This window comes from Cnephaeus nilssonii (genome assembly GCF_951640355.1).
Source record: "Cnephaeus nilssonii genome assembly, chromosome: 7".
NCBI lineage: Eukaryota > Metazoa > Chordata > Mammalia > Chiroptera > Vespertilionidae > Cnephaeus > Cnephaeus nilssonii.
In genome coordinates this window covers 91,987,165-92,436,937 of record NC_137078.1, presented here as the reverse complement: position 1 = coordinate 92,436,937, position 449,773 = coordinate 91,987,165, and the positions used below count along the sequence as shown (strand labels likewise).

Below are 449,773 nucleotides of genomic sequence, written 5' to 3'. Positions count from 1 at the left end.
TAATTCTTCAATTACAGTTTACTTTCAATATTATTTTGTATTGGTTTCAGGTGTACAGCATAGTGATTAGATAATCATATACTTTACATAGTGTTTCCCCTTCAATATGTCCAGTACCCAACTGCCACTATACGTAGTTAGTGCAATATTACAGACCATATCCCGTATGCTGTACTTTACATCCCTGTGACTATTTTGTAGCTACCAATCTGTACTTATTGCTTCACTTCTTTCTCTCAGATCCCCCACCTTCATTTCCCTCCCCTCTGGCAACCACCAGTCCGCTCTCAGTGTCTTTGTGTCTGTTTCAACCAAGTGCTTTTTGTAAGGAGGTGAGATACTGGCCAAGGAGATCTACATTAAACTTCCTGGTGCGTATCTTCTGTTTGTGCTCAAGAAGCATGGAGCTATACCATTTCACACTCTTTAAAGCAGAGGAGAGGAGTAACATCATCTCATTAAAATGAAAGAGCCTGACAAAGATTGATGGCTAATCACAGGGCCAAAGGAATGATTAAAGTTTCACATCTGCTCCAGTGCACACAAAAGAGTAGTCAAGGCCCAGACTTCTCCATAGAGAAAGGCAGAATGAGTCGACTCCCAATTTAGAATTGTAGACTCGAAGCAAAATAAATCCTGGAGGGATGCTAACAAAAATTATTTGGGTTTCAGAAAAGTTTAACTCTATAACTGGTTTTGATACTTATCAAATTGAAGGTCAGTGATAAAACTATTATCTGCATATGAGCCTGCTCACCCTTCATTGTTGGGGGCAGTGGAAGGGGAGCAGATAACAGCCTCTTGCAAAAGTGGCATTAAATCAATAAGCTACAGTTTTAAGAGGGTGGGTGGGGCAAAATACATTACTATTTAACCCCTCTCCTCCTCCCCCAAAATTTAAAACTATAATTCTGTGTTTAATTCATGCACGTTCGCCAATAACTAATTACTGTTCAGAGTCAAAGGCTAAGGAAACATTAACGAAAGCCATAAGCCATTTTACATTATTCCCAACAGGGACTGAAAATCACTGGATTTAGCTGTCAAATTTACACCAAGGTATCATGTATGTTGACCAAACTAATAAAAATAATGACATCCAAAATACTAAGGAATCTCCTTTTAAGTGAAACATTCATTGCGGGTGGCCCCAAAGTTAACCTAGTTAATGAAGAGAAGGGGGCAGATGCACGGAAAAAGAGGAAGAGGAGAAAACCCCATCAGAGAGAGTCAAAAGCCACAGATAGAGGCTGAGCATAGCTGGTCAGAACTGAGTGCTGCTTCAAGGTGCAGAAATACTGAGAAGCCCGGCCGGTTTGGCTCATTGGTGGAGCCTCAGCATGTGAACCAGGAGATCAAGGTTCGATTCCCGATCAGGGCACATGCCCGGTTGCAGGCTCAATCCCCAGTAGGGGTCGTTTAGGATGCAGCCGATCAATGATTCTCTTTCATCGATGTTTCTATCCTCCCTTCCTCTCTGAAATCAATAAAAATGTATTTTTTAAAGTTTTCTAAAAACCATTTCTGCATGGCTTTTTGTCCCCTCTAATACAAAAGTAGCCTCAAAGTGTTCCTAAACCACACAAAAAAGAACTTAAACAGTGCCATTCATCACTCACTTTATTCAGACACTTGAATGTACCTTGCCCCCGACAGGGCTAGAGGTCTACTCTGTACATTTCATTCTTCACAGTAAAGAATAGCCCCATTATTCCCCAAATCCAGGAACAAGGGAAAATTTTTAGGACATCTTTCTTTTGCAGCAGAGACAACAGCCCAGCCAATCGGCAATGCCTCACCCACAACATGCCAATTTCCTACCTCTGCCTTTTTCCCTCCCCTCCATTTCTTAAAGATCCTTAAGATTTGAAATCTCATTTTAAGAGCAATCTAGTGTCAATTTATATAAAACTAAAAAATAAATAATGAGGTTCTTAAACAGGACGGCTTTCTCTTACAAGGTTATCAGATGGCTAGACCAGGCTGTGGGTGAAATGAGAGATCATGAGGTACTGCAAACAGGCGGGTTCTCTCTCCTCCCTCCCCTGAAATCTCTTCAAGGTTCAGACAATTCAGTAGTATTAAAAGGCCTCAGCTTGCACATGCCTTAGGTCAGTGGTCGGCAAACTCGTTAGTCAACAGAGCCAAATATCAGCAGTACAATGATTGAAATTTCTTTTGAGAGCCACATTTTTTAAACTTAAACATCTAACGCCACTTCTTCAAAATAGACTCGCCCAGGATGTGGTATTTTGTGGAAGAGCCACACTCAAGGGGCCAAAGAGTCGCATGTGGCTCACGAGCCGCAGTTTGCCGACCACGGCCTTAGGTGAAAGACCTGGGCAGTGATTCACAAACCAAGATGCTATTTACACACTTGGCTTTTAATAAACTGAAACGAAGACTAGGTGGCCCAACCTGAATGAGAACATGAAACTAGAGGCTCATTAAAATAAGTTTGACACCACATATAGATTCCTCAACCAGGAGTGATTGTGCAGGGAAGCCACGAGAGGCTGATCAGTGCTCAAACTGTAGCGAAGGACGGACCTTCTTCCTCCCCAATGTAAACAGCAAATGCATGTAAAGGTGGAGTGGTCAGTAAGAGTTCCCTTCCCACTCAAGCAAGAAGCAGGGAAACAGAAAGATTTCTAATTTAACCTGGGAAACAGGAGGCAAACCAAAATCAATTTAAACAGGCCTCATAAAAGAGAAAACTGTGGGAGGTCTTATAAAAAACACACAAAACATTCATAGATGGACAAAGAGAGGAAATAGGGCAATGGCCTTTGGATTTCAGGGGAAAGCCCATCAAGATGCTTTGAGATTCTCAGCTGAGAGAGAGTTCAACCTCCATCCACCGACGGCACCAGACATATCCCAAAAGGAGTCTCCATGAGAGTCCAGCTTCTCCCTCACAACTCTTAGCTAAGATGAGCGCCCACACATCCTCCATCACCCTGTCAAACTGCAGCTGGAGCTTTGCTGACCCTCGCTCCCTCGGCTCTCCGCTCTCGGGCAGCAGATCCTGGGCCTTTACCGCCAGGCACGATTCAAGAGTTTCACCTGTGCCAGTCTCTTAGTGATCATGGTGGCAAACACCAGGCCAAAGAGGACACTGCTGATTAACACGTAGTCATAGTCATCCTTCAGGACATCAAACTGTTTGGACGGGTAGACTCGAGTTTGGTAAATGTCCAGGCCATAGGCCACAACCTGGAAGGCAGAGGGAACGAAAAACGGGTAAGAAAGGCAGCCAGTGATCCGCACGACCTCCAACTCGGGTAGGAAAGGAAATGGAACCCTCGGCTGTGTCCCCAAGGATTGTCACAGCTGGGTGGCTGTGGGCTTTACTCACCAAACAAGTGGACTCCAGGCCTGAGGGAGCAGTGTAGATACCTCGCATTCGAGAAACTGTCTGGTTATAGTTGATGAACCGCTCCGCGTGTATCTGTACATCTGGAGAATACGGGATTAGGTTCTCCTCTCTGCAAAACACAGTCGGGACGGCATTCAGACTGCTGTAAGGCGATCCCCTGGCTGCCCTTTCAGAGCCCTGGGAGCTTTCCAGGCACATATCTAGCCTCACATCTTCCTTCAAAGTCTACTAGGCAGTTAAAAATTTAGCAGCTAACTGTTAGGAAGGCTGTAAGAAAGCAAGCTGCGTGGAGACTAAGACTGAGATCTGGATTCCTACCTTGTTCTAAATCTAAAAACAAGTAACGTACGGACAACAGTATTCACACCAGGGGAGGAAAGTCAAGGCTATTTTAAAACCAAAACACTGAGCCACTGAGCCAATTCCTGCCCTTCAACCCAGAGTGCCCGTCTACACTCCTCTAGAAAACCCTGTTATCGCCCCATGTCTTTTCCCCAGCTTTATCCTCCCCTCCATCACCCCCCATAGTCTCTCTTATTCTCTCTTCACTCCAAACCATAGCCTTCCTTCCTTTCCTCTTTGTGCAAAAACAGATCTACTGTGCCTTCTGCTGCCCAGTTTCTCAGACCCCTAAGGGAAAAGAATTCAGGATGGGTGCGAGAATATGCAGAAACCATGGCTGGAATTATTCAAAACATACTAACAGTGGCAAGCTATTGTCTTCCCTACAGGACCTAGCCCCCATTTCCTCCCTGACCTCATTTCTGTCTCCCCACCACCAGCTGCTCTAGCCCCACTGGCCTCCCACCCTCCCTCTAACTCACTGACATCATCTTAGGGCAGTGGTTCTCAACCTTTCTAATGGCGCGACCCTTTAATACAGTTCCTCATGTTGTGGTGACCCCCAACCATAAAATTATTTTTGTCGCTACTTCATAACTGTAAGTTTGCTACTGTTATGAATCGTAATGTAAATATCTGTGTTTTCTGATGGTCTTAGGCTCTACAGCAGCGGTTCTCAACCTGTGGGTCTTGACCGCTAGCAGAGTCGCCTAAGACCATCGGAAAACACAGATTTTTACATTACGATTCATAACAGTAGCACAGCCCCTGTCCCCTTTCTGCTTTTTTCCTCCTCAGCATTCACGAGTAGCTAACATTTCAACTTATTTACTGTCCATCTCCCCAACCAGAATGTAAACTCCATGAGGGCAGACGTATTTGTCAGACTTGTCCACTGCTACATCCCCAGGTCCCAGCACAGCAGGACAGCGTGTACCAGGCTGACGACCAAAGGTGACCAACAGGTTAAGTTCCTACGGTCAGAGCCTTCACACTGCCCACAGGGGCCTCACCTGCTTTGTTCTGTTGGGATCTCAGGACGGCGGGGATCCAGCAAGGCCTTAGGGAGGGAAAGAATGGCTCCAGAAGGTAGTCCAACTGCACAGAAAGAAGTCAAAGTGTATGTTCACACCAATCAACCCCAGATTAGGGCTAGCTGCAAAAATGTCACTATCACAGAAATTTAATATTGAGTTAAAAAAAGGGGGGGGGGGGCAGTTAGGGGGTGTCAATGAGGCTCCTAAATGGCCAAAAAGGATAATCTAATAATACACATGTGTCTGAATGAAGGTTCCCACTTTTGAAAATATTGGTTTCCTCACATATCCTAAGACATCAGGAAATAAAGTCCTAGAATCAAGAAATGGGTAATGATGAGAGAGATGAGCACGGAGGGCCACTCAGACCTCTTCATTCCCTCCTTTCCCTCCAATACTACCTGCCCCGACCAATGAGTCTCCTTCCCATGAGCCAAACAAGCCACATGCGCCAGTGCAGCAGCAAGGCCAGGGAGGACACAGGACATGAGAGCTGTTCGATTCAGAAACAGTGGGGCTTAACGGAAACTGCCAAAAGGGCTGTCCTCCTCATATTTGAGAATAAAGTAGTAGTACCAAGTGCCTGATAAGCTCTGAGTCCCCAATGTCTTTGGTAAAATCAACTAGACAGAGCAGCTTACTAACCATCACTAAGTCCTGAGCGAGAACTACATAAGGATGAGACCAAACCGTGCCAGTGTCTGCAGTCAGCACAGGCCATCTGTTAGGAATGACACAGGGCTCACCTTTCTGAGCAAAGTAAAAATGCAGAACTATGTGGTTCATCAGAAATGAGAATTAAAACGTATCATCTTTTATGGATGGCAAACCCAGACGAGGAACTTTTCCTGCTGAAATAAAGCCGTCCTCACTAACCATCCCTTATGGTGGTCAAACGTGGCTCTGCCAGCAAGGCATACTGGCTTTGTCCTTCAGTGCGGCTGCCTAAGAGACCCAGTCACCCCCAGAGACCGCCCCCAGCCCCGCCCCGGTCACTCACTAAGCAGGTGTCGGCTGGTGATGCCCCGCTCCGTGATGGTGGCTTCCATGGCACTGATGGAGGAGGGGAAGATGTAGGACTGCTGGAGGACCTGGGGCAGCTGAGGACGGTCCAGGGAGCTGAAGGCGGTGGCATTGTATTGCTCAGTGCCCTCGTAGAGCTCCAGCACGGTCAACTCGTTGCGCCGGGCCTTGGTATTCCAGTACTGGTACTGCAGAGAGAAGAGGGGCAGCGAGGGGCTCAGCTGCTAGTCCAACTGGGCAGGGGAAATTACATGGGAAGACACCTTTCTGACTGGCTACATGCCCACGAAGGAAAGAAACCACCCAGCACCCCCGTTTTCTTCCTTGCTAACAAGTTTACTAGCTTTCAGAGTAGTTATCTCTAGGCTACCCAGAGTTCACAAGAAACAAAGAATTCTCCAGATTCTTGGAAACGGGAATTATAGTAGGTAACATCTGAGTGCTTACTATGTGCCAGATGCTGCTGTAAGCTAGACGAGAGGTGACAGTTATTATCCCTATTTCACAAATGATGCAACACAGAGCGTCCCTGATGGCACACAAGCTCCTCTGCGAGTCCTTACCACCACCCAGTTCTCTGAGTGCACGATGTGGACGGGGCCCTTGGCCTTCCTCTGCACGGAGGAGTGGACGATGCGCCCAGTGACACCGTCCACGAGGAAGATGCCGATGAAGGTGCGCTCGTGGTGTATGTCTGTGCTCTCGGTCACCACGGCCAGCAGGTTGGGGTTCAGGCTCTGGGGAGGGGAGAAAAGCTCCTCAGAACCACAGTGGCACATCATGGGCTCCACGCCACAGTGAGCCCTGGAGGGAGGCAAACCTGGAGTTCACTGGCCTGGCAGAGGAATCAGGTTTCCTGGTTAGAAGAGCTTCCTGTTTAGAGTCCGTCATCGCTGCACTCGTTTAGTGTCTGCTGAGTGCTGTGCCATGTGCTTTGCCTACCTCATTTCACTGAATCCATAAACAACCTTGCAAAGTAGCTACTATTATTACCCACATTTCAAGATGTAATGTCTTACAGGAGTTAAGCAACCTGCTCAAGTCACAGACATGGTAACTCAAGATACAACCCAGGTCTGCTCACTCGCTGGCCTAAGGACACTGCTCCAGCAACGCTATTTCTCTCCACCGTGTCCTCCCTATCACTAAGTCAACAGATAAGTCTCAGTTCTCTTCTTACATGACCTACTAGTACCATGTGACACGGGATCACTCCTGTCTTGAAGCACTTTCTCCACCTGGCGTCCAGGACACATGCTCCCCGGTTTTCTTTTTGCCTTACTGGCCATGCCTTCTAGTCTCTTTGGCAGGTTCCTCCTCATCTCCTGATCTCTTGTATGTTTCCATCTATACTTGCTCTCACGGTAACCACCGTCTCATGGCTTTCACACCATCTATGGGTGCTGGCAATGCCCAACTTTACGTATCTGGGCCAGACCTCTCCCTGAACTCCAGACTTGACTAACAGACTGCCAGCTCAGTATATCTTCTTAGATGTCTTATCTCAAACTTGACTTGCCCCAAACTGAACTCCTGTTCCACCCCTGCTAAAACCTGCTCCCTCTCAGAGCTCCCCATGCGTCAGTGTCTTAGACCTAGGACCTCCAAGTCATCCTCAACTCCTTCTCTCTAACACACACACATCCTATGCATCAACATAACCTATTGCTCCACCTTCAAAAGTATCCAGAATCAGATCCTTTGTCACCAACCCATCATCTCACCTGGATTATTACAACAGTCTAACTGTCTGCCTGCTCTACCCCTTGGCCCACGACAGGCTCATCTCAACACAGCAGGCCACATGAACCTGTTAACACCTCAGTCACTTCTGTCACTTCTCTGCTCAAAACTTCCCCATGGCTCTGTCTCACCCAAAAGCCCAGAGTGATGGCCTGTGATCTGGCCCTGTCACCTCCTGACCTGAGCAACCCAGACTCTCTTCCTCAAAGACCCCGTTCTAGTTCCGCTAGCCTCCTTGCTGTTTCTAGAACACTCCAGGCATGCTCTGATTTTTCTGTCCAAAAGGCTTTTCCCCACTCCTCACTCCTTCAAGTTTCACTTAAGTGTCATTTTCTCAATGAGACCCCCTCACAACCACCCTATTTTATTTTTTAAAAATATTTTTAATTGATTTTTTTACAGACAGGAAGGGAAAAGAATAGTTAGAAACATCGATTGGAGAGAAACATCGATTAGCTGCCTCCTGCACGCCCCCCACTGGGGATGTGCCCACAACCAAGGTACATGCCCTTGACTGGAATCGAACCGGGGGAGGAGGGGACCCTTCAGTCCGCAGGCCGACGCTCTATCCACTGAGCCAAACTGGTCAGGGCTGTTTACTTTCTTTATTAGCCTCTTCCAAATACAAGGAGAGCCTCACGAGGAGAGGAAATATCTATTTTGTTCACTGATGTATCCTAGTGTCTAGAGTACCTGGCACCCAACTGGCACTCAAAAAATAATAAGTCCACTTCTCCTCCGTGGTATTCCTTCCAAAAACCTATAACTAGCCATGAGAAAGACATCAGACAAACCAAAATTGAGAGACATTCTACAAAACACCTGATTAATACTCTTCAGAACTATCAGGGTCATGAAAAAATGTCAATTAAATGCAATGTGGAGCCCTGGCTTGGACCTGGGGCAGAAAAGGACATTTATAGAAAAGCTGATGAAACCCAAATAAAGACTGGAGTTTAGTTAACAGTCTTACCCCAATGTCGATGTCTTAGTTTAGACAGATGTACTATGGTCCCCAAGGGAAACTAGAGAAGGGGCTTATGGGATTCTATGTAGTATTGCATCCTTTCTGTAAGTCTAAAATTAAGCCAAAAAAAAGCTTATTTAAAAAAGAGACTAACCTAAAAATTTGCATAATGAATATGAATCCAAGAGCCCTATTCTTATCATGCTTTCAACATATGAAAACACCAGTATTCTAGTATATTTTACCTCATACGAATGAAATTACACAGTAAATTTTTTCTAGTACAAGTCAAAATGTACTTCAGAATATGTATTATTTTGGTTATTCTGAACAAGTAAAACACTGCGGTCACATGGAAGACATCCATCAGTAAAGATTTCAAGCTGGCAGCACTGATAAGAATCCTAACTGTGTGGAGGACACCATTCTAATCATGTTATATGTTATCATTAACCTTCAAAGTAATCCTATGACACAGGCTACAATCTCCATTACATCAGTGAAAACACAAGTCAGGAAGCCTAAATGAATTACCCACAATGAACAGTAAGCCTGCGGCAGAGCCTAGTCTGAACCTGGACAGCCCAACCAGAGGCTTGCGCTCTGCCTCACGCTTGGCAAATGAGCTTCCCGTCAAGTCCTTGGTCGTGGTACCCTGCTCTATTACATTTCCTCCTAGCTCAGTCTCTGCTGTGCTAGAGGGTGGAATTAACGACCATTACTACAATGACTACATGCTCTCATAGGACAGTTCTGCAGCCCACTAGTCATTTCTCCATCTCCCACCCTTTACTACTAACTAGAGTGCTGGATCATAGAGACAGGCTTTCTGATGAATCAACTAAGGTTTAACCCCAGACAGTTCTATCAGTACTATCTGTATATATAAAAGCCTAAGTGACTGTTATGACTGAATGACTGGAACGACCAATTGACCAGTCGCTATGATGTACACTGACCACCAGGGGGCACACACTCAACGCAGGAGCTGCCTCCTGGTGGTCAGTGCGCTCCCACAGCCAACCTCCTGCGGCCGGCAGTGCTCCCGTGGCCCCTTCCCCTGCCGACCGCCCCCCCCCCCCCATAGGCTGTGATGCGGGGGGGGGCGGGGGGGGGCGGCCAGCCAACCTCCCAGGGTCCCTCCTCCTGGCTGGCTGGCCCCCCAATAGGCCTCGATCGCCGGCCAGCCTGAGGGACCCCACCCATGCACCGAGCCTCTAGTCACTAATAATAACAGCTAACATCGATTGGGCAATGGCCATAAGCTAGGCCCTAGGCTAAGCAAGAGTCTCATCATGATCACTCTAGAAGGGCACAGTGTACCCATTTCACAGACAATACTTTAGGCTCAAAGGGATTAAATGACTCAGGGAGATAATGCACCTACAAATTCTAGAGCCAGAATTCAAACCCTCGCTCTCCTACTCTATACCAGGCTGCTTTGCCGTACCTTGTAGAGCACGCTGCGGTCCCCCATCACACGGCCCTGGGAATGAACGTGCTCGCTGCTGCGCTTCCCCTTCACTGTGACGATACGCTGTACTTCCGGGGGAATGGTCAGCTCCCAACTCAGCTCAGTGGTGAGATCCTGGAGCAAAGGCAAGGAAGCCGGCACTTGTAGTCAGGAGGCTATGCCTAGACTGGAGTCTGCAGTAGCTGGGCACGCCCTACAGTTCATTCATTACCTGCAGCCTTTGTGCTGGAAGAAGGTTCTGGTTTATGAAACAAGTTTTATAACTCACAGTTTGATTTAAAAATATACTGAAGCCATTAAGAAAGCTGAAGATTTATTCAATAGCTTCCCATTGTTTATCTGAGTAGGAAATATCCAAAGAAAATTTACCACTTATTACTAAAATCAAAGAATCCGTATCCTGGGCCAGCAGAAAATTACTGAGCTGGCAGGGGCCTTGAAGTATTATAGGAAAGGTTCTTTAGAGTCACAGGAAACCATAAGCAAATCTGTATGGTTAAATGTTTCTATAGGGGGAGGGGAAAGGGCACAAGGGCCACCGGGGTACTGGTGCCTTTCTGCTTCCTGATCTGACTGCCATGTATACAAATATTCCCTTTTGAAAGGTCACCGAGATATAACCTCAGGATTCTGGATTTTTCTTAATATTATACTTTCATTTAAACATGGGTTTAACAAAATAATAAGATAGAAAGAATAAAAAATCCTATTAATAAATAAAGGCCAATTCCATTTCACTAAGAAGAAATATCTATGAATCACCTATCTATATGGTCCATACAGCTGCTTACACAGTATTGTGAATACACACAAGGACCGTGGAAGATGCACAGCCAACTCCTGACAGGCCTTCCATCTGGGAAAGCAGCTGGGAGCGGGGTGGAAAGGGTCTGCTCACATTTTGCTTATGCGCTTCTGCGTCAATTTAATCTTTTACAATGAAAAACATCCCCAGAGAGTAAGGTCACCAGTAAACTCACTCAGAGGTCAAAGACTAATACACCCTTGGCCTATTCCCCATGGAACTTTGCCTCCTTTGTCTTCCCTTGGCCACCACTTACTCCGATGACATCCTCAGGATTCCACTGATTCATGACAGACACACTCCGATTTGCTCCCCTGTATCCACAAAGAACTGTCTCTTTCAGGGTCTCCTTTTTATCAAGTTGGAAGGGCAATTTATTTTCACTCACAAGGGTAAAGAACATGTTTTCTGGGTAGACCATTTCCTATGCTATTTATGTGAAAGGTTGGCTGTTACAAGATGTCAGAAAAGGGCATTACATTTCAAAACAACAAATAATAAATTTAGATGGCATTTACCGTGTGCCAGGCATTGCTTTATGTGATTTATATGTATTAAGTCCCTGCTCCTCACAATAACCCTATGAGGTAGTGCCATTATCACCTTATTTCATAGACAAGAAAGCAGAGGTAGAGAAATCCTAAGCCCAAGGTCACAAAGTTAGTGAGGTTTCACACATAGGCAGTTCATCCTAGCTCTTCATCTCTATATTATAGTGCCTCTCCAAAGGCCCTAAGGGACAGGACTGAAGGGCCGTCTGGTGAGGCCACAAATTACTCCTCTATGCAGCCCTGCTAGCGAGACCAAGACCAGGCCCTTGTGAACCTCCGAGCTGGACCTCAGAGCCACTGTGTATCACTGTTTGTAATAACTAGACTCAAGTATGTCAGGGTCAGAGCAAATCTATTCCATTTCTAGAATAAAACTCAAAGCACACATTCTATCAAGAGTGAGTTAATAACACCATATTCATATAGAAAGTACTATTACTCAACCCCCATTCCCACCTCCTACCTGCCCCCAAATGGAGAACAATGTCCCTTCTCACTGCCATAGAAAAGGAATGCAGAATGAGAACTCCATGGGAGCAGACTTTGTCTGTTGTTCACTGCTTTTTCCACAGCACCTAGAACCATGCCTGCCATGTGGTAGCCACTCAATAAATATGAAAATTACTTTGAATCAGATATCAGGACTATGCTGATCAAAATTTTCAATAGAATGAATAGCATAATTGACTTCTTAGGCAAATAACCAGAAAACACCCACATCTCTCCCTGAAGGGTCCTGCCAGGATGCCCCTTCCCTACCTTCCGAAGTCGATATCCACACAGCCGTCCCTGTTCTGCATCCACCAAGTAGAAGAAGATGGAAGGGGCTAGCTCATGAAGCTGCCGCAAGACATTCCGAGTGGCTGGGAAAGCCGTGACCTTGAAAATCCAGAGAGCCCAAGAAAAGTGTTAAAGGAAAAGGTCAGGAGTCTCTAAGCACTTGCTCAATTACTGTTACTATTTCCCATCAAAGAGCCTTAATAAAAATGCAAATCTTAAAGAATTCGTCTACTGAGCTCAATTAGGGCTCAATTTTCGTTCTGTAAGACCCTGAGTTTTCCTAAGTGCACAAAGAGTAATCAAGTCGCTTAGAGATGCCCTGCAAGCCCAAATGTGTGCTGACGGCAGAGAGCCCCCAGCTCTGGTACACTGGCTGCTGTCGGGCCACCCCTCCCCAACACCCAACTCTACATGGATGTTCTCCAGCCACTAAAGACGTCGTACCTTGTACTCATCGTCTATCAACAGCAGCACCTTGGCGTAGTCTTGATCCATGATGGGCAGAAGCAAAGACTGCAAGATGGGGCGCTTCAGCACTGGGGGAGCCACCTGACTCCACTTCCCAAAAATGGGATTGAAGACGTAGAGAGAACTCATTCCTGTCTCCTGAAACGGGCAGACTGTCAGATCTCACCATGGAAAGAATGCACATCCTAGGCGTAAATCTGTGCTGGATGCCTTAGTCTTTGTCTTCTTCGTGGGAAACAGTCTTGGCAGAAGGTGAATGGTGCCCAAGGCTTAATGTGTCAAAAGGAAAATAAACTTCCTCTTGACTCCAAAGCTAACCAAGAACCGGGCAGACTGAGGGGCAAACAAAATGGTCAATGACCAAACCAGCAACCCCAGGGCAGCCATTCCAGCAGAACGCTTCCCAGCTCCCTTCTGACAGTACCAGAATGAACCCACAAAAACACATCCAATTCTCGGAGGCAGGGATACAAAGAGCTTTGGGTCCTGCTGTCTCTCATCTACAGGCGAGAAAACAGCCACTCAGCCACCACCAGCCGCCTATGCTGGGGAAGAAGACGAGCTGGCTTACTACACATCTGGTAAAGTCACCCCCCTTTCCAGTCACTCCCACCTCAGTCCTGGATGGTTCCTCCACGCAGGAAAAAACTGGAAGAAACAGCTCTAACCCCTGAATACTGATCCTTAACTCCCATACAATTCCAAAGGCCTAGGAGGAATTTAAGTTACAAAACACCAAAAGCCACACCACTTTGGTTCACATCAGAGGTGGCCTCACCTTGTCCTTTACCAGGAGGGTGCACTGTGGGGGGTGGGGGAAGTGAGCAGTGGTTCTCTGCACCATCAGTTTAAAGGAGGAGTCTGGCTTGACATTGGGGAGATACTGTTTCCACAGGATGGTGCCAGAGCTGCTCTCAATGCCAAAAAGCTGCAAGATAAACAAATAACTGGCTCACGACTAGAAAGACAAACCAAAGAACTGATTCTATCCATGAAAATTAGAGCCCATGCTCTCGCCCACCACCCCGGCGCCTCTGGAGGTTTGGGACCTGGGCTCACCCCCTCACCTTGCCTGAGGCCGTGACCGTCACCACCATCTTCTGGAGGTTGAACTCATCTCTGGCCAGGGTGTCGATGCTGATCTCGTTCTTAATCTGACTTCGGGGCTTCCGAGCATCATAAAACATTTTCCAGAGGTGGGAAGTCCACGCCTGCAGCAGGATGAGCTGGGACGAGAGGCGTTTCAGGAACATCCCCAGCAAGCCGTCTGGTGTCAAGGAAAAGGTAATAAATACAGCTGAGGCTCCCTCCCCACCAGACTAGGTGTGTCCAGCAAGGGGGTACTTGCTTTTGCTAACGAGGGGTCGCTCTCTCTCCTGTGGCTTGACACCTCAGGCTGCACATCCAAGGAGCGGTCCTGTGTCTGATGTCAACAGTCTCACACTCAGGTACAGCCAGGCAGGAACTTCCAAACCCACTCACCTGGCTCATAGTACTGCACCTGCCTGGATCTTGGAATAGGAGACTAAGAGGTCAGGGATCAGCCATGCAGGATGCAGCCATGCTGTGAATGTCTCCACCACAGCCCCACATCCAGAATGGCCAGAGGAAGGCTCTGGGTGCCATGAAACCAAAGGAGGGAGGGATGTGGGCTGCAGGGGTACACATGTATGTGTATCATGAATGGGTACTTCCATTTCCCACTGCTTCACCCCTATTCTGTCAACGGTTTGACTTGTACCCAACAGACCTACTTGCAACCAATTCCCAGGGCTATCACTCACTCTCCCCCGACTCCATCAATGACACCACGACCCCCAAATCTCCTCCACAGGGCAGATTTGGTCACTGAAAGCAATGTTGCACCCGGGGTGGTGGGTAAAGAGCATGGCCTCTGGAGTCTGGCAGACCTGGGTTAAAATCCCAACTCCACTGCTTCTAACGCAGTGATCTTGGGAAATGTACTTGATCTTCTGGCCTCTGGTTCCTCATCATGAAATGGCATGTAATCCGCTGACTGGGCTATAGCAAGATGACACATGATGTACACACAGGGTTTCGCACAGTGTGGGGTACACGTTAAGTGCTCACTGAAAAGGAGGGGTGCCCTTTCTTATGTAATTTTTATTCAGGTCAAGGAAGAGCAGTGAGAGGCAAACAGGACAAGTCACAGCCATAGCAGTCCACGCACACACAGTATATACCTTATTGATGCAAGTCAGGAAAACAAAGAATTAATCAAGAGCTAGTCATGTGGACAGGCAACGAGCAACAAGGTGGCAGAAAGCAGATTTTACCTTGAATCGCTGGATCCAGGCAGCAAAAATAAATAGTAAAGTCAAATTAATCCTCAGCTTAAGAAAACTGCAATGCCTACCAGGGTACCTGGCCCAGAGTAGGCCCTCAGTAAACATCTGTTGGATAGCGAGATGAATGGAAGGAACAGAGATGGGGGGTAGGAGTGGTTCAGAGTAGAGGGAACCGAGTCCATCCTGGGGGTTGGGATGTGGCCGGGCTCAGAGGGCACTGGCCACAACAACTGGGTCAGTCAACCCAGTCATGTCTCTCTACAAAGGTCTGGCTGTTGCTTTGGGGACAATGGGTGTATAGTGCCTGACAAATTTCAGGTGCTCAGATAATGGTAGCTCTTACTACACTAAACTAAGTTTCTTTTCCTCGAGGCCCTTCCCTAGAGGGAGTCGCAGGTGACACCTTTCATAGAAAAGAACGGGTACATAAACCATATGGCCACAAAGCACTACAAACTGGTCTCAGAGCCGGTTCAGAACAGACTGGCACCCGGCTGCACCCTGGAAGCCAGAGATGCTGTGAGACAGCATTGCCAGTGGTCCAACTAACAGACACATTCCCAAGCATCCCCTGCAGCAACTCTGCTGGCCCAACCTGTTGGGTTCATACCTGCCTTCTTGCCAAATTCTCCTTCCAGCTCAGCCTGCGCCCCAGTCAGGGGGAGGTCCACCATCTCCAGGCACACCACCTCTGCCAGAGACTCCTCCCGGCTCCACAGCACCGCCTTCCCTGCTGGAAAGAGCATGGGCACAACGCTAGGCCCCTCACCTCCTGAAGAGACTCTCCTCGGTGGCTCAGGGATGCCCTGCCGCTCTTGTGTGACAAAGAGAAGCCAAAGAGCAAGGGGCTGGATTCAATAAGTCAAGGGAAGAAAGTTCCATGTCCCAGCCAAGAATGTTAAGGAATTCCTCAAAAGCAGGTGACATGCTCTGGAAAAATATCAGGGTACGCTCTACGTGACTCTTCCACAAGCCTGTCCACAGCCCCAGAGTCTGACTGGAACTCACAGGCAGGCCTAAAATAAATGGGCTGAATGAGGTCGCTCACCCAGCTGCTGCAGGAAAAGGAGCAGATGGTCCTCTGTCTGCACCAAGGCCCGGTAGCCCACGGAGTCGTCCTTCTTCAAGAACACCTGGATGTACAGCTATAAGCCAAAGAGTCAAGACCACTGCAGTCAGCGAGAATTCAGCCTCACAGAGCACCAGATTCAAGATCCAAAGCCTCAGGAGTGGTCAGAGGTCTAGGTCATGGCATTATCAGATGTCTAAGTCAGGGGTCCTCAAACTTTTTAAACAGGGGGCCAGTTCACTGACCCTCAGACCGCTGGAGGGCCGGACTATAGTTTATTTTTTATTTTATTTTTTTCCTCTTTTTTTTTTTTTTTTTAATTGAGGTATTATATGTGTACATATCTTACCGTTAACCCCCCCCCCCCCCCCCCGGACTATAGTTTAAAAAAAACTATGAACAAATTCCTATGCACACTGCACATATCTTATTTTGAAGTAAAAAAAACAAAACGGCAAAAACACCCGCATGTGGCCCACAGGCCATAGTTTGAGGACGCCTGGTCTAAGTAATACAGCTACTACCTGGACTCCAATAAGATAAAACCTGTTCTTAGGAGCCAACACAATGGTGCTAGGCTCGCCCTCAGACCTTGTCATGGAGGAAACCCAACAAGTCCCATATCATTCACCATGTGCCAATCACACCCCACTAAGTGAACAGGAGGCCAGGAGTACACTTCCCATTTTATTTTATTTTTTAATCCTCACCCGAGGATAGAGAATTTTTTTCCCCATTGATTTTTAGAGAGTGGAAGGGCGGGAGAGAAGTAAAGAAAAACATCAATGTGTCTTATTGGTTGCCTCCCACACACACCTGACCAGGGCCAGGGAGCTAACCTGCAACCCAGGTACAAGCCCTTGGCCAGAAATTGAACCTGAGATCTTTGGTGCTAGGGCCAGTGCGCTAATGCTGAGTCCACCAGCTAGGGCGCACACCTCCCATTTCAGAGACAAAAGCCCAGCCCAGAGAGGCTGAGGAACACAACCGAACATGCACAAAGGCAACACAGGCAGCAACGAAGAACGCCAGCTGCAGGGCTAGCGACCTCTGGCTAGCTCTGTGACTCGGGATAGGGCTCTGAATTTCTGGACAGGTTCCTCGTTTGTAATAACCACCTCCCAGACTGATGGGAGGGTTAGATCAGTTAGTGCATCGTGAAAAGCTTAGCACAGTGCCTGGCACAGTGATAACTTGGAATGAACGGTACCACTTTTACTGTTATTCACAGGGATTTATGGCTGGTCAGTGGCTCAGGATGGATCACGTGCAGAGAGCTCTAATCCAGGACCCATGGCTGTGACCCAGCCCTGAGGAAAGAGAACCCCACATTGAGGTGCCCACAGGATGGAGCCTGATGACAAAGGCTCCCACTCACCCGCTCCGGCCGAGTGCCGTTCTGTTCCAGGCTAAAAGTGATTGTGGTGTCGAGCAGCCGCCGACCTGTCTCCACTAAGTAGAGGTTGATGGTGTAGGTCTGGTTGAAGCAAGCCAGCGTGTCCTAAGGGAACAGACAGCACAGGTCAACTTGAGGGATTCCCCCAGAGGAAGTCTAATAACTGGGGGGACAATACCCTAGAGAAGGACCCAGGCCCAGACAGAAAATATATGCAAGGAAAATAAGAGAAAAGAAAGCTAAATCCTAAGGCAGAACTAAGACACCTGAGTAAATAAATAAAATTACAACCACTGTACTTGTCCAGGAGGAAGCCAGTGCAGTGTAGCAGAGACTTCCCAAAGAGGTAAAACCGTCAGCGGGGAAATGCAAGAACCCTCGGAAAAGCTGATGAGAAAGAGCCACAGCAGGAACCTGTGCCCCAGCCAGCGTCCCATGCTCTGCTCCAGTGCAAATGCACAGGTTAAAACAATTCTCCCTGCTGGGAGCCCAGAAGAAATGGGGAAACTAAGGCCCAGAGGAGCAAGTGCGTAAAAACAGATTCTAGAGTTTCTACTTCCTAATCTCCCAACTGAAAAGGATCAAGAGAACTATCATTTACACAATTCAGGAAACACCATTTGAGACTGAAACTCTATAGGAGACCAGCTCATGGCCTAAGCTGCACCCCCAACTTCTTGGGGTTATCTCCTGGGTCTAGGTCTGGCACACTGCCCAATGCCACACCCTACCTGTGGACTAGACTTCTCCGAAAAGCTCCCCAGTGACCCATCTTCAGAACTGCTAGATTTCTGCTAGAGAAAAGAGAAGGACAGAAGGAGGAAAATGAGCTGAAGGGTCACTTCCCAGTTACCAAAATGAAGCTTTCACCTGTCTTCTCAACACTTGGGAGAAGGCACATCGCAATTTCTCATTCCTAACCTCAAAGCCTATGCAACCCTTAATAGACCCAGATGAAAGTGAAGCACATGTTAGGGTCCCACTCCTGGGGACCAAAGGGGTATACAGAAAGCTGTACAGATAGCGTGAGAACTTAGTTCTCAACAGCCTGCTGCCCCCTGGGCTCTAAGTGACCAGGAGACTATGCCCAGACTTTTGGCTCCCTGGGCTCCTGGCAGACACACGAAGGAAACCCCCAGTGCTGACTTTACTCTCAATACTCACCGCTTCATTCCGACAGGTCATGACTGCAGCCACTGTCTTCTCCCCGGTGGTGGCAAAGCTCACTAGGGCAGTCTGGGGGAAAAGCAGGATGTCAGTTCCTAAATGGGCCTTTACTAGCCAGCAGCCTTCCAGAGAGCCACCTCTACAGAGAGGCCCCTTGGCCATGGATTTGAAAGCTCTCCCAACTTGAGAGCATAATGGCCAGGGCATGGGAGAGCAGAGGAAGGGCCAGCTGCATCCACAGCTGAAAACGGGCACAGGCACAGTCAATCCTCAATCCTACGCTGCTTTCAGTATCTGTGGGAAGCTGTAATTATTGTCCCCACTTTCCCGAGGACCCAGAGGAAGGGGCCAGTTTTACTCTAAAGATGCTGTATAACTTAGAAGAAAAATTATCCCATTTCTGCTCTAAGGCTAAACCCTCTCAAGCCACTTTTGGAAAAATGTCTTCTATCCTAAGCAAATGCCTGCAGCTTCCAAGGCGGGGATTTCTAGCATCCGTGTCTTGGCTGGATGCTCCTGAAGCCTAGCAAACATGCGGCCTGCAGTTACCTGTGGGAGGTTTCTGAGCAGATTCAGGACCCCGTGATGGTAGTGCAGGAGAGCATAGTGGCTTGGGGACAACTGCAGGAAGAACTGGGCCCGAGAAGGATCCACTGGGTTGGGCTGTGTGGGCAGGACCCGGGGTTGGAATCCACTTGCATATTCTAAGTCGAGAGACTAGAAGACAAGAGGGAGGAGGGTTAGGGTTAGAAGCCAAGAAGTCAGATTTCCATCCCGGGCCTGCATCCTCTGCCCCCCTTTGCCAATGAAAGTAACGAGGCCACGGCACGTGGCTCCTGAAGTCCCCATTCAGGTTCTCCAAAGAGGAGAGTGGCCACTTCCCCTTTCACCAGTTCAGCCAGAGGCCTGGCCTTCTCTCAACAGCTGCCAAGGCCAGGAAGGAAGCAGTGAGACTGGGAGAAATTCTTTTCTAAGCAGCGAAGGCTGTGCCTCCAGCCAGTGGAAGCAGCGTTGGCCTCTCACCTGCAGTGGGATCTGCCTCAACTCCCACTCCATCTCCAGGGCCAAAGTTTGGAGGGACCGTGAGCTTGGGTCAGGGCACACCAGGACAGCCTCATCCACCACACCGCAGGCTCCGGTGAGACTTTGCAGCCAGGGAGTTGAAACCCTGACCTATGGGAAAGACACGTAACAGGAGGCCAGTGAGGATGTTTACACTTCCCACTCAGCTCATCAGCAATGTCACTGCCAGTTCCCACCAGGGGCCCAAGCACAAGGTTCTTCATGGTTGGTTCCAAAGTTCTTCCTGTCCCCCCGGCCTCCCGAAAGCTCCAAAGCCAGAGAAAAATCCCAATTTTCTATCTGGATGCTAGAAATATACCAGATTATTTTTTAATACCTGACACTTGAGATAAGCATTTATTTACTGTATTTGTCATTGGTGGTTTCTCTACCATTATTTTACAATATTATTTTGCAAGATACTCGTAGGCAACAAACGGATCTATGCAACTCTTTTAGCCACCACAGGAGAGCACTATGGGCGAATGCAAGGGCTTTAAATAAATACCTGATGAGGAGTGACCAGAACAGGGAACTTAAATGGCTTTTGCCAGATGAGTTCTCTGGTCCTAGTGCAAGGAAGGGCTCTATCTAGTCCCTCCTCAATTCACAAGGCTCCTCGAGGAAGATGCCTGAGCGTACCTGCTGCACAATCTCTCCATCTTCCACATTAAACTTGACAATGTTCACGTGGCTGAAGGGAACAATGCCGAGGGCCCACACCACCCCAGAGCCGTAGGAATACACCATCTGGTAGTGGATGCTGTCACTAAGAGAGGGAAGAAAAACAGGGAGCAACAGCTTCAGCCACAGGGCAGGGGCCTCCAAAACTAGGCTGCCAGGTCTTCAGCCAGAGGCCATCTACTATCAGTCCCCAAATAGGTTTTGTCTGTCTCACACAGTCCTTTTTTATTATTTCAATTAATAAGTAATTCAGTTGTCCACATTCAGAACTGAGATTTTACACTTAAAACCAGATTTCTAGCTTTTCTTAAAAAGACGTGGTAACACTACCCAACACTGCATCCTATAGGGCACTTATCAGCTGAGTAAGGCTGCCCCCTTGAGGTAGGCCAGGCTCACGGCAGCTCCCAAGAATCCCCACAGAGCCTGCTATCTATGCACTTGGTCCTATAGGAATCTGACATTTTGGTCCCTGCCTGAGGTGGTCTAAGTAGATCTTTCCTCCTTCCCTCCTATTCCTTCTCAGTTTCAATGCTTCCCACAACCAGGACCTCTAGAAACTATCTCAAATCTCACTACGCTTCCACCCTGGGCCTTCTTGAGTTGTTATAAGTCTGACTTGAACTAGAAGTCAAAAAGCCAAAAGCAGTAGGACCATGAGCGAGACAGCCAGTCCCCTTGCTTGACTGGCTCTCATGCCTAGTTTGAGTTTCTGCTCACTGCAATGGCAACTGCAGAGGTAGCACAGCCTTTGAGTTCAGGCCTAGATCTAGTGAGCCCAACACGCTACACATGATCCCAACATAAGGTAAGCCTGGGCCAAAGCCAATGCTTCAACCCTAAAGGAGAAAGAGGGGCTTGTAGAGAGCAGGACCAGGTAGCCATCATCTGGTGGGAGGGCAGCCTTACCTTTCTGGGAGATGTTCCACCCACTTTAGGTGCCCACTGGAGAGGTGATGGAGGGCAAGAGTGGTCTTCTTCAGGACCGCCACGTACCGCACTGACTCCTGCAGGCCTACCAGCCCAAGTGCCTGGAAACTGAGCACAGGCACAGGGTGAGCACTGCCCAGCGCCTCCAGAGCCTCAGGCTCCAGGAGACAATCGGGCACACTGCCACTGTAGCTGGGTAGGCAAGAAAATAGATTTTGGGCTCAAACACATCTGTGTCCTAGCCTGGCTCTGCCTCTTTGAACCACTAGGCCACACTGCTTCCCTCAAGCCCCCAGAATCTGCTAAGGGTTGTTCCCACCTTCCCGTGGGACTTCACAGCAACCAGGCCAACCCCCCACCATGGCACCCCTCAGACAGTAATGTCATTACTGGGCTACATGCCTGCCTCCCACAACTGATAGTGAGTTCCTTGATGACAGAAACTAACTCACATTCACATGTGTGTTCCCACTGCCCGGGGGCTCCCCAAGTGTTTACCAAACAAATGACCATCGGATGCATAAGCTAATGCACATGATCTTATTAAACAACTTTAGTAGAGATGTAACAGTACTTCAAGCTCTTCTCTAAACACAAAATTAAAACACTGAAAGTTTTATATTATGTTCTTGTATCTACAACACTGCAAAGTTCTCAAGTCATGGTAAGATTAGAAAAAGCAGTTCAGTACAATAAACACTGCACCTAGCTCAGAGCTCTGCATCTAAGAGGTGCTTAATAAATGCTGGCTGAGTAAACACATGTGTTCCATAACCTCAAAAACATCAAGCCCTGGCCAGTGTGGCTCAGCTGGTTGGAGCACCGAAAGGTGGTGGGTTCGACGCAGGATCAGGGCACATATCTAGGTTGTGGGTTCAATTCCGGTCGGGCACACATGGGAGGCGACCAGTTGATGTTTCTCTCTCATATCAATGTTTTTCTCTCTCTGTCTCTTTCTCTCTCTCTCTCCCTTCTTCTCTCTAAAATCAATAAAAACATATTCTTGGGTGAGGATTAAAAAAACAAAAACAAATAAAAAACTGGGCATTTAATGCTCTTTGGCTCTGTAGTGGTCCCTGGGAAAAAAGCCAAAAGACCCAGAGCTGCTGCCCACACAGATCTGTGCTCCAGCAAAGCCCTAAACCAGATGAAATACAGCTTCTTTCCCTCTACCTGCCACTGTCCAAGGTAATCTCCCAGTTCAGGCCCCCGATGTTAGTCTCCCAGGAACGCATGATCCGGCCACCATTGGACACAGTGACTGCATCTGGAAGAGAAAAAACCATGGTGACATCATCTCCCAGACTGGAGCTCTGTAGCCTCCTAGGGCCTGTTAGCAGTAACCTCGCCTCTGATATGAGTGCAAGTAAGAGCTATTTGCATACCTGTTCTTTCCTGTTGGGAAAACCCCTTCTCCTTTCCCTACCAGACCCAGTGCAAGGAAGAAACCAAGGAATGAGGAGAGGGAGCCAACACCATGAGAGAAGCAAAGCAGGACTCTGCTTACCCTGTCCGTACAGCAGCATGGCGTCCACCGCCCCTTCCGCCGTGCCCTTGTCAACATGGCGCCACACTGAGAGACAGGAGAGTCAGACATGACTACGAAATAAAGACAGGCATCCAAGAAGACAGGTGGGAGAAAACACAAGAGGTCTTTGTTTGCACAGCGGTACCCAATTTTATTTGAAGGGAGAGAAGGACTACAGAGAACTGGCGATGACCCACTCGCACTCCCTGGGTAACAAGGGGAGGTCTCTGCACTCCCATCTCCACTACCACCTCATCAAGCATGTAAATGAACAATGACAAAGTTAGCAAAACCTGTATGATTCACACACAACAAAAAAGTGATTATAAATTACATATCCATGATTTTAGTGCCTAAAAACATCCCTGAAAGCAGTACAAGTAATTGGGAAGGTGGCAATCCAAATCTTTAATGCAAAATAGAGTAATGTGTTTTTTGCAGTAATATCTATTTTAAGAATAGTTAGGACTTGATCTGAGGGAATAAACTACAAAGGCCAGTAATAGGAATATATTAAATGATGAGACTAAAAAAAAATATATATATATGTTGTCAGAATCCAGTAAGAGATGCATCTTTTGGCCAACTTGTCCCTAACTTGGAACTAGCCAGGCAGACTTGGCAAGCCACAGACCATTCTGGATTCACTATGGTCAGCCATTCCATCCTGAGCTAACCGTCTACAAAATTTACTCACAGATCTCCCCAGTCCGAGAATTTAAGGCTGCAATCACGTTCTTCTCTGTGGCCACAACCAACTTCTTGGATCCAGGGGAAAATTCCAAGGAGGCGAATTTGAGCTTCCCAATATACTGCTGTCTCCTAAAGAAAAGGGAAATGTGAGGGGCCAAAACCATCACTGCACAAAGTGCTTTGGAAAAATCAACTGCACAAGCACAGGCTATCAGCATCAGACCTAGCTTAGGACATAGGAGAAATGTTTGTTAATGAGGAGACCTGACCCAAAGCAAGATTTCTATACAATGTAGTCTGAAGCAAAGGGAACAAGAATAGCCCTAATAGATGAAAAATACAAGCCTTCCTTCTAAACGTAAGCACATGTTTATCTCAAGATCAGTGACACCCAAAGGAACACCTGGCCTACATCCCTCTAGAACAAACATCACAGTTCTCTCTGTAGTCATTAATATGGGACTAGGCACTCAGAGTGCACATGAGGGAAGAGGCACAAACCCTGCTGTCCATGAACATACAATCCAACTTTTCCTTCTATTTTCACTGACCTCTGGAGGAAAAATTATGCAAATTTCACAACAAAACTCCATAGACTGGGTCAGGCTTTGTTCTCTACAACCTTTTCTAGCCCACACCACGTTCAGGATCCATTTGACCCATTCTCATACTTTCTTGGGACTATACATACCTCACCACTTCCAACACTCTTACCTAACTAAGCATAAAGAGAATGTAATTAGCTTTGTATGGCAGACTACCAAGTACATCGGAGGTGTTTTTATTAATGGAAAAGTGCTACATTCTCCAACAGAGTGGTGAAGGCCAGGGGAGGGGAGGGGGCGCTGGGTGGATGTGGGCAAAGAGGGGGGAAGTGGGGGGACATCTGTAATAGTGTCAACAATAAAAAAAAAAGTACAGCATTCTCTAGCAAATTAATCACACATGATGCTTACACTGAATTCCTCGTCATGATGTTGTTTGGTCTAATTTCTTTTTTTTTTTTTTTAAGAAGAAACTAAGCTGGTAGTGGAGAGACAGGCTTATATTACATTTGACAGTTTCTGCCAGAATTTCCACATATTTGACTCTCACTGTATCCAATGAACACGCCATGAAGTACACAGGACGATTGTTACTCATTTTACAGGTAAGTCAATCAAAGTCCACTGAAGTCATCTAAGTACTGTCAGAACTAGAATGTAAAACTAAGATCTTCTGACTCTAAATCCATGCTCTCTTTTTTTTTAAAATATATATTTTATTGATTTTTTACAGAGAGGAAGGGAGAGGGATAGAGAGTTAGAAACATCAATGAGAGAGAAACATCGATCAGCTGCCTCCTGCACATCTCCTATGGGGGATGTGCCCGCAACCAAGATACATGCCCTTGACCGGAATCGAACCTGGGACCCTTCAGTCCGCAGGCCGACGCTCTATCCACTGACCCAAACCAGTTAGGGCCCATGCTCTCTTTTAAAATGTTGTTATCTGGACTATAAAGTAATGCCTGCTCATTGTAAAGATGTGAAAGACATATAAAAGTATAACAAAGAAAATAAAAAAATGTCCCAAATACCACCGCCATAAACGTATTAACATGTTGGTATATTTCCTTCCGTTTATTTTTCAGCTTGTAAATTGCATGTGCCTAGTATTTGCTAAATTGGAATCATATTATATTGTGAGCATTTGCCCCATCATTAAAAACGTGACGTGTTGCATTTGTCACACACAGCAGGTCCTGGAATAATGTTGCATTGTAATGATTTGCCGTAGGGACTTAACTCTTGGTTATATCAATTAGCCTATGGGAAAATTGGTTTGGATGTATGTGGTTTTGTTTAAAATTGCAGAACCTACTGAATGACATTAAGTGAGGATTACTGTATACCTGCCCCACAAGCTCCTTCACCTCTCTGTGTCCACAGCACCTAGAATAACCACTGACCCACTACAGGCACTCAACAAATATGTGAATTAACTTGCCTGGTTCAGAAAAGACCTCACAGAGGAAATATCTCAGTGGGTATCTGAAGGTTGAAATGACCCCTGAATAGCAACAACAATAGGTAACATTTACTGATTGCACTCAATGAGCCAGGCATTGTGCCCATTTATGGGAATTATCTCGATCATCCTTACAACTACTGTAAGAGGTAATGTACTAGTATTAGTAAACCACTTTACAGATAATGAAAACACGGCACAGAATGGTTAAGTCACTTTCCCAAGATCACACAACCCTTAAACGGCAAAACTGAGATTCAAACAAAAGCAAGCCAGCTCCAGGGCCTCAAGGAAGAAGCGGGGGGTTGGGGGGAGAAGGATTAAGTGAGTGAACGGCACCTCTGGCCGATGTAAAACTTGGGCGGACCTGTTCTGAGGCCAGAGCTGGGTTGGGCTGGAAGGGAGGCGAAACGAGCGGACTCAGTTTAGGACGTATAACACCCAAGGTCCTGTCCACAAGCCCGAGAGATGCCAATTCGAGGAGGAATGGGAGTTCACTGAGGGCTGTCAGCCTCTGGCACGCAGACCAGAAACCTGACGGGGGCGGCGGGAGCGGTGCTCGCGGACCAGAACCCCAAGCCCGCGGAACGCCAGGCCGGCTTCCCGGGCTGCGACCTGCACAGTCTCGAGGGGCGGCTGAGAAGCGCCCCCCAACGTTTGGTTTAATGCTCTGCTGTCGCCACCTTAAATTAAAACTTCACTTTGGAACAAGGGTCCCACATTTTTTATTGCACTGGGCCCCGCAAGTTATGAAACCTCGCCGGTCCTGATGCCCGATAACCCCCCTCCCTTCAGCAGGCAGAAGACAGGTACTGGCAAAATAGCCGCATATTTCCCGAAGGGGCCGCCGCACGCACGCACCAATCAAACTTGCCCACTTGGTCTTCGTAGACGGCAGCCGCAGGGATAAGCAGGGCAGCCCAGAGCCAGAACCGAGGAGCCGCCGCCGCCGCCATGATGGGAGCCCGGCCCCGCCTGCCGCCGGCCCGGCATGCACCGCGCCGCAGGCTCCCTCTCCGCGAACCATCGAGTTGGGGACACACGCAAAACCCTCGGTGGGGCGCCCAGGACTCGGAGGTCCCCGGACGCGCGGAAAGTAGCTCTGGAGACGTGGGGAAAGGCGCAGGTGGCGGCCGGCGGAGAGGCTGAGTGCAGCGCAGATTGGGTCAGGCACTTGCGAGGACAGCTTCCCAGGGCCGTCCCAGAGGCCCCCGCGCCGCCGGGGTCCTAACAGGCAGCACCGCCTTCCGCTGCACGTGTCTGCGGAGAGATGCCCAAATCCAAGCGCGACAAGAAAGGTGGGCGAAAGGGACGTTGGGACTCAGGGGGAGCTCCGCTGGCTGGGTGCCGGCTGCGGTGGGGGCTGTAGGACCTTTGGGGGCACGGAATGGGACACCCAGACCTTCTCAGGGAGCTCCGCTTCTAGCTGGCGGCGGGAGCCCTTGGGGCACGGGGAGCATCCCAGGGGACTGGAGCCGGTTGGGGCAAGGGAGCGGAGACTGCTTTGCCCGGCCTCGAGTGTTTTCCCAAGCCTTGCTGGACCAGGAAACAGCTCCTGAGCACCCAGACTGCGCTCGATCCCTCCTTGATCCATCTTTTCCACCTCAACCCAACTCCCTTAGTTTTCTGTGCTGTCGCCACCATGGCCGCCTCTCCCTTCCTTCAGCACAGACTTGCCCTCGCATCTGGTTCTGTACTTGTAGCTCCTGTTGCCCGGCATGCTTATGATCCAGTCTTCATATGGCTGACTTTCTCACTTGTCAGTTCATATGGCACCTCCTAAGAGAGCATCCCGACTATGGTGGCCTCTCTCACACGGCTGGTTAGCACATTCACTCAACAAATATTTAGGGACCTGACACTCTCTAGGCATAGGAGGATACAGCAGTTACAAGGAAGGCCTAGAGCCCTCACTGAACTTAACATTGTAGTCATGGGAAGTATGTCCCCCCATCATACCAAGAACCGAACAACTAATGTCAGATAGTGATGAGTCCCATGGAGAGAAACAGGTGATGTAATTTTGTATACTGTGACCAGAGAAGGTCTCTCTGATGAGATGGCAAATGAGCAGAAACCTGAAGAAAGGAAGTGAACAACCCATGGAGTTACCTGGATAATGGCTTTCCAAGGAGAGGAAACAAAAGTGCAAACACTGGCTGACATGAGGGCACGTTTGACATGTCCTGGGACAAGAGGCCAGTGTGACTGGAGCAGAGTGGGCAGGGCTTTTAGACCTTTGCAAGGAATTGCCTTCCAGATCCCGATGAAATGTGCAACCATTTGAGAGAGAGCCTGAACAGAGGAATGACATAGTTTAACTTTACTTTTAAAAGATTACCCTAGTTGCCTTGTTGAGAATGGACTGGGTAGAGTGGAGGCAAGGATGGAAGCAGCAAGACCAGCAGTAATCCAAGACAGGGTGAGGTTGGCTTGGTCCACACGTGTAGCAGCGGAAGTGATAGAAAATGGATCGTTGTGCTGTGCTTGCCCTCCGTGCTTCACTTGCCCCTGACCAGTGGGATTGCCTTTCTGTATGTATGCCTTGTGACGAGGGACTAAGTCCCAGGCAGGGTAAATAAGAGGCAGCCTCTTCTTGGGGGCACCCTGGGCTTTGCATTTGATGCTCTAAGTGTCTGTGGGTTCTTTTGAGGGGAACCATGATGAGATCCTGCAAATGCCAAACCCTTCCTGGTAAGGGACCATTTGGGGCCCATGGATGTAGCAATGCCACTTTGGGGAGAGGTAGGCACCACAGTAGGGGTGCCTACCTCTCCCCAAAGTGGCATTGCTACATCCATGGGTCCAAACTGCAAAAGATGTAGCAGAGGAGGTCAGTGATGAGCCCCCAGACTTAATTCATTCCACAGCAGAGGCCAACGATAGGTGGTCGCTGTGCACCATGGCCAAGAGCCGAAAGGGACCTGCCTCAGCCAGCAGGCCAGGTCTGCCAGTGAAAGCACTCGGGAGCAGGAAGAAGCCCCACCCCACGCCTCAGTTCGGAATTCTAGGTTAAACTAAGGAGTGAAGGAATATCTAGTTTGTCTGCATAACACGAAATATATCAAAGGATCTCCAGGGTCAGGAACGACAGAAAGCAGCACTCTGAGGACCCTGGGAATAGCCTTGCTGCCTCCCCCCGTACTGGTTTGGTCCAGCCAATACTGGAGGTGAGAAAAAATGAGTCTCCAGGACACCCAGCTTGTCTCTCACCATGTCTCCTTTTTCTTTTTTGTATTAGTTTCCTTAACCAAAACTGCTAAGAAAGGCTTGGAACTGAAACAGAACCTGATAGAAGAGGTAAGAGCTTGTTCTTTTTATTTCCCGGACCTTGTATTTGGTTAGGAATGTGGGTGTAGGACCGTATGTTGGGGAAACATTCTGTTTAAAAGGAGAAAAGGGAAGGCTGGTCCAGCCCTTTTCCTCCCGTGGCAGCACCAATAAAAACTCTCAGAGTAATGATTTCCAGCTTTGACTGAGCTCTTACATGTATCATTCCACTTCATCCTTACATATGAGTTGACGTTGTCACTGTTTTGCGGTTGTGTAACTGAAGCTTAGAGATTTGTTAGCCTGCCTGATGTCAAAAACCTGGGAGTTGTCAGACGTGGGTAAATGCACCAACTCACTGTTTGCACTGCTCTGGGGCTGCAGGCTGGATAAGAAGGGTGTCTCCTCCTACACAAAGAGTCTGTTTCCTTGAGGCCACCTCATCATAGCTGCGGCCAGCAATGTGGACAGAGCAGGGTGGTGAGGGAAGTGGCCACAGATAAGTCAGAAACCTGGGAAGACCGTGGGATCTTGACCCATGGCTCAGCTTCCCCGACACTTTGCGGTCACGCCTGCTCTGCTCAGGGATCCCGGCTTAGAGGCCTCCAGTTCTGAACTTCCCATCGTAAGGGACCTGGAGCATATTCTTTCCCATCGGAGGCCGGAGTGTTGCCCAACCCCTGGTGCCCCTTGAACTTCAGAGCCCCATGAATTATTCCACAGCTTCGGAAATGTGTGGACACGTACAAGTACCTTTTCATCTTCTCCGTGGCCAACATGAGGAACAGCAAGCTGAAGGACATCCGGAACGCCTGGAAGCACAGCCGGTGAGCAGGCAGCGGGCAGGGCCCTTGTGAGTGTGGAAAGGGCCATGCTGCCCAGTCAAAGCACAGAGGCAGTTACTGTCTCTCGGTTACCTGAGTGACACAGATGGCATCTTAAGGACAAAGTGCCATGCCCCCACTGGAGGGCACTTTGTAACTGTGATAGCTGGTTTTGCACTGAACTTCTTGGGGGGCCAGACTTGGTCATTGCTCAGGGAATGTTTGAGCATTGACCCTTCCAGAAAAAGGGACTCCCTTACCTCTGGGGTCTAGTCTTTTTAGGAACACCCTGTCAGATTCAGGTCAGGATGTGCTCTGGGATGCCACGGGACTCAACAGCAGGCTGTACAAGCCACGTGGCGAGTACCTGTCCTTGGGCTGGAATGATGACAGTGCGGGTGATGATTCTGGTCTTCTGTTGCTGCACCAGCACTGGTTCAGACCATTAACCGGGCCTCTCCCATACATTCAGACGGGAGGGCAGATCCCACATTAACAAATACCATTCAGAGTAGGCTGGTAGGCATGTTGTGAATGTGGGGTCTGTAGGCAGGAAGTAGTGGACTGGAGAGTGGCAGGGCTCCATGGAAGAAGTGGGGTCTGACCATACCTCCAGCTACAAAGCCGGAGTAGAGCCGGTTTGCACTTAATGAGGCAGGCCACCTCCTTCACGGACCCTTCTTCTCCCCGTAGGATGTTCTTTGGCAAAAACAAAGTGATGATGGTGGCCTTAGGTCGAAGCCCAGCTGATGAGTACAAAGACAACCTACATCAGGTGAGTCTGGCCCTCACCAGGAGGGGCCAAAGCTGCCTTCTCTCCTGCTGCTCTGACATGACATGCATCCCAGCGGCTCGGGAAAGCAAGGTCTGGCTTAAAGCTCCGGCTCTCCTTTAACTGCGGTCCAGCTGTGACCACCTGAAATGCCTCGATATTGCCAAATGTGGGGGGCGGGGGTGAAAATTGTCCCCAGTCTAAAACCACTGCTCTAATGTGACCCGACCTACCCACTTTTGTTCTTTAGGTCAGCAAGAAGTTGAGGGGTGAAGTTGGTCTCCTTTTCACCAATCGCACTAAGGAGGAAGTGAATGAGTGAGTGTGTTGGAGGTGTGGTGGGGAAGAGAAAGGTGGTGAGGACTCTGGGGAAGGATTAATCCAGGGACTTTGTACAGTGGAGACATCAGCTGGTTCCTGGAACCCATTACCAAGTCTTTGTTCCTAGCACTGACTTCAGGTGGGTTGGTGGGCCAGTCGGGAACCTCCCCTCCAACGGTTTTCATTCCCCGAAGGTGGTTCACGAAATATGCAGAAATGGACTATGCCCGAGCTGGAAACAAAGCAACGTTCACCGTGAACCTGGACCCGGGGCCGCTGGAGCAGTTCCCCCACTCCATGGAGCCACAGCTGAGGCAGCTCGGCCTGCCCACCGCCCTCAAGAAGGGTACGGGGAGGTCCCTGGAGCTGGAAGATCACCGCTGAGTGGCCAAGAGCACAGGCTCCCAAACCTGACAGGCCCCCACTCATCCCCTTTCTGGCTGAGCAGGTTATTTCTACCAGCTTCCATTTTCTCATGAGAAAGTGGGGCTGAGTGTCTGCCTCATGGTTGACAGTAACTTACGGCCAGTACATAGCACTCGGGAGACAATGGGGGAGGCAGTCACTTCTCCCCAAATACGCCACAGGCTGCTGGACACAGATTAATCCGTGCCCCTGTGTGTGGTGCATTGGTGGGGGGACAGGTGGCCAAGCAGATTCCTCCCAACTCGGGGCAGCAGACAGCAAGCTCTGTCAGAAGTAACTGCTTACCCCCCTCCCCCCCCGCCCCTGCAGGTGTGGTGACCCTGCTGTCCGACTATGAGGTGTGCAAGGAGGGCGACGTGCTGACCCCAGAGCAGGCCCGCGTCCTGGTGAGTCCGGCCTGGGCCCTCCCAGCAGTCTGCAGACTCCTGATCACACCCGCTCCTCCTGACTCGGTTCCTTTGTCTCTTGCAGAAGCTTTTCGGATATGAGATGGCTGAATTCAAGGTGACCATCAAATACATGTGGGATGCACAGTCCGGAAGGTTCCAACAGATGGGAGATGACTTGCCCGAGAGCGCGTCCGAGTCGGCAGAAGAGTCAGAGGAAGATGACGACTGCTGATGGGCACGTGGACTGAGGGCCTCCCGGCCGTGCCAGGTGTCATCTTGACCACACTGGACTGGCGCCGCCCCTCTTGGGGGAGCAGCTGTTTCTGTTGCTGTGATGAAGACAAGAGGGCGATGGGGACAGACTGTTTCCGTACAGAGAATAAAACTGTCTGTAGGGTGTCTCCCTGCAGATGGCAAAGGAACTTTTCTCAGAAAAAAGGCCTTTGGGCTTGGACTTTCGTTCGGATTCTTAGGGTTCCTTTTGTTCACCACCTGAGTCAGCTTCCAGCACTAGTTCCTGCGAGACTTCTGGGCACAGGAGAGCAGCCTCGGGGCTTCTCTTCCCCGGCCCTCAGTGCCCTTGCTTGAAACAGAGGTTCGCTGAGAAAATCGGGCACCCTGGCCCTGACTGGCATGGCTCAATTAGTTGAGCATAGTGCCATGCACTGAGAGGTTGCTGGTTCATTCCCAGTCAGGGCACATGCCCAGGTTGTGGGCTTAATCCCCAGTAAGGGGTGGGCAAGAGGCAGCTGATCTATGTTTCTCATTGATGTTTCTCTCCATGCCCCTTCCTCTCTCTAAAATCAATAAAATAAAAACATTTTCTAAAAAAACCAGGCACCTTGGCTGCTATTCCTACCCCTACACACACTCTCCCAAACCAGAGCTGACAAGCTTCTGGAGGACCAGGTGACAGAGCCTTTAGCTAGGACCAGAGTAAAGCCCCTGGGGAAATTGAGTGTTATGTTCCAGAGCATCATGGGAGGCCTTCTTGGTGGTGACTAATGATAGGGTTTTGCCCAAATTGTTCTGTTTGTAAATGACTCCGTGAGACCATTTCTGAACGAGAGAAAACCTACTTCAGGCTCAATGGCCGTTTACCCTGTGTGGAAGGGCCACCTCCAGTCCCTCCTGAGAGAGAGGTCAGGCTACAGTCAGCGCAGAAGGCGGGGAGCCCTCCCCACTGCCTCTGTCCTTCAATGGAGAGTCCGGACTCCTGCGTCCTTCTCCCCAGCCCTTGGGAAGACAGGAAACAGGCTGCTGGCAGCAGAAGAAACAAGCTCACCAGGTGTGCTCAGGGCCTGGGCTACCCCAGTGCCTGCTTTATTCAGATAGGAAATGCTGGAGCAACGCACAGCCCCAGCCTTTACACTGTGAAGGCAACTGGGAGTATTCCAAGAATATAGGACACATTTGTGAACAGGTGATGAGAAGAACAGGCTAAATAAAGCAGCTTAAGGCCAGGGTGAGAGAACAGAAGGACCCTCTGCCACCTCGTCAGGACGAGGCCTAACGGAAGTAGTTGGGACATTCATGGGCAACCAGGTGCCAGGCTTGATCAAAGGCCTGCACAACAGCTGGCTCCAGGGGCCCTTCCTCGGTCGCTGCCAGGTTCTGTTCCAGCTGCTCCAGGCTGGACATGCCCAGGATGACCGCATCCCTGTGGGCACCCTGGAAGGGGAGATGGACAGACATCAACACACCAGTACGCAGTGCTGCCGTCATGCACACCCCGCCAGCCCTGCCCCTGCTGGATTTGGGTCTGATGTCTGTTTATACCCTTTGTTACTCCAGAAAAAACTTACCTTGCCTTCTAACAGCTCTAAAGCCCTGCCTCCAGCCTCATCAGCAGACAGACCCAAGTTCAGAGCCTCTGCACTCAGCAGCTGGGTAAACCTGGGTTACTTGACCTCTCTGTGAACTTTGCAGGCTGATTGTGGGAATTAAACATTTGTGAAGTACTTTGCTTCAGGCCTGGCACTTAACAGGTGCTCAGTAAAGGAAGCCAGACATTGCCCCAGCTGGGGGAGGGGAAACCGGACAGCAGGGAGAGGACAACCCCACCAGGGACAGAGCTGGACGCTGCAGAGCCGGCAGCCAAGGATGGAATAAATGCTAATGGTTAAAAAATGTAGGTCTCAGATGTTCATGCCCAGTCACGTGTAGCAGTGGGACCCTGGTCAAGTGAAATAGCCTCTGAGCCAGTTTCCTCAATAAAATTGGGATTATGTTGCCCTAGCCGAGTGGCTCAATTGGTTGGAGCATCATCCAGTAGACCAAAAGGCTGCAGGTTTGATTCCTGGTCAGGGCACATACCTAGGTTGCAGGTTTGATCCCCAGTTGCAGCACATACTGGAGGCAACCAATCAATGTTTCTCTCTCTCCACCCCACCCATCTCCCTCTCTTAAAAGAAAAAAATCAGTCTTCGAGTGAGGATGAAAAAATAAAAATAAAATTAGGATTATACCTAATAAGGCCAACAGCATTTGTGACAGGGCACTAAAGGAACTTAAGAACAAGATTACCACCCAAAAGAACTGGGCCATGGAGAGATTTCAGAGAAAGCAAAGGAGTAATCTCAAGTCACCAAATAATTGTGTAACCCTCTCCCTTCTTCCATTCCTCCTCCCTCCCCCACCTCCAAAAAAGGGAAAACAGAAGCAGAGCCTCCTGGGATGGCTGGGTTACCTGGAGCTGTGAGTGGTGGTACATCCATTGCAAGGCGGCTGAAGTCATGCTGGGGGCACTGGTGCCATATGCAGCCTGCAGGGCCTTCTCCACCAGGGCAATGGCCTTGAAGTGGTGCTCCTTCCAGAAGCTGGGCAGGTGAGGGGGGTGGCATAGAGGTCAGTAGCATGGGGTCAGTCACACTGGGGGCCACAGGCAAAGAGCCAACCAAGGCAGCTATGCCCACCCCAACCCCACAGCATGGGGTCTGGGGTGGTGGGGGGCAGTGTCCTCTCTAGCAGTGGGTCTCTTGCCTAATTAGACAGCAGAACCACTCAGGATGTGGCCCCCTCACCAGAGACCTTCACATCTTTATTCCTAAGAACACAGAGCCCGCCCTCACTTTCCCAGTGGAACAAAGGTAGCTGGTGCAGGGGGCAGGCCCCAGACCTCCTAAGCCTCAATCCAGGGCTCTTCCCTTCCCTCTTGGCAAGTGATGAGCATTTCCCAGGAACAGCTGTGACCTGGAACACCTGGCATTAGGTCCAGGGGTCCTCATTTCCTCCCAGAGGTCCCAAGAAAACAAGAAAAAGCCCCACAAACAGAGGGTTTGGGAATTCCTGCAGGAATCCAGACACATAGGTCCAGGCTGCAAGGGAAGGCCTGGACCCCACAGGAAAGCAGCCTAGAACTTCTCCACCCAGATAACAGGACAACAGCCCCCACCCCCAAGCCCCCGAACGCAGACTTCTCCAGCTCACCGGTTCCTGTAGATCTCAGACCAGCTGTTTCCAAAGAAGCGGCCCACAGGCTGTTTCCCGTCCTTGTCTTCATACTTGTACTTGCCGGTCAGCAGGCCCCCTGGGGGAAGGCTGCAATCAGATCCCCTGACCTGCCTTGTTCCCAGAGGCTCTTCTGGACTGGACAGGGGTTGGGGGGACCAGGAAGGATGGAAGACACAGCCCAGCCTCTTGTCAAACACCTCCCTGCCCCCCAGGGCCAGGAATGCCCACCCACCCCAGCCCGTACCTGCCAAAGGGTTGTAGGCGTAGAACCTCAGTCCAAAGCGCCTGAGGCAGGGGAAGAGCTCCGTTTCCACCTGCCGGGTGGTGGCGTTGTACATGCCCTGCAGGCGGAAGGGCCGGCTGGACGGGGTGCACATGTCAAGGGAAGGGGCCCCAGCAACCTTCTTTTCAAACCTCAGCCAAAGCCTGTCCAGGACTCCAGCAATGCTTTCCCACATCACGAGTGGTGGTAGGGGATGGGGAGACAGTGTTGGGCCCCAGGAAGGGAAGCTAGACTAGAGCTATCATCCCACAAGTATCTGTGGGTGCCACTGTGGGAGGGACACTGGGCTTCCAAACACGAGTCAGTCCAGCAAGTCTCTGTCCCCAAGAGATGTTAGAGGTGAGTTAAAGACACGGAGAGGAGACAGATGATCACAACAAAGGCGGGTTCTATGATTATAGCAGGTGCTCACGGGACATATGACGATTAGATCTGGAGATGAGAGGCCCCGCTGGGGCATCAGGAAAGAGCACTTCTACCAGGGCGGAGGGGGAGGAGTTGTTCCAGGCTGACGTGCAGAGCAAGGAAGCAGGAAGGATGGGACCAAGGTATTCACGGAGGCAAAAAGGGGAGCCAGGGCCAGAGCCAGCAGGTACCGGCTGGCCAGGCTGAGGAGCTTGCATGTCATCCTGAGGGCACCCGGGGCTCATACGCAGGCTGTGAGGAGGGGAATGGATGCTGTGGAGAGGGCATGGGGTCGGTCAGAGGGGTCAAGAGAAGTCGGGATCAGCAGGAGCTCCGGAGACCGAGGCCTCTGCAGACCTGCCCCGCACCTGGTACACAGTGGGAAGGATCCAGCCGTTGCTCTTGCAGAGGGTACAGATCTCAGCCACCTCCCAGGCTGCGTAGTTGGAGAGGCCAAGCTCCACAAACTTGCCCTGCAGGGGAGAGGTGGTGGTCAGAACCCAACACATTCCGGGAGACCAGGAAGACAGGACCACAGTGCGGACCCTGGGAGTGACCCTTTAGGACAGCCCTGGAGCCTCCACTCGCCTGGGTAATGACAGGCCAAAGAGGGAGCACAGACCTCCTCCCGGAGCTCGGGGCGCCACCCTCACCTCCTGGTGAAGCTGGTGGCAGGCACGCAGCGTTTCTTCCACGGGAGTGCCATGGTCAGGCGCGTGCAGGTAGAAGAGGTCCACCTGGGAGCACTGCAGTCGCTTCAGTGATGTCTCCAGCTGGGACCGGAGACTGTCAGGCTTCAGGGACTTCCCATCCCAGGGATTGGCCTTAGTGGCAATTTTCACTTTGGGGGAGAATGTAATACTTGAGAGACTTATTATAACCACTTAGTAGCCAAGTGACCCCTGCTAAATTATTCAAGTTCCCTGAGCCTCGCTTCTATACTCTGTAAAATAGGCATGATAATGGTGCTGTCTTCATTGGGAGATTATGAGGATGAACTACATGATCTTATATGTATGTTTTCAATGTTCACTGCTGTTATAATAACTACTAGAGGCCCGGTGCATGAATTCGTGCCTGAGTGGGGTCCCTCGGCCTGGTCGGCAATGAGGGCCGATCGGGGCCGTCTTGCCCAGTCTCGATCGGGGCCCATCGGGGCCAGCTGGCCGGGGGGAGGGACCATGGGAGGTTGGCCAGCAGGAGGTTGGCTGTGGGAGCTCACTGACCACCAGGGGGCAGCTCCTGCATTGAGCGTCTGCCCCCGGTTGGTCAGTGTGGTCCTTCAGTTGCTTAGGCTTTTATATATGTAGATTATTAGTCATCAAACTGCTGGCTGTGCCGAAGCTTGCACTGGAGGCTGAGTACACAGAGATGAACTAAACACACTCGATCTCTACCCTCAAGGAGCTCAGGGTCTAGAAGGTGAGGTCACAATACAGTAAATGCACAGAAAAGCACCAGTGCCAAAGGAGCCCAGAGAAGAGGTGTGTGGTCAGCCTGGGACTGCCAGGGAAGGCTTCCCTGTGGGCTAACCCCCAAGCTGAGTCTCCGGGGATGAGTCACAATCCACAAGGAAGGACGGGAAGCACATTCCAGAGGATGGGAACACAGGCAAAATCAAACACAAGGCAATACAGTATGTGAAGGGCCATACTTGGCAATTCTGAGTGACAAGAGCATAAACTCCAGGCATGGAGCAATGGGACAAGAGAGAAGGGAAAGGGCACGGGCCTAATCCCAAAGGGTTTTCTCAGATACCAGCATCCAAAGTCGCTGTGTGTTCTGCACTCTGGCTGCAGTACCGAGGAAAAACTCAAGGGGGCGGGCCTGGAAATATCAAGACAGGTAAAGAGGCTGCTGGGAGGATTTAGGGGAGAGGTGTGTCTGCCTTTGAGAGACAGGTAGAAGGCAAAACGAGCAGAAGGCAATTATAGTTTCCCTTCCCCTTCCAGACTCATGGAAGCGTGCACACCCACACACCCACCGCAGAGACACAGTCGCCATGAGAATGCAATAGTGCTCTGCCACGCAGGCGGCGTGGAGATGCTATGAAGAATGCTGGCTGTCCGGACGGGTGGGTGGATGGAGTCTGCACTTTCCATACTTGCCAAAGGCAACTCAGCAGTTCAGAGGGAAGTCATCAGACCACTTCCTATGAGGGAACAAGTCCCAGTTCTCCATCCCCCTGCAAGCTCAGTGTGAACTTTGCCTCGGATCCGACCTGAGGACTGAGGCAAAGTTCACTAAGAGGACTGGGGTCCAGTGAGCCTGGCCTCAAAGAAGGAGCAGAGAAGGACTGGAAGAGAAACACCAATTCAGAAACAAAACCTTCATTATCAATGAGAGGCAGCCCTGTGAACTAGAAAGGGCGGGCCTGAGATACATGTTCTCATCCGGTTCCTCCAGGTCCACCAAGCCATGAACCCACGGGCCCAGAGGGGAAGCCCCACAAGGGCTGGGAAAGAAGACTCAGAGGGGAAAGAGGAGGCAAAGTGTGGCAGTGTTAGGGGCAAAAATAGAATATTGGGGACTAGATAGTTATGTGGACAAAAGGGGCCACATGCTAACCTGACAAGCTCAGGGAAGGCTTTCATGACAGTCTTGCAAATTCTAAGACCTAAAGTAACCACAAGGATGGTCTGAAATTAAAACTTTAACTAAAAGCAGTGATGGTGGGTGGTTCCGTCCTAGGCTGGTATCTTCCCTGACTAGGTCAATCTTTACCTTAACTGAGCCTATCTGTCTTTTACTTGTAATTTCCCTTTTTTCCAGACCCCTCAGGGCACAACCAAATGCCCTGGGTGCCAGGACAGATGCCACAAATTCCTTCATTGTTATTATCATATTAATTGTTGCCTGTTAACTATCCTGTACCCCCCTAAGTAAAAGAAATACTGTCTTATCATTTTACTTTTTATCCAATCCCAGAGTTGTCCCCACTACCCCCGCCCCCTTTGCTGGCTCCAGACTCTAAGCCAGTGATGGGCAACCTTTTGAGCTTGGTGTGTCAAACTTCGCCAAAAAACTGAGCATAACTCGGGTAGTGTGTCACTTTGAGGAAAAAACATTATTTCACAAATGTTTCATCCTCAGGAGCAGCAAATGTTTCATCCTCGGCATGCGGCTACCTCAGCGGCCGCCTGTCATCAGAAATGGCTACGCGTGTCAGTGCTGACACGCGTGTCATAGGTTCGCCATCACTGTTCTAATCTATCACCAATGGAGTTCATGGAACCCACTTAGTCTCCTCCTCTGAATGTAATGTATAAAACAAGGTGAAAAACCACCATTCTCCGGAGCATTATCCCAGTCCTCTGAGATTCTGCTTCCCGGCAACTGTCGACAGTTTGGCTCAAATAAACTCACAAAAATTCTTTACAGGTCTGAATGTTTTTACGTTGTTATAAGAAATATTGATCATGCTCTGTTAACCGTGAATGTTTTGTTCTGACTAAAGAAAGCACATTCTAACCTGGCTGGGAGTAGTATGCCCCTGGGACCCAGGAGTCACAGTCACCCTTGGACCTGGGAGTCACCTTTGGAATGTTCTCATTCAAGAACTGCCTATTATCACAGAAAGATTAACAACCTTGTTGCCCTAACAAGAGAGTCCCACCCCAGCCCTCACTGCCTACTTCCAGGCCTGTAATTTCTACCTCCCCATGTAATCTTTGTCCTCCCCAATATAAGCAGCTGGCTTATGGGGGGCTGCAGAGCCGATGTTTGTGGACGACCTGCTGCTCACCCATACTGCGTGCATTATTGGAATAAACGGTCATATGATTCCACGCTGTCTCTGCTTAATTGGCTCAAGTAGTGACAGGCAGCCTGGACCCCTTAGTTGTCCGGTTACAGCAATATTAGCTAGCGTTTACTGGGCCCCACTATATGCCAGGCATCCTACTAGTCACTTTTAATGGCATCGGGCTAATGAGGGACAGTCAGTCCCTACACACACACACACACACACACACACACACACACACACACACACACAGTTCCCCCTTTCAAGCTACACCTGCCTACTGGCCATCCCTCTGTTATAGGCACCTCTTACCAACACTAGAGAGGTGTTCCTGGACAGGACAGCCCCCTGAGCTAGTGGGAGAGGGCTGTCCCCAACCTTGATTCTTGTCTTTTCATATATAAATGAATTTATACGAGAAACCCTTGACTGTGTTGTGAAGAGCCAATTTATTAAAGTAATTAAAGCATGTATCCTTATTGAAAAAAGCAAAAGGAAAGTAAGCAAACCTATATACATTTGGCTTATGAAGCAAGTTGGGTGGGGGTCTGAGGTGTTATATACCCTCCTGTTTATAGGCTTCAAAATTTCTCTGCTGACTGTTTTGATACAGATTAATTCTCAAGGTCCCTTTTTAAATTTTGTTGTGGCCTTCCCAGAATTCATGGAAAGCACCTGGCAACATTATCTTGCCAAGCATTGAGACTGCTGGCTTCTCTGCTTAGGGAGTAAAACTGCCCTTTTTTCCTCTCCCCTTTCCCCCTCCCTTTCTGCATTTCTCATTAGGGAGGTTTTTTAAAATTATTTGCTCAGTGTCCTTGGCTGGGGAAGATAATGGTTTGTTAGTTACAAGCTGGCTGCAAACTGCCCACAGCTTGGCCTTGTTTTAACTTTCCTGTCTCAGTTTCCCTACCCCTCTGCCCTGGAACCCTGGAACACCTCCTCACCCCAGGCACTCTGCATTTCCAATCCTAGTCTTGGCACAGCTGTGCCCTCAGCTCTAATGCCCCTTTCTGCCATTCTCTGCCCAGCAAACCACTACTGATCCCTTAAGGCCCAGCTCCATGTTCTCTTCCCTTTCCCTAGTGCCGCTCCCGCTCCCTGTCCTGGTGGTCCCCTCCCCTCCTGTCCCCACTGTGCTGCCCCTTCTGGGTTCGCCAGTAATCACTGGCTTCAATCTTCACTACACTGAGCTCCCTGGAGGTGCTCGAGTCACTTTCCTTCCTATTACCCCATAACAAAGCCTGGCATGGGCTATCTTACCCCCTCACACCTCCATCTCTGCCCCCCGCCCGCCCAGCCTGCTACTGCATCGCTACAGCTCTCCCTGAGAGCGCCGACGGGACTGCCAACCGAACTGAGCAAAGTCCAGGATGAGAAAAGGGTGCTCCGGGAGCGCAAGGGCGGTGAGGGCAACGGGGAGAGGAGCACAGGCAAGGCACCTGGGGCCTGGTTATGGGCCTGGCATGACTGGAGGCCAGTGCCTCGGAGAGGTACCCCAAGAAAGCAAAAGGGTAGAAAGCTAAGGGCTAGACCAGACTTGGGGGTTCCCGAGTGGGAAGGGGAAGGTGATCAGGACAAAGCACTGCCCAGCTGTCGGGGCTTTACGTGCACCGGGCCTGAGGAGCTGGGATTCAATCCACAGAGTTGCCAGGCGGCCAGGGGAGGGGACCAAGCTGTCGGTCCGGACCGCGGTCGGTGCATGGCGGCCCGGGTCTGGTCAGCGTCCTGCACAGGGCCGGGGAGAGTCAGAGGGGGGTAGGGCGGGCGCGGGCACTAGCGTTACCTTTGCAGTCGCCGCCGCCCAGCCCGAGCCCCAGGCCGCCCAGGATGCTCTCGGACTGGCCGTCGCTGTACATGAAGGCCGTGTCCAGCTCCGTGTGGCCGCGCTCCAGGAAGGCGCGCACAGCCGCGGCGCTGGCGGGCGCGTCCATGCGGCGCCCCATCTCCATGGTGCCCAGCACGGTGGCCGGCCGGGCCGGGGAGCCCGAGGCGGGCCGCGGCGGCCGGGACATGGCGGCGGCGGCGCTGACGCTGCGGGCCTGCGGGGACCCGCGGCTACGAGCGCAGCGAACCGCGGCGCGAGCCACGGCGCGAGACACCGCACGGAGCATGAGGTGCGCGCCTGCGCGCTGGGGCGCCTGGGACCCCGCCCACCGCAGCGGGGAGGAGCCCGGAGGAGGCGGCGGCGCGGGAGCGGGGACCTGGGACCGGGAGCGTCGCGTCCCTCCGCGCACGGGGTGCCCGCCAGCGCCGCCCCAGGGACTGTCCGACCGGCGCGCGGCGCGAGAGGCGGAGCCTTGGCGCGGGGGCGGGGCGGCGCCTGGGGTCAGCTGACCCAGCAGTGGAGGCAGAACCCAGAAACCCAGAAACCCGGCCGGGCGGCGGATCTGGACGAGGTGAGCCGGTTTGGGGCTGGGGGCAGGTACCTGCGGGTCGAGGCTCTGGTGCCTCCCTGCCACATCTTCACAGCGCCCCCTCCCGCCGCTGGACCGGCCTGGAGCTCCCGTCCTCTCCTTTGGAGCGCAGGATCCTAGGTGAGGATCGGAGCCGGGATTGGGTGGCCCTCGGGGGCCGTGTCCCCTTCCTTTGGGGCGACCAGCGTGGCCTCTCGGACGGTCCTGGCCAGGGTTTGGGCTCTGGGTCCCGGATTCTGATGGCTTTGTTTTCCCCTGGGCGGGCCTGGGGAGGGGGCCTCGCGGCGATGGAGCGCTGACCCCAGCAGCTGCCCTGTCATTATCCCCGCCAAACAGGCGGCCAGCGCTGGGCTGAGTCACGAGTTGGCCCAGAACCGGGAGGCCCGGAGTGGGTGGTATCCACAGCCGGGACGCTCCTCCCCTCTACGTATTCCCCAGGTCTGCAGGGAGCACAGATTGCGCCCTCCCCCTCCTCCCCCCCATGCCCAGGACCGGTTTCCAAGTGTGTACGTGGGAGGCTGGATTTGAAAGTGTGAGGGTTGGCGCCAGTCTTGTCCATTCAGCCCTTGCTGAAGGCTGCTGTGTGCCAGGGGCCCTGTAGGGGGCTGGGGGGAGCACTACAGCCAGAACGGAATAATAGTCATCCGTGGAATAATAGTCATCACGCTGAGTGTCTACCCGGTGTCAGGCGCCGTTCTCCTCGCGTGGCCTGGGTTATCCCCTGTAGCTGTGCAGTCCGCCAGGGAGGTGGGCACTTGCATGTTCCCCGTTCTCAGGTTGGAACTCGAAGGCTGCATCACCTGCCCAAGAGTTCTGTACTTGTAGGCATTGGGCGGGCCAGTTCTAGAGTGGAGTGCTTCTCCTCATCCTTAGGCCATCTGAGCTCATAACAAGATCTTTCCTTGTTTCTCTTCCTCCCATCCTCTCTCCGTATTTTTACTGTGCAGCTGGCGTGTGCGGACTCCTAAGTTTACAATTAGGTTGGAGGGGAGGATTGGGCTTAAAGAGTAATGATCGCCGAGGAGCCTCAGAAGCATTCCTCAGGCTTGTGGATGAGGGGAGAGGAGGAGGTGGCGGGTGGTGTCCAGCCAGCCCTTGTAAAGCTTCTTGGAAAGGACAAGTGATAGCCTGATCTTAGTATCTCTACCGGGCCCTCCATGGGCAGGATAGCCCTAGGGCAGTGATGGCGAACCTATGACACGCGTGTCAGCACTGACACACGTAGCCATTTCTGATGACACGCAGCCGCTGAGGCGGCCGCATGCCGAGGAGGAAACATTTGCTGCTCCTGAGGATGAAACATTTGCGAAATAATGTTTTTTCCTCAAAGTGACACACTACCCGAGTTATGCTCAGTTTTTTGGCGAAGTTTGACACACCAAGCTCAAAAGGTTGCCCATCACTGCCCTAGGGGGTGAGACAGCATGTGCAGAAATAAGCCTGGAGAATGACTATGGAAGACCTGGGCATGCGACAGGAGGTAAGGGGAGGGCAGTCCCCAAAGTACCTTGGGCTGTGGACTTGATCTGGTAGGTGAGGGTCCCTTGAGCAGCCTCAGTGGAAAGCATTTCCTTGACTCAGCTGCGGGCTGGGAGAGGAGCTGGGTGTGGCAGGAGGTGCCTTCTCCAGCGCAGCCTTCCTCCGTGGCCACGTGCCTCAGACTCAGCCGGGGGAGCCTCTTAAACCCAAGGTCCCTGATCCCCAACCCAGACGTACTGATCCTGAATTTTGCACATGTGCCCTCCTTGACCCTGAGGCACCCCAGCTGTGGTCCTTGTCAAACCTACGAATGCCGTCAAGCTTTGTTGCAACTCTGAACATCCGTTCCCTCGGTGCTGTGTGACCAGGTGGACCCATTTCCACAAGCCCGGCCTGGGGCCACACTGGTTCCCTACTTGAGTCAGAACCTCGGGGTGACAGGCCCCATGCACAGCGGCCCTCAGAGGAAGGCCCTTTCTGTTCAGGGCTCAGGTGTGGCCTTGCCCATGGCCTGGGGACCACCCACCTGGGCCCTGGGCCCTGTGAGCCAGAGTACATTCCTCAGGACACCTTCCTGCCTCACTGGGCATGTGTCCACCTCCTTTCTTCCCAGCCTGGTGAAAAGAGGGAGTGAGAGAGCGGCCTGAGGGTCGCTGAGATACACAAAACAGCCACCACCAGGCACTGTCAGGCCCTGGCTTAGCGCTGTATGTGCATTTCATCTGCACGACGGCCCAAGGAGTGAGGCTCTTCTCCTCATTTTATGAACAGGCTCGGACAGGTTGTGTGCTTGTCCAAAGCCACTCGCCCTTATCTGTAAAATGGGGACGGCATTCCCCACCTCTCAGGAAAGTGCCGAGGATGGCAGCGTCCTAACATGTGACGAACTGCAGCGGCACGTTTGGGATCTAGAAGAGGAGGGTGGGGGCAGTCCAATTCGGGGGTGGCTGGGGAGCAAAGGGACTTGATTTGAAACGCCTTCGGTGCTGGGGGCAGGACATCAGGTAAACGCCAGCAACATCAGCTGTGCCAAAGGTCATCAAGGCGCGTCACCCCGACACAGGAAGAGGCTTTCAGCCATGCCCGCTGGGCCCTGGAGATGCTGCAGGGAGCCAGGCAGACAGTGACCTCGGGTGCCCCTGTCCCGGCTCCGGGGCCTCTGCCCACTGCTGGTCGCATTAGGGCTGAGAGCCTAGAGCTTCCTGAGAAGAGAAGCTGACTCGCTTCCTTTGCCTTCCTGACGCTCAGCTGTGACCTCAGCAGTTCCAGGGTCCAGTCCCGGTGACAGTCCATTGGGGCTGCCTGGCAGACACCATAGATGGGGCGGCTTATACCAACACAGTCCATTTGGTGCCAGCAGACTCACTGTCTGGGGAGGGTCCGCTTCCCATTCGTGGATGGCTGTCTTCTCACTGTGTCCTTCAGGGCAGAGAGGAAGAGAGAAAGAGAAAGTTCTCTCCTATCTCTCATAAGGCAGGAATCCCATTCAGAAGGGCTCCGCCCTGCTGACCTGAGCACTTCCCAAAGGCCCCACCTCTTAAAGCCGTCACGCTGGGGGTTCGGTTGAATGTTCGGTCTGTGGCACCGGGCGTTGCTGTAGGAGGATCCCAGGCCCCCTGGCAGGACTAGGAACTGGAGGGAGCTGGAGGAGCCTTGAGCCCACTCCTGAGGAAAACCCCTCGGAGCAGCGAGAAAAGGGGAAGCCTGCCTTGTGGCTGCGAGAGAAGCTGGGCAGGGAGGCCAGACCACAGGACGGCTCAGCCCCGCCCAGGGACGCAGCGCCTGAGGCTGTGTGGCATGGTGGCCTTGAGCAGGGGTTTGGGTCCTGCTGCTCCTGGCTTTGACTCATGGCTCTGCCACTTCCTGGCTGGGAGGCCCTGGCCAGCCACTTCCCTGGCTCCTCTACTGGATCGAGCGGATAGGAGGACAGGGTGCATACATGCAGGCGGGTAATGAGCACAGAGCTGGCACAGAGCTCAGCAGTGGGGCTCTGATGACTCTCCCTGGGAGGGGTGGCGCCACCTGGCCCCGCTTTCTCCTTTCTCTGGGGCTGTCACACAAGCAGTGGCTGCTCTCGTCACTGTGCAGGGTGCCCAGCACCGGGAGGGGCCTGCCCCGGAGCCAGCCATCTTCTGGCTTTGGCAGTGGTGAGAATGGGGAGGTGGCATGGGCTCCTTGCCAGCAGGCATTCCACACAGGTGAGCTCCTGGGAGAATATGGCTTGAATCCCAGCCACCTGTGCAACCTCGGGGTTCACCTGGTCCTTATTGTTCACCTGCCTCATCTGACTTGTGATGGAAGATGTCCCAGCCTGCAGAGACTGTGTCTAAAGCGTTGACTTGAACCAAACTGACAACATATGCCTGAGAGCAAGACCGCAAATGCTCTGGCGAAGGACAGCTTTGCGGTTTATTTTATGCCTGGGAGATTGAGGAGGGGACATAGGGAAGGTTACCTGAGGAGGGGAGAAAGCGGATTATAGGGTCATGTGCTTTCTTGAGCGTGGTTATGTCTGGAGGGGTGTTACTTCCAGCATTTCAGTGGTGTTTTAACCCAAGAATAATGGACAGGGCTTAAAACCTCTCACTGAAGAAGTGATGTGCCTGGGCTGACTACCTACCCACCATGACCTGCCCGGTTAGGAATTTATGACCAGATCACCCGTGAGGTTACTTTCCACAGAACCCCCTTTCATTTCGCCCGCAGACCAGTGTCGGTGACAAGCCTACTCCATGGGCCTGGTCTCAGCGGTTACAACCAAAGTGACATGTTGGGGGCCGAGCTCTCCACACTGTGTTTATGAGCTCACTGGGCCTCACAGATGTCTGAGGGGGGCTCTGTTATCACCCCGGTTTACAGCTGAGGGAACTGAGGCGCAGCTGCCCATAACGAGGGTGAAGGTGGGATGTGAAGGCACTTGCCCCTGACTGTAGGCCCAGCGCTCCCCGCACGCGCGGTTGACTCGGGCTTGCTCCGCTCTCTGTGCTTGAGGCTGATGGTGGCCTGTGGTCCAGGGCTCAGTCGGTGCCAGGTGATAAGCTGGGGTGGGCTTAGGTTGGGGGCACCATGACAGCACCCCCACCTTCCACGGCTGAAGCCCCCTCTCTCTCTCCCTGTAGAGCCCTCGCCTGCCTCAGCGCCCAGCACCCTCCTGTCCCCCTCGCAGGATGGTCTGGAAGAAACTGGGCTCCGGCAACTTCTCCAGCTGCCCCAATGGCTCTCGGTGGATATGGGACGTGTTTGGTGAATGTGCCCAGGACGGCTGGGACGAGGCCAGTGTGGGCCTGGGCTTGATCTCCATTCTCTGCTTCGCCTCGTCCACTTTCCCGTGAGTAGCGCCAGGGTGGCGGGACCCTGTTCAATGGCTTGAGAACTACCAGGCTACTTCCCAAAGCCGTTACGCCACGTCACAGTCCCACGGAAGCCCAGAAGGGCTGCACTAGGTGTGACACAGGAAGTCAAATGGAGACTGCCCTGGTCTCTGCCGGGCTTCCCCTTAGAGACACCCTGGAGTCGCAGGGGAGGACGGGGGCGGGGAGAGGCCACCCAGCAGGCGGTGATGTCAGGGCCCGTTGGAGCGGCCCTCAGGAGGCAGAGGGGACAGGTCCGGGTGGCTGATGGAGGCCGAGGGAGAGAGACTCCCTGAACTATCAGAGGAGCTGGCTGAGGCTTCCCCTTCCGGCCCCGGCATCGCGCTGGCCCTGCCTGGGTCTGGCTGATTATCCCGTGAGGGGGGTCGAAGGCCTGGGGGGGCCCCAAGTGACTGCGGAAAGGGCAGCCACCTTCTGCTCCTCCTCAGGCCCTGGCCTATCGTGAGTGTGACAAAAGTATTTTACCTGCAATTTCTGGAGCTAGGTCAGGTCACAGCATCCTGAAGGAGTAAATGGGACGTGGCATAAACCTTAATTCAGGGCCATCTCAGCCAGGCCTGTGCTGGGCCCTGTCCTTGCCCCCCGGAAGCTGGAGTCCAGGAGGGACCAAGGTGCTGGTGTCACAGAGGGTGCTGGTGCGCTCAGGCCAAGGAAGGCCCTGAGAGGAACTATGTCCTGAGCGGTGACAGATAAGGAGGTGGGCGAGCCATCTGCAAATGAGGAGCTCAAAGGAGAAAGCAGTCCCGGGGGAGCGAGACCGGAGCCCCGGGGTCTGGGTGTGAATCCTACTCCCAGACTCCTGGCTGCGCACCTCCCCAGCCCGCAGTGAGGAGGGTCCTCAAAATACACCTGACCACATGGGGGACTCTGAGGACTGAGTGAGTCTGTATACATGAAGGGCTCAGAACCGTGCCTGGTACCTGGACAGAGTCCAAAGAAAGGGTCGCAGTACCAGGGACCCCTGGGAAATAGCCAAGGTGCTGACTGCCCGGCGTTTGTACTGGAGAGCCAGGAGCCACAGCCCTGCCCCTGGGAGATAGCGGGCTGTGGTTGCCCATCATCTTATCGCCGCCCGTCCTGGAGATAGGGCAGCGGCCGTGCCTGGGCCTTGGGTTTGCTGCCACCACCGCCATCCTTTTTCCAAACTCCCTACCCGCTTCGTAGAAGAAAGAGTCTAGGCCCCCAGGGTGCTTGGAGGAGTGTGAGTAATGCCATATCTGTCTGAGAAGGTGCGCAATCCCATCGAGTTCCTGGGTTGGCAGGGAGGAGTCTCCCCAGTAAAAACCCCCAATGGGCAAAGAGGCTCGAGAGGACCCTGCCTGCAGGGCTCCCAGTGACCTTGGCCTCTGCTGCCCCTGCCCCACCACCCTGTGGTGGTCTCATCTGGGGGCCGTTCCCTTGTTGACCCTCCGAGGCGATGTCACAGCCCTCGGCCCCTGAGCACGCGTCTCCCTCTCTGCCACAGGCAGTACATCAAGGCCTGCAAGACGGGCAACATGGACCAGGCCCTGTCCCTGTGGTTTCTCCTGGGCTGGATTGGTGGAGACTCCTGCAACCTCATCGGCTCTTTCCTCGCTGACCAGCTGCCCCTGCAGGTGGGCCGGCCCCGGGCAGGGTGGGCTGCCTAGGATGGCCATGGCAGAGGCGGTGGGGGCACCCACAGGAGAGGCCCGGGCTCCGCAATCCTGACCTGTTGTTCCATCTTATGAGGGCCCCATGCTGTAGAGACAGCCCTGGGACCTGGCACACAGTATGGCAATGGGCTGGTCGCTGTCCTTCTCTGGGCCTCAGTTGCCCCATCTGTAAAATGACCACATCAAACCAGAGGATCACCAGAGCCTTTAAGCTCTGGGGCGCTCTGATCCTGATGGAGCTCGGGGCGGGGCTGGGGCCGGAGGAGGAAAGTTTTCCCCGGAGAGGCCCAGGAGCCATCCCTTTGTCCTGACAAGGGGAGCTAGCCACCCGTCCCTCCATCTGCCCGGGTCCAACACTGCGCCCACGTGCTCTCTAGTTCTGCAGGGTAGGAACTGCGATCCTCCTTTCCAGGTGAGCAGCCAGAAGCTCAGGGAGGGGACGCGACTTGCTCAGGGGTCACCCGGCTGGGATGTGAGAGTGCTGCCCAGTGTCGGGGTGCGGTCCCCAGAGCCTGGGACTGAGCCGGCGCCCCTGCTTCTCTTGCAGACCTACACGGCGGTGTATTACGTCCTGGCAGACCTGGTGATGCTGTCCCTTTACTTTCACTACAAGTTTAAGAACCGCCCCTCTCCGTGTGAGTATGGCGGGCCCTCCGTGTTAGGCACGCTACGGGCAGCCGGGAGTGTGAGAGGAAGCAGCTGTCCTATTGCCGGGGGATAAACCTCCGAAAGGCTTCCTCAGCCTTATCTGAAAGCCTGAGCCCTGATCGGCCAAGATAGGGGCCAAGGGCAATGAGCACATCCGGGCAGGACCACAGGGGTTGCCTTCACTCAAATTCCTATTCAACAAACATGTCTTCAGCTACTGCTCTGTGCCTGGCCCTGGGCTTGGAGCCGGGGAAACAGGCACAGGGCTCACAGGCCATCGCTGCCTGAGGACTCGGAGGAGGCCATAGCCGAGGTCAGAGTGAGGGCTGTGAGATGTGGCCCGAGGCACTGCTTTTGATAACCCCTCCCCCCTTGGACCCTACTGCTGTCATCGTATCAATTTTACAACTGCAGGAGAAGGATAGTGTTATTGCACCCATTCTACAGATGAGGGATTAAAGCTCAGAGAGGTTAGGTCACTTGCCCAAGGTCACACAGCCACCGAGGGGCAAGGCCATGACTCTGATCCATTTGCTGCCACTCAGATATCTAACTTCGGCTTCCCTCCTGCCTCATGTCCAGTGTCTGCCCCCATCAACTCCTTGCTCTTGTTCAGCCTGGGACTGGTGTGTACCACCCCGCTGCTGAGCAGCACTGCCTCCGTGGCTGCCCCGAGGGAGGTCTTCCCGGGCCGGAAGCTCCTGTCTGTGGAGCCAGGCAATAAGGTGAGGTGTGGGTACGTGATGGTCGGGTGGAGGTGGGAGGCTAGCATCAAGGGCCCTCCCTGCAGGGCCACCTGGGCGGGGGGTTGCCCTCTAGGAGGGAGCTTGGGGATCTCCCTGCTAGGCACTGAGCACTCCCTTCTGCTTTCTCAGCCCTTCACTCAGCAGGAGATCATTGGTTTTGTCATCGGCTCCATCTCCAGCGTACTGTACCTGTTCTCCCGGCTGCCTCAGATCCACACCAATGTGAGCCTTGAGCGGGGTGGGGCCGAGTGGAAGAGAAGAGCCGGCCTGGCAGCTCGGGCCTCTAGGTTCACGAGTAGCACAGAGCAGAAGGTCTGGGTCTACACTCACCGTTGGCTTGGGCAACTTAATCCAATTCTCCAAGCCTTGGTTTGTGCCTCTGGAAAATGGGCATGATGATGCCTGCCATCCAGGCATCTGTGTGACTCTCAGTAGGAAGTCAGGTGAGAGCGAGGGGCTGAGCTTAGAGGCCTGAGAGGAGAGAAGGTGGAGAATCAGGGATGGGCGGGCAGAGGCAACGAGAGTCAGCGTGGGGCTGGAGGGCAGGGCATCATGGCAGCAGGCATAGCGCAGCCACAGTCTCCTGTGGACCTGGGCAGGGGGCTTGGAGAGGTGGCAGGAGTGAGGATGAGGAGTCGGGCCCTGGAGCGGGTTGTTCGTATGCCGTGCCCGTGTCGGACACTGGGCACACAGCGAAAAGTCAGATTTTTGACTCCACGCACAGTGTGACGGGGCAGATGGATACAGTCACCACCCAGGGTGACAAGAGCCGTTTGAGGTCTCTGACCCCAACCCCCTCACCTCCAGTTCCTGCGGAAGTCGACCCAGGGCATCTCCTACTCGCTGTTCGCCTTGGTGATGCTGGGGAACACGCTGTACGGGATGAGTGTGCTGCTCAAGAACCCCGAGGAGGGCCAGAGCGAGGGCAGCTACGTGCTGCACCACCTGCCGTGGCTCGTGGGCAGCCTGGGCGTGCTGCTGCTCGACACCATCGTATCCTTCGGGGCGTGCAGGGCAGGCGGGGCAGGGCGGGCACGGCAGCCCCTGCCTGTTCGGGGCTTCCCCATCCACCCAGAGTCAGCCCTGTCTGCCATGCGTCCCGCCAGGCACTGGGCCCAGGAGTGAGCAAGAACTGGGTGGCCTTGCCCCAGGGAGCTTCCCGCTCTGGGAGGCAGACAGGATGCACTAATAGAATTCATTGCTTCGTTGCAATGACACTGAGGGCCACAGAGAAAAACTGAGTGTGTGACCAGCTCAGCTTGTGCGAAGGCCCCAGGATTGGGGAGATTGGGCCAGGCAGGCCTGAGGAGCGAAAGCTGGAGCGTGGAGACACACGTGAGTTAGTCACAATAACGGGGTCACATTCTGGCTCTGTTCCCTCAGAGCTGTGGGACACGGGGAAACCGTGAGCCTCCCTGTGCTTCCGTATCTTCATCGCATGGGGGAGGTAACCGTCACTGTCTCACCAAGATAACGGGGCGATTTCGTAAGGTGAGGCGTCCGGAAGGCTGCACGAGGCCCAGCACAGCGCGTGCTCAGTAAATGTTTGTGGAGCGGCGGAGCGGGCCTTGTTTGGATCGCATTTGGGAGGAAGGAAGCATGGCCCTTGTTTGCACATCTGCCAAGTCCCTGCTGGCTGCCGTGCGGGACGTCTGACTCACCTGGAGCTAATCTAATACTGAATGTCAGCAAAAGCAAAGCGTGAGCTCTTAGTGCCTTCAAATGGCCCAGCCACTGGGTGAAACTCCCAGGGTGGTGCAGGGGGGAGGAAGGCCAGCTCATGGGGCTGGCATCAGGGAGGACTGCCCGAGGGAGGAAGACCCTAGCGCTGGACTTGGAGGAGGACGTTGGGCTAGGGATTGAGGAGTGAGAGCAGAAGCTGGGTCATCGCTGGCCCTTCCACCAGCCAGAGTGGGGCTGAGAGAGAGGGAAGAGGGTGCTCTGGATGGAGCCACGGGTCCTCAGGGGCAGGTCCAGCCCAGTCTGTGCTTGGTCAGGCCTTGACGTCGACCCCTCCAGATCTCCATCCAGTTCCTGGTGTACAGGAATGCCGCCACGTCCTCAGAGCACCAGCCCCTCCTCCCCGGCTGACCAGGACCCAGGCCAAGCCCAGGTGACCGGGACCTCCAGATACCACTCAGGAAGAGGGAGGTGTGGGCAGTCACAGTGCCGAGGACCCTGGACTAGGCTGTGGAGGAAGCCAGGGTCGGGGGCCTAGTGCTCCTGACCCAGCTGCCTACCCCCACACCTGCTGGGCTGACTCCTCCCACTGGGAACTCAACCCCCGGGGTCTGAGGCAGCTGCCCTGGGAGCTTTGATGGAGGGGCTGCAGCGGGGACCTCACCCCTGAAAAAACAGTGCAGCTGCCCCTCGCTCACCTACCTCATTCTGCTGCTCACCCCGGAGTGACGCAGCCGCGGCCTGGGGTACCCAGACTGTCCTGTGGACTGCAGCCAGCCCAGTAAACCGTACTTCCCAGCGAGGCCTGTTCTGTCGCTCCTTCCCAAGATGCTGGGGTCTGAGCTGCTCTGAGCAGCAGTGGAGGGAGATCTGGGCCCCACCTTCCAGGGCCAGAGGATCAGCTGTCGGGGAGCCAGGCAAGAGGGGACCGAGTCTGCGGCTCGCCTCCCGGTGGCCTCTCATTTCTTCAACCTGCTTCTCGGTGACAGGCTCCACCCCTGGTGGTGGGACCAGCAAGAGAGTCCCTGCACCTCAGGGCTCAGGAGGAAGCACAGCAGTTAAGGTTCAGATCTTGGTTCTGCATCTTAGCTCTTCTGGGCCTCAGTGACTTTGAACTGTGAAATGGGATGACAGTATTACCACTTCGTATGACCTTATGAGATGGTATAATTATGGAGGTTAGACCAAAGTCTGGCACGTAGTAAGAGTTCCATACAGGTTAGCTTTGATCATTTTTAGTTGGAGGAGAGGGACAACCAGATCTCCCTGGACATCCGGGAGACCTTCCTGGAGGAGGCAGCATGGCAGAAGGATGAGCAGGGGATAAACGGGGAAAGGTGGGAGTGTTGCTGGCCAGAGGAAAAGAAGGCGCAAGAGCAGGTGGGAAGGGAGGAGAGGAAAAGAAGGCGCAAGAGCAGGTGGAAAGGTGGGAGTGTTGCTGGCCAGAGGAAAAGAAGGCGCAAGAGCAGGTGGGAAGGCAGGGCTCAGTTTGTCTCCCGGATTCTGTTCTGAGTTCACTTCCTTGTTGGCAACGACCCTGTGGGTACCTGAGAACAGGCCAGCTTCCCTCTGCTCTTGCCCTCACACCCAGCTCCAGGTTCCCAGCTTGTGGGAGCCATCCGGGCAGGCTGGGATGGAGGCCATCCCTCAGCCTTTCTTTTGGAATCTTCCTCTTCCAGCCCCAGAGAAAGCACGGAGCTGAGCAAGGGGACACAGTCTCCTGGGGGAGGTGGTGGTGGTGGTGCGGGGGGGGGGGGGGGGGGGGGTGCCACGGCCAATTTGGTGCAATTTGTGCAGCACAGTTCTCCACCCTCGGCCCTTGCTGTGGTCGAAGTCTGGGATGGGGGTGAACCAGCTCTGGTCCCTGCCAGTAAGAAGGGCAGAACTTGCCAGGCCCTCCCTGGCGAGAAGGGGTGTTACCAGAAGGTACCAAGTGCCATAGGAATGAGGAGGCTCCATGGCGGAGTGGCCTGGAGCTGCATGGTGAAGGCAGAGGGAAGGAATTGCGCAACAGCCTGGAGTGGGAGTCTGGGCTGCTCCCAGGTGGGGTTTGGGGGCAGGCAGTGGAGTGGCTCACAGCAGGAGGCTGGGTTTGGTTGGGGGAAGAGCAGGAGGGAGCTGGGGCTGGGGAGACGAGACAGGGCACCTCTGAGGTTCAGGTGGGCAGTGAGGGCCAGTCTCCCCCAGCCCTGTCCGGAGGCAGGCCTGCGAAGCCCTGTGTGTAACCTGGCATGCGACTGAGGTTTACTGAGCACTTGCTGTTGGGGGGCCTCTCGCATATGATGGCCTTTTAACAGAGAACCAGGCTTTGAGGAGTTAAGCAACTTGCCCGAGGTCGCCCAGCTGGGCCTGGCAGCTGTTTGAACCGCATTAGGTCCCTCAGCTACAGGGGTCATCCCACACCTGGTGCCTTCCCTCTCCCTGGCTAGGGCCTGGGGGTCCAGCCTCAGCCTTGCCCTGGCGGGGCGGCGGTGGGGGGGGGGAGGGCGAGGGGGAGGGGGAGTGGGGCAGCCAACCCTGCTGGGCTCAGGCCCCTTTCCCACCATTCTGAGCAGCGACTTCCACAGCCTCTGGTCTGTGCAGTGGAAGGTGCCCTAGGCCCAGCTGGCTCTGCCCTCCCCGCCCTCCTCCCCCCTCCCCCCAGGGCTGTGACCTGGCTGGATGATGCTCGTCACCTGGGGCAGGAGGCGCCTCCCAGCCTGAAGACTGGGGCTCAGTATGGCAGCACGAACCCCTGAACTAGAGCTGGGTGGGGAAGAAAGATGAAATATCACAGCCCCACCCTGGGAACCCTTCTCTGAGGGGTGATAGCACCCCTTCCACCTCAGGAAGCCCCAGTCTGATGGGGAGACGTGGGCCCTGCCCTGGGAGTGCCCTGTCAGATGGAGAACATGGTTGTGGCTGAATAAGATGGGCTTGCAGGCTCGCGCCCCAGCACCTGGCGCGTGGGAGGTGCCTGGTAAATAAACGGTGGCTGCTTGAGCGTGTCCACTACCCAGCACAAGCCCTGGTCTGTGCAGGGGCAGGTGCCTCTGGGAAGGTTAATTCCTCCCTAGAGCGGAAGGGCCAGTCTGACGGGTTCCATTGCATGGCGGCCATGCTTGCTGGAGTGGGGCCTCTGGGTGGAAGGTACCCGGTGGATTTCCTTTCTCCCCTGGGCTCACCCCTCTTGCTTCCTGCTGCAGGCAAGAGTGCTTGGGGTGCTCATCTCTAGCTGTGGCCTAACTATCGAATGAGATGCTGAATGTGAAAACGCCTTGCGCAGTATCTGGCCCCGTGGACCCACACCTGGGGACAGGGACGGGGGGAGGGACAGGAACAGCTGGCTGGCAGGCAGGTGGCACTCTGCAAAAAGCAGAAGGAACTACCCAACCCAGGGCCCGTCCCCAGGCCCTCCCAGCCCGGGGTTCCCCCTGGGTATTCCTCGAACCTGGGATTTCCGAAGCCACAGCTTGGGCAACATCTCAGTCCCCAAAGCTGAGAAAGGGGAGAAATCCACAACTCGGCCCTCTCCTCACGCCTTCTCCTGTTGGACTTGGCTCTTACCGGAGCTGGATGGTGGGACCCCAGAGGTCCCTGGTAAACAGCCAGGTGCTGAGTCCCAGATGTCCCGGCAGTGTCAGCTCTATGGCCGGGAGGGGGGATGGCCTTTTGCTTCAGATGAATTCAATTCAACTAATAACGACGGATCAGTTCCTCGGCCCTGTGACAGCCCTGAGGACACAGCCACCCCCAGCACATGTAGTTAAGGACTTCCCCGCCCACACTAGATGGTATGGGCAGAGACTTCTCTCCTGGTCACCACTGTATCCCCAGTACACAGAAGGTGCTCAATAAATGGTGAATGAATTGAGTGAGTGGAGTGAATGCCTAAAACACTGTCCCTCAAGGGACCCTTAGTCAGTGAAGAAGGCATGGAACCCCCTAAGCACAAAACTATTGAATTTGTACACTTTAAATGGGCAAATTGGCAGGCATGTGAATCATCACTCAATAAAGCTCTTGGAAAAAATAGAGAATTGGCTATTATTAAAACTTGAATGGGAAGTTGTAGGCAATGAGAACGTATTACTGTCTTGCAACATTCCTACTCAATGTAGTCATTACACAGTCATCTGAAGGCCTACTATGCATGAGGAACTGGTGGTCAGGTGAGAGGAGTAAAGGATTTCATTCACTAGAGCAGCGATTTTCAACCTTTTCCCCCTCATGGCACACAAACTAATTACTAAAATTCTGCAGCACACTGAAAAATATATTTTTTGCCGGTCTGACAAAAAGAATGGGTAAATTTTGATTCCTTCACACCAGATGGCTATTGTGTTGGCTGTTGCCATGTTTTTATTCGACAGTCTAAGGGAAAAGAGGTCAGTGCCCCTGACTAAACAGGTATTGCATGTTTTAAAAATTATTGCAGCACACTGGCTGAATATCTCTGCACTAGACCAAAGAGATAGAGACATCAGTATATATATATATACCATGTGTCTGTTCATTCCTCAGAACATTTACTGAGCACTTACTCCAAGTTGAAAAGTTTCACAAAGTAGCAACAGGGATGAGTATGTCTATGTAGTAATAGTTTTAAAGATATAGGAAATATCTAAGAATAGAACATAAAACCTTAAAATAATACCACATTTAAATATATTTCAGAGACTTGATTTCTTTAAATTACGAGGTTATATATATAAAATGTTTATAGTCTCGCCCAACCGGCATGGCTCAGTGGTTGAACATCAACATACGAACCAGGAGGTCACAGCTCAATTCCTGGTCAGGCATATATGCCTGGGTTGCGGGCTCGATCCCCTTTGCGGGGGAGGGGTAGTGAAAGAGGCAGCCAATCAATGAGTCTCATCATTGATGTTTCTATCTCCCTCTTCCTCTCTGAAACCAATAAAAATATATTTTTAAAAATGTCTATAGTCTCCATGTTGTTGTTTAAAAGGCTACTTGAACAATCTGAGAAATGATACAAATTATAATGAAACAAGAAAAAAATAGCACCAACTAGTTATTAAAAAAAAGTACCTGTTGAATGACTCACCAGTTTCCTCTAGGGCCGCAAAGTGAATTGCAAAATCAGTAACAAAGTCCTCCAAGTATTTGTAGGAAGCAGATGTTCTGGGTGAAGTAACAACATGACAAGGTGTTAAGTAACCTTGGTTTTCCTACTGAAGGTTTTACAAATTTTAGTTATCCTGAGAAAATATTTATAAAATGAGATTTTTAACATTTAAATTCTAGAGTATATAATTTATAACATTTACTACAGTGTTTGGAATGAGACATACTTACTAAGAATTGGCTATACAGGCTTACAAACAAACGCTTGCAAGCAAAAGATCCTCTCTTGGTCCCCTGCTTACTGTTAAGAGGGGGAGACAGGCCTGCCTCTGGCTTGAGATGAGGGTTCCCAGGCCCAGCGACGCCCCAAGTAGGTGCTCACCACAGGTCCCCTCTCTCCTCCAGCCCTTTGAGTGTCCACTGGTTCCCAGAGCAGCGGTGCACTCAGTAAGCGACAGGCCGGCTGCGGCGGGCTCCCAGGAGGGAAGGGAAAGGTGAACCATCGTCACAGAGGACAGCGCCCAGGCTGCTCCAGGGGTCTCGGGAACAGGAAACCTTCGAAGCGGGAATGAAACTGTTCCAACTTAAGCATCAGTCTCTCAAGAGAGAACATCTTAATTGGCTTAGCGTGGGTCATGCCAGGGAGAGGAGAGAAGGCCATGACTGCAGGGCACCAGGCTCCATGGAGGGGGTGGCACCAAAGAGAAGGGCCTGGAGGCCAAGTCCGCCATGCCTGCCCACCCCGCCAGCGGAGGAGGGTCTCACAGGCCTGCCACACAGCAGCTGCGTGGTCAGTGATGTGAATGGAGACAGGCAATCTTGGAATCTGCAGCCCCAGAAGCTGACCTGTCAAGATGACAGCAAGGGGGCAGGTTCTGGGAGGGCCTTGGGGAGACGGGGAATGCCGGGGTTACCCACCTGAGCCCTCACACTTGGAGAGATGGAGACCACCGTCCCAGGGTGCCAGGGGTTCATGCAGCCCAGACCAGAAGGCTGCCTCCTGTTATCGGGCACAAAGGGCAGCTGCGGGAAGCATCTAGTGAGCCCGTGGGGGTGGAGGGGCTGCCCTAATGCTGCCAAGCCCCGAGTCTGCCACCTGCAGCTTGTGGGCCCCGAGGGCTAGTCAACCCCAGGGCGCCTTTGCCTGCGTGAGGGGCCCTGCAGCCCCCGTGCTCGCCTCTGCGCGGAGAAAGGAGTGGCTGGGAGGTGGCCCTGAGCCAGGCTACAAACCCTCCTTTTGCTTTTCCTTCACCTAAGAAACCTGCTGTCACAGCCCACTGTTCCCTCTCACCAGCCTGACTTAGCATCAAAACAAGAGCAGTGACGCCTCCCATGGAAGATTCTGGAAGGCAGAGTAAGATCAGGCCTGGCATACATGACAGTCACAATTTCTGGGTTTCAAGTGTTATTTTTGGTCACATGATTGAACACCTATCAAAAGGAAAATCATTTATTCACCACTCTGTGTGACAGGCACTCTGCTGCCATCACCCCACGAGGCTGTCACCCCAGACCCACACAGGCAGTGCCTCTGGGCCACGCACCGAGGGTCCCCAGCTGCCACGTGCGGAGCTGTATGGCCAGGGCCTGCTTCTCTCCAGCTTGTCCTCGGCACCTGGCACTTGGAAGGAACCGAGTGCGGGGGCTCCTCCTGTTCCTATTTCCATCTCAATGAAGATGTCCCACCTGAACCGTCTTGTCAGAACAAGCAGCGCGGGTCAGAGGTGTCACGGTTCCAGGTACCTCAAACCAGAGGGGACAGTCGGGGTGTGGGCCCCACTGCGGCCCCGTGGCCTCCGCAGCTGTGAGGCCTTGGGTGCCTTCCCTCAGCTTCCTCCACAGGCTGTGAGTGAGGATAGTGCCGGGTGTGTGCGGACCCTCAGAGTAGGCGTGCGCTAAGATCAAAGGAAAGTGGGGAACAGAGAGGAAAGCCCCGACCTCCCACTTCCTGACTGGTGTGACTTCAAGTAGCCCCACGGCTGCGGGGCAGGTGGGCTGGGGACTCCGGGAGGGAGGGGTCGAGAAGCAGCTGGGGGCTCTGCAAAGACCCCTTTTCTTCTCGCTCCAGAAAAGCCCACACTTCCTCCACGCTGCTGAGCCCGCCACGCGCCCCCACCTGGGGTCAGCCCTCGTGACCAAGGCCACACGTGCTTGCAGAGTGAGGCAGGTGAGAAACAACACGAGGCCAGCGCTGCGTCCCAGTTTCTTTTTATTTATTTTTTTGTTCTTTTTTACCTTTTTTTTTTTTTTAAGTATGGAAGCTCAAGTATAAGATGTAGATTTTTTTTTAAGCTTTACAAAAAAAACAAAATAAAACAAAAAACTCCTTTTGCATTCCATAAAAATTGACAGAAAAGCACCTGGCCAGAAGAGCAGACGGTCGCAGGCCCCCCGCGCCCCATAATGTGGTCTCTGAGGCCGGGGGCCAGGCGTGCAGGACAGTGCTGAGGGCCACCTCTCCTTCCTCCCAGAGCTGTCCCCTGCTCCCCATCCCAACCCCAAGCAACTCCCAAACACACGTGGAATCAGATTTCCAGTTTTTCTTCTTTCACACACCACAGTTATTTCATAAAATTTTTTTGTTTTACATTTTTTACACCAATGTAACAAAAAGGTGGGAAGGAAGGGGAGGCAGACAGACAGTGTATTTTATGCCTATAAACGGGGGGGTGGAGCCTGGGCAAACAAAACACACATGGTCTCTATGGAAACATCGAGTTCTGATAGCAAAACGTGGTGGGAAGCAGGCCTTGGAGACGGAGAGGGTATTAGCGGCTTTATTCTCAGGGTGTGATGGCGCTGTGCAGGTCGGTGACGCAGGTGTTGTGTGACCTGTCGGGGAGGAAAGGGACAGGGAAGGGAGCAGAAAACGAGTTTTCTAAGAAAGGGATCTAACGAGTGCATGGCATGTCCGGTTAGCGTGAAGCAGAGGTTTAACATTGCTGCTTTCTCTTCAAAGCCTCCACCAGGTCGTTCTTAAGAGCTTCTTGTTTTGATTTGTCTGCAAAAGTCTGCACAGACCTGCCAGGGAGGAAAAGAATTATTAGCAGGCTTCACAGGAAGAGGTGTGGCGAGGGTCTGGGTCACTGGGCAGCACCGGGCCCCTCTAGAGGTGAGAGCAGGGCCAGAGGCCACACCCTCAGCACTGCGCCGGCCCCTCAGGGAGGCCAGGGCCCACTCCACCTGGACAAATGCTCAGCTCTGCAGCAGGCTGGGTGACTCGGCCACAGCTCCAGGACCCTGGTCCACTCCTCTGGACCATGAGGACCGCGTTACAAAGCTCCCTCTCACTGCACCGGCCCAGCAGGAGGCTCGATGCTGCCCCCCGAGTGCAGGGGGCACGGCACCCCCCTTAGCGAGGGTTTAAGAACCAGCACCCGGACATCTGAGCACACTGTGTTCACAGCCAGGACGAGTGCTTTCAGGCTTTTGCTATGAGGCTCCATCAGCTGTTAACTTGGCCAAGAAAAGCCCTCACCCTGGATTTTGAGAGGCAGCAGGGAACTGAGGTCCCTGCTGTCAATGCCTGGTTTGTGGGAAATGAGTGCATCCACGCTCAGCAGTAACACTGCTCGACAGAGCTAGCAAGTAGGCTCCTGGAGGCTGCACAACTCACAAAGCGCTTTCACACACGTTCTCATAACGCTCACAGCGTCCAGGAGGCAGTGTGATTTCCAATTTACAGGTAAGGAAACGGAGGCTCCGAAAATGCCGCTGGCAACGCCTCAAAATGATCACTTTGTCAGCTTTACCCAACGTTTTGGTTAACCAAGAGCCTGTTAATAGTTTTACTGATGCACTTCCAATAGTGCTCAAGCAGCAGAGAAAGTGAGGCTGCCCCTCAGGACGCTGTGGACCGTGCTCCACGGGAAGAGTGGGAGAAAGGATCGAAAAACCCCAAATGCCGAAAATGGGTGAAGTGCGATGAAGTGGGGCCAGGAGAAACAGCACCCGAGGTGAATGCTGGCTACCCAATCCTGGAAGATCCCGGCAGTACCCTCAGAATGTGAGAGTGCAACGCAATAGGCAAGTTTTGAAAGAATCGGCATACAACTGAAAAAACGCCCATGAGAAATGCCGAGTTTGGGGTGATGCTGCTGAAATACACATTTCTGATCGTCTGGAACGCCCTGGCTCTGCGCTGGCAAAGGAAGGGTCAGACACCAGCCATGTGGCCCTCGGGCTCCAATCTAGCCAGTCACCAGGGCTTCCAGAAAGGCTCCCACGGAGGTTAACGTGACCAGCGGGAGGATGGGGTGGGCGAAGCAGCCGCTCACAGGTCCTTGGCCTGGAAGGACGGCCCTGGCTCTGCGGATGGTCCCAGCATGCGGCTGCCGGCTCTTCGGGGAAGAGCCGCCAAGCACACCAGCACCCACCCCCACAAAGGAGGAAGTTTCCGTTAGAACCAGAGTTAGAGTCAGTAAGCGACAGGTTAGGCTTGGGCAGCTGGAGGGATAAAGAACAGGCCATTCATTCAGGGAATAGAGCTGGGAAGGTTATTGCCAAGCAACTCGAACCAACGCCCGGAGAGAGCACTAGCTCAGTGTGGGAAGGAGGACCTGTCCTGACAGACGGTGGGTGCCAGGCTGCCCAGCTGCAGAGGGCTTCAATGCTGGAGAGGCTTCAGTGGGCAGCCGCTGGATGCCAAGGCCAGGGGCCCAGAAAACCCTAAAAGCGGAGGGGGGGGGGAGTACGCTATCATGGGACACCTTAAAAAGGGGTTTCTCATCGCTGTGGTGGGAACATGATGGTCCCAGCATGAGGCTGGAGGCTGACAGATGCCTTGGGCCTGGAGCTGGTGCACACACAGCCCAGACCAATGCGCTCCAGTCCCACCGATGAGAACGGCTCCGCCTGGTTACATAAGTGCCCCGCTCCACCCACCCCGGACACCCCACTGAGCCACTTCTGGGCTGGGCTTTAGTGTCCAGTCCCAGCCTGGGGCTGAGCCCCTAGGCCAGGCACTTCGCCCTGCCTGGCTGGGTTTTCAAACATCTGATGTGAAAACCAGTGTCCCTCATCCTCTCGGGGGATGCTGCTTTCCTATTTGTCACCAGCTCAAGTCATGGTTCTCGGCCATTATCAACAAGGCTGTTTTCCTCCCCGTCAGTGCGGGGCGTGTAAGAGGGCAGCTGCAGCTCGTTAGGGGTGGGAGGTGATGCTGGTCCAGGCAGTTCCAGCAGCAACCAGTCTGGGTGCATCGGGCCAGTCAGGCGGACTACAGCCCCCACTCTGCACTCTGTCCTCACACTCACAGCAATACACCCCTTTCACATCAGCTAGCCCCAAGGATCCTTGGTGGGAATTTGGGGGTGACTGGGCTGCACACAGAGCAGATTCGGGGAGGCTATCCTGAAGCACGTGGGTGAACAGAAGGCAGGACATGGACCCTGGCTCTGCGGCCACCAAAGCCGTGCAGACCCGAGACTTCTGCTGGAGGCAAGTGGGTCCCCTGGACTGGACTTCCACAGGAGCCAAAGCCAAACCCCGCCCCGAGTGCAACACACACACCGCACACACGATACGGGTCCACGTTACGTGGGGCTGAATCTACATGTTAATGTGGCTGCTCACGGCTGTGAGCAGACACAGGGGTTAGTGGTGGTTTGAGTGATGAGCGGCAACAGCCGAACCGCGGGGTCGGCGGGTTGGTGAGTCCTGTTTAGTGGGAGGGTGCTCGCCCTCTCAGGCAGGGTACCTGGATCGGCCTAGTTATCAGGCTGGATGTGGATCTGCCGCTGGGTCAGCACTTGGGAAAGCTCCCTCTGCAACTGCTGAAACTTGGGGTTGTCAGGGATAACGTCAACAGATCTACAGAGAGTATTCAGAGATGAATGCAGGAGCGGAGGACAGCACGGACCCAGGAGCACGTGGGCGGGGCAGCGGAGAGGAGGGAGGTACGGGGGACACACAGGCGGAAGAAAGGGGCCGTCACCAAGGCCACGCTGCTCTGGCCTGTGGTGTGGAGGTCACAGAGCAGAGCGCTGGGCTGGCGGTGGCCACAGTGTCTGGGACAGTGACCATGGGGCTCAACAGCTAGAGGAAAGCAATGTTGCCTGAAGGGGAGAAGGGGGATGAAACCCAACAGGGGCCAGACCATGTTCCCCACAGGCGGGATGGAAATGGGGGACGGTGAGGGTCCAAAGGGGAATCCTCGCTATTGCGAAACTGTACGAGTAGAAAACTAAAAAACCTGTCTGCTCGGCGAATTCACAAGCCAGGGCAGCCCCCTGAGCTGCTTCCCGCCTCTCCTGGCCCGAAGGCGAGAGCTGCACCCAGAACGGGGGGTTAGCAGGCTGGCAGCCAAGGAGGAGCGAGAGCCCTTGGCCTCAGTACCGTGCTGGGCTGCAGAGCAGACCTGTCTCCCTGACTGGGAGGGTCCCCGAGAGGAGTGGCTCGTCCTCGGTCGCACAGCTCTGCAGAGCATGCTAAGATACCGGCCTCCTGACACCATGGCCGCCACTGCCCCCACCGGCTCTGGCCTCCTGCTCTGCCACCACGGACCTCGGGGACCCAGAGAGCCTGCCAGCCTTCACTTGGCCGACACTGGACACTGCAGAACTGCGGGCCTGGGATGGGTGGAGGGTCGCTCAGGACCCTGGCCACAGCCAAAGAGCCCTGCAGAGAACATCAGAGTGGCCGGGGTCCTCCCCAGAAAGCAGCAGGTGAAAGGGCTCTTTCTGCTGCCCGGAAACCCGGCCAACCAGAGGCCTGGCAGCCTGGCGGGCACCCTGCCGTGTGTCTTAGGGTCTGGTTTGGAGGTCCCCTCAGACCCCAGAGCCAAAGGGCTGGGCAGTTTCTTTAGATGAGACTGACCCCAGGGGGCCAAGAGGAGGCCGACTTCAGGGATGAGGTATCGGTGGCTGTTAAGGGGAACGTCCCCCACATGACAAGTGTGGCGGTAGGAACCAGCATGTATTGAGAATGCAAACATGAACACGGTGCTTTCCCGTTCAAAATCTGCACATCAGCCCTATAAGGTGGGTACTTTACTCCAGCTTACAAACGAGGAAGCTGAGGCTCAAGGGCATATAGCTGTTAAGCAGCAGACCTAGGATTCAAATCCGTATCCTTTTGGTTTCCAAAGCTTGTACTTTTGGGTACATTACCTCAGCCCATTGACGATGTCCTTTGTTTTTCCAAAGTAGATCTCATTCAGCGTACTTCTGATTTTATTTTCCATGTCCTGGGGAGGGAGGTCAGTCAGACATGACAGCAAACAGCTGGGAGTCCTGAGGTCCACACCCTCCCACCAGCTCACCACTGCAGTCCCCGCTGTGACCACAGGGGGGAGGCGCACGACTGCGCAGATGCCTGGTGAGCGAGCCCTAGCAGCCAAGACCCCCACCTATCACTTGTGCTCTGTGCCCTCTCCCGTCCACAGGCACGCAGGAAGCCAATATCCAGGTACTGGTGGCCAACACTGGCCATCACTGGGAGTAAACCACACCGCCACCTCTCCTTCCAAACAGTGTGGTGAAGGGAAGCCAGTGGCAACTGAAGTCCCTCTGGTACCCACTGGGGCCCAGAGATCTGCTCCCTTGTCAGGTCTCCGCTCACCGGGGGGCAGGCTTAGGGCTTCCTGGGCAGACCCTTCTGGGAGAATGTTTTGAGGGAGGGGGGAGGGGATGCCCTAGGAGCTGTGCCCTGCTTGCACCTAGATCACAGGCTCAGAAAACACAAGGCCTGGGCAAAACATGAGAAACGCAGTACTGGCTGCTGTGGAATGGGAAGAAAGAAGCAAGGCAGAAGGCCAGCAAGCCGGCAAACAGGCTCCAGGGGCAAAACGTCAGATGCTGTGGAAGCCAACCAGAGCCCCGCAGGCCCACTCACCTCTACCAGGCGCCCAATATTGGCTATGTGTGGCGAGGAGTCGCTCACAGTTTCATCTTTCTCCATCTGCAAAAGACAAGACATTCCTCCGAGTTAGAGAGAGCCAGGTGCTCTCTGAGAATGGCTACCTCAGCCCCTCCACAGTTTGCAAAGAACTTGTTATTCCTGCTGGCAGCTCCGGAGCCAGCTGCAGGTGGTGCGAGGCCACCTCCCCGGTGGGGGACCCAAGCACAAGATGAGCTAAGTTTCATGTCACAAACAGCCCAGCCAGCAAAAGCCCAGCGTCCACATTCCCAGGGAGAGTTGTGATGCCACCCTTGAAGGAACAGTCACCCCATCAAGCCCCCAGCAGGGAGGGCAAGGGTGACACCCCACCAGGCACTGGCTCATCCGGGGCCCGGAGAAGATGCGCTCAGGCACAGGCACGGCACAGGCTTCCCGTCCCAGGCCGGGGCGCCCAACCACCACGCTGCTGCTGCGCCCCGACGCTCCTGTGATGGCAGTCACAGAGGGAGGGCCTGACAGTCCTGGGCAAGAGGAGACACTTAGGCTCTGAGAGACGAAGTGACCTGCCCAACGTCACAGAGGTCGCAAGGGCAGAGCCTGGTCCAACCCTTTCTTTCTGCTCTGTGAAGCTGAGTGATATGGGGAATGTGAGCAAGAGACTCTGGACCCAGATTCCTAGGGTATATCCTAGGGACACCGTGGATGGGGTTTTGGAGGTAGGACCCAGCGATTCAAGGCTCAGCCAGAGAAGGAAAGGAGGCAGGGATGGGAGAAGGAATGGAGGATTCCTGATGCGAGCACACTCATGAATTGTGCATTTCTTTCCATGTTTAAAGGCTTATTTCCCTCGCAAGATTATAAATTCCTTACGCAGCGCTTTACCGGTTTTATACCTCACAGGGTGCCTAGCAGACTGCAAGCACATCAACGCTCACTGTTACTACAATGAAAATAAGAACACACAGCTACCACTACCACTGTTGATATGAAACATGGAAGCTGAGACAGGTAACCAAGAAACAGGGAAAACATGAGAACAGTATCAGGAAGGCGAGAGCTCAAAATGAACTCAGATCAGCAAAACAAGCAAAGAAAAGGCAAAGAGGCTCACTATTTCAGAACCAGAAGAGCAGGGCAGATCTCGGGGTGGTGGGCGTGCTCAGAGGTTGGCGGCCTCTGCGGCTTCTCACCTCGTCTCCTTTGCTTCCAGGCAGACCAGTCTGATCTGTGACGCAGCCATCCTTGGAAGGTCACAGTGCACTTAAAGGTGCCAGGACACTGGAGGGGGCAGAGGCCGACCCCTCTCATGAAAGAAGGAAGATTAGAGCTGGGAATGAAACACGGTTTGACACTGACCCAGACAATTTCTGATGGGACTGTTAAAAATCATGTGATGGCACACCTAAAATCAGCTATCTCTAGGACCCAGCAGGGGAGCGCTACGAACCCTGGGGACCTCTGATTGCCTGCCCTGCTGGGACGCTGGGCTGGAAGAACAGAGAACTCCTCTAATAAGACCGCAGCACTGAGGCAGGTTCCCGTCGAATATCTGCGGCCGAGGTTGAGGTGGGGCTAGACGATGGCCGCTCAGATGGAGCTTCTGCCGACGGGTCAGACACCATGTTCCCAGGGATGCTGCCACCTGGCCCTGGGCCAACCTGTCTGTCCAGGACTTAAAGGAAGGCATAGCCTATCAATGGCATCAGGGGTCAAGATGATCAGAAGGGCCACTACAGGACCCAGAAACATGGGTCAGCTCCTGAACACAGCAGCTCCCAAGCACAGCGTGCTTCCCTGGTGGCAGCCACCTTATTCCATTGAGTCTTCACAAAAACCCATTTGAAACCCAAGGATATTGAGGCTTAAAGATGTCGAGATCTGCCCAGACTCCAAGGACTTTGCTCTTCCTGCCTCAGTAGGCTGATCACATGGACCTGGGCGAAGGCCAACCAGATACTTCAGCTCAAACAATAATCTCACTGATGTGCTCGCTTCGGCAGCACATATACTAAAATTGGAACGATACAGAGAAGATTAGCATGGCCCCTGCGCAAGGATGACACGCAAATTCGTGAAGCGTTCCATTATTTAAAAAAAAAAATAATAATAATAATAATAATCTCACTGACTACAAAGTGGGGGTAGTCCTGTGAAGGGACTCGTGGGTTTCTAGGTTATTTCAAGCTTGATAAGACTGTGATGTGGCCGCTGCGACAGTGGTCATGCAGCTTTAGGCTCGTAAGTGAAACCATCACTGGTGCGCAGGTCAGAAGCGGCTGCTGTGACTTGCTCAGGAAGGCAAAGGTCCCCTCAGCTCTGGCCTGGCCCAGCCGCATCTGCTGGGCTGCGTTCAGCTTGGGACACTGGGCTTTAACCCTCTGTACACCACAAGCGTCTAGAGACGCAAGCGGCGGACCTTTGAATTAAATTCAAAATATCGTGGTGTGTGGGGATGGTTTCCATTTTGGACGCGTGGCAGTTAACTGGTTAAGAGGGCCATGTAGCCCTGGCCAGTTTGGCTCAGTGGATAGAGCATCGGCCTTGCAGACTGAGGGGTCCTGGGTTCAATTCCAGTCAGGGGCACAAGCCCATGTTGCGGGCTCGATCCCCAGTAGAGGGTGTTTTCCGGAAGGCAGTAAATCAATGGTTCTCTCTCTTCGTTGATGTTTCTCTTTCTCCCTCTTCCTTCTTCTCTGAAATCAATGAGAAGGATATTAGAGAGAGAGAGAGAGCCATGTACAAGTTGGAGTTCACCTGCTTAAAAGGTTTAAATACCTTGAACCCAAGAAATGAGAAAGAACTGGGGATATTTCAAGCTAGGAAGGACTTGGAGGATCCTAGCAGTGGACAGGGGGAGCAGATCCAATCCAAGTCACTGCCAAGTGCAGCAAGGGAACATCATGGATGACAGAGCTGTCTGTCACAGATGGCAGCACCTGCTCCCAAAGCAACAAGCCCCAGGTCACTGGAGTGCTGGGGAGAAATGGGGTGCCTTGTCAAAGATGCTGTAAGAAGGGTAGTGCCAGTCTAGAACCCATGGCCTTGCAAGGCTCTTCTGAAGATATGGGACAATCTTTGCAGAGCAAAGATGTCTGCTCTGGCAAGACTGTTTTGGTGAGAATTGGTCAAATGGAAAAGAGGAAGGGAGTGCTAGAACAACCGGCCTCTGTCCCCAGCACGGGGCCTGGAACTGTCCCAGGCTCTCTGGCCAATGATCTTGGGGCATCTCGATCCTCAAAAAACAGAAGTGAGAGAGCCCATGAACTTAAAAGTGTTAGCTACTCCCCACCATTTCTGGTTTAATAAATTCCCCATCTGGCAGAGCCTCGGTGTTTGCAGGAACATCTGCCCTCAGCCAAACCCTGTGACTCCCTGAATGGGAGTCAGGAGCACACTCCGCAGGAGGGACAGAGCTCTGACTACCTTTTTTTCGGTGTACCCACTTTTAAAATGGATTTTTGGATGCCAACACCCTGGGACTGTGTGTCCTCTCCCCGACTTGGAAATGGTTCCAAGGGCTGCTCAGAGAGGGTGTGGTCCAAATGGATTCCCTCCTTTCACACATTAGCATCTCTCTCCCTCCCCAGCTCCACGCAGAGGGCAGATTCCTCGTGGAGAGTCCCTTTAAGAAGCACCAAGATGCTGAAACCGGTTTGGCTCAGTGGACAGAGCGTCAGCCTGCGGACTGAAAGGTCCCGGGTTCGATTCCGGTCGGGGGCGTGTGCCTTGGTTGCGGGCACATCCCCAGTAGGGGATGTGCAGGAGGCAGCTGATCGATGTTTCTCTCTCATCGATGTTTCTGACTATCTCTCTCCCTTTCTCTCTGTGAAAAATCAATAAAATATATTAAAAAAAAAAAAAAAAAAAGAAGCACCAAGAGTACAAAGTGAGGCAAGGACTGTTGGCCAAGGGCTATGGGCCATCAGGGTCAGTAAAGCCACGTGACCAATCAAACCTCTTGGAGAGGAAAGGCTGAAGCCACTGGACACCCAAAGGTACAACAGGTGGGAGGGGTGGAAGGGAAAGGAAGATGAGCAGGCCCGGTCTCCCCAGGAGTAGACTGACTCCTAAGTTGTGGCCAGGAATTGAGCCCAAGGAAAAGGCCCGCAGGGACCAGACAGAAGAAGGTGGGTGGGGGGTGGGCAGAGGCCTTGGCACACAGACATGTTCCCACAACCCCCTTGCTCACAGCAGCCCTGCCGAATCCCTCAACACCTGGTCAGGATCGGCTTTCTGGCAATGCTGACCCACCGAAAATAGAACTATTTGTGCGATGCATATATTATTACATCCTCAGGAAAGTGGCTGCCAGAAGAAAACATTTTTATGTGCTGTGGTCGCACAGATGTTCCGAGAGGCGATTCCAACTGAGTCTGAAGTCAGAGGCCAGCCTCTCGCCCTAGGAAGGCCCTCTCCTCTCCGTGGCTTGGACACGGGAAGGACACAGGCCAGGCCTGGAAAGCAGGCTGTGCGCCTCTGCTGCCCTGTGGCAATTTTCAGTGAGTACAACCTGGAGGGTGAGGCCCTGAAGAAAGCCAGCCCCACCCAGGTCCATAGCTCATCTGGAGGCCCAAGGCGTGAGGGCCTTGGCCTGTCTAGGGCGCACACTAAATGAGCTGATATATGCACCATGCCCAGAAAGGTGCCTGGCAGAATGGCAGCTTCATTCCCAGGACTGCCTGGTCCTGGCTCCTAGGCAGAAGCCAGCGGAGTCGCTCTGGTTCCTGAGCTGTGCAGGGTAAGAGTGGGGCTGCAGGCCAGCACTGAACATGTTGTCAAGCCAGAAGACAGTGGCCAGCCTTTCAAGGAAGGATCAGTCTGCCTGGTTTCGGACAATTTTAATTGAGCCTAACACTGTATATTGTGGAAGATGGCAATGTCTCTGCTTGCAAGCTGTGTGGTAGTAGCAATAGTAGCTATTATTCCCTGACCATAAACCATGTGTCAAATGGTTTTGTATTTCTAATCTAAAACAATCTTCCCAAACAGGCATTATTAGCTCTATGGTGAAAATGCTGACTTTCAGAGAAGGGAAGTGGTCTGTCCCGGCCACATGGCTGGATCTGAACCAAGATCTGGATGATTCTGAAACCTGTTTCTTCCATGAGAACACACTGCTTGCTTAACTCATCCACGTTCTTTACAAGAAAAATCAAAGACAAATCACATTCCAGAGCTCGGAAACTCCAGTGTCCATCCTTGTCTCCTCTGCCCCTTCCCCCCAAGCCCCTGGGTTCTCTGGTCCCTTCCTCTCCTGTCAGCCTTCACAGTCTCATGCCAGCTTTCCTTCTCAACCAGGCGCTAGGTCACCCCACCCAAGGTCATCCAACCAGCACCAAACCAGTCCTGGAGGCCACGCTGCTGATGCAGCTCCATCTGAGCCCGGTGCCCCTCCTAGACCGAGAGTGCATGGGGCTGCAGCTAGCTGTGCCTCCCGCAGGCAGCAAACGCCCCCTGAAGCTCCCTTGCCTGGCCTAGCCCCCCTTTGTCCCCTACACCTGGAAGGAAGGCCACGAACCTCTCCCCCTGCTGAAGCAGCGCCTTGCCTAACTGCCAAGCACGAGTCAAAGAGGATGTCCCTGCGTGACACTCGGGCAGGTGCCTCTGCTGGAGTTTTACTGCTTCAAGATACATCACGGGGTGCCTACCGCTGAGTAGGAAGAGCTCAGCTTGCAAACGACTGGCCTAACCTCCCCACTCAGCAAAACATTCCACCTTCGTTCCTAAATATTTAGAATCTGAAAAAAATATCAAACGAACATCTGCAGGGACTGTCCGAGATCGGAAACCTTGCATCTTTCCAGAGATTTATGGTCTTGCCTCTTTCCCACGTCTCCAGCTGTCACACCAAGTGACCTCTTAGTACAACTTCCTTTTCAACAGGTTGGTCCCTGGCGTGCAAGCCTTCCCAGTGGGGCCTAGGTGGCAGTCTGCCAGAGGGCACCTTCCGCCCTCCTCGCCTGGCAGGATGGCACCATCTGGCTGTGATGAGCTTCCCCAAGGACTGCTGCTCACTTTCCTCCCACAGCTGCAGGGATTTGCCAAAACACTTTATCTATCTGCCTCGCTTTCCAGCTGACATCCCTAAAAGACATCTTTTGTTGGGGGCAGCAGAAAAAAAGGCCAAAGTCGGGGAGAGGGAGTACAGAGGGAGCTTGGCCTGGGGTGCACTTGGTCTGAGCCTGCTGGGGTATGGCATGACCAGGTGTGAAATGCAGCTCAAGTACATGTTATTTTTTTTAAAAAATGTTTTATTTTTTACAGAGAGGAAGAGAGAGGGATAGAGAGTTAGAAACATTGATGAGAGAGAAACATCGATCAGCTGCCTCCTGCACACTACCTATTGGGGATGTGCCCGCAACTAAGGTACATGCCCTTGCCTGGAATCGAACCTGGGACCGTTCAGTCCGCAGGCCGATGCTCTATCCACTGAGCCAAACCGGTTAGGCCTCAAGTACATGTTATTGTTAAATTGACCAACAATTTAAAGAAAGCAAGTCGGTGAGAGCAGCTTTCCATCTCATTCACTGCACTCCCATAAGGCATCTAACCTGAGAAAGCAGGGACTGGGCAAGGCCTGCAATGCCCGGGGAAGCAGGGGATGCTGAAGAGAGCTGCACTGAGCCTATGCCACAGCCCTTCTCAAGATGGGGCATGGGAAGCAGGAAAGCGAGGGGGTGCCTGGGCGCCATGCCCAGAGGAGGGTGACCCAGGCTGTGTTGCTACCGAGGCTCAGGTGCCCTGTGCTGCTGCTCAGTGGCCCCTCCGTCTCAGGGGTTGGTGTCTTTCCTGATTCACACGGGGTGAGAGTGAGTGTGTGGCTGCAATGAGGCCTAGTTTCCGGAGGAAAAGCCGAGGCCTGGGAAACTGCACAGAGGGCTTCATGGAGGGACTGATGTGAGGAAGACTCCCCATCTGATCCCCATGGCCCACATCCTGGGAGCACCGAGCCTCAAACACTCTACTCCAAAACTCTCCCGACCTGCCCTCCTTCTCTACTCCCCCTGCCTTTGCCCTTTATTTCCTACCTTGAGGCTGACACCACTTCCTTCACTGACTCCTGGCCACAGGCTTTTCCCCTCCAGCCCCCCTGAGGCTGCCCCCATCCAGGCCCTGGTCACCTCTCCTGGACCTGAAGAGCCTCCTCCTCCTGCTAACCACCCGTGTCAGCCAGCAGAGCCGTCTCTGGAAAACATAGATCACTCCTCACCTAAAAATTGTAAAACCCTTCTCACTACCCCTGGTGATGACTGTGTCTCATCTGGTCAACTTACTTCCTACAGGAGACTCCAATGGAGGAGGCACCCACAGGGCGATGGTGCTGAGCACACTCCCAGGGAGCTCGGAGCCCTGCATGGGATCCCTCAGCTCTGGCCCCACTCTCGGTGTCCGTTTCTGGGGCTGCCAACAGAATGCCACGGGGCACCCACAAAGTAGTGTCCTGTCTACATTGAGCGGACTGCTCAACGCATTCCTGTGCAAACCTTCATTTAGCAATCAACCGAAGGCCAAGCACAGTGGACACATTAGGAGCAAAAAAGGTAGTGTGGTAGAAAGTAGCCTATTTTTTTTCCTAGGAGGACAAATCTGGGTTCAAATCCTGACTGCCTCCTACTAGATAAACCCTTATGGGAAAATCACTTAACAGCTTGAACCTCAGTCTCCTCACCTGTTAAATGAGAATGATAACTACCTTGCTTACAGTCTTATCCAAGGAGGCAGCCTGCATAACCGTGCATGTTCCCTCCTCATCACTGAAACCCCTTCATCTCCCATCCAAGGCAACCACGCCATTTCTCCAAGGCTCATCTGGGACACATGGCTAACCCACAGCCCGCATTTCCCGTTTGCTCAGAAGCTGCGCATCATTAACTTAGACTCGTCTCTCTCCCTGCTTCCCTGCCCCTCCTTTTCGAGTTAGTTACATTGGAAACCAGCCCCAGCTTTAATGCACCTCAGATGAGTTATGTGACCGGCCGTTAGGATGATGACAGAAGCATGAATTTCCTCATTAAAGCCCAAGAGCACAGGCAATCCAAACAAGGCCGTGGCCCGGACCGGTGTGCTGAGGACAGCCACTCATCAGGCTTGTGTTTGGCTTGGCAGGAGGCACTGCTCACGGCAAGCCGGAACCAGGGCCTGGCCATGGCTGACAGCTCTGATTTAAGCTATTAGGAAGACTGAGGATTAAATATTTGTCCAGGTCACTGTAAACCGGGTGGAATTATAAACAGTTCGGAGCGGTAAGTGATGCAGGAAACAGTCTCCGGATACAAATTTAGGATTTTCCACCATTGCCCAGGTGGCAGGGTGTGGGGCAGGCAGGCTGTGGTAGAGCTGGCTGCCTAGGGTTCGGCCACCCCTCCCCAGTCAACGGTTCCTGGAAGACAGGGGCCCATTTCCCTGCAAAGGATGGGCTCTGCCCCAGGGAGCACTAGCCTTGGTTCTGAGATGGCAGCCGACAACCCTGCCCAGAGGCCAGAGCAGGGGACCCCCAAGACCCCTTGTGGCTTCAGGCCCTGTGACACAACAGAGGCAGTGGAGGGTTTGCATGGAGGCTCCAATAAGCATCCCAGGCAGGCTGGCTGACAACACATTTGCCTTGCACTATGATTTTTCAAACACATGAAGATGCTTTAGAGACTAAAATACAAATTCACTTAAACAATTACTAAATGTATCCTTTCTGGCATACATGTTTTATATTGATGGCTATTAAAAGTATAATTATTATCTTATTGAAAGAAATTTATATATATACTAGAGGCCTGGTACACGAAATTCGTACACGGGGGTGTGTGTCTCTCAGCCCAGCCTGCACCCTCTCCAATCTGGGATCCCTCTCACAATCCAGGACTGCTGGCTCCCAACTGCTCACCTGCCTGCCTTCCTGATTACCCCTAACCACTTCTGCCTGCCAGCCTGATCACCCCCTAACCACTCCCCTGCAGACCTGGTCACTCCTAACTGCCCTCCCCTGCAGGCCTGGTCACCCCTAACTGCCCTCCCCTGCAGGCCTGGTCCCCCCCACAACTGCCCTTCCCTGCAGGCCTGGTCACCCCCAACTTCCCTCCTCTGCCGGCCTGGTCACCCCTAACTGCCCTCCCCTGCAGGCTTGATCGCCCCCAACTGCCCTCCCTTGCAGGCCTGGTCCCTCCCAACTGCCCTCCCCTGCTGGCCTGATCGCTCACAACTGTCCTCCCCTACTGGCCTGATCCCTCCCAACTGCCCTCCCCTGCTGGCCATCTTGTGGTGGCCATCTTGTGTCCACATGGGGGCAGCCATCTTTGACCACATGGGGCGGCCATCTTGTGTTGGAGTGATGGTCAATTTGCATATTACTATTTTATTAGATAGGGTAGAGGCCTGGTGCATGGGTGGGGGGCAGCTGGTTTGCCCTGAAGGGTGTCCCGGATCAGGTTGGGTTTCCCTTAAGGTGTGGGGTGGCCTGGGTGAGGGGCCTGTGGTGGTTTGCAGGCCGGCCACACCCCCCGGAGACCCAAGTGGAGGCCCTGGTATCTGGGATTTATTTATCTTCTATAATTGAAACTTTGTAGCCTTCAGCAGAGGCCAGGGCAGGCCAGGAACTTGGCTTCCTCCATCGCCAGGGAAACTCAAGCCTCCTGTTTGCTCCGTGGCTGCAGCCATTTTTGTTGGGATTTATTTATCTTCTATAATTGAAACTTTGTAGCCTTCAGTGGAGGCCTGGGCTGGCCAGGGTGTGCAGAAAGCTTCGCTTCCTCCATTGCCGGGGAAACCCAAGCCTCCTGCTCGCTCCAGGGCCACAGCCATCTTGGTTGGGTTAATTTGCATACTCACTCCTGATTGGCTTGTGGGCGTGGCTTGTGGGTGTAGCAGAGGTAATGTCAATTTGCATATTACTCTTTTATTAGATAGGATATATATATATATATATATATGTATATATATATATATATATTTACTTATTTAAATTGATTTCAGAGAGGAAGGGAGAAGAGAAAATCATTGATCAGCTGCCTCCTACATGCCCCCTACTGGGGATTGAGCCCGCAACCTAGGCATGTGCCCTTGACTAGAATCGAACCCGGGACCCTTCAGTCCACAGGCCAACACACTATCTATCCACTGAGTCAAACCGGCTTGGGCTAAAATAAATTTTTGAAGTTAAAAGGAATCCTTATTAAGCTGGAAACTACTAGATGGGGAATGGGAAAGTTGATCTTGGCAGAAGGGGCTCCCCCTGAGGGCATTCTCAAGGAGGCTAGCTTTCAGCCAATACTGACCTCTCTGAGGCCAAGTGTCACTTGTCTGTGCTCTCTCTTCCCTTTACACAAAGCACCTACCACACGGCACAAGGCCTCCCCCTGGGACGGGGCCATCCTGGGTCCTCAAACAAGGGTCTTAAACCTGCATGTCTGAAGTAGCATCTGAAGTCGTAAAGGCATGTCTGCTCCAGAGAGGCAGCAGCTTCCTGTCCAAGCCCCCACTTGACTCAGACACACCTACAACGGAACCAACCACGAAAGAGGGGTGGAACTTTCAATGTCCCCCAATTTCCAGGGGGTGGAAAAGGGTTGGAGGTTGAATCAATCACCAATGGACAATGAGCTAATCAATTATGTCTGTGTAACAAAGCCTCCATAAAAACCCACAGAGGATGGGGTCCGGAGAGCTTCCAGAATAGGAACGAGATGGCTCCCAGTGTCGCATGCTGGGCCCCGAACCCCATGAGGCTAGAAGCGCTTTTGTTCAGGACCTTCCTCTCTGTATCTCTTCTCTGGCAGATGATTCGTTATCCTTTAATATCCTTTGTAATAAACCAGTAATCTAGTGAATAAATGGGTTTCTTGAGTTCTGTGAGCCACTCTAGCAAATTAACTGAACCCAAGGAAGGTGTCGTGGGAACCTTCGATTTATAGCTAGTCAAGCAGAAGCACAGGTGACAAGCTGCACTTGCAACTAGTGTCCGAAGGTGCTGGGGCGGGGTGGGGGGTGAGGGACAGTCTTGAAGAACTAAGCCCTTAACCTGTGGGATCTGAGGCTGTCTCCATGGAGTGTCACAATTAAGTTGAATTGTAGGACACCCTGCTGATATCTGAACAGCTTGCTGGGGGCATGGGGACCACACCCTTCCCCACAATGGAACTGGGTACAGAACCCAAAAGGGTAGCACTAGTCAAAATTTTAATGTGCACATAAATTACCGGGAGAATCCTGTTACATTCAGATCCCAATGTGGTAGGACTGGGTAGAGCCCAGATCTCTGCATTTCTGACAAGCTCTTGAACGATGTAGTGCTGGTCCTAGACCAGGCTGTGAGTGGAGACAAGAGAGCCAACCTGCCCGACAGGGCTGCTTGTGAGCACAGAGATAGGAAACGAGCGAAGCACTGCTTCTCACAGCACAGGAGGCCAGGAGGCTGTGGTACCCACGTGGGGTGAACCTGACAAGAGCGAGAAGAGAGAAACCATGGCCAAGCCCACAATCACCTGTCCTACCCAAACAGGAAGCCAGCTGGGAGTCAGCAGGCAGTGTTCAACTACAGACACTCAGAGGGCATTTATTTGACAATTAATGACAGTGGATTTACAGCTGGCTAAATAAGCTCAACTTGAAAAAGTACCCTAACAAAAATGATTATCAGACCAATGCCTCCTCTAAGGAAGTCTCTGGTAGCCATGCCTGAGGGCTCTGACCTTGGCCTTGAGCTAATTAATATAAGATAGAGAGTCAGTTAATGTGCAAGTAACAAAGCCAGAAGGAACAGCTAACACCTGGATCACTGAAACCAAGCTTCAACACAATGGACACAGCAAAGTGGATAAAAAACAAAATGTGAGGATAAATGTAAATCTCATTTAAAAAAAAGATTTGCTGCACAAGAACAGAATGGGAAATCCCTGGACCCTCAGTGGTTCACGGAACAGGGAGATGGGATGGAGGTGCCAGCCAAAGCAATCCTGGGCACATTTTGGAGGACAGGTTCTTCCATTCTGGCTGCCTTTTTTAATGGAGGCTGATGTAAGAGGAACAGCTGTCCCCCAAAGCAGTGGGCTCCCTGGTCCCACCCAGGGCAGAAGAAGGTGTCCTGTCAGGTTGGGAGTGACCTCTGAACTCTCCCAATGTCTAGATCCTGTGACTCAGGTAGCCTTTTGATTGCTTTCATCTTTTCTTTATGAGGTGAACAAGAGTGCCCTGGTGGGTCTACACTGGAGGATTGCAGTGTGTGTCCTTCAGCTCCACCTTGGAGCGCTGCTGGGGGTGGGACACTAAGCAGAGAGCAGGCTTGTCACCGGGCTTGTCAGTTACTGATCACTACCAGTGGGGAGGCCAGGAAACCCATTCAGATGCTTACAGCAGGCACTTGCTCTTCTGGATCCTTTTAGGCTTTTATTTCAGCCTTTCCTCTCCTTTTGGGGACCCTGGTTACTGTCCCTCTCCAGAGACCCAGCCGTGCTGAATGAAACCTGAATTGCTCAGTTATGCAAGCTGACTCGTTTCCATTTTTTGCTTAAGTCAGAGTTTTCCTTCTGTCACTTGCCACCAAGAGTCTAATACATGACCTAAATCACAACTAAGAAATGAACCCATTCTAAAATGTTATCGGCAGGTAGGTGTGTCCTAAACATCACAGGAGCACTTGAATGGAAACACCCTGACCCGAAGAGGACACCTCCTGTGACTGACTCTAGGAATCACTGAAGGCCTACAGGGAGATCGTGTCAGGCAGGGGCTGGCCTAGGACCTCTGTGGGGACAACTGCTCACCCATCCCCATGTACAGTCAGCTCTGAGCTGGCACTTGTGGGCAGGGCAACTCTACCTGTCTGGTAAGGCTGCCTCCAAGGTTCATGGTGCCAGAGCCAGATTTGTTGGTTTGCAGCCACAGCATCACCGTAGAGGTCAGCTTGTAATGGGCGGTGCGGCCACTGGACTTCTCCTGGGGGACAAGACAGAGATCAGAACCTTGCGCACAACCCTGGCCGAGGAGTCTGTGGTGGCTCCTGAACTCAGGGTCACCCTAACATGCCCCTTCCTAAGACATTACCACCACACTACCTTTCCCAATCCCAAGTGGCTTTTAAAGGGACCGAATCTGCACTCGTGTATATTCAGTTCTTCTGGGATCTTTAGCATCAATGACTACTGCAATCTTGACTTATCTTTATCCAAATGGCTTCGGGCACTTTTAGGAATTAACAGGTTTAGGTATCACAGTACCCCTCTTCAAGAAGCATCTGCTAGAGAACAGGGCTGCGCTGCTGGGCGTGGCATCTGTCTGCAAGGCCCTGCGCCGCCAGCTGCCGGGGAGCTGTACCTGCACTTCCACCACGTGGATGGAATCCCAGCAGCCTTTGATCTTCTTTGATCCGTCTCCAGCCTTCTTTATGAGGATCACTCCAGCAAAGCCATGATCCAGATCCCAGAGGTAGACAGATGAGACGCCGCCTTCAAAATACCTGCAGGAAACAGGCCCATGTGCCCATTAGATGCTAGCTTGTCAAATTACAGCCATCAGCCCAGGTCCCAGGGGTGCCATTCGGAAAGGTTCACTGTGTCTGTCTGGAATTAAGGACCCTCCCTGCAATGGTTCTAGGGTTGATTCGTGTATGTGTCCTGAACATCCACTGGTCAGGGGTGGGATTAAAACATCCTTTGGGAGTCACAGAAAGAACATGGCTCAGGAGTCCTCAAGATGAATCTGAGCCTGAACTCTCCCATATACTCCAGCTTTGTGGTCTTTGTCAAGTTTACCAAACTTCTCCGAGCTTCGGATTCCTCCCAGATAAAGGGTCCAGCAAAGTGTGTGACGTGACCCTCAGTTGGGTCATTACTACTGAGTCACCATCACCGTCCGATATTCCTATCTTTTGTGATGGCTACTTTACAGGGGAGATTCGGAGGGAAAAAAATAGAGCAACAAATGCTTCCTCACCAAGAACCTTCCAGAGCCTAGGCCCAACAAGGCCTCTATGGTCTTTCAGAACAACTTGCTGCAACTCGCTAACCAGGAATGAAGGGCTAAGCATGGGACGGAGCTCCCTCCTCAGGCCTGAGCCAATACGGAAAACTTCCTAATTAAGATCAAATGCACGAGGGAAAGAAAGGGCCAGAGGAGAAAAGGAAACCACGCTAGACCGCAGTCAGCGCCGGGACGGAGTCAGGCTGCTGTGAGTACCGACCGAGGAGTTCAGAAAGCACGGGTGGATGGATCACTGCTGATGTGCAGCGCCCCAGATTCTGCTGAATCTCGTCTGGTGGCTAGCACGTTCTTTACCAGAAAGCCTGTGGCCTCTCTGACGCGTTAACCCCCATTCAATGGTGTGGCAGGCACATCCTGGGACTGCAACCTCAGACGTGAGCAGACCTCAGATGTGCACAGCGAGCAGCAGTGTGGCTGCAGTGAGCATGGGCCCAGGCCAGACAGGCGTGGGTCCCAGCCCCAGCCCCTCGTAACCAGCTCTGTTCATGCCCACATCCCAAAAACTACTTATTAGGGCTACCAGGCACCAACTGTATGAACTGGGCCTTAGGACGGTTGAGAGACAAAAACAATATAGGAAAGTAGATACCTGACCAAAGATTACTATTAATTTTAATAACAAAAACAAGTACTAAGAGTAAACACGTCTGTGAATGTTAATACTTAGAGGATGTGGGTGAAGAAATAGGCGAATTCTTCGTACTTTTGTGCAGAGGTCAGTATGTGACATACAGCAGCGTGTGACCGGGGGACACTGAGACCAAGGAAGTAGCCCCACCTCTCTGAAGACAGCCTCCAGCCTGAGCTGTAGGGGCGGTGGCTCAGTGTAACCTCTTGCTCTAACTGCGCCCAAGGGTCCTCCCCGCCAGGATTCCTCAGGCAGACTGGGGCCCGCCCGCTGCTGCCGCCACCACCACATCCTGTCCCCACTGCTCCATCCCCGCACCATCCACTGTGATTAAGCTGTCAAATGAAATTCACAACTCTGCCACTCCCAGCACATCAGGGGAGGCAGGTGAGGGCAGGCCTGCCAGGGCTCCGGAGATGCCAGCCCCAGGCTACATGTCAGTCAAACAATGGAGGGCAGGAAGGGGTTTGGCTCCAGAAAAGGGGAAGTGTAGTACTATGAGGGGAACAGACAGACACACCTGTGGGGGCCCAGAGCTCAGTACCATCCCAGGTAACCTCAGGGACTTCACTCAGGAAGGTTGATTCTCTTGTTCCAATTCTCTTTTCAAACACCACACACACACACACACACCCCTCCCTCCCTAGGATGGGAAAGAGGGGAAGCAGACAAGTGCTCCGGTCTAGGACTAGCCTGCAGGGAGCTGTGCGCACAGGGACTGGAGATGTCTGTCACGTCTTAGCTGGAGTCCACGTGCTCAGGTGAGCTTGGAGCAGGGCCTCCGGGAGCCTTTCTGGCTTGTTCTCCTGGATTTTGGTGGCTCCCTTGGCTCATACATAGTTCACTAGGAGGCACCCCAACTCTACTGAAGGAGAGGAGCAGCCCACCACAGACCTGTGAACACCGTCCTATTGGTGACAGATGGATGGGTTCTCCCACCCCGTTTTCCCTTTTAGTCTGCTTGTAGGGAGAGCAGCCCCACATCAAAAGGAAAAACCAACAACTTGAAAAAACTGTGGCTTTTCCTGTGCTGGCAAAAATGACAGGCCGATAATTCCTTCTTTCCGTTGGCCATCCTGGAACGAAGGCTTGAAGCCCAGTGGGCATTTCCATCCTTCCGCCCCCTCACAGCTCACGGCCCTATCCTCTGCACGCCCCCAACCAGAGACTGGTGTTGTTCTTGTCAAAGGCTCATGCCCTGAGTGCTGGGAGACAGGGGAGAGCGGGTCAGGCCGTCCTGGAGGGAACCAGGGGAGATCGTGGTGGCTTGATAGCCCTGGCCGACACCAACTGGTGACCAGTTCAAATGCGCCAGGTGGCCTACAGTTGACCCCACTCGCTCTCATCCCTTAGATTTGTTTTCTTCTAGAAAAATAAAACAGCAGCGTGAATGTTTTATAAGGTGGAACTGGCTGTTTCCAGTCCAACGTCCCTCCCATGGCTCAGCTCCCACGCTGGGCAGCTTCTTCTTGGCTTGCTCAGCTCCACGCTGACCAGGCCCAACATTTCAAAGTGCTGGACACAAAGGAGGTAAAAATGCAACCTCAACTCTGACCTCCATGTGGGTTACTGTTTCCTCAAAGTAAAAAAAATTTATTGCAACATTATAAAAAAAGGAAATTTAAAAATTAGCCCACAGTACCATATATCAACTTATCCCATAAATCTGATTTTTCCAAATTCCCTTCCAGTCTTTGTCCAGATGCGTAATTTTTATGTAACTATAAAAGCCCGGCAGTGGTACTGCACGGAGCTGGGTTTTCCTCACTTGGCACGGAACCCTCAGTGCTTCTCCATGGAGCCACATGATCTCCGTAATTGTTTTTAAGAGCCGGGATCGTATTCCATTGGGTAGTATCCTAATTTACAGTCCATTTGACTTTTAATACAGAAATCACGCTTGGATCTCACTGTGCCTGCCCCTCTTCCCATCGGGCGTTCCCCGTCGAGGCGGACGTGCTGAAATCCGCAGGTATGGCCCCGACACCACAACCATCAAGAACGGACTTGCATTCCACCCACCAAAAGGGATCTCCAGGGATGTTAGCGGCTGCGAGCGGCAAGTCTCAACCCGAGGTTCCAGGACAGAGAGAGCAGGGGCTGGGTGAGGGAAGGGCCGGTTCAGAGTCGCCCAGAAAGACCTGCCTCTCCGACAAGTGCTGTCAGGACCGCTGTGCAGTCAGTGGTGAGGCGACTGTGGGGCACACAGACAGCCCCCCATTACATGGTTATGGCTTTGCTCTGCACGTGACGCATTAATTAAAGAGGGACCTCAACAAGTTTTTGAAAATTTATTCTTACCTGCCGTACTTTGATCATCATGACATGAAACAGGAAAAAAAATAATTTTTATGTGGGTCACATTTACGAGTTTTTACATAAAGGCTTTTGTGGGTATTTTAAGAATGTGCTAAAATGTTGTCTGAAACCACATAAAGCCATCTGAGGAGTCGCCCGCCAGAACTAACAGCACACACATGGAAGCACTTTAACTGGCCTTTGTATATTTAATGAGTCAAATAGTATTAATATTGTTTAAATGCTAACATGCTATTTCAATAAGGTGGCTCTACCATCGCCAGCACTTGCTCTTGGGCCTTGCACGTCAACGTGAATGAATGATCACATGTGCCCCAGCGATGAGAGCAGCTCCAGAGGAATTAACCAGGCCCTGCCCTGGCTCCACCCAGCTCTCCAGGAGGGCGGGAGGCAATAGGCTGGCTGATTCGGGCTCAGGAGGGAAGGCCCTCCTCCTGCAGTGAGGTCTCTGGTCAAAGGGGCAGCTCAGAGAACATCTTTAAAAAGTGGAGGCCCAAATAGGAAAACACAGGCTTTTCTCAGGCCTGAATCCCCCCGACATGCGGTGAAGAGGGTGAGTGACCAATAGCTGGACACCACAGAGACAGTCTTCGGGGACACTGTGGAGAAGCCACCTTGTAAAGTCTTAAACCATGAAAGCTCCAGGAACATCAGGAGTGGGGAGATGACTGGTCACTCCAGGAGCAAACGGAGTAAAACTGGGCTGGGGTCTGGCAGAAAGAGAATTTCAACCGAGTGACACTGGTTCTACACACAGTCTTGGTTGCTTTCCCAGTAAACATGAACATTTCCCAAGGCAAAGGGAACTGCAGGGAATTCAATAGTTGGGACTAAGGAGATGGGGCCACTCTGGGTTGGTTCTATGAGTCCTGCCATTTGAAAAATAGTATGTCAATGACAACAGGCAGATAATAGGTTTCATAAAGATCAGTCGCAAGGGGACACCTGTGTGCTGGATCAGCCAGGAGCAAAAGGCAGACCCTCAGGTGGGGCTGACGATTTATCAGCATAATCACAATTAAGCATCTGGTCGAGTTTATTTTCTTTCAGTCATCAGCCAGATCCCTGAACTTGGACCAACTAAAAGCCTAATGTGTCAGTAATTCTCAGAGTTCTATGTCGTTTCTCCCTGAAAATCACTCTTCCACTTGAATAATGGCACAGTCACATGTACAGATTCTACGTCCATAACTCTTCAACCACAGGACTTCTGGGGCGAAGGGAAAAAAGGGGAAAACATAGTACTTCACACTCAAAATGACCTACTTCACAAAAGAAAAAATAAAATATTTCGGGTCCCAAAGCTTTATGGAGTGTTTGAAGCTGAGGAATGCGAGGAGACCTAGGATGGAAACTTGTTTCGGGAATCTGAGCTGTGGCTCTGAATTAGCCAATTCTCAGTCTTGGCCAACATTGGGCTGTAAATGGAACAGGAAAGATGGGCTGGAACGGACTTTGAAGTTGGCCGTTAGTCCCGCTTTTCAAATCGTCTCCTGGGAGAAGAGCCGGATTTGTGCTTCTAATACAGAGGTTCCCCTACAGCTAATGAGTCACAGGCTATGACCTTCCACAAAAGAGCCAAAGCCAGGACAGACCTGCTGGGATGGAGCAGGCCTTCCTGGGTTCCCTCAGACGTGGTCTTCCAGCCTCAAATGGGCTGGGCCGCCGTCACAGGACAGGGCCCGGAGGCCTGGACCTCCTGCAACACAGTGACATCTGCAGTGCGCAGGCACAGGTAGTCACCCCAAACTTAGCCAAGGCACAGAGCTTTGTAAGGTGAGCCCCTAGATGCTGGAGTGTGAGGGGCTTTCTTGTGCAGTCGCTTCATTAAAGAAAGCCAAGAGGAAGGCAAGGGATATTTATTTGGCACTGATGTGGTCTCCCCCAGCTCTGACTGTTCAGGATCTGGGGGCTGCATCGGGGCCTGTATGAGGCAGACACACCACAGCGCAGATTCCTAACAGCCTAACCAAGTTGGATCAAAACTCTGCTTACCTGCCTCCAGTGACAAGGAACTCACTGCATTCCCAAGCAACCATTTCCCTTTTGAACATTTCAAACAGTTCTTGCTGGACCTGAGTAAAAACTTCTACCTACTGCCTTCAGGAAACACAAAACCAGAACTTCATGCCCTTTCCTCACGAAGTCCTTCTAAATATCTACAGATGGCGTACATAAACCCCGAGGTTTCTGTTTTTCTGACCTTGTTCTGATATTATTCCTCGTAAGAAAGACATGGTTTTAAGCCCCCCTACCTTGGTTATCCTCCTCCTCAAGGGTATGAGAACAGAAATAAATGCCCCAACTAAGAGCGAACCAGCACAACTCTCAAAGTGAGCTGCCTGTCCATGCAGGAACGCAAGACCGGCCACTTTCTCGGCAATCACGCTCAGTCATACGGACACACACGGAGCTTGCACTCATCTCTAATGAAATATTTTTTCTTCTGTGTTGTCATGAAATTGTCTCCCACACTCTATACTTTTAAGAACTGGGTATACTGGGCCGGGCATATCACTTTGCATTCGAATCTGTTTTACACAGTCCTCACAGACACGGTCTTCACCATTTCAATCTATCGTCTGTGTGGACCAGCTCTCTGAATCTCAGAATTCCAAAATTTTCTAGAAAGATACTGTGGCTGGAGAGAGGCTTCTGGGGCACCTGGTGGTCAACTGGGAAGCTCTGGTCTGAACACTTCTTTCACGTTGGGGGACAGTACAAAGATGGGAAGTGCCCACAGTCTCAATTCTGGCTGGAGATGAAGGGACCTGCCAGGATGGCTGAGGGAGAGGGGGGGGGGGGAATATATGTATGAGGTGGGATTGGCCAAAATGCCAGAGTTCAGGCTAAAAATTTAAATGTCGGTGCAACGAAAACAATGAATCCCTCTATTCTCCAGTGCCACACTAGGAACATGGCCCTTACAAGGTGCAAAGCCATAAGATCCCATGAGATTCTCACTTCCTATCTCTGTCCTCTGTCACATACATGGTCAGTTTGCTTCTAAGATCTCATAAATAGTAATAGCGAGATCTGTGATAAATTGTCATGACAATAACCAGGAGGTCATATGGGCACTGGTTCAAACATCCCATGCCTGATGTCTGATTGTATGGCAAAGACAGGGAGGTTAAAGCCCAGGGCAGAGCCATTCCGCCAGCAGCTGGGATTCTGCCCCAAGACAATACCTTTTTGTTTCCTTCCAGCTAAAAAAGAAAACAAAATCGCCAGCAGCTACTAGCAGTAGTTTGTTTTTCTGATCATCCTTAACATCCTATAACATACTAAGGCACCTGGTATCCACAGGTGGGAACAATTCAATTCTGCTCCAGGAAAAAAGAAAAATCTCCAATTTGCTTGGAGAGGCATCTAAAACCTGGCCTGCTTCCTTGCAGTGTAGACCAACATTCCTTTCCGTTGGCTCCAAATTGGCCACTGTCGAGAAGCTAAGCATATCCCCTGCCCAACATGAGGATGTGGGTGCTGCCGATGAGTACCGCTTCTGAAAAGCCCACAGACAGCGCCAGAAGGCAGGCTGACGGCCACAACTGCGAGGGGCTGGGACGAGGGGGCTCTCCCCCCACCTCAGGGATGCACTAGAAAGAGCACAGGAAAGCCTGGCACAGAGCAGGCACACACACTGGTGGCCGTTCGTTTTCATGAGGGTCGTCCTCTCTGGGCTGAGAAAGGCAGATCTTCTTCCTTCTCCTAAACTCGGCACATTCTGAACTGTCCGGGAAGCAAGGTTCTGCTTGCTCTGTGAACACAGTTCCATACCCCCAGCCCCGCCCTGGGGGCTGAAGCTGGCTTCGCACAAAATGGAAAAAGATCAACACTTGGCTTTGGGCTGGCCACGTCCAGATCTGCAGCTGAAAGCCAACCACCCTTGTTTGTGTATTGAGACCAGCTGTTTTCACCACAATCTGTGGAACGTGTCCTGGAGTCTGCCCATGGACACAGGACAGGTATTCTGCAGAAATTCCTTCCAAGACACACAGGTGCAACAATCCCTGAGCACACATACCAACGGGCTCAGGCATGTGCGACTTTAATGCCAGTTGCACTTACAAGTGCACATCTGGACCGCGGCTGCAGCTCTTTACAGCCTCTCTTTACAAGGTTTTTAGTTTTCTACTTGAAGAGAAATAATGAAGGCCTCTCTGGAAAACAAAGGTGCCGCTGCAGGGGCCACCAGTCTGGCTGTGGGCGCTGACCAAACCGGCTGTGGCTCAGCACCACCAGTCCTGCTGAGCCCCGCTCACGAGGATGTGGACGGTCAAGGCCTTCTGGAATTTCAAAGCCATCACTGTTGTCCAGGAGCTGCCATTTCAGAGAACCCATTCTGGGTCAGGGGCTTTGCATTCACTACTTTACAGTCAAGGAGGCTGAAACCCAGAGAGAAGAAGGAATGCACCCAAGTCACACAGCTGAGAAGTGGGAAGTTGGGTTGGACTTGGGGTATGGCTGGCCCCAAGAAGCCCTGGTTCAGCCTGTGAGGTTGAATTTAGGTGCGTTAAACACATACATGCAACCAGGCCACTGTACACAGTGCCCGGCTGGAGGAGAAGAAAAGGAGGAGAGGCCAGGAATCTGGGGCATGACACTGGGTACCTTGCACTGGGAACTCTGAAAAGGAGGGTCAGTGAGGCACCTGGGGCCTGCTGGCTGAACCTCTGGAAGACCACCCATCTGGATCCTGCCACAAAGCAGCTCCCCCCAAAAGAGGGACCTGCCAGCAGCAGCCTGGCAAACAGCCAGGGAGCAGAGGGTCTCTGGCGGGAGCCTGACCACCGGAGGGAGATGTTCCTGGCTTCCAAATGGTGTCTTCACCCCAACACGTGGAACTGCATAACCTAAAGCGTGACCGCTCCATATGGTTATAGGAACCCAAGATTCTGGAGAAATCAGAATCCCTGATGCTGACTCAGGGACCGTGTTTGTAAACAAACTTGTTTTCTGCACACTCCTGTTCTCCATTTAACTTTCTTTAGCCGATAAAACCAGACAGCGCATGCCAAGGCAACCAGCAGTGGACACTCCCGCACCAGCCTCCAGGCAGGGGGGCCATATGCAGGCTTGTCTACATCTACTCTTTATGGGCTCCTGAAACTGCAGCAGACACCTCTGCTTAAGAACAGTGGTCACAAGAGCTGAAACTCACACTGGGAGAGCAGGAAGCAGCCCCCCCCCCGCCCAAAGCTAACAGGGGTCCCCTCCACCCGTCTCTCTGTTCAATTAAAACAACAAAGTGAGGAGGACTTGAGTTTCCCCATTAAGTGCTCCCAGCACTTTCACATGAGCCCAAGGCTGTGGCAAGCCGGGGTCCCCAGCAGGCAGGGCGGGGTTATCAGAGGCCCTCTGTGCGTGTGGCTGAAGATACAGAGTATATGTGAAAACCCAAATACTGATTACACTGACGACAATCTGAAAGCCAGACAACACTCTGTCTTTACCCCACCGCCCCTGGAGCCAAGCTGTGCATCAAGCAGTGCCTGTCACAGGATCCCCTGGACCTCTAAGTCTGGGAGGAGGCCCTACACCTCTGGGCGAGGGGAGAGGGTTTGTGCATTGTGGGCCACTGAGATCTCAGGAAGTGAGGGGGAATGTGCCAATCCAAATGGTCCAGGTTTCATGCAGCTCCAGCGCGTTCCCGATAACTCCTCCCATTACCTCATGCTCACTCTGCTCAGTGCTCTCGCCCACTTCCCAGCGGGGCTCTGAGGCTGGAGGCCGAAGGGACTGGCCTGGTTGTTTCTGGCAGTGCCTCAGGAAGCACTAGGTAATCTTAAACTGCGATCTCACTCAGCCAGAGTAGGAGCGTGGTTAAGACTAAGTAGCCAGAGTAAGGGAAGTCTGAGGCAGGGTCCTTCCCCTCCCAGCCGCTCCAATCCAGCCTCCAGACTGCCTGTGGAGGGATTTCTTAGGATGCACATCAGAGCTGTCCTAGGTGCCCCCGCGGCCCTGCAGACCCTTCCTGATGCATTAAGAATGGCACCCAAAGCCCAGGCCTGACAAGGGCCTGTGTACCTCTCCCCACTACTCATGTCCTAATCACACAATGCTGACCGCACAACCGGGAACCACCTCAAGAAGGCAGTGCAAGGTCTTCTAAAGACCGCCGTCCAAGTGAATGCCACTGCTCGGAGCACGACCTGGATGCCCTGACCCCGACCCCCAGGTTACATGGCTGAGCCCGGGTTCCCGGAGACCACCCGAGGCGCAGTGATTCACCAGGAGGACTCTGGACTCAGCAGTGCTGAGCTTCTGGTGGAGAGTCACTGCACTGAAAGGAGACAGGGCAGAAGCAGCCAAAGAAAAGGGCACGTGGGGGGCAGAGGGGAGGGGGGTAAGTCCCAAGGAAACCACATACAAGTACTCAGAGTATGGCAGGTTCTCCACAATATTTGTGCAATGATGATGTCCCCTCTCTCCCATCACCGCAGATAGGAACCACTTCACGCTGTTTTCCAGATCGAGATTTACGTGAGGTCTCGCTGTGGGCTGGCAGCAGAGCCCTAACCTTCAGCACCCACAGCTGTCTAAAGTTGCAGGCAACATGTACAGCCTGCTATCTCACCCCGTCCACACCCAACAACCAACCCCACAGACACACACACACAAAATGCACGGAATAAGATGTCCATATGATAACCGCCGCAATGCTGTACACCTGAAACTGATACAAAATAACACTGAAAAGAAACTGTAACTGAAAAGTAAACCTAATGAGAGTACGCCAAAAAACAAAGATAACTGCTGCAAAAGAGAGTCAACTACTATACTGACAGTTTGAAGGTCACCGGGTAGACAGGGCGAGTCAGGGCAAGGGGAGCCTCGGGGACAGCACCGCACCGAATGCCCCCCAACCCCGAGGGTGGACAGTGGTACCTTTGAAACAGATAAGGAAACCAAAGCTCAGAAAGTTTACGTACTTGCCCCAAGTCAGTCAGTGAGTAAAAGCAGAACAGAGAATCAAGTCCACGTTTCTTTCAAAGCCCAAATCCTCCCCATGGGCACTCAGGCCTGGGCAGTGTGGCATCGGAGACTTCTGAGGGAGGCGTCTGCGCCTCCTGCCTGGGCACCCTCCGTCCATCAGTTACTTGCTTCCCAGACCTCTGCAACTTCCATTTCTTCCGAAGATCTTGTGCTGCCTTCTACAATTCCCATCTGGACGGAAACACTAAGCTTCCCCAGGCCCAACGTTCCCAGCCAAGGAAGGCACAGCCCTCGGAGCCCAGAGCCCAAGGTCTGGGAACAAGGATTTCCAAGGACCCAGGAAACCCAGGCGATGAACTGTTTTCACACACGAATATGGATGCCCTGCCCGTCCTGGGCCAGTGCTGCTCAAATGTCAAATGACATAGGGACGGAGAATGGAAAGCAGCAGCAGAAACAACCACAATTCTAACATGGCCCCAGGAAGGGGGAGCAGGCAGGGGGCAGGGAAGGCCCATCTACTAAGCACCCTGGCCGCTTCCAGGAAGGCTTGTGGGCTTCTGGGACTGCCGCAGGGGCCCAACCTTGTCTCATTCTGTAAACTTCTTCCAGACAAGAAGGGTTGATTAGAAAAGCTAATTAAAGCTTTTGAAGATTATCTCAGACCTAAAGCAAGAACATAATATGCCTTCCCTCCCTGTTCCTCTACCCCCCCACTGGGACTCTGGCCTTCATTAAGCTTTGATTTCAATCAATTGCACACCCACTAAAATTAACTTATAAGGCCAATAAATTGCAACCGCATGTTTGAAGGTATTATCTGCTGCAAGCCAAGAGCCAAGGATCGCAGAGCACGGGGCAAGATGTCTGGCACAGATGGGAGCAATCATCTTTGGAAGAAAGCAGTGCCAGCCCCTTCGGTTAGAACATCTGGCCTCAGCAGAACCCGGCTGACAGAGGCAACGGTGAGACACAATATGAAAGCCGGAGCAGAGAAGGTTCCTGTCTTCTCTGGCCTGAAAAATCAAAGCACTGACCTTGGGGTTTGTGGCAGCCGGCTGGTGCCTCACATCACAGGTGAGATGTTCCTTCGGCAGCTTCAAGTGCCTACCACATGCCGAGGGCCCCATGCCTAAGTCTCTCTCAAGCAAGATGGATCACTCAGGCCGAGTGATGAGGTTTTATAACTGATGAGCTATCCTAGGCTTGGGCCTAAAAAGGCAGTCACCTCTGCCAAGAAAGAAGTGATCCCATGACCCAGCCACCCAAAAGTGTGCCCTTACTCCACCGACCCCAGGCCTGCGTTCTAATGACATTCCCTAGACCAGTGGTCGGCAAACTGCGGCTCTGTTGACTAATGAGTTTGCCGACCACTGGACTAGACTGAGCCAGGCCCGAGAATGAGAGGTGGAAAGCCACCTGGGGGCTTGATAAGGAAGAACGAGAATAGCCTAGATGTTGGGGAACAGGATGGGAGAGATTGGGGGAGGGAAGTGATGAAATTCAAGACGACTTCAGAGTAGATAATGACCTCACCCACCCCAGCAAAACATGCCTGTCCTCAGCAAATTGACTATTTCAATCTAAAAACAGACTGGGTAGTGCTAACAGTTGCTTGACAGTTATCTTCCTGGGAGGGGGCGGGGGTTACTACCATGGACCCTTTCTGCCACTAATGATGGCAAACAAAACCCCCGATGAATGTGGGAGGGGGTAGAAGTTGGGGTTGAGGGTGCAGTAGAGAGCTCTGAGCAGTAGGATGACAAGGAATGGATGGCTTCGAGGGATCATGCAGGACACACAGCTCGTGTCTCTGGGCCCCCACTCACCTCTGTCCACCTTGGGGAAAGCGTCCTGCCCCCGACTGCTGGCACGTTTATTCCATAATGGAGAAATGCTGTGCGCAGGCAAGGAAGAGGGGGTGCCACATCCCCAAAGGAGTTAAGAGCCGGAGGGCCTGCTAGTCCATCCATCCCTGGCCCCGCTCCCTCACCCAGACCATACCAACTCCATGTGCTGACAATTAATTCTAATTCCCTGCAAAGTCAGAGCCTTAACAGGCCCGGGAGCAGGGCCCAGAGCCCAGGACAGATCCAAGGCCTTCCCCAGGATGCTCATGGCAGAGAGAAGCCTGTGGGGGGGCAGGGAGCACCCGTCCCTGGGAAGAGCTGGCATAGCTCCAGCAGGACGCTGCCCTGCGTTTCAGCTCCAAATCTCTGCACGCTCACTGGGTCCGCTTCCCTCATCCTCTTAAGGAGAACATCCGGGGTAAGCAAGGCTAACGGACCCACAAGCAGCAGGGAGGAGAGGAAACCGTGTCACCACTGTGCGCATGCGCACATACACTGCAGTGCTGGCTGAAGCTATGTCTGCCTATTTACTGAGGACAACAAAAATCCCCCCAAGGTCAGTTCTAAGGCACAGGAGAGACGGAGAGGGCAGGAGAGAGCAGGCCTCCTGTGTGAGCTGAGTCCAGCTGCGCCTCCCAGGACAGGGAGAGGCCCTTCCCCAGAATGGACCACAGGACAAGGAGTCTCCCAAAGGCACATTACAGCACAGCACTCACCACAAAGGACTCTGAGCCCCAACGTGGCTGAAGTCTGGCAGCGTTCAGCTATTTGGGGGGTGAGAGGTCAAGGGGCCAGAGAATAAATCCAGTCCTAACTGCCATTCATCAGGATTCAAGAATTCAGAAACACCTGGGTTGTCAAGACCCAGAGAGCATGGGGGACAGGTCTGCTCTTCACATTCCTCAATCCCTGTGGGCGCAGGCCAAGCTCCAGTTTGGAGTGGGGCAGCCCCACTCATCCGCCCTCCTGGGCACTATGCTGTGCCAGTCCTGCTCTCGGGGCAACAGCTTTTCAATTGCTCCCTTTTCTTTCTGGCAGAGGTGGGGCTGCCCGAGGCCCTGGGCCAGGACACACACCATCTCCCAGCCCCGCCTGCAGCAGCTCAGAGTGACCAAAACCAACAGATTTGAGGCAGCATCATGGCGTGGGGCTGGGGAGAGGGCATGCCTCCCCTCAAAGTGACCTTTGCCTAGCCCACTGCCCACGTGGAAGGGAGACAGACGGACAAATCCACGTCAGAGCTCTGCGGCTTCATTCACTGGGGCAAACAAATGAGTCTCTCCTGGGCCGGGCGGGATGAGGCTAAAGAGAAGGCACAACCCACTGTCCCTTCAGCCATGGAACAGTGTGGTCCCTAGAAAGCCCAGAGTAAAAAACCCTTGAGCTTGTGTTGCTCAAGGCAGAGACAGGCATCCTAGCCCCTGGCTGACTTCGTCTGCTCCAAAACCACGGGGAAAAGAGCTCATGCTCCGGGCCCCACCACGGCCACCAACGTGACCACCACCAACTCCAACCCAGAAATGGTTTGGCTCATGTGTGGCCCAGCTGGGAAATGCTCCTGACATTCGGTCTCAGGACAGCGCTCACCAGTGCACGCTGATAACACTGGGGGGGAGAGGAGGGTTAAACTGATGACTCTGGGTCCCTAGTGACAGCTCTAACCACCGTCCCTCCAGTGGCTGCTGTCACATGGGGGAACCAGGCCTCCCTGCCCCCTCTGTGGGTGCCATTCAGAGGCCTTGGACTCTCCTCCTCCCCGCCCTGGAAGCAGCACACCAACGCTGCTGGGGACAGAGCAACACCCTACGGGCCGGATTCCACCATCGCACACTGCCACAGAACCTCAGGGTCTGGCTTGTCCAATTTAACCCCACGTGGGTACAGGAAGCTGTCCTGTCACCCCCTTTAGTCCCCCCAGCAGGTCAGCTCACTCTCAGAGGAGAGTGTAGGCACACAGAAATGCAGCCATTAAAGCTTTAGTCACTGGAAAAGTGGACATTTGTCCAGGAAGGTGCTGTACAGTCGGACCCAGCTGTGGACAAGCTCTGGCCATGTTCAGGCTGTACCCCCTACATAGCAAGTACCTGGCTCACAGCAAGCACTCAATGCCAGGCGAGTAAATGGACTCTGGAGTTGGATAAGGATGGCTTCCTAGTCCAGTCCCCCCACTCACTGGCTGTGTGAACCTGGGCAAGTTATTCAACTCTCTGAATCCGTCAACTCGTTTGTAAAACAGGGAGAATCCTCTCTCACAGGCTGTTGGGAGGTTAAATGAGATAAAGAAGATCGTGAGGCAGTTAACACAGTGCTTGCAGAGTCACCGGCTGGTAACTGCTGTTATCATCACTGCTGTTTTATTATCAAATCATCACTATAACATAAAACTGATTCCCCTTGGAAACTCTTAGTAACTGGATTGGCTTCTTGCCAACTAGTCGGATAAAAGAAGATAGTAATCGATAACTACAAATAAATGAGACAATAATTGGTCAACTTCTCTGCCCCACTGGAGAAGTAACTCTTCTACCACGGGGCAAAGCTCTAGATGTAAAAACTCTTCAAACACTGAAGAGCAACTGTGAAGAGCAATAATCTGTGGAAACTTCAGACAAATATGAATTTAAATCCTAGCTTTTCACCTCTACTTCCTGCAGCCTAGTGCGAGTCATTTAGCCTCTTGGAGCCTCAGTCTCTTCATCTGTAAAAAAGGGGCAAGAGTATGTTCCCCAGAGGTTCTCAAAAGGATCAAGGTAATGTAGATAAAATGCACAGCAGTGCACTCAGGGCAAATAAAATAGTAAGGGCATTTGTCCATGCTGTGCCCTTCAATGCCATTCATCTGCTGAAAGGTGGTAGGGTTGTTTGTGTATCGCAGTGGTCGGCAAACTGCGGCTCGCAAGCTGCGGTTTGCCGCTCTGTTGACTAATGAGTTTGCCGACCACTGGTGTATCGGACTGAGATGCCACTTTTCCTCCTGAACCAGCTTCTGAAAGAGATTCTTTACTAAATGTGTTACATCACATCTGCTATGAGCTGGAAGAGCATTCCAACGTCTGGGAGTGGAGACCTGAAATTCCCATGCCAAGTGAGACACCAGCAGCTCCGCTCCAGGGCAGCACGGGGCTCAGCGCTCGGGGGCTCTGTTTCACTCTTTTCCTGTCCATATCCTGGATCAGGGTGCAATGCCACCCACCTTAAGCTCAGGAGGTCGTGTTTACACCTTTAAAGGGAATGTAAAATGAAAAAAGAAAGTAGCAGGGACTTATGTAGCCTGCAGAGCTTAACGTTTTTACTATCTGGCCTTTTATAGAAAAGCTTGCCAATCCCTCTCTAGGTGACTGAATTTGTACAGTTTTGCTATGTAATATAGAACTTAAGGGAAAATGCGATCGTGTTGATTAAAAAAGAATACTGCAGAGAATAACCTTTCTGGAGCTTTTCCTTGCAAAGCTGGTAGACTAAGTGGCCACTCTTTTTGGCGGTGGATGGGAGGCAGGATTGGATGGGAGAAGAAAGAAGAGGTAGGGATCTAACCAGAACCAGCAAAATCACTTCCCGAGGAGCAACTCAGGAGCCAGCAAAATGTCAGCTCCCACTGTGTTAAGGACCTCGACTGGTCCTGCCCTGGTGATTGGTCTGGAAGCAGGGACCCCTGAACAACAGGTAAGAACTGGGTCAGACATGCAGTATGTTCAAGAACAGAGGGGTCTTTGAAGATACCCTTGGGTTTTATTCCTGGTTCTGCCTCTTGCCTGGGTCAAACACCTTTATCTGAGCCTTAATTTCTTCATCTGAAAAATGGGAACTAAAACAGCCATCATGTTTGTGGGGATTTGAGATGACGTGTTGGAAATTCCTGGCACTGTGTCTTACACACACTAGGTGCTGTCCAACAGCACCTGCTGTTATCAGGAACCATGGCACGAAGCAATGCACAGATAAGTCTACTTATGACAGCATTCTACCACTGAGTCATCTCCTCACTGACCCAGCTGGAAAACTAGTGCCCAGCATCTGCTCTGAGTGCAGAGAATTTTAAATAGCTCGGCAGGCCAAGTAGCAGGTTCCAGGGAAACTATTGGCCTGGCCCTACTCTTATTTATGATGAACTTATCAAACCGTGAGAGCTCAAGTGCACCGGGAGCAAGTAACTCACAGGTCTCGATACTGGTCAAAGGCATTGTTGGCTTCCACCTCCAGCTTCCTCAGCCGAGCAGAAGGCATGGCCCCATCTTCCAAGGGAGGGTCATACTTGTTACTCCATGGTGACCTGGAGGAAGGAGAAAGAGGTGACATGTATCATTTTGGGGAGACACCACCTGTGACCCGTGAGTCCAAGCCCCAGCTGTCCAAAATTTCAGAGAAAAAGCCACTACCCACAGCAAAGATTTTCCAGGCCCTGACAACAAACCCAGCATTTTTGAGGACTGCAGAGAGAGGGCTCAGCAGCAGCCCTCTTGGGTATGAGCCCCATGGTCCACCTCTCAACAGTTGTGTACTTCTGGCAAGTGGCAGGATATCTTTGTAAAATGAAGCTACCATGTGCTCCCTATAGGGCTGTTGTAAGGAGCAAAAGAGAAAATACAATCTGAAATGCCTGGGCCAGAGCCTGGTATAGAGTGTGTTCAACACAGTGATGGGCAACCTTTTGAGCTTGGTGTGTCAAACTTCGCCAAAAAACTGAGCATAACTCGGGTAGTCTGTCACTTTGAGGAAAAAACATTATTTCGCAAATGTTTCATCCTCAGGAGCAGCAAATGTTTCATCCTCGGCATGCAGCCGCCTAAGCGGCCACGTGTCATCAGAAATGGCTACGCGTGTCAGTGCTGACACGCGTGTCATAGGTTTGCCATCACTGGTTCAACAACTGTGCTTTCTTTCTTACCCCCCTTCTAATGTCCCCGTTTTCACCATTGTATTGACCAAGAGAGATGCCCCTCTCTCCTCCCTGACCTGCTGCAGCTCGGGGGAAACTTTCACTCCGAAGACCTTCTTACACAGTTACGGATGAAGAAGAGCTGCGTTAGGGAAGTGGGCAAGAGACTAGGCCCCATGGAGACGCGGATTACACATAAGAAAACCCAAGCCATCAGGTTCTCCACGGGGACAGAGAGCAGCTTTCCCAACACCGAGGGCCATACACGTATAAGGACTGCTAAATGAGAACCAGTCTCTGCTTTGCCAGCCCAAAGACTTGCCGCACTTTAAAAAACGTTATTTGCCACATCAGGAAAGCATTTAATCACACAGAGTACTGGAAAGGGGGTTATAAGGGAGGTGTCTACTCATTAAATCCTGCAGGTGGAGTTCAGAGAGCTGGGGGTTCGCAGAAGGAAAGAGAGTAAGAAGGTGAGCGGAATGGGAAGGAGAAGACAATGGGAAACGTGGACAAAGCCCTTTACACCCTGATATGTCCACTGTGAGAAACCCACACTGCCTTTCCCGTCTCTCCTGCTGACAACACACTTCACATCACTGAGGACGCAAAGGATCCTTTCAATTTGGGATGCATGTTAAGGAAAAAAGGTATCACCGTCTCCTGAACCCGTTTTAACAAATCCTGGGCACAAATCTCTCTCTTCTTGATAACAGGCACCCCACCAGGCATCCTACGTCAGCAAGTAGGGAAGACCTCTCCCTTCCAAGGGTGCCAGACCTATCTGGTTCATCCCTCAAAACAGTGCTGCTCAACAGGACTTCCCATCGCAACAGAAATGTTCTCCATCTATGCTGTCCAAGATGGCAGCCATGAGTGTGTGTGGCTACTGAGTACATGTGGCCAATGCAACTTGAGGGACTGAAATTTTCATTTAATTTAATTTGAATTAATTTGAATTTAGCTAGCTAACTCCAGAACCTGAGCTCCAACAGGGCAAATCTTTTGTCTTGTTCTCCATTATTTGATCAGCACCCAGAACAGTGCCTGGCACTCAATCACATGCTAATTTTAAAAAAGTGCTGTTCAAAGAATAAATCAATTCTTATATACCACCCCCCAAAGCAGAGGTAACCATTCCCCCTCCCTGTCCCCTCACTGCCACACAGATTCTTACCATATTCTACCCTTCCCTCGCCCTAGACTGCAAGAGAATGTTGAGTAGCGAGCCTGTGCGGTTTGCCTTCACACCGTACCTAGCACCGAGTCCGTGTGCAGTAAGGGCTAGTGACGTACAGCACGGGGTGGGGAAGAAAGGACCCCCAGGTTCGCTGACTGCTGTGCTCCTGCAAACCAACAGAGATGGAGCGACTTTCTGCATTTCCTGCCGAGGCCTCTCCGCAGACCCAGAGACAAGGTGCAGTTGAAGGGTGCAGTCACCTCCCGATTTGAAAACTAGGCTTGGTAGTTCCACTCGCCAGTGGGTGTGGAAAACCATCTGAGAGCGAGAATCCGAGCCCCCTCCCCCTACAGGTGCTCTCTTCGAGTCTCCTCAGCACACTCAGGCTCTGGCCTTCAGCCCTTCGTTTCCCCATCTTCTTGTGGGCCTGAAAGACGCGCCCCAACTGGCTTTCATTTAAAGGCGACCTGATTAGACACAAGAGCCCATCTTTCTTGCAGACTGGGGGCCTGGAATTTTCAAGAAGCCTGTAACTCACATTTCTCCTGGCTCACAGACGACAGCATTTCAAGCTGTTAGTCCTGGAGCCGGGGTAATTGTAGCTGGGGGAAAATCATAACATTACCCAGAATATTCTTAGTGGAAGGGGCACTCAGAACACATTTAAGAGCTTAAACGGAGGCCATTTGAAAAAAGACAGATGGACAGGAACACTTAGATTTCAAAAGTCAGGCCTTTCATTTCCCTCAGAGAATGCTTTTTGTTTCAGCTAACAGGTTTCAAACAGTGCTGCTGGCAACGGCCACACCATAAGGAACGTATTTAAGCAAACGATCAAACAGGATGGAAATGTGTGGAGAAAATCAGAAGACCTTGAAGTTTTATATCAAAAAGAGGGAAAAGGGAAGAAAAGTCCTGGGCTCTGACACCCCGGGCTCCTCTTCGGCTGACTGAGGTCCCTGGGCTCCCCGGCAGTGCCTGAGGAACGAAGTTGGGAGCTGGCAGGATGACCTGGAGGGGAGGCAGGTACCAAGTCCCCCGAGTCTCCCGGCCTTGGCATGGATGTGGCAATGACCCCAGCCTTCCACAGGCTGCTGGGGAATAGCCGCCTCACACAGCACGCTGGAGTTTTCAGGTGGAAAAAAGAAACGTAACGACCTTGATTAAGCATGACTCAGTTCAAGGTTCACCTCTTCCGGGAAGCCTCCTTTGAACCCTGCCTGGTGAGGCTGCTTGTCCTTAGACCCTCAAGGGTCTTTCTCTCAAAGGGCTGGTCCCCCCTTTCCTAGGAGGTTCCCAGCGAGGACTGGACCTGGGCTTATGCTCACAACTGATGCTTCACCACTCTATGCTGGGGACTCCCACCTGCATCTCCCTCTCCACGCAGGCGGCTAGGGCCAGGCGTCCTCAAACTACGGCCCGCGGGCCACATGCGGGTGTTTTTGCCGTTTTGTTTTTTTACTTCAAAATAAGATATGTGCAGTGTGCATAGGAATTTGTTCATAGTTTTTTTTAAACTATAGTCCGGCCCTCCAACGGTCTGAGGGACAGTGAACTGGCCCCCTGTTTAAAAAGTTTGAGGACCTCTGGGCTAGGCTATCGACAGTCTACTGGACATCTCCACATTCATCTAATGGGCATCTGGAGCTTAAAATGCCTCCAAACCAGCAACTCCCAGAGTCTTCTCCACCTCAATAAACAGTGACCCCACCTTCCAACTGCTCAGGCCCAAAGCCCTGCAACTGCCCTTCATACCCCATCCACGTGCACACTCTGCTGGCTCAACTTTTACAAGTAGACTACTATTCACCCTCTCAACTCTATCTCTGGTCTGGCTTGGATTAGGCCAAAATACATTCTCTACCTAACTTCCATTTGAAGCTAAAAAAGGGACCTGAGACACCCTTAAAAACCTAGCTCAAGCTGGTTTGGCTCAGTGGATAGAGCGTTGGCCTGCAGATTGAAGGGTCCCGGGTTCAATTCCGGCCAAGGGCACATGCCTGGGTTGCGGGCTCGATCCCCAGTGTGGGGTGTGCAGGAGGCAGCCAATCAATGATTCTCTCTCATCATTGATATTTCTATCTATCTCTCCCTCTCCCTTCCTCTCTGAAATCAACAGAAATAAGATAAATAAACTGTGAGAAACCTAGCTCAAACATCACCTCCTTCAGGAAGCCCTCCTGGACTCAACCATGGTCTCTTTTATGCTACCCTCAAACCCTGAATAAGCTTGACAGTGACTGCATACAATAATCAGCTGCTGGATACATCTTTGGTTCTAGACCTGTGATCACCCAGAGTAGGGGCTTATGTCACTTTAGTTATTTATTGCCCTCAGCCTGGTGATGGAAAAGAGAAAGGAGAGTTGCGTATTTGTTTGACAAAGCTACATTCAAATGTCCCTTAAGCACACAGGCCCTCCCTGTGCTCAGGAGCCCCATCACGTCCACATCCTGTATCCTGCCTTTTGCAGGACTGAATTATAATGAAACTGCTCACATCCTTCCCCATTGGACTGTAAGCTCCACCAGGGCAGAGGCCTTTTGTTCATGCTGCATCCCGATACTGACTGAAGGCACTCCACAACATCTGGCTGACTGCATGGAAGAAAGGAGGGAGAGAGGGAGGAAGGACGAACAGAAGGACAATGTAAAGAAGGTCGGTGGGCTGCTGCCTGTCCAAGTTTAGTAGTCCAGGTGCTGCCATGTGGCACTGACTGCCCAGGGTGCGGCCTGGCATGACTCTCAGGGCAGGAGCTCACCTATAGGAGTCCCCGTCTCTGTTGTAGTCACACAAAAGGTAATCCTTTCCCACCACTTTGTCTCTGGCGATTTTCAGTGGCTGGTCAACAGAAGACAGGAGATCTTCACATAGACTGGGAACCTGGCAGAGAGAAAGGAAAAGGCAGAAACAGGGGTTAAAATAACACATCAGATCCAGGCTGGCTAACGGCAACTACAGCCAGATCACGGTCAGCATATTTAACATCTGGCCCTTGGTATCCTGCCAGAATTATGGGCCTGTTCTTTTCTTTTCCACATGTGTCTGACACCAACTGTGTCCCTCTATAAAGAAACCTGTTCTTGAATTACAGTGGAGCGTGATTTCCAATACAGCCTTCCTTCCAAATCTGCGTGCTTTAATTACCTGGTCGCCAGGGTGGTCTAGTACAGTTAAGTATGTATATGCTCATATTGGTCTCCGGTGGGCAAAGTACAAGCTGAAGTCCGAGAAGAAGGTAAACATTTTAAATACACAGGAATCCACAGAACTCTGAGAAGAGTAACCCGTCCATGGCGGCGAACTCCCACAGGCTCCCATGCTGGGTGCAGTTTCCAATACTTTCCAGGCCCCTGGCCAAGCATTACCAGGTTGATTTGTAGAGTCAACCTTACCTGCTGCAAAGACAGGGTCACACCAGCTCCCACAGCCCGGAGCTCTAGAGGGCTCAATATACCAGGCTGACCTGCCTGGGACCACCTCAATAGGAAGGAGGGCCCGAGGTCTGGGGCGGGCAGGGATGAACCTTGGGGCAAATGCTGCTGACTGTGACGCATGGTCCTACTAGTCACCAGGCCACTGGCCTCTTCTTCCCAACCCAAACATCAATTTCCACCAAAATATTCCAGGAAGGGATGGCAGCACTTTCAGAAGTGGATTCCTTCAGGCTTGAGTCACTTCCACGCTGTATTTTCAATGTGCTGACTTATTCGTTTCATGGGTCTGGGTTTATGGAGGCCCCACCATATCGTTTACCAGGCAAGTGGCTGCCAACTGCACCAATAACCCTTCCAAATGGAAAAGTTAAATCATGTGGCCAGGACACCCAGAACAGCGGCTCGGTAGAGGGGCCGACAGCTACAGTGGTTCCTGTGTTCTCCTGGAGACCCTTTCCACCACCAGAACGATGGGGCAGAGACCGCCGCCACCTCAGACGCCCAGCCTCATGGGCCTCGCAGGGCGCCTCTGCTGAGCCCGGGTGCTGAGAACTCAGCCTGGAAGGCCTGCCTGGCACAACGAGAGGACAGTTACCCTGCCTTCTAGCTCACATCAAGTCTGGCCTCAGTGAAATGGCGGGTTTCTTCTCCACAGAGCAGCATGTCACCTAGCAACCAAGAGGCACGCACACAACCCCTGGACACAGCCTGCTTACTTTCAGAATCCCCTCTCCATGAACACCCGCCTGTGTACCCCTCTCCACCAAACAAACAAAGAGACTAACAATAACGGATCCCCTCCCTCAAATGGGGCTATTTTCAAAGTTAGTTTTGGTGTTGATTCATATCAACCCCACTACCATTTCCAAGTGTCACACACAGGCTAGGCTCTCTACAGATGGCATGTTGTCTGTTTAAGCTCACCCTCATCCTGTGAGGTTGTTAAGTGTTACCCCCATTTTAGAGGTTTGAGAACTGGGGGCCCGGAGTCATTAAGGTGCCCAATGCTCACACAAGAAGCAAGGGGTAGAGACAGAAATCCCTCTTCTGACCGGAACTCTGGTTTACTGACAGCTAAGAGGAAAGACCGTGCACATCAAGGCACACTCTGGTGGCAAACACCCCCTCCCACCTCACCCCCACTCAGCTCTGGGTGGCCTCAGAGCCTGGAAGAAAGTCCTGGCCAAGGCAAGGGAGATTTTAACAGCTTCCACCCAAAGCAGCTGGGATCTGGAACTGGTCTGGTTTCCTGCTGTTGGCCCAGTGAAACAACCCTGGGCACCCATGGGCCTGCCTCTCCGAAGAGTCACTATTTATTCTGTTGGCTGCTGTCTTGGCTTATCTATTGGGCCCTGACTTTTGTCTAGAACCCATTTTAACTGGTTGGGGCCCTCACACTATTGGCCCAATGTATCCTGGATTATGCTGAAGACTAAGCAAACAGGCTCTGTAGTCAGACTTCCTCACTCCACTGCTTACTGGCCTTCTGGCCTTGGGTAAGTCGTTTTATTCTCTACTAAGACTGGATTTCCTCACCTGTAAAGTGGGGACAATAGAAACCAACCTACTGTGATTTGGGGGGACCTGAGCTAATGCATCGGCAATCAGTGCAGTGTAAGGGAAAGCATGCACACTAGTAGTGGACATATTTATACCCCTACCCCCTCTGTTGTACTCAGTCCTGTCTGTTGTCCATTAGTCTTAGGCCACACCAGCCTAGATCACACCTGAATTCTCCACACTGTTTCAGGTGCTGGATAAAAATGGGCCCCTGAGAACCCCGTTTTTCTTAACCCCAGTTCTGCCTGGAGCCACCTGCTTCACCTTTCCAACCAGTCATGCAGCTTGCAGCTAAGTCTCCCAAGACAGGAAAGCTTATAAGATAATGGGGTTTGGTATGAAATGGGTGTGACTTCATTCCTATCCAAGAAGTTAATCCACAGATCAAAATTATTTGAAAAATTCCTTCCTGGCACTTACACGAATTGAATTACATTTTTTCTCGATTTGCTGTCTGTCTCCCTTACTAGAATGTAGACTTTACTGGGCAGGGACTTCAGTCTTATTTGTGGTTCCATCCCCAGTGCCTATGGCAGTGCTTGACACACAGCAAGTGCTCAATATATTTGGGAGGGAGGGGGAAGTTTTACAACATGGAGCCTCCCAAACACCAATCATCTTTAAGAAAAAAGTTTACTGTAAAGAACTAAACTTCAATGACACCAATGACCAATTTCACTTGTGGTTCACAAATAGGAACCAAGATGTCATACAAACGCTCTAGATAAAAAGAACTGGAGTTTTCATCAAAATCCTGGCATTTTATTAATATACGACCTGGAGGGCCAACCTGTGAACAGGAGACCTGGGTTCCAGCCTGTGCTCTGCTGCTGACGGGCCACACAATAAGCACAGCAGGTGAGCCCCACCAGACCTGCATCCGTGAAAACACTCAGGAAAAGACTAATCTAGATGACAGTAATTTCTTCATATGGTTAAATGCAGTCATCCTTTTTCAGAAGAACCCCCTCGCCCTTTGTTTTAAGATGTCCTTACTTTTATGAAACCATAGGTTTATTTTGTTTTTGTTTTAAAGATTGACAACCCAATGAATTACCTACTCCCCCTCCCCTTTTTTATGTTTCTTGCCCGTGTGTGTGTGTGTGTGTGTGTGTGTGTGTGTGTGTGTGTGTGTGGCGGGAGAGGGGAGAGGGAGGAGTAGCAGCCCTTGATCTGGAAAATGGGATCCAGTGTGCCCGCGTGTCCAAGTAGATCAGATTGGTGTAAAGGATGGAAGGGATCCTCCCACTTTGTAACTCATGCCCTTCAAAGCACACGCAAAGCAGATTAAGGTAGCAGTGCAAAGAGTTGATTTGCGATACCAGCTGTCATCAATAGCCACTCTTGTCACCTGCTCAGCCTGCCTTTCCTTTTCTCCTCACAGAGCTCCTCATTCCATGTAGTTTGAGCAAGGCTGATCTCCCCACCACCAGCCATGGGCCATCAGCGGGCCGCAGCCTAAACAGCCTGGGCTTATTCAGGGAAGGAGCTCTCCTAGGAATCTTCTCCAGGGGCTACGGGAAGATGCATGCTTTCCTTCTCTCTGCCAGGGAAGCTGGGATGGGGTGAGGGTCCTAGGCTGTAGCGGGCATCAGAGGAGCACCTGCCCAAGCTTCTGAGCACTGGGGAGCCCCTGAGATATTATCTGAGGTCCTAGGTCCAGCCACCCTTGAAGATCTGTCAAAGTTCATGGCCAGGTACTAATCAGCTTAAAAAAACATACATCTGAACTGTCGCTAAAAAAAAATGGCAGTGCACAGAAAAACACGTAGAACTCAAGAATGGCGTATGATTTGCCCTACCATGCAAAGCACCTGGGATATAAGGCTGACTGATTCTTTATACAATCCTCACCTTTTGGATAAACTCTGAAGGTGGACCATATTTTTGTATTCTCTTTCCCTCCATCAGTCCTGTTTCTTTGCTCCAAGATAAAGTGCTCTGGAGGAATAATCTTACTGTCATCATGTGGAATACAAAGTATGGACTACACAGTGTGCTTACAGATTTGTGCACAGAGCAGCTGCCCAAGGGTGCATTAGCCATGACCTGGCACCTAATGACCTTAATCCCACCCCACCTCACCCACCCTCCCACCTCACCTCTCCTCCTCCCATCTCTCCCATCCTTCCACCTCACTCCTCCACTTCTGCCTGAACCCTCTCAAACCACCACACTGCCTACTCTCTGCTCCCTGAACACTCACTTGCACATAAACGTTGTTTCACTACAAATCCTTTCCATTTAGGGCTGCTGGATAAAATAATGGATTGGCCAATTAAATTTTAGTTTCAAATAAATGATGAATAACATTTAGTGTGAGTATGTCTCAAATGTTACATGGAACATATATTTTCACTTGCTAAATCTGGCACCCTACCCCCCCACCCCCCAAATCCTACCATCCATTAGGGCCCAGCCCAAACTCTAATTTCTTTATCAAGATGTTACATTCTTTGGAATTCCTGCAATAACACTGATGTCAACTGAATCCCAAATGCTTTGGGGATGGAAGTTCTAATATTGTCATCAGCTATCATTCTACTCTGTCCTCACGATTTAACATTCACTACAGAGCAGAGACCGGTCCCCCAGCACCAGCCCATGACACGCACACGAGTGCTCCAGTATGTGTGCAGACTTCTGAGGAAGCATTAGTCTTGTGATCCGAGGTCTCATTATAAACCCAGACCAAAGGCCGTTTACCTCCGTAATCTAGTCTGTCACTGAATGACCCCCTCCTACACTCATCCCCAACCCTACCCCCGCCTCCTGGTCATGTCAAACGCTTAGAAGAAATCACATTAAGTCTCATGGATCATGAGTTTGCACAGCAATTTAAAAGAAAGGACAAGTCCAAACAAAGCCGAGAGTTCACTCTGGGGTGCGTGTATCATGGGCTCAGCTGCCTCTGAAGCCAAGGAGAGCCTCTATCGAGGACCTGTGGTTGGTGCCGACACCCCAGGGCGAATGGTTTCCGTCCAAACTGCTCATGGAACTGCTTAACAACCTTTGTAAGGAGTGTTCAGGTAACACCAAAGGTGTCAGACCAATCCAGATTGTTGGGGGGATTTAAACTTAATTCCAAATGACATGGAATAACAAACAACAGTGCACTGGCCAGGACCCCGTTTTTGCTGTCGGGTGTGGTGGTGGGGTTCAGGGCTCCATCTATTTCTCCACAGCCACAACATCCCAGGGAGCAGGAGCCACCACGCCCGTCCTCACTGATACTCTCGCTGGCTCACTGGTGCCCAGAGGGCCACGGAAAAGACAGAGGGAAAGGGAAATAAAGTGAGCTTGGGCAGAAAGAGAAAAATCTCAGAAGCAAGGAAGAGGTTAGGATGCAATTAGCAACGGCCTCAGTGACACCTTAGTAACAATGAGGAAAAGATGAGGAGAATGTCACAGCCAACAACTGGCAGTGCATGCCAGGCACTGTGGCACTGTAACCTGTACCTCCATCCCTCCCGCAATCCTCAAAACAGTCCTATATGTAGACCCGGTTTCCATTCCTATTTTAAAGGAGGGGGAAACAGGACCTTAGAGAAAGAACTGGCCCCCAGTCACAGAGCCACTAGCTATGTCTAAGAAAGGACATGTGAGACACAGTAAAGCTAGGTTTAAAAAAATCACATCTTGCTATTGCTCCAAAACGGAATACTTTTCTACTATCTAACCCAACAGCTGATCACATGAAAAGAGATACAAATCAGACGTTTCCGGCCACAAGTGAGGTTTGTGTTTGTGCCGCCATATGGTTCTACTTTGCCTCTTCCCTTCTCCATTAGTTATTAATGTTGAAAAAAATTGTTCAACCAGAAAAAGAAACTTGAGACGAACCCTTAAAAAAGCACACAAGCCAGACCAGTCCAACTCCACGGATAATCTAATCCACGGCGCCCTGTCTTTAAGAAGGGCACCCTTGTACCTTGGTTTTTTAAAAAATGGCCAAATGAACACATTCCATCTTTTGATCTGCCTGCTGGCTGAGAGCCCGCCACCAGAGAGATAAGAATCAAAACCAGACCCTGTTCACTGGGTCGCACACTCAGATGAGTAATGTTAGTGAAATCATGGCTGGGCAGTCCTGGCTGGTCCCACTCCCAAGAGGCAGCAAAGCATCAGGGTACTGGAGCTCCCTCCCTGTGGCCAGCAGAGGTCTCTGCTGACAATCTGTTCCTTTTATTTTTTCCAAGGCCCCAAACGTCTGCCTTATTTCATTTTCAAATTTAAAAAAAAATAGTGTTTTCAGCAACACACACACTAGTGTCAGAAACAATCTACAGTGTGGCATTCTGGAAAACACCAGCCTTGAAATCAAACATGTGTTCAAATCCTTGGCCTGCCACTTCCTGAGTGTAAACTTCCCCAAGCTCAGAACTGGGGGCTACAACACCCGCCTCAAAGAGAAATGAATTCCACTCAGTAAATGCCGAGTGCCCACGTCGGGCATGTGTTCAGCGGATTCGGCAGCAGACAAGGTAGACACATGCGACCCTGCTCTCACAAAGTGCGTTCCAGCCATCAAAGACAGGAAACAAGGAGTGCCCCCAAGAGGCATCAAGACTTGTCACCACAGGATAAAGCCACACCAGCTGATGTCACTGAGCACCTCATTCTGAGGGAAGGCCGGTGCACGACCCCAGCACCTGGTTGGCCAACAGAGCTACCGAGGGTGGAGTGGGACTAGAATCTAAATTCAAAACCGGCCCAGCACTTCCAAAGCCGGGAGTCACCAGGTCAACCAAGCTCCCACCGTTCAGTCAGGCTCAGAGGAAAGGGGTGAGAAGCCAATGGGGGAGAGCTCCGGGTCTGACTGGACCAAAGCCGCTCCTCCGGGTGCCAGGCCAGAGCAGACACCTGGAAGGGCTGCAGGCAGGGACCCTGCGCCCACCACCCAGCACAGAGCCTGGCGAGAAACAGGCACTTGGACCTGCTGGACCGAAGGCCTCTCAGGCTTCCACCCTCAACAACTCACATCAGGCGGCCCTATTTCAGATCCAGTCCCGCCCCATTTTTAACAGGAGAAAATGTACAATCTTTATTACGGATGTACATGTCAGGGTGTCATAATATATGAGGCCCAGCCCGTATTCTAATTAAGCCACCAGCCGACTCAGAATGACATTCTTGAAGCGCACACTGCAGTCTTCCTTTGAAGACTGTAAACTGCAAGATGTGCCACTAATGAGAACACCACTAATGTGCACGTGAAGTGTAAGGAGCAGTTTCCCAATTTCAGAAACTTTAAAACACAGGAGCCACGCACCTCCGATTCGAGACCCTGGCAGCTGACGTACACCAGCAGGCTGTGCACTGGTCCTTAATCGGCGCTGGGGCTCCAGTCACTGCAGGTCTAACATCAAGGAGGCTGGCCAACAGGGCCAACATCAGGGCATCGTGTTTTGACCAACAAATGTTTTCTTCTACTTAGAAATCCATTTTCACATGCCATTAACAACAAAGAGCTTTCTCAAGAAACAATAAGCGCCCCCCCCCCCTCTTTCTTAGGCAGGTGCCCCAAACCACCCCAGAGATAAATAATAAACAAAGGCAAACTTCCTAGGTTTCAGGCATTCAGACTCAAGACTCAAAAGCTCTGTCCTTTGGAAGCTCGTAGGCTGGAGTGAGAGGCCTGAGGTTTTCAAAGGAAGGGGCAGAACCAAAAGGACAAATTGAAAGGAGAAATTAAAATCACTGTGTGTGAGTCAACCACGGGCACACACAAGGCTCCTGTTGTCCACATGTAACCTTATGCTTCCTTGGAGGGATGAACCGGGGCTGGGAGCCTAATTAAATTAACCGTTCTCTGGCCAGGAGCACAGCTCATCACCTGTGTCTGCGGAGAGAAGTCAGGGTCTTTCTAAGCCACCTGCTACTCTTAATGAAGGACTGTCCCTGAGGGATAGAGCACAATACACAAGGACTTCAGAGGCAGAGGCACACACTCACCTCCACCATCCTGGACTCAGTGCTGAGAACCGCAGAGCCACCACTCATATCCAGGGCAGGCAATCCCCCCGTCCTGAGGGCAGCAGGCAGGGAGGCTCACCGACTGGGCTCCCGGTCCTCACTGCAGTCTAAAGGTCTCATCCCTGCCCTTCACCCAACAGCCTGGACTCTCCGCTCCATGGCCACTTTCTCCACCAGGGACACGGTCCTTCCCCCAATGCCCCTCAATGACCCTCAGTGTCCTTCAAGGTCTGCCTCTCATGCTCGTTCCCAAAGCCACCGGAAGGAGGCAATTCCCTGTGTAAGCTCCTACAGCTCTGTACGATCCCAGATGGGTGTCTTTCCTCAGGGCGGGGGGAGCTCGTGCCTGCGTGGGTTGGGGCCTCCTAAGTGTTAGTGGAATCACGTTGAATTGTGGAAAAGCAGGGTCACTCAGGTTGAGTTCTGATCTTTTGAAGCCCATATCTGTCCAGTGGGAAGCCAGCTCCCCAAATGTTCTCCAGTGTCTCCCCAAGTTGGAGGGAGACTCAAGCTCTCGCACCCTAAGGTTGTGGACGGCCACGCTGCTGGGCCTATCGGGCTGGGCCTGTCCTCACGCTCCTGTGGTACCATCTGAAGCCCAGTGACAGCCTTTCCTTGAGAGCGGGGACAGAGCCGCGATCCTCGACTGGGACAGTCCCTGGCCTGGTTTCTCAGTCTAGGCTGTTGAAGTCTTGTTGCATTGGCTGCATTCTTATGTCACCTCAAATCTTTTAGGGAAGAAGGTAAGAATACATGAGAACAGCTCACTTATAACAGTCTTTTGGCTAAGACACTGTAATTCATGGGTAGGAGGGGATCTCCACCCTGTATCTTAGTGCCAGATTCAATGACACCCACACAAACGGCCAGAGCTGGAGCCTTCAACCACTCAGCAGGGGCCCACCTCGAGTATGTTGCCTGGCAAGTAACCCAGAGACAAAATATTTAAGCTGAAAGAACCATCAACTCAAGGGTAGCAGACAGAAGGACTTGGCAAAGGGGGGTTTTCATGATTAGGTCAGTGCGAACCTCTCTCCTAAAAACCACCGGTAATGGAAAAATCGGCCCATTTCATCCCTGGGAGCTCAGGTGTAGGCCCAGCTTCAGGCTTTATAAAACGTGTGTAAGCCACGGGTAAGCCTCCCATACAGCTGGGAGTGGGCTACCACCATGGAAATACAGAGGTAAGATTCTGATAGGAAAACTTGGACAAGAAGGGATGTAGGAACTGCTCTTTGCCACTGACCTGGAGAGCCCCTCATGGCTGAGGAGGACAGACCGCTGGATATTCTCCATGTGTCACAGCATAGGTGACACCCAGGGAAATCACGTGTGTTCAGTTGGCAGTAAAGGGACAGTATGGCAAAACTTAACCAGGAATCATAAAGCTGGGCCAAACATGGGTGATGGCAACTCAGGAAGCATTTCAGATTTTGAAAGCCCACAAAATACCCTGAAGTACAAGAGGTTTGCTCAGATCCCAAGACGAAGGAGGAGGTTTCTAGAGTCAGTGAGAGTCTGAGGTCACAAGCAACCTCACCACCACTTCTGAGGCTTCCTGGTGACCAGGCTGACTCCAGGCCAGTACACCGCACTCCAGGGGTCCTGACAGCCACCCCAGGAGGCTACGACCTTGTGATGCAGCAGCAGAGGCTCAGAGCCAGGCAGCCACCAAGTCACAAACCAGAGACGTGGCTCTTTCCACCACATGCTCTCCCCAAACTCTCAAGACCACAAACCTCTGAACAGCCCAACAGTCCTCCAAAATTCCAGTGATGCTGCTGTTCCTTTCAAGTGGTGCTGTGGGTGCCGTGTGTGTGTGTGTGTGTGTGTGTGTGTGTGTGTGTGTGTGAGTGGGAATGGGGCCAGCGCTATTCACCACGTTATGTGAGGTATACCCCGAACAAGCAGTGGCTTTTTCCTCCTCAGCATAGAAATCATCCTGGTTGGCAGGCCACAATGTTTCACATGGAATTCCTTCCACCAAATGGATGTCTCATTAGGTTGTTTTAATTTCACTGAGTCATCCAGCGAAAATGACCATGCATGGGCGAAGAAAAATCTGAGGTTCTTCCTATTGGGGAAGCAGTCAGCTCCACTCAGGAGCAGCCGATGTGTCTTTGGTTGTCTGGGTCATTCAGTACCGAAAGCACTTCTATTTCTCTACTTTGGCTCCTCGGGAAGCAAAGCTCCAAGTTGTGGCTCCAGATGAAATCCACCTAAATGTATGAGGGATTAAACAGAGTGCCTCATCCTCAAGGAGCTCAAAGTCTAAAAGGAAAGAGAGGGGCGCAAATGAAATACCAATGTGCTATGTGCTAAGGACAGGCCAGTACTAGACGCAATGGAAACAAACAGGAGGGTCGTTGGGAGCAGGGTGAAAAAAGGTGATGGAATTAAGAGGTACTAATTGATAGTTCCAAAACAGGCACGGGACGTAAGGTAAAGCACAGCAAATATAGTCAACAATTTTGTAATAACTATCTATAGTGCCAGGTGGGCAGCTGAATTATCAAAGGGAACACTTTGGCACCTATGTGAATGTCCATCTGTTATGCTGCACACTTAAAACTAATATAAAATTGTGTTGAATGCAAACTGTAAATTAAAAAAAAATTTACTTATCTATATATATAAAAGCTTAAGTGACCGGCGGGTAGCTATGATGCACAATGACCACCAGGGGCAGACGCTCAATGCACAGACATTGAAACATGGAACAGACTGATGAATCTCAGAGGGAAGGAGGAAGTGGGGAGAGGGAGAAGAGATGAACCAAAGATTTTATATGCATACTAGAGGCCCATGCACAGATTTGTGCACCGGTGGGGTCCCTCGGCCTGGCCCCCAGGGATTGGGCCGAAACCAGCTCTCCGACATCCCCCGAGGGGTCCTGGATTGTGAGAGGGCGCAGACCAGGCCGAGGGACCCCACCAGTGCACGGATCTGTGCACCGGGCCTCTAGCCTATGTATATAAAAGGCTAAGTGTCCGTTTGACCGGTAGCTATGACATGCACTGACCACCAGGGGGCAAACACTCAACGCAGGAGCTGCCATGACGTGGCCATTTGAAAATAAACGGCACCACAGACTTGGTGCTGACAAACCAACACTTGGCTTCCCCCAAGTGGGACACAGGCCCCACCATCAACCTGGAGCGACAGCCCACCAAATTGCAGCCAACGCTGCCAAGACCCCATGGCGCAAAAGGCAGCCACAGCCCAACCCAGCCCAGAAACAGTCGCTGTGGTGCCGGGTAATGACGTCACATAGCAACACCCAGCTTCCTCTCCCTAATGACTAGCCTCCTTGGAGTTTCTTCAGCCCAGGAACCCGACTTGCTTTATAGCCAGGTGCAAACCTTTAACAGTTTAACCAAATGTTTGTGATGTGTTTTCCCATGTCTCATCTCATTTGATCCTCACAGAAGTCCTGAAATAGGTAGATAGGAGACTCGGTAGAATCCTATTTTCTTTTCATTAGCAAGACGCGAGTAGCGATATTAAAATATTTCTTTTAATTAATTTCCTTTCAATGTGCATGAATCCGTGTACCGGAACACTATTTATCCTTATAACCTTTCAGGAAATGGCTTTCCAAGGTAATCAAAAGTTTGTGACGGTCTTCCTAAAACAAAGCAAAATGAAACGTACTGAGCAAGGCACTGTGTGAGATCCAAAACTGACCCAGACCTGGGCCCACCTGGAAGGCGCACAGCCAAGGACACAGCCACACCAGCGGCACGAGCGAATTAACCACAACATGGGGAAGAACGAAAAGGCTGTGACGGTGTGAGCTTCTCCCTGAATTCCATGTTCAAATTTAAAGTTCTTAGGAAATGTCTTTATTTGTATAAAGAACCCAAATGACCTCTTCTCTCTTCCAAGACTGATTTCCTGTCCCTCAGAGCCCCCACCCCAATTCTGTGCACTGAAGGGAAGCCCACTCCTTCCTAGTGCCATGGCATAGATCTCCATCAACTTCAGTGCCCCTCATTTATCTGAGACCTCCTCACTGGCGGTTAGCACGTCATCAGCTTTTACAGTGGTTGGTGATGGACGGGCATCAGAACCAGGTCCTGCCAGACAGCCTCAACCAGAAAACCCTGCAGGCCTCACAGGCTCCTCTAGGTCCTGGTTCACGTCCCTGGCCTAGTTCACATGTCAGGAAGAGCAGGCTGAGCATACCATGCTCTCCTCAAGTGTTGTTGTTTTTTAAATAGATTTTTTTAAATTGATTTTAGAGAGGGGGGGATAGAAACATCAATGACAAGAGAGAATCACTGATCGGCTACCTCCTGCACGCCTCCTACTGGGGATCGAGCCTGAAACCCGGGCATGTGCCCTGACCTGGAATCGAACCATGACCTCCTGGTTCATAGGTTGACGCTCAATCACTGAGCCACACTGGCCGGGCTCCTCAGTATTTTTAATCTGTTTCCCCAACCAGATGTGGTCTAAGGGGAGACCTGGGCACTCCTCATCAGGGCCAGTGCCCACCAACCTGCACCGGGTTTCCCGACGGCTCTGGGTAAGTGAACTCTCTCCAACTCACTCTGATGTCTCACATTTCTCATCAACCAGAAGGCAGGACCTAACTTAGAGAGATCCTCTCAGACCTCCAAGTTTTTGTGGGGTCCACCAGCAAGAGGATGCCATACAGTTCCTGAAATGCAGGAGCTAGATGGACCTCCTAGTAGAAAATTCTATTAGGACAAAGCCAAGGAAGGGGGTCTTTGTGCGTTTCAGATGGATTATGCCTCCCAGTTCCAGCTGACAGGAACCAAGTATCCTCCTTCATCTCCAGAGCTTAGCCTCCTGCTGAACTCTGATCCTTCAAGGTCAAATTCCTTCTACAGTACTTCCCTGACCGTGAAGTACTCCTTACCACTAAACAGAACCCTGGGAGGACTAAGCTCTTTTGCTCACTTTGCCCAGAGTGAAAGCCAAATGACCCTCCAGTCCCTCATCCACCTAGAAACTGCAGCAGCACCGATACCAGGAGCACCCACTGCCCTCTCCCAATATTGTGGAGAGATACACACACCAAGGGTAACAAAAAAATGACCAGAGAGCATTTCCACAAGCAAGTCCAAAGAGACTTAAGTTTGCTGGACACAGGCAGAAAAAAAACTGAAAAGGAAAAAAAAACCCTCCCCCAAACAAAAGCGGGGGCTTTCAAGGAGACTTGCCGAGTGGTAAACATTTTGGAAAGAAGGAATTTTAAACACAAACATAAAAGGGCAGAGAGTTGAGGCAGAGAGCTATGCAACCACTGGGAGGCCCTTTAACTGGGGAAAGATGTGCAGAGCCCGGGAGCATCAGCAAATCTCCCTGTGGTCTCAAGAATGGAAAGAATGTGGAAACCAATGGGTAATCAACAGGTCCAAATTCTGCTCTCACCAAGAATGAAGCACCTGGTCGTGTCCCTTGCCACCTTTTCAGTGATCCCGGAGATCCCTTAAATCAACAGAAGAGGACCACCTGGGAGAAGACTGGGTGGATTCTCTCCTCTCTAAGGTCTTCCTTCTCACAGACAGCATGCCGGAAGGCTCTTCTGTCAGGGTGTTTTGAGGCAGAAATGCAGGGGAAAACGCAGCCCGTCCTCAGACCTAGAGACTGTATCTGTCATTGGCGTGTATTATACGGCACTTCCACGATTATTTCCAAGAGAAGCGTCCTGCACCTGGGCAGGTGGCCTGCACTAAGAGAAAAGTGATATCCCCGGCGCCATCCGGGGGAATGCTTGCCTATTTGACTTCCAGTGGCAGAAGCGGAAGCGAGCAGTTATGAAAAGAGTTGCCAATTTTAAGTTATTCCTAAGGGTAACAAAGATCAGGCACAGACCCTGCCGCCCTCTCCTCCACCAAAAGCTAAGAGTTCAGGGCAAATGGAAAGTCAGGAGTTTATTTTGGATTCCCTTGGGAGCAGCGGCTATTAGCGACCAAAGCTGTGAAAGAGGCACCAGGACTTGACAGAGCGCCTGGATGATCTGATTCGGAAAGTCCTAGGCCCGATAAAGGCAGGTGGCACTGGCAGCTCCATAGAGCACTTGGTCTTCACAGAGCCAACAAGGTCATGGCTTCCAGGAAAGGACTGATGTGGGCTTTTCCTGAGGCAGGCGGGCACATGGGGTAATCTAGGAAAAAGGCACGTTTCCCAGCTCTAATCTTAAAATTGCAGATGATCAATTGATCTCTGTCCTTTCCCTTTTCCATCTAGAAAGTCTGACTGGCAACGAGCAGCTGATCCTCAGCGAACAGGAGTGTGTGCCCAGCACCTGTTTCTTGGCAAGGGACCCATGGGGCCTGAACCAATGCCCAAAGCTTACAAGGCATCAATTCACAGGTTGTAATCTGGACAGAAACACCGCTGCTACTCCATCTTTGCCCAGCTAACTCTCTTCCTCTCAACCTATGAGGAGGCGTCTCAGGCTTCACCTCCTCCTCCAGCCTTCCCTGAAACCCGCCCACCAGGGAGGCTTGGTGCTCCTGTGTGGTGCTTCCACAGCGCTGTGCTCCTCCGTGGATCCTGGTATTACATCTACTGGGTGTCTCTCTCCCTGTGACTATGAGCGCTCCGACCCCGTGCTGCAGCTCAGGCTCCAGCATTCAGGAGGGGCTGGAGCATGCCTTCGGGAGTGCCCATTACATGCCACGCACGGAGGATACAAAGGTGAACAAAGGAGACAAGATCCCTGCCCTCAGGGAGCTTAACAGGCAGGAAAGAGTCATATACTTAAGCAATTCTAACTGAGAGCAAAGGCGAGTGCCATGGCTGGTGACAAAGTGGTGCAGGGTGGGGAGTGAGGCCCAAGCAGGGGTCTGAAGATAAGCAGAGATGTGTTCCCAGCACAGGGGACAGCGTGCACAAAGAGCCAACAAGACAGGGCACAGGGCCTTTGGCAGACCCTACAGCAGGCCAGTATGGCTGGAGTAGAGGGGCCTTGGGGAGGCAGGAGGATGGACAGGGCCAGATCAAGAGTTCCCAGGGCTCAATCCGATGACAGAGTGAGTCATGAAGGGCCACGGAGGGTCATGATCAGGACTAGTTTTGGAAAGGTTACTCTGGCTTCAGAGAGGGGTGGTGGATGGGTGACTATAGACAGGGAGGTCCAGAGGCTGTTAGAATAATCCGATAACCTAGGGTGGGGTACTAGCAACAAATGTTCACTGATCTGCTGTAAAATGAGGATGCATGTACCTTCCCCTGGCAGGCTGGATGCAGGTGAGAGGCACTCTTTAAAGTGACCACACTGGGCATGTGCAACCTTGTCTCCAGTGGCCTCCAGCAGCCTGAGCTGTATCTGATGCCCCTGGGGCCAGCCTCTCCCCTGGGCTCCCAGATGCAGTTCTTCATGTCACGTGCCCAGCTGAACACCTTCACTGCCAAGACCTAAGAGGTAAGGCCCACTTGGTACTGTGAGAAGATCTCACTGCCCCACTCCTGGCTGGACAACATTCACCCATCGACCTGGCCCAAGAGGAAAATGCAGGGCACACGCCTCCGAAAAGGACGTCTGAACTGCAATGGAAAAGGCAAGGCATTCAAGCTGTTCCAATTCCTGCACTGCTCCTCCATTCACTGCATCTGTGGGGTACATGTTGTCACAAAGCCCACAGGCAAGTTCACCACCATCATCCTTTCCTTCCACACAGCCGTTAGCACTGATCTGAGCACTTGTTTGCACCCAACACTGCACTAAGCACTTCACCCACACGACTTCCTTTAATCCTCACAGAGAACCTAAGATGCTTACTCACGGCCACCTAGATACTCAGGGCCCATCCACCCCAGCTCAGATTATCTTAAAGATCAATGATTTCTAGCCTTTCCGTGTACTGCCACCTACTGGGCTACCAGGTCTGAGGACATGGGGTTGAGGTCTCCTGAGTTAATCTCTCAGCCCTTTCCTCTCTAAAATCACACAGCTTAGAAAGTGTTAACACAACTGTCCTCTCCTCTCAGAGTTTGGGGATGAGAGGGTTTATGGGATCATGAACTAGTATCTATTTAGCATCAATGATGGGACTATCTGGGGTCTGGGGATATGGATGAGCATTACTTCATTCCACAGGCGCTTCGAAGCCAGAGGGCTCTTTCAGAGCTAAGAAGACAAAATGATGGCAGACAATTAACAGGAAGTGCTTTAAGCCAACCCCTGCAGAGTGACACAACCTGGAGACGTGGCTTCGTACAGTGTTTAGAAGTAGGAAAGTCAATGACACAGGTATGGACACGTTGGAGAAGAAGTGGTAAGCCACTGTAAAGTGCCTGACACACCTCTTTCCCCCACCTTATATTCAGCACACAGACAGAAAGAGGAAAATCCTCTATGAAGGATGATCATTTCCAGCCTGGGGCAAATCTCCTCTAGGGGTTTGTTCTGAACCAGGAGTGTTGTTTCAGCTTCCAGTCAATAGTAATTAATGTGCCTATACACTCCAGAAAGAGCAGAGAGGGAGATTAGCGGTAATTAAATCTCCTCTGTTTGGCTCAAGTCTCTCCTCTGAGTGGACTGCTGTCAGATACTTATTCCAAAGCTGTCATCTGACAAAACTCCTACCACCACCATCTGTAACATCAATTCTGGACTTAGCTAGAAGGTTTCAATTATGTAAAAGGTAACGGGCCCACCAGGACCTAAATTCTGGAGTTTCACAGGTGCTGTTCACCTCTCCTGCACACCAAGCACCTAGAATTTGGTTTGTGATCATTTGCAGGGTGTGTGGGTGTGGGTGTGGGTGTGGGTGTGGGGCTGGACTGCCCCTGTATGAGGCCTAGCATGGGCAGATCCTGTGCATGCTGTGATTGACAGGCCTCTAATGAGTCTTAATTGTGAGTGTGACAGGCCCAGGAAGGCAGCAACACATGTGGCAAAGGGGTAACCACAAACTGTCTGACTAATGACTAAATAGCGCCCGGCCTGATGAGGACCAATGACCCAAAAACAGAGGAGGGCAAATCCCTCCTCAGCCCTGCGCCCTTCGAAAGCTCTGACTCCTTTATGTAACAGACGGAAGCCTCTGGGGGTACTGGAAGGCATCCCCACCTCCAACCTCCCAACAAAAAAAGAACAGGGACAGTGAGGTTGCTTGGTGGTGGCAGCCACGGACATGGGAGGTCACATGATCATTACCATGGCCATTTCCATCTCCATCAGTATTTCAGCTTTAACAATGGAAGGCCAGAACAGGACACCCTTTCAGCGTGGAAAGGGGAAAGCTACATTCTAGGAAAGTGAGCAACTTCTTGCTGGTGCTAATTATCGTGACAATATCTGCATTCGGAGTCAGCTGTCTGCTGGTGGCCTGCAGTGACAAGGAGAAAGCTGTTTCTGGGGAAGCTGTGAGCACAGACAGCATGGCGGGAGATTAGGCATCTGAGTCAGATGGGCCTGGGGATGATCCTGACTCAGCTACTTACTAATTAGCTGTGAGGCTGTGACCAACTGAGTAAATCTCTCTCAGTTGTCTCATCTGTAAAATGGGGACAGAAGACTTGATTTGTGGTGTCCGGTTTGAAGAAACTAAATGTGTAAAGGGTCTAGAACAGTATCTGGCATCTGACAGTTCTAAATGAAAAATCAGGAGGCCAGCAGGGTTTTACTCATTTGCACAATGGCTACATCAAGCTCGTGCAAATCTGATGTGACCTTAGAACCCCATGCAGACGGTTATTACAAGCCAGGTACTATGCTAGACATTTACAGTCTCTAGTACTCAAGGTTAGTCTCCTCACGCCCTTCTCCTAGATGAGGAAATCGAGGCTCAGGTCACCCAGCTAAGATGTGGTGATGATGAGAGGTGAGTTCGGTTGGGCCTGTCAATTTCGAGGTGCTCAACAAGATCACATCTAATGCTCCTACGCAGACATTGCAGGCTAGCAATCTCAGACTAAGAGCCTTAAAAACACCTACCCAAGAATTTTCTAGAACCTTGATCTCCAAGCATACTAAAATAGGCTTCTTCAACCTGGCAAATAAAGCGAGTGTAGGACAGGAAGGGGACCATTCAATAACCAATCTGTTTTCAAGGAACGTGCAAAATAATGGGCACTCTGCTTCTACCCATCCCGAACTTCCACTGGCTGGTGGCTCCTCAGATGCATTTCCTGCATCATGTCTATGAACGGGTAGCAGTAGGTGACGTGCTAAGTAGCCTCCCCTCCATGAGAAGGACTCAGGAGAGGCCCAGGAGGGGAAAATGCCCTGGGACAGAGGACCATCACTGGGTGACTGTGAAACACTGTCGCACGTGGATTTGGGTGTTCCCAAGCTGGAGAAAGGGATGCCTGGGGGCTGCGCTGGCCCTGTGGGGAGGGGAAGGGAGGTCTGAAATGTGGGTTTAAGGCATGAACAGGAGATTAGCAGTCTTGATAAAATGTTATTGAACATTGAATGGAAGTGAAGCACGAGAAAGCAGGAGCCTGGACAACAGAAAGGGATCCTGAGGGTTCAGAGTTCACAAGTGTCCTGTCTGGATGGCATACAGATACCGTGTGGCAACTCGTGGTGGCTACAATGAAGCGATGAGGTCAAACGACCAGTGAGGCTACCATGTCAGCTGGCTTGTCAGACAACTTAGATGGTGAGATCAACCTTAGGACCCCTCCTACCATGTCTGACCATCCAACCACTTTAGCTTTTCCCTCAGGGCTTCCAAAGAACTAGGAGGGATAACGGGGAGCAGTTATGCATTCGGGGAACTGAAGCACAGAAAAGATACGAGGAAGGGGCAGGGGAGGACCCGCACCATCCAGGGAGCCCACCCCCTGCCAGCTCAGAACACGGAGCACAATATTAGATATCTGCGGAACGACAAAAGTCCTTACTCGTCAGGAAACCAGGCAGCCACCGTCTGACTCTGACCTCCTCTACTCACTTTGGAGCAATAGGCACTGGCATTTCCCACAGCTTCCTGTTCAGGGAGCCCAACCTTGATAGTCAGAGAAGGCAGGGGGAGTTTTCATGACCATTTAAAGTGCCTCAATGGAGAGCCTTCTAATCTCCCCTTCCAGGTTAAATAAACCAAGTCCCTACAATCCTGCGCTGGGTTATAAACCCCATCCTGTGAAAGGCAAGGCCGGGGCTGTGTCCACCTGTGAAAACACAGTAAGGAAGGCTGCCTGGGGGCTCAGGGCACAGCCCCTAGGCAGGCAGAGCCCAGGGGTTAACAAACAGGCCTGCGAAGGCCTGCGAAGGTAATTAATGAAAGCATCAGCTAGCGTTTATTAAGCATCTGCCTTACAAGTACACGCTGGCACTTTATATACACTCCTAAATCCTGGCAACTGCCCCAGGAATACAGTTTTCTTATCCCAATCTTGTGTATCGGAGGGAACCCTGGGAGGTGCAGCGACCTGCCTGAGGTCTGAAAGCTGGAGGTGACAGAGATGGGATTCAAGACCCTGTCAGCCTTGCTCTGCCCAGGTACTGGAGACTGACCGGGGTAACCTGCCAGAGGCCCCAGCCTGCTCAACTCTGCCGCATATATACCCTACGGGGCAGTTATAGGGTCAAAGACCTGAGAGAACCAGATGCCACTTCTGCCAGCAAAAGGGGATCCTGAAGGTAGTGAAATCAATATAAGGGTATCCATGGTGATGCTGTTTTAGTCCAGGCAGCAGAACTCAGATACTGAGACCATCTGGCCCTCCCTTTACAGAGACCCAGAGAGACCTGCTGATCAGGCAGCAAGTGAGTGGCAGGCCCAGAGCTACAGCCTAGGTTTCCTGACTTCCTGTAAGATCTGCTTAATGCACGCAGTGCTTCTCCCCACCCACCTATTCCCTCCTACTGAAGGAGCTACACGTTTCCTGAAGCAGTTCTCCTTTTGGGGAAAAACACAATAAGGAAAGCTAGGTTTCTTTTTATGCCATTTTACCAGTTATGAAAATTTAAAACCTGGCTAACATCACACTTAAGGCCACTGCCAAAAAGGGTCTAAAATCCAGGTCATTTGACGTGTAGGTTATGAGCCTTTCCAGGAACCAATGGTTTCCAAAGTGGATTCCATGGAAGTAACTCAGAAAAATGCTGGGTTAAAGGAAAACAGGTTCTTTTCTTTCAACTGCAGGACTTCTCAGAACCTTTACTGTGACAATATGGATGGTGACACTCCTAGAGAGCAGTTAAGAGTGTCCCTCAATTGCTCAGTCTTTGTTCCTCAAGAGACTCCACATCACGGTGAGCTGACAAATTCCATGAAGTCAAGAAAAGGGTGGGTTGCTCCCAGAGAGGATGCAGTCCGTCCACTGAGCAGGCAGGGGCATCAGTGAAGGGCGCTCCCACCATCCTATCTTGTTTTACTATGCACTTTCCTGACAAGTAAAGAATAAAGGTTTGTGTGCATTGCCTCCTCTGTGAGTAGCGGTCTGCACACCTAGCTCTTTGTTAGCAGCGTATTCCTACCTTTCTTTATTGATGGAGGCAACAGCACGCAGTGGTTGGAAACCTGGCGTCAGAATGCTTAAGTTCAAAGCTTGGCTCCACCACTACTTGGTGACCTTGGACAAGTTGCCAAAGCCCCTGCTTCTCTTTTAGTTCAGAACTAAAGTGGGGACAATGACACTAACAACCTCAGAGGTGTTTTCTAAAGCTTTTAGAAGATACGCTCTTTGCCATAAGCTGCAAATGGTCCTCCAGAGTTTGCCCTTTGCTTTGAAGTTTATTTTGTTTAAACTTGTAAGTTAACTTTGCATATGCCAAAGCCATCCTTTTGACATTAGCTTCTATGGCATACAAAGGCCTCCCCCATCTCGTTAACAAATATTATTGATGTTTTCCCTCTGGTTCCTTCATGTTCGTTTACTATTAGTTCTTTAGTCCACTAGGAGTATGGGTACATGTTATGCCATAGATATTTAGCTTATTTTCCTTCAAAGTTATTAGTTGTTTTGGCAGTTTTATTCAATACTCAATTGTTTTCTCGTAGTGAAATTTGAACATCACTTGTACTATATCCTGAGTTATGACATTACTGGGCCTGTTTCTGAGCCGCCCGACACCATTCATTCTGGCCTCTGTTCTGTCCTCAGTCCAGAGCTCTGCGGTACGGCCCTCTTGCCCCAGGGAAAGCTTACTGTTCTAGAAATGTTCAGGACCAGGGGACATCTCATCAGTCTCCTGGAAACAGGCTTTGCTCACCAAGGAACACAACACACACAAAGCAAATGGCCCCTGTACTTTCCTCCTTCGTTCATTTGGGTTCATGCTTTAATTTTCTGAACTGCTTGCGCAGAAGGCGATTCACCTCATTCTTAATGGACTCAAATGAGGGTGTATTATTCTGCTGTACCAGAACTCATGAGAACTGCGAATAGCTTCTGGCTCTTTCCCTGCGGGAGCAGGTCAGGTGAGGGCCATTTCCCAGGAAGCCCCATTTCCTCTGTCTAAGCAAATCACAGCATTTAGACGGTCTGCCCAGCTGCCACCCTGACACAAATCAGAGACTGCACCATTAGGTGGCAGGGTCCTCGCCTCAGCGACAGGGGGGGCCATGAAAGGCCTGACCTGAGTGGGCGGCAGAGGGCCAGGTCAGCACGACGGTCCAGGGGTCTGCTTTCTGGCTCTCCCGGCTGCAGTCACAACAGCTGCAGTCCATTCCGAGAGCGAAGGCTCGCATGACAAGGCTCACCACAACTTTCCAAGGAATGGAGTTCATTAGAATCCTGCTGGAGGCCCTGGGCTGGAACGCTTTTCCCTTGTAGAGGGGACTGCGGCAAGTGGCGCCTGTAGGAAAGCTCAGGAACACCAGTCCAACAGAGACTGCAGGGGTTGTTGCATAATTACCAATTATTCAATCCGCCCCGCTGCTCCTGCTCCAGAGACAGGGTCCAGCCTAGGAGAGAACACTTCCCGGCAAACTCTCCGACAAATGGGAGAAGGGAAGCCAAGTTCCCCCACTTCCAACAGGACCCCACAGGGCACCTCCTAGCTACAGCAAATGGGGTGCAGCACAGACCCCTCCTGGCCTGGCAGGGCTACAGAGCAGGCCTTGGCTCCACAGGCACCAGCCATGTGCATCCGTGCTCTGCGTCATGAGCCTCGGCAAAGCCTTGTCCCAGGAGGACAGGGCCCAGCTTCCTGGAGCATCAACTTGACTTGGTGGAAAAGCATTCTTTTTATATTAAAATGTCTTGCATATGGGCATGTAATGAATTGGAACACAATTTTTTTTAAAGACTAAACAAAATTATCCACTTGAGGCAGCCACTTTGGATTTGCCCCCAAAACTCCAAACATATATTTGCTCCCCTCTGTTGTTAAGAATACTCTGGGGAAAGAATCTGAGAAGCAGTAAGAGGCCAAGTGGAAGGTGGCCAGAAACAAGTCAGAAGAGACAGCAAAGCTTGTGCTGCCTGGGCACAACCACTGCCGAGCCTAGAACACCTTCACTCCAAGACAGATATGCCTGTAGGTATCTGTTCAACAGATAGCAGAGGGCATGACCATGGCCAAGTCTTCCTTCTTCTAGAAAAATCTTCCCTGAATTCCTCACTAAATGCACGCACTTCGGAGCAAGGCCTTTCATCTTGCACCCCAGCACCTAGAATGGTGCCTCTGGCACACAGATGTCAAACACAGAAAGAATAACTCAGTTCTGTAGCTCGAAAATCATCGGGAAGACCCAGGGGCTGAGAGAATCCAACCAAAGTCATTCTATCAGGGATCAAGTTTTAGGATCCCCGATTTTTTTCCCTGTGGAAGGGGAGCCAAGGAATAAAGGCTGCATTCCTCCCGGGGTGAGCACAGTGCCTCACTCAGAGGTGATCAGTAAATGTCCCCTGAATCCATGAACTTTCCACCTACTTCGGCTAAGAACCCTTTGGAAAGGAGAAGACATTTTAGATGTTGCCTCTGAAATTGAGGGAAAAGAATGCTGGTAGAGACTGTTTTAAATGGTGATGACAATGGGGAAACTAGGCAAGAAAACGCAAGCCTGCTCACACCTACACACAGCTAAACCAGGTCACATCTGGCCTTCAGGACCCCCAAGGGCCAGCACGTCTTCATCACCTGGGAATAGAACTGAGTTTGCCATATTCCACACAGCAGTCATGGGAAAAATCATTTCCAGGTTTCATTGGTTCACCTCCTAGAGTCTGAAATCTGAATACCAATGTTTAGCAGGATTGTAATACTAATGAACTATTAAATATACTATTAGCCTTAATTTTACCAGTCATAATGAGTGGGAGTTCACAAAGAGCAGGTGCTTAGAAGCGAAAGCTGTGTCTCCACCCACTTGCTCACTGAGCCCCAATGCCTAAGTGCGCCCCGTGCACTCCAGCCTTCTGATCTGTCAGGGCCTCCTGCTCCTCTGCTACCTGGACAATTTCTGCGATCTGTTCAAAGTAAAGGTACTGCTGAGGCTGGCAGTGCAAGCCCTGTACCCAGTGGCCCTTTCTATTTCTGGAGGGCAACTCTGGCTGCTAAAAAGAGGAATATACAGAAATGAAAACTGATCAAGTTGTCAACTCCCTCCCTGGTCAGAGCGTCGGGATGTCTCTTTTCACCTTCAGCCTACAAGTCTGGCCGGATGGCTTGGGTGCTTTCCCAATGCTGGTGTCTTCCCCCTTGCTTGGTTAAAGTCTGGGGACACCCAAGAGCTGGACCTTTGGGTGACTATAGCAAAGAAAGGAATTAAAAAACGAAGTGACCAGTACAAGTAGAGACTTTCTGCCTAGTTAAACAGATTTAGGGCTATTTTTGGTTTGCTCTTAAAAAGGCAAAGGATGGAGGGCCTGCTGGGTGCCAATTTGCAGAAACAAACTCCTTCCTCAGCTCAGGGCTCAAAATATACCCCGGCTATAGCTGCCAACGTGTAGAGCAAAGCCTTAGAAGGTCAAAGTTTAGGAAGCCAAGGGAGCATCTTAACATCACAGGATTCTTGGCCCACATGGACGTGTGGGTATTTTTGAAACAGCTTAACAATGGGTTTCGGTGGGCTTTACTCTAGTACAACGGGATTAATGTGTAATGAAATGATGTTTTGGCCATCTGCTAAAGAAGGTCATTTCCCACCAATCAGAGTAAGCATTATAATCCCAAGGCAGCAAAAGTTCTGATGCTGGAAAGAGAAAAGAAGAAAAGCAAGCCGATCTGGCATGATAAATTGGGCTGCCTTGGCCTAGCTGCCAAGCACACGCCACATTTCTCTTTAATACTACTCTGTAATCGGACCACTGGCGGACTGGGTCCATTTGCCTACAGTTCTCTGGCTCCGACATCTGAGAGAGGCCATTCCCTTCATGGGGAACGCTGGCAAATCCTAACATTCTTGTCAGTCTTAAAATTGGAGACTTTTCTTGAAAACAACTACCTCTCCTTCATTATTTTAGGCAGGTGAGCATGGGAGGAATGATTGCAATTTGCACCAAGCGGTGCATTAGTGGCTTTAAAAACATCTGACTGATCCCAGATTACATGAAACAAAGGCCCGGATACACTGCTTCTAGACGGACCCATAACAGTGTGCGTTTTCTGAAATTACAGCTTTGGGAAGAAACTAAAACTGCAAGTGAACCTCAGAGCCACAGCAGTACACTCAGCATGGACCAACTCTTACAAGAATAAGAGAATTCTGCAAATCCAGTTAAAAAACACACACACACCTGTCATTCCCAGGAAAATGAAGAAAAACAACAATGATTAAAGGAAAACATTCAAAGAAGTAAGTTCTAGGACTGGTCATAGGACCCCGTACAAAACCAGCACAAATGCTCCTACATACCTCAGTGCAAAGCATGGACCTTGAAGCAGACCATTAATCAAAAGTGGCTCCTGAAGCATGTCAATACGGTTTTAATGAGGCGTGCTTTACCAGATCCTAATTCGCTGAAAAGTCAGGCTTCATTTCCATTTGAACATTCATCATACTTCATATTTAAAAAAATTAATGAGAATACCGATTCCCCAGGCCATTCTGGATGATGGGAATCTATTATGGCCTCTTGTTCAGCCTTAGTAGGTAGATGGGGCCCACGGCTGGCCTCCAGACAACAGGTGAGGGGAAGTCGGTGCCTCTCCAGTAAAAGTGAACTGATACTCCTAAGTGGTCTGGCTCTAAGAAAGAAATGTCTTTCAAGTTTCTAGGTGTTTTTATTTTAATTATGTGAAATTTTAAAATATATATATTTTTATTGATTTCAGAGAGGAAGGGAGAGGGAGAGATAAAAACATCAATGATGAGAGAGAATCACTGATCGGCTGCCTTCTGCACGCCCCACACTGGGGATGGAGCCAGCAACCTGGGCATATGCCCTGACCAGGAATCGAACCATGACCTCCTAGTTCATAGGTCGAGGCTTAAGCACTGAGCCACACAATGGCCAGGCATTTTAATTATGTAAATTTTAAATTATTCTCCATAATACATCTTTTTTAATACTTTAGATTACTAATGAATTAAATTATTTAACAGTTTTCCCCAAACAGATAAGACTGACACATCAGGAAAACGCACCATATTTAACCTATTGCTAAGTGTAAGTGATCAGACCCAAAGGTACCCAGCAGGGTTACCCCAGCAGGAGAAATCGGGATTCCTGGTGCTGCTTAGCCACACCACCACCCTGGCTTCTTCCTCGGAGTCTAAATCACCCAAAAAAGATGAAGTGGTCATATATACATTATGGAGAGTCAAGGAAATTATAATATAAATAAAAGTATCCAGCTCGTTCCCACAACCTACACCTGCCTCCATCCCCTTTGCAGCCCCATTCTACTGAAGACGAAGTTAAACGTGGAAAGGCAGTGCACTCTGACAGTAATCTATGAGATGCTGCATACAACATCATGAATCAGGGACAGACAGCGTGGCACTTCAACCTGGGTTCGAGCCTCCTCCTGCAAACTCAACCTCAGGGCTGATCTCTCCCACCCAGTATTTGGCAAAGGTGAAAGATGGCTCCTTCATTCACCATCAATGCTGCAATTTCCTTGGTGAGCCCAAGTACAAGTGGCACATGCAGCAAGGGAACCAGCCGACCAGGTTTCCATAAAGGCAGCAACGTGCACATCTCTGAAATGAAGGCTGACGAGGGAATCACAGAGAAAATACACAGCTGCAGTAATACACTTCGGTAGCCATAAGAATAAAAGAGCCTGTTAAACACCAAGACGAGTCTACTGAGAAAATTTTGCTCATCATTCATTCTATGTTTGGGTTATTTCTAAAACACAGTCATAACTAAATTGGCAAACTAAACTTAACCTCCTCTAAGCACACTTTCATGCTGAGTTTAAAAGAAAAAGAAGCCTCTGCAGCTGACCAAATTAGGAATCTGACCTTCAACCTTTGCCCACCTCCCCCACATATGATTCATCAAAACCCTCCAACCGAGAAAAAGGCAGACATACAGCACTTCTAGACTACATCTTGTAATACTGCCTTATAGGATTGTTGAGAATTAAACACAGACACGCAGGTAAACAGCTTAGCACAAGTGTTGCTACAAAGCTCGGTAAGGGGGCTGGTGGTGACAATTAGCACCACATCAAATTAAAAACCTCCTCCTGACTTTCAAGGACACCTCCTACCTATCCAACTTTTTATTTCATTATTTCCCAACAAAGACTGTTTTCTCTGACCCCTGGTCCCACAACTCATATTTCCTAGGCACATGCCCAAATTCTACACAAAATCAGATCTAACCAATCCAATGTTCAGACCAATGTTTAAAAACCAGGATATCTATAATAATAAAAGCATAATATGCTAATTAGACCGGACAGCCGAACAACCTTCCAGATGTCATTCTGGACATGCTTCTGGACAAAGCCACAGAGGTGGGGGCCGAGGTAGAGGCAGTTAGGGGCAATCAGGCAGGCAGGCAGAGTGATTAGGGGCGATCAGGCAGGCAGGCGAACAGTTAGGGGCAGTCAGGCAGGCAGGAGAGTAGTTAGGAGCAATCAGGCAGGCAGAAGAGTGTTAAGGGGCATCAGGAAGGCAGGCAGAATGGTTAGGGATGATCAGGCAGGCAGAGGTGGTTAGGGGCGATCAGGCAGGCAGGCAAGCAGTTAGGGGTGATCAGGCAGGCAGGAGAGTGGTTAGGGGTGATCCGGCAGGCAGGCAGAGGGGTTAGGGGTGATCAGGCAGGCAGGCAAGTGGTTAGGGGCGATCAGACAGGCAGGCGAACAGTTAGAGGCAGTCAGGCAGGCAAGTGGTTAGGGCAATCAGGCAGGCAGGCAGAATGGTTAGGGATGATCAGGCAGGCAGGCAGAGGTGGTTAGGGGCGATCTGACCGGCAGGCAAGCAGTTAGGGGCGATCAGGCAGGCAGGCGAACAGTTAGGGGCAGTCAGGCAGGCAGGAGAGTAGTTAGGAGCAATCAGGCAGGCAGAAGAGTGTTAAGGGGCATCAGGAAGGCAGGCAGAATGGTTAGGGATGATCAGGCAGGCAGAGGTGGTTAGGGGCGATCAGGCAGGCAGGCAAGCAGTTAGGGGTGATCAGGCAGGCAGGAGAGTGGTTAGGGGTGATCCGGCAGGCAGGCAGAGGGGTTAGGGGTGATCAGGCAGGCAGGCAAGTGGTTAGGGGCGATCAGACAGGCAGGCGAACAGTTAGAGGCAGTCAGGCAGGCAAGTGGTTAGGGCAATCAGGCAGGCAGGCAGAATGGTTAGGGATGATCAGGCAGGCAGGCAGAGGTGGTTAGGGGCGATCTGACCGGCAGGCAAGCAGTTAGGGGCAATCAGGCAGGCAGGCGAGTGGTTAGGGGCGATCAGGCAGGCAGGCGAGTGGTTAGGGGCAATCGGGCAGGCAGGCAGAGGGGTTAGGGGCGATCGGGCAGGCAGGCAGAGGTGGTTAGGGGCGATCAGGCAGGCAGGCGAGCGGTTAGGGGCGATCAGGCAGGCAGGCAGAGGGGTTGGGGAGATCAGGCAGGCAGGTAGAGGGGTTGGGATGATCAGGCAGGCAGGCAGAGTGGTTAGGGACAATCAGGCAGGCAGGCAGGCAGAGGCAGTTAGGGGCGATCAGTCAAGCAGGCAGAGGGGTTAGGAGCGATCAGGCAGGCAGGCAGAGTGGTTAGGGGCGATCAGGCAGGCAGGCGAGCAGTTAGGAGCCAGCGGTCCTGGATTGCGAGAGGGTGCAGGCCGAGCTGAAGGGCACCTCCCCTCCCCCGTGCACAAATTTCGTGCATTGGGCCTCTAGTATTACATATAACTCCAAATGAAGCAGAGGGGTCACTGCTCTCAGATAGAGCCTGCCAGTCAGACCCCTTGTCTACACAAAGTCCACTTCAGTGTTTTATGTCATCTCCCTGGCTCTTGGTTTGGGACCCCCGATTCTGAGCCTATAGAAGATTTATCTGCATCACATTCAACCTTCTTTCTTTAATACTCATCTAAGGAATGTACTTGTCCAGCCAGGACCCATCATATTTTCCATTCTCCTCTTCACTGCCATCACAAGCACCTGTATAGCTGGCTTTCTTGTCTGGATCATTTACCTCAAGAAACATTCCTTCTTCCCACTTCCTGAATTATTGCACACAAAAGATAGCAAGTTCACGTGCTATCTTCAATAGGCTCCATTCTGTCTCAGACAGCTGCCTCTAAACTGGGAGTCTGTGTCCCTATAAACATAAAATAGCTTCACTCTGGACCTTCCAGAACACTGTGAAGAGTGTGATTGGTGAATGACATGCATCTCCTGAACTCACATTTTTTTCCTAGTATAACTATTCTGGAATTCATGCAATGATATTAAATATATCATTATAGCATGTGAACAAGTTTTCAAACTTCACCAACGAGCCGGGATTGGCAACTGGTAATTATATCCAAGAAGACATGGGACACAGGAAAAGAACAGAGGACTGGGATTCAGGGTTCTGGTTCCAAGGCTAGAACTCACCGGCCAAATGAGGCAGTAACTCAGCTGGCCTCCATGGGCCTGATTTTATTTTATTTTACCTTTTTCAATATTTCCCATAGCTTCACAGATATTTTTTAATACTTTTGAGCATTTCAAAAAATATTATGGTGCCAGTTAATCTGAGGCATCATGTTAAGACCGATGATTTTGAATCTCAAAAATAAAATAATTAAATATTAAAAAAATAGATGTGATGAACTCTCTTCAAAAACTGACTTTTGTGGTTTATGCCGTTTCAAACTAGAAGTGAAGCCACCGAAGCATTCCCCAGGGTAGAGTTTCGTGCTGCTTGGGCGCGAGAACTTTCACTATGGCAGAGAGACTACTAAAGCCTGACACCACCCACTGCGGACTGCCCGCTGCATGTGTGGCCACCTCTGCTCCCTGCCTAAAGGTGAGCTTCTAGAAACTGAAAACAAGCCAGTGGGGGAGGAGACAGGTTGAAATCAACTTCAGAACGCCTGTCTTGGGCTTTATGAACACGGGGGAGGGTGCTGAAATGAAGACAACCATATGCAACCCATCTTCTCTGTCTGGAGGCATCTCATGGTGGTATCTGGCTGGAGAGACAGGTTTCCTGTGGGTTTTGAATTCTGTGTGGGAAAAGGTACTCAGAAGCGACCAATTATAAGCCCCAGCCCCAAATGAAGCCACATGAACAAGGCACGTACCAGGTCGATCAGGTCACTGAGGTTTTTCTCAATTTGCTGTGGAGGCAGGCGCCTCATTAAGTCCAAGGCACAGTCCAGCTGCTGATCACTCTGTGAAAAAAGAAATGAAAGTGTCTAAGTCGTTTTGCCAACAGAAACACCAAAAACCCTCTTTTAACAACATTTTTGCAGTTTCAGCTTGCTCAGGGTATGCTAAGACCAAGCAGGCCTGCAGTGGCCCTCGGCCCGTCTCCTGGAGGGACACTGCTAGTCCCTCTTTGATAGTAGTGTCCGTCTCAAGTTGAGGCGTCCAAAAGACAATCAAACATGTGGGAAGCAGGCCAGAGAGTTCAGAAAGTGACCCTGTTCTACCCACATCAAAGTGTCATTGGCTTTTCAGCAGACCACGGGAGATGCAGATGTATTGACTCCCGATGGGTTCTGCAGTCAGCATGCTCGAATAGCAGATTAAGCTTTGTCCTTTGCTGTAACCTGGATTGAAATAGGTAACATTAGGTAGCACCACCAGGCCAGGTTCCTTGATGAGCTCCAAGCCAGGAAGAAAGCCAGGCAAAGACCAAGCAGCAAAACGCACACAAAGGTCAAGTGCTTCAGCCATTCGCTAAAGCTTGGTGCATTTTCCATGGTGCCAGGCCCTTGCAAAATAGACGAAGACCTGAACCAAACCACTTACAGCCAAGAGCTCACACTAGCTGGCCAAGTGGACCACAAGGCAATACCCTGGCGTCACTGCTGCCGCAGGGGCCTGGGAGGATCAAGATTCCTCTCGTTTACCGAGCACCTTCTTTCAGCCCTGTGTGCTTCACAGAACTCTCTTCATTTAATTTCATGATGCAAATATTTACTGAGAGCCACCACCCTGTGCCAGTCACCACAAATATGTAGTGAATGGTGAAGGAAGAAGGAACAATTAAGTGGGGGCAAGTCTGGTAAAGTGCAAAGTAAATTCGGTGCAGAGTGGGCTGTGACACGGAAGGCCAGACCTCAGGAGGACCAAGAAGAAATAAGGTGAGAGAGGTGGGCCAGGTGAAATGGTAAAGACTCTGAGGAGCACACAAAAGGCAGATGGAGCCCCCAACACTACCGGTCAGAAGCACTACCTGCTCTGTATCCTGATTCTGCTCTGGTCAGACAAATCTCAGGATTTTTTAAAGCCTTAAATCAAGCTAAGGAATCTTCATAAAATATACAAAGTAATCCTGGAAATGCCACGTTTGGCTGTAATGAAATAGAACCTTTGACTATGACCATCTACACTCCTGATATATTAACTTTAAACAGGCTCAGGGACAAGGATCTGTTTTATATTCACCAAAGACATAACACATTAAGTTAACTGGATGCAATTTCATTTTCAGGTAACTAATATGGCATATACAGCAGGCTATTTAAAAGGGGGGAGGGGCGGTAAGATTTAGCCCCTACTCAAGATGGTTATCAGTGACAATTTATTCTGGGACCCACAACAAACTGGCTACCTGCAAAGAAACACACACACACACCAGAAATTTTGTAGCACTTGTTTTGCTTAATGAAACATTGTAGCAACCACGAATTTCCTACTTGTGCCATGCCTTCTATGCTAGCCAAGGCCACGGTGACATGCGTCTGGCTCGCTGGCATGGGAAGACATTTTAACACCATTTCTAAGGTCGAGAACACAGACCAGCTGATTTGACACTAGTGAGACATACTCCATTCCCAATTCTGCCATTCATTAACTTATAGCCTTGGGCAGAGTTGTTAGTCTCTACAAGCCTCTATTCATAAAATAGAAAGCATACTAGTACACTTCATAGGGTTCTTGTAATTATTTAGTTAATACCTGTGAACTGTTTAATTCATAGCAGTATGTTTCGGTATGTATGCAAATACATGTCTTAAATGTTTTAAAATAAAAATATTTTATAACATTCGCCTCACTCAACCCAACCCCGAAGCCTTTCTTGTTGCTCTGAATTGGAGGTAGGTATTCAAACCCATAGTCGTGTGCCCCATTGGCCGTGCAAGACTAGAAAACCTTAAATCATTCAAGTAGGCTAGATAAAAAGTATAAACTAATGAGCCAAAGACCTCCCAAAGAAGATATACAGGCAAATAAACATGAAATAATGCTCAACATCATGTGTCATCATAGAAATGTAAATTAACAATGAGATATCATTAAACATTTGTAAGAATAGCCAAAATCCAGAATGCTGACAAGAAATGCTGACATCAAATACTGACAAGATTGTGGAGCAACAGGAACTCTCATTCCCTGCTGGTGGGAATGCAAATGATACGGCCACTTTCAAAGACAGTTTGGTGGTTTCTTACAAAACTAACAGATTCTTACTATACAATTCAACAGCACTCCTTGGTCTGTACCCAAAAAAGAAATGAGCTACCATACTGTCAATAATATTGTAGTAACTATATACAGTGCCAGGTGGGTACTGGAAATATCAGGGGGAACACTCTATAAAGTATTTGATTGTGTAACTATTATGCTGTACACCTGAAATTAATACAAAATAATACTGAATGCAAACTGTAGTTGAAAGTAAAATTCAAAAATAAGAAAAAAGCAATGAGCTATCAAGCCATGAAAAAAACTTAAATGTAAATTACTAAGTGAAATATTAATATATCAATCTTAAAAGGCTACATAATGTGGAATTCCAACCATATAACATTCTGGAACAGACAGTAAAAAAGATCAGTGGTTGCCAAGGGTTGGCGGAGAAGCGGGGATAAATAGGCAGAGCACAGTCGGTTTTCAGGGCAGTGAAACCACTCTGTATGACACTATAAATGGTGGATATGTGTCATTATAAATTTGTCCAAACCCACAGGGGAGGATATGCATGTGTGAGGACAGGGTTTATATGGGCAGCCTCTGTACCTTCTGCTCAATTTTGCTGTGAACCTAAAACTTTTTAAAAAGGTGTAAACTAGTGTTCCTTTACTGGGGCTGATTTTGCCCTTGCCACAAGCCCCCACTGACATTGGCAATGTTTAAGGACTATTTTGGTTGTCATCACTGGGAGAGGGGAAGCTACTGGCATCTCATTGGTAGGGACCAGGGATGTGTTTCTAAATACCCTACAATGCACAGGAAAGATCCCAACAACCTGGCCCAATATGTCAGTAGAGTCAAGTTTGAGAAACCTTGGTTTAAAACAATCCCCTGACTCAAATCAAAGCTAAGGCCCCAGAAAATTAGACATACAATTCTAATTCGCAGACCATTTACAACCCCTAAAAATATCTGGTCTTTGGAAATATTCTGAACTTGGATATTAACAGTCTTCCTGAGAACTAAAATAGAAATGTAGACACACGTAAGCCGAGCTACACTGAAGCTTAAGTCCAGAACACACTGGGATTCAGAAGGGATCAACCAGAAGGTGAGCAGTGCATTACCTAGGAAAAGAAAAGCTGTAACTTGACCAGAGAAGGTCAGCAGGAAAAGACACTGCTTTAACCCGTCCACAGCGCCCGATCACACCGCCATCTCAACATGCTGACTGCAGCCTCGCCCCACGTGCCAGCGCTCAGAACGGCTTCCTTCCACACAGTCCTCTGTACCTAGCTGAAAGCACGAAAATACTGCTGCAAAACGGTTTAACTCCTATTTTGCATTAATCCCAATTAATCTTAACTGGCAATATTTCACTACACATTTCTAAGGTTAAGGATATCTAATTTTCATTAAATTAGTAAATGACTAAAAGCTTCCCATAAGGCAAGCAACATGGGAAAACTTAATGACAGCCTGTAAAAAGTTAAAATTAGCGTTAACTGGAACCCTTTATGTGGGAGTCATCCCAAATCCTGAGGGGTCCAAACAGGAAATGGCACAGAGAATGAGGAAAACACGGATGATCTAAGCTCCATGCATCAACACGAGTGACCCCAGAAATAGACTGGTGGTGGGAGTGAGGAAGCAGGTCCCAGAGGACCACCTAGGATGCTGCCACTTTTATGAAGTTCAACAACAAGACATACTGAACTAGAATTTAGATATAAACACACACGTGTGTGTACGTGTGTATTTTAAACGATTATAGCAAGGCTTTTTTTTTTCCTTATTAGCTAAGACAAGGAAATGGTAAATATAAAGTTCAGAAGAGTGAAAAGATTAGTTTTAAGAGGAAAAAGCACTAGGGGAAAACAAAATTTGATATTCATGTAGATCTTGCATAAAATGCTGGGTTCGAGGGTATTCATATCATGATGCTAAATCTTACATGTATGTTGATATGTTCCTTTATGGTTATCAGCTGAAAAAAGTTTAAGTTGATTTTTGTGTATGACATAAGACTGGGGTCCAGTTTCATTCTTCTGCATGTGGCTGTCCAATTTTCCGAACACCATTTGTTGATGAGACCACCCTTTCCCCACTGTGCATTCTTGGCACCTGTGTCATAAATTAACTGACCACATATGCATGGGTTTATTTCTAGGCTCTCTACTCTGTTTCATTTTCACTGTTTTACTTCACTAAATATTTTCCCAATATAACTAAAAAATAAAAACAAGAACAGGCAAAGACAGAAATGGGACTCATAAGCTGAGTCCAAGGTCTACCCTGTCACTTGATGTCTGTGAGACTTAACCCTCTGGCCTAAGATTTGGGCTAGACAGCTGCCAAGAGTCCTTCTGGATGGATCCCATATCCTAGAGCAGTGGTCGGCAAACCGTGGCTCGTGAGCCACATGCGGCTCTTTGGCCCCTTGAGTGTGGCTCTTCCACAAAATACCATGGCCTGGGCGAGTCTATTTAGAAGAAGTGGCGTTAGAAGAAGTTTAAAAAATTTGGCTCTCAAAAGAAATTTCAATCGTTGTACTGCTGATATCTGGCTCTGCTGACTAATGAGTTTGCCGACCACTGTAAGTGCAGATGCACCCACAGAGTCCCACCTGCCCTTCAATAGCCCCCGGAAGGCCTGCAACTAGGTTTCAATTAAACAACCATGCCTTGAGTGCCAGGCCCTGTGGGTCAGGCCCTGAACTAGGCCCAGTGAAGGAAACCTAGTTCCAACCCTCAAGGAACCACCCACAAAATAGCAAAGAATCAGAAGGCTGTGCGGCGTGTACAAGAATGGGACACAGAAGGTGCAGCGACGAGGCATAGTTCATAGTACGCTGATTTGGACTTCTTCACGAGTCCATTTTTTCCTGGGACTCCCCGCCCTGGTTACTTCTAACCAGTGGCTTCCTATTCATTTTGTATACTGTCATCCTGTGACTAAGGGCTCTCCACGGGATGGCTCCTTCAAGATGCTCACTGACCCTGGACACTTGCTTCAGAAAATGACCTTTACCAGTTCCACCTTCACTGGTGGTGTTTCCCAGGTTGAAAGGTAAATAGGAAAAGAATGACCATTTCACTTCACTCCAGAATCCTCTGCCTATTCAATTAGTCATTATTTGAGTGTTTCCTAGGTGACAAACACTGTTTTGGATGTTGAATGGTGAACATAACAAAGTTGCTGTCTTCAGGAACTGATGGTGTAGTCAAAATTCATATGGCAAAGAAAAATAAAAAATAAAATACAAAATGAGTCCTTGTTAGGATGTCAAAGAATAAGGAGGGACAGTTCCCCCACTGTAAATTGTGCTGCTACGAACAGAGGGGTGCATACATTCTTTTTGATTGGTGTTTTGGGTTTCTTAGGATATGTTCCTAGAAGTGGGATCACTGGGTCAAATGGCAGTTCCATTTTTAATTTTCTGAGGAAACTCCACGAGTGTGCTTTTTAAAAACAGTGCTTGTAATTTTCAGGACAAGCAGGAATTCCGACTGCTCGGATTTCAGAGCAGAAGCCCTACTCGGCCTGCTCTACTGACTGGTTGTGGCAGATCTGTACTTAATAGCATCTGTCTGCACATCAACAACCAACCAAAGCTCCAGGGCCTTTACAGTTTGTTCTCAAGTTCATTGGGACCTTTGCTGGTTTACATTCCCCAGAGGCTCAGCAAATACTTCACAGACAACACAAAGGTAAACTTCGCTGGAGCCCAGGCTGATTTATCACAAATTTATGGAGTCTAACTTAGCATGGTTTGCCTTGTATCATCTGTGACCCAACAAGCAACTTTCTTTAAAAGTTGAATCTGCTTTCTGCCATGTGGCTGAGGAACAATTTGTGCTGGGTCTATTTGGAGCAAGATTCACTGGCCAGTCCAGACGACCATTCATCTGTTGGTCACTCTGGAAAACTGCAGTTTGTACTAATAAAAAGGAAGTGTTCCTTCCACTGCATGCCCTCTGATTGCATCTTCTGGGAGGGGCACAGTGATGACAGCCGCACAGAGGGCGATGGCTCACCAAGCACAAACACAAGCTTTCGTTCCCATGGGAAAACCCAGTACCCTCAATCCAGTGAATCAAAGCCACAGTGAAAGACCATTTGTCAGGTCAAGTCTCCTTTAGCCCTCTGGAGTCTTCTGAGTATCACCAGAGCTGGGCAAATGTCATCTTTCAAAAATTGAGGTGAAACCCACTCAACATTAAATTAACCGTTTTACAGTACACAATGTGGTGGCTGAGTCAATGTCATTTTGGTCACCATGAAAATGTATTCACTTTACAAGTCACTGCTTTACAAAATATTCTGCCAGGACCAAGAAATTTTGATCTGGATGGACTTTTCAAATTCACCCAAACCTTGAACCCTCATTCCTCATTTTACAGATGAATAACAAGGTTCAGAGAAAGCTGTGCCAGGTCATGTAGTCAGTGGCAAAATCAACACCTGAACCTATATCTTCATGTTGAGAGGTTTCTACTATACCTCATGCTATCTTTCCACTTGATTCAGGCACTGAGCAACAGTGTGAGTGACGGGGTAGGCACTGGGACACAGAGTTGAACTGTTCAGACATGGTCCCAGCCTTCCAGGGGCTCGTGACCTCCGGAAGAAGACAGCAGAAGGTAACAGCAGGAAAGAAGGACGATGCCAACATACTCTACACTCAGAACGACCGACATGCCAGCTATTCCATTGTCACTGAGGAGCTGGGAACTCCTCCCAGTGACTTTCCAGATCATGCACCCTGGGACATGGCCCTGTATCTGCTTCCTAAACCTTTCTGCCTGTCAGGCTGTCAGCTACACTCCTCATCTAATATGTTGCTTCTAATCTACTATGATTCTGAAATTAGAAAACTATTAAAAAAAAAAGGGACTTTGTGAGAAGGAATAAATTGCAGGTTCCTACATAACTTGGGAACCAGCCTCACAGCCCCACATTTGTCAGCACCCTGATAGCGTGTAAAGGTGGTGGTGGGGGGAGGGGGGCAGTGTGCGCCTGCACACGCACGCGCTTTTATTCAAGGTTAAGGGTGCACAGCTTTCATCCCTTTCTCAAAGTCTAAGACTCCAAAGGCACAGATGTGATCTAATCATAAAAATTCTTCTTCTCCCACTCACCCTGCAGGGTGGGACTAAGCAAGTCACCACTTAATCCCTCGGAGCCTCTGTTTTTAAAACTTTAAAACACGGGCCTAACAACACTCCACCTTGCTGGGCCACTGAGAATGAGGTAATGTGTCTGGCACAGTGTCTGACCCGAAAGGGGTCCCTACAGTCCAACCGCCATAAATGGTAGGACTCTCCCTGAGTGAAAAGCATATGCTTATCTGCTAGGCTGTTCACATAAATGATGTTGGGTGCTCAAGGGCCCTTTCCTCCCTGATATTTTGCTCATTTGACGCAGGTTTTCCATTTAGGCTGCCAGGAGTCTCTAGAAAGGTAGGCGGGGTGTTATTTCAGTTTCCAAGTCATTAAGCACCAACAAAGAAGGGCAGACTTCCACAACTCGCACCCCACACAGCGCCCTGCCCTGTTCACGGGGGAGTGCATGGGACCAACGGAGCCCCTACAGCCGAAAGGAGAGGAAGGAGAGAACCTTCTGGGCAGAAAAGAGTGAGAGCTGACCAAGTTCCACATTCACACACACGCCATCTTGCCTTCGTGTTTCTGTTCTGTTGTTCTGTTCTGGACTGTCCTCTCCTTGTTCAGCGTTCTTTCGGAAGCCCTCTGACCCCTCTCTCTAGGCCAGGATGGCACCAAGAAATATTTCCACCCGTCCACCCTCTCCCTACTTACTGGTGTTCCCGGGCCCATCTGAGGCCATCGAAACCAGACAAATGGGACTGCCCTCGCAGAGTCCCCAAACTACCTCCACACCCCGCCCAGCAATGAGAATTTCCAACCGCCTCTTTTCCTGGTGTGTTTATCCGGGAGCAAAACTTAGCAACCTGCATGCAGGCTCTGTGTGGAGTACTACAACAGCCATCCGCTGATTTTTCCCTTACACATCCCTCCAGGGAGTGAGAGACCCAAAATGAATCACGCTCGGGAGGTGGAGCTCATTGCTGTAGCGTGGGTTAGAAAAAGGATAGCAAATTTAACGTTTACGGCCCACAAATCTCTGCAGAACACAGAGCAGTTTCTCCGTGTTCCGGGATCAAAGTTTACCTGGTAAACTGGGTGGAACAGCAAACATTCTTGCAAGGGGTTAGCAATCAGGTTATGAAGGAGACACAACTGTGCGAGCACACGCTAAACGGGCAGAGCAGCGTCACTGCTCAGCAAGGGAGGCCGCATGAAGCACAGGTGTTATCTGGTGCTCTTCTGCTCCCCCTACAAGCAGGTGCCCTTTTCCTCCTGCATCCTCCACCCTTGTCCACCTCACTGACACCTCAGAAAGCGTGCTGACCCCCGTCCCAAGCCTTGAAACCTGGTTCCCTATCAGCATTCAACCTACAAGCAACTTCTGCTGCTTTTCATGATTCTGCCATGCAGAGCAGAGGGGATGACTGTGCAAGGAAACACCCAGGTCAGATGACAACTGACAAATCCATTTCTCCGGATGCTGCCTGCCAGATTTCTCACGCACTGTTCTTGGCTCTGCTAAGGAGCCAGCTGGGTGAGTGAGCATTTTATCTTGGGTGTGCCTCCCTCTACCTCTCCAGAATCATGGAATCATAGAAATGTTAAGCTAAAGGGGACTTTAGAAACCATCTAAACAGCAATTTCTTTTTTTGTTGTTATTAACCCTCACCAGAGGAAATTTTTCCATTGATTTTTAGAGTGGAAGGGAGGAGAGAGAGGGAGAGAGAGAGAGAAACATCTAGTGAGAGAGACACATCGATTGGTTGCTTCCTGCCCGTGCCCCAACCAGGGCCAGGGATGGAGCCTGCAACCGAGGTACATGCCCTTGACTGGAATCAAACCCGGGACCCTTCAGTCTGCAGGCTAACGCTCTATCCACTGAGCCAAACTGACTAGGACAGCAGCAACTTCTTTTTAAAATAAAGAAAACCAAGACCTAGACTTAACCATAACTAAGACTTATCGTATCACTAAATAGCAAATGAACCAGGACCAGAAAACAAATTTCTTGAGTATGTAATCATAAGTCAAAAATTTAAGAATATAGCTACACTATGTTAAAGAATACTTATATCTCATCTATATAATTTTATTTTCCAAATTAATTGTTTTTATCAAGAATACTAAGTGTCCAAAATGCAAACAAATTTTGAAAGGGGAAGTAAAGAAACTAACAGTTGCTAAGGGCATACCATAAACCAGGCAGGCACGTGTGGGTTTTGGGAGAGCCTCACAAATAGCTCCATGAGATGGGCACTATTATCCCAGTTTACAGACAAGTAAACCACAGCTCAGAAAAGTTAAGTGACTTGTCCCAGATCCTGGGCACTGAAGGACAAATTCGCAGGTCTGCTTCCTGTGGCCAAACAGTCCCTACAGAGTGTTAAACAACCCAACCTAAAATAAAATTAATGTCAAATGACTTCTGGAGAACAACTTGCTAGTTCACAAAATCAGAAAGGGGCAGTGAGCATCTTCCCCCAGGCTGACAAATTATGAACAACTCTATCAACTCCCAAATGCTGACATCTCCTGGCACCTTGAATTACAGACTCTGTTCTCACAAACACTACCAGTGACGGGTGGATTTCTCAAAAACACTGAAGCCTTTTTTAGACATTTCTCTGGTTGACGGCTTCCCGGACCCCTTCAGATGACCCGCAAGGCGCCATTACCTATGGTCTGATCATTAATGTTTCACAGATGTCTACAGCTGCTGCCTCTGCATGATCCCAGCTGGTTTCATGTAACAAGTGACTAACCCCTCCACTTTGTTAACTGGTAGTCAGACACATTATTAAGGGCAATTTCGAGACGTCTTCAATGCATGCCATACATGCTGTCTATGTCTACCTCGATGGCACAACAAGAAATTCAAGAAGCCCTTCTCGAAAGTCAAAGAACATGAAAGCAAAGTGTCCCTGTATTCTGAATAAAAGGTTAAAAAAAAATAGTTTGGAAAAAACATCATCTATATGTTCACTGACAACAGCTAAGAAAAGTAAATTCCCTTTTTCCTAACAAAAGCCAATTCACATAAACCTCCCCCCAAACTGATTTATAAGAAGGTCTGGATGAAATCTGTAACATCTGGCCACAGGTTAACACCAATCACACCCCGCACATGGCTTCCAAAGGTGTGGGGGAGACCTTGGGTCCCACCTGCAAACAGTGCAAATGGACAAGTCTTGGTGGGAAAGCAGCAACATTTAAAGGATTTGAGGGGGAAATAAAGGCTCCATCCATCCAAGTATTTCATCTAGAAGGCGGGCAGTGCTGCCTTGTGACTTAGGTCCAAAGGGAGGCTTGAGGAAAAGAACACAATGTTTATGCATCAAGCAGAGCATTGGGCCATTTCTTTCCTTGGGTCCTGAGCTCCTATTTCAGATGCCTATGAAGGGGGAAGATTCCCCCAGTCTCTGCTTGCCCCATCCAGCTCAATGGCTGCTGCGTATTATGGTACCACACTCCACAGTTACCATGGGCACACATTAGATACAACAGACTCCTGCAACAAGCACTGGCCATCGGGCACCCCCAAATATAACACCAAAGCTCTAATATATGATGGTGGCAGAAAAGCACAATGCCACGTTTTACAATCTGTGATAAATTTGTAAATCAAACCAAAGACCTGTCACAAAGATCCCCCACTTCCAGGTGTCAGGACCCACTAGGTAAGGAGATGCCTTAAAATGAGGTCCTTCTATATCTACGACCTAACACATGCTACCTTGCCAGTCTAGGGGTGGTAAAAAACAAAACAAACAAACAAGCAAACAAAAACACTGGAAGTAGGGCAGACAAGGATTTATATCCTCATCTGTCACTTCCTAGCAGTGGAGAGCTCTATAACTCCTTCACCTGAGAAATGGGAATAATAATAATACCACCTATCTTGCAGTGTTGTTTTGAGGACAATAGTATAAAGTATATGTATGTTTAAAAAAAAAAAACACAAAAAACTAGCACAGCTCCTGAAATGTATTAAGTGTTCAAAAAAAATAGGCATGATCACCATGCTCTGACACAGAGTAGTAACAGAGGGCACAAGATTCGAACGTTCCTATAAGGGATGAAAACACCTACACTAACTCGGTTACATTACCTGAAGGCATGCAAGTGAGCAGCTATGGAATCAGAGGCTGAAAATGAAATCAGTCAAGGCCGCTGCTTAGTGGTTCTTTCGGGCTAGATGACAGTGTTTTTTACAAGCAATAGCACCACACCTCCATCAACAGACAAGTTTCTTTAGAGTTAGTGAATATCTCACCAACAAGACATTTTCTGAAGCTCAAAGCCTTCTTTCCTTCCATCCTCTAATGAATGCTGAATGCTGCGTCTCATGCAAGTTTGTGGCAAGTAGGGGGCTTAAAGTCCTTCAGTGAGCAAAAAGGATTAAAGAAAGGGAAGCAACAAGTTCCAATGCTAAAATATATTTTTGATAAGCAGGAACTACAGCAAACACTGAACCGTACTATTATTACCATCTCTCAAACTACCACCCAAAGCAGGCTGTGCCCAACAAGGCAACTTCCACTGAGCTGTTACTCCACAGCAGGCTCAGACTTAAGGGCTTAAATTCCATTAATATAAATAATAGCTAAAACTTATTAAGGCATTGATCTAAGAGCTTTATATGCCAATATCTCATTTAATCTTAAAAACAATGCTAAGAGGTAAGTACTAGTATTTTGTCAGACACGAAGACTATGACACTGTGTGGAGAGGTTACATGTGCTCTCTGACCCCGAAGCCTACATACCTAATCACTACCCTGTGCCGTCTGGCAGCCAGCCCACGGCTCCCTTTCTTGTCCTAAGAACCACGGCCACCTCTTTGTCTGTAAAAGATGGGGAGCTAGTTACTTAGCGTCCACTTTGCCCAGCTGGCTGGCAGATGAGGGAGTGGTGTGGCACTCTAGTTAAGGATACAGGTTTGAGAGAGGCTCTCTGCATTCAAATTCTGACTCTACCAGTTTCTAGCAGTATGGGCCTGGACAAGTTACTCAACTCTTCTGACCTCAGATTTCCCAATCTATAAAATGAGGATAACAAGAGCACATACTTCATACTGTTATTTTAAGAACCAAGTAGTGGTAATCCTTACACAGCCCTTAGCACATACCTGGGACATAGTCATTGCTCCATAAATTTTACGTTAAGTCAACAGAGGAAAGAGAGGGGGAAAAAAGGTAGATATAATCTAAATTTTAAAAATAAAGACCTCTGGCTTTCTGCCAACCTCTAGAAAACAGTGCTGGACTTTGTGCATCCACAGATGGCGGCGACTGTGAGCACCAGGAAGTCCTCGGGGCCTGCAGAGCCTGATGGCATGACTGCTTGATCAAAGGAGGGCTGGATGAGGCTCCGTGATCTGGGCTGGGCCTGTTTCAGCACATACCTCTACAAAGCAGAACGCCAAGGATGGTTTATAAGACAATTCTTTACAAATACGAATGCTCGATTTCTCAGAATAGTGTTTTCCTGTTCCAGGGTAGATAAAACTGTTTCTCATCCAGGCATATAAATTCTCATTAAAAGCAGAGTCCTGTAATGTGGGACCTTAAGTTAGTAAGGTCTTCCAGGCATATAAGAAATGCCACTCTGGCCCTCACAGCTTGCTTCTAGAGCAGGACAGGGAGAAATCTAAGGACACGGTGCTGACCAGCTCAAGGTGGGGGTGTCATTATCCATATCACCCAGGTTAGTAAGTTCCTCACCTACATTACAGTCAAAGCCATGCAGTAGGCAACTGAGCCCAAGGAGACACACTTCCCTAAAGATGTTTTTGAGTGGGATGCTGCAAATTTCCAATAAAGGAAATAAAGAGTAACATCAATTCTTTCCGGTCTCTTGGTCACGGGATTAAATACAGAATGCAAAATCGGCCAGCCTGAGAAGCTGTGCGCCTTCTGCACAGTCTGAAAGACCTGATATGAAACGAAGAATCTCTACCACTGGAAAAGTGATCAGGAACAAAACACAATGGGCAGTGGAACTTATTCCCGATACTGTCACAGCAAGACACCCTTCTAGTATTCCAAAACCAGCAGTGCATTCTCCCCATATTCCCACCAGCCCGGGGAGAGGGAGTAAGCTGTTTACCAGGGACCTCAGCAGAGCCAGCCTCAAAACTCACCAGCGGGAGAGCTTCATGACACAAAGAGAAAACATCTTTGCTTTACTTTGCCAATTTTCTTATACTGAGCTCATAAGTTCCGTGACCAAAACGAATGAGAGGCACCACAGGAGAGCTTAGAAAAGCAGAGGGGGCTGTTTTGCTACGCAAGTTCCTCTAACATGAAGGTAGAAATCAATTCACTTTCCCCTTCTAACCCTTGAATCCCAGGAGAACGCCAATGTTTGGATGGCCTACGAATGCTCAGCTTTCCGGCAGTGCCCCAGACAGGGAATCCATCCATCCAAGTATTGTTCTTACCTCCCACCTCCTCCTACGTCAGGGAGGGGACCGGGCACATGGTTCCGAGGTCACGCTCCTCACTTAAAGGATCGTGGGAATGCTTACGGAAACACTGTGACAGCCCTGCCAGCTGGAACTGCTGCTGACCGAGGCTGGAGAGCCGGGGAGCGCAGATGAGATGCAGGAGGAATGGAGTGCAGGGAGGCAGATGTTACACGTTATCATAAAACAAGCAAAAGCGATCAAGTTGTCCGCTTTAAATGTGTGCTGCTTAGTGTACTTCGATTATACCTCAATAAAGTTAGAGAGGAGAGAGAAAGAGAGCTGGCCAGTCGCCTGCGACCTCAGAAGCGTACTGCTGGCCTGCAGCTCTGGAAAGCAGGTTTTAATGAGAAAATTCAATTAGGAAGTAAACTTAAGGAAACCCGGAGCAAGCTGAGTAGAAAGAGGAGGCTTTCGCAAGTGTCTCCGTGCTGAGCAGCACACCAAGGTACTCTGAAAAGTGACCACTGAAGCCTCCCACGGCTCTCTGAGGCCACAGGACTCAACCGAGCCGACACGTGGGACTGGAATCAGAACCCAGATCTATTCTCCCTTTCCCAGCTTCCTTTGCTATTTCACTAATGACAGATATTCTGTATAAGAGAAACCTGCTGCCTAAGGACTAGGATTCCAGCTCTGAAACACATCGCGTTGTTCAAAGGAGATAACAGCACAGACATGTGCCTGACCACAGAGCGTAATGAATATGTGTTAGAAATAGATGCTGGGAGAGATGATGTAGGGACCAGAGGCTGACGGGCCCCAAAAAGCCTCCAAGGTCATCAGCAAGGGTTGGCCACTCTCGTTTGGTTTTCCTTGCAACCAACAGTGGGCAGCTGGACAAAGTTGGGACATCTTCTGACAGGGGAAAATGGCTTAGCTGATTCTTATAGGAAAATTAAATCCAGAGCAAGGACGCAGGGGTAGGAATCCATTTCCAATGGATGATGGAAAACAGATTTATTCATCAGCCAGGATTCATTCTTGCCGGATGTAAAACTCAGCGAGTTCCTCACAAGCCCACAAAAGTTCAAGGAGGTGCGGAGGGCGGTGGCACAGCCTGAAGGGACGCCTGTGGGAAAGAAGACTTCTGGCCTTTGGCTAGCCCGGCGGCGAGACAGGGAAGGGCACGCCTTTTGGCGGTGTTCCAAACACTCCCACGCAGCAAGGTGAGGTCAAGTCCAGAACTGCCCCGTTCACCTAAATGTTCGACACTGACGGGAACAGAAGTCATGAAACCACCCCAGACAACTGCAACTCTTTCCCGTACAGCACAACTGCACACATTTCCATCCACACGGGAAACGATGGTATCAGCTGGTGAAGTGAGTGACTGAAGAATCACAGAAATGTAGTGACCTCAGAGTCCACTTCCCCCTTACAAACTCCCTAAAGCCTTGTGCCTTTAAGCCTCTGCTTGGTCATTACCAGAGGAGGAAAATCCACCAGGGCCCAGGGCACACAGCACTGGCTGTGAGATGCTCGTCCCTATACCTTCAACTTCTACCCACTGACAAGCCTCCTGTCCCCTAGAGCCATCCCAAAGATGCGCAAGTTCTTGGCCACAAACATCCCTATAACATCCCTTCAAGTATCGGAAGCAAGCCATCATGTCCTCCCTCACAAGGCAGCTCGCCTCCTGCCTAAACACTCCAAGTTCTGCCCGTGTCCTACCTACGACTCAGTTCTGAGACCACTCACCAAACTGTTCCTGTGGTCAATGCCACTGACTCACTGGGTGCTTACTATGCACCACTCATCTTCGATCTTATTCCTGTTAGACTCAGTGCTTAGAGTCTGTTGTTGCTTTGTTTGTTTTTGAGAGAATCGAGGTCCTAACATCTAGTACTTCAGCAGCTTCTCCGGCTGCCATCACCTCCTTTGCCCAGGAAAAATAAAGCAGGGCAGGGCAGAGCACAACCAGGCAGGGGGTTGCTACCAATTTTGCCAACAGCTGAAGTAAAACATACATGTATTAGTGACAAGTCCAGTAAACTGCTTAGAAAGTACTTCCAGGCATAATCATTCAGGAAACACTTTAATAAAGTGTAATGAATATGTGTTAGAAATAGATGCTGGGAGAGATGATGTAAAAACAATTTGCTCTCTTATGTAGATTAAGCATGTCTCCTGAAATCTAATCCTGGCAGCTCAGCCAACTTTCCTCACAGCCCAGCCTAATGCCAACTATTCTGGATGGCAAGCACCGGCTCCAAAGCAAGGAGCCGCCGCTCTGCTAGAGTGTGCGGTATGCGCACCGATGAACAACGTGAGGAGGAGAAGTTGGTTGACAGCCAGGCTGAGGTCCCCTAAGTGCAGTGACTTAGTCCGCATTGGTATTACTGCATCCAACTCGACTAATTTACTCTCGTTCATCCTTAAGACAGACTATTACATGAAAAACCACACTTTCCAAGAATAAATAATGCAATTAGAAAATATACATAATATACTAATAAGCAGGAAAGAAAACTCTAAAGGAGTGAATCCCAGTTACTTCGCCCTGCTTGTCCTGGCTGTGCAGCTTGTGTCCCTATTACAGCCTGGGGTCTCTCCCCTCCCTGCATTCACAGGGGTGGGGACACATGGCCCAATGGCGACCTGAGCAATCAGGAGTTCATGGGGTTCAGAACTTTCCTTGGAAGTAACGTGAGTGTGGGAGGTGTACTTAGGAACACTGCATTTTCTCTGGGACTCGGCTCAGTTGCCCAGCCAGCCCAGGGAGAGAAGCGTTTCATGGCAGAAGGAGAAGGCCCAATGGCCCCGAGGGGGTAGGCAGAGCACATTCATTTCACTCACTGCGCACCCAGCATGTTTACAAAGAACAAGCCACTGATCAGAGGGTGGTGATGGGCTTGTTCACCCCTTTTCACAATACACACCCCCTGTGTCACCAGCACACTCGGAACCCTAGAACTAAAGAAAGAACCACTTCAGGCCCTCCCCAAGCTCCAAAGTGGCAGAGGCCTTGGTGATGCTGGGTGAGGGGTGGCTTGAGGAGGGAGGACCCAGAAGACAAGAAGGAGAAAACGGCAGCCTCCAGCTGCACAAGAGCACGAGAGGAATCCACAGGGGCCCCTCAAAGTCATCACAGCAGCCGTCTCCACATGCTGGAATTACGGGGGCTCCAGTCTTTGAACTTTGTTTGTGATTTCCAATGATAATGAACAGACATCATTTTTTTATCATTAAAAAAGGATAAAGAATTTTTAAACCAACAATTTTCAAAAACAAAAGGCAGCAATCAAACTTGTTTAGAGCTCAGTACAGAGTATAGGAGAATTCTAGTCTCAGAATAGAGAGACCCAGACTGCTCATTAAAATTAAACCAGAGGATCTGATTCAAACTCATTTAAGCTAGGGAAGCGTGTTGTTAGGTAGATGGGGGCTCATTATGTTACCTGTTTGAAATTTTCCATAAAGTTTCATAAAAATTCAAATCAACACTCTTTTGCATTAAGCCCCATCTAACCCGGGCTTCTGCAGGCCTCAAGCCCTATATGAATCTAATTTTTACTGGACATTAGGCAACCTTCACTTGCACTTGGTCCAGCGAAACCCGCTAAGGCAGTGGTTCTCAACCTTAGGCTCTACAGCACCGGTTCTCAACCTGTGTCGCCTAAGACCATCGGAAAACACAGATATTTACATTACGATTCATAACAGTAGCAAAATTATAGTTATGAAGTAGCAACGAAAATAATTTTATGGTTGGGGGTCACCACAACATGAGGAACCGTATTAAAGAGTCGCGGCATTAGGAAGGTTGAGAACCACTGCTCTAGGGGCAGTTCACAGTTCCTACCTTGTGAGGCCAGAGATAAAGCGATAAAAGCCACAGACCCTCTCCCCAGCAGACTCTCTCCCCAGAGAAATGCACATACATACTAAAGTTGGAATAAGGTATTTGGTGGGTTCACAGGCCCCTCTGTTGAAAACCTCTGTTCAGATATATAGATAGATAGATAGACAGATAGATATTGTATTTATCTTTTAAAATTGATTTCAGAGAGGAAGGGAGAGGGAGAGAGAGAGAAACATCAGTGATGAGAGAGAATCATTGATTGGCTGCCTCCTGCATGCCCCTATTGGGGATCGAGCCCACAACTCGGGCATGTGCCCTTGACTGGAATCGAACCTGGGACCCTTCAGTCCGCAGGCTGACGCTCTATCCACTGAGCCAAACCGGCTAGGGCTCTTCAGATTTTTGATCACTGATAAATTTTGGCAAGAGAGTGTCCACTTGGAAACGGACATATGTGTAAACGTCCGTGTGCCCTCTCTCTCCTGAACTCTGCATGTCCCTCCCCTAGAGCTGTCCTCACGGTGTTTCCAACAGCCCAGAACTGAGGTCCCACAGGTGCCTATGCTACCCCCACCATCAATCACATACACAAACTAAACTTCACTGAAAACTAAGGATGAATACAAAAGGATTATTTCCAGCCCGGCAGGTGTGGCTCAGTGTTTGAGTGTCAATCTATGAACCAGGAGGTCACAATTCAATTCCTGATCGAGGGCACATGAGGGGATTGAGGGCTCAATCCCCACTAGGGGGCGTAAAGGAGGCAGCTGATAATGATTCTCTCTGTTGTTTCTATCTCTCCCTCTCCCTTCCTCTCTGAAATCAAAATACTTTTTTTAAAAAAAAAAGGGGGGGGGGGTTATTTCCAGAAAACAGAACAAGGCTACACTTGTCTAGATTATAAACCTAAGATTTTGCTAAAATAAACTACATCCTAGCTCTTTAGGGCACAGGTCTTCACAGGTCCTGGGTGGGCTTTCCACTCACTCCCCTGCCACTTCCCGCCTCACACCTCAACCTGACACAAAGGAGCATCTCCTGGAAATCTAGACCTGATCCCGGGGCCAAAGTATGCACTTTCAAGAAGGAGGTGAAATTCGGAGAAGAAATCTAGAAAGCAATTTTGCAAAAACAGTTCCAAAGAGGGAGAAAAATGTTTTTCAGGTACAAACCCCTGGCCCAGAATTCTGCAACAGCCTTACACAAAGCTTTTACACAAACATTCCTTTCAGCATTATTTAAAGTAGCAACAAGTAGAAACAATCTTGACGCCCAGTGGCAGTAAACGACGGCACAACCACAAGATGAACACTGCACGATCATTAACAGGACGCTGGCAAAGGTGTTTTAAGTGAGAAAAAAACCTTATGTGATTTCAGTTAAGAAAAGCAGGATGCAAAATTTAAAGTTTGAAAGCTACATTTTAAAAATGGGCTAAAGACTAAAAGAAGAAAAGCACAAAAAGTCAAAGTGATTTTATCCACGAGAGGAGGATTTTGAGTTAGTTTTTCATCCTCTTGAAACCTTTTTTTGCATTTTCCACAAGTGAAACATACTTTTTCCCTTTTCCTTTTTCTTCTGATTATAAATGTAACACAGGCTTTCTATAACACATTCGAGCATTACAGAAACAGAAAGTCCCCCTGTGATCCCGCCACCCAGAGGTAATTACTCCCCAAAGGTAACTACTAATAATGATTTGGCTCCCATTCTTCCAGATGTTTTCCAACAAGCATTCTTTTAGAATCAAATAATTTCTTTAAAAACCAATCCGTATGATTCCATATATAGAAAATGTCCAGAAAGAAGAAAAAGTAGTGGTTGCAAGGGGTGGGGAAAAAAATGCTGTTAGATGGGACTATGGAGATAGCTCCGCAACTCTGTAAATTTACTCCAAAATTTACACAATGGAATCATCCACTTAAAACCAGGGAATGTTAGGACATGTAAATTATACCTCCACAAAGCAACTGAACACAACAGTGCCAGGACTGGAGACACTAACAGTGCTGGGCGGCTAAAGAGGATGGGGGAGGCAGCCCTGGGCTCTGGCCCTACTTCTCAAGAGCACATGACGAGACCATGTGGTGGGACCAGAGGAAGCTAGTGGCCCCACAGGAACCACTGGACAAGCCGCCTGCATGGAGACTCAGCAGGTAAGGGGGAGGAGGGGCAGTTCCAATGGACACAGGACACAGGAAGCACTGGCCAGGCTTGCCTCGAAGATAAATGGTAGAGACGGAGCACTGACCAGGTGCCCAAACACCTTACAAAGTTCAGGATGCCCTGTGGGCAGGAAAACCTAGAATGAGGTTCCCATTCAACAGAAACTTGAAAGCCACCAGTGGCAAGATGTTACTCCCTGGTGGTACTCAAAGGTGAAAAGAGATAGGCCAGAGCTAAAATGAACCATAGAACAATAAGCCACCGGGAAGAGAAGGGGAATGGATTAGGTATTACAGAAAAAGCACAATGACTATAGAACAGAAAAGCAGCCTAGATGCCTGTAACAGTGTAAATGGATACAATTCTCTTAGAAATTAGTTGGCAATTGTGTATCAGAAGCTTTTAAAGTGTTCATACCCTTCTAGGACTCTAAAGAAATCACTCAAGCCCTGGCCAGTGTGGCTCAGTTGGTTGGGCATCATCACCTGCACCCAAAGGTTGCCAGTCAGGGCACATGCCCAGGCTTGATCCCCGGGAGGGGATGCGCAGGAGGCAGCTGATCGATGTTTTGCTCTCACATCGATGTTTCTCTCCCCCCTCCCTTCCCCTCTCTCTAAAAATCAAAAAAGACAATATATCATCAGGTGAGGGATTTAAAAAAAGAAAAAGAAATATGCTGATGAATTTAAAACTTAGCCTAGACAGAGTCATTGAGCAGGAGCAGTCCTAATCCTTGAGGGAATCCAGTATCCTAGAAGGAAGCTGGAACCACAGACTGTTTATGCCTCCCTAAGAGTCGTTTCTGGATGCAGCCATCCAGCTCAATGATCTGTAGCTAGCAGAACAATTTAACAAACATGCCCCAGGATGGCACCCCAATTTCAGGGTCAGAGCAGTCCAGCCAGAGTTCAGCTGAGAACTGGTGGAGGAGGGCGCACAGCTATCTGGTTCACAAGCCCTCTGCTCCTGTTTAGTGGCCTCAACCAGAATGCTGTGCCACTAATAACTGATGCCACCTAAGCTATTTGCAACTAATTAGAGCTGAAGTAGGAAGTTTATGTTTAAGAATTAGAACAGAATCGATGCTCTCTAATTATGACGCTCACACCTGCATTCTAGTAAGCTTTCTTCAACGTGGGAAGGGTGAAGACAGAGATAACACAGAGGGAGATGTGCAAACTCCTTTGCCATGGAGTGGATGGGGCGCATGAGTGCCTCCTAGGCACTGACTTGGGGGAAAGGGGGACGGTGCTGGGCCCACAGAGCGAACTTTTTGGAGGGCTAGCAGACAGTCAACCTGTCAGCCAATCAAATAAGTGTTAAGGGGCAGGGCCATGGTCCACAGAGATGGGAAGACAAATAATCTCCAAGGAATCAAATCAAATGTAAGATGGGGAGGCAGAGCCTGCTTACACGGCGGGCAGGGCAGTGTGCAACTGGTATGGAATGGAACGCTGGGGCGGCTCCGAAGGCTACAAGTAAAGATCCAGAATGTCGATGTTCTCTCCTGGTACTTTCCATCTATGAGAGGGCTTTTCCTCTTCAAAGCAGAACTTTACTCTTGGTTGTAAATCAATCTGAATGGGCTACCTACTCCCTTCTATTGAGTATTTGATTCATATTTTTCTATTATTCCCTCCCACTCTATTGGGTATTTGATTCATATTTTTCTACTTTTATTGCCAAGTTGAAGAGTGTTTAGAGACGGAAAAGAATACATTACTTCACTTCAGCGACCTCCTTAATCTACAAAGCCCAGAGGTAAACACTCCCAAACTCTGCACTCTCTGAAGCCCAATCAAAACCTGGTGGCAGTTGGGACAATTTGGACCAAAGAAAGACAGTGTTTTGCCACTTCTTACCTACAATGATTTTACTCCCTAATTTGCAATAAGTTGTCACTTAGCTAAGGTATTTGGGGGGGTTGGGAGATGGGACTATTTTCAGTGTCTGTCAGTTTAATCACTGACCTTGCTCACATCCAAAATCCTCTCCTAACATGTGCCATGTGGATCCCGCTAACTTTGCTCCATACCTTCCCTACCATCTCCCTTCACCATCACAGTTAAAATTTCCACTCTGATGGCCACTTAGCCACCTGTTGCTCCTCTTCTTCCGTCAGATCTGACTTGCATGTCACCTCTCCAGGTTCTGGGGTCACCTCTTTTCGGATGGCCATGGCCTGAGTGGGAAACCTTGTATCCTGGAGCTATCCGGACACCGGAGGAGATGACAGGTAAAGGCTGGAGATGACATGCCTCTCGGACGCTGCTCCAGGCTGCCCAGTGCCCCCTCCTGACTTCTCCCATCTGGCTTCCATCTGACCTGAGCGCCGGCCAGGTGGTTTTCATTTGCAGATGAAACCCCACAGCTCCATGGTCAGCAACCCCCTGACCCCATAGTCGATGTCAGGCCGACAGGCACAAAGTGCACTTGTATCACTGAGCAGGACTGAAAGGCCACACTTTCCAAAGCCGGAACCAGGGGTAAAAGAACAAAGTGGGGTCTTGCTGCTTGAGAAGCTGACGACAGCCAAGAAAAAGAAATGCAACGGTCTGACAAGATGTGAATCAAAGCCTGGCACTGGAATGGGGGAAACAGGGAGAGGATTCCTGCATGTTCTGCAATGTCTCACACTGAAGATGCCAGCATACTGGACCTTATTTCCAAGCTGCTCGCTAGCACGTTCAAGATAATGAATGAATAGGCAGGTTGTCAATGTGAATTATGATATGTCTATGCAATGTAATGACACGAAACAGCTAAAATCAGTTTTATAAAGAAATAGTAATAATATACAAAAATGGTGATTATGATTAAAATAAATAGTTATGCCAACAAAGAGTTTTCTGTGTGCCACACACTGCTCTAAGTGCTCTACATATATGACCTCATTCAATCCTCATAACATGCCTGCAAGCTAGCTGAGAGGACTGAGATACACAGAGGGTTAAGGAACTTAGCAAAGATCACAAAGTTAGTGATAGAGCTGGAGTATGGACCCAGAGCCATGTTTTTAGGTACCATGCAATATTGCACCACAATATAATAATCAATGTAATATAACAATGTAACATGTACATAACAGTATCTATGTATTCATCTGCCATAAAATTAAATTATAATCATAAAAGGCCAGAGAGAAATACTCCAACATAACAGGTTTTGTCTTACGTAGTGGGATTAAGGTAATTATTTCTTTTTATACTTGGCTAATTTTCTACAATTTACAAAATAGAAAGAGACTATGACTATTATCACTTTCAAGCCCTTAGAGAAAGATAGTGAGTGTGTCGGAACTAGGGATTCCCAAAAATTAGTCCCTGACAGTTATAATGAAACTTTATCACAAGTTACTTAAATCCCACTACCACCACCACCACCACTACCACCACCACACATGTTTCTTACCCTGTGAAATGGGAATAACACTGCCTAACCTCAGAGATGTATTAGGATGAAATGAGAGCAGAGGTAGAGCTCCTGGCACAAAATCTGGCATCAAAACAATTACATCCTTTCCTGGGGCCCCAGACATTATTCATAACAACAACAGCTACTACTTTTTGATGCCCACCCTACCTGGCATGTAACGCACACTGAGCCACCTCTTTCTAACTCGCTGGTGGGCGAAAGGAAGAAATGAGGTTCAGGAGCTTGTCCAGAGCCATGGTGCCTGAAGAGGCTGACTGGAGATTCAAATCAAGTTTCCCAATTCCAGGGCCCGCACTGCCTCCTCATCAAGGCCTCCCTTACAGACCAAGTTCCAGGCGAAGACCGTACCACCACCACCTGGGGCTTCCTAGCACCATCTTCCTCTTTCTGACCACTCCCTTCCTTTTCGACTATTTCAGATTCCCCAGGGTTCAGGGAGAAGGGAGCACAGCATGGCTCACAGTGAAATGATTAGAGTGTAGGACTCAGTATCTTTGTTCACGCTACAAACCTGACCCACCTGGTTCAATTATCCCCCAACTGCCCTTAACTCAGCCTAAGTTCATAGACAAATGGATGCTGACAGTCTTGGGAGCAAGCTTCAGCCCTCCCCTCCTAAAGCCATACACTGGGACAGTCTATTTTCCAACACTAAATTCAAGAGAAAAGACGGTGGTCGCCATCTTGGTATATTTGATTCTAGGTGAGAGAGTGGTAAGGTAGTCTTTTTCAAGTTGTCCCAACAGGACAAAAAGCCCAACCTCAGGAGGCTCAGCTGGGAAAGCGATGGCATTGCTGTGAATTACGGGCTGGACCGGCGGAGAGTAAGTGTCCATTTGCGACATTGGACACTGGAGCGCTCCAAAAGCGGCTCTTCTCAGAGGCCGACAGTAAGCCACCTCGAAGCAGAACCAAACTTTGAGAATGCACCCTGACTCACAGGCAGAGGTGGGCCCTGCTTTAAGAGACCAAACATGAGCATTCTAGTCCTTCCCAACCTCCCAAACAGACTTCCTGCAAGGGTTAATCAGAAGAATTTTTTACTTTTTAAAATTTTTAATCAAGTTCATCATATGGTCCCTCAGGGTGTAGACCTGATGTACAAAGTGTCCACTTTACTTCTACACACTTCAGCAGTGTTTCTAGAGTCTAAAAGCAAAGGCTACCTCAACTGGGTCCATCTTAAAACAGGAGGAGTACTTGGAGATGATCAAGGTTCACCCCACCATTTCACAAACAAGAAAACTGAATCCAGAAAAAAAGCAGCTTGCACAAGAATCCTTGGAAGCTAAGGACCATAAAAATGATCCTTTTACACATTTGCAACGTCAGCTGACATTTAGCCTTGTGTTGGAAGATCTTTTGCTTCTGAAGGATAAAAGGGCAGGGGAGGAAAAGTATCTGAAATGCAGACACCACATTTGTTTGGGAAAAGACCAGTCCAGAGTGCACAAAGGGTCACGAAAAGCCCCAATGACACCACCACCAATGTTTGTCTCTGGAATAACAGAGAGGGATGTTTATTATTTGTAAGAATTAGCTCTGCCATTACATGACTCAGTCCTGCATGCTAGGACTGCTCTCATCTGGTGCCAAGAAACGAATGCTACGTTAGAAAGTTTGCAGAAGTTATCATTGCCCGATAAGTGCCACACTGCAGGGCAAACTGCTATGCACCACATCAGCCCTGCGGAGGGACTGTTACTGTCCCTCTCATTATCTCCAGCTGTTCCTATTTTACTGTAAGGCCTTGACGACATGTTAATGCCAGAACTCATCAACCTCAGCAGTAGAATTGCTCAGAAACACCCACAGAGTCAGTCAGCATGAGTTCCCAGGGGTCCTGGCACAAGGAAGGGGAGTGATGGGGGGCAGAGGACAGAAACAGGAGAGGAACAAAGATGAGAGAAAAGAACTTGCTGTCACAGGAGGCACACAAGAAGCCTTTAAGGGTGGAAGTGCACAACCCTGTAACTGGCAAAACAGGAAAGCTTTTTTCTTGATTCCAACTACGTGGTGGAAAGAAGGAGGGGAACATAGAATGACAGATAAAATAATACTAATACCCCTACATGTGTGTAGCGCCTCCTCAGACAGAGGGTAGGTGGATAATACCATCCCCACTTTACAGAAGAGGGAGCAGAGGCTCCGGAGGTCAGTGCCCCAGTGTGTAGACAAGGCTGGGACTACTCGGTGAGCACACTTCTGCCCGGGGCAGTTTGAATCCAAATCCTCTAGTTATTGCTTCCACTTCTCTGGATGACTCAGAATTACCTAGGCCTCAACATATCCAAAACCAACCTCAGGGTTTTCTCCCACCAAAACCTATCAAGTACATGTAGATAATAGCTAATATTTACTAAGCATTTACTATGTGCCAGTAATGATGCTATGAAGCATTTTAAAAAATATTTTATTGATTTCATACAGGAAGGGACAGGGAGAGAGAGAGAGAAATGTCAATGATGAGAATCATCCATCGGTTGCCTCCTGTACGCCCCCCACTGGAGACTGAGCCCACAATCCGGGCATGTGCTCTGACAGGGAATCAAACTGTGAGCTCCTGGCTCATAGGTCGACACTCAACCACTAAGCCATGCTGGCAGGGCAACTATGAAGCATTTTAATTCATGATTTTATTATTTCGCTCCACCCCCAGTAACAACCTTCCCCCTTGCCAAGCCACCATCATGTCCCACCTGGGCTACCAGAGTTGTCTTCTGATTGACCCACACCTGCCCCAGCCCTCCCTTCTCCACACCTGGGTCAGAGCAAGCTTTTCAAGACTCAAACCTGATCACCCCCTCAACTGCTTACACCCTCAAAGACTCCTAGGATAAAGACAAAACCCGCACTGGAGCCTAGCAGGAAGGTCCTGCCCATTTCTCCATTCTCATTCCCCACCCTGATCTTTGGTCCCACGGTCTTGTTTCGGCCTTTCTTCTCACTAACCTCCCTGCCACAGGGTTTTGCACATGCTGTTCCTCTGCCAGGGCTTCTATTCCCTTAGCTTAAGCCTAGCCCTTCCTGACAATCCCTATGTCAAACCCCCTATTCTGGCCTCTGTGGCAGCATACCTCCCCCTGGGAACCATGGCCATCTATGCAGTGTTTATCGCCTGTAGGCTCCAGGAGAGCAAGAGTGATGTTCTTCTTGGCCACCTCTGTATCGCCAGGGTCGGGCACAGTGTTTAAGTCATGGTCAGGGAATAACTATCCATGGAACAAATCGGTAAGAAGAAAAGGGGCTGCAAGCTGGCTCCTGGTCCTGGGCGGCCTTCATGAACAGCAAGGATGGTGAGAGGCCTAGCGGAGGTGTGGGAAGAGCACTGGAAGTGGAGTCAGCACGTCTAAATCGGAGGCCTGATGGTGACTATTCCTGTGGGTGAGCATCACTCAACCACAGACGATCCCCCGGCACCTTCTGGCTGGACCTGCAAGTCCTATGAGTGAACACACCTCACTTCTGTCCACTCCCACTACACCTCCCTCTCTCACTGGTGTCCTAACTACTCCCTGCTGCCTCTACCCTGGCCTCTCACAATCCTTGCTTGACCTGCATAGCAGTTGGAATAATCTTTTTTTAAAGTAAGATCACAGTATTCCCTCGATTAAAACCCTTATGGCTTCTTGTTGCCACAAGAACAAACCTGGTGCACAGGCGTAACCTGGCCCTGCCAACGCGGTGCCTCATCACTAGCAGACCTTTCTTCCTACTCCTCCACGTGAGGGCCTGGCACCAGCTGTCCCCTCCTCACATCTCCCTGTGCCGGCTCCCTCTCAGCACTCTCATCTCACCTGGAAGGCCCCGCCCCTGAGACCTTCCCCTCCTCTCAGGTCCTGGCACATCGCTGCTTTGTTTCTTCATAGCACTTACTATTGGAAATGCTCGGTTTTGTTTATGATCTGTCTCATCCCAAGAAAGCAGGGACTCGTCATTCACCATATGGGTGAATATTTGCTGAATCAATGCCTCTTACAGTGTTAATAGCAAACAATTACCGAGCCCCTCCTGGGAACCAGACAGCTAAAGCAGCACGTGAGATGCATTAACTCATTCCCTAAACCCGTGGTCGGCAAACTGCGGCTCGCAAGCCACATGCGGCTCTTTAGCCCCTTGAGTGTGGCTCTTCCACAAAATACCACGGCCTGGGCGAGTCTATTTTGAAGAAGTGGCGTTAGAAGAAGTTTAAGTTTAAAAAATTTGGCTCTCAAAAGAAATGTCAATCGTTGTACTGTTGATATTTGGCTCTGTTGACTAATGAGTTTGCCGACCACTGCCCTAAACAACAAGCTTATTCCCATCTTGAAGATGAGGAAAGTGAGAAACAAAGGACAAGAGGACATGAGGACTCAAAAGCAGGCAGCCAGCTCCAACATCCGCACTGCTGACCAAGAGGTGTGCTACCTCTCGCTGCTTTGCTGAATTACAGATTTGTCTCCCATGGTAGACAGGGACTCCTGGAGAGCAGGCACCGTATTTAATGGCACTGGTTTCCCCAGGGTCAGTCAAGCTCTCAAAGGAGGTGCTGGATAAAAGCTTAGAAATGAAGGAAGGAATCAGGGAAGCCCTGGCGAGAGAAACTGTATAAAATACAGGCAAAACTGGCGACCCCTCTTAGTGTTTACAATTCACATCCGCATCCCCAGGGTGGGATGAGGACTGGAGCACTGGCCACATAGGTACATACTCCCACAGAGCACGTCTGTCCGATAAGGTCACTCACCTGTTTCACCCTAGAATAGCTACACCCTCATTTTTTAAAAACTCTTTTCCACAAGAGATTAAACAAATGACATTTGGAGGGGGTCCCCTGCTGCTTTTATTTTAGAAAGTTATATCCGATCACTAGGAACTTAAATGTTTTCTGTGTTACACATTTATACACAATCTTCCTTCAATCCCGCCAACCTTGTGAGGTTCACCTGATCGTCCCAGCTGATAAGCAGGCCCAGTGATTTGCGGGAACTTGTCCAAGGCCTCGCAGCAGCTACGCGGGAACGCCAGGCCATCTGACTGCAAACTTGCACTTTTTACCACAACGGCAAAAGCTTCAATAATGCATTTCAGAAAGTCATCCCAATATTCTCCAAATGGCTTAAAAGTACTCCCTCAAGGAGTGGAGCTGAGAGGCTGGAGGCAAAGGCAGAACCATTCTGGGGGAAAGTACCGTTCTTCACAGTGACTTTTTTTTAAAGTGGCCACCACAGCTTAAAGCTCCTCTGACAAGAAACTGCAGACATCAGCAGAAGCCATAGAGAGAGAGATAAACGCTCAGTAAAGGGAAGGAGGAGGGGCTGAGTGGGTGGGTTCAAATGTGAATTCACGGAACCTTACTGAAAAGAGGAAGCCAAACTGCAGGCCAAGCAGCCAGGAAGCAGAGGGCCCAGAGGGCTGACAGCTCCCAGCCTGGCGGGCCATTACAGGGCCTGGTCCAGAGGAAGGAGCAGGTGGGCTCCCACGACTGAGGAATAAGGAGGCAATTTACGCCTCCTGTCCAGGGGCCCGGTGAAGGGGAAACAAAGGTGAGCATCTAAGAAATATGAAAAGCCATATTTGTGCTGAGTACATGCTAACGAGAATAGAGTGTGGTTACAAAAGCATTCAACACCAGCAACTGCTTGCGCATCAGGGTGCCTGGGATCCCCAAGGGCTCTGACCACCGAAGACCTGGGGATAGTCTATTTCCATTTCTATTTTTTAACTCAATAAATAAACTTTATTCACTAAAAGAGGCCAATCTGAGAGGACTTCTTTGTGCCACCCAATGGGTCTGCCCAACAGGTAAAGGAGTCCAGACAAGCAGGAAGCCCTCGCGGGTCCCCACATTATGGTTTGGGACAGTTAGTCTTCGACATCCCTGGTTTAACTGATGCTATAATACATGATGGTTCAGGACAAGTAGAACACCCACAGCCCTGCCATACCCTGGGTCTCTTTGGCCTGGCCAGTTCATCAGATCATGTATTTGCCACGGTGGGCCTCGGGATTTGCCATCCTGTTCTATAAAAGTCACTGAGGAGCTAAGGAGAGAAAAGAGCCCCAAAGCCCAAATGTGCTTGCTCATCTTAAATCCTTCGAAAAGGGCTGGCAGATCACAGGTTCTCGTTGATGGTCACGTCTAGCACCACAAAGGCTACCACATTCTTTCTTTCTTTCTTTTCAAGCCATGAAGACGGCACAATCTCTGAGGAAGTTATATATATGAGAAGACTAATTTCCTGTATCTTATAGGTTCTTATATGCAAGGCTCATCATTTTTTTAAGGCTCCTAATCTTAAGGCAACCAATAATCTGCTGCTATAGTAAATGAAATGAGTTAAAAAGAGAAGAAAAAGCTCTAAGACATAAAAAAAAAAAAAGAAATACAAAAATAATCTCTGAATACTCCTAAAACCTCTCAAAAGAAGGTCAGCTGCAAATCCAAGGCAGGATCAGGTATTCTATAGGGAAAACACACACACACACACACACACACACACACACACACACACACACACGATACATCTCCAGTTTCACACAGAGGCTGGCATACAGTAAGATTTTTCCAAGATCCCAGGCATGAGTTCCCTTAAACATTCATAAATAAATGGCCTTAGGTGGAACGCAGAACCACCCAGAAAGAGGGACTCTAGCTCACGGTCCAGCCTGTCTTTAACCTTGGGTATTTCACTAGGCTGCCCGCTGGTCTCCTTGGGAAGGAGGAACAGGGCAGCCTAGGACAAGAACTGCTCACACCACAGGAACAAAAACTGCAACCCAAGACCACTAACATTTTAAAGGGAGAAGGAATGGGAGTGCTTAGTCTGAAACTCGACTTCAGCGAGAGGTGCAATTGCACAGGTCATCTTTGTTCCTCTGGGTCACAAGATGGTTTAAGAGGCACTAACAAGGGCCATTATACTCACCTTAAAGCACTCTTGAGGATTTTCATCCAGGAAATGGAATAATGACCAGCATTCCAGGCTATTACTTAGAGATTAGCTCAATCAGTGGGGGGAGGAGAGAGGGGCAGCTTAAAGGGTACATTTAACCCCAGAAAGGCAGGAAGTTCCAGCAAAAAGGCCGTCACTGTATCCAAGTCTTGTTGGAACTAAAGCACAGCAGGAAAATCAAGCAAACCAAGGGGAATTAGAGCCATTCACAAAGGGAGGGGCCTTGGGATTAATGGACTCTTTAATTTTCGAATTTCCTGAGGTTTATGGCTAATTAGGCCCCTTAACCATACTGTAATGTGATCGAATTTCAGCCGAGTTCACGGAACAGCTGAAGGAAGAAGATGGCACAGAAATCACCACTGGGCCCGGGGGACTGTAAGACAAGGCCCATAGCACTTGCTTCCTGCCTTGATCCGCACTAATTAGGCACCCCTAATTCCCTAAACAATGGCTCAGAGGGCACTGTGTAATCCACCGTGTACACTTGGAGAGCTCTGTTCTTACCATACTACTTACTGATAATTCTCTAATTTGGTACAAGAACACATACACACATATGGCTCAAAGGTGGGGAAGAAATGACAGTAAGTGAAATTAACAAACACATGTGGACAAAAATATTCAACTTTGATAAGCTATGAATGAAAAATAAGGTACTATTTATAACCTATTATACTATTAGAAATTAAGGGAGAAAAACACTCAAGGTTGACAAAGAAGCAATAAAAGCACACTTGTATTGCTAGTGGCATTATGACATGGCATGACACTTTGGTGCTATTTGTCAAGAGGTGTGAAAGTGTTCATACTCTGACACAATAATACTCCTGGGAGTCCATCCTACAAAAGAATCCAAATACACAGAAAACTGCATAAAGGACCAGTCACTGTGACACTGTTTATGATGAAAAAACTGGAAGTAACCTAAAGATAGAATATCAGGGAAGCTAATGCTGTGTATATTATCTTCTCTAAGGAGTACTGCGCAGCCATCAAGAAGTGACAGAAGACTTCTAGTAATGGGAAGAAGTCTTAGGTCATATAAATTATTTTTAATAGACTTTACTTTTTAGAGCAGTTTTAGGTTCACAGCAAAATTGAGTGGACGGTACAGAGATTTCCCACTAACTCCCAACATCTCTTACTCATGCACAGCCTCTTCCATGATCAACATCTCCATCATAGTGGTACTTTGCTTACAACTGATGACCCGACACTGACATATCATCATCTAAAGTACACAGTTTACATTAGGGTTCACTCCTGGTTACATTCTATGCGTCTGGACAAATGTATACTAGTATATAGTGACATGTATCCACAGAGTATCTTACAGAATAATTTTACTGCCCTAAAAATTCCCTGTGCCCTGCCTATTAATCCCTCCCTCTCCCCTTACCTCTGACAACCACTGGTCTTTTTGCTGTCTCCATCGTTTTGTCTTTTCCAGATGTCACATAGTGGGAATCACACAGTATGCAGCCTTTTCAGACTGACTTACTTCACTGAGTAATATGCATTAAGTTTCCTCCATGTCTTTTTGTGGTTTGACAGAGAGGAAGAGAGGGAAGGAGGGAAGGAGGGAAGGAGGGAAGGAGGGAAGGAGGGAGGGAGGGAGGGGGGGAGGGAGGAGGGGAGGGACATCAATGATGCGAGAATTACTGATCGGCTGCCTCCTGAATGACCCATATTGGGGATAGAGCCTGCAACCCAGGCATATGCCCTGACCAGGAATCAAACCGTGACCTCCTGGTTCATAGGTCAAAGCTCAACCACCGAGCCATGCCGGCTGGGAGACAGCTTATTTCTTTTTAGTGCTGAACAACATCCCATTGTCTGAATGTACCACTGTTTATCCATTCACTTACTAAGGGACACCTTGGTTGATTTCAAGTTTTGGCAATTATGAATAAAGCTGCTATAAACATTTGTAGGCAGGTTTTTGTGTGGAAGTTTTCAGCTCCTTTGGGTCGATACCAAGGAGTGCAATTGCCAGATCACATGGTAAAATATGTTTAGTTTTCAAAGAAACTGCCAACTGTCTTCCAAAATGGCTACACCATTTTGCATTCCCACCAACAAAGAATGCAAGTTCTCTGGCTCCACATCCCGTTCAGCACTTGGTGGTGTCAGTGTTTGGGATTTTGGTCATTCTAATAGTTGTGTGTGGTATCTCGTTGTTTGGTCATATGAATCTTTAAAAACGAAGATAAATTACAGATAGCCTAGGACCATAACTAATAAAAAAGCTACAGGTATAAAAGAAATAAAAGGACTTATAAAAAATGAAACTGTGACTAGTGATTTTTTCCTTCTATGATCCAAACTTTGCACAATGAATTGTTAAGTTGAAACATATAAAATTGACAATGATCAATTATTTTGGCCTACAAAAATGGCAATTTCATATGGTTCAACTTTATAGTTTTATAATTAAATTGTAAGTATTTTAGGCATTCACAGCATTTGTCCTTAATCTACACTACCATGCACTCTTTGATATAAACATCACACACATGTGGGCAAGCAAGCCAGTCAGTCTAAATGTCAAGCTTTAGAATTCTGTAATCCAAAAAAGTAGAGATCCTTCTAAGAGGATGTGAAGCAGCTGATAGAACAAAACAGCCCATGAAGGTCAGTTCCACCATATTCAGAAGCCCAATTCTGAGAGCAGCAGGAGGCTCTCCTCCCACTGTGTGGAGATGGCACTTCTGGTATATATTCCAAGGGAAGAAAGCTGTCACTAGGTCAGAAAAGCCAGGATGTAAAGCAGACATTGGGGGGTTTTGTAAGAGCGTGTGGTGGGGAGAAGGTCTGCCCTCCTGGATCTCCCCTGTCCCTCTGCTGTGACACTCCCGAAGGTCTCCTCCAAGGTTCAACCAGGACCTACGTTTTCCAGGCCAGTGTCTCAGAGGATGTCTGCTTCCCTTTTCTGGCCTCAGGACAAGGCTAATTTTATTTAACCAAGTCCCCTGACTCCTTATGCGCAGAAAACGAATCTGAAGGAGAGAAAATGCAGACTGAGTATAGGTGGAACCATTTTAAAAATATAAGCATGTGCACCTGGCCGGTGTGGCTCAGCAGTTGAGCGTCGACCTATGAACCAGGAAATCAGGGCACATGCCCAGGTTGTGGGCCAGATGCCCAGTAGGGGACGTGCAGGAGGCAGCTGATCAATGATTCTCTCTCATCATTGATGTTTCTATCTCTCCCTCTCCCTTCCTCTATGAAACCAATAAAACATATTTAAATATATAGATGATAGATAGATAGATAGATAGATAGATAGATAGATAGATAGATAGATAGATAGAGATAGATGCATAAACAATGTATCAAACTCTGTAGTATTTCTGGGGGCGGAGTTAAGGAGTAGTTTCACTTTCCAAGTGACATATTTGTATGTTGTTTAAATAGAATAAGTAGTACTTCTGTAGTCAGAAAAACAAGAAGGAAATTATAGTATTTTTTTAAAAAGAGAATAAGAAATTTGCTTTTACTTCTTTTAAAAACTTCCTACCACTCCTCACGCAGCTTCCCAGCCCCTACTTCATAGCTTCCACGTGGCAGTATTGCTTTATACAAAAAAGGAGGGAGAAAGAAATACCATGTACTGGGAGACCAGCGCAGGCTGGGCACTGTGCTAGGTGCTTCACCCTATCATGTGTCCTACTACGCAGCTATAGAGGGTACTGCCCTCTCAGAACAGCTAAGAGGGCCAGCTGCAGGCTGAAGCCCAAGTCTCTAGGAAAAGGTCCACAAAAGGACAGAGTACTGGCCTTATGGAACCATCTCTGGGGAGGGGCACCAGGAGCTGTGTGTTAGTCAGGTGTCTCATTTATTCTTCTAATTAAACCCACGAGGTAGGTTAGAGACTGGCACCTCTATTTCAAGGATGGAAGAAAGTAAGCTCATCATCAATCAGAATGCAGGCTTTATGAAGGCAGAGCTTTCTCTTATTCATTGCTGGACCCCCAGGACCCAGAATAGAGTGAGCTATGGGAGAGTTTCCATAAGTATTATTGGGATGAACAACATAGACTGATGAACAAGAACAGACCCAGAAACAAGGAGGCATCGATCCGACTGTTGGGCCTCAGAGGGAGGATAGGGGAGGGTGGGGGTAGGGGGGAGTGATCAACCAAAGGACTTGTGTGCATGCATAGGAGCCTAACCAAAGGTTAAGGACAACAGGGGGGTGGGGGCATCCGTGGGGAGGGGTGTGGGATGGGAATGGGGGGATGAGGACAAATATGTGACACCTTAATCAATAAAGAAATTTTTTAAAAAAAGTATTATTGGTGGATATGGGAATGGATCCTCACAGGCTCTGAGAGGTAAAATGACTTGCACATGATTGCCCAGCCAGTGAACAAGTGGAGTCAACTTTTGGGCTCCAAACTGGTGGCCTCGCCATAGGTCTCTTACCTTGTGGCACATGGGAACAAGAGAATGTCTTAGAACCACACTCTGCCTCTGCCTCTCTTCCCCAGCACACCCCCTTCCCTGGAGCCCCCGGCAGAAGCTGAAGTTTGCCTAGCCTTAGCTGAGCATGGGCATCCAGACAGCATCCCAGTAGGAGCGTGTTCAAAGCAGGCCTTTCATGGATATGGTGGAGGAAGAGGACATGGGCTTGCCAGATGAGCTGGCCTCCACCCATGTCACCTGCTCTCTTCACTCCTAACCACTCACAGCCACTGACTCCTGACGTGAGCACTACAGCGAAGTCTATTTTTTTAAAAAATATGATAGAACTTTTACGTAAAACAAGCGTTGTAAATGCTTATGAAGAGGGATCTATTTTTAAAATAGCCTCTGCATAAACAAAGATTTAACTGAAGATGAGCTGGAATGAGGCATCCCTGAGTGGGCACCTGAACTCTACAGATAACTGGCAACGTAACTACAAGTAAATTACTTAATCTCACTGAGCCTCAATGTCCTCATCTACGAAATGAAGATAACACACAGTCTCACTGGAACAAATGAAGACTAAATTATTACATTTAAATGAGATAACACATTTACTTAATGTCTTGAATATTCTTCCCAGCACACAGGAGTATTCAATAAATAAGTGCTATTGCTATTAAAGACAAAAATCAAAATCATTAATATGGCGGCACAAGAAAGGACTTTAAAAATCCCACTTAACCCAATACCCTCATTACAGATGGGGAAACTGATGCCCAAGGAAGTATCTATAATAATAAAAGTGTGATATGCAAATTGACCAAACGGCCAAACAGCAGAAGGACCATACGGACGACCTTCCAGACCACCTTCCGGATGAAACCAGGGCTGCGAGGGCCGGCCGAGGCAGCCAGGGCTGCAAAAGCATACTCTTGCACGAATTTTGTGCATCAGGCCTCTAGTATTAAATAACTTCTGATTATTCACTTACCACAATGCCTTATAAATAGTGGGCACCCAATAAATATAGTGTATAAATAATACCCCATCTATAATAATAAAAGCGTAATATGCTAATTAGACCGGACAGCTGAATCACCTCCCGGACGTCATTCCGGATGTCCTTCCGGACCACCTTCTGGATGAAGCCGCGGCAGTGGGGGCCGAGGCAGAGACAGCAGCCATGGGGAGCGGGGGCCAAGGCAGAGGCAGTTAGGGGTGATTAAGCAGGCAGGTGAGTAGTTAGGGACGATCAGGCAGGCAGGCAAGTGGTTAGGGGCGATCAGGCAGGCATGCAGAGGTGGTTAGGGGTGAACAGGCAGGCAGGCGAGCAGTTAGGGGCAATCAGGCAGGCAGGCAAGTGGTTAGAGGCAATCAGGCAGGCAGGCAAGTGGTTAGGAGCCAGCGGTCCCGGATTGCAAGAGGGATATCCGACTTCCAGTTTAGGCCCGATCCTGCAGGGATTCCTGTGGAATCAGGCCTAAACTGGCAGTACGACATCCCCTGAGGGGTCCCAGATTGCGAGAGGGTGCAGGCCGGGCTGAGGGACTCCCCGCTCCAGTGCACAAATTTCGTGCACCAGGCCTCTAGTATGACATAACGTATTTGCTTAATTTGCTTAGAAATCGTTTAAAATAGCCCAGCTTAATGATATTACTCCCTATGGCTCTAGAATAAGTTAAAGACAATTTCTCAATGGGAGTCAACACCCATCAGGACCTGCACTGTCTGGTACAGTAGCCACTAGCCACCCGTGGTTATTTAAATTTAAGTTAACTAAAATTAAATGCTTAGTTCCTTGATCCCACTAGCCACACTAGTGAAGAGCCACACATGGCTAATGGCTACCGATGGAGCATTTCCATCATCACGGAAAGTTCTAGTGGACAAAAGCGAAGACATCCTTAACCAAAGTCTAATTTCTGTTCTTAAACAATGGTTTTAGTTTTCTAAGTCCTTATTGTCTGCTAATAGCACTACCAGAACATAAGAAGGAAGAACTCATTAGCTTTCCTTTTTATACAAAACTGCATATTCTTATAAAAAAGTTCAAAGCAATATATTATTGGGGGGTGTTGGAATCTAGAAGACAAGGGGACCAGAGAAGGTAAAAGCAAAAAGGGCTTTAATAAAATGTGTTCTAAGCAAACACTATAACTTGTGCCGCTGCCCCCCTCCCCCATCAGTAAACTGAACATTCTTCAAAACAGGTCATAGGCCCATTCACCAAGCCTCACTTACAAAGAAGGACCATAAAGACTCAGTAAGCAGCCTAGCCGGTTTGGCTCAGTGGACAGAGCGTCAACCTGCGGACTCAAGGGTCCCAGGTTCGATTCCGGTCAAGGGCACATGCCCAGGTTGCGGGCTCAATCCCTAGTGGGGAGCGTGTAGGAGGCACCCAATCAATGGTTCTCTTTCATCATTGATGTTTCTATCTCTCTCCCTCTTCCTTCCTCCCTGAAATTAATAAAAATGTATTTTAAAAAAAAGACTCCGTAAGCACCTGTGGTTTTCCAGATATGACAGTTACACAAGCTAATTTCCTTTACAATTTATTTCTCATGCTAAATACTCATGTGAACTCACCTAAGCCCAGAACAGTCACACTCACTCCCTTTAATGGTCCAAAGAGCAAACAGTTCTGATAGAACTAGACCTAGAAAGTGAACCTCTTTGCCACCAAACCCACCACCATCACCTTCTCTGAGGTTCCAGGAGCCAGGAGGGCCACTTGGCACTCTTAGCTCTTGGGATAACTAGGACACATGACCAAGTTAAAGATTTCATATGAGTCTTCTCATTTGGCAGTGAGTTTAAATTACTGTTGGTTCCCCTAAATTACTGTTGGTTACCCGACTTCTGGCACATGCTCTTCTCTCTTCCTGACATGTCTATACCCACTCCTCATCCTCCTGACAAATGAGTCCTCTCATCTTGGCTCCAACAAAACACCTCCCTCTGGGATCCCAGCCTTGAACCCCCTCGGCCAGACACCTTTTTTAATGCACCTGCACACAAACCCTTCCACCAATTACCTCCCATTCCACAGGTTCTTCTGTCTGACGGTCCCCACCTGAACAGTCTCCTTGTAGATATGGAAAGTATCTTTATGCCTAGCCCAATGGGAGCACACACCATTGTTAAATGTTCTTTTGGAAGGATGGGTGGATGGAAGGGCAGACAGATGTGGAGGGCTGTGGCAGTCAGAGGTGTCTGGTGGAGTCAGGTCCTGGAAGGTAAGTGGGATAGACACCGGAAGAAAGGAAGAAGGCAAGAAGGGAGATGCTGCAAGCTGAGGCCCAGAGACAGAAACAAGCCAGACACTCGTGGCCCACAGATGAAAGTCTTTTATATCAACAGTTACATACGTTTATTTCAATTTTTACTTGCTACTTATGACAATTGATACTGATTTTCCATTTATGGTAATGACAAAGTTCCCCTCCTAATTTACTTTAGCCCTGGCCAGGTGGCTCAGTTGGTGGGAGCTCCGTCCTGTACACTAAAGGGTCATGGGTTCAATTCCCTGTCAGGGCACATACCTAGGTTGTGGGTTTGACCCCTGGTTGGGGCAAATACAGGAGAAACTTGATGTTCCTCTCACATCCATCTCTCTCTCTCTCTCTCTCTCTCTCTCTCTCTCTCTCTCTCTCAATCATTCCCTCCCTTCCTCTCTAAAATCAATCAAATACCCTCAGGTGAGGATTTTAATTAATTAATTAATTTACTTTTAAAAATAGACAATGTAAAGAAAAGTTAATTAGCAAGGAGCTCTCTACCCTCGGCCAGAACAGGGAGCCACATTGAGGAAATGAAGCTTGCTGGGCAGGGAGGACAAGGTCAGATCAGAGGGCCCTGGAGATCAGCCATTGAGGCCACAGCTACTAAGACAACACTGTAAGAGCAAAGTAACTGGGAAAACTGTGGAGACAAAAGTTCCTGTCAGCCAGATAATCCCACTCCTGAGGATTTATCTTAAGAAAGTATCCGGCCGGTGTGGCTCAGTGATTGAGTGACCTATGAACCAGGAGGTCACAGTTTGAGACCCAGTCAGGGCTTGATCTTCAGGAGGGGGTGTGCAGGAGGCTGCCAATCAATGATTCTCTCTCATAATTGATGTTTCTATCTCTCTCTCCCTCTCCTTCCTCTCTGAAATCAATAAAAATATTTTTTAAAAAAAGGCATCTTGAAAGAAAGGAAACATATACACACATCTATGTGTGTGTGCACAGATAGACAGACAGAGATAGACAGATACAGATATCCACTGCAACTAACAGAGAGTAAAGGACTTACAAACTGTTTGCTTGTTTAATCCTCACCACAACCCCATGAGGTAGGTATTCTAATATGAACATTTTACCCAGCTATGAGGACTCTACTTTATTCAACAAACCTTTTCCACATTGCTACATAGTCTTCATGTTTCACATTTTAAGGGCTGCAATACATCCTGGTGTATTGATGTAAGATCATTTTCTAACCTACAGGTGAACATCCACTTTTTCGTGGATATTTGCTACTTTGATTCATGTCTCCTATGTACATTATAACAAAAGAGGAGCTATAGATTAAAGGGGCCTGGGTTTGAATCCAGACCTGTCCCTCCTCAGAGCACTAGCTTTCTGGATTGGTCAACCCAATTGCCAGAAAGCTCTTTCACAGCATCATATTGGAAAGTGCGGTCTTTTCATGCATCTGGAGAAGCACGTTCAAATATGTTTTCAAATGGGCCTAAGTTTATGTGGCAGATGAAACAGTGGCCTACCTCGGAGTGTAGAGTCCAGATTCTAAAGTGTTAGGCACAGGACCCTCGCCCCAGCTGCCTAGTGATTGATTTACTGTGGGATCTGAACAAGCCACAGGCCCTGCTTAAGCAGTAACAATTCCACAACATAACAGAGGTCAAAGGCATAAGGTTTAAAGTCAGAGCAGCTGGCTCTGCAACTTATTAGCAATTTACATACGTTTCTAAATTTATATAATTTATAATTTACATAATGTCACAGGATCCTAAATTCATAAGATCTCATGCTAGGAGAATTCTGGGAACTAAACAGCTAAAAATACAGTAGTCCCCCCTTATCCACAGTTTTACTTCCCGTGGTTTCAGTTACCTGCAGTCAACTGTGATCCAAAAATACTGAGTGAAAAATTCCAGAAATAAACAATTCATAAGTTTTAAATGGCATACTGTTCTGAGTAGTGTGATGAAATCTCCAATATCTGCTCCATCTGCCTGAATGTGAATCATCCCTTTATGCACTATTTCCTGCATATGCTACCCACCCATTAGTCACTTAGTAGCCATCTTGGTCATCAGATCAACTATCGAGGAATCACAATGCTTGTGTTCAGGTCAGCCTTATTTTACTTAATAATGACCCCAAAGCAGAAAAGTAGTAATGCTAGCAATTCGGATATGACAAAGAGAAGCTATAAGAGTTTCCTTTAAGTGAAAAGGTATGTATAGGGTGGGGCAAAAGTAGGTTTACAGTTGTTCATATGGAAAATATTTAATAAATAATACAAGAATATATTAATAAATAATACAAGAATAAACTGTTTAGCATACTCAACTGTAAACCTACTTTTGCCCCACCCTGTATGTATAGAAAAAGACATAGCATATATAGGGTTCAGTACGATCCTGGTTTCATACATCCACTGGAAGTATTTTATATATGTATATGTATATATATATATTTATTTTTTTAAATTAATTTCAGAGAGGAAGGGAGAGGGAGAGAGAGAGAGAGAGAAACATCAATGATGAGAGAGAATCATTGATTGGCTACCTCCTGTATGCCCCCCATGGGGATTGAGCCCACAACCCGGGCATATGCCCTTGACCGTAATCAAACCCGGGACCCTTTAGTCCGCAGACTAATGCTCTATCCACAGAGCCAAACCAGCTAAGGCCCACTGGAAGTCTTGGAACAAATCCCCTGCGGATAGTGGGGACTGCTATAGGATAATGCATGTGAAGTGCCAACTGAAGTATGTACTAAGGGATGCTACTGCCTTCCTTTCCTTATTAACTCTGGGGGCCTACTGAATGCTTCAGGTGGTTTGGAATCTGGTTGTGCTTGTTCCAACACAGACCATCACCTGAGGCTTGGAAATAATGTTTTCTCTCCGTAGAGAATATGGCATGTAATGGAATTCAACTCACAGAATTTTATTTGTTAATACAATGCCTCCGGGGGTGCTGGAGTAACAGTCAAGCCTCATAAAGCACTCGGAGTGCATCCCAGAAAGGTCCAGCACTATTTATGTGTCCATGTTCTGCCAGTTAGTCATATGATGGGAGGGCCCTTCCTTAGGGACCATGGCAACCAGTTCTTGTCTGTTATCTCCGGAAATGCTTCCTCAACCATCAATATGTACCAAACAAATACCATGGTTATCAAAATAAAAGCATGATCCTGGGGGAAATTCCCACAATGCTTCAGTGTGCTCTCCATCTGGAATTCAGCAAGCCCAGAAACCACAGTCCATCAACATGGGGAGAAAAATAAACACACCTATCCAGCCAGTTTTATCGTAGGCAAAGGACAAGGGAATTCTAGCTACCAGATAAATGCCTCTGGAGGAAGTTTTTAAAAGAAGGAATGAAGAAATCAAAGTGATTAAGGAAATGTGAAGACTGGACCCATTTCCCAGGAATCTCAACTATTGCCAAATATGATGAAAGGTAATACAGGCTGCCATGAACTTAGGACGTGGAGATCCTGCCCATCTTGTGAGCAGGTGTTGACATGCACAGCCTAGCGCTCTGAGATAAAAAACCTCTGTGTGTGTGGCTGCACCTCTTGGAATTGGACTAATTAGTTTTCTGTTGGCTATCTATGTAAGCAGCTAACTATGGCCTCTCTGCTTAGTTCTGGCCCTCGCTGCAAGTAAGACACAGCCAGGGCATGGAGTAAGTTGGCCCCAAGTTCAAATGCTAGCATGGTCACTGACAGCTATTAACCCCATACTCTGTTCATCATTTCAGAGTCCACCTGGATGTACACAGAGAAGAGGAGGGAGGGCAGAGAAGGGGGAAAAAAACCCTACAGTACTCAAGGCCTCAAAAGTGATTCCAAACCCTGAGCATAGTTAGAAGTTACTATGTGGGAAATATAGTTAGAAGTTACTATGTGGGAAATGAGGCTCCCTTTTAAATGAGAAGCTGCAAGCTCATTCTTGAATTTTAACATGCGCTCCGTTTACATTATTCTTATTTAATACTGTCAACTACCTTGTGAAGGGAATATTATGTCCACTTTACTGATTAGGAAGTAGAGGCTCAGAGAGATGATGTACCTAGTTCAAGCTCACACAGTACAGAAGCAGCCACACAGTGGGATTCAGATCCAGAGGGATTCAGATCCAGGAGTCTCCTTCCATCCACTATCCTATACCAGGCCGCCTTCCAACAATTGGTTTTGTTTGTTTTTTTACCATTTCCTTTATCTTGCCTCCTTCATATACCCAAACATTCTACATGCCTTAAAATCAAACACATGCCCTTAAAATAAAACATTAAACCCCTGAGGCAGCAGAATCTTACAGGTCTCTGGTGGGTCACAAAGAGTACAGTACCTCTGACAACTTGCCTGTCACCTTCCGAAAAAAGGAGAAAATTGATCAAAAAATAAGCACCGGACCTGGGGAACGGGGGTTGAGATGAGGGTCACTGGTTAGCACCAGGTCCTGCTCCTCTCAAAGGCCCTAGGTACCAAATGTAACTGGCACTCCAAGGTTGGCCACTCATAACAAGAGAAAGAAAAAAAATTAAGCCATTTTCCAGAAGAGTGACTTTTATTATAACCTGGCAGTGCCACTTGAAACAACTTGTTCACAGAGAGGCAGGTGTATGCTCTGCAAGGCCCATAACCAACAAGGCTTTCCACTGAGCTGTGGGAAAAGCAATGCCTCCCATTCAGAACCGAGCATCAACACGCGGTCCAAACTCTCTCCAACTGCTTCCACACCTGCAGTCTCTCTTGGCTCTCACAGCATGCTAAGAGTCTGTGTCAGTAATAATCACACAGTGTTATTACTGATGTCAATAATAATAGTTACTGCCGAAGCCGGTTTGGCTCAGTGGATAGAGCGTCGGCCTGCAGACTCAAGGGTCCCGGGTTCGATTCCGGTCAAGGGCGTGTACCTTGGTTGCGGGCACATCCCCAGTAGGGGGTGTGCAAGAGGCAGCTGATCGATGTTTCTCTCTCATCGATGTTTCTAACTCTCTATCCCTCCTTCTTCCTCTCTGTAAAAAATCAATAAAAATATATGAAAAAAAATAGTTACTAAAAAAATAATAATAATAAATTTTTAAAAATTTTAAAGCCCAGTTGGCATGGCTCAGTGATTAAGCATCGACTTACAAACCAGGAGGTCACAGTTAGATTCCCAGTCAGGGCACAATGCCCAAGTTGCAGGCTCGATCTCCAGTGTGGAGTGTGCAGGAGGCAGACAATCAATGATTCTCTCTCATCATTGATGTTTCGATCGCACTCTCTCTCCCCCTTCATCTCTGAAATCAATAAAAATATATTTTAAGTAATAATAATAGTTACTGTTACCATGTGTCTGGATTTATATGTATTAACTCATTTAATCCTCATAAAATCCATCTGAAATAGACACTTTTATTCTCACCACTTCACTGTGAGACAAGGAAACTGAGGCAGAGAGTGAAGGAAGCTGCCCAAGTCTACGGGCTTGGACCTGAACCCAGGCAGTCTGGCTCCAGAACCTGCCTTTCACTGCCCCTGAACTCTAGAATCAAAACTGCCTAGGATCTTTCAAAAGCTCCCAGGATGGCTAGTTGTGTGACTTTGGGCCAAGTGCCCAGTGTCTACCATGTACAGAGTCATCAATGAATGCCAGTGCAATTAAGATCCCTGTTCCCCCCAAGCCCTGATCCCGCCACTGCCAGCACCTCCAGACAGTCTCAATGCCAGCAGTGGCTGAACGCATGAAGAATGTGCTGACCTCATCTTGGAGGCAGACCCGCTCTGCTCCCTCCGTGCTTGTCCTTCCTACCTGAAGTGACACTGACTGACGAGGAGCCCACACTGACTTCATGAGAAGCCAAGGGCTCAAGTCCAAAGGGAGATCTGGACACTGCTAGAAAGCCTCACACCAGACTCAAATGCCCTAGTGTTTAGTCTGTTTTAGGCTGAACTACATGAACTGCTGATATTCAACCATTTCTGACATAGAAAACAGCCATTTCATGTGGTTCAACCTAATGGAGGAGGAGCCCTTACATTTATTAAGGGCTTACTAGACATACATCCATTCATTCATCCATTCATTCAACAACCAACAGTGGTAGAGAAGGGGCTGTCACAATGACGAGGATGTGACAAAGAACAACTGTGCTGTCCAGAAAGCAAAGGTGCACCCTACAGATGGCAGCCTAAGGCATGTCTAACACTTGAAGATTTAGCAGGTTTCTTTCCAAAAAGAGACCACAGCTCAGAAAGTTCCAGCTGCTTTCATTTAACAATTCAAACTAAAAAACCCCCACAAACTTTAACTTCTAACCTAAACCCAGACTTTGGCCACTGTAGTCAGTCAGACAGAACCTCTCCCAATCCCAGTTTCCTCATCCATAAAATAAGAGTCCTGGTGAGTCCATGTACATGAGAGGCAAGACAGCGGAGCTGAATAAGCATGAGCTTTCGAGTGGGATAGACCTGGATCCACTAACTAGCTGCCACTAACCAGCTGGGGGCCCTTAGGCAAGTCACTAACCCTTTCTGAGCCACAGTTTCCTGAACTTCACAATGAGGAAACAGCTTCCCAGGGTTGGAGCTGAGAGAGTTAGAGATAGTGACTGTGAGTATCCAGCAGAGACACTGGCAGAAGGAAGGTGCTATTGCTGTGACTAATAGAGCATCCAGGAAGGACTACTTAATAACGTAAGGGATGAGACTGCTACCTCAGGCCACCTCCAATTTCTGGTCCATGAGTGTTCCACTTGATACAAGTCAGAGACCACCAGGGGTCCACACCCACTATGGCTGAAAGAGATTTCAAGATGGGAGCTGTCTGAAGGAGAATACACAAGGAAGGACAGTGCACTTAGAAATTCTCAAAGCACCTAAGTGGCCAAGCCTGGCCACTGCTGTGTCAGGGTCTATGTTCCTCGATGATGGGTCTGCATCCAGCCCCAGGGACCCACACTGACTGGGAGTCGCCAGTAAGCTATACTCAGCAGAGAAGCAAAGACTGTTAAAAAACAAGCCAGATATGAGACAGGGAACATTCAAGAGTAGCTCCTTCAGTGGCCACAGCGGCCTGAAATCAGACTTCACTGGGAGTGTGTGGCGGATAAAAGCTCCTCCTTTCATTTTTTCAGCACAAAATTGTATCCTGGAAGCCTGTCCAAGCAAAGCCAGATACACCCATCAGGGCCAGAGCCTCATAATGGAGAAGCCTGAGTAGCAACATCAGAGGTGAGGAATCCACACTTGCTCCCGTCTACCAATCATGGCTACGAATGGGAAGGGAAAAGGGCATTGGGCATCACCAAGAAATGCTCAATTCCAACAGGAGACTGCTCGCTATTCACATATCCCAGAAGAAAGGTAAGTGCAAAAGCATTTTTTCATGACCTTAATAGTTTTAATAAAAGATATTTCACTTGGTAAATGTAATGAGTCCTCTGCCTAAATCTTTTTATGAAAACCTCTGAGATAGTTAAGTCCAAATAATGTTAAATAATATAATGGTTTCAGATCAGATCCGAACTCAGAAGGGTGGTGCTGAGTTGAGTGCTAAAAGAGGAAGCTTCACAGAGCAGTGTAAGCAGTGGTTGGAGAAGTTCAGGGTCTGAGCCAGTGGTAACAACTGCTTGTCATCTGCAATAAGAACTTTTCAGCCAGAAAACACTGGGCTGGAAGCCCTTAAGAGGTAGATCCTTGGGCAAGGGCTCTACCTCTTTGGGGATCTCGGCAGAATAAGGGGCTATTACTTGCCTTCCAGGTTGGCTGGGAGGTTCAATGAAACACCACCTATCAGCCAACTGTATTGATAAAATAATCATATAACAACCAACACTCCTGCTGTAATTACAAAGGTTCAGGCAGAGTCTACACTTTCTGCACATAAACTCACCTAAGCCTGTGGTCGGCAAACTGCGGCTCGCGAGCCACATGCGGCTCTTTGGCCCCTTGAGTGTGGCTCTTCCACAAAATACCACGGCCTGGGCGAGTCTCTTTTGAAGAAGTGGCGTTAGAAGAAGTTTAAAAATTTGGCTCTCAAAAGAAATGTCAATCGTTGTACTGTTGATATTTGGCTCTGTTGACTAATGAGTTTGCCGACGACTGACCTAATCCTCACAATAATCCCTACAGGACAAGTGGATGGAACCACCAGGGTTGCTGCCTTGGAAGAAATATGACTACTGGTCAGGGCATTTATCACTGGGAAGTTGTAGATGAAGGCTCCTCTCCACAGATTTGCAGAGACATCGGGACAGGAGGGGCAGGGAAAGGGAAAGGCGAGCGGGCCCCCACGCCCACTAGTGTTGGAATTTCACCACCTGGTTCTGCACTCATGCCCAAGTCCGTCACAATCTCAGACTTACCTGCTCCATCTGCCTCCTCCATTTAACATTAAGACTCACATTCTAACAGGCCTATCTGACTGCTCCCAGAGCGTCCATGAATGGGTGACCTAATGAAAAAAACACCAGAGACAGAGGTGCCTGGTGTCCAGAGCACAAGCGAGTCACTACCCAGGAAGGACTGGTTTCCACGCCTGTGGACTGAGGGTGACGTGAGAACCTGCTTCACAGGGCTGCTTTGGGTATTAAAAAGTGGTCTGTCCAAAAGACCTCCTGTCACTGTTACAGCCACCATGTAGCACCTCCACTCTGCAGCTCTGGTCCCTGTCCTCCTCAGCAGACTGGGTGGCTTCGACATCCTTTTGCCCAGAGCCCAATGCCGTGCAAATTTTTAAAAATATATTTTTATTGATTTCAGAGAGGGTGGTAGAGGGAGAGAGAGAAACATCAATGATGAGAATCAGTGATCAGCTGCCTCTAGCACACCCCGCATCGGGGATCATGCCCGCAACCTGGGCATGTACCCTGACCGGGAATCAAACCCTGACCTCCTGATTCATAGCTCAACGCTCATGCCGTGCAAAATGAGCAGAAATCTGATGCCACAACAGATAGAGAATGACTGGGCAGATGGATCACTGGGCTATCCAGAATGAAATCCCCAGTCAGTTGTTAATAGGATATCAGGCTTTGCAGACACCACTATCTTAGGATTTAAACTGACCAGAAATAGTTGCTGGTCAATGATAAACCATCTTATCAGAATGCCTTCATGGGCTCTCTGGGGACAGAAGCGTCACCCTCAGCCCCAGAGGTGGTAAATCACAACGTCTCATTCTGCCCCTATCTTTCTCAACCATTCCTTCCTTTCCATATCCACAGTCGCACAGTGGCCAGGACCTTTGTAGCCGCACAGCTGATGCTTGCAAATGCCTCTTTGGCTTCCCGGATCCTTCCTGCAAACCCCAGCCAGATGACTCTTCCTAAAATACCGCCTCTCTGCCAGCCTCCTCAAATTTCTACCTGCCCTGTCAAAAATGTAACTGGCTCCACACTGTCTCAGATCAAATGCAAACTCCTTAGACTAGCAACTCAGGCGCTCCACAACTCACTCCCCAGACTGAGGTCCCTAAACTCGCTCTGTCTCCTCCATGGCTGGTCCCCAAACTCACAAGGCAGACCAGACCCCTGACCTTGCTTTTGGTTCCAGACCTCTACCTAGAATGGCCTCTCCCTGACTGCTCCCAACCCCATCCTCCCTGCCTGGGCAAGGTTTCCCCGGGCTTCACGAGTGTAGGCTGGAGTGGTCTACAGCAGTGGTTGCCAACTGGTGGTCTGCGGACCACTGGTGGTCCATGAGGTCCGAAAGGTTGGCGACCGCTGGTCTACAGGGCTTCCTGGAGGAGGTGGAATGCAAGTCAAGCCTGCAGAGATGGCAGGCGTGGCCCCTTGTTCCGTCTTTCCTATTACCACTTCCTTCCTGCTGCACTTAACTTTCTCGATGCATCTTGCCTCCCCTTTTGGATTAGAGGACAGGGATTATGGCTTCTATTTGTGTCCCTTACTCTATGGAAAGCAGAATAAGGCAAATAGTGATCACAGCTACCACTTACTGCGGTACCAGATTAAGTACATTACACATTTCATTTCTTTCGCCTGGCATCCCTATAAAATGTTACCCTCCAGAAACTGAGGCCCTGGCCGGGTAGCTCAGTTGGTTAGAGCGTCTTCCCTTCCTGATACACCAAGATTGCGGGTTCATCCCCGGTCAGGGCACATACAAGAAACAACCAATGAATGCATAAATAAGTAGAACAACAAATCAATGTTTATCTCTCTCTCTCAAATAAAATTTAAAAATCAATCATAAAAAAATTTGAAAAAGAAGAAACTGAGGCAAAGGGAGATTAGGTCACATACTGAGTGGCAGAGACAGGACTCCAACCCAAATCTGCCAGGCCCACGTTCTGTGGAACAGGCAGCAAACAAAACGCAGCCACCTTTCTGCTCACACCACTCATTCACTCAGTGCTCATGAAGCGCTTACCAAGCACCAGGCGACCAGTGCAAGGTGCGGGGCAGTTAATGAGAACCAAGCAGACAAGGTCCCTGCTCTCACAGAGCTCGCATATGCTGTCCCCAGTCCTGACCCTCTTCTTCCAAGCCTGGGGGCTCCACCAGGCACAGGATCAGACCTGACACCTAGCACCAGGCTGGGCAACAGGTGGTGTCCAGGGCACAGGAGCCTTGACTTCTGTGGTAAAGTAGAGCCTCAGGCTCCTTTAGGGAAAGTTTTCCTTCAAGGCATGGCCCAAAGCCAAGCCAACTTGAAATAAGCCTTCAGTAGGCAGAAGGAGTGGAGGAAAGGGGACGAGCTCCGGAGTCAGAAAACCCAGTTCCTCCACTTAGTAGCTATTAGAGGGACTAACCACATACCCCTTTGAACCGCATCTGTAAAATGTGATGAGAATAATAGTTAATACTTACATAATTATGTGCCAGATGTTGTTTGAAGTCCTTGACATGCATTATTATCTCATTTAATCCTCACAAAAGCCTTATTAGGAGGTACTGTTATCATCCCAAGGCAGTCAGTCTGGCTCCTAAGTCCTAACTTCTTAAATTATGCTGCCTCCCTCCTAAGGCTGAACCCTCCTGGCCAGGCTGTTGCAGGAGGATACACTAGGCCAGTGGTCGACAAACTCATTAGTCAACAGAGCCAAATATCAACAGTATAACGATTGAAATTTCTTTTGAGAGCCAAATTTTTTAAACTAAAACTTCTTCTAACGCCACTTCTTCAAAAGAGACTCGCCCAGGCCGTGGTATTTTGTGGAAGAGCCACACTCAAGGGGCCAAAGAGCCACATGTGGCTCGCAAGCCGCAGTTTGCCAACCACGGCACTAGGCTAAAGCACCTGGTGCAGTGCATGGCACGTACCTGGTGTCATTTAGACGTCATGTCCACCTCCTTACACCGAAACATTAACCTGTAAAGGCCACGTTTGGAAATGGCATTGCTCTAGCTGGTCCTAATACAGGTGATCTTGCCATTGCATCCTTTGGGCTTCTGCACCCTACTTTCCTTGGGATCTTCTGCAAGGAGAAATGGGACAAAATCCTGTACCCCTACAGCCCGGTGCTCACTGTTTCTGAGGAACACAGTGAGCGTCCACACAGGTGTCAGGTGGAACCAGATCTGCATCCCAGGCCTGCCTTTCACATTGGTCACTCAACTTCTCACTCAAGCTTCAGGTTCCTTGTAAGTAAAACGGAGGATAAGGTATAACCTAGTCACGTTTCTGGGTCACAATAGACCCTCCGTCAGTGGTAGCTACCCAGGTTAGAAGGGTAGGACTTGGTGGATGGAGAGCTTCTGTTCTGCAGAGGAACAGACGATGTGCACTGCAATTCACTTCCACAGTGATGGCAGAGACCAGGGCAGGTACCGCTCCAAAAGATCTGGGAGTGAAGCCTGGCGCAAGCCCCAACTTTCTCTTAAGTCTCCTGCCATATCTCACCCAGATGTGCTTATAATTACATTAAACAAGGCTCTTCCTCCTTAGACTTTAGGCATATTAAATGTGCCCCTCCTCCACCCCAATAATGTAAGCTGTGAGGGCACAGACCCTTGCCTGTCTTGCTCATCACTGTGTCCTCAGCACATAAAGCAGCACAGAGAAGGCGGTTAACAAATATACGGTGCGTTAATGTTATCCTGTAGCTTCAGGTAGCCCCCAACACCCTTCTGCATGTGCCTGACAGCAAACATTTCCCCAACTGGGAAACAGGAGTCTCAATGGTCGAGGCACCTCCCCAGCCATTTCTCTGTGCTGTCAGTAATCTGTCCTCTCTCCTTCCCCCACAGAACATAAGAGAAATACAGGACTTCCAAGTTATAAACAAGAATATCTGCTTTCGGATGTATGATTTATCATCTCCTTAATCTCAAACTATCAATCGTTGGCTACTTTTTCAAGCATTCCACCAAACAGAGGCCAATTGGATTTAAATGAACAGGGCTGTATATATCCATGAGGGATGTATCTACCCACACCAGGAGACCAGCCAAGACACATTAGTGTTAACTATACTGTTACACTTTGTAATAATATGACAGGCATCACCTATCAGCTTCTGTCAGGCAAAACCATCTGTTAGTCAGAGAGCCAACTCGTAAGGGGGCCTCACCTGCCCCTTCCCTGGGACAGCCCCACCACCAGTACCAGAATCATAACTCCGAGTCAGAGTGATAATTCCTAAGTTAGAAGCTAGAGCTGTGTAAGGAAAAATGCTTTAAACTATAAGGCACTTACAAACAGTGGTAAGATTATTACCTGCTAAGGGAATGCATATAAATTCCATTTGCCTATGCATCTTAACTGATGCCAACAAAAATCATGGAATTTACTCCAAAGTCCAATGCATTTCAGATTCTCAAACGCTAGTTTCCTCCATGGATAACCGAGATCTAGCTATTTGCTCTACCTTCAATAAAAACCACAGTGTTCTTAATTCATTTACCTATGCTGCAACCCCATACCACCACTTCTGTCCTACCCCAACTGTCTACACAGTTTATGTCAGAGTATTCTGGTAGAGGATAAATTTGACAATAAGCAGTCAGAAATTACTTATCAACCGAGGGCTGTACTAAGAACAAGTCATTGAGAGAATGAGTATGAACTCCAAGAGACTAAGTTCATGGACATAGACACACCCCCAGAAAAGAGCGCTCCAAGCCACTTCCTTCAGTGCCAGGGATAGAGCCATGGAAAACACAGACAACAATCCCTACCCTCAAAGAGCTCCCGTTCTGGCCCCAGCTAACTATGCCTGCATCACCATACTACTATTTCACTATTAAACAGAGTCCCCTATGCAAAGGACCCAGCACACAATCCACAGTCAATAAATGCTCCTGTGCTTCCCTCAATAGCTCAGTTGGTAGAGGACGGTAAATGCTGCATCTCTGAGCACCCCATTATTATGTTTTCTAAACAGTATCCTTTATATCTTCCCACACTTAAGCAGCCTGGGACAACGGGAAGGATAAAGTTAGAGCCTGCCCGGTTTAGAGTACTTCCACTGACTGAGCAACACCTTGATTAAGTTATCCAACCCTCTGAGTCTCAGCAGAATTCTTTTTCTGTAAAATGGAAACAGCAATTCCTCAAAGGGCTCTATATGGATTAAATGAACTGATACAGGTGAAGCTCATAGCCCCCCAAGATATGTTAGCCCTTTTCCTCCACCCCTCCCATAGTCCTTGCAGACTGTCCAAATAAGACCCAACATGGACCCTTTGAGAAGCCTCCTGGGTCATTTAAGGGCATTTCCCCATCACATTTGGATAACCTGGCACCCAGGGCTAAGGCAAGATACCCCTCCCAGCTTTGAGTAGCCCCACCTGTCAACCCCACCCACTCTCCCCTGCTTTTGTCCCAAGAACAAATTTACAAAACCTCACTCCACTTTTAAAGTCCTCACCCAACTCTGTTAAGAAGTGTCTTTCTCCACACAGGCCTAGGGCTGGGCCACCACCCCCTGCAGCCGGTTCTCCGCCAATGAAGAGAAGTCCAACAGCATGGAAAATGGCATCGGCCACATTTTTAATTAATATACAGGAAGGCATCAAGAAAACACTTGGGACAGTCTGAATTAGTCATCCTAGTTTAACAGCAACATCCCTTAATTAAACAAGGAACCAATATCCTCAAACCCTTTGGAGCCCAAAGTCCACATGCAAATATCTGCCCAGCCTGGGTGGGAGGAGCAGGTGGACAGCCAGAGCTCTGTCAGCGCACTCTCCCAAGAGCTCCTTGGCCATGTGGGGCAGAAGCCCTCTGGCCCTTCCAGCCGAGGTGCTGGGCCCGCTCTGCACAAGGTGGCAAAGGGGACAGGAGAGCAGGTGCACATGTGCGAGCCTGTGTGAAGCCTCGGGCCGCCCGGAGAGCACCTGCCTTCATTACCAAAACAAACACCACGAGTGGAGCTGGCTTCTCCCTCCGAGACTAGCTCACCTGATCCAAGACACCTCCATAATCAGCAGTTCCAACCCTTACGAGCTGACAGTTCAGGGGGAAAGGGAGGCTGCGCCTGCTGGGGTGCATCGTGTCCAGGCCGTATGTTGCCCTCGGGGCCGGCCGGCTCCCCCAAGGGCTGCGGCCTCACAAGGGTGATTGTGCGTTCATCCCTGTCCCGTCGGCTCCCCCACCCTCATCCCTCCGCTCACTCGGGCCCGACCGCCGGCAGGACGCTCTGCAAGCACCGCACCCGCGCACCCGCGGAAGGGCCCGCAAAGCGCCGCGCTGCCTTCCGGGGACAGATGCCCGCCCTTCCTTCGCTCCCTCCCAGACGGCTTCCCCAGAAGGGGCAACCCTCAAACCTGCGTAAGCACAACCCCACTCCGGGCTGGAGAGCTCCCCGCGCTTCCCAGAGATGGCGAAGAAGGGGAAGGGAGGGGACCACCTGGGACGGGGGCAGGGCAGGGAGCAGGGCCCTGGAGGGAGGGTAAAGCCTAGGGCAGAAGGGGGCTGGCGCGGGCAACTCTGAAGACTGGTGAGAAGTCCTGGGAAGGGGATCATGGGGGGTGGGGTGGGGTGACGTCCAAGCGGAGGCATGGGCGGAGGAGGAGGAGGAGGTCCAGACTAATGACCAAAGAGAGAAGAGAAGATTCAGGCTGAAGCCATGGAGGAGAGGAAACAAGTATAGGCTGAGGCCACTGGAGGAGTTGACGGGGTCCGGACTGAGGCCATAGAGGATGGCGACAGAGGCCTGGCCTGGGCCATGGGAGGGAGAAACGACGGCCTAGCCTAGACTACAGGGAAGAGGAATGGAGACCTGGCCCAGGCCATGGAGAGGAGAAGGGAAGAGCACGCCTGGGTCACCGGAGGGGGTGCCTGGCCCAGGGTCCAGGAGGGTCCAGTGTGGGCTATGGAGGAGACTAGCCTGGACCCCGAGGTGGAGAGGGGGACGCCAAGGGCGGGGACTGGGAGGGGTGGCAGGGTCGCTGCCCACCCGAGCCGCCCGGGCCGGCGGCCCCTCCGGAGCCGGCAGGGATGGTGTCTACCTGAGGTCCGGGACCCCGCCCCTCCCCCACCCGGGAGAACCCACCCTTCACGGACCGGGTTCGGCGCGGGGAAGGGGACGTGAGCTCCGGCGGGGGCCCGGGGGCTGGGGGAGGCTGACATCGGGCTTTTACCATGGTGGCGGCGGCGGCGGCGGTCCCGGTCCCGGCGTCTGTGGCTCTCCCCCCAGCAGCAGGGCCCGGCGCTTCCACTTCCCCGGGTGCCCAGGAGTGAACATCCGGGTCAGCGCCCCCCTCCCCCCCGCGCCGGGCCGCCGCCACCTTCCTTCCCCGCCCCGGCCGGGCCCGGGCCCGCCCCCACGCAGCCGGCTCTCGGCCAATGAGCGCGCAGGGCCGCGGCGATCGCCAAGTATGGAGCGCGGCGCGGGGGGGCGGAGCGCCGATCAGGGAAGTGAGGGGCGGGGCCTGCAGGCGGGACCGGGCGCGGCGGCCGGCGGGGTGGGCGGGCCGCGCTCCGTGCCCCGCGTGGCGGCCCGGTCCGCGCCGGAGCTGACACCGGGAGAGGACTCACGCCCGCACCCAGATCCGACCATCCGCTCCGGGGCTGCAGGAGCGGGTGGCCTCGGAGGACCCGTGCCCGCGGACCTCCCGAGCGCGGATGCGGAAGGCACTGGGGCTGGGAGGGGTCAGTCCCTCCCCACCCCACCCGGGACACGCGCTCACTCCCGCGGCGGACCCGGAACTGGTGCTATCCGCGGGCCCGGCCCAGCCCGGAGAGAGTGTAGTGCGTGAACCTGAAATGGAAAACCAGTGCTGCTACGTGTGGGACCTGGAGCGAATCGCTGCACCTGAGCCCGATCTCTTAAAAAAAAGAGCCTTGGGCCATGGCCAGTTTGTTTCAATGGTTAGAACGTCGGACCGAAGGGTCAGGGGTTCGATGCTCGGTCAAGGGCATGTATCTCGGTTGCAGGTTCCAGCCCCAGCAGGGGCACGTGGGGGAGGCAACCAATCTGTGTGTCTCTCTCAGGTCGATGTTTCTCACTCTCTCTCTGCCTCCTCCCTCCCTTCCACCCTCTAGAAATCAATGGAAAAAATATCCTCAGGTGAGAATTTAAAATAATAATAAAAAGAAAGAGCCTTGAGCACTTACTGTATACCAGGCCTTGTTTGAGGCACCAAAAGATAAAAGGTGAACAAGACGTAAAAATGTCCTTTTAGCTACCAGCTACAGGATAGCTGTGAGTGTGACACAGGAAATGATTAGAAAACTGGGCTCAATAAATGTTAGGTGTTGTATTTTTACACGTGCTACAGAGAACCAGCCCATTTGTCCAGTGGGGCTGCCTCCACAGAATGACTCCGATATTCTTTTTCTTTCCCCCTCTTCATTCAATAAATATTTGTTGAGCTAGTTCTGGAAGTCAGGAGACCTGGGATGCTAACCCTCCCCTCCCTAGCTTGCTCACTCTTGTGAGAATCAAATCGGTCACCTATGGGGATTGTAAATTGTAGTATTGCATAAATGACAGGAATTATTACCATGTCCTAGCACTCTCTGCTAACCCGGAGAACTCAGTAGGGTACAACCGGCCACCAACATAAAAGGTGACATAAGTCCCACAAGAATGATTCAGACCTGTTTTGGGGAATTCAGAGAAGGGATTCTTTTCACTTAGTAAGTATTGAGCACCTACTGTATACAAGCACAAGGCCCTAGGGATAAAGTAATGAACAAGACAGTCATTGTTGCAGATCTTGAACATTGCAGGGGAGACAATCAACTACTATAAATAGATAAGAGTGTCAGGTGATTGGAGACGTGGCGAAAAATCAGAGTGAGTAAAATGAGGCCAGAGGAGGCCTAACGTAGTAATATTTAATCAGAAGGAGGCACAAGCAAGGGCAAACACCCCATGGGGACAGTCCCATGGGACAAGGTGGCTGTCCTAGATTGAGCAAGGGGAGAGTGGTGGGAGCCACTCCGAGAAGTGCAGAGCAGTAGCTGGACACTCTGCCCTGGGCTTTCAAAGGATCAGGAGGCTGCTGTGTTCTGAATGGACTGTAGGGGGACTAGGGCTGTGAGAAAGCTAGTTCTGTGTGCAAGGCATGTTTTATTTATTTGAAAAGCACTTAATGGGGCTCCCTCTGTGATAGACACTGTTGACCACTTTACAAATAATAACTCATTTAATTCTCATAAAGGAAATCCGAAGAGGTAACCCAAGGTCACACAGCAGAGAGACAAAGGTGCTTTTATCGGGGCAGTAACATGGAGGTGACACGAAGAGATCACATTCTGGGTTTTTGCTGATGGATTGGTGGTGGGCATGAAAATAAGGAGTCAAGAATGATACTAAGATCCTTAGCTTGATCCACATTGGGAGGATTTGCCATTTATTGATCTGTGGAAGATTATAGGAGAAAGGGATTTGGGCGGGGGAGGGGTAGCATAAGAGTCAGTTGGGGGCAAATTATGTTTGAACTTGCCTTTGGAAGTTAAAATGGAGATGCCAAATAAGAAATCATGGAAGCCTGGAGTTGGAGGAAGAAGTTGGAGTTGGTGATAAACTTATGAGAACTATCAGCTAATAAATGATAGTTTAAAGTACTGAAGAGCATAAGACAACTAGGTGAGCTCATTTAGGAGGTGAATGTAGAGAGAAGAGGTCAAGAAGATAAAGAGGAACCAGCAAGGCAACTGAGAAGGAGGACCAAGAAAAGGGGGTGTCCCTCCTGGAAGCCAAGGGATAAATAAGGGCGTGAGGGAAAGTTTTGAGAAAGACGCAACACTTGAACTGTTTAACCGAAGAAAATAAGATTGAAAGGAAGCCTTGTTCAAAATGCATTTCGTGTATTTTCTCGTGTGAGCCTCACTACAACCCTATGAGGGCAGTGCTATAATTCCCACTGTACAGATGAGGGAACTGAGGTACAGAAAGGTTAAGTAACTTGCCCAAGATCAGAAAGCTAATGATTTCAAAGCCAGGCAGTCTGGGATCAGAGGCTACACTCATAACCCCAGATTTGATTATGTTGCTTCTCTGCTCAAAAACCTTTGAAAGTTGTTACCTCATAATAAGAGGGCTCAGGAACTAACCCAGCATGGCTGCTCCCCATTTCTGCTTCTTTTGATGCATCTGCTACATTCTTCCTTTACTGTCTGGCATCTTCAGCTTTCAACCCTATTCCCTCGACATGTCAGCCTGTATAAGGTCCATCCAGGTGACCTTTGTCCTCTTTTATTCTCTGCATCAACTGGCTATATTAACTGGCAAATTCTTTTTGTTTCATAATTCAGATCCCAAGACAGAATTCAATGAACTCTTAGCGTTGACAGCTCACGTCCACAGATTGGCTGCCCATAGGTCAGAGCTCATCCCTTGACCAGTCAACTATTGCTATGAGCATAGGGCCATGTGGCATTAAACATGACTGCCTACAAGGGGCTGTAGAGAAGCAGGCAAGCACCATAAATAGTTTTAGTATTGTTTCTCCTCTCTTCCTCTTTCAAAGACCCAATCCCCTTCAAGTTCTCACTATCATATTTTCCCACCTGCCACTCCTCCTTTTTGTTCTCATGAACTGACTTCCATCTCACCTCCTGTACCTTACTTTATGATTTCAGCCTCCATAAGCATAATCCATCAGAAATCTTACTGATTTCTCCCTTATTCATTTCTTCCCTACCAATGAGTTTTCCCTTCTCCTGTCTTCAGATACCCTCTCCTATAATTGCACAATCTCAGAAAGCACAATTGTAAAGATCTCAAATCCAACTTTAGCCTCCTTATTGCAATATCACACACAGGCATTTTTTCAACCTCATCAAGACCTGCAAACCCTGACCTGCCAGATTTTCACCTTTCTCTTCCCCCTCGTGCTCACTTCCCTCCTTACCAGCTTAGTAATGATCATTATACTCACTTCCTTGGAAAAACCCATTACCCTTTTGTCCCGTCCCTTCTAACTTGCCTAACATAGTTAAGACCAGCCAATCTCCTACTCTATGCTTAAATCAGAATATACAAACATGGCTGGGAATTAAAAGTGACTAGAATCACTTTAAATTGATGACCACAAATTTCAAAGGAGCCTAGCATTCCTGCCTTGCAATCCTGCTCTATTTCCCTGCTGTATTCAATTCCTCACACTCCACAAGGATGGTTTTTCACTCTTCTTCCTCCTTTGTCTCTTCTCATCTTCACTCTGAGCAGATGAGCTTGCCTCTTACATCAGAGATAACAGAACCCATCAGACAGGAGCCCTCTCACCTACCAACAACTCTGCACCTTGCCCACGTTCTCTGCCTTCCCTACTCTTACAGTGGATGAAGGTTCTGCGCACCTATCAGAACCAACCCCTTCCATGACACTCTGCATCCCTCTTTCCTTAGTCACCAATGTCTCCCTCTATACTGGATTATCCCCACCTTCTGAAAATAACATGCCACAATATCTCATGTTTTAAAAAAAGTTTTAACAAAAATCTCCTTGATCCTGCATTTCCCGCCAGCCACCTCCCCGTTTTCTCGCTCCCCTTCACATCAAAACTTTGTTTCCACACCAACTCCACTAGCTTCTCAGATCAGTCTGGGTCGAGCTTCTGCCTCCACCTGTTGACCTGGAAACTCCAGGTTGCAGAAACCAGGGGCCATTTGGGGGCCTCATGTTACTGCTGACTTCTCTTCCTTGGTGCACCTCTCTTGGTGCTCGGGTCTCTGTGGTCCCTGTGATAGAGTTCCTCATCCTTTTCTGAGGGCTCAGTTCTGGGACCCCTTCTTTTCTGTATCTAACGGCTCTTTGGTCACTAGGGATCTTCAGCACCTAGAACATAGTAGGTGCTCAGTGAAGACCAGTGAAGTAAAGTAATAAATATTAACATCGTTGTGTGGACAAAACTGAATAATAAAGTAATGGCTACTTTTAATTGACTGGTTACTATGTGCTAAGCTGTTGTATTGTCTCATTGATTCTTCCCAACAATCCTTTGAGGTAGGCACTTCTATTATTATCATTTTATAGAAGAAGAAGTTGAGGCTTAGATGAAATGACTTGCCTACGATTACACAGATAAGTGGATAAATCCATCCTCACTTTTGTATTTCTGACTCAAAGTTTTTTCTCAGAATCACTAAATTGAGATCATATGTAGGAAAATGCTTTGTAAATGTCAAAAGATGATACTACATTCTAGCATATAACATGACAACTTGCACACAGTAGGTGACCATATATGTGTTTGAGGCAGGGTGGCAGGGAAGCCCAGAGCCAAATAGGACCACCACCCAAGGAATGAAGCAATCTCCAGGTGAAACTAAATACTAAATTTTTTTGTGATGCTCATCAGCTACTACAGAACACGTAAAAGCAGGCATTGCTCAGAAGTTCACCCAACATGGTTTCTATCTTCCCTTCTTCAATTAAGTAGTTCACCCAACATGGTTTCTATCTTTCCTTCTTCAATCCACAGCTGCAACTGTTGGATTAATAAATGCACAAGTGTCCAAGGGCTGGGGTTTGCTTAGCTCCTAAATCACCTCTGATTTAAAGGCCTGGGACTGCTTCCTGAGTTGTGGATCTTGGATTACTAACAGTGGTTTCAGATGTTTTATTTTGTCTTTGGAGATACAAGAGAACTCTAGAATTAGCCAGCTTTTAACCCCTCGCTAGACCAGGAGGGAAGAAACACTACCTGATAATTTCATTTTCCCCATCATTCAGCTGGTTTAGAGGCCACTTCTCAGGTATCTCCCACATATGCACACCCTCTCTTTTCTATAACTTAACCTTTCCTCATCCCAATTTAGTTTGGGTGGAGTTGAGCCCACCTCCAGCTCCAGAAGAGAGGATTCTGATTGGCTGAAGCCAAAGTATGGCCTTGGCCATGCTTATTGGTTCGGGGATGGGTCTTTGACAGAATTTGGGCCATAGTGTTTTCTACAGAATACTGATCAAAATAAACTCTGCATAACAACAAAGTGACAACAAATACATATCTATCAACAAGTGAATCTAAAAATCAAATGAATAAAAAATCTGATGAACAGAATAAACTGGTGAATGAAATAGAATCAGGGGCATGGAAATGAAACAGACTGATGATTCTCAGAGGGAAGGGGGTGTGGGGGGAGTGCAGGAAGAGATTAGACAAAGATCTTACATGCATGTATGCAGTACCTATGGACACAGACAATAAGGTGGCAAAGGCCTAGGGTGGGGTGGGAACCGAGTGGAGGGGAGCTATGGGGGGGAAAAGGAGGGACATCTGTAATAATCTCAACAATAAAGATAAAAATAAAAAACTCTGCATGAACAGCGTGGCCCTCCAAGTAAGTTAGGGAAATGCTGTAAACAATATTCCCTCTTGGGGACCTATTTCTTGGGATTCTTACACTTCAATTATCCCGTCTCCCCCCAGATTGTTCAACTACTTCTTCTCAATCAGTTGATTACTGTGGTTTGAAACGTGCCTAAGTGTCTCAGACCTTACATTTAAAATTTTTTTTTCATGAATCCCACATCCCCTTAGACTACCACCCCATCTCTTGCCTTTTGCAGCTACAGAATTGGCAGTATTTCCTCTCCCCACTTTCTAATTTCCCATTAAAATGGCCCTAAGGTCACCTCTACCTCATGTCAAAACCACCTCCTTTGACTCCCCAGTAACATTTTATCCCCACCTCCTTTGACTCCCCCATAACATCATGACATTGTTGGTCCCTCCTACCTCCTTGAAACATCCTCTCATATTGGTTTCCATGGTATCACATGACTGTCTTGGTCTTAATCTTACCTCTATGGTGGCTCCTTCTCTGTATTCTCTGTGGACACATTCTCTTCTATACAACCACTAAATGATGGGGTTCCGCGAGGCTCAATTATGGGATCTCTCCTTCTTTTACTTTGTGCTTTCTCCTTAGACAACCTCATCCATGCTTATGACTTCATTTACCGGCAGGTCTCAGTCATGAGCTCACCCTTGGAGCTGGCAGGGATGGGGACCTGATAATGGGGGAGGGGAGCTGTTTCCTTGATAACGGGAAATCAGGGGCCTATAACTAATAGGCGGAGAAAGACATTTTGAAGAGTAGAAAGAAAAACACAAAAACAAAACCCAAAACACATGGTCATCACAGGCACGCATTCTGGGTAAACTCATGCAAATTAATGAAACAGGCTCCTTTGGGTCTCAGAAATTTCTAGTTATTGGAACCCTAAGGAATGAATACAGGCACAAAAAAATGCTGATTTCCTTTGAAGACAGAACACTGTGGTTTGTAGAGGAGGCAGCCTCGGCTAGACAGCTTAGATCAACTTTTTCCACCCCACAGCATCTTGAAAGAACATGTAGCAAGACGAGGGCAGTAGACAGACCACTAGCAATCCACTTCGTTTTAATACATCCCCAAAGTCTTTGGTGCCAAGACGATACTTTAGTCTGAGGTTAGACACCATCATCTCACGGCTTTGTTTTTGCTTTCCTAATAGGTACCTGGGAGAACTTGCAGCTGCCTCCTGCTGGACCAGAAGTATTTGTATCCTGACCATCTGTGGGGTCTTGCTCAGAGTTATAGGAAAGCCTCTCACATGTGGGCCAGCTGTTGGAGTTTTTATATGCATATTTGGGGGAATTCATGTTTAGTTTATTAAGCTGGCCAGCCAACCGCCCACCAGGCCTGGGATGGTCTCTGCCATGTGTCTAAGGCTGACCCTTCAGACTCAGAAGAATCATCACCTCTTCCTCCTCCTCCGAGTATTCTCTGACAATCCCTTCAAACGCTGGGTGGGGCCTGCTGAATATTCCCATGGAAACCCCTGTACTGAGTATATCTTATGGAATCACCTTTTCACTTGTAATTTGCCCTTTATGGGGCTCCTTGAGGCAGGGGCTGTGAATCATATCACAAGCAATTAGCAAAGCACCTGGAATATGGTACTCGATGGATGAAGCCAGAAAAACTCCAAGCACACTCATCCAGGATGCAAACCTCTAGGCTATCCTCAACTCCTCCCAAGCGCTCATCCCTCATTCCAATCAAACATTGCAATGTTCTAAATGAAACTAAACCAGATGCAGAACTGATGTAGGAGCTGAAAAAAATGGCAAGACTTGAAGACCAGTCTAATGAAAGGCTGGAATAAAAGATCAGAGCAATGAACAATTAGAAAAAGTTGTAAAATATCATTGGCCATGACATCAAAAAGCACAAAATACTTAGGGATACATTTAATGAAAGACATGCAAGCCCTGTGTACATCAGAAAACATTGCTGAGAGAAATTAAAGATCTAAACAAATAGATGTACCCTACTCATGGATCAGAAAACTCAATATTGTTAAGATGTTCATTCTCCCCACAATGATCTACAGATTCAACACAATCCAATTTAAAATCCCAGCAAGTTTGTTTTGTAGAAATTGACAAGCTGATTTAAATATACACTGAGTGGCCAGATTATTATGATCTCTGAATGCATATCCTATATAATAAAAGTATATCCTATATAATAAAAGGCTAATATTAAAATTGTCCCCTCGACAAGGAATTCAACCAGCAGGCAGGCCAGCCAACCGCCCATGTCCCCTCCCCTGGCCAGGCTGGCTGGACCCCACCCATGCACAAATTCATGCACCAGGCCTCATATATATATATATATATATATATATATATATATATATATACACACACACACACACACACACACACACACACACACACACACACACTGAGTGGCCAGATTATTATGCGTTCAGAGATTATAATAATCTGGCCACTCAGTGTATATGGAAATGCAAAGATCTTAGAATCTTAAAAAAGAAAAAAGAAGACCTACAATACCTGATCTCAAGACTTAATAGAAAGTCTTGCTTGGTTAACAGTTTAAAACTGCCAGAAAGGATCAGATATACTTGATCCAAGATCCTGTAAGGTCTGGCCCAGTTTAAAACTTACATGTGTCAAGAAAACTCTGACTGCCAAAGATCTCTCTGTTGGGCACCATTGCTGGAAGCTGCCATCGTGGTTCTGTTGGGATTTATCTGGATGGCTTTTCATTCTCCGCCCTACACTATCTGTGATGACTCCAAGTATGTAGCACTAACAGGCCACATGTTCAGCCTTTTCATTTCCTTTTCCTGGGCACAGCAGAGTCTATAATTGCCATTCTCCCCTGAGTTAGGTTGTGGTTATGTGACTGGGTTTGACCAATGAAATGTGGGAGGAAATGACATGTGCCACCTCCAGACATGTCCATAAGATGCCTTCTCTTTCTCTCCAGCCAGCAGAGGATCCAAGGGAAGACTCCAAGGTGGAAAAAGTCTGAATCCCCTTTCAGGACAGTCCACTGAAAACATCCAATCAGACTATGTCTCAGGGAGAAAATAAACCAGTTTTGTAGTAAGCCATTAAGAGTTGGGGATTTTTTGTTTCAGCAGCTGGCACTGTTCTGACTAATACAGGTCTAAAGAGTTCCCCATGATAGCTTCCAATATAACAAGAAATGTTTGGGATGATCAATTTAAGCAGGATTTCCATAAAAGCCTGATGTCTTCAGGAAGAGCCTGTGAGGCTGAACAAAGATCATGGATAGTGAGCCAGGATTTGAACGGAGATCTGTCTGATCCCAAAACCTTTCCTTTCTTTACTCCTTCACATCACCTCAAACAAAGAGGTGTTTAGATGTTTTGAGTGATGATCATAATGATGATAGACCCTAGGTTCTGTGTAATTTACTCTCTAGCACATTTTTGCTATAACTTCCACCACTTCCCACAGGCCAGTGAGGCTGAATATAATGACACCCTGTAATCCCCATTTTTATATCAACATCATCCTCAAGGGCTCAAAGGAGGGTAGTTAAAATTATTATCATTTTCTCCAGCCAGCAAACTAAATGTTTGTCAGTCTGGTAAAATACTTTTGGGACCATGCCATAAATGTACAGGTCTTCCTTCTCCATCCTTTCTTTTCCTTCCTATTGCAGCCATTCCAGTCATAAACTGGGATCTATGCCTCTCCTAGCTGAATAAGTGCATATTTTTTTCTTCCTGCAATGTTGAAAGGGCAGGTGACTGAACCTCCATATCCTAGTTTCCACATTTATAGAATGGGGGTATGATACCTACCACGTAGAATTGTCATAAGATAAGCAATAAATAGGTGGCATATAGTATGCTATTTATTTTCATGTGTGGTCCCCCTCCCCGAGCCCCCCAACAATCTTCACTGTTCTTACCAAACATTGAATGACTGTTGGTATTTCGTAAATACATTTACCAGTTTTGTGATGTGGTCCATGTATTTTATACCTGGTTATGTCAGCCTTGTATGTCTTTGACCTTGAACTCTAAATAAGCAGAAAACCCAGGGTTGCTAAATATCTATTAGTCCCATGTGCTATACTACTTATTCATTATCTTCCAAACACAATAAGAGATCATTGAGCACTTTCCAGCTTATGAGCTTTATGAGCTCCTGGAATAAGATTGTATTTCTGCCCACAAGAACCATCAGATGATTTTAAAAGGTATGATAGCTTATTATTATTATTATCATCATTAAAAATAGCATTTTAAACATCCAACTACAGAAATACATCCTTATTGTAAAAATGTTATAGATAAAACACACACAAAGAAAAATACCTAAGAAATAATGATCTATATTTTTAGAACCTATCCTTCTAATCTTTTTCTATTGTGTATAGTATATATACATTTTACAAGAATAGGATCATGCTATGCACACATTTTTGTAACCTGCTTTCCCCTGCCTAATAACACATTATAAATATTTTATGTGTTATTAAAGATTCTCCTGTGGCATATATATATATATTTGTTGTTGTTGTTGTTGTTGTTAATTCTCAACTGAGGATATTTTTTCCATTGATTTTTAGAGAAAGTGGAGGTGGGGGGAAGGGAAGAGAAACATCAATGTGAGAGAGACACATCGACTGGTTACCTCCCACATGTGCCCCAACTGGGGCCAGGGATCGAACCTGCAACCCAGGCATGTGCCCTTCACTGAAAATTGAACCTTCAACCCTTCCGTGTGCAGGTCGTTGCTCTAACCACTGAGCAACACCAGCCCAGGCTCTTCTGTGGCATCATTTTTTAATTTTTTTTTCAGTCTGTAGTGAGTTTCTTTCTGGGCCAACAGTTCTTTTGAGACCCAATTTCAATGTCAAACAGTTCCTTATGTGTACATGTCAGCAATGATATTTCAGTTCTGGATGGTGGACAAATGGTGGTAATGCAGGTCCGACCCTCTCTGGTTTGGTCCTGGGCATGTGACATCATTTTTAATGGTGGCTTAGTATCCATTGTATGGCCGGATCATGATTTTTTAAAGCAATCCCTTAATGTGGAACAGTTAGGGTATTTCCAGTTTTTCACCTTCATTAACAATGAACATCTTCGTATGTACTCCTCTGCTCACATCTCTAATTATTTTCTTAGAAGCCACGAGTAGTTCACATCAAAGGAAGAGCACATTGTCGAGACTTTTCCTACCCATTGCCAAGTTTTATATTAAAAAGACACACAAACTCACAACCCATCAGCAGTGTAGGAGAATGTTATAATAAAGGCTTTTGTCCAAGATGACGATTATGAAGAAAAAAAAAATAATCAAGAAGATAATTGTTTGCTAAAGGCTCACCCCACGCCAGCTGTGTTTATTTGTTGAACTCTATAGCCATGTTTCTTGGTCCAAACACTAAAGGTTCTTTAGACTCTTCGTTTATTTAGTGCCTCTTTCAACACCCTGAAACTTTAACCCAAGTTTTATCTGAAGGAAAGGAGATTTCTGGTACGTAGAGTTTCCAGTTTGGACACTCAGCCCACGCCCTTCCATTCCTCATCCAAGAGTGGACCACCTCTGCGGTTTTAACTGCTGGGAATCAGAGGGCTGCTGCTGACTTGGGAGCTGAGAACTTAAGGGTTATAAGAAATGGAAGAGCTGGTTCGGGGTGAAAAAGTCATGTTCCGAGGTACAAAGGAAAAAACCAATAACAACCCAAAAGTTAGGAATTTCATTTGACCCGCTCTGATAATATCACTATGGTGATGGTCTCCGTAAACAGTTGCAAAATAACAAGATGAAAAGGAACGAGCAAGTTCCACCCAGGCGATCTGCAGCTATTTTAGGGATGAAGGCAATGTCATCTGGGGTAAATATGGAATGTGAAATCTGTTCTTTTAATAATCATCTCCTTCTCTTGTGGGGCTGAACAAAGGCCTGACCCAGCATCTTTGGGGCCGAGGAGCAAGCACGGCCAAAAGAATGGAAATGATGGTTAGTAACAGATGCTGGGATGATTCTTCTCACACCCTTGGCCTCTGAAACTCTGCTGAACCTGGTGTGGTGTCCAAGGGTGGAACAAGGGTGACGTTCTTGGGAATAGCTGGCCCTGCTGAAAGGCTGGGATTGGGACCCCAGGGAACTGAGCTTGGTTGTCTGCCCCTGACCTTGATTCCTGGCCCAGAGGGGGCGGAGGGAAGCATCTTCAAGGCCACAGCCTGTCTCTGGGGCATCACCATCTGCTGCAGATGACATCTGCCACTTCTATCCTCATGCTATTCTCTTTGAACCCCTGACTCAGCGAGCCCCAGTCCAAAAAGCAGAACTAGTTATTTTTTGCACCAAGAAAAAAAAAAAAAATGTCAGGCAATCCCCTAGCTGAACTCCTTCCGGGCCCTGAAACTGTTACACTTTGTACTTAACCCCTCGCTCTTTCCTTCTTCTCTTTGCTCCCTTCTCTTCTAGACAGCTAAATTGCTAGTTTCATCATCATCTCCAGTGAAGAACCTCAAGGGAAGGGCTTATTCGGCAGCCACAGAGGCTGGACTAGTGCCCGGCACCCAGAAGGTTCTCCGTTAAGTGTCAGTTGATAGGAGCAGAATCAAAATCCCATGCCTGTCCTAACGTGGACATCTCTCCAGTAGGTCTGAGACAATGGCTGTTTGTTTATTTACTCATTCAACAAAGATTTATTGAGCCACAGGGATGAACAGGAACCCAAGGCCTGTCCTTATGGAGAGTACATTCCTGTTGACCCTAATGTCTAAGCAATGAACACAGCTGTCATCATAGCTCCTTCTCTGACCATTGGACATAAAATCGCACTCAACCCCTTTCCCTGTTTTATTTTCTCCCCAGCACTCTCATCACATCAGGGCATATTATACACTTATTTGCTTTCATCTGTCAGTCTCCCCACACAAAAAAAATATATCCTCTTTGAGGGTAATTTGTCCTTGGTGGTCTCTGCTGAGTCCCAGCACCGTCCCTACCCACACAGTAGGTGCTCAGCAAATAGATGTCAAGTCTACTGGTTCGATGAACTCGGTAATCCTCTGGAAGAACTTTTTAGCAAAAATCTCCAGGAAATGAGCTGAAGAACTCCAGAAGGTCTAATAACAAATTACAAATAAGAAATTACAACCAAGAGGGTATCAGGGGATAAATGGTGATGGAAGGAGACTTGATTTGGGTTGGTGAACACACAATACAATATACAGATGATGTATTATAGAACTGTACACCTGAAACCTACATAAATTGTTAACCAATGTCACCCCAATAAATTCAATTTTTAAAAAAGTAAATTACAGTCATCCAGGGCTGGGACAGTTTGTAAAGCATGGAGGTGCAGTGGGTTGAGCATGACCCTTCACCTCTCAGAGCTCTGCTTTCCTCCACTACCTTTGGGGATTGTTGTGACAACTGGACAAGGTAATGTGTGTGAATCGCCCAATCCGGGACCTGGTATATAGCTGGTGCTCGTGTCTGAAGATGAGCACTGTTGTTTATTATTTGAGCTTCTTAATTCCATGTGGACATTATTATTGTTGTTACTTAACGGACAAGCAAAACAAGCTCACAGGGGCTTAGTAATTTGCTCCCAGTAACTCAGGAGTGACTAGGACCCCCCCCCCCCCCCAGAGGGCAGAATTCCAAATAGAGTGCTTCCTTATCTACCACCCCACAGCTGTCAACTCTGGCAAGAAAGCACATCTTACAAGTGCCTCCTCTTTCCTCCTCCGCCCTCACTTGGATGTTGCCCATTCCTGGGAGAATCAAGCCTAAGAGGCAGATGTGCATTTGGTTAGTAAGTGAAGTGGCATCCTCCCCTAGCCCACCTCCCCAGTCCATTCTGCAGCTTCCTCCAGGACATAGGGACCCTCAGCCTCCCAGTGTCTAAGCTAAGGGGATTCTGGCCCAATCAAGAGGGAGGGGCCATTAGCATAAACAAATAAAAAATTCTCAAAATTCAGAGGTCCTGCCTTAGCCAGTTTGGCTCAGTGGATAGACCATCGGTCTGCGGACTGAAGGGTCCCAGGTTCTATTTGGGTCAAGGGCACATGCCCGGGGTTGCAGGCACATCCCCAGTAGGGAGCGCACAGGAGGCAACCATTCAATGATTCTCATCATTGATGTTTCTTTATTTTTTCTTTTTTAAAAAATATATTTTATTGATTTTTTTACAGAGAGAGGAATGGAGAGGGATAGAGAGTTAGAAACATCGATGAGAGAGAAACATCAATCAGCTGCCTCCTGCACACCTCCTACTGGGGATGTGCCTGCAACGAAGGTACTAGCCTTGACCGGAATCGAACCCGGGACCTTTTAGTCCGAAGGCCAACGCTCTATCCACTGAGCCAAACCGGTCAGAGCTCATCATTGATGTTTCTATTTCTCTCTCCCTCTCCCTTCCTCTCTGAAATCAATTAATATATATATATATTTTAAAGGTCCCTCCTTTTAAAAAAAATTCAGAGGTCCTTGGAACTCTGACTAGACTTTAAAGACTACCAGTAATTGAACTTTCTAAAAATAATTATAAATTTAAAAATAATTATAATAGTGTTCATTGTAATTCATTGAGCATCTTTAGTCCCAGCAGTGTGGGAGCAATTTACAAACGTCCAGTCCTGAAAACCTGGAAAGGCAGATGCTATTATTCCCATTGTATAGATGAAAATGTTGAGACCCAGGGAGATGAATGATCTTGTCAGAAGTCATGTAGCTACTAGGTGAAGGCCCAGGATTTAAGCCCAGGTCTGTCTGCCTTCAAAGCTCATACTCCGTCTGCTACACAAAAGCATGGGGCCAGGTGGGGAGGAGTTATGTGCACTAGGGCACCTATTCCAGCATCATGCTGAAGGAAATTGGAAACATCCAAAAAAATACCAAACTAGGGGGATGGTTATATGAATTACAGTGAGTGTATCCAATTCCCCTACAGAACAGTCTGCACAATCCAGCCTGGGGACTGGACAGCTGAACGGAGGCTGGACCCAGTGCCCTCTAGAGGGCCCTGGAGAGTGGAGAGGTCTGTGTCTCAATGGTCAGGGAAGAAGGAGGAATATTCCTATTCCAAGGGGCCATGGCTTCTCCTTGGATTGAATCCAGCCTACACAAGAGCTGCTTGGGGCCCAAGTTGTTTAAGTAAACACTGATTCTTTGACGAGTTTCCAAAATCAGGAACGGAGCAACTGTTTGGTTTGAACAGGCTGTGCTCTGTAAACCACCGCCTGCATATCGCCAGGGCCCCGTGTAAATATTTTAGCTACAGATTGGAAGAACACAACTTTTTTTGAAATCCCATCACTTCATTGCTAGACTTAAAATGAATTATGTGTTGTTTCTGTTGTTAGACTTGAAGTGAATTATGTGTTATTTCTATTAATTGGGAGGTCCAATTCTCTAATTCTAATTCACTTATAAGTGTCTTAGATATGTTCCTACTGCAACTGTTAAGATTTGGGGATAGCCCAATAACATGCCTTTTTCCTGCTTGAATTTGGAACAAAGTGAAGGGAAGATGAAGGCATCAGATAGGCAGAGATGAAAATATCATTTTATTACCGATTAAGCTGATTATGGGGAAATCCAATTTTTCACTTCTACTTCCAGCCAAAAAGATGAGAACTTGCTGCATGCCTCAAGAATGACCTTTTCTAGAGGATTTTCAAAGTCACACATCCCTGTAGGTGAGCGCATCAGTGAGATTTCCCTGGCTCACAAAACTGCAAGTCTAGAAGAGCGCTCTCCAGCAGAAATAGAACACAGCCCAGCTGGTGTGGCTCAGTGGATGAGCGTTTGACCTATGAACCGGGAGGTCACGGTTCGATTCCCAGTCAGGGCACTTGCCCATGTTGTGGGTTCGATCCCCAGTGTGGGGTGTACAGGAGGCAGCCAATCGATGATTCTCATCACTAATGTTTCTATCGCTCTCCCCCTCTCCCTTCCTCTCTGAAATCAACTCCAGACCCCCTAACTCCAGGCCCCCGAGTTTAAACCATTATGGCTTACCAACTCTCAGAACCTCAGTCAACCCACTCTAAGACTGGATGTCTTTGTCGACTCAGAGAAGTCACCCTTTCAATGCCTCAGGCTCCTCCTCTGTGAAATGGGGTAATCAATGGTGTTGACTTGCCTACAGCCATGGAGATGCCCAGAGTAAATGTGCAGAACACCTGAGCGACGTGCCTGAGGCTCACTGAGGGCTCTGTAACGATTAGCTACGTCTGACATCATTCCTCATTTAGCAGAAGGGGCTGCAGCGTGCAGACCCCAGAAGGGGGTGTCTCTGGGAGTCCAGCTGGCTGACAGCCTCCGTGGAGCAACACCTCATCAGGCACACCAGGAACTCCACAGCATCTTCCCAGCAGCCTCTGGAGGGGTTGCGGTGTGTTCTTCAACCAACCAGAGGAGAGCCATATTTATAAAAGCTTCCAGGCCTCAGCAATAATGTTCCCCCTCCCCATACCCCTTTTTATTCCCCTGGGCCCTTTTCCATCTTTGCTCTGTTTCTGCAGGAAGCAGGACAGAAGGGACTCCGTTGTAAGCAAGTGTAGAAGAAAGAACACAGACTTGGAACTCTCAGGAACTGGCTTTGCAGCCCAGCTCTGCCAGAACAAGTCTGAAAAAGTCCTGCAACCTCTCTGAGCCTCAGAGCCCTCAGCTGAATAACAGGAACACTTAATTAAATTAGGAATAATAATTGTGACCATCATTACTACAGGGTAGTGGTAGAAGCCTAAGGGCTTCGGGATCAGAGTCCTTTGGTTCAAATGACGGTTTCTTGTTGGGAAGCATGAGACGTGGTTGGAAAGTTGGTGAGGAGGACAAAAAGGAAGTGTGTGGAAGGCCGCCTGCCCTGTTTATCGGAATTCCGACTTAGGGGAGATGTAGGGGAGTGTCAAAGGCGGCGCCCCGAATTATTCCTTGACCTTTCCAAACAAGTCCGTGCATATGCAGACACCTGGGTGTTTACTGGAATCCTTATGCTTAATCCCTGGATGCCCTTGCCTAGAGTACAATGTAAACATGTGTCCTCCCAAGATTACTCACCCTACTGATTGTATCTAAAAATAAATATTCCAATAAAAGCCTAATGAGGCAGGCAATCGAGGTTGCACGGCTGCTATCAGTCAGGTCGTCCCTTAGCCTTCTCTTTCACTGTGTGATGGAGTAATCTGTGCATCCATCGTTCAGGGGTTGGCAGTTTCTACCCCTTGACAGTATGTGACCTCCCATCTCCAAGTCTAAGTTTCTCATTTATGAAATGGGGAATAATAATAGTAACCACCTCAAAGGGTTATGGGGAGGATTGAGTGAGATAATTAGATCTAAAGCTCTTTGTAGTACTGGGGACACAGTAAGTGCAAAGGTCAGCAATTGTCACTTTAATTATAGTCGTGCCTCTTAATTAGCCCTATGGCATATGGTCCAGTCTCCCAAATGCACACAGTAGATGTTCAGTGAATAGATGTAGAATGAATAGAGGAATGAATTGATGGGTGGTCAGCCACTGTTCTAAAGTCATGTGGAACTGAACCCCATAACCTGTGGGTTCTGTGCTAATAAACTTGCCATCACTCTCAATCCGGACTCTTTTCTTTTCTTTTCTTTTCTTTTTTAAAATATATTTTATTGATTTTTTTACAGAGAGGAAAGGAGAGGGATAGAGAGTTAGAAACATCGATGGGAGGGAAACATCGATTCAGCTGCCTTTTGCACACTCCCTACTGGGGATGTGCCCGCAACCAAGGTACATGCCCTTGACCGGAATTGAACCTGGAACCCTTCAGTCCGCAGGCCGACGCTCTATCCACTGAGCCAAACTAGTTAGGTCCGGACTCTTTTCTTTATGCCAAATCCCCCTTGACCTGATGGCAATAGAAATGTTTGCAGCCTCAAAATTTTCCATTTTTTTGGTTCTTCATGACTGTGTGAAGTGCTTTAAAATATAACTGTGACTTTGACACTCCTTTCAAAAGGTGGACCCTTATTTCCTTCCTCCTGTCAGCTGAACTTAGCGATTCACTTCTAACCAACAGAATAAAATGGAAATGACAGTGTGCAATCTCCAAAACTAGGTCATAAAGATCTTTGCAGCTCCCATCTTGGCCTCTCTCTTGGATCACTTGCTCTGGAGAAAGACAGCTGCCATGCCATGAGAATGCTGGAGGGGTGCATGTATAGAAAAACTGAGACTTCTTGCCAACATCCTTGTGAGGGAGCCATCACGGAAGCAGATCCTCCAGCCCCAGTCAAGCTTTCAGATGACTGGAGCCCCAGCCAACAATGTGACTGCAACCTCGTCAGAGATTCTGAGCAAGAACCACCACACTGAGCCACTCCCCCTTTCCTGACCCATAGAAACTATGAGATGATGTATTGTTTTCAGCTGCTATTTTTGGGATAATTTGTTACACAGCAATAGATAACTAATACACTTTATATAACGATACACTTTTTCTAGTGATACCTGGCTCATAGAGACTTCTGATGGTTCATTGTCCATATTGTTTTAACACTATTCAAAATGTCAGAATCCACACTTTACTTCTGACGTTACTATTACTAGACTCGTGGTCGGCAAACTGCGGCTCGCGAGCCACATGCGGCTCTTTGGCCCCTTGAGTGTGGCTCTTCCACAAAATACCATGGCCTGGGCGAGTCTATTTTGAAGAAGTGGCGTTAGAAGAAGTTTAAGTTTAAAAAATTTGGCTCTCAAAAGAAATTTCAATCGTTTTACTGTTGATATTTGGCTCTGTTGACTTATGAGTTTGCCGACTACTGTACTAGACCATGCGTGCTAACTAATTAGGGACCCATTCCCCCCTGAGGATCTCAGGTGGGCTGCATCCTGTTGGCACCACCAGATCCCTATAGGGAAGGAAGAGTTGGGCTCGGTGATGGTCAGGCTTCCATTCTGTCAACAGCTCATATTTGGAAGCATCACATTGTCCATTTCAGGAGGGTCCATCTCCGAGACACAGTTTCCTTACTGACAGCTCCCATGCTGTTTTAACAGCAGCGAACCCTTCCACCTTATTTGGAGACAACTTCAGAATCCTTTCCCGGGCTCGCCAAGTCTCTGTGCTCACTGGAGAGAACTCTCAGAGGCCTTTGCATCTGGGAAGCCTCTGCCTAATGTGGAAAAAAGCCTGGAAAGAGTGTCTATGCCTGATCAGATCGAGGGCTGGGCCTGATAAAGACCAGCCAGCTCTTCTCCTCTCACAGTGAGGACCTGAGCAACCGGCTGTCCCAGGGCATGGCCAGTGTGGCTATCGCCATCAAGTTCAACAGCTTTTTATTGTCGCGAAGGCCAGGGCACAATAATGAGCAGACAGGGACCTTGCCCTGAAGGAATGCGCAGTCTGTTTGGGAAGACAGGCAAACCAATCGTAAGTGTTCGATAAATAATTTATTGAATGAAAGAAAGAAACAGGGAGAGTCATTATTATTTCTAGTGTGAACTCTATGGAGTATGAAGAAATATGTTTTGATGTAGGAGGAAGATCCCCAGGAAACCTGTAGGCATTGGCCTAGAGGTTGAAAAGGTGAGAGAGAGAGAGAGAGAGAGAGAGAGAGAGAGAGAGAGAGAGAGCCAAAACATATCACATTTAAAGACTTGGGAATTAGAATGGCTTTGATAATAACAGCAGAAGCTAGAAGGCAAAGGAACAAAGCCTTCAAAATACTGAGTGAAAAATATTGTCAGCACAGGAATCTACACCGAGCCAATCTATCAATCAGTTGCGAGATAAGAACACAGTTCCAGATATGCAAACTCTCAAAAATGTTACCTCTCATGCACTTTTCCTCAGAGAGTGATGGATGAGGCACTCCACCCATATGAGAGAAAAACACAAGAAAAAGACAAGTATCCAGGAAACAGTGGCTCCAACCCCGAAGAAAGGTGAGGGAAGCTCCTAAGCTGATGGCAAAGAGAAGATTCAGGGTGACAGCTGTGCAGAGCTCAGTCCAAATGTGCACAGGACTGGAGAGGGCTCCAGGATGGAGGCCTCCCGGAAAATAGGGGAATTCGCACATTATCAGCTCCATGCAACCAGGACTGCTTGCATAATTTGCAGGGCCCAGTGCAAAATTAAAATGAAGATCTTGTTAAACAATTATTAAGAATTTCAAGATGGTGCAAGCAGAGCATGAGAGCTCTGAGCTCTTCTGAAAATGGGGCCTGTGCTACTGCACAGGTCATACGCTCAGGCCATCAGCCCTGCATGTTGACCATGTAGAAAACTGTCTTGCCCAGCCAGCGTGACTCAGTGTATTTATGTGATTCCATGCACCAAGAGGTTGCTGGTTCGATTGATATCCAGGGCATGCGCCTGGGTTGTGGGCTTGATTCCCAGTAGGGGGTGTGCTGGAGGCAGCTGATTGATGTTTCTATCTTCTCTCCCTCTCCCTTCCTCTCTCTCTAAAAATAAATCAATAAAAACATATTTTCAAAAAAAGAAACTGTCTTGATAGCTGTTCTTTTCAGAAGGCTAAGAGAAACCCACTCTAGTTGGAGTAAGGAGAAAGGGAATTTATTAAAAGGATATTAGGTGGCCCATAAAACCCCAAAAGGGATAGAGAATTTTAGAGCTATTCAACTAGAAATAGTTCCTCAAACCAGGCTATATACACTGAGTGTCCAGATTATTATGATCTCTGAACGCATAATAATCTGGCCACTCAGTGTATATCCTATATAATAAAAGGCTAATATGCAAATTGTCCCCTCGACCAGGAGTTCGACCAGCAGGCAGGCCAGCGAATCCCCCTGGCCAGGCTGGCCGGACCCCACCCATGCACGAATTCATGCACTGGGCCTCTAATATATATATATATATATATATATATATATATATATATATATATACTATGATTGTTGAGTTTTAAGAGTTATTTGTATGTTTTGGATATGCATTCAGAGATCATAATAATCTGGCCACTCAGTGTATAGTGAGGAACTAAACCAGCTGGTAGTTAGGGTGATGCTGTGCTGTCTCAAAGTACCAGGCACTGCAGCTTGCAGAGCCAACACTGCTGGGTCCCTGGGCACGGTTCACTGCCAGCGTCCTGCACTGCGGCCCACTGTAACTTCTTCTACCAAAAACAAACAAACAAACAAACAAAAAACATCCTTGCATTTCCTGCTTCTCCAGTTCTTAGTTATCTATTCAGAGTCTTACATGTGTGCATTGCATCTGATGGGTGGAGCCCAAGCCAGGCGCCCATTCCCTAGCCCCAGAGGCTGGGAAAGTGAGCATCTAGAATCTTCTGTTTCTGTGGTGGAGTTCTGCTTCCCACAGTCTCTTAAGGGGGAATTCCCCAAATACAGGATGGGCTCAAGATTTGTCATTTTGGAAAGAATGACAAATATCCACTGTAGAGTTATGGCAAGAATTGTTGATATGCAGGTTTAAAACAAAAACCCACAAAAAAAAACCCCAAAAAACTAAGCAAATGAGGGGGGAAATGAGACAAACAGTAATGCAGGGGGTGGGGGCGATTGTTCAAGAAGGGAAGCATGATGAGAGTGTACGATCTGGCTCCTCAGTGTTCTACATTTGCATATTCTGAATAATGTAAAACACTGAATGTGGAGCTAACCGAAATTTTTCATATTTACCACATTGTGAAGATGGAAGGGGGAGAATCAGGGTTGTTGGTGATTTAAGAAAGCTAAGACATCATCAGCTGTAATAGGAAGTTAATAGAGAATGCCTAAAATAGATTCATAACAAATTAGAGTAAAATTGTATTTAGAAATATGGACATAAATGCCAAAAGAAGCTGCTAAAACTTTGAAAGTGGTCCTCTGGGGACTAAGTTCATGGTCTGCAGCAAGGTCCACTCTTCGTGTTGTAATGTTCTTTGTGTTTTAACAAGTGCATAATGTCAAGTGTAGCATAGATTCATTGTCTTAAATATTCCTTGTGCTCCACCTATTCATCCCTCTCCATTCTCATGCTCCCTGAACCCCTGACAACCACTGATCATTGTACTGTCTCTATAGGTTTGCCTTTTCCAGAATGATCTATAGCTGGAATCATTTAACAAGCAGCCTTTTCAGAAAGACTTCTTACACTTTGCAACATGCATTTAAGGTTCCTCTATGTCTTTTCATGGCTTGATAGCTCATCTCCTTTTAGCCTGAATAATATTCCATTGTCTGGATGTCCCACTGTTTGTTTATCCAGTCACCTATTGAAGGACATCTTGGTTGCTTCCAATTTGGGGCGATTAGGAATAAAGCTGCTATAAACATTCATGTACAGGTTTTTATGTGGGCATAAGTGTTCAACTCACTTGGGTAAATATAAATGCAATTGAAGGAATGCAACTGCTGAATCTTATAGTAACACCATGTTTAGCTTTATAAGAAACTGCTAAACTGGCTTCCAAAGTAGCTGCTACATTTTGAATTCCCATTAGCAATGAATGGGGACTTCCTGTTGATCCACGTGCAGCATGTGGTGGTATCAGTGTTAGGATTTTAGCCATTTTAATAGGTGTGTAGTGGTGTCTCATTGTGGTTTTAATTTGCAATTCCCTAACAACATATGATATTGAGCTCCTCACATGCTTATTTGCTATGTGTATTTCTTCTTTAGTGAGGTGTCTGTTGAGATCTTTTGCCCACTTTTTAATTAGGTTGCTTATTTTCTTTTTTTAAAATATAATTTTATTGGTATCAGAGAGGAAGGGAGAGGGAGAGAGAGATAGAAACATCAATGATGAGAAAGAATCATCGATCAGCTGCCTCCTGCACGACCCCCACTGGGGATCGAGCCCGCAACCCCCTCATATGCCCTTGACAACCCCCACTGGGGATCGAGCCCACAACCCCCGCATGTGCCCTTGACTGGAATCGAACCTGGGACCCTTCAGTCCGCAGGCTGATGCTCTATCCACAGAGCCAAACCAGCTAGGGCAGGTTGCTTATTTTCTGGTTGTTGAGTTTTAAGAGTTATTTGTATGTTTTGGATACAATCCTTTATCAGATATGTGTTTTGAAAACATTTTCTCCCAGCCTGCAACTTATCTTTTCATTCTCTTACCTGTGTTTTTCACAGAGAAAGCTTTAGTTTAAGTGAAAATTATCTTATCAATATTTTCTTTCATGGTTTATATTTTTGGTGTTGTATCTAAAAACTCATTGGCAAAGCCAGAGTCACCAAGATGTTCTCCTATGTTGTCTTCTAGAAGTTTTATGGTTTTATGTTTTACATTTAGCTTTATGATCCATTTTAAGTTCATCTTTGTGAAAGGTATAAGGTCAACACCTACATTCATTTTTATTGCATGTGGATGTCCAGTTGTTCCAGAATCATTTATTGAAGAGACTTTTTTTATTTTATTAAATTGCCTTTGTTTCTTCAGTTGACTATATTTGTGAAGATCTAATTCTGGGGGCTCTATTATATTCCATCAATCTGTCGTTTCATCAATACCACACTATCTTTTTTTTTTTTTAATATATTTTATTGATTTTTTACAGAGAGGAAGGGAGAGAGATAGAGAGTTAGAAACATCCATGAGAGAGAAACATCGATCAGCTGTTTCCTGCACACCCCCTACTGGGGATGTGCCCGCAACCAAGGTACATGCCCTTGACTGGAATCGAACCCGGGACCCTTCAGTCCGCAGGCCGACGCTCTATCCACTGAGCCAAACCAGTCTCAGCAATACCACACTATCTTGATTACTGTACCTTTAAAGTAAGTATTGGAGTTGGGTAATGTCAGTCCTCTGACTTTGTTCTTTAATATTGTGTTGGCTATTCCAGGTCTTTTGCCTCTCCATATAAACTCAGTTAGTTGAAATTCACAAAATAAGTTGTGGGGATATTGACTGGGCTTTAATTGAATCTACAGATCAAGCTGGGAAGAACTGACAACTTAGAACTGAGTTTTTCTATCCATGAACATGAATGATCTATGCATTTATTTTGTTGTTCTTTGATTTTTTTTCTATCAGAGTTTTATAGTTTTCCTCATACAGATCTTGTACACTTTTGTTAGATTTTGTACCTAAGTTTTTCATTTCAGGGGTGCTAACGTAAATGAGATTGTGTTTTAAATTTCAGATTCTAATTTTGTATTGCTGGTATACAGGAAAGTGATCGGCTCCTATAACCTTGCTATAATCACTTATTAGTTCTGGAGTTTTTGTTAATTCCCTGGAATTTTCCACATAGATAATCATGCCATTTGGAAACAAAGACAATTTTATATCTTCCTTCCCAGTCTGTGGATTTACTTTTCATTCCATGAATGCATTATTCTGCTAAAAATAAAAGTTGGGGATACTTTGGAAAGGTATACCTGAGATGCTGATATGCTGAGGCATTCTACTACCAGACAAAATATTTTTAAGTGCATCAATCTCTGTTCCCTTGTTCCTCAAAAGTTAATGACCTTACAGAAAACAACAAAAGTTGGCAAGGATGTGGAAAAATTGGAACTCTTGTTTCCTGTTGGTGGAAATGTAAAATGTATAGCTGCTGTAGAAAACAGTATGGAGTTTCCTCAAAAAATTAAAATGGGTTTATCACATGATTCAGCAATTCCACTTCTGGATATATACCCAAAAGAATTGAAAGCAGGATCTCAAAGAGATATTTGCACACCTATATTCATTGCAATATTATTCACAATAGCAAAGATGTGGGAGCAACCCAAATGTCCAGACAAATAGATGGAGAAAGAAAATGTGTTATATACATACAGTGGAATATTATTCACATGCTACAATATGGCTGAACCTTGAGGAAAGTATGCTAAGTGAAATAAGCCAGTCACAGAAAGGCAAATATTGTATGATTCTATTTATATGAGTCTAAATCACAGAAACAGAAAATAGAATGGTGGTTGCTAGAAGATGGGGGAAGAGGGAAATGCTTAGTGGGTATAGAGTTTCGGTTTTGCAAGATGAACAAGTTCTAGAGATCTGTTGCACAACAATGTAAATGTACTTAACACTACTGAACTATACACTTAAAAATGACTAAGACAAACATTTTATGTTACGTGTTCTTATTATAATTTTTAAAAAGTTGACAATCTTTCCATATTGGACAGGAAGGATGAATTAGAAGGCTTTTCAGGTCCCACCAGATCTTACTAGAAAGCTATCTGTAAGCAAATACTTAATGTGCCATGTTATTACTATTTAAATTTAAAACCCTTTAAGTGTGTTAAAAGGGTTCTTTATAAAAGAAATGATTATTTTTACGGAGAATGGCCAACTTGATCAGATTTGAAAAGTTAAAATTTTGTTTTTTGAGTTTTTTAAGGACATCAAAAGTATAAACATTTTCTGGGATTTAAAAAGTTTGTTTTCTGAGTCCCAACAAAAAGCACCTATTCAACTGCCTCTTATTATGTAAGTAAAGAAGTAGAAGCAGCCATGTTGTCTGAGCAATTAGTTTGTTTTCTATCTTAAAGGCACTATCAATTACATATCAAAAGTGTTTCCCTATTTGCTTTGCCAACCAGGAATCTCAGAATGAGATTTGCGGTACATCTCTAACATTTACACAGAACTTTAAGCAATATGTGTTTAGGCAACTTTGTCTTCTAATTTGCCTCTTAATTCATCAAGCTTATTTCCTCCCCTAATTTTAACTTAGCCCCAGCTTCATCCCTTTTGGAAAAAAAAAAAAAAAAAGATCTTTTGCACAGCACATGTGTAGTAAATCCTCTTTGGAACATGGGAAGGTGTATAAATAAATAAAACACAAATGAGTAATGTGAACTGAGCACCTTACAGATCTGGTCTTATATTGTCACGAATTCCTAAATATCATCTAATCCATTACTTCCAAAGACAAATAAAACTCTAGGGCCAAGTGACATTCATCTTGTGAAGCAGAAGGAAACAGCAAAGCATTAGGGGTGAACTCTTCAACTAATATATTTCATATCTCTTTGTAAACAGGAAACACAGCTCTAACAGCCAAGCAGCTGAAGTGGGGAGGAGGTGGGGAGAAAGGCTGGGTCTGTGAATGAATTGGTTCTGGGGGCAGGCATTGTTCACTGTGGACCTGATTGAAGAAACCAACCTTCTAAGAAAGAGATAGGAAGTTCAAACTATGCAGTGAGGAAACCCATGTGTTTAAACACGGATGTATCATAAATCAAGATGACACTAATGACTTCTGTTAGTTGTGATCTGCTTTGAGCGTTTCTCCAGCAGTGGGAATGAGGGACTCTGAGCTTCCCCCACGCTCCCTTCTAGTTTTCTTTCCTAAGAGCCGCAATAGAACTAAATGAAATTGAGCAAGTGCTCATCAATTCGGGTTCTTGGTTGCAAGCCACGGAAGCTAATTTTACCTCAAGCCAAACCAAAATTCATAAGAAGGGCGTAATGGACTAAATGTGTCCACCCCACAAATTCATATACTGAAGCCCTACTCTCCAGGATGATGGTATTTGGAGATGGGACCCTTGGGAGGTAATTAGGGTTAGATAAGGTCAAGAGGATGGGACCCCCACAATGGGATTAGTGCCTTATAAGGGGCAATACCCAGAACTAGCTCCTCTCCCCAATAGCACACACACAAAAAGATGGCAGCTGCCTACAAGCCTAGAGAAGAGGCCTCAGAATGAAACCTTCCTTGCCGGCAATCCACTGTGGCTCTTTGACTTTACCTCCTAACATTCCTCCTTTCACTCACTGTGTTCCAGCCACACCAGCCTCCTGATTGTTCCTCCAATAACACAAACATCCTTTTGCCTCAAGGTCTTTGATCTTGCCCTTCCCTCTGCCTAGAACACTGCTCCCCCAGAGAGTTGCCTAGATCCATCCCTCAAGTTCTTCAATCTTTGCTCAAATGTCTTCTCTGTGACCACCTTTGGACCCTCTATTTCCCCACCGTGCTCCGTCTTTCATCATAGCATGTCTCACCACCAGACATGTTATACTTGCCTGTTTAATTGTTCGTTGTCAGTGCCTGAAATGAGAGAGGAAACTCTGTGAGGGCAGCGGTATATCACTGTGAACTTGGCCTGAAGTGGAGTAGGCGCTCCATGAATAATTGCTAAATGGAAGAACTCTGCCGAAACCGGTTTGGCTCAGTGGATAGAGCGTCGGCCTGCGGACTGAAAGGTCCCAGGTTCGATTCCGGTCAAGGGCATGTACCTTGGTTGCGGGCACATCCCCGGTGGGGGGTGTGCAGGAGGCAGCTGGTCGATGTTTCTCTCTCATCGATGTTTCTAACTCTCTATCCCTCTCTCTTCCTCTCTGTGAAAAATCAATAAAATATATTTGAAAAAATAAATAAATAAATAAATAAATGGAAGAACTCTGACGCAGGAAGGCGCTGCTTCACTCAAACCCTGGGAGGCGCAGGATCCTGAAGCCCCTACAGCGTGAACCTCTTTCCCCACCGTCGGAATGTTGATCTTCAATCCCCTCGCTTTAGGAGGAATCTGCAGAGGGGTAAAACTAAAAGCTGAAGGCATTGGCCTTTTAAGCCCCCAAATGCCTCGAGAGCAGGGAAGGGGGTAGTCCCAGAGCAAGGTCAAAAGTATTTTCTTTTTCTTGTCCCCATCACCCTGTTCTATTTTCCTTCACAGCGTTTGTCCTTATTTGAACTGGAGCTGAAGCCCCATCTAGCCACTTGACTGTTTCTGTATTTTATGTTTGTTCTTTCTCAAACCTTCTGCTTCTGACTTCCCTTTGGGACACCGCCACTCCCCCACTCTTAGTCTATATGACTCAGTGGGCATAACTGTCACCCCGGCTCCAGGAATGGGCAATGGGCCAGGCCTACACCATTCAATCTTCCGCATCCCCCTGGCCACAGGGGCTGCTTTGAACAGGGCCATGTGACCCCATTCAGACAAAAAGAATCAGGACCAGTTCAAGTCAGTGGGTCTGCTGGGGAAATACAGCATCTTCTTCCTGCTGGTTTAAACATGGAGCTGCCAGTGACACCGCTTGGGAAGAGCCTTCCTATATAAAGTTTTATAAAAAGAGAGAAAAGACGGGTCCTGATACTATTGAGCTCCTGGATCCAGGCATACCTGAAGTCAGTGGACTTTCCAGATCCTTGTTGCCTAAACATGGAATTGAGTTGTACGGTACTTGCCACAAAGGGATCTTTACTTTTTAATTCCCACTTCCCTCTCAACTCACTATTCATTCATTCCTTCTAACTCTGCAGCTAGTAGGAGCTATATTTCTAAGTCAGACATCAAACTCTGAAATCGGACTGAAAAGCACTTCTTGCTCAAAACAACTGGATGAAGGGGAAAGGTCAGTCCATTTCCTCCATGTTTTCAAACATTTGGATGCCTGTCAACAAGAAGACAGAACTTCTAGATTTTTATCTGATAATTTTGGAGTTCTGTTAGTGCCAAAGGGTCTGATTCTCATGCTCCCCTTAGAACTGTTAGACTCATTAGCCTTCGACGGAAGTCTTACAAATGTGCAGAATTGGAAGAGAAGTATCCTGAATACGTGTGCTGAAATATTTGTACAACTTCCCCTTAATCTCCTTAAATGGTGTCATTGTTTTTAGAGCGTTTAGAGCTTTTTCCTTTTCTATGTTAAAAGAACAGGAGTAGATACCCATTAGACTTTATCTTCATTATTTTTTAGAAATATTTAAATTTCATCACTTTTTTCTTACTGAAGTGATAAATGTCTTATAAAAATAAAACATTACAGAAATATATAAAGAGGGATCTGTAAATTTCCCCATGAACTAATTCTCTAAAGTGACACATTTGACTGTTTGGTGGGCATTCTAATATATACCGATACGTGAAGTTCTTAGACACAAATCATACGTATCATTTGTGACTTAGTTTTTTCTTTTACATATCATGGACAACTCGCAGTGTCTTTATATAAAGATATCACAATCTCTTAAAATGTATCATATTCCATGGTGTGCAAGGCTATGTGGATTGTTTGAATTGCTGGCATGTAATGGCTCTGGTTATATAGAAAGATCATAATTTCTTTTTCCATTCTCTTTTTGGATGGACACGTGGTTTTTTTGTAATGTTTGCTCTAATAAATCATGCTATATTTGCATCTTTCTATGTTTGCAGGCTTGTACAAGTTTGTGGAATTTGTTTCTAGATGTGGACTTCCTGGGTCAGAGTGCATAAACATTTACATTTTAATAACTGGTGCCTAACTTTCCTCTACAAAGGTTGTACTAGCTTTTACCAATGGTGTGTGAGTGCTTTGGATGGTAAACTTTTTTTTACTAGTAAAAACCTTTGATAAGTGTCTTAGTCTGTTTGGACTGCTATGATAAATTGCCATATATAGGGTGGCTTATAAACAGCAGAAATTTATTTCTCACAGTCCTAGAGGCTTAGAAGTCCAAGATTAAGGCGCCAGTAGACTCAGTGTCTGGTGAGAACCTGTTTCCTAGTTCATAAATGATCACCGTCTCACTGTGTTCTAGTATGGCAAAAGGAGCAAGGGAGCTCTCTGGAATCTTTTTTATAAGGGCACTAACCCTATTCACGAGGGCTCCATCCTCGTGACCTAAAAACCTCCTAACACCATCACATTGACAATTTGATGTCAACATATGATTTTAGGGGAATATAAACATTTAGTATATGGCAACAGAATTGTGCCCCTTCCTCCCTACCCTTCCATTTAGTCAGTATTAGGGAATGAATTGAAATGAGCTGTTTATTTTCATTAGGCAGAAATCAAACTCAAGTTAGCTTGGCAAAAAAATGAACTGAAAAGTGAGGTTAATGGCTTCAGGCACAGGTAGATTCACGGCTCAAGTGATGACATTGAAACTCATTATCTGTTTCTCACTGGGTTGGCTTTATTCTTCTGTTCTAAGTCATGCCCCTGGCAGCTCCAGGCTCTGCTCTTTTAGTGGCAAGGTGGCTGCAGCAGCTCCACCCCTCATTTCCTCTCACATCCGAGTTCTGCACACAAAAGCAAATTTGTCTTCCAGTAGTCTAAGCCAAAGTCATGATAGTCACTCTTTTTTTTTAAAAAAAAAAAAAAATCCTCTCCCAAGGATATGTTTTATTGATTTTTTTAGAGAGAGAAGAAGGGAATAGGAGAGAGAGGGAGAAACATCAATGTGAGAGAGAAACATCGATTGGCTGCCCCTGGGGACCAAACCCACAACCTAGGTATGAGCACAACCTGGAATCGAACCCACAACCCTTTGCTTTACAGGACAATGCTCCAACCAACTGAGCCACCCGGCATGGGCTTGATAGTTACTCTTATCGGATCTATCATTGATCCAATCATAGTGGCCCAAGAAATGGTCTGAGCTGAAAAAATAAAGAAGAAATGGGCTGATCTGATTGACGTAAGCCCAGGTGGTTAAGTGCACAGAACCAAACCCCCACCACAAGGACTGAGAGTAGGGAGAGAGGCAGGCACAGAGCCTCGGGAAAATCCGGGAGTGCCAAGTGCCTGCTGGGGAGACAGAGCTCATCCAGCTCTGTTGGTCACGGCTGCCTCCAGTGTTGTCTTGCTGTAAATCCATTCTCCATCCCGCAGCCAGGAAGGGGCCCTCGAAAACAGAACACATTGGAGCCTCCTTAAAACACGTCGGTGGTTCTTCCTTGTCCTCGGGGTAAATTCCCTTAAGGAGGCCTCCAGGACCTGGCCTCCCCTTTCTACACCAGCCTCATTTCTCCCCTCCCTTCTTCCTCCCCAGCATTCCTTAGTAAAGCCCTCTGTGCCTGTCTTAGTTGCCCGAATGGCCCTGTTCTCTCTCCCACTTCTAGGCCTTTGCATAATAGTCCTAGTGATTTATAAAGCACTTACTAAGTGCTAGCCATGTGCTAAGCTTTATATGTTTATTATATACCCCAGTTGAGTACTCACAATCACCCTATGAAAAACAGTAGGGTGTACAGATAAAAACACACACTCCAGAGTTAGACGGCTGGAGTTCAAAGTCAGGCTCATGTATTAATCATGTTTTTATGTTCTGTGTTTTATGATGTTTTGACATTTTAGGGCCTTGCTAATCCTGGAGAGACTGCCTCTCCCAGGGCTAGCTAATTCCTAGAGATAGTAAACAATTTGCCTGTGAGCAGGCCCTTCACATGCAAACCAATCAACTCAAAGCCCAAATACCCAACAACCTCCTCTATCTAACTCTCACATACCAAGTCATGCCCCCAGCAGCTCCAGCCCTAAATCACCCAGGACCAGGTACCAGACAGCTAGTGACCACCCCATAGCCTGCAGCCTGCTGAAATTACTCAAACTCAACAATCAAAACTGCTTACCTTGCCTCTCCCATTCCTTCCCCATGAAAAGCACAGTAAGTCTTTTGCTCAAGCTTTTCTTCTGTTTCCTAACAGACTCTGGTTTTTCTCACATGGCCATGCATGGCATGGTGTACCCCCTTGTCTTGGAAACTGTAAGTAATAAATTATTTTTTTCAAAGGCAGTTGTCTCCATGTCTGTCATCTTTTTGTATATGATTAAAATAAAATCTTGGGCCCATCGGTCTTGGGTTCCATTCTGGTTAAGGGCACGTACCTCAGTTGCAGGCTCCTTCCCGCCCCGGCCCTGGTCAGGGCATGTGCAGGAGGCAACCAATAGATGTGTTTCTCTTACATCGATGTTTCTCTCTGTCTTTCCCTCTCTCTTCCACTCTCTCTAAAATCAATGAAAAAATATCCTTGAGTATTCAAATAAATAAATTAATTAAATTAAATTAAATCTTGGGAACATTTCACAATCTCTTAACCCTTTATTAGTTGTGTAACCTTGGGCTCCATCTCTGCCTTGAGTTCTCGCTATCCAAAATAGGGATAATAATAATACCTACTTAAAAGGTATAGAAAAAATTTGAGAAAGACTTTAAAATGGAAAAAAGAAAGGAAACACCCATCAGGGTTATCTCTCTCCCTTCATACCTATCATATTTTACAACTGTGTAAGCTGTGGAAAACTGACAGTAATGCAATAATTCTTGCCAAAAGTCATGTAATTGGTTTGTCATGAAGATACCAGTTTTGCATTTATTTGTAAATTCACTTTAGCATTCCTTGTCTGACTATAAATGATAGTACTTTCAACTTTCCTTTTTTAAAAACATGTTTTTATTGATTTCAGACAGGAAAGGAGAAGGAGAAAGAGAGAAAAACATCAATGATGAGAGAGATCATTGATCAGCTGCCTCCTGCACGCCCCCTACTGAGGATCGAGCCTGCAATAGGGGCACGTGCCCTAACTGGAATTGAACCGTGACCTCCTGGTTCATAGGTTGCCGCTCAACCACTGAGCCATGCCGGCTGGGCAAGGAAATTCTATCTTTTTTTTTTTTTTTAACATATTTTATTGATTTTTTACAGAGAGGAAGAGAGAGGGATAGAGAGTTAGAAACATCGATCAGCTGCCTCTTGCACACCCCCTACTGGGGATGTGCCCGCAACCAAGGAACATGCCCTTGACCAGAATTGAACCTGGGACCCTTGAGTCCGCAGGCCGACGCTCTATCCACTGAGCCAAACCGGTTTCGGCGGAAATTCTATCTTGATGGGCTTTGCTTCCTTGGTTTATGGACTTATGCCTTCACCTTTCATGTGAAAGGTTTACTTTCCGTATAATTTCCTAGACAGCAAAGATTCCATGTTTTAATAATCTTCCATGATTTTATTATATCCTTAATTATTTAAGGGGTAAAAAGAACCAAGACTCCTCACTTGTTAAACAGCTAATGTTCTTCACTATCTCATTACTTACTTTCTATGTTTATGTTTAAATGTTTTATTATCTTAATTACTGGCACTGAGGATCTTATCTTGAGGACCCTATCTTAATTGAATGTCCAAATCTCCTCTAACTTTTATGAATTCTCACCTTCCCAGACTGAACCCTAACTATAGAAAAAAATTAAGTAAAATTTTCAAGATAGCTGCTACACCTAAAACTATCTTTGAGATTTTTCATACAATTCCTGGAAAAATCACAAAGATTCCTTCTTTCACTTTTTTGTTTTTGTTTTTAATGCTAGAAATAATTAGATTTGCTTGAAACATTGCCTGGGAAGAATTGTCAAACAGAAGAGACGCTCAGCTTTCTCTGGGTGAAAGCTGTACAGGTAAAATGAAATTGTATGCTTTATGGGAAGTTCTTGGGACACTGCTCTTGTTCTCCCTAGAATGTTTTTACCCTCAAGGAAAACGTTCTTATGAACTAGTTATTTTAAGAACTAGAACAATTATGAAATAGCTCTGTCCAATTTTTCTACTTTCATCAGAGTTCTGTCAGTGCTCTGTCTAATGATACTGGCAATAACACCATAGTGTATCAGTCATGAGCTCAGATGTTATATAAATGTTTGCTCGCTCTGGCCTTCCTTCTTTAATTTGAATCTAGCATGGCCTAGGCCAGTAGGATCCATATCAGACTTATTTATCATGGAATGGAGAGCTGTTGACATCTATAAGATGTCTAGGCCCTACTCCAGGCTTACTGAAAAGAATTGTGTCTCAGGGTTAGTATGTTATACCTAAAGAATTTTTTCCTCTGTACAAATAGGCTCACCCATATTTATAAATCAGATGTAGCATGTACTAGTGACTTCTTTAAACACAGACTTCATCATTATCTTTAGAGATATTTTGCCTAAATTTTATTCTTTTTGAAATGGTTTGATTAACTTTGTTTTGCATGCCCTTTTCAGTTTCATGATTTTAATTATGAATCCTCATCAGATCTTTCATATTGGAAAAGTATCTATAGTAATAAAAGGTTAATATGCTAATTAGACCAGGAGACCTTCTGGATGTCCTTCTGGACAAAGCCATGGTGGTGGGGCCGAGGCAGAGGTGGTTAGGGGCGATCAGGCCAGGAGGGGAGGGCAGTTGGGGGTGATCAGGCCGGCGGGGGGGGAGGGGGGCAGTTGGAGGCGAGGAGGTCGGCAGTGGGGGACAGCTGGGGACGAGCAGGCCAGTCGGGGGGGTGGGCAGTTGGGGGTGATCAGGCAGACAGGAAAGTGAGCAGTTAGGAGCCAGTGGTCCCGGATTGCGAGAGGGATGTCCAACTGCTGGTTTAGGTCTGATCCCACAAGGATAGGGCCTAAACCGGCAGTCGGATATCCCCCGAGGGGTCCCAGATTGGAGAGGGTGTAGGCTGGGCTGAGGGACACCTCCCCCCATGCACAAATTTCGTGCACTGGGCCACTAGTCTATATATATAAAAGCCTAAGCGACCGTTACAACCAAATGACTGGAACGACTGGTTGACCAGTCACTATGATGTGCACTGACCACCAGGGGGCAGATGCTTAACACAGGAGCTGCCCCTGGAGGTCAGTGCGCTCCCACAGTGGGAACGCTGCTCAGCTGACCAACAGGTGTCAGAGACCACCAGGCTCACGGTTGGCAAGCGCAGCTGCGGTGGCGTGAGCCTCTCCCACCTCTGGCAGCGCTCCTGAGCAGCAGCCACAGCAGGTGCAGCGGGGCCAGGATGAGTGGGAGCAGCATGGCACCCAGCCCCCAGCCCAGGCTCGGGCTCCTCCCTGGCCAGCTGCCACTTTGTGCACTACTACATCCCTCAGGGGATGTCAGACTGCTGGTTTCGGCCAGGGCCTGCGGGGATCAGGCCGAAACTGGCAGTCTGACATCCCCTGAGGGGTCCTGGATTGCTAGAGGGCTCAGGCCAGGCTGAGGGACCCCACTGGTGCACGAATCCGTGCACCGGGCCTCTAGTCAGTAATAAATGAACCACAGTCATTTTAAGTCATTGCATCTCCAATATCTCTGAATCTTGCCTGAAGACCCTGCTAGAGGCTATAGGCCAGAGTTTGTATTTGCAACACAAAGACAGTCTCAAAGCTTCATGGGAAAGGGCTGTACTGGATACTTAAACTGTTGACACTTGAAGCCGAGCTGACATGGTTTACACGACTGTACCAGTGGAGTGAGTCAGGATTTCCACGTCTCTTCAGTAAGCAGATGGCTTCATGAGACTACTCAAGAGCGAGCAGAATGAGACTTAACTACATAGAACTGAACAAGCTGACAAGGGAAATTTTATGGTTGTTATTTGTTTGGAATACCATGGGTCTAGTTTTAATGTTCTATTTGCTAGATTCATAAGGAAGCCTTTTATCTTTCTTCTTAAGCCATCTGTAACCTATAATAATCGAGTGGATTCTGTTTTTGTAAACTGAACTAAAACATTTAAAATATCTGATTTTCACTGACCTTCAGAATTCAGAACTCTTCATGCCTCTTCACTTTTCTTTCTTTTTAAAAAAATTCTTTATTGTTTAAAGTATTACATATGGTATTACATATGTCTCCTTTATCCCCCATTGACGTCTCCCCAGCCTCCTCCACCCCCAGCACATTCCCTCACCCCGCTAGTCTGTGTCCATTGGCTATGCTTATATGCATGCATACAAGTCCTTTGGTTGATCTCTTAACCGCCGCCCCCCCCCCCCCGCCCCTGTCCCCTGCCTTCTCTCTGAAGTTTGACAGTCTGTTTGATGCTTCTCTTTCTCTGTATCTATCAGTTTATGTTGTTCATTATATTCCACAAATGAGTGAGATCATGTGATATTTATCTTTCTCTGACTGGCTTACTTAGCTTAGCATAATGCTCTCCGTGTGCATCCATGCTGTTGCGAATAATAAGAGTTCTTTCTTTTTTACACAGCGTAGTATTCCATTGTGTAGATGTACCACAGTTTTGTGGGGGTTTTTTAAATATGTTTTATTGACTTTTTACAGAGAGGAAGGGAGAGGGATAGAGAGTTAGAAACATCGATGAGAGAGAAACATCGATCAGCTGCCTCCTGCACACCCCCTATTGGGGATGTGCCCGCAACCAAGGTACATGGCCTTGATCGGAACCGAACCTGGGACCCTTGAGTCCGCAGGCTGACGCTCTATCCACTGAGCCAAACCGGTTAGGGCTGTACCACGGTTTTTTAATCCACTCACCTGCTGATGGGCACTTAGGCTGTTTCCAAATCTTAGCTATTGTAAATTGTGCTGCTATGAACATAGGGGTGCATATGTCCTTTCTGATTGGTGTTTCTGATTTCTTGGGATATATTCCTAGGAGTGGGATTACTGGGTCAAATGGGAGTTCCATTTTTAATTTTTTTGAGGAAACTCCATACTGTTTTCTACAGTGGCTGCACCCTATCAGCAGTGCATGAGGGTTCCTTTTTCTCCACATTATCGTTTGTTGATTTGTTGATGATAGCCATTCTGACAGGTGTGAGATGGCATCTCATTGTCTTTTTGATTTGCATCTTTCCGATGATTAGTGACTTTGAACATGTTTTCATATGTCTCTTGGCCTTCTGTATGTCCACTTTCGAAAAGTTTCTATTTAAGTCCTTTGCCCATTTTTTGATTGGATTGTTTATCTTCTTTTTGTTAAGATGTATGAGTCCCCTATAAATTTTGAAGATTAGGCCATTATCAGATATAACATTGGCAACTGTGTTATCCCATGCAGTGGGCTTTCTTGTTGATGGTTTCTTTTGCTGTGCAGCCTCCTTGCTTTTCATGATAATAGTATTTGCATGGGTTATATGCTCTCCATCTTTTTAAAAAATATATATTTTTATTGATTTCAGAGAGGAAAGGAGAAGAAGGGAGAGACAGAAACATCAATGATGAGAGAGAATCACTGATCCACTGCCTCTTACACTCCCCACACTGGGGATCGAGCCAGCATCCCGGGCCTGTGCCCTGACTGGGAATCAAACTGTGACCTCCTGATTCATAGGTCGATGCTCAACCACTGAGCCACGCTGGCCAGGCTCCATCTTATCTCATTATAACTGTGGGGTATTTTGATTTCTCCTCTGAACTAGTCATACCATCTTACAGGTTCCCTCATTACTTAATAGATTCCATAAACTCTTTGATACAGATTCACTTCATACACATATGAAGTCAAAATTTTAACTTTTTAAAAAATATCCTGTGAGTTAATATATGTACTAGTAAGATGTTTCGAACAGTGCTTGGACCCAGTGTTGGCTCAATAACTGTTAACTTTTGTAAGTAACGTATTTTGATTATTTGCAATTTACAGGTGAGGAGAATGAGGTGCAGAGGAGGTAAGCAAACTTGGTTAAATGGCACAGCTTGTCAGAGGTGGAACAGAATGAGAGGTCAGGTCTGTCTGCCTTCAGAGACGTTTTCTTGTCCACATCCTTACCACATCCCTACCACACCCCTCTCCTACCCACAATCCTCTCTGGCTGTGCTCTTCTAACTCACTCCCTTTCCCTGGCCCTGGGTAAGTTATTCCAAGACTTCATAGTTGGAGTCTTTCTGGATCCTTCTGGGCTAGGTTAGCACCACCTCCAACCTTGTATCTTCCCCTACCAAGCTCTTTCTGTAAACATGTTGCAACCGTCAATTTCTTCATCTAAAGGATGAACCCCATACCACCAGGGGCCAAGACTTGTCTATCACCATCCAGCACAGAGTCTGGCATGCAGCCAGTGCCCACGTGGTGCAAGCGCCAGAAATGAGGCATCAGGTATGTGTGGTGTTTTGTCCCCCTGGGATGGAGAGTACGATGCTTTCTGGAACTGCCTGGAACCCCTCTGCTTCTCTGTTCTCTGCCAGCTCCACACGCCTTGGGCTCCTGGTCCCTCTACCGACCCTCCTCAAGAGGATGCCCGGAGCCACTAGCCTCTCATGACCTGAGTTTCTGGTTTTTGTTTTTTTCTTTTCTTTTCCAAATCAAATTCCAGAAATGCAGGTTTAAAAATAGCCAAGAAATGCAATCTTCTCCACCAAGTCGCTTGGCAAAAACAAATCCTCAACAAAGACCAGTGTGCAGTCTCGCTTCACACTTACTCATTTTCAGACGCCAACTCAGCTCTGTTTTGGGTGGGGAGGGAAAGGGGAGGCAGGATTCCGGGGGCGGGGGCGGGGGGCGGTTAAGGGTAAGGGCAGAGCAGCGGGGCACAAGCTGGGTTGGACGGCAGGGCCGACCCCGAGTTGCAGGCACACGCCCTTGCAGGAAGACAGTTGCTTTGAGACTGCTGTGAAGTCCCGTTTTCCTTGGAGTCCCAGCTAGCTGGTCCCCAGCCTTGGACTGGGCAGGAGATCAAAGCAGCCCTGGAAAACGGTCTCCACTAGCGATCCGGAATTCACTCTCCTTCCCTGGGGAGACATCAGCTTCTGCTGGAGCGCGCCTTTCCCCATCATGACTTAAAGAACCGGTGGGAGGAACAGGGAGCAATATTTACGCTGCTGCTCAACAACAGCCTCAACTCCCTCCTCTTTCCTACATGGTCTATTTTTTGACCTGTCATCTTTCTTAATGCCCATTTTGTGGGTGAGAAAAATGTGTGATGGAAGAGAGGAAATTCAGGACCAGAGAAGGCCTGGAAAACTCAAATTTCATATTTCCTCCTCTTTTGAATCAGCATTTATGTCCCTCAATGGGGTTTTCCTGCATATGCTTGTATAACTCCCTTTTAAAACAATTTTTGCTGTTTTTTCCTTTCCCTGCCCCTGGGTAAGTTATTCCAACGACTACTTTCCACCTCAAAAGAAAGTAGTGGACAGGAAAAAAGTGGTCGTGTGGTCTGTTGGCTACAACGCCAAGTGGAGCCAGGAGACTTTGGTTCTATTCTGAGCCTTTTTGGGAACAGGACGAAGGGGAAGGACATGAGCCCTGCCCTTTTACGGGAGTTCCCGGGACCCCATGCCAGCAGGAGAAAGTTGCTTACTACCGATCAGAAGGGGACCAGGCATTAGCATTGATGAAACAGCTGCAAAATGCCAGGTCCTCTCCTGACCAGTTCACTTCATTCTCACAACCTGGCAAGAGAGGCTTCGGTGATTTCTATGTTACAGATGAGGAAATGAAGGCTCAGAGAGATGTGATGAGTTGCCCCAGATAGCACAGCTTGTCCGTGGCAGCTGGGCTATTTAACTTGACTATGCAGCCTGCCAACCCTGCTTTATTTATTTATTTTTATTATTTTTTAAAATATATTTTATTGATTTTTTTACAGAGAGGAAGGGAGAGGGAGAAGGAGTTAGAAACATCGATGAGAGAGAAACATCTATCAGCTGCCTCCTGCGCACCTCCTACTGGGGATGTGCCCGCAACCAAGGTAACATGCCCTTGACCGGAATCGAACCTGGGACCCTTGAGTCCTCAGGCCAACGCTCTATCCACTGAGCCAAACCAGTTAGGGCCAACCCTGCTTTATTCATCAAGTTACTCAATTTATTGAGCACCTATTATGTGCTTCCCTCCCCCCACCTCCCACCTCACATCCCCCGCTAGTTATAGTAGTGAGCAAAACATAGATCCCTTTTTTTATGGAGCTTATTTTCTAGTTGGGGGTGGGTGGAAGAAGAATGAAGACAGAAAATAAACATAATAAATAAGTAAATTATGTAACACAACAGGTTTCACATGCTAAGGACAAAAGAAAAATAGAGCAGGCTCAGGGTATTAGTAGGGTTAGAGACACAGTTGTGCATTTAAATAAGGTACTCAAGACAGGCCTCCCGGTGAAGGTGACATTTTCATGAGGACTTGGAAAGAGATGAGAGAGTTAGAAATGCTGATGTTTGAGGGAAGACTATTACTGTCAGAGAGAATAGTCAAGTCAGTGCAAAGGCCCTGAGGTGGGAGGTTGCCTAGCACCACTGAGAAACAGCAAGGAGGCCAGGGTACTTGCAGCAGAGTAAGCAAGCAGTCCCTACACAGAAAAGGGCTACTCTGCCTCTTATGTTGAGATTAGACTGTGGAGGGGCAAGGAAGAAGCAGGGAGAGCGGGGAGGGGCTGTTGCAGTTACCAGGTGAGAGGCCCTGGTGAAAAAGGCCGGGCTGGGGGCAGTGGAGGGGGTGAGTGCTGGTCAGATTCTGGGTTTATTTTGAAAGCAGAGTCGATAAGATTTCCTGATGGGTTGGAAGAGAAGTGTGAGAGGGAGAGGCGTCAGGGCACTTCCAAGGATTCTGCTGGAAGGAGGGGCTTCCGTTTGCGGAGAGGAGAGGCTTTGCGCGGGGAAGTTCTGGGCAGGGAAGGAAGATCAGGAATTGGGTTTGGGACATGGTGAGTTTGAGATGTGTAACTTCTGTCCACACAGGGCCAAATAAATAACATCCGAAAGCGTGACTGAAGGGGCCCATTTATGGGGTACCTCCAGACAAACCAGCCAGTTCCTGAATTTCCCCAACCCCGCCTTTCTCTAAACCAGCTCTTTTTAACCCACAGTTTTATAAACTTGGATGGAAAAAAATTACATCTTCTTTTTTCACTAACCTCTGACTAGAATATAGCATTTCCTTCTATTATGAATGTAGATAGCAAACCCCAGTAGCCTTAGTAGGACCAGCGACTATCACCAACAAGAATCATAGATATTGCCCTGGCTGGCTTGGCTCAGTGGATAGAGCGTCAGCCTGTGGACTGAAGGGTCCCAGGTTCGATTCCGGCCAAGGGCACATGCCTGGGTTGCGGGCTTGATCTCCAGTGGGGGGCATGTAGGAGGCAGCCAATCAATGATTCTCTCATCATTGATGTTTCTCTCTCTCCTTCTCCTTTTCTCTCTGAAATCAATAAGGAAATATATTAAAAAAAACAAACACAAGAATCACAGATATTTTAATTTCACATTAACAGGTACCGCAGGTGAGCCCAAAATGTCTTTGACCTTCATCACTTCTTTGAACTTATGGAAGTTATTGGACCTGCCACTAGGTTTTATGGTTCAATGCATTAACAAGCACATCTGTTACTGTATCATAAATTTGAAATTAGCCTCTTGTCAATTTTAGATATTGTAAATATCTTGTCATCTGTCTGTTAACTGTCTCTCGGAGTCCTTTGTTGAGCAGAATTCCTCAATTATGATGTAACCAAAGTAATAGATTTTTATCCTTAAGAATTTGTCCCTGGTCCCCAGATCCTAAAGTTACCCTTTTACATTATGTTCTTTCTTTGAATATAGTTTTATCTTCCATCTTTGGGTCTTTAATCCTTCCGGAGTCCACTATGAATGTGGGTATTATGTAGGCACCTGAATTTGTTCCCTTTTCCTCTGTATTATGAACCAGCTTTCCCTACTTGTCTTGAACTCTGGGTTTCTGCTCTCACCACTGTTTTAAGATGCCATGTCTGCAGAGCATCATCGACCTCTAAATAGTCTCACTCTATGGGTTTTTAAAAAATCACTGTTCATCTTGTCCTCCATGCAGTTCTAGGCACTTTGGACCACTTCTGGAAGCTCTGTGTGCATGCCCTTTCTAAACTTTTTATTCTTGTCTGCTTTTTCTTTTTTTGTCTCCTTCTCCTCTTTCATCCCGAGGGCTTTGCTGGCTTAACTTTCTCTTGCAGCTCTTAACAATGGGTGTAATTTAAGGCTCTATCCTTGTCTTTATTTTTATCCCTTGTAATTCCATCTTCTTTGAGAAATTCATCCATTTGCAAGATTTCAATACCTCCAGGTGAGTGAGTGCCCTACCAGCAAACTCAGTCCTGACCTCTCTTGTGAATGCCAGTGACCAATTTCAAACTCAGAATTGGACAAGATTTAGTATGTCTAAATTCAAATTAATCTTAACCGTGAAAGTAATTTTATATGATTCGCCTGTATTTTATACATTTCCAAATCCTCCAATGTTCTAGCACAGTACCTTTTATAAACCAGATGTTCAATATATACACTGAGTGGCCAGATTATTATGATCTCTGAACGCATAATAATCTGGCCACTCAGTGTATATCCTATATAATAAAAGGCTAATACGCAAATTGTCCCCTCGACCAGGAGTTTGACCAGCAGGCAGGCCGGACAACAGCCCATGTCCCCTCCCCCTGGCCAGGCTGGCCATACCACACCCATGCACGAATTCATGTGCCAGGTCTCTAATATATATATATATACACTGAGTGGCCAGATTATTATGCATTCAGAGATCATAATAATCTGGCCACTCAGTGTATTTATTCAATGAATGAGAAGATCTTATATGTTTAGCTATATTAAAAGTCAAAGTTGAATTTTTTGGTTCAAATATTCATGGTTCAGAAGATCACTTCACATTTCAGAGTGAAGTTCCGCTATTAGCTTTCTCCTTCCTTTGGAAGGGAGTGGCTGTCTCCTGGTTGGTCACGACCGACTGTCTTCCGTGTTCCTCTCACTGAGGTAGACTAGGGCGGGAGGAGCAGGGTTGGCACTGGCCAGAGCCATAGTCATTGAGCTATACTGGAAAGATCATAGTTTTGGAGTCAGAAAGACCTGCATTGAAATTCCATATCCTCCACTTATGAGGGCCTAGTTTTCTTATCCATGAAAGGGGTTAAGAAGGGTCAACCCAGATGGCTATGAGAGAATAAAAGAAACAACACTTGGAAAGTGCCCAACAGGTGCTAAAAAGAATTGGGGGTCCCCTTTCCTTCTCCCTTTTTGCATCCCTCTCCAGCATTCAGCTTAAAGCTGAAGACAGAAGAGCTCTCAGGATAAACAGTCCCCATTATGAGCGCCCTGCACAACCAAAGTCAGACGGGAAGTCTCCTTAATCCACACAGCTTCCCTTGCATCTGTAAAGTAGGTTGGGGGGACTACAGTCGTCTCCCCTTTACACTTTAAGAATTGGAAGTATCAAAATCCCAAGAGCATCAAATAAGCACTTTCCAGTTTACAACAGCTCAGAACTCAGACTGTTGTGCAGGGAGCTTAGTCTTAACTTTTCAGCTGGCCAATGAAGGCGATAGTGTCAAACTCTCCATCCACCATGATCCTGCTAACTGACCTGGGCGGCACATTCAAGTCGCTGCAGGGATGAGATTTAAAGTCACCACAAGCATCCCCAGTTTGTCTTGGGAATCCTTCCAGGCCACCTCCTTGTTTTTCCACCCTGCTTACTCCTTACTCGTAAATTTCTTGGTCTTCAACTCTCTTTGTTTTGGCTTCATACTATGGTTCGTATCCTCCACCCATGTCTTTGCTGGATGGCCCTCTGGGCTTGACTCACTCTTCTGGCTCTCAACAACCACACTGATCCAAGCCATTGCTTTTGGTCTTTGTCCTTTGGTCTCCCACACAGCTCCCATGGGTAAGCAGCAGTCCATCTGTCGGATCCGCTGGATGTGCCCCACCCCTCACCAGGACCACAAGGGTCGTGGTGGCCTGCCAGTTTCAAGGTGTCAGAATAAAGACTTTGCTATCCCCACTTTTTAAAACCATGCCAAAACAAACAGTCCAAAAAATGCAAACAAATGTATTAATTATTTATTTTAAAATATATTTTTATTGATTTCAGAGAGGAAGGGAAAGGAAGAGCGAGAGAGAAACATCAATGATAAAAGGGAGTCATTGATTGGCTGCCTCCTGCACGCCTCCTACTGGGGACTGAGCCTGCAACCGGGGCAAGTGCCCTTGACCGGAATCGAACCCAGGACCCTTGAGTCCGCAGGCCAACGCTCTATCCACTGGGCCAAACCGGCCAGGGCTGTATTATTTATTAAAGCAGAAGAAAACAGCAACCCCTGATCACACTCAATGAAATGGAGAGAGGAAGGGCAAAGCACTCCAGGTGAGTCTGAGGGACACCAGACTAGACCTTAAAGACAATAGAGCAGGGGTCCTCAAACTTTTTAAACAGGGGGCCAGTTCACTGTCCCTCAGACCGTTGGAGGGCCGGACTATAGTTAAAAAAAAAACTATGAACAAATTCCTATGCACACTGCACATATCTTATTTTGAAGTAAGAAAACAAAACGACAAAAACACCCGCATGTGGCCCGTGGGCCGTAGTTTGAGGACGCCTGCAATAGAGGGTTCATCTTATGCATTTCGTTACCCCCAGAGCTTAGCACAGGACTGGCAAATCAAATCCTCATTCAGTACTTCCTGAATGGATTACATCATTTTATACGTACCACATAATATATATTATATGTAATGTTACCAGCATGTGAAGACATCTTTTACCGAAAGGAGAACTGTTAGAAACGTTTACTACATTGCTAATGGAGCTGCCATTGTTTCTATGAGAGAGCGGGTCCTTCGAAACCCATACATTGAGGAAGGGAACTCTAAGCAATACCCTTGCCCTAATGTTTAGCATTTCATTGCTTCAGATATTTTTTAAAATTCACAAAATCTGCTCTCTCATTAGCTCAGTTTTCCTTTTTCATTATTTTAATGTGAACTTGATTCCTAGGGAGGTCAGGACTTGATAATTACATTCAGCTCTTTGCAATTATTCGTAAGGAACCAGGTAACCGCACTGACATTTAATATTTAATTGTTTTTGATCAGCATTAATTAGTTACAGATGTACAACAGATTCCCATTTAATTAAATACTCTTGGGAACATATTGTAGACTCAGGGATTCTAACCACATCAAAAAGTAAATGTTCAACTTTAAAAGTTAGGCCCTAGAGACCCAGGCATCCATGGAGAGGAAATTCCAGATGTCTAGCATTCTCCCTCTTTGCTCAGAAATAACCCTCCTACTTGCAGCCCCCTGGAATCTCAACTCTTCGTGTTTCTGCTGGGAACTTCCAGGCCGTGGCCATCTCTTCTCTTCTGCTTCTCACATCATCCGTGTTGCCCTCTCTACTGAATCATTCCCATCCACATACAAACACGGGTAATGTCTCCCATCCTACAAAACCCGCTACTGACTCCACTCCTTCTCAAGCTATTGCCCCTTTTCTTTGTCCCTCTTCGGAGAAACACTCCTTGAAAAGGTTGTGTACACGTGCTGTCTCCAATCTTTCTCTTCCTAGTCTCTCTCAAACCCAGTGTCTTCAGACTTCGGCTCTGACCCCTCCTAGGAGGCTGTCCTTGTCAGCGTAACCAAAATAACCTCGATGCTAAATCCAATGGCCAATTCTTCATGTTCATTTGGCCCAGTTCATCATGTTCTCTTCCATGAAACATTTTCTTCATTTGGCTTCCAGGAAGCCATTTTTATTTTTGGTTTCCCTCCCACACATGATCATTCCTTCTCATTCTCCTTTGCTGATTCATCTTCCTCTCCCCAGCCTCTAAATGTTAGAGTGTCACCAGGCTCAGTCCTTGGTCTAACTTTCTCCTTTGGCCATACTCATCCCATAGGTGATCTTAGAGAAGCATATATATACATTGAACTCCTCGTTTTTATCTCCAGTACTGACCTCTCCCCTGCTTACTCTGCATTTCCACTTGAAGGTTGGCTAAACCTGGGTTCCTTAGAAATCAGAGCCTGAGGCAAAGCTCATACATGGGCATACTCTATTTAAGAAGTGCAATTGCAGGGCAGAAAAGGAGAGGAGAGGGAAATTAGTCAGGGAACGAGGGAAAGCAAACACAAGGGGTACGTTATTAACCTAGTCACAGATTCACAAGAAAACACAGCGAGTGGCCAGGTCACGTGGGAACATCTCCAGAGGGCGAGGGTAGGATAGGTGGGACAACAGAGCTTTGGCGCTGCTTCTTGGGAAGGAGAAGATATATTTCTGGTTTTTGGAAGGAAAATAGAATTCATGTGTTGCTCCTTTTCATCTCTTGTCTCACAATGATAAAAGTTTACTCCTGCATCTCTGGGTTGTAGTCTGTGACCTTTTTAGGCTCCTTGGAGATGCCAGTTCCCCCAGCTCTGGTTCAGAATGTAAACTGGGCTCAGAAATGTTGGAAGGAACCATAGCCTGTGTGTCTGATCACTTGGGTCCGGTGCCTGGACCTTTTGCATAATGGAGGTGAGCTAGAGCCTGGCCCTCACCTGGGGGAGACTGAGACAGCTGGTGGTCTTATCAGGAGACCATTAATTGTGGTGGCCAGGGCTCCTCTGTGAGTAAGCAGTCAAGGGGGTTAGGAGGAGAGGGGGTTGAGGAAATATGGGGCAGCACATAAATTGGGTCTATTAGGCAGCTCCAAACTTAACCTAGCCAACATTGAAATCCTAATTCTGTTCTCCTTTACAAACTTCTTTCCCCATTTTTACCATCTCACTGTTACTCCCATCTTTCTGTTTGCCCACACCACACATCTTAGAACCATTCTTAACTCTTTTATTTTTCTCCACTTCAAACCCTACATCTCATCTTTCAGCAAATCCCATATGTTCTACCTTCAAAACATATCCAGAAGCCATCCTCTTCTCACTGCCTCCTTTCCATCATTCTTAGGTGATTGAAATAGTCTTCCTACCTAGCTCTCTGCTTTTGCCTCTGCCCCAACATTCTCAATACAATGGGCAGAGTTGTCCTTATCAAACACAAGTGAGACGGTGTCACTCCTCTCAAAACTCTCTAATGTCTTCCCATCTCACTCAAAGTAAAACAAAGTCTTTGCCATGGCCTACAGGGTTCTCTATCATCTGCTTCCACCACCCCTCTGACTTCATCTCTGTTCCAGTCATACTGTGCCTCTACAGGGCCAAGCAGACCCCACTACACCCCCAGGGCCTTTGTACTTGCTCCTTGTGCCTATAAGACTCTCCCTTCAATTATCTGTATGGCTTGCTTTCTCAGTCCTTCGGAGCCTTTAACCTCTATTTCCACTTCTTTTCAGCTAGAGAAGGCTCCATGGAGGAAAAAAGGGGCTGAAGGATGGAAAAGATAAGGAAAACAGAAGGAAGGAGTGACCTCTTCAGGAGCTTGTTGGGAAACCCAACACAATTGCAGGAATAGTTTGGCCAACAAGGAGACCTTATATATGGGAGAGGAACAAAAGATTTGAAGAGGGACTGAAACCGTTCTCAAAGGCTTTGAATGTTCATTAAGGAGCTAGGTGATTTTGCCATAGGCATAGGCATCCAACTGAGAATCAAAGTCAGTTCATTCATGTTTCCACTGAAAAATGTCTTCCAACCAGGGCCTCTGAATCAGTGTTTGTTCTAGTGGTCTAACCATGTCCACAAAGGAAGCAAGAAAAACCAGCATTGACAAAGGAGCAGCAGAGCTCAGAAAAATGTATGTCCCTGAGAAGAATTTTCCAGTGAAAGTTGATGGGAGAAGATGGTCTTCCCTAGAGCCACTGCTTGAGAGCTCACATATCCCACTGTGGGTTGGAAATGGGATTTCAAAACCAACCCAACAGGAAGAACAGGGGAAGGTCGGTGTTCTCTTTTGATACTCTTGGCCCAGGCCTACCTGGCTCAACCTCTCAGATCTCTTGATAACCAATGTTGTGAGGTCAAGGAGGTCAGTGAATGTGGGTGCCACTGCCCTCTGCTGGAGGGACTGGCATCCTCCCCAATACCTGTATTTGGCTCCAAGTCAATAGTTCTTAACCTTCTTTGAATTCTGGGTTCCTCTAAGAGTCTGAGGAAAGCTATGGACTCAAGGAAGAAAAAAAGATATGCACTCATACATAAATACTTATATAGAGTTTCAAGGTTTCATGGAAAGACCCCCTGAAACCCACCCATCAACTTCCTAGATAAAGGTGTGACTTTAGAAGCACACAGATCTAAGTGCCAGTTCAGGGCTAAAACACCCATCTCTTCTGTGAGAAAGAAATTAAGAAGAGGTTACCTAGCCTATTTTCTGCCAAGAATGCCTCCCCACAACCTTGGATCCCATATTTAGAAATATTTCTCTATCGAACAAATTGCACTCACCAAGAAATCCTTATTTTTTTATTAACTAGACAGAATGGGCAAGTGATAGCCAGTAACCTCATTATAGCTGAATTCATATAATCCAGGTAAAAATCAAAGCTAGCTTGACATTAAATTAGCCAGGGGAGCTATATTGTGAACAAATGTATGATTTTGGTTGGCCTTTGAAATATTAATACTCCAGCTATGATTATTATACTTGTACCAACTCTCACTCTCAAGTTCACATGCTTAAATCCAAACTCATTCAGTGAAGTTATTTTTCTCAAATTCATGCTCTTTCACAAACCCATGTATATGGAATTTGAGTGTACCTTCAACTGCAGGTAAATGCAGAAAATGTGGCTTCAAATGCACTTTCTAAGCATTCCCTCAGACTCAAACTCTCTCTAAGGTCAAGTCAAACATATACTGAGCACAAAGCTACACTTCAATCCACTCTGGTTGTTACTCTTAAGCTTGTGTCCCACACTGGGGCCCTCTGGCTTCAAAGGCAGGCCACATGAAAACACAAAACATCAATTAAATACCACTTAGTACCTGTTTGGCTAGTGCTAGCCGATGTAAAGTTGAAAAAGACATCATTCCTGCTCCTTGTTCGTTGATTGATTGATTGATTGATTCGTTCATTCATTCAAGAAATATTAATTAAATGCTTGCAAGGTACCAGATACTGTGCTAGCACGAGGAATATAATGATAATGAGACAAGTGAAGTCCCTGCTGTCATGAAACTTACCATCTGGTGGGAGAAATGGGTTGGGGTGGTGAGAGGACAGGAGTAAATAGAGAAGACAGTTGCAAATTGTGATACGCACTAGAAAGGAAACAAAGGGATGGGTAGGGCCAGGTAGGGAATAGAGGTGGGGAAAGGGCCTCTCCTAAGTTTAGAAGTCAGGGTCCTGTCAGGAAATATGTGGTACAGTCAAAATGGGAAATTGAAAATTTAATGAAGTTACTATTTTCAAAGCAAGAGGGATGGTAATACCTTGGAGTAAATAACAGTGGGAGCCATTACCAGCATTAGGCCCAAAGATATAAGGGGAAGAAGCAAATGCAAGACTTGAAGAAAGAGCTGATAGGGAGGTCCATTTGATGAGAGCTGCTACATGTACACACCTACCAGTTAGTGGCAGAGTAGACTGGGAACCAGCTCTCATGATATCCAATCTAGTGTGTTCCCTGCTAGGTTAGTACTGCAGACTGGATGACTTAAAACAACAGAATGTAATGGAATCCTATCTAATAAAGAGGGAATATGCTAATTGACCCTCACACCATCGCAAAGATGGTGGCGCCCACCGCCAATAAGGAGGGAATATGCTAATTGACTGCCACGCCCTCAAAGATGGCGGCACCCACAGCCACAGATGGCGGCGCCCAGTCCCCTCAGCCCCACTGGGGCAGCAGGTGTGCGGAGTCCCCCAGTCCCCTCAGCCCCCCAGCCGCCCAGGGTCGGCCCGAGGCACAGGCAAGCCTCAGATGGTGGCTTCCAGCCGCCCAGGGCCAGCCCAAGGTGCAGGCAAGCCTCAGATGGTGGCTGCCCAGCCGCCCAGGGCCGCCCGAGGCTCAGGTAACTAGGGTCGGCCGAGGCTTGCGCTGCCGGCAGTGGCAGCAGCAGAGGTGTGATGGGGCATCGTCTTCCCCTGATTGCCAGGTCGCCTCCTGCCCCTGAGGGCTCCCAGACTGTGAGAGGGGGCAGGCCGGGCTGAGGGACCACCCTCCAGTGCATGAATTTTCATGCACCGGGCCTCTAGTACTGTAATAACAATGAAACAAGAATGAACTATACTCACAACAACATGGATGAATCTTAAAGCATAATAATAGGCAAAATAAGTCAAATACCATATAGACTGTATGATTCTATTTATAGAAAGTTCAAAAACAGGTACAATTAAACCATATTGTTAATGAGTAACAAAGAGTCAGGCTAGCAGTTATGCTAGTAGGGAGGAAGGGCTATGATCTGACAAAGGACACACTGGCGAGTGGGCTTCTGATGTGCTAGGGATGTTCATTTTAAAACAATCTATTTGTTGCATTGTATTTGTTTTTAGCACTTTTCTGTATGCTTGTTATATTACCTGCACGTGTAAAAAAGGGGGGGGAGGGGCGTCTGGATTTTGGAACCAAACAAAGAAGCTGTTTGACTCTGGACACATTACTAAAGGTTCAAAACAATATAATCTTTCTCTTGGAGAAAGAATATATGAAACAAAAAAAAAAAGTGAATCTCTCTTTAAGAATTAGTTTTAAAAAAATAAAAGAATTAGTTTTTCATTGAAGAGAAACTGGAAAAAAATCCCACTGGAATCTAAAAGTCCTTTAAGCAGGTGCTATGCTATAAAATATTCTAATCTGTGCTAATGAAGCTCGATTTACAACCTAGTAAACTAAACAAAGAGCTTATGTTGAGTTGATTAACCAGCTGGGACTAAAATCCGTGTACTTAAGAGACAGTTTTTGCTTTTTCATTTTTCTTCTCTCCAAATGTGAAAAGATGCTGGCTCTCTTACGGTGAAATTGCTTTATTACAAGACTGTCTCAACCCACTTGAAATGCAACTTCTATTTTTGTGAAGCCTGTTCCATACACGTTAGAGAATTCCTAATGATAATAATAATGGCTTATGCAGAGTCCCAACTGGGAACCAAGCACTACTTCAGGCAGATTGCAGTTATTGAAACATTTTGACATGATACTATCATCCTTTAAATATTTCTTTACACCCTAACTGGTTTGGCTCAGTAGATAGAGGGTGGGCCTGCCGACTGAAGGGTCCTGGGTTCGATTCCGGTTAAGGGCACATGCCCGGGTTGCGAGCTGGGTCCCCAATATGGGGCATGCAGGAGGTAGCCAATCAATGATTCTCTCTCCCTCTCCCTTCCTCTCTGAAGTCAATAAAATATATATATTTAAAAAAATAAAATAAATACTTCTTTACTTTGTGACAGAAGTTGTTCCAGGGTCATCCTATATTTTCTTTACTCCAGCCCTGGAATCTCAGTTGTTTTTCCAAAGAGCCCTAGATTCTTTTAGTAGAGAATGGTATTTAGAGCCAAGACCTAGGCTTGGTTATTGCTATGGGTGTGTCATTGCCTTTAGGACCTCTCAGCAAACAAGATCAGGAAAAACACACACACACACACACACACACACACACACACATACACACACACACACACACTTTTATATCTAATTCTATTATATTAAGTGCCATGCATTCATACTCATACATTGAATTCCAATCCAACAGCAAAGAGTTCTTTCAAGCTTTCCCCCTTTTCGTATTTGTAACTCCTTTCTCTAGCACCAAGATATCTGTTTTTTTAAACATGTTGAATGTAACAAATTTATAATGTGTGTATTGCTATTTTTTAAATATTGTTCTCACTTGTATTGGTCTTTGTTTTCCAAGAACTATCAAAATTCCAGAGTTTTATTTTATTCACTCAACCAACATACATTTATCAAGCAAATACTATGTGTCAGATAATGTTCTCCGGCTAGGGATATAGAAGTGAATAAAACATCTTATTGGGAAAAGAACCATGGAAAGAGAATGATAGATACAGAGCTAGGAAATGGCAAAGCTGGGATCTGAACCCAGACAGCCTGGCTCCAGAATTCATACTATACCATCTGCCTCTGATTGCTTTTGTAATTTGCTCTCTGCCTTCCACAAAACTTTACAACTCTCCTGAATCCAATAAAAATGCCTCTGTCCGTTTCTAAATCTATGCAATGCATCTTCCACATTACTTAATTTCTCTGATACTGTTTCCAAATCTGTAAAAATACATTAATCTCAACCTGCTGTGAGGATAAATGAATTATATGAGATGCCTGGTGCTACTTGTGACACATCAGAGGTATTTAGTGAAGTTTCCTTTTCCATTTCAACATAAATGCTGCACTATAAAGTTCTTCCAGGACAAAGAGTTTTTTCTCTTCCTCATTCAATCAAACACTTGTTTATACATCCATCTATTCTTACATCCATTCAAAAAGCAGTTATTGAAAATCCAATATATACCAGGTTCTTTGCTAGTTGTGGGGGATCCAGTAAAGCACAGCCTCCATTCTCAAGGAGCTCACAGTCACATCCAAGAGACACACAGTTTCAATACAATCTGATATGTAGGTCAGATGAGCGTTAGAAGAAGGACAGCCATGGAAGAACCTTCTTGAAAGAAGGGGCTCCATCATAGCAAGGACTAATGCAGCAGTTCTGCTGTTAAAAGTTGCCAAAGATAGCCCCAGCTGGTTTGGCTCAGTGGATAGAGCGTCGGCCTGTGGACTAAAGGCTCCCAGGTTGGATTCCAGCCAAGGACACATGCCTGGGTTGCAGGCTTGATCCGCCCTCCCCTCCCCCCAGTAGGGGGCAGACAGGAGGCAGCCGATCAATGATTCTCTCTCATCATTGATGTTTCTATCTCTCTATCCCCTTCCCTTCCTCTCTGAAATCAATAAAAATACTTAAAAAGTTGCCAAAGATAGACGAAACAAATAAATGGGTGAATGAATTTGATTCAGTTCAACAAATCTTTCATAGAAGATCTGACTGCCCAAGGCGAGCTCTGAACTGGGAGTGTGCAGGTGAGGAAGGGGCAGGTCAGGCCCTTAATGAGCTTCTAGTTTTCCTGGCAGATATAGACTTCTATAAGGAGATATTTCAATACAATGTAGCAAATTATAGGAGTAGGCAAGCTCCTGTGACAACAAAATGATGAAGGGGGCTCTAAGGTCTCTTAAGGTAGGCTTCTTAGAATGAACTTGTTGAAGCTTGGATATATCCAGTAGATGAATGGGAGTCATCTAATCAAAGGAATAATATGGTCAAATTGATATTTGTTTGTAGGATGGAGGATGAAAACGAGGAAGACTAAAATCAATGATACCAGCAAGGAGGCTGCATTACGAATGGGAAGCTTGGGGTAGACATTGGATGTGTAGAATCTGACAGTTGTGCAATTACTCAGAGCATTCATGGGAAGAGCCCTGCGAAACAACACTTTTTAAAAAATATATTTTTATTGATTTCAGAGAGGAAGATAGAAACATAAATGATGAGAGAGAATCATTGATTGGCTGCCTCCTGCACACCCCACACTGGAGACTGAGCCCACAACCCCGGGCATGTGCCCTAACCTGGAATTGAACCTTGACCTCCTGGTTCATAGGTCGATACTCAACCACCAAGCCATGCGGGCTGGGCTGAAACAACACTCTTTAAGCAGCTGGCAAAAGGCAGCCCTGGAATGACACCCAAAGAGAGGAGTCAGAGGACTGGGAAAGACTGGTGCACTGCGTGTCCAAAGGAATAAAGAGAAGGCAGAGACAAGGAGGATCAGGAAGGTGGGAGCAGTTGTGTCCAATGCTGTACAGAGTTCCAAAAAGCCTCCGCTTGGTTGGCAGTAGGTGACCTTTGCCAGAGCAGTTCCTATGTAAGTGGTGCAGGTGGAAGTTTCATTGCAATAAACGAGTGAATGAGGGAGTAGAAACAGTGAAGGTGAGGAAGTTAAATGAATGAATAAATCACGCGCAGTGCCCTCACTCGTCTTGGGAATTTCCAGGGCCAACGTCGGGAGTTGGTGCGGAACAAGGACCTTCCAGACAGGGCTCTGGGTGCCAGCTAGGAAACCTGTCAGCCTCACAACCCTTGGGTAGGCGCGGCTCCAAGGTCAGGGTCACCTCGGGCCTTGCAGCAACCCGTCACCTTGACGACCAACTGAAAAAAAAACTGGTAGAAACGGAAGCAGTCAGATCATCTCGCGATATCTGGCACGCCGACGCGGGTCTTTCAGGCCTGGGAACCGCGGACGACTCTCGCGAGACTTGCCTGGGGTCGGAGCGCGGGGCCAGGCCGTGGGGAAAGCCGAGCTCCGGTGGGAAACATGTCGGAGTCAGAGCTCGGCAGGAAGTGGGACCGGTGCTTGGCGGATACGGTCGTCAAGATAGGTAAGGGCTTTTCTCCCCTGGCAGGCCCTACCCGGAGTCGAGCAGCCAGCTCTCGGTTCCGTTGACCGGGAGGGCGGAAGGGAAGCTCCGCGAGAGGTCAGGCCGCCCGGCCTATCCCAGCCCCTCAGGCCGGGGCGCGTTGCCCGAGCCCGGGCCGAGGTCACTCGGGCGGTGGGGGACCTGGGCCGTAAGCGCCTCGGCCACGCCCGAGCGGGAGGAGTGGAGTTGCAGCCCTGAAGAGGGGGGTTGGGTTGGCCGGCGGCAGGAGAGGTGTTGAGCTCTTCGAGTAAAAAAAACGGTATGTAGGGCACAACCTTGTGCCAGCGGCTCAAAACCCTCCCTGGAGCCACCTCTCCCGCGCGGGGAGTGCAGGCTGGTCAGGAGGCCGCCTCCCACCCCAGCGGAAACAACAGTTCCTTCTAAAGAAGGTCATCGGGAGCACTTTGCAGACACTGCCAGGCCCTAACGTGAGTTGCTGTCATTCCCGAGCTGTAACCTGATTTATCGGCGTCGGAGTAGTCCAGGGCCTGAAACTGGAGACACAGTGATGGGGATCTGGAATGAGAATTGCCCTGGAAAGTGAGACATTGGCCACTTTGTAAGTCCTTGATGTAACTCCGTGTAGCCTTTTAACATGTGCTCGGGGACGACACAAATTATGAAGTCACTGCAGGGAGGGAAGGGTTTGAAAGAGGGAAATTCCTTTACTGAGTGAATATTAAGGTGCCAGACACTGCTGGGTGCCCAGCTTTATACATTACCTCATACAGGCCATGAAATGGAGAAGGGAGTCAGGAGAAGGGATGTGCCCACCAGGGTCTAATAAATAGCAAAGTTGGGAATTTATCCCAGGGTTTCTGGCTTCAAGTACCATGGTCTTTCTTTGATACCAATTTTTATTTTCAAATTTGATATTTTTTTGTGTGGAAATCTCGAGTATTTAAGAGGATTATTCTTGAATGAAAATATAGGAAAATAAATGATTGTAAGCTTCATGAGAGCAGGGATGTTTTTGGTTTATTCATTGCTGTATCCCCACCCCCCTAGAAGAATGCTTAATAAAAATTGAGAAGCATGAATAAATGAAATAATGTATCACAGGTACCACTTCATCCTTGGATTCACTACTTACCAGCTGTGTGATTTGGGACAAAGTTATTTAATTTCTCCGTGCCTGTTTTTTTCATTTGTAAAATAGCAATAAAAATTATTACTGTCTCTCAGAGTTGTTGTGAGGATTAAGTAAGTTAAAGGCTTGCGTTTGACTCACTTATTAAGAATGGGTTAAGTTGAAAGTGGCCAAAGAAATACACAGTTCTTGTTAGTATTAACAGTTTACATTTGGGAGAGAAGATGTAACACATAGATATGAAATGACCAAAGTAATGACCAAAGTAATTACCAAACTGTACAATGTAGTAGTTAAGAATGGGAGGTAGATGCCCAGCTGGTTCGGTGGTTGAACCAGGAGTTGATTCCCAGTCGGGGCACAAGCTTGGGTTTCAGGCTACATTCCCTGTGGGGGGCGTGCAGGAGGCAGTTGATCAATGATTCTCTTTCATCATTGATGTGTATATCTCTCTCGCTCTTCACTCCCATCCTCAGCAGTTTTGTAGCTTTGGGTAAGGTCTTCCTTAAGTGGGGACAGAGACACATTTACCTAAAAGGATTATGAAGAGTGAAGGTCAGAAAAATATATAAGATACTTAGCATGGTGCCTGGTGCTGTGTATTTAGTAAATGGTGGTAGTAATTGCTGATATTAATATTGTTTTGCCAGTGATGATCATGTGAGGCAGCGTGTAGTGTCATTGTCCTTCATGAGTGGGACATTGGTGGTGGGTATGGCATGGCATACACAGGTGAAATAATTAAATGAGGCATGGTAATGTATGATTGCAGATAAAAATTAAAATGAGTAATTCAGACTCTTTGCTGTAGTACTATTATAAATCCAGTAAATGGAGTGATGGGTCAAGGTCATCCAGTAAGAGTTTGCAAGGGAAATGGCCTTTTAGCTGACCTTTGGAGAATGACTTGGACTTGGATAGTCAGGGAAGATGGAAGAATTTGAGCAGAGGCCTAGTTGAACTTACATAAAGGAGGAAATTGAAGCATGGAAAGATTAAGTCTTAGAAGTGGAGGAGCTGGGTTAAAACACAGACATTCCCCAAAGAGGGCTGGTTTAGGTGGAGTCAGAACTGTGAAATGTCTTGGAGAGATTCTACTTTGTCTTCAAGGCTTTTGCGTTGCCGTTGACTTTTTCACATGCATTCTGTAGATTCAACGCCTCTGTCTTACTAGTATATTAAATCTATTACTTTCTGCTTCCAGGGCTCTTTACACCTAGGCTGGTGGGGAATCATGGGATGGTTTTATTTTGTATTTTTTAATATATTTTTATTGATTCAGAGGGGAAGGGAGGGGGAGAGAGAGAGACAGAAACATCAATGATAAGAATCATTGACCGACTGCCTCTTGCATGCTCCTTACTGGGGATCTAGCCCGAAACCTCAGTACATGCCCTTGATGGGAATTGATCCTGGGACTCTTCAGTCCGCAGTCTGACGCTCTGTCCACTGAGCAAACCGGCTAGGGCTATGGGATGGTTTTACTAGTAAACAAGAAATATCTAGCGAGCTCTGGGCCAGTCAGTGGGCAAATAGAGAAGCAGAAGACATTTCACTGCCCTTATCAGGGAATTGATATGATATAATGAAATTTTTGTATGATTGTTCTAGCAATGTTTTATACCAAACAGATTTGGAGTAGAGGAGACAAGCAGTACTGTAAATGTGAAGTGATAATGATCTGAACTGTTAGACTGGAAAGGAATATTTGAGAAACTCCTAACTTTTCTTCCCATTTATAAAATGGAAATAGTATAACCAACACACTTCCTAGGCCAGCAAAGTGACAAGCACATAGTAGGAACTCAGTAAATGCTATTTTCTTTATTTTCTCTCCAATTGGTTAACTTTGCTGATCTTCATTTCTTATAAAGATGACACCAAGGTTAGAACTTGGATAAGTGGTAATGTATTGATCAGAATTTGGAAGTGAAACAGGAGGGGTGCATGTGCACCTCTTTTATACCAAATAACAGATAAGACTTAGTAACTGATTACATTTAGCAGGAGGAGAATACAGTAAAAGAAGGTCATGATTTTGGTTGCTTTTCTGCTTACATAGTTAAATTTGAGGATGATAATGGAGAAGTTGAACGGGGATTTTTAATTTTGAGGGGGCAGCTGAGTTCCGATTTTGAGGGGTTTGTTCCGTTAGTGATGGATTTAGAGATAGGGCATAAGAGAGATGAAACATGGAAGTCTAATTTTGCGAGGCTTTATTTTACTACTCTGAGTAGTCTTTGCGACTGCAGGATGAACTTTTTTGTAGTGAGTGTTTATTAGTTCCTGTTCCTTTACGCAGAGAGGTAACAGAATTTTTAAAAATCTTTGCTACATGCTTTTCTGGTACTTCAGAATGGAAATGGAGACTCAGGGAATAAGAAACCTGTCATAAGAAAGAGATCTTTTAGAACAGCGGTCGCCAACCGGTGGTCTACGAACCACTGGTGGTCCGTGAGGTCCGAAAGGTTGGCAACCGCAGTTGTAGAAGATTTAGGCAGGGAAGAAGGCCAAAGCAGGCTTTCAGTTACATACTGATACTTTTATACTGAAGGCAAGCCAAGGTGAATGGACAGCTCCCTTTGTGAGCACTTCTCTGTTTTGCTAAAGCCTGTTGTTTCTTTTCCACTTGTTTGCTTTGGGGGGAGGGAGAGACTACTTTAATTGCTCATGTTTGGTTCCAGTGGTTCTCAACCTTTCTAATGCCGCGACCCTTTAATACAGCTCCTCATGTTGTGGTGACCCCCAACCATAAAATTATTTTCGTTGCTACTTCATAACTGTAATTTTGCTACTGTTAATGAATCGTAATGTAAATATCTGTGTTTTCCGATGGTCTTAGGCTCTACAGCAGCGGTTCTCAACCTGTGGGTTGCGACCCACAGGTTGAGAACCGCTAGCAGGGTCGCCTAAGAGGGTCATGGAGACCCTACTTTTAATTCTTTTTGAGTTCATACCCAGAAGTGGAATTCTTGGATCATATATTTTTTGTTTGTGTTTTTAATCCTCACCCGAGGATATTTTTTCCATTGATTTTTAGAGAGAGGGGAAGACAAAGAGAAACATCAATGTGAGAGAAACACATCGATTAGTTGCCTTCTGCACGAGCCCTGTCCAGGGCCCAGGCCAGGGAGGAGCCTGCAACCGAGGTATATGCCCTTAACCAGAATCAAACCCGGGACCCTTCGGTCTGCAGGCTGACGCTCTATCCACTGAGCCAAACCAGTTAGGGCTCTTTAAGAGTTTTATAGTTTTATATATTTATATCTTTAAGCCATATTGAGTTAATTTTTGTGTATGATGTCAGGTAAGGAAGGGTCCAGCTTCATTCTTTTGCATGTGGATATCCAGTTTTCCCAACACCATTTGTTGAAAAGACTGTCCTTTCCCCATTAAATGGTCTTTGCATCCTTGTAAAAAATCATTGGACCATCCTATCTAATAAAAGAGTAATATGCAAGTTGACTGTACCTCTGCTACACCCACAAGCCACGCCCACCAGCCAATCAGGAGTGAGTATGCAAATTAACCCAACCAAGATGCCTGCGGCCACAGAGCGAGCAGGAGGCTTGGTTTTCCCCAGTAATGGAGGAAGCCAAGCTTTCCGCACACCCTGGCTGGCCTAGGCCTCCATTCAAGGCTACAAAGGTTCAGTTATAGAAGAAATAATCCCAGATACCAGGGCCTCCGCTTGGGTTGCCGGGGGGCGTGGCAGGCCTGCAAACCACTATAGGCCCCTCGCCCAGGCTGCCCCACGTCCCAAGGGAGCTCCCACCCTCATCCAGGACACCCTTCAGGGCAAACCAGCTGGCCCACCCGTGCACCAGGCCTCTATCCTATCTAATAAAAGAGTAATATGCAAATTGACCATCACTCCAACACACAAGATTGCTGCCCCCATATGGTCAAAGATGGCTGCCCCCATGTGGACACAAGATGGCCACCACAAGATGGCCAGCAGGGGAGGGCAGTTAGGGGTGACCAGGCCTGCAAGGGAGGGCAGTTGGGGGCGATCAAGCCTGCAGGGGAGGGCAGTTAGGGGTGACCAGGCCAGCAGAGGAGGGCAGTTGGGGGCAACCGGGCCTGCAGGGAAGGGCAGTTGCGGGGGACCCAGGCCTGCAGGAGAGAGCAGTTGGGGGGGACCAGGCCTGCAGGGGAGGGCAGTTAGGGGTGGCCAGGCCTGCAGGGGGAAGGCAGTTAGGGGCAAACAGGCTGGCAGGGGAGCAGTTAGGCATCAATCAGGCTGGCAGGGGAGTGGTTAGGGGGTGATCAGGCTGGCAGGAAGAAATGGTTAGGGGCAATTAGGAAGGCAGGCAGGTGAGCAGTTGGGAGCCAGCAGTCCTGGATTGTGAGAGGGATGTCCGACTGTCCTTTTAGGCCCGATCCAAGGATCAGGCCTAAAAGGGCAGTCGGACATCCCTCGAGGGGTCCCAGGTTGGAGAGGGTGCAGGCTGGAATTTCATGCACCGGGCCTTTAGTACTAGTATATGCAAGGGTTTATTTCTGGGTTCTCTCTTCTATTTCATTGGCCTATATATCTTTATGCCAGTATCACACTGTTTGATTACTGTAGCTTTGTAGTAAATTTTGAAATCAGGAAGGGTGAGTCCTCCAGGTTTGTTCTCTTTCAAGATTATTTTGGCTATTTGGGGTCCCTTGAGATTCCATATGAATTTTAGGATGGGTTTTTCTGTTTCTGCAAAAATATGTCATGGGATTTTGATAGGGATTGTATTGAATCTGTAGATCATTTTGGGTAGTATTGACACATGTTAACAAATAATATTCTATGGTGTGGATATACCACATTTTGTTTATCTATCAGCTAATGCACTTTTGGGGTGGTTTTTTTTAAATATTTTTATTGATTTCAGATTGGAAGGGAGAGGGAGAGAGAGATAGAAGCATCAATGATGAGAATCATTGATTGGCTGCCTCCTGCACGCTCCATACTGGGGATTGAGCCCACAACCCGGGCATTCCTTGACCGGAATCGAACCTGGGACCCTTCAGTCCGCAGGCCGATGCTCTATCCACTGAGCCAAACCAGCTAGGGCAGCTAATGCACATTTGCGTTGTTCACCCTTTTTTGGTATTATGAATTATGCTGCTATATCTAAGTTTATGAGTCTTTATGTAGACATATGTTTTCATTTCTCCTGGATATATAACTGGTAGTGGAAATGCTGGGTTGTATGCCAACTCTTTATGTAACATTGTGCTCTTGTTAGAGGAGAGTTTTCTGTTAGTATTATAAAATAATGTAATTAGGCACTATATGTTAAGCAAAAGAGTGAGATGGTTGAATTTCTGATTTCTGAAAGATCACTGAAGTAGCATGAGAAGAATAAATTGGAAAGGATCAGAATGAAGAGAGAGATGGGTTATAAAATAATGCAAAATCATGCCAAAGATTATCAAATTAGAGGAAATAAGATGAGAGCAGGAGTGGAATGGAGACAGAACTAATGGTGACAGTACAGTGGTAATATTTATAGCACTTGGAATGCGGGCTCATGAGTGGGAGGAGTCAGGGGTGATGCAAAGCCTATGTAAATGTAGAATAGTGTTGTGGTTGACCAATAAGAGAGGCAGGAGGGGAGCCCCAGTAACATTTTGTAGTTTTTTCATTTCTGGCATGTCTTGAAATAGGTCATTGATACATACAGCTCAGTCAACAGTATGAAAGTTATTACTTTGCCATGCATTCATCTTCTTGAAAAGAAAGGGTTTGGCCTTCCTTGTTAAGGAAGTAGGACAGTAAATGACTTAGCAGCTGACCTGCCTTAGAATTAAACTGCAGATTTTGTGTATTCATCCATTAATCAATTAAATGTAGTTAAATTGATTTTTTCAAGTCCTTTTAATGTTAAAAAAAAAAACAACAACACTGAAAGAGGTCTGGAATAAAGTTATGGAAAAAGAAAGCAAATTATTGTTTTTCTTTAAGTATCAGTTCATCTGATAAATGCGGGTTACCACAAAGTATTGGTGGCTCACCAAAAATTGCTTTTTGGTGGCTTGTGTTTGCAAACTGATACATCTCCATTTCAGGGAGTGATATCAATTAGGCTAAACTAAAATACTTCAAAGGGTTTTGGTTGTTTATTGGTTTGGGTTTCAAATTAGTACATGTTAATTGGTGAATTAGTAGCCATGTTTTGTTTGCTATATGTATTGCTAAACAGTGTTTATATGTATTTCTAAACAATTTCTAAACAAATATAAAAATACTTTTTCTGTTTGCAACAGCAGTATATGAATAATGGGACATTGTGCTCTTATTAGAGGAGAGTTTTCTGTTAGTATTATAAAATAATGTAATTAGGCACTATATGGGACTCGAAAACATTTAAATTTTTGTCTGGCTGTGGTTTTATGCTTTCCTAAAATGTGGGCTGAAACAGTTTATTAGTAAATATGCTGAATTGCTTTCTCTGGCAAGTGCATTTTAGTATCGAATCCAAGTAAAAATACAAATATTTACTTATAAAAGTCATTTGGTGTGGTAATATTTTTACTACAGCCATTGACCCACTAGTGAAATGTTAGGGCATTGCTGGATTGGATCCTGTTTATTTAAAGGCCAAGAGAGGGAAAGAGAAAGGAAGCTAACATTAACTTAATGCCTGTCATTTGCCATCATATTTGGTATACTAACATATTACCTCTTTTTTACTCTCCTAGCAACTCAATGAGGAAGTTTATCTCTGTTTTCCCAGAAAGAAAAATAATGCTCAAATATGTTGGCAGGAATTGAGAAGCTGATTTTAAAATCTATATGAAAACTTAAATAATCCAAAATAGCCAAAGCAATTTTTAAAAAGAGAAATGGAGTTGGAGGAATAAGATTACCTGATTTCAAGACTTACTATAAAGCTACAGTAAATAAGATAGTGTAGTATTGGAGAAGGTACACACATAGATCAGTGGAATCAGCTGTGTCCAGAAATAGACCCATAAATACATAGCTTATTTTTGACAAAGGTGTCAAGTCAGTTAATGAAGAAAGGAAAATCTTTTCAACAAATTGTGCTAGAATTACTGGGTATCCGTGTAGAGAAAAAAAATTAACCTTATTATCTCAAACATAAAAAATTAACTCAAAAGGATCACAGACCTAAATGTAAAAGCTACAACTATAATACCTCTAGAAGAAAAGAGGAGAAAAATATTTGTGATCTTGTGTTCAGAAAATACTTCTTAGGTCACAAAAAAGCAAAAATTTTACAAAAGAAAAAATGACATACTGGATTTGATCAAAATTTTAAAACTTTTGCTCTTTGAAAGACACCATTAAAAAAACAAAAATACAAGCCACAGAATGGGAAAAAACATTTGCAATATATATATCTACCTGGTAAAGGACTTGTTTCTAGAATAAATCAGGATATCTTAAAATTAATCATAAGACACCTCATTTAAGAAAATGGGTAAAATGTTTGAAAAGATTTTTATAAACGAAGTTAGACTGATGACAAATAAACACATAAAAAGATGTTCAGCAAATTAAAATCATGAGATACCTCTATACCCATTAAAATAGTTAAAGTTAAAAGACTGACAATGCTGAGTTCATTAGTATATGGAGCATCTGGAATTCTTGTATACTGGTGTTTTTTTTTAATTTAATTTATTGGGGTTATACTAATTAACAAAATTATACAGGTTTCAGGTGCACAATTCTACAACATATCATCTGTACACTGTATTGTGTGTTTATCACCCCAAGTCAAGTATCCGTCTATCACCATTTATCCCCGCTTTACCTTCCTCCATTCCCTCCCCTATTCCTTTCCAGCAATCACCACACTGTTGTCTGTGCTCTTGTATACTGTTGATGGGAGTGTAAAATGGTGCTACCACTTTGTAAAACTGTTAAGAAGTTTTTATAAATTTAAACATACCATCTAGTCATTCCACTCCTAGGTATTAACCAAAGAGAAATGAAAACATGTCCACACAAAGTCTGGCATATGAATGTTCATAGCAGCTTATTCATAACTAGAGGCCCGCTGCACGAAGAGATTCGTGCAATAGGCTTTCCTTCCTTTGGCTTCCAGCACTGGTTTTCCTCCGGCACCCGGGACCCAGGCCTTTGCTCCCGCCAGAGTCTGCCTTCTTCGTCTTCGCTGCAGACCCCGGCCGGAGTCTGCAGTCTTCGTCTTCACTGTGGCACTGGGCTCCTGTAGATCCCTTTACGTGCCCCTCCCCGCCCCGCCCTCCATCTCATAGCAGGCGTCCTGCCCCACCTGGCCACTCTGCACCTGGAGCAGCTGGGTGGCCGCCATCTTTGGTATTCTAATTTGCATACTCACTCTGATTGGCTGTGGGCATAGCGGAGGTATGGTCAATTTACGTTTGTCTATTATTAGGTAAGATGCCCCAAACTAAAAAGAACCCAGATGTCTGTCCCAGATGAATGGATAAACAAAATATGGACTATCCAAAATATGAACAAATTACTGATACATACAACAATATATATACATTTCAAAATCAATAGGTTGGGTAAAATAAGCTAGACACAAAAAAGTATATATTGTTCTGGGTGTCAGCACCAAAAAACCCCAACAAGCAGACAAACAAAGAGTACAGACAGACCTCTCAGATGTTGTGTGTTCAACTCCATACCACGCAATAAAGCAGATCATAATCTTTTTGGTGGTGGAGGGTCTTGCCTTCAATTTATAAAAAACAAAAGTCTGTGAAGTGCAGTAAAGCAAGGCACAGTGAACAAAGTATACCTATATATACTTTATGATTCCATTCACATGTAAAATTCTAGAAAATGTAAACCAATCTGTGATGACAAAGTAGATAAATGGTTGCCTGGGGCAAAGGGTGGAGGGAAGGATAAACTACAAAGGGGCACAAGGAAACTGTTGATGGGAGTGTAAAATGGTACTACCACTTTGTAAAAGTGGGCTGATAGTATTCTGTTGCTTGATTGTGGTGCTCCTTTCACTTATCAAACTCATTGTATTACACAGTTTAAATGGGTGCAGTTTATTGTACATACATTATACTTCAAAAAGTCATGTAAAACTAAAAGGATGAAATGATGAAAATACTCAGTTTCAGTGCATATATAAGCAACCAGAACCCTCAGGTTCAGCTCGTGGAAGTATGAATCGGTGTATCTACTAACGCTTAACTGTATGTTCACCCTATGACATAGCTGTTCCACACCTAGGTATATACCCCAGAGATATTCATACATCTGTTCATCAAATGACTTTCTAGAATGTTCATAGAACATTATTCATAATAAGATCAACTAGAAGCTACCCAAGTGCCTAACAACAGAATGGATAAGTAAATTGTGGTATATTAATGTAGTGGACTACTACACAGCAGTTACAACCTATCTATATATACATTAGTAAAAGCCTAAGTGACTGCTCGGCCGGTCGCTATGACGACATACTGACCACCAGGGGGCAGATGCTCAATGCAGGAGCTGCCCCCTGGTGGTCAGTACGCTCCCATAGCCAACCTTCTGCAGCTGGCCAACCTCCCACGGTCCGTCCGCTGCACCCCCCGCCCCCCCACCAATCCTGACCGGCCCCAATCGAGACTGGGCTAGATGGCTCCAACTACATGGCTCCAATCGCCAGCCAGGCCGAGGGACCCCACCCATGCACAAATTCATGCACTGAGCCTCTAGTACAACTATATAATACAATGAACTACATACAACTATTTTCAACACTATTGGGCCAACGTACTCACTGTGTGATTCCATTTCTGTAAGTTTAAAAACAAGCAAAACTACTCTATGCTATTAGAAGTTAGAATGTGGTTATCCTTGGATGAAGAATTTTGACAAAGGAAGCACAGGCAGGCTTCTGGGATGTTATCTTCTGTTTCTTGCTCTGATTGCTGGTAACATGGCTGTATTTAGTGTGAAAATTCATTTAGTGGTTACATGCATGCGTGTTAAAAAAAAAGATCAGAAAACTGTATTACTTATAAAGTGAAAGTGTTGGAATTGGTAACTGTTAACAGCAATTTAACTTGTCATTTTTAAAAGTAAGAAGTGAAGAAAATGAATTTGAAATGCTCTTTAAAGAGATAGCATGACAGGAACAAGAAATACAAGATAAACTTAAGTACAAATTAGAAAAAATATGAGAATGTGGGATATGAAAATCTGGATGAATAAAAATGGTACAAGACATGTCTTGGAGAGAGGGCAGGTGGACAGGCAGATCACAGTGTGGCCAAGGGGCTTGTTTAAGATTACATAGACTCTTCAGGTTGCTTCAATGATGTATCTTCTGGTAGAATTTTAAGACTATTTAATTAATAGTTAACAGTGTATATGGGAAGAATTGAAATCCCGTGTTTTTACTTCATTTTTCCTTATCCAACCTAAACCTGCATTAGGATGCATAGGATAATTTATAATTATTGTAACACCCTCACATAGTTGTTGATGGATTTGTAGACTTACTTAACTTAGACAAATGTTTACAAGTTAGAACAAATGTTTCTGATTGTTTGTCAGAACCTGTACATATAAATCACTCAGAATTCCTGTTTGATAGATTTTAAATGATTAACTGAAGCAATTGATTTAAAGCACCATAATTCACTTTTTACTAGAAGGTACTTCTAAGAAAGCTGCTAGTTTCTTGGCATCATTTCAGAGGACTAAATTGAAATCCATTAGTTGTAGGATTAAAAAAAATTTTTTTTTTTACCATTTCAGCATAGGCCTATATGTGACAAACCTTGAACTCATAAATATCCCACTTTGAAGACCCTTCTTTTTTTAAAATTTTATTTCAGAGAGGAAGAAAGTGGGAGAGAGATAGAAACATCAATGATGAGAGAGAATCATTGATTGGCTGCCCTCTGCACATTCCCCACTGGGGACCGAACCCATAACCTGGGCATGTGCCCCTGACTGGAATCGAACCCGGGACCCCTCAGTCCTCAGGCCGACGCTTTATCCACTGAGCCAAACCAGCCAGGGCTATCCCACTTTGATTGGAAGCAAAAGTACAGTATATAACTGTTCCAATCATATATTACCTTGATATTAGAATAAATGCTATTAATCTTATGTATTCCCAGAAAAGATTGGCTGTGATCATTGAAAAAAATCACAACTTATTTTTTCTCCTAGTTTCCAATTTGATTAATTTTATTTCAGCTCATAACTTGTATTTTAGAAGACTTTTTTCCTTTACTCAGTTTATGAAAACTAAATTTTGGTTTCTTCAAGTATGCAGGTCCAGTGAATTGGAGAGGTTTATTTATGGGGCTTTGTAGAATAATGTTGCCTTTAAGAAATGCTACTATAGAATGCTACTGTAATATAAAGTCATCTGGGTGTTGTGTCCTACCTCACCTATAGTCCTAGGTACTTTATTAGAACCAGATTTGAATAACAAAGAAAAACCTGCTTGTTCATGAAAGCCCCCAAATTCAGGCAAGTCCTTCCAGCACCTTTGCAATGCCGATTTGGGATATTCACTATTTGCACCAACTGTACTTTAAATGCAAACCTATTGGTATCTTTTAAAAATATGTGACCCCTTTCCTATCTCTATTTGTCTGTGTCCATGACTTCATATATCTTTACCTAAGGATCCATTATCTCAGAGTCATCATTAAGTGTCATCACCCCTACTCAGAAGTTCCTGATCCCTGATCAAAGGTACCTTAAGCACTGTCTGTTTCTTTTCTGCCTAACATGGAAATGGAAAGGTAGAGGGAGGGCTGTTGAGGGATCAAAGTATGATGCAGGGTTATATTTTTCAGTTGGATGAGTAGAAAAGAGAATTTGAGCTCCTTGTAGTCCATTTATCTGCCACCATCTCTCCCTCTCTCTTCCCTAATCCTCCAGGATGGTTTGGGTACTGTGCTCAGTGCTTCTAGTACATCCTATTTCTGTTGTCATATCTTGTTTTTTTTTGTTTTTTTTTTTAAATGGGGATCTGTTGCCCACATTCCTGAGTAGTGTTGGGGAGGAAAGAACATTTTTTTTATATATATATTTTATTGATTTTTTACAGAGAGGAAGAGATAGGGATAGAGAGTTAGAAACATCGATGAGAGAGAAACACCGATCAGCTGCCTCCTGCACACCCCCCACTGGGGATGTGCCCGCAACCAAGGTACATGCCCTTGACCGGAATCGAACCTGGGACCCTTGAGTCCGCAGGCCGACGCTCTATCCACTGAGCCAAACCGGTCTCGGCTGTCGTCATATCTTGTACTTCGAGTCTCTAATTATCAGTTGGCCCCAACACTAGATAATGCACTAAGTGAGTGCAGGAACTTATTATTCCCCAGGGCCCAGTGTAGTGCCTAGTACAGGGTAGGTACTCAGTTTATAATTAAGGAAGTACCTACAGATAGTGTTGGCCAGGATGAAATTTGGGAGGTAGTTTCCTTTGGTAAATCAAAATGGCTGATTATAATAGTATGATTATAATTTGTATGTCTGTGAGGAGGCTACACCAGCAGCAATATAACATGGCAACCAAGGACCAGGCCTTTGGAGTCAGGCTGCCTGGTTCAAGTCCCAGCTCTGTGGCCTGAGGCAAGTTACTTAACCTTTCTGTGTCTCAGTTTCTTGGTTTATAAAATGGGGCCAATAAAATAAATTTATTGTGAGGATCAAAATGGGGTGATTTAATCCTGAAGCATCAGTGCTTAGTGAATGCTCTTTATTTAATACTAGAGTCCTGGTGCACAAATTCTTGCACGGGTAGGGGCCATCCAGTGGGGGAGTAGGGTGGGGGGCGGGGGAAGGAACCGCGGGAGGTTGGCTGGCCATGGGAAGTTGGCTGTGGGAGCGCATTGACCACCAGGGGGCAGCTCCTGCATTGTCTGCCCCCTGGTGGTCAGTGCACATCATAGCTACTGGCCAGTCGTCCGGTCATCTGGTCTTAACGGTCGCTTAGGCTTTTATATATATAGACTAGTGGCTTGGTGCACGAAATTTGTGCATGGGGCGGGTGTCCCTCAGCCAGGCCTGCACCCTCTCCAATCTAGGACCCCTCGGCGGATGTCCAACTGCCGGTTTACTAAATCGGCAGTTGGACATCCTTCTTGCAATCCGGGACCGCTGGCTCCTAACCGCTCACCTGCCTGCCTAATCGCCCCTAACCACTCTGCCTGCCAGCCTGTTCTTCCCCAACTGCCTCCCCTCGCCAGCCTGATCACCCCTAACTTCCCCCCCGCCCCCCCGCTGGCCTGCTCACCCCCAACTGCCCCCGCCCCCACTGGCCTGCTCGCCCCCAACTGCCCCCCCCCACCAGCCTGATCACCCCCAACTGCCCCCCCTCTCCGCCGGCCTGCTCGCCCCCAACTGCCCTCCCCTCCTGGCTTGATCGCCCCTAACCGCCTCTGCCTCGGCATCGCCACCATGGCTTTGTCCGGAAGGACATCCAGAGGGTCTCGCGGAGTAATTAGCATATTACCCTTTTATTAGTATAGAATAGAAGCCTGGTGCATGGGTGGGGGCCGGCTGGTCTGCCCTGAAGGGGGTCCCAGATCAGGGTGGTGGTCCCCTTGGGGGCTGGGGCAGTTTGCAGGCCGGCCACGCTCCTGTCGGGGTGGGGATCCCCACTGGGGGACGTGGCAAGCCTGGGTGAGGGGCTGAGGGCTGTTTTCAAGTTGGCCACACCCCCTTCAGGGTGGGGGGGGGTGTCTCACGGTCTGATTAGCATATTACTCTTTTATTAGTATAGATTATCTAATGTTTCTGAAAAGAATGTACACATTGCACTTTTATAAATCAAGTTATGTTTTAGATTTATTAAGGAAATTTGGTATTAAAAGGTTAGTTGATGATTTATAAATAACACCAATGTTTTTGTAGTTATCCAGATAGAAATTCTCAGCGTTTTCTTTGACAGCCTTCCCCACTGCACCCTCCAAAACCCCAGATACACATACATGCACTTAATCAGTTGTTAAGTGCTACAAATTCTGCCAGCAAAATGTCTCTTCCTTTCCAAGTAATCCTACACACCTTAGTCAGATGCATCTCCTAAAGCATAGTTTCAATCTTGTTAGCCTCTTTAAGAATTCTTCAGGGAAGCCCCCTGCCTGCTGAATTAAGTGCTGTGTAGATTCCTTGGCCCAGCTTCTGGTGCCTTCAGGATGGCTCCCGTCCCTTTCTAGCCCTATCTCCTGCTCTCTAGGGCATGCCTCATGCTAGGCCTCTGTCCTCCCCTCTCCCCTCATTTCCCTACACAAGCCCTGCTTTTCTGCCATCGGGTAGAATATATGCCCATTCCCCCAAAACTATGACTGTTAAAAAATCTATCCTTTTTTTTTATCTTCACCAGAGGATATTTTTCCCATTGTTTTTAAAAAATATTTTTTTATTGATTTCAGAGAGGAAGGGAGAGGGAGAGATGAGAGAGAATCATTGATCGGCTGCCTCCTGCACGCCCCCTACTGGGGATTGAGCCTGCAACCCTGGCATGTGCCCTTGACCGAAATCGAATCGGGGACCCTTCAGTTCACAAGCCAATGCTCTATCCATTGAGCCAAACCAGCTAGGGCCATTGATTTTTTTAGAGAGAATGGAAGGGAGGGGTTGGAGCGGGGAGGGAGAGAGAGAAACGTCCACCTGAGAGATGCATCAATTGGTTGCCTCGTGCACAGGCCCAGATTGGGACTGGGGATCAAACCTGCAACCTAGGAACGTGCCCTTGACTGGAATCAAACCCGAGACCATTTGGTGTGCAGGCCCGATGCTCTAACCACTGAGAAAACTGGCCAGGGCAAAAAGTCTGTCCTTGAAGACAACTCAAATGCTACCTCCTTTTTGAAGATTAAAAAAAATCTCAGGAGAACAGTGTCCTTTTCTCAGGACACCGAGGATCTGCTTTTGTTCACTTTTATGGATACATGACTTATTATCCTTTCTTGATCACAAGCTCCCCAAGGAAAAAACTGTGTCTTACTTATTTCTGACCCATGTTGAACCCAGTACTTTTACCCTTCAGTGCTCAGTAAATATTTAACGTTTGTTCTTTTTTAAAAAATATTTTTATTGATTTTAGAGAGGAAAGGAGAGGAAGAGAGAGATAGAAACATCAGTGATGAGAGAGAATCATTGATCGGCTGCCTCCTGCACACCCCCTATTGGGGATCAAGCCTGAAACCTGGGCATGTGCCCTGACTGGGAATTGAACTGTAACCTACTGGTTCATGGGTTGACCCTCAACCACTGAGCCACACCAGCCGGGATCTATTTGTTCTTGAAAGACTTTTTGTGGGAGAAGACAAGGACATTGACTCTGTGCAATGCACTGTTCTTCCAAGCTTTCTGAACACATTATGCTGTTTCATCTCACTGTCCCCAGTCAGGGATAGGCACTGTTAATGTTAGTAGTCTTCGTTTCCATATGAAAAGTTATATAATTTTTCCAAGGACTGACATACAACTACTAATAACCAGTATTCTCAATCATGCTTAACCTGTCTTACCCCCAAATCCATATAACTTTATAACTGAAGTATAACCACTGTATAACATTGCTTACTTTTCAAGGAATAAATACTACATACTGGAGTGGTGTGCTCCAAGAGTAAAGAAACAAATCTATTCTCAGTGCCTTCTTCTTAATAAATGCTAGTAAATGTTGATCAAGTAAATGTGTAAGGAAAAGAAAATACTGAATTTTTCTCAGTTGAGTTTTTCATCTGAATCAGGAATAGGCAACAACATAATAGCTATAGAGTTGGTGTACATAGGATACAGTGGGTCCCTGATTCTTATATTTACTTCCACAAGAATGAGAATCTAGTTACTGATATTGATGAGGAGGGGCTAGAGGTGTTGGGAGGGAAGGGAATCACAAAAATACCCTTTTGAGCAGTTTGGAGTCATTTATCAGCCCTCAGCCCCTTTGGATTCATTTTATCTCCAGTTAGTGCACAGGGAAGTATTTCCCGGCTTCCTTTGTTGACTTTCTCATTGCTTCTAAGTAATTTCAGGTTTTTGTTACCACTCCTGATAAGTCAAATATCTGTGGTATCTTTTATTTTCTTGAGGAACCAAAGAGAAACATAGTCATAAATTAGCCATGCATAGTGATGCAATCCAGAAAAACACTTTGTTGTCACGTGTAACAATAGACAGGGCCACTGACCTCTCTCTGAGGTTTATCCCTGTGTATAGGAAAGAGCCATGACTTTGGAGGCAGACAGCCTGCGTTTGAATTCGACTTTTATAGATGTATGTACTTGGGGAAGTCACTTAATCCCTCTACATTGTTTTCTCTTCTGTAAGACAGGATCATGATACACCTAAAAGGTGGTTCTGTGGATCAAATGAAATAATGTATAGAAACATATACAGTGCCTGACACTATAAATGTTATTACTTCCAAAGTACCTTCCCCTAAATAAATGTAATGCATCTTTTGTTGTTTATTGAAACTTAATTCTATTTATTTTTCATGTATAACATATTTCTTGATTTGTGCATTCTTGGAAAGTTGTGTGGCTGTCAGGATTCTGAAAGTTGGATCATATGCTCTTGCACTCATTTAAAAAGGACCCTTTTTAGTTCAGTTTGTAGCATCCTCCCAGTGCGCCAGGGTTGTGGGCTGGATCCCTGGTCAGGGCATGTACAAGAATCAATCAGTGAATGTATGGATGAGTGGAACAACAAATCAATGTTTCTCTCTCTCTCTCCTTCCCCCACCCCTGCCCTTCCTCTCTGTCTCTCTCTCTCTCAAATTAATGAATTAAAAAAAAAAATGTGGTGCCCAGAGACCCATTACAAAAGACCCTTTTGTGAGTTTGGCTTTTCTTGAAGCAGAGCTTTCCACTAATGCCTTCCACGTTTACCTTCCCTATCTTTACTCCTTTCTGCTGACTGGTTTACTTGTTCTGGTCAGAATGTGGGCAGTTGATGTTCACCTAGAAATTCCAGTAGATGTCCCAGCCTCGGTCTAGTCTGGATGGCCATAGGAAGGTTAAGGTCTTGTTAAATAGCTACTTTCCTAATCTATTTCCTCTATACTCAGCAGCAATGTTGACTTTTGAGAAGCTGATTAACACAGATCTAGTTTACTATCTCTGGGTCTTTGGTCTGGCACTCTTTCTTGGTTAATTCACATGACTTGGCATTTACACATGGACACCTGGGACAATCTGTCTTTGCCTCAAAGGATTAAGTAACACAATTTGGAACTGACTGAAAACTTTTTTTCCCCCCTCATAAATTGGGCCCTGAGCATCTTTCATAAATCAGGAATGTTTCTTGGAAATGTAGTTCTCACTAAATTCAGTCCCTAGGGTACTTTTCTATAAAAGCACATTCATGTTTGTTCTGTCATAACAAGTGCATTTGATGGTTGTAATAGTGTTGATAGAAATGTGATTGAACAGGAAAACATGTCCATTATAAATAGGTCAATTTGATAGTAATCCATGTTCAAAGCATAAATATAGCTTTATTAAACAAAGATAGCTCTAGGAAAATCTTTATACTATTTTAGAGCAAAGTGTTCTAGTTCAACAGTGAGTCTAAAGGAATCCCCTATTTAAAATATATATCAAAATTTGATGTATTCCTAGAAACAATTGCTAATGTCAATGAAATATAGTCAACTGTGCGAAGAGAGGGAGAAAAGGATCTAACTTTCATCTGTGGCTCATCCTCAGAGTGATCCTGAACGAGTCAGTGACTGGTATTTTAATAGAGGATTAACTATTACATTACACCTTCAAAAATACTTTTATTTATTTATTATTGATTTCAGAGGATGGGAGAGGGAGAGAGAGAAACATCAATGATGAGAGAGAATCATTGATCGGCTGCCTACTGCACACACCCTACTGAGGAATGAGCTGGTAACCTGGGCATGTGCCTTGACCAGGAATCAAACCGCAAACTCCTGATTCATAGATCCATACTTAACAACTGAGCTATACCGGACGGGCTATATTACATTACATTTTTGACATCTTTTGAGTTTTATTAAAGCGGTGTTAGAATTTACTACCACTTATTAAATTCTGTTAGACACTGCTTATATACCTTACATTTTCCTTATTCAGCAGCCCTATAAGATTGTCTTCACTCTACAGATGAACACATTGAGGCTGTGCGGGGTTAAGTCATTGACCGGAGGTCAGAGAGCCAGCAGGTCAGGAGTTAGCAGTGGTTTGAACTTAGCCTGTCTCACTACAACATCAATGTTCCTGCCATTCCACTCAGCAGGAGAGCGAGCCCTTCATTTTCTGGAAGCTGTATCTTTTCTTTCAGACATTTAAGAATAAAGTTGTTTGGCACATAGCTACTAGGATCTTAAAAACTTGCTTGTAATTCCTGTAGCTTCTCATATTTATAAACTGCCAGTTGCCTATGGCAAAGTTTCTGCTCAGACATCTAGATATATGTTATTGTACAAATTAAAATGGAGTTGCTTTGCTATTTTAATTAATTTATAGCTACAGATCAAATTTAGCATTGATAACTATATATTAGAATTTAGGAGCTTGGTTTGAAGTTTTAAATGTGAGCTGGAGTGAGATCTTAATTATCATATAAACAACATATACTAAATAGTCAAATGAGGTAGGTTTGTGGACTTTTTTCTGCCCTCTGAAATTTTAGAGAAATGTTTTCTAAGAGGATTTTGAGGTTTTGTTTTTTTTCTGCGCCTCTTCAAACAATGAGTTATCCCGTCTTAATTGAAAGTCCATTGGCAATTGCAACTTTTACAAAGTGGATTGGGCGGGAGCATGTGTTGCTCTGGCTTGTTTTGTTGAGGGACTAACATCCAAAGTACATTTCTACCCCAAGACTGCAATTGGGTTATGTAGACTGCTTGTTAATTCTTGCTGATTATGTCTGGTTCCTAATTATTTGCAGTGAAGTAAAGCTTTATGACATGTGGCATGGTGAGGGCAAAGATTTTTCTAAATAAAGTTTCATTGACTAACTGGAAACTGTCCATATGTCACAGTAATAGCCATCAACGTGTATTTCCCTTTCTTTCTTATACAAAATGTGGCTTAACGTGTACACTTGGCATACCTCTGTTGTTCTTTTTAATTTATTACAGAATTCACTTGGGCATAAGATAAGGCAATGTTTTATATGTAGTTAGTGGGAGTGAGTTCTCTGTTGTTTTGTTATTAAAATAGTATCAAATGAACTGTTAGGGAGTTGCTTCTTCCTAAAAATGTGTGTTTATCTACTAGCCAGTTTTATGATGTCCTTTTGGGCACTAAGCATGCATTAAAGTGCAGGGTTAGATTGATTTGGAGTAATTTCTTTTTGAAAGAATTTGTGCCAATTCTTTTTCCTCTCCAAAAGAAATGGTTTCAGAGCATGGGCTCTTTGCCTAATGTCAATTCCATAAGGCTCCTCTGTTGTGGGGTCTTTTTTTTTTTTTTTTACTTGCCCCCGCCCCCCTCCATCTTCCCCTCATAATTGGGCTGTGCCATGAGGAAGATGTGTACCTATAATCAGGCATTTCTTTACTTTAGGGTTATTTGTCATTCCAGACAGCATGGACTAAAAGAACAGGCTTGTGTCGGGGGAGGCAGAGTTATATAAACTGTGTTCATAGTTAAATATTTGCTTCCAGGGAAGGTGAAAAATGCTTTGTACTTTTTCCTTTGGCTTTTTTCCTGTAAGGGAGCTTGTCATGCAACAACAGAAAAAAAGTGGCCAAAGGCAGAGAAAACTCTTCTCTTTTCCATGTTGGTTTGTTTTTATTGTAAGACAAACCTTTCATGTTTTATTGTTAATGAAGTTTAAACCTGGTGTAGAGGTGCCAATCTTTAGTGGAAACAGCTGCAGAGTTGGTGTCCCCTGATCAGGTGGGACTTGCTTTGAAGCAACATGTTGCCTTTTAAAAGAAAATCGAGCATGTGAGAACTTGAACCTGTAAAACTCATCAGCAGTTCCACCATTGTTTGTCTCTTAAATAACTGAGATAGTTAACTTCAAGTAAAACACTGGCATTTAAAAATCATTTTTTGTATTTTTTTTTTTCTGAAGAGGATAGGCTTGTTATTTTGTGTCTTAAAAATATAGAAATGGAGGGGGAGAATCACTCAAGAATTGAAGATGTAGCAGCTCAATTTAACAGATCATAGAGGACAACCTGTCTTTGGCTAGTCTGAACTGTGATTTTGACCTTATACTATACTTGCAAAACTAGGTGGTTGGGCATATACCTTAACTTAAATGAAGTCTAGAGATGAAAGATTTTCTACTCTATGTTGATTGATGTTGAAGCATTTCTCATCTTTGTGGTTGAGCGATATGTTAGCAGTGGGCTTAGCATCTTTCTTGGTCTACTGCTAGGAAAATTGAGCATCAGAGAGCTTTTTTTCCTTGGGGGGAAAATAGGAGAGACAGGCATGGAGTCAGAGGGACAAGAAAAATGCTGAAATATTTTCCTTTTGGGCTTTTGATTTGTTTGCCAAAAAATTGCCTTCCAGATGGAGAAGACCAAAAGCTCTGATTGTAAGCCATTATGTTTTTACTGGCCTACCTCCCCATCCCATTGCCTGGTTTGAAATCTGTAAGCCAGTCCAAATCCTTTACCTCATTTTCTAGTACCAATTTACTGTCTTACTCATCTTCCAGCTGCAAGGGGGTGAGGCAAGTCGTTTTGAAATTGAGCCCTGTGCCATTTTATAAATCAAGCAACAGCAGATTCTTGCCAAGGAGTATCAATCGCGATAGCTCCCATTTCTCTGAAGTTCTTGACTCATGCCTACCAGGTAGATTTGTGTCTGTGACATGTGCGGTCGGATTAGTCTGGGAATGAATCTGAACAAGCCCATTTGGCCTTGTGTAGACTTGTTACTACCCTGGTTGCCTAGTGTTCTGGCCTGTTGCATAGGAAGCACAGTTTGTTTTTGGCTGTATCTTACTGCACCGGCAGTAGGAATCTTGATACTCCAGTTTCCCATTGGGAGGTAGTGATTGTTTAGGGGTTAATATTGTAGGGGAATCCAGTGTCAGGACATATAGTGGATATAGTGGCTTTGGAGTCTGGCAGACTTGGGCCCAATTCTGCTCTACCACTAGCTAAACAGTGTCCTTGAGCAACTTATTTTCTGTATCTGGAAAATGGGGCATAATACTGTATCAGGTTGTTTGGTTTAATAATTTTTTGAAAGGAAGAAAATGTTGGGTATTTATGGGAAATACTAAAATATTCCTTTTCTTTCTCATTATGTCGATCTTGAGTATGTTAATCATTGTGGTCTGTAAACTGACTAGTTTTCTACCATTTTTTAAAATTACATGGAAATTGTGATGACATGAGTGATTTTTAAATATTGCATATTAAAGTTGGGCACCAAATCATTACCTAATGCAGGGTCTATTGGATAGGGCAAAGTAATAATTTTTTATTAAAATCCATGTTTGTGTAGGATATAGTCATAGGAAAGAAACATACATCATAGCCACATATATATGATATGGGAGAATTATCAGAAATCATTCTGGGTAATAGCATAAATCAGGCGTCCTCAAACTACGGCCCGCGGGCCACATGCGGGTGTTTTTGCCGTTTTGTTTTTTTACTTCAAAATAAGATATGTGCAGTGTGCATAGGAATTTGTTCATAGTTTTTTTTAAACTATAGTCCGACCCTCCAACAGTCTGAGGGACAGTGAACTGGCCCCCTGTTTAAAAAGTTTGAGGACCCCTGGCATAAATACTTTCTTCAAGCCAACATCAACTGGATTGTTGCATAGGTGGATTAAAAACACACACACACACAAAACGGTGTGGGCTGGCTATTGTGGCTCAGTGGTTGAGCATCAACCCATGAACCAGGAGGTCACTGTTTGGTTCCTGGTTGAGGTACATGCCCTGGTTGCAGGCTCAATCCCCGGAGGCAGCCGATCGATGATTCTCTCTCATCACTGATGTTTCTCTCTCTCTCTCCTTTTCCTTTCCTCTCTTCTCTCTGAAATCAATAAAAACATATTTGGGGGGAAAAAAAGAGAAAAAAAAAGATGTGGGTTAGCCTGCTTGCTCTGATGAAGTTCTCGGTGTTTGGAGCAGAAAGGGTCAGATTGGTAGACTGAGGAGTACTTGAATGTTCACATTGTGGTAGCCTAAAATCATGGTTAGCTAGAAAGGAAGCTCTTGCAGTTTCAGTAGCACGAATTTGAAAACCATTCAGGCAAATGAGAACTGGGACTTTTATGTGGTGTTCCAGTTAACTGCCATGATATTTTGAATTTAATTTAAAAAGGCCTGCCGTTTGCGTCTGTAGACACTTATGGCCTACAAATGGTTAATTGTAATGATGGTAGTAAGGTGCTCTGTTGGATCATGGAACAGACAGTAAAGAGTATCAGCATGCTCTGAAAGGTGCGAAGACAACTGTCAAATCTGAAGGGAAAAAATCAGATTTTGGTTCTCTTCCTTGGCACGTATAAATTTGTTTATAATGAGAAAATAAGTTTATCTCAAAGTTTGGGACATGTATCACTACAGTAGTATGTGAGGTGATTTTTTTTTTCCTAAAGTGGTACCACAGACAAATATTTTTATTTTAACAGTTCTATATTCTTTTTAACACACTTTATGGAAAAAATATAGCTAGCATTCAAATCTATGATTATACTAATATTATTACTTAAGTTGAGGCTAAAGTTATTTAATTAAATACATACATTGATAATTTTTCAGAAGAAAACGATTAAGCAAATAATTATGCAGGTGATGTGTGATGTAGCAGAAATTGTGACGGTAGCATTAGAATGACCAACGTTTGAGAAATACTGGTAAAAATGAGGGTTTGATCCTTTTTTTCAAGCTTAGATGCCTGTGAAATTTAATTTAAAATTAGATATTTATAATTTTTTTCTACCAAACCATTAAGATCGATTTTTGTGTGTGTTCTTTTATTTTGAAAGATAGTGGTTAAAAATGCCCTATGAGTAAAATGAGGGCAGGGGATTAAGCTCCATGTTTGGACACTGGCTTGTGACAACCTTTAGAATTATTCTGGATCAGTCCTTTCCATCTTCACTCAAACTGTTGAAATGATAGGAGCTTCCAGTTGACATCATTATTTCTGATGCGCTGGCTGTGACGCCCTGCAGAAGTGGGAAGGAAGGCATTCCCAAGCAGTGCAGAGCCTCTCCTCAGGAACAGTTTCTTGGCTTGTTCTCTCACCGCCCAAGACGTTTGTAGACAGAAGAGAGAATAACGTTTTTAGCCCCTGTTGTGGGCAGGGCACGAAGGGCATCTAAAAAGCCTCTGATAACAAGAAGGAAGGTTAGAAATGAAAAAATAAATTGTACACCAAATTATGAAAAAAATCATTATAGGTGTTCACATTTATGAAATGTTCATTTTATTTTTGTCAAGTTATTATTACTGATATATAATATGTTTCCCCCCCTCTTTGCAGGTACTGGTTTTGGATTAGGACTTGTTTTCTCACTTACCTTCTTTAAAAGTAAGTATGACTCTTGCTGTCTTTCTAGCATAATGTCCTAGTGTACATACACATAGCAGGAACACTTCTGGAAGGCACATCTACACGACTGCCAACCCAGCCATGTATGGGTTTAGGTAGCTAGACAAAGAATGTGGACTCAAAAGAGGTCAAAATGGGTTGAGCATCTCCAGCATTCCCCTTGGGCATTGAGTCAGGGTGCTTGATATCTAAAATATGATATCATTTTAAAATGTGCTTTATGCCAGTGAGTCATTTGGCCAAATCTTCATGCTCAAATATTTCTAATTAATTATAAAATTTTTTGAAAGGAACTTGAAAATGTGAGTTCTGCTAGTGATAAAAACAAGTAGGCCAAAAATTATTCTAAGCGAAGAACAGGCTATATCCCTTTCATTCTGTAGAGGAGCTGAAGTTAGGCATTGACCTCTTTCCATGAAGAACAGTGGGAATACATAACTAGAGAATCATAAGTAACACATATTGCTGATATGAAATAATCATTTTCAGCATTGGCTTAAGTAAGCCTTATGACTTACTATAATAATATATAAATATTGGTTAAAATCTTAGATATTTTAAAAATTCAAGCACCTTACTGAAATATTTCTGTTAAGGTTAAAAAAATGGTTTAAATGAGCAAATGATTAGAACTGATAAAGAGAAGTTAAAAGGTTCAAGTATGTCTACTCTTTTTATATTGTACCGTTATATACCATGCACATGTACCATTATTAATACCTCAAACCTGGCAGCATAAGTACTTAATAAATACTTGGTAAATTAATAAGTTTACCAATAGCCTCCCTCCTCCTCTTATTCACTGCTGATGAAACATTGACAAATCTGTGTGATGCATGCTGAATAGTTACTGAACCCTAAGTAAATGTATTTGAGCCAGAAAAAAAGCTGTATCTGCTCCTAATGGTCCCTGTTGGGATTTTCCTTTTTCTGCTCACTAGGAAGAATGTGGCCATTAGCCTTTGGTTCTGGCATGGGATTGGGAATGGCCTACTCCAACTGTCAGCATGATTTCCAGGCTCCATATCTTCTACATGGAAAATATGTCAAAGTATGTACCGATATGATATTTCTTTTTTCCAAAGAAAAAGCTTTCTCCTCAGTCCCTGAATAATTTTTTATAATATATAATGAATAAAGTGTGCATGTCATGTGGTACCACTGAGATCCCAGTTGCTCTTTGGCTTTTAGTGATGTTGACACCACTTTGGTTCCTCAAGTCTCTCCCCTCCCCTCTACCTTAAGATGCATATGTGCATTCAGATCTATACTTCTATGTTAGCTGACTGGAACTGACGAACCTGCCTGAAAGTGTATCATAGTAAAGTAGATTTGTGTTAAATATCTGTAAGTAGCACTTTTGTTCAAGATCTCAGAGTGCCCTGTAAACATCTCACACATACTCAAACTAAACTTGCAGACTTCTGGGATTCAGTCATTATTCTGCTTTTTATTGAAGAAGGCAGGTTCTTGACTGTATGTCCCACATAATTCTGCCAAAGTCCTTGCCTACAGATGGATCTTTAATGATGCAGACAAGATGAAAATATAGCACATGCCTCAAGAGGGAAGAAGCTGGCACATTCCCTGAAGACTGTCTGTAGCAGCGTTTCTCATGCCGTACTTTAGAGGGCTGGTTACCATGGGGTGTAAGTGAAAGGATCATGGGAAGCTGTGTGTTCAAGGATAGAGGGGTGTATTTATTTTTATATCTCCAGGGCCTGGAACAAAGTAGGCACTCAAATAAATGTAAAATGAATGAAGTAAATGGTGGATTCTATTAGATGTGTTAATTGCCTCAGGCTTACTGAGGCATAACCTTTATAGCAGTACAAACTTCAATGAAGATCTTCACATTCCCTTGATATGTAGACTCATCTGCTTTCTTGGTTACCCTTGAGCTAGAATCACTGTGATCTGGGCAGCCTCAGAAGGCTAGTGGAAAGAGCACAGAACCTCCAGGAGACCTGCGTGTGAGTCCTGGTCTGTCACTTGCTTCCTATGTGGTCTTGAGTTATTCATTTCTGAGATTCTCTTTTCTATCTATAAAATGAGGGTAATGCTTTCTACCTATAGGATTGCTGTGAGAATGAAATGTGAATATGGTTTTAAGCTGTGAGGTATTATATAAGTAGATAGGTTTGTTATTGTAGTTGAGGGCAACCAAGGAAGGGTGATTGACTTGTCCATTGTTTCATCATAATAACAAGTAGAGCAGAAATGTGGTACAAATGAGTGTCCCAGTTCTGGTCAAAAGCTGTCACCTAATCTCAAATGACAGTACCCCACCACAGCTCGGTAGCCTTTCTCTATAGAACCTGCCCACAGTGTTAGCTGCCTACCAACCATCCTATGTGTGTTTGGAGAGAGAATTGGGAGCAGGGAGAGTTGGCCAGTTAGGAAGTAGCAGGCCTTTCGCCACTCTCCATATTAATGAACCATCTCCCGCCAGAGCCAGGGTGAGGCAATCAGAGGGACAGCACAAGAAGGGGCGCAGCTGTGTGGCACAGAGCTGACGACAGGCAGTTTCCACTTCTCCCCGGCTCCTCACTCTGTTGGCACCACAGCTGAATTTGGGGGAGAACAGAAAGGAACAGGAGAGGAGCTTCAGGTCTTTTAATTGTTTGAAATATTTCAAACTGAGTTGCCATGGATAATGGCTCAGGGGTGATTATATGCATATTATATATTTAATGGATGGAAGTTACTGTGGAAAATATTGTTACATTTTTTACAGCCTTGTGTGTACTGCTCCAAAATGGCCTTGTAACTTTATCTGAACTTGAGCCTGTGCCTCGATGTTGTCATCCTCCATTCTCTAAAAAGGAGTAAAGTCCCAAGTTAGGGCTTTTCAAATGTAGTCATATTATGGTAATTGCTTCTTGAATGCCAGTTATGCCCTGTGGGTCATCCTAGGTGCTCTGTGTTTTTTCTCTAGACCTCCCTGCCCCCAATAGATTTGTGAGCGAGATGTTATTATCCTCATTCAGAAGATGAAAAATCTGAATTTTACTGAGGTTAAGAAACTTGCCAAAGATCCCATCATTAGTAGGCTGTTTGATTCTGGACCCATGTTTTTTCCACTCATCTGTCATCTATCATCTATCCCTTTGATGGATTTAGGAATATACTTATTCAAGTACCAGTTGTTTAGCCCCATTCTGCTCCTTTCCCTTTCTCCTTCCTTAAAGTTTGGGGAGCCTTTCTTCAGAACGTGGGCAGGATGTATTGTTCCACTTATTTATGCGTTCATTGGTTGATTCTTGTATGTCCCCTGACAAGGGATCGAACCCGCACCTTGGCAAATTGGGGCTGTGCTCTAACCAGCTAAGCTACCTGGCCAGAGCTTGAGACAGTTTTAAAGCAAACCGGGTGGTAAGGTTTTAAGGCCCATTTTTCCTGGAGCAGCAAGTTAGAGGGAGTTGTCACAATGCCGTCTGTACAGTTCTAACCGGAGTGTCCTTACTTTACAGGAGCAGAAGCAGTGACTTACACCTGAGAACATCTCAGTGGGAGGAGAAGAGAAATCATGTTTATTCCTCAGGAATACTGAAGTGCCCTGGAGTAAGCTGACATTCTTCTGTAACAATGTTATCAGCAGTGCTTTAAACTCCAGCACACTGTTTATGTATTTGAAACCAAGTCTGTTTCTTGTTTTGTATTTTCTCTCTGGAAATTGCAAGGAGGTGGTCTTAAAAGAAATAAATTAAACAAAAATAGGCAGCTTAGTGCATTGCCTGCATTTCTTTGCCTTTGTATCTGAGCATGAGGAAGATTATACTTGAACTGCCAACAGCTGTACCCGCCTGGTCCCGAGCTCTCTGAGAACCTTCCTGAAACCACAGCCGTGGTGCATTCCTAATGTGTAGTTTTCAGAACTGCTTCCACCTCATAAATCGGAGGTTGGAGGTTGCTGCTGCGTTGTCTGGTGAAGATGACGAATGTCTTGAGAAGCCTCGCCTCGTGATAGCAGCTCTTTACTATCTGTCTGTTCTTCTCACCAATGGGCCCAGCAGGGCACGTTTCAGCTGAGCCTACTCACTGAGGGCAGATGCTGGCTGCATCAGCAGGGTGTGCAACCTGCTGTGCTAAAGGCTCACAGTGTGATGGCAGTTTTCCGCAGCTTCATGGAGCTTGACCGTGCAGTCTTTAGCACGGGCGGCTTTGTCCTGAGGTTTGGGAGAGTGCATGGCATACCCACCTGGCTGGAAGGGCACGTTGAGGCTTGATTTTTGCTTTCATGTGGCAGCTGAACTTTGAGGACAAAAGGGCCACTTCTAATGCCCCTCTGTGAGTTTATTCCTTTGGTTTCACTTGAAACAGGAAGGCTAGACACAAGTCATAGCAATTTCTTCTGAAAATATGCAGAACCCCAGAACTCAGTCTTTCATATCTTGTTTCTTTTTATAATAAAACTAGAGGCCCGATGCACGAAATTCGTGCAAGCGGCTCAGCCCTCGCAGCCCCAGCTTTGTCCAGAAGGTCATCTGGAAGGTCATTGGGCTGTTCGGTCTAATTAGCATATTAGCTCTTTATTATATAGGATTAAGATGGGCAGAGGTGGTCCCACCTGTTCCTTTGTTCTGTAAATGTTGACTGAGCAACTACTGTGAATTTGGCACTGTTGTAGACAGCAGATATAGGTGGATGGAAAGTCAAGACACACTCCCCTGCCTTCAGGGAGCTTAGAGTTTGATGGAAGGACAGACAGACAAACTCTTGTGACACTGGAAGAGGAGGTTGTAGACATAGTGCAGTGAAGACAAAGAAGGAACAACTCAGTCTCCTCAGGGTGGCCTGGCAGAGGTGGGAATAATGCACTCAGACGTGAAGTTGACCTGGGCATTCCTGACAGACAAGGAAAGGAAAGGAGCTTAGGTGAAGGCTTGAATCCCGCGCAGTGCTGGCAGAGCTTGGGAACTGCAAGTGGGCCAGTGCAGCCAGAGCAGGTGGGGCAAGGGAAAGGTGCGGAGGGTGAGGCTGGGCACCGGTGCACCTGGTGTCTGACCCCTGTTCTGGAACATCAATCAGACACAAGTGTTGTAATGAGTAGATATAGGATAGAAATACCCCCTCTTTTTTCCCTCCCTCATCCTTTACGCTTCTTTCCGGAAAGGTATGCTAAGCAGTGGCCCTCTGCCCTGCAAACTGTCCAAACTCCTCTGCCCCCTGGGCTGTTTTGTTTCTTTGAATCTGTTAAAGCCCAGAGACAGGGCTGAGCCTAGGACTGTAAGTCATGGCCATGGCTTGCTATAGCCATTCCACTGTTCTTCATGTTGCCCTCTTCATTCCATGATCAAGACAACCCATGTAATTAAAAGGAAAAAACCCAGCAACCTGTTTCATCCTTTACACTTGTCTTCTTCATATTTGCTTTACAAGTTAATATTTCGTCCCAATTTTTCCATTTTTATTTAGGCAGGAGAAGAATAAGAGGTCCCCCTCCCCTAACCCCACCCCATAAGTCAACACCAGAAAACAATATTCCCACTAATTCTCTAGACATGTCAGAAACTGGAGTGGAAACGGATACTGGAATCAGACTTCTCTGTCATTAGTTATTAGGTTTTAGGCATTTATTTGGATGAATTCCTCTGCCCAGCATCTTTGAAATACCACTTAAGTGTTTGGAGAAACTGGTGAGCTCTATGAGGGAATATTTCTGGGCAGAGGCCAGTCAAAGGAAGCATTGGCTGTTTGCTTTAATTCTGACTACTTTGTATTCCTGTCTTGTAGCTCTTAGCAGAGACTGGCCCAAAGCACAATGCTCGATCTTGTCCCCACTCCCTTCCCCCATCGCAAGTCAACCTCAGAGAGTTCCAGCTTGTTGGCAAAGGCATACGTTCTGTTCTAAGTTTCACTAGGAATTCAAGTCCTCCGGGGCCCTGTTCCCTTGAGGGGTTGTGAAACTTTGACTTTGCTTCTTATCTGCCCTTCTGAAACCAAATACAAGGAAATTCATGGGTTTAAGGGGAGAGAGAGAGAGAGATGGGAACCCAACTGGGCACAGGATACTAGGATAAAACTGGCGCCCCAAAAGAGGCCTGCTCTGCCAACATACATAAATACATATAGTCTGAGCTTGACACTATAATTTGGCCCAGAACAATATGTATTTTGAACTCATTTAGGTGAATGGTTTTGGCATTCCCAGTACCCACTGGGGAGCCTTTAACGGGCTGCATTTGCCTTATGCAGAATTATGCCTTTGTTCTGAGAAATGGCCTCAGAACATACTCAATCGAGTTGTCTCCTTTAGTGAGTGTCATCCTCTCGCATCATTTCAAAAGATCTAAGGATGCAGCCTTGAAATCCTGCTTGCAGGAAATGCAGAGATTGGGCATGGAGGAGAAAATCTATGTAGTTTTGCTTTAAGTTTTTCCAAACCTCACTGCTTACATTTTTTTATGTAACCAAGCCATAATTACATTTTACTTGTTGTGGTGCAATCTGATTGTATTGTTGCAGGACTATTTTTGAACCTGTCCAAATAAACTCTGCCAAGCAGTTCCACAAGGATGGACTCCATGGGGCTGGAACAGCCTTCCTCCTGAGTAGTTCTGAGACACGAACGGTTTCCTGTTGCATGCTTTCTAATTACATAAATGCAAATGGGTGGAAAGGAGAAAGTGGAAATTCTAAGTACCAAAAGGAATCTTAAATTGAGGATAACAAGCTCATCTGGAAGCTATCACCACTTTTTTCTTTAAGTGTGTTGCAAGTACCACTTCCCTTCGGACACCAAAGGATGATTTCGGGTAAACCGACCTGGGCAGGGGCAGGGCAGAAGTTCTCATGTCCACTGAACAGCATCCATGTGGAACAAGTATGAGAGTCAGTGATAAGTCATAGCGGGCGGGAATAAGGGGTTGAGGCAGGGTTATGCAGCAGGAAGAACACAGGATTTGGAATCAGAGGACCTGGGTCTGAGTTCTTGCTCCATCATTTATTGCCATGCAACCATGGGAGTGGCGGGGGAGCGGGGGGCGGGGAGGGAAGAGTTCCTTAAGCTTTCATCTGTAAAGGGAGAAAAAGTAATTCCTACCTTACAGGCTTTGAAGATCAAATACATGTGCTAACACAAGCATTTAAAAAGTTGTTGCTATTTGAGTCTGAACAGAGTGCATGGTTTTAATGGTAAGTAGGGGATTGTTCCAGAACAGAAGGGCACACATAATCTTTGGGCTCCATTTGGCTCTTAGAGTCTAAATTAGCAAAAGCTGAGGGAGAAAATGGATGTCTCAAATGAGTTCCTAAAAATTGTTAGAAAACTCTGTGTGTCTTCAAAAATGAGTATTAATGTCAATTGTTTTCACTCTGCTCTGTTAAAATACACGAGTAAAGTCACATGGTTTCTCTCCTCAGACACTCCACCTTAGCTTTCTAAAAATCAAGAGGTGCACACTGAGCACCCCATCTCACTGCGAGGCCAGGAAGGGGGGAGGAGAAGAGGACACTGAAGAAGCAGAATGGGGAATCAGACTCCTCAAGGAGCTCTGGCTGGTAGGAAGCAGGAAACTGGACATTTGTATGCGGGATAATTGGCTTCAACTGTTCCATCCTCACTACCAGTTCAGTCAGAAGGTGGTGGGGGAAGGTAGTGTCAAGAATTCTAGGAGGAATTCAAGAGTGGGCAGGGAGTGAGACTTTTAATAGGAAGACTTTAATAGGGACTAGAAAAAGGAGCTCCTTCTCAACTGTCAGTCAAGTCATCTTTATTCCTGGTCTAGCCAGTTTGAGGCAGGCAGAATTTAATTTGATGACTTCAAATAAATATATAGTAATAATTAGTATTTACTGGGTACATACTGTGTTACTGTTCTATGGCTTTACTTACATCACATTGCATATTTTTTACAACAATCCTATGAGAAAAGTACTATTCATTTTATAGATGAAGAGAGAGATTTTGAAAGGATAAATAAACTTGGCTCAAGGACAAACCAGCTAAGAAGTGATCCAGGAAGGATTTTTACTGATTCCAGAACCCAGACTCTGCTATGTTGGGCAAAAGCTGTTTAAACTGGGAAGGTTCATTCAAAATGGTTTGATCCAGTTTAAACCTGATTTGACACAAACCTGATTAAACTAGTTGAAATTGATCAGAGTCCGTTTAATTGTGTTTAAATTGATAAGAATAAAAAAATTGATACAAATAAGTTGATCTGATTTGAAATCAGCCATATTTGTTAAAAAGTAAAAATAATAATTCCTGTGTTCATTAATCAGAAACATAATTGTCAACCAGAGCCTCAGGTCAGTGATACTGATGAGTTTTGCTAAATCCTTTCAAGTGTAATAAAGCAACATGATATTTTTATTGACCTATACATCTTAAAAACTATATACAGCCTGGTTGGTATGGCTTAGTAGTTGAGTGTTGACCTATGAACCAGGAGGTCAGGGTTTGATTCCCAGTCAGGACACATGCCCAGGTTGTGGGCTTGATCCCCATTAGGGGGGTACAGGAGGCAACCAATTGATGATTCTCTCTAATCATTGATGTTTCTATCTCTCCCTTCTCTGAAATCAATAAAAATATATTTAAAATAAAGAAAACCTACACTTTCAGCCGAGACCGGTTTGGCTCAGTGGATAGAGCGTCGGCCTGCAGACTGAAAGGTCCCAGGTTCGATTCCAGTCAAGGGCATGTACCTTGGTTGCGGGCACATCCCCAGTAGGGGTTGTGCAAGAGGCAGCTGATCGATGTTTCTCTATCATCGATGTTTCTAACTCTCTATCCCTCTCTCTTTCTCTCTGTGAAAAATCAATAAAATATATTTAAAAAAAAAAAAAAAAGAAAACCTACACTTTCAGTTAGGTTTTGTTTTGTTTTTTTTTTAGACATAATTTACAACAGTAAAATGCATCCACCACTAGGTAGAAAATGGAAAGAAACCTTTTATATAATGTATACTAATAATTACTACCTTTATATTTTACTTTTAAAGGATTAAATAGTTTGGTAACTTTTGATTTTGATATAATTCTACACTTACAGAAAAGTTGTGAAAATAATACAAGGAGCTCCTTTGTACCCTTTACCCATATTCACCATTGTTCACATTTTTCCTTATTTATTTTCTTGTTCTGTGTGTATGTATGTATGTGTGTGTAGTATTTTTTGAACCATTTGAGAATAAGTTGGAGACATGATCTCTATTTACTCCTACACTAGAGACCCAATGCACAAAATTCATGCAAGAGTAGGCCTTCCTTCCCCCACTGCCGGCACCAGGTTCCCTCTGGCACCCGGGTCCCAGGCTTCCCTCGCAACCCTGGCTTCATCCTCCGGTCGTCCAAAGGGACATCTGGTCTAATTAGCATATTACGCTTTTATTATTATAGATACTTCATTGTATATTTTCTAAGAATAAGGACATTATCTTATACTAGAGGCCCGGTGCATGAAATTCGTGCACTGGGGGGGGGTGTCCCTCAGCCTGGCCTATGCCCTCTCACAGTCCAGGAGCCCTCGGGGAGTGGGCCTAAGCAGTCAGTCAGACATCCCCTGAGGGCAGGCCTAAGCTGTTAGTCAGACATCCTTAGCGCTGCTGTGGAGGCAGAAGAGACTCCTGTCACTGCCGCTGCGCTCGCCAGCCATGAGCCTGGCTTCTGGCTGAGCGGAGCTCCCTGTGGGAGTGCACTGACCACCAGGGGGCAGCTCCTGCATTGAGCGTCTGACCCCTGGTGGTCAGTGCGCATCATAGTGACCGGCCGTTCGGTCGATTTGCATATTAGCCTTTTATTATATAGGATAACCACAGTGCAGTTATCAGAATCAGGGAATTAACATTGATACAATAGAATTATTTAATCCATAGTACATACTCAAATTTTGTAAATTGTTAAAGTAATATATTGTTGCCCTGACCAGTTTGGCTCAGTGGATAGATCATCAGCCTGCGGACTAACAGGTCCCAGGTTTGATTCCAGTCAAGGGCATGTACCTTGGTTGCGGGCACATCCCCAGTAGGGGGTGTGCAGGAGGCAGCTGATCGATGTTTCTCTCTCATCAATGTTTCTAACTCCCTCTCCCTCTCTGTAAAAAATCAATAAAACATATTAAAAAATAAAAATAAAGTAATGTATTGTCTAGTTGATTTCTGCAGTCCAGGATCATATATTGTATTTAGTTGTTGAGTCTCTTTCTTTAATCCAGAACAGTTCATCAGCCTTTTTTCTTGAAGTTGAATTTTTTTTTCAATCCTCACCCAAGGATATGTTCATTGATTTCGGAGAGAGAGGAAGAAAGGGAGAGAGAAAGAAACATGGGTTGCCTCCTGTGCACCCCAACCAGGGATCAGACCTGTAATCTTTTGGTATACAAGATGATGCTCCAACTAACTGAGCCACCTGGCCAGGGCTTGACCTTTTTTTTGAAGAGTACAAGGCAGTTATTTTGTAGACTGTTTCTCAGTTTGGGTTTGTTGATGTTTCCTGGTGATTAGAGTTCAGGTTTATAGTGTTGGCAGAGCTGTTGGGGTGTCCATCTGTCTCAACATTATTGAGGGGGCTTCTCAAAGTGGTGTTTGTTTGGTTTCTCCACTGTACATTTATTATTTTTCTCTGTAATTAATGAGTGAATTATGGGGAGATTCCTTTGAGACTGTAAACATTCTGTTCCTTATCAAACCATCATTAGATTTAATGTTGCATTATTTCCTAAATTCATTATTCCTGATCACTTGACATTTTATAAAAGGAATACCTTTTACTTCTCCCCCAAATATTTGTTCGTTTATTCATATCCATGTGGACTTGAGAATTTTCATTTTATTAAACTGATTATAAGCCATTACTGTCAATGTTTATTACTCAAATTGTCCAGATTTTAATATGAGTTCTTTCAAGCTGGTGCTTATATCCTTCTGACATGTCCACTCCATTCTTTAAGCACCAGACATCTCAGACTCTTCTTGTGCTTGCTTTCCCCCAACCCCGGGATCAGCCATTTCTCTGAGGAGCCCTCATTCCTTTCAGTGGAGAGTGGTAATTAGAAACCAAGATCTGTAGGTATGCTCATTGCTATTCGTATGTCATTGCTTTGAGGCCTCTCAACCGACAGAGCTACGAAATAGGTATGTGTGTGTGTGACTTTGAGTTCATACTGACATCTTAAGTCCAAAATCTAGGGTTTAGTTTGCTCCTCCCCACATAACTCCCTCATCTAACAATGAGAAACCTGCCTCTAGGATTTAATGTCTGAAGAGAGTACTCATAAGTTAGGTTGACTTGGCTCCTGTGCCTATGTAGATGAGTGGAAATATACTGTGGTTCTTTGAGAGATGGTGTCTGTCTGCTTGTGTCTTCGCGTTTCTGTCATTCTTCACCTTCCACCATTTCTGCTGCCTGTACCTCTGGATTTGTGGCATAGTTTTATCCTCACTGTTTTTCAGTTAGGTAGTTGAGTTTAAGGCTTCCTATATTTTCAAAACTTCTAAATTAACTTCCTTTTGAAGGTGGGTGGCCCTGACTGATCATGCCATGGGTCAGTGACTTTCGATCAGAAGAAAGGCTTCCCAAAATTCTTCCTATAGAGCATCCTCTGTTCTCATCCGAGCTGCTTCCCTGGGCCACTGTGTAATCATGAGACAGTCACTCAATCTCTCTGGACCTCATTGTGAGACTGTTGTAATGATCCCTTCCTGCCACTCAGCACAGATGTGAGGTCAAGCACTCTGTTATTGAGAGAAGTGAAACAGCCAGCTAAACAAGATAATTTTATAATATAACCAATTATGTAACAAAGTATGATCAAAAGAGTGATCCCCTATTTAAACTGGAGGTGTTACTGTCAACAATAAAAAAAATTTTTTAAAATAAAGAAATAAAAAAAATGAACTGGAGGTATTGCAATTGTGATATCACATGACAGACTGTTTTACCCTTCAGGAATAAAGAAAAGGCCCACCACTGTTACAGACTTTACCCTCTTCTCTCTTTGGGGGACTTTAGAAATAAAAACCAAGTTCTAGCCCGGCTAGTGTGGCTCAGTGGTTGAGTGTGGACCTATGAACCAGGAAGTCACCGTTTGATTCCCAGTCAGGACACATGCCTGGGTTGGGGGCTTGATCCCCAGTGTGGGGCGTGTGGGAGGCAGCCAATCAATGATTCTCATTATTGAAGTTTCTAGCTCCCTCTTCCTTTCCTCTCTGAAATCAATAAAAATGTATTTTTTTTAAAATGCTGCCCTTGCTTGTGTGGCTCGGTTGGGCATCTCCCCTTGGAGGTTACCGGCTTGATTCCTGGTCAGGGGTCAGGGCACATGCCAGGGTTGCAGGCTCCATCCCTGATCCCTGGTAAGGGGCATGTGGGAGGCAGCTGATCAATCTGTGGCTCTCACATGGATGTTTTTCTCTCTCCCTCTCCCTCTCTAACAGTCAATTAAAAAACAATGCCGTTCTGTGGGATATTAAATATGCACAGAAGGCCTATCTCTTGAGGAGGAACATTTTTATCCCCCTCTGTGGATATGTGTGGGCTCTGGGAGCTGGGAAATGAAAGAAACAATGTTGATTTGCCTGGTGCCGCCCACCACCATGCAACCTTGTTTACCGTGTTTACCCTGGGGCAGGTCCCAGGGATTCCAGGCAGAGACCCCTTCCTGCCAGCCCAGCTCAGGTGCTCACAGGCTGGTGGGTGGCTCTTACCGTGGGGTCAGGCAACCCCAGCTGAAGAAGGCAGGGAGAATTCAGCCCCGTGTGTGTGTGTGTGTGTGTGTGTGTGTGTGTGTGTGTGTGTGTGAGAGAGAGAGAGAGAGAGAGAGAGAGAGAGAGAGAGAGAGAGACATGGGTGGGGATGGAAGCAAACAAATGCAGAGCAAAGTGAGTGGTTGGGGAGAGCCCCTGGCATCCCATCCCCGGCATTTAGGCCACATTCCTGGTAACCAGTATGTTTGTTCTTACACATGAGGAAACAACCATAACCACCACGCATACTGCCTCTTTGGAAAAAAGGACAGTTGGAGTCAGACAGACTTGGGTTTAAATTTCCACTCCAAACTTCCCAGAGTCTAGTTCTCATCTCTGACTTTCTCCTCTCGTCTCCTTTATTCATAGCACTGGATTTTTTAAAAATATATTTTTATTGATTTCAGAGAGAAAGGGAGAGGGAGAGAGAGATAGAAACATCAATGATGTGAGAGAATCATTGATCGGCTGCCTCCTGCACACCCCCTACTTGGGGATCGAGCCCGCAACCCGGGCATGTGCCCTTGGCTGGAATGGAACCTGGGACCCTTCAGTCCTCAGGCCAACGCTCTATCCACTGAGCCAAACCAGCTGGGGCTGGATCCCTTTTCTTGATTCCTGGTTTCCCATCCTACCTACAAAGAGCACTTTAAATTTTTCCACGGGGCTAAGCACCCTTCCTTTGGGGCCTCATTCCTGATGTCCAGTCTAGGCCAAGGCCACACCTCCCACAGCCTCAGTAGCCCTCAGGGACAGAGCCTTTGGTGCAGAGGCTTCCTGAGCCCCCAGGGACACAGAGGAGGACACACCTGATTCTGTGTCTGACTCACGGAGTGAATTTAGCATATCCTTTCCCTCTGTGGGAAGGGGTAACAAGTAGCTACCACCTCCTGAGAGCCAAGCCCGGGCCAGGCTCTGCTTCAGGTACCTGTCTCAGTGAATTCTCGAAGGAAGCCGGCAGTTGTGTACTATTAAGATTCCTATTTCACAGATGAAGAAACTGAGACTCGGGAAGTGTGGGACTTGATTGAGTAGGTGCGGAAGCTTTGTGCTAAAGCCTGGGTTTGATCCAGGGATTCTGACTCCCCGCCTCCCTTCGGCTATACACGAACCTCCCTAAAATAGCTTTCATTTTCCAGGAACTGTGCCGAGCACTTTGCATCCATTTATCTCCTTGAATCCTGGCTCCCTCTCATCATGACCTTACCTTAAACGTTGCCTCTTTGAGATTCTTGGGAGGCTTCTTGCCATACATCTCCCACTCAGGGCTCACTTAGCTCCTTCATATCACTCTGCTTAGGAGAAACCCATTCGTCTGCTTATTTGTATACTCTCTGCCTCCCTGCTTCTTGAGGGCTGTGACCTTATCGGTCTAGTCCATTATTGTGTCCCCAACTCCTCTGTGTCTGTCAGGCACATAGTATGCACGATAAATATTTGTTAAGTAAATGAGCTCCCACAACAACTCTGTAGAATACACACCATACCAGCTGCATTTTACAGAGAGGGAAACTGAGGCCCCGGCAGGAAACAACTTGCAGAGTCCCAGAGTCAGTGGGTAACCGTGCAAGGATTCAAACCCAAGCAGAGAGACTCCAGAACCTTCCGTGATGAGTCTTAATGGCCTCTCCCAGCTCCAAATGTGGAAGCGTAGATACCCTTGGTCTTCATCTTACGGGAGAGGGAGGATCTGGGCCCCAGTACCAACCCTCTGATTCTTCGGGGCGGACTAGGGAGGAAGGCCTTTTGCTTGTTTTCACTCTTTCTCCAGGAGAGTGCAGAGGTTTGGACCCCTGTCGAGGCCAGGCTGACGGGATTAGAGGAAACAGCTGGCCTGAGCCCGTGCCCTGCGGGAGGGAGCTCACATTCCGGGACTCGGGGAGGGAGCAGCTCCCCACAGCCCAGTCACATTCCAGGTCGGTCTTTTTCTGAGCCCAGATGTTTGCTAATGAGCTGGGGAGAGAGGCTTTCAGCCCTCTACCCCCTCTCTGGGCCCCACATTACCACGGCCCCAAGGGGCTGGCCCGGGGCCAGCAGGCTCTGGCTTCAGGCCTGTGCCCTGTGCCAGCCAGGCCTGTTGGGGCAACTGGCATACCGCTGCCAACCAGGTGCATGGCAGTGAGCTCGGAGACTCTAACGTGACAGGTCTGCCCTTCCTGCTGGGGCCGCACCGCCCTGGGGCCCTGGGTCCGTGGGGTGCAGCATCCCACACCGCATGGGGAAGGCTCTGAGGCAGCCACCCGGGTGAGGTGGGCAGCAGAGCACCAGCTTGGTCTGGGTTCAAGCCTAGACTTTGTCAGTCACTTAGCCACGCGATCTTGGACAGGGAACTAAACATGTTTATGCCTTGACTTTTGTCACCTGTAAAATGGGAATAACGATGGGATTGTGGTGAGGATTTGATAGTGCTTAGCATAACGCCGGTGCATAATGGTAGCTGTTAATAAAATTAACAAGTCACCTTCCAGACCACCTGCCCACACTGTGGCCCACCTGTCATGACCAGTCTTCACCGGATGGATAGGCGTGACTCAACCCCAAACCCATAGTCTTGGTTAGGCAGTTGGGATTGTTCTAGAACCTCCCTGCGTTAAGCAGTGACTGAACTGCCAAGGGCTTCTACTCCGGGCTCTCCCCGTGAGATCTGACAAGCTCATTAGGCCACACTCAGCTTGCTGCAGCTGGAGTGGGTTCTTACCGCATGTAGACATCCGCTGCCCACCCTCCCCAGGGTCCACGTTGGTAAGCAAAACGGAAACATATCCGGAGCGCCTGCTGCGTCCAGTGCAGTGAGGCTGGGCTCTGTGGGACCAGATCATCCGACGAAGCCGTCACTGGTATCACCTCTTCCCGTGTGACTTCAGGTCAGTGACTTCGCCTCTCTCTAGGTCGTGGTTTTTTTACTTATAAAATGGGGATAACAATACTTTATCTCATAGATTTATTATACGGGTGGAAAGTACTTAGCATGGGACCAGGCACGTAGTCAGGTGCTCAAGGTGTGTGCAGTTATGATGGTTATAGTTAGCCTCGTGGGAGCCCTTCCTATGGGGGATAACACTTCATTTAGCCATATATGTTGTCCACCTTGTCTGGCCCGACCTTAAACGCTGGGGACGCTGGAATCCTTGTGATCACTGTGATCCCTGCCCTCAAGGAGCCCATGGTCTAGAGGAGCAGAGTGACCCACTCCACTGTCTGCAGGGAAAGCAGCATTAACAGAGGCACGTGTCCCCTGCTCCAGGATCACACCAGAAGAGGAAGTTTATGCCACCTGAGGGTCTTGGGAAAGAAGGCTTTCCAATCTGGTGCTTGAAGAATGCCTTTAGCCCTGGCCGGTTTGGCTCAGTGGATAGAGTGTCAGCCTGCGAACTGAAAGGTCCCGGGTTTGATTCCGGTCAAAGGCACATGCCCAGGTTGTGGGCTCGATCCCCAGTGGGGGGCTTGTGGGAGGCTGCCAATCAATGATTCTCTCTCATCATGGATGTTTCTACCTCTCTCTCCCTCTTCCTTCCTCTCTGAAATCAATAAAATATATATATATATATATATATATATATATATATATATATATTTTTTTTTTTTTTTTTTTTTTTTTTAAAGAATGCCTTTACCAGGAGATGAGGGGTAGAGATGGCAGAGGGAACAGCATAAGCAAGTGCTATAGGAGGCACAGGGAGGGCAGACAGGCCAGAGTACATCTCGGAGTTATCAGCAGGCCACCAGGACGCTCAGCAACCTCCAGACTTTAGGGAGCTTCCAGCCAGGCTGCACAGGACAACTAGGATGGAAAGCAAATCTTCTAGTCCCAGGGCTGTGTCCTGGGTGGCTACTTTTTTAGGAGCAAAGCTAATTTCTCACTCCACTGGGCCCACAGAACAGAGAGGGCATGACTGCAATCCACACAAGTGCCCAACTGCAGATGGATTAGTTGGGTGCCCCCAACCCAGGTGAGGCTGGACACTGGGCCCGGCCCAGGCTCTGCTCTCCCAGGAGCCAGAGAAATGAGTGCGTTTCCTGGCGCTCTTTCCTAGTAGTCCTTCCTGGGGTTCTCAGGTCCTTCTCTGGACGCTAAGCCAAGTGCCGAGGTGAGCGGAGGCTGGGCGGAGGTGCGTGACACCCGGGTACTCGGTACGAACTGCTCCCCGGCCGGTCGCGTGCCCAGGACTGTATCAGTCGGCTGGGCGCCCGCACGACTTCGGAGCGAGGACAGTCTCCTGATGTCGGGACTGGTGGACCGGAGCGCCACACCCTCGGAGCAAGACTGGTATCCCCACATAAAGCAACACCTCCGTGTTTGTCACCCCGAGGCCTGGCCTGGGCTGGTGGCCACCCTCTCGGGAAAGTTAGGCGGGGAGACCGCCAAGCGCAGAGAAACCCGGCGGCGGGAGCTCCAGAACGAGCCGGGGCGCGGGGCTCTCCGCCCTGTCCCGGGGGCGCCGGCCAGGGCGGCACCCGCAGCTCTGCCGCGCCGTCGCTCCGCACCGAGGGCCGGCCCGAGGCTCCCAGGCGGCGGGGAGAAGGGGCCCGGCCCCGGGCCGCCCAGGCACCCCCTCCTGCGCGCCCGGAGGGAGCGGCCGAGCGCACCGCCCGCTCTTTCTGCTTCGCGTCCCTCCCTCCGCTGCCCCCGCCCTCGCTCCCTATTTGGAGCGGAGACACCCCTGACGTCGGAGCCGCTCGCTCGCCGCTCCCCCGCACCGCGCGCCCGCCCGGGGCCGCAGACGGCGCGCCGCGCAGCCCAGCCGAGCCTCGCGGGGCCGCCGCCAGCCCTGCCGGCCGCCTCCCCGAGCCTCCCGGGGCCGCCGGGCCTGCCACCCCCGCGGTCCGCATCCAGCTCCGCAGGAACCGACAGGCGCGCCGCGCTCCTCGCCGCCGCCGCGCGCGCAGTAAGTCCTGTCCCGGCCGGCACGCGGGCGCCCGGGTTCCAGGGGCTTCGGCCGCAGGGGCCGTGCCGCGCCCCCGGCTGCGAGCTTCGTACCCGGCCTGTCCGGCGGCCCGGGGCGCGGGGCCGAGGCGCCGCCGCCGCCGAGCCCCTCCGGACGCCGGGGCTGGGGACGTGGGCGCGGCACGGGGTGGCCGGGGGACACCGCTGCGCCCTGAGCCCTTCCCCGGACTCGCCGGCGTTTCCATGTCTCGGTAGGAGTTTCTAGAGCCGGGAGAGAACGGGAGGGCGGTGCGTGGCGGAGCGAGAGCCCGGCGGGTGGAGGGCGGGCGGGCGGGCGGGCAGCGCGGGGAGCTGGGCCGCCGGGCTCCCGCATCCCCCAGGCGGTCCCCGGGCCTCTCCGCGCCGCGAGCCCCTCCGCACCGGTGCGATTCTGCCTCCCTTTTGTCTCTCTCTGTGTCTGTCTCCCCATCTGCCTCCCTCTCCCTCGCCGTCCCTCCGGTTCTGTCTCTTTCTTTCTGTTTCTCCGTTCCGAGTTTCCCCGGGTTTGTGTCTCTGTCTCTGCACCCCGCCCCGCAGCCGGGGTCTCTGGGGTGTCTGTGTGTCTCCCCGATCCCTCACCCCCAAACTCAGACAATCGCCCCGTGCCGGAGTCGTCGCGATAGTCCCCTAGACCCCGTAAAAGAAACGAAACCCTCCCCCTACCTCCGCCTGCCCCGAGGGCCTGGCCGGGGTCATCCCTCTGGAGTCGGGTCTGGGGCCGGGGGAGCCGGCCTTTCCGGGGGCTCCGTTTTCTTCAGCGTCCCACCCCCGCGAGGCGGCCTGGACAACAGGCCCCGCTGCCGGCCACCTGCCCGCCTGCTCCCTGGGCGGGGCGGGTCCGATCGTTTACCAGCCGCCGCAAAGGGGCAGCTGCCGCCTGGCGCGGCCAGGGGCTTGGCGGGCACCGGGGGAGAAGTGCACATGTTCAGGCTTTCTGAGGCCCTGGCCCAGCTGGAGGGCACCAGCCTGTAAGGGAGGGACCCCCCCCCCTCGGAAAACAGAGGTCAGGGCCTGAGGCCAAAGCCTGGGCCCTCAGGAGATGGGGGTGAGGGAGCAATTTGTCAACAGGCCCCTCATCCTTTGTGACTGTCAAACCGCCCGCCTCCCGAAACTTCCCCAGATGCTGGGCTGCTGGGGTGTGATTGGCCTTCAGTTGGAGACCAAAGGAAAGGTGAGGCTGGAGCCTGTGCTCCGCGAGCCCCCTCTTCCCCCCCCCACCTTTGCAAGCTTTCTCCTGGGCCTGTGGAGTGGATGGGGGGCGGGGGGCGGGGTGTAGGTGCTGGTGCGTTGGCTCCGGATAGATCCTCATTCTTTTAAAGTGAAATCTCAGACTGAGTTTAGCCCCTTCCCCCAACCCCCAACCCCAAGGGTCGGAGGCTGGGGAGCCGGCGGGGATGCTGGCGAGGTCTGCAGGGGGACTTCTGCTGAGCAGATGTGTGGGCCGGTCCTGCAGCCGCTCATTAGCATCGATTTGTTTGGGAGACAGCTTTGGGTCTTCCGGCTGGAGGGTCTTCGGGCAGGAGGGCCCTGGCCTGGGGTGGGGGTTTGTAGCCAGGACGGTGGGGCTGCCTGGCAGAGACGGGCAGGCCTTTGGGGCCTGGGCTGGGCCCTGTGTGTCAGCCTCCTGGACGGTGGGTCCGTGCTCTGCCAGCGCGCTGACGGAGGGGGAAGCCACCCTGCGGTGAGACTGGGGTCGTGGAGTCACAGCGGCTTGAACAGTGCTCGGGGCCGATGCCCTGGGAGGGAATCGGCTGAAGTGGACGCTCCCTGTTGTACAGACGTGAGGCTGAGGGAGGTGAAGCCAGGGGCCCGGGCTGTAACCAATAGACTATCCTGCCTCCGGGCACACAGGGAGCCAGGAGATGAGCTTGGGCCTGAAGTTGCCCCAGACCCCGGAGTGGGCCTGGGAAAGCCCGCTGAGCCGACCAGGGCTGGCTCTGACACCGCCTGGCCCCTCCTAGAGTGACCTTTGCAGTTGCACCCTTCAAGGAAGTCCCTGCACTCCGTCCAAGACCTGCAGTGATTGCCGCGCCCTGGCTGATCCCCGAGCCCAGGGCCACAAACGCCACACCCTCTGCACCCAGCAGCCAGCTCGGCCTGGCAGCCAGGCCCAGCCCTGTTTCCCAAGTTGGATTCTAGAGGGGGCTGGTCTCTCCTGGGCCCTGTCCCTTCAGTCCATGGCCCAAGAATCAGTCTGAGTGGGATCCTCCTCTCGGCTCCACCCCCCTCCTCCCCCCCCCCCCCCCCCAGCAAGCGAGTGTGTGAGGGGGACAGGACTCAACAGTTTATAAAACCTTTCCCCGGCCATCCTGTCATTTGCTTGAGTTTCCCCTCGAGGCTTCCCCTCATCACTGTGGCAGGTGCAACCCCGGATTTGCATATTTTCAGGACCACCCAGAACCTGGGGGAGGGAGTGGGGAGGAGAGGGTGAGGGGGGATCCTGTGGGAGGCAGAGGGGCGGGCGTGGGCAGAGTTCAGGGAGGATGAGTGGCCCAGGGAGACGCCGAACTGGCACAGTGACATTTACTGAGGACTGATCCCAGGACAGGACCCTCCAGAGGTTTCCATGCACAACTGCCCCGTGAGGTGGGTATTGCCTCTGCCCACCTTGGCAGATGAGGGGATTGCTGCAGAGAGAGGATGAAGTGGCTGAGCTAGGATGGAACTCGAGTCTGTCACAGTCCGCCCTGGAGAATGGAGGAGACCCAGACCCTGCTGAGGGGCGGAGCGGGGGTGGGGGGTGGGGGGAGTCAGAGACAGAGACAGATAGGCTGGCTTGGGGTGAGTGGATACTTTTATCCAGAAAATCCTGGTGTGCTTGGCCCTAAGTGACCCTGAATATTTAGATTTACCCCAAAGAGGAAATGGGGAGCGATTGTTCGCTTGCTATACAAATGGACTCTGCTTCACAAAGAGCTTCACAGTGGGGGGCGGGCCCAGGTCTCCCTTGAAATCTGCCCCCTCCTGTGAATTTAAGACTGGATTCCAGGCCGTAGGGTAGGCCTCAGAATCACGTGGGAGCCCATGCAGGTGCCTGGGCCGCGCCCCAGACCTGTGGAGTCAGAAAGTCCGGGGCTGGGACAGGCCTCTCCGGGAGGAGGCGAGGTTCCGGGCGGGGTGGACACCTAGAGGACCCCACAGTCCTGGCCCGAGGCCTGTGTTCTTGCTGACCCCCACCCTCAGCCCTTCCCGCGGGAGCTGTGCCAGCGGGTCTCCTGTTTATTCGCTGAGCTCTCCCCGTGGGGGAGGCCTGGTGGCCGCTGTCTGGGCCTGAGCCTCCGTTTGCAGTGCTGCCATGGGTCAGCAGGGTCCCCCGGGGGACTTCCTTTCTGTGTGTTGGCAGCCTCAGAATGTGTGGGGTGTTTGCACGAGGCCCAGGGTCCGAAGGGCCTGGATTTGGGAGTGGACAATGAGCGGGTAAAAGGCCACCCCCTGGGTTTGGTGCCCTCGCTGAAGCCTCTCCTCAGCTCTGAGGGAGCGCAGTGCCATCCCCGAGGCTCCCAGGAGCAGCGTCGGCCGTGGCCCTGAGCTCGTCTGCAGGGGAGTGGGGAGTGGGGTTTGACCCTGTTTGAAGGGGCTTCCCAGATTCCCAGCCAGGCGGTGGCCAAGCACCAGAGTGGGAGACTCAGGCCGACCAGGGATGAGAGACACAGCGGCTGGGCCCGGGCAGGGCGGGGAGCCCCAGGCCTCAGGCCCACTGCAGACTACTCCCCAGATTCCCGGCGGCTTCTCCGTTTCCTGCTTCCTCCTCTGTGACCCTCTGCATGTGCCAAGGCGGCTGGTGGCTCCCCTGCTGCTGTCAGGTTCAACCTCAGATCTGTGTACGACCTGCGGGTTCTAACTGGACAGGCAGTGCTCTAAGTGCATGTATTCATTTATTCAGTCCTCGTGACCAGGGCACCCAGGGTAGTTGTAAATAGATCTCAGTTGTTTACCACTTACTTTCCAGTAAATCTGGAGCAAGCCTCTTAACCTCTCTGTGACTCAGTTTCTTCATCTATAAAACGAGGAAAACAAGGGTCTCTACCGCAGAGGGTTGTTGTAAGGACTGATACATGAATTTATGTAAAAGCTCCTAGAACTGTGCCAGTCAGTACAGTTAGCCGTGTGGGCCGACGACAAATCCCCTCTGCTGGCCTTTGCTCAGGCAGTGCCCTCAGCCAGAAGCTCCCTTCCTGTCCTCATCTTTGATAACTGATTGTGATTCTGTGTCAAATCCAGAATTAAGAATCTCTACTCCTGCCCTGGCCAGGGTGCTGAGTGGTTAGAGCCAGGCCCTGCTCTAACCGCCTGCTCATTGAAGGGTTTGATTCCGACCAAGGGCAAGTACCTGGATTTTGAGTTCGATCCTCCTCTCCCCACCTCGTCAGTCGATGTGTGTCTGTTTTTTTTTTTTTTTTAATTCTTTATTGTTGAAAGTATTACATATGTCTCCTTTCCCCCCCATTGGCCTCCCCCTCCCCCGCTCCCCCCAGTACATCCCCTGCCCCCCCCCCAGTCGATGTGTGTCTTGATGTCTCGCTCACATCACATTGATGTTTCTCTCTCTCTCTCTCCCCCTCCCTCCCTTCTACTCTCTCTGAAAAGCAATGGAAAAAATATCCTCAGGTGAGGATTAACAAAGTAAATGAAAAAGAATCTCTACTTCCTGCCCCCACAGCCCTCTCTGACTGCCCCTACTTTAGACAACTTCCTCTTAACCCCCTTCCCTCCCCTCCCTCTCTAGGCTTCGAGCTCCTGAGTGGGCCCAGGGTCTGGGACCCCCAGCTCCCCTGCCCATACCCCCGCCTCCTAGAAGTTGCTCAGTAAATGAGTGTGGACTGCAGGGAACTGGGTTGTTTGGCCTGACTTGCTGGGGGACCTTGGGACCAGTGGGGATCCCCCTTCCTACCTGGTATTCTGAGGTTCCCCTTGACTTGCTGTGTGACCTTCAGGGTGGGGAGGAAGGTCTATATTAAAAAAAGTAGCTGAGTTGCTGCTTGAAAAAAGAAAAAAGCATAAACCAACAAAAAACTAAACCTGCCAGCAGAGAGCCCACCCCGGTCAGTGTGAAGGGGGGGCAGCGGGAGTTCTGGGTGGTGGGTGTGAGGGCAGGAGGAGGGATGGGGGGGGTGTCCTGAGGACCAGCATGTCTGGGAGTGAGTGGCCTGGCGCCCTCCCTGCCTCCTATTCCAGCGCTGAGCTTTGGCTCTGATGCCCGCCCAGCCTTTCCCATGATCCCCCAGGGGAAGAGGACTGGGTGCCTGCTGGGTACTGGGTGCTTTCCCTGCATCATCCCAATTCTCCAAGGAAGGTGCTCTGCTCCCATTCTAGGGTTGAGGTCAGTGGGTGCAGAGAGGTGAGCTTTGTTTCCGGACATCACGCAGCTCCTAGGCCGGAGGGCTGGGACTCACGGAGGAGAGCCCAAGGGCCTTGCTTGTGGGGGCCCAGGCGTCAGCTGGAGCTCAGGGCTGCTGGCCGGGGAAGCTGAGTGTGGCCCAGGCCCCTCCTCCTGCCCAGGGCCGGGGAGAGAGTGGGTGACTGCCCTTCTGTGGACACAGCTGACCCTTAGGATGAACTCTCAGCTGTGTCCTAGGAACGGAGGAAGGTCAGGGAGGTGGCCTTCCCCTCCGTTTATCTCACTTCTCTTCAGCTTCGGCCATTGTGTGACCCTAATAACCAGTCCCCATCCTCTGGGCCAGCGACTTCCCTAAAAGACTCACTGTTATCTCCTAGTAAACCTTGTTATTTAGCCTCAGCCCTGATCTCTGCTCACCTTTAGCCTCATCCTGGTCTAAACCCTCTCCTCATTCCAACTCCTACTCAGACCCAGGATTTCATTAAAGTCCCAACCTCCATTCCAGATCCTAAGGAAACGGAAATCACTCCCTGTCCCCGTTGCTTTTTCCCCGGCCACACCTGCCCTGACCTTCCTGAGAAGTCATGATGGGGTCAGGTACAGGACAGAAGTCCCCGGATTTCTCGGAGGTCTCGGGGGGCCGGTCCAGCCTGGGGAAAAGCAAAAAGGATAAACCAACAAAAAATTAAACTTGCTAAACATTAAACCTCTCTGGTCAGCCATGGCCAGACCCCGACTCAGGCTGATTCCCTGGGGACGGACGAGCACCATTAGGAGTGAGGAGGCCTCCTGGATGCCAAGCCTGTTGAAAAATTAGCTAGGCTGCCAGTTAGGAAGAAGTCCATTCTATTTTGTTAGGATGTGGTTATACTAAAAACAGGGACTTTGCTGTCGATCTTGTGAGCGAGACCGGAAATGTGTGGGTGAGAGCCTGGGCCGTAACAGACTCATCTGGGATGGGGGCAGACAGTCAGGGCTCACCTCCCACTGCTCTCCCCGCTTCACCCCCCGGAGCTGAGGGGACCTGCTGGATGGAGGAGGTCACAGCCCTGCAGGCTGGCCGGGCCCTGTCTGAAAGCCCAGCTCAGCCAGTCCACTTAGGTTTTCACTGCGAGGGGCAGGCAAGACCTTCCCCCAGCATGACCCTCCTCCCTGGACTCTGTATAAAGTACCTGCCCCTTTAGTCAGAAAGTGGGCTGACGGTTGTTCTGAATGGGATGTCCAGCTCCGAGCCAGCCTGACTTTAGTGCTGGGCGTCTGTGGGACCGGTGGACAGTACCTGACCCCTGCTCCTGTCTCAGCCCCACTCAGGCCCCGCTGGGGACTGTCCCTGGTGGACGCACCCCTGACTGACTGAGCTGGCCTGGTTCCCACACTGGCTGCAGAGCGGAACCAACCTGGAGCTTGTTAGAATTGCAGACTCCCACCCGCCCTAGAACTTGCACTCCACAAGTCCCCGGGGAATTCTGAGCATCTACCAGGCTTGGGAACCGGTGGTCTAGACCAGTGGTCGGCAAACTCATTAGTCAACAGAGCCAAATATCAACAGTACAATGATTGAAATTTCTTTTGAGAGCCACATTTTTTAATCTTAAACTATATAGGTAGGTACATTGTTATTAACTTAATTAGGGTACTCCTATGCTGGCCTTTGCTAAAAACTCAAGGGACCAAAGAGCCACATGTGGCTCGGGAGCCGCAGTTTGCCGACCACTGGTCTAGGGCACCTCACTCATCTTACAGGTGGGGACGCTGCCGCCTGAGTGTCCAGGGTCACACAGCATGTGTGGACTCCTGGCGTCCAGCGCCCCTTCCCCAGTGGACCTCCTTGTGGGCATTGCCCTCCTTTCTGAATCTCCACCAAGCCTTCCTCCTCCTCATTTTTCGAGGTGTGTGTGTGGGGGAACCTACAGGAGATGAACTTGGGGAACATTGGGAGAGTCCCCTCTGTCCGGATCCTTGGGACACACACTGCCCTGCAGCGCCATCTGCTGGCAAGTCCTAGTATTGTTCTAGTGTCTTGCTCCATTCAATTTACAGAGAGGGAGGGTCAGGTGCTTGGCTTAGATTGTCTCCTGCGTGTCCCAGGTTTGGAGGGAGCTGGGGGTAATGATGTATATGTGTGAAGACTCAGGGCTCAAGGCTTTGGTGGGTTATCCTAAAAAGAAATACAGTCTAGTCAGGGTTAATTTTTTTTTTACCTGGGGTTCAGCCAGCAAAGTGGCCCAAGAGTTCACAGCGACATGAAGGTGGAGGTTAGCTTTCCGGACATCAGAATACTGGCCCCTGTGGCAGCATGTCCAGGAGACGTGCTGGATGGCCAGCCCTCGAGGGCCTGCACTGTGTGGGCTGTTTTTTTGTGTTTGCCCAGAGGACCCACAACATCAGAGTGAGGAGGGGGCTAATGATGGCTCAGCACTCAACACGTGCTTGCAACTTAGTGTCCCATTGAGTCCCAGCAGCAATCCTTCGCCATGCACAGCATCACCATCCCTTTTTAGACGAAGAAGCGAGGCACAGAGGGAAAAGCACTGTGTTCAAAGCTATCTAGTAAGTTATAAAAATGACGGTCATGGAGTGTGTGTTATCTGCTGAGGGCTTTTCTTTTTTAAAAATATATTTTATTGATTTTTCACAGAGAGGAAGGGAGAGGGATAGAGAGCCAGAAACATCGATGAGAGAGAAACATCGATCAGCTGCCTCCTGCACACCCCACACTGGGGATGTGCCCGCAACCAAAGTACATGCCCTTGACGGGAATCGAACCTGGGACCTTTCTTTTTTAAAAAAATATATTTTATTGATTTTTTACAAAGAGGAAGGGAGAGGGACAGAGAGTTAGAAACATCAATGAGAGAGAAACATCGATCAGCTGCCCCCTGCACACCCCCCACTGGGGATGTGCCCGCAACCAAGGTACATGCCCTTGACCGAAATCGAACCCGGGACCCTTGAGTCCGCAGGCCGACACTCTATCCACTGAGCCAAACCAGTTAGGGCAAACCTGGGACCTTTCAGTCCGCAGGCTGAAGCTCTATCCACTGAGCCAAACCGGTTTCGGCTGCTGAGGGCTTTTCATGTAATGCCTCATTTAATCTTCACGACACCCATTGGGGTACACTCTGTTACCAGCCCCGGTTTCGAGGTTCATACGGGAACACGTGTCCAAGGTGTGGTTGGCTCGTAAGTGGGAGAGTTAGGATTTGAACCCAGGCAGTCCGATGTCAGAGCTCGTGCTTACACCACCCCTGCCCCCCACTGCCCAGCGTCCTCAGCCTGGCTGGCCTCACCGCAGTCTGTGCTCAGTTCTAGGGCTCTGACGGCCGCGGGCACGATGCTTCGGGTTCTGGTGGGGGCTGTCCTCCCCGCCATGCTGCTGGCCGCGCCCCCGCCCATCAACAAGCTGGCGCTGTTTCCGGACAAGAGCGCCTGGTGCGAGGCCAAGAACATCACCCAGATCGTGGGCCACAGCGGCTGTGAGGCCAAGTCCATCCAGAACAGGTGGGGTCCCGGGGCAGGGGTGGAGGGGAGGAGGGCAGGGGCCCAGGAGGGAGGAGGAGGACAGGGCTGCCCACCCCTGCCTCTGCCTCAGTGACAAGGGCACGGTGACCTCTCCTCCCACAGAGCGTGCCTGGGACAGTGCTTCAGCTACAGTGTTCCCAACACCTTCCCGCAGTCTACGGAGTCCCTGGTGCACTGCGACTCCTGCATGCCAGCCCAGTCCATGTGGGAGATTGTGAGTACCGCTGCCCGCCCTGCCCGGCCTGCCGTGCCCGCAGAGCCCGGCGTGGTCTGGCTCGCCTGGCTTCCTGCCTTCACCTTCTCTCACCTTCTTCACTGGCTTGACACTTGCCACCAGCTCACCTCCTTTCCGTCTCCAACCCCTGCTTGGGTGGTGGCCATCACAGGGCCCTTTGCACATGCTCTTTGTTGGAACACCTCTCTCCTCCTCGCCTAGTTAACGTCTTCCTAGTTCGGCCTTCCGCTCTTAGCTTAAGCATCATTTCCCCAGGGCCCCTGTCCTGATCGCCTGAGCACTGTGTGCCTTGCTTTGAGCATCTGTCACACCCTCAGTTTTTCACCTGCATTTGGGTGGTTTTGACAAGTCTGTTTCCCACACTAGACTCTGAATTCCTCGAGGGACTATCCTTTTTTTTTAAAAAAAAAATATATATATATTTCTTTATTTCAGAGGGAGAGAGAGATAGAAACATCAATGAAGAGAGAGAATCATTGATTGGCTGCCTTCTGCATGCCCCCCACTGGGGATCGAGCCCACAACCCTGGCATGTGCCCTTGGCCAGAATTGAACCTGGGACCCTTCAGTCCGCAGGCCAACGCTCTATTCAATGAGCCAAACCGGCTAGGGTGAGGGACTATCCTTGAGTCCCCAAAACTGGCATGGAGTTGAAGGAGGAGGGGCAAGAGAAGGAAGGAAGGAAGGAAGGAAGGAAGGAAGGAAGGAAGGAAGGAAGGAAGGAAGGGGAAGGTAACTAGGGGGAACAAGATGTTAAAAGGGTTCCTATAGGGCACACCTCAGCGAGGCTGGTGGTTCTGGGTGAGGGAGCTCTTTGAGGAATGAGGTCTGAGCTCAGACCCAGAGGTTGAGTGGAAGGTAACAGCAATGTTTGGGACCGGTGGTAGGGATGGGCTGGGTGAGGACCTCCCAGGCAGAGGGAACAGCAGGTGCAAAGTCTCATGCAGATCAGTCAGCACAGTTGGTGGGAGTGGCGCAAAGTCAGGAGTGGAGAGTTCGCCAGGGGCAGCCTGAAGGGCCTGGGTGGCCTTAGTAAGAAGCCAGGATTTTTCTCCCAGTGCCGGAGCGTGGGAGGGGGAGAGCACTGAGGGGAATTTAGTCAGGGCAGGCCACATTGGATTTTGTCCCTCAGGGGGGCCCTCTAGCTGATGGGAGGGGATGGATGGGAAGGCGGTAGGGCTGGGTGTGGGGAGACAAGTCAGGTGGCCTCTGCAGGGACACTCCCCTTCTCTGCTGGATGGGCCCGCAGCGCTAACTGGGGTCTCACCGGTGGGCTCAGGATTCTTGGGCCCATGAGGATGTGTGACCCTTGAGGCCGCCCTGCCCGCCTCGGGCCCTTGGAAACCTCTCTGCTGCCCTCCCCAGGTCACGCTGGAGTGCCCCGGCCACGAGGAGGTGCCCAGGGTGGACAAGCTGGTGGAGAAGATCCTGCACTGCAGCTGCCAGGCGTGTGGCAAGGAGCCGAGTCACGAGGGGCTGAGTGTCTACGTGCAGGGCGAGGACGGCCCGGGCTCCCAGCCCGGCACCCATCCCCACCCCCATCCTCACCTCCACCCGGGTGGGCAGACCCCTGAGCCCGAGGAACCCCCGGGGGCCCCCCACACCGAGGAGGAGGGGGCTGAGGACTGAGGCCCTCGACTCTTCCTCCCCGCTCGTCCCCCGTGGAATGCTGGGAGAAGTGTGTGGGGAGAGGCTGACGCCCCCCTTTGGCACTGGATGGACTTGGATTCAGACTTGGACTTGGAATGCTTCCCGGTTGCCATGGAGATCTGAAGGGAGGGGTTGGAGCCAAGCTGCACAATTTAATATATTCAAGAGTGGGGGGAGGCTTCTTCTTCGGAGGGGGGTTCTCTTCCTTTCTGCCTCCTAGAGACGTGCCCTTGGGAGGGGGAGAGCGTTGGCTAAGCTGCTGAGGTGGGGGTGAGGCCATGCACATGGCGGGAGCCAGGCTAAGGCCCGTGGAGCCTCTGGTGGGGCAGGGCCCTGGGTACAGGGGGAGCTGGGCCCTGAGCTGGGGTGGGTGTCTTGCCGCAGTGGCCCTGAAGGAGGGGCTGGGGCGGGGCTGGGCAGGCCACGGGCAGAAGCAGGGAGCTCCAGCCCCACAGGCTTTCCCAGAGGCCTCCCCCACCCCCATGCCCAGGGCAGCTTCTCCCCTCGCACTGAAGTGGCTCTCTCTCCCCCCATGGTTGGGAGTCAGGCCTGGGCAGGACCCTGCTGACTCATGGCCCTGGCGCCGGGGCCCGGCTCTTTGGGCCTCTGGCTTTCTTGGCTTTCCAGGGGATGGAGGGAGCCAGGGGGGCGTCTTCCCAGGCCAGGGGGTGGGAGTGACCCCCCAGCCCATCAGCAGGAGAGTGTCCCTCCTTTGCTCTGAGATCTTTGTGCCTCCCACTGCCCCCTAAGTTCTAGGCCCCTCAGAAAGCTGATGAGACAGCCTCACCCTGTTGGGGAAACTTTCTAAATACCTGATGGTGGGGAGGGGTCTCCCTTACTCAGATTCCAAGGAGGGGCCTGGGTGGGATGGACTCTGGCTGAGCCTCAGGGGCGAGGGCTCCTGTGGACAGTGTCCACTGTGGCTCTGGCTGCCTGATCCCAGCGGCCTCCCCCCTCCCACTGCACTTTAACCCCAGAGGAGGTGCGGGATCCGGACTGGGGCGGGGCAGGCGGGCAGGGAAGAACTGCCCGTGTCCGCTCTTCTGTCCCCGGCTCTCTGTCCCCAGCAGCTTCCAGCCCCACCGGCCCCCTGCCTGAGGGCGCCCTGCTCCTCATGGCTGTTCTGACAAGAGCTTCTGGAGCTTGTAACCAGTAGATTGTCTCCCTGACGGGCCCTGAGTGTTCTCACGAATAAATTCGTTCAACGCCTGTGTCCTCTCCCTCCCTGGCTGGCTCCGCTGACCCACGGTTCCTGAGGGGCCCAGCGGGGGGGCCTGGGGAAGGGTCAGGCTGCACGGTGCGCCCTGCGTAGACCCTCCTGCATCCTGGTGACCCTCTCACTTTTCTGCCAGGTGCATTGCCCCCCGGGCCCTGTCACCCCAGCTCCTGTCTCCTTGGGTGCCCGTTTCTGGCCTTGCGTATGTCTTTGGTGGGCTGCCCAACTGCTTTTTTGGTTTTGGCCCTTGGTCCCTTGGACTTGCCCACGCCATCCCTTTTCACCCTCACAGTGACCCAGCATCAGTCCTTTCCTGGACCCCAGCCTGGCCTGGCGCAGGAGAAGGGGAAACAGACAAAACTGTGCTGTGCTAAACACACACACACATATACACACACACATACATACACATGCAAACTGGTGCTGTGCTAAACACACACACATACATGCACATGCAAACTGGTGCTGTGCTACACACACACACACGCAAACTGGTGCTGTGCTAAACACACACACATACACATGCAAACTGGTGCTGTGCTAAACACACACACACACACACATGCAAACTGGTGCTGTGCTAAATAGTTGACATGAATGACTCACCTATCCTCACCGCCACTCTGTGACACAGGTATTGCCCTCATTTTGCAGATGAGGCATGGGCAGTGCAGGGGGTTAAGTAGTGTTCCAGGGTCATCCAGTTAAGAAATGTCACCAATAGGACTCAAACCCAGGCAGCCTGGGCTAATAACTCAGCCCTGTAGGTGCCAGTTCTTCATTACCTGCTGTGGGATGGTCCTGACACCGCACAATGACCCTGTAAGTTTGGTAACGTTAGCCCCAGGCAACGGAGCTTGGGCTCCTCCCCCCCTTCCAGTTCTCCTTTGGGAGGGGACAGCGTGAGGGCTATGATCTCCTTTCTTCCTCGCACACATTGCTGTAACCGCCGCATACCAGGCAATTTACATATATTATTCCTAATTCCTGGAAAATACTCATCTTGCTAATGAGAAAAATGAGGGCCATAAAGCCCTGGGATTCCAATCTGGCGCCCTCTAGTGCCGACCGTTGTATACTACACAGGATTTCCTTCGGGTCCCAAGCCTCTCTTACATGGCTGCTCCCTGCACCGCTGTGCATGTTATGACTGTCCCAACTCGAGAACGCCACTTCCTGCAGTTGTGCAGGACACAACTTGCACGATCACCCACAGTGGCCCTGCATCCCTGGACGTGGAATTGGGTTGGAGAGAAGTGTACCTCCTGCGTGCGGACTTCAGTGACCCCTCAGTCTTGGAGGGACAAGTCCTGGCCATATTAATAGTCTTTCTACATGGCCGGAGGTGAGAACTCTCTCGGGGGTGCATAGAAAGTCCCGCGGGGCTTCCGAGGACTCAGAGACCAGGTCCAAATGAGAGACCTCCTGGGGCTTGGTTTTGGTGCTGGCCTCGGAGACCTGAGCCCTTGGCCGGCTGTGTCTTGGTCAGGAGCTGCCTCCATCCTGTGTATGGAACAAGGCAGGGAATAAATTCATTCATAGAAACATGGAGAAATTAAGAGGCTGCTTGGGAAGACAGCAGGAAGGCGGGGCTGGTGGCAGGCCTGGAATGCTAGTCAGAGTTCAGACTTCATGCTCTCTGCAGGAACAGCAAAGTGCCTGCGCAGAGCCGGGTTTCAGCAAGAATAAAAGCAGGCTCGTGGGAGGAGGAGGGGGAGGCTGGAGAGCAGCTGGGAACTGCACTAGTTCGGGCAGGAGATGGTGGAGGCCAGAGCTGGGCAGGAGCAAAGTCTGGAAAGGCGGGGTCACACGGCAGAGGCGGGGCCACGCGGCTGGGGCGCAGCTGATTGGATGTGGGAGCCGCCAGTGGGAGGGGCCAGATTTGAGGGCCTAGAGGCGCGTGGCTAGTTGTGTGTGTTTGCCAATCCGAGTGAGATGTCAAGTAGTGGCTGCCAATTTTTCTCTTTGCCAACTTCAAACGGAACCACAACAGCTTAGAAGAAAAATTGCAGCCCCCCCCGCCCCCTCACCCGCAGGGGATTAAAATCTTTGCAGGGGATTAACACTGGCACCCAGCCCTGTCCATGCGGGCCCCTCTGGGGATGGGCCGGTAATTGGCCCCAGCTTCCCCGCCTTGTTAGCCTCTTATGGAGCCAACAAACCCCACCTATATATATATTTTTTCTAGCTCCAAGCCTCAGGGAAAAGCCAGTCTGCCTGGGTTCAAATCCTGGCAGGGCCACTTTTTGGCTGTGTAATCCTGAGCCAGTCCCTCAGGATCTCTGAGGCTCAGTTAAAACGGGGAATAATGATCACATCTTCACTGTCAGAGTCATGGCGCGCTTTCCATCCATCAATGTACATATAAAGCTTGAAGCAGTGTCTGGAGGATAGAAGACCTCGGTAAATGTCAGCCACTATTCAAATATTGAGCATGAATGATTGGCCCATAACGGCGTGTCGGGCTGATCGTTTTGTTCATTCGCTCATTGAACATATATTTACTGACAGCCTAACATGTGCTGAGGACACAGCAGGGAGCAAAACCAGCAAACCCATCATGCAGTTCACCCAGTTGGTCCATGTGTTCCGCGAGGGCAGCTTTGTGCAGGCCTCACACCCTCCCTGGACCGCGGTGTCTCCACGTCTGTAATGAGGAGCTCTCTTGGGTTCTCCATGTGCTGACAAGAGCGGAGGCCTGGGGCAGAGGACTCCCTAAGGCTCAGCGGTCCCATTTCGGCACCCGCCTTCTCTAGGCAGAGAGCAGCCCGAGCTAGGAGTAACCACCCTAAGCATCCTGGAAGGCCCCTCTGTACCCTAAAGTGTTAAGGAAGTCTCGGACATTATTAATTCGTCATGAAATGATAGATTGAGAAGCACACACAGGAAGAACTTCTGAAAAGTTCTGAAATTCAAGATAATAACAGTGTGGCCACAAGGTGGCACCACGACCCAGGCCCAATCTTGGGGGAAAAAAGTTTTAATTATAGCAAAGTACAGATCATAATATAACAAACATTTGTGACTCTATCACCCAGAATGAACAAATATTAACGTTTTTGTCATGTTTTCTTTAGGTATTTTTTTAAATAAAGGCTATCAAACATTACAGCAAATGTTAAAGCAGAGGGACTAATATTCTATTCCACTAGATTCCACGAATTTTTCAAAGCTAAAATGGATCAGGCAGCTCCTCTGGGTGAAATGGTTTTAAATATTCATTCTGTCCACATCTTTACCACCCCAGTTTCAGAGTAGCAGAGAACCGAAGCGGCTTTGCCAAGTTCACAGGGCAAGGAGCAGAATCAGGATTCCGAACCCAGGTCACTGGGCTCCAAAATCTGCTGTGCACAGTGCGTCCTAGGTTCGCTGTTGGTCAGCCAGGAATCCCTGGGCCGAAGGATTTACTGCGGAGCTGAATGCATTCCCATTGTTCAGATGGGAACACTGAGGCCAGCAGCTAGCACTGACACAGCACCATAAAGTTCACAGATTACACCAGAGTTACTCGCTCCCCTCAACAACCCCGTGAGGTGGGAGGAAGAAATTTTCCTCTCCCTTTCTAGGTTCTTCCGGCTGGTCTAATCATCAAATTGACATGAGACAATTTGCAGGACAGAAAATAGTGACCCAAGGAGATGGAGCCGCTGGCCCTAAGTCCACAGAGCTGGTGAGCCACAGAAATGGGATCCCAGGTCTGGTCTTTATGACGTTCATCCCATGCTTGGTATACTATACCCTATTCCTAATTTCGTGGAATATAGTGGAATAGAATATTAGTCCTTCTGCTTTAACATTTGCTGTAATGTTTGATAGCCTTTATTTTTTAAAAAAAAGACCTAAAGAAAACATGACAAACTGTCAGGGTGGTGCAGGTGGTATTGGGAGGGACAGCAGGCCTCCTCCTCCCGCTGCATCCACTGATCTGTGGGTAAGATGGGGGCTCTGAGCAACAAATAGTGGCTCATGGGTGGCTGAAGGGTGCTGTAGGGTCTTAAGGTTTTTCTGCTTTGGGTGTTGAGCAGACCCAGGTTTCAGTTCCACTTGGGTGAGGCTCTCTGAACCCCAGTTTAGCATCTCTCTCTCAGCATTTTTACAGAGTCAGGGCAATGGAACCAAGCCTTTGGAACATAGCAGGGCTCATCTGTGGGAGTCGCTGCAGGATGCGCCTCCGTGGTATGCAGAGTCTCGTGAGCGGAAGGCAATCGAGACCCTCTGGGCTCAAGAGAAACTTGGGCCTCTCCTTTAAAAAATTTAAATTTGGGGCCTTGCCCATAATAGCAGTTATCACCAGAAATAAGCTTTTTGTTTGACCTAGCTGTATGGCAGGGCGAACAGCTAATTACTGAGCACCTGCTCTTCTTACCCGTCTGTGAAGGGCCCTCCGCCTTCCGCCCTCCTGAAGCCAGAGGCCCTAACCTCATCCTTAGCTCAGATGTCACAGAGACTCCATTTTCTGTGTCTGTCTCTGAACCCTTACGTGTGCGGGGTTCCCGTACGTGCATATGCAATTAAATTCGGTTATTTTCTCTTGTTAATCTGCCCCCCGTCAATCTGATTATGAGGCCAGCTGGAAGAACCTAGAAAGGTAGAGGGACATGTATTCCTCCCGCACAGAGCATGGCTTCTCTGTTTCTATGGGGGGTAAAAGGTGTCCTCCCCACCCCCACCCCCCACCCCTGCCCACACTCTCTAGATTTCCTTTATGTTGCTCTCCATTACCGTTTTTTCTCTAGCAAGTCTCCTTCCGCTAGAATGTAAACTCCACAAAGCCGGGGTCTCTGTTTTGGTTACTGTGTGTCGATGGGTCAGAGCAGTATCTGACACCTACCAGGTGCTCAATAAATGTTTCACAATCTTAATCTGTGAAGTCTGGTGGAGACTCTCAGCCAGGGGAAGAGAGACACAGTGGGGCCACACCCAACCCCTCTACCTGCAGTGACTCTACCCCCCACACCTGGCCTGGAGTTTCCCAAATCTGTTCACACTCGGGAGTGCCTACAGGCCAGGGACTTCTTCCCGAGTGCCTGACGCTGTAGGGGAAACGGATGGTTTCTGCTGGAAAGACCCCGAGGAGGAGGTAACCTGCTGCTAACTAAAGGTCTGAGGGAAGTGTTGGTATGTATTATCTATATTATATGTGTGCATATGTGTATGTGTGTGTGTACACATGCGGGTGTCCAGTGATCTGTCCAGTATCTTCCGCTGGGTTCCCGCGGACAGTGCGGTGACTGGGCTGCGGGTGGGCAGAGCCGCCTTGGGGGGCAGTCCTTGGTAAAGGCGGGCCCCAGCCGCCTCCTCTGAGTTCTTCCTGCGCCGCTGCCACGTGTGGGTTGGGGAGGGGTGTGCGGGGCTGTGGAGGCTGCCACAGCTGGGGAGGCGACCTGCTGCAGCTGGGGCACTCGGATCCACCCTCCACAGGCCTGGGGTGCCAGGGGCCCCGCCCGCCTGCGAGGCGAGGGCTCGGATCTCCCCGCCCCCCGCCAGGAGGGGCGCAGGCTCCGCGGAGCGAGGACCATGCGCTTCTGGTAGCGCCGCCGGCTGCGCGCGTGCCGGCCCCTCGCCGCGCCTCCCCGGCTCCCTGGGCGCTTGCCCGGATGGCGGCCGCCTCTTCCTCCCGCAGCCCCGCCGCGCCGGCCGGCCTGCCGCAGTCGCCGGCGGCGGATCAGCGCCGAGCGCCCCAGGTACCGAGCGCGGCAGGAGCGGGGCGGTGACCCGGCGGCCCGGCGGGGAGGGACGGAGGCGCGGCCGCTGCTGCCCTGTCCCCGCCGGCGGGCCCAGCACACCACCCCTGGCTTCCCCGCGGGGGGCTTGGCGGTGGCCCGTGGCCCCCACCCTGCGACCCCGAGCACTACGGCCCCGGACTAACGCCCACCTGCCTCGGGGAGCTTGCCTTCCGCCTGGGAGCGCCCATCTGCCCTCTGCTCCCGCCTCCCCGGGTCCTGGCCCTTCCCCCATCTCACCGCCCTTTCTAGGGGCCTCTGCTCCAGCCCACTGAACCTCCGAGAGCTCCTACCCCCTTTAAGGCACTCTGCTCCTCATCAGGGGCCCTCCCAAACTTCCGACCCGTTCGATCCGGGTGCCCCTGCCCCGCACCCGAGGACGCCTGTGTAACAGACCCCTCTCCACCCTCCTCGGGTCTCTGCCCTTGACCTATCTCCCCATCCCTCCTTCCCACCTGACCCCTCCCCCCGCCTCTCCCGGGGGGTGGGGGCGTCTGTTCTCACCGAGGACCCCCCTCCAGGCTCCGCTCCTTCAGGTCCCTCGCCATCCTCAGGATCCCCCTCGGGGCTCACGGCCTGGCCGTCCGTCCCTCGCCCCGATGGTCCCAGAACCGGGCCCTGCGCACAACAGCACCCCCGCCTGGGGGTCGGGGCTGGTGCCGGGCCCCGGGGGCAGCGGCTGGGTGGCGGCCGCGCTGTGTGTGGTCATCGCCTTGACCGCAGCAGCCAACGCGCTGCTCATCGCCCTCATCTGCACGCAGCCCGCGCTGCGCAACACGTCCAACTTCTTCCTGGTGTCGCTCTTCACGTCCGACCTGATGGTGGGGCTGGTGGTGATGCCGCCGGCCATGCTGAACGCGCTGTACGGGCGCTGGGTGCTGGCGCGAGGCCTCTGCCTGCTCTGGGCCGCCTTCGACGTGATGTGCTGCAGCGCCTCCATCCTCAACCTCTGCCTCATCAGCCTGGACCGCTACCTGCTCATCCTGTCGCCGCTGCGCTACAAGCTGCGCATGACGCCCGCGCGCGCCTTGGCGCTGGTCCTGGGCGCCTGGACCCTGGCCGCGCTCGCCTCCTTCCTGCCGCTGCTGCTGGGCTGGCACGAGCTGGGCCGCGCGCGGGCGCCCGCTCCGGGCCAGTGCCGCCTGCTGGCCAGCCTGCCCTTCGTCCTCGTGGCGTCGGGCCTCACCTTCTTCCTGCCCTCGGGCGCCATCTGCTTCACCTACTGCAGGATCCTGCTGGCTGCCCGCAAGCAGGCCCTGCAGGTGGCCTCCCTCAGCACCGGCATGGCCGGCCAGGCCTTGGAGACGGCACAGGTACCCGGGTGCGCAGGGAGATGGGGCGAGCGGGTTGGAGAGACACGAGCAGCCACTGGGTACCTACTGCCACTTAGTATACACTTGCTGGCAAGGTCCGAGCCGCCATTCCCACCTTTCTTCTGAACTCCAGACTCGGTGAGGGACTGTCCACAGGACAGCTTCATGCGGAGGTGCCGCAGGCTTCCGGGCAACAGGGAATTCAGGGCGCCCCAAGCCTCCCACCGGCTCCTCCTGGGTCTTCCCCATGATGGCAGTGGCACGGTCATGACATCACAGGCCAGAAACATAAGGGTGATTTTCTCCCTTTGATCGTGGGATTCATTAGCGAGACCTGTTGGTGCTGTCTTTTACACACGTGCCATCTCAATGCCACCTTCCTAAGCCAAGTCATCATTGCATCTTACCTGGAGCCTTTGAGAGTCTCCTGCTGGCCCCCTGCTTCCTCCAGACCCGCTCCCCTCCATTTCCCACACAGGAGTCAGAGTAGTAGGGCACTTCCTCGCAGCAAACCCTCCAGTGGCTCCCTATTGCTGTCAAGGTAAAGAGGAGACCCAGCCCGGCTGGCGTGGCTCAATGGTTGAGCATCGACCTATGAACCAGGAGGTCACATTTCAATTCCCTGTGAGGGCACATGCCTGGGTTGAGGGCTCGATCCCCAGTGTGGGGTGTGCAGGAGGCAGCCAATCTATGATTCTCTCTCATCATTGATGTTTCTATTTTTCTCTCCCTTCCTCTCTAAAATCAATTTTAAAAAGTGTGTGTGTGTATCCTATATAATAAAACCCTAATATGCAAATCAACTGAACAGCACACTGACCACCAGGGGGCAGACGCTCAATGCAGGAGCTGCCCCCTGGTGGTCAGTGTGCTCGCACAGGGGGAGTGCCACTCAGCCAGAAGCAGAGCTCACAGCTGGCAAGGACAGCAGCTGTGGCAGGAGCCTCTCCCGCCTCCCCAGCAGCACTAAGGACTCCTCGGGGAATGTCCGACTGCCGGCTTAGGCCCGCTCCCTGTGCACCGGGCCTCTAGTGTGTGTATATATATAATCTCCATGTCAGGAGCTCCCTTTGCCTGACATTTTCAGCTCACAGGTCACCTCTCCCTAGAGGCCGCCCCTGACTACTCTGCAGACCCACGTCCTCCCTGACTGGTTGTTGACCTGTGTGAGTTGTCTGTCTCCCCACTTGAATGGAAGCTCCATGAGGACCGGGGTGTCTGGGTTGGTTTTGATCTCCACTGCACGTGCTAATGCTTCCTATCACTTGTGAATGGGGTAGGTGCTCCTAGCTCAAGGCCCTGCAGTGTCTAGAAGTGGAGTACTTGCTTTTGCCCACCCAGGCCACGTTCTGCCTGAGTCCTATTGTCCACCCGAGGGGTGGGGGCTTAGACTGATCAGGCCTGAACCCCGAAGAATTAGGTCACACGCTGGAGGAAGTTTCAAACTGGGCTCTCCACATTCATCTTGGTGTAGCTTCAGGTGGAAGAGGCTCTTGCAGGATGGGGTGGGGGTGCCTTGAGGGTCACTGGGTGAATAGGGAATTGGCTGGGGGCTGGGTGGGCAGGAGGTCCTGGCTGCAGGCCTGCTCTCTCCCTCTATCTGTGCTCATTGGAGAACATTCTGGAGTCTCGGCAGGTGGCTGTGGCCCTGGCTTGGTTCTTGAGCAGTAGGAAGAACCTCCAGGGGCCACCCCTACTCTCCTTGGGTTCTTGTAAAGGAACATGTCCCAAACTTCAGGCACAGGGAACCACCTTGTGATATCTGTCTTACCTCCCCTCCTCTCCCCCACTCTTCAAGCCACTTCATTCATATGCACTTAGCATTTTCTTTAAATCACCTCATTTATCTTTTTACTTCCATGAATTTGTTTAGGAAGGGAACTTGTTTCTTCCGGAAATGGAAAACCAATATCTTTGCCATAAATAGAAGGTGATCAAACACAGCTTCCGTGAGGGTGCAGAACCAGCAGTTCCCAAGTCCAGCTCATTGGTCAGCGTGACTGAGCCGAGGTCTGCTTCCTCTTTGTTAAGTGTTAGACGGATGGTAAAGTCAAAGTAGCAACCACCCGAGGCTTTCTCGTGACGTAAGCAGAGAGCTGATGTTCCGACTCTGTGGTTCAGTTATTTTACAGGGTGTCCGTTTACCGCTTCAAGCCCCCGCCCACCCCACACTAAGCTCTGCTGTGGTGACGAAGGAGCTCTCTGCTCCTTCGGTGGATTCCTTTCCTTCCTCACTCTCATCCAGCCACACTGGCCTCTTGGCTGTCCTTTGAGCACACCAAGCACAGTCCTGCCTCAGGACCTTTGCACTTGCTGTTCCCTCTGCCTGGAGTGTCCTTTCCCTTCACCTCCACATGGTTTCTCTGCAACTCCATCACTTTCTGCCACACTTCCCCAGGTCCCCTTCAGCCCTAATTTCCCGAGTTATTGTTCTCAGCAGCACTTACCATCCCTGACATGCTATATACGTTCCCACTTACTTTTAAAAAAATATATTTTATTGATTTTTTTTACAGAGAGGAAGGAAGAGGGGTAGAGTGTTAGAAACATTGATGAGAGAGAGAAACATCGGTCAGCTGCCTCCTGCACACTCCCTACTGGGGATGTGCCTGCAACCAAGGTACATGCCCTTGACCGGAATCGAACCCGGGACCCTTCAGTCCACAGGCCGACGCTCTATCCACTGAGCCAAACCGGTTACGGCCGTACCCACTTATTTATTTATTTATTTATTTATTTATTTATTTATTTATTTACTGTATTCCCAGCACCTGCACCAGTGCCTGGCATATCCCAAGTGCTCAGTGTTCCTTGATGGAAGGACTGGCATTAGCACAGAGCTTCACAGAGCTGGCCATTCAACCCCTGTTCACGCTGCTTCCTTTGCTCTCACTCGTTTCACCATCAGTTCTTGGATCTGATGGAGCCTAGGCTTTTTAGCACATCAGTTCATTTGCTTGGTTACATGTACTGAGGACCTACTGTGTGCAGGAGCTGTTGGAGGCTGTGAATGTGGTGATGAGCTGGGCTGAGAAGGTCCCGGCCTCTTGGAATCCATGTTCTAGTCGGGAGGCAGACATTGACCACGAAACCTTACCATGGTGAGGGTATGGGTCTTATCAGAGGGGCACCTCACCCCGGGGACATGCAGAGTCTATCCGTCGCTGTGCCTGTGTTTGCAAATGGAAGCAAGGAGGGCACAGCGAGTCCTAACACCGAGTGCTGGGAGGTGTCCTCATGGATCATCAATCAGCGCCCTGCCTCCCAGGCAGCGTGGCCCCGGGGCCCCTCCCGTCAGGAATGTGTCTGTGCTGATTCCTCCGGCTCCCCGGGAGGCCTTTTCTCTTGGATTGAGTGTGGGAGTGCCAGACCCCACCACTACCCTCGCTTCCCACACCACCCGGCTCCTAAGCAGGCCTTCCGGTGCCGTGGTCCATGTTGCCCGGAGAATTGCTGCTGCGTTTGGGACTTTGCTTCTGGGATGTGGCCTCTGTTCTGGCCTCCTGGGTCATGACCCTTTTCTCCCACTCGAACGGTCCTGTCCGAGAGACCAGAAGCGTCCAGCCTGGGGGTGGAGGCTCTCTCAGTGCCTGGACTTACAGCAACTGATGAGAATGAACAAAAGTCGGGCACGCTGGGCCTCTTTCCTCCTGTTTTCAGCCCCATTAGCCCTTAGCTCCCTCCCCAGTCCAGCCTCTGGCTTCCCCACAGAAGCAAGGGAGTTGGGCACGGGTCCCCGAAGTCCCAGCGCCTCTGGGCTGAGATCAGGGGAGCTGAGCGGCGCGAGCACCTTCTCTCTCCCCGCTCCACACCTGCATCTTGATGCGAACGGGCTTGGAAAAGCCACGGGTGGCTCTGTGGTTTCAGCCGTCTTCGGGCCCCAGGGGCTGTGAGAAAGGGGGTCATGCTTAGAGCCGAGGCAGGGACTGTGGGCGTGGGAGGTGGTGATGTCAGAGTAAGAGGCTGCCTGAATGTGGGGGGGGGGGGGGGAGGAAGAGAGAGAGGAGATTGGGCCCCTGTGGGAATGGGCTCATCCTTGGGAGATTCCAGAGGGACCAGTGAGGGAGCTCAGCTTGGTGGGGAGCGAGCAGGAGGCCCTGCTGGCAGCTTCTGCTTTCTCAGCTCCTCTCTGTCTGCCAGGATCCCGTGTCTCTGGTCCACAGCCCACCCCATCGTCTTCCTCTGTACCTCGTCTTTCTCCCCTTCTCTCCTCCAGTTCCATTTCACCGCATTCTCTTCCTCCTGCGTCCCTCCATCTTCCTCTACCCACCTCTCTCCCATCAATTTCTTCTCCTTTCCCGCCTCCCCAGCTTTCCCACCCTCCCTCACCCAACTATGCATCATTCTGTTTTAGTAATCCATCTCTTCCATCTCTGCTTCCTCCTCCTCCTCAGAGGGGGAGGCTGTGATCACAGAAATATCTCAGAGGGAGAGGAGGGGCTGAACTGGGAGAGGCTGACGGAGGAGCAGTGTCGAGCATGGCAGGCTTGGCTGCTGCTGGGTCCGAGGCGACCTGGTGGAGCCAGGGCTGGGTGCAGGAGCCTGTGTGTCTGGCTGGTCATGGGTTCAAATCCTGCCTCCTTCCCATCACACCCAGATGACTTCGGACAAGTCCTCCAACTCCCTAGACCCCAGGGTAATGCTATTTAGCCCTGAGTTTGAGAGAAGAACCAATAAGATAATATATGTACACTTGGCACATCGTAGGTGCTCAACAAATGTTCTCCTTTCCCCTTGTGGTAAAAATGGTTCTGGGGAGTTCACCCCCTTTTGAGCCTTTCTAGGAAAAAAAACACTATCCATCACCATTATCCAAGAGATAAACTGGACACTGATAACAGACAACAACAATATAGCGAACACGTGGTACACACTATGTGCCAGGCTCTGCCTGAATAACTCACTGCATACTCTCTTAATTAAGTTAATTCTTACTGCAGTCATATGAGGTCCATGCTAGTGTGATTGCCATTCTGCAGATGGGAAAACTGAGGCACAGAGAGGTGAAATGCCTTGCTGAAGGTTGATGCTCAACCAACGACGCCAGGCAGGGCATGACTCTTTCTTTGAAGCCTGTTAGTATTCTACAGTTGGATGTGCCATGGTTTATTTAACCGCTCTCCTTCTGATGGACATTTAGGCCATTTCTGATTTTTTTTTCTATCACGAATAGTGCTGTGGGACACCTTCTTGTACCTGCCGAGTGTGCAGGCCTGTGCGGGTGTTTATGAATATAGTTACCTGTGCGTGGAATTGGCCCCTGGAAAGGCACTGCCAAGTTGTCCTCCAGGTCTGCGGTCGCCAACCGGTGGTCCGTGAGGCCCGAAAGGTTAGGGACCGCTGCTCCAGGTGGCTGCCCTCTGACAGTCACGCTTGTCATGGACACGTAGAAGGGACATGTGGAGACAATGTGACCATGAGGGGCCGTGAGGTGGGTATGGGGCAGAGAGGAGTGGGGAGCGGGAGGCTGGCACCAGCCAGAGCCCGGGGTGTGGGCTGACGGTTGCCATTGGCTCCTGCTCTGTGAGGGGCTCTCGGTGACAGTGGTAGGGTTTCTGCAGCCCCACCCTGACTACGGCCCCTGGGTGCCATCCCCCCAAACGGCAGCAGGATGGTGAAGCGGAAGAAATGCAGCTCCTCGAGCCAGGAATGACGTTGGCCCCTGACTCAACAGAAATCTGCTGTTATTTTGCCTCTCTGAACCTCCTCTGCAAAATGGAGATAATAGCACGTACCTCCCGTAAAGATGGAACGGCACAATGAATATCAAATGCTGGTGCATAGTAAGCACTCAATAAATGGGGCCACAGTGCCGATTTGGGGTCATTGGTACTTTTGCTCATGACCTTGTTCTGGCACAATGTGACCTTGGGAAGGAGCCCTACTTCCTCTCTTCCCTTCTGCCTGTGTTCTTGGGTCAACTCTTTGGGGAGAAGAGCAGAAAGAAACGCCCATGGTTGTTCCCAGGAAGAGTAGAGAAGGAGTCTCAGATGGTCTGTCACTCCATTTCCGGAGCTTTCTCCCCTGATGATTGCCCCCAAGGTCTCTCCCTCAGTGCCCATGCCCTAGAGCTATGACAAGACCAAGGCTCTCGCTTGCCTCTCTCCTGCCCCAGGTCACCAGGTCTCAGAGGGGTTCCCGTATGGGTGGGGCCTTTTGGAGACGGTGGCTCCTCCTCCCCTATGATCTGTCCCCATTGATGGCATCAATTCGAAGGCATGGCAGCTCTGAGGAGGTTCTTTGGGGGAAGCCGGAGCTTCTCCTCCTGGATTACCATAGTGTGGCCACACAAGCCATGTGGAGACCACTCTGGAGGAGAGAAAACGAGAAGAGGAAAGAGAAAAGCAGATCTCCCATCCCCCGCCTGCCCGCCCTTCTGCCTCGCTACAGCACGGTGAGTCAGAGCATTTGTCCTGACGTCTGTGCTGCTTTGGGGAGCCAGAGCTGCTGGCAGAAGGGCCCGGCTCCCGAGGGTGCTGAAATTTCTCCAACCTCATACACACACCCTGAGCCCACATCAGGGCTACCATGTACGTAGCACTTTGTGTTGGGCAACATGCATGCATTTATGACCCCAGCCCCACAGCGACGCCGTAAGCTGAGCTGTTTCTCCCTCTTTACAGATGTGGGGACAGAGACTCAAGGCCACAGTGTGAGTAAGTGGTAGAGGCAAGGTTTGAAGCCAGGTCCCTTGTCTTAAAAGCCCTGCCTCTGCCCAACGCTGCCCCACCGAGGCAAGCAGGAGAGAGCAGGGGCCTCTCCTCGTTTGCTCTTTGTGGATTTGTCCTTGATAATCCTATAATCAGGCCTCACCTGGGCAAACACATCGAGGGCTGGCAGTTACCGTGTGCTTCATGTCTCCCCTCCTGCCCACTGAAATTTCAGAATCAGACCCCCTGATCCTATAGGTGGATAGCAGGGAGCTGGTGTTTCAGCACCATGGACAAGAACAAAGTCTAGCTTCTTTGGGGAGGCAGAGAGAGAAAGGCAGGGCTGGAAGGTATGTGTGTGTGTGGGGGGGCGGTCCTGAATCTGAGAGCGAGGTGGGGGGATTGACTTTTGTGCTAATGTGATGGGGCTGACACATCGTGGCTTTGTCTCTTCCGCCCCCTTTCTATCTGGGAAGGTTGCCTGGGAATCTGGTTCCCTTTTGACTCTGTCATCTCTCTATACCCAACCCACTACTGGCTGCCTCATGAACTAAGCTGGAGTTTAGGAAATATTGGGGGGATTCCTGGATTTCGGAGCCCAAGTATGCTCCCCTTTTCCATAATTCAATGAAGTGTCCAGACCCCCTGCACACTGATATTTATTTACATTGTGAATGTAGGCGGGTCTCACTTTGTGTACATCTTATATATGAAAATCCAAATTGCTTACAACCCGTGGTTTAGGGGAGGACTCCATGGACCCTCAGCGGTCCATGGATGGACTTTACGATGGTCTCAGAAGCCCCTGGAAGTGTGGGAAGGTTTTTCATGAGTGTGTGTAAAAATTGAGAAGCTTTGAGTTTTCTGGGGAGTAGTGTCGATTTCATTAGATTCTCAGTGCGCTCATGAGGTTGAAACAGTTATGGGAACTTCTGGGTGAAAGGATCATCCAGTTCAGGGAGACAGTTTCATGTTTTGGAACTGTGGGCCCCCAGTTTTCAAAGTCATATTCTAACCTCCTCATGCCCCTGTCCCCTTTTCGGTGGCTGCTGTGGGGCAGCTCCGTTCTGTCTGCTTCCTCGCCACACCCCTGCTCTTCAAGTCCCTGTTTGGGAATGGAGACGGCTGCCAGTGCACACATGATCACATGATTTGAGCTGTGCAATGCCAAGGTCACTAGCACCCCTAGTAAATCATAATAAATTTCATTGTAAACGTTTGCTCTCTGCACATGTTTTCAAAATAGCACTTTATTCTGTGGAGGATGAGGGTAACAGTGCAAGCAAACAAAACCTTACTCCAAACTCTGAGGAGAACCCATATACAAAGAGATTGCCACGCCCTGGACAGCAGCAGGGTCTCTTGTCAAATACTGTTCAATTGCAACTAATTCTTGTAGCGCCAAAGGCTTTGGGAGGTGCTGGGGCTCACGGTCGTGCATGCTGGCCCGTGTAGAGTTGTCCTTTGCGTGGAGCGTGGGTCTTTTGAACTGATTTGTGTTTGGGGCAGTGTTAGCTCTGTCTCACTGTAGTTCCTAGAGCTCCTTGTGAAGAGCTGGGTCAGGATCAGGGCTCAGTCTATTGCTGGGGTCAGGGCTCAGTCTGGGGCTAAGGTTGGCTCAGTCTGGTCCCTGGTTGAGGCTCAGTTTGACACCTTGGTTATGCAGGGCTTAGTCTATGGAAGCCTTCAGGGATCAGTCCTTGGCTCATGGCTGGTGTCAGGGCTTGGTCTGGAGTCAGGGTCAGGCCTCAGGTTAGGGCTACAGTTGGGGCTGCGTCAAGGATCAGGACTCAATTTATTGCTGATACTGGGGTCCAGTCTAGAATTAGGATTGAGGCTCAGTCTGTGGATGGGATCAGGGTCCGGCCGGGGCTCTCTCTCTCGGCTGACTCATGTGCCTTCCTTTCCGCAGGTGCCCAGGACCCCACGCCCAGGGATGGAGTCAGCTGACAGCAGGCGTCTGGCCACCAAGCACAGCAGGAAGGCCTTGAAGGCCAGCCTGACCCTGGGCATCCTGCTGGGCATGTTCTTTGTGACCTGGCTGCCCTTTTTTGTGGCCAACATAGCCCAGGTAATGCCACTGCAGGGGGCAGGTGAGTCCGGGCCTCGCTGGGGAGGCCCCCAAGCCCCACCTCAGCCCAGTCACGGGAGGGAGGAAGGCGGGCTGCTGCTCATGGGGTGTTTGGCTGTGTCTGTCCCGGCCGTGCTGGGTGGGGTGGTCTGGGTTCCTGTCCCGGGACCAGGCGTGACGCCCCCTTCCCTCCAGGCTGTGTGCGACTGCGTCTCCCCAGGCCTCTTCGACGTCCTCACCTGGCTGGGCTACTGCAACAGCACCATGAACCCCATCATCTACCCCCTCTTCATGCGGGACTTCAAGCGGGCCCTGGGCAAGCTGCTGCCCTGTCCCCACTGGCCCCAGGAGCACCGGGCCAGCGTGGCCTCACCCTCCATGCGCACCTCCCACAGCGGCGCCCGGCCGGGCCTGAGCCTGCAGCACGTGCTGCCCCTGCCCCTGCCCCCGGACTCCGACTCCGACCCTGACTCCGGCTCAGGAGGCTCCTCAGGCCTGCAGCTCACGGCCCAGCTGCTGCTGCCGGGAGAGGCCACCCGGGACACCCTGCCGCCTGCCAGGACTTCTGCCACCGTCAACTTCTTCAACAGGGACCCCGTGGAGCCCCAGCTGCGGCTGCATCTGCTTGGTGCCCCCACGAACTGATGGGGCTTGTGGCTGGGGTGTCAGGGGGGAGCTGGGCTGGGTGACACCAAGCCCCCGAGGCCTGGGGCCAGCTCCTGGCTGAGGCCAGGAGGCTGCAGGTCTCTCAGGAGCCCTCTGAACTCTGGTGGGGTGCACTGCATCAGCCCCACTACCCACTCCAGTCCTCCACCTGCGGGTCATCGCTGGCTTCGTACAGTGTCTCCAGGATGCTGCACTGCTGAGTGTGACTTGTGTGGAGAATGGCTGGAGGGCTCTGGGAGCGGGGGAGGGGGCCCTTGGCTCAGATTGGGACGAAGGCCATCGCCTTTGCACATTCTATCAGGTCGCACGTCTGCAGAGACAGGTCAGTGCAGGCTGAGCCCTTTGCTCCTCTGACTGCAGTTCATGGGCATGATCTCCGGGAGTTTGTTGAAAATGCACACCTCTGCCCCCACCCCGGACCTGCCGAGGCATCATCTACATGTGAGCAAGGTCCTCGGGGACTCGTGTGTGCACATGGTTTGAGGCAGTGATGGCGAACCTATGACACACGTGTCAGCACTGACACGCGTAGCCATTTCTGATGACACACGGCTGCTGAGGCGGGCGCATGCCGAGGATGAAACATTTGCTGCTCCTGAGGATGAAACATTTGCCAAATAATGTTTTTTCCTCAAAGTGACACACTACCCGAGTTATGCTCAGTTTTTTGGCGAAGTTTGACACACCAAGCTCAAAAGGTTGCCCATCACTGGTGAGGTGTGCTGGCTTAGCTGATCTTTAACCCTGAGGATCGTTGGCTGGACAGTTTTTGGACCAGCCAGCCCCTCGGATGTGTGTGGCTTCAGAGGGAACCCCTGAGCCTGGGAGCCAGGCAGGCCTCAACTGGAATCCCTGCCCATTACTTACTAGCTCTGCATGGGTGACTTAACCTCTCTGAGCCTGTTGTATGTGCAACCTGGGGCAATGATGCCTGCCTCGTAGGCTGTCATGAGAACTGGGACAGTGGCATCGGATGCCAGCACCCGGCAGATAGTCGGTGGTACCTGTGGTTGTTCTACCTCCCGGCCCTTCAGCCCCCTGGCGTCTGGCTGGGCCAGGAAGGGCCATTTGTTCCCATTGTTTCCCCCCATCTTCCTCCTCTTCTTCAGCCCCATCCCAGCTCCCAGGCTACGGCACTGCCTCTCCTGGGGCACAGGGGTGGCTGGTGGTTTTTTGCCCAACATCTGGGATGGGTGTCCTCTGCCCTCGGCTTCATTGGATTTAGAAGGGGACCTGCTGATGCAGAACCAGCCCCTTGCCCTACCTCCTTCTGGCCTTTCCTGGGTCAGTGAGGGAAGTGGGAGTGGTGGCCACTCAGGTCAGCAGAGTTGAAGGGGAGCTGTCCCTGGTGTGGGCTGGTGCCTCAAGCAGGCAGGTGAAATGAACCCTGGTACAGGGACCTGTTTTTTTTTTTCTTTTTGAGGGAGTGCTCAGTGACTTTACCTGCTGTAGGTTCCTTTTCAGTCTGAGATTTTTCCTGAGAGCGTGTCCGTGTCCGTGCAGCATCCATTTACTCTGCTGCCATTTTTAATCTTCAGTCTGAGGTTTTTCTTACTCCCCACCTGCACCAAGTTCCATCAACCCAAACTCCCAGGGGGCTCTCCGCGGGTGGCCGGGCACTCTCCTTGGTGCTGATTAGACTCCGGCCTTGGCTGCTGGCCACTGGCTGCAGAGGGTCCATGGTGCTTGTTGGGGCTTCCCCTCTGCCCCAGGCCTGCTCTGGTGGACTATCAATAAACACTAGCTGACAGCAGTGACTGCAGTGCGGACTGGATTCACTGGAGTGTGGACTGGATCTGCTGGAGGGGCCACTCGGGCTGGGGACACTGCTGATGAAGTGGGAGGAGACCCTGGCACAGGTGACTTGGGTTCATGTCCACACTCTGCCCCTAGTTTGCTCTGGGACCTCAGCCAAGTCACTTACCCTCTCGGGGCCTCAGTTTTCCATGAGCTGTTTGGATTAATGGCAGCAAGAGTTCTGTAAACATTTGTTAAATGAACGAACAAATACACATGCCCCTGAGGACCAGTTCAGCTCCAACACCAATTCCTCCCGTCTCTCCTCCCCACTGCCTGCTCCAGAGCTTGTCAATACTTTCTCTGCGTGGATCTTGATTTTCCCATCTGCACAATGGGTGGGGGAACGATCTCTGGCCCTGTCACTCATGGGCAGTGGGAGGAACAAAGGGGAAGGTCCTTAGAGGTGTAGCCCTGGGCAGGGTCCCTGGATCTCGCTGGCACAGCTGGGGCAGTCCAGTGGGTTGGGGTCACGCCATGGCTGCAGGTCTGGGGGTTCTCTGCAGGGCAGGCAGCAGCAGGAGGGGAGGCCCCTTCGGGTTGGTCCGGCCCCATTGGCACCTGGTACAATGGCTAAGAGCTGGGCTCCAGAGGCCCAACTTGAGATCGACCAGCTGTGTGACCTTGAGCAGGTTACCTGACCTCTCTGGGCATCCGTATCTACAGGTGTAAAATGATGATGATACTAGTAGCTACCTCATCGGGTTGTTGCGGGGGTCAACTGAGGCAATCCACGTAAGCCCTCGGTTACGGTCAATACTCGCTGGGTGGTAGGTAGCCCTTCTTTATTTTTACCATCACCATCACCATCACCTCTGCTCTTGCTACGGGCAATCCTTCCCCTGTACAACCCCCTCTTGCTACCAGGCCCAGCTCCCACCCGTACTGCAGGCGCATTCAGCATTTGCTCGCTGTGCTCTGTTACAGTTACATCCAGGGCCGCCATGCAGTACAGCTTTGGGGGGTGCCTTTCACATCGCGTCGGTGCGACTGGCGCCCCTGTTGTTGTGCAGTGCACAGCCCAGGTGTGATCGGATCTCCCAAGAGCAGAGAGAGTGAGCTGCCTGCTCCTTCTGGTGCCTGCTCGGTAGGTGTGTCAGAGGTGCCTGTGGGCTGGTGGGCAGCCCTGGAGTGGAAGGAGGGCAGGCAGACGGAGGTGGGGGGGGAGTGGCAGGTAGGAACCTCAGGCCCCAAAGAGCCGCCTGGACCTCCTGATGGAGAGCCAGCCCCACGGCTGTGACCTGGAGCACAGGAGTCCGAGGGCTCTCAGCTGTGCTTGGTAGACTCTGCAGGGCTCTGGCCTTGCCTCCCCGGAGAGGAGCCATCGTCTCCCTACAATTCCCCCTTTTTGTGGTACAATTCCTTGCTCTTCAACCCCAAAGCCTTCCTTTAAGAAAGGCACGGGTGGGAAGTCTTCCGAGCTCCTGCGGGGAGCCTGGTGGACGGGGGTAGGAGCACCACGTATGGAAATCTGGGAAGACGGCTCGAGTCCCCTTTGGGGGTCAATCCAGCCCTGGGCAGGGTCCCTGGATCTCGCTGGCACAGCTGGGGCAGCCCAGTGGGTTGGGGCTCACGCCATGGCTGCAGGTCGGGGGGGTCTCCGCAGGGCAGGCAGCAGCAGGAGGGGAGGCCCCTTCGGGGTGGTCCGGCCCCGTTGGCACCTGGGCTTGGCTGGGGTCAGCGGATGCGGACACCGGGGAGGCGTCTCTGGGTGCGGAACCCCGGCTTTGCCCATCCTGGTCGCCGGTCTTGTCCGATGCGGCGGCGGCTGCTGCCCGGCGAGGCTCCTCTTGGGGCAGGTTGCCTGGGGCCATCAAAAGCCCCTTCTCGTCCCAGCCTGGCTTGGTGGGGACGCCCACCGTCTTCAGGATGACGTCCATCTGCTTGCCATAGTCCAAGTGGCCGCTGACCTGCAGGAGGACAGCGAGTGAGGGCCACCGTGGGGGCCAGAGCCCAGCCCTCCCCAGGGTCCCAAGCTAAGCTCCTGGGCCTCACCCTCGCCCTCCATCACCAATGCTCTGTCTCCAACTCTCCGTGACTCTGAAATCCAAAGTGGGGTGGGAACCTCTAAGTTCAAGGCTGCTCTAAAACCCATTAAGTAACGATGAAGGAAGTTTCTCTACAAAATCTGGGTCCTCCTCTGGGGGCAGGAAGGAATCTCCTGATAGTCGGAGTGGAGGTTCTCATTCTGCAGCTTTAAGTTACGGCAGAAGGGCTCTGCTGCTCAGCAGCCGGCTCTTGGGCAAGGGCCTTTATCCTCTGACCTCCACTTGCCTCAGCTGTAAAATGGGGACAGTAAGCGTAGCTACACAGAGCGTTGCTGTGAGGTTGCTGTAAAGCCCCCAACCTGAAAACAGAGCTATGTCACAGACTGCAGGGACCCTTCTTCTACACCTCACTCTCCCCCTTTTCCCTTAGTCACAGAACTTCAATGTATGGCTGGGCACCGTCCTCTCTTGCAGCTGAGTGTAGCATCGCGACAAGTTCTGGCCAATGAATGAAGCGGCAGTGTTAGGTGGTACTGCCTGGAGGTCTCTTTAAAAGGGGCGTGCTCTTCTTTCCCCCATATTTCCTTTCCTGCTGGCTGGAATTCAGACATGATGGCCAGAGCGCCAGCAGCCATGTTGGGCCATGAGTCAGCTCACGAAGTCCACCTGCTGGCTTGCAAAAGCAGCAAGACCGGGAATTTTGGCCCCTGAAGACTATGGAGCCACCATCCCAGCCCTGAACAGCCTATTCTGTCCTGTTCTTATATGACAGCATCAACTCCTTTTGTTTAAGCCACTTCAACGGGGCCTCGGTTATATGGACCCGAATCTTCACTAAGACAAGGGTCAAGAATCCGAAGTGCCCACCCTCTTCCTCAGAGACTAGAGACACCCCCACTTTATTGTGCAGGGATGTGTCAGCAGAAGTGTGATTAGATGCCCAACTGTGATAATGAACTATGCTCAACACACAGGCAGTCCATACATTGCAGAAAATGAGCTTACTGGATATACTCCTTGACAGGAGTTGGCTACTAATTATAGATGAAGAAATTGAGCCATGGAGAAGTAAAGTGACTTGCCCAAAGTCATACAGCTAGAAAGTATCAGAGCTGAGATTTGAGTCAGGTCTGTTCTCTTCACAGAAAATCAGTGAGCGAGAGGAAATTTTTAAAAAATCACTCACATTTTACAGATGAGGCAAGTGAAGCCCAGAGAGGGGCGGTGGTTTGCTTAATGACACACAGCACAGGAAGAGCAAAGCCACGTGCTGTGCTCCAGGGGCTGCGTGCAGAGGCTGCTTAGCTCAGATCTGCTCCCTGCCGTGGAGTCCCATGCTTTACCGGCCAGTCTAGGGCGTCTGCGTCAGTGTCAAAGGTAAACCCGAGACACAACTTCCCTTCAAGGCTGAAGAGGAAGGCTCTGCTGATAAAGAAGACAGGAAAACACTGGGGAGGCAGGTGTGGGGAGTCTTAGGAGACAACACAAAGGCTTGGCTGATAACATCTGCATTTCCATCTGAATCACCAATCACACTGGGTTATGCAAACGATTTCTCAAAAACACAGAAAGATAGTCCCCTGTACAGTTTGTTATTTTCTCAGAACCAGAACCTGCCTACTTCTTGTTCCTTTCTTTACCAAAACTTGTAAATCGTGTTCAGGGACAACACCCACACAGAAGGGCCTCTCAGATGCCTGGGTTCAGGGTGGGGGTCAAGGTGGGGCAGCTGCCTCCACAGAGGGTGGGCATTAGAGGCTGCAGGGCCCTAGACAGAACCGGAGTTTGGGACCTGAGAAAAGCCTTGGCTCTGTCTCTTACTAGTGACTGGGTGAGTCCTTACGAGGTCCGGAGGCTCCCCATCTGTAAAACGAGGGTCATCACACCGACCCTGAATGACAGCTACAAGAGTTCAAGGGCCTGGCACTTCGCAGGGACCCCGTATATGCTCCCTCTTACCATTATGTTCCACGTGGGACCCAAAACCGTTCTCCAGGGACATTAACTAACTAGGGAGATGCTCGCAGCATCTCCAGCACAGCATATGGCTTTGCTCTTCACGTGCTGTGTGTCATGAACAAACTACCGCCCCTCTCTGGGCTTCACATGAGCTCAGGGTGTCTGTGGGAAGATATAATACAAATAAGCCACAGTGCCTGGCACACAGTAGGTGCTCCATAAATATAAGTTCCCTTACCTTAGTGTCCTTGGAAGCAGGGGGTGGAGGGTAGGGCGTTAGCTAGGCTGATCTAGGTGGGAACCCAAGGTGGCTGGGTTGCCAAGCTCTAGCCATCATGTCTGCATCCCAGCCAGCAGGAACCTAGACCCATGGGGACAAGCAAGAACTGCCTCCCTATCCCTTCCCAACGTTGGTGAAGGTGGTGCTGGGGCTGGGTGGAGGCAGGCAGGGCAGGGCGGAGGGAGGTGTTTGTGGCCACTGGCTACAGCTGATTCCAGACGGAAATTCCGCTGTGCAGCTTCCTAGAAGGCACAGCTCCGGTCCTCGGGGGCCATAGGTCGGTCCGGGTCCCAGCCCACCCTGTTCCTGAGCTGCCATTCTGCAAAGACCCAGGGGGAGAACTCACTGGCGGAGCTCCAGTTTTACGGATAGCGGGGCGGGGGTGGGGGGGCGGGCAGGGGGAGTATCTTTAGCAGTGAAAAGTTCTGGCGTGGCTGATGTTGGATCAAGATTTCAGCCTAGCCCTAGCCTGTTTGGCTCAGTGGATAGAGCGTCAGCCTGCAGACTAAAGGGTTCCAGGTTCGATTCTGGTCAAGAGCACATGCCCGGGTTGCGGGCTCGATCCCCAGTAGAGGGCATGCAGGAGGCAGCTGATCAATGATACTCATCATTGATGTTTCTATCACTCTCTCCTTCTTCCTTCCTCTCTGAAACCAATTAAAAAAAAAAAAAAGATTTCAGCCTATGATCATCCCCTGGCTGTTTTGATTGAAATCTGCCTCTCACCTCATTACGTGCTGGGTGCCACTGGTGCTGAGAAACCATTCTAGACCTTCCCACGCTGGTAGGGTCCCTCTTCGGGCTCCCTGTGACAGTATTCATTGCACCCCATCATTTTCATCTGCTTAAACGTTTGTGTTCTCTGACAGACTGAGCTTAGGGAGCGCGGGGACCACTTCTAACTCACCTCTGCTCCCCACGGCCAGCTCTGTACATTGTGGGTGCTCATTGTGGGTGCTCACTGTTATGGATCCACACAGTATGAATGGGCCTCAGCACTTCCTGTTTCCTGCCTTGCAAGACGCCTCGACTTGCCCAAACAGGCTGCTGCTACCCACCTCTGCCTGCCCAACACCTCCTTTCAAGCCTACCGGGCATCTTCAAGTTCCTTTACCTCTTGGGCCTCAGTTTTTTAATCTGCAAAATGGGGCTAATTAGAGACACCTATACCACGTGACCTTTTGTGAGGCTTCAATGAGACAATACATGTAACAGGCTCCCTGGCCTAGAGGGAGAGGTCACTGATGGGACGGCACAGAGGTAGGTGTGTGTGTGTGTGTGTGTGTGTTTGTGTGTGAATGCTGTGGGCAAGAGCCTAGGCTCTGCGGCAGGTTCCCCGGATTCATCTGGCTCTGCCTCTCACATGCAGTGTCCCCTCCTGCAGCCTCAGTTTCCACATCTCTTCAATGGGCTTTCTATCCCTACTTCCTGGGAGCGCCGTAAGATCTGCGAAGCATGGGAAGCAGTTCCTGGCACATGTTGGCTACCATTGTTACTGTTACGTGTCTATTTTATGCCACGCCTGTGCTAAGTTCTAGAAGCCAGCTGGCATTGCCTTTGGGACATGAAGATTCAGAGGCCCTGGGCTGGGTCTCTGCCCCAGAAGCCTTATGACTTGGCCCCTGGGGTGGCGGAGTCCCCTGCCTATGGTAACCCACACTGCGAGGCAGCCTGGCCTTTGTCTGCTTCCCTTACCCCTGAGATTCCCCAGCCTGCGACAGGGCCAGCCCCTCCCTCCCTCCCGGCTCAGGCTTGTCCTTAGGTCAGGGGCCACCTCAGACCACGTGTGGGCGGGTGGCTGACATCTGAGATGATACACCAAGGGCCAGGCCATGTCGTCCCAGAAGGCAGATCCTGAGGTCTCTGCCCTGAGCACAGGGCAGCCGGTGCTTCCTCCAACAGCTCTAAGGAAACTCTTTTGCCAGCAACCTCTCCTCCAGCAGGAATTTTCAGGGAAAACAGGAGGGCGGCACAAAGCAATGCTAATTACTCTAATTGCCCCAAAGAGGAAAGCACTGCCTTTTGTGACGTTCTCCTAATGTGATAAAGAGCTATTATTAGGCAGAGCCGGGAAGCTGCCTGGAAGGCAGTCAGAAGAGGGAGATGTCTGCCGGCCAAAGGGCAGAACTGAGGTGGTGGCGAGGCAGGAGCGGAGGGAGCTAGGATTAAATGAGGGCCGACTATTTGCCTCGCCTCTCACATGGGCTGCCTGGAAGGTAGGTGATTTCCCCCAGTTCACAGATGAGGAAACAGGCACAGAGACGTTAAGTAACTGGCCCAAGGTCACACAGCCAGTATACCAGTGGCCAAGCCAGGATTCTAGGCCACGCCTCCCTTGTGCCGAGGGCTGTGCTCTTCCCAATATATCCCATTCAGGGGCTTCCCGGGGCAGAAGTTGGATCTTGCTAGGGCTGTGGCATTGAAAGGAGATTTCATTTAAAAGGAACTTACGGCTGTTCCTCTGGCAGAGGGAGACTCTTGTGGTGAGGCACACATCACTTCTCCTACCCCCTGAAGGGCACAGGGGCCCTTAAGTGGAACAGAGGCCCCTGGACGGGAGTCAGGAGGCATCGCTCTGAGTCCTGTGGTTTCCGGTCTCCTTACCCAGTGCACCGCACTCCCAGGGAGCTGGGCAGCTCAGGCTCCGGACTGGGTTTCAGAGCCAGATCCACGACTCCTGGCTGTAAACCCACTGTCTCAAGCCTCGGTTTTCAGTCTGTGCCCTGGGGAAGCCTCACCCCTACATTCGGGGGCTGTGGTGAGGTTTGCATCATATGAAGCAAGCCTGTCGGGGGAAGGATGATGGAAAAGGCTTCCTGTGGGGCCACAGGCTCCTGTCTGCCCCGGGACGACTCTCCCTTTAACCAGGAGCTTCTGCTGTGGCCTGGCCTGTTTCCTCCACCTGCATCCTCTGGTCACTTTGGGAGAAAACAGACTGTCCTGACTAGTCACCTGGGGTGAGGGACTCAGGGTGGGGACCCTGGGAGGAGGAATGGGGGGGGGGAGGTGAGGCGAGAGGACTGGGGCGGTAATGTAGGGGCCAGCGCATGGGCTCTGGGGGTTCAAGTGCAGGCTATTCATTGCTAGTTTGTGACAGAAACTTTTCTAAGCCTCAGTTTCATACCCTAACCTGCGATAGGCGGGTAATAATGCCGGCCCCGAGGCTGCATTAAGGACTAGAGGCAAAGCATGTAAAGGGCCCGGTGACGAAGCCACGGCCCAAGGGTGCTGCACAGAGAGGAGTCCCCTCCTCCCAAGCCGATGCCATGCGCTCCCTCCGCGGGGAGGAATGGCCGGGGCTAGAGTCCCTGGTTCATGAAGTGCCCCGGCTGGCAGACGCAGAGCCTGGGAGGGCCAGGCGGGGTACTCACCACGGAGGACAGGTCCACGTTCTCCACCCTCCTGTCCTGCAGCAGCACGGGCTGCAGGCCGGCCACCTGGAGCTGCGCCGAGGACGTGCGGTACACGAAGCTCAGCAGCCAGTCCCCCCTGCGGGCACAGAACGGGTGAACACCAGCCTCAGGGAAGCCCCAGGACAAGGAGGGGCCCTGCCGGGCCCAGGGGAGTCTGGTGGGACAGGTGTTTCTGTGGGAGACCAGGGCCCCGACTGTACCCGTGGGGTGGGAACCGCAGGGGACCCTTGGCAGTGCTGCCCGGGGCATGGGAGCTCCATGAAGGTGTCTGCTGTGTTCCCTGCTGGGTCCCCAGAGCTGAGAACGAACTGACATGCAGTAGATGGCTGCCTATTGGATGGATGGATGGATGGATGGATGGATGGATGGATGGATGAGGAAACTGGGCGAAGTTCTCGACAAGTCAGCACGTGGAGCAGGAGAGGTGTTCTCGGGTCAGAGGATTCCCAGTTCCCCCGGGGTGCCTGCCCCTCCTGGGCGAGTGGACCGATCGGAGCTGGGCGCACGTGCAATTTTAATTCTTTCCTTTGCTGTTTCAGGCATTTATATATGAGCAAAGTCAGAATCGTTCCTTTCAAAATGTTTGTCTTATGACAACACTCTACTCAAAGCTGTAAACTGCATTCACAGGCACTGAGGGACCGAACAGGAACATCGGCAAGAAGGTTCCATGTTCTCTAAACTGTGCTGAGCAAACCAGAGGGCCTTCAAGACCCCTCCTCTGCCTCTCTTGCCGGAGTGGGTCACATGGAGCCGGTTCAAGTCCCGCCTGGTCGATGGTTAGCTGTGGGATCTTGGACAAGTTGCTCGGCCCCTCCGAGCCAGCCTCCTCTCGGGGTGGGTGGGAGCGTGCACTGAGACGGGGGGTGGGAGCGTGCACTGAGACGGGGGTGGGGGTGGGTGGGAGCGTGCACTGAGACGGGGGTGGGGGTGGGTGGGAGCGTGCACTGAGACGGGGGTGGGGGTGGGTGGGAGCGTGCACTGAGACGGGTGGGTGGGAGCGTGCACTGAGACGGCACGCCATGTGCACAGTGCTCCCACGCGAGCACTGGAGAAGCATCGGGGACCAATCTACCTCCTACTCTGGGCCGTGGTGGGTGGTGTGGCCTCCCCTGCTTGCTCCATTCCTTTAGTGTCTGTGGGCTAAGAGAGACTATCCGTCCTTTCAAAATGCAGCTTGGATCACTTTCCCCGGGAGCGCCCCTGAACCCCTCCAGCTGATATGATCACTCCTTTGTCCTTCACATCTTTGCTCCTTTTGTGACGTTTGTCACACACCCTCTGTGTGTCCGGTCCTGGCTCTTTTTCCCAGGACTGTGCCTCAGTCCCGTCTCCTGTACCCTGAGCTGAACCAGGAACTCCCTGGGGTGGGGCCCAGCAAGCCTTGCCTCAGTGGCCCTCCAGGCGACGCTGGGGCACGAATCACACAGCTGGACCCTTGATTGGCCATCACACGGCCCATTGAAGGGCACTCCTTCGCTACTCAGAGGCTGGAGCCACTGGGGGTCCCCCTGCTCCTCCTTCTACCTCATCTCCTGCCCACATGGTACCTGAGCAGAGGCCACACGGAGTCCCCCTGGGAGGCAGGATGAAACCTTTGCATTGTGGAGTGAGACAGGTCTGCCTGAGTTCACATCCTGGCTCTGCTGTGCAGTCCTGGTGAGGAACTGGACCCTCCAGTTTCCTCACGGTACCACAGGGGGCAGCACCACTTGCCTGGCTAGGCTCCGGGGGGTTTGTGAAGGGATTTGTATAGAGCTTTATTGAAGTACACTAGAGGCCCATTGCATGAAGATTTGTGCAATAGGCCTTCCTTCCCCTGGCTGCTGGCACCGTTTTTCCTCTGGCACCAGGGACCCAGGTCTTCACTCTGGCCACAGTGGAGAAGCCAAGCCTCTTCAGTCTTCAGTCGTCTTCAGTAGTCGCTCCGTGCCTTCATAAGCAAATTAACCCGCCATATTTGTTGGGTTAATTTGCATACTCACTCCTGATTGGCTGGTGGGCGTTGTGGAGGTATGGTCAATTTGCATCTTTCTCTTTTATTAGTGTAGATTATACATTTGTAAGTGTATTTAGTCTGACAGTGTTGGCCTGATGCTCCCCCCATCCCCTCACTCCACATTCAAGTAGGCTCACGGCAACTAAAATGCCTTTGGGAACTCAGAATATAAATTTCTGATTGGTGTTTAATTTACCAAGAAACTACAGTTATTGTCTTGGTCTGTTACGTTCCTTTCTTCTTCTCTCCTTCCTCCTCCTCCTCCTCCTCCTCGTCCTCGTCCTCCTCCTCCTCCTATCTCTCTCAAGGGATGGCCCAGGATTTCACAGAATAATTGAAAAGCTAGCTTATTAGCCTCGGTTCTCAATAGAACAGATGGGTTTAATAAGAGTCTGTTGATCTCATATCGCACACATGCAATTTTAATTCTTTCCCTTGCTGCTTATGACAAGCACCATAAAGTCATGTGTCATGCGAAGATGCCAGTAACAGTCATTCTAACTGCTATCGTCTACTGGGCACCTGCTGGGCACCCTTTTTAATTTTCCTAGAACCTCATTTAATTTTCTTAGAACCCCTGTGCAGAGGGACTCCCATTCCCATCTGATAGGCAGGAACACTGGGATTCAGGGTTGTTTGTCCAAAGCCACACAATAGGTAATGGTGGAGCCAAAATTTTAACCGAGGATGGTCTGACCTCAAAGGTTGGTCCATTCTGTTTCTTTTCTTGTTTTTAAAACTATCCTTACTTAAAAAAATCAATAACGTCTCTTTCATGCCCTACCTCTGGTGCCTGTCCATTCCTCAGGGGTGGCCGCTGTCATCAGCTCCTGATGGCCCTCCTGCACCTTCCTGGGGGCTGCCGGGCAGGCAGGCACATGTGCGCATGTGCAGACGGTTCTCCCTTCATATGTGGGATCGCAGTATGGATTGTGGCACCCCCTTTTCCTCCCTTTAACTAGTCCCCTTCCTATGGTCCTTCAGGTTGTTTTCATTTTTAAATTAAAAATGAAGCTGCAACTACCCACTTTTTACAGCCCTCTCTGTGCACATGTGTATCTAGTAGATCAGGATCTTAGAAGTCAAACTTTGGGGGAGGAGTGTCAGAAAACTGGCACTTTAAAACTTCTGATAGCTATTGCTGCTTGTCCTCCAGAAAGGATTTACTGAATTCAACGGCCACCGACAGCGTATGTGTGAAAGTGCTCATTTCTCCGCATCGTCACCAACACGAAATGTTACTCGTTTTCACACAATAGGTAACACTGTCAGACTAAATGGTGTTTGATAATCTCATGGGTGATAAACATTATCTTCTTACTGATTTTAATCTGCATTTATTTCATTAATGTTGAAGTTGGGTATCTTCTCAAAAGTTTATTGACTATTTGTATTTATTCTGTGAGTTTATGTGTACATATCCATTGGCTGGTTTCTTATTATACACATTTTTCTTATTGATTTGCATGAGCTCTTTATACGTTATGGCTCTTTGTCTTTTGTTTCTTCTTCTTCTTCTTCTTCTTCTTCTTCTTCTTCTTCTTCTTCTTCTTCTTTTTTTTTTTTTTTACCATATCCTGATTCTAAAATCTCAGCTTAGAGTATGTATGAAAGAGACAAAGTGATTAGCTGAACCCCCTATCCATGGCTAAAACCATCTTTATCTTTAGTTCTGAAGTACACAGCTAGCTATTCCTATGAACTAAAGAATCAAAATGATAAGGGGTTTCAAATCTGTTCCAGTTTTGGGTCCTTTTTTAAGATGGTTGAGCTTAGATCAAGATTAAAGTTAACTGGCCATTTGACTTAACCTCTCTGAGCCTCAGTTTCCTCACTTGTAAAACGGGACTCATAATACCAACACCATGGGGCTTGGGGAGGATTAAAGTAGATAATTATAACAAAGCCAGGGTCTGGGAGGTGGAAAGAGTCTAATACTTGTTATATCCTCCCCCCAGCCCACTGCTTCAAGATTCATTTTTAGGTTTGAAAAATAATTGTCTCTTTCCACGTGTCCCTTCCGCTAGACGTGAGCGTCTCTCATAGTGTCCATCTCTGTATTCCCTGTGCAGCTTAGAGCCTCGGGCACAGGATGTTGGAGGATTCTGAGTTGCCCCTAACCTCAGGCCGGAGCCTCTTCCCCTCCCACCCTGAAGTTTCTTCCTTAGACTCGGAACCCAGCGTTTGTTTCCTCTCTCTCTCCACGTTGCCTTTCAAGTGATCTCACCAGCCCCCGGGCTGTAACAGAGACCTCAGCCCCCCACCCCCACCCCTTCCTGCATTGCCAGATGACGCGCACACGAGCTCCTAGTGGGCACTGGAGACTCCCGATGAAGCCAGACCTTTGTTTCTCAAGCTATGTCCCACTCGCCCATGTCCCCCTCTCCCCTGGTCATGGTGACAGCCTGGTCTCAGGCCTGACACAGAGAGACTGTGTCCAGCTCTTCATCCTACGGGACGGAGGCTTCCATTCAGAGCGCTAACAGGGCCAGGCCTCGGGCACACTAGCTGCTCCGTACCCGTGGGCACTCCCCTGGCCTGGGTTTGGGCAGACCTGCAGTAGCCGTTGATGATCCTGCCGGACACCACCTTCCGGAAAGGCTCCCAGTGCTTGGCTTCTCCTTCGACGGGCGCGCCCAGCAGGACCACGTCCTCCACGATCCCCTGGCAATCTGGCGAGAGACGGGAAGGCCGTCAGTGCCCCTGGCCACAGTGGGTCCTGGGAGGGACTCTCCAACAGCGGTGGAGGAGATGGGTGTCACACACACACGTGCGCTCGCACACTCAGGCACACACATGTGCAAACACATGCACTCATATGCTCATGCACACATTCATGCATACACATGCATGCACACACACACACACACATGCACATGAGCACACAGTAATGGGAGCTTCTACTTCCTGAGTTCCAGGCCCTGGGTCAAGCCCCTCATGTGCCTGAGCTATTCCGGCAAAGCACCGTTATTCCCATTTTAGAGTTAAGGAAAACCAAAGACATTTTCCAAGATCACATGGCTAGTGAGTGACACAGCCTGAGGTGGGACCCAGGTCTGTTCCGCCATTCACGAAGCTCACCACTGGCCAGGGACTCGGATGGGACGTCCTCCTTTAGAAGGAACTGACCGGCCGCCATCATCACACCTGCCAGCGGGGAGACACCACAACCTCCCTTGGTGACAGTTCCTCGGAGCCAGTGCAGCATGGCGGGAAGGTGGGCGTGAAGAGGAGACGGGGCGGATGAGTCCCGGGGCGGATGGGTCCCGGGCAGGGAGTATACTCATCAGCGGCACTGACTGCTTTGTTCGTGGCAAAATCATGCTCAGAGACGGAAATGGTCTTTGGGTTATAATTTATAATAGTATTTCACAAGCCAAAAGCATACAGGGTCATGCCTCTTCATAAGCCAATAAAGAAATAACGTTCTCCAAAGCAATAATAGATGGATGGCACGACTGTTCCAGGCAAAGGGGAGATGAAAGAAATGAAGCCCAAATCTCACTGAGGTGTGACTTTCCACCGGCTGGTTCTCGGAGGAGTCGGCTTAGCCAACCAGGAGCTGACACCCGGCTGCCAGCGCTCATTCCAAGTCCCTGGTGCAAGAGCAGGTGCTTGGGAACGAAGGTGCCCTGTTGGCGGGCCAGGTCACCTCCCGCTTGGTTTTCACCACTGCGGGCACAGAGCAGCCTTGCTCACAGCTGGAGCGAGTGTCCCGATACCTTCAGCGAGCTACTGAGGCCAGAGGGAGGAGCCTCGGCCGCACCAGACACTCTCTCGTTAAGCCCTGCAGACGCTTGGTATTTCACGTTTCAGCGTCCATTACGCCACAGTCACTCTTCCATACGTTCATGTCAACCAACACTGAGGAGCTCAACAATTCTGACGGTATCATCCCGACATGGCCTCCCCAGTTTAAACAAATCACTCCGTAGATCAAAACAGCTTCACTTACGTTATAAACATGAGGCTTTCAAACCCTAACACACCAATACACAGCACTGACCCAATGGCTCAGAGGTATTTTAGGCCAGGGTTGTGCCAAGTGCAGTTCACGGCCCAGGGCCGCTCCAGGACTATTTGTCCTGAGGAAACAGGGAAGGAGCCTTCCTTCCGTCTTGCTGCAGCCTGGAAACCAACAGTTCACAGGTGGCTGCAATGACCACACTCAGAGAAGCACCGCTCTTGACCAATGAGAGGTACCCACGCAGCCCCCCATTCTGTCACTCTCCATCACTTTACTCCCTTGCGTTTTGCTTCTTGTCATTTACCACTTGTTTATGTCTGTCTCCGCCTCTAACATCCAGGTCCAATGAGGGCGAGTGCTCTAGCTGCCTTATCCACAGCTGCTCGGGCTTAGCACAGTGCCTGGTGTATACTTGGTGCTCAATTAAGATTTGAATAAATGACCGACTCAATGAATGAACTGCCACCCCCCAGGAAAGCCAGTAGATGTACTTTGCGATGGCAAAGCCCTGGTTCAATTCCCAGTTCCCCACACGCGGCCCTTTCTTATGAGTCTGAGTTCCCACACGTCTCTGCGGCTCAGCGTCACTGCTGGGGAAGGGGCCCAGGGGCGGGCAGCTCCACCCCGCTCTGCCACTCTGTTGCCGAGTGACCTCGGACAGCTGGCTCCCTCTCTCCGGGCTCCAGTTTCTAACCAGAGTGCAGCTAATTGTATTCTGTTTGGGCTTCCACGTCAGAGTTTGTCTGAGTAAAGGGTTCCAGGCTGAGAGAAGTTTGAGAACGCCTGTAGTACCAAGTTCTCTGAGCGCTCCTCTGGCTCTGACGTTGAAAAATTCCGGGGCACAGAATGCTGATTTCACTCCTTTTGCTTCCAGGGCGGTGATTATCTGGCAGAAGGATGGAAGACTTCAGTAAGCTGGGCGGTTTGTGCTGAACAGAAGGCTGACTCAGACACCACTTGATGTCAGGGCTATTTCAGGTGCCTACGTTGCAGCAAAGCTGTAGAGGACGGGATTTTATTCCAGCCCCATTCCCTGGGCAGATGAGGAGACTGAGTCTCAGAGGGGATGGGGGCATGCCCAAGGCCACACAGGTAGTGGGAACAAAGCTGGGACCAGAACCCGGACTGCACAGAGAGCTGTCTGCTCCCCGGGGCCATGCTTTCTGCTGTTTGCAGTAATAACACAAAGCACAGCGATTGCATGTGCGTTACCACTGCTCCCACAGCGCCAAGCGGTTATTGACCCAGGGCCAACGACTGAGCTCAGCAGCTCTCTCTGGGGGCCGCCCACTCAAGCCACCTGCTCTGCCCACAGAATCTCACAGAAGAGCTGGGACCACTTTCCATCCCTGGGTGTTGACACTTGGAGGGCTGGGACCCCTTGTGGCCAGAAGTGGCAATGCAGGATTCCTGACGGAGGTACCCAGGGCAGCTGCTAGCATCCTGAAGTTGCCCGTGACCTTGAACTGAGACAAGGAGTTAAACCTCATTAGACAGTCCAGGGCCCAGCCAAACCAAGTCAGGGCGGGCGGCGAGCTGGAAACACATGTACCCATCGCTGAAGCTGGCTGGCAATTGTCTCACCAGACCTTTTCCTCTTTCCTCCTCAGACTGTTGCCACACTCAGACGTGCTCTTCTTAGGTGTCAGAGACATTGCAAACCTGCTCTCTGTGATGTTGCAAACGTGGGATAAGCCATGTGACGGCTCTCAGTAACACACAGGTGTTAGCAAAGGGAGGTCGGCGAGAATCACTTTAGACCACTGGTTCTCAACCTTCCTAATGCCGCGACCCTTTAGTACAGTTCCTCATGCTGTGGTGACCCCCAACCATAAAATTATTTTCGTTGCTACTTCATAACTATAATTTGGCTACTGTTAATGAATCGTAATGTAAATATCTGTGTTTTCCGATGGTCTTAGGTGACCCTGCTAGCGGTTCTCAACCTGTGGGTCGAGACACACAGGTTGAGAGCTGCTGCTGTAGAGCCTGAGACCATCGGAAAACACAGATACTTACATTACGATTCATAACAGTAGCAAAATTACAGTTATGAAGTAGCAACGAAAATAATGTTATGGTTGGGGGTCACCACAACATGAGGAGCTGTATTAAAGGGTCGCGGCTTTAGAAAGGTTGAGAACCACTACTTTAGACACAGGGTGGAGTTCTGTGGGGCAGCTCAGAGCCGTCACCATTCCCATAACAGGACGGTCCAGGAGGGGGAACTCGGGCCAGGAGAGATGCTGGCCACTGGAGTAGGTGATGGAAGTGAAAAAATGTCAGAATTCATTGCTTGGTCCAAAATCTGTAACAGCAGATTTCAGCCGTCTAGGTAAAAGGCAGACGCTCCTTGCTCAGGGACCACCTTTAGTATGAAGCAGCCCCTTCCTGGGCACGGACGATTCCTCCCATGACGAGAATTCATGCAGATGCCTCCACTGTTCAAGACCAACGAAAGACACCAGATTTAACGTTTCATAAGAGCTCATGTGAGACTTCATCGCCGTTTTGCTGCAGGAACAATGAATGTTGGCTGCAACGTGTTTAGATTTATTCCAATTGCTACCATCCACCTTGTGAATTTTTAAGGCATTAACGATAGTCCTATAGCTTACTTTTATCCGTGAGAACTTGGATAAACCAGTTTCTGTCTTGTCAAGTGCCCCATGCTTTCAGCGGCTCACACTGGAATCCTTTTACCACATGGCCCTTCTCAGCCAGGCGATTGTCTTAGCTTTTCAAACAAAATTAAGAGCTGTCCTAACCGGTTTGGCTCAGTGGATGGAGCATGGGCCTGTGGATTGAAAGGTCCCAGGTTTGATTCTGGTCAAGGACGTGTACCTTGGTTGTGGGCACATCCCCAGTAGGAGGTGTGCAGGAGGCAGCTGATCGATGTTTCTCTCTCATCGATGTTTCTAGGTCTCTATCCCTCTCCCTTCCTCTTTGTAAAAAATCAATAAAATATATTTTTTAAAAAATTAAGAGCTGAGAACGAACACTGTCTTTGCAATAGCAAACTTCCATCTACTCTATAACCTTGGCCTTAAAAATTGTATATAAATTGAGTTTTTATAAAACTAAGTAATATATATATATATATATATATATATATTTCAGAGAGGAAGGGAGAGAGAGAAGGAGCTAGAAACATCAATGATGAGAGAGAATCACTGATAGGCTGCCTTCTGCACACCCCACACTGGGGATCGAGCCCGCAACCCGGGCATGTGCCCTGACCGGAAATCGAACCGTGATCTCCAGGTTCACAGGTGGACACTCAACCACTGAGCCACGCCTGCCGGGCAAAACGAAATATTCTTAAAATACACCGAACAGGGCCGGCGCTACCTAAAAGCCCAAGGAGAAGCCTCTGTACAGGGAAGCCCCCTCCGTCACCGGGAACACCGCTCCTGGCTCGCCTTTGGCGTTGTCCTTTCCGTACAGCGGGCTCTCTTAAAGCGAGGCAGGCCCGCCCAGGTGTTTCCGAACAGCCTCCCCTCGGAGCCACACAGACATCTCCCGCATGCCTGTCACGTTGTCAGTAATGAGATTCTCCTGGGCTGCAAAGACCAAAGGATCTCAAGTTTGAGAAGCGAAAGCGCCGGATTTTCTCCCTCCTGGCAGGGGGTCGTGTGTGCAGTGAGCGATAAGCGGCAAATGGAGGAGGAAATTATCTCCCGACTGCCGGTCCAGGAAACAGACCTTGAAGGAAATATGAATTGCATCCAGCACAAACAAGATCCATTCCAACACCCCCCCCCCCCCCCCACACACACACACAGCATGGTAAGCACATCGAGAAAAGCTGCAGAGGGAGAGGGAGGGAGACAGGTGGGAAGGGAGACAGAGCTAAGGTAACAGGGACGCTCTGCCCGTCTCCCCCTCGCCCCCCGCACTGGGGAGAATTGCTTAAAGAAGGTCATGTGGATATACTATAAGGACGTGGGATGAATTCTTTAGGGGACGAGTAAGCCTTCATCTGCCCCTTGTGGTCCCCGTCCCTTTGATTTGGCCATACCAAGTGGTAAGGCTGGTACCAGCATCCCGGCACGCGGGAAATCGATCTGCACGCCTGACCCCTCCTCGCTCCCACCCGGGGGACGAAAGCTGGGTGTGTCTGAGGCCAAAACAGACAGAACTGGTGGATGGATGCCACGGAGGGAACTAGGTCACATCAAATGTGGTGTGAGCCGCCAGGAGGATGGAAGAGCCGCTGCCCGAGTGACGGCCTGTCCGCATGGCAGCTGGCACCAGTGACGCTCAGCACCTTCTCAGCCAAGTGGGAGCGGAGGGACTCAAGGGTCAGCACGGGGGAACGGATCTGTGTGAGCTCCCTGACACACTCTTTGCCTTGTTTTGTTAGTTTTGTTAGTTCATGTCTTTTATGAACCCAAATACGACGACTTGTCTTCTGTTGAAGCAATAGGTCAGACAGCATTTGCCACAATAATGTCTGTCAAGGTGGCCGGCCACAGGAACCCCAGCACCACATTCACCTGAGGGGCACTCCCAACGAAGGCGACTGATGGCGCCATTCCCATCCGCTTTGTAGTATTTCAGGAGCCAGCTTAACCTTCCTTCTCTTCTGCTCATCCTTCTCGGGAGCGGTGTAAGACCTCTTCTTCCTTTTCTCAGCACCTCCACGAAGTCTCAACACGAGAGGAAGAGTGGACTCCTTTTGAGGGTTGTGGTCAGACAACGTACGCCCGTCTTCCAGCTGCCTGCCAGCAAGGACCAGCCTTTGCTGATGAGGAGGAATTCCTTCCTTCGCCTGGATCTTGGCTTTTACATTTTCTATCGCACCTGAGGGTTCAACCTCGAGAGTGATGGTCTTCCCCGTGAGGGTTTTCACGAAAATCTGCATCTTGGCGGCAACTCCACCGCAGATGGCGGATCAGCAAGCTTTGCCCTGGTTTTATCTTGCAAATGTCCTGGGCAGGAATGCTGGCCTAAATTCACAGGGGCTAGGAAGGAAACTGGACAGAGCTCTTGCTGTAAAGGCTTTTATGAAACAAAACGAAACGAAACAAAACAAAAACAAAGTTCCGGAATTCTTTTTTTTTTTTTTAAACGTTGTTCCCCCCCATCCCACCCCAATTTCCATCTATTGATCTTAAAGGAGGGTGGGGAAGGGGGAAAACATGGATCTGCTGCTCCACTCATTCATGCCCTCACTGGCTGCCTCCTGCCTGTGCCCTGACCGGAGATGGAGCCCATAACCTTGGTGCATTGGGACGACGCTCCAACCAGCTGAGCTACCCAGCCAGGGCTGGAATTCTATTTCTTTCATTTTTTAAAAATTTATTGATTTTTTTACAGAGAGGAAGGGAGAGGGAGAGAGAGTTAGAAACATCGATGAGAGAAACATCTATCAGCTGCCTCCTGCACACCCCCCACTGGGGATGTGCCCGCAACCAAGGTACATGCCCTTAACCGGAATTGAACCTGGGACCCTTGAGTCCGCAGGCCGACGCTCTATCCACTGAGCCAAACCAGTTAGGGCTATCTATTTCTTTTCAGTTTTTAACCCTTTGCACTCGCTTGCTTTTTTCTCGACTCCTTTATTCTAATGCTAACCATGTGGAGTCACACTCGACATCCGAGTGCAAAAGGTTAAAATAGTCATCTGAGGATATGTTTACTGATTTTAGAGAGAGAGGAAGGGGGAGAGTGAGAGCGAGCACAAGAGCGAAACATAGACTGGTTGCCTCCTATATGAGAGCCAACAGGGGGTCAAACCTGCAACCTAGGTTAATGCCCTGACTGGGGATTGAACCTGCAACCTTTTTTGGTGTACGGGACGATGCTCCAACCAACTGGACCACCCGGCCAGGGCTGGGATTCTATTTCTTTCTTTCTTTTTTTAAAATATATATTATTGATTTTTTACAGAGAGGAAGGGAGAGGGATAAAGAGTTAGAAACATTGATCAGCTGCCTCCTGCACCCCCTCCCCCCACTGGGGATGTGCCCAAAACCAAGGTACATGCCCTTGATCGGAATTGAACCTAGGACCCTTGAGTCCTAAGGCCGACGCTCTATCCACTGAGCCAAACCGGTCAGGGCTGGAATTCTATTTCTTAATCCTCCTTCTTTATTATCATCTTCATTATAGCTTGCTTCAAGATAGGTTAAGTGCTTTGTACATAGATTATTTTTTTTGATTGATTGATTTTAGAGAGGGAGGGAGAAAACGGAGAAACATTAATTTGTTGTTCTGCTTGTTTATGCATTCAAAATTTCCTGTTCTTTTTTTAGTGCTTTGTTCTTTCCACTTATTTTCAACGTTTTAATTTATGTCTTTAATAATTGTAAACACTTTTTTGGAGGGTCTAATCCTGATGCTTGTTTCTGAGACTCTGCATGACAGTTTTCCCCTTGTGTGTTTTAAAGTAAGTCTAGATTCTGAACTCATCTTTAAAGCCGCTCACGTATTCACAGACGGGAATCTGGTAGCCTGGGTAGAGGGCCTGTTTTCTCCAGCGTAAGATGGTGTCAGCTTTTTTGACTCAGGATTCCTGGATCATGCAGGTAGTTTTAATTTGAACCCTAATCCAGTGAGGCCTGGCCCTGGGTCTCTGAATTCCCAAGGAGATATTCCCGCCCCAGTCGGGGACATGCCTACTGCTCTGGCTTCTGTTTCCTCCTTGTTTCTCACCTCTGGTCATTTCCTTACTTTTGGGGAGCTCAGCCAAGCATTTAAAGGGATATTTGCTAGAGCTTACCTAGCATTTCGGGAGTATTTGTAATGGAAGAATTTCCAGGCAATTTAGTCCGTTATTGCCACTGCAGAAGCTTCTGGTTTAGCTCCATTATTTGTTAACTTCCCTTTTATTTATTTCTTAAAATACATTTTTGTTGATTTTAGAGGGGAAGGGAGAGAGAAACATCAATGATGAGAGAGAATCACTGATTGGCTACCTCCTGCACACCCCACACTGGGGATCGAGCCCATAACCCAGGCATGTGCCCTGACCGGGAATTGAACTGTGACTTCCAGGTTCGTAGGTCAATGCTCAACCACTGAGCCACAACCAGCCAGGCTGTTAAATTCCCTTTTTAAAGAAAAGGTTCAGGTATCAGGCTCAGAGCTTTTGGCAGGTGACAGCATTATGCTAGATCTCAATAGCATTGTTGTATAACTAGAGGCCTGGTGCACGAAATTCATGCATGGAGGGGGGGGGGTCCCTCAGCCCGGCCTGCACCCTCTCGCTCTCTAGGACCCCTCGGGGGATGTCCAGCTGCCGGTTTAGGCCCAATTCTGCAGGGATCCCTGTGGGCTTGGGCCTAAACCAGCAGTCGGGCATCCCTCTCGCAATCCGGGACTGCTGGCTCCTAACCGCTCGCCTGCCTACCTACCTGATTGCCCCTAACCACTCTGCCTGCCTGCCTGATCGCCCCTAACCACTCTGCATGCCTGCCTGATCTCCCCTAACTGCTCACCTGCCTGCCTGATCACCCCTAACTACTCCGCCTGCCTGCCTGATCGCCCCTAACTGCTCACCTGCCTGCCTGATTGCCCCTAACTGCCTCTGCCTTGGCTCCTGCTGCCGTGGCTTCATCCGGAAGGACATCTGGAATGATGTCCAGAAGGTCATTTGGCTGTCTGGTCTAATTAGCATGTTATACTTTTATTATTATAGATTCTTTTCATTCATGACAAATAATACTGAATTTCCATTTGAGATAATGTTTCCATGTAAAATAAATTTATTTAAGTCAAGATGATGAGCTGATATATAACCAGGAACACTGATGGTAATAGACACCGTGAGGCTGTATGAGGGTGGCCGTGCTGGGGAAACCTGGCTGTAAATCCAGTGGTTACTGCCATCCTGAGGATGGTCGCAGCGTCCTGGTGCCCACAGCACTGGTCAGAGTGCAGCCAGTCTGAGGCCAGTCACCTTCTGATGTTCCCTGGACCACATGCCAGGTTTGCTTTCTGGCCGCACAGCTGCTTGCAAAGGTGGTCCTATTTCAACTGGTAATTTACTTAACTTGAATGGACCTAGGTACAAAAATAAGATTTCCCTGTGGTGGCTTCCTCTTACCCACTCCTAAGCTTTGCAACTGTTCATTCCAATTCTGAAACAGACGGCCCAGCAGCGATTGCTGGTAGGAACCGTCAGGGTTTAGAGCACTGATAACGCTGCTGGGAGTAGTCCGCCTGTACGGTCAATGCACCGCCTCCGGGCATGAGCAGCCCTGCCACACACACTGCGGAGTCCTGACTGCGGAGCCGGGCTGCAGCCTGTGTCCCAGGATGTCCCTGTGAGCATGCGTGTGTGTCCGTGGACCTCCTTGGTCCTGAGGCCAGGTCTCCAGCAGGGAAACCGGCCTCAGGACCATGACCTTGGTCACTGATTTCTCCACCTGAGTCTGCCACACGACAGGGGCCTCCCAGTGACGGCTGGCACATTGTAAAATTCTCAAAAACAACCTCATCTGAGTTCCTGTCCACCTTAAAAAAAAAAAAAAGAGCGATGTGACTGTTTTTTTTAGTGTTCAGGTCATTTTAAGACACCGTGACTTGTCACTAAAAAGACAAATTATTATTTCGTTGTCCTTTCTTATAAGAAATGTTTGGCCAGATCAGTCCCTCCTGATTGTCATCGAGGAAAAGAAAAAGGTCACTCAAATAACAGCACATGTTGGGCAGCTGCTGCCTGAAAGTCCAGTCACGCTGAGCTGGGCAGAGCTTCTGCTCTGATGACACTGAGCAGTGGTCCGATGCCAGCCCGATGCCGCCTGCCGTGGGAGCCGGGCCAGAATGCACCTGTCCATATCCTCATCTGGAAAACGGCCCAGGAGTCCCTGGGAGAAAGGGAAGCCTTCCAGGGCTGTCGGGAAGGTTCCGTGGGATGATTCCTAGAAACACCTGGCACAGCAGGTACCGGGTAAATATCAGTTCTTCCCCCTCTTTGTGCTTTTGGTGCCTAAAATGTGAGCCAGAGGATATAAGTGGGCGGCACAGACATCTCTCCGGAAGCAGGAGCAGCTGCTCAGTTTTGCACAAGCCCTCGATGGAAGGCAGTCAGTAGACTCGCCCCAGCCAGCTTGTGTCCCAAACCCACCTAGTGCTGGGCTTGGAAGAGCCCCTTCTTCTGTGTAATGTGTGCCCCCAAAAGTCACCACAAGGTGGCGCTGTGGCGACCACAAAAACTCCCGGTGTCTCTATGGGCAGGTATGGGAGCTTCCTGGAATGCCATTCCAGTTAGAGAGGTCTAGAGTGCCCTGCCAAGGGGTGGGCTGACCACACCCAGATCGCCCACGGCTCCCTGGGGCCTCTGAGATGAGCCATGAGACTGAACCTGGCTGTCCCTGCCTTTAACTAGCTGTGCAGCCTGGGCAAGCGGGGTAACCACTGAGCTATAACGTGAAAGGGTCTCGCCGGGGCAGGGTAGAGACCACTGGTGAGGGAGTCAGACAGGCCCGGGCCCACCCAGCTCTGTGGCGTACGGGCTGTGTGATGGAGAACAGATCCCCCGAGAGCTGAGGCTGCTCTCCTGAGAACCAGGGACAAGTGTCCCTCTCTCCCTGGCTGGCTGTGACGGTAAATGCAGCCACTACATGTGAAGGGCCCGAAACGAAGGGAACTCAATCAGCTGGCTTTGTTTGGTGCAGTTCGACAAACCCTGTTATAGGGGATCCAAGATGGGGCCACACTGGGGGCTGGAGACCCCAGACTTGGGGAAGTGGGGTGTGAGAGGAAAGGACTTCAGTGGGTAGGTGCAGCCTCAGGCAGGAGACGGCTGCAGGACAGGGTACGGACTGTGTTCAGAAGGGAGGTCTCCTTCTATCTGAAGTCCCAAGTGGGGAAGAAATCTGGCTGACCTCTGCCCCCTCTGTACTCTGCACAGGTCCTGGCACATAGTAGGTGCTCAGCAGAAGTCGGCTGCTAATGGATAAATAATTATATCGAGTGAAAGTTAAAACTGAAGACTCAAGTCAGAGCCTGCGTCCATCTCTGCTTTTTGTCTGACCGATCGAGCCCCTACGTTCAGAGAACCGTGTTCATCCCAACCTTCCTTCTCCCAACGTCCTAGCAGAAACCCTGGCTCAGGTGGCCTGCCTTCCCACACCATTCACCTTCCTGCCTCTGGGTCTTTGCTCTCACCAAGCCTGGGCTCCAAGGCCTCCTGCCTCCCTCACAGCCTCTCAAGGCTACTAGTTCTTCAAGGCTTACCCCCGCCCCAACCCAAAGCCTCCCCTGCCACCTGGAGGAAAGGCTTAGTGTCTAGGCCTTGTGATGAAGGCCCTTGGACAAGTCACCTCACCTCTCTGGGCTTCTGATTCTCCATCCGTAAAAACAGAAAATATAACACCTGCTTCCAGGGGTAACAAGGCCCACACCTTCCACCGTGCCTGGGAAAAAGATCAAGATGGAGTCTGTCCTTCTCCAGCACATAGTAGGTTTTCAACAAACATCAGCTTCCTCCTCTCCTCCCCCTGTTGGAACGACGGTTCTTTATTTTGGAGATGAGCAGCTCTTCTCCATGAATTTCTGCAGGGCAATGTGGCAGATGGACTAACCCCACTTCCCATTGCTCTCTGAGCCTGTGACCCAGGTTCGAAGCCTCAATCTCTAGCAACAGCTGAACTCCAAAATGTAAAATCACCCAAATGAAAATGCAACTTGGGACCTGCCGCCTAATTCAGTCTCCCCCAGTGCTCCCCAAAGCTGAAGAGGCCGCGATCTCTAAGCTCAGTTTCTGAGGAAGCCCCTGCTACAAGCCTCCTGACAACCAGGCAGCTTCCTGGAGAGATTCTTCCCCACCAGGACACTCCCCTCCCTGTCCCAGGTCTGCAAGCCCAGCCCTGACCTTGCTGGCCAGCCAGAGGCAGAGATGTCTGAGGCTCTGGCGGCTGAGTAAGCCTGAACCTGAGCGCTCAGCTCCTAAAGAGGGTGCAACTCTCCGGCAGAGGAAGTCAGGGAAATGCTACCTGTGCAGCTGGCACCTCCGTGTGCCCTCACGGGCCTTCTGTTCTGCTTTGATTGCTAGGAAGCTACTAGCTAAATTCACAGCTCAATTACAGCAACGGGGTAATCACAGGAGAAAATACCTTAATAACCCTAGCAGGGACAAAAATAGTGGTTACTAAGTGCCTACAGTGAGTCAGCCTTTCTGCTAAGTGCTTTACATATACTATCCCACTTAATCCTCTTAATCGTCCTCTGAAGAAATATTGCTAGACCCATTTCACAGGTGAGGAGACTGAGGCCTAGGGACTAAGCATGCGCCTGTTCGTTCAGCTTGTAAGTAGTGGAGCTGGAATTCAGATCCAGGCCCTGCTCCCCTGTATCTGAGCCTCTCAACTGGTTTGTGTGTCCCATTCAGATTTGTCTTTTTTCTGGTTGTGATGTTTTATATGTACCCACAAGTTGTTGCTTTCGTGGCTGTATTTCCTGAGAAGTCCTGCCAATCCTTTGAGGAAGGAGATGTGGCTTTGTATGAATGAATGAATGAATGAATGAATGAGTGGAGGTGTGAATAAATGAGTGAACAAAAGACAGAGGAAATCAAGAATAATGAAGAATACACATATAATACCTTAATAAAAAAAATTGGAAAAAAAAAAGAATATACTACAGACTTAAAAGGTCAGAGTTTACACAGGGACATCCTGTCCTGGGGTGGCAGGGACAGGGCCCCCAAAACTGAGGCCCTGACATTAAAACACAAAGTGTGGTCTATGCACTGACCCCCAGGCAGGAGGGTTTCTATCTTCTCTTCTGCACAACAGGCCTGGCAACTTTCTAACAGAACAGTTTGGACAATACCGGCTAAGCAGGCTTGATGCTCATGGACATCCTAGATACAAGGACAAGCAACCCAGTTTCCATTACAGAACTCCAGGAACTGAGATGGTTAATTAACATGTCAATTAATGAGACTTGAGGGTTTCCTTCCCTGTTTGAAAACCCACAGTCCAGATTCTTCAGTTATTATGGACCAAGTCTCATGCACAGGACTTGCTTCTACATAATTCTGAATGAGGGGCAGGCCAGGAGGGGAGGAGACAGCATGGTCACAAGAGAGGGGTCTGTCCAGGAGTCTGGGATGGTCATCAGGAAGAGAAATGTCCCTGGACACCATTCCCTCTCTATCCCTGTGCTCGCCACCAAAACTCTGGCACGTACTGTGTCCCCAGGCACGTGGGCAGCGAGCACGAACATCTGCTCCATCTGCCGCGTGGCGATTATGGGTGGACCTAAAAGAATCGGCATTCGGTTTGTGAATTTGCATAATGGGGCTCTGATCAGCTCTGGGTGCAGAATGGATAAACTCATGTTTCTGAAAAGCCTCGGACCAGACCTGGGGACATGCTGGTCCCCGGGGTACTGCAGCCCGCAGCGCTCCGTCAGGGTGCCAGCGGCCTCCCTGGCCCACACCAAGGGCGTCTGCATCCCCGAGAGGAAGCAAACGCCCTCCAAGGCAGTTGGCACAATCCCTGGCCAAGCTTCCTGGAAACACCCCATTCGTGTAGATGAAAGCAGCAAACGAATGCTAAATCCTGCTAACTCCGTCCTCCCCGGGAGCACGGTCGACTGAAGACGGTCCTGTGTGTAGCGAGCTGAGACGCGGTGTCACGGCCTTGGATGAATCCTCTGGATAAAGTAACGGAGAGAGGAAGAAAGGAGCCCTCGTTTAATGAGGGTCTCCCATGTGCCAAGCACTGTGCTGTCACTTCCACTATATTGATGGGCCAGCGATGCGGTCCCCCACACGTACATCATTGTGCCAAGTCCCTTACCAGGTGCTGGAGACACAGGGGGAAGGAAATGGACACGTCCCTCCCCTCAACCTCTTCATTGGTAAAACAGGACCCACATCTTAGGGCTCTTAGTACACCAAGGGGGGAAAATATGCAAAATGCTTAGTGTAGCTTAGTGCCTGGTGCACTGTGGTAAGTGTTCAATAAGCACTCAAGTCCCAGAACCCTCGCGAGAGGCATCAGTGTCCCCTTTGACTAACTAGCCTGAGCCACAGAGGTGACGTGACCTGCCTAAGGGCACCCAGACAGCAACTCGCAGAGCCTGGACTTGAACTCAGGCGTCTAGATCCCAGGTCCTGTGTTTCTTCATTCAGCTCCTGACTCTCAACTGATTGCCACGGGCCTGTGCATCTTTTTTTTTTTTTTTAAATATATTTTTATTGATTTTCCACAGAGAGGAAGGGAGAGGGATAGAGAGCTAGAAACATCGATGAGAGAGAAACATCGACCAGCTGCCTCCTGCACACCCCCCACCGGGGATGTGCCCGCAACCAAGGTACATGCCCTTGACCGGAATCGAACCTGGGACCTTTCAGTCCGCAGACCGACGCTCTATCCACTGAGCCAAACCGGTTTTGGCGACCTGTGCATCTTGAAGACACAGGGGGAGGATTCAATGGAGGCAGCTTACAGGTGGAGAAGGGGTGGGGGAGCCAGGACTGACCTAATTAATGGGCGCTGGCGCCCAGGGTTCAGCAGCCCCGCGGGTTTTGTTTGCTGAGTGGATATACCGACAGGCAAGCTGACTCATCTCAGGATGTCTCTCTGACTGGGTGGACAGGGCCCCGGGCAGAGACAATGTGCAATGCCTCCAGTTCACTCCCTCCAAATCCTCCGGGCATGAAGAGGAGAGCAGATGCATACGTCAGCCAAGGAAGAACCGATTTCTTGGTTCATGTGGCCATTGGCTGGCCCAGCCAGCAACCACGAGTCCGTTTGAATTGAGCTCACTTCCCAACTAGTTAATTTTTGAAACCTTTGTAAAGCAAATGCATAGAAAAATGAGCAGCCCACTGTGATCTGGGGCCCGGGGTCGCTCAGTGAGACTTGGAGAGCGGCTCTTCTTGGCATCAGGCGCTGCCACCCCTGCCCTTGCCACCTGCTGGGGCCAGAAATACCCTCGGTCAGAGGGTCAGTCACTCCCAAAGCACGCCCACCCTGCTGGCTGGCAGGTGGGCCATTGTCAGAAGTGCCTGCTCATCTCTGGGCGTTCTGGCTACGTTCATGTCCTGTCCAAACGCACACACATGACAGGTGTGCTTTTGTCTTGGTTTTGAGTGGGCAGGATCATTGCACGGGTGTGCGTGTGCTGGCTGATCATGCCTGCTGGGCAGCCCGGAAGTGGGGTGGCCCAAGTGTCCTGGGTCGCTAGAAGGTTGGGCCAGTGACTCTATCTCTGTAAGCCTCAGTTTCCTCATGTGTAAAATGGGGACAGTGACAACCTCCTAGGATTATTGTGCGGATTAAATCAATAAGGCACGCGAAGTATCTAGCTGTGCCTGACACACAGTAAGTGCCCAGTGACAGCTGGCAAGAGGATGACAGAACGAAGCAAGCAGGCTCTCTTTCTGTCTGAAGAGACGATTCCTCAGCCACACCGAGCATTCAAGTGCTCATCCAGAAGGCAAGCGACTCCCCCTGGGAGCCAGTCCTTCCCACCCAGCCCGGGCGCATCTGAATCCGTGGCAAGGCTGCTCTGAGAACCGGAGGAACAGAGGGAGGGAGCTCCGAAGCTGCCTCGTGCATCTCCAGGATGATACACAGCGAGCGAGGTCCAGCCCCCGATGCCCCTCTGCCAACCCAGACCGCCTGCCTGGACACGTGGGAGGGGCAGAGGCAGCCTGGCAGCCTCGCTGACGTCTGACCACGCCCCGTGGGGCTGGCTTCCTTTGACTCCTGGCTCCTACACGGAACACGTACGGGCTGGAAGCGGTGGAGATGGTGGTCTCCACCTGAGGACAGGGCACTCGGGTTAAGGACCTCAGCCAGGTGGCTGCCCCAGAACTGGGAATGGAGAACAGCAAGGGCTCCCTTTACTGAGCACCTGCTATGTGCCAGGCGCTTCTCAGACGATGGACACACGTCACTTCCGAGCCCAGAGCCATTCTGCAAGACCCCAACTCATGTCTCAGGGGCGGCAGGTTATCTCAACAGACTGCACAGTGAGCTCCGTGAGGACCTCCGTGCTGGCTTGTCCACAGCCACCTCCCCACAGCCCGGCATGGCGCCTGGCACACAGTAGGTGCTTAACGAAGATGAGCCAATGGAGTGAATTTGACTTTGAACAGCTCTCTGTTTGGAAGGCCTGATCTGAGATACTGCTTTGACAACACCCAACAAGGAGCGGGCCCCAAGAACAACATAAATAGGAGTTCTGGATAAATCTTAGTTCTCAGACAAGCTGCTCCTCCTTCCCCTCCATCTCACTCTCCTCATCTGAAAAATGGGGTTGTTGGGAGGGTTGAAGAAAGTGCACGTAAATCCCTGAGCAAATCCAGGCAGAGAGCTGGGCCCTTGCAATGGCAGCTGTTGCTACCCCTGCTGGCACTATTATTATAGTCACGACTAGTTGTGGGCAGCTCTGCATTTCAAGGCATTTTCAGGAGGTCATCGTTTCTGGGCCCTGAGCACAGTCTAGAGCCAATCGCCAGCCACCGAGCTCAGAGCTTGGGCCGGGATCTGCCCAGGGCCTGCTCCCTGCTAGGCTGGGCTCAGCTGCACAGGCCTCAGCTCCGGTCCTGTGGTGGGTAACAGGCTGGGTATCATTGCTGCCTCTGTGGGGAGGGGACCCCTTAGCCAAGCTCCTGGGCTCCTGGGGACCACCAGTCGCTGGGGCTCTCACCCAAGCATCCTCAGGCCTGACGCACTCGAGGTGTACTTCTAGCCTCCAAGCTGTGAGGGGTGGTAGGGGGAGATGGGAAAGTCGAGCCAGTGTGAGGTGGAGAGTGGTGGGCGATGGTGCTGGAAGGCAGCTCATGAGCGGGGCCTGGAGGTCATGCTGGGAAGTCTGCACTTGATCTAGAGAATAGTGTGGGGGAAGGGGGTGGAGGCCCCTGGGTTGGCTAAGGTGCTGCCATGTGTACCTGAGTGTGTGAGTGTGAGTGTGCATTCGTGGCTGGACTACAGACTGCTGGGGCCGACCTCCCTCCAGCTCCTCCACCCACAGAACCCGCCCAACGACTACTCATTTACTCCTCAATTCAGGCATCACACTGTCTAACTAACCAGTCGGACTCCTTAGCTAGGCATTTGAGACCTTGTGCCAGGTTCCTGCCCTCACCATTTCCCACCGTTCCACCTCCGTCCCCTTTCATGGGCTACAGAGACACTGGACTTAATGCTCCCAGACACTCGGGAGAAGCCCGCCTTGGCCCTGCTGACCGACCCTCCGGAACGTCCTTCCCTCTACTCCGCTGGATGACCCGCCCATCATTCAAGGTCTAGGTCTTCTGCAAAGAAGAGCTTGTGGTTAGAAGTGAGGGCTCTGGGGCCAGATGTCCTGGGGTCGAGTCCTGGCTCTGGCACTTAGGATACCCGGGGGCCGCAGTTTCTCATCCGCGAAGCCAGGAGAACAGCCCCCAGGGTTGCTATGATATTGAGATCCTGCTGGAGGTGCTTCGCATACAGCCTGGCACGCAGTGAATCTGACGCTGGCTCATGAGCTCATCAGCACAGGCCTGATGCCCTCACCCAAAGGCAAGCTCCTCTACCTTCCTGAGCATTTAGAACGCACGCGGGGGCCAGGGAGATGGGGGGGGGGGGGCGGGGGCAGAGGCAGATCCCGCAAACACAGAGTTCAGGGTCTAACCCCGGGGCTGGAAAGTGGCCACAAAATGGCAAGCTCCTCTACCTACATGGCACTCACCAGGGTTCCCTGTGCACAGTAGGTCCTCAGAGGAGTTTGGAGGAAGAAACGGTTACTGAGTGTGCCCAAATCAGGGCGGGTACTTTCATCCTCATCGTCTCATTTCAACCTCCCCACGAGCCTTCGAGTGTTCTAAGTCCATGTTCAGATGAGGAAGCTGAGGTTCAGAGAGGTTAAATGACCTCCCCCTGGTCCCACAGCCGGTCAGGCCCCAAATCCAGGTCCGCCTAACACCAAAGCCCCAGTTCTTTCCGGCGGGCTGTGAAGATGCAGGGGAGGGAGCAGCGACCAGGAGAGAGGCAGGAAGGCAGCTGCTTTGGGAACCATCCCCGAAAACTGAGGTGCAGGGACATCTCAGTGTCTCTCGAACCAGCCCTGCCACCCAGGGGCCACCTGCCTCCCTCCCCCAGCTTCCAGCCTCACTTCCGGTTGCCACAGCCAAATGGAAAATGGTAATGGATTCAGCTTGATCCGCAGGGGAACTGAAGATTTGGCCTGCATTACCGACCTGAAGTTAACATGTAATTTATGCTAATTGCAGCCAAAGACAGGCCTTTCTCCTCTAAATTGAGAATCGGTCCTATTAATAAGAGCACGTCGCTCCCGGTAATGAGGAGCCTGGCAGATGGTCTGCTGCATGGGCTGGGGGAAAGATGACTAGGAAAGGAGCAAAATGATGACAGCACAGAGAATGACAACTTTTCAAGAGCCTCCCCCGGGGGCAGGGGGAGCAGCTTTAGAGAGCAAGGGGAGTCTGCAGCCACCCCTGGGCCTGCAGGGACCTCAGCCTGAAGGCTGTTAGAGGATGTGTTGACCAGGACCCAGCCTGGGGTGCCTGCCTGACCTCCTGCTCTCTGGCCTTTGCCACTGCCCAGCGGGGACATTAATTTCTTGCTGCACATGGAGAGATGGATGTCCAGGGAGGCTGTGTCCTTGCCTAACCCAGGCTACCCAGAGGCAGGACTGAGAACCAGGTCTCAGCTGACAGCAAAGCCCATGCTTTCCTTTCCCCAATATGAGTCTGGGTTAATGTCGGAGTCTGGGTTACTGTTGGAGTCTGGGTTACTGTTAGAGTCTGGGTTACCGTTAGAGTCTGGGTTACTGTTGGAGTCTGGGTTACCGTTAGAGTCTGGGTTACCGTTGGAGTCTGGGTTACTGTTAGAGTCTGGGTTACTGTTGGAGTCTGGGTTACTGTTAGAGTCTGGGTTACCGTTAGAGTCTGGGTTACTGTCGGAGTCTGGGTTACTGTTGGAGTCTGGGTTACGGTTAGAGTCTGGGTTACTGTTAGAGTCTGGGTTAATGTCGGAGTCTGGGTTACTGTTAGAGTCTGGGTTAATGTCGGAGTCTGGGTTACTGTTAGAGTCTGGGTTACTGTTGGAGTCTGGGTTACTGTTGGAGTCTGGGTTACTGTTGGAGTCTGGGTTACTGTCGGAGTCTGGGTTACCGTTAGAGTCTGGGTTACCGTTAGAGTCTGGGTTACTGTCGGAGTCTGGGTTAATGTCGGAGTCTGGGTTAATGTCGGAGTCTGGGTTACTGTTAGAGTCTGGGTTACTGTTGGAGTCTGGGTTACTGTTAGAGTCTGGGTTACTGTCGGAGTCTGGGTTACTGTTAGAGTCTGGGTTACTGTTAGAGTCTGGGTTACTGTTAGAGTCTGGGTTACTGTTGGAGTCTGGGTTACTGTTAGAGTCTGGGTTACTGTTAGAGTCTGGGTTACCGTTAGAGTCTGGGTTACTGTTAGAGTCTGGGTTACTGTTGGAGTCTGGGTTACTGTTAGAGTCTGGGTTACTGTCGGAGTCTGGGTTACTGTTAGAGTCTGGGTTACTGTTAGAGTCTGGGTTACTGTTAGAGTCTGGGTTACTGTTGGAGTCTGGGTTACTGTTAGAGTCTGGGTTACTGTTAGAGTCTGGGTTACCGTTGGAGTCTGGGTTACTGTTAGAGTCTGGGTTACCGTTAGAGTCTGGGTTACTGTTGGAGTCTGGGTTACTGTTGGAGTCTGGGTTACTGTTAGAGTCTGGGTTACTGATGGAGTCTGGGTTACCGTTAGAGTCTGGGTTACTGTCAGAGTCTGGGTTACTGTTGGAGTCTGGGTTACTGTTAGAGTCTGGGTTACTGTTGGAGTCTGGGTTACTGTTAGAGTCTGGGTTAATGTCGGAGTCTGGGTTACCGTTAGAGTCTGGGTTAATGTCGGAGTCTGGGTTACTGTTAGAGTCTGGGTTACTGTTGGAGTCTGGGTTACTGTCGGAGTCTGGGTTACTGTTAGAGTCTGGGTTAATGTCGGAGTCTGGGTTACCGTTAGAGTCTGGGTTAATGTCAGAGTCTGGGTTACGGTTAGAGTCTGGGTTACTGTTGGAGTCTGGGTTACTGTTAGAGTCTGGGTTACTGTCGGAGTCTGGGTTACTGTTAAGAGTCTGGGTTACTGTTGGAGTCTGGGTTACTGTCGGAGTCTGGGTTACTGTCGGAGTCTGGGTTACTGTTAAGAGTCTGGGTTACTGTTGGAGTCTGGGTTACTGTCGGAGTCTGGGTTACTGTCGGAGTCTGGGTTACTGTTAAGAGTCTGGGTTACTGTTGGAGTCTGGGTTACTGTCGGAGTCTGGGTTACTGTTAGAGTCTGGGTTACTGTTAGAGTCTGGGTTACTCTTAGAGTCTGGGTTACTCTTAGAGTCTGGGTTACCGTTAGAGTCTGGGTTACTGTTAGAGTCTGGGTTACTGTTAGAGTCTGGGTTACCGTTAGAGTCTGGGTTAATGTTAGAGTCTGGGTTACTGTTAGAGTCTGGGTTACTGTTGGAGTCTGGGTTACTGTTGGAGTCTGGGTTACTGTTAGAGTCTGGGTTACTGTCGGAGTCTGGGTTACCTTTAGAGTCTGGGTTACTGTTAGAGTCTGGGTTACTGTTGGAGTCTGGGTTACTGTTGGAGTCTGGGTTACTGTTAGAGTCTGGGTTACTGTTGGAGTCTGGGTTACTGTTAGAGTCTGGGTTACTGTCGGAGTCTGGGTTACTGATGGAGTCTGGGTTACTGTTAGAGTCTGGGTTACCGTTAGAGTCTGGGTTACTGATGGAGTCTGGGTTACTGTTAGAGTCTGGGTTACTGTCGGAGTCTGGGTTACTGTTGGAGTCTGGGTTACTGTTGGAGTCTGGGTTACTGTCGGAGTCTGGGTTACTGTTGGAGTCTGGGTTACCGTTAGAGTCTGGGTTACCGTTAGAGTCTGGGTTACTGTTAAGAGTCTGGGTTACTGTTGGAGTCTGGGTTACTGTTAGAGTCTGGGTTACCGTTAGAGTCTGGGTTACCGTTGGAGTCTGGGTTACTGTTAAGAGTCTGGGTTACCGTTAGAGTCTGGGTTACTGTTAGAGTCTGGGTTACTGATGGAGTCTGGGTTACTGATGGAGTCTGGGTTACTGTTGGAGTCTGGGTTACCGTTAGAGTCTGGGTTACTGTTAGAGTCTGGGTTACTGTTAGAGTCTGGGTTACTGTTAGAGTCTGGGTTACTGCCTGGCAACTATTCACTCCCCTGCACTATGGGCGGAGTGCACTGCCCCACCCTACACCCAGGGCTCGGCCATCATTTGCTTTGGCGAGCAGAACATGTGGAAGATTAAAAATTGCCGAGCCCTGGCGGGTGCGGCTCAGTTGTCTGGAGTGTCGTCTCATACACCAGAAGGTTGTGTGCGGGAGGCAACCCTTTCACATCCATGTTTCTCTTTCTCTCTCTCTCTCCCTGCCCCCCTTAAAAATCCAAGTTTTAAAAATGGCCAAAAATCCTTTGCCACTTCTCCCACCCAGAAGAGGAATCGATTCCTCTTTGGTCCCTTTGAATCTGATGAGGCCTGTGACTTGGTTTAACCAACAGAACGTGGCAGAAGAGCTGCGTTCTAGAATCTCGGCCTTTGGAGGCCTTGCAGGTTTCACTCTTGCCATCTTAAAAGGCTGCCTTGAGAACACCATATAAGGGAGTCAGGCAGGCCTCCCGGGGGTGAGAGGTCTGGGGAGGGACTGAGGCGCCCTGGGCGGCGGCCAGCGCCCACGGCCAGACAGTGAGTGGGATCGACTTGGATGGCCCAGGCATTCCAGCTCTGACGGCAACTGCCCGAGTGAGACGAGGAGAGGAACTGCCTGCTCAGTTCGTAGGGTTGCGACAAGTAATCAGTTATGGCTGTTTTGAGCCACTGTGTGGGCAGGTTGTTTGCAGTGATAATTAACTGATACAGAATGCTAGTAGATACGACGCGAGCACAGGTCTGAATGTGCATGTGTGGCCTGGCTTGGCTCTGCACTCTCGAGATAAACCAGAAGAGCATGCCCCGGTGGCTGCTGCCCTTCAACCTCACCAGGACAAAGGCACGTGGAGCAGATCCGAGCCCAGCCCGCAGTCTGGGCCCAAGCCTATGCCACTTACAGCCAGAAACCAGAGGCTATTCTAGATCCTGGGCATGAAAATACCTGTGTTTGGGGGTGGTTTGTTATGTGGCGTCACTGTAGCACTAGCTGACTGATACACCCATCCTGCCTCTCTATATCCCACACATTTTTATATCAAGGACTGGGTTCTGTGTGAGAGACAGTCCCCCCATTTTTCCCGAGAGAGACTGTGGTGATATAGGTATTATTTGCACAAAGCTGCAAGAAGACGGAACATGGCGTTATGCAGTAGAAGTCAATGGCATTTCTGCAGCTCAACAAAGCCATTTACTGTAGGGGATGAAGAGCTAAGTATGGGGAGACGTTGGGGGGATCCAGGGGGTTCCTCCCAGCAGGCCCTGAGGTCCCAGGTGGATTATCTGTGGCAGGTAGAGCAGGAAAGGCAGGCAAGGGATGCCTTTTTGACATGCTCTGTCTCTGCTGAGGCCGGGCAGGGGAAGCGCATATCTAGAAAGGGAAGACACAACGCTCTCCTCGGGAGGAATGGAAGCCCACCTTCACCAGAGCTCCAGATCCAGCCTCCTCGGTGGTTACTGCCTGACCTCCGACCCCAGGCTGGATTTTCCTGCTGAAAACAGCTCAGGGCCTTCTGTATGGTGGTCCCAGGTCACCCAAACTGGGAATGGGACACTGTTTACTGCTGTGGACAAAACCAGGTGGAAAGGAGGCTACTGAGAGCTACAGGGGGCCTCAGGGTCCTCCAAAACCGCACGGAGAAGGTGGTGAGGCCAGCGCAGGGCTCACACCCAGGGCTTGGCCTTTCCACACTGAATGCTGAGGACAGCACGTCTGCCTTGCCTGTGCAACCGAGAAAACAGCTCTGACCCCCGGTCCATTTTAGCAAAAGATAAAAAGAGCAGGGATGAATCACACTGCTGGGCCCCAGGGTCTCTCCCATGCCCCCTGGTGATGCCAATACTGACAATAACCCCCGTCAGCCCTGCCTCCTCGGGCTGCTTCAGGCCCGGCCACCGCGGACAGCCCCACCCCTCCTGGCTTGCTAGCAACTGGTCAGCAATCAGATCGCACGCTGGTGTTGACCACGGGGAGTGGCCTTAGGGTGGCAGATGCTCTGAAGAGCAGAAGCTGCACTGGCGTCCTTGAGCTGAATTTGGTCCATGAGGGGTTTGGCAATTTGCACAAATACTATACATGGGCACCTGGCTTGCTCTTCAAAGCAAGTGCGTGGTGGGAATGATCAGCTCTGCTTTATAAGTGGGGAGCTGAGGCTCAGGGAGGCGTTCTGGGAAGTCCCGAGGGAGAATGCTGGGTGCACCTCCAGCCCCGCTCCCAACCCCCTCTGCTCTCAGGTCTAGGACTCCCTGTCTCCGTCGCTTCTCTGGCCTTTAGGGTCCTGCTGCTGCTACGCTGCACCAGGAGAGAGGTTGGTCTGGGTCAAACACACAGTGGGCCACTCCCAAGTGCCCCAAGCTCTGCACCGCAGTCGCCCAGCCCCCTCCTACGGCTGCCTCTGCGGACAGACCTGTCCCAAAGCCGCATTCTGCCCTGGAGACCTCACCCACCCGAGGCCCGAGCAGTGGCACTCAAGCTTCCCGCTCTCGGCACAGAAAGTATGCCGTTGGAGATCAGAGCCACTCCCAAAGGCACCTGCAGCGAAAACATGTTTACCTGGAACCTGTGACTGAGGCCTTATTTGGAAAAGGGGTCTTTGCAGATATAACTAAATTATGCAAATGTAATCCGTTGAGGATCCTGAGGTGAGGTCATCCTGGATTTGGTGGGCCCTAACTCCGAAGACACCGTACTTAGAGAAGAAGGAGAAGGTGATGTAAAGATGGAGGCAGAGAGAGGAGGATGCACCTACACGCCTAGGGACACAGGGAGAGCCGGCAAGCCCCGCAAGTCGAAGAGGCAAGGCAGGACCCTCGCTGAGCGCCAGAGGGAACGTGGCTCTGCCCACAGCTCAATTTTGAACTTTTCGTCCCCCTCCTCCTCCCATTCAAGAACATGCATTAGGATGCCAAGGCCAATGTCATGACTATAGGACTCACATCCACTTTCATTCATGTGCAGAAAAAAATAATTGATTTTCCAAAGGACTTAATGATGTTGTCTATTTTCAAGCGGTTTGAAACGGTGAGCTGTTATTTCTAAAAGCTGAGAACACATTCACAGACTCACGACTCCAGGTCCGAAACCTCTGGACGAGGCGTAAACGTGGGGAGGGTGTTCGCCTGTGGCAACAGCCAGACTCACCTTTCTCCTGAGCCATCTCGTGCAGGCAGAAGTAGATGACTCTGGCTCCCAGGCTGAAGCCAATCAAAGTGACAGGCCGCCGGCCCTGGGGGGAGAAGGACACAGGTGTCTGGGAGGGGACACGGCTGGTTCTAGCAGAATATCAGCTCTGAAGAGGGTGGCCCCTGCCCAGTCCTCAGTGCCAGCCGTGAACTTGATGAATGATGCATGTGCCTCTCCCGCCACCCTCCTTCCCCCTGAGCTCCGATGGCTCAATCAGGAGAGTCAGGGCCCTGGTTCACATAGGATCACACCTGACACCGGAGTAGGCTGCCTCCAAGGCCCACAGGCAGCCCCTGGCTGGCTTCATTCCCTTTCATCTCCAACCATAATCCAGCTGCCATCTCTTCTGCCCCCGGAGACAGGACTCATCTACCTCGTGACAAATGACTGCAGGGAAGTGGGGCCTTTCTGGAGTCGGGAGAGGAGGTGGAAGGTACCCCAGATGTGAAGGGGAAAAGCAGAGTGACATGGGAGGGCCAGCTGCTCTCTCTCTAGACAGGCAGGTGGGGCATGAAATACTGGCCTTACGTGATAGGAGTAGGGAGTAAAGTTAGACGTAAAGAGGAACTTTCTGACTAAAGAACTTGTAGAAAAGGCAACACATAAGAAAAAGGAAGTTATCTGGGGTATCTGGGCACAGGCTCTGCTTGGAAGGAGAGGGAAGGACCAGATGAGCTCCCAAGGCCCAGTCCGGTCTCACCGGTCTATTCCTTTTCCTTGTTTTTGTGCCAATACATGTGCCCACCTCCATTTACTGCCGTAGACAACCATTAAATAGGACTCTATCTCTGCAGGACCCTGGTGCCGGAGGCTGCTACTCATCTCCCAACACCCACCCCCCGCCCACGTCCGTGGAGACAGAAATGAGTTTTCCTGGGCTCCCAGCCACAGAGTACATTTGTAACTCCCCTGTAGCGAGGGATGGCCACAGGGCTGAGTCCTGGCCAGGGGTGTGAAGGAAGCACCTGGTGTGACTTCCAGGCATGCCCTGCACTCCACTTGCCTGCCTCTGACGGTTTGGGACGTGGATGTAACCTGGGACATATTACATGGTATTTGGATTAATGATGATCTGCTCAGAGGGGAGCTCTATACTTCTTCTTTTTTAAAAAAAATATATATTTTTATTGATTTCAGAGAGTAAGGGAGAGGGAGAGATAGAAACATCAATGATGAGAGAGAATCATTGACCAGCTGCCTCCTGCACGTCCTACACTAGGCATGTGCCCTGACTGGAAATCGAACTGTTACCTGGTTCATAGGTCAACGTTCAACCACTGAGCCATGCCGGCGGGCGAGAGCTCTACACTTCGATGAAGAAACACCTGGCTTTGTCCTTACCTGCGGGTGCCTCTCTTATCCAGTCCTCACCCACTTACCTGCTAGGGATGCACAGTCTATAATTCTTACTGGTCTGTCCTAGGGTACTTTTGTGGCTTGGGTTGGAGGAGCAGTGAAGACCACCCACTCCCCGAAAGCCACCGGGCTCCCTCCACCCAGACGGATTTAGGGCTGACGTCTGTGCGCAAGTCAGCCCCCTCATTCCCCTCCGGGCCCCCAACTGCAGCTGTTCCCAGGTACCTGCTGCCGGGAGAGCAGGACGCGGGCCAGGTGCTTGCCAACCTCTGCTGACCGGTGGAGACAGACCCCCCAGGGGTTGTCGATGATGTTGGCGACAGAGAGGAGTGAGGCCGGCCAGGTCAGGGCAGCCGTAATGCCTGGGGAGGTGAAATGTCCGTGATGAAGGCGGTGGGGGTCCTTTAGGGGAAGGGGTTGGCTGGCTACTGGATGCCCGAGTGAGTGCGTGTGGCATCTCTACCTCGGAACCTGTGAGTTCTCCCAGTGTTGTCAAACTGCTAACTAGCAGAGAAGAAACTTGAAGCCCGTGCGTTTCTGACACATGGACTAGATCCCTTCTGCTCAGGCACCTGTCATGTGTGATTCCAAAGATGACCCCACTTTGTCCCTCCGCCTGGTACCCTCCCACTTAGCCTGGTAACTCTGCAGTGTCCCGCCCCTGCCCTGCCCCTCCACTGTGGGCTCAGCCATGTGACTTGCTTTGGCCAATGAGATGCTACTAGATGTGAGACGTCAAGGACTTGTGCATGGAGGCCAGCCCCCCATGTACGCCACCACTGGTGTGGGCTAGCCTGCTGATCCCAGCAGGAGGAGGAGAGACAAATGGGACAGAGCCAAGTTGCCCTGGTTGCCCCAGCCCAGGCTAGCTAGATCGGTAGACAGTCAGCTGATGCACGAGCAGACCCAGCAAAGATCAGCCAACTGCAGCCTCCTGACTCCGGAACTATTATGATAAATGACGGTTATTTTAAGTCACTGAATTTTGGGGTGACTTCTTATGCAGCAATAACCAACCGATATATTATGTGATAATGGGATTGGCCGTTTACCTGTCGCCTCCCCACAAAGACCCTACACTTCTCACGGACAGGAATGCAGTGTCTTAACCTCTCCATGTTCCTACGGGCCAGCACAGTGCCTGGCTCCCGTGGGGCCTCAGGTACGCAAAGGTTTGGTACCAGCGTGGGTTGGGAGCAGGGGGCATGCTGCTGGCGGGAGAGACAGACAGGAGGACTTACCAGACAACACTGTGTACTTCAGGGCCTCCTGGGCCACTATGTTTGCAAGACCGCTGAGGATGGTCTCCAGGGCGTTGCCGAGCTCCATCAGGTACTTGGCCTCCCAGGCTAGGCAGTACTGCTCGCAGCTGCGTGCCAGGGCAGCCCACGGAGCGCTGAAGGTGCCTGGGGAGGACACAGGTAGGTGGGGTCTCTCCTGTCTGTGTTAAGAGGATGCCCCACCCCACTTTCCCAGACAGGGGACCACTCACCCTCGGGGATGGACAAGAGGCCGATGGTGTGTACTCTATACATACTGTTGAGTGGATGGATTTATTGATGGGTGGGTGGGTGGGTGAACCGGTGGACAGATGGATATAGATGGATGGATATTAGGATGCATGGATAGTTGGATGAATAACTGATAGAAGGATAAATGATGAATGGATGTGTAGGTAGTTGGGTGGATGGGTGAATGGATAGACAGTTGTATGAATGGATGATGGATAACAGATGAATGGATGAGTAGATGGATGTGGAATGAAGTCTCCTTACTTCTCTGAGCCTCAGTTTCCTCCTCTGCAAAATGGGGCTCCCTTACCCACCCTCTAAAGACATACACAGGCAAGAGCCAGGGTCAGGCCCACACAGCAGGCCTTCTCAGCCAACATCTAACCCCTCTACACCCTTGTCCACTCCACTCTGGTCCTCACGGTATTTGCCGGACGCCAGCCACCCCGTGATGGCGATGGTGATGTGCAGCTGCCTGCCTTCCGTCAGAGGCAGAAATGTGAACTCCTCAATGGCCCCGACACGCTTCTTCATCTTGTATCCTAAAGACCCAGACACAAAAATGAGAATGGAGGTGACCTGGGGTCCCAGGGAGTGTTAGTCAGAGTGGCTCTCTGTGTTCACAACTCACACAGTGAGTGCCGGCCATGTGCCCTGCCCTTGGACACATGTCTCATTTTTCAACTCACTAAGGTAGGAGCCATTATTGTCCCCAATAACAGATGAGGGTAAGAGGCTTCCAGAGGCTGGCCTGCCCCCGAGTGGCAGAGCTGGGGTTGGAGCTCAGTGCCCAGGCTCATAACTACCACTCCGTCCCAACTCAGTCGGTTCTATGCCATTTTTCCTGCCCACAAACTTCAGGGGTACAAGGCACTCCTTTCAGTAAAAGTGGATCAAACTGACCAAGATTCTCCATGTGGAAAGCGACAACCCATGTGAGGAGTGGAACAGGAATGTGGGGGGCTGCTGACACATATGATTTGGGAAAACTCCCCCAGAAGATGCTGGTAAATGAAGAGTAGCCATGTGCTCTCTTACATGGGAAGCCCAAGTGTCTCCGAGGAGGCCCATCTGGAAACTTCCTAAATGGTGACAAGCAGGTCCAATGAGACCTTTCTCAGGACGTCTACATAAAGTGCATTTTCTCAAACGCAGCCCTTACACCGACCCGTGCCGAGCGATCGCCCAGTTCTCGGTGAAGCCTGCTGCTAGTCCTGGCAGGGCTGGGACCCAGCATGAGAGAAGCCGGGTGCTCCTCCTCCATCTCCCGGGGAACCATCACTGGGGAGAATCTGGGTGGGTCCTTTAGGAGCCGGGCCACCCTCCTCACTGCCCCCTCCTCTGGAACCTTACCTGTCAGACTAGCTCCAGCTGCACCGAACAGCGACGTCATGACAGCTATGCCGGCCACCGAGCCCAGAGCCGCTGCCCCAGCACTGCCAATGATGGTGGCGGCCCCGGCGGCAATAAGAGGGGCAGCCAGACCCCCCGTCACTCCTGCAAATAAAGCAGAAAGTAGGGTAAAGGTGGGAGTGAGGACGTGGCCTGCTGGGTTATTCTCCCATCAGCTACCCACTGCCTTCCACAGAGGCACACGAATGAACACACTGCTGATGGAGCACCTACTATGTGCACGGAGACACCTTCCAGCCAATCTCCTCTCCACTCCCAGCCTGACATCCCCCGTCACTCTGCACTGCACTGACCCACGTGCCACCACCTCAGCTTGAGCTGGCCTTACCGATCACTGTCCCGCCTCCGACCGTCGCCAGGCCTATCAGGAGATAGCGCTTCCATTTCCTCCGGTTTTCTTTCTTCTTCCTGGACGCCTCGGCCATTCTGAGGGAGAAGAGGTTGGTCCTTAGGGCCGGTTGCGCCTGGATCCCCTTGAGACCCCTCTGCCTCACCAACCCCCAAGCTGGGATCAATGCTGGGTATTGAGAGCAAGGTACCAAGGTCACCCTGGGCCCATCCGGTGCTTTTAAAAAGCTGAAAACATTCTAAAACCCAGCTGGGGAATCCCAGTGTGTGGGATGCACTACTTACCCAAAGGATCCATCCTAACAGGGTTGCAATTTGAATGATGGAAAGACAAAAAAATAACAATAACAGTAAAAGAAGCACAAAAATATCTTTTAACAGATGGACCCAGACGAGTATCAGATAGAATCACAGACTCCCTCGCCTCCCTCCTTCCTTCCCTTCCCCTTGACATCTGAGCTCGCCTCCTTCTGGGATATTTGGAAACCAATTTCTTTCAGAATAATCATTTCAAAGGTGGGTTAGAGACATGTCTGCTCTGGAGACCTTGGCCTTGGGACAATAGCTAGAATCGTTCAGACTGGAAATGTAAAAGCTGTAAGATGTAGCAGGAGGGAAGCATTTAGAGTGATTTGGGTCAGTTGAATCCTGAGAATAGCCAATGTGAGTGCTCAGAGCGTCACTCAGCCCTGTTTTCCTGACGGACACCCGGCCCTCAGTGCTTTGGACACCAAGGAGTAGGACCAAGAGGTCATTAGGGGCACGAACTCTGAACTGAAGTTGGAGTTGGGACAATTCAACGTGTAGAGCAATAGCAGACGATGGTGATAAAAGAGGAGTGGTTAATATTGATTGCGGAATTCCTGCATGCTAGCTGCCATGCTTTATGTTTCATGTGGTTTATCTTATCCTTGAAGCCGTGTCACTATTGTCCCCATGTTACAAAGTCAGGGCTAAGATCTCCCCTCGAGGGGCTGTGGGATCGGTGAAGAGGAAGTCTGTCAACCATGCGGCACCATGGCACACGGCGAGTGCTGACAAACTGGCTCCTGCATCTTCCCGAGCCTCAGTTTCCTCCTTTGTAAAATGGGGACAATAACTCCTACCTCTTAAGGTAGTTGGTTCGTAAAGATTAAATCCATTCCTTCTTCATTCATTCTATCAACTCACTGACTAAGAGTGGACGACCTGGGGGCCCTTCCGGGTGCCAGGGGTCGGCAATCTGGACCGATATCTGTTTCCTTCCCATCTCTTCCCTCATGAACTGCACAAGATGGTGAGAAATAGTCCGCCCTGCCCGGTCAGTGTGGCGTGGTGGTTGAGCACTGACCCATGAACCAGGAGGTCCCGGTTTGATTCCCAATCAGGGCACATGCCCAACAAGGGGGGATAATAACAATACTTAATTCCCAGGGGTATGGTGAGAGCTCTGGGCAATAGTCCACATTCAACCCTGGCATGTTGTCATCTGTCTGGTGGTCTTAGCCTGCACTTCCAGACCATCAATTTTCAGGGGATGGGCTCTGGATCAACTGCATCAGAATCCCCAGAGGTTAGCCGTTAAAAGCACAGCTTTCCTGGGCCAGAAGCTCTGGGCGTGAGGGTGCGGAAACTACCTGTAACCAGCTCTCCAGGGACCTAGTTTCCTAGTTTGAGAACCGCAGGGCCAGACCTTCAGGGCCCAGGCTGAGCCTTTCCTGCTTTCCACCCTCAGCAGCTGGCCCTGGGCTAGGATGTGGAGGGTGCTCAGAAAGTGTTTCTTTTGAACAGAACTGAGTCATTCTGATCAGGATTGACCCTGAACCTCTTGCTGCAGCGATCTATCCCCCCACTCGCTGTCCACATCTATGAAAATCAGAGGGGCACGGGACAGAGCATAGGCCAATTACCACTGAGAATGAAATTCTGGCCCGACCAGTGTGGATCAGTGGTTGAGCATCGACCTATGAACCAGGACATTGACCTATGAACCAGGAGGTCACGATTCAATTCCCAGTCAGGGCATATACCCTAGTTGTGTTCTTTGTCCCCAGTAGGGGGTGGGCAGGAGGCAGTTGATCAATGATTCTCTCTCATCATTGATATTTCTATCTATTCCTCTCTCTTCCTCTTTGAAATGAAATCAATAAAAATATCTTTAAAAAAAAAGAATGAAATTCTGGTTGCAATAGCTATGTATGGTACCAAGTAGGTACTAGAAATATCGGGGGAAACACGTGGTAAATTATATGATTGTCTAACCACTATGCTATACTCTTGAAACTAATGCAAAATCATATTGAATGTAAACTGTAATTTAAAGAAATAAAATTATTTTAAAAAAGAATAAAATTCTGGAGTAATAGAACAAATCTGGAATGTTATAACATTTTAATGATTACTACAGATTTGTTTTTAAGAACACAGTCACATTTTTGAGCTGGTGCCCTTGACATCTGTCAGCCCCGTCTGCTTCTAGATGGTTCCTGCAGTGACATCTGCACGTCTATGACACTAATCATCATGTTTAGCTGAGCTTATGGAGGGGAGACGCATAGCCTCGAGGGAAGAAAATAACTAAAAAGTAAAAATAGTTCTTGAGGCTGTTGTATCTAAAGGTATGAATGCTAGTGTATCAAACCCGTTTTGCCAAGGTTAGATGGAACATTAATCTCTCGCATTCTGCTTTGTATTATTATTGAAATGTTTATAAACATTTGCTGAGTCACTCTCTCGTGGCATTCACCTGAACTTCCAGTCTACTTCCTTATTTATGTAAGCACCTGAACGTCCTTCATAACTGTTTTGTACATAACGCGAAGAGCTTTGCCAGTCATCATTAATTATCCCAGCGTTTTATTCCTGCTATTACTTCCCTTGTCTGAATGTCTACATGGAAAGCAGGAGACACTCGCTCTGAGTGACATCGACGATGTGTCTGTCCTATAGTTGGAAGTGAGAGCTCCGAGCACAAATCCCAATTCAAACGAAGCTCTGTTCCTGTTATTGACTTTGCCTCTTGGTTAGGTACCATGGCAATCTCCCCATTCCTAGTCCCTGGCCACACTCAGCTTCTGGAAAGCCAGAGAGGACCCTGAGTTGGTGTTCCAGGTCCGCCTTCCAACGACAGAGGTGGGTGTTTAAACACAGATCTGGGCCAAACCCCAGGCTGAAGCCACAGATGCTTAACCAAGAGCAAGAGGTCCCACACGTCAGTTTCACTCCCTGCCAGCTTATCTCCCTGGGAGGGTGCTCCTTGCGCAGTCATCCTCACCCCACCCTCTTCTTTGTTTTAGTCATCTTCTCCAGTTGATGGAGAGGCAGAGCTTATCTCTGGGATATCTAGAGACACTTCCTAGTAAAAGCTTAGAAAGCTCCATAAAAGAACTATCTTTACTGTTTCTTCAGAATTAAGGAGGGAACCAGGGCCAGTCAACCATGTCTTGAGGGATGTGGCAGTGAAGTGCAGACGAGTCAGATGATGCCCTGACCACTGGCTGACCTTGGGCAAGTTAAGTCCCTCCTCTGACTTCCTGTTTCTTCCCCTTTGAAACCCTCTGGAGACTGTTAGGAACACCCAATGAGGAGACCTTGTGTGCCTACATCTAGTAAACACTCGATAGAAATTAGATGTTGACCATGTTCTTATGATGTGACCAGTGTCAACCTCCAGCAGGACTTTACCTAACGTTCACTGAGACCGACTATGTGCCAGGCACTGTTCCAAGCTTTTGATATGTATTCATTAATTGAATCCTCCTAACTGCCTAATGATGGAGATACTACCATTATCCCCAAGTCTGAGATGCAGAAACCGAGGCACAAAGGAGTGAAATCATCAAAGAAATGGGGAAAACTTGGATGGCTTAAGGACTCAGACAGGGACCCAAGAACAGAAAGGAGGTACGTCACACCCTGAACCCCAGCTGCGAAGGATCACCTTGGGGTGCCGAGTGATAAGCTCACCTTGCAGAAACACAAAACCTTAGAGTTAAAAGAAACCTACATACAATCCGATCCTCTGCTTGTATCGGTGAAGAAACTGGTGCTGGTGCCGGAGAGGGAAAGCAACATGTCCAGGCCCACACAGAGACTGGGTGGCAGAATCAAACCAAGAACCAGGCTGAACACTTGCTATGCTTTTCCTGGGCCTCAGGTCCTTCCAGAGACCACAGATAGAACCTGAGACGTCTCCAAAGTCCCTAACATTGAATTAAAAAATTCCACACGTGGAGTGTTTTTCTGAGGGAAGGGTTCATACATAGTAATAACAGCAACGATAACAGATACTATAGCAAATAATGAGATTTATCAGCCAGTTGCTCTGTCCAAGGCCCATCTGAAGGACTTTACATGTATGAACTCATTTGAGCCCCATGAGAACCCTATGAGCAGGGTGCTATTATTTTTTTAATACATTATATTGATTTTTTACAGAGAGGAAGGGAGAGGGAGAGAGAGTTAGAAACATCGATGAGAGAGAAATATCAATCAGCTGCCTCCTGCACACCCCCTACTGGGGATGTGTCCGAAACCAAGGTATATGCCCTTGATCGGAATCAAACCTGGGACCCTTGAGTCCACAGGCCGATGCTCTATCCACTGAGCCAAACCGGTTAGGACGCAGGGTGCTATTATTATCCCCATTTTGCAGGTGAGGAAACTGAGGCCCAGAGAAGTGAACTAACTTGTCCAAGGTCACACAGCTGGTAAGTTGGCAGAGCTGGGCTGTGTTAGAACTTCTTCTGTTTCTACACATTCCCTGATCTGACTACCGGTATCATCAGAGCAAATCCTCTGGGTAATATGTTTCTTTCTGACAATAAGCTTTGCAAACGACAGCTGAGAGTTTCCTTCATTTCAAGGCACCTATGACACTACAAATGTCCAATACGTTTCCAGACGCTGAGCAGCCCTCGTGATGGTGGTCACTGACCTGGTTCTTTCTTAACACAGCTCTGGGAGTCGAAGCAAGCCGGCTGTCAGGTTTTTAAAACAGCCCAAGCTTCCGCCTTTCTCAAGCAAACCACCTCTCCCTTTGCCCTCCAAACCCTGGCAGGAGGGCGGCTCCAGGTCTGAGCTTGGCTTCAGAGCTAAATTCCCAGCTGGGCTGAGCTGGCACGACCTGGCTGCTCAGACAGTCACCGTGGCCGAACAAAACCCAAGGCTGGCAGACGTGCCTGGTGCACGGAGCCCGCAATTAGGCTGTGACTGGATCGATTGATTGCTCTGGGATTAGACTCTGTGTGTTTAGCAAAGAGCTGAGCTCTGGCCAAGTTGCCAGGATAATTTCCCTCTACACACTCCCGACAATGCATAGATAGCACAGCTGGTCGGTCCCGGGGCACGTGGGCAGGGGGGAAGGGAAGGACTCACATACCGACCACTTGCTCATGCCAGCCCTGGGCCGAGCACCTTATAATATGGTCACATTCATTTTCCACAGCCACCCTGGGAGGACGCTATCCTTATTCCCATTTCACAGATAAGAATGTTGTATTTTAGAGAAGGGAGGGCACCTGCCCAAGGTCAAAAAGGCGGATGGATGTCAGAGGTAGGATTTGAACCCACGGACAAGAACCCGATGTGACGCCGGGTGTTGGGACCACAGAATGTTCAAGTCACAAGCCCTCAGCAATTACCCTTCAATCTCCTTTTCCTAGAAACGAGGACTGGGGCCCACAGGGGGGAAGTGACTTGCGAAGGCCACACAGCCAGTCTGGCTGCCTCGGGACTCTCTGTGCACTGTCTCTTAATGGAAAGAGGGGATTTTTATCTGAAAAGTGCACTCAAGTGGCAGCTCTGGATTCCTGGCAGATGGGGCTGGTCTCAGGGCTTGCTTACTCAGATTCCTCCTCTTTGGTTTCCTTCAGGCTCTCAAGGAACGTCTCTTCCAGGAGATCCAGCTCCCCCAAGGGCAGGTGGAGGAGGGAGGTCACGTGGCAGATGAGGACCCGGGCCCGAGCATCGTATCGCCCTCGAAAGAGAGAAACAACACGGACAGGGAGTCAGTTTGCCTTTAAGAACAGAGATGTTAACAGCAGAGTAATGGATAAAACCCAAATCCTGGAAACATCCTAAACACGCAACCCAGGAGAACCAGTCAATTAAACAATAGCACAGCTTCCTGGATGGAATATGTGCAACTATTAAAAATATTAATCATTTTGATGATGTTGATTCTACCAATCCATGAACACGGTATGTGCTTCCATCTGTTTATGTCTTCCTCGATCTCTTTTTTCAGTGTCCTGTAGTTTTCTGCGTATAGGTCTTTTACCTCCTTAGTTAAGTTTATTCCTAGGTATCTTAAAAAGCAAGGTAGTACTTTTTCACCAAATTAGCAAAGGTCATTTTTTTTAAAATCCCAAAGCTGTTAAGGAGGCGATGAACATGGTGCTCAGGTGGGAATGTGTAGTCTGACAATATTTATTTATTTATTTTTAAAATATATATTTTTATTGATTTCAGAGAGGAAGAGCAAGTGAGAGAGAGAAACATCAATGATGAGAGAGAACCATTGATTGGCTGCCTCCCACATGCCCCACACCGGGGACTGAGCCCTGACAACCTGTGTCCTGACAGGGAATTGAAGTGACCTCCTGGTTCATAGGTTGACGCTCAACCACTGAGCCATGCTAGCCTGGCGAGGGTGCAGTCTGACAATATTTATATAAAAAACTTTAAAAATGTGTACCCCTCCCCCAAATCATAGGGCCAGAAAGTAGAATGGTGGCTACTGGGGAGGAGGGGCATTGAAAAGGGGGGGATGAGGAGCTATTATTTAATGGAGACAGAGTTCCAGTTCTGCAAGATGAAGAGGGATGGTGGTGATGGTTCATCATGTGAATGTGCCTAATGCCACTAAACTGTACACTTAAAAATGGGTAAGGTGCTGAATTTTATGTTACATGTATTTTACCACCATTTTAAAAAATGGGAAGAAGATATGCATCCTCCATGGCCCAGGAAGTCCAGTGCTAAGACAGGCTTCCACCTTGGATCTTTTTGACAAAGAGGGGAAATCACAAGGACCTAGTATCCAGCTGCTCTGCACCCACCTTCGTATAGGCTGTGTGATGATGTGCGCTGTCTAAAATGCACATCACAAAGTTTTGAGGAGAGGACACCTGTTCTATGACCAGCCCCAATGAATGTTACAGAATTGTCTCCTTTGCTGGGTGTCTGCGATGCTGGGCAACCCTATCTAATAAAGAGGGAATATGCTAATTGACCATCACACCCTCACAAAAGCTGGTGGCACCCACAGCCAATAAGAAGGGAATATGCTAATTTGACTGCCACGCCATCAAAGATGGCGGTACCCATAGCCACAAGATGGCGGTGCCCAGTCCCCTCAGCCCTGCTGGGGCAGCAGGCATGCGGCACGGCCGGGCCCGCCCACAGGTGAGTCTGGCCGCTCCGCGCGCCTGCCTTTGGAGTCCCCCAGTCCCCTCAGCCCCACAGCCCCCCAGGGCTGGCCCAAGGTGCAGGCCAGCCTCGGATGGCAGCTGCCCAGCTGCCCAGGGCCGCCCGAGGCTCAGGTAACCAGGGCCGGCCTAGGCTTGTGCTGCCGGCAGTGGCAGCAGTAGAGGTATGATGGGGGCATCGCCTTCTCCTGATCACCAGGTCGCCTCCCGCCCCTGAGGGCTCCCAGACTGTGAGAGGGGGCAGGCCGGGCTGAGGGAGGCCCCCTCCAGTGCATGAATTTTCATGCATCGGGCCTCTAGTAATATTATACTAAAGTAGTAGTGGCTAGCCTTTGACAAGATGCAGCCTCAAGTCCTGAAGTTTGAGGTTTCCTTGAACCTTCCTTGAACTAGGGTCCTCAGAGCGAGCTACAGTCTGGCAGCATTTGCCCAGCTGCCCTTGGCGGCCTACCTCGATGTGGAACTGTCTACGTGCTGGGGAACAGACAACTGCATGTTGTATCTTGGGGTTATTGGGCCAATTAAAGCTCCAAACAAAGGAGCTCGCTGTGCCTTCATAGGATCAGAGACTATTGCACCAGGTGATAACCGAGCTGTGGAAATTAACCAAGCCTTGGCCATGGTGGCTTAATTGGCGGCAATTATAATTAGTGACTAATTTTTATTCCATTCGTTAAGGCTGCCGTGGAACAGGCTGCCAGGGGCACAGATAATCTCCCAGGGTATCCTCAGGCACGGGGCTCTAGAGTGGCAGCCTCGTGTAAGGGTCACTTCAAGGATCTTGGTGGCCAGGCTGCTGGACTTGGAGCTGACATCCCAGAGCTGCTGAGGGGTTGACAAAATTAGCATAAGACACTGAGCTCAGGGCTGACAGGCACTCAGTGAGGATCAGCTATGGTTAAAATTACTCCCAGGGCCCAGCAGAGGGCCTGGCACATGCACCGGGTGCTCAGTTCCTATTTGCTGAATGAATGGTCCAGCCAGTGTTAATGCTGGTAACAAGTTGTATGATGCTCTAGGATGCTGATGGAGAACCCAGCAACCAGGTGACAATGTTTGCATTTCACCACAACTGAAGACCAATATCTCTCACCCTTCTGATTCATCAGGGAGGCAGGGCTTGCGATCCAGTCATAAAGACCAAGCCAGAGAGGAGAGCCAAGTTTGCGGTAGGGATTGCTCCGTCCCATGCAGCGTGCACCTCCGCAGGTCCCTTGGCCTAGAGTTGATGCTATCTTTGGCTTCAGAGTTCAGAGGGCAAAAACCACGATGCAGTTTAAGTCTCCAGGGCACCAACGCCGAGTTCACAAGGAGACCGGCTTTGCCTTAAATGGCATTTTGAACGTTTGAAAGGCAGTCCTGGGCTACTTAACCTACTGAGTAGGCTCTCTTCTCCTGCCAGTGGGCATAACAGGACCTGCCTGAGCAGTTGATCTGAGGATTAGATACTATGCAATACCTCACAAGCTATGTTCGGGACCTAGAAGAGCAACTAGAATACCTTGTAAAGATTGCCGACTACAGATAAAGCAGCCCCACCTGAGATGGCCAAATTTGGGGTCCTAGAGCATTATCTCTTGACCAGGGCTGTGTTTGCTGTGTCCCCCCCGCCCCCCCCCCCCCCGCCCGACCCCTGAGAACATGTGACAATGTATGGAGACATTTCTGGTTGTCAGCACTCAGGGAGTGCTTCTGGCGTCTAATTGACTAGAGGCCAGGGATGCAGCTAAACATCCTACACTGCACAGGATGGCCCCACCACAGAGAAGGACCCAGCCCCAAACGGCCACTGTGCCAAGGGCCAAAAGCCCGGCTTAGCGTTAGCTCACATTGAGGTTAACCTTCAACACACAAAAGACGTATTGTTTCAGTTGTGTGTGCTGAGAGCTTTGTGGGTTGTTACAGGATGAGGAGAAAAAAATGATTAGCACTCCCTGAAAATTCCATCCAGCTGCCCAGATGGCATCGTTCTGTGACTCAGATCCTCATACTGTCCGTAAAGGTCAACCTTCCAGGAAGTTGCGAGAAATGCAGCTGTTCATGTTGATCTCCTGGGCTGATTTCATGACTAATCACCTCGCCTCACACCCAAGTGAAATCCAGAGAGAGCCTCCTCCTCTGCTGTGTGCCCACCTCATCAATGTCTGCAGCAGAGATTGAACCCTGCTAGTGCGTAAGCTCGTCCTCTGAAGAAAGGCCATCTGTCCATTCTACCCGTCCTTCCATCCATCCATGTATGCATGCATTCATATATCCATCATCCTATCCATTTATCCTTTCATCTGTCCATCTGTCCATCCATCCATCCATCCATCCAGTACTAATTGCCCACCGTATGCCCAAAAGTGCTACAGATGCTGAGATGCGATGATATGCAATCCAGACAAGGCCCTGCCCTCATGGAGCTTGTGGGGAGGGACTTGAATAGATGGCCCAACTATGACCCTGGTCCAGACCCCCAGTCGATGCCAAACTGTGGGTAGTACTGAACTCTATATATGCCACATTTTTTCCTTTACATACAGACCTGTGAGGAAGTTTAATTTATAAATTAGGCACGGTGAGAGAGAAACAATGACTAATAAGAAAATAGAACAATTATAACAATATACTGCAATAAAAGTTATGTGATGGTGGTCTCTCTCTCTCTCTCTCTGATAAATGAGTTGATAACTGAGGTGGCTATTCTGTGACTAACGGGAGGGTGGCATACATGGCACAGATATGCTGGACAAAGGGATGATTCACATCTCAGGCCGGATGGAGCAGGACTTCAAGAGTTCATCACACTACTCAGAATGGTGTGCAATTTAAAGCTATGAATTGCTTATTTTTGGAAATTTCCATTTAATATTTTCGAACTGTGGTAGACCACGGGTAACTGAAACCATGGAAAGTGAAACTGCAGATGAGGGGGGCGGATTACCGTAATTAAGTTAAAGATCTCAAGGTGAAGTCACCTTGCACAATGTCCTTATGAGAGACGTGCAGAGGAGAGGAAAGGAAGGGGGAGGAGGAAGCCCTGGAGGATGGAGGCAGAGACGGCAGTGATGCAGCCACAAGCCAAGGAGATGCAGCCACAGCCAAGGAGCACCTGGAGCTGTCAGCAGCTAAAGGCATGAAGGATTCTCGCCTACAGCCTTCAGAGAGAGCAGGACCCACTGACACCTTGCTTTCACACTTTTGGCCTCCAGGACTGTGAGAGAATAAATTTCTGTTGCTGTAAGCCACCCATCTAAGGTACTTGGTTACAACAGCCCTAGGAAACGAATGTAGTGAAATCCTGAACTGCCACTTATGAGCAAGCGTGGGTAAATTGCTTAACCGCTCTGAGCCAACGTCCTCGTCCATAAAACAGAACACTAGGATCCATCCCATTAATTCTTCTACAGATGTTTGCGGAGTGTTTACTATGTGCAGGAGCTGGAAGTATGTGGTGAAGAAAACCGGGCATGGCTCTGCCCCCATGGAGCTTAGCCAGTTACCAAGCAAAGCAGCGTGCAGTGGGTGTTCAACGGCAACCTTGGCTGACATCATACCGAGGCGTGCGAGGGGCTTTCCCTGGGAAGTGGTTACTGAGTGGAGGGATGAGGGAGAGGGAGAGAGCACCTGGGCAAGAGGAGCAGCACATTCTCCAGCCAGGGGAGGGGCACGTGCAAAGACCCATGGTGCCAGGAGCAGGGTGCACTCAGGGAGGCCGGCGTGGGAAGAGGGGAGGGCGTGCATGGTAAGAGATCAGGAGGGGGAGGGGCCAGCCCACCAGGAGGCAGCAGGAGTGGCCGTGGGTAGGAGCCAGGAGGCAGCATTGTCGATGTGCAGGAAGATCCTTTGAGCTGCAGGGTGGAGGCCAAACTGCTGGCCAGAGTGATGGCAGGAAGACCCGGGAGGAGAGCCCTGCTGTCATCCAGGAGGGGTGGATGGTGGCTCAGACCAGGGTGGTGGGTGCAGATGAAGATGGGGCCGGATTCAAGAACTACTTAGAAGGTAAAACCACAGGCATGGCGAGGAATAAATGAAATGACCGCTGAGAAGTGCCCCATAGTGCTTGGCACGAACGAAATGCTCTGGCCCCCCGACTGAATGGGGTTCCCCTTCCTTGTACCAAAATCACCACAGGGAACCGGGCCACAGGTGGCAGCCCATCACGGGCTTTCCCGGGTGGAGACGGGCACCCACAGTTTACAGAGCGTAGAAAATCAACTCACCATCCTTGAGTGAGAAGCTCAGCAGGTCCTGGGGAAAAGTAACGGAAATTGGCAGTAAGTTGATATGTAATCGGCCTGCTCATGTGACACATATGTATTGACGCTTACTAAGTGGGAGAACAAGACAGACGGTATCTCTGCCTTATACTCTAGTGGTGAGCCAGACAAACAAGTAAGCAAACAAATGAGTGTGTGAGCATTTCGGGGAGTGAAATGAAGGAGAGGAAGGGCTGTTTGAAACCTGCGCAGCTGACCCACCAACAGCCCATGTCACAAGCTGCCTGTGTTAACTGCACACAGAGCCGGTGAGGGACATGCCCAAGGGCACACAGCAAAGCTGCTGCTTCTGAACAAAAGCACCACAGCGTGGCAGCAGGAGCCGGGGCTCTGGAGTCAGGGTGCCAAGGTTCAAATCCGGGCTCAGCCACGTGTGAGCTGCATGACCTTGAACAACAAGTTACTTAATCGCCCTGGACCTCAGTTTTCTCATCTCCAAAATGGGAATGCTCACACTACCAACCTCATAAAGTTGCTTTGAAAATTAAATGAGTTAATATTTGTAAAGGTACTAGCACATATGAAGCACTATTTAAGTAATACATGAAATCAATAGTAGATATTCAATAATTATCACTTAACATAGCTATGATCATCATCATCATCATCATCCGTTATTCTGATGAAATATTTTATCTTCCAACTCCCCCACCCCACTAGAAGCAGTTTGAGCCTGACTTAGAAAACCATTTGTTCTGGTTCCCCTGGCAGCCGGGTGGTGGGTGTACCTGGGTGATCACCAACGGGTCGTCCTTCAAGATGGGGTCCTTCGTTAAAATCTGAGCAAACATGTCGGCTCCTTCGCCTCCCAGGCCGCTGGCAAAAGCAGTCATGGTCGGCAGGACGGCTTCGGACAACTCCAGCCACTTGGCCAGGCCCGTCACAAACTCTACGCAGAAGGAGCTGAAAGACAGACACGACTCAGATCCGAAAGCTTTCAGATTTGCACTTCACTCAGCCACTGGGAAGCTTAGATGAGCCACGTTCATGATGCGAACAGCCAGCACATCCACCATAACCATGGTGCCTGCGGCCCACGGGATACAGATTTCAGGTGGCGGGATTCTAGCTTCTTCGCCCACCAAACCTTTGACCAAAGAGGCTGATAAACCACAGGAACGAGGCCAGCGAGCCGTTCCTGACCAAGTGCCCTGGGCCCGGCCTGGGCCGGGGCTGTGCTAGGGGCTGAGGAACCAGAGAGAGCGAGATGCAGCCTCTGATGAGAAGCTCACAGCGCGGGGACACAGGGAAATAACGAACTCATCCCGGTGGCATGTGGTCTGCGAGGAGAGGGGCAGGAATCGAGCCCTGGTGAGCCCAGAGAGGGAGCCCCAGACCGGCCTGGGGAGGTGAGCAGCAGCGACTAGAAAAGGGTTCCCACAGAAGGAGACTTGCCGCTGTTGGGGACCACCCAGGATGTGCTTTCTCGGGAAAAGGCAGACACTCAGAAGCAGATAAAGTGCAGCGGACGAGTCTGTCCTCCCCACGCCACTGCCCCCGTGGGCCTCTCTCCACAGCAGGCATTAGAGTTGAGTCCCACAGGAGTCCCTGGATGGAGGATGGCTGGATCGCTCTAGGGGAGGAGCCCTCGGAGCTGAGACACGGCTGCAGGAAGCACATGGCATTTTGGGGACAGCGACAGAATCCACACCAGGCTTTGACTCAAAGTTACGCTTGTGGCAGCGAGAACGGTGAGCAGCGGTGGGTGGGCAGGAGATGTGGAACACGGGCATTAGTTAGGAGGTGATCACACCAGCCCAGAGTCAGGCCTATCTCTAAACCCAGCAGCCCAGCCTGCCTCGACCCCACTGTCCTGGGGCTCCCTGTACTGGGTTCTACACCCCTAGTTCTGCAGATCGGGTGGAATCAGGCCTCTTAGGGACAAGCCGAGCTCCCTGGTGGCGGGGACAATGTCAGAAGGCCTCCTGCTTGCACCACCTGGTCCCAGCCCCACGGATCCCAGGCAGCCCACCCATCCCAGTCCTTAGAGCTGGGGCGGCCGAAGCCTGTTTACTTCCCACCAATCCCCATGAGGGAGGGAGGTACTGCTTTCACCCCCCATTCTAGATACAAGGACACCCAGGCCCGGAGGGGTTATGGGGCAGCTCCAGGGTTCAAGGCCACAACTGTCTGGCTCCAGAGGCCATGCTTACCCACTGCAGGGACTGCCCTCTCCAGGGATTACAGACCTGGGCCTCACCCTGTGCCAGGCGCTGGCTGAGCAGGTGCATCCAACATTCCCTTTCATCCTCACCGAACCTCGCAGGGGCGGCCCTGGGCCGCAGAGATTAAATGCCTTATCAAGGGCGCCACTGATGCGAAGGGCAGAGCTTCACCCGGGGTCCAGGGAGCCTGGACCTGAGTCCAGAGCTCCTCCTAGTCCCCAGGGGCCCACCAGGCGGCCACATCTGGCCTGCAGCCCGTTCCCGCAGATTAAGTTTTATTGGGACACAGTCAGTCACACCCGTTCCTTTACCGACTGTGTCCGGCTGCTTTTAGGCTGCAACAGCAAAGCCGAGGGACTGGGGCCGAGACCACATGGCCCGCAGCTAAAATACCACGTCCTCTACAGGAAACGTTTGCCCACCTGTTCTACTCATTCGTATCTCCGTGTTTAGTAAGTAGAATTAATCGTAGAAAACAGCATCTGTGACATTTATAGCACGGTAAGAAGTATTTTAAAGGCTTGCTTTTATACCCCATGTGGACAAAAACGGCCACCGAGTATTTTCCTAAGATTACTGAAGCCAACAGCTATAAGAAGATTGAGGCTGTCTTTAAAACACGTTTTGGGCCCAGGAAAACCAAGATCAGCCACGTGGAAAGAAACCAAATCAGAAACTTTCAGGAAGGCGTGCCCCAAGGCAAATGCTTCCAGCCCCATGTGCTTAGAACTCATGGCGGGTGGGGGATGGGGGAAGACCCCGGACAATAACCCACTTTCCTATGTGCTCTCCCAGGCAGTGCCCAGCACAGGCCTGGCACACTCTCTAGGCTCATAAATATTTGCTTATGTGAACAAAGTACACAGAGCTCTTCCCCATCTATGCATCAGCTTATCAGGCAGGGGATGATCAGGCCAGAGGAAGCTTCTGGAAAGATGGAGGCTTCCCAGATATGGCACAGGCAGGAGCAGGGGAGAGTTGGGCCCTTGCAGGAGATAGGACTCTGGCTTGCTTGGGAACAGAATATCCAACGAGATATAGTCTAACCTGCAGATAGAGGATGTGATTCCATTATTAATGATGAGAATATCCAATATGTGTTGGGCAGTAGCTCGGCGCCAGGCTCTGCGGGGCCACCCACACATTCCCTCCTCACAAGCGCCCTCTCCGACGATGCTGCTTCTCTGAGGCAGTAACTCCCCAGCAGAACCCCCCTTCCTGGCCAGCAGAACCCACCTCTCATGTGGAGGTCAGGAATGGCAAGGGCCTTGATTCTTCCCCAGCCCCCCCCCCCCCCCCCCCTTGCAGGTGAGGCTCAGGCAAGTGACTGGATCTAGCCAGAAGCCTTCTTGGCATATTCTGGGAAAGATTTCCTGCCTGACGAGAGAGACTTGAGGGGAATCCCTGCCCGCCTCCTTTGTGCCTTGGGCCTTTTCCTGTGAGGAGGCGATGTGTGGAGCGGCAGCAGCCATGTTATGATCTGGAGGGGAAGGCCAAGAGAATGCAGAGAAGCCAACCCAAAGGCTTTCTGAGGCACTGAATCAAGGCTTTTGATTTCCTATTAAGTGAGGAGGGAAAAATCTATTCTTTAAATCTCTGTTAGTGCAGTGTCCTGTTACTTGCAGCTCCAAATACCCTGACTAGTAGGAGGAAGTTCCCTATTGTCTCCATTTTACAGATGAGGGAACTGGGGCAAATACAATAAGTCCCAGAGTTAGCAAGTAACCAGTACATTTATTGAACACCTACTATGTGCCGGCACTGTGCTACATTATCTCATCTAATCCGCCCCCCTCCATTTTACACACACACACACACACACACACACACACACACACACTGAGTGGCCAGATTATTATGATCTCTGAACGCATAATAATCTGGCCACTCAGTGTATATCCTATATAATAAAAGGCTAATATGCAAATTGTCCCCTCGACCAGGAGTTCGACCAGCAGGCAGGCCAGCCAACCGCCCATGTCCCCTTCCCCTGGCCAGGCTGGCTGGACCCCACCCATGCACGAATTCATGCACCGGGCCTCTAACATATATATATATACTGAGTGGCCAGATTATTATGCGTTCAGAGATCATAATAATCTGGCCACTCAGTGTGTGTGTGTGTGTGTGTGTGTGTGTGTGTATATATATATATATATATATATATATATATATATGTCACTGTGTAAGTTTAAGGGATACAGCATAATGGTTTAACTTACATGTATTGTGAAATGGTTACAATAGCTTTAGTTAGCTTATAGCACCTCATATAAATACAATAAAAAGAGAAAGCATAAAAAGAACAAGTGTTTTCCTTTCGATGAGAACTCTTAGGATTGACTCTTTTAACAACTTTCCTGTGTATCATACATCAGTGTGAATATAGTCACGCTGTATATTACATTCTTAGCACTTATTTATCTTGTACAAAAGTCTGTACCTTTTGACCTCCTTTCTTCAATCATTTAATTCTTGTAATCACCCTGCAAGGGTGAGTATTATTAGCCCATTCTGTCAGACCTAACAGTTAGGTTTGAATCAGTCCTAACTGTTATACATTTAGAATCACTCCACCTCTCGGTCACTGTCCTGGTTTCCACGATGACTCCATCAGCCTCCTCACTGGCCTCCTCCTGCCTCTAAACTCTTTCCCCATAGAATCCTTGAAGCCCTTCAAGGCCAAAGCCTGAGCTCTTAACAAGCCTGCTATTAGAATTTTAAATACACATCTAATGCACGTGCTAGATATTGACAAAGGCAGATATTAACACTGTAATTCGAACTGTCACTCTTGCTCCCACGACACCCCATCTGTCCGCTATTACCATCAGTCATGTGTGTACCCTCCCCTTAATTGTAAGCACCTGGAGGGCAGGAGCCAGGCCTTGCTCTGCTTGGTTTTATCTACAGCAAGCATGTCAAACTTGCAGCCCACAGGCCGCATGCGGCCCACAAAGAATATTTTTGCAGCCCAGCCAATATAACGGTATGTAAGAAACGTTTTAATAAAAATTTCATAACTTAATTTTTAAATATCCTGTTATACATAATTATTAATAACGAACTACAATGTTCACTAATGACTGATTATTATAATCATGTTGCATTCATTTCCCTTACGCGCCTTATGCGCAGGCACAACATTCCTCTCCACTAATACTAGCAGCGAATATTTTAGCAACCAATTGCCACATCTTTAGTCTTGTACTGACTTGCTTGGTGTGCACAACAGGAAATATTTCGCTTTTGGAGAACAAAAAAAATAGGTTTATTTGCATTACGCTTATTAATTTGTGCAGTTATTCAGTGTCTGGTAAGTTAATGTTCAAGAAAAAATATTAATTTTTATTAAAATGTTCTATACTTTATGTTAATGATTATTCGTATATTTCAGCCCTTTGTATTCAGCATGTATCTATCGAAATAAACCTACATTTCTATGAAAATTGAAGCTTTTGCTTTTTTTGCAGCCCACATAAACCTTGTTTATTTGGACTGTATTAGCCTTTGAGTTTGACAGGCTTGAACAGGTCTTGTGGTACACACAGCACACAATAGGAGTTCAATAAGTGCATGTCACATGAATGAATAAATATCTCATTCCCCTATTAAACTGTGTCATACCTGAGGGCAGGGATTCTGTCTGCCTTGTTCATCTATACCTTCCCTGTACTTCAAATGATGGCTGGCACACAGTAGGTGCTCAGAAAATGCTTGGTGAAGGTATGAGTGAGTGAGTGCGGAATGAGATGTCATATTCCCCTATCAGGCTGTGAGCTCCTTAAAGGCAAGACCAATGACTCCCCGCCCCCCCCCCCGCCCCCTCCCCTGCTTTTAGGGCCCCACAATACCTCGTGGGCTGCTTGGTGCCTCTGAGGAAGCATGACCTTCCCTCTGTGAGACAAAAGCACTCACCTGTGCTCAGGTTCTGGAAATAGCTGGGACAGGGATATGCCACAGAGGGCGGCATAGGCAAAGCGGTTGGCCTCGGACAACTCCCGGCCCGTGGGCAGATGTGGGTCCCCCTCCACAGCTGGCTCAGCCTCCTGATGCAGCCTGGGGCTGGGTCTGTCCCATGCGGCCATTTCCAGTCCTGCAGGAAAAAATCCCAGTGAGCAATGCATCGGGGGTAGGCAAAGGTTACTTAATGGGACACAAAAATTCCCAACCCTGACAGAAAAGATTGATACATCAGCCTTCCTTGAAATTAAGAACTTCATCATCCTTAAGAAAGTGAAAAGACATACCAAACACCAGTAGGAGATATTTTCAACTCAGAGGCTGCGGTAATTGTGCTTATTACCCAAGACGGCATTTTATTAGGCTGATCTCCAGGGAGACCCACGTTGGTTTTTAGTTCAAGATCAAACAACCTTGCCCGGCTGGTGTGATTCAGTTGATTGAGCGTCGACCCATGAACCAAGAGGTCAATGGTTGAATTGCCGGTCAGGGTGCAGGCCTGGGTTGTGGGCTTGATCCCCATCAGGGGGATTGCAGGAGACAGCTGATCAATGTTTCTCTCTCAAAGATGTTCCTATCTCTCTCTCTCCCTCTCTCTCTTTCTCTAAAATCAATAAAAACATATTTTTAAAAAAGAATAAACAACCTTCTAATCAAAGAAGCATGAGCTGGCCTGCTTCTAACCACAAGGGAGAGGGGGATATACAGGGGGCACAAGTAGGTTTATAGTTGTGAATACTTGAAATTCAAAGTTTATTTTGTATTATTATTTAATAATTATTGTACGATTTTATATATGAACAACCATAACAACTTCTCCCCCCCCCCCCCCCCCGCCCCGCCCCGGACTTAGTGCACAAAGCTCAGCCCAGGCCAAATGCATTCATTCATTCATTCATTCATTCATTCAACAAATACACTCCTGAAGCCCTATAATCCGTCCTCTCCACAGTGGCCCACGTGGCCTTTTTTCATATACACCAATCCTGTCACTTGCCTGCTTAAAAGCCTCCGAAGGGTTCCCACGCACCAGGATGAGTGCCAATCCCCTTCGGATGGCCTACAACTCCCTGTGTGAGAGGCCCCGCCTGCCCCCAACCTTCTCATGGCCCCCACACCCGGCTTGTTCACTACACTGCAGCCACACTTGCTGTCTTTCTGCTCTTCAAACACCCACACTGGTCTCCTTCCATTGCCAATACCCCTGCCTGGGACACTCCTCCCCTGACCTTGACATCCTTCTGGCCTCAGCCCGAATGTCTTCAGACTAAAGTTCTTCTGTCCCTCTCTCCCAGCATCCTGTCTACTTTTATAATACTTAGTTCTATCTTAATTAATATATTTTCAAACTATTCTGTCTGTATACGTATTTACTTATGTATACAAACAGAATATCTGCTTCTCAAAGCAGGCCCCTGGTTACTTCTTCACGGGTGTACCCCAGATTTCGGAGCAGGACCTGAATGTTATAGGCATTCAATTAACTACTTGCTGGATGAATGAAGAAGGATATATGATATATGATATCCTGTTCTGGGCCTTGGGGCAGATCAGGGGACAAAACTGTCAAATTCCCTGCTCTCAAGGGGCTTATGTTCTGGTGGGACACAGGCAATAATACACCAATGCATAATGATAATAATAATTTAAATAACTTGCCCAAGATTACATAGCTAGTAAGCGGTGGAATCAAGATTTGCATTTGAGTGGTCTGTTTATAGGATCCATGCCCTTAACAGTCAGCCAAATAAATGAGTAAACATTTGGTCAGGAAGTGATCACGGGGGCGGGGTACAATTAGGCAGTGAGGGGATAGGAAGTGATGGGCAGGAGGGAAGTGACTGTGGTATGCAGACGACAGGTGCCATTCCAGCAGAGGCTGCAGGAAGTAAAGGGGACAGCCCTGCAGATGGGTGGGAGAGTAATCCAGGTGAAGAAACAGGACAGTAGAAGAGACAGACAAGTAAACAGACGATGACAAACCAGCAGACTAAATGCTGTGAAGAAGGAAACACATGTCGAGGGGTAAAAAGAAGGCGCCTGGAATGTAGAATTGGCTTCCTGGAGAAGGTGATGTCAGACAGGGATGGGGTGGGGAGGAAGAACATGTTCTGGGCAGAGGGTAGAAGGGAGGAGATGCTTTTTAAGAACCATGAAGATGCTCAGTGCAGCCAGGGTTTGAACGAGTGGGTGTGGAGGGGGAGACGAGGTTGGAGGGGATGCTGTCGGAGCCACACTATGACCGACCAAGTTCTCCCAGCGCAGGAGTCAGACTGAATTGTAAGGCCACGGCCATGCGGGGAGCTGTGAGGATATGCAGGGCTTCCCCATACTATTTTTACAACTGCCTGTAGTCTATAATTATTTTAAAGGAAAAAGTTAAAAAATAAAAAGCAGTGGCGTGTCTCTATAGAACTTGAAAGACCTTTTCTTAAGGTCTAAGTCAACTAAAAATAAAAATTCACCACCTCCCAGAATTAACCAGTTAGTTAATTTAATAAACACGTATTGCTCTACTATGTGCCAGGACTGTCCTGCATGCTGGGGACACAGCGGTGACTACGACAGACAGACAACAACCCTCCATCACGGAGCTGTATTCCAGTGGGGCAGACAGCAATGTGTAAACTCAGAACATTTACAAAAAGACCATTTAAAACAACGATGAGGGTTCTGAAGGGAAAGAAACTGTAAATAATATTTACCCAGATTTCAAGCAACAACTGTGGGCCTCCCCTCAAGGTCTCAAAACAGCTGTCAGCTTCGGGATGGTTCTTCTGGGAAATATGCAAATTGTCCTGGAGGAGCAAACCAGAAAAACCAGCCTGTGGGTCCACAGGGTGTGGAGTCTGGAGGCCTGTGGGAGACAGGGATCCGGTTCCCCAGGCTCAGGAAGTCTCACTACTACTTTCCTCTGGGCCTTTGCCCCTCAGGTCCCTCTACCTGGGATCCCTTTCTCAGTAGGGCTGCAGGCAGCCCTGGACTTTGCTGGAACTGTCTGTTCTAACTCCTCGTACCTTGAGCTGTGGTTGCTGCACTAACTCCTTGGTTAGCCTGGCAGTAGAGGGCAGGTACCGGATCCCTTCCATTCCCATGCCCAACGTTTACCTGCCATAGACTGAGTGATCAGAAAATGCCTGCTACGTGAATGAATGAATGAATGAATGAACAAACGAACTAGTTTTGGGGGCTTAAGCAAGAGCTAGATTTTCCTGGTTATTCCTCTCCTATTCTTACCCTCCCATGGAGCATCAGATGAAGGACAGAGATAGAACAAGGGCCAAATATCTGAAATTACCCAGGGATGTCCCAGAACCCCAAACCCAGGGTTCCCCAAAGCTTCAAATAAACTGAACTTCATCCTAATGGCCTGCTTTCATCCCAAGGAACTAGAATATTATTTTCTGCCTCTTTAAGCCTCCGGAGGGTTTTTAATAAGTTATCAGTGATAACACCCTTCCCCTGGATGTTCACCTTCTATGGGGCATGGGAATGTGCCTGTACCACGCCTTACGAACTCAGAGAATAAAGCTACGAGTCCAACCATCTTAAAAAGTGCAGAGAAGAAAAATGGCTGGGAGAATATCCTCCAAAGTTATTTCCGAAGTTGAGATGCCAGAGACTTTTCTGGATTCCCCAACTTCCTGCCATATATATGTACTACTTTTGCCCTTAGGAGAAAATTTGAATTATTTTATGTCTCTATCCATAGCGACGGGACTGTTAGGACTTGCATCGGGATGGTGACGGTGGCTGTCTCTAAGCAGGGGGAAGGATTGATTGTGGATTATTTCAAATTTTCCTTTTACGTTTCTGCTTTATGAATTTTTAATCATGAGTATGTACTGATTTTAAAGTCAGAAAAACAAATAGACACGATTTTAAATTAGAATATGGTGTGCTGCTACAGGCTCATACTGGCTGGTGAGAAGTGATGTTAGTGCCTTGAAATGGGTCATGATGGGAGTATTTACACCACAGAAACTGGCAATTGTTACAAATGAGGGATTTTACTTTTCAGAGAGGTGGTGAATAGCATGCCACTGTCTATATGATACAATTCCAGTTACGTTTTTAAAAAATGTTTCATGGAGCATGAAGATCACAAGGAAATACATTAGAATGTTAACGATCATTGTCTCTCAGTGGTAGGGCTGTGGGACAAGAAGTAACTGGTTTTTGTTCTTTCCATTTTTCTGTATTTTTAACATTTTCTGTCACAAGCTTATTGGTGCTTTCATCATAGAAAAAACAGCTTTAATTAAAAATGCCAATTCTGTTCTTGGTCCCTAGAAGGGGAGTGCTTTACCTCAGAGAGTCCTGGCCCTGTGCGGACCAGCCGAGCCTTGCAGGGCTGAGGTCACAGTTAAGTCCCACTCCTCTGACCAATAGGTTTTGTTATCAACAAAAAGGATGTAAGGGTTGGCAGGACAGACAGGGATTTCCAGCCATCCACGATGGTGGGATGGAGGTGCCCAGGGTTCCAACTCTATGGATTGTCCAGTCAGATGGGCGGGGCCCCAAACTATTCCAGCTGTGGGAGTGTGTGGCAGCTGTGGGGTAAGGGGATGTGCCAACTGAACTGTGCATACTGGTCCTCAGGGCCTCTGCCCCTGGGTCTGACCAGGATACGGTCACCAGGACACCAAGGCCTGCACTGGACCCAGAAGAGCCCCGACTCTCAGGGAACCAGCAAAGGCACAGTGAGACGAGCAAGCAAACACTGACCCGTGGCCAGACTGCAAAGACCAGCTATGGGATGGACAGGGATTACTCTGTCTAGGACCTTGTCTTGATGCCCGACGACTATGATTTTTGCCAGTCACATTACCCGTCACCAAAGAAAACACTGGCTGCGTTATTTTTGTCAGTAGTGGGGGTAGACAGACATCCCACAAATATCTATCCTTAGTCTGCAAGCACCCACAGTAGGTGTTCAGCCAGAGTTTGTTGACTAACGCCTTAAACAATACGTGGGTTTTCTTCTCAGGAAGATGAAAAATTCTGAAGTCAGCATGGAGGAGAAAATCAAATCGGGTCAATATCATCCTTGAAAATCTTTTAAATTACCCTTAACACCCCATGACCTGGGCCCTTAGAAGATCACATGCAAGAATAAATTTCTTCTGTTTTTCTTTACATGCTACAGTGATGGCCTTTATTTTACCTTTTTTTTTTTTTTTTAACTTGGAGCAGCCAGTGAAGGCCAAGGTCAAATTTGATGTGCCTGTGCCCATGTGTGTGTGTGTGTTGTTCTCTTTATCGTTTCTGGTTAGCTGCATTTTTAAATGAGTCTGCAGTACAATAAAATGAGCATTTCAACTAGAGAAATGGCTACAGTGTCACAGGAAGGCTGAAAACTAATTGTCTAATTGTTCTAGAGCTAAGGAGAAGGAGAAGCGTCTGGCTGAAGAAATCCTTTATTAAAAAAATAGAGCTATAGCACTGATTTTAGCCAGAAATTCCGAAGACTGTAGATCAGAGTTCACACACACACACACACACACACTTGAGATGGTCTCAGAATGGAGGATTCGAGGCAGGCCCAGTTTACTCCCCACTCCCCTTCTCCAGCAATTTGGGAGAGAAACCCATTCATTCTATACCTCTGTCTGGAAGGTAAGTTGGAAGCCACTGGTAGATGCAGCATCTCAGGAGGTCTCCATGGCAACAGATCCAACAGAGAAGAACCCAGAGGGTTTTGGACAATCCCACTACAGACCAGAAGAAAAAAGGGATGTTGGCACAAAAAGTTCCCATCCCGGCCTCACTTTAGCAATCTGGAGGATGGGCGGGGTGCTGGGGTGACAGGATGCCATCAGGGTGGGCACCCAAGCTCTATAACACGTTGTCCACATTTATCATGTGCCTTCTTCCCCGACTCACACTCTAGTACAAGCTGCCATCCTCTCTCTGGCAGGAGCCTCCTCCCAAGTCTCCCACTTCTTTCTGCCCTCACCCCTAGCTATCCACCACACAGCACCCAGCCTGAAGTCAGATCATGCCCCGTCTCTGCTCCAAACCTCCGACGACTCCTTCCTCACCCGTAGTCACAATCCTTACAATGGCGACTGGGCCACGTGCAATCTGCCCTCCTTCTTCTGTCCCCTTCGCTCATTCTGCTCCAGCGACACCATCCTGGATCCCATCAGGCACATTCCCACCTCAAGGCCTTTGCCTTGGCTGTTCCCTCTGCTGGGTATACTCTTCCCCCAGATAACCACCTGGCCAACTCCCTTACCTCCCTCCGGCCTTGGCTCAAATCGCACAGCTCACTGAAGCTACCCTGTCCCAGCCTCTCATCCCAGGCCCTTTTGCCTGGCTCCTTGCTTGCTCCAGAACACACATCACTGTCTGACACACTATGTCATTTACTTGTCTATGTTTACTGCTTACTGTCTACCTCCCTCTGCCCACATGTAAGCACAGTAGGCACTTACAATCATTTGTTGAATGAATAGAGGTTCCCACTTGGCATAATTAAAAAATAATTCAAGAGCCAAATCTGCCTGGGAAGCAAGGGGGAGAAATGGCGCCGTCTGTAATGGTTCGTTTGACTCCCTGGTTTTCAAACTGTTCCATAGGGCTCCAGGGACTGCTCTTACTCTGGTGGGCAAGAGGAAGTACAGTGGGAAGCCCTCAACACCCTGCCTTCAAATTATAACCGTAAATAATTCCTGGGTGTAGACCTCAGAAAATGGACAGCAGGGTCTCAAAAAGGGTGTACAGCAGGGTGTACAAATATGTTCACAGCAGCGTTATTAACAATAGCTGAAAGATGGGAGCAACCCAAGTGTCCATCAATGGATGAATGGGTAAACAAAATGTGTTCTATATAGACAATGGAATATAACTCAGCCTTAAAAAGAGAAAGGACTTTCTAACATATTACAAGATGGGTAAAATTTGAGGACATTTTGCTAAGTGGAATCCCACTTATATGAGGGACTCAATCAAAATCAATAGGGAAGGAAGTAGAATGGTGGTTACCACAGGCAGGAGGGAGGGGGGTGGGGTGGGGAGTTGTTGTTTAATGGGTAGGGAGTCTCAAGATGAAAAGATCTGGAGATTGGTTGCACAACAATGTGAATATACCTAACACTACTGAATTGTACACTTAAAAATTGGTTAAGACTGAATTTTATGCTCTGTGTATTTTAATCACAATTAAAATTTTAAAAAATATGTTTTTATTGATTTCAGAGAGGAAGGGAGAAAGAGATAAAAACATCAATGATGAGAATCATCTATCGGCTGCCTCCTGCACGCCCCCTACTGGAAATCAAGCCCACAACCCAGGCATGTTCCCTAACTGGGAATGGAACCGTGACTTCCTGGTTCATAGATCAATGCTCAACCACTAAGCCATGCCGGCCAGGCAATAACAATTAAATTTTTAAAATTAAAAATCATAACAGCAAATGCTTAGTCATGTGCCACCTCTTTTCACACATCATCTTGTTTTCTCCTGAAAATCCTACAATGTAGGTGTTATTATCTCCTAAGAAATGAAAACAGAGAGGCCCTGAGAAATGAAGGTCAAGGTCATGGGACGTGTGATATGGAATTTAGATTTGTGCCTGGGTCTTAGGCCTAAGGCAGCCATCTTAACTATGGTGCTACACTCCTACTCTTTGGCCGAGTGGCCAGAAAGATTTCAAACACAGTTTGAAAACCACCAAATGAGATGTCTCTCGGTAGCTCCCATCTGTCCACAGGCTAGCATCTCATTTTCAGCCAGCCCCCAGCATCTCTGGGATGGGCCTATCTGCCTTTTCACCTTTATGTTCCTCTACTCCCCCTCTTCCAGCCGGCTGTGAGCCAGACCGAGCCATCCACTGCGTCCAGCCCATGCCGGCTTTCCCACCGCGGGCCTCAGCTCGTGCTGTTTTTTTTCTGCGTGTAGATCCTCCTGTCCACATGGTGCCCTTTTCCAAAAGCAGTCTAATAATAAAATCAGTGACTCTTTCCAGTGGGTCTACTCTCATGATCCCATGTCAGCCTCACAACAACCTTACGAGGAAGACTACCACTGTACCCATTTTACAGATGAGAAAACTGAGGCTCAGAGGTGCAGGCTGCACAGGATATAGCCCCCAGGCTTGTGTGACTTCAACCCCAGGTTCTTCCCCACTTTACTGAAGGGGCGCAGGTACTGCCAGGAGACTTCGTGGATTTGTCCAGCTCAAGTGGGGCCTGCCACCTCTGAAGCCCCTGAGGCTTTGTCTGGGCCACCCCACCTCCTCTCGGGTTTAATGACTGGTTGCTTCTGTGCCTGTTCCCATGACGAGGAGGGTCAGGGTGGCAGTGGATGGTGCTGGGGACACCTGTACTCCCCCCAACTCCCCAGCAGAGCTCTCTTGGTATTCATATGGTTCTAAAACAGCGGGTACCACCACTCCCCCTCCCCCAGAGATAGGTGACTTTTCTTTCTGGAATGTGCCACCACTTGATGATGGATTACAGCTTGTTGGTGGTCTGTTTCTCTCCCTAGGGAAAGCTCCATGAGGGCAGTGGCGTTTGTATCATGTTCCCGGATGTATCCTGGAACAGTGCCTGGAGAGTAGGTGAAAGAACGAATGAATGAGCACCTGCCCCCACAACTAAGAAATAAGTTCAGCATTATTTTTTGCTGAAGGACAATACAGTTTTGTTTGTTTGTTTGTTTTGTTAATCCTTACCTGAGGATATGTTTTTCCCATTGATTTTTAGGGACAATGGAAGAGAGAGGGAAAGAGAGAGAAACATCAATTGGTTGCCTTCTACACAAACCCCAACCAGAGCCTGAGCTAGGGAAGAGCCTGCAACCTAGGTGCATGCCCTTGACCAGAATCGAACCTGGGACCCTACACTCTATACAGTGAGTCAAACCGGTCATGGTAATATCCTACCTAATAATAGACAAATATGCAAATTGACCGTACCTTCGCTATGCCCACGATTGGCCAGGAGGCGCGGGGGGGGGGCGGGACTCGGGGTGGCCGGGGTGGCCGATTGGGCCGGTGGGACGCTGAGCTCGTGTCAGCGGCGGCTCGAGCTCAGCGTCTGCGCCATGGCTGTGCTGCGGCACAGAAGGGGCCTCTGGGGCAGCGAGCTCACGTCCCACCGCGGACCATCAAAAGCGGGGGAGCTGGGTGCCTGTCCGCTCCGGCACCAGGCCTTTCAGAAGCGTGGGAGCTGGGTGCCTGTCCGCTCAGGCACCAGGCCTTTCAGAAGCCTTCGCCGCGCCGGAGGCTTCTGAAAGGCCTGGTGCACCAGCAGACAGGCACCCAGCTCCCCCGTGATCGAAAGCGAAAGCGTGTAGGGGACCCTACACGTGCATGATTCAATCATGCACTGGGCCTCTAGTAGTTTTATATAAAGCGAGGTCCTTATATTTGCTCAAGAGCTACCCCTAAAGGTAGATTTCATTACTGAGCATCCCTCTAAGCGAACTTGGACCAGCCCCAGAAGGCCTGGGAGTTATGGTTCAGGGGAAGTGCAGCGAACAGGCAGAAATTACTCCCAGTGAAGAGTGTAAAAATCCACCTGAGCTACACCTCCCACGTATGTACCTGGGACATCTTGTGACCTGCGGTACTAGTCTAGTTTGGGCGCAGATCTGAAGGACGAGGAGGTGTTAACTAGGAAAAGTGAGACAGGGAGGAGGAGTGGTCTAGAGGAGCATGGGCAGAGGCTCGGGGAGGAAGGGAGCAGTGTGCCTCTAGCACAGAGGGCCATTGATAACGTGCCCTGAGACAGGCTGGAGGAGGCCCAGCGTAGGTGGGGCCCGGGCTGTGTAGAGCCTTGTGGTCCGTGCTAAGGCTTTTGTTCTTCACCCTGAGAAAATGCACAGCTGCAGCAGGGTTTTACAGAGGATGGAACAATCAAATCCATCAGGCTGCCCAGTGGAGGGTAGCTAAGTGGAAAGAGCGTTGGCCTAGCCGGTTTGGATCAGTGGATAGAGCATCAGCCCGCGTGGACAGAAGGGTCCAGGGTTCGAATCCGGTCAAGAACACATACGTTGGTTGCAGGTTCCCCAGCCCTGGTTGGGGTGCATGCAGGAGGCAACCAATCGATGGGTCTCTCTCACATTGATGTTTCTCTCTGTCTCTCCCTCTCCCTCCCACTCTCTCTAAAACTCAATGGGAAAATATCCTTGGGTAAGGATATTAAAAACACAAACTACAAAAAATAATTTAAAAAAATAAAAAGAAAGTGGTTTGGACCCACTCCAGCCCCCCTCTGCCCACTGTACCACATCCAAGGCAGCGGGGCCCCCATCTCATCTGAGGCCCCAGTGTATAACATACAGCAGTCCTCTCAGGTCCCACGTGTGCAGGCCCAGGTGGCTGAGCAACCACGGTCACCTGGTGGCACCAGGCAGGGACAGCTGGGTTCAGGCGGATGAGAAATTCTGCAGGCTCAGACCCCGATACGCTTCACACGCTGAGCTATGCTACCTCGTCAGTCAACTGCACCCCTGCAAACCGCTCCTGGGCCTTAGGCCCAAAACGCAAAAAGGCTCCCCGAGCGCGGCAGACACTGCCTGGGGCTCTTTGTGGCTCCTTCCATCCTCATGACAACCTCGGAGACAGGCATTTTACAAATGAGGACACTGTCCAAGAGGACTCAGTGAGGAAGCCGCAAAGCTAGGACCTGAGCTCACATCTGTCTGATGCTGCACCCGTGACGGCCAGGGTTGCAAACGCTAACGTGCTGACTGTGACGTGAGCATCCCACTTCTAGTGCCGGGCGGTCTCCTCACCTGGAACTCAGCCACCCCCATCGCTGCCTCTTACATCTTCTTACTGAGAGCAATAGCAGGTTCTCGGCAGGGTGCCTAGAGCCTCTAAAGCAGCGGTCGCCAACCGGTGGTCCGTGAGGTCCGAAAGGTTGGCGACCGCTGCTCTAAAGAAACACCCTAGCTTACACCTGGCGTGACAGGGCCGCTGACACAGGCCACGCTTTGGATTGTGCTTTGCCATTTACGAAGCATTTCGACACAGTATCATCAGCTCTGTGAAGTATTATGACCACCACTGTATTAGAAAGCAAAGGCCCAGAGAGGTGGCGGGACAAGATCACGCAGCTAGGAAGTGGCATGCCAGGCTCCCAGGCGCTGAGGTTTGCTTTAGGGCTTCCTTTGGACCACTTTCTACCCACCTAGCCCCCTCACCCCCAAACCCCTGGGGGTGGGGTGAAAGCTCAGGCTGGCTGAGCATCTCCAACAAGCGAGGGTCAGAGGCTCAGAGGGTTGGAGGCTGTGCGATTCAGCCCTTCTTTGTCCTCTTTACGTACTTCACAGGGTGGGAAGATTCCAATGGTCTCTCCTCTCTGCCCAGTCCCCCACCCACCCCCTCACCCTCTCCTGAAGGGCAGTGTTCTATTCCACTCTCTGGGGTGTACTCCTGGAGGGCGGCACTTGTCTTGTTCACTGCTGTATCCTCAGGGCCTAAACAATGCACACACCAGCACACAGTAGGTGCCCAATAAATAGTTGTTGAATGAATGAATGGATACCGCTAAAACTTAAAGGGGTTTCCTGTTTTCTGCAGTGAAGTGAACACTGGATTAGGGAAAGGAGAACCACCTGTTGACTCCTACTCTGCGTTAGTCAGTAGTCTCTAGGCCAAGACCCTGGCTCCAGCCTGGCTGTGCTCCTGACTCCCTGTGTGACCCAGGGCAGGGCAGAGAAGGGCACTGTGAAGGCCTACTCTGTGCCAGGCACTGGGTCAGGCTGCAGGGTGGGGTAACCCAGGTTCTTACCCTGTTCTCCTCCCTTGCTGTGTGGTCTTGGGAAAATCACCCCATCTCCCTGAGCTTCAGTTTACTGAGCTGTAGAGCCCACCCTAAAGTTAGCAGCAGCAATTCTTCCCTCCTCTAACAACAGCGGCTGGGTGAGGAGTCAGGCCGGCCTGTAACACCGGGGGCCTGGGCTTTTCTCCAGCTTGAGGGTCTGATAGGAGCTCAGAGGCTACAGGGGCAAGGAAAGAGGGGGGAGGGGAGATGGGGGAGCTGCGTGGGAACAGGGACGCCCAGTGACCCCAGGTGACCTTGAGCAAGTACCTTCTCCTCCTGGGACCAGAGCAGTGGCCTCACTCACCAAAGGAGGGGCTGGGTGACCGCTAAGGGCTCGGAGCTGGGCGGCAGGAGACAGCCCCAGGGCTCCGCCACGCCTCAGTTTCCCCAGCTGCCTCCCCACGTGATTTCTAAGGGCACTTCCGGCTCGGAAAGAAAACAAGCCACGACCAGGCAGCCTCGTCTCCGGGGCACTCCCGGTGCATCGGCGCCCACGAGGGGCGGAGGGCGGGGTGGGAGGCCGAGGGCCGGAGCTCCCGCGTGGGGCCCGGGGGTGGCGGCGGGGAGTGGCCTCAGCGGGACCTGGCCCCTTACCTGGACGCGAAGGCGGCGGCGGCACGAAGGGGAAGGCGGCTGGGGCTCCTCCCGCCCGGCTCCTCCCCTGACCCGGCCCCGCCGCCCCGCGCCGGCCCCGGCCGGTCCCGCCGCCTGCCCTGCGCACCCGCCCCGCGCCGGGCCCGGCCGCCCGGGGGACGTGCGTTGCGAGCGGGGCCTTCCGGCTCCAGCCCCACCTGGCTTGTCCCGCCGCCACCCGCCACCCGGACGGGGGTGCCGGCGTCAGGAAGTGACGGCCAACCCCGGCGCGAAGCTCGGGGTGTGGGTCCATGGCCCTGCGGGAGGCGGCGCAGGCCCGCGGGGTTGTCTGCAGAAAGTGCTAGGAGACGCTCAGCCGGGAGGGGAGGGCTGAGCAGCGACTTGGGTGGAAATCTTCCAAAGTAAATGATGGAAAAGCAAATAGCCAGCCACAGAAACACCCTTCCCGGGCACAGAGGCGGCACTTGGAAGCTTGCGGATGTTGGGGTATCCATGCGTTCGCTGATTTTTCTTTCAGTTTCTCTAACGCGCTTTCGTTCAGCCTTAGGACCTTTGCATGTGAGGTGCCGGTGCCGGGCACTCTGCCCCCAGACCTTCCTCTTCCTGCGTCTGTTTCCAGCTTTTCACTGCAGTGTCCGCTCAGGCTGGCATCTGTGAGCCTTCCCTAACCACCCAGCACACTCAGTCATTGAACACCTGTTTACTGAGCACCTACTACGTGCCAGGTACTGTTCTAAGTGCAGGGGAATCACATACTGGGCTGCCAGTCCTGTTCTAGTTAATGGTAGTATTTCTGACTCTGTGGAATTATCTTGTTCATTTTCAGTTTGCACTTTATTATCTGCCACCCGCACTAGAATTTAAAAGCCCAGAGAATGGGGGTCTTGGCTGCCTTGTCCTCTGTATGTGCCCAGCCCCAGGGGCTGTGCCAGGCTCTTGGTAGGTGCTCAGGGTCATTTAATGAATTCATGAATGGATCTTGTTCCCTTAGCTACCCTATGCATGCTTATCATACCCATTCTACAGGACAGGAAACTGAGGCTCAGGTCTAGGCCATGCAGAAGCCACAGAGCTAATGAGTACCAGAGCGGAAGCATGAATCATTGCAGCTACAAAGGCTGTTGCCCTTTCTGTCAGTGAAGACAGCCCAGTACCTTGAATGGAAAAGGCTGTGGGTGGGGTCAGGGACCAGCTATCACTGTGGAATCCGTGACTCATGCATGCCTTGTAGAATGCTCTGGGTCTTCCTCTGCTCATCTCCTCACTGGCCAATCAGGACCAAGAATCGCTCTGCCTACCTAGAGGGCTACTGTGAATGTCCACTGGGTTAGTAGTGCGCACGCGCCAGGGGCATAGGGAGTGGTATCTGAGCATGTGGGCCTTGTCAAGATGGGACATGAGTAACCCTATGGAAGTGATGCCGACAGAAAGCCTCCAGCCAGCCCTCCTCTCAGCGTCTGGAGGCCCCTTCCAGCCAGACGGGCTTTGTGGAGCCAGGCACCGTTCTGCACAATGTCTTGGCGTTGCCCCGTCTCTAATTCGGTTTGAGATCCTGTATTGAACACTCTTGACTTTGGACATTGGATCCAGTTACAGCCATGCCCACTGCCCACCCGGCACCCCAGTCATCCCCACCAAACAGCACACAGGACCTAATCCATACCAGGCCTCTGGCCTGCCACTTGCCCTGCACAGCCCGCCCCGAGGGCGCCTGGTGGACATGCGTCTGGAGCAGGGCCTTCTGGGAAGGTTTATCCCTCTCGTGGATGCCTTTGAAATGTCTGAGGTTTGGTGTTGGACTTTGAAAATGTCACTTTCCTCATCTGGGAAAGGAGGGTCACTAGGCCCCTCACAAGGGTTGTTGTGAGGACTACATGAGGATATACCGCGAAAGGGCTCTGAGTGGTGTCCGGCACACAGGACACATGCAATAAAAATTAGCTGCTATTATTCTTGGTAAAAGATACTTCTTCTAAGATGTCTACTATCAACTCCTCCCAAAGGAATGTTTAGGGGGTTGTGCTAGAGGGAGAAGCCTTTTCATAACCAGGAAGGAAACCAACCAGAATTTATTGAGTAGCAGGTGAGGTTGTAGGCATTGCAGATACAGCAGGGGGAAGGCTAATGCTTGGGCCAAAACTGCCAGATTTAGCAAACAAAACAGGACACCCAGTTACATTAGATTTTCAGATCCACAACAAATAAATACTGTTTTAGTAGGAGTATGTCTTAATATTGCCAAGGACATGGTTATACTAAAATAAATTGTTCATTGTGTCTCTGAAATTTAAATGTAACGGGTGGTCTGTATTTTACCTAGCAACCCTCCTTGGGCCCCACCCCCAGAGATTCTGATTCTGCTGGTCTGGGGTTGGGCCAGGCATAGGTATTGCTCACGAGTTCACCAGGCGTTCTCAGGTGTGCCCAGTGTCAGGAACCACTGGTGGAGGCTAGTAATGCACTGCCTGTGCATTTCATTCTGCATGAGGTGGTCAATAGTGGAGGGTTTGGGGCAGTGATGTGACGTGACCTCATTTTTCAAAAGGATCTCACTGGTTCTTTGTGGAGGCCAGAGGGATAAGTGTAGACACAGGTAACCAGTTAGGAAGCTGTTGTAATAGTCCAGGCCAGGAAGGGCCTGGATTTGTTGAGTGCCTACGATGGGCTAAGCACAATAAAAGCATATAATGGAGACACAGGTTCTTGGGTTCTGCCCAGACCTACCCAGTTTAGAATTTCTTGGGGGTATGGAAGCTTAGGAATTTATACTTTTAACAAGTTTCTCTGGGAAAAGAAAAAGAAACAATAACAACAAATTCCCTTGGTGAGTCTAATGAATAATCAGATTTGGAGCAACTAAATGATTGTATTGTATTGTCTCAGGAATTATAGAAATAACTATGAATACTGGTTATTCATGGTTAGCATTACCCTTCTGGCTGGCTCTGCATGCTTTTCATACAGACTTTATATCATTTAATCCTATGTAGTTTATACTATTACTAGAGACCCAATGCATGAAGACTTGTGCAAGAATGGGCCTTCCTTCCCCTGGCTGCCGGCACCGCCATCGCTCAGGCCTGGAGCCGCCTTTCTGCCTTCCCATGCTGCCCAGAGGCCCGGAGCAGCTGGGGTGGTGCGGAATGCCTGCATCGGCACCTGTGTATGCAAATTAACCCACCATCTTGGTTGGGTTAATTTGCATACTCACTCCTGATTGACTGGTGGGCATCACGAAGGTATGGCCAATTTGCATCTTTCTCTTTTATCAGTGTAGATGAGTCCCATTTCGCAGAGGAAGGGAGGAACTGAGGCTCAGAGAGGTTATATAACTGGCCAGGGTCACCGAGCTACAAGACATTAGAGGCAGGATTTGATCTCAGATCCGGCTGATTCTGCTATCCTGCCCTTTCATAGGCTTAAACATCAATACAGGTTCAGAGATCTTTATATGAGTTGCAAATAAAGGATCCCCAGCAGGGAATGGCTCCTTTGCTCTGCCCCATAGATGGCCATCTTCCCAGGACATAGGTGGGGCCTGGCCTGGCCTGGGATTTTGAATGCCTGGGTGATGTCACCGAAGGCAGCCCACATCCCTTCCCACAGAGCATCGTTATGAGGCCGTCATGATGAACTTGAGACTGAGTGACTCAGAAGATGGTTTATGGTCACTTCTTTCCTAAATGACGCGCAGAATAGACAGTGCTCCGGTGGGGCGGGACTGGACACACCTTTAGAGGAAGGTCAAGGCGGAGGGTGTTGCTGATGGCTTGTGGTTACCATGGATATTGTCATTGCTGAGCAATCTCTTGTTTATGTTTCCAAGGCAACTTTGACCCCAAAGAACTTAACGTCTTTTTGTTAATTGGACCATCAGCTGGAATTAGCTAAGCTGTGTGGCAGGGGTTTGGGGTCAAAGCCATTTGGGTTAATATTTTCCCCCATTGTTCTTGTCTGTTAGGAGATTTGGGCATGTCTTATTTATCCTTTTGTGTTCTTGTCCTGAGATTTGCAAATATTAAGACTGTCCTGTTCCTACCCACAGTGTCTGCGCCAGGAGACAGAAGTGGAGAGAAACAGTCTTAGTGAAGGCCCAGGTCTTAGTTTCATCATTGCCAAGGCCCAACAGGAACCTGTCTTTGTTCCCCGGCTCCCTGGCTCGTGGCAGCTTGTTTGGGCTTTGGAAGGGTTACAGGTCATGGTGGAATTTTTTTTTTTTTTAAAGATTCTGTCAACTTTGGCAATCTTTTTTTTTTTTTTAATATATTTTATTGATTTTTCACAGAGAGGAAGGGAGAGGGATAGAGAGCTAGAAACATCGATGAGAGAGAGACATCGACCAGCTGCCTCCTGCACACCCTCCACCGGGGGATGTGCCTGCAACCAATGTACATGCCCTTGACCGGAATCGAACCTGGGACCCTCCAGTCCGCAGACTGACGCTCTATCCACTGAGCCAAACCGGTCTCGGCATGATGGGATTTTTTTAGAAACCAGGGGCTTGGACAGCTCCTGTATTGGTTCAGCAAGCAACAGAAATGGATTCTGGCTATCTAAAGAAAAATAATAATTGTAGAGAAGAAACCTGAGTGTTCACTGAATCAACCAGTGGCTCAAGGACCAGAGCTGTGGAGCCCATCTGGTCTGCTGCTGCTGCTGCCACTTTCAAACTTGCATCCCTCCATCACTATCCCCCCCCCACCTGCCCCACCCTACCCTATTCATTACTAGCCAAATATAAGACAAAGGAAAGAAGACAAATGTCCACTACAGCTTTGTCCTCTTTGAGCAAACAAGCCCTTAAGGTGGGCATTCAAGCATCCTGAAGGACAAGCTTGCCAGCCTCTCAATGCTGACAGGCTGCAGATGGAAGCGGTGTGGAGCAGTGGGAAGTGCAGAGATAGCTTTGGGGTCAGTGAGTTCAAATTCTGGTACCTCACTCACTCGCTTGTGACCTTGATCAAGTAAGTGCCTTAATGCCCTGGGTTTTAACTCTTTAGTTTGTGAAATGGGGGGCAATAAGTAATTCTCATATGGTTGTTGCATAGATTAAAGATAAATTAGGAATTGCGGGTTCCGATTCCAACTCCATCTCTGATATAGTGGGCACTTTTTTTGTGTGGAGGAATATCAGAGCTTCTGTGAACTTCGGTTTCCCATCCACAAAATGGGAGAAGTAAGATCTAACTTGGGAGTCCAGCAGACTTAATTATGAGCCCAACATGGCCACTCACGCGCTACAAGACTCTGGGCAAGTTCTTTAGCTTTAAGTTGAAATAACCGAGTGAAGGGGCATGGTGCAAGCACAGGTACAGGAGAGGTCCTCTATTGGTTTCCTTGTATGGCAGGTGTCACAACACCTTGTTTCTTTCTTTCTTTCTTTCTTTCTTTCTTTCTTTCTTTCTTTCTTCCTTTCTTTCTTTTTTAATATTTTTAATTGATTTTTTTATAGAGAGGAAGGTAGAGTGATAGAGAGTTGGAAACATCGATGAGAGAGAAACATCGATTCAGCTGCCTCCTGCACACTCCCCACTGGGGATGTGCCCGCAACCAAGGCACATGCCCTTGACCGGAATCGAACCTGGGACCCTTGAGTCCGCAGGCGGACGCTCTATCCACTGAGCCAAACCGGTTAGGGCAACACCTTGTTTCTTAAACGACAGGAATGTATGGGCTCAACAATTCCGGAGGCTACAAGATCGAGCTGTGGGCAGGGTGGGTTCCTGCTGAGAACTCTGTGGGGGGATCTGTTCCAGGCCTCTCTCCTGGCTCCTGCTGGCTTGCTGGCCACTGTTGGCTTTCCGTGGCTTCTCCTCATCACCCTGGCCTCCGCCTTCATCGTCACATGGCATCCTCCCTGTGTGTCTTCACATTGTCCTCCCTCTGTGTGTGTCTGCCTCAGGGTCCAAATGCCCCCTTTTTATAAGGACACCAGTCGTATTGTTTTAGGGCCCACCCCAGTGACTTCATTTTAACTTGATTATCATCTCTGTAAAAACCCTATTTCCAAACGAGATCATATTCTGTGGTGGTGGGGGTAGGGCCTCAACCTAGCTTCTTTTGGGGAGGGGGACACAATGCAACCCATGATAGGCGCTTTGCACGTGTTAGTTTTCCTTCCTCGTCAAAGTGCCCTATCAAACAAGATTAAATACCCTGATCACTGCTTGGAACAGAGCAGACGCTCAATCAATATTTGTTGAATAAGTAAATGCATGGATGGACCTAAGATCTCATGGTGTTCTGAATTGTTCACAGTTCTCTACTGACCCAGTAAATAGTCCTTCTTTTAAAAGAGGGATCTCAAGATCTTCTGACAAGAATACAAAGTTCATACGAATAGCTCCAGGCAGTTTCAAGAGCAGCGATCTGATATCCCTTTGAATGTGCTCTATGCTGTTCCCACAGTCTGAGAAATTGCAGGAACGTCTTTCATTCCTGGAAAGGCTTTCCTTTGCCACAAAGAGTGAATTGCTCTGGCAAAGGCTGAAACACTTCCTGCAGTCATTTGCAAAGAGGTTCCCACAATGAACAGGTGCTGGAAGGTGCAATGAGAACATGGCGGTGGGTAATGGGGCAGGTAGGCTCCCACAACCTCAGCCCCAGACACCCACTAAGTCAGGAAGCTATAATCAATGAGGGAATGCCAACTCTTCTTAATTCTTTACCCTTCAGGCCAGGGGGCCCACATATCTTGAGGGCTTATGATGTGCCGGAAATGTTCTTTTTGATACAGCAAAGTGACTCCAAGTCTACACTCTGGAGTTGGGCCTCTGCAGTCTACTCTTGCCCCACCATTGCCTCGCTGTGTGATCTCCAGCAAGTTATTTAACTTCTCTATGTCTCAGTATCCCTGTTTGTAATTTGGGGGTAATCATAGTATCTACCTTATACCAGAGGTAATTTAATACATGCAATATACTTCCCACAGTGCATTAGAATCATATTAGCCACGATTGTTTTCTTATATTTTGCTGAGGACATAGCTGCTGCTGAGGCTGGTCACGGGGAGGTGAATTCTAGTGGCCAGGTTTTAATAAGATAGAATAAAATAAGAGGAGACTGTTCTCATCTTGCTAGAACTCGACCCTCTCTCTCTCCTTGTTTTTTTTTCATTTCTCTGCTTTACCTCCTTATGATCTTGAATGCTCACCAAGGGTTATTTTGTTAATTCCTCCAGCAACCCTATGAACTAGGGACTGTAAGCTCTGTCTCATGGGTAAGGAACCTGAGACTCAGACAGGTAAGGTGACTTGTAAGTGGTGAAGCTAGAATTCAAGGCAGGTGTGTTTGACTGCAAGGCCACAGATTGGGAGATGGGTCTGATGGGGATGAAATTTGCCCGACCCTCCCTCCCCCCAATTCTTCATCCTTTGGACCTCCCCTTAGGACCTAAGCACAAAGTTCTCCATCAGATCGCCTGCCCTGGACAACGTTTCCACTTTGGATTGGCTTCTCTATCCTATCATCAAAGCCAGCCCCCTGAACAGGCCCCAAGAAACCCATTTACCCCAGGGGCCAATGATTAATGACAAAGGCCACCCATTAGGACAGAGGGTTCTCATCCAGGAGCACTTTGAATCGTCATGGAGACTCTGGGAAGTGAATGGTGTCCTCCCCAACTTCACAGGTGAGCAAGCGAAGGCTCAGAGAAGTTCTGTAACTGGCCATATGCTGGGTCAGAACTTAGCTTTGAACCTTGGCCTGCCTCCCTGGTTTCTTCCACTCACACCCTTTTTCAACACTGCCTGTTTCCTCTGCTCCCCTGCAGGGCAGCATGGGCTGATACTGGCCTCTGGGGCTCCCTGTCCCCATACTGCAGGGGCCAGAAGGTCTTTGGGGCCAGCTGGGCTTCCAGGCGAGTGGAGACAGCAGTGTCAGGACATCTGTGCTCAGGGGGAGGGAGGGTACACTGGTTGGGGACCATGTGACAACAGAGCTCCCTGCAGGGGAGGCTGGGACTGGGTGGTAAAAGTCCGTAGGAAAGCCATCTCATTTGTATCATTCTCTTTTCTTTCTCTTTAGCATAGACAACAGGTTCTGGAATTCTCTGGCCTCTCTGAGTGCCTGGCCATTGGAATTTGGAGGCTCCTGAGCTTAGTCTTCTACTCTCCCTTGCAAGCCCACAAGTGGCCACTAGCTTCCTGGTTGTTTTGGAACTGCCACGCAAAGGACACAGCATGATGGAGCAGAAGGAGCTCTGAAAGTGGCCGGCTGTGCACCCTGAGGCAGATGAATTTACCTCTCTGATCCTCAGTCTCCTCATCGGCAAATGATTTCTACTTGCATAGGTTATCATGAAGATTCAGCTAGATAATGCACATAAAGCAGTTTGGCGGGGCTTGGCACATAGTAAGCACTCAATAAACATGCACCCACTATTAATATGGTAGAAATGGTGCTGTCATTAACAACTGTAATATTGGTGAAGATTTTCTTGGTGGTGGAGGGTCCAAGAACTAGATGGAATAGGAATGGTGGTGAGTGGAGAGAGAATGTTCTTTGCCTACCCTACTGGCATCCATCCCAAAACACACATGCCCGAGGCCAGCTCAGGAAATGACAAACAATCATTGTCACTAACTCCTCCTGGGGAGACAGGGTGTTCTTTTCTTCTTCCAAAGGATTTTTCCATTGATTTTTAGAGAGAGTGGAAGAGAGGGGGAAAGAGAGAGAGACATACCAATGTGAGAGAAACACATTGATTGGTTGCCTCTTGCACGAGCCCTGACCAGGGCCCAGGCTGGGGAGGAGCCTGCAACTGAGGTATGTGCCCTTGACTGGAATTGAACCCGGGACCCTTTAGTCCACAGGCTGACGCTCTATCCACTGAGCCAAACCAGGTAGGGCGAGACAGGGTTCCACTTGGCCTTGGCTTAACGGTGTGGGCAACACATGCCCGCATCCACTCACACATTCTCTTCCAGCACCAGGAGTCCATAAAACCAATAGCGTGGGTGTCACCGAGTTACCCTGGAAGGACCTTATAAGAGAAAAAGGTACCCAGATTTTAAGAACAGCTAATTGCACCCACACTTGTATTTTGACCTTCCTTTGCATCAGGCCACAGGGGATGTGGCCCATGCATGTCCATTGCTTGGGGGCTCGGCAGTGCCCTCAGCTCCTGGGCTGCAGGGGCGTTAGGAATATTCCAGTTCTACCAGCTCATTTCAGGGAAAGGGAAGCTCTGAGAGACAGGACCCTGTTCACCAACACAGGGTCCACCCCCTGTGCTCCGGTGACAAGAGTTCTCACCTCCCTCCCGACAAAGGTACTGTCAACCGTAGCGAGTCTCTAGGACAGGACAGGACAATGGATTGCGCTCGGGGGGCCCGTCTGAGGTCTCAAGTCTGCTTTCCTATTATGGCCTTTGGAAGGAAACAGCATGTCACCGCTCACCCTCCACTCCCCTGCACCCCACAGGTCTCCCCGGCTGGGGCTTGACCTGTGTGACCGTGGAAGGTCATTCCTCCGTGCTACGGAGCTGAAAGGACCAAGAAAAAATACAAAAGCCTTTCAGATGACTGTGACTCTCGGGGTGAGGCGGGAAAGGTGGGGTTATTGCAGAGGACCGTTGCATTTACGAGGCCTCTTTATGAAAAACACTCAAGCAGGAAGGGAGATGCAATAGTAAAGAAGGCAGCACTCATAGTGTCCAGTTCTGGAGTGGGGGGCAGCGCATCAGGTGGGCAGCTGGGCCAGGCATGGGGGAAGCCCTTGCAACTCGGAGATTCTCCGTTAAGTCAGGGCCGGAAGACACGGAACTGGGAAATTCCAGACCCACCCGCATTCCCTCCACCCTCCCAGCTCTGCCAACTAAATGTGGGGGCTCCTGCTGGCCTCAGGAGTACCACTTCTCCATACAGGTTCTCTCCCTCCATTCTTGGGGGGGAAGGGTGGCGTGGCGACACAATGGAGACCCAAACTGCCAGGACCTTTGGCAAGGTGGGGTGGGCATGAGATGGGCAGCATCGACGGGGACACCGGAGGACGTCCCGTGAGCTCTGACTTCCCAGGAGGGAAAATGTGTAGCAGCCAGGAATAGGAACAAACGACCCCAAACACAAAAACCCAGCCCCAGACCAAGCCATAAAATAAAATAAAACCAGCCACATAAATTACAAAACAGTAAAAGCGGAGTTCTGGTTCTATTTGTCCTTCAGCACGTTAATATTGCACTCCTTTCCTCAAGGTGTGGGAAGGAAAACCCGGAACACTGGAGTCAGAGGGACAGGAGGCCCCCATGTAGGGTTCAAGTCATTTGTGTCTCCTCCCCACCCCGAACCGCTTAGCCGCGCCATCCCCGGGGCAGGCATAGGTCTGTCGTCCAAGCACATAGTTCCGGACCCGAGACAGCATCTGGCTTTAGCTTGCGAGTCTGGCTGGCACTCCGTCTCCTGAGGGAGCAGCTTTACTTCACAGCCCCTTACCCTGTTCACTGTGAGACTATCGGGGCCGCAGAGGCACAAGGTGCTGTGGGTGCCTGGACGGGGCGCACACAGGCCACGGAGGCGATCTCGCTGTGTTTCTGCTCTCCGCAGAAGAGGGTCCTGGGGGAGGGCCGGCCGCGGCCCCGGCCGCGGGGCTGACAGCAGAAGAGGGTGGCCACCAGCAGGGCCAGCGCGATGATGAAGGCGAGCGTCCACTGCATGAGGCCGGGGTAGATGAAGGGCAGGATGAGGACGATGAGCAAGGCCAGCAGGAGCAGGTGTGCCACCAGGCGCCGGGCGGCCACGCGGTTGGCGCTGGCCACGTCCTGCCCATCCTCTCCCGCCGAGCCGGGGTGCCCTGCTGTCAAGGCGGCGGGAGTCACCAGCTCCTGAGGACAGAGCCACACTTCTGGGCACGGCCGGGCGAGCCGCCCCACCGCGGCCTCCTGGTCACGCAGGCTGCAGATGAGGCCCCCGGGGACGGCGGTGGCCTGGCGGCACAGCGGGCAGGTGACGGACCAGGTGTCGTTCTGCGGGCACAGCAGGAGCTTCAGGCAGACAGCACAGAAGGAGTGCTGGCATCCCAGCAGCTTGGGGCGTCGGGCACAGCTGTAGGCCTCCCGGCACACCAGGCACTCCAGGTCGGGACCCGCGGAGCCACGATGCCCCCCCGCAGGGCCCGTGGTGGCGGTTCCTGCCGAGATGGGCTGGGGCCGGTGGGGGGCTGGCTGCTGTGGGGCCTCGGTGCAGGCCATTCTGGGCAGGGGGGCCAGCGGGACGTGGCAGCTCAGGGCCTGGGCATGGACAAGGTGCTGCGGGGACCGAGTCTGACCTCAGGCGGCGTGTCAGCCTCCTTGTCCTTCGGTTCGGTGCCTGGTGACAGCAGCCGTCTGGCACCGCTCCCCCAGGGCTGCCCAGCTTGCCTCTGGGCTTGTGTTGCCCCTTCAATTATTATTATTTCTTCCCGAGAGTTAATCAGTAACCAGCAGGCCTGGAGACTTTGAATTACCTGATGGAAGGGCCAAAGTGGGCAGGGCCTATTAGTGAATCAGAACCGGCCAGTTGGGGCCAGGTGCCCCGGGGCTGGTGAGCTTCGGGATGCGTTAGAATTCCCACCACCACCACCACCACCACCACCAGGCCGCCCCTGGAGCCTTTTTAAAAATATATATATTTTATTAATTTTTTACAGAGAGGAAGGGAGAGGGATAGAGAGTTAGAAACATCGATGAGAGAGAAACATCGATCAGCTGCCTCCTACTGGGGATGTGCCCGCAACCAAGGTACATGCCCTTGACTAGAATCGAGGACCCTTCAGTCCGCAGGCTGACGCTCTAGCCACTGAGCCAAATCAGGCAGGGCCCCCCTGGAGCCTTTGAACAGGCAGATCTCTAGCCCCCAAACCCAGAGACAGACCCAGCAGGTCTGGAGGGGATCTAAACATTGTCGTTCCAACACAGGGGGACGAGGGGCCCCACTTTCAGAAGCGCTGCCACAGGCGGTCTCAGACTAAACCTTGTGGGTGCCAGGATCCGTGGGGGCAAATGTCTGTGCTTTGAACACATTTACGAGCAGGTGGCCCATGAGAAAGAGAGATGGGGAAGTGTTCTGAGAAGGTTGGCGAGGGAAGCCCAGCCGAACAGTCGATTTACAGTTACTGCTTCCTGAGCATCTCCTCGGTGCCCTGCTGTGCTCTCCGCATACCTAACGGTAGGCACCACTAGGTGTGTGCTGGGCACATCACGTGGCCGACTCTGAGGGAGCCCCCTGCCAGGGGTCCTATCTGCGGCCCCTGGAATCCTGGCCCAGTGCAGAAAGGAGACACTGGGGGCCTGGAAGCAGAGGCAGCCTGGGGTCAGGGCAGGCCTGCTGGCTGCCTGCCAAGGGGCCTTCCATGGGGCAGGAATCTATTGGCGTCCAAGGTCGGGTTCCCAGGAATCTATTGGCGTCCAAGGTCGGGTTCCCAGCCTCTTGTGGCCGGGAACTCAATCTCATCAGTTTGTGCGTGGGCAATAAGCTTCCAGGAAGGTGACTCAAGTTAGCAGGACTCCGTGGGACTGAGAGACGGGCAGCATGGCAATTAAGAAAACGTAACCCCTTTACCTCCTTGCCCTGAGCGTCAGAGGGCGGGTGGGGTGGCAAGTCCACTCCCTCAGACAACTGCCTCACTCAGGAGCGGTCCTTCGCTTCTCAGCTCACCTGTTGAGAGCCACGCAGAATCCAGCGCTTCTGATCCAGCTCTTCCCCACCCCAAGTGCCCTCTTGCTTCACCCTCCCCTGGACCCTCTGTCTCTGAAATCTAATCTCTCCTCCCCCCTCTCCCCACCCCCTCCCCGCCGCCGACCACGGCAGCTGTTCTCCTTAGTCTTCAGTTTGACTGTCAGTTATTTCTTTCCATTCTGTTTCCCCCCAGATCAAGGTGAAGGGGATCGCGGATGGAGCGCTGGGCATCTGTTTTGCCCCCATGCTAAGCATCCGTTTTTCCTTCTACAGTGGCCTGTGTTCCCTTTGGGCAAACATTGCTCCCCACGGTCATTCTGTGTGGTTCCCAGTTCCGTGGAAGCGGGAGGTGATGTGAGTCAGGGAAGACCAATCAGGGTATTCCGTCCTGCTGGCTACAGCCATTGGTTCAGACATAGGCATCTGATCTAAGCCGAGCCAATAAGATTCAATTCTGGGACTTGCGTTGGGACTACTGAGAAATTTCTCTGCTTGATTTCCAAATTAGGGGATGGAACTCTGGAGCTGCCAGGACCACTGCATGCAAAGAAACTGCCTAAGAGTAAGGTCAGCGGGCGCGCGCGCGCGCGCACACACACACACACACACACACACACACACACATCCTATATAATAAAACCCTAATATGCAAATCAACCGAACCACAGAATGACCAGTAGCTATGACACGCACTGACCACCAGGGGGCAGACGCTCAATGCAGGAGCTGCCCCCTGGTGGTCAGTGTGCTCCCACAGGGGGAGCATCTGCTCAGTCAGAAGCCGGGCTCATCCCGCCTCTGCAGCACCACTAAGGATCCCTTGGGGGATGTCACACTGCGAGAGGGCACAGGTCAGGCTGAGGGACCCTTTCCCCCTCACCCCCAGTGCACGAATGTCGTGCACCAGGCCTCTAGTAATAATAATAAAAATAGAGACGAGTCAGAAAAAGGGCTGATGACATTGTTTGGATGCCTAGATCCAGCCATGCCTGAAGCCAGAGCTCTATCTTTGGCTTTTTTCCCGTTATATTAACTTCTAAAACCCACCCCAATATTTATTCTAGAGCCAGTGTCAAGGGAAATTGTAACACAGCAATCGATGAAGAAGCCTTTATTTGCTGTCTGACACAGGGTCAAACATCAACCAGACAAACAGCCTGCACATGGCCAAGAGTGAGCCAGTGCCTGTGTGTCCCTGGGCTAAAAGACACGGTTTCTCTTCTCTGCTTTGACTGGCACTTTATAATGCTCCTTTCTGATTGCTAAGCCCTGGGAAAAATTGGGGTTAGGAAGAGAAAATATTTGTGGAGCTGCATTCATTTATACTGAGAAATAGACATTCCAGTGGACAATATGGTGATGTCAGCTTGGCCAGTGCCCCCTCTTCCGCTAGCCAGCTCTCTTGGAAGCCAAATAATCAGGAAGATAGCTAGGTGAGGTTGAGATCAGACCAAGGGCAGTTAGTTACTTTGGATTAGTGTCTAAAGAATGACCATGTGAAATTGTTGGGAAAAGACAATGAAGAAAATACATTGATTATAACCATCCAACTATTACAGAAATACATTAAGCGGAAGGTGAACGTTTCTTTGAGAAAGTCCCATTCTTTGAGAAATGATGGCTTATAACAGCCTGATCCTTCATGTTGCCCCATCCTACCACCTTGGGACACCACCTTGTCCCTTCCAGGTGCCCTGGCTTAACTGGCTTTAGAGTTGGATATCCAGCTCCTGTCGCGTTACTAGTGACCTTGGGTGAGTCATTTCCATTTCATTGAGGCTCAGTTTTTAAATGTGATTAAATGGAGACAAATACACTGCAGGGAATTGTGGGAGATTACTTAACCCCGCACCTCCATCCAGACCTGCTCAGGGAGGCTCAGTAATTTATGCACCCTGCTTTGTAAGTGACCGCAATGTAATTGATCCCTTCAGGAGCACGAGATAAGACACTTTGGTGATCTGCTCTTCCAGTACTTCTTTTTTTTTTATTAAAAAAAAATTAAATTTATCTTTATTGTTGGAAGTATTATAGATGTTCCCCTTTTTCTCCATTGACCCCCCTCCCCCTCCCCTAACCCCAGTGCTCCTTAAAGAGCAGTGAATGTGGGCAGGAACTGGAGCACATCCGGGAGCAGGTCTGTCCCCGGGGAAGTACACCGTGTCTCTTGAGCCTTAAAATGTTGAATTCATTTAGATTTCTCATTCTTGTCTGAGCTATATTTGTGCTTGCTGTAACATTATAATTCAAAAACTCAGAGTCCGATCCAAATCTCCAAAATAAAACATGTTTGTTTTTTAATTGCTGTACAAATACGAACTCCTTAATTCTCAGTAAACTTTTTTCCCCTTTGAAATGCAATTTCTTTTCATCCTGTGACTTCAAATACTCCAGGGGTTAGAAGGGGAGTTTGAGAAGCTCAGTCTCCAGCTGGGTTAGAATTTCACACCCGGCTACAAGTGGGGAAATCGGAGCCCGGTTCTCTTGAGATGGACCACTCAGAAACCCAGCTGTGCTGGTAACCACAGACCCACACCTTCCAAAGGGCACTTTTGACCTGAGTTGTAGGCTCTGCATCAAGTTCGTTGGGAAAGGAGTGAGGGAGCAGCAATATCAAGAGGTCAAACTGTCAGATCCATGCCCGGTCTTTGATCTTGACCAACCCACTCTCACTCCACACTCCAGTAGCTGCAGAGAGCCCTGTCCCAGCCAAATGCCCATCACCCAAGGCTTATATTCTAGAGTTCCGACCGCTGTGCTCCTGAGAACCCTGCTGGCTACACCTCCATCCCTCTCAAAGCATCTGTGTGTCTGAAGATGGATTGGTGGGGGAGACAGAGGGAGGGGATTAGGAACCAAACGGACAACAACAGGACAATGAAGATCAAGCATGGAGGGAGGGGAGGTGAACTGATGCAAAGAGAAAGTGCCTCATGTACCAACTGTAGGGAGTTGGAAACTGCACTTGTTTCCTTTTTCTGCTTCTAAGAATAATTATGTTTAAAAAAGCCATGCTTAATGTAAAACACAAAATGCAATTACTGATGATCATAAAGAGAAAGGCATCAGTAATCAGCGACCTCACAGCCCATAGAGAACCAGTTCTAATTCTGATATGTGCCTTTAGACTTCTTTCATTGCATACTTGCACAAAAGCCCTTTCTCTCATTAAGACTGGACTCTGCTATTTATATTTTGGCAGTGTGTATTTTACTTAATAGCTTATCTTACATCTCTTTTGCATATTAATAAATACACTTCAAATCATTCGTGAAGGTTGTTCTATCATATGAATATAGCATACTTTATCTAATCAGTTCCCATGAGAGGAATGCTGAGTTTCTCCCCCCCACCCCCCCATTTTCCACTGTTATTAACAGTCCTGTGAGGAGCATCCTTGGACATGTGCTTTTCATGTCTTGCCCTTTCAAAGTTGCAATCTGCATGTTATCTTCTTTATCTGCCTTTTTGGCTCAGAGCATCTGGTGGTTTCGGTCCCAAACTTTAATCTATGCTGAGTTGTTTGTGAACTTGATTTAAGGCATGAAGGTCGGGAACTATTGTTGATGAGCAATAGATGAAACCACTTTTGTCCGACTCAGAATTATCACATTACATCGACTCCCAAGGTTACAGACCAGATAAGGAACCCGTAGGTCCACATTTTTTGAATTCAGAATGATTCTACAGTCCAGACCCATTTCCCTCCCAGCCCCTATCTCTTTGGCCAGCTCTAGTTCAGACTTCAACTTGAAACTCATCCTTGACCTACTTCTGACTGTCTCTAGGGACACATGCAGCGTGCCTTTAAGATGCCATTCTCTTGACTGTTCCATTAATTCCATGCAGCTAAGCCAGTGGCAAAGGGAACCCCACCTATGCACCTGACCCAGGCCCCACCTTAGTGGAGATGGAGTCACTCACAGGCTGTGAGAGGGTCTCGACTTCACCCTCTGTAGCCTCTTCCCCACGTCCTCTAGTTGTTCTGACTAAGGAGAAGAGGAGTTTAAGGAAGAGGCGTTCTTATTTCATCACGAGAGTATCCGGACCTGAAGTCTGGGCCATGTCAGACACTGTTGCCTTAAGCTATCAGATGGCCAACTCTACTCAATGCCTGGTTGAGAGAACTTTTATTTGGAGGAGTTCGGCTCAGCCATTCCTCTTTGTCAGCATTCCTTAAACTGTGGTCCATACATCTCAAACATGGTCTCTAGCTTTCTGTGAGCTTTTAGAAGACACTCCTGAGAAAACTGGGGGTGGATGTAGAGGAAGGTTCCATCCCGTTGGAGAGTCACACGGCATTAGAGTGTGAAAAGCTCTTGGAAATTCTGAAGTTAAAAAGCTAGCTTGACTTTTTAATTCTGATTTTATCTCAAACTAATCTGCCTGTGAAACTCTCTTCTTTTGGAACAGTCACGAATGCTGTGCACAGCTGAGGTTTTGAGAGTTTGGGAAATGCTGTTGAATCACCTAAATCATCAGAACCTTGCATTTGACTCTGCTTTTTAGAGGCTCTCAAGAGTTGTATTTTGGGGCTATTTTGTTGCCTTCCTTCAAAGGATACTCTAAGAAATAAGCTTATGAATCTACATAATTGACTCTTTCCCATTTTTGCTTTGGCCACCAGAAAGCTCAATGATAGCAACTGTGAAATATCACATTTGGCATGTGGTACTGCAGTCCATCCCCATCCTAATAGTCTACACTTCCTTTTCTAGTTTATGATTTACCTAGTCCTTGTATATATTTTCTGTAAATTGCTCTAAAATCGTTGTGGAAAGAGGAGATGTATGAAGAAGAAGAAGAAGAAGAAGAAGAAGAAGAAGAAGAAGAAGAAGAAGAAGAAGGAGGAGGAGGAGGAGGAGGAGGAGGAGGAGGAGGAGGAGGAGGAGGAGGAGAAAGGAAGGAAGGAAGGAAGGAAGGAAGGAAGGAAGGAAGGAAGGAAGGAAGGAAGGAAGGAAGGAAGAAAAAATAAGAGGAAGAATTGGTAAATATGGGACAGAAGTCAGAGGTGGGGATTGAGAGTGTGGGCGTGTAGCCTGGCATCTCTCTTGAGATTAAACCCATGAACTCTCGCCTCCTCAGACTCATGCTGTCCTGGATACTCGAGGCTTGGAGACGACATGTGCCTATCTCAGAACACCTCTCCACTGTCCACTGCACACCACATTCCAGGGAGCACAGACCTGGGATCAGGACCACTGGACCATGTGAACATTAATCCTCCCAAGCACAGTCTGTGACCCATTAAGCTACTCTGCAGGGTGGTTAGGCCAAGGTCAGAGGCTGTCAAACCAGCTCCTTTTCTCTCACAATGTCTAGAACTGGCCTTTGCAGAGTCCCCCTGGGAGAAACACACTTGAGGTTCCTGGGCACCCGGGCTTTGAATCAGTAGTGGGAAGGCTGTGTTTGAGCAGACTGGCTGATCCAACAGAGCTGTGTTTAAATCTTAGCTGTGTGTCCTTGAGCAACCAACTTCATGTCTCTGATTTTCAGTTTCCTCACCTGCCTAATGGAGATCAAAAGAGTGTCTGTGCCTAGGAATCTCTGGTTCTAGAGTCAGATAACTCAACTCAAGCTTGCATAGCTCACAAATAAAGGATGTTTCTTGGCTCATGTGACTGAGAAGTCCATAGGTGGTCTGGCTTTAGGTAAGCCTTGCCAACGTGGCTCTCACAAGAGTTAGCATTTGCTGAATGTGTTCAAGGATCAGTACCCCCAACATAACCTCCATGGCCCCAATCCTATCCCTTCTACAGGGATAGCCTCTCGCATCAGTTTGGGGTTCTCCCTGAGACCTGTTGCTATGCATTTGTGTTTTCCTCTGAATCACACTGGACAGCAAGTTCCTGGTCACCTTTGATGATCCTGGAGCATTAGTGTTTTCTCTGGAAAAGAGCTCCACCTGTAACTGAAACCCAGGTTCAGCTACCTGATGCAACTAAAGCCAAACTCGTAAGACAGGTGCTGGTGTGAAAGGAAAGAGGTTTATTCACGTGTTGGCCACCTGCCTCAGTGTAGCCAGAGGTTTTTATAAGGAGGGAGAGGGAAATCAGAACAAATAAATCAAGGGGAGGGGGCTGGAAAGTCTATTCTGGTAAGGACCTTGAAACTAGTCAAATGATGATCTGGTGTGCATCCTCCTGGTTTTTATTTGAAGGTCAGCAAATCTCTTGGAGCTGGAATGCCTGAACATCAGAGCCTGCATCTTTTGAAGTTAGTTTTGAGGATTCTTATACAAACATGCTGTTTATCTACAAGCTACATATTAGTCAGAGTCAGCATTTACAGAAACAATGTCAAAAGAATGATGGGGTGGGTTACAATTCCCCACTCCTACACACCTGCCTTCTCCCTCTCTTTTCTCTGTTGACCTTGATTTTATTTATCTCTTTAATAAAAATAGCACAACATCATCTCACCAGCAATCAAGCCACCCTCCTCTGCAGAGGCCTCGAGATTTATTTCCATGTCAGAGTAAAGTCCTGGTTTGTAGTGTTGCCCCAGCCTTGTCCCTACGTCACAGGAAAAATCACCAGGGTTGTTTGTATTTTCCTTGACGGTGACCTTGTCCTCTAAAATGAGCAGCTCTGACCTGAAAATTGGAGGAAGAAAAGACAGAATATGTTCCAAATGTAAGAGCGAGAGGGTCGTGCAGGGGTGAAGGGTGGGCTTGGAATATTTTTCTTTCTTTGTTCACCTTCTGTGGGGACTGTCTTTGCCCTACAGAGTCAGCAGTGCCCATTTATCTTCAAGAAAACAACGTCTAAAACAACTAAGCCAGCAACTACTCCAGTTGGTGTTGGTACTAAGGTCAATGCACGTGATTGGTACTAAGGTCAAAGGAGTGTAAGTTTACTGGCAATAAAATAAAATAAAATAAAAATAAAATCTCTTATTAAAAATAAAATGGAAATCAATCCAAGCAATTGCCCTTAAATCAGACTTTGTTTAAGGAGTGTGGAGGATATGTCACTTGTATGTATGTGACATTTACAGATAAGCCTGTATTTTTGTTCTCATAATGGCGGACAGTTTCTCCTCCTTCATCCCAAGAAGGTAGTCAGAAGCAGAAGTTTCCAGGTCCTCTTTCAGCAGAGTCTCCCCACAACCGAGTTTCCCTGGATGACCCGAGTGGGATTGTCTGAGAGAATATGGGGCACCAAGGGTTGGGATAGGCAATCCGTAGGGAGAGGACAGAGGAGAAATTTAAGAGAGCTTCCCCAGAGAATAATAACTTTAGGACAGAGAAATTTTAAGAGTTCCAGAAAAGTGGAGCAGGCAGGACTGAGCAGAGGGATTTCTGACCCCAGACACACCAACTCCTGGCCTGGACAAGGACCTCCTGTGCTCACAGTTTGCTCGAAGGCATCAGAAATGCCACCTTCAAGGTAGGCTAGGATGGTGAACCTAGCAAGTCCAGTGTGGGATGACAATTGGTAGGTCTCTTCCAGAAGGTTCTAGATTGCACAAGTCTCGAGAGCTTTTACACAATCCTCGAGAGAGGAGGGCCTTGGAAAATGTGACCAAGGTGGGATTTTCCTGCAGCCAGGCAGCTATTAGATTTACAGAATGAGCATTTTCTTATGCCAGTTTGTTAGGGAGTTCAATGAACACCCATTAAAAAACACTGACTTTGATACAAATAGCAATTTTTATATATTTCTTTTACTTTCAATTTTTATCTATATGGGTGTATTTATTCCATTGAATACTTAACAAGATTCCAAAAAATGCGCTGCCACATACAAAATCTCATTTTATCCTCACATTACACTTTGATGGTGAATAAGGCAGGTATTGTCTAATTTGCTGACGCCCAGAGGGAAATCTGATCCATAAAGACGTCTTTGATGGCTCTTTTCTGTGTCCTCAGAGGCCTACGATGGGCCCCACGCTGTTCCACTCAGTCTTCAGATTGACTGCCAGCATTTCCGGTCTTGTCGTGGCTTCTACTGGCCTTAAAATTTGCCAACATTTTGCTTCTCTAATTCGTACTCCTTTAATCTGCCTTGTCCTATGCACATGAGACTACCCCACGGCCTGTTTCTGTCCCCCATCAGTACTCCATGCCTGGCTGTTATCCCCATCAATTCTAATCTTGTCAACATGAGGACACTTCTGTTTCTTTGCTTCAACAACTGGTTCAGATCTAACAGACATATATATATATAACGAGTAACTCCTATATGTCAGGCATCATGCGAGGCATTCTCGAATGGTACTTCATTTACTCTTCATGTAGTAGGTATAACTGGGCCTGGTTTTCAGATGTAACACCTAAGGTTTAGAAACATTGATGAGCATGCCCAAGGTCACCCAGGTAGGAAGTGGCAGAACAAGGATTCACATATTCCTTTTCTGGGTCTGAGTCGGTTCTGTTTTTAACCCCACTTGGTTGCCTTACACAGTTCCCAGGATCTCCATCCACTTCCAAATAGAAAATAAGATAAATGTTAAAAGGAAATCGATGCTGTATTTCTCTGAATCCCAATTGGTACCTGTCCTGATTCAAAGTTACCTCAGGAGTAGGAAATTGGTTTTGACTAACATCTTAGACACCCCACTATAATGGCAGCTTAGTGTCCCAAAGTGAGCCCCATGGAACAGCTATTGGAGGGGATGCTTTGCAAACAAGGGATTCCACTGGCAAACAAGCTTGGAAAATGGGGTGTTAAGTAAAGTGAAACAGGATTTGATTCTGCACATGTTCTTATACAAACACGCGCATTTGAATTGACAAGGGATGATGGGGGAGACATATCTCACAATGCTTCCCAAATTTATTTGATCATGGAACCCCCTCTTCTCTTTTTAGATAGAACATCTTCCAGCACTTGAATTCAGCCGAGCAGGGGCTCAGAAACTCGGCTCCAGCTTCATTCAGCTGAAGACAATTTCAGCTTTTCAACATGTGGCCCCAACAACCACCAACGTGATCCTGGCCTCTGGAAATAGTCAGTGGGAAACTGAGCCGATGTGGCTTCCGTAGCAGGAAAAGTCCCTTTCTTCAGATATAAAGATGATGGAGTTGGGCACTGCTGCTTCAGGGTCCTGAATGATGATCAGAGCAACTCAACACCCTTCAGAAGGGGAAACTGAGCGCAAAGAGAGAAACCAACTTGTCCTAGATCACCCAGACGAGACCACAGTCCCACTGCCCAACACCCAGGGGACTTAAACCTCACTGAGTACCAGGCGCTTTACATACTTTACCTTGTTTAACTTTTAAGAATGATATGTGCACAAGATTTGTATACTCTTCTTAGTAACTGTCTATAAAGGTTGGGTTGTCAGGTAAAATTCAGGGCAGTCAGTTGAATTTGAACTTCAATTAACACTTATACCGGAAACTATTCATTGCTTACCTATATTTTCACTTGCTAAGTCTTGCACTCTTGAAGCTCTGTTGGTGGAATTTTAGCCAGTGTGACATGTCAGTACAGAAGATCTATTTGGGGGCAGGGACAAATAGCGACTCAAACTGATGCAATTGAGGCAGCACTTTTCTTGTCCTGGCAGAGGCCTTTCCAGGGGTGGGCCTTAGTGGCAAAACATTCTTCAGACTTCATTCTAAAGTAAGGTGGAGAGAGGGATCCATGGGAAGCCCTTTGATGGGAGTTAACCTCTGTACAACTTTGAAGAAATGAGAAGAAAATAGCAACTGAAAGAGCATGACACTTAACCCATTAACAGCCATCTAGGTGGTGGAACAGGTGTGTCCAGGTTGCCATCTGCACCCACCCTGCTGTTTTCAGAGAAACCCTCTCCTCTTCTTGGTGTTCTTTGCTCTGGGGTTCATCTTCCTCAGCTGACTCTGAGTGAGGCTGGGCCCCAGGGAAGCCCTCTGTTCCCTCTCTGTCTCTCAGTGTCTAGAAACACGTCTGTAGGCAGGGAAGGGATCACTGACGTGAGTGTCAAACCAAAGGCCTGCTGCTTCCTGACTAGGTGGCCATGGCAGGGGTCTTAACCTCTCCAGGCCTCAGAAAGGGACAAAAATGATAGAATCTTTATTGGAGAGTTGTGTGGGGATTCAATAAAATAATGCATGAACATGCTTCAGCATAGGGGTGAACGCTTAATTAATGGTCACTTGGATGATTATGAATGTCCTGAAAAGTCAAGATATGGGATCATCCAATCCTTAGGGAAACTCATGAACCTGGCATGCACCTGTCTCCCATTGTCCTCTCCCTTATGGCCCAGCGTCTACTTTGCATATTTCTTAGAAAAGAAGTGGCTTTCCGTATGGGGTAAAGTCCCCCACTACAGGAGGAAATTCAGGGGGGTGGAACAGACTGGGTGTTGGTTTCTGATCTTTGTTATGACTCACCTGCTTTGACTTGGAAACTGCCTTTGAAAATGGGGACAATAAAACATTTCCCCCTTCACTGCCCTACCCTTGTTTCCCAATTTATGGGGCTGGCAGGAGCAACGATTAGCTTGTAAACTGTCTGGTTTTCCGTGCAAAATAACACCTGACAGAAGTGACGAGGTTAGCTGTAGTTTACAGGTATGAGGATTTGTTTTCAAAGCAATCCTTCCTGATACCTGGAGCCGAAGACTTTGTTCTATCTGGACTCAGGCAGGTATAGGTGGACATGGTATGAAGCTCACTCAATCTTGGAGAACCAATAGTCCTAGGATTGGTATTTGTGCCTGAACCCATGTGCTCAGAAATATTAGCTACATGAAATAGGCGGCTGAAAGATTGAGCTGAACTTTTGACAGTCTCTCAGAGGTAGGGGAACTGAAGTAGGATTTTGAATTCCATCAAGGGTAGTAATCTTGGTAAACAATTTCAATTTTTAGCTGAGGCTCAAAAGGGGTATGGTCTAGGAAAAAGGGTAATATGAAAGTAAACCAGCTGTAGCACAGACTGTAGCCAGTCTTTGAAACATCAGTGTGACCTTCTAACCTCAACCTTTCAAATTTGATTAAATTGTCCTAGACAGCTAGTACCCTCAGGTGTTTGATAGACACTAATGAAAATCCTCTTTGGAAGAACATATCATCTTAGACCTCAAATTATTTTAACAAATAGGTTTAAAAATACAATATCCAATAAGTAATTAAAGATAACCAGCACACCAAAAGATAAGACACCATGAGCAAGAGTCAATAGAAACAATGGACAACAGAAACAGACCCATGGGAACTACTGCTGTTAGATTAATCAGAAATCAACAATAAAACAACTGCACTTACTATGTTCAAGGAGATACAAACTAAGCTGAAAAATTTTGTCAGGAAACAGGAAGTGATAAAAAAATGACATAGCAGATTTAAAAAAAGAACCAAATAGAAAATCTAGAACTGAAACTTATAAGAAACAAAGTGGAGAACACAATGCATCAGATAAGATACAGCTAAAGAAAGAATTAATTAATAGCAGTGAACTGCAAGACAAGTCCAAAGAAAATCTCCAGAAAAAAAGAACAGGGAGTAAAAAAATGTGTGAGCTACAGAAGAGAGGTAAATGACATGGAATGTCTAATTTAGGATTAATTAGAATCTTAGAGGAAAAAACAGAATGGAGACAAGCTATCAATCATGTTGTAGTGGATGGTGAGCTAATGGGGGTTGATGAGCAAAAGGGAGGCCAGGCCCCTTTGTCAAATTCCTACTATGTGCCATTTGTTTTGCTAGGAGCTTTATATTCATTATCTCATTTTTAAAGTGGATGAAAATATGAGGTATATAGTTCTCTTCTTCCATCTCAGATGCTTGAGAACTAAAAGGCGTTCAGGGATCTCCTTATAGAACTGTCCTAGAGGAAGAAGGGGAAAGAGAAAAGGTGTTTTATATCCAGGGGAAGGTCTTGATTTTCAAGCTCCACTGCAAACTGAGCACAAGGAGGAGGGAGATTACTTAGTAGAGCAAGATTCTCTCCTCCTATATTCCCAGGCAATTAAAAAAATTTTTGGTAACAAGTCTGCAAGGTCCTGAGGGCCAAATATTCCTCTTCCTATAGTCACTCACCTTCCAATAAATAAACATTCAGTACAGTAAAAATTATCCCTTTTTGGAAAGGCGAGAAGGGGGAAAGGGTTAAAATCTCATGAGACTGCCCTAGCTGGTTTGGCTCAGTGGATAGAGCATTGGCCTGTGGACTGAAGGGTCCCGGGTTTGATTCCAGTCAAGGGCACAGACCTCAGTTGCAGTCTCCTCCCTGACACGAACCCTGGTCTCATGAGACTGATTTAATAAGATTCAAACCCTATACTCAGTTATGTTCAGCCAGCATTCTCTTTGAGTAGGCAATGTATGACACATTCAATTTTTACAACACTTTAAGCTTGTATTAGTTAGTATAATAATGCTAGATGTTATAACAAATATACCCTAAAATTCAGAAGCTGAACATAATCAAAGTTTGTTTTCCTCCCATTTACAGTCCAATGAGGGCATTCCTGATAAAGGGGTGGTTTTTCTCCATATGGTAACTCAGAGACCCAGGCATGGAATTGATACACATCACTTCTGTTTACATCTTAGTGGCAAAAAATTTGCCCTTGGCCACATCTGGATGCAAGAGGAACTAGAAAATGGAACCCATGGTTGGGCAGCTGCCTTTTAGCAACAACAATACACTACAGAAGAGAAAGCATGGATTTTTGATGGGCAGCTAGCCATCTCTCGATGAAAGTATTATTATTAACCTCATCATTATCACCATCATCATCATTATCATCATCATCCCCATTCTTGGATGGGGAAACTGAGTCTCCAGTGCTTAGGTAACTTCCCCAAGGTCTGAAGCTAGCAAACGATGGAGGCAGGATTTGAAGCTAGGTAGTCCAGTTGCAAATTTCATGTGCTTGCCACTGTATCCTGCTAGTTAACAGTGATTATAAGATATAGCTCCCACTGTCAAGAGAAAGGCGATGTCAGATTTGTCCTTGAAATTTTATCTCCAAGAATAAAACACTTGAAATAAGCTAAGTGAGCACTTGAAAACAAGTACTTTCCTAGTCCATCAAAGTCATAACTCAAATGCTACATTCTCAGAAGGGTCTTCCCTGCTACCCTTGTCGTCCAACTACCCTGAACCCCCAGGTACTCTATTTCATGTAATCTTGTGTGTTTTCTTCATGGTGCCATCACCATCTGAAATCAGGCACGTACTGGTTTCCTTGTGGATTGACTATCTTCCTGAGAGCAGGGAGCTTGTCTGTGTTGCTCACTTTGTATTCCAGTGCCCATAGAAGAGCCTGGCACACAGGAAATCTTCAATACATTTTTGTGAAATGCATGAGTAGGCATATCTACAAAGTGCTGTCAGAGCGGATGCATTCATTTATTCATTCTCACATTCATTTACTCACAAAGTTCGTTCGTTCATTCATTCATAGACTCTCTCAAATGCCAGGGCCTGATCTGAGGATAGAGAGAGGACAGTCCTATTCTAAGGACTGTGAAAGCTGAAGGCTTCTTGTAGGTGGCAATGTTAGAGCTGGAAGAATATTTAACTGTGAGTTAGGAAAGGGGGTGTCATATTACTTTTTTTTGACACTTTTCACTTTCATTTGATCTGTTATCAAATGCACTGCTCCCCCAGCTTTGTAAACTACTGTTTTTCAGCAAGGAGCCCAGCCTGGCAACCACTTTATGACTGCAAAGCTCCCGAACCATCTAAACAATAAACAGGAGGCAGCCCATCAATGATTCTCTCATCATTGATGTTTCTATCTCTCTCTCCCTCTCCCTTCCTCTCTAAAATCAATTTTAAAAAATTAAAAAAAAAAGAGTAGAGAATAGACTCACAATGGGTTAAGGTGTCAAGATGGTCTTGTCCTTTCTTTCTCACCGAGAGGGGGCCAAGGGCAGGCTGTAGGTTCATAAAAAAGGCTGGCAGCTTTCTTTGCCTATAAATAAAATGACCCAGCCCTCCATGTGATGGCCAGCTCATCTCAAATTCCTGATGCCACAGCAATGCTAGTGTCACAGCTGTAAGCATGAATGTCCCCAAGGAGGGTTTTTTTTTTTTTTTTAATTTGAGTTCCTACTCTCCAATGTTCCTTTTGGGCAAGCCAAGCCAATAATGGGTATTCCATTCCTGATTCTAATGAATACACTTAGATAATGTCACAAGTGACATGCCTAGCATTAATCAAAATTAGGATTTGCTGCTGAAAGAATGGAATATTTGGCCTCGCCTCATAAATAACCTTGGCATTGTGAGCCCTGGTGCCGAGGGAAGCTTTAGGGAATAGGATTAGAGCAAAGACCCAGGTGTTCCAAGAATTATTCACATCTTTGGGGGCACTTCTTCTTATGATCATTATAATAAAATTCTAATGTCTGAAATTCGGAAAAATATAAATATGCAATGATGCAAACAAATAAAATAAAAGTCACTTTCATTTCCAAGAGCCCAGAGGTAATCAACTGAGCCTTTTTGTGTGTGTGTTTTAGTTTTTTAAGGGTGATATACTTTTTAAAATATATGTTTTTATTGATTTTTAGAGAGAGAGGAAGGGAGAGGGATAGAGAGAGAGAGAAACATCGATGAGAGGAAAACATCATCAATAGGCTGCCTTCTGCACACCCCCTACTGGGGATGAGCCTGAAACCGGGGCATGTGCCCTGATCAGGATTGGACACAGTGACCTCTTGGTTCCTGGGTGGACGCTTAACCACTGAGCCATACTGGCCGGATTCAACTGAGCATTTTGATATCTATTCTTTCATTCTTTCTCTTTGTATGTGTCTTTTTTTACAGAAATGGGATCCTTATCTCTTTACAAACTGCTTTTTTCACCTCATAACACATTGTGTACATTATTCCATTTCATTTCATTTGACTGATCATTTTCTGTCAGACTGCTTGGAATGGCTACAGATTATTCTATGGTATGGTGGCATCTAGTTTATTTGTAAAAAAATATGCTATTGGTAGACATTTAGGCTGCTTACCATTTCCCATGATAACAAATGCCATAACGATTAATTTGAGTTTAGGCATCAAACAGTGCACATATCTTTGAAGCGTGACCCATTTTAAAAATTAAGTATAGTTGACATACAATATTATATTAGTTTCGGGTGCAGAGCACAGTAATTCGATATCTATAAACCTTATGAAGTAATCACCATGAAAATTCTAGTAACCTTCTGTCACCATATGAAGGATGACTTATTTTTCACCCGCAAAATGGAGAAATCCCAGTGATTCTAGCTGTAAGGATGAAAACAAAAGCTAATTTAAATAAAGTGTGTGTGTGTGTGTGTGTGTGTGTGTGTGTGTGTGATATTATGATGAACGGCAAATACAAAAATGAAATACTCATTTCTTTGAATAGATCTATCCCAAATGGATCATTTTGACTCCAATACCTTTTTCTTCTAACCAAGAAAGAGAACGAGAGGGAGAGAGAGTGGGGGTGGGGGGGGGGGAGAGAGAGAGAGAGAGAGAGAGAGAGAGAGAGAGAGAGAGAGAGAGAGAGTTTGCCTGGGCAGTAGCAGGGGTGGTGAAACCATCAGATTTCACCTTCTTTCAGGACGCTTTTGAGTTTGTGCTTTTGCATTGGAGAGTCCACAGGAGTTTGAAACATTCACTTCATTTGAGAGATCCCATCTCTAGGTCTGGGTGTCTCCTGAACTTAGCCGGTATGTGCCCTGTGTTCCCCCCATCTCCTCAGAGAAGAGACATGGCCATAGAACCAAAGGCAGTTTCCTGGGATGTCAGTGATGTGCCTTCGTCAAAGGACAGGCCATGTCTCGAGAAGGGCCGTGAACAGTGGTTTCCAGCCGCTGGACAGGACAGCAGTCACGGTCGGATTCCGGGTTTCTGTAGCAGTGAGGAGTTTTCATTCCTGCTCAGTGACCACGTGGGTTCAGCTTGAATAGTCAATGGCAGTTCCCTGCCAAACCAGATTGCTAATAAAGCGGCTCGCATTGATGGAATGTGCACCGGGCAGTAAACCAGCAGTTTCAACCCTTCGACTTGCGAAGTGGGTATTGGTGTCTCTAGCTTGCAGTTAAAGAGACAGAAATGGCAAGGGGGTTCGCTAACGCGCCCAGGATCACACATCCAGGAAGTGGCAGAGTCAGGAATCTAACTGGGCTTTGTCTGATTTAGACCCACTAACCTCTTGCTAGCGTGCCTCGCGGCTGCTGTGCTTGATTGCTGGCCCGGTGTTTTGCAGTTCAGTTAATAAGTACACTTTAAACTCCTCAGGGTTAGGAAGATTCTGACTACTAAAGCACATTTTTTGTTGTTGTTGTTGTTGTCTGTATTTTAAGGCTTCAGCAATACCATTTTCTACCAGGAATACATTTTAATTAGCTGAAAAACCTGGAGAAAAATATAATTAAAGAATCCTAAGAACATGTCAATGCCTTTATCGGGAAATGTGGGCTTTGGGTGGCCATGGTGAAAGGGAGCCACTCACCTTCCAGGAGTGCGCTTAGGACAGTTCAGAAGCGTTCCCCAGGCTCTGGCCCCTCTCCTGAAGTTCTGGTGGGATGCCCTAGCCCCCCAAGTCTGGCACTGGAGAGGTGACGTCATCATGAAGTGGCCAGCTGTGCTATCGGCTTCTCTCAGAAACCGTCTTATCATCAGTGCCATCTGCCTTGGCTGGGCTTGGTTCTCATTCTTTCCCTTCCGGCATTTGTCTGTTCCACTGGACCCCATTGCTGGGGCCTCTCAAGCCATAGATGACTGAGTCCCCAGCATGAACGAGCTGAGTCTAGTGGGGAAAAGCAGAGAGCAAATCTAAATATTTAATGACAAAAAATTGAAAACGAATAAGCAAGAGCTACATCCATCAATATGCATACATATTTAAAAATGTAACAATCCGTAAGTAATAAAAGTCACGGAATGATATATGTACTTTGGTGTCATTTATGTAAAGTTTAAAATGCTGCCCTGGCCAGTTTTGCTAAGTGGTTAGAGCCTCAGCCCGCAGACTGAAGAGTCCCGGGTTCGATTCCGGTCAAGGGCACATACCTCAGTAGCAGGCTCAATACCTGGCCCTGTTGGAGCACATGCGGGAGGCAACCAATTGATGTGTCTCTCTCTCTCATTGAGGTTTCTCTTCTCTCTCTCTCTCCCCACCTTCCTTCCACTCTCTCTAAAATTCAATGGAAAAAATATCCTCAGGTGAGGTTTAACATCCCCCCTTCCCAAATGCTAAACAATCCTGTATATTGTGTAGTGGTACAAACCTATATACGATAAACACCAAATTTATGAGGCTGGTTACCTCAGGGAGCTAGAGAAGGGGTGACTGTTGGGGAAGGCTGCTCCTGGGGCTTCAGTTGTATGTGTGACTTCTTATTTCCCAAGGAAACTGTTACACATACTAGTGTACATGACATTACTATCTCTATATATTTGTAATCATTAATATTTTATTTAACAAGGCAGGCTTCAAAGATAACACACATATACACATATAAGCCTATCTCAATTTTGTATTTAAAAATACATTTATGTTCATTGTAGTCCTAGCTGGATTGGCTCAGTGGATAGAGCATCCGGGTTGTGGACTGGATCCCCAGTGTGGGACGTGCAGGAGGCAGCCGAGCAATGATTCTCCCTCATCATTGATGTTTCTATCTCTCTCTCCCTCTCCCTTACTCTCTGAAATAAATAAAAATCTATTTTAAAAATAGGTGGGAGAAAAAAAAATAGGTGGGAGAATATATTAGGCTAAATCATATGAAATATTCAATTTTGCAGGTTAAAAATAGTCGAATAACAGCAATCTCAAATGGTTCGACCTAATACACCAAACTGACAATAATCACTATCTCTGAGAGTGGGATTATGGGTACTTTTTTCCTTTTTTTATTCTTTAATGTCTTTTTGCATTTTCTACCATGAACATGTTATATTTTTCATCCCAGAAAAGTTTGCATGTGTAGTGTGTGAAAGAGAGAAAGTTGTCTTTCTGCTGCCCCCTTGTGTGCCCTACAGCACAGGGCTCCCCTTCCGGTCACGGGCCAGATTGGTTAACCTGTGCCACAGGGCGGGGTCAGTAGCAGGTAGTTTATGCAGCTAGGTGATTATAACAACAGACATCAAACAAAAAAATTGTTATGGAGCTGTAAAAATAAATCCTGAGGCTCAAGGACTAGCGGAGTCATTGAATGAGCATGAATGTCTAGTTCAGGGATAGGAGCCCCTGTGCCCACACCCATGGCCTTTCCCCCCCAGCGAGAGCCATTGATGAAATGGAGAAATCAAGTGAGAGTCACATGAAAACAAAAACCGATGTCTTTTATTCCCCTGGAGAGCAGTGTGAGATGTTCTATTTAGTTGCCAGAAAAAGTAACAATGGAGGATATGAAACGATTCATTTTACATATAGAAATAATTATTATATGTAATATATTTCAGTTTCATAGCCTTTAAAGAAAAGTGAAGAGAATGGGCGTGATGAGGTAGGGAAAAAAAACACACAGAGAATCGAGGGAGAGAGGAGGAAGGAACTATTTTGCCATTTGATCTTTAAAAATGCCATTTGTTCTAGGACTGAGGGTGATAAGCACAATGAAAATGCTATCGAATAGGCTAAACTTCACAGACTGATTTCATAACGTGGCCCATAAAATACAGAGGTGGGCAAAAGTAGATTAACAATAATAATAATAATAATAATAATAAACAATACAATAATAAATAAATAAATAATAACAAGAATAAACTCTGTTTTCACGTACTTACAACAGTAAACTTACTTTTCCCACCCCTGTACATTCCTCAGTCACTATGTAGTTCTGAGGGTATGCCCCTAGTGGGTATGATCTTTCCTAATAATATTTTGCAACTGCCAAAGCAGTGGCTTGTCAGCAAGGGAATGCTTTAATCGAATGAGAAAACATGCAAACCATAACAAGAACAAATTTACAACCTCAGGAAGGAGGCAGCTGAATAAAATCCATTTGGCATGCTTTGAAAGGTCCTTTGGGAAAGTCAGAATGTCCAGGGGCTGAAAGGATAGTCTTTTCTGGATTGTACTTAGGACACACAGTACAAGTCCATTGTATCTCTTTGGTGGCCCCTGGGATATCTCCCCACCAGTATTGGTCCATGAAACTTATAAGTTTATCAGCTGCCCAGTGGGTTATCTGATGAGTCATTTCTATCCGGGGTCTTTTCATGGACTCTGGAAGGATTGGTTTCTTGTTTGGGCCATACTGCAAATTGGTCAGTGGACGGAAACTATAACCACTGTCAGCTCAATCAAGTTTTTCCTTGTAGGCTGCCTTAGATTGAGCATCTACACTAATAAAAGAGAAAGACGAAAATTGACTGTACCTCCGCGACACCCACCAGCCAATCAGGAGTGACTATGCAAATTAATCCAACTAAGATGGTGGGTTAATTTGCATACACAGGTGCTGAGCTGCCGGGGGTGGGACGCTTGCATCATCACCCTGGCGTTGCACACTGCCTCAGCCGCTCTGGGTCTCTGGGCAGCATGGGAAGGCGGAAAGGCGTCTCCGACCTGAGCGAAGGCGGTGCTGGCAGCCAGGGGAAGGAAGGCCCATTCTTGCACAAATCTTTGTGCATTGGGCCTCTAGTCCTTAATAATGAATTTTAGATTTTCCTTTGGGAAGTAAGTTAATGTTGGCTATGTGGGCCTTAGTTTTGAAAGATGTTAAGGCAGCAGTTCTCGCTGCTTGATCAGCCAAATTGTTGCCTTTAGCTTCTTCTGCGTCTTATTTTGAATGGCCAGGAACTTTGATGATGGCCAAGGCATAGAGAAGTTGGACTGTGACTAGTCATTTGTTAACAAAGAGCCCATTCTTAATTTGAGATCCTCAGAGGTTAGAAATCCTCTCTGTTTCCAGATCACACCAACATCATGAGCGGCCCCAAAGGTTAAGGACTGTCTGTGTAAATGTTTGCAGCTTTACCATTTGCTATAGTGCGAGCTCCAGCTGAGGCATAGAGCTCAGCCTGTTGACCTAAAGTGGCTGTCGGCAGCGCAGCTGCTTAGACCACCTTCATCTTAAATAGGAACCATCCGTGAACCGCGAGAGGTTGGCCTTCATAATAGGAGTTTCCTGTAAATTAGCTCTAGGTGTCAGTAGTTGGTCAAAGTCAAAGTCACACTGTCATGAGACGTCTCCTCCAAAGGCAGAGAAAGGTGAGTTGCAGGGTTGAGATGATTGCAGTGAGAGAGTGTGATGTGGGAAGAAGTCAGTAACAGGATTTCATAAGAGGTAAGACAGCTTGCGGAAAGATGTCGAGTGTGATGGGAATGTAATAAAGCTTCCATTGCCCGAGGAACGTCGGTGCAGAGGGAAGAGCCCATGACGATTTCTTCTGTTGATGTGGCAAGAGCTGCTGTGGCTGAAATGGCTCTCCTGCAAGGAGAATATCCTTTGGCCACGGGGTCTAATGAGGCTGTAATGGCCACGCGCAGGAAAAGCAATATGCTTGTTACAAATTCAAGTTAGCTGATCAAGCAGATCCCCAAAAGAACTCTGAAGGGAAGAATAGATTTTGTTAGTCCACTAAAATAATTTGACTAATCCTATATAATAAAAGGCTAATTATGCAAATCAACCAAATGGCAGAATGACCAGTCGCTATGACGTGCACTGACCACTAGGGGGCAGATGGTCAACGCAGGAGCTGCCCCCTGGTGGTTAGTGCGCTCCCACAGGGGGAGCACTGCTCAGCCAGGAGCTGGGTTCATGGCTGGTGAGCGCAGTGGCAGTGGCGGGAGCCTCTCCCGCCTCCGTGGCAGTGCTAAGGATGTCTGACTGATGGCTTAGGCCTGCTCCCCATGGAGAGAGGACCTAAGCCGTCAGTTGGACATCCCCCAAGGGCTCCCAGACTCCCAGATGGCCCAGGCCAGGCTGAGGGAACCCCCCCTCCCCGAATGCATGAATTTCGTGCACTGGGCCTCTAGTTATATACATAATACACAATTACCTTCTCCTCATTAAAAAGAATTACAGCCCTAGCCAGTTTGGCTCAGTGGATAGAGTGTCGGCCTGGGGACCAACGGGTCTTGCGTTTGATTCCGGTCAGAGTCACATTCCTTGGTTGCAGGCTCCTCTCTGGCCTGGGCCCTGGTTGGAGTGAGTGCAGGAGGCAACCAATCGATGTGTTTCTCTCAATCGATATTTCTGTCTGTCTTTCCCTCTCTCTTCCACTTTCCCTAAAAATCAATGGAAAAATATCCTTGGGATGAGGATTAACAACAACAAAATAATTACATATAAAAGTGAGGTCACATTCACTCTTTCCTCCCTCCCCACTCTTATCAATTTGGGCTTTATCTTTTCAGACCATTTTCTATGTATTTAAATGCACATGTACACCTGCAGAAAACAATACAGTTTTTCTGTTTTGTTTCATGCTGTTGTTCTGTTTTACGTAAAGGATATCTGGAATGGCTCGCTCTGCCACGTGTCTAGGGGAGCATCCATATGAGTTCATGTAGACCTACCTCATTTCCACTCCGCCTCATCCTTTTCAACTATTGCAGAGTCTTTAATAAATGGCTGTTTCATAATTTAAGAAGCCATTTTCCTATTGATGGATGTTTACATTGTTTTTAATTATTTACTTTTTTACTCCATTATGCCTTAAGCATTCTTGGACACATCTCTGAGCGCATGGGTGCATGATTTCTAGGATAGATAATGATCTGTGGTATTTCTGGGTCACCTGGCTTCTAGGATGTTACCAGAGATTGCCCAATTGCTCCCCAAAGCAGCCAGACTACTTTACCTTCCAACAGCAGTGTGTGAGGTCCTCATTTGCGCACTTTCTTGATGGTGTGTTCTTGCACGTAAAGTTACATTTCTTCACTAAGATTCTCCTAGTCACAATTTTTTACTGATTTGTACCAAATACCACCCAATGAGGTTTGATGATTCTTTTAATTCATGCTGGTGATGTCGGTAGAGCACCCAAGTAATTCACAAGTACTCCTTTGCTCTGACCTTCAGATATGATTTGTAAGCAGTATTGATTTGCACTCAAAGGGAGACACTGTCTAACGCACACCTCTGCTGAGAGAAGAGCAACTAGCTCATTCACAATTCTAGGCATGGGTTGATAGGCCAAGGGCTTATGCAAGGAAGGGTGTTTACAAGAAGGGCAATGTCTGTCGATATTTTCACATGTTCTGCATTTCCACGTTTTGTGGTGACAAACCCTTCTTCCCTAGACTGGGGCCTTGGGCTTTGCATTTTTCTTTAATCTTTACAACTCTCCTTTCTAGTAATTTTGGAGAATAGAAAACTGAGGTTCAGAAGTTAAATAATTCACCTGAGGTGAAATTAGGATGGAAACCCAAGCCTACCAGGCTCTACATCTTTATGATCTGTTTTAACGGAGGCAAAGTTAAGCAGAAAATGAGGCAATCATGATATGGGACAACAGCGATGGTGGAAAGATTGTATCAGGGACAAATATGGGAAGCATATGAGAGTTAATAATGAAAAAAATTCATGTATAATGTAGAGTTCTTTACAGTTTATAACAAATTACATGTGCAGTATAATATAGTGGTTAAGAGCATATACTCTGGAGCCAGATGGCCTGGCTTCAAATCATGGCTCTGCCACTTGCTAGCCATGTGACTTTGGGAAAGTTACTTAACTTCTCTGTGCCTTAGTCTTCTCATCTACAAAGCAGAAATTAAAAAATAATTCACATTTCATTGGGTTGTTATAATGATTAATAAGATAGTGTCTGTGAAGCAATTAGAATGGTGCCTGTACATAGTAAACACTATAAAAGTTCGTCATTACTATCTTTATTATTGTATTTGGTCTTCATTGCTGTTATTCCCATTTTACCGGTGAGGAAAAGGATACTATGGAGGCGAAGCAGCTAACCCAAGATCATGGAGTCAGTCAGTGATAGACCTGGACCGGAATCTGGGTCTCTGCCTTCCTGTGCGGGGGTTTTCCACTCCTCGCACTGCCTCCCAGCTTTACTAAATACAAGCAGAGGGGTCACTGCAGGCTTGGAAAGTCTGTGCAAGAAAAGGCGGAGCCAGGCACAATTCATGCTCTTTTCCTCCTGAGAATCAAAGAAGGATCTCTCGAGAAAGAATTTCAGGAACTTGAGTGCAGCATGTAACACATTCCACAACAATTCAGTCCAATTTCGCTTCATGAATTTTCACTAACATGTGAATTTACCTTTTCACTCTATTTTTCTTCCCCTTCATCCCAGTCCCAGCCATCACCGTCACCGTCACCGTCACCATCACCATCACCATCACCATCACCATCACCATCACCATCACCATCACCATCACCATCACCTGTCTTAGGACATCTAGAGGGGCCTCCTACCTGGCATTCCACCTTTAACTCATTCTCCCCACTATAGCCAAATACATATTTCTAAAATAAACCTGATCATGTCAGTTCCCTGATTAAAATCCTTCAAATGCTCCCCCTGGCTCTAAGGCTTTGGAATAAATCTCGTTCATATGCCCTGTGAGATTGTCCAAAGCTGAGCCTTCCTTCTGCTTCCGGCCTCATGGCTCAAGCCCTGTGCTCCTATTAGATTGCACTTCCTTCAGTTCCTCGGAACCGAGCTTCGGTGTTGGATACACAATCCCTTTTGCTTTGAGCTTTCTCAGTCTGGACAAGTCCTACTCATCCCTTAAGCTTCTGCTTAGAACTCAGATCTTCTGGGAAGCCTTTTTAAAAAACATAGATTTAAAAATATACATATATACATTTTTATAGATTTCAGAGGGGAAGGAGAGGGACAGTGTGCCGCACCAGCACAGCCAAGGGTTCAGCGAGCATGAGGTGAAGGATGAAGAAAAGACAGACAAAGAGAATAAGCTGGGTCTAGGTGGGTTTTCTGTGCCTGGCTGAGACCACAGAACAGATCCAGACGGCAAGCTGATGCTTTATTTTATAGTCAGAGGTAAACAAGGTAGTGGTCACCATAGTTACAATATTCTTGTGAGTTTCACTTGTTTTGGCAGCACTTGCTGCACCTCCCACAGCCCATTAGCTACCTAGGAAGGATCTAGCGAGGGTCATAAGGTCAAGCTTAATTATGCTAAGAGGGCTGTGCCCTCTAAGCTGGGACTTGTTTGGGGCTTTGCCAGCAGGTCAGTCTGAGGCTTAACCCTATAACCATTCCCTACAGGACAGAGAGATAGAAACATCAATGATGAGAGAGAATCATGGATTGGTTGCCTTCTGCATGCCCTACACTGGGTATTGCGCCCATAACCTGGGCATATGCCCTGACCAGGAATTGAACTGTGACCTCCTGGTTCCTAGGTTGATGCTCAACTACTGAGCCGCCGCCGGGACCTTTTTGTATTTTTTCACTCCATTTTTCCTTATAGCACCCTGTACCTCCTCCTTGATAGCATTTGTCATGGAGTATTATTGTAATTGCTGTGTCTTTGCCTGTGTCCCACTAGAATCTGGGCTTCCTGAGGGCAGCTGCTATGTCTCCTTGCTTCAGTGTTACACCTGGCACCAGCACAGGCCTGAAATGAGAGTTATTTACACATCAAAGATAAATACAGATGTTAATTGAAACTGAGGAAGTGGAGGCTATTGCCGAAGAGGAGCGGGGATGAGGGAGCAGTGGGGATTGCTGATGGAGTTAGCTTCCAGAGTAGGTGGGTGTGGAATAGGATGACCAACTGTCCTGGTATGCCGGGGGACTGTCCTGGTTTTAAAAGGGCAACTCCTGTGTCCCAGGAAGACCCTTCCTTAGTCCAGGCAAACCTAGGCTGGAATGAAGAGTACCTCTTCCTTGGATTATGAGTGACAGTAGAGAGGTCGAGAAGGGCAGGTTAAATCAATAAAGCGTATGGCTTTGGAACCAGGGAAAAGCTTTGCATCTGAGCTGTGCGATCTTGAACATAGTTAACCTCTCAGATTCAGTTTCCTGTAATTTGGGACAATTAAACAAGAATGAGTCACGTGAAAACGCCTATCCCAACTGTAGGCTCACAGCTAGAATTAAAAGTTTTAGTGTTCATTTTTTCCCTCCCTTTTGCCGCTATTCTCACCTCTCACTCTCCCTTCATCTACCCTTTCGACTTTTTCATTTGTTCTCTGGACTCACTGGCTCCTCACTTGGAAGACCACCCACCGCTAGGGGGCAGCGCAGAACAAACAAGGATGGGCGCCTCTCTAGCCCTCCCAGGGGGAGCGCTCTATGGCGCCGACCCTCTACCTGCGCGGAGGGGGCGGGGTCCTGCCACGTGACCTGGGTGCCGGGTGCCGGCGCAGTCGCCGTGGCCGCGTCGTCCGCTCCGCTCCCCTTTCCGTGCACCTGAGCTGCCGCCCCGCGGTCCTGCGGCTTTTCCTCCCGCCGCTGCGGGCCGCGGGGCCGAGGCCATGTCCCGAAAGCAGGCGGCCAAGAGCCGGCCGGGCAGCGGCGGCCGGAAAGCCGAGGCCGAGCGCAAGCGGGACGAGCGGGCGGCGCGCCGGGCCCTGGCCAAGGAGCGGCGGAACCGGCCGGAGCCCGGCGGCGGCGAGGAGGAGTTCGTGAGCTTCGCCAACCAGCTGCAGGCCCTGGGGCTGAAGCTGCGGGAGGTGCCGGGGGACGGGTGAGGCGGGCCCGGGAGCGCGGGAGGCCGCGCCGGGGGGACGCACCGGGCTTGGCGACCGTCGCCCGCTCTCGTCCACCCACTCATTCGGGCGGCCCGAGCGCCGGCCGCGAGCCAGCCGCTCCCCGGTGCAGGGGGTCCCGCGGCGGGCGAGGCGGCGAGGCCCCTTCCCGGAGACCTCGGGTAATCCCAACCCCCCTAATCGTGGCAGAGGCCGGGAGGAGGCTGTAAAGGGGTCCAGAGTCAGTAGAACACCGGAGCCGGTCTCCTTTGGGTCGGTGTCTGGGAAGCCTCTCTGAAAGGTGACATTTCAGCTGAGACCTGCAGGGATGAGAGGGAGCAGTCACCTGAAGAGCGGGGCAGCACGCAGAGCAGGCCTAACGACGGTCGGACAAGTGGAGGCGTGGTCACTTGGTGTAGCGCTTGGCCTCCTTGGAGTCCTTACCTGCCCCTTTGGGACTCAGTTCTGTGAGGGCCTGTTGTTGCTGAAGGCAACCTCTCTAACTCTCCCATGGGCTTCAGCTCGGACTGCAGTCTAGGTCCAGCCTTTTTAGGGGACACGGGGTAAATAAAGGGGTAGGAGGGAGAGAATGGGAGAAAGGAAGGAAAAAGGGCTTCAGGAAAGGGGATGTGGAAACTGGAGTGTGGATGGGAGAAGGAAAAGGGCAGGCAGGGGAGAGGGGAGGAGAACGGTTATGGTGGATACTGTTTATGAACTGGCTCAGATTTCCCTTTCCCATGTGTCCTACGTGTTCTCAGTGCTTTAGGCTAATTGGATTTAGTTTGATTACATTGTATTCACCACCACCTAGCACAGTGCCCAGTACATAGAGGCATTCAGCGCATTTTTGGTGAAGGAATGAATGAATAATAGCAGTAGAGAGGGAGACCAGACTAAATGTTACCGTGTAGTTGGAAGCTGTGAGGATTAGGCAATTGTGGCATATTGTGTGTGTGCAAAGAGGTAAAGGGTAGTATTAGACCCTCAGCAGGGCCTCTCAAAGGGGCATTTCCTTAGTGGAGTCACTACAGTGAAAGACTTGCTTTGCTGGGTCTTGCTTTTTACCTAGTACCTTGATTTTTGCCACATAAAGTTTTTAACAATTCAGGGCCTTACTTATTTTAATCAAACTCACAAGCAAAAGGCACTGCTATATACACCAAACTACCAGTGGAATGCTTTACAGTGGGATTGGGGTGGGGCTACTCCTTGCAAATGATTGGATTGCTTGTGTTTGCTATACTGGGCATGGTATTCTCAATGTTAGGGTGCCAAGGAAACTGAAATACTCAACAGAAGGTTGCTTAGAAATCACACCACAGGGAGTTGTAAAATCTTGAAGGAGTTTCCTAATGCTATGGGAAACTTTGGGGGTTCTATCTCCCCCTCGCCACCAACCATCAAAGAGAGCATACTTCAGTTAATTCAGCAAATATCGGTTAAGCAGGAGCTGGGAATACATTGATGACTAAGATACTTAAGGAGTTCATAGCCTAGTAAGAGAGAAACGTAATAGCAGGTCTCAAACATTTTGGCCTTAGGACCCCTTTACACTCTTAAAAATTACTGGGGACTCCAAAGAGCTTTTGTTTATGTGGGTTACAGCTAGCAACATGTACTATATTAGAAAGTAAAAGAAAATTTTAAACCAAGAAAATGCAAACATTCCATTAGCTGTCAGAGAGATAACCTCATTTCTCAGATAGCCTCTGGAAAACACTGTACACTTGTGAGAGATCGAGAGTGAAAAAGATAAATAATATCTTAGTTTTGAACTCATGGATACCCTGAAAGGGTCTCAGAGGTAATTTTCCCCCACACCCTTAAACTGGGCCACACTATGAGAATGGATTATGTAAATAATTAAGATTAAGTTTGATGTATTCTTAATAGTGATTGATTATCGTGGCACTATTGAGATGGAAGTGGCTGACACTCCCTGAAGTGGTCAGGAAGGCTTCTTTCATTCAGAAATTCTCATTGAAACCTGTACTCTGCTAGATGCCTCTCAGAGGAGGTCACATACAGACTGGTCAGGAAGGATCAATAGGAATATGCCAAGAGAACTTTCCAGGCTGAGGAGTAATACATGTAAAGGCACCAGGATGACAGGAGTGTGGGATACAAAGGGTAGAAGTCAGGGCCAATGAGGTGCAGAGGCTAGAGGTCAACTTGACTGGAATGCTTGTTTTCACTTCCAAGGTCTTTATTCTTTGGACAGTGTTAGGTAAAACGATGATTCCTCTTCTGTGGGCTTCACGAGGCTAACCAGTTCTTCCCATGGGCACATGAGGTGGTCTGGGTGTCACCCCTCCTTAGAATTGTGCTTAGGGTTGTGTGATGGGTTTTATCCCTGCAGTGGATGGTGTTTCCTCTGTATGTGACGGGCTGGCAGGTATCAGCATATTCTTTTACTAACATGTATTGAGTACTCTTTGGTGAACTATAATAAAGTTATGGTAACATAAGAAATGGTTGACAGTCTTCACTCTGGTCTGATTACAGCATTGAGCAGCCTGAGAGCATCTTGCTATGTAGGCGTGTTCGTTGTTGATGGTGTGGTACTGGTGGCACTCTGGAACCTCTGGGTCCTTGGGGATAAATTAGCTGGTATCCTCCGAGTCTAATGTTTCCGTTACTGTAGCCAGTTTAGCGTAGATTAATTAGGGAGCTATTTATGGGGTTTTGTAGTGCATCATGGGCCACCTTCAGATTTGTTATGTTGTTTGAAGGTGGACCCACATAAATTGGATTCAATTTCAAAACAAGAGAGACATTTTAACTTTGATGTTGTCCTGAAAAACATCATTGGCTATAGGGTGAAAAGGACCTCTAATTGGATTAGGCAGTACAAACAACATTAGCATCTCTCTGAGCTATATCCAGTTATATCTCACTAAATATAGTCTAAATTACATAACTAATTAGTAGTGTTCTAAAATTGAAACATTAAAGAATCACTAAGCCATTTATCTCTGTCCCAAAACAAGTTGTTTTATTTTTATTTTGTTCTTAGAACTGTAGGATCTTGGTGGAAGGGCGTTTACACGCGCGCCATCTCGCCTGTCTGTCAGTTACCTGCATCGCCTGTGCGGCAGCCTCAGCTTTTGTTTCGGGCACAGTGGTTGTCAGCCGGGTGGCACAATAGAATCACCTGGGGACTTTGTAAAGAATCCAGTGCCTGGGCTCTAACCCAGATCAGCAACACCACAATCTCAGGCAGTGCAGCCTGGTTACTGATGATTTTTGAAAAGGTCCACAGGTGATTCTTATGTGCAGTCATAATGAAAAACCACTTATTTATTAGAGTCTAGATTCTAGACGAGCCTTCTTTAGCCTAAACATTAGTAATTGTTTATGTTCTTCTTATTATGCATTTTAAAACCACATCACTTTATCTGAACATGTCTCTTAAAATGCAGTAACTAGAATGGCACCCAATCTTCTAGCTGATCTCAAAGAATAGAACCTGTCCCCCTCCTTTTTCTGCACATGGACTAGTATTACTGCAGCCTAGGAGCCCATTAATTTTTTTGATGTCTATGTTATAATAGTGGCCCATGCTAAATGATCAAGCCCTTAAAACCCTTAACTACTTTGTGTACTTGGTGGCTTTGTGAACTCAAATACAAGACCCTATAGCACAGTGGTCCTTAAGTGGGGATGATTTTGTTCCCCGGGCGAACGGTGACCTTTTGGCAATGTCTGGAGGCATTTTTGGTTGTCACAACTGGCCGGGAGGATGGTGATAATGGTGGTGGTTGGTAGAGGCCAAGGATACTCCTAATAAACGTTCTGCAGTTAACAGGACAGCCCCCACAACAAAGAATTATCCCCAAATGTCAGTAGTGTGGGGTTTGAGAAGCCCCGCTGTAGTGTGTGGGTGAGGGTGTGGACTCCGGAAACTGTGGGATCTCCCAGAGGTCCTTTGAGCAGTGACGCTTTGTTCTCAGAGTGCTCTCACTGCCGGGCTCCCCAAGGGAACTCAGGCTGCCTGTCGGATTGTTCACATTCCTGTGTCCTTACCTTGCAACTGTCAGAAAAGGAAGTGATTTGTCTATCTTGATTTTTCATTTTGACTATTTTGAGTGATTTCAGGAAAGTTTGGTAAATAGAGAGAAGTATATTAAAATAATATATAATTTAACATTTATTTCTAATTCTATTACCTCTGAGTAACTATGGCTGACGTTTCGGTGGATGGGTTTGAATTCTGATCCACTACATACCAGTTATATGACCTTGAGCGAATTACCCTAGGGCCATGGTCGGCAAACTGCAGCTCGCAAGCCACATGCGGCTCTTTGGCCCCTTGAGTGTGGTTCTTCCACAAAATACCATGGCCTGGGCGAGTCTATTTTGAAGAAGTGGCGTTAGAAGAAGTTTAAGTTTAAAAAATTTGGCTCTCAAAAGAAATTTCAGTCGTTGTACTGTTGATATTTGGCTCTGCTGACTAATGAGTTTGCCGACCACTGCCCTAGGGGGATAGTACCTAGCTCAGCGTTGTGAAGACTAAGCACTTGTAATACCTGTAAAGTATTTTCATCAGTGCCTGGCACATTGTAAAATATGTTTAATTTTCTTTGCATACATTTGTGTGTAGTGTGCAGATAAACACATATGAGCTCATGCAATGTAGTTTTATACCTACTTTTTTGGCTTATATGGAGAACATGTGCCCATGTTACTAAAAATACTTAGAAAGCATGTTACTTTCTGTATTTTGAATTTTGATATATTAAATATAAAAAAACTAAATACACAATTTTGGGCTAAGTGACACCTTTTAAGCTAGATTAAGGAATAGACCTAAGGGTTTAAGGAAAGTTTGAGAGAAAAGCTTAAAATTGAGAACGCTTTATTCATTAGCCTACTTCTCCCTCCCCCATGGTTGAACAAAGACTGCCATTGTTAGATTTCAGCAACAGACACCTCAGTCTAGTATACAACTGCTGTATTCCAGTCCCTTCTAGAATCTTGTCTCAGATTGATGCAAAGCTTCTTGGTTTCTAGTTTATAGAATCTGTCATCTTTAAATATTTCCTCCTCCCTTGCAAAAAAAAAAATAGTATGAATCCTTATACTTTTGAAGAGATGCCTGCCTCTGTATAACTTTCTATTGAAAATTTATTTTTCTGAATTGATAAACTTTTTTCTCGTATGCATTTGCGTCTGAAAGTTCTTCTGGAAGTGATAAGTTTATATTTTGGAATTAGAGTGTCATGGGTTTTCATTTAGAAAAGGAAAGAAACAGTTTGGTGTGAAACTGAGCAACTGTTTGGCTTCAGAATTTTTTATTTCCTTAGTTTTAAGGATACCAGATTGTGTTTGTCTCTGAGTATCTGGGCTCTGTGTTTGTGATATAGTTTGGAATTTTAGAAACCTTCGAGGGGTTTGAAAGTAATGATAAGTCTTAAAGTTTATTGCCAGCATTTTAATTTTAGAGACAAAACAAAGTAAAAACTGTGTTTAAAGTTTTCATTTAGCGGGAATAACAAGAGCATTGCGGCTCCCTGGGGGAGAAGTGAGCCAAGGAGGAGGGAGAGTGTCGTTGTGTAGTTACGCCTATGCCCTGGCCACGTACCTTTCATGGCTTTCTCCACTGTGTTCTTAAGACTTAGGATGCCCGGTTCAGTTGTTGGTATTGGGAGGTGGACAAATTACTCTCTTTTGGGTACTCTCTGTTAGGTGAGTGACTAGTCAGCTGGGCAGCTGTAGTGGAACTTGTTTCAGGAAATCGGCAGTGGATACGCTTTATCATTTTGGAAGAGCATGTGGGAATCAGAGCCCTTGAGAAATGGCCGGTAGTGTCTGGACCCTGTCTTCAGGGGGTGAGTGTGTCACCAGCCTCACTTGTTGAAGCAGCTGAGGCCCAGGGATGTTGAATGACTTTGCTGAGTCGGCCAGCTGGTAAGTGGGGAATAGAGTTCTTGTTTGTGCCTCTTCTGAAGGTAATGTAGTTGGACATGTGCCCTAGTGCCTTCCCTCAGTATCGGGGAAGAATCATGGAGGGTCAGAGTTGAGGCTTTCTCTTGTCTCTGTGTGGAGGACGTCCATGGATGGCCTGGTATGAAGCATTGCTGTTGTCGATGAACTAAATTAATTTTTAAAAGGTTGTGACCAACATTTTTGTTTTGATAGTAATTGCCTGTTCAGAGCTCTTGGTGATCAGTTGGAGGGACACTCACGAAATCATCTCCAGCACCGACAAGAGACCGTAGACTACATGATCAAGCAGCGGGAAGATTTTGAACCCTTTGTAGAAGATGACATTCCCTTTGAGAAACATGGTAGGTTCCTGTGGGACATTGGATCCTCCAGGAGTAATACATTGGGTAACTAAATCCATCAGCATTCCCCACCCTCCAGCCAGGGATTTGGTTACATAAGCTATGGCATGTATTCAACAAATATTATTCATCTGCTCTGTAATAGGCGACATGCTAGGCAGTTGGGTTTCAGTAGGTTTAGATGAGTATGCCCTTAATAACAATGATGATTGATGTTCATTGACCTGAAAAGCTGTTCATGACTTCTTATTCAACTAGAGGCCCGGTGCATGAAAATTCATGCACTGGAGGGGGGGGGTCCCTCAGCCCAGCCTGCCCCCTTTCACAGTCCAGGAGCCCTCAGGGATGGGAGGTGACCCAGCAGTCAGGGGAAGGCGACACCCCATCACACCTTTGCTGCTGCCACTGCCGGCAGCGCAAGCCTAGGCCGGCCCTGGTTACCTGAGCCTCAGGCCGGTCCTGGGCGGCTGGGCAGCCGCCATCCGAGGCTTGCCTGCGCCTCGGGCCAGCCCTGGGTGGCGGGGGGCTGAGGGGACTGGACGCTGCCTTCTTGTGGCTGTGGGTGTCCCATCTTTGAGGGCGGGGCAGTCAATTAGCATATTCCCTCCTTATTGGCTGTGGGCACTTCCATCTTTGAGGGCAGGGCAGTCAATTAGCATATTCCCTCCTTATTGGCTGTGGGTGCCGCCATATTTGTGACGGTGTGAGGGTCAATTAGCATATTCCCTCTTTATTAGATAGGATGGGGTGGCGGGGGAAGCAGGCCCTGAAATAGTGTGTATAGATTGGTCCTATTTTTAAAAGGTATACACACAGAGAAGCATACTAGAAAAATTCTAGAAAGATACTAACATTTTATGATTGTTTATTCTTGGCTCCACTTATTTTTTACTCCCTTTACACATCTATAGAGGGGAGATAATAATAGCACCTATTATAGGCTTTTTTGATGAAGATTGAATGATGTAATTAAAATAAGTTCTTAACTGTTTGTCATCTAGGGATGATGGGTCTATTCATATTTTAAAGTATCTTCTATAGATATTTCTGATTTTAAATGATCATGTATTACTTTTTAACCAAAAAAATCAATAAAGTCATTTTAAATTCTCACCCAAACCCCAGACACAATCTGTTTTCTTTGAGGCAAATTATTTAGTGATTTTAATTAGTTCCTTATAGGCACAAATCTAGTAAGAAAGTACATATAAACTTTTAAACTTTAATTTGACAATTATTTACTGAGGACGTTCTGTGCTAGGTGCTGATATATTTATGTTTTACAATAACATTTTTATCACAGAGTTCAGTCTTTTCTGCTCTTATCAGGAAAGAGAGAGAATATTTCCTGTGTTTTAGAGTGCTAATTCTGGGAACCATGTCAAGAAAGAGTGGGGAGATAGACTGAGAAGGGAGATGAGTTAGGAGCTCTCCACATTGGCCGGATGAAAGAGTAAGAGGGTCTCCACCAAGACAGCTGCTGGGGATGATGAGCGGGTTCCAGACCAAGATACAACTGGTAGTATAATTGACAGGACTCATTGGAGCTGGAGAGGGGAGAGGCAAAAGTGATTCTGAAGATTCTGTCTGGGGAATGGCTAGGTAGAGGGCCATAGGAGGAAGTCTTGGGGGGAGGGGAGCTATCAGTGATTCATAACTCAAAAGGGAACAACTCATTCACTAGGCACAGCAATAAAACTCCCACTGAGTAGTTGATAGTATTCACTGAGTTAATGGTCCCTCTCTCTGATCACTTTTTGTCTAGCACATAGGCACAGTTTACCAGATGGTCAGCAGTTTACAAATTAAATGTGGGTATACGGGGCATGTTTTATAGTTTAGCTAAATAAAATGAATTGTGTCATTGGTCCAATTAAAATATTTTTGATGAAGTGAGTTTTTAGTTTGTGACTTGAAATTCCACTTTGAACATCTTGAATGAAGTGGTTGATTTGGAGGTATGACAGGGTAAGGGACTTGTATCCAGTGTGATAGTCACTTTAGATGTACAATTGAAGCATCCATCTTATATAAAAACTGCTGTTTGAAATTTTAACCCTGCCATTTGGCTTCTGTAAATGCTTGCTTGCTTAAATAATAAGGAAAATAAGACTACTCCCACTTCAGAGAGGCCACTAAAACTTCCCCGGACAAAATTATCAGTGCTGGCACCAGGCCAGGCCTTTGGTTGAGGTCTCAAGGTCCCAGCACATAGGGGCTCTTTAAGAACTTGCAAAAGGGTCTGGAAACACCCCATATTTGGGAGACAAAGAAGGTAAAAACATATAAATAGGGAAAATTCCTCCATGTTGGGGCCCAGAATTTGAGAGACATTTTCCTCTGGACCCGCGCATAATAAATGTAACTCCATCTCTCTAAGTATTGCTTGGTTCTTCTCTGGTTTTCTGTAACACAATGGGAGATTGTTGTCTTGAAATGTCACTGTGTGTTCCTGATCGCTGGTTGGTGCTTCACAAAGAATTTGAGCTTCAAAGCGAGGAGTGGCTCTGACTGCCATAGCAGAAGTGGAAAGAAACCTAGATGTCTGCACATTGTTTGTGTGCCAGTTGAAGACTAGACTTATTACATTTTCCCTCATATCATAGTTACACGTTTTTAACATCTACCGTTTTACACTGAGATTCTTGAGGGCAGGGACTGTGTCTCTTCCCCAACCTGGTAATGGTAGGCACTCCTAAGATGTTTGTTGAATGAATAAATGAATGGCTCACTTAACTTTTCAGGACCTGGTTACCCTGCATCTGGCTGTACTAGTATCTTTTAGGATTTTTTTTTTAAATAAATCTTTATTTTTCAGATTATTACAATTGTTTCTCCTTTTTTCCCCTATATCTCCCCATCACCCGGTTCCCTCCCTCCCCCCCCCGTTGTCCTTATCCATAGGTGTATGATTTTTGTCCAGTCTCTTCCCATACCCCCCACACAGACACCCCTTTCCCCCTGAGAATTATTAATCCACTCCCATTCTATGCCTCTGATTCTATTATGTTCACCAGTTTATTCTGTTCCTCAGATTTTTAATTCACTTGATTTTTAGAATCACTTGTTGATAGATATGTATTTGTTGTTCATAATTTTTATCTTTACTTTTTTCTTCTTTTTAAAGAATACCTTTCAGCATTTCATATAATACTGGTTTGGTGGTGATGAACTCCTTTAGCTTTTTCTTATCTGTGAAGCTCTTTATCTGCCCTTCAATTCTGAATGATAGCTTTGCTGGGTAGAGTAGTCTTGGTTGTAGGTTCTTGCTATTCATCACTTTGAATATTTCTTGCCATTCCCGTCTGGCCTGCATAGTTTCTGTTGAAAAATCCGCTGACAGTCGTATGGGTGCTCCCTTGTAGGTAACTAACTGTTTTTCTTTTGCTGCTTGTAAGATTCTCTCTTTGTCTTTTGCCCTTGGCATTTTAATTATGATGTGTCTTGGTGTGGTCCTCTTTGGATTCCTCTTGTTTGGGGTTCTGTGCGCTTCCTGAACCTGTAAGTCTATTTCTTTCACCAGGTGGGGGAAGTTTTCTGTCATTATTTCTTCAAATAGGTTTTCAGTATCTTGCTCTCTCTCTTCTGGCACCCCAAAAATTCGGATATTGGTACGCTTAAAGCCATCCCGGAGGCTCCTTATGCTATCTTCACACTTTTGGATTCTTCTTTCCTTCTGCCTCTCTGGTTGGGTGTTTTTTTCTTCCTCATATTCCAGATCTTTGGTTTGACTCTTCGGGTGCGGTGGTCTACTCTGTATATTCTTTATTTCAGACAGTGTATGCATAATTTTCTGACTGGTCCTTTTCCATTTTTTTGGTATTCTCATTTAGGTCCTTGAAGGTCTCTTCAAGTTTTTCAGCGGTTTTTAGAAGACTCTTGAGTAACCTTATAAATATGGTTCTGAACACTGTGTTGTCCATTAGTTTGCTTTCATCTATCTCTCCTACTTGTGACATACTTCAATGTCTCTCCCTGTGTTGATGGAGTGGCTTTGTGTGGTCGGTGACCTATAGGTAGCTCAGTTTCCCCAATCACCCTAGGTGGTCGCTCTTGGTACTCCCCTTTGTGGGCTGAGTGGAAAGTCTTGGTGTAGTTAAAAGCCCTGATTGCTGTTGGTACACTGGGAGGAATTGACCTCCGGTCCAATTGGTTGTGAGGGCCTGCTGTGTCTATAACGGAATAATTGCTGTGCTGGAGACACAGTAGGGCTTTGGTGCTCACTGAGTCTGCCTCTTGAATGTGTCCCTTATGAGAGTGGTTGAAATCTGGTGTCGTCCACACCGACAGAAAAGTCACTCTCACTCTCCGACCGATGGCCGATAGTCCCGTAGGCGTCTGGGTCCCCCGCGTGTCCCCAGAAACGAGTTCAGAGTGGTTGGGATTGTTGGTATCACTGGCGGGAGTTGATCTCCAAGCCAGTTGGCTGTGAGGCTCAGCAGTGTCTCCGCTGGGAGAGCTTCTGTGCTCAGCTTGGATGGGGCGGAGTCTCAGGGTGGCGCAGACAAGCTTTGGTTTCCTGTCTGCTCCGCCCTAAGAGGGGCGGGTTCTCCGTGCCCGAATTAATGGCTGCGCGCCTCTGAGAGAAGGCAGCTTTCGAGCTTCTCCCACTGCCTAACAGACCAGTTTCTCCCCAGCTGGGGATGGATTTCAGTGCAGACTGGTTTTGTTTTTCTCCCGAACAAGAAATCCAGTCACTGGGAGAGCTGTGCTCAGCTTGGATGGGGCGGAGTCTCAGAATGGCGCAGACAAACTTGGTTTCCGTCAGCGCCGCCCTAAGAGGGCTGGTTTCTCCGTGCCCTAATCAATGGCTGCGTGCCTCTGAGAGAAGGCAGCTTTCGAGCCTCGACCGCTGCCAAACAGACCAGTTTCTCCCCGACCGCCGCTGGATTTCAGTGCAGTTGGGAGGTTTTGTTTTTCTCCCAAACGAGAAAGCTAGCCACGCAGCGTCTGCTGGCCTCCCTCTCCACGCGCTGCGAGCGTGTATTCAGCCGCCCGCCCTTTCCGTGCTCATGGATCTCCGCACCTCCACAGCTCCTGAGGCTCAGCGTCCCCCTCTCTGTTTTTCTCTAGTTGTAGGTTTTCCACTCTGCCAGCTTTCCGGTGGTCCTGGCTGGTGTGCGCTCTGTTTTCCAGTTGTAGTTTCAAAATTGTTGTGGTAGGCAACAGTTAGGTGTTTACCTTATGCCGCCATCTTGGTTTTATCTTTTAGGATTATTCTTTTCCTTTAGACTGGCTTTGGAGAATCAGCAACATGTTTTTTCTAATTGTACAAATAATCCAGATCACAGTCGTCAATGTTCTTAATGCTGCTCTCCCTCCCTCCTTGTACCCAGTCATTCATTAAGTTTTGTCACGTCTACCTTGATATTTTTTTTCTCACTGCTGCCATCTTGTAAAATCAGGCCTCTGTGGTCATTAGCCTAGATTTCTTCAATACTTTTTTGACTGGTCTCATTGCCACTTGACACATTCAGTTTTTTTGTGTGTTTTTTTTTTTTTTTGCAGCTGGAGTAGTGACCTAAAAATAAATCTTTCCCCTATCTACAACCCATTGGCTGCTCCCCATTGACCTCAGTCAGGATAAAGGCCAAACTCTTGAGCCCTTTACTCTCTGTGATTTTCTTATTTATCTATTCTCACCTCCCACCCTGCTGTCTTAGCATTCTAAATTCCTGCAAAACTGTATAGCCCACAGACTCATCTGTCTACTCCACTCATCTCTCCTCTCTCCCTCTCTCTTCTCTGCCTGGAACATCATTTCTCTTTTATCTCCTGTCATTTGGGAATTAGCTTAGATGTCTAAGTCAAGAAGCTTATATGATACACCTTACCTCCCCCTCCCTACTACCAAACTGACTTATGCTCCCAACCTGGAGTTAGCCAAGCTGCAAGGTTTTAGGGCACAGTCTTCCCCAAGACTTCCCTCACTTCTGACACCAATTACAAGTTTGGGGTTTCCTGAACCGCTCTCAGACTCAATGATTTGCTACAAGGACTCACAGAACTCACTGAAGGCCCTTATACTCACAGGTATAGTTTATTACATGGCAGGGTTAAAGGTCAAAATTAGCCAAAGGGCAGAGTGGGAAGGTTCCAAACACAAAGCTTTTCTTGTCCTCAGGATGCATCCTCCTCCTGGCATCTGTGTGTGATAGAGTATTGTCAGCCGCGAAGCTCACCTGAACTTTGGTGTCCAGAGTTTTTATTGGCGTTTCATTGTGTGGGTTTGATTGATTGCCTAGCTCCCCAGTTTCCAGATCTGGCTGACCTTGCATGGTCAGAGAGTCCCCTCATTAACTTAAACTGTCAGGTGTGGCTGAGGAGCCCACGGTGAATAACAAAGACATTCCTATCACTTGGGAAATTTGAAGGGTTTAGAAGTTATCTCTCAGGAGTCAGGGATAAAGATAAGACCTTTATTTGGGCAAGGCCAGATTCTTTACCATACATCCTTTCCTATAGCACTTATATGCTTCAATGACGTGTTTTCTTGTTTGCCCCCATTGGTTATAAACTTCTCAAGGGCAAACTGACAGGCTGTGTAATGGAGTCGCCAAAAGCCAGGATCTTGGAGTCAGGATGCCTGGGATGTGATCTCAGCTCTGTTTTGTCCTGGTATTGTGACCTTACTCTGTGCCTCATCTCTAAGGTGGTGTGCATGATGATGCCTGTCAGAGGATTGTTTTGACGATTAAAAGTGAAAATCCTTGAGGAGTAGCGCAATGCTTGACACATAATATGCATTTATTAATGCAAACTGTTATAATCACTGCTTATTGTTACATTTCCTGGGTCTTTTATAGAGTTAGGCTTATAGGAAACATTCAGCAAATGTTTGTTGAAAGAATAAGTAAACGAATCCTTTCTTTAGAATGGTTGGTGCCCTTGTGAGTATAGCAGTGTGCATACTGTTCAAGCATCTGAGTTCCTAGACTCTGACAATGCTAATGGACTTTTTAGATGTCTACCCTTGTTTCTCATTATTTAGAACTAAATAAGTACGAAAGCATGTTTGCATTTGGATTTTTCCATTATAAAGACTTCATTTTTCTCTCTCTCCTATTTCCATGCAGTGGCCAGTTTGGCAAAGCCTGGTACATTTGCTGGCAATGATGCAATTGTAGCCTTTGCAAGAAATCATCAATTGAATGTGGTGATTCATCAACTTAATGCCCCTTTGTGGCAGGTAGGTCACCTATTCAAGAGTTTATCTGGCACTGGCCAGTTTTGCTAAGTGGTTAGTGCGTCAGCCTACACACTAAAAGGTCGTGGGTTCAATTCCCAGTCAAGGGCATGTACCTGGGTTGCAGGTTCAATCCCTGGCCCAGGTTGAGGCACATGTGGGAGGCAACCAATCGATGTGTCTCTCTCACATCAATGTGGTTTTTTTTTCCCCCCCCCTCTCTCTTTCTCTTCCTCTTCCTCATCCTCCCTCCCTCTCTTCCTCTCTCTCTAAAACTCAATGGAAAAAATATCCTTGGGTGAGGATTAAGAAAAACAAAAAAAAAGAGTTTATCTGAAGCTCTTCATTATAACTTAGCTTTTGGGATGTCCTAAGACGATGAGGCATGACCTGTGCTATTGAACTGTATAGGGTAACTTGGATTGTGAGCCTAACCAAAGATTAGAAGCGTTTAGTGGATTGGGATTACCCTGTGCCAAGTTCACATGGAGTCTCGAGTATAATTCAGAAACCTTTAAATGCCAGAAACATTATTCAACAGTCAGTTAATTGGGTAGTTTGGGGCAGAGAGCCTGATGTGGAAATACTGTCTATAATTCTGTAAAATATCTAAGCAAGGTTTTAAAAGATCAGTGCATACAAATTTAGTTTTGAAGTATGCGTAGTCCCACAGGTATGTTTGTGTTTTTTAGGTGGAGGGACCCAGAGACCAAATTTACTATACTAACCATTGCTACAAAGGATGTTCTGAACAACAAAATGTATTTCATGGCCTAGGATGTCAGGCTCCATTGCTCTGGTCTGCTCAGCTGTATCTGTGGTCCCAGTGGTTTTCTACAGCAGATGAGATCGTACAGTAAATGTTCAGTTTGTGCTGTAGGATGGCACAGCACATTGTGGAGCCACTGAGTGAAGTAGCTGTCCATTCAACTTTCTTTACCTTTGGTATCCTAAATTAGCCTGGTCTCCCAATCCATCAAACCAAACATTTTGTTTGGAAGGTCAGAGGTTGAGGAGAAAGTATATACAGGCCACCCCCTTGCTCTTCCTCCTTTTATTCAGAGTGCTTTCTGTACTTTGTAGCTCTCCTCCTGCAGCTTGGGTGTGTGGTTTCTATCAATCCTCCCCCTCCATTGCTCCTCTGGGTCTAACTTTTTTTTTTTTAATTAGGTAAAACATACTAAATGTAGAAAAATTTGAAAATCCAGAAAAACTAACAGGCAAATAAAAACCTGAGTCACATTCCCTAGAGTTTATTACTGTTAAAATTTTAGTGTGTATGCCTGTCATTCACACATACTCTTAGCTATACAAATATTCATATGGAAAGATATGTATCATAGTGCTTTATATACCCTTTAAACAGATCTACACAAATACAGACATGTCTATATGTACACACACACTTATGTATCTCTATGTATTATTATTATTATAAAGGCTACTGTGGCCTTTTTCTCACTTTTTCATAGACCACAAACATATATTTTCCTTAGTAAGTTGTTTATTCATAGTCTTTGATCATTAAAAATAAAGTGGAGTTTTTAGAGATATAATTTGCATATAGCAAAATTAACCCTTCTTAGGCATACTTTTTTTTTTTTACAAAATAGTCATGTAACCACCACCACGGACAACACATAGAATATTTCCATTACCTCCAAAAGTTTCCTCATGCCCCTTTGAGTCACTAGTTCCCTCCCCATGTCCCCAATCCCAGTAACCACTAATCTGATTGGTTTCTTACAGTTTTGCTTTTCTAGAATGTATCTAAATGGCTTTATATAGCCTTTGTTCTGGCATAATGTCCTTTTAATAAAATTAAAGCAAAATAAATTAGATATTCCATAGGTTGGTGAGGGATTTTACTGGGAGGGAAATGATGTGTGTGTGTCCTTTGGGGCAGTGTTATTGGATGTACCGACACCAGGGAGAGCTATATGTCTTTAGTGAGGTATTTTCTGAAGATGGGCTGTGAGCCAAGAGTTACCTTCTTCATTGTCCCAATGTTTTGTCATTAAAATAAATGTATTTGTTGAATAATGGAACTATCCACTGGCTCTCTCCTCCGCCCCCCATATCTCTTCACCCCAATGAAGCATCTTATGAAATTTAAGAATTGAAATTGTTTTGATTGTTACTGTCATGGGTAAGAACTCTTGCATTGAAATGGGTAGGCTCATACAATAATGGGGATATGAAATCTACATTCTTCCCTGGTTACAAATGGAATCTATGCTTCTGTGAACAGAATAGATAGGTGTGATGTAGAAAGTGAAAGTCCTCTGTAATCTCCCTACTCATGAAAATTGCAGTCAACTATTTGGTGACCATTCTTCCTATTTTTTTCCTATTCATAATGTGTATGTAGTATTATTACTTAAATATGTAAGTACTTTAGGGATTATGTCATTCAGATATTCTAATAAGGAGTTTCCTTTCCCAGTACTTCCCCTGGGAGATAAATGATGCTGTCTCTATTTGTACATGTGAAAAGCAGACCATCTGTACTTTGAGACCTAAATGGTTTACCTGGAGAAAACTTCATGGTTGCAGCTTCTGGTCCCTTGTGGTTCCTGTTTGTTCCATGGTTTTTGCTGTACTTTTAGACCACAGATAGTGTTAAAATGAACAGTAGTGCCTGACTTTCAGTCAAAACAAGAAGGAAGTGCTAACATTTTAGAGTTTTAACAAAGATGGTTACTGGGCTTTCTAAACAGCAGATTCAGAATCACTTTAGAGTTTCTGTCACGGGGAGTGTTTAGTGGTTACACCTGGGCTGAACCTTATGCCATGACTCTGGGGAGTGTTGTTCTTGCTGGGGAGTGGCCCAGGGGTACTGTTCACATAGAATATCTTGTGAGTAGTGCCTCCAGGGCTGTACAAGGAAGTAGTACCACTTGACTTTAAATAATACTGTTTTGAACTTGATGTAAGTGGGAGATTTGAGTTTGTGTTTCTCAGTATGTGGTTAATGGAAAACGCTATTTTTGTTGTAACGACAGGGGCACGCTCATTGTGAAGTATTGAAGCATAAGTGGAAGGCCCCTCATTTTTATGGCCCTCTTTCTAGGTCCTGGGAAGGGCTGTGGCATTTCTATATTTGTAATCTTGTCTTTTTCTTTTTCTCAAAGAGCACCTCCAAATTGTTTGCACTTTAAGCCCAGCAAATTTGCTGTGCCCATAGGCCTTCCCTCTTGCAAGGGGCCTGTGCATCTGGAGAGGTACTGATGCCTGAAACTTTCGCCAGTTTAACTTCACTGTGGATCTTCCCTGGTTGTTAAATGTGTGTTTTCATATGGATTTATTTCCATATAGTTCCATACTAAGCACATTGAAGCATACAGTTCCATACTAAGCACATTGAAGCATACAGTTCCATATTAAGCACAGTGAAGCATACATGCATGGACGGGAGGAAGATAAGTCAGAAGTTGCTCTGGACATACCCAGTCTTATTCCCAATTCATTTCACATCGAGCCTGTAGACTGGGCTTCCTGGGTAGCATTTCTCTCCATGAGTTGACACCGACCAAATCCTCACTGGCATCTCCTTTCTTTTGCTTCCAGATTCGAGGTACAGATAAAAGCAGCGTGCGGGAGTTACACATCGCATATCGATACGGTGAGCACTATGACAGCGTTAGGAGGATCAATGACAACTCGGAAGCTCCTGCTCATCTCCAGACTGATGTGAGTGAGGCCTCCGTGTTCTGTATTCTCAGCTCAGAAGGAGCCAGGTCGAGGGCTGGGTGCCTGGAGCTAAAAACCAGTGATGTTTTTATGGAACATTGCCTTTAAGAATCTGTGTGGGTTTGAGTCGTTTTTACTTTTTTAGCTCAGGTGAGAGTGACAGATAAAATTAATTGCTTGCCATTCTTTTGCTTTCCCTAATAGCTGATAGTTCTGATTCCATGGATAGAATTTATATAGAAATTTTAAATTACTTTTAGTTTTAAAATTAATCCATGCTTCTGGACCTGGAGATGATTATGCTAAGCGAAATAAGCCAGTTGGAGAAAAACAAGTATCATATGATCTCACTTATATGTGGAATCTAATGAACAAAATAAACTGACGAACAAAGTAGGTCCACAGACATGTATACATGGAACAGAACGACAGGGGCGGGGAGGGCGGGCGGGGGGAACCAGAAGAGATTAACAGTACTCTGCTATGAATATCTATGTATAAAGTTGTTTGAGTGCCTGTTTTTAATCTTCTGGGTTTATACTAGGAGTGGACTTGCTGGTCATAAGATAGATAATTCTGTGGTTAACTCTGTGAGGAACTGCCACACCGTTTTCCACAGTGGCTGCACTAGTTCACATTCCCACTAGCACTGTTCTGAGGATTCCACTTTCTCCACATCTCCACCAATACTTACCTTTTCTTTCTTTTTAAAATTACGGCCATCCTGCAGGTGTGAAGTGGTACCTTGTGGTTGGATTTGCATTTCCTTAATGGCTAATGATGTTGAGCATCTTTCCATGTGCTTCTTGACCATTTGTATCTCTGAAGAAATGCCTAGTCAAGTCCTTTGCCCATATTCTAATTGGGTTATTTGCACTTTCGTTGTTGTTGAGTTGTAAGAGTTCTTTATATATTCTGGATATTAGATTCTTATAAAATATATGATTTGTCAGAATTCTTTTTTGTTTGTAGTAGTTTTTTTTTTAGATATAGAATTATCATCTGACAATAATGATAACTTTTATTTCTTTTTAATTTGATACTTCTAAATTTTTTTTATTTTTTTTTAGCTAATTGCATTGACTAATGCCTCCTGTACATTGTTAAACAATAATGGTAGTGGTGTGTTCCTTACTTTAGTGGGCATGAGGCATCATTCTGTGGATTTACCGTGGTTATTTAGCCACACCCACACCATGAAACCGTTAGCTTGTTGTCAGTTATTCACCACTGTTTGGCAATTTGATGAGCACTTTTATGTAAGTCCTTTCTGTACTTGACATTAATTCTTTGGATAAATTTCAAAGACTCCTGATACACATTGCCAAATTGTTAGAATATACTTTTATAATGGGTTGCTTTTTATTAACACTCTATCCGGCACTTACACTTTCACATGCAGAAAATAGAAAGGTCCTTGCCCATTTCCCGTCTCCCTGCATTAATAGCAAGCAGAAGGAGCAGGGACTGAGCAGCTGCAGAGGGATGCCTTTGGCTCTTCTGGTTTAGGCATAGGCTGCAAAGGCTGCATGGATCCTAGGGGACTGCTCTTTGTGGTGTTAAGAGTTTGGATTGACAGGTTCCCTTGAGTGTGGAGGTTAGATGAACCATGCCACTGTGACTATCCAGCTGGGACAGGAATTCAGAGCTTGCTGATGCTTACAAAGGGCCTAGGGAGCCAGCTGAGAGGCGTATGCCTGTTTCTGCGAGACGCGCTGTCCTGCTGCAGGTGCTAGGGCAGAGGATCACTTGCTAGGCTCACGCCTCTGGAAATCAGCTGAGGAAATGTGTGCCATTTGAGTCAGCAGCCATGGCCAAAACGTAGGCATCTGGAAACCAAAGGAGCGCTAATGCCATTCTTACTGAACACTTCCTACCGCATCATGGGCCGTTCTCTCTAATACTTATATTGTGGACTGGATGAACTATCTGGGTGAAATTGAGCCTAATCATAGCTCTTAAGGTTGTTTGTGGAATTTCCCCCCTATATATGTGAATGTTTTTGAGATTAGAGTGTCTTCCTGTGTAGAAGATTCTGAACATAGTTTGCAAGAGTTCCATGGTGATGACTCTGAATATTCCTTTTATAGTTTCAGATACTTCATCAAGATGAATCAAATAAAAGAGAAAAGGTCAAGACAAAGGGAGTCGACTTTGAAGATGACCTGCGAGATGAGGTGGAAGATGCAGTTCAGAAAGTTTGCAATGCGACTGGCTGTTCAGTTAGTATTTCTGTCACGCAGTAGCCCTGGTTTATAAGCAAGCGTTGCTGTGCCTAGTTCCCCTGCTAGTTTTGTAGCACCATTAGCATGCCAACACCTGATGGGCCAAAACAGGTCCATGTGCTATTTGTAGTTTGATGAGGTGGTGTGATATGACTTAATGAGAGTTGTTTATTCATTTCTCTCCTGTTTGCTAGACTTTACCCAATACTGCTCAAAATCCTAAGGAAGTATGTGGAATTATTTTATTCTGATTCATGTTTTTGCAAGTAAAAGCATTTAAAAAGGGAATTCATTTATATTAACTGGTTTTTCACGTGACCAACCTTATTGAAAATTGACATTTTTTAAATGGAAAAGATCTTGAAACCTTGTCTTAATCCTCATTATTACATTATTTTGTTTACCAAGTTATTGAAGTAGAGCGAAGAGAGAGAGAGAGAGAGAGGAAAGTATTCATAGAGTCTTGAAGTGTTTCTTTGTTTCTTGGATAGGATTTTAATTTGATAGTCCAGAACCTGGAAGCTGAAAATTATAATATTGAATCTGCAATAATTGCCATGCTTCAGATGAACCAGGGGAAAAGAAATAGTAAGTCCATGGTTGATATTTATAAGCTTTCAAAATGATTGTATTGGTGATTTCTCAAATATTGTTGTTTAATCAAGTCACAGGTAGTAATTATACTGTCCTTTCCCTCACTCATCCAGCACGTGTTTATTGAGCACTTCTATGCAAGCTGGTTTTCTAGGTTCTTGTCCTGCATCTGGGAGAGTGTAGTCGGTGGGGATGGGGATGAGGGTGGTGGAGACAGATAAGTAAACGGGCACAGTGATACATAATGGAGTTGAAGTTTCAAGGTGCCAGGGGAATGCGTGGAAAGGCCACCTGACCCAGTTTTGGAGGGATGGAGAGTGTCAGGGAAGACTTTATCCTTTTAGAAATAAGTTTTCTTCATAAAATCAAAATGATAATTAAAATTGAACGGAGAGAAAAATACCTTATTTTTCTAATGGAAATATTTAGATTGCTAGCATCTGTCAACTGGTGCTAATTCAGAATTATTTTTACTTGAACTGAGTTTAATTTTGTGACACAGAGGAAAGCAAAAAGATAAGATGTCTTAACTGTTTTCTCAAGTAATTTATTTAAAATGATTTCCAGCCCGGCTGGCGTGGCTCAGTGGTTTAGTGTTGACCTATGAACAGGAGCTCAGGGTTCGATTCCCAGTCAGGGCACATGCCCGGGTTGTGGGCTCGATCCCAGTGTGGGTGTGCAGGAGGCAGCCGATCAATGATTCTCTCTCATCATTGATGTTTCTATCTCTCTCTCCCTCTCCCTTCCTCTCTGAAATAAATAAAAACATATTTAAAAAAAAAATAAAATGATTTCAAAACTTACTATGAGCCACATACTGTTCCTGGCATAGTTTTCTATGTGATGGGGCATTTTATTATTCACTTTATATATATGCTGTGCCTTTTAGAAAGCAATAGATAACTCAGTCTTTGTGATTTTAAAACAGCACTGTTTGGTGTCTGTGCTGTCTAGTATGTTGTGTATTTGACATGTGGCTGAGACTGAAGAATTACTTTTAAATTTAATTTAAATAGTCACATGTAGCTAGTGGCTCCTCTACTGTATGGCACATCTTTAGAGCCTGTTTTCTTTTTGGATGCAAATGAAAGATTTCCCCCTAAATACTTATATTAGGAAGTGGTTTGTCTAATGAAACAAAACAGTCTGCTGGTGGGAAGCCGATGGCAAGGTTGGCCGGCAGGTTACTGTTAAACTTACCTTCCACATTTTACCAATATTTTCCCGTGTTTTCCTTGCTGTACTGACTTGATATTAGGATACTTGCTCTCCAAATGACAGTGAACAAGAGACCCAGGTACTTTTGACGTCATTTAACAAGCATCGAGTTGTGTAACTCTCTTAGGTTCTCAGTTTTAATAAAATGTCTTTCTTTGGAAGATGCAGAGGAGAACCTCGAGTCCAGTGGCCGAGTGCTGAAGCAGAGTGGTCCTTTATGGGAGGAGGGTGGCAGTGGCTCCAGAATCTTTGGAAATCAGGGCTTAAATGAAGGCAGGACTGAAAATACTAAGGCGCAGGCCAGCCCTAGTGAAGAAAACAAAGCAAATAAAAACAACCTCCCAAAGGTATGGAAGAGGGGTTGCAAGGGCAAGGGTGGGCTGCTGTAATTCGGTGGCAGTGGTGGGAACTTGGAGCTCATTTTAATGTGTAATTTTCTTTCAATTTATAAAGCAGTAATTGTAGATAATATGGGGAGTGCATAAAGGTGTAGCAGGAAACTGAATGAAGATCTCGCTTGTCCTGTTTGGCATACGCAGTGATGACTGGAAGGAAGTGCACGCTGGAATTGTACTCTGTAGACACATCCAGACCTTCCCACCTACCATCACTGTGTGGATGCCTGCCTTCCACTGAATTCACACTATAGCATCCCATTTTTATAAATACCGTCATCTGCAGTGAACACTTGCATAGTTTTTTTGTATGAATCTGTGTATTTTGCATTGCTTTCTTGGCTAGAGTCCCAGAAGAGGACTTGACAGGTTAGAGGGCATGGATATTTGAAAATTTTAAAGGCTTCTTGGTAAATTGTCAAGAAGTTGTATATCTCCCTCCCCCCCATGCCCACAGGTAATATATGACACCATTTTAAAGACTTTCACAAGAAGTTCTGAGCTCAGAATGCAGCATGAAGTAAAAAGCCACAGGCAGAGGCAAAAATGCGGAGTTAGTTAGGATCACCTGAGCATTAAGCTGCAGGGGAAGGTGTCCTGTGTCCTGTTTGAGGGTTGTCTCTTGTTGGACCAGGGCTAATGTTTTTTAGGTCATTTTGAATCAGTTTATGAGGAGAATGGGATTGGTTTTGTTTGCTAGCTCAGCAAGGGGATATACATTTAAATGGAAATTTGAGCAGTAATGGAAACCACATCATGTTTGGTCTGGTAGGTGGGTTTTCTCTGTTCTGTCTTGTTGAAGGCAGCTGTGCTCTTTGCCTCTGTCAGCCCCACACCTCCTTCCGCAGACGGCTCACCCAGCGTCTTCTCTTTCAGGTCACAAACAAGCAGCGCCGAGAGCAGCAGCGCTTAGAGAAGAAGAAGCGGCAGGAGGAGCGGCACCGTCTCAAAGCCCTAGAGAGCAGGAGCAGCCACAGGGACAACAGGAGCGAGGCGGAGGCCAGCGAGCAGGTCACCTTGGTGAAGACCTTCGCTGCTCTCAACATCTGACGCCACCGCCTGCCGGGAGTCGTAAGAAGCGAGTGGAAGTGGGGTGCTGTGCCCCGGCTTCCCGGGAGGCAGGCCTTAGGACCGCCCACAGAACCCACCCAGGAGCACAACCTCGGAGTTAGTGTCCTCAGGCCGCCTCTTCCTGTCAGCCTTTTGTTAGTGATGTGTTTCATTTTATGAAAGTTCAGTGAAGCCACTCATGTTCTGTGATAAAAAGGTTGAGTTTTAGGGTGGAGAGTAGATCAGGGAAAACCTTTTAGGTATGGTTTGATTTGTTCTGAAATCAAGAGTTCTGTGACCCTGGGATCTTCCCTTAACCTTTGGGGTGAGTTTTACTGAAATTGTTCATGAAGTGGTTTAGATTAATTGTTAAAAACGCAGAATGACAAGTTTCCTTTGATTCTCTTTCATTTTCAAACAGATATGTTAATATACAGGATAGTTTGTAAATGATCTGCAACTCAGGAACATGTTTAGGTTTATTTTTCTTTTAATCCAAGTTAATCAGAAAATACTTCAGGAAGTGTTCTCCCAAAGTAACATGAGGGAGTGTGTGGCCTGCAGTCAGGGGGGAGTAAACTGCATCTCTCCTTCCCGATCTGATGTCATTTCAGACGGGATGCAGGTGCTGCTAGTTCGTTTACACTCAAGCCATATGATACATGCGCCTGACTGTTAATTAAGCCTGGGCTTTGCTTAATTAAATTGATAGTGTTGTTGAGTTTTTGGTACTTGTTTTTGGAGGATGGGAAGATAATACAGTTCTGGATTCTGACAGTATGGAGAGTTGTAAAGGCAGAAATCGAGGAGTCCTTGAGTGTTTGCCTGGGAAGAGTCTAAATAGTTATTTGACTTTGTAGGAGAGAATGTCTGGAAGAATTAAGGTTTTTCGCCTTCACATTGTAAATAACTGTTTCCTTCCTCACTTTTCTAGACTTAGCTGCCTTCAGAAAAATAAAAGGTAACTTGGCCTGTTGCTAAGTTTTTTAGTATTGTGAAAATGAAATCCCATAAAATGCTGCATTTATTTCTCTTTATATAAAACCCTTTGGGATTCTGACGTTGGCAGAACTCTCCAGCGCCCATCCCAGACTGTCAGGGAGTTGGGTGGGACCAGCAGGGCAGAGGGTGTGCTTTGGCTGAGGACTCCGGGTGACTCCATGGTTCTGAGTGAGACAGATCTGAGCAGTGGAGAGCTGCTATTCCTAAAACTGACTTAGGTGGATGTGAGCTTTAAAACTGACGTTGGAAGTGGCCAGTTTTGGACAGTCTTTGTCTTTGGGGGACCTAATATTTCAACAAATAAGGTATGCTGAATCAAAAGGTGAATTGTTACCTCCCCCATCTCAGACCTCAAAGGCCCGAGGCGAGGAAACTATTTGAAAGTACTGACCTGTGTAGGCATATTGCCTGGACTGGCCCTGGATTCATCCAATTGTCTGTCAGGGTGGTTTGCTTTCTTCAGATTAATGATGTTTTAAATTTTTGCTCTTTTTGCTTTGTGGTTGGAGCATCAGTTGTCTCTAGGAATTGCTCCCAGGACATTATGGTTTGGGCATCTTCCTGGTATAATACATCGTAGTACTTAGCAGGCTGAGAAGCTGCACAGCCTTTTCCCTTGCACCTTGTGGAGTCCTGAGTGTGAGCGCTAGAGCCAGGTCCCTGCGGCCTCACTATCCCCATGGGTGAGGTCAGGGCTTTCACCTCTGGGTGGAGTTCTAACTCTAGCTGACCTGCTCTGAATGAACATTCCTTCTCGATTTTGTACTACAAGAGTGGGGGAGACCACATTTTCTCAGAACAGGCAAGATTGTATGCCAGAAATTCAGCAGAATAGGAGTCAGAAATAGCGTAAGGGAGACCCATTGTCCGAAGTGGTGGAATTGCTTTATTTACTTGGTTAATGAAGGTGGCCTTGGGCACTACTGGACTTTAGAAGTTTTAGAAGCTGCTAAATCATTATCTATACTAATAAAAGCATTATATGCTAATTGACTGTCACTCCGTGACAAAATGGCGCCCAGAGTGTGCGGGGTGCTGGGCTTGCTTCGGTCGCCAGGGCGCTCCCCATCTGCTGCCACAGAGGGCACCTCTCTCTGTGGTCGCCCCGGCAGGGAGGGGTGGACTTCCTCCTCCCTGCTGTCAGTCTCCACAGAGGCGATGAGGAAGCAAGCTCTCTCACAGGCGCCCTCAGCAGCAGAGGGGGAGCGCGCGGGGCTCTTGGATCTCCGTGGCTGCCGCTGCTGAGAAAGGCTTCCTCCACGGTGGCAGAGGGGGAGCGCCTTGGTGACCGAAGCAAGCCCAGCACCCCACACACTCCGGGTGCCTCCGGGCGTCTCTAGGCCTCTGAAAACTGCCCTCAGCCCCTTACCCAGGTTCGCCACACCCCCATGGGGTGAGGGTCTCCACTGGGGGGTGTGGCCAGCCTGAAAACAGCCCTCAGCCCCTCACCCAGGCTGGCCACGCCCCCCCCCAGTGGGGACCCTCACCCCATGGAGGCGTGGCTGACCTGCAAACTGCCCCAGCCCCTTGCCCAGGCTGGCACAGTCCCTAGTGGGGACCTCCACCCCAATGGGGGTGTGACCGGCCTGCAAACCACCACAGGCCCCTCGCCCAGGCCACCCCAACCCCCAAAGGAACCCCCACCCTGATCCAGGACACCCTTCAGGGCAAACCAGCCGGCCCCCACCTGTGCACCAGGCCTCTATCTATACTAATAAAAGGGTAATATGCTAATTAGACTGCGAGACCTTTCAGGAGACCTTCCAGATGTTCTTCTGGACAAAGCCATGGTGGCAGGGCCGTGGTAGAGGTAGTTAGGGGCCAAGAGGGGAGGGCAGTTGTGGGTGATCAGGCCAGGATGGGATGGCAGTTGTGGGTGATCAGGCTGGTGGGGGGGGCCATTGGGGGTGATCAGGCCAGCAGGGGGGCAGTTGGGGGCAAGCAGGCCATCAGTGGGGGTCAGTTGGGGGCAATCAGGCTGGCAGGGGGACAGTTGGGAGTGAGCAGGCTGGCAGGGTTGCATTTGTGGGCGAGCAAGCCAGCGGGGGGGCAGTTGGGGGCGATCAGGCCGGCAAGAGGGCAGTTGGGGGTGAGCAGGCCGGCAGGGGGGCAGTTGGGGGCGAGCAGGCCAGCGGGGTGGGGGGGGGCAGTTGGGGACGAGCAGGCCGGCAGGAAGAGTGGTTAGGGGCAATCAGGCAGGCAGGCAGGTGAGCGGTTAGGAGCCAGCAGTCCTGGATTGCAAGAGGGATGTCCGACTGCCAGTTTAGGCCCGATCCCAGCTAAACTGGCAGTCGGACATCCGCCAAGGGGTCCCAGATTGGAGAGGGTGCAGGCCGGGCTGACAGACACACACCCCCCCCGCACGAATTTTGTGCACCGGGCCACTAGTCCTATTAATAAAAGCCTATGTGGTTGTCACGCCCTCACGCTATGACGCCCTCACGTTGCAATGAGTGATCACCAGGAGGCTGTGTGTGCAGTGGGCACTTGCGGGCGGGGGCTTGACACTGCATGTGCAGTGCAGAGGTGGGTCCCATGGCGAGGCCTGGGAGCCCGCTCAGCATGGTGCGGAGGCGGGACCCCCAACTCCGGCCTACCTCTTTGGGGCAATCCATCGAGGAGGCCCAGATGGGTGGGCAGGGCCTACCTCTTTGGGGCGATTGATCGCGGGGCTCCTGCACTGTGAGAGGGCACAGGCCAGGCTGGGGGACCCCCACTCCCCCGTGCACGAATTTTATGCACTGGGCCTCTAGTCCTATATAATGAAACCCTAATATGCAAATGGATCAAATGGCAGAATGGCCGGTCGCTATGACACACACTGACCACCAGGGGGCAGATGACCAGCGGTGGTGGCGATCAGGGTGGCAGGGCCTGTGGCCTCCGCAGAGGGAGGCAACCAGCTGCTGTGATGGCGGGGGTGGAGGGCGGTGCTGCCCGATCTGATGTTAGGATGGGGGAATATCCATGGGCGGGTATACCCTTGAATTAGCAGGACCATAAAATTTAACCCTGATACTACAATTAGCTGGAGAGATGAGAATACTGAAGCTACAAATCAGTTTATTCAGCTTGGTGGCACTGGCCTTCCTACTTTTATATTCTGGTTCAACCACAGCATTTGTAAGATCAGGGGTGTGGGGAGCAAGTGCCTTTCCCGCTGGATACAGGGACTTGAGTGCTGGCCTCATGTGTGTCCCCAGGTCACCAGCAGATGCTGCTGTGAGCAGGGGCCGCGACCAGGGGATGGGCTGGCCGAGGAGCAGGCTCTTCCTCCTCGTGCAGCCACCAGGGCCGCGCACCCTCCCGGCCTCCCTCCGCCTTGGGGCTCGTGTCCCTGACTGCAAAGCCAGTGAGTGGGCCACCAACCTGAGCGGTGAGCCACAAAGACCGGAAGTGCATCCCCGTGGCCTTCCACTCTCGACTCCTCCCGAGGCCCTGTCCACCCTGCCCCGCACTCACCAGCAGCCAATCAGTCCCCCCAACCTCCCGTGGCCCCTCCCCTGGGATGGCCCCACCCCTCGTTCCCTCCCCCCCACTCCAGACCCTGACATCTCCTGAGGGGTCCCAGATTGTGAGTGACTATGTCATAGCTTATAAACTGCTACATCCCACACACAGTTAAACAAGGAAAGTGGCTTCTGCAGTATTTGAAAAAGAGATCTGTGGCTGCTTTATCCTAATTCATCAGAGGAATCTCCAAAATGCCCACATCCTGTTTATTCTACATGGGGATGAACATGCATCCTAATAATAGAGTAATATGTAAATTACCATCACTGCTACGCCCATGATTGGGCCAGCGGAGGCGCAGGGGGCGGGACTCGGGGTGGCCGGGGTGGCCGATTGGTGACGCTGGGGTGCGACGGATGGCAGGCAACTGGCGGTAGGCTCCTGCAATCCGTCGCTGGGACGCTGGGGTGCAGCTGAGCCCAAGGCTGGGCAAAAGCGGAGAGCCTGAGACGGATGGCAGGCAACTGGCGGTCGGCTCCTGTGACAACCAGAGGCTGACCAACTGGAAGTCAGTGCTGGCCCCGCCCCCAAGCAAGCTGTTAGGGGCAATCAGGCAGGCAGGCAGAGTGGATAGGGGTGATCAGGTAGGCAGATCAGTGGTTAGGGGTGATCAGGCAGGTAGGCTTGCGCTTAGGGGCAATCAGGTAGGTAGACAGCCCCTTGCATGGCTGGCCCCACCCCCCAGCAAAGAGAGGGAGGCCCAGGCCAGCCAATCCATTGCACCCCAGCCTGTCGCCTGCAGAGGGAGGCCACCGGTGGCAGGGGAGGGGAGGCAGTGCTGCACAGATGGCAAGCAGTGGCAGCGGCGGGGGTGGGGCCAGCTTCCTGCAGACCTGGGAAGGAAAGACCCGATAGGCCCTGATCTCAGGCCAGGCCTGGGGACCCTACCCGAGGGGTCCCGGATTGTGAGAGGGTGGTTGGGCTGAGGGACGCCCCCGAGTGCATGAATCTTCATGCACTGGGCCTCTAGTTCCTATATATTGGGAACAGTCTCTTAGATTTAAAAGTTAAAACCTGGCAAAGCTACTCTAACACAGAAAAGAAACATGATGATGCAGCGATGACATGCATGGACTCTGGCTTGCACATTTTGTGGTCAGTCCTGATTCTGACACTTATAACTGTGTGACAAAGCCAATTAACTTCTCTTTGCTTTAGTTTTTCCACCCATAAGATGGGGAAAATGGTACTACTGCCTCAGAAGGATCATGTTATGTTCTACTTTTTATAATCGGCAAAAAAAATGTAGCTGCCCATACAACAGCAAGATGCCTTTCACCTGTATGAAAAGTATGGTCACTGGTGCATGCAGTGCCCCAGATTGCGAGAGGGATGTCCAACTGCCGGTTTAGGCCCAACATCCCCCAAGGGGTCCCAGATTGTGAGAGGGCGCAGGCCGGGCTGTGGGACGGCTCCCCCCACCCCCGTGCACAAATTTTGTGCACCGGGCCTCTAGTCTACACTGATAAAAGAGAAAGATGCAAATTGACTGTACCTCTGCGACACCCACCAGCCAATCAGGAGTGGGTATGTAGATTAACCCAACAAAGATGGTGGGTTAATTTGCATATGCAGTCGCCAAGCGGCCTGGGTCCCGGGTATGGGCGCCAAGCCCGCAGCCTCCTGGGACCATCGCCACCCCAGGAGGTGAGGGCAGCAGTGTTAAGCCACGCCCGCAGTCTCCTGGGACCATCGCCAACCCCGGGAGGCGAGGGCGGCCGTGCCAAACCACACCTGCAGGCTCCCGGGACCATCACCGGCCCCGGGAGGAGAGGACGGCCACACCAAGCTTGACAGCAGACAGCAGGGCCTGCTGGCCGTAGCCGCAGTGACCCACGAGCAGGCAAGAGGGTTCACAGGCAGCACCCAGCAGGGTCTGCTTGGCCATTGCCAGGGCAACCCGGGAGCAGGCAAGCGCGGCCCGCAGACAGCACCTAGCAAGGCCTGCTTGCCCTCGCCGTGGTGTGGAGCAGGCAGTCCCCGCAGAGATCAGAGAACCATGGGGAGCGGGCCTAAGCCGTCAGTAGGACATTCCCTGAGGGCTCCTGGATTGGAGAGGGTGCAGGTTGGGCTAAGGGACCCCCCCCCATGAACAAATTTTGTGCGCCGGGCCTCTAGTCTCTATATATAAAAAGCCAGGGTCTGTAATGTCCAAAACTACCAAACAGAGGCTCGGGCAGGCAGGGACTTGTGGCAGTGGGGGAGGGGGGGATGGGGGAGGCGGGGCCCGGTGCCTGAGTGAGTCCTGGGTAGCCGCAGCAACCGGCCCTGAGGTGCCCTCCCTGAGCTGTTTCCTGCAAGGCCTGTGGGAAGATCCCTCCCTCGGAGCGCTCCCAGCGGCAGTGAGTCTTGGGAGGGCAGTTAGGGGCGACCAGGCTGGAAGAGGGGGCAGTTGGGGGTAATCAGGCCAGCGGGGGAGCAGTTGGCGACAATCAGGCCGGCAGGGGTGTACAGTTTGGGTGATCAGGCTGGTGGGGTGGGCAGTTGAGGGCAATCAGGCCGGCGGGGGTGGGGGTGCAGTTGGGGTGATCAGACCAGCAGGCGGAGGTGGTTAGGTACGATCAGGCTGGCATACTGAGTGGTTAGGGGCGATCAGGCAGGAAGGTGAGCGGTTAGGAGCCAGTGGTCCAAGATTGCGAGAGGGATAACTGGCAGTCGGACATCCCTCGAGGGGTCCCAGATTGGAGAGAGTGCAGGCCAATCTGAGGAAACCTATCCCCCCATGCATGAATTTTGTGCACCGGGCCTCTAGTTATTTATAAATTACCTAATTCTGATAGCAGGCTTCAGCATTTCTGGGGTCAAATAACAAAACAATGGTTTTAAAAACTAATCAAATGGCTTCAGTATTTTCCTTTTATTACTGTTTCGTAGCTTTCCAGTTATAATTCATGTGTGTTTAGTATGCTAATTATTAGGAACTAGAGGCCTGGTGCATGTGCATGGGTGAGGTCCCTTGGCCTAGCCTTCCGGGATCGGGCCAAAACTGGCTCTCAGACATCCCCCGAGGGGTCCCAGATTGCAAGAGGGCTCAGGCCAGGCTGAGGGACCCCCACCGGTGCATGATCGGGGCCGGAGAAGGACCGCAGGAGGGCTCCAGGGCACATTTGGCCCATCTTGCCCAGTCCTGATCGGGGCCAATTAGGGCTGGGAAGGGACTGTGGGAGGGCTCCAGGGCGTGTCCAGCCCATCCCACCCAGTCCCGATCGGCCAGACCCCAGCAGCAAGCTAACCTACCAGTAGGAGCGTCTGACCCCGGTAGTCAGTGCATGTCATAGTGACTGGTCAATTGGTCGAACACAGAGTTTTACACTTAGCATATTAGGCTTTTATTATATAAGATTAGAGGCCTATTGCACGATATTTGTGCAAGAATAGGCCTTCCTTCCCCTGGCTTCGCTCCCCGCCGCATGAAAGGCTGCAAGTCCTCGCTCCCAGCCGGACCACCGCTCCTCTAGCTCCCTCCGCCGCCCCCCTCCCCCTCATAGCAGGCATCCCGCCCCTTCCGGCAGCTCCACGCCTGCATTTGCAAATTAACCCGCCATCTTTGTTGGGTTAATTTGCATACTCACTCCTGATTGGCTGTGGGCATAGTGGAGGTATGGTCAATTTACATGTTTGTCTATTATTAGGCAAGACTAGAGGCCTAGCACACGATTAAACCGTGCAGGTAGGGTCCCTAGGCCTAGCCTCCTGCAATCAGGGCCATCTTCTGCCCGTTTGCCAGTCCCCAGGCCGAACGCCACCTTTGCCACTGGGTTGTCAGGCCATTGGGATCACCAGCTCACCCCCGGCTGCTCCGGGGCTCAGGCCTGCAGGAAAGGGGGCACCAGAGACTTCACCTCCATGTGCGTGCACCGGGCCAGCCGCTGATGGAATGCGCTGCCTGCTCGGGGCCGCTCATGTGGGCGCTGCCATCACTGCTGCCGCTGCCACTGCTGCTGGGGCTTGAGGCTCTGTCGGAGGCTGCAGGGCGCGCCTGCGACCTATCCATCCCGGCGTGAGCGGCCCCGAGCGGGCAGCGTGTTCCATCAGCGGCCAGCCTGGCGCACATGCGTGGAGGTGAAGTTGCCGGTGCCTGCTTTCCCGCAGGCCTGAGCCACTGAGCAGCCGGGGATGAGCTGGTGATCCCAACAGCTTACAGCCAGCCCAGTCGTCCTGCCACTCACCCTGATTCCCCCGTTCACCTTCACTGATCCATCAGAGCCTGCGGGCTGGCGGGGAGGGACCAAGAGGTCAGCAGTTCAGCCCGTTCGCCAGTCCCCAGTCCCGCCCCATCCCTGCTCACGGGCGGGGAGGGGAGGGACCGAGAAGTGGTCAGTGCCACCTCATGGCGACCGGTCGTTTGGTTGTGACGCCTCTTGGCTTTTTTTTATTATGACTAGAGGCCCGGTGCATGAAATTCGTGCACGGAGGGGGGAGGGCGTCCCTCAGCCCAACCTGCACTCTCTCCAATCCGGGAGTCCTTGGGGAATGCCCAACTGGCCGTTGGACATCCCTCTCACAATCCGGGACTTCTGGCTCCTAACCGCTCACTGTCCTGCTTGCCCTAACCACTCTGCCTGCCTGCCTGATCTGCCTAGCTGCCCTCCCCTGCTGGCCTGGTCCCCCTAACTGTCCTCTGCCAGCCTGGTCACCCCTATTAACTTTCTTTTTTAATCTTATCCCCTTCACACACAATTGTATTTGACTTCCTTATTGGCTTCTCCCTGTCACACAATTTTTCTCTCCTTTATGTAACACTTTTTCCTACTGACTCATCATTTATTAACTTTTCTTTCCTCCTTATTTTCTACTTCTGTTCCATCATCCTTCTTCCCATCTTTCTCC

The 449,773-nt window shown here is 48.9% G+C and overlaps 12 protein-coding genes across 30 annotated transcripts in view; 6 read left to right on the top strand and 6 right to left on the bottom strand.

Moving 5' to 3' along the window:
* Positions 1–1,715: 1,715 nt before the first annotated feature.
* Positions 1,716–26,388, bottom strand: EMC1 (ER membrane protein complex subunit 1). Of its 3 annotated transcripts, none has more exons than XM_079777526.1 (23): positions 26,279–26,388; positions 23,412–23,536; positions 22,694–22,759; positions 22,360–22,453; positions 21,166–21,294; positions 20,215–20,341; positions 19,534–19,683; positions 19,060–19,227; positions 18,508–18,579; positions 18,075–18,137; positions 17,326–17,448; positions 15,927–16,023; positions 15,489–15,611; positions 13,637–13,836; positions 13,348–13,497; positions 12,546–12,707; positions 12,081–12,200; positions 9,942–10,079; positions 6,345–6,518; positions 5,759–5,969; positions 4,735–4,819; positions 3,359–3,488; positions 1,716–3,216 (listed from the first exon to the last, which is right to left on the bottom strand). In XM_079777526.1, exons 1-23 carry the CDS (start codon positions 26,371–26,373, stop codon positions 3,037–3,039), a joined length of 2,982 nt encoding a protein of 993 aa, XP_079633652.1. In that variant the 5' UTR covers positions 26,374–26,388; the 3' UTR covers positions 1,716–3,036. The 3 variants fall into 3 exon arrangements, with proteins under 3 accessions (XP_079633652.1, XP_079633653.1, XP_079633654.1); XM_079777527.1 differs by having other exon boundaries at positions 18,075–18,134; XM_079777528.1 differs by lacking the exon at positions 18,075–18,137.
* Positions 26,389–26,435: 47 nt separating this feature from the next.
* Positions 26,436–276,204, top strand: MRTO4 (MRT4 homolog, ribosome maturation factor). 2 transcript variants are annotated; one of them, XR_013813803.1, is made up of 9 exons: positions 26,436–26,715; positions 28,659–28,717; positions 29,411–29,514; positions 30,205–30,286; positions 30,534–30,601; positions 30,799–30,950; positions 31,340–31,416; positions 31,502–32,091; positions 276,148–276,204. XR_013813803.1 is itself a non-coding variant. In XM_079777529.1 (8 exons), the coding sequence occupies exons 1-8, from the start codon at positions 26,688–26,690 to the stop codon at positions 31,649–31,651; spliced, it is 720 nt and encodes a 239-aa protein (XP_079633655.1). In that variant the 5' UTR covers positions 26,436–26,687; the 3' UTR covers positions 31,652–32,226. The 2 variants fall into 2 exon arrangements, 1 of the variants encoding a protein (XP_079633655.1); XM_079777529.1 differs by lacking the exon at positions 276,148–276,204 and having other exon boundaries at positions 31,502–32,226.
* On the bottom strand, positions 32,709–41,560 carry LOC307102844 (aflatoxin B1 aldehyde reductase member 2). Its single transcript, XM_079776535.1, has 7 exons — positions 41,092–41,560; positions 36,214–36,401; positions 35,929–36,033; positions 35,117–35,213; positions 34,849–34,948; positions 34,109–34,238; positions 32,709–33,090 (listed from the first exon to the last, which is right to left on the bottom strand). Exons 1-7 carry the CDS (start codon positions 41,417–41,419, stop codon positions 32,929–32,931), a joined length of 1,110 nt encoding a protein of 369 aa, XP_079632661.1. The 5' UTR covers positions 41,420–41,560; the 3' UTR covers positions 32,709–32,928.
* SLC66A1 (solute carrier family 66 member 1) lies at positions 41,567–53,000 on the top strand. 3 transcript variants are annotated; one of them, XR_013813767.1, is made up of 9 exons: positions 41,658–41,842; positions 46,321–46,529; positions 48,038–48,167; positions 48,754–48,841; positions 49,437–49,579; positions 49,730–49,822; positions 50,408–50,593; positions 51,620–52,706; positions 52,745–53,000. XR_013813767.1 is itself a non-coding variant. In XM_079776537.1 (8 exons), the coding sequence occupies exons 2-8, from the start codon at positions 46,369–46,371 to the stop codon at positions 51,689–51,691; spliced, it is 873 nt and encodes a 290-aa protein (XP_079632663.1). In that variant the 5' UTR covers positions 41,567–41,704; positions 46,321–46,368; the 3' UTR covers positions 51,692–53,000. The 3 variants fall into 3 exon arrangements, 2 of the variants coding, with proteins under 2 accessions (XP_079632663.1, XP_079632662.1); XM_079776537.1 differs by having other exon boundaries at positions 41,567–41,704; positions 51,620–53,000; XM_079776536.1 differs by having other exon boundaries at positions 51,620–53,000.
* Positions 58,543–182,103, bottom strand: CAPZB (capping actin protein of muscle Z-line subunit beta). 2 transcript variants are annotated; one of them, XM_079776538.1, is made up of 9 exons: positions 181,851–182,103; positions 128,465–128,554; positions 98,708–98,829; positions 94,047–94,160; positions 77,489–77,630; positions 76,994–77,110; positions 64,184–64,249; positions 63,460–63,536; positions 58,543–59,371 (listed from the first exon to the last, which is right to left on the bottom strand). In XM_079776538.1, exons 1-9 carry the CDS (start codon positions 181,851–181,853, stop codon positions 59,284–59,286), a joined length of 819 nt encoding a protein of 272 aa, XP_079632664.1. In that variant the 5' UTR covers positions 181,854–182,103; the 3' UTR covers positions 58,543–59,283. The 2 variants fall into 2 exon arrangements, with proteins under 2 accessions (XP_079632664.1, XP_079632665.1); XM_079776539.1 differs by lacking the exon at positions 58,543–59,371 and adding an exon at positions 59,379–62,161.
* On the top strand, positions 235,338–263,799 carry MICOS10 (mitochondrial contact site and cristae organizing system subunit 10). The gene is made up of 4 exons (XM_079778000.1): positions 235,338–235,485; positions 260,008–260,055; positions 261,018–261,127; positions 263,550–263,799. Exons 1-4 carry the CDS (start codon positions 235,422–235,424, stop codon positions 263,562–263,564), a joined length of 237 nt encoding a protein of 78 aa, XP_079634126.1. The 5' UTR covers positions 235,338–235,421; the 3' UTR covers positions 263,565–263,799.
* A 1,236-nt stretch (positions 276,205–277,440) lies between the features above and the next one.
* On the top strand, positions 277,441–291,056 carry NBL1 (NBL1, DAN family BMP antagonist). The gene is made up of 4 exons (XM_079776894.1): positions 277,441–277,654; positions 286,337–286,531; positions 286,655–286,766; positions 288,153–291,056. Exons 2-4 carry the CDS (start codon positions 286,365–286,367, stop codon positions 288,414–288,416), a joined length of 543 nt encoding a protein of 180 aa, XP_079633020.1. The 5' UTR covers positions 277,441–277,654; positions 286,337–286,364; the 3' UTR covers positions 288,417–291,056.
* A 4,919-nt stretch (positions 291,057–295,975) lies between these two features.
* On the top strand, positions 295,976–306,107 carry HTR6 (5-hydroxytryptamine receptor 6; the record flags this gene model as incomplete). Its single annotated transcript, XM_079777814.1, has 3 exons — positions 295,976–296,689; positions 305,252–305,410; positions 305,606–306,107. 3 exons carry the CDS (start codon positions 295,976–295,978, stop codon positions 306,053–306,055), a joined length of 1,323 nt encoding a protein of 440 aa, XP_079633940.1. The 3' UTR covers positions 306,056–306,107.
* Positions 306,108–307,857: 1,750 nt separating this feature from the next.
* TMCO4 (transmembrane and coiled-coil domains 4) lies at positions 307,858–379,832 on the bottom strand. Of its 7 annotated transcripts, none has more exons than XM_079777994.1 (16): positions 379,795–379,832; positions 372,829–372,936; positions 369,928–370,020; positions 367,178–367,355; positions 361,823–361,997; positions 361,038–361,065; positions 355,247–355,379; positions 349,404–349,501; positions 349,016–349,159; positions 348,085–348,204; positions 347,393–347,557; positions 346,377–346,513; positions 344,754–344,838; positions 320,067–320,184; positions 315,472–315,589; positions 307,859–309,783 (listed from the first exon to the last, which is right to left on the bottom strand). In XM_079777994.1, exons 4-16 carry the CDS (start codon positions 367,345–367,347, stop codon positions 309,376–309,378), a joined length of 1,899 nt encoding a protein of 632 aa, XP_079634120.1. In that variant the 5' UTR covers positions 367,348–367,355; positions 369,928–370,020; positions 372,829–372,936; positions 379,795–379,832; the 3' UTR covers positions 307,859–309,375. The 7 variants fall into 7 exon arrangements, with proteins under 7 accessions (XP_079634123.1, XP_079634121.1, XP_079634122.1 ...); XM_079777993.1 differs by lacking the exon at positions 379,795–379,832 and adding an exon at positions 379,598–379,703; XM_079777997.1 differs by lacking the exon at positions 369,928–370,020 and having other exon boundaries at positions 307,858–309,783; positions 379,795–379,826.
* A 10,200-nt stretch (positions 379,833–390,032) lies between these two features.
* Positions 390,033–390,797, bottom strand: RNF186 (ring finger protein 186; the record flags this gene model as incomplete). Its single annotated transcript, XM_079777876.1, has 1 exon — positions 390,033–390,797. Exon 1 carries the CDS (start codon positions 390,780–390,782, stop codon positions 390,033–390,035), a length of 750 nt encoding a protein of 249 aa, XP_079634002.1. The 5' UTR covers positions 390,783–390,797.
* A 26,650-nt stretch (positions 390,798–417,447) lies between these two features.
* OTUD3 (OTU deubiquitinase 3) lies at positions 417,448–443,307 on the top strand. 7 transcript variants are annotated; one of them, XR_013813777.1, is made up of 9 exons: positions 417,448–417,776; positions 423,919–424,067; positions 431,144–431,256; positions 434,824–434,946; positions 437,037–437,168; positions 437,663–437,759; positions 439,146–439,330; positions 440,255–442,453; positions 442,734–443,307. XR_013813777.1 is itself a non-coding variant. In XM_079776891.1 (8 exons), exons 1-8 carry the CDS (start codon positions 417,565–417,567, stop codon positions 440,426–440,428), a joined length of 1,140 nt encoding a protein of 379 aa, XP_079633017.1. In that variant the 5' UTR covers positions 417,448–417,564; the 3' UTR covers positions 440,429–443,307. The 7 variants fall into 7 exon arrangements, 3 of the variants coding, with proteins under 3 accessions (XP_079633017.1, XP_079633016.1, XP_079633018.1); XR_013813778.1 differs by having other exon boundaries at positions 440,255–442,455; positions 442,725–443,307; XR_013813779.1 differs by having other exon boundaries at positions 440,255–442,823; positions 442,927–443,307.
* Positions 443,308–449,016: 5,709 nt separating this feature from the next.
* LOC307103531 (pre-B-cell leukemia transcription factor 2-like) overlaps positions 449,017–449,773 on the bottom strand; it is a gene marked incomplete at its 5' end in the record, with an annotated part of 19,793 nt that continues 19,036 nt past the window's right edge. Inside the window, one exon of the mRNA XM_079777875.1 lies at positions 449,017–449,773. This exon is cut by the window's right edge and continues 1,758 nt beyond it.

Bases quoted from the DNA above. Each gene is read 5' to 3' on its own strand.
- SLC66A1 (XM_079776537.1), top strand. From the start codon at position 46,369: ATGGTCTGGAAGAAACTGGGCTCCGGCAACTTCTCCAGCTGCCCCAAT. The intron at 49,580-49,729 runs GTGAGGTGTGGG...CTGCTTTCTCAG, and splicing joins CTGTGGAGCCAGGCAATAAG to CCCTTCACTCAGCAGGAGAT. The intron at 49,823-50,407 runs GTGAGCCTTGAG...CCTCACCTCCAG, and splicing joins TGCCTCAGATCCACACCAAT to TTCCTGCGGAAGTCGACCCA.
- EMC1 (XM_079777526.1), bottom strand. From the start codon at position 26,373: ATGGCGGCGGCGGCGGCTCCTCGGTTCTGGCTCTGGGCTGCCCTGCTT. The intron at 22,454-22,693 runs GTAAGCAGAGTC...TTTCTCTTCCAG, and splicing joins CATGCTGCTGTACGGACAGG to ATGCAGTCACTGTGTCCAAT. The intron at 18,138-18,507 runs GTGAGTATTGAG...TCTTTTCTCTAG, and splicing joins TGACCTGTCGGAATGAAGCG to CAGAAATCTAGCAGTTCTGA.
- MICOS10 (XM_079778000.1), top strand. From the start codon at position 235,422: ATGTCGGAGTCAGAGCTCGGCAGGAAGTGGGACCGGTGCTTGGCGGAT. The intron at 235,486-260,007 runs GTAAGGGCTTTT...CCCTCTTTGCAG, and splicing joins GGATACGGTCGTCAAGATAG to GTACTGGTTTTGGATTAGGA. The intron at 260,056-261,017 runs GTAAGTATGACT...TCTGCTCACTAG, and splicing joins CTCACTTACCTTCTTTAAAA to GAAGAATGTGGCCATTAGCC.
- NBL1 (XM_079776894.1), top strand. From the start codon at position 286,365: ATGCTTCGGGTTCTGGTGGGGGCTGTCCTCCCCGCCATGCTGCTGGCC. The intron at 286,532-286,654 runs GTGGGGTCCCGG...CTCCTCCCACAG, and splicing joins GCCAAGTCCATCCAGAACAG to AGCGTGCCTGGGACAGTGCT. The intron at 286,767-288,152 runs GTGAGTACCGCT...TGCCCTCCCCAG, and splicing joins CCCAGTCCATGTGGGAGATT to GTCACGCTGGAGTGCCCCGG.
- TMCO4 (XM_079777994.1), bottom strand. From the start codon at position 367,347: ATGGCCGCATGGGACAGACCCAGCCCCAGGCTGCATCAGGAGGCTGAG. The intron at 361,066-361,822 runs GTACACCCACCA...ACTTTTCCCCAG, and splicing joins ACCCGTTGGTGATCACCCAG to GACCTGCTGAGCTTCTCACT. The intron at 344,839-346,376 runs GTACCTGGGAAC...TTCTCCCCCCAG, and splicing joins TCCTGCTCTCCCGGCAGCAG to GGCCGGCGGCCTGTCACTTT.
- OTUD3 (XM_079776890.1), top strand. From the start codon at position 417,565: ATGTCCCGAAAGCAGGCGGCCAAGAGCCGGCCGGGCAGCGGCGGCCGG. The intron at 424,068-431,143 runs GTAGGTTCCTGT...ATTTCCATGCAG, and splicing joins CATTCCCTTTGAGAAACATG to TGGCCAGTTTGGCAAAGCCT. The intron at 434,947-437,036 runs GTGAGTGAGGCC...TTCCTTTTATAG, and splicing joins CTGCTCATCTCCAGACTGAT to TTTCAGATACTTCATCAAGA.
- MRTO4 (XM_079777529.1), top strand. From the start codon at position 26,688: ATGCCCAAATCCAAGCGCGACAAGAAAG. The intron at 26,716-28,658 runs GTGGGCGAAAGG...TTTTTGTATTAG, and splicing joins ATCCAAGCGCGACAAGAAAG to TTTCCTTAACCAAAACTGCT. The intron at 30,951-31,339 runs GTACGGGGAGGT...CCGCCCCTGCAG, and splicing joins GCCCACCGCCCTCAAGAAGG to GTGTGGTGACCCTGCTGTCC.
- CAPZB (XM_079776539.1), bottom strand. The intron at 63,537-64,183 runs GTGAGTGGGCCT...CTCCCTCCCCAG, and splicing joins ATATTGGGCGCCTGGTAGAG to GACATGGAAAATAAAATCAG. The intron at 62,162-63,459 runs GTAATGTACCCA...TACTCTCTGTAG, and splicing joins GACATCGTCAATGGGCTGAG to ATCTGTTGACGTTATCCCTG.
- LOC307102844 (XM_079776535.1), bottom strand. From the start codon at position 41,419: ATGCTCCGTGCGGTGTCTCGCGCCGTGGCTCGCGCCGCGGTTCGCTGC. The intron at 36,402-41,091 runs GTAACGCTAGTG...TCTCCCCCAAAG, and splicing joins GGGCGGCGGCGACTGCAAAG to TGAAAATTGCCACTAAGGCC. The intron at 34,239-34,848 runs GTGAGCTGGAGA...TCACCTGCCCAG, and splicing joins TCTGAGATCTACAGGAACCG to CTTCTGGAAGGAGCACCACT.